The 576,716-nt window shown below is 48.6% G+C and overlaps 3 protein-coding genes and 1 long non-coding RNA gene across 15 annotated transcripts; 1 reads left to right on the forward strand and 3 right to left on the reverse strand.

Annotated features, from left to right (window-relative positions):
• Positions 1 to 57,460: 57,460 nt before the first annotated feature.
• Positions 57,461 to 102,841, forward strand: Twist2 (twist family bHLH transcription factor 2). Its single transcript, XM_021646902.2, has 2 exons — positions 57,461 to 58,195; positions 102,458 to 102,841. Exon 1 carries the CDS (start codon positions 57,678 to 57,680, stop codon positions 58,158 to 58,160), a length of 483 nt encoding a protein of 160 aa, XP_021502577.1. The 5' UTR covers positions 57,461 to 57,677; the 3' UTR covers positions 58,161 to 58,195; positions 102,458 to 102,841.
• Positions 79,139 to 126,380, reverse strand: LOC132648125 (uncharacterized). 2 transcript variants are annotated; one of them, XR_009586511.1, is made up of 5 exons: positions 126,266 to 126,380; positions 123,892 to 124,021; positions 91,793 to 91,957; positions 88,659 to 89,152; positions 79,139 to 79,536 (listed from the first exon to the last, which is right to left on the reverse strand). It is a non-coding gene; the product is annotated as an uncharacterized LOC132648125 (long non-coding RNA). The 2 variants fall into 2 exon arrangements; XR_009586510.1 differs by lacking the exon at positions 79,139 to 79,536 and having other exon boundaries at positions 88,492 to 89,152.
• An 18,916-nt stretch (positions 126,381 to 145,296) lies between these two features.
• On the reverse strand, positions 145,297 to 152,952 carry LOC132647953 (uncharacterized). The gene is made up of 5 exons (XM_060367845.1): positions 152,844 to 152,952; positions 151,808 to 151,904; positions 149,965 to 150,091; positions 145,655 to 145,981; positions 145,297 to 145,424 (listed from the first exon to the last, which is right to left on the reverse strand). The coding sequence occupies exons 1-5, from the start codon at positions 152,950 to 152,952 to the stop codon at positions 145,419 to 145,421; spliced, it is 666 nt and encodes a 221-aa protein (XP_060223828.1). The 3' UTR covers positions 145,297 to 145,418.
• A 23,148-nt stretch (positions 152,953 to 176,100) lies between these two features.
• Hdac4 (histone deacetylase 4) lies at positions 176,101 to 436,624 on the reverse strand. 11 transcript variants are annotated; one of them, XM_060368864.1, is made up of 27 exons: positions 436,526 to 436,624; positions 401,430 to 401,668; positions 309,529 to 309,600; positions 283,249 to 283,490; positions 265,154 to 265,304; positions 254,518 to 254,638; positions 248,375 to 248,496; positions 243,842 to 243,973; positions 239,568 to 239,680; positions 234,698 to 234,814; positions 234,412 to 234,610; positions 231,994 to 232,232; positions 225,293 to 225,547; positions 222,493 to 222,679; positions 220,637 to 220,770; positions 218,086 to 218,206; positions 213,881 to 213,927; positions 210,198 to 210,305; positions 207,863 to 207,918; positions 206,820 to 206,907; positions 205,316 to 205,435; positions 204,514 to 204,611; positions 196,645 to 196,763; positions 195,162 to 195,295; positions 181,905 to 181,989; positions 180,969 to 181,110; positions 176,101 to 180,717 (listed from the first exon to the last, which is right to left on the reverse strand). In XM_060368864.1, the coding sequence occupies exons 2-27, from the start codon at positions 401,449 to 401,451 to the stop codon at positions 180,678 to 180,680; spliced, it is 3,264 nt and encodes a 1,087-aa protein (XP_060224847.1). In that variant the 5' UTR covers positions 401,452 to 401,668; positions 436,526 to 436,624; the 3' UTR covers positions 176,101 to 180,677. The 11 variants fall into 11 exon arrangements, with proteins under 11 accessions (XP_060224847.1, XP_060224854.1, XP_060224850.1 ...); XM_060368871.1 differs by lacking the exon at positions 436,526 to 436,624 and adding an exon at positions 436,141 to 436,224 and having other exon boundaries at positions 218,101 to 218,206; positions 231,994 to 232,217; XM_060368867.1 differs by lacking the exon at positions 436,526 to 436,624 and adding an exon at positions 436,141 to 436,211 and having other exon boundaries at positions 231,994 to 232,217.
• Between the last annotated feature and the right edge of the window lie 140,092 nt (positions 436,625 to 576,716).

The raw sequence follows: 576,716 nt of genomic DNA on the forward strand, positions 1-576,716 counted from the left end.
GGTCCCCTGCAAAGTGTCTGTGAGAAGCACCTATGGAAGAGCTATGGAAGAGCTGCTCTTCACAGAGCTGGGAGGGGGGGACTATGCAGCAGGAATCATGCCACTTAGGAACCACAGTCTCCTCGGACGATTCAAATACTTTGTGGCAAATCTACCTCCTCCACTACATTGAGCTGAAGTTATGAACATGGGCCTAAGTGGCTTTTTGGTTGTTTTTCTTTTTATTTATTTGTTATATAGGTTTTGTTGGAGGGGATAAGAACTTTGAAAAGGCTCCCACTTTATACATGTTCAGCTGACTTCGGAGCAAAGGGCTGACACTTTTTAACAAAAGGCTGGGTATCCACGAAAATGTGCCTCTTTCTCGGATAATCTAGCCTTCACGTCTGAGAAACCTCAAACCTTCCTTTAAAAAAATCAACTGCAGGGCTGCGGAGATGACACAGTGGTTAACGGTGCTGCCTGCTCTTCCTGGGGACCGGGGTCCAATTCTGAGCATCCCCAGGCTGGCCTACAACTTTCTCTAACTGCGTGTCTTAGGGGATCGGTTGCCCTCTTCTGGCCTCGTGGGTGCCAGGCACGTGGTGCACAGAAATACATGCAACACAAAACATAAAACAAAAGTTACGTAAAATCTCAAGAAAATATAGCTGCATCTATAGATCATAATACTACTGTAAAATTTTGCCTTTTTCTGATTTTTTCAGTGTTTAAAACTCTGCTTTTCATTATCAGAAAGAGCCAGCTTCAACTTCAGATCCACACTAAAACAAAGAACATGACATTCCATTACATTAGCCTCCATAAAACGGCGCAGTGCCATTTTGTTTGTCTTTAAGATGATGAAAAACCTGAAGACATCAATGGCTTTTTATCAGGGAATTTCCCTCACCTCCGAAAAAGACTGGAATTAATTTAAATAGCACCAGAAATAGAAAAGGAAGGTTATGCCAGCCAAGTTCTTTTTCAAACAGCAAAACTAAACCTCACAAAGGTGGATGTTTCTCATAGCTCCCACGCTGAAGGAGGTGACCTTGAAGAGCCACACGTCTGTCTGCATCTGGACTCGTTGCCTAGCTGTCAGGTGGATGGCTCGCGCTGGGTGTGTTTAAAAACCAGCTTGCCCCACGTATGGAGCAGGTCCCACTTAGAAGTCATTTCAGTTTCAAAGGGAGATTACAGCCCTTTGAAATTCCCTTAAAGGAGAAATTCCACCTCTGCTTTTTATTATCAGATTGCATTAGTTCTTATATTAGGATAAAAAGAAACACATTCCGCTCTTTAAACAATAGGAAAGGGAACCTCACTCCTGGCAGCCTTTCCTTCTCGGGGAATTCTAATCCATTCATATCCTCAAAGGCACTTTCATTCTTTGGGGAAGATTTGAGGTCCAATTAATAGTAGCCCCTTGGGACCAGCCCATGCTCTTGAAGTTTTATCTCAGTGAAGACACAGATGCTGTTTAAGAAGCTTGTGGTCCAAATGGGGTAAGACTGGTGAGGTTCTCTGAGGAATCACCTGAGGGGTGGAGTGGATAGTCTGTGCCTGGCCTGCTCAATGGTGCAGCCATCTAAGCCAGGCTTGCGAGGTCTGTGATGTCACAGCTCCTTTTTCCTGCCAGCAAGGGTATATAGGCCTGGCATATGGGGCACACTCAGAAAGAGCATTTTCCTGCCTGGAGCTTTGGTAAAAAAGGTCTTTCTAAGCCAGTTCTGATGTCTTTGGAGTGAGGGTTAAAGCTGTCAGCCAGAGGTCTCAGCCGATACAACCAGAGGCAAACTTTTTGAGCAGGAAGCTTGGAGAATGGCTACAGGAACAGGGGTGTTTCACTGTGCTCTTAGCCAGCCTTCCAGGGGCAGGAATGTGCTTTGCTTTTAAGGAGGCAGCTTTCTAGATGGTGGATGTCATCTAGCAGTGCTTTACATGTCCGTCATAGTTTCTGGAAACGTTCACGGTGAATATCTAGCATTCAAGCCATGCTGTGACTGGCATGCTCTCTTCCTACTGGCACTGTTGGTATAATATGCAAATGTGTCATGCTGAGTTTTGAGCATCATGACAGACTTCACTTTTCTTGTCACTCTTATTTAGCTTAGTTCCCTGCTCTCTGGACACTTTCTGCTGAAATCTGTCACACTGACTCAGCTCTGGAGACTCACCAGCCAGGGCTTCTCTTTGACCCATAGATTCCAGTCCTGGTTAGCATCAGCTAGACTGGCTACTCTTCCTCCTTCTGTATCACCCAGCCTAGAAGTGATGGTTTGCAGGGGCCAGTGTGACAGTCTCCACAGCAAAAGCTTGACCTCCTATTTGTTGCCACCTCCTCATCATGCAAAGGAAGAGAACATGTCACTCCCCTTTCTCACCTATTGTGTTTGTCATAAGAAGGACACGAGCAGTACCCAAGTGAAGTGTAGACAATCCAGTCACCCATTTCAGCTTTTGTTCTAGCATGCTATACCTGATTGGCAAGTGTAACAATGTAAGCTCAAGAAGAAAAACATAGTATGGGAACTAGAGATGTCACTGGGCAATGGCAAGTGGACAGCCTGTGGGTCACTGTGTCCAGCCACAGTCGGCAGCAGACACCTGTGAATCACTGTGTCCAGTGTCACTGGAATCTGCTGTCATGTCTTCCTATGGCACGTTCCTCCTGCCTGCGAACTGTATGCAGGATGGGATTCTGGTTGCTCTCGCAGTCCCAAAGCCAAGGGCAACATCTTTATATATTCCACACTCAGAAATACATGAAGAGCAGCAGGCTCACACTGTCCGCAGCATTGCTATGGAAAGGGAACAGAATTCCCCCGAATTCCCCCGAATCGGGGAGCAGTTGGTAAGTTCTGAACACTCACATGACAGGGTACCTTATTATCTGCACTGAAATGTTTACTTATGAAGATTAAAAACATGAGAAAATTCTCTTTATATGGTGTTAAGTGAAAATTGGTTAATTGCATAACCTTACATGTGTATATAACCTGACCATGTTTTTTTAAAACTTTCTTTCATTTTCCCAGGAAATTAATGAACATCATTGCCAAATGGCATCATTTGTAGAACGAGGGAGAAAAAGCGAGATTCTATTTCAAACAAACCCCATTCTCACAGAATTCATTTTATACTTAACTCTGAAGCCTGGCAGGGAGGCCAGCCTGGCTGTAGCGTGCAGATAATGACGTGAAGAGGGGAGGCAGGATGCAGCACAGGCCCTGGGATCCCAGCACAGACAGGACTTACTAAGGTCACTGCAATGACTTTAAGTTTTTTTTTCATTTTAGTCATTTTTTATTAGTTTTTTTTTTTTTAAGAATTTTGTACACTGAGTTTTGCTTTTATTCACCCTTTTCTGGAACTACCCTGAGACCCAGAGACCCAGCTTTTCTGTCTGCCCATCTTTGTGTCGCCCCCACCGCCACCCACCCCCAATCATGGCTGCCTTGGACCTAGGGTGTCCGGGTGGGTGAGGGGCTCTTCCATCTGTCCTGAGGTCTAGCTTAGGACAAATGGCTATGGCAGTGTCTCCCCACTGAGGTGAGTATGGGCTCTCGGGCAGATGCTCACAGAGCTTACACATTCTGAGTTTTCATTGATAAATCTTTAAAAATGGCAGTGGATCCCACCTGTGATTTTTAGCAGTCTTCCTAATTGGATTTCAATTAATGGACCTTAGGGGCTCAAATGCCAGTGTGGCCTCACCAGGAGACAGCTTGGCCTTTAACTGATTGCTCTCAGTAGTGTCCTTGGCCTACACACTCCTAAGAGCCCATATGTTCTCAAAGTCAAGTGTCTCAGGTTTGGATGCCCAACTCTTGCTGCTAGAGAGCAGTGCTGAAGGGGACAGCTCCCTGCTGGGCCTCTGCAGATGGCAGTCAGAGCCCTCAGGAGCCAGGGGCAGAATCAGCCAAGAGCTGGACTGGTGGGAGAGAGATGCTCTGTGCTAGCTCCCCTGAGGAGCCAGAAGGCCCCACCTGACACCCCCCCACACACGTGAGAACAGCTCTCTACCCTTCACCTGAAAACTGCTCTTACATGGCCTTACTTACTTGGTGACATGTCTCTGTCTAAATCCATGTTCAGTGATACCAGAACCTGGAAATCCCAATAGCCGTGTGTGTGTGTGTGTGTGTGTGTGTGTGAAGTATATAACTGCTTGGGGTTGAGACCAGGACAGGAGGCAGAGGGATGCTTGAACACTTGAACGAAGCTGGGGCACCAGCCACCAGTCACTGTAGGTCTGGGGAAAGTGTGTTCAGAACAACATGACGCAGAGCTAGGTACTGGTTAGTAACTGTGGTCAACTTCTTGGCCATAAAGGGGTATGCTAACCTCTCCATGTGCCTGCCTCTAGAGCTGGTTACTTGGCAGACTCTCCAGAGCTTTGCGTTATGGAACCTTCAGTCTCTGCGCCCCTGAGTGAAATCCAATTCCACTTTTCCTTGTGCCCCTTTATCACTCATATCTGAAACCTGCCTGTCCTTCACAAAATGGACCTCAAGACACGTGGAGAAGTCAGCGGTTCTGGAGGAACAACAGAGGTCAGGCTCCTCCGGGTGTGAATGTGACCCCTGACCTGTGATCTGACCCACGGAGGGGGTCGCCTCCTCGAGGCTCATTTTGGAGCATCTTGCCCTACCTCCATTTCCAACGACTCACGATGAAAGGTCAGCCTTCCCTTATATTCAAGTCTCTGTAATACTTAAAGGTACCTTTCTTTTCTTGTAAGCTATTCCGAGAACAGACGGTGAAAGCTTCATTTTATCCTGTGTATCTCAAGGTCCCATAATCCCTCACATCCAGACAGCTGTGGAAGAAGCTCTGTGTGGGAGCAACCTGTTTTACCCTCCCAGGAAGGTGCTCATGCGGGAGGTTGCAGCATGCTAACATAGGCTCCCATTTATTTCTTTTCTCCATGTGGAACATATCGCTTAGCTCATGGGCAGAGACCCGGATGTATTCTAAAGGACGGGCACAGAGGGAAGGACCCAGGTGGCAACTGTGTAGGCTCTGGCAGCTGTCCATGGGCCTGAGTTCCTGTTGGCAAGGTGAAGGAGGCCCTACCACTGTGGGTGGAAGGTGACGCGCCCCTGCATCCAGTCTCTTGCTGACATGACTCTCTCACACCTGTCAGCCATGGTCACTTCTAAGAGGGTCAGTTTATGGAGGACTGTCACCCATGGCCTCCATGATCATATGCTCAGAAGGCACACCCCATGATCCCTGTGAGGATTGTGATAAATGTCATTTGTGCACGGATGTCACTGTGTGCCCCCAGTGGGTTCCAGGTGTCCAGGGTAGGGATGAGGATCTCTCAGAGTCCTTGGTGTCCACATTCCCCATCCCAGGGTACATACTTTGACAATACAGCCTGACTTGAGGACTGTGTGGTTCATCTCCAGTATGCCCTCAGAGCAGCAGCAGCAGGAGGAGAAGCAGGAGCAGCAGCAGGAGGAGAAGCAGGAGCAGCAGCAGGAGGAGAAGCAGGAGCAGCAGGAGGAGGAGCAGCAGCAGGAGCAGGAGGAGAAGCAGCAGAAGCAGGAGAAGGAACAGCTGCAGGAACGGGAGCAAGGCTGATCCTGGGAGACAGATGCTCTGAGGTCTCTCTGGACTCATGCTCCATCTGAATCCTTAACAGGAAAGTGTTGCTGAGACAAAGCCTTACAGCAGCAGGCAGCAGTGTGAAGCTGACCAGGAAGGAAGCCAATAGTCACCCCATGTAGTGACCTCACACAGATGACATGAGCAGAACCAGGGTGCTCAATGGGATCTGATTTCCTCCCAGCAATTAGCTTGTTACAGGAAGGAGGGGGGATGGAGATGTAACTCAGTTGGTAGAATGCTTACCTAGCTTGCACAAAGCCATGGTTAGACCCCCAGCTCAGCATAAAACCAGGTGCGGTGGCCCATGTCTGTAATCAGAGAGAGCACCTGGGAAGTGGAGACAGGGAGATTAAAAGTTTGAGATCAATCCCAGTGTTCACGGAAGCAGAGGCAGGTGGATTGCTGTGCATTTGAGGCCAGCCTGGTCTATAAAGCAAGTTCAGGATAGCCAAGGCTACACAAAGAAATCTTCCCTGTCTCTAAAAAACCCAAGCAAGCAACAACCAACCAACCAACCAACCAAACAAACAAAAAAGAAGTTCAAGATAATTGGGAGATATGTATATATATATATATATCCCAAAGAGAGAGAATTTAAGACCAGCCTTGAGAGAGAGAGAGAGAGAGAGAGAGAGAGAGAGAGAGAGAGAGAGAGAATTAGGGAAGAAAGAAGCAAAAAAGAAAGAAGAAGAGAGAGGCAAAAAGAAGGACTAAAGGCCGTAAGACAGAGTTTGTGACTTACAAATAGACCCTTAGGCTCAGTGACCCCGTGACTCCTTGGCTTCCACTAGCCACTTTCTTCTCCCAAGCAAATGAAGGTAGTGTGATGACTAAGCCCAGCACGTGGCTGCAGAGGAAGAACAAAGCTGCGGCAGTGTGTGCGCACAGCTCCATCCATTCATCGCTACGTTGGCCGAGCGCTCCCTGCCAAGCCTGCCGCCTTCTCCCGTGTCACAGCCCCCGGTCACTTCATTAACGTTCATTACCAGCAGGAAGAATGGCACCTCTGACCTCCATCTCCGCCCACACCAGCCACGTGGCCAAGTTCTAATTTCAGCCTTGGAAACATGAACATTTCAAAGGCCCTAAGTGTTTTCAGAAGGAATCGCAGCCCATGAAGAACCTGTGTGCGGAGCCACTGAGAAGCGTCCCCTGTGAGTGGCTGAAACAGCCGTCTACTCTCCACGGTGCGGCCAATGCTGGCAGCACCTACCCACATCACACCTCCTGTCTGTGTCTTGAGCACTTCGTGGACAGACTGAGCTCCCAGGACACACGTCTGCACCCAGTGTGGGCTGTGTTGGAGATGCTCTCTGTCCTTCCTATCCTTGGGACCTTTGGCAGCCCAATGACTAAATGGAGCATGGCCCGGAGGAGGTCTATGGGCCCTCACTAATCCCATCCTCGAGGCTTCTGCAAGAAATCTGACCAACCATGAACCACATTCCAGGTGCTAGGTGTACCCTGCTGGCTTTGGTCCACCCAATCTCTGCATCAGTGAGTGTTCATTCCCTCCCAGGGCCTGCAGGGCAGAGCACAGTGCTGGAAACTCAGGCACAGACTTGGCTTCATGGGATCAGACAGGAGAGTGGTTATCAATTACTGGAAGGGCTACATTTGGAGGGCATTGAGAACCATGGAGGTGGGAGATGCCCTCCCGAAAGGGAGGCAAGAAGGCATCTTCAAGGGGAATAGAATAGTGTCCCCAGGGGTAGAGGCTGGAAGCTCTCTAGGGAAATTCATGCACTGTGAGCTCAAAGGAAATGACAGGAGGGAGGGGCCAGAGCTTAGGCACGCCTGTTGAGGAGGAAAGGACAGGTTCTCCCTTGGCATGATGGGGAACTTTTGGAGAGTCCTGAGCAAGATGGAGATGCCTGAGGGATTGTGCTAAGAGGTTGCCCTGGCCACAGCAGATGAAGATGTAGACCCTAGCAGGTGAGGAGATTGGGGGGTCTCCCTCTCCTTAGCCCACCCCAGGTCTCCTGGAGATGCCATGCGGCTAGAGCAGTGTTCCCTGGCGGGCCTTGTTGGAGATCTGACAGACACTTGGATGGGAGGAAAACACCGAGCATGAAGAAGAGCCAACGGACTTGGGACATGGTTTAGGTAAAAAGCTGACAGGATCTGGAAGTAGTTGGGCATTGAGTGAAGTAAAGTTGAGTGGCCTCCCAAGTTTTTGTCCCAAGCAGATGATGGAGTATAGATAGGCTGCTTAAACAGACACTGATGGGCTATGGAGTCTGCGATGCATTTGGCCCCTCCAAGTGAAGACCAATTGCTGAGGGCCAAAGGGAACCAGCGCTCGGGGCTAGCGGAAGAGGTGGCTGTAGAATTCTTTGAAGAGACAGGCTAGGGGCAGCGTGTAGGGTTTTTCCCCAGGGGCGTCAGCTGATCAAAGGCCACAGAAGTCGTGATCTGAATAGTGTTTCCTCTAGTGCAAGGACACCATGGCCATCCAGACAGTCACCCTGAGCCTTGTACAGCGCCCCTTGTCTATTTGGAAATGTACCCACTGCTGTGAGAGCAAGAATGTTGCTAGGGGCACACACCTGTACTCCCAGCACTCAGGGGGGCAGCAGAGCTCTCTGAGTTTAAGGTCAGCCTGGTCTACAAAGGGATTCCAGGACAGCCAAGGCCACACAGAGAAACCCTGTCTGAAAAACAAAAACAACAAAACAGAACAAAAAGAATATTTCTAAGTACTCTGAACAGTCTTTCTGGGAAGGTCTGAGTCTAAACATGGTCCCAGTCTGACCTCAAAAAGAACTGAGTTCTGATCTTCCAAGGAGTCGTAGACCAGCTCGGAGCCTCGTCTCACTCTCTAAAATCGCTCACTTGATGCAGCTGGCTCCTTCTCAGCACACTGCAGCAACCTCTTTCACCGATTCTCAGTGGTAATTTCCCAGTCCCGAAGAGCCAGAATGTCCCCCCTAGGTCAGGAGTTAGGCAGGCCAGGGAGAAGGCCTGGTAAGCTCTTACCCCAGAGGAGTGCCCAGGCCTTGCAGTTGTGGTCAGGAAGGGCTTGTTTCCATACTGACATCACCATGTCCAAGAGAGACGTTACAGAGCGGGAGCTCAGCTTTCATACCCAGCTTTCATACCCTGAGTATTGATGCCAGCACAGCTGTGTGGCCTAAGTCAGCTTTGTAGCATTGGCCGCACTGGTTTCTGACTAAGGAAGATGCAGTTTCTGGCTGAGAGTTGAGGATAGACCAGTGTGACTTGATCGTGGTAGCCTGGGACTTTGAATTCCTAGGGTCTAATAGGAGGCTGCTGAAGGCAGAAGAAATGACCTCAATGAGGATGAAAAGGAGGCATGAGCCATGCCAGGACAGTAGACCCAGATGCCTGTTGACCCGGTGGCAGCCTATAGAGGTCATGGGCTGGGTAAGAAGGGCGGCTGAGAAAGCCCACTGCAACACTACTGTAACCGGAGAAGCCGAGGAGAGCTTCTGCTCAAATCCAGAGCAGAGCAGGACCAGAGAGCTATCGGGCTGCAGACAGGAGGGAAACTTGCTTCCTATTAGCCTGTTCACTCTCGTTTCACAGAGATGTTTCCCGAGTTACAGGGAGACTCAGAAAGCAAGCAATCCTGTGGTATCTAGTTTCCTAAGCCACAGGCTTCCTCTGTGTCCTAAGGAGCCCTTCATCCCTCTGTTCTTCTGGTGAACCCTTTCTGTGTCCCCTAAATCAAGGATCCCCAGAGGTTTTCCCCGAACTGGTCACCTTAACTCTCAAGTGGGAAGGTTGGCAGGCTTGAGCTACGGGATCCTCTGAGGACATTAGCACTCAGGAGGTGTTTACTCCTGCAGGGTCTTCTGACTTCTGACAAGGAACTTCATTCCTGGCCAAGCCCAACTTGAGCTAGTGTTATCCTGTGCGGCTCCTCCACAAGAAAGCTTCAGACTGCTGGCGATGCACGCGGACTCTTCCCGTTCCAGCCGCGGCAGCAGCTGTGGGGAAAACTTCTTCTTCAACACCAGCCGCCATGTCGCTGGACGTCTTCCATGATTTTTTTGTTCGTTTGTTTTCATCCTTAAAGAGTTGGTCCATTTCATCTGAGATGCTGAATTCATCATTATACCTGTGTGTGTGTGTGTTGTGCATGTGTGTTCACACACTCATGTGTCCCGACCCTTGTGCAGGTGCACATGCGCAGATGAGTTCACATGCATGTGGAGGCCAGATGTTGATGTCAGGCATCTTCCTTGGTCAATATTTTATTTACCATATCATATCATATATCATATCATACATCATATCATGCATCATATCACATATTATATAAATCATATATCTCATATCATATCGTATCATATCATATCATATCATATCATATCATATCATATCAATCATACACCAAGGCAGGCTCTCTCATTGACCCCAGAACTCCCTGGCTTAGCTAGCCCAGCTCTCCAGCTTGTTAGGATGCCCTGCCTCTGCATCCCTAGTGCTGGGATTATAGTCAGCCTCCTGCCCATCTGACACTTACATGGATGCTGGTGAGAATCCTGGTCTTCATGCTTGCCTGGCAAGCGCTTTAACCTCTGAGGCAGCTCTCCAGTCCTGTGGGCACAGTTCATATGGAACTCTGGTGTTATTCTTAACATCCTCACTCTCTCTTGCTTTGAAACTCAGTGGTACAGTTCTGTGTGCTTCAAAATCCATATCCTGCCGTTCCTCAGAAACTTCCTCATCAGCGAGTCCAGCTGGTTGACGCTGCACGTGTTTTCTTGCTTAGTGGACCCTCGGTCCAGGTGTGGATTGAAATCTCTTGGGTAATTGGGATTTGCCTGTTTCCCTCTCCAGGTTTGCCTCACGTCCTGCAAGGCTAAAGGACCTTTCATGGTTTTTATGAGCTCATCATGTTCCCTTATATGGCTTTGTAGACTTCTGCCTCCTCAGTGGCCCTACTGTTTATGCCTTTAAGTCTGCAGTCTGTCTTCAGGTAATGGATGGTGCCTGCATTTCTTTGCTCCTGGGCCTTATGCTAACATGGTCATTCATTGTACTTATGCAAATGTCATAAACTGTATACCATGTGATTTTTCAAACAGTCAGTTTTTTAAAGAAGGTCTGTATAAAATAAGAGAACTGTGATTATGCTCCTGCCACGGCCAGTGATCCTGGCACCTTGACTCCTCTGTGAGGATTCACATTTCATTTGGAGTCATTTTTCTTCTTGAACATCTTCTGTAGAAGAATCTGATGGCAAAAAAAAATTTCTTTTACCTTTTTCTTTACTTCTGAAAATTTTTGATTTTGTTTTACTTTCTTTAGTAGAGCTTGACATTAAAATCAGCTATGAAATCTTAGGCTGACAGCAGCTTCATTTGTGGTTTTAATGTTGCTCCCCCATCTTGTGATGTTTTTGAGAACTTTACTTTCATCTCACATTGTTCCCCTATATGTAAAATGTCACCTTCTATTTTAAAGCTTTTCCCAGCTGCCACAGTATTTGAAGTTCCATGCTCTAGCTTTCTTTGTGTGGTGTGTGATTCTCTGTGGTTGAGCTCCTTGGGTCTCTGAGCTTAGAGTCTTCATCAAGTCTGAAGCAAGGTTTGACCATTCTGTCATTGTGTATGCATGCTGCCCCTTCCTCCTAGGACTCCCACCCACACTGCTCAGGCCCCTTGAGGACCTCTGCAACCTTGCTGGCCTGCTTTCTCTTGCTTTATAAATTCTTTCCTTTGTGTTTTCCTTCAGGAAGTTCCCAGTCCTGTGAATTCACATCTGCTGGTAGTCTCTCCTGCAATGAATAATCCATCGTTAGTCCATCCCTGCTGTATTTGATTTCAGACCTTACAGTTCTCATGCCTAATATTCATTTCATCTTTTGTATATTTTCTGAATCTTCACTTAAATTTTTGAACATATGGGGCACAGTTATGGGTAACTTATTTCTCCATCTGTCAATTCTAACGTCTGCGTCAGCTCTGGTTTTGTTCTGACTGCTTGGTTTTCTCCTCGTTGCAGGTCATATTTTTGTTTCTTTGCCGGTCTGGTGGTTTTTTGTTGAATGCTGAATACTGTGAATTTCATCTCGTTGGGTGCTGGGTAACTTTGAACTTCCTTCAAGATGCATTTGAGTTTCTTCACATTCTGGAGTTCTTCTTTTGATTTGTTAGGTGGGATCAGTGCCTGCTCTTTATTGATTTAGGCCCCTCCTTCCCCCTGTGGGACCAAACACTAAGCAGACTGCCTGATGCCCTCACGGCTTCTAGGTTTGTAGATGGAAACAGACAATACTGCAAAGGTGTATCCAAAGGCAGGTTCACTCTCTCCCCTAAGGTGACGTTTGGGTAGTCTCCTCATGCATGCTCCTCAGATAACGGTGAGCCTCCCCCCACCTCATCTCTGGAGTCCTTGTTCCTCTGGGACTCTACCTGATTGCCCCATACTCTCAGCAACACCTTCCCGGTGTTAGGGGCCTGGTGGACTCAGCCTGGTGCTGTGTCCTGAAAACAGTGAGGTAAACCCGGCTACACTGGGACTCACCATCCCACGGTGACTGCTGGCCTTCGGTGTCTGCTCTGGGGTTTTGAAAACTGTTGTTTCATACGTTTAGTCTTATTGTTGTTTGTTTCTGTTACAGTGAAAGCGTAGGCTTGTTACTATTAGTCTGGATGGGATGGAGGGAATTGGCAAGGTTTACAGCTGTTTGGAGGCCATCTCTGTCTGTAGTGGCCCTGCCATCCTTATCTTTATGCCTCAGTACCTGAAAGGCCCAGGTACTTGGCAAACGGCAAATGCATGTAGGGCTACATGACTAAACAAGTAGGTTGATTTAGTCAGGAAGTCTCAATGCAAGTGCACGACGGCTTCCCAGGCTTCGGGCTGTAGCTGTTGTCCTCCACACTGGCTTGTGTACGCGTCTGTTTCCCATGGACTAACTTACTGAGGCCAAGGAGGCTCCAAGTCCCTTCTTGCGGCTTGAGGAACTCTGTCATACGTACACGAGGCTTCGGTGAGCGTTTGCTTAGTGAGGGATTCACTGAAGACAGTTATAAATGTGTACCATAAGTTTGGGCTGAAATGTGAACACAACAAATTTGTCTTTGAGCCCAGCGGTGTCGGGTCTCTATTCTCAGCTCCGGTGCTGTCCAGTTGATGACTGACAGCACAGGGCACATCTGATCACAGGCCACAGGATCCTGTACCTTTGGGAAACACGTCACTGATATATGGCATGTCTATGGGAAAAGGAAGGAAAGAGACTGTCAAAATGCTCTTGAAAATCAATTGGATAAAATTCCTGCATTCGCTGGGTACAAGGACAGCAGAGACCCGCAGACACTGTCTGCGCCCCACTGTCCCCAGGGGCATGGCACCTTTAGGGCCAGTCACCTGACAGGCAGTCCACAGTCGGGCTGATGGGGGCTGGCAAGCAGCAGGTAGCAGAGCGCCCGCAGGTGTCAGCCTTGACATAGCCCGCCAGTCCCATGGAGTTAGAGGAGTAACACGGTTTGAGCCAGGAGCACGTTGATTCTCTCCCTTCCCACGGGAGTTTTGCGGTTTTCAACTTACCCAGCCTTTAAGGAGACCCGTAGTTCATACTGAGGTAACGTCAAGCCCCAGTAGTGAGCGAGTCATCCCTGCTCCTAGGTCTAAACATGCCTCCGCTCTTAGCCTACCTTGGAGAGGCGGAGCTGCGAGGCCTGCGGGCTGCCATCCTTCACTTTTTTTCCCCACATAGGCAAGAACCTGACTTGAAAACACCCTGTGTTTCCGTGTTCAGTGAAGTCTGTTGGATGATCACAAATATTCCGGCTTTGAATTGTCTCGGTTCTCCAGCCGCACCCCCACGAGAGCGCTCAGCCCTTGGAAAAAAATGTGGGCGCCTTCCCCACCCTCCTGGAGCGTCCAGGGACAGAGCCCGCAAAGCTCCGGGAAAGAACAAAGTCCTGCCTTGAAGGCTACGCCCAGCGTGGTGCTGGAGAGTCCGGTGAGCATCGCCCCCTGGTGGTTCTGCCGCAGAAAGACTTCAAAGGCAATGTGTTCTCTATTAGCAGAGGCTGGGCAGACCCTCTTCCCACATGTGCGAGCCCACGCGGCGGCAAGCCAGAGAGATGCCGCACCACAGCGCTCTCCGCTGCAGCAAGGAAATAACACCAACCTTAGATTTTAAAGAACGGGATTCCAAAAATCGTAGGGTGTCGTCCAAGCTGGAAAAAAAAAAAGTTCCTGAAATGAGCTTATAGGAGACTCCTGGACCCCAGAGAAGCAGAGTGGCTTGCTGAGATCACACGCCAACAGCTGGTGGCTTTGGAAGGAGCCTTGGCCACACATGCAAACAACTGGCCCCAAGTGTTGAACAGCTCTGACCCTTCACTGAAAACCAGAGGACACCGGGTGGAGGGGACGGGTCCAGAGATCTAGGTGGGTCGTGAGCTGTCTGATGTTGCTGTCAATGGCTATCTCCACTTTGAGCAGGCTGCATCTTCTTCCAAGAGCCAAGGGTCAGACCCTTCTGCCCAGCACCCAGCCAGGGAGGCTCAGAGGATGGCAGATGGTGATGAGTGAGGCTTGCAAGTCCTGGCCTCTCACTAGCCTCCCTTCTCTCAGATACTCTCCCTCACTTTTCCTGGGCTAAGGTACTAGCTAGCAAGGACTATTCTGTAACTCGGGGGCATGCTGCAGATTTTCTCATGTTTGTGTTATTATTTAATGTGAGGTAAAAATGTTATGTCTGTTTTATTGATAGCATTCTCTATCTATCTATCTATCTATCTATCTATCTATCTATCTATCTATCTTAGTAATCCCATGCTAATCACTTCTAAGCACACAGGTCAGCGCACTGACCATATTCACTCACACTCACATTTAAGATTACGACTCAGAAATCTTTCAAGATGAGCCCCTCTCCATCCGACACTATCTGCTGGTCTCCTGCCCCGCTCTGGAAGCTGCCGTTCTGCTTTGACCCTGTGACACACTCTCGGCACATCACACACACACACACACACATGTTGCCACGTGGGGCTTATTTACATCCTCATACTCTGATCTCTTGAGACACTGTCATAAGCACATGTGCTCACTCTAGAGACCAGGCTGACCTCAACCTTCCGGTAATCCCCCTGCCTCAGCCTTCAGAACTCTGGGATTAAAGTCAGGCACGGCACCATTCCCAGATATTTACTGGCGGTATTTGTCCTTTGTATGTTGCTTATTTCATGGAGTACAGTGTCTTCTTCATATTGCAACATGGGTCGGAATCTCCCCCCCCCCCAAGCACAAAAGTGTCACCATCCTGTGGACAGACACCTTCTGTTTCTCAGATCTCTGTTTAGTCACTGGGTTGACTCTGCAGCAGCAAGCACTGTGTCCTTTCGGAGCAGGGTGTTTGACAGGCCGAAGCTTCTCACAGCCTCATCTGGGCTTACAATGTTTGGGGTAACCTAGGGCTTTTTTCCCTGCCCTGGACTCCCTGGACCAGGCCATGGCTCACGCTGAACCCCCATCTAGACGATATCTGTAATCGGGCCCTGAACCCAGAAGGATCAGGAAGCTGAAAAGCCCTGTCTTTAGGGTAGATCTTAAAATGCAGAAAACACACTGGTTGGTGAGGGGAAAAAGGCTCTCAAGCTGGCAGCTGGCAGAGAGAACTTGCCAGTCCGGTGTGGCTACCACTGTGGCTGGGAAGCCCATTGTGGCCCCGAGCACTGCCTGCTCTAGCTCACTCTCTGGTTCTCCACTTTGTTGATTTTTTTCAGGAAAAACACAAAACAGACTCTCTGCCTCTGCTAGTTTTGGGTTTAACTTCCTGTCCCACTTTCCAAGCAAAGCCCAGGGCACCACGGTTGAGGGGCTGAGACATCTTCACTGACACATTCTAATCGGTGGAGAGGGGTATTGTGGGTGTCCGTCTTTGCTGTGCTTCGTCTGCAGCTGTGGTGTTTGGAACCTCTACTGACCCAAGCTCTCTCTCCCCGACAGCATTTATGTGAGCCTGGCCACTTCCCTCAATGCATAATTACAGCCCAAAGCCAAATTCAATCATGTACCTCCTGCCCGATCCCTGCCTCCTGGAAGGCTGACTTTCTGAATCCTAGAAAAAAAAATGCCATTTCTACCCAGCCAGGCTGTCTGTGTTCCTCAGATCTGCCAAATGTCTCCTTCCCTCCAGTTTACAAAAAGACCAATTCCCGGGCGCCCTGCGCAGCCCAGGCCAGGCTCCGGGTCACAGAGATCAGGCCGAGGCACAGCAGGAGCCAGCTCCACACCACCCCGACAGTGTCCGGTCCCTGAAAGGCAGCGGTGAGGCTTCAGAAGGTTACCTAAAGTTCAGTGGCGTCACTCAAACAGCAAATAGGTGAGCAGTGACATGAAACGAAGCAAAGCTTATGGAGCAGAAGTTTTCGCTAGCTCCAGCAAATGGCTTCAGAAAATGAAAGTGCCATAAAGAGACGTTTTCACTGAAGACCAAGACGTGTTGTGTGGAGTGCGGTGGCACAGAACTCAAAACTTTAGAATTCCCAACCCGTTCTAAACTTCAGCCTTGGTTGATGAGGGCAGCAGTTTGCTTTCGAACAAACTTCAAGGTTTTTTTTTTTTCCTCCCTAAGTGCTGTTACGCGTAAGTCTCTTAAAACACAGTTTTAAAATTGAAAGTGTGCTCTGGAAACAAGTCCATAACTTCTAATAAACTTGATACAGACCATTTTGTAGCTAATGGAATTCTTTTTTTTTAAATTACTTTTTAATTTTCACTTATTTGAGCTGTTAGGAAATGGAAGGCTGCTGAATTGAGCCAAAATGGATTTCTTCTTTACCGCTCCTACGGAGGTATTAATGCCTTCCTGAGCAATTTCACATTTAATTAAAAATTAAAACTAATTTAAAATTATGCAGGGGAAGATACTATTTAAATCACAGAGTTTTTCCTTTTTTTTTAATGGTTTCTGGGTAAAGTTTGGGTATTCTGAATTCTTAACTGCAGCTATTTAAATAAATAAAAGTGCTGAGAAAGTTGATAAAGCTAGTGTCAGTCTTAGTCTAATTTTATTTTCACAATCTTGTTTCTTTTTTTTTATTATATATATATATAAAACAACCAAAGAGCATGCAAACCCTAAAGCTCTGGTTTTAATGAAACCTCTTGCTAGCCTCACGCTCGGCAGAAGTGGTGGAAACCACAGACATCTTCTTGGTAGGATTTCTAGGAGGAAGAGATGGCTTTGACTGCTGTTTCCTAACTTCTGAGACAAACATCTCTGACGTGGCACAGTGGGCTTTCTGTTTTGTTTTGTTTTTCTTTTTCTTTTTCTTTTTTTTTTAATGAAAATCCTGGCTTTTCCTGACTTGGTCTAGATAAAGCAGAACAAAAGTTCTTTCCATCTGCAATTTTCTTAGGTTATAAAACACTTATAATCTGCCTTAACTTAATGCTAGGAACAGTGTCCGAGGTCTGAAACATGGCTGTGGTTAGTACACAGGTGTGGCTTGTACACAATGCCCGCGCCTGTTTTGCACAGACACACAGACAGTCAGACACACTCCAGCAGCACAAGGCTGAGCATTTTTCTGAACTGCAAACCCAGTGTTTAAACAATGGCTGGGTTTGACTCATTAACTTGTATAAGAAAGACTTTGTGCAAAAGTCGAGCTTGGCTGACCCAGTTCCTTCCTAAGCCTTGCAATGGGAAGTGTATTGTATAATTAGGAAACAATATGCAGCAGACAGCTTTAAGGAGCTAATTTGAAGCAATATTCCACGTGACAGTCTCTGTTTGGAGGATAGGATGTACAAAGCCAGCCACAGCCTAACCTTTTGTGGGCCAGTGGTGCTGGAGGCCCAGAAGGAATCTGTTCCCCCGTGGTTCAGGCCCATCTGCTGGCTGCCTTTCTCTGGGCCACTCATGTCTCCCTCTCTCTGTCTGTTCCTAGAGCTGAGTTATTGATTCAGGCTGAAATGCCTTTGGTTGTGTCACCCAAGTGTCCCTAGCAGATTTATAGCCACAACACAACCTGACCATCCTCTGCCCAAACCCAGCTGACGCTGCCACAACACCAGGCTCCAGGTTGGCTGTGAGGGACTCTGAGGGACTCATCCGTGTGAGCTCCCTGCGGACTCGTCACTTGAGCCTGGTTCAGGGGATCATCATGCCAAGGCCCTGCAGGTGTGTGCCCTGTCCTTTGCTGCCACCAACCAATGCCAAGATTTCTGTGCAATTAACCAGGGTTCCTTATTCTCCTTTAATCAGTTGCTAACATCTTCTGGCTGTCGAATATCACGGCAAGCTAGGCTACAAACAGTGAAAAATGGGCTCTTGAAATAATTAAGGGCAAAACTTCTCTGTTTATTAACAAACGTAAAATCTGTCTAGAGAAGGACTTTTTGTAACAGTAACAAAAATATCGACACTGTCTGGTTTGTGCTTTGTTCTTTATGGGAATTTTATTTTGACAAAGAAACATTGTTTCTTTTGTTTATTTTTATCCATCTGATGGAAGACAAAATATACAACAATCTTACCCAAGGGCAATCGTCCTGGGCTCATTTCAGAAAATGTTGAACCTATAGACTCTGCCTCCCAGAATGACAGCCATTAAGTCGTAAACACGGCTTAGATGTTATTTTCCTCTAGCAAATAACCATCATTTTCTAGAAATCTAATTCTTGAGGTAATTAAAGTTACTTACTTATTTGAGGACTTAAAATGTGCTTTAACATTTTAAATGCTCTTAGTATCTGTGTAAAATCCAGTATTTGGGGCTGGTGTTGCATTCAGCGGCACACTGTAATTTTACCAGGCTGTGTAACACACGCTGGTGCTGTTGTAATCATAGCGGGGAAAGGCTGGAGTGCCCAGGAAAAGGCGTGGGGGCAATCTGTGCTTCCCCGGCTGGGGCTCTTTTTGCCCTGGAGTCCTTCAGCATCTATAGACGAGTGTCAAAGCTTGATTTCTTACAAGTGTGCCTGAGAGTGGGTCTCCCAGCTTGTTTATTGATACAGAATGTTGGAGCTGACAGACAGGCCTTTGCGTATGATCAAGCGACTTTCTGTGCAAATCTTATGGAATGTGGCATTCCAGACTTTAAAGGGAAGGAGAGGTCGTCATGGCAACGGCACATGGGGGCTGGAGATGGGGGGCTCCCCTTGGGAGCTCAAAGGCCGGCAGAATTTTAAGCATTTGCAACTTAAAAAAGAAGAAGAGGAAATCTGTGCAGCTCTGCCAAAAATGTCTCCAGAAATGGAACATGGTGAGAGGGCCCTCAGAAAGACCCAAATAAACACAGCTCTGGGCCCCCACGGAGAGGCCAAAGCTCGCTGAATGCACTTCAGGGCCTGGTCTCATGTGGCTGCTGAAGGTTCTAGAAGTAGAGACCTTGTGAGAGAGGTCAGTAATCAGCCGACAAGTGTACTTGGCCTGCCTTCCTGACGATCCGGTGTTTTCAGCTGGAGAATACAGCATGGCTTTAGGCAGACCTAAGTCTTGGCTGTATGGACCTCTTTGTCCCCTCCTGGACTCCACCAGATCCACCAACCTTTGGCCCTGGCTCCACATGCAGCCAGCAAGCCTGTGCTGAATAGTCTGCTAATCGCTAGAATTGCAAATAGCAAACCAAAGAGAATGGACTATGAAAATGGCCATAACCAATGTGAATTGTGTTCACAGCATCTACAAGAGGGAAAACATAGCAGACGGCACATGGGGATGCATGAAGCCTCCTGGAAAGGGTCTTTATCTGAAGCCCCTAGACCGGCTACTTCATTGAGCCAAGAAGACAACGTTCTGAGAGTGGAGAGTGGAGAGTGGAGAGTGGAGAGTGGATGGAGAGGTCACCTTCTCTCGTCACAGAAGCCACACAGTAACCTCGCAGCTTCTGTAGGATGCACAGGGGACATCTCCTGGGGGTGGGGTCCGTGTGTACCACGCACAGCAAATGATCTCAAGGCAGCCACCAGCCAGCCTGGGGCAGACAGCCTCCTATTAGGGGAAAGTTCACAGGAGATGGGGTAAGAGTGGAGAATAATGTCAGCTGGAAAGCAGGTGCTGGGCCAGGCAGCGGTGGTGCACACCTTTAACCCCAGCCCTCGGGAGGCAGAGGCACGTGGATCTCTGAGCTCAAGGCCAGCCTGGCCTACAGAGTGAGCTCTAAGATAGCCAGGGCTATACAGCAAAACCCTGTCTTGAAGAAAAGAAAAGAAGAAACAGAGAGAGAGAGAGAGAGAGAGGAAAGAAAGATAAAAATAATTTATGTGTTGATGAGGAGGGTCGGGGCAGATCTGAGTGGGCTTGGGTAAATTTGCATCTGGACACACCCCAGACATGACCACCATGGGGGCATGTTACAAGGCCTCTAACAGGTAAAAACTTCAGCTGCTTAAAACGAAAGCATTCCGGCAGACAGGGTGACCAGGGAGCTGGCCTGCCCTGATGGAGGCCTCTCTAGGAAGGCTGAAGGAGGAAGCCTTTCCCATCTGCAGGGCTTGGCTGGGCTCCTGCCCACTGTGGTCACGTGACTCTGGCATAATTTTTGTCTCTCAGGCTCTATTTTTTTTTTCTTTTTGCAAAGGGATTCTGGTAATAACCTTCTCCTTTGAGGACAGACAGTTGAAGAAAGAAAAGTCAGTAGAGGTGAGAGAGGGAAGGAGACTTTCATTCCTTTCTCAGATGGCAAAAGCTCCAAAAGTTGTCATGCACGCTCTTAGTACAGAACATAAGCAGGCGCCCTAACAGATGAAGACCGGCTTGCAAAGAGACTGGCTGCCAGCCCTGGGCCAAGGGCTGTCCACTCCTGGGGCCATTTAAACAGCGTGGGCAGCCTGTCGTGACCAGAGTTGCACTGCTTGACCCTACTGTCTAGTGGTTACAGAACTGTAGACTTTTTCTACAGAAATAAAAATGTCCTAAGCTGAACCCAAATTCTGCCTTAGTGTGTATGCTTGTCTGTGCTCGTGTATGCATGTGTGTGTGTGTGTGTGTGTGTGTATGTGTGAATTTCTCTTGCATTTGGGATTCATGCCTTTCTTTGTTTAAAGAATTGTTAAAAGCATTGTTCTCTGTGGTGCTGCTTTGCTGGTGATGTCATGAGGCAGCTAGAGCACTGGTTCTCAACCTCCCTGATGCTGCGACCCTTTAATATACTTCCTCGTGTTGTGATGACCCCAACCATATTTGTTGCTACTTCATAACTGCAATCTTGCTACTATGATGAATTGTATGTGGCTATCGGATATGTGGGACATCTGATATGTGACACCCCCTCCCCCCCAAATGGGATCATGACCAGCGGGTTGAGAACCGCTGAGCTAGAGGCTGCTTTTGTGGTAGCAGCTCAGTGTGTGGCTACCCTGGGCTGTGGAGGGTCCCTTTCTCTCTGAGTGAGTGCCTACCGCAAGTCCGGGGCTGAACCCTCTGGTACAGGCTACTCCTCAGCCCCAGCGCCACAGCATGGTTCTTCCTCGAGAGTCAAAGCTTCGTCTCTGCAGCAGCTTGGCTCCATTTGGATCTCCCAGCTGCAGGCCTCTGCGCCACAGTGTGTCTGTGCTGGTGGCAGAGGATGCGGCAGAGAAGCAGCGGAGGAATCACTGTGTATGCGCCTCAGCGAGACGGAGGCTGGTGGCAGAGAGCTTTGCTGGTGGCAACAGTGCCCACCTTGCGTAGCACTCACTGTGTGAAGGGCAGAGAGAGGGCTGGTTCCCCAACCTAGGGACCAAGTCTGCACACAGGGGCCAGGAGTTGGCTGCTCCCTGTGGCTGCGTGCTTTCTCTGTCTTTCCCTCCAATGGAAACCCCTGCTCTCTGCAAAGGGCCTTCCAGCTCAACCTGGGTGGGCATCCCAGGGACGAGGGGCTATGAAATGCACTCTGGCAGGAGCTGAGAACTTGGGTGGCTCCGAAGGAAGTTTTGTTGAATTAGTGTCGCTGGCACCGAGCACACACATTCTTTCGGCCGTTCCCACATTTGGAGCAAACGGCGTAAGTGGGCTGGAAGGGAACCTCCAGGCCCTTCTGCCACACGGACTTCCTAAAATTAAGTTTCACCTCAGAGGACCCACGTCTGTGTCTGCCTGATCCCAAGGCCGAGATGGGTCAGAGAGGTGATGGAGCAAGGGGATGTCTTGATTGTTTTGGGGGGTGGACATCTGTGCTCATTTGTCACACTGAAAAGGACGAACTTCACCCAGTGAAAACAATGAGATGCAACTGGAACATTTAAAGAGATGGTGGTGTTTGAGCTGCCGGACACCAGTGGCCACAGGCTGGCTTTTCCTCCGAACCTATTCAGAAAACTTCTGAGAAGGAAACATGTCCAAGTCTGGTTTCAGCCGAGCCGTAGTGCTCTGTCTGTCCCTCTGTCTTCCCAGTCTCCTCCCAGTCTAGGAAGAAGCCCTCCCTTCTAGAGCAAAAACTGTCCCTGCAGGAGCCAGTGCAGAGCTGCCAATCAGAGCAAGCACCTCTGCAGTGGATTCTGGAGAGTAGGAGAGCAAAGTGGGCATCTGATTCTTATTTTTAAACTTGTGTGTGTGTGTGTGTGTGTGTGTGTGTGTGTGTCTGGTGTATGCACACGTGTACCATGACATACATGTAACTGGTAGGAGCTGGTTCTCTCCTCCCGTCATAGGGGTTGTTGACAAGTACCTTCAAACACTGAGCCATCTTGCCAACCCTGATACTGAGTTATCAAAGTACCCCTTACAGCTCGGTAATTAAAAGGATAATAACGACAGCACACCGTTTCCCAGCAATCTGCTTCTCAGATTCTGGGGGATGTCCGTGAGCGTGCGCAGCCATTCAGCTAGGATGATGTTCATTACAGCTGCTAATAACAATCAGGAGCCACCCAGAGGCAAAGACAGAAGCACGGTGCCCGGGGTGACTGGGGTGTGTGGATGGCGTGTGAAGGTTTGTCTGAGGTGGCTTTCAGTTCAAGAGGCGACTTTAAAGAGTTAGTCTCCACACTGTCCATGTGGCTCAGTGGTAGCATACTTACCCAGCATGGGTGAGGCCCGAGGTTCGGTCCTCATCGCTGCCAAAGAGTAGTAACACTTATTTATAATACAGTTCTAAAGCTAAAATATACTTATCTCACTTCCCCATTCCCTTTCCTCCCTCTAGACCCTTCTGTGCACCCTCAAATTGATGGTCCCCTTTTCTTTATTATTGTTACACAAATAAAAAGATAGACAAATATATAACTGCAAACTGTACTCTCTAAGTATGTATAATGTCTGGGTCAATATAAATGAAAAAAACTATATTTAATTTTTTAAAGTAATAATATCTTTTAAAAGAGCCTGCTTTTAAAAATAAACCAACCCATTCCAAGCACTTGCTGACCCTTCTGTGTTGTGCGATGACAGGAACACACACACACACACACACACACACACACCCCATCTACAGCTTGCCTTCAGTCTCAGTTGGCTCCATGGGCTACAGGTGAGGAGTGCCGGTGTAACCCTGTAAGGCACTTTGAGGAGAGGTGAGACTTGTCCACAGAGTCTTGACGGCAGCGTATTTTTACAGTTGCTGTGTGTTGTTGTTGTGATTGTGGTTAGCATCTTACCATGACGAGTTCATGTTTTAAACTTACTGCAAGTGGATGCGCAGAGAGGGTGGACACCCAGGTGAGGCCAGCCTTTTGTTTCAGATATCCTCTGGGGTCTTAGGTATAGAGTCCCCACAAAAGTAAAGATAAGTAAAGGGGTAGACACCAAGATGCGGGCAGAGGATGCTTCTGGAGTAAGACATCCTCTGAAGGATTCTTCCTCAAAGACAGATCTGTATTTACTATATATTACACACACACACACACACACACACACACACCACTGCTTTTGTGGTAAAGAGAAATGTTTACGAATTAAAAATAAGCCCTCCATAGGATCTGCTTCCTCTTCAAGGTGAGTGATGGCGACACTCCAAGGCACCCACAGAGGAAGCTGACACTTGCACACACATGCTCAGTGCAGTCAGACTGTGGAGTCACCTGATGCCTGTCCACAGGTGGGTGGGGAAGATGCTCCATATACACACAGTGGCTTTATTCAGCCGCAGAGAAAAACATGATGCCACTTTCTGGAAAACGGGTGCAACTGGAGAGTATTATGTTAAGTAAAGTAAGTAAGGTGCATAAAAGCAGATATCTCGTGTCATGTATTCTGTCATTTGTGGGTCCTAGTTACACAGAACTCTGTGCCTGTGAGAGGGGGGAGGGAAGACAGCCAAGGGAGGGAGGAAGGGGAGAGAGAGAGGCAGAAGGGAAAAGTCCAGTGGTAAGAAAAAAAGAGGGAGGACAAAAGGGGAGGGTGTGCATGTGGTCACAGTATATGAGGCATTTGGAAGAAGCACAACACTGCTTCCTATACAAATGCTGCTCTTGCTCTTAGGACTGTCCTTGTCGGCTGCTCCTAAGGTGATACGGTCAATGCTGTCCTCTCAGTCCCCAAGCTCAGGCTAGTGCAGGCCCTTTGCCTCAGGCACATGGCATGTTCGTGTTTTGTGCCTTACCACATGACTATAAATGGGACTTGGCTTCTTAATAGCCTTGTGAATGGTTCGTAGTTAGTGTGGAGAACACATCTGGCTTTTGTATATTGACTTCTGTCTCTCGAAGCTTTCCTGAGCCCAGTCATTCATTTGGATGGGTCTGTTGGTTAGACTCACATTTGTCCCGTGCAAGATCAGCTCTTCTGCAAGCACACACTCTTCCTGCCTCCCTCCCGCTCTGCGTGTCGCTGTATTATTTATGCCTCATTTTTCTGTGTTTATAGTGCTGTGTTTAATAGGAGCGCCAAGTGCGGGCACCCGGATCCTCTCCTGATCTTAGAAGAAAGTCTTCTAGCCTTTTGCTATGGGGAATTGTGTGAGCAAGTGGGTAGATAGCTTTAGGGTTGAGATGTAGAAGAAAAAGGGATCTGGAGTCTGGGAACTCATCCCCTCACCCCCAAAAAGGTGCTGCATCTCAGCTGACCCTCAGTGCAGTCAGGCACACAGACGCTGCACACTTGGTATGGTATAATGTCTCGTTTTCTGCTGTCTCACCGCATCCTATCAGGGTGTGGACTACTCCTCCGCCCAGCAAGTCCACACCCGCACGTGCTATGAGCTGTTGTCCCTTAGCAGCTGCCAGCTGATCTGATTACCCAGGTCTCCCAGTGCTTGTGTTCACGTGACCCTATTTCACTTAAGGTCCTCAAAGGGCAGCTGTAGCAAATGGCTGGATGATTTGTTAGGTTCTATTGTTATTATTAACCTGTTATTATTAATCTACTCCTGTGCCGAATTTTAAATACGAATGTGCATGATGTGTGAATGTGGTGTGAGTGGTGGTGTGTGTGTACATGTGTGCTATGGAACCCATGTGAACGTCAGAGGACAACCCTGAGGAGTTGGTTCTCTCCTCCCACCGCGGGTTCCAGGAATTGATCTCTGGTCGTCAGGTTTACCCAGCAAACAATTTTGCCCATTGAGCTATCCTGCCGGACACACAGTCAATGTTGAGTCTCAGGAAGGGGGACTTCATCAGCAGCTTGCCAACATCCAAGGAAAGCTGTGACTCTGCCATTCTTGTCTGGGACAACCGCGACCATGTGAGGACGACAGCTGTACTGGCTTTTTTTATGTCTACTTGACACAGGTTAGAGTCATCAGAGAGGAAGGAGTTGAGAAAACGCCTCCATGAGCTCCAGCTGTAAGGCATGTTCTCAATTAGTAATCGATAGGGGAGGGCCCAGCCCATTATGGGTGGTGGTCCTGGGTTCTGTAAGAAGGCAGGCTGAGTAAGCATGGGAAGCAAGCCAGTGGGCAGCATCCTCCTTGACCACTGCATCAGCTCCTGCCTCCACATTCCAGCCCTGCTTGAGTTCCTGTCTTGACCTCACCCAGTGATGGACTGTGATCTTTAAGTATGGGCTGAATGATTGCATTCCAAAATCAACCTGCTTTTTGTTCATAGTGTTTTGCTGCAGCAATAGAGACCCTGGCTAAGACAATAGTGTTTCTAGAAAGCCCAGAGGCTGGGAATGTGTTTGCTGTTTGGAGCCTCCACCTGACCTTTGTTGCTTTGGTCGATCACACTCTGTAGCCAGGAAGTCATAGACCCAGAGGAAACCAGCCCCTCTGTGGACATCCCTCAGCTGCCTGCTTCTCTCCTCCATGCCCACAGCCCTCTCTGAAGGCCAGGATACACATGCGCTGAATTACCACTGAACCAGAGAAGCTGCGTGTGGCAGGACACGGCCAGTTCAGCATGTGACATCCATGACCACACACAGAAGTTACTCCAGGGTCAGTGGAGTGTTTGGGACCGCCAGTCTCTATTCTGAGCCTGCTGGAAGCAGACATAAGCTCAGGCAAGCAGTGCTGGACTGGAAAATAGCTGATAACAAGGTTCCAGGGACAGGGAACTAATCATGCTCCCATCTCAGTCCCAGGACTTCCCCAAGCTACCTCCATGTGCTCCCTAAACATGAGGCTACAAAGCTTCAGGATGCAAGGGAAGGAGACAAACATCGTACAGGGCCACACTGACAGAGCAGTGGTCACGTCCATAGATACCCGTAAACAACAAATCAAGCCTTCTAACTGATAAACTTCAAAAATCGCAGGTTCTACCCAATTTTGGCACCTGCCATTCTGGATTGTTCTATGTCCTCATCCTGGCTGAGGCAAATGCAGAGCCTAGGGTTGGAAGAGAAGGGTGGGCAAAGGCAGATGAGCAGCTAGGGGCGAGTGTTCCAAAGCTCTGGGGCCTACCAGCCATCCTAGAAGTCAAAATTCTCTCTTCTCCCTCAGCAAGGGAGGAGAAGAGAGAAGCCTTCTTTCATTCACCCTCCAGCAGACTCCGATGCTGGCTGCATCCCCGAAGGTGGTTTTCTTTAGGATTGTGGTCCTCCACACCAGGGGCAGCAGGGGTGTGTGATGGAACACGGTGGGGGAGAGTAGAAGGTCAGAGCAGGCTGTCTGTCAAAAGAGATAAACCGATAAGCTGCAAAGGGGGTGTGGTATCAAAGAGGCAGGCTCCTTTCCACCTTCACTGCTCCGTGGGCGTCTGGAAGTGCAAGTAAAGGCTTCAGGAAAGCTGTAAGACCAGGTCTCTGCTGAGAGGGAAGCCATGCTGAAGGTACCAGCTCAGCCCTCTGCTAAAAAAGAAAAATTCTGTAAAACTGAGTGTGTAACAAGGAAATCAAACCTTGAAAGTATCATGACTGATTGCATAAAGCAGGTTGAGATGAGAAATAAGTTGAGAGGCAAAGAAGATAGAAAATAAGTTTCTGGACCACAAAGAGTGTCCTGAAGAAAAGAATCAGGAGGCAAAGCAACGTCATGACAGAAGAGAAATTTCCTCAGCTGTGTGGGCCGAGTGTGCTAGCCAGGGATGCTGGTCACTAGGATGTCCCACTTGCTCTGGTAGAAGAGGGAGAGAAAGAAGAAGGGAGGGAAGAAGAAGAGAAGATGACAGAGCAGAGAACACAAAATGTGGATGATTATATCATGTTTCTAGAAAAGAAGATTAAATCTGAAAACACAATCTTCTAAGTTCATTCCAGTTAGGATCTGAATGGGGTTTCTGTAGATTTACAAAATAAGCACATTTGGAAGTAGGCACATGAAGATGATCTCAACAGAAGAGAAAACAGAAGGGGCTGGGAGATGGCTCAGTGGTAAAGAGTACTTGCTGCTCTTATAGAGGACCTGGGCTCATTACCCAGTGCCCACTTGGCAGCTCACAGACACCTGTAACTCCAGTTCCAGGGCATCTGACACCCTCTTCTGGCCTCTGTGGGCTTCTGTACATGGAACTGAAAATACACCTATTCAAAGAGCTAACAAAAAAGGGGGGGAGGCAGTGAGACTACTCATCTTGGCCTAGTCCTGCTATGAGGACAGAGTACCACAGACTGGTCACTTGAAAATGAGGGGATCTATTTCTCAGGGTTCTGGAAATGTATACACAAGATGGAGGTGCCAGCAGATTTCATGCCTGGTGAAGGCTGTGCTGGTTTCTGAGATGGAACCTCATTACTGAGCCCTCCCAGATAAACAAATGCTTTTTCTCAAGGGGAAGATGGCTTCTCTGCTACCAGAAGAAGATGGGTTATAGCTGCAGATACAAAAGACTTAATGGAAACAGAATTTGAAAACTCATCAACAGGCAACATAGGGAGATAAAGAAATGGAGAAGCAAATGAGAGGGGGAAAGGGAGGGAGGGAGGAAGAGAGGAAGAGAGAGTGGCGAATAGGCTGGGGAGCAGGCAATGTCTATGGAGATAATGCTGGAACCATCTCCAGACTTGGGGGACACAGACACGGAGACTCTGAAATCCCTCCAGGTTCCAGAAAGATAAATAAGAACAAGCGCATGTGAAGACAGAATGTAGCAAACTGCAGAGCAGAGGGTAAAGAAAATCCCTTAAAAGCTATGAGGGGGAAGAGGGAAGACAAGAGAGCCTCCCTGGGGACAGCAGCAGGCCAGCCATTAGCATGGCCAGGGGAGGAATCAGCAAGGTCCAATGAGGTGATATCTAGAGTCACCACACTGGTCATCACCACAGTGATGGCAGAGAGGCTGGGGAGGGCGGAAGCAATCACCCAACACAGGGGAGGAACACGACTATTAAACATATGTCAGAGTCATTGGGCTGTCAGCCATGTTCACTGGAGTCAGCTGGTTGCTGAAGGAATACCCTGTCTACTTCGTGTGAGAATCACCAGTTAGATGAAAGAGTTAAAAAAAAAAAAAAAAAAAAAGAAGCCGGGCTTGGTGGCTTCTGTAACCTTAGCACTAGGGAGGCTGGGACAGGCAGATAGCTGTGAATTTAAGACCAACCTGGACCACAGAGAAGGTATGGGTACCACGCCTGCCTAGGTAGGTGCTCAGCAAGACTCCCGCTGCAGACATTCCTTTCCTCCTGCTGTTATGAAACAACACCGTGGTCAGGGCAACTCGTGCAAGAGAGAGTTTATTTGGGGCTTATGGGTGAGAGGGCTAAGAGTCCATCATGGCAGGAAGGCACAATGACAAACTGTAGGCCTGCCAGCAGGAGCGGGAGAGCATGAGTACATATCTTCACCTCGAAGAGCTAACGGGAAGTGGCAAAGAACTTTACCTCAAAGTCCATCCCAGTGATGAGCTTTCTCCAGCAAGGTCACACTTTCTAAACCTCCCCAAACAGTGCTGCTAATAGGGGACCAAATGTTTAAATATCTGAACCTATAGGGGATACTCTCAAACCATTACATCATCTTAAAAAAAATCCACAAAACAAACAAACAAACAAAAACCCCTAAGAGTAACAAGAATATAGAAGGTAGAATGAGTAAATGAAAAAGACTTATTTATCATCTCTGATGAGAACTGCAGATCAGAAAAAGCAAGTTCTAAGTCCTGTTAAAGTCCTTTTAGAGTCCTGTTGTCCACAGTGGGCCTAAGTGGGGGTGGGGTGGGGGACACATGTCCTTGTGGGTTCTTTTGGAAGGGGTGTGGACGCAAACGAATAGAATGCTTTTGGAAAGTGATTTGGAAGGGTAGATTAAAAGGGATCACTCAGCAAGACCATGCCCGCTCGTCTTCTTTGGGGGAGGGGGATAAGGAAAGTGGAAACAATTGAGCCTGAAGGCATTCATCACCACCTCATTTATAAGAAGGAAGTCTGAACACAACCCGAGTGTCCATCACCAGATGCAGGTCTTCAAATAAATACCAGAAAATTAGTGATGAAACCTTACACTGCCCATGTAAACTATGCCCCAAGAGTCTGAAATAAAAGTAGAACATTTGCCCTGTTCCGTTAGCTAACCGTGGGTGAGGCTCACAAAGCCCTTTTGAGGAGGAGGTGCTCAGGATTTTGGGGTAATCACCTCTTCTTTACGTTTGTGTGTGCATGTGAGACAGTGCTGTAGCGTGCAAGCCTGAGGAGGTCAGTGCCGCACTTTATCACTCTCTGGATTATCCCCTTGATACGGAGTCTCTGTCTTAACCTGGGATTCCCCTTCCTTCTGCTAGACTGGTTGACTAGCAGTCTGGAGGGATTGTTATGTCTCCCCTCCCTGCCCCACAGTAGCGGGGTTATAGGCCCACGCCTACCTTTTTACACGAGTGCTGGGGATTTGAACTCAGGTCTTCGAGCTTCTGTGGCAAGCTCTCTTACCTATGGGTCCATTTCCCCAGCTTCTGGTGTAGTTACCTCCGAGGGGTGGGCTGTGGGAAGTCTTCCACTGATACGTGCTTCTGTATTCTCCACGTTTCCTAGCATGGGTATGGTCACTTTACCAAAGTCACAAATGGTGGCTTAAGATCGAGTAGCTGGCAGAAGGAGTCAGAGGTCCTGGGGGAACCTTGAACTCTAAAGACTAGCCATCAGTGCCTTGTACAGGCGTGGGATGTGAAGGCAGAGGTGTCCGTGGGGAGAGACCATGAGCCAACGACTTGGAGGGCAGAGTTTGTCCCGGAACAGATGTTTGGTTAGCGGGCTCCAGATGAACACAGGCTGTCTCCCTTAGCTTCATGCCCTTGGGCCAAGCAGCCTGCCACCTTCTCTCGTTCCCCCAGAGGACTCAGTCTCAACTCAGAGAATCACGATGGTGCGCTGAGACTGCCAAGAGGAGACCAATTAGCACAAAGTAAATATTTCTCCACCAGGAAAGTGGACGACGGCCACCAGAGCACTTCTCCGAGGGCAGAAAACACAGGGTTTCCTGCGTCCCGGGCCAGCTGCAGCCAGAGATGAAAGAGACCAGAGCGCCTCTCCGCAACCTCCTGGGCCAGGGCCGACTGGGCAATTAGACCTCGGCATTTATTTATGGAGCTAATTTTGTGTGTACCGCTCCTATTTCCGTCAGTAGATAAAAAGCAGAGATAGTTGGCTTGGCACTGGCCTTGAATACTCTGGGAGCCCCATGCGGGGACCACTTGAAAGCAGGAGGGTTCTGCAGGGAAGGGCTCTGAATTAGGGTCGTGGAATTCCACTCCACCACAGCCTCACACTCCCTTTTCACCATCGCTCCTTCCTCCAGCGAAGCTAGGGAGGGGATATTTATAGTATTCCCACCATTCATGGGAGGCCCTTCTAACAGAAAAAATAAGGCGGGGGTGGCGTGCTCACCTAGTAAAAGCTAACGGTCGAGGCTGTTTACTCCCTGCCCCCACTTTGCTCCAGCCTAGCAGCTGGCTGCCCCAGCTTGCCCCCAGCGGCGTCAACCTTCCCGAGGCTCGCAGCCTTAGAGACGACCGGTGATTGGCGACTGGAAGCCTCCTGTCCTTCCACAGCAGACAGGCATTCCTTCAGAGACCCTCTCTGAGGTAGCTGCTGTGTCCCTGCAGCGTTCACTGGCTGTTAAGTCACACTCGGCCGGCCGAGAACTTGAACACCCTGCTATCACTCTTCCTGGCAGAACCCACCTGCCATTGTGAACACTGCATTCAAGATGTTTTACAGTCCAACCTCTGAAAACCGGCAGGGTAACAACCTAGGAGGGATTGCACAGTTAAAGTATTATTTTTAACTTTGTTTTGTTTTTTTCTTCTTAGAAATAATGCTGCTTCTTCAGATCTGAACTAAAACGCCAGAGAGAGAGAGAGAGAGAGAGAGAGAGAGAATTACCTGATATGTTTTGAGATTTAAAGTGGTTATTTTTTTTTTTAAAGATTTTTAGAAGTGGTTTTCCTGCTCCAAACATTCACATGCCATGGTCCTCTAGAAGGGCTTGAACACGTTTTTAAATTAACAGGCACTCAGAGAACTACAAAGTGATTTGTTAATGTGAAGTGCTGTGAGGACTTTCAGTATGGGGAAAGTGCCCCGTGTGGGACGCAGAACCATCCAAGCTGCTCTCTGCTGTACCTTCCTGAGTGTGGAGTCAGATCCAATAATCTGAGAGATAAACACAGCGATCCTACAGATCCCAAAAGCTGCCCTGCGCAGGCTTTGCTATGTTAAAAAACAAACAAACAAACTAAAGGGGGCTTCAAGCACACCTCGCTATCTGAGATAAGCGGCTAACTTGGAAGAACTGACAGGGTTGACAAAAGAATGTTTTATTTGAATTCTCAGAGAGGCAAGCCAATTAGTGCAGGAGATTAGCAGGGATAGCCTGGCCTTCCTCTGGCACACGAAGGAAGCACGCACGCTTTGCTCTTGGCTCTGGGCCAACCAATCTTCTGGCATCGCGAGGGTCTAGCTTTCTCTTTGCACCAGCCTTTCTCTGAGTGGTTCTGAGCACTCTGTGGAAGCTTCTGTTGCAAGCAGAACCTTATCTTTAAAATGCTGGGGTCCTGGAAGAAACATCAGTTTGGCAATCTGATGAAGAGTGTTTCCTGAGACGCTGAGTCCAGAGTTGTCGCCACTGGGAGCAGTCCCGACCGACACCTCCGTTTGCCTGGGAAGGAGGAGAAGCTGTCAAGGGACAGCTGCCACCTTGGCTTGAGGGGAGTGCTGGTGCTGAGTGGGCATGGACGGAGCTAACCCCCACTCGTGGGATTCCGTGGCCCCGCAGAGTTAGTGTTCTCTTTAAGCCCATCCCTCAGAGTTCCTTGGCTTGGGGGCTTTCCTGGAATGCTCTGCCAGGACCTGGTGAGCTGCTGGGAAGCAGAGGAGGCTGAGGGCTTCAGCGGAACCTGACATCTTAATCCAGGGGCAGCCCTCTGGAATCTGGAGCACCTCTTCTGAGCAGAGGCATAGGAAATGGCTGCCTATGACAGAATTTCTCTTCTTCCATGGTGACACCAGATTCAACAGCTGTGGCCACACATCTGGTGATGGGATTCGGTGACACCACTGACGCCTCCTCCATTGTTTGCTCTTCTAAAGCTCTTGTAAAGCTCACGATGACTGTCACTTGACAACACCGATGGTTAGGCTTGTCAGAAGTTTGACTTTGCACTTTATATAAATTAAATCATGCAGTGTGGTGCTTCATTGGCTCCACACTGGTAGGCTTGCCACTTGCAAGCCCTCAGCGCTTTCTGTGGAGTCCAGGGCTCCCTGTGAGCATTCACCACAGCATATGCAGGGCCGTGCACCCAGCACTTAGGAGTCCTGTTAGTTTCCTCATTGCAGCAACAAAAAATAGTGGCAAAAGCAGACCAAGAAAGGATGGGTTTGTTGTAGCTCACAGTACAAGGGTATCATCCATCATGGCAGCTGGAACTTGAGGCAGCTGTCATGTTGCTTCCAAATTCAGGAAGCAGAGAGAGACGGATGCTGATACTGAGCTCGTTTTCTCCTTTTCATTCAGCACAGAAACTCAGGCCAGGGGACTAGGCCATCCACGCTTAGAGTGGATTTTCCCAGCTCAGTTAACCACATCTAGAAACTCCCACACAAACAGGCCTAGAAGCTTGTCTTCAAAGTGATTCTAGATCCTGTCAAGTTGACAGCTTTAGCAGCACCGGGTTATCAGCTAAGCGCATCCAAATATATTAGTCATTTACAATGAATATGAGGGCTGGAGAGCTGGCACAGAGAGAAAAAGCAACGGCTGCTCTTGCAGAGGACCCGGAACAGATTTCCAGTACCCACATGACAGCTTACAACCATCTGTAACTGCAGGCTTAGGGGATCTAGCACCTTCTGGTCTCCATGGACACCAGGCATGCGTGTGATATACAGGCATATGTACACAAAACAGCCTTACACACAAATGTTATTATTTAAATGTTATTAAAGTAATTAAAACATTTAACAAGAAAGGAATATGAAAATTCCCAGTTCACTTTTTTAAGAACTGATAAATAAATGTCCTCATGAATCAACGTCCCCCAGAATGGTTTCATATTATTCCACAAACTGATGACCCGCATTTAAGTAAGTCATCAACTGACGTGGACCCCAGCTTTGCTGTCAATGAACTGTGATTGCTGTGCATGCCCGTGTGTGATTAAAAGATACAGCTGTGCCTTGCCGTGGCCGTGAGCCAGGGGTCTGGACACGGCTCATCCGGGTCCCCTCAGACAGGCTGTGCCTTCATCAGCAGACTTCCCACTCTTTCGAGTTGCTGGTGGGATTCCTCACTGTAGGGCCTGGGCTCTTAGCTCCCAGAGGCTGCCTACCACAGCCATCCGGGTTTCTTCTTCCAGGTCAGTTGGAGAGTACCTTTGACCTCTGAGCCTCCTTACAGGGCACACCTGATGGTCTCCAAGCCATCCACCGTCACCTCCCTCAGACAGGTTCTGTCAGTCCCTAGTCCTGCCTCATCGTGGCTGCCAGGATGGGAAATTCAGGGATTCTAAACCGAAGTCCTTTCTAACACTCCTGGTCACAGCCTAGGTGGCTCTATTCTCGCCTAGAGTATCAGGGCCTAAGGAGCCTGTCCAGCAGTTTTGCTCTTCCTATGGTCCTGCCTTTCTGGGTCCCACGAGTCTCTCACACTCTGTTAGAGAGCGAGTGGGCTTGCAGGCAGTACACACTTGCATGGCTTTTCTTTGGAGCACATTTCCATTCCCACACACTGTTCCCTGCCCGGTGATCGGACCCGACATCTGTGTCCTTGCATTTCCATAGTTGCTGCGGAGAAGCTTTCCTTCATTCAACTCACTCCTGTCACTGACTCCAAGGTGTGTGTGTGAATGTGTGACTGTGCATATGTGCGTATATGGGAGTGTGTGTGTATGATTGTATGTGAGTGTGTGTGTGTATGTGTGACTGTGCGTATATGTGAGTGTGTGAGTGTGTGTGTAGGGCAGAGGACAACCTCAGGGGACTCACCAGCTCAGCTGGCCAGTGAGCTTCAGGGGCCCATTGGTCTCTGTTTCCTCAGAATGGCCTGACAGGCGCACGCTTACCTGTCTTGTGTGGGGTCTGGGACCGACCTGAGGCCGCCTTGCTTTCCAGGCGAGCGCTTCACGAGAGCCAACTCTGCAGCTGATTACGATGGCTTTGCACGTGGCGTTCACCCCATTTGGGGTTTATTCTCAGATGTGTATATTCCTGGCTTTGGAAAAATTTGGAGAATTTCCACCATTACCTCCTGAAATACTTCTCTGGGTCTCCTTTTCGCCCTTCTCCCTGGGACCTTGGTGAGCACAGACCTTCGCTTACGGTTCACAGGTCCCAAGACTCTGCCTGTTTGTCGTTTTTTCAGTTCTTCAACCAGCCTGTCCAGTGAGCCGTGGTTTTGTTCACTTTTTGTTTTGTTTTATATTCCAGTATTTTCCAAGCATCAGTTAATTTGGGTTTTATGCTATATGGACTTGTAAGTAGTTACAATATTTACTGTGCCCCCTGGCCCATGTCTCAGGAACATTGACCCTGCAGTCCCTGTTAGTGAAGCGAGTGTCACACACGACTGTCACACACCTATGAAGCAGGGTCTCACACTGTAGCCCTGGCTGGCATTGAATTCAGGGAGTCACTTACACACTTTTAAAGCTGCAAAGTCAGACTGGGAAATGATGCCATTCGGAGAGGGCAAGGTCCATCCAAAAAGGGAGGCTTTTGACCCCGTGTGAGATTCAGGACCTTTTGCTAAAGTCTCACCCTCCTGCTTTAGGTGCTTTAGGCATGGGGTCTACGTCCCTTTCTAGCATGGATCCTCATTCTACAACCCTAAAAACCACTGTCTGTTGTCCCAGGAAAGCTCCTTTTGAGGTCTTGGTTTCTCTCCCAAAGGAATAGCGGCTTGTGTGGCAAACATTTCAATCATCAGAATCTTCTTTTTGTGTGAAAACTATGGGTCTTAAAGGTTAAAAATCACCAAGGTAGTATCTTTTAAGTGTGTGTGTATGTGTGTGGAGAGAGAGAGAGAGGAGAGAGAGAGAGAGAGAGAGAGAGAGAGAGAGAGAGAAAGCACCTGTCCATGCATCTTTTGAGTGTTCTTATGTGTGCATGCATACAGAGGTCAGAGGTCACCCTCTGGTGTCAGCCTCAGGAGCACCACCCACCTCTTTTTTCAGACAGGGTCTCTGACCACCCTGGAGCTCAGCAGTCAGGCCAGACTCCAGTGTTAAGGAGGGGGCAGGGCCGAGCTTCCTGTGGGTGAAAATCTGCTCCTCCTCTTGCAGATGTGGCTGGTTGGTCACATGGCCATGTTCCACTTTCCTCTGGAATCTTCTCTTTTGTCTCTTAGGAGGACAACTGCCATTTGATGTAGGGCCTATCTGATTAACCCAGGGTAGCATCATCTGGAGTTGATTAATTATATGGGCAAAGACTTTTCTTTTTCAGTTAAGGCACAGCACAGGCTCTAGGTGGGCATATCTTTTGGGGACCACCATGCAATTCACTGTGGCGCCCTATCATCGGGAATGGCAGGGCCTGCTCCATGCCCTCCCCGAGAACACACAGGTACATTCAGAGCCAGGACAGGACTGCCCTGTTTTCTCGGGATGTCCAGGATCCCGACTTAATTCCATCCAGCTCCACCCCAAGAACCTGGCAGGGTGGCCACCCTGCTCTGGATGGCCACCCTGCTCTGGATGGCCACCCTGCTCTGGATGGCCACCCTGCTCTGGATGGCCGTCCGCCCTGCTCTGGATGGCCGTCCGTCCTGCTCTGGATGGCCGTCCTGCTCTGGATGGCCGTCCGTCCTGCTCTGGATGGCCGTCCTGCTCTGGCACTGCCCCTTCAGCAGGAAGTTCCGACCCACTCAAGTCTGACAAGAAGCTTGCCTGTGGTGGCTGTGCTGCTGTTTTCAAGTCATGTGGAAGTCAGCACAGGAGTTTCTCGGCTGAGGGCGCCACATCTGGGCGCGGGTGACTCACGGAGGTGCAGCCTCGCTCTGGTTTCCATTTCAAGTGATGTTTACAAGCAGCTTAAGCCATTGTCTCTCAAAGCGTCCTCTTTAATATGCGCCCGCTCACTTCTCACAGAGGCCACTTCTCCCTGTAAAAGCAGAATAACGTTTTCCACAACCATATCTTCGAGAAACGTTGAAGGGATTAACAAAGTCCTATTTGCAAATCAAGTTCAGATCGGCTAGTCTGCAGGTTTAAGATGTTGTTATTTTATTTGCTAATTAAAACCATTTCCCTAAAATTCTGCTTCCCTCCCTAATTTAAATAACAAAGAGAAACAGAGATAGAAGCACATCTGTTGAATCTTCTCAAATATTTCTGAATTCAGGGCGGAGGGAAAACATGAGCCACCCAGAGCATGACGCACAGACAGAGAATCGGCGACGTGCCGACTGGCACACAGTCAAGGCTAAGGGAACAAATGTGCTTCTATTTCTGCTCTCAATTAAGTGACAACTCCCCAACCTTTTGTTCAGCTCTCTTTCATGACAAAACCGACTCTGGGCTATCCTGGTCTACGTCTCTATTTCAATATCCCTTCTTTCTTCCATCCATCCTCGAATCTGGTTTTCAATCAGAATTTGCTGACTGCACTGTGTGCCCAAAGGGAAAGGAGCACCAAAAGCAGAAGAGCCAAGGGAACAATGAGGGTAAACTGGGGTAGAATTTAATTATTTATGTGTGGTGGAGGTGTCTGTGTGTGGGTATGTGCATTTGAGTGACAGTGCATGGGGAGGTCAGAGGTATTGACTTCTCAGGGATCTGGCATTATAGGTCATTGTGAGACACCCAGTGTTTGGTGTGGGAATCAAACTTGGGTCCTTTGGAAGAGAAGAACGTCCCATAAGCCACTGAGCCATCCTTGTAGTCCAACAATACCATTTTTCAAATGTTCTTAAGCAATTGGACCTGTGATTTCCTGTTGTCAGAGGACATAGCAGAAGCATCACTTCTCACTTTACCCATTCAGCATCCTAGACACGGGGATGTCTCCATATTCTCCATACCTGTCTGGATCAAGACAGACAACTCCACAGAGCTGGAAGGGACCACAGCTTCTCATTCCTGTTGGACACATCTTAAGTTTCCCATACAGGGAATTGTCCTTCTACCAGATGTGGATTCTAGCTCATAACTCTTGTTCCATCACTTGGGTTTGAAAGCCTGAAAAGGAGTTCTCCCCAGAGAGCCACATCTATAGGATGGCATCTATGGGTTGGGGTTATATTTGGCCAGTTCTCTTGGTCCTTTCATATCAGAGGAGTTGGAGCAGAGGGGAGCACTGGAAGAGCTTGGAGCTGAAGGGTAGAACAGGTCCATGCTGTCTCCAAGGGACTCCATCGTCTATGGGTAGAAAGTCCAGCCAACATCTTAGCCTGGTGAGGTAGAATAAGCTTGATCCATCTTTTCACTGCTCTGCCATTGGCTCTAATAATGATGGCTTGTTTCATGTGTCTATATTTGGCTTCTTCATCTCCTTGTCAGGTCCCTTTAAAGAGCCCAAATTCTAGCAGCAGAGATCAGCTTTGCCAGGTCAGCTGTTGTCATGTACTCTCTGTGCCCTGGGCCCTTCCCCCTCAGAGCTCCTTGTGCCATGTGGTAATGTTAAGATCCATCTCTTGTACCCTCCAGAATCCCTCTGTGTTGTGGGGTGGTGTTATGACCACATGCTGAAGACTAGGAAATGGGAGGTAAGTAGGTAGGTAGGGACAGTGGCCTTCTTGTATCTTTCCCATCATCCTCTGTGTCCAGCTCCTTGTGTCCCAGCAGTGGCTGTGGACTCCTCTTTCCATAGGTTGGAGGACTGCCTTTGATGTTTCTGTATTGCCTAACCTAAGTCTTCCATCTGCCACCTCCAAAGCAATCCCTCTCAGAAATCTTTAACCCTGAAGCTCAAAACACCTGATGAAGCACCCATCCCACGCACATCTCCCCACATTTAGAACACTGTCCTCTTTATCCCAAAGACTTCTCTCCTGCCCCTCCCAGGATGCACTGCTGAGCTTTCTGCAGAGCCACAACCTGTCACTCCCCTAGAGTCTCCCTATGTCCTCCCGCTCGCATCCAGCCAGCTGGGACCAAAGTCTACCCATCTCCCAGTGGAGTCTCCTCATAGACAGGATCATCATGTCACTCAGGGTGTATGGATGAATTTAGATAGCACACCCTCCTTTTTACTCCCAACTAGATTGGTAGCTCACTGAAGTCAGGCCTGTAATCCTGTAACTCTTGTCTCTCCCTCACAGGAATTTCAGGTCTTGTCTCTAACAGTCTAAACTCTTTTCTTGCTCTTCCACAGACACAGTCCTTCACAGCAAACTCTTAGCAAAGAGCCACAATAGCTGGCTCCCAGAACTCTCATCTCTTTCTCTAGCCATCCCAGTAATTATAAACTATGTTTCTAGAACTTTCTGTATTCTATGGTCTCCAACCAACAATGGGGCCCAGGTAGGTGGCATTCCGAGCCTCCACCTCCCATTCCCAAGTTCCAACAGCGAAGGAGGCCTGGTCTACCCCATTCTCTAAGTGGGTAACCATCCCAGGCTGAAGGGCAGTCTGCTGCACAGCCCACCTCGGTCTCTGGTCGTCACCTGGCTCCCTGAAAGGTGCCAGGCATGTGGAGGCAGCAGAGCATGCTGGGCTGGGCTTTGTGCATAGATGGACCTAGCAGGCTGGCTTGGCTTCTAAAATCCCTCCCACTCTTGGAGTTCACAGGCTCTTGGAGGTTACAGCGCGTCCTTGGCAGGAGTTCTGAGCCAGCTGCAGGCCAAGTCAGCAGCGTCTCCTCTACTCCCGGCTCTGCTGATGTGTCCTAGGTCCCTGTGGAAATCAAAGCAGCCCTTCCCTCCCCAGGCCTTCTGCAGCAGGGCAGACTGTGAAGAAGGCACACAGAGTGACTGTCGCGTACGTGCCTCGTGCCTGCTGCCCCACAGAGCTAGCTCAGGCATCTCCTTGTGATCCAGGTGGCCCCAAAACCCATGCACTCTGTCTCCTACCAACGAAAGGCCAACGGCAGCCATCGGAAGTGCCGGGGGTGGGGGTGGGGATGCTGAGCTTCTGAGTCATCTCTCTAGCTCCTGCCACCATGATCCGCCTGCACACCCGTGGCCTCCAGTTAAACGCAGGACTATGTGCCTCAAAGGCAAACCAGAGAGGTACTCATCACCTGGGTGCTAGGCTCCCCCAAGAAGCTGATGATGTGAAGCTGGGATAAAGCTGGAAATGTGCACGGGCTGGAGCAGACAGAAAAGCACGCCAACAGCGGATACCTCTTGGAATCCGGACTTGCAGCAGAAGTCCCGCGTGAAGTCGGCAAGCGCGGTGGAGAAGGAAGCAGGGCTCGTAATTGCAGCGCTGTCCGCAGTGCAGTGGAGGGATGGGGGCCAGATGTCCTGCAGGAGTCCGAGCTGTCGACTCACTATTTTTGTTTCCTTATAAAACTTTATTTTTTTTTTATTTTTCCAAATGTTTAATTAATTTTTTTTTATTTCGGCAGCCATGTAGTCTTGTTTCATTGTTTAGTGGCTCACTTTCACTCCCTATTCCTTTTTCATACCATTATGTTTCGAGGGAGAGAAGAATATCAGAAGCCACACATTAGTTTTATCGTATTCTTGTTCCCTCATTTCTTCTGAGCGTGCTCATGGTTACCTCTTTGTCCTCACACCTTCTCTGCTTCATCTCTTGATCCTCCATACAAGAAGCCAACCTTTTAAGTTCTGGGTTAGGGAGCTAAAGAGACAGCTCAGAGGTTCAGAGTGCTTGCTGTCTTGGAGAGGACACAGGTTTGATACCCAACTCCTTCACTGTTGCTCGTCTGTAACTCCAGTTCCTGGGGCACTGTCTACACATGGCGCATATGCACACATGCAAGCAAAACACTAGGGCACATAAATGAAAAATTAAGTAAGCCTAAAAGCCTTGGAGGTTAGTGTTTGTATAGTCATAGGTAAATGAACCTAGTTTAATAACAACGACAAAAATATCTGTAGCATGGTTTACTGACTGGTTTCCGCAGTAGGTCCCCTTTTCAGTAAGGCTGTGTCCTAAGACAGCCCTCTCATGTCTAAAGCTGCATTGGCAGATACATACATGTTCAATAAATGGCAGTGTTTAGAAATTGGATATAGTAGTATGCTAACAGCAACAACTAATAATAAAATAGCATAATTTAAAAAAACTTACAAACTTCACTTCTGGAATTTTTATCAATTATTTTTAGATTTCAGGGAAATGAAATTAGAATGTTAAACACTACTGTGGATTAAGAAGGCTTCCTGCATGTGTGTTATAGAGCCAGCATTTCTGGTAAACTGAGCTGGGCTACCATGGCTGGGTATTAAAAGTGTCAGTGATACTAGCATTTCATGATAGTCCCAACTCCAGCTTCTCAAAGAGCACACTGAACTCACTTCATCCAGTCAGGTCACAGGGAACATAAAGCTTCTCATGGATCTTGGGAAGCAGCACCTTGTCCTTGTATCCTAGCAAGCCCTCCTATTCAAAACCTGAGAACTCTGTGTGACATGTTTTCTGAGTAGAAACTGACCAGCACTGAGAAGCAGAGGACTGGAACTCTGCAGAGAAAATTAAGGGCAAAATGTTTTACAATTCGGAGATTCAATATCTTTGTTTTGTTTTAATAGGTGTGTGTGTGTGTGTGTGTGTGTGTGTGTGTGTGTGTGTGATTTTATTTTATTTTGCTTTGTAGAATCAGAGCATCACTTTGTATTCCAGAGTAACCCTGGAATTTTGATTATTTTGTCTTTGTTTTCCAAGTGTTGGTCACAGGTGCGAGCCACTAAGCCCAGCTCTTAATGTCCTCTCAGACAAAGCTCATGAGATGGGTCAGGTGCACAATCCACACACACATATTTTCTGACTTAAAATTGTGTCTGGAGCCCAATGGCTTGGTGAACTCATCTGGCTGTAACAGGCTTCAAAATTGGGAAAGTGACTGGATCACTTTCTCAGACCTTCCAGCAAGCTCTCTGGACTGGCTCACCCTCTCTTAGATGTGATGGCGCCAAGGAAGGGATGACAGGAGAGATAATGCTGGTCAGGCACCCTCCTCAACTTCCTGTTTCTCGTCTCTCTACCCATCAATGCCTCCTGTCAGGAGCAGCACTTCCCCCAAGGAAGCAGACAGGGCCTGGGTTGGAGGGCAGAGGCTACAGCTTGCTTCTGATTTTCCCCCAGCTGCCATGCACCTCTCTCACTGGCTCTTCAAAGCAGACTTTGAAAAGAATGCTTTGTGGAACATCTTTCTTTGCCCAAAGTGGAAAGAGTGATGTCATCAAACACAGATCTGTGATTTCACTCCAGCTCAGTGGGAAGGATAATATAGCTCTCTGGAAACAAAGCTCACTAAACACATGCATGTGTATACCACACCACACACACACTCTCTCTCACACACATGCACACACTCAGAGAACACTGACAACACCCCCACCATTCAACTCTACGAACACTTGAAGCTCACCCCACATGCTGGCTTCCAGGAAGAATGTACATCTGACTCCATTCCAAGTCATGGCACCGTAACAAGCATCTACATGTGGTGAGTGCCTTACTCCATCTTGTTGTGTAAACATACATGCGTGCAGCACAAGATCACCTCTTGTTTGACCAACAGTAACCATAACAACTTTAGTAAAGGAGACCTAACATTTATGGGTGCCGCGTACCAGATTCTGTCCAGGGCATGTTCCAAGGAGCTGATCAGCTTAATAGTTACTTTTCTTGTTGCTATGACAAAATACACAGCAATAGTAAGGAAGGAAGGGTTTATTTTGGCTCACATTTCAAGGTACAGTTCATCATGGCAAGGAAGACATGGCAGCAGGGGTCTGAGGCAGCCAGTCACATCGTAGCCACAGTAGGAAGCAGAGAGAAGTGGAATCTGGGAGGTTCAGCTGGCTGTCTCGTTATCATTCTCAGTCTGGGGTCCAAGCCCATGGTACAGTGCCTCTTATAGAGATGCTGGCTCTTCCCTCTTCAGTTAAACCTTTCTGGAAATACCCTCCTAGATCCTCTTAGAGGTCCACATGTGTCCATGGTGATGTAAAACCCATTAAGCGGACAGTGGAGGCTGACTGTTACAGTCAGTGATGTTCAGTGTCCTTAAGAGAATTGTAGTTTGACTAGCGAATGAAGAGATCTACAGTGTCACTGAGCCCTGGGGACAGACAGAGTAGGGAACTGGTCCACACATGGCCTAAAAGACTCAAGCTTTTCTCTCTCACAGGATCTTCCAATTAAACGTTTCAATTCCTTAGAGTGGGGACAACTTGAGGACACACTAAAGCTAAACTCTGCTACTCCATCTGTTCCTACGGAACCTTCACTCCAACTGCATTTTCCAGACCTCCTGGTCCTTCTGCAACTTGCAGAGAGTGTACAGCTGAGCAAAGGCTGGGACTGACTCCAAGCATCTGCCGAGTGCCCATGGCAACACCCCTTTCTAGAAACCCGGGTACTTCCATGTTCCCTGTGAGGCAGGCTCAGCCCTCCGTAACCCGGGCAGACTGAGGAGTGCCTAGTTATTCTCTGATATCATTCTAATAGAATTGTCAATCACTCCTGATGTGAAAAAAGTATGCTCCTTCCTGTTCCTTAATTTTCACATTAGATAGCAGCCCTTGATATCAAAACTGGAGCAACTCAAAGTTCTTTTTGAATTAACAAACCAGCTAGATTTCTCTGTGAAAAGAACTGCATACCCTCCTTCACCCCAGGCCCTAAGATACTCTCTATTGTTACAGAAATTGGGCTGAAGGGGTAAACATCAGGAGCCTACCCCAGGGACCATGTCAACAGCACTTAAAGATCCCTAAGCTCAGTTCTCCACAGCCCTCAGGGACACCTCAGCCCCAGGGTGCCATGTGCCTGACCAGCACATCTTTTTTTTGGGGGGGGGAATAGGGGTTTGTGGGCACAAGAACCAGTCTTGATCTTAATGAGGTTCCCCACACATCCATCAGAACTGTTGCCACATTCTGCCAGAAACCTCATGTGGGGCTTAGCGTGAAAACTGAGCAAATGCATGATTGAGCAAGTTCAGGATGTGCATGGTCTGCAAAGCCAGGCTTCCTCTAGGAAAGCAGAGAGTAGCACTGCGAGGACGCGCCGAGTCTGGGCACTGCATCTTGTGCTCACGGGGGGCAGCTGGCCGGAGGCCTGCCGTGCAGTGTCCTGCCGATGCGGCGCAGCCTGGCTACGTGGTGGGAAAGAGAACTGTGCCAGTCTGTTATCGGTGCTGTTCTTCCGGAGGCTGACGATGCCGTGTCTATCTATTCCTGGGGTGGAGGCCATGGTACATCTTCTTCAAGCTTAGCCCCCTCACCACCACCAGATGCTTGATCACATCCAAAAAAGGCCCCTCTGTTGTGCGAGGCTCTGGGAACCCGAGGGAGACCTTGTTCGGCCTCCCCAGGAGCACCGGCTAAGTTGAAGTTATAGCAGTGCTCCCGGGAGAAGGGGAGTGCAGAACTGAAGCTATACCATGGGAAGCCACGCTGGAGCAATTCAGAATGGGGGGGACAGTAGAAGAATCCTGAAAGCCCCAAGGTGTCCAGGTCCCTCCCCCATCATCAGGAAAGCCTGGAGGTGTGCCCAGCTGTCACCCCTTCTATAGGACTGAGGCTACAAATGCTGTTGCTCACCCAAGTTCACAACTCCATGGACACCTGTCACAGAGGTGGCACCTTTGTTATCAATTCCTACAGGGAAGACCTCGTGGAGGCAGATGGAGACAGGTGGAACTGAGGGTTGCAATGCCTGTGAGCTCCCGCCACTCCGCTGGTTTCAAGCAAGTGGAAGGTGCGGGCCTGGCTGCCTGCGCTCTGTGCAGCAGGGTCCTCACAGGCCATCTTCAGCCATGAGCTCGTGATGTGAGAGGCAGGGTGAGATCGCGTGTCTGCTGTGCGTGTGCTCGTGCTCTGTGCGGTAGTGTCCCCAGATGTCGAGGCTTTGGGATCTCCTCCCTCCAGGAAGGACTCTGCCCAAGAAAAGGAGAAAGAGCAGAGCAGTACTGACAGTGTAGGTACGTCCGCGACTCCAAAAGATAAAGTGTGTTCTGAAGCAGAGGGCCACAGGCAACCGGGACCTGGACCCAGCCAGAACTGTCCCTCTACCTAGAGGGAAAAAGACACACCTGACGCTCCAGAGGTGGGGTTCTAGCTCAGAGCCAACCTCCAGTGTCATGTACTTGGCCTCAAAGAACCAGAGAGGGCTTCAGGAAGACGTGTGGGCTCTGGGTAGCTGTCCTGTCTGGGAACACTCTGGAAGAACTCTGCTTCTACACTCTGTCCTCATGATGGCTGGGCCTTGGGGACTTGTGGAACAGCCAGTTCTGGGGATAAAAAGGTTGAATGGAAGGCTTCCTCGGGGCCACTTCCATGATCAGGCAGTGACTAGGGAGGAAGAGTCACCATTTGAGGAGCTAAACAGCCATGGATCTTAGAAACACACCAGCAGTGGACGAGCACAGGAAAGACTCGAGGGGAAATGTAGAACCCAGAGTCTCCAGCCATGCTGAGCGCTTGCCTTTGGGTATAAGAAAATCCGATTTATTGTCCAAAATTGTCCTTAAGAGGGAAGAGGGAGCTCTGTTATGCCTACACCGGAATGTGCGACTCCTGCTACCTTGAAGGGCAAAGTCTGGGAGAAAACGCCTGAAACCTTCAAGACGGCAGCTTGCAGGGTCCCACGCAGAGCTGATGGCACAAGGCAGCTAGGGGAGCTCAATTACCCATGGTCTCGGGCTTCTGGAAAGTGCAGTAGAAAGCGGGCTGGTTCATTGGCAAAGCAGAAGGAAGAAGAGGGAATCATATGAGTCCATAGCTCAACTTAAAGCTGCTAAGTCTAGGTGTTTGGGGTTGGATAGTGATTCCCCTAAAAGCATATCCACATCCCAACCCCCACTCATTTATTTGAAAAAAAAAAAAACAAACAAAAAACAAAAAACAAAACAGGTTGCTGCACAAGCACGTCATATAACTAAATATCCTCAAGTGAGGAGATGATAGGAGTTCTTTAAGTGGATATAAAAATCTGATGATCACCGCCCTGACAGGAGATGCAGAGGGCACAGACACAAGAGCAAAGGCGTTATGAAGTCTGAGGTAGGGATGAGAATGAGGTGCTTGCATGCCAAGGCAGCCAGCAACACCTAACAGCCAGAAGAGGCAAGGTGTGAGTCTTGGCTACTGTTCTATTGCTGTGAGGATCCACCATGGCCGAGGCAACTTACGGAAGAAAACACGGAGACTTGCTTACTTCTGAGAGGGCTAGTGCATGACTATCATGGCATTATGCCATGGTGGCAATAGACTGAGAGGGCCAGTGCATGATTATCACGGCAATATGCCATGGTGGCAACAGAGAAGTAGCTGAGAGATTATATCCTCACAGCGGCAGACAGAGCAAGAGAGACTGGGCCTGGTATGAGGCTTTTGAAACCTCAAAGCCTGCATCCAGGGAGATCTTCTCCAACAAGGCCACACCCCCTACGACAAGGCCACACCTCCTACAACAAGGCAGGCCAGACTTGAGACAATACCTCACACAGTCAGGTGAAGATGGCACACTGAGAGCTGAGGGAGACACGGAGGGAGGAAGGCTATAGGACATATAGGCCCTAAGCCAACCTGGGAAGTAGGGCTCTTTCAGGACAGAAATGTGGAGCCCAGTGTCTGCAGTGAGAGCTGCTCATGAGATCAACTCAACACCCATGCCAACAGCCTGCCAGATGAGACCCAAACGTAAGTACCAGCTCCACCAGTCCCCACTGCCATCTTACTTGCAGTAGCTAGCCCTGTTTCCTGCCTAGAATCTATAAAAGATGAACCATCAAGAGTGTCAGGAGAGTCATAGTTGGAGATGACATTGTGTGCTGGACAGCAGACACAGCACACTGTGGCATGACAGAGACCAGAAGACGAGAGAGAGGAAAGGTACGACAGACAGTGTCTCCCGCAGAAATGAATGCTGCCACCAAAGGTGCAGATCAGAATGCAAGGTTATGCTTTTGAGTGAAGATGAGTTCCTCTGACAAGCTTGTCGGACTGGGAACCTCGGAGCTGGGGGTGAGTCGCTCAACTTGAAGTTGAACCAATGTAAATAATGGACAGAATGTTTAAGAGCATGGACAGTGTTAGACACTGTCCAGCCTGTCTTCAGAGGCTCAAGGGCAGAAGAGGAGGACAAGGGGGAGAGGGGAGGGACAGATGGTGGGGAGGGAGAAAGGAAAGAAGAGAGAATGTGTGTGTGTGAGAGATTGTGTGATCATAGCTTACAATTAACCAAAACTAAAGATAAATAACCAAATAAATCAATATAAATAACACAACCCCAACCTGGACTGGTTTTCAGGAAAGTCAGGCAAATAAAGTGAATGAACAGGCTGGGGATTTAGTTCTAGCAGGCTCTGGTCTGTAGGGTAGTCCTGGCCTGTGCTGGGGACAGCAGGACCCTGAGACGATGCAGGGGCAGACTCTGCCTTCTCCTCCCCTCCTCCTTCCTTACTTCTTCCTTTCTCCTCCTCCTCCTTCTTCCTCTTCTCCCTCTTCACTTAACTGACCATTTTCCTTATACTTGAGCACAAAGAAAATAGCAGGTCTTGCATAAGGAGCATGTGTGAAATGAGCTGTTTCCTCTGTCCAGGAATTAGTGCTCTGAAAGGACAGTGCCTGCCTGACTCCACAAGCTGCTCTCATGGTAGAGTGTCATAAAATGCAGAAAGGAAGAGGCCTGGCCATCCACCTCATCCTCTTGGCAACCACCACCTGCTTCCTCTCCCTATGGAGCTGTTATCTGCTTGGAATCTTCCATGTATATGGAAGCATACAGTCATGTGGCTCCTTGTGCTGGCTTCTTTCTTTTAACATAAGGTTTTCAATGCTTGCTCTCCCTGCAGCCTGTGTCAGTCCCACATCCCTTTCCATGGCTGAGTGGCACGCCATTGCAGGGCTATGCCACGGTCATTGACTTGATCCTTTGTCCTTGGCTCTTCGGATACTTTCTGTGATTCAGTACTTCTGAGTGGTGTTGCCATGAGTAAATATACAAGTATTTGTTCAGCACTTTTTCCAGTTCTTTTGGGTGGGTACATACCCAACAGCAGAGTTTAGGGGTCACATGCTCATTCCATATATAAGTTACTGAGGACCAGCCAAGCTGCCAGTCACAGCAGCTGGGCCACGCTAACTTCCCTGACCAGCATTGTGTGGAAATGCCAGTTTTTCTATCTGGGTGTTTTATTTGCTTATTTATTTACTATAGCCACCAGAATCTGAGCAGGAATACAGAATTACCTGGCTGTTTGGGAAGCAGTTTGACAGTTTCTTCTAGGACTATAGTAGTTTGAATAGGAACAGCCCCTGTGGGCTCATAGGCTCATGATGACAGTGAACTAAACTTCTGAACCTGTAAGCAAGCCCCTGTAGAATGTTTTCCTTTATAAGAGCTGCTGAGGTCATGGTGTCTCTTCACAGCAACAGAAACCCAAATTAAGACAGCTGAGCAGGCATGTCAAGGGATCAACCATTCCACCCACAGAGATGAGAAGCACAGTATGTGCCTGAGAGAGCAAACAGAGATAAAAATCCTATCTCCTCAGAGACAAAAATCATCTTAGGCTAGTGGATGCATAAACCGGTGTGCTCATCGGTGGAGTGCTCAGGAGAGACACATGAGTCTGATGCTCACATGAGGTGAGTGTGATGGCTTGAATGAAAATGGCCCCCACAGGCTCATATATTTGCACTCTTAGTCGCCCATTAATGAACTGTTTAGAAGGATTTGGGGGTGTGGCTTTCTTAGAATGGATATATCCTTGTTGAAGGAGGTATGTTGCGGGGGGGGGGGGGCAGGCTTTGAGGTTTCAAAAGTTCATGACAGGCACAAAGTCTATCTGTCTATCTGTCCATCTCTCTCTGTCTCTGCCTGCTGCCTGAGCATCAGGATGTAGCTACCTCTCCAGCACCATGCCTGCCTGCATGCTGCCATACTTCCCACCATGATAAAAATAGACTAACTCTCTGAAAGAATGAGCAAGTCCCTAGTTAAGTGCTTTCCTTTATAAGAGTTGCCTTGGTCATAGTGTCTTTTCACAGAAATATACAAGTAAGACAGTGAGTAAATTGCAGAAACATTGCTTTCCATGCAAAAAGGCGGACATGAGGGCCACACCTGTGTGGCTCTGGTTATCTGACCTTTTGGTAAAAACAAACTGGAGCAGACATCAGATCAGAGTATGGCTTGGGGGATTTCCAGAAACACCAAGTGGACTCAGTCTATTAAACCACGAAGTGGGTAAAATTTATCACACACAAATCATGCCTTTGAAGACTGGTTGATTTCAAACCAAAGTCTCAGAGACTCTTTCTGCGCTGAAAAGGGAATTGCACTCCCGCTGTCATCATGAAGGTGGGGCCTCAAGACCACAAGACAGTGGGAGGGAACAAGGAAACTGAGTCAGTTCTCCCATGGCTGCATGTTTGGTACCAGGTGTCATCAAACCTTCCTCATCCATTTTCACCTTTCCCTCTCCCTCCATTTCCATCTTCCTCCATCTTCTCCTCTTATTCCTCTTCCCCTTCCTCTCTCTCTCTTCACTGAATTGACCATGTTCCCTAAATTTGAGCATAAAGAAAATCTCAAATTATTTGAAGGTCCCGGTGCTTGCATCGTTATTGAGCGTATACCAAAATACTGGTTGTGGGGTCTGTGTAGAAGATCTCCCGGTGTTCTAGTCTTCTTGCCTTGGAACAAAACAAACAGCCAGCGCAGTGCTTCCTTCCTTACATACTCCTCCTCTGCAGACCTCCCACCTCTCTGACCCCAGTATAAGAGAGTGTGCCAACCTGTGGTACTGTGCCAGCTGTGGGATGCAAAGTGGATGGAGGGTTGGAAGTCCAGCCCATCAACGGCGCTATAGACCAAAGTGTTGTACAAGGGAAATCACCCTGTGTGGCCCGAACAGTTAAAGGAATCTCAACTTCTAAAGCTGGTGTCCAAGAGTGGTGTGTGTGTGTGTGTGTGTGTGTGTGTGTGTGTGTATGTATGTGTGTATGCGCGCGTGCGAATGAGCATCTGTTAAAAAAATGGATAAAGCCATTTTGAATTTGTGTTTATATTTTTGTGGTGTGTGCATGCATGTATGTAGGTGTGTGTGTGTAGTGTGTTAGAACATTCATGTTTGTGCATGTGAGCATGGAGATGTATATATGCCATGATACTAATCAGAGTATATACACACACATATATATATGTGTGTGTATATCATATGTCACAGTACTAGACAGGGCAACCTCAGATGCTGGCTCTCCACTTCCACCTTGTTTGAGGAAGGGTCTTTTTGCCTCTGTGTATGCTAGCTGAGCCCAGGATTCTTCTGTCCCCACCTCCCATTTTACACAGGACTTTGGGAATTACAGATTCACCCTACATGGCCTTTACGTGGGTTGGGGATCCAAACTCTGGGCCTCATGTCAGTGCTTTACCCCTTAAGCTATTTTATTAGCCCCATATTGACTTTATATTCAGAATTTAGAGAGCACTGGTGTCAGGTATGACCTGGAGTTTAGATGTGAGGGGTGTCTGTAAGGAAGCCCTGTGCCCTGGATGTCACTATGGGCATAACGCCTGGGTACCCACAGGCTGGTATTAATTCTTCTCCCTTGAGAGAGTTATAAAATAAATCAGGAAAACACAGTCAAGCAAATTCCCAAAAACTTTCTGGAAAAAAAATGTAGAGCCTAAGGCTAGGGATGAGGGCCAGAGGTGTGATTTCATCCCCACACCAGAAAAACTGAAGTGAGATAAATAATTAAACATAAGACGCATGCTGGTGAGATGGTGCATCAGTGAAGGCACTTACTGCCAGCCTGGTGAACCCACTTGGAGGGAGGAAAGAACTAGCTTCCATGCACTGTGGCTCAGACGCATATGCACAAAATAATAAATGCATGAATATGTTAAAAAATCCACCGTGAATGATCTAGGGAAGTTAAATGCCACAAAATTTCTTTCCGAAAAAAGGAAAGAAACCCCACACAGGAGTCCACATGAACACCATATACAGAAACATAGATGAGTACACATATGAACACAGCTATGTAAATACATAGAAACACATGTGCACATGCAACATAAGCACACACACACATGAACACACGCAAACACATGGTCACACGTGCCTACACACACGCACATAGACACTTTAGCCAAGGACATGCCATGTGTCTCCTCCTCTGCCACTCTGGAGCGGCCTGTGGCCCATGCCCTGATGCTCTAAGTGACCGCCATAAAAGAGGAATTCGCCACACACCTAGAGATCCCCTGCAGATGTCTGCGTCGTGTTTTTGTATGTGAGATGCAGTCAGATTCTTAACACACAAAATTAGTTCCAAGATCATGGTTTTAAACATGTCAGATAAGCCGTGAGGGCTGCTCAAGTCACATTTTCAACTCATGAATTGAGAGTTTTCTGAAACTGTTTTAATTTAAGGTCTGCTAAAGCTCAAAATTGTCATGGGGAAGAGAGGCCATAATTTGTAATTATAAAATATAGGGCACGATAAATTCAGATGACCTTTTCAGGGACGTTTATGGCCAGGCCACCTTGGAGCGGGACTTTATGAGGGTCGGGCATGTGTGGCCACCGAAGCCCCCTGCACTTATTCAGACAGAGCAGAGGTCACACACTGGGTTTCCCTGATGTCTGCTGGGGTCCCCAACAGAGGCTTCCATTTCTGAAAGTAGAGGATGGTTCTCCACACTAGACTGCTCACTCACAGGGGGAGACTGAGTCCCCTGGCATTGGAAAGACCAAACCAAGGTTATCCCAGGCAATGGCAGAGGCAGAACCAAGTCTCCTGTGACCCCACCCTTGGTCCTTTTTCCACTCTTCTGTGTACTCAGTGTCGTAGCTGGGTCTTGCTGATTTGTTTTCTTATGCAGTAAAATAGCATGTAAGCTGCATGCCTTCCTGCCTTCCTGTCCCAACCAGCTTAAACAACATTACAAAGACACAGTTGCTGTCCTGTGTTGGATCAGCGCGGCCTCGCTCTAATTCAAGCCAAGCTTTGGCATCCTTGTCGCATCAGGAGCGATCAATCCCTGAGCTTCTCCTTTCGAAAGCCTCACCCTCTGCACACCCTACAGATACATGCATGGGTACATGCCTGCAGACACACACACTCCTCCAACACATGCATGTGTGTGTCACACGCATACATAAGCACACGGGCACATGCTGTATTCCTCTCCCCAGCGTGTACACTCAGGCATGTGCACATGCACACTTGCTCTCCTCTCTCCCCCTCCCACACAGGAACGTACACACACGCAGCATTCTTTGGCTGTCTTCTACAGCTGTCTTCAAACCCACAGCCCTTATCCCCGAAGTCTGCCCAGCCACGTCTCTCAGGCCTGTCCTGTCAGATGTAAGATCCCCACACAGAGGGAAGCATACTGAGAAGAGAGGCGGATGACAAAGTCACTGAATCTTCTGGGTCTAGCCAGGCTTGAAGCCAGAATAAGCCCAAGATACCTACGTAAATAAGGTAACAAATTCTTTCTCTGTTAGGCAGCTGCAGGAGGCCTTTTGATTATTACCTGCAGCCAAGGATGCCAGGCCCTGAGCTCCTGCCACAGGGGTCCTTCCAGTGCAGGGGTAGGGGCACCCCTTGGCTGTGGGTGTGTCTCCAGATGTGGCTGGTCTTACTCATTGTGGTAAAAAGTGCACGGAGTCATTTGGCAGCTGAGTAGGAGGGGGCAGTGCCAAAAGCACCACGTGACAGCACTCTGTCCATCCACGTCCACCACGGATTTCCTGGAACTGGCCCTCGGAGCCCAGCACTTGGGAAAGCTGCTCTGTAAATCGTCAAGGGGTGGGCTGCTTCCCTCTGCCTTCAATATTCATGGCCATTCTCCCTCTAGAGTGGTGCCTCTGTGTTCCCCCTAGGCTGGGGTCCTCACCCATTGAAAAACCTCCTTAGAACGAGCCACTTTCTCAGTAGCTCCATGACTTTGAAGCGTGCTTGGTAAGAAAGTCTGGCTGCGTGCTTGCCTCTACCGTTTATTCACCAGCTCCCATAGCTGTGAGCCAACTTCCTAGCAGCAGCCCAACAGTGACCATTAGGACTTGTGTTTGACTGACATTACGATTTGTGGGCTTGATTATAGCTGATGTAGTTTTATTCATGGCTATTATTCTAAGGCTGTCCATTCATGCTGCTCTGCTCTGGCCTGTGGGATCATGTTTAGGCTCTTCTCCTGTCTTAGTTAGGTTTTCTATTGATGTGAAGAGACACCATGACCACAGCAACTCTTAGGAAGAAAAACATTCAGCTGGGGACTGCCTTACACTTCAGAGGTTTAGTCCATTGACATCACATGGAAAGCATGGGGGCACACAAGAGACATAGTGCTGTGGAGGCAGCTGGGAGTTCTGCATCTGGATCGAGAGACAGCAGGAAGAGAGCGTGAGCCGCTAGGCCTGGTGTGATCATCTGAAACCTCAAAGCCAGTCCCTAGTGACACACTTCCTCCAACAAGGCCACACCTCCCAATAGTGCCACTTTCTACGTGGACCTATGGGAGGCATTTTTATTCAGAGTACCACATCTCCTTTTAATGTGAACAAGTAGGCAGGGACAGAGCCCTGTCAATGCACCAGTCTTACATGGCACAATTTGTCCTTAGACCCTGACCAATTAATGGTTCATTCCAGCAGATAGCAAAAAGGCCAATGTTTGGTTTTCCCAGTGCTCAGGACCAGGATGCTCATTGCTAAAAAAAAATACAGGATGAGCCCACCACTTACTTATCTCCTCCCATCAAATATCTACACCTGTTTTGTCTCTGGAAACCTTGATTTCTCCAAGATGTGAAATAATTACTGTGAAGGCTGACAGAGAAAGAGTGGTGATTTTTATCATCAGACACTGCGAATTCTGACAGTATCTTAGGCGTCTTTCTCATCTGCATGACAGAATGCCTGGCAAAAAGCTACCTAAGGGAAGAAGAGTTTGTGTTGGCTTATGGGAGGCATGGCAGCTGGAGTGGGAGGTGGTGGTCAGGAAGCAGAGAGAGGTGCTGGTGCTAGGCTCACTTTCTCCTTTTCAGGGGTCTCGGACCCCAGCCCACAGGATGGCGCCACCTAGCTTCCAAGCAGGCCTTCGTTCTTCAGGTAAATCTCTCTGGAAATGCCTGCAGATGTTGCCAGAGGTTTGTCTTTTAGATGCATCTCAATTCCACAGGCCAAGGCAATGTCAAATCAAGAAGAAATGGGAGAAGGACGGAAGGGAGGGGGAGGGTGCTTCAGCCGCCGACACTGGACTAAAGTGCTGTAACACTGCAGACAGTGGTGGAGCCTTGTCGTGGGGTACAGCACACCCACCCGAGTGAGCTTTGATTTCCTGTCTACAGTCTGTGCCTTGGACATAAGTTCTGGTCCCTCTAAAGCACGACTCACCAGGGCTGTCACTGTGACGGAGACAGGAGATTGGCTCTGGGATGTTCTCACTGGGAGGAGCCAGTGTCATTACCAGGAACCAGTTGTTCTTTCTCTGTGGGAATTTCTTAAACCTGAGACCTAAGGATGAGAATTACATGCCTTCCAGCTCTCAGCCTGCCAGATGCCCACTCAGGAAAGGTTCTGGATGACACTCATCATCAGGAAGGGCACTGACAGTGACACAGAGCACTGTCAACAAGCAGTTCTGACTTTCAGCAAAGCAATGCTGAAGACTCCTGCAGTTTATGGAAGCAGGGCACCAGCTTGACGTAACTCTCGAGAGCCCAGCGCTGGAATTAGGGCTCCTGTAGACAGGGCGTCACGTTCACTGCCCCTCTATGTCCAACAGTGGTTCAGAAAGGAGTTCTCCCATTGTGCAAGTCACTGGCAAGCTGCTGCCAGAAACAGCGGTACAGGAAGAACCAAGGATGCATGTTCAATCTCCTGATGAATGTCAAGATCCCGTTACACAAATACTGGCTTCTGTCGTCTGCTTAAGTTTGGTCTCATACAACTCAAGAGGAGGCAACAGCCTACCAGTTAACCGGACCATACACACCAGAATCCCGATCAGTGTCAATTATCTGGTCTCATCTCTACGGCTTAACTACGGCAGGTCTGTCCGAGCACACAGGTGTGCCAACTGTACCTGCGACTTGGCGATAGGTCACGGCAGTAGCATTTAAATGTATAAGTTTATTGCTCTCTACACAGCTTCTGGGGGATTGTAAAAAATGTTCCCTGAGTATCAAGCACACATTTTATTATCCCAATAAAGCTCAGGAGCTGTCTAGGACTGTGTCCTGGCATTGAAGTCCATCCCCAGGTGACAGTACCAGCAATGTCACTAGCAACGGGAAAGGAGCCATCAAGATCACCGTGAAAACAGAGTGCCTCGTGCTACTCGCTGGCCAGAAGAGAGCAGGCAATAGAAGAAGCTTTCAGAACTTCAGGTCGTATTTTTATTTAATAAATCAAAGTCCTATGAAACAAAACACACATTTTCACATTCACAAAAAGAAGCGTTGACATGATTTTCCACGTCCGATAATGAATAAATATACCAAAAACTGCATGTGTGCCCATGGACCCTTATTGCGTGATATTTCACACACATCTGAGTGAGCCTGGGTGGTCTGGTGGATTCCCACACACAAACACATTTTGTTCCTGTGTTATTAATACTTTGGTTTTATTAGCCTTATTAATGACTTGGTTTTTTAAAGAAAAAAATCAGGTGATCTCAATGACAGGAGTATTACTTCCCAAACTGGTCCCTTCTTCATTAGTGGTTCATTTCAACCAACCTGACAGAAAGAGCAAAGGCTGCCTGTCACCTCCCCGCCACCCCATTCATGACACGGGAGAGACTCTGGCACGTGTCTGTACCTTACTTTCTGTATTTTTAAGGTTCAACTAAGGCAATGCCTTAGAGAAAAAAAGTGTTCCGAATTCCATGAGCAAGAGTTTTTCTCAGGCGTTTGTTTAAAGTGTTTAGAATAGAGAAGATCTGCACTGAGTGATCTGCTGGCTGGGAGTTCACAAATGGGTGACCACTGTTGTCCTCGGGTGAGATCTTCATTGGCTAGCGCCTAGGTCGAGGGTTCTCAACCCCTTCCGGGTCCACATATCAGATATTTACATTATTATAACAGCAGCACAATTACAGTTAGGAAGTAGCAACAAAATAATTTTATGGTTGGGGTCACATCAAGAGGAAGTGTATTAAAGGGTCGAGCATTTGGGAACCATTCTCCTAGGTACAGGGGAGCCCCCATCTTGAGACAGCTCCATATTCCAAGCACGGTCCCCACCCCCACCCTCAGGCTGAGCTGAGCCCGGGCTGCTAAAGACCTACCAGGCTTCTTGGCTGGGCTGTTTTCCTTTCCATCTCAACTATGACCTCTGCCTGGTGGAGGAAGGGAGGAGGGGAGAGGAGAAGACAGAGTGAGAAAGAGAAACACACAGGCGTAAGGAGGAGGGAGGGGGCTGGGCTGCGTTACTGGAAGGCTCCTGTTTGGAAACACCCTGTGGTTACAGAGAGAGGAAAAATCACCTGATTCATATAAGCCAGACTTTAAAGGGGGCACAGGTGAGGAGACTGCTCTCTCTGAGTGATACAGGAAGGCAAAGCTGACCGGGAGGCCTGAACCAGGAAGTCCCAGGAAGAGCCGCCCCAGCTGGGATCCGGGTGCTCTCTTTTGCACCTTAACTTAGTTTTGGATTTTTTTAAAGATGAAGGAAAGCTACTTTGAGGCACTGGATGAAATGTGGCCTTCTCGCTAGGTAGTCAGCATGGGTGAGGCTGGGCACTGCCCTTCGGAAGCCTGTGTGTTTAAGGAGCCATTTGTAGCACTGTGCCAGCCTCTGCCAGTGGGCCCGCTCTCCGCAGAGCACTGTTCAAGTGTGGGCGTTGGATGTCTCCGAGAGTGGAGAACCCAGGCCTTCGGCAAAGGGGGCCAGAAGTGCTACCCTCAGCCCTTCCGGCTTCCTGAGACAGTGGTCTCAGCCCGCGGGCCCCACCTCGTGGCCCTCCAGACTGCCCCCAGGAGCGGCTGAGGCTGAGCAGTCTCCGGCCCCAGGTTCAACTTCAATAAGCTCTAGCCAGCCCTTGATCACAGGGTTTCTCTGACAGCCAAGCTCAAGCCCGGCCTAGTTGAGCCCCGGTCACCTGGGAATAGGTTCAAAGGCAAGGAAGCTGTAAACCACCTCCAGGCCCCAGCTAGAGCAGCCTGGCGAACAAAGAGACCCCGAGCACATCAAAAGCGCTGGCTCTCTGCGTCCAGATGGCAAAAGGCCGAGGTCCCCGTGATGTCTGCTCACCAAGGCCTGGCCCTGTGTTCTGCATCCCTGAACCCTCCTGCGGAAGATACCCATCAGAGCCAGGGCAGGGGACTTCTGGCAGGTTGAGTCTTTCCCTGGTCTCAGTGTTCTGGGCCCATCACCCACCTACAAACGAAGCAGAATACAGAGGCTAAGCTGAGTCCAACACCAGGACCCAGAACTCAGGGCAGGCCAGGCGGACAGGCGGCGCGGTGGGCACCGTGCGTGCCAGCAGAGCTTTGCTGTGGTGCCTGAGCTATAAAGCGTTTAGGGGGAAGGTTCTGAGAGGGTGTCCGCACCGAGGTTCCCCAGAAAGTAGGGATTAAAAAGTGTCTCCAACTCGCATTCTGGCCCGAGCCGGGCAGCGTCTCTGGGGATCCTAGAGGCGAGACCGCGCGGTGGGCTTCTCTGCTGCCTTTGCACCGCTCACGGGGGCAGGACCGCGCTGCAGAGGCGAGGGCTCAGAGCGCGCCCCAGGAGGCTCCCGGCTGCGTCCCTGGTCCGCGGAGCACATCTGGGCTTGGACTCGCCTCTTCCACCGCTCTCAGGGACCCTGCGCGCTGGCAAGGTCCAAATCTGCTCCACGAGGCTCTGACAAAGCCAGGCCCCGTTGAGCCTAGGGGTCAGCACCGCTCACTAGCCGCCCGCGCTTGAGGCGGGAGCGCAGGCTGCGCGCACGAAGCCGGCCTCCGAGATGCCGGCCACAGTCGGGGCCGAAAAAGAGCAGACAAAACTGAAAGTGCCGCCGCGGGGGGGGGCGGGGGCGGCCGGCGAAGGCCCCAGAACTCGGCCTGCCCCTGGCCACGGTGGCCAATCAGCGCGCCGCCCTCGCTCCTGACAGCTATTTAGCAACCCAGCCGGGATAGGGTTTCCAAAAAAGTTAGAATAACTTCCTCTCCCGGAGACCTCGGTTTTGCACGAGCCGGCCTCGAAATCAGAGACTTTGCGAGCGACCCGGGAGCCTGCGCTCCGCCGCCGCGGGCTTGGCCAGCGGCGTGCGCTCGGCGCCCCCCAGCCCCACGCGCGCCGGGCGGGCGCCATGGAGGAGGGCTCCAGCTCGCCGGTGTCTCCCGTGGACAGCCTGGGCACCAGCGAGGAGGAGCTGGAGCGGCAGCCCAAGCGCTTCGGCCGGAAGCGGCGCTATAGCAAGAAGTCGAGCGAAGATGGCAGCCCGACCCCGGGCAAGCGCGGCAAGAAGGGCAGCCCGAGCGCGCAGTCGTTCGAGGAGCTGCAGAGCCAGCGCATCCTGGCCAACGTGCGCGAGCGCCAGCGCACCCAGTCGCTCAACGAGGCCTTCGCCGCGCTGCGCAAGATCATCCCCACGCTCCCCTCCGACAAGCTCAGCAAGATCCAGACGCTCAAGCTGGCCGCCAGGTACATAGACTTCCTCTACCAGGTTCTGCAGAGCGACGAGATGGACAATAAGATGACCAGCTGCAGCTACGTGGCTCACGAGCGGCTCAGCTACGCCTTCTCCGTGTGGCGCATGGAGGGCGCGTGGTCCATGTCCGCCTCCCACTAGCGCCGCGCCACCCACCTCCGGACCCGCGCGCCAGGGTGAGTGTGCGCGTGACGGGCTCCCGCGACGCACGGGGCGGGGGAGGGCCGGGGCATCCCACCTCGCGCGGGTCCCTCGGGCCACCGCACAGGGGGAGCGTGAGCCTCTCCACCCTGCAGGGGTTGGCGGGAGACGCGAAAGCTCTCCCATCCCAGGGCCACGCGTGAGGCCTTTTGCCGGGGATAGCAGCTCAGAACCCACCAGCCAGTGGCTCCCAGCAGGCTCCAAAAGCACTTCTTGCACAAATGATCACACTTTCCGTTCTTGGTGGCCGGGTGTCTGAGGGGGAGCGGTTGTCAGACCGTCTTCCTTAGGCCAGCGGAGGCCGGGGGATGCGATACCCTCCGGGTGGTGGCCGACGCGTTGCTTCGCGCTCGAGTCCACGAGCGGTGTCGACAATCAGCTCTTGCTGACCGCAGTTTCCGCCCGCCCGAGCCTTGGATGCTAGGGCGCCGGAGCCTCAGCCTGCTCCTGACTCACGACGCTGCTGCCGGGGCGCCGCCGGGTTTACCTGGGAAAGCAGGGAGTCTTCTGTCCAGCGCTGGGACTCCAGGTTCGCAGCCATGAGGCGCAGATCGCTGGGCGCCAGGAGCGCAGGACACCAGGTCGCCCCCGAAGTGCAGAGACCTCCCTCCCCCAACATCCAGGCCGATGCGGCGGTTTGGAGTCCCGGGCTGCGGGCAGGCAGGTGGATCGTATTTAGAGTTGGGCGCCTAGTAGACCACCAGCCTTGAACTTGGAAAGACACAGAGGCAAGCAAGTGCAAGGGAGCCAGGCTGGGTATCAGGTCTGAGAGTGTGCGGTGGGGTGGTGAAGAAGCAGTGCGGAGCTCGGCCCTGCCCGGGAAGAGGGCACCTGAGCACAGCCCAGCTGGAAGGATGCTTCCTCCGGTAGAGCATTGAGGACATCCTGCACTGCTGCTTGGCAGACACCGCTACATCCTTAGGCTCTCCCCGAGTCGGGGCCCTCCCGAAGGCTGCAGGCTCCGCTCTTCGGAGGCCTCGCTGCCTATCTTTGGGGAGAGAGCAGCGTAGATGCTTCCTACTTAGTTCTCACACATCTTGTGAGGTTTTGCGCTCTCTCTCTCTCTCTCTCTCTCTCTCTCTCTGTGTGTGTGTGTGTGTGTGTGTGTGTGTGTGTGTGTGTGTGTGTAAGGCTCTACTTTACACAGAATAAATTTAGATTGATCAAGATCAGCATGGCCACCCGTTGTCCCAACAATCTACTTCAATTTTCATCGTTTTATAATATCTTTAAAGTTGCTGCTGTGGCTACAAAATGCTGATCTTATACAGCATTTCTTCCTTCCTTCCTTTCTTTTTTAAATCTTTTATTTCTGTCCCCAAAATTTGTTTTGATGAAATAACCACCGGGATAATGACCATTTTATAGTTTTTAAGCAGAGCTTTTAACAGAGTCACTTGTGGGAATCTTCCCTGTGTTTGTCAAAAACAGATGGGAACTGTCTCAATCACGTATTTCTCTAGGAGAGAAAGTTTGGGTTGGCAAAGCACTCGAAGCTACAGAGGGATAATACATTAATTCTGTTTTTTGCTGCCTAAATTATGGGTGTCCATTAGTTAACTCCACTCACTCTTCATACCACCAAGGTTTACAGCTTGTCTGAGGAAGCAGAGGCAGATGAAATGCGCCATTCTTTTTTTATACACACACATAGAATTTGTTTAAGGAAAATGTCAACATAATTATCGTTAAGATAGCCCTTCAGAAAATTATTGAAAGCAAACACCGGGAGATACTGCCCTCACACGAAAATTTAGTAGGGGCATTTAAAATTCATCTTAAGACTCTTGCTTTCCTCAAAAACTGAACTCAGCCACATCTTGCAACCAACTGGGTTTTAAAATCCAAAATGCAATATCTGAAATGAACAAATGAAAAATGTTAACAGCTTATTTGGACAAGAAAGCATTAAACTATCAGGTAACACCTTGGGTTGGGAAGCAAGATGCAGGCCTTTTATTTTCATATAATCGAATACAATGACTACTCAGGTTATCTGGTTTCTGACACACAGAGGACCCTTTCCAAGGAAATGTGTCCATGTTTGATGGACTCACTGATGCTGGGCCTGCCTTGGTCTGATTTATTAGGTTGTGTTAAGGAACACCTTTGTGTTCTTATTCTTAACCCATTCTTCTTAAGGAGCACAAATACAATTGTGATTACTTTAATCTCCTGGAAATGTTGCTAATTGTAATGGGTTATTTCTTTGTAACATTTCCAAGGAACATTAATGCTATGCCTCAGGCCAGAGGGGAGGGAAGAGGAACATAGACATTTCAGTGATCTGTATGTGTGTTTAAAGTCTATTGTGACATATTTTTACTATCAACACAAAGTTTAAATTGTCCTTGACTGTGGAGAGGAACATGGCCTGGCCCATGAAGTCCAGCTTATATTAAACTTATCCTCCCCTTCCTTGGCTGGGTATTCAAAAACTCAATTAGATTAGTATAGGGGTCTTCCCAGTCAGCAGGACTCAACTAACTGAAAGAAGTCTCAGGAGAGGAACGGAGTATTTTGAGATGCGGGAGCCCTCTGAGCAGGGTTGCTGTCACCTGGCCCAGGACAGAAAAAGTCAGCCATTTCTCATCACTATTTATTCTGCTGTCTTTGTCACTGTAGAAGGAGGCATTGTCTCATGTTCTGCTGACTCTGCACGGGGTTTTCAACAGGTTTTCATCTTCAACAACTGCTCTTACCTCTCTCTTTCCTTCCTTCCTTTCTTCCGAGCACTTTTGGCTCCTATGGACAGAGTGTGTGTCTCCTTCACCTTCCAATGTCAGCCTCTTCTCTCCCCTGTCAGCCTGCTTCATGATGTGTTTGCTGCATCCGGGGTGTTAGCTAGTCTCAAAATAAAACTCTTCTGGGGAGGAACGGAAATACAGAGTCCCAGTGGATCTTTTGTTCATTGAGTAGACCAGTCTGAACAGCTGAGTTACCTGAAGTATGAGCGAGAGCGAGATTGTCTTACTAAATTCCCTGCTGTAAGAGCTGCCAGTGGGAGCTGAGCTCCTCTTGCTCATCAGCATTTGTCTGCCTCCCCCCTGGCTGGTGTGGGGGCTGGAGAGGCTGGAGTGACACTTTGAGGTCATCTGAAATGTTGTCCTTTACTGGGATTTTTCTGGAAGTGCCTTTTGTTTGTTTGTTCGTATGTTTGTTTTCAAGCAGGTTGTAAGCCTGAACACACTGACTGTCCACCAGTCCCCCTCGCCTGGGTCTTAAAGAAAAGGCACAGATACGGGGCTAATTTTGCCTGGCAGAGAAATAATAAAGTCCACTCTTTGTGCACTGGGCACTATAACTCATAGCTGGAGTTTAACTCTGGACTTAAAAAAACAACAGATAGTAAATAAGCCGAGTTTAAGGGCTGCGCTTTTGTGGCAGTTTTCCAGCTTAGTGTCTACATCTATCCATCCGTCCTCCCTGGTGTCTTTAGGAGCCTCATGAACGGGGCAGGAATGGATGTTTGTGTCTTTGCTTGGGAAAGCAGAAGTGCACTGCCGAAAGCAGAGTGAACACAAAGCTCTCTGCCGGCAACGAGTTCACAAAGGAGGCTGTAAAATTCAAAGAGACGGATAAGTTACTGTAGCCAAGAAATGGAGCCCTGACTACACAGGGAACAGGATCTGAGACGTACACATATGGCTGCTTTCAAGAGCCAAGATGAAACTCAACAGTCAGAAACTGCTTCAAAAGGTGCCTGGTCACCTGGGCCTGCACATGTGGCAAAACTGCAGGCACTGAACACACACATACCACGTGTACATGAGGAATAAAATGATAATACCTGTAGAAAGTCTAGAAGCTATGAAGTTTTAGAGCTTGCCATCCTCAGGAGAAATGAGCAAAAGGACAGGACCTCCTGAAAAGTTAAAGTTATCTCGAAGTTAAAAAATTTAAAGCATTTATTGGCATATAATCATTTTCCACACACTGGGTTTCATGAAGACACTTTCTTTCAAGTATATCATATTTTTCTATCATGTCCATTCCCTTATCTTCCTCTTATCCAGACTCCTCTTCGCAGTAAAATAAATAAATAAATAAATAAAACTAAACATATCATATCCTACAAGAATTAGTCTGTGTACAAATGGACCAATTTCATAAGGAATCATTGCTGTTTTGTCTCTGAATACTTCTGTTTAGAATGTGAGGTCTCAATATAGTTTCAATATGTAATTCACTAAAAGTTCCCAAGCAAAGATTGGTATCCAAGAAACGGGGGAGCGAACATCAATTCCAAGAGGAGCTGACTTCCAGGCTAATAGAGAAAGTACTTTCCAAATAGATTTGTGGACATTTTCGTTTTGAAAGGGACATACATCTGCTTTAGAGGATGTTAAGGCTCTATTGGCTCTATCAAAGTTATATACAATTCTAAAGGATGATTTAGAGCTATTCACCAAGTGACATAAAGACTGTGATTTCAGAGTTTGTGTGTGTGTGAGAGAGAGACAGATGGACAGAAAGATGGACAGAGGGACAAAGACATGTGGTGAGAACTCAAATCATGAACTTTGTCTTAGCAACACATTGTGTGATCTTGCTCTGCAGCAAGCCCTTTTGACTTGATTTAGTTGTGTTACACTGTGCCTTAATTGAGTGTTTATTTGGGATGGGGATGCGATGTTGATGTTCAGGCTGTAATTTTCATGCTGATGTAAACTGAGGCATAGGAAACTTTCCTGCCCCACTCGGTGATTACCATTGGTTGTCACATCACAGGGAGCCGGGTCTGAAGCCGGAGAGGTTGGCATGTGGCTTTACCCCAACATGAAGGAAATCGTCAGCGTTCCTTGAAAACAGTCCTTTTGAACAGTGTTTGAGCAGCTTGGAATGCTTTTGTTATTGTCCCCTACCTCTCACTCAGAATCCTTTCAAGGCCCCGACATTGTGAGTGAGACAGGGCAGGGCTTGGTACCTTGTCTATGGAGCTGCCTCTTCTCCTCCATTGCTTCTCTTCATCATGGGACCAAGGGGAGATGGGGGCAACTCAGCCTTTACTTCTTAAGAACTGTGACTTCATTTCTGGGATGTCAGGAGAAGCATCTACCTGGTTGAGCCCTCAAATTCTGTGGTTCAGCTTTCTGCCACTTCAATGAAGGATGGGGCTGAACATGACACAGACAGTGATTCTAAATTCTCCTGTGTAGCTCCCGTCCCACCTAAAGAGTGTGTCTATTGATGGCACATGGTGGGGGGAGATGTTCTGGAGTTTAACTGTGCTTCTGTTTATCTGGTTGTGACTGGGAGGGGATGGATTTAAAGGGAATCTTGACTTATTTCGGTGACCCTTTGTGACAAGCATTCCCCTGTGCCTTGAGTTTGGTGGTGTGGCTGGAAGCAGAGGCTCCAGCGGGTCAGTAAGGGCAGCTCTAGCCAGCTGTTAGAGAGAGGGCAGGGCTCCACCCCTCTGCTGTCTTCCAGGCTCAGAAAGTGTGCAAGCCCACACGTGGCCCACACAGTCACTGGGTACCATTTCCCATTGTTCCACAGACAAGTGCCATCCGGCCTTCCTTTCTTTTTCTGTTTCATGTTTTATAATTTTATTTCTATTTTATGTGTGTAGGAAATTTGCTTACGTGTATGACTGTGCACTTCCAATGCACCTGGTGCCCGCAGGGGTCAGAAGAGGGCAGTATTCCCTGGAACTGGAATTACATGTGGCCGAGGGCCACACTGAGGGTGCTGGGATTCAAACATGGGTCCTCTGGAAGAGCAGCCAGTGCGCCTAACCCCAAAGCCTTCTCTCCAGCACCCTATACCCAGCCTTCCTATGAGCCCTGTTCATGAGGTTCCAGAGAGTCTTGCTTGCATGAACAGCAGGAAGGGGCTGCCTTGCAAAAGAAACAGACTCCATAGAAGAAACAGCCTACAGCTGGCAAGCTGGTCCTCTGCTGCCTCACTGGTCCCTTTGTGCGACCCACCCAGAGTTAATACTCTTGAGCAGAAATGCTAGCAGCCAGCATTTTCTCCCCCTCACATGTAGAGGCGAACGTGTGGCTGCCCCCCCCCCCAGTCTGTCAGTGGAGTGATTCGGTTGGTGGTGCCGAGAGATCAGAAGTCACCAGCCAGCTGCCTCCCTGGAGGGTTAAGAGTGCCAGTGGTCTTTTTTCGGACTTTCACCCCAGCGGCTTGGAGGGGTGGGTGACCCTAGTGCTTCAGGTCGGGTCACTGGCAGGCTTGGCAAACTACACTGACTGGGGCATTTCCCAGAAACTTGTGCAAACTTTTAATCATCCTCTAAAAGAGATTGCTTGTCTTGATAAATCAAAATGCCATTACTATTTCTGTGAGAAACGCCTAAATGTCTGCAGAGTGGAAGGAAAAGGAGAGGAGAGGCATGGGTTTTTGTTGGTTTGTTTGTTTGTTTTTGTTTTGAAATTGAGTATCAGCATGCCTCTATTGATATGCTTGAGGTTGATCTGTGAATGATATCTTCATTGGGGATTGGCTCTCCAGGAATCAATCAGCTAATTCTGCCCTTCTTCCTCTGACCCAGTGCACTTGTTGACGCTTTAGCTAAGAGTCATCTTTGTAGAAATGATTTACTCAAGTCCAAGTGAGGTTTCCCATGTAAAGACAATAGAGGAAGAGCTCAAAGACTGGCTTTGGTTCCCCAGGGTGACAAGGCCACATTTGAAGGGCAAACACATCCTCTGGAAGGAGCCTGGACCACCTGTGCAGTGTGAACTGCGCACCCAGACCCGCAGACCCACACGCATGCTTGGAGACTCCTTTTCTTAGCTGCTGCTGCGTTTGTTTTCTATATTAGTAGTAGTAGTCACAGTAGTATTCGTATGTCTCTTCCAAAACGGCTTGCTTTGCCTATCCCCAGACTGCACAGGGGACCAGATGTGGCCCGACCCGAGGGTGTGGCAGAGGAGGAAACCCCATCAAGTAGGACTGATAGAGTTATTGGGCTGATCTCTTCTTTATAGGCAAGGGTCCCCCCATGCCATGTAAGCACGCTGGACTTTAAAGGCAGTGTAGACTTTGGTGTGTTTCTCCAGATGTCAAAGTATTGCCTATTTCAGGGCTCCCCTCTAAACCATCTCCTGAGGATGGCAAGTGTTCTCTAAAGAGCTGGTGGAACCCGACCCCACCAGTCACCCCTCTGATACTGGTCTTTCTTATGCCACAGCGTCTCCCTGTGCATTCAAAAGCGAGCGGCTCGGTGTCATTTCAGTATGGAACCCTTTCGCTTCATCCTGTGCTCTAGGAAGCTCGCACAGGTCAGTGCACAGTTTCTGAGTTGTAATAGTGAAAAGCCCCCTTTCCCAAGAAGACCAGCGTAGGCGAGAAGATTGAGATGTGAGCGGGAAGAGTGCTCAGAGCTGACTGGATGGGCACACACGGACTTGGGGGCTCTAGTAAGAAGGCAGAAGACTTTAGGCTTGCTGGCTTCCCTCCGCTTTCTTATCCACCCGGAATCCCCCAGAGCAGCAGTTCTCAACCTGTGGGTTCTGACCCCCTTGAGAGTTGATTGGCCTTTTCACAGGGTTGCATGTCAAATACCCTGCATATCCGATATTTGCATTATTCACAATACAAATATCAAACTACAGTTATGAAGTAGCAGTGAAATAACTTTATGGTGGGGGATGTCACCACAACATGAGGAACTGTACTAAAGGGCCACAGTGCTGGGGAGGTCGAGAACCACTGGAATTCACAGTTCTGTGAGAGCAAACCTGCCCGGCCAGAAGGCACTACCAAGCCTCCGCAGCCCCGTGGGCGCAGGCTGGTGCAGGGCAGACCGCTCAGCACGGCCCAGAGCTGGGCCTCCTGCCGACTTCCCGGCAGCAATACTGCTCTGGGAAGGAAAATCAGAAAAACCCACAGCAGCGGTCCTGCTTCTGAGGACTCTACCCCGACCAAAGGCCTCGAGATTCCAGCCTCAGGGCAGGAGTTGAGACCCTGGGGAGGAGGCTCAATGGCCCAGGCAGGGCACGGGGGCACAAAGGACCGTTTCCAGACAGTGAGCACAGCAAGAGAAAGGGCGCCAAGGGCCGAGTGCGAAGAGCTGTCCCACGACCCTGGCATCTCCAGGGCCCCGCAGCCTCGGGCAGCAGCAGGCCCTCTGTGGGTGTGAACCGGGGACCGCTCAGCCTTCCCAGAGCGAAGGGGAGGAAGAGGGACGCGGTGATTCAGTTTGCCGTCCTTTCCCGCGTTGAATAACTGTAGGTACAGTTCCGTGGTCGCCGTTGCTCCAGAAGCCACTGTGCCCGCCGAGAGCCAGGGAAAACGGGGGAAAACGGAGTCAGCCCTCTCTGCAGAGGGGGCCAGACCACCCAGTGCAGCAACCTTTTCCTCCTGAGCGGCGGGACCCTGGTGACGACAGAAGGTGCCGCGCTGAGGCTTCTCTATGGCCGCCTCCTGGTCGGGAGGCCTGTGCTGTGTGGCGCTCTGTACAGCAAGTATTGTTTAATGCCAATTACATAGCCTCACTTTTTCTGCCCAGAGAGAGGGAAAGGAAGGAGAAGACAAAGCGGAGCCTCGTGCCTGCCGTTCCCCGGGTGCCGCCTGCGCCCTCCTGCCTGGCGCGTCCTGAGAGCAGCCGTCGGTTACAGCTTCTGCGGGCAAGTAAGCGCCTGTGGCTGCTGTGAGCAGCAGCTCCACACAATGGATTTTGCAATTAATTTAGGTCACTGTTTCCAGAATCAATCACATGTGAGTCTTTCCCTTCAGAAAGCTTCTGACTTGGTATTTTTCTAATTTGGGAAATTTTAATTAGACAGAAACCAAAGGCTGTAGCCTCTGTAGGAAGCAGGCTGGTTCTCCCGGGGCCTTCTCAGGCAGACCCACTGCTTTGTGTTTCCCAGACCCGAGCTAGGATGAGGCTCCGGAAGTCAGGCGTGGGGTAAGGAACTCGTTTTTGCTCCCAGGTCTGCAGTCTTTTTGAGGTGGGGGAGGAGGGAGGCTCTCTGGGCCTCAGTTTTCTCATTTGTAAAATGGTGGGAGTTTCTGATGGCCCTCCAACTACCAAAACTCTAAGGGCTGATCTGAGCCAGAAACTCCATCACAGATACATAACCCACAGCCATGAGAACAGGTGTGCCCACAGAAACCTGTGTCTGTAGAGATAGTCATAGCAGCTGAAAGGGGGACCAACATGAGTCTCTCCACTCAGGAAGGGGGGTAACACGAAGTCCACCCAGATGCAGGAAGTCCACATACCTCTAGGGACAATCTTGAAAACATGTGAAGCTTAAGAAGCAAATTGAAATGGGCCCCGTCTCCTACAACTCTGTCTATACGAAATGTCTGCAGAGAAGGCAGAAAGCTGACTGGGGGTTGCCAGAGACTGCTGGAGAGAGGAGTGGGGGGACGGCTGACAGGTGTGGAATTTCTGTGTGGAGTGAGGAAAATATTCTGGAATGTTCTGGTGACGGTGTCTCCACAGCGGGAATGCACTTGAGCCTACAGTTACGAAATACTTAAAAATGTTTCAAATCACAAATTTTGTATTCTGTTTATTTCACTATGTCCCCCGACTCAGAAATGCTGGTAGCCCACCTCCTCTTTTTCCTCTAATGGAGGGAATGTGCCTGCTCAGTTCTCACGGCTCTCAAAGCTTGACCTCTGGGGGATGGGAGAAAGAAGAGCGAGTGTGTGAGCCACCCACTGGCAAAGGCAAGCAGGCGTTCTGCGCGTTGGGAATGGGGTGGCGAGGGCTTGCCTTGCACACCTTGGCAGTGGGGCAGGCCCCCCTGTCCACCTGCAGAGAAGATCGCAGCAGGCTGGTGTACAGATCCCCGAGTGGGGACCCGTGTGGACTCCTGCTTGTCTTCTGTGTAGATGGTGTCCCCCGAAGGGCCACCAGAAAGGTGGCATCATGTCACTCAGGGTGACTGGCTCTTCTTTCTGTCATGCCCCCCCCCATTCTCCCAGATTGATTATCTCTGCTGTGATCCACATGTGTCCTTCAGATATTGTCACAGCCAAGAGGAACTGGCAGGTTTCTGTACGCTTGTAAGCAAGGAGGATCCAATCCTATTCCTTTAAAAAGATTGTTACATTTAGAATTTATTATCTATTTACCTGTCTATCTTATCTATCATCTATCTATTATATCTATCCATCTACTTTCCTCTATCTCATCTATCACCTATCTGTCTGTCTGTCTGTCTGTCTACTGTGAGAGTGTGCTACAGCCCATGTGTGGAGCTCAGAGGACAAAGGGAGGCGGCTCTCGCCTTTCATCTTGTGCCTCCAGGGACTGAGCCCAGGTTCTCAGTCTTGGTGGAAAGTGCCTTTCCCCGCTGGGTCATCTCACAGGTCCGGTCCTGTTTCTTTATAAAAAGCCATCACTTTGGTACTACCATACATGCACTCTGGGGCTGAGATGTTTGTAGAAACCCAGGCACTTGCTGGCCTTCCCGTGGGCTGGATTTTGAGAATGTGGGTGGGAAGACCTTCCTGCCAGCACTGCCAGCAGACAAAAACCCACTTAGGTGGACATTGCCCCTCACTGCTTCCTGTTCCCGACTCCAAGACAGAGAGAGAGAGAGAGAGAGAGAGAGAGAGAGAGAGAGAGGTTCCCAAAACGTAGATAGAAACAGAAGGATCGGCCTGAGGCCCTGGTAAAGCTACGCTGTTGGCTTGATGAGAGAACTGGGTCATTCCACTGTATAGAAACTGTGTGGCCTTGCAGTGTTCCTGCCCTTGAGCCGGCTCCCTGCATCTGTGGGGATCTGAGCCACAGACAGACAAACTTCTGTTCATCATGCCCTGCTCCCCGGCACAGCCAGCACGCTTGTTTTCTCGGGACGCTGCTCATTTCTCTTTCCTGTCCCTCAGCAGCTGCTCATCGCAGCGTTGCTCACATGCATCTGTGTACCACTGCTCTCCTCCTGTGGTTTCCAAGTGGCTTTCAGAGATGCCCTGTAGGTGGCCTGAGTCAGGCTAGCACACAGGGGCTTGCAGCACCCCCTCTAGCCTTGTGCCAGTGATTATCACTGTCCCCAAGGCATGGGTCCTGGTGGGCCACCCACTCAGCGTCTCCCTCGGCACACCTGTCCCCAGAGAAATGATAGAAGAGTAAGGCTTCATGGTGCGTCCCCTAGGGGCACATGGAATTTGTCCCTTTGGGGGCCCCTGGCTGCATCCAGGAGGGGTAGGCAGATATAGGGGGAAATTGAAGCCACTGTCCTCTAAGTCCCCTCTGGCTCCCAGGTCCTCTAGCTGTCCATTCTATCTGCAGCAGCGCAGGTCCCAAAGACTGACTTCCAGCAAACCCTAGCCTTAGCCTTCTATGCCAGTCAAAGGTTTAAAACAAACCGGAAAGAAAGTGCTTTCCGACATTTTGTATCCACTGAGGTCTCTAAATGGCTCTGAGGAAAAGCTGCCAGGAAGACAAAAGATGTTTCCTCAGCATTTCCGTCCAGCAACAGCACCTCTGGCCTACTCTACAGCCGGTCCATATTCCGACTGGACATTGACCAAACTATGGTGACTTGTGCAGTAGAAAATATTAGCAAAATTACACATTCACAGTAGTTTAAAAAAAAAAAAACTAAGAAAAGTATGAAATTTCAATGATAGTACAAGAAATTCTAAATAAAACTGGCAGATGTTATGGTTCATTGAGATGAAAAAAATATGGTCAGAATCCTCAGAATCGACAAAGGTGGAGAGTGAGCCCTGTTGATGTGCTCTCACCAGTGAGAAGGTCTGCGATGTCCTGGGAAGCGATTGGATGACTTGAAGTCTAGCACATCAGAACGCTCCACACCCACCTGACAGACTTATGTTCTAAAAGGAAGCTGGGTACTATGAAGGGAATGTCTGCAGGATGAGAGCAGGTAATCCCAGATTGAAAACTCTGCAGGATGAGAGCAGGTAATCCCAGATTGAAACTCTGCAGGATGAGATCAGGTAATCCCAGATTGAAACTCTGCAGGATGAGAGCAGGTAATCCCAGATTGAAAACTCTGCAGGATGAGAGCAGGTAATCCCAGATTGAAACTCTGCAGGATGAGAGCAGGTAATCCCAGATTGAAAACTCTGCAGGATGAGAGCAGGTAATCCCAGATTGAAACTCTGCAGGATGAGAGCAGGTAATCCCAGATTGAAAACTCTGCAGGATGAGAGCAGGTAATCCCAGATTGAAACTCTGCAGGATGAGAGCAGGTAATCCCAGATTGAAACTCTGCAGGATGAGAGCAGGTAATCCCAGATTGAAAACTCTGCAGGATGAGAGCAGGTAATCCCAGATTGAAAACTCTGCAGGATGAGAGCAGGTAATCCCAGATTGAAACTCTGCAGGATGAGATCAGGTAATCCCAGATTGAAAACTCTGCAGGATGAGAGCAGGTAATCCCAGATTGAAACTCTGCAGGATGAGAGCAGGTAATCCCAGATTGAAACTCTGCAGGATGAGATCAGGTAATCCCAGATTGAAACTCTGCAGGATGAGAGCAGGTAATCCCAGATTGAAACTCTGCAGGATGAGATCAGGTAATCCCAGATTGAAAACTCTGCAGGATGAGAGCAGGTAATCCCAGATTGAAAACTCTGCAGGATGAGATCAGGTAATCCCAGATTGAAAACTCTGCAGGATGAGATCAGGTAATCCCAGATTGAAACTCTGCAGGATGAGAGCAGGTAATCCCAGATTGAAACTCTGCAGGATGAGAGCAGGTAATCCCAGATTGAAAACTCTGCAGGATGAGAGCAGGTAATCCCAGATTGAAAACTCTGCAGGATGAGATCAGGTAATCCCAGATTGAAAACTCTGCAGGATGAGAGCAGGTAATCCCAGATTGAAAACTCTGCAGGATGAGAGCAGGTAATCCCAGATTGAAAACTCTACAGGATGAGATCAGGTAATCCCAGATTGAAAACTCTACAGGATGAGATCAGGTAATCCCAGATTGAAAACTCTACAGGATGAGATCAGGTAATCCCAGATTGAAACTCTGCAGGATGAGATCAGGTAATCCCAGATTGAAAACTCTGCAGGATGAGATCAGGTAATCCCAGATTGAAAACTCTGCAGGATGAGATCAGGTAATCCCAGATTGAAACTCTACAGGATGAGATCAGGTAATCCCAGATTGAAACTCTGCAGGATGAGATCAGGTAATCCCAGATTGAAAACTCTAAGCACACTGACGGAAGGGCGCCGTTCTTCAGAGGGAGCGCTGCCAGAGCCAGTGCCCCTGGACGACGTACGAGGGGACATCTGCCTTTCCTCGTAACGGCTTTTCCTTGCAGCTCAGTTCTCTGTCTGCAGGGCAAGCTGAAGCCCCTGGTGCCTACAGACAATACCGGGCCCCGTGCACGCCCGTTCCTCCTACCCACGGCAGCATGGCGTTCAATCCGTAAACGAGACAATGACAAAAAAAAGAAGCCGCGCACTGCAAAGCCATGTGAACACACACCCCTCCCCCGTCTTCATTCCATCGTGCCATGCAAAGTAGAAAACCCTCAGGCTGCCGTAGCTGAAGCAGCCTGACGCCAGCAGTGAGCGCAGACAGGCACAACCATGTTCTCCAAATGGTGAACAGGTGCCTCGCATCGCTTCTGCTACCTGCAAGCATAGACAGAGATGGCGGTGGTTCTTACAGACAAAGCTTGCCCAGCACCCCTTCCTACAGGGGAGGTCAACCGCCCCCCTGCCTACCTCTATGAAGCAGTGACCTCACCATGCTATCCCAATGGCCCCTGCCTCCCCAGGGAATGGGTTCTCGCTAGAATTTTCTCTCTGCATCCTACTTGTGTGATCTAGGAAGGTGGCTCAGTGATGGAGCAACGGCCCCAGCATGCTGCAGGCCCTGCATTTGATCCCTGGCTCCACAACAAAGACTAGAAAGTGGCTTTTGAAAGACAGTGCCATGCCTTCCTCAGCGCACCGGTGACCCCGCCCCTGTCCTCACAGTGACTGCTGGGTTAACCTGGCACATTCCTCTGGAAAGTGTCGGCTAGGCTGCCTTAGGCCAGCGTAGCTCACAAGCTCGCCTTGACCACAGGGCTGCCCTTAGGAGCATCGGGCTGTACCTTGAGCTCTGCCAGGGCCACCTGCCACGAGATCCCTCAATCCCTGTGTACTCACTCATCTTCCCACTGGCCTCCGAATTCTGGCTCCTCTCTGCATTCTGTACTCTGGGTACGTTTGAGGTTATGCTAGTCGCTGGCTGCTGCAGACAGTGGAAGCAAGCAGGAAACAGACACAAAAGCACCTAAGTGAACTCACTGACAACTCCCAGAGCCATGCCCAGAAGAGCCATTTAAAGCCACCTCAGTCCTGGGAGTGGGAGGAGGCCGCTCACCTGCAGGTGTTTGTGTCGCCCTTCTGCGGGGCGAAATGTTGGTCACTCAGCACCTAGGTCCCAGCTGATGTTGTGTGAGGCACATGCTTGGGACCGGGGAGGGCCGGTGTCACCATGTGAACTTGGCTTCTGACCTGGGTCCCCTGCACGTCCCGTTTCCTGGGACCTGCTCTCCACAGCCCCTTCATAAGACGAACCACCCAGCCGAGCCATTCCCCAGGCTGGAGACAACCTGCCTCTGACTCTTGTGTCTCCTTTTGGAGTCTTAGTTCGTAATCTAATTTTTGTTATTCCTGTTTTCTTTCACACGTTTGACGCATACTTCTGGCAAATTCCAGGGCCATGCTTGCCAGATGACCAAATCTTTTTGAGAGTAATGACTGACATTTTTGTGAGTTTCCATCAGCTAGGCTGGAAGTGGCCAGAGGTGAGGGGCAAGCACTCCCACGCTCAGATAGCCTCTGCCGCTCTCTCTACCATAAATATGCCAAGCTCTCATAGGTCTGCACCTTCGTCCATGATTCAAAACCATGCATTCCTTTTGTAGAGACCTCAAGGAAGCAAGAAGTTAATGGCTGGGGTCAGTCCCCTGCAGGGGCCTCCTCCATGAATCAGAGCCCTGGGAGCAGGGTGACTCAGAGCGGAGCTTGTGTCTCCTGGCTGTGTGAATAAACAAAGCAGGAAAGTCTGACTGGTCCCTGGGGTGCAGGGTGGGAGGTGGCTCTCAGCTCTAAGGATGCCCCACCCAGCCCAAGAGCCAGGTCAGCCTGAGGAAGAGAGATCAGGGGGGAAGGCTGGACCCTACTGGAACAGAAGCTGAGCAAGTCAGAAACAGACCAGTTAGTACTTGTGGAGCTGATGTCCTAGTGGGCTGAGGTCTTGGGGGGTCTCGGGGTACCCTGAGGATAAACTACCACAGACACCTGCTGTGAGGTTGTCCATGTCTGGACTGCACAGACAGTAGGCCCCCCATGCCATGCCCATGTGCCTTCCCAGGGTTTGTATCTTGGTGCTGGGTAACACTGATTGCCCATCCCCTTTCCTGAGCACCGAGTACCAGGGTACCACGGTGGTGGAATCTCTGTCTCTGTCTTCTCCTTCCACAGGATCCAGAGTATGGAATCTGGGGTGGGGTTCAAGTAAGATCAGAGGCTCCTGGATTCTCCAAGCGTGCAAGGTTCAGAGGATCTGGCTGCATGGTGACTGAGGGTCCCTTCTATTGCTCCTGGGGGTACAGACATCCTTGCCCTGCAAAGGCAGAGGGCCAGAGAGGGCAGTAGGTTCAAATGGTCCACACCATTCTTTCACATTTATCTTCAAAAAAGCCCAGGGAGGCTGGGCTTCTTTCATTTCATGGATAGGAAAACTGAGGTCTCCAGAAACTGGATAGCAACAGGCAGAGGCTAGGAAGTTAACCCAGGTAGCCTGTGCTTTCAGCAAATTGCCTACAAAATTCCATTTCCCCCTATAAAACATGCCCCGGTTCCTAGTGAGATATGTTTTTGCAAATACAAGACGAGCATTCATCCCAGCTGCTGTGTGTACCTCCTAACAGTGAAAGCTGACCTGGGTCATAGCCAGGCACTTGCTGGCACTTCCCATACTCTTGTCAACTGCTTCCAGTTGGCCTGATGTGTTCACTGCCAGAAGTGTGTCACAGCCTCTGTGCCTGTGACCTGGAAGATCTACCCCTAAGCCTGTAGATTGGGCCTTTATACGCTCAGGGGTCAAGGGCAAGCTGTTTTGGGAGGGGGGCTTGTTTTCCTACTGAGGCATAAGAAATCAGCTCCTTCTCTCTGCAGAAGCCCTTGATACCCTCCATGGCAAATAGCCTTTCCGTGTGTAGTGTGAATAAGTAGCAATTCATGTGTCTCCTTGTTGGGACCCATTTCCCACTGTTGTGCCACGCTGAATCTGCTTCTCACCGCTGTGACAAAATGTCTGATAAATCGGCCTCAGGAAGGGAGCGTTTCTTTGGGCTCACTGAGGCTGCAGCTCATTAAAGGGGGGCAGGGCAGGGCAGGGCAGAAGGCAGCAGGAGGCACGGTCAGGAGGCAGGGAGATGATTGCTGGTGCCCAGCTCCCTTCCTCCTCCCTGTTCAGTCCAGGACCCCCTCCCCATCCAAAGAATCTTCCATCCACACTTAGGAGATGTCTTCCACGCCCAGTTAAAACTCTCTGGAAAAGTCCTCACACACCAAGAGCTGTGTCTCAGGTGATTCTAAACCCAGTCAAGTTGACAAGGAAGAGGTCAAATGTTATCAAATGTCTCTCCCTGTTATGGGGCCTTTCTCATTTCCCTGCCTTGTGGTGCTCCGCAGGGACGATTGGCCTGACCCTCTCGAACTGTCCTTCACATTGTCCTCCTATCCGCAAGCTGATCTGACTCACACTGTTATTAGAGTAATAGGAGCTATATGTCCCACAGCGTGGGTGGCATTACTTGCCAAATGTTGGTTCCTTTACCCTGATGCCCACCCACTTCCAGCAGTTTGACCAACCTGACTGCCCGTGCCCTGTCTTGCTTCAGTTCTGCATCACGTGTGACCTCTCCACACCATGCCCAGTGCCCACAAAGAACAGAGAGGCAGAGGTCCAGATGCTGGTCCCTAAAACATGGCATTCTCTGATGTCACTTTAAGGAGGACACCCTTCTGACCTTCTCTAGCAGCTGCTGCCAGTGTCCACCTGTGGGAAAGCTCTAGTCATCCCTGTTAACACTTACTGTAACCCCTGAGGCTTCCAGGTACCAGAACGCCCTCTAGTGATGGTCCTTAGTTATGACATCTAGTGAGCCCCTGTCAGAGTCATTTGTGAGCCCATGTTCAGCTTCCTTCCCCAGAGAGCAGAGGGCCTATCACCAAGTGAGCCATGGACTGGTGAGCACCTGAGGCATCACTGCATGCACAGAGGGGTGGCTGAGTCCTACCGACAGGCCGAGTGTGTGTGCGTGTGTGTGTGTGTGTGTGTGTGTGTGAAGCTTCACCACCGTCCAAGTGCTAAGAACTAGAAACTGATGAGGGAGCCACCTCCATCGGGGTCAGTGGAGTGTGTCTAAGGTGGATGGTGAGGAGAGTATCCCACAGAAAGCCAAGGGCGGCTTTGGGTATGGTTCTGGGACCAAGAAAAAGGATGGGGAAGGCCTCAGGAGATGGGCCAAAGCTAAAGATCAGCGTCAAGCAGCATCAGAGACCCAGTCTAGAGGAGGCTCAGCAAACAAGCAAAAGATGGATGAAATAGAACTAGAGTTCCCATAAAACTGCAGGCTGAGAAGACAGCTGGCATTGCCCAGTCTCCTCCTTGTCCGTACGTTACTCCGGAAGACCCGGTCCTGTTGACACCAGCCCCAGAGACTGCATGTACTGGCCCAGCTGTGCCTTCCTGCGCCTGGCTCCTGATGCCTTGAGGGAAAGCCTCTCATCAAGCATAACAATCTAGAATGAGCTCAGGTAGGCACTGACACTGGAGGCCCCAAGCTCCCACCTGCTCTGCCGGGGCTGCTGTCCGACAGTGGCTCACAGCAGGCTTCATCTGCCTCCACAGTCAGGCAGGAAAGGAAAGCCGTAAGTCTGCTCCCTATGTCCCAGAAGCAGAGTGGGGAGTCTCCACATGGCAAGGGGCACAACCCACTGAACTTAGGGGCACAGCTGCCCCAGACACTGGTCCCCTTCCAAGCTATGCCCCAGGAAATGGAAATGGCATTTCCTGGGGTTTGGGGGAGAAGAGCGGGCATGCAGGCAACCGTGGGGCGACTGTGTCCATGACAAGCACATTCTCAGAGCAGCCTTTGCTGATGTCATGTGCTAGAACTCTCTGTGACAGAGTGAGTTTCTAGAGGCAGAAAGTAGGTCTCAAAGGCTCAGTGGGCATCAGGTGTCCAGGCCACAAACAAGGAGAGAATCTATCATTGTGTGTCCAGGGTGGTGGCAAGGCTTGTGTCACCCTAGTGTTTGGGAATATATGGGAGTTTGATGGCCTGGCCTAACCTGGGCGGGGGGCCTCTGGTGGGCGAAGCGTTCCGAGCAGGCTGTGGGGATTTAAGGAGGGGTGAATCGGCAAACTGCAGCAGCAGGGAATGGCAAGCAAATGGTTTAGGTGTAGACTTGCCAAGGATGAGTCTGGGGAAGACGAAACAGAGAGATAAGGCCAGCAAAGTCACACTAGGCGTGAGCAGGACCGATTTACATGGGATTGGGAGTTTACTCCTAGTTCAGCAAAGAGCAGTTAAAGGAAGGAGCTTTGAGGAGAGAGAGAAGGAAAAAGACTAGTCCACTGCTGTGGCTCTGCTTCTGGGGAGACAGAGGTTTGCATTTTCTCAAATAGCAATCTGGGCTCTGGGCAGAACTTACAGAAGGCAAAAACAGTCTTGGTACCAGGAAGCCTTAAGGCTTCTCTGCATCAGAAGATTCAAGAGCAATAGGAAGGTCACACACGGATTGGGAAGAACAAACCACAAGTCTGATAGAGTTAATACCCAAGGGGCTGGAGAGACGACTGGCTCTCCCAGCACCCACATAAAAAGCTGGGTGTGGGGAAACACACCTGCAAACCCAGCGCTGTGGAGCAGACACGGAGCTCACAGCTGGGACAATGGATTTCGGGTTCCCTGAGAGAACCAGTATCAAACAGAGGAAGACCGCTGACATCAGCTTCTGGTGTCTATACGGGTGAGTGTGCTCACTCTCTCACACATGCACACACACGCACACACATGCACACAGGCACCACACATTAATGTCCAGAATATATAAAGAGCCCAGAGATTCAACAATTAAATTAAGGCAATCTGAATAAAAAGTGAGCCAAAAGTTTGGGTAGACATTTCTCCAAAGAGAGAAGTGAGCAGCAAGCCTCTGAGATGTTCCACAACCATGGCTGACCTTCAGAAATACGCTAACGCAAACCACTGCAAGATGCCACCTCAGCCCAGGAGGAAGCCTCTCGCAAAGCCAAGGAGTCCCTCCAGTGCTTTTGGTCACAGATGTCCAGGCATAAGGCAACACATCCCCGATACTTCCTTGCTTGGCGTTTTTCTGCTCTGTTACAAAATAACGGGACGGAAGTAAGTTGGATGCTTCAATATCCAACAACGTGGAAGTGAGGAGGAGTGACGTTCAGATACCCACAGCAGGTGCAGAGTGTGTTTCCAAACTGGTACGTGGAGGCGAACCTGTCCCCAGGCTGGTTCTGGGGACAGCAACATCAGATGAACATCACAGACCTCGGCTTCCCCAAGGGAACCGAGACCTTTCCACTCCTCTGTCTCAGGCACCAGGTTTGAGAAGCATTCCTGACAGGTTCCTTCACAAATCTCTACAAGACGGAAGGGCCGGAGCCCTCCTGTAAGAGCGTCAGTAAGACCAGCCATTCTAAACTGTCCCGGTGTACGCAGGCCATGTGTCCATGACATGAAGATTCCTGCAGATGGAGCTAGCACTGATCACCTGTTTGGCTAGTTGTCCAACTACTGGAAGTTTTGTGGGCATGTACTGGGATCCCACATTTGCTCCCTGGATGTGCCTGTCTTCTTCTTCACCCGCAGGTAGATGTTATCATAGTCCCTGCAAAGCACATACACCCCTGGTCACTACCGAAACCCGGCTAGATTCTCTCTTGAAAATCAGTAGCTCTGCTTCAGGTTAGAAATCGCTAGAAGACTTGACACACATGGGGTATGTACCTAAGGCCACCGTCCTGATCCACCAACCCCCACACACACCTCTTTGAGCCCTGAGCCCCAGCCATAGCCTAGGCAGATCTTACCGTGGCAGCCTAGAACACCGTTTCCCTGAGCTGAAGTTCAGGTGGGTGAAAGAAATGACATTCACCTGGGCTAGCCTTGACACTCAAGGGCACAAAGTTGACCCTGAACCCCTAGAACTGACCCAGGAACTCTATTTGGAGACTCTTCTAGGGATGTGATTGCCAAAAGGTGAGGAGGGTGTGAAGATCTGTTACAGAGACCCTGGCCGTGAGTCATCTGCCTTCCAGCTACCATGCAGAGATATCTCCTGTTTTGTGCTTTAAATTCTAAAACACAATATAACGTTTGCCACCCTTAGTGTTTTAGGTGTGTGGTTCTGTCTCTGACCACACTTACACTGTTTTTTAGGTGTGTGGTTCTGTGGTGCTGACCGAGCTTGTACTGTTTGTCAGGCTTAATTCCTCTCACACTCACTGTCAGAACCATCAGTGCCCCCAACTCTGCATCCTCATCCCCAAGGGTGATGCTCATTAAAAACCAACTCCCACCTCCTGCCCTGGCTCTTGTATCATTCTATTTTCTGCCTCTGGGAACCTCACATGACAGGAATCCCACAATTTTTATCATTTGTGACTAGCTCATTCAGTTAGGGTATGCCTCAAGGCGCACCCAGGTCACAGCTATGACAGGATTTCATTTTTTAAGGCTAATTGATAGTTTGTGTTGTACAGCATTAAGTATATTCACTGGTCTGTGAATGGGCACTTGCCTGCTTCCCACTTTTGACTTTCGTGAATTCTGTGGCTACAAGCAAGGGCTGCAAATGTCTCTTCTGTCATGCTTCTTGATGTCACTGAGCTTGCTGTGTCACCTGGTGACCCAGGTAGGTGAGGCCACCGGGTCCGAATTGAATGGGAGTTGCTGACTTGTCCTCCAGATGTGAGCGGACTCTCACAGTTAAGTTCCAGGTTCTGGGTTCTATGCTCTCTCTGCCACGCCAGTCTTCTCCCTGTGACCAGCCTCCTCAAGAGGCTCTGTCCGTGACTTCACAGAGAAGCATAACTGAAATCCAGAAGGACTGGAGGACAGAACCAGTGCGTGTTACAGCGAGTGGATTCACTGTCTTCTTGCCACTAGAAGGCTCCAGGAGCAGTGCTGTCGCAGTGGAAGGCAGTTGTTGGCGTTCCCTTGAAATGGTTTGACCGAACCAGGCAAGCCAGGGAGGGAGGCGGGGCAGCTGGTGAGCGTTACTCTCTTGTGCTACAGAGGACTCAGTTCTATTTTTCTTCTCTGGGTTGAAACGGGCTGGCCAGCCGCCCCTCAAGGAGCCCTGATGACAGGAGAAAGAGGTGTCACCTTCAGGGGTCAGCAGAAAAGAGAGCCACCTCAGGACCCTCTGACCGCACTGCCCATTGGAACAGAAAAGTTACAGCAACTTCCTCATTGGATAAAGGTGGACTTGGCCAAGAGATGAAAGATAGGAAATTTGGATGACTCCATGATGCTGGCCAGCATTTCCATAGAGGGTCCCTGTGGCTTTGTGTTCCATGTAGCTAGAAACTATGGGATCTCACACCATCTTTAAGGGCTGGGCTTCAAGCAGCTGCAACACTGCAAATTCCTGGTGACACAGGAGCCAAGGGCACTCTGTGAACTTCCACTCCTTCACCAGGGGATACCGTGAGTCAGGCCATGCAAATTCCCATGATGTCAGCCACTCAGAAGCTGAGCTTCTGGGAGTCCTGGGTCCCTGTGCTTTTCTCCCCTGCCCCAAGTAGCAAAGCATAAATAAACAGATGGAAAGTTACCTCACAGATCCCTGGCAAAGCCCTCTGGCCTAGCACAGCCCTGGCTGGGTGAAAGTTTACTTTAGAAGATTCTGATGCAATAGAGAAAGAAAGAAAAGACAAAGGAGGTGGCTGGCCATGGGCTTTATGAACTGTTGGGGCTGGATGGAAGTGGATGCAGGAGGGGCCCAGGCTCCAGGTCAGGGTTCAAGTCTCCAGCCCTGTAACTAGCTGTGGAGACCGGGATTTCGGGAAGAAAGAAACCTAGACGATGATGATTTGTGCCCGTTAGAGACTACTGATATTAGTGCCAGGAAGCTCACTATTAGAGACCACAAGGCGTCTGTGGTGCTGTTCACTCATAATCCCAACACTCGGGAGGCTGAGACAGGAACACTGAAGTGAGCTTACGGTGATGGGGAGACGGCTCAGATGCTAGTTTGCTGCAGGATGATGAGGACCCAGGCTTAACCCCAAGCCCATACACAAAAGTCGGGTGCTATGGTGAGTGGTGTGGTACATGCCTCCAATCCCAGCAGTGCAGAGGCAGAGACAAGAAGGTCCCTGGGACTCAAAAGTCAACCAGCCTAACTGAGAGGTTCAGTGAGGAATCCTGTCTCAAAAAATAAGGTGGAGAGATGCTGAAGAAAACTATCCCACCCTGCTCACATACGTGAGCACACACGACTGCATACATAGGTGCACACATAAATACCCCCAATTAATAAATTATGCAGATAAAGTTGAAGGCCAGCCTCAACTACACAGAAAGGTCCAGGCTAGCCTCAGAAACACAGTGAGATCTTATCACAAAAATAAGTACAGTGGCTAAGAATACTTGTTGCTCTTGCAGAGGATCGAAATTTTGTTCTCAGAACTCGTGTCAGGCAGCTCACAATCAATCACCTGTAACACCAGCTCTGGGACCTCCAATGCCCTCTTCTGACCTCCACAGGCACTTGCACCCACATGCAAATATACATAATTAAAAATAAAGTATTTTATATACAAATGTGCATATTCACACACATACACACAGATAGACAGACATAGGATGCGTGAAGCCAGAGCAGATGGTGAATGGGAGTACGTCCATCTGGGAGGGCTTGTGTCTAGCTGAGTCCTGCTCCCTAACCCAGGCACCCCACTGTTAGGCAGCATTGAGTGCCAGCAGCAGTGGCAGAGACAAAGCCCTCACCTATGATGTCATCATGCCAGAAACCACATCAGGAGAAAGAAAGTGTATGAACCCACAGGAGCCTTCACCATGACTCCCCCCAAGGCCAGTGAGCAACCCAACAGAAGCAAAAGAAATCAAATTCCCCAGAAGCTTAAATTCTAGGATATTTGAAAGAAAAATAAATGTATCAATCTTTCTAAAGAATACATCGTCCGAGAAGGAGGAGGGTGTCTTTATGGGACATAGTTTAACATGGATATATTTACAAAGTTTGTAACATACTTTGGCAAAATGTGCTAAGGAGCATTCAGTGTATTCTTGTTCTTTTGCTCATTTGTGTCAGCCAGCACCCACAGTCAGGAAAGAGAGCAAGCGTGGGTCTGAAGCTTGTGTGCAGTAGCGCTCCTGAAACAATCGCTCTGCTACTTGAGCGTCAGTGACTGACAGGAGCCTCTTCCTGTCCGGCAGCTAGGAGCAGCAGGCTCTGTGTTGCATCAGCAGGGGTGTCTGGGAAGACTGTTTTTGTCTTTTAAAGTAATTCCACAGGGGATGGCAAGGGAGAAAGAGAATCGGCAAAGCACACCTCATTCAAAAATGCCACAGTGGCTTCTAAAACCTTGCGTGCTGATCTAAAAAAAAAAAAAATAATAATAATAATGATAAAGTAATTCCACAGGAACTAAAAACAGACAGGACTACTGAAGAGTAGAAGATAAATATTTGCAGATGATACAATTGTCTTTCAGGATCCCTGCCCCCAACCCTATCAGCAAGGCAAGTGTCACTCGGAATCAGTAGGACCCATGAGCAAGCTTTGATGGAGCTCAGCTCTTACCAAGGACAGAGTTCAACAGTCCCTCACACATCAGCAATAGCCCACTGCCCCCTATTGTGAGCCAAAAAGATGCCAGCGGCTAGCTAGGGAGATGACTAAATCAGTAAGGTGCTGTCTTGCAAGCATGAAAACCCAAGTTCAGATCCCCAGAACTCATGTTAAAAAAGAAAAGAAAAGAAAAGAAACCAAGTCTGGTAGTCTGTGTGTGCCTGAAATCCCAGTGCTGGGGACAGGAGGCAAGCAGATTCCTTAGGATTGCTGGCCAGCCAGCTAAGCTTACCCTCAGTAAGGCCGGTGAGAGATCCTCACCCTCTCTCTCTCTCTCTCTCTCTCTCAAAAATAAAAGGTGGGTGGTGGCTGAGGAAAGACACCAGAGAGTTTCCTCTGACTTCTACACACACAGACACACACAACCAACACAACACGGAAAAAAGATCAGATACTATCCTGTATATGCCAAATGAGAGAGGTGGCAGATTTCTATACAGAGAAGTCTCAGCTGGTGAATACAGCAGAACATGGCTTTGAATGACCAGTTCTGCTTACAAGGCAGTGTTTGGAAACTCGTCACTACGCCATTTCTTTACCAAATCACATAGGTAGCCATTTCAAAGTTGCGAGACTGTGAGAGCTGGGACAACAGAGGTGTCAAGATTTACACAGAGAAGCCAGGAGGGGTCTTCAGCGGCTTCTGCTGTTTCAGGGGTACCGTGTAAAACAGCTGAGTGCGTTTTGGGGAGCACGTGCGATAATGGATGGCCTGAGCAGTCCTCAAGAGCAAGCTAACACTCATCACATGCAGGTAGAAGGTGAAGGGGACAGTGCAGGCCCCCGGGTAGAGAGGGCTGCATTATTCCAGGGTGAGGACAGCCAGGCACGGTAGAAAGCTGAAGCCTGTGTGTTGGGTGCCCTCCCTCCAGACATGTCCTAGGCTTAGCTCTTTGTCACGTGTGGCCACCCTGTGCTGTCAGAGCTCACCTTACCTTGCAGCATTATCCCCACAAAGAACCTTTCCTACAACCCTCCAGTCTCAGTAGCCAGCAGCCAGTGGTCCTTTCAGAGCATCCTGAGGAGCAGAAGCAGGCAGCCTCCCCGCCATCCAGCGGGGCCCCAGGACTTATTAAGGCCATGGGAATCTCCAGACCTGCTCGGTGTGCAGGGGTCTGGTGATTGTCAGAGCCCGGCTGGGAGGGTTGTGGGTCAGCTCCTGCCCCTTGGCTCTGATGTAACAAGTAGCAGCAGGGGCCCAGTATTCCCCCAGGTGCTCTCCACCCTGCTCTGGAGTCTGCTTCATTAGGAGACGCCACACAGGAGCATGTTCCTCCAAGAGCAGGCGTGACTACATGGAGTTAAGTCTCCAACAGTCTCTGCTGTCTGCCTGTGACCCCTGGGATAAATTTAGTGGGGACTGAAGAATGTCAGGGCTCATAGTAGGAGTCTGTGCACCTCCCTTTATAGCAGGCCATCTTCTGGAGCCGACTGCCTCTGAATGTTTAAGTGTTAAGGTTGCAGACAGTGGTGAGGATGGGCGTGTTGAATGTAGGAGCATGGACCTCACTCTTGGGGCTGAAACACCCAAGTCATAAGAAGTCAAGTCATAATGCAACAAGAAGAGTGCCCCGTACGATCAAGCTGCGCTGTACGATCAAGCTGCCCCGTACGATCAAGCTGCGCCATAGGCTTTTCTTGGAGGAGACTGCCCAGACACAGAAAGGCCAGAGTATGAGCAACCCATCCTGAGACAGCACAGCCTCTGCTGTGAACCTCTGCTCACTTGGGTCTCATCTTTCTTTACCTGGCTTGAGTTTCTTAGAGGCTTGCGATTGGCCCTGTCTTGGTGAACCTGGTTATTGAAGAACTTGAAAAATGAATTCTCTACTACCAAATGACAGTCTCAGCCCGGGACAGTCCCAGCCCATTCTCCTAAGACTGGGTATCCTCAACTCTCTGAATCCCGTTGCTATAAACGACAAGCCCCGCTATGTGTACCTTTCTGTCAGACCACTGCTCTAGTGCCTTAGGCATCTCTGCCTCCCTCTGCCCTGTGGCCCTGGCTCTACATCAACATGCCCTCTGAAACCACACCCATGAAGACCAGGGCCTGGTTACTGCTTTTGCAGTATGTACATCCTTGGGGAGCTGGTCTGTTGGTCAGTGCGCACAGGCAGCTCTCTGAATATGCAGAAGGGAAGGGGTGCTGCTTTGGTGCCATGGGGTATGGAAGGGCTTGCTAAGGGGAATGAACAGAGATAGTTTATGAAGGACTAGCTAACAGCAGAGTAAATAGAGTCTGGGATGAACAGTGACCACTGGGTGGACTGACTCAAAGCTGGCAAGTGCGGGTTCTCTGGGGAGGGTGCAGGCTGTGTGTGGAACCTCAGGCCACTGATATATTGGGCCATTACTCATAATTAGCATATTGTTGAGTGAGTGGGGGCACTGGCCAGATTCACCCAGGGCTCATCTCTCACAGGCCCAGCTGAGGGAGCCTGTCCCCTGATGGTAGGAGAGGTGGCTCCCCTTTATCTGTACCAATCGCTGTCCCAACCACCAGCCTGCTCCTTCCCTCGCTCATGCATTCAGTTGTGACCTCAGCCTTCTTGGGCTGGGAGGTAGAGTCCCAGGGAAGAGACTTCGTGGGGCTTTTAGAAGGTGTAGGTTCTCTTTCTAAAAAGAAGAGCATGGTTGGAAAGTCTGGACTCCGCCCTAAGTCAAGCTAGGCAAGCTGCCTTGCTGTGGGGTCTCCTATGTCATCAATCTCAGCTCAGCTCAGCCACCAGGCTGAGTGGCCCCATCCGTTCATCTGCACGAGTCCCGTGAGCACCCTGTACCTGCATGCCTGGAGGAACAGCACACCCTTCAGATGGAGTGCAGGGACTTCCCAGCTCTAGAGAAGAGAAGGGCCTTGAGGACCCGGGCTTCCCAGCCACACCCACCTTTATCTCCCCTCTTCACACACATGAAGCTATCTGTGTGGTGTGGCCTGGGAGGGCTGTAGTTCCAGCCCCTCTGCATCTCAGAGGGGGAGAACAGAGGTCCACCTGCACTGACTTGCCTTCTCAGAACCTCCAAGGCCATCAAATAGAGAGGAGGCAGGAAAATGCATCATCCTGGTTTTCCACTTTCATGCTGTGGCCTCAACAGAAACACAAACCCGGTGTCCCTCCTGTGCCAGGATGCCCTGCCTTACATAACAGACAGTCCTTGGGAAGCGTGTAGGAACTGAAGCCTGTTGCTCTCATCCCAGCCTCCCTAAGGCTCCCGCTGGCCTCGTGACTGAGCGTCGCCTCTTTCTGCCTCCCCATCAGGAGCTAATGGTCTGTAAAAACACTCAGACTCCTGAGCTATGCCCCTGCAGGAGCAGAGTGCTGCAACCTAGAGCCTGATTTTGCTCCGTGATGATTGTGGGGGTCTGTTTGGAGTTCTGGGAGGTAAGAACTCAATTTTGAAAGTCCTCCAAGGACAAAGGTTTTTTTTTTTTTTTTAAACAAAATATAACCATGGTTTCTGAGTTGTTCTGCCAGAAAGCTGGGGCACCCAGGATCAGGTTTCCTGGGCCAGGTGTGTCCCTCCAGGATGGACTGCTCAGGCAAAGCCACCAGCCAGCCAGTGAACGCCAGGGTCTCAGTCTGCCAACAGCTTCCAACATTGGTCCCCTGGTTAGGCTTCCTTCCATGGTTCTTTCTCCTTTGTTCTGCTTTTCAGCTAAGTCTAGAAACCTGAGCAGGGGCTTGGAGGTCCTGAGTCTTCCCCCGCTAGGATGTATTTACTTATGAAGCTAGGTTGTGGGGCTAGATATGCACACCAGGGCCCCGGGCATGCTAGGCAAGTGCCCGCTACTGCGCTGTTCTGAAGTCTCCATGTCTGCTCTGCTCCTTGGAGCAGGGCTGGGAGCCCCGAGAGAGAGCCTGGTGTTTACTGACTCCTGTTTTATTGTCTGGACTGGGAGGCAGCTCTGACCTTTTCCTGCCGTGGAAATGTCGTCCTCTGTAGGAGTACAGGGTCTGTCTGCACACACAGGGGAATCCATATAGAGTCTGTACACACAGGGGAATTCACGCACACAAGAGGATCTGTGCACAAGGATATCTGCACACACGAAGGCGATGTGTGTGCACATAGGGAACCATGTACGATGAACTGTGTACACGTGAGGATCTGTGCACACAGCAGGAGCTGTACAAGGACAAGGACCTGTGCACGTAATGGGAGCTGTGCGCACATGGGATTCTGCGCATGTGGATTCATACACATACGGAAATCAATGTGCACAGTGGGGGTCGTGCACACGTGGGGATCCATACACACAGTGGGTGCTGTGCACACATAGGATGCCGTCCCCACACTGGGAACTTTGCACCCATAGAGATCTATACCCACAAAGATCCACGCATGCAGGGTGGGTGCTGCACCCTCGCGGGGAGCAGCAGAGCCCCAGGGTCACATACCAGCTCTTTTTTTCCATTTGACTCACTCCTAAAATTCTCTGCTGATTTAAAATCCACTCCTGCTTGCTTCTGCAGCTGTGGGTCCCTAAGGAGCCTGGCTGGCTTACTTGACATTAAACAGGAAAAATCAGGAGAGAAAAGACAGAGTAGGAAGGGAGAGAGGGTAAGGGACCCAGAGCTATATGCTCTGCGAGGCAGGGACTGCCCAGCCGCTTTCAGCAGTCCTTGTCCCCTAATTCCAGCAGAGCCAGAAGGTGTGGGACTTTGAAGACGTAGCAGGGGAAACAGTACTGGAGACAAAGGATTTTCTAGCAGCCTGGATAAGGAGGAAGCCTAAGCCCACTGAAGCCACACTTCTGTTCCTGCTCCATGGGCATTTGAGAGGGCCCTGGGGAAGGGGCAGACACTAAGCCTTATGAGGAGGCAGGCTGACAGGGTTGTTGTCTCTGCCCTGCCAGCTGCGGGACGCACATAACTGTGGCTATTCTTCCCCCTTACATCTGCGGGACTTCGGTGATGGATGGCTGATAAGGCTGGCAGCTCTGGTTTCAGTCTGTCTCACCCAGCATTAACTGCCTTCAGCCTCCCCACCACCCTGCTTATCTGAACCCTGCTCCCACTCAGCTGCGCCCCTCCTCCCAAGGACTCTTATGGTGAACCCCGGCAGCCGAGCTCCTTCCTAGAATGAAGACACTGTGGACTCTCACAGTGCTTGGAAGATGACATGGGGTCCTCACCTTCATCAAATAGCGACCTGCACATCCTCGCCTCTCCCCTGAGGTCCTGCTACCCAGGGCCACCCTCAGGTCTCCTTGCCTCCCGCTGCTGAAGTGAGCTCCCACGGTCCCCAGGACAGAGGGGCAGGGGCCCCGCCCAGCCCAGGGGCTCCCCTGCACATTACCTGGTTTGTAATACTGACCTTCAAGGCTGACTTCTGAAACTGCCCTGCCTAGCCATGCTAAGGTTAAATCCAAAACAAGACTCTAGGCCTGCAATGACTCATGAGCAGACTTAAAGGCTGTGGTTCCATTGCACAGCCCCCAGGATAAGTCTGGGGCAAGGAATGGACAGTTCCCTCTGTCTGTTTGGATGCTGGCACATGTGCTAAGGTTAAGGTGACAGAAATGGTCCCTGAGAAAAGGACCCCTTCCCCCAGTGCCAGCATAGCTAAACAGGTGGGCTCTCAGCCAACAGCTCACTCCTCCCTGAGGAAGATCCTTGTGTCTGAGCCACCCATTCCCACCAGCACACGCACCCCCACACCCATCACTTCGAAGGGACCCATCTAGCTTCCTGGGACAGCACGGGTGAAGGCACATTGGGGCTAGCAGCTTGTCTGTGGAGGCCACAAACACATCGATGGGCTTGATGGCACAGCATCCCTGAGAGTCATGTTTCCTTCCTCTTTGCTCCCAGAAGTCTGCAGAGCCTAACCAAACCACACAGATTGTCAGGGGCTGAGCCACCATAGCCAGGATGTGCAATGGGACCTTTCTGGGTTACCCTGGCCTGAGCTTCAGAGCAGTGCACCCTTCCCTCTCGAATCACTGTGCTATGTCCTGGGCTATGGCCGGGCTCTGTGGCGTCAAGGGCCCGCTCCTCTGGTAAAACACTAGGGCCTTACAAAACCCTGACAAGGGCTCGCCGACTTGGCCCATTCACGTAGTGAATGGAGGAGAATGGGATCTGGTCTCTGTAGCTCTGCGGAAGCCTGGGTCATGGTTGGAGAGCAGCACCTATCACTGTGACATTTCTCACCTCCCAGTGCTTCAGAGGGGGCTCATCTGTGATCTTAAAACTGTACTTGGAGGGTCAGACTACACGTCAAACCACTAGCGGTCTTCCCACAGGCAGTGAGTTTCTTCCTACACCAAGAGAATGGTCCCCACATTTCAGTGCCTGCCCAGACTTCCTGGTGACTGTTCCAGACAGAGGACGAAGAGGTACTATGGACTCTCCACCCCAGTGCCTGAGGCTTAGCTCTTCCCAGGGCCAATTGTGTCTTCAGCCAACCAATTACAATGCCCTGAACTTCAGGTAGACCATTTAAGGAGAGGGTGTTTTCCTTACAATGCATTAAATGCCTCCTGTGGTTTTCAGTTCACAGTACAAGCTTGCAAGAGAAGTCTGATCTTGCATGCTGTGGGGTACAGTGATGAGCACGTACAGTAGTCCTCTTCCGTCTTCCCACCATGAACTCACCTTATCCCGCATCCCAAGCATGCTTCTGGGCTGTCTTCAGGTTGTCAGGGCGTGAGGTGTTTGTGAGACTCTATGCCTCCATCCTAATGCGATGAGCCATGGTTCAATGTCCATTGAGGTGGAGGGGTGGAGATTGGCAGGAAAGGGGGGTAGGGATGGGAGGCGGGAAGAGGTAAGTGTTTGGCAGTGGTGCTCTGATGCCAGCAAGAATAGTCACACAGAAATCCCCAATCTCCAGCTTTGCCCCGCTACCACAGCAGAAGTGCACCGACCCCCTCGAGGAGGACAGAGAGAAAGCTGGCAGCATGCTGTTGTTGCCCTGGAAGGCTTGGGCTGGAAAATATGTCAGGAGGTCTCAGAACATGCCTGAATACCACCCCTCCCCTTCCTGGGGTTGGGTGGGGCCATGTTTGAATGGTTCCAAGTGATGAGCCAGGGAGGAAGTAGTGCTGGTATTTCGTGGCTGCACACATCACTCTTGTTGTCCCTAGTTCCTGAAAATGACACAGGGCACAGTCATAAGATTTTGGGTTCAGCCTGACTGGGCAGAATGGTGCCAACCCCAATAAGCCAGAGTTGAGAGAGCGTGGCACTAAGCCTCAAGGTTCAGCTTGTATGTTGTTGCACTGAGGCCTAACTCACCCTGACAGAACCACACTGCTTCAAGGCAAAACAATCCCATCATACACTGCTGTCTTTCACAGCCTCCTGAAAAATCTTCTGTCAGGCCATTTCCCTCTGTGAGAAACGTATCCTCCAGGACAGCTGAGCAAAGTAAGCCATTTGAAATCCACGCCCCAGGAGCTGCGGAAGGCGCTTCTTACCAGTTTTCACAAATTATAAAACTCTTCCAGGGTCTGTAGGATGTGAGCTGGATGTGGATCTCTGAGATCAGATTCCCTTAAAGTCACACAAGTTAGAAGACTGAGAAGTTTTAGCCCTCTCTCACTTCCCATAAGCATTATTTCAAATTTTTATCTGTGGTTCAGATTTATTAGCTTATTTTCGGAGTCCCGCCTCGGGTAAGGGTTTTGTTGAATTTTTTTTTTCTCCTCTTGGTTTACTTTCATCCTTTTTATTTGATTGCAGGGCAGTGCTTTGTTTAAAGTGAATTCAACCTGAATTCTTGAAAGCTGCACAGGACATCTGCATCACATCTATTTACTGACCGAGCTTGATTAAAGAGAACCTGGGAGGGAAGGTGGATTTTTGGATCAAGGCCTTAAGTAGATGGCTGAACTCACTTATAAAATTGACATTAAAACATTTTGCATATTCATGGGGTCTGTCTTGGCAAAAGAATTGACTATGGGATGTTAAAATGGAGTTCAAGTCTCAATTGAAAGCTTTTAAAGGGCAGTTAGGACAGCATCGGTCCCCACAAAGAGCATCAGCCCTGGTTTTGCTGGAAAGTTTGTAGCGAACATTCGGAGACTCAGTTAGCGCCTCAGCTCTGCCAGTTCCAAGATCTTGTTTGGCATCTCGGCCCCGGAGCTTTGCTATAACTCAAATGAAAGTCATCTCTGGCTTCCAACCTTAGGAATATTGTCACTCTCAATAGGAAAAAAATGATGCAAGGACATGTGTGTGGATCTAGGAGTCTCACATATGATTTCTCCACGTCCACCAAAGACAAAGAGCCTGGAGCAGGGGCCACTCGGTGCTCTTCAGAACGCCAGTGCCCTGGGCGTGTCCACACACCCCGCTTTCCAAGCTGCAGCTGGCTCCAGTGCAGGGGCCCTTCTCCTAGCGTCAGGCCAGTGGGTGGCCCTGGAGTCCCAGAGGGGCAGAGAGGGAGGATGTGGAAGCCAGCAGAGAAGCAGCGGTGCTCGTCTGACTGGCTGAGTCACCTCCCTGTGCTCACACCGACTTGGTAAACTAGCCGGGATCATGTGAGTCTAGAATCCCACCCCAAACCTGGACCCAGCAAATAACAACTAGAGTGAACCTGAGGCAAAACTGCTCTTTTTAGAGAAGAGATGTGCATGCCTGTGTATGCATCCCTCCACGCATGCAAGTGTGAGTATGTGTATGTGTGAGCGTGCGTGTCCACACGTGTGTGTACATGTAAGCAGGACTGCCTTTATCCATGTGTATATGTGGATAAATATGTGTTATATATACATATACATGGGTGTGCACACGCCACACACATTTGTGCACACAGATGCACATGTGTGACACCCATAAACAAACTCTACTACTCTCTAACTGGCAACACTTGAAAATGATTTTGTCTGTCCTGAGCATGTGCAGAATCTTCCCACGCATTAACAGCCATGAACTCAGCACTTATATCACAGTAGGGGTTCTATGCCACCAAGAGATGATGCAAAGTCTACAGCGTGCTCTGTTTGTTTGTTCTTCAAAGCATAACAGCCTCTTTCACTGGAGTTTACAGGAGGACGCGAGCGCACTCTGAAAATACTGGGCCTTTCATGGGGGGTTCTTAAGAGCCCACAAATACTGGTATTCTCTGGGGGTTCCCAGACACCTAGGGGTGACTGTATGTGTCAAGTTTGTGTGATAACAAGGCACAAAAGTCCTATGCCCTGTTATTTGACAGACAACCCTTCCCATCAGTCCCTGCTTTCTGGGCCTAGAGCAGAATGCTGTGCTCATTTGCATGAGCGGTGTGTGTTGTTGAGAGATGGCTTTCAGAGAAAATTCTGCTTGTACTCACACTGCTGTGGTCTCTAGTTTATGCACCCCGGGAGGAATAGGTACCTGGAATCCCGGAGAAGCTGGTGGATGAGCCTGGAGCAGCATTCCTCCTCACAGCTGGCGGCCTCCTTTGTTAATAACTGCTCTGGGACTCATGTGTCTGTTACAGAATTGTTAGCCCACAGTGAGCACCAGCCACGTGCCAGGTGTCTCTTCACCTCTGGTGAGGTTGTACTGCCCGTTTTATAGATGAGGCACGTATTTCAGAGAGAGGCTCGCCAACCTGTCCCTGAGCTGCCTGGCATGTAGGAATGAAGAGATAACCTACTTGGCCATGGGCCCAGCTCAGCCTGTTGCTCCACAGAAGCCCCACCCCTGAGCGTTCCATTTGCTGGGTCAGTAGGCTTCCTGTCACTCTCGTGACCATGTCTACAGTTCTGGGGGATGATCACTCCTAGAGCCATACTCACAGAGTCAGGCAGGTGCTTCAGGAGCTGACACTGAGCTCACAGGGTGTATCCCTTGCCGTCAGCAGGAACATGATTCCCAAGGTTCTCCCCGTGACTCCCAGTGCCGCAGAGACAGGAGCATCTGTATCCCATAGGCCGTCACTGGTTCCCCCGAGGCTGTCTTCTCTAGAAAAAGGACCAGAGATGTGCATATATGTGTACATTCATTCCTGTCACTTCTTTTTTATTATTTTTTAAAGATTTATTTATTTATTACTTACACAGTGTTCTGCCTGCATGTACACCTGCACAACAGAATAGGAAACCAGATCTCATTACAGATGGTTGTGAGCCACCATGTGGTTGCTGGGAATTGAACTCAGGACCTTTGGAAGAGCAGTCAGTGCTCTTAACCTCTGAACCATCTCTCCAGCCCCTCATGTCGCTTCTTACTTAAGAAAAAAAAAATCACTGTTTAGGAAAATACAGAATAATTGTTTTCCTATTCAAAAACTCTTAGAGAGCAAAATAAATGAGTAAAATATCTTTTAATGCCTACCATTTATGGATGCAGGATTTTGACTCAGGAACACTAACTTTTAAGAATTTAGCGATTCTGAACATATTTCTGGACCTCTCCACTTTACTCAAGTGGTCTGCGGCCACAGAGCATCTGCCCAGAGGTAACCAAGGAGTCCTTTCCCAGCCCTCCCGGCTCAGTGGCCCTGAGGATCGCTGGACTGCTGCTTCCACGCCTTGCTTCCTGCCCCTCCCCCTCACTGCTGGGGCTGTGCACTGACTTGCAGAACCTCGGGGCTGGGGGCTGTTAAAATGTGCAAGCACCTGCTTGGTGGGTGTGTTGCAACGTTCAGCCAAACAGAGCAGGGAGCCCAGCTGTCAATCACCACGGTCTGGAGACGGCTCTGTCACCTGCTTGTAGACACTTCCTAGGTCATCCTCCTCTCTTCCCTCCTCCCATCGCCTCTCACAGTCCTGCCTCTGTCCTCCTTTGTCTTGTATGCTGGCTCAGTCCTCTGGTCAGCAAGGGCTGCCCCCTGCCTGCCCTCCCTCCTGGATACCTCCCACTGTAGGTTTCCATTTTATATCTTACAAGACTGCACATTCCCAGATCCCTTATTGCTGCTTGCTCTGTGAGTTCTGTCATAGGCAAGAAGCACGGAGCTTCAGAATTGCACCCCAGGGTCCCAGATTCAAATCCTAGCACAGTAAGACAGCCAGCTTTCACAAGGATAGTTATATTGTTCGCTCACTCTCCCCCCTCCCTCACCTCCTACATAGGACCTGCTTTGGAAACTGAGGCAACTCTTGGATCTCTATGAGCTAATCAATATGGCCTCTGTGACTCCCCGACTAGCCCAGCTGAGTCTGTGTCCCCACTTTTCTGGGCCAGTGGGAGATCCCTCTTCATTAGGGTACATGTCTCCTGGTCAGACTTAGCTCTACAATGCATATCCAATATGCCTGTGCCCACAACACTCACCACTCTCTCCATGTTGTCATATGGGGTCCTGTGTGTCTCTGGCCCCTCCCCAAAGTGCCACTGACCTACCCAGGTCCTCAGCCTCACCTGCTTGGCTGGGCCCCGTATCTCTGTCCCAGTCCTTCTTGTTTTGCCCCCAGACAGTACTGAGGCTTTTCAAGAGTTTGCGGTGCTTCTCTGGGATCGCCTGTGTTTGTGATATGTACTGATTATGCTCCACAGCACAGCATACTGACTACACTCCACAGCGCAGCAGTGTAGCCCTGACTGGACTCGCGTGACTACGTCTTTCGAACACCTATGGCACATGTTGCTGTAGTGACCTGTTGCGCTGTCTGTCCCGAAAGTGAGTGGTGAGCTGGTGCAGGACCGTCCCAGCGGTGGTCGCCTCTGCATGCTGCATCGCCAGTGTGGCCTTCTGCAGCCATCCTTCAGATTCCATTGAGCTGGGGGGGGGGGGCAGTGCGGCTTGGCTTCACCTAAATGCATTTGCTAAACTAATTCTCCAGAGTTTGTGCTTGCATGGCAGGTGCCTTGCATGTGAAATAGTGTTTCCGGTCAGGCTGGAGTTCTGGCTGCCCATCTTAGCCCACCTGTGTCCTGTAATCTCTCTGTCTCTGAGATGACAACGTTTGACTAGATGGTCCCTGAAGGAGCCTCTGTCACCACCAGGCTGGGATGGAGCAGTTTCTCATTCCCCTTTCTCTCCCCTGGGTTTATTTGGGAGCTGATTCAGCGACATCTGAGGAAGTCATAAGTCACTGCGTGAAGTAGTTTCTGGATGTGGAAGCCGCAGGGCTTGGAAAAGGGTCAACTCCTCTCTGGTGATCTGGCTCGTTGTGGCTCGGAGACTGGAGAATGCCCTTTGCAGCCTTTTGATGGCTATGAGGGAGAAAAGTCAGGCTTTACTGAGCAGGAGGCTTCCAGTTAAACAGGAGGATTTGGCCAGTGGGATGCTGGGTCTGGCCTTGCTCTGGCAGCTCCCACCAGACGGACAAAGGGACAGAGTTAGCTCCTGGGGTGTGGGGTCATCAGTAGGTGGTGGATGGGGAAGAGCCCTGCAGAGACTATGGAACAGAGACAAACCTGACCCTTCTCTGGTTGTTTTGGGCTATCAGTTGGGCCATTTCAAGACATCAGCCTGGAGTCCCCGAAGGAGAGACACAGCTCTAGTGAGAGAGGGAAAGACAGGGAGAGAGGGAATACAGGGTTTCCCCTTTGTCATACAGGGCAAGCCCAGGACAGATGAGTGCATAGGTGATGGAGATAGAGAGAAATCAGAGGCAGGGAAGACCTGTCTGGCCATCTTTACCCACCTTCACCTTAATCCTTTCTGCAGATGACTCACCTGTGAGGGTTCAGAGGTGCCAGGATGCTGTCACCCAGAGAGAGCCAGAGAACACAGAGGCCTCAGCCACTCAGGTGCAGCAGGGTCACCTTCCCAAGACCACACCAGCTGCTGCAGTATCATAGCAGCTCATAGTCCTGGCCCCACCCTGAGTCTGAGGGGGGTGCACAGTGAGATGGAGAGCTTTGTCCACACACTGGGATTCTGGGAGCTCCATGCAGGCAGGAGGAGATGGAATGTCACCCATGGGTCATTACAGGGAGGTAGAGAAGGCTTATGTGCTAGAGGGTTAAGGACTCTTTCTGCCACGAGGGCAGCTCCCTGTCTCTGCTCTGGCTGCTTTGCAGGGTCCTGTGGCTACTGTCACAGCCCCTCATCGTCTGACGAGGCCAGCTAGGCTCTGGCCCCACCCTCTAGAATCAGGGCCCAGAAGCCCACAGAGGAGACCACACAGCCGCTGCTTCAGGTAGGTGAATGCTACAATAGCCCTTTGAAGGGTAGGAACCTCCTGTGAGGGGCCTGGGCACAGCCACCCAGAGGAAACTATAAAAACAAATGAATCCCAGAAGGCCCATTGCTTTGCAATTTTCATTTGCCTCAGAGAAAGAACAGCCTGTCTCTCTCCCTCCTTCACAGCCCCACCGACATCCTTCATCCCATAGAATGGCCCCACCCCCGTCTTCAAACTCCTCCAATGGTCTCTTTCAGCTACTGTTCCGTTTCAGAAGCTCTCTCAGCCAGGTGGTGGGCCAGGGTTCTGGGACCAGTCCTGCGGCTCTGTACTCTGTCCATATTACATCGCCCGCCACTACCCAAGCCATCCAGAGGCTGCTCAGAGGCATGAGTGGGCAGACAGGCTGTCTTGGAGAGATGGTAGCCCAACTATTGCACACCCCACACTTGTCGCGTGAGTCTCCACTGATCACTCCCACCTAGCACCCAGCACCCAGCTCCTGGTACCTAGCATCCAGCAAGGGAGCTGGATCATCACTCCTAACTATCCATCACCCAGTGAATCCAGGCTTGTGGCTCTTGAGAGGTGGCCTCTGCCTACAGTTACTCACTGTCTCCGACCCACCTGGCCTTACTCTGAGCTGAGATGGCTGCAGGGATCTGGGATGGAAGAAGACTTTGCCTTTGGAAGCAAAACATGTTGCTTCCAGCCTGTGTGTACACATGCATTTGTCAAAAAGACAGCCTGCTGGGGGAGGCAGCAAGGGGTGTGTGTGTGTGTGTGTGTGTGTGTGTGTGTGTGTGTGTGTGTGTGCAGCTTGGGGCTGGCAGCAGGCCTGAGGCTGCCCAGAGCTGCTCTCCCCTCAGAGGCCCCACACTCTCCTTGAACTCTTACCAACTGGGAAATGAAGTCTGTTCGGCTCACAGAGGTATCTTTGGCGCTTATCCCCTGCATCTTGGTGGCTCAGGTGGGTGAGCTGGGGGTGGCCAGCAGTGTCCACAGCATGGCCCACATGAGATGGTCCTGAGAAACCCATGTCTGGGATCCTTGAAACTAGCTGTCACAAGCTCAGGATGGGGACCACAGTGGGGCCAGGCCCAGCAAAGGAACATTAAAATGCCCAGGGTCTCGCTTCCGCCATTACTCTAATCTTCTGTATGGGGTGGGAGGTCTCAGTCCTGGTTTACTTCCAAACAGGGCTGGGCTGCTTCTGGGTGTGAGCAGCCAGACTGCGCATGCTCCGAAGCGGGCTGGACGAGCTGAGAACTCTGCTCTGTGCAGATGTGGGTCCAGGATCCCAGGTGACAACTGAGAGGCTTCTGGGTCTCACTCTGCAGCTGCTGTACCCACTTCTGAGTTGCAAAATCCACACTCAGGCAGCTTGCTATGTGTGTGATGCACCAGCCCGAGCCCTGCGGCTGCTTGGTGGGCTCCTCCAGCCTCTGAGGGCTCCTTCTGCCTCTCTGACAACATGGGGAAAGTGCTGGGGGCTTCGAGGAAGGCACTGCTTGCTAGGCATGGTGGGAGCCCTGTTCTAAGCTCCGGGAGCTGCTAGGTTCTCTCTGGTCTCTTCCCTGTGTCCCTCTTTCAACAGCTACTAAGCGCATGTCAGGTGCTGCTGACAGTGTCTTAGCTGCTGTCCTGTTGCTGTGATGAAACACTGTGACCAAGGCAACTTTTAGAAGAAAGCTTTACATCCTCATCCCCAGGCAGTAGACAGAGTGTGGAGAGGGAGGGGAAGAGAAGAGAGAATGGACCTGGCGTCAGCTCTTTTTTTTATATATATTTTTAATCTAGTTATTCACTTTGCATCTCGGTTGTAGCCCCTCCCCCTCTCCTCCCGTCATCAGCTTTTGAAACCTCAAAGCCCACCCCAGCGACACAGCTTCTCCAACAAGGCCATGCCTCCTAAACCTTTCCAAATAGTTCCACCAACTTCAAACTAAGGGGCAAATATATATGGCTACAGGGCCGTTCTTACTCAAACCCTACAGTTGCCCTATGGCCCCGGCTAGAGAAGAAGACCGCCTCCTTCCCTCCAGACGTCACCATCACCGTGACATGGCCCGCCTGGGCGCTGGCAGAGCACACGCAGTAGGTCCAGTCGTTACTCCTACTTGATGTGTTTTGCCCACTGGTGAAACACCCTGAGACTTCCCCATTTTTGAGTAGATGCTGGGATTTACCCAGACTCTGTAGACCTGTGTTCTGACCTCCATGTATGAAGAAGTAGATAATCTCACTGGCCCTCCCTCCCCATGTTCCCCATAACTTGCTATTTATTCTGAATTAATGAATTTTAACTTTTTTTGTCATTTAGAATTGGATGTTTAAAACAGTGCCGAGGCCCACGCTTGTAATTCCAACATTTGGAAGGCTTGGGTAGAAGGATTGAGAGTTCAAGGCCAGCTTGGGTTACACACTGAAGCCCTACCTCCAACATCAACCAAACCAAAGCACCAAAAGCCTGGCCTGCTTTGCTATCTCAGGGGTTTTCATTCAGATGCATGGGTGAATGCTCTACCCTCTGGTTTTTGTACCATTGCGCTATCTGACTGTGTTGCTGTTTTTGTGGGAGAGAGATTATGACTGGATGGGTACAGAACACAGAAGGGAAATCTCCATGCTATGAACCTAAAATGGCTCTAAAAATTAGGCTCTGAAATAAACAGGCATGAGTAAATAAAATAAAATAAAATAAAAAATAAAACAAAATGAAACAGGAAATGTACCCCTTGCTTACATTCCGGAAGAGTTGAAGTCACACAGATAGGAATCATTGTCCTTTGTGGCTTCTATTAAATACCCTGTGAATCAGGCTTAGTTGTTCAAATGGACACACACGGACCATTGATAAGTGGGTTATTTTAGCTGGCACTTAGTCACGAGTCCATTCAAGTTTCCTGAGTTTTCTTCGCTGAGTTTGGTAGATAGCAGTACAGTGATTAAGAGGCCACCCCCTGGGGGTGGCGGCTCACACTTGTAATCCCGGCCTTGGGATGCAGGAAGCTCGCATTGAGGCCAGCCTGTGCAAAGTTAAAATCGGGGGAGGGGGGGAGGCAGCTCGGAGATGGACCACCCAGCCTGAGCACCTGCTCATGGCCCTTCCCGCTGCAACTTGGGGAAGACATGATCAGGGTCCCTCAGAGTATATATATATAGTTTCCAACCTGCTCTTTCTCTTTGAAAGCAAGCAGCTCTGTCTCTGGGGTGTGTGCTCCTCGGAGGACCTCCTCATCTGCCGTGACCCCACATGCCCAGCGCATCCTCTGATTGTTGCTCACTCGGAGTTCAGAGTCTACTCCTGACTGACGACACTGTCTGCTCTTCTCTCCAGCCGCCTACTGGTAGCTGGTGTGGGCAGCTCTGACACTGCGCCCAGACTCATCCACACAGAAGCCGGGGCTCTCTAGAAGCCCAGGTGCTCCCCAAGTGGATGAGAAATGGGGGCCATGTGGTCTCACGGCGTCCCCAGTTCTAGTCCAGCTGTACTCCTACCCAGCCTGCCACTCCCTCAACCTCTGCGGAACCAGAATCCCAGGAGCTGAAAGGGTCTCGGCTTTGGGGACAGCAGGGTGTCAGTGTAGGAGGTAGGGAGCAGGAAGGCAGGAGCAGACGGGCAGGGGCTGACCCATTTGAACAAACTGAAAGGCCTTGGGGACCTGTGGAGCTAGAAGTTTATCCTTTTCTCATTCTAGGGACAGAGAGATCAGTTAAGGTAGGGAGGCACTTCTTCATTGTATAGGTGATGGCCACACTCGTGGTTCTGTGCTCACATCCCTCTTGGAGCACTCACCACATGAGAAACCCAGATGTGTTGTGTGCATGTGTGTATGCATGTATGCATATGTGTGTCTCTGTGTGTATAGGCTTGTGTGTATGCATGTATGCATATGTGTGTCTCTGTGTGTATAGGCTTGTGTGTATGCATGTATGCATATGTGTGTCTCTGTGTGTATAGGCTTGTGTGTATGCATGTATGCATATGTGTGTCTCTGTGTGTATAGGCTTGTGTGTATGCATGTATGCATATGTGTGTCTCTGTGTGTATAGGCTTGTGTGTATGCATGTATGCATATGTGTGTCTCTGTGTGTGTAGGCTTGTGTGTATGCATGTATGCATATGTGTGTCTCTGTGTGTATAGGCTTGTGTGTATGCATGTATGCATATGTGTGTCTCTGTGTGTGTAGGCTTGTGTGTATGCATGTATGCATATGTGTGTCTCTGTGTGTATAGGCTTGTGTGTATGCATGTATGCATATGTGTGTCTCTGTGTGTGTAGGCTTGTGTGTATGCATGTATGCATATGTGTGTCTCTGTGTGTATACTTGCATGTGTATATATGCTTGTGTGTATTCGTGTGTGTGTGTGCATGTGTGTACACATGCACTTGTGATCTTTCTGACAGTTGAGCTAAGTCTCCTGTGAGCAGCAGCTGGCTTGTGCTTCTTTTGGCCTGGGTTTCAGCATCTCCACTGTGTTCTAGTTCATATGTATGTGTCTTCTGGTGTCAGATTCTTTGACTCATCTCAGCCTTTTCAGCAACTAGCTCCATTCTTTTCGCATAGCACGGTACACGCTGGGAGGTGGGCGAGTGTGCACACGGATGGAAGGGAGGGAAGAGTAAGAGAAAGGAGGAGGATGGAAGGGCAAACGTGATAGACAGACACCTCCCAGCTCAGCTCCTCACCTGGAGACTCACTAGTGTGCATGCCTTCCTTGGCCAGCACGAGGCTCTTACAAGCTTCTTAGTGCCTAGTGGTCTGGTTCAGGGGCCACTGAACACCACTCTCAGTCCAGCTGCAGCGGCTCGGCCGCCTGCTCGAGCCAGGCAGAGCCAGAGTGAGCCACAGGAGGCCCATGCACGGGGCTGGGGTAGCCCTTCAGCAGGGAGGCCATCTTGAGCCCAGACGTTTTACATTTGCCTGTCTGCAGACACGTGGGGGTCAGGGTGACATCAAGGGGGAGGCTAGGAGGCTCTCAGTCAAGAAGACTAATGAACCTGCCACTTGCTTCTGCCTGAACCCGGCCCCCTCCATCAGATGAAGTCAGTCGCCAAGACCTACCCTGTTGGGACAGCCCCTGCCATTCTGGGCTTTTCATGGACCATCCTGTGCTTCCCCTGGTGGGCTGGCTCAGCTCAGATATCAAGAGCTGTTGTAATTATTTCCTCCCACTGAGGAAGGCTTCCATTTAGCTTTCTCTCCCTCCCCCCCTCCATTAATTATCTAATTATAACCACATTCTCCAATAGAGCAGCCTTTGACTCTCTGCCCAGGACCACTTAAAGAGGCTTAAATATTTGGAGTGCTCTGAACTTGAAAAAAGGAGGGAGAAAGAGCACAAGCAAGCACACACACATACACACACACACACGTGTGTGTGTGTGTGGTGTGTGTATGTGTGTGTGCAAGAGAGAGAGAGAGAGAGAGAGAGAGTGTGTGTGCTTGTGTGAGTGTATCTGTGCCTGTGTATATCTGTTTCTGTCTGTGTCTATGTGTATCTGTGTGTATGTGTCTCTATGTATGTCTGTGTGTTTCAGTGTATATATGTCTCCATGTGTGTCTGTGTGTCTGTGTGTGTGTGTGTCTGTGTCTGTGTGTGTATGCATGCCTAGTTTTAGCAAAAATCTTACTTTTCACATTGTTTTCATGCTGCCAGAAGGGGAAAGCGTCCAGGAGCTTTGAGAAGCCCCTCACAGAGTTCAGGTCTAGGGAACTGTATTGTTGATGTCGGAGGCCCTTGCACACTGGCCAGTCAGGTGTGGCAGGATGGTGTGCTGCCCTGAACAGTCAGGTGACAGGTCAGATACAGCCTCTGCTGTGGCTGAAGTCCTGGAGTGAGGCTCAGACCCGGCTGTTCCCGGCCCTGGTGGCTTCATCACCCACCTGGACGACGTCCTCAGCATGCTGCTGAGCCCTGGCAGCACCTCGCGTCCACTAACATGTCCTCCTCACTCCATGGACCATGCAGAAGTAGCGCAGCCTGGAAATACATGGCCACCCCCTCTCATTCTGGCTCTCAGGCCGCCTCCATCTCCCCACACACCTTCAGTGAGCTCAAGGCAGGCACAGATGAGTGATGGAGCCCTGTTGTCCAGACTCCTCAGGAACCTGGACACCCCTCCAGCACAGAGAGCGGCCACTCTGTCCTGTCACCTGTCTATACCCCTCCCCTGCAGGCTGTGTGGTTCCAGACCAGCCTTCACTTGGGGAAGGGGGGCTGTTTCTAAGCAGAGCACATGTGGCGCAGGCATGTGTGTGCCTGTACGTATTCACATGTATGAACATAGATATGTGTAAGTGTATGTATACATGCATGTATGTGTAAGTGCATTGCCTCACGGGCCATGGGTGGGTGGCATGTGAATTCAGCCCCTATCCATGAACATGACGTTTGACCTGCTGCCCATATTTGAATGCTACAAGAGCTGGCATCTTAGAGGCCATGCCAGGTGACACGTAGATGGCTCCTGTACCAGAGCGTCATGAGAGTAGAGTGTACACGTTAGAGGCTGTGCCGGGTGACACATAGATGGCCGGCTCCTGTACCAGAGCGTTATGAGAGTAGAGTGTACACCTTAGAGGCCGTGCCGGGTAACACTTGGCCGGCTCCTGTACCAGAGCGTCATGAGAGTAGAATGTATAAGTGGGCGCAGCACCAGCCCTATCAGCCCCATTGGCTCACATAACTTAAAAATCAGTTGTATGACCTTGAAGTGATGGGAAAGTTCTACATTTCACTGACAGATGAGGGAGCAAGAAACAGCACAATATACACTATACATCTCACTGTACACACATCACATACCACACACATGCTACACACATACACTTTACACACATCACACACCACACACTGCACACACCATACACTACACACACACACACACACACACACACACACACACACACTATGCACACACATTGACAGCTATCCAGATATTGAGGCTATGGTACTGAGTTTGAATTTATTACTCTGGGGGAAATTGGTTGAAATGGTGATAGGATTTTCCTGCACATTTTGATGCTGCGTCTTCAGAATCTATCATTATTTTCCAAGGCGTCTATACCTGCCGTCGGTCAGCACCAGCAGCAGCCTCCCAGCAGCCCCACCCTGGAGGCCCAGTGCAGGCTCTCCCAGGAGCCAGTGTGTGACCTGAGAAGAAGACGATGCTGCGCAGACAGCAGCCTTCCCAGGCCTAGGAACTCTGAGGCCTGGGCCTGGGCCTGCCCAGCTTCCGCCAGGGAAGGAGCTGGGAGTGGCACACATGAAGCAGAGCCAGCTCTCCATACCGGCAGCCTCGGGTCCCCTCAGATAGAGACTGTGCTTCCCAGAAGGTCACATGCTGTGGCGTCTCACCTCCTCTCTTTCTCTTCCAGATCCACCTGCACATGTCAGGCATGAGCAGAACTGGACGTGTCCACAGCTGTGACTATTGGCACCTGGGCAACCTTGTGGCTCCTCATGACCCCAGTGCCCAGGCTGAGGGTTCAAGGGAAACAACGGTGGCACAGGACAGCAGACCCAGGCTCACATCCTTCTCAGAGACACCCCATGGGATGGGCAGCAGCCTTCCTGCCAGTGACTTTCGTGCCCTCATCTCCCCACCATTGGATTCCCACCTGGGTTTGGCTTGGGGAGTCTTTCTGGAAAGCTCTAGATTCAGGAATGCATCTATAAGGATATATTGGATTGTATTTCCCTCTAAGTGCCTTTTTTTAAATGTATATTTTTAAATAAAACAGAAATGCATTCTTGTAGAACCTGTTTAAACTGGACCAAGGCTCTCAGAACAAGGACCCAAGATCCCTCCTACCCCAGACCTCCCGTGCCTGTTTGGAGGAAGCCTGGACTCCCTGGCCACACTCTCCTGCTCGTTATTTCTCCATGGCCTGCTCAGCTAGCCGTGTTATATATTCCCTGTTCAGTGTGTATGTTGCTGATTTGTTTATTTATTGAGATATCTCCCCGCCGACTGCCACGCGCTGTGTATGCTGCCCCACGCAGGAACAATAAAGAGGCTCGCACGGCCCGCTGTCGCCCCTCTGTTCTCTGAACCTGAAAGCTGAGGGGGTTGCAGAAATGAGGTATTTGCCACTCTAAAGGGGACGAGAAAAGATGAGAGACACATCTGGTTTACCACACATTAACAGCTGTAGGAATTGTTAGAAACCAGAGGCACCAGTTAACACTGTGTGTTAACACCAGCGTCAGCAGACAGCAGACCTGGCTGACCTAGGAACCAAAGTGTGTTGATTCCAGTCTCTGTGACAAGCAAACAAACAAACAAACAAACAAAAACAGGAAAAATAATTTGAAAGATGAAAAACTCATTTCAGCTCACAGTTTCAGAAGTTTTAGTCTGTGGCTGGCTGGCTTCATTGTTTTTGTGCCTGTGGCAAGGCTATAAACCATGAGGTGTGGGGGGGAACTGCCTCTCTCAGAGGTGGGGAAGCAGAGAGAGGTCAGAGACCCACTGCTGGAGAGACCTGGTCAAGTTCAAGGCCAGCGAACCGCAAAGGCTCCAAGCTATCTCTTCTGGTCAAGGCCTTGTGCCCTGGGGTATGGGGCCAATAGAGGCTCTCCTTCCTGGGACAACAGAAGGCCTGCATGAGGGTCCATCAATCAGTGTGAAAATGAAGGAGTTGGTGATGACCCAGGGGCTGGCTATGAGGTGTGGGGTCAAGAGACCTCTGTAAGATGGTCAAGATTTGTTGGGAGTGGGGGTTGACCCACAGAGCCTGGGTGAATGTCCTACAGGAAAGAGTACAATTCAGTACAGGGGTTTCAGGTTCTGACACCGTGTAGTACATGGTGAGGCCAGTGAAGCTTCCAGGTGTAACCACAGAGCAAAAGACACGGAAGAATGGCCACCACCTATGCAGCAAGACACAGAGAAGTGAAGCTGGTGTGATGGGAGAGGTCCCTGATGATTACAGAGCAGACAGCAGAGGCCAGGGGCCAGAGGAATGAGGCCAGAGGCAGCATGGCCCAGGGCGAGAAGCAGCCCACATGCCACATAGGTGATGTTCCCTGGGTTCGTGGAGCGCCACCATGAGATTTAGGGCTGCCGGGTGCAGAGGTCTACAGGGAAAGGAATAGTAATGGGGGCTTGTGGGGCAGGCTGGCAGTGTGGAAGCCAGCAGAGACATGGGATGTCTGACAGTTGGTGGGATTGGGGGGGCGCTGATGAGGCTGGGGCATGGCAAGGGATATTCATCTCAAGATGGCCTCTCCATGAGGCTGGGCACAGAAGGAGTGTCTTACAGGAAGCTCTGTGGGGTCCAGGCTTCTGCTCCTAAGGTGCCTTGAGGCAAGAGCAATATAGAGACTTCTGAGTCAGCCTCCATGGCCCAGGACCTGGGGCAAACAGGCGTGTGTGTGTGTGTGTGTGTGTGTGTGTGTGTGTGTTTGTGTGCATGTGGAGGCCAGAGATTTGGCAGTTGACATCTTCTATCATTCATCACCTCATTTACTTATTTATTTTTAATTAATTTATTTATTTTTGTATGTGTTTGTGTGGACACATGCATACCATGGCACCTATGTGGGTGTCTGCAGGAGTTGGCTCGTACCTTCTAACAAGTGGTATTAAAGTCAGGTTGTCAGGCTTGAAGACAAACACCTCCACCACTGAGCCATTTCCCTGGCCCACAACCTGATTTTTCAAGTACCTCATTGATTCAGCTAAGCTGTTTTGCTACAAAGATTTGCCCGTCTTTGCCTCCCTGGTCCTGGGGTGAGACTGACACCACCATGTCTGAATGTTTTATGTAATCTCTGAGGATACAGACTTGGGTCTTCCTGCTGGTGAGATCACTTTTCCTGACTGAGCAATCTGATCTGTCACCATGATTGAGGAGCTCTGATGAAAAGGACAAGAAGGGAGTGGTATCCAGCCTTGGTGCTCTTGCTGGGGACAGTTCCGTTTCTTTGGCATGGGGTGGCAGAGCTGGTATCAGGGTGAACCCTCTCAATAGCTGCTGGAGCACCACCCGCCTCTCCCAGTGACACAGGGAGAGCATGGCATCCGGAGCTTCTCAGTGATTACCCCTTACCCCACCATTGACGCGGATCTAATTTCTCCTGAGTTCATGGTCCTACACTCCTCCCAGCTGGATTTTCTATCAGTTTACAACACAGAGCATTTTAACAAATGCATCTTCAGCACTTCCACCAGGAACAAAAGTTAGACAAGTGTTAAAAATGGCCAGGCTTACAGACTATGAGGAGGAAGAGCACAGAAAACTTTCTTGACACATTGACGTCTTGAGAGGCCACAGCCAAGTGGGAACCTTGACAATGACTGAGTAAAAGAGAAAACACAGCGGCGTAAGAGTCTTAGAGCACGGGTGGCTGCAGCCCTGGGGTCATCCATCATCCCCAGGCTCTGGCAAGGTCCCCGGAAAGAATGCACAGAGATGGCTTTGTGGTTTGATAAGATCCACAGCACAAGGAAACAGTAACCAATGTTTGTGAAGAAGGGATTGTGAAAACCAAGCCCAACCCACAGGGCTGTCCCAACAGTGAATGGACAGCCAAGGAGCGAAGTTTGAAATGAGCCTCCAGATGTTTGCTGCCAGTGCTTTGGACCAGGTGGATGTCCAGGGGTGAGAAGAAATCTGACAAAACTAGCATGCAACTCAGAGCTATGTGGTCCCTGCAGACTGTGTGCAACCCAGCTCGCCACATGGATGGATGAGCAGGAAGGACTCTCACTTCATACAGCACACTGAAAACGAGGCTGGGGACACCTGACGCCTGCCTTGCGCTCGGCCTGTACAGGGCATGCCCATGAAGGCAATGTACACTGGTGTAAGTTGCCTATCTTTTTTCCTGTTCAAGTTGAATGGAAGCTCCCCACCTCCCACCATGGTGGGGTGAAAGATTCACACAGCCCAGAGGCATTTTGCTTTATGGAGTTTCCACAAAAGCACTCCTTCCCTTCTTGGCCTTACATCTTTAAAGCTTACTGCTCCCTTCATTTTGTTCAGATTTTTAAAACGTTGTTTTGAGGCCAAGATTAACAAATGTGACTCTTTATCATATTGGAACTGACCCAGCAATTCACAGATTAAACAAAAGCAGACGAGGCTAAGCATTTGGAAGGAGATGCAAATGTCCATTAGTTGGATGGTCCCAGAGACTCCCGACCTATCTCCTCCCACTGTCCACTTTGAGGAATTGTAAAGGTGAGGGAGAATTAGAAGGCCTCTTTCTCTGCCCATGTCTTCCTCCTGTGTGGACACTCTTGCTGCCCGTTGCTCTCTTGTGAACGTAGTCCCATCTTCCCGTAGCCATCCCTGCCCCTCCCACTCTGCTGACTGGGGCGAGGCAACTCTGAACAACCTCTTCGCTGCCAAGAGCCCAGGCATGGGTGGATGAGCTGGGCCGAGCAGGGTCCTCTAGGGGTTTGGGGAACAGAGGCTGCTCTTGTTGGCTGCAAGAGCTGAAGCCAAAAGGATATAACTCTGGAGTCGGCAGGGGGGGTGGGGGAGGCGGTGGCATGTGAACCCTAAGCAAGCTGGGAGAGAAAAGAGAAGAATCCCTGAGGAAGGAGAGGAAGTCAGCTAGTAGAGGAACCATGCAGGGAGAAGACATGAATCTATCACCCAGAAACAGGTGAGGAGACCACTGATCCTTGCTGGCAATTTACTGTACTTGATGATGGTCCATGTTCCACAGCTATAGCAAAACACCTGTAGCAAGGTCATTCATAAAGAAGAAGAGTTCACTTTGTTCATGGTGCTGGCAGCTAGGAAGTCTAAGGCCATGCTACTGGCTCTCATCAGCTTCTGGAATGGGCAGGCAGAGATGTAACAGGCTGAGACAGAGCAAGTGTATAAGCTAGCTCTCTCTTTTTTCTTTTCAGAAAGCCAGCAATGCCTTCACAACGGCTTCATCTAATCCTAATTACCCCTTGACACTGTTAATGTGTGACTTTGGGGGTTGAGTTCTTAACATAGGAACTTTCCTTGAACACCTTCAGGCCACACCAATGGAGAAGCAGTACCACCCTCTTGAGACACCTTTTTGCTTCAGTTGCTACTAAGGAACTAGTTGAGTGTAAGTGCGTCCTGACCATCGGGTATTACTCTTCTCTTCACAGGGCTTCCTGGCCAATGACACCCATCCTTTCTGGACACATCCAGGAGTACTGGTGCAAGGAGGTTCACACAGCTAGGGCCACTCTGATAAACATTGCTCCTCCAGGTCCCAGCGTCCATCTCCATAGCTGCCGACGGTCCTTAGCACAGCCAAGCCTCACTGCCTACAGTCATGCCCAGCTCAAGGGTCCTCAGACCAGGTCTTATGCCTTCTCTTTCCTTTTACTGCCCACTCTAATTTCCTTTTTCTCAGGTATTTTATAAAAATAAACATTCCTGAACAAAATTCTCAGCTCTGCCTGAGGGAGAAGAAATGAAGAGGATATGAATCACCTACTTCTAGGAACTTGGGGAACAAAGTCATCAGAACCAATTCCTGCTCAAAACAAAGATGCAAGAAAATTTTAAGTCATAAAATATAAAGAAAAAAATGAGTTCCACCTTAAAAACAAAATATGCAAACCATTCTTACCACAAGGACACCAGAGACCTCCCAAGAGTGAGATTCTGCTTACTCTCTCCACTTCTCTGAAACCTTCATGTCCCCAAATGAGCCACCACATCACCTACCCTACACTCAGAACACTTTCAGGAAAGCAGTCTTGGTGCTGAGCAGAACCCAGAGAAAATTTCACCTGTGAGAAACTGTAAACACTAACAACCCCGTTCATATTTTCACCATACATTTCTATTACTTGGGTGATTGAAACTAAACAAAGATGGAATTATTAAAAAATATTCAAGGATGCTATCGGAAGACAATGAAGAAAGGGAAATAGTAAACATACATCCTAAAATGGCAATAATTACACTAAATGTAAATGGTCTAAAGATACTAATCGAAAGGGATTTCTAGCTTGGACTTAAAACAAACAAACAAAAACAACAACAAAGCAGAAATCAACCACTCAGCTCCACTCAATGTGCATAAAGTGAACAACAAAGTCGCAGCACAGAGCTGAAGGTGCCAGAGAGCTAGCTCAGTAGGCAAAGGCACTTGTTGCAGAAGCCTGATGGCCTAAGTTCAGTCCCCAGAACCCACGTGGATGCAAAGAGAGAACTATCTCCACAGAGTTGTCCTCTGATTTCTACACGTGAGCTGTGGCATAGAGCACCCACACACATGCATCACATATACACAGAGTAAAGATAAATAAAATAAAATAACAGAGCAGACAGGAGACACAGAAAATCCAGTAATAGTTGAAGATTTCAGCCCCTCTCCCGACAATTCATAGAACAATGTAACAACAACAACAAAAAAACAAAACAAAACCACTAAAAAACATAGACGCCCATGCTATCTAACACATGTAATCAGGACACCCACACAGCAGAGTAGTCACCATTCTAAGTGCTAAGAAACATAAATAAAAACAGATTGTATCTTGGGCCATAATATAAATTCAGCAAATTCCAAAGAGTGAAGATCATAGAGAGTGTGTTATCCAACTATAGCAGAGTCAAGCCAGAAACTAATAATTCATAGCAACAACAGATATATGTAAAACTTTATAAACATATATGTGTGTGTGTGTGTGTATACACACTTAAACTTAAACACAGAAGTCAAAGAGAAAATCTTGAGGAAAAAATTTAAAGTCATTTAATCACAATCAAAGAAAATGAAAAAAAAAACATAAAATTTGTAGTACATAGGTACACAGTCATGTTAACCAAAAATAAGCTAACAATAAATGTATACATTGAAATGTGTCAAATAAAAAATTTGAAATCCTACTAAAGAACCCAAAAAGTAGAGAGAAAATAAATCAAAAAGGAAAAAAAATAAAGATGAGAATAGAAACTCTTGATGTTGAAAATAGTAAACCATAAAGAAAGTCAGGGACACAAATAGGTAAGACCAATAATGTTGACAAATTTAGCAATGCCTGCAAAGAAAAAAAGGAATGCAAAAATCAATACTATTCATGAAATGGGAATTTATGACAGATCCTAAAGACCTTAAAAGGATAGTAAAGATATAACATGGACAACTGTACATAAATATGCCAACTTGGATTTATCAGATCATCACCTAACACAGAATAAAATCAGCAGCCCTCCATGAGTCACCTAGTATGAACTAGATTGTTAAACTGCCCATAAATACTAAGGAAACTAAATTCATAATTTAATATTTAAAATTCTACTAAACATTTGACTAGGGATCAATAAAATCTCTACATAGTCTCAACGAGAAAACAAACAGGAGGAAACAATTTGATTTATGATGCCAACATTACCCTGATACCAAGATCAAAAGAGAAAAAAAACAGACAGTTGAGAAAACAAAACACTGGAAGGAGCGATGACTCAGTGGTTAGGAGTGAATACAGCCTACAGAGCACCTCAGCGCGGTTCCCAGCACCAATGTCTGCGTGACCCACACCTGCCTATAATTCTAGCTACAGGGGATGCAGCACCCTCGTCAGGACACGCACACACATCCATCAATATGCTGATCAAGTGAGAGATACTGCAGGAGTTCACGGCTGGCTCAAGAATTTTTATTGGATTTAAATCTCCCTCCATAAGATGGAACTCCTATCTGAAAGGTTAACTGAGCCAAAATCCATGGCTTGCTATATCCTAGATCCCAGCCGAGGACCAAATAGCATTATTCTACCAAATGGACATATTAATACACTACACTCAAGTTCTTATTTTTATACCCACAGACAGTGTGCCTCCAGCCCTCACCAGAAACCTCTTCCCATAGATGACAATTAATACAGGGACCCACAATTAATTAAGAGACTGTCGCAGAGGATCACAATGCAGGCAGTCCTGGTGAGACCTGATAGGCCAGGGTCAAATGGAAGGGGAGGAGGACCTCCCTATCAGTGGACTGGGGGAGGGGCATGGGAGAAGGGGGAAGGAGGGCGGGACTGGGAGGGGATAAGGGAGGGGGCTATAGCTGGGATACAAAGTGAATAAACTGTAATAAATAAAAAAATTAAAAATAAATAAATGCAATAAAAAAGAGAGATTGTGGAGTGTCCAGTTATGGGAACACGGAGCAGCTATATAACACCATTATCTCACCAAGGCTCAGAGATTCATGAAGAACGAGGGAACAGAAAGACTGCAAGAGCCTGAGACAGTGGACATTGCAACAAGACCATTGCACACATGAACCCAAATCAGCTGTGACACAAGGCCTGTGCAGGGTCAAATCAGCTGAAATTCCAGCGCGGGAAAGGGTAGGCCCATGAAGGTCCATCCTTCAGTAAGAAGCTCTTGACAACTGAGGGCCACTAGGGAAGAGAAATGATCAACTTTTTGGGATGGTCTTACACCCACGCACATACTTCCAGCACTAAGTGGACTCGGTGGTTTTTTGTTTTTTTGTTTTTTTTTAATTCATATGAAGTTGTGAGGTAAAAATAGTAAGGAGATTGGGGAGGAATTGAAGGGTGAGAGACAGGAGTGAATTCGATGAAAACACGTTATACACATGTATGAAACTCTCAAATAATAAAAAACGAGAATACATGATTTGAAACAAATCACTGCAAGGAAGGGACAAGAATAAAATACACTCCAGGAAGAAAGAAATGGTATTGCCTCTGTCTGCAGATGGTGTGTCCCCCTTCACTCAAATTCCAAAAAGTCTATTTTTAAATCCTAGCACACGCATTGAGGCCAGAAAGTTCCCCTGTTGCTATATGACAAACATGCATTTACATACATTCAAACGGCATTTGTATGTATTACCAATGAACACAAGGTCACTGTTCTGATTGATTAGTGTTTTGCCAGCCTGGCACAAGCAAGAGACATTTCGGAAGAAGAAACCTCAGTTGAGAAAACACTTCCATCAGGTTGGCCTGTGGGCAAGTCTATGAGTCATTTCCTTGATTGATGAGTGAAATGGGAGGGTCCAGCCCACTGAGTTTCACACCACTCCTGAGCAGGTAGTCCTGAATTGTATATGAAAGCAAGCTGAGCAAGCCATGGGGAGCAAGCCAGCCAGCAGCACCCCTCCATGGCCTCTGCGTCAGCTCCTGCCTCCAGGTTTCTGCCTTGACTTCCTGCCAGCTTCCTTCCATGATGGACCATGATGTGAACATATAATATGAAACATGTCTTTTCCTCCCCAAATGCTTTTGGTTATGGTGTTTCTCACAGTGATAGAAACTCTAAGACAGTGAGCTTAACAATCCAATGTTTTAGCAATTATTTTTTAAAAATGGATATTCCAAGATGTCACTCTTGCAAAGGAAGAAAGCTGAAAGCTACCCAGTGCAAAACACCCAGCAGAGTGAAGGTGTCAATATCTCCCGAACTAATATACTGATTTAATGACATTCTAAGCTAAACCCCAGCAACAGTCATTGCAGAAATAGGCAAGAATATGCAGAAATTCATATGGAAAGGCAATGCAAGCTGACAGTTTGCAAGTGGAGAAAAAGTGGGAGAGGTCAGCTCCCCGGCTGTTCGAAATGTTCTCAGTGTATAACTAAAAAACTCAAAACTGTGATGCTGCATGAAGGGACACACAAGAAAGCCCAGCATCCACCCACATAAAGCACACCCAGCTGACTGGATAAAAGTGTGGGATCATCTTAGGGATGAAAAATGGCCTCTGGGCGTGTGACATTAGAGCACAGCCATAGGCAGAGTTCGAGACACAACTCAAACCTCATGCCTTGTGACAGAACATTCAGGAGGGGACACAGACATGGATGTAAAACCCCAAAGTACAAAGTTGTAAGTGAGAGGAGAATTGGGAACTAGAATTGGATGAAGAGTTCATAGATTCAATATAAACCACACAATGTACAGAAGAAGAAAACGGTGAGCTGGGCCTCCTGTAAACTGGAAAGGTTTGCTGCGCAAACGATTCCTTAAGATGGGAAACTGGGGCTGGAGAGACGGCCGAGCAGTTAAGATGGCACGCTGCTCAACAGGAAGACACAAGCTCGGTTTCCGGTGCTCATGTTGGGTGGCCCACAACCCCCTGTGGCTCCCTGCACACACACCAAGTAAAAATAAAACAGAAACTTTTAAAAAGAAAATCAAATTACAGGTGAGCTCACCTCCTGCCTCCAGCTTCCTGCCTTGAGTTCCTGCCCTGACTTCCTTCTGTGATGAACTGTGATGTGGCAGGATAAGATGAAATAAACTTTTTTTTTATTGAGACTAGTAGAAAACAGATGAAAGCTGTGACAGATACTTCAGAGATTTTATCATGACGAGGCACCATCAGCCACTGGGGAACGAAAACGACGTATCTCTTCACACTCCCCAGCACCCTGATCTCCGGAGGGTGCAAGATGGGGCTCACTTACACATCCCTGGTAGGAACATAAAGTAAGACAGCCCCTCTAGAAGCCCCTCAAGTGGTTTTGAAACAGCGCTACCCTGTGACCTAGCAACTTTGCTCCTGGACAGGCATCCTATGACTTTGCTCTTGGGCACATATCCTGGAAAAGCCTGCTTCCTTCCATGATGGAAAGCCCTACAGTAGAGACAAATTGTGACGCAGCTGATAGAGGCACCAGCTAGGCCTCCATCGTTGAAAGAAGCCGCCAAGCACAGCTGGGATGAGTCTCCAAAAATAATTACAGTGTGTGGAACAAAATATTCCAGAAGACTGGACAGTCCTGTCCCCACAGCAGATAAACCATAGACCCGGGGAGCAGAGCAGTGGCTGCAGGGGTCAGGGAAGGGGGAGAAGGAAAGTGATCCCTAGAGGGTAATGTCAGAGGTCTGGGATGAGACCTGGGAATTTGATGATTTAATGCTCTTACTTGACTGCATATGGTCAGTTTTCTAACCTCGTTTGCTGTCCTTACTTGTTAGAAGATGCTGCCATCTTTGGATACTGAGTAGAGAAGTCACGTGGGGCCTCCAGGTATTATTTTTTTACAACCGCCTATGAGTCTACAGTTACTTGATGAAGTTTTTAAAATTATAACAAGCAACGCTGTGTGCAAATACAGTTCATAAAGCAGATGCTCTCAGCTGTGAGAAGGGCCTCTGCATTGGTGTGATGTAGAAGGAACAGCGAAGGGCTGTGGAGATGGCGCAGTAGTTCAGAGCACTGGCTGGTCTTGCAGAGCACTGTGGTTCAGTGTTCACAACTTAATCCAGTTCCAGGAGGATGTGATGCCCCCACCTGGCTTCTGCAGGTACTGCACATGTATGATGCATATAAGTAAACGCAGGCAAGCGCCTAGACGCACACATTAACACTACACAAAGGAGCGTGGTTACCACGGGGTTACCACGGGGTTACCACCGGGAAGCTGGGTCTGAAAGGCAGCTTTGGCGAACTATGACTCGGACCTGGGTTTACGACTCCTGTGTCATCAATGAAAGGCCTCCCAATTTAAACAGCTTCTCAAATCTTCCAACCCCGTTTCTCCCACAGTTCCTGTACTTGCTGACAATGCTTCTCCATCATTGCCCTTTGTGGGTCCCAAGAGAACAAGGGGACATAGTTTGAGCCTGCTTTTCTGCTGTGCTTGTCTGCCAACTACCACCCCATGATGGCCTGGCCACATGTGTGTGTTTCCTACGGGGTCTCCTGTCTGCAGAAGCTGCTTTGCAGATGGAGCCAGCTCAGCGAGTGGCTGAGAAGCAGGCAGAGAGGACCAGTCCGGCCACTGGTGGAGTGGCTGGACCCGTGTGGCCCCGCGCCTTGCATCATCCCTGCTCACAGCAAAGCTCTCTGCACTCGTACTCTGCCCAGCTGTCAAGTTTCAGCCGCTGGGTTTCTTCCTGGTCTAAAGAAGATTTATTCCCTTTGGCTGAGCAGTTAGCTTGTTCTTATCTGCATGCAAAGTGTTCACAGGAATGGAGGCTGAAGACAAACAGCCCGGGAGAAGAGCATACTGCACATCACCCAGACAGGGCTGGAGTTCTGATGCGCTGTGGCTCACTTTTGTCTGCAGCAGCGGCTCCCTATCCGCTTAGGGCCAACTTCTCCCGGGAATAATGCCCACACTTGCTGCTCAGCCCTTGGCCCCTGAAGGAACCCTGGGTTGCTTTGGGGCCTCCCAGGTCATAACTATAGCCAGAGTCTAGTCACATGGCAGGAAGGTCTCCAAGCTACTTCTCACTTGGAGAGAAAACACGCATTTGAATTTGCTCTCATTCTTGGCACATGCTGCTTCCATGCTGGATAAGAATTGCTTGTGCCTTGTCAACCTTCCCCAGAACACGACTCAAGCAACGACCTCTGTCCTCCTTCTTTACCACCCAGGCTTTCAAGAAAAGGTTTGGTCTGCCAAAATAGCCCTGCATGGTTGGGGCCAGATGGATGCGGTGACTTCCAACCTAGGCCATGGCAGATCCCTCATCATGGGCTTCTGAAATCTAAACTCTGGAGCTAGATCACGGTGCAGTGATAGCCACTCGCCTAACATGTGTGAGGCCCTGGGTTCAAGCCCCGAAAGGTTGTGAGCCTCCAGCAGGGTAACTGTACAGAAGCCATGCCAGATGGCCCTGTCAGCTCTTCTGGGGGAAAGACACAATTAGAGCCTGAGTCTGGAGCCTGTGTGTGCATGCAGAGAGAAAGACAGACAGACAGACAGAGACAGAGAGACAGAGAGAGACAGAGACAAAGATAGAAAGACAGAGATAGACAGATACAGAAACACACACACATAAACAGAGAGAGAGAACACACACACACACACACACACACACACACACACACACACACAGACTAGTAAGAGCTCTGACCATTATCTTTCTGACCTCAAGCCAGAGCTGCCTTGATCAGAGGCCATTCCCACTGCGTGAGGACCTGAGACGCTTTGTTAGGGCTGGGAGGGTTCTTTCCAGCATGAGTCACTGTCCGCCTCTCTTCCTTAATTAGTGCTTGGGGACTTGCTGTTGTAACTCTGGTGAAGTCCACAGAAATTAATCAAAGGATGTCTTAGACCTGAAATACATCGAGAACTGCCATCCGGCCAGATCCGAAGGCACTGAGACCTGCGTGGCCCAGCGACCCTCTAGAAATTGAATTTCAGCCTCCCACATGCTCAACACTCCCTGCCCTGGCACTTCCTTCCTCAGTGTTTGTTTTCTGGAAGGTTTTTTACTTGTTTTTCTGACTATGGCAATTTCTCAATCCACTACATACCACAATCCTCAATAAAAACGGTTCTCATGGAACCCCGGTCCCGAGGGCTTGGCCAAGTACCGCTTCTTGGATGTGGTCCCTGTGTGTCTGCATACTCTGGGATGCAAAGCAAATGGGGAGGCTCCATCCACACTCAGACAAGCCTGCTGGCCTCCAGAGGATCGGCCGGTCTCACAGGTGCCAGAGCTAGAGACTGGTCTGGGAGTGCCTAGCAAGAAGGTTCTGTGGAGCCTGTTACCCCACCCCCGTGCTCAAGAGGCTGAACGTAGAGTAGAACACAAGTAGGACCACATCCAGAACATGCAAGAGGACAACTGTAGCACCCAAGCCTAGGAAGCTGCCCCATCACCTACAGCAGGCCACCCTTCACGTGCAGTGCCCTGAGCGGCAGGCCACTCACAGCAGCTGACACAGAGAGCCCCACCCCACACACAGCACACAACCCAGGCACTAGCCTGATTGCCGTAGTGTCCAGACTAGGCTGTCCGGAAGTGCTTCTCCCACCAGACTGAGGAACCCTCCAGGTCAGCACCACTCTATCCCTTCCACCCCAGCATCCTCAGCTGCAACAGATCACAGACCTAGCACCACCAGAGCAGCAGGCGCAAGGCACACATACTGGTTTATCCTGCAGGAGCGATGTCTCAACCATGATGCGTTTTCTCTATCCTGCAGATTCCAGTGGAGCCAAGGGAAGGTGTGAGACAGTGACAAGAAAGGGAGGGGCTCCTGTGGAGCCCCAGGGGAGGGCCAGGAAGGGAGAGTCCAGCCAAAAGGACCTTCCCCCTCAGCGTCGCTAAGATAAGTCCATGTGGCCTTAGGACCCCCCATGAGCCTACACTATCTTCATGGCTTGGCTCTGAAAAGTGGTGAGCTTTCTGAAGTCTTAGAAGGGCTCTCTTAGCTGTGGGATCGCCCCGTGAACACACCACACACAGGGCTTGCTAAACTCCATCATTAAGGAAAAGGAAGGGTGTTAGTGACTGCGTTGAACAAGATGCCTAGATGGAAATGACAGCCGCTCATGTATGGGGTCGCTTTGGGCAAATAGGTGGCTGCTTGCTGGGGTGCTGTTTACTACAGGGACTTTCGCAAAAGAATAAACAAACCCTGTGTAGGGAAGGGGACACCAGCTCTTACCATTAGGGTCATTAGTGGCGTAGACATGGTCGTGAGGTAGGTGGTTATGTCCTAGAAGTGCTCTGGTGACAGGCACAAGGCAGACTGGGCTTCCGGAGCAGGGGCAGACAGGGGGAGCCCCTGGCTGAGATCCTGCTCTTACCCTTGCAGGCCGGTGGGAAACCTAGATTCGTGGAACTCACGAATCTTGCTATGCTTTCTGCTCTCTGTACTCTGTCCTGGGCTTGCTGATATTTTCTAATTTAAAAGCTTGTAATCTGAAGTCCTTTTCTGATTTTTTATTACATGTGTGTTTGGTGCACATGGATATAGGGCAGAGGAGAATGTCAGATGTCTCCTTTTATCACTCTCCATATTATTCCCTTGAGATGGGATCTGTCTGCACTCAGAGTTCTGCTTTCTCAGGCCGGCAGCCAGCAAGCCCCAATGACCATGGTACCATTATACCAGCACTCAGTCACTTGTAAAGTCATTTTCTTGACAAGTTCAGGTCACTCTGATGACCCACCACATAGTACGGGTTTCCCAATGGTCTTTGCCCAAACTCTGAGCTTCTCTTCAGCAGAGAACATGTTTCCCACCCAGGTATGTGGGAAGTGTCTGGAGACAGTTTGGTTGTCTCCGTGGGCGAAGCCAGGGGCTGCTGCTGATCTGCCTGCAATGTTTGGCACACATCTCATTTATTTAAGTGCATGGACCCCTGATCCAACCAGGGCATCGACTTAGGTTGAGAATGGAGAGATCTTCAGGGTCTGAGCCCAGCTATCTCGGAACCTTTCCAGAGGGAGTGAGCGGAAATGAACGGACAAAGGGCAGGAGCAGAGAAGCTGAGTTCAGTCTCTGCCTCATTCTTCTTGCTGTGAAGAGACACCATGCCCAAGGCCACTCTGAAAAAGCATTTCGTTGGGGCTTGCTTATCGTTTCAGAGGGTTAGTCCATGATCACCATGGTGAAAGCATCGTGGCTTTGCAGCGTGCGGGTGCTGGAGCAGCAGCTGAGCGCTCTAGATCCGCAGGCCGCAGGCACAGAGCCACTGTGCCTGGCACAGGCTTTTGAAACCTCAAAGCCCACCCCTCATGGGGGCACACTTTCTCCAAGGCCACACCTACTCCATCAAGGCCACTCATTCTAATCCTTCTCAAACAGTTCGCCAACTGCGGATGAAGCATGTAAATATATGAACCTATGGGGGGCATTCTCGTTCAAACCACCTCGCACATCTCCTAAGGCCTAAGTCAAAACAAGCGCCGAAGTAGACTCAGCAGACACTTAGAGAAAATGAACTAGGAAGAGAGCAGCTCTCATGCTGCTAGTAAATGAGGACAATTAAAAAAAAAGTCAACAAAAAAGAAAACCAAGGCCAGAGCTGCGCACAGCCACCCTGACCACACTACGAGAGACATGCGTCAGTCATGAACACACTGACAAGATGCCCTTTCGTTCCACATTAAAGTCACATTCCTGGGTAACAAACAGAGCAAGGAGCAGACGAAGCCTGTGGTTAAAACATGCTTTAGGTTGGAAGATTAAAAAGTTATACACCAAGATGAAGTTTTGGTCATAGCCCTGAGCAAAAGGATTTCCAGGGCTTCTAGTGCCTTCTTCAGCAAAACAAATAACTTAAAAAAGGAAGAAAGAAAAGAAAATGATCCAATAAAGTCTACCATCTATGAGCTGAAGAAGGTCTAAGGAGCCCGAACCAGATGAAAACTGTAATTGAAGTAGAGGAAGAGCCTTCAAACATAAAGGGAGTTCAGGCAGCCGCTGCAGCCAAGAGCTGCAAACAAAATAAATTAGGGTATTTGGGGCTAACCTTGAATGGCTTTCCAAACAGCAGCTCTGCTGACACTTAACCTGATCACGCCTGGGGCGAGGGGCACGCGCTCCCCACCTTGCAGGCTGCTCAGCCGCACTTCTGGCTCCACTGTCCAGGGACAAAAAGCTATCTCCAGAGCCCGTTCACATCCCTGGGCAGAAAAACGTGTTCTCTGCTGAAGACAAGCTCTGAGTTTGAGCAAAGCTGAGGAAACCCATCCTATGTGGGGGTCATCAGAAGAGCTGACCTTGTCAAGGAAATGGTGTCCCAACGATGTGGTTCTTGATTGTTCTGTTTTTGAGACACTGTTTTTTTTTTTTTTTTTTGTTTGTTTGTTTGTTTATAGTCCAGCCTGGCCTGGAATATGCAGTCCTCCTGCCTCAGTCTTCTGAGTGTTGGGATCATAGGTGCAGGCCACCACATTCTGCTCATGTTTAGACATCCTTTGAGATATGTCTTATGTGGTCAGAAAGCTTGGGAAAGACTTCGGGGGCTGGGGAGTTGGCTCAGTGGGTAAGAGCTTTGCTGAGCAAGCATGAAGACCTGAGTTCAGATCTTCACACAGCTGAAAAGCAAAGCATGGCTGTGTGCCTGTAGCTGTCCTGCTGGGATTGGGGTACAGACAAAAGGATCCCTGGGACTTGCTGCTGCCTGTGTGGCTGAAAAACCCAGACCTCTAGGTTCAGAGAGAGAGAGAGATCTGTCTCTCCTAATCACTTGGCCTGGGAAGGGCCCACTGCTCCCTCTCAAAACTTTGGTGACCCCAGCACCTGAACAGCCTGCTACCTCTGCCTTGCACGACAGCACTCCCCCCAGACCAGACCAGTGCAGGCCACCAGGCAATGGGAGTCAAATCCTGAAGGTGTCTGCTAAGGGCCTGGAAAGGAACAGAGAATGGCCTGGAAGAAACTGCCCCTGGGTCTTCCGTGGTCTTGTGAGTAACCCCAATGGAGTCATTGGCTCCCCAAGGCACACTGTGGAGATCAGACTCTGGTCCGTTGATAGTCCCCTACCTGGGATGCATAGATGTTTGTGGAGATTCTGCTAGGAAAGTCACACACTTTTACCACCTGAACATGGACAGAGAAAGCCAAAGACGGGTTTGAGGTGGAAAGTAGCCCCTGCAATGGGTGATCAACCTGCAACTGTGAGGGGAGAGCATTTGCAGGACAGTCCCACTGTCACTGCCTTTCCCATGTGGTCTGGGATGGTGACTGTGTGCTCTCTGAGATGCTGTCATGTGCAAGCAAGGCTGCGCTACCTGGGAAGACTCCCAAGGCAGCCATCTTCTTCTGTTGGCATAGAGTGGTGCACAGCTTTGATGAGTGGGGTCTTCTTTGTGAGTGTTGCTGATAGATTAAAGTACACATCGCAGTCCCTAAAAACAGCACTTATGGGACTAGATAATAATTAGGCTATGGCAATGGTGGCAATGGTGGCTATGTTGTATGGCTGTTTTGTGGACGGTAAGTTATGCTCAAGAGCCCTTCCAGGAAGACCTGCCCATTGTAAGTGAGGAGTTACAATAGGAAAAGGACATTAACTTGCCAGCCTTTAATGAGCACCTGACTTGACAGGGAGAGTATTGAGGAAAGAGTAGCATGAGATGGAAGGATGGCAGGGAAGTGTTGGAGCATTTCCTGCACTGACAGGAAGGGAAGGGAGAGAGCGTCCAGGTTAGAGCCCTTCCTGGGATCCAAAACTGTGGAACCTGTGGAAAGAGTCAGGCATCAAGGAGGAGAAGATATGATAGAAGACACCTCTTGGGGCCAGTTAATGCAGAAGGGACAATCCATGGCTCAGCATTCAGAGTTCGGATGTGGGAAGTTAAGACAGCCAGGGAGCACTATGCCCTGGTCTGCTGGACTTGGGACTTGCCTTGGTCCAAGAAGAAAATGGTCAGAACCACAGGTATCAGTTTGTGACAAGAGATGGCAGAGGTGGGAAACCATAGGACCCTTGGCCAGTAGGAATCCCAGAGCTCTGAGCACCTGCACTTGTGCTTTCCAAGTAGCAGGAAGTTTCTGCAGCTCTGGGAAGGAGACCAACCCACGGTGTTCACTCCTTCTCGCTGGGCCCCCACCACTGAAGGTTCGCTACCACACTGAAGGCAGATAACTCCTCCTAAGCCTGCCTGAGCCTCCATTCTGGCTCCTCCTGGAAGCAGCTATTCTCCAGTCTAAAGAAGATGTGAAAGAACCAGCCACAGCTCATCTCATGAGGCTGTGGCACATGAGGGCACATGTACTGTGAAGTGGAGAAATAATGTAACTACTTATCCCTCGTTGGGATAAGGGCTACAGAGCCTAGGGTAACACAAGGGAAATCGGTAGCTGATAAGCCAGCTCATATGAGCCACTAAAGGCACTCCCTTGTCACCAGCTGAGGTTCCCATGATTACCAAGGACAGGAAGGCAATGAGGGAAGGAGGAGGTTTGCTATGAGAACTGGGCATTAGAGAGGCAGTGTTAGTTGTCAAATTTGCCTAGCCAGATAGTACCGCATTGACTGGAAAGTAAGACAGGGGCTGGTTCAACAGTGGCATTGGGAAGGTTATGGGGTGTCTGTGGCCTTGTGAGCTGTGCTGGGGCTGGTCTTTATGAGCTCTCTAAGATCTGAACAACTTTGACTAGCATGTAAGTTGCCTCTATAAAGTGCAATGTCAATCAAGTGAGGTAAGGGAAGGGCGGGACAGACAAAGAAGGCTGCCCAGCTCACTCAAAGACAAACGTGGTAAAATTGTGTCAGGGTGGAGTTCCCAGAGGGTGAAAAATGAACAGAAAGCCAAACACTGTGCTAGTGGGCTTCTGGAAGGCCCTAAAGCCTGAGCAACAGTTGATAGAAGGGATTAAACCTGTTTTAGGGATGAACAATCAATTATCCCTCCCTCTACCACACACGATGTAAACTACACTGGGAATAAAGTCCGTCTGCCTAAACCAGGACCCTTCCGGCAGCCAGGTGAGGCTCATGGAAATGCAAGGGCCACAGTGTTAATCTGGATCCTGTCCGAACAGGGATCTGGCTTCAGCAGGAGACACAGCAGGTATAGAGCCAGAACTTCCGAGACCAGCAGGAGCGCAAAGATGCGCAGAGGCCCCACACGTACAGCAGGACACCAGGAGAGTGGGACAGATGGTTCTTGGAAAGTGAGGGTGGTTCACGGAGGACTAAGCAGAATAATGTCTTCCATCCTTCTGTTGCATTCAACATTGTTCTTTGACAAAACGACTCAGACAATAGTGAGACCATTTCATGCTGTTTGGGGCCTTGCTAACTCTGCAGTTCCTAGGCCTCCCTGGCACTTACTTGGAGTGGATGGCTGTGGGCTGCTAGCACTCCTGCCTACCCTCTTTAAAGGGGTTCATTACATCATGCTAGCTAGCCCAGAGTGTCACACCGAACGCGCGGGACATGTTCCTGGAGGCAGGAAAGGGGTGTGCTGTGGACCTGATTCACAGTACCATGCAACTGGGAATTCAGCAGCTGTCTGGAGACTGGAGACCCTTGGGTGCTGCATGGCTTGGCCCAAGAACAAACGTGTCAGAGCCACAGGAACCAGCCAGCTATGTCACTCTTGGTTCAGAGATGACAGATGTGGGAAATCACAGGACCCTTGGCCAGGAGGAATCCCAGCACTCTGAGCACCTGGACTGGTGGCTCCTGAGGAGCAGGACGTCCCTGCAGCTCTAGGAAGGGAGCAGGCCACGGTGTGCAATCGTTCTCTCTGGGCCCCCACCACTGAAGGTCTTTTCCCACACTGATGGTAGGAGCTTCGTCCCGAGCCTGTCTGACCTTCCATTCTGATTCCGCTTGGATACCGCTACACTCACCACTATACCACCAACACACACCACTGGCTCCTCCTCTTAAGCACAGGTGCTTCTCAGTCTAGTGCTAACACCTGCAGAGGACAGTCATACAGAGACAGAAGAGAAGACACTTGGCAAGGAGGCCCCATCTGAGGTCAGAGCCATCTGCTGCAGCCACACTAACTCACCAGTGTGGGGCAGCAGAGTTTCTGGGAGCTCAGGGTTAGGAGGAAGAAGCCTCCATTATGCAGCAAGATCCCAAGTTGCGAGGGGGAACAACAGAATCCAAAATATGAAAGTGTGCAGTGGAGTTACACACCGAGAAAGGTGGCCCAGGGTTCTTGAGATACAGGCCGGAGGAGAAGCCAGAGGGCCAGAGTCACAGAGATGATATGCAAACATTTAGCATTTGGGCAGGTTAGATGACACCAGGGAATGTTTGCAGTGAAACCCATGATGCGACTGGTCTGTGAGATTCAGGGAGTCAAGAGAGAGGCACGGCTGTGCTCAACAAGGCTTCAGACTTGTCAAAGAGTCTTAAAGTGCAGGGGTGGGTTCTTACGGCCCGGCTCTCCTGCTTTCTGTCGGGATGTTTTGGGGACCGATTCCCAGCCTTGGAATGTTGAAAGGACAGTAACACTTGGACCTGCCAGGTGCAACTGTTGTGAGGAGCGCATGCGCGCATCGAGTTACTGTTTCCTGTAATTAAATTGTTATGTCTCTCTAAATGCAGGAACTTCTGCATCTGAGCTGAGGCCTTCAGGCAGTTCACTGGCCTTGTGCGCTGTGAGGCATGTGCAGGGCTGCGAGTGCATGCTGTGATCAGCACCGAGGCGGCAGCGAGGCCCTGCCCCACCACAGTGAGCACTGCTGATATTATGCACGTCAGCTTTGAGTTACTTTTTGGTCACTGCACGCTGAGGAAACCATATATTGTTGCCAGTTTTTTCAGGACCCCCATTCTGTATCTGACTCTGCTTTAAGAAACTGGTTGGTATAAGGCAACACGTTGAGCCTTTTGCTACATCCCCGAAACTGCAGGCACTGCAACTTTTTCACACATAATTGCATTTTTTAATAAAAATTTAAAATGTATGAGGTACAGAGTTTTCCAAATTGGAGAATTGAAGATACAAAGCCTGTCTGTGCTGTCTGGAAGAAACCAGAGGCCAGACTAGATTCCGTCCTTGAACCCCTGGATAGAAGTGCCAATATCAGGGTCAGGATGGAGTGCAGAGAATTGTGGGAATCTCCAGGTCCACCTCTGTCATCTCTCTCTCTGTCCCCGTGCTTCATAGTACCATAGCAGGGACAGCAAGCCCACACACCTGTGCCTGGCCCGAGCCTCAGCCTTTTTCCCCAGCACTCACACGGCCAGAATTTGAAGGAGAGTGATGGGAGCAGCAAAAGCTGCAAAGAAGACAGGTTGGCCTAGGTGACAATCAAGGAATGGCAACTGGCGGGGAGGGCCCACCTACAGGGGTTTGGGGCTCAGAGTAGAGACACAGGAACCTCTTCCTGGGCTCAGGAGCCTCACTCCCCAGTCTCCTGAGTCCCGGAGATAGTTTTCAACCTCCACGTTCTCCTCAACAAAAAGCTCATGGCACAGGGTAAAAGAGATCATCCTGCGAACAAAAGCAACTGAACCAAGGAGTGTGGGACGATTGTGACTGCGTAATGTCCTTCTCCCCAATCCATGGGATCGAAATGCAGGCAGGGGACCGTTTGTTCATTTGTATTTTAGTTGGGGTCCTCTGTGGGTGAGCTTTTGCACCCCTGCTCCCTGATGTTCTTTTGTAGTACAGTGAAATAATACCCTTGACTGTCCTGGACTCACCTTGTAGACCAGGCTGGCCTCCGCCTCCCAGAGTGCTGGGATCACAGGTGTGCGCCACCTCGCCTGGCTTGAGATGTTGTTCTCATTCATGCTTTGGGGCACTGTCATTTTCAATCTCTGCTCTTTCCACCTGTTATAAAATTATTATTATTATTATTATCCTATTTCCTCCTCCTTCTTTTTCCTCCTTCCTTCCTCCTTTTCTTCTCTCTTCTTCTTTGGCTTATTCAATATTGTGAAATAGGATTTTTCTACTGTGAAGTCCTTCAGCGTATCTGCTGGAACTTCCTGCAGGGGCTGGGGTGTTTACTCAAGAGTCTGGCAGGCTGTGTTTTGAGCGTTTTGTTCCTCATTCTTAGACTTCCCTCTGTGGTGTCATAGTTTTCTTTTCTATACTGTTTTTGTCCATTTTGAGGATTAATTAAGGTTTAAAATTCTGTGACGTCCAGTCTTGTCTTTTTGTGTGTTTTGGATCATGGCCTAAACATTGGGATTTATGTCCTATTAATAAATGAAATAATTTATCCCAAACCATCTCTCGGTACTCAGTTTTTAATATGTCCTCTGTTATATATTTGGTTTTTAGAGTTGGTTTGGAAATGTGTTTTTAAGATAAATCACTCCTTCCACCAAGATTTAAGAACTATCAGCTTATCATTTTCCCATCATTTTAGTATGATTTGATCTACCTTCTATTCTCCATTTTGCATGCCTGGGTTTCTCTTTATTAAAATAAAGCAAGGGTATCAGGGAGACAGCTTTGTTGGTGAGGTTTTTGCCATGCAAGCATGAGGACCTCAATCTGACCCCCCCCCAAACTCACCCAAAAGTAGCCCTGCATGGCAGTGCCCACTTGGTATCCCAGAGCTAGAGAATGGGGACAGTGCTGGCCAGTGCCAGCCTACGCAGTGAGCCCTAGGGAGAGATACTGAATTAAAAAGCTAGGTGGACAACACCCAAGAAACCACACCTGACATGGACCCATGGCCTCCAAATACATCCACAAAAAAACTAACTGAAATAAGGAGAGTTAGCTGGTTTCAACTGATCTGGTTTGGAAGATGAAACTTCTGAATCTGCCCATAACATGAATTTCCCCCCGGAACTCCTGAACATTTCATTATTTTTTTGTTTTGTTTCAGCATCTATATTTTCAGGTTTTCCTTCCTTGGTGTGTGTAGTGTTCAAGTTGCTGAATTTCCCATTTAACATGAAATTTTGACTTCAGTCCCCCATAGTGAGCCTTGGGGTTTGCAGAGGACATTCTTCCGAGGTCTATCCATCTCCGTCACCGTGCGAGTGCGAGCTTGCAACCCAACGCTCCCAGCCTCACTGGAGGTGAGCCTGTCCCCCTTTTCTGAATGAGGGGCTGAACCGTAGTTAACACTGTGAGGTTTGTCTCCCCGGTGAGTCTCCAAAACCACAAGGGAGTTGTGATCATACAGGCTGGCAAACTGTTTCCAGTGACCAGCACGTTCACCCCAGTAACAACTGTTCGGTGTCTCCAACAGTGACTACAAAGCGTGTCATCTGGCTTAATCGGCAAAGCAGCCCTCAGAATTTAGTGTTCCGTCAGTCCCATTTTACAGGAGAAACATGGGCGATTACTGGCCTCCAGTCAGTGGGAGAGCTGAGCTATGACCCAGGCAAACATTAGTTCTAGCCCTGACTGTTGGAGTCTGTGGAGTGAGTGGAGCTCTCAAAGGTCTGTGTAGCTTGCAGGCTACGCAGGAGTTCTGGGAGCGACAGGCAGTTATAGTCTCTCCCCACGAGAGTGGAAAGACACAGGACATAGGCTATTCATCCTTAAGAGTGTGTGAAGGAAGAGAAAGAGGAGGAGGAGCTGGGTGAGGAGGGGGATGAAGAGCCCCCCCCCAAACAAGGATGTGGTGAGGAGGGAGGCCTGAGGAGGCTGGGCACTTCCGGGCATCTCCAGCAGCTAGACAGCAGTGAGCAAGCCCTCCTACAGGTGCACTGACAGAGCCTTCGGAGCTCTACTTGTTTACCTAGGTGAACGGCCTCGAAATCACAGCAGTGTCAGGACACCATGTGCTCCACCCCAGCTGTCCCTGCCTAACCTCCCACTCAGCCACGCACTCCCAGCTCCTTCCTCCACCACGCTCACCAAAGTCCCACGCACAGGCGTGTTCCTCCCCGGACGTCCACGTGCAAACCTCATCCCCTTCTGCAGGTTATCTTCCAAATCTCGTCTCCCACAGGGGCCTAGCTTCCCTCCCTGTCCACATGCCACCCACAGCTGCCCCTGCTGCCTGTTCCCTCCTCCTGCCCCTCACCTTCCTGCCCCTCACCCTCCTGCCCCTCACCCTCCTGCCCCTCACCCTCCTGCCCCTCACCCTCCTGCCATGTAGCACACCTGGGGCTCACTGGTACTCCTTGCCATTTGTTCCCAGAACATAAACTCTCTCTCAGGACAGGGAGCTGGTCTGCTTCATTGTCCTCAAGGATTGTCCCAAGAGTCTGGAATGAAGTTTGGCTCATGGTGTGCACACAGTAAATATTTGGTGAATGAATGGGTGAGGAGGTCACAGGCAGAGCTGCCTGCTGGGAAAGAGTGCAAAGGAGGGGGAGAAAGCAGGGCAACCTAGTGGTCAGTGCTGGAGATTTAGTTCTGGAGGGTAGGGAAAAGGCCTCTGCTCTGGCCTCTGACCTTTGGCCTGAGTGTGTACCTCCCCAGTTGCCTCCCACCCAAAGGAAAGGAAGCCAGCCCCATTGGGGGGGGGGGTTGTAGCCATAGACTCTGACCCACAGCTCCTGGCACTCAGAGGAAACCTCCCCATTCAGAATACCCACTTGTTTTTCAAATGGACTAGTGTCAAATATGAAGTGTAAGAGCAGATGAGAAGACCTGTGATGTTTTCTCAGTAAACACTGGGCGAGCCAGAGCGGCCTCTGTGCCCGCTGACCTGCAAGTGTTATGGCCCCAAGGGCTCTTTACACAGCAATAATGCACGGTAAGTGTGCGCTGCTGTTGGGGACCTGGCTCTCGGAGGCTGCTCTTCTGTCCCATTAATTACTGCAGTGGAGGAAGTGAGGTCAGGCCTCCCACCAAGGCAATTGGGCTCACAGGGCCACTCTGCGGTTCCTCAGGAAGGCGTTTTTCTTATCCACACAGCATCACCACCTCAGGCCAACAAATCCTGTTAAAGCGAAGACAAAGGGGACAGAGGAACTCCATCTGGAGGTGTACCTCTGCATCTCCACACAGACAAGGGCCACCATGGCCAGGAGCAGGGCCTGCCCATTCTCTCAAGCTTCCCAGCACCAGGGTTTTGGCCAAGGGCAGGGTTGCTGGTAGGGTAGTATGATGACGTCAGTGTGAAATAAGAGGACAAGGACTCCTGGGAGCAGGCCACACACACACCAGTGAGTGGCCAGCTGGGTGGTGGCTGTGCCTCCCTCCGGAGCTCATAGAAGGTGTCTTCCTGCTGTCTGTAGTCGCCTCACGATGGCCATATAAATGAGTGACTTCTACATAGTCTCCCCCAAGGTCTCTGGGGCTCCTACCAGTGAAGTCATCTTTTCAGGGACAATAAAGTGCCAGCATCAGCTAGTGTGAAGCTCTGGGCGAAGCAGGACTGTCACGGCTCCTTGGTGACAGGCAGTTTGGACATTTCCCTCCCGAGTCAATGACAACGCTGGCCTGGCTCTAGAGGCCACGTTCAGCTGTCAGCGGGCGTCTGTGTTTCCAGAGCTTCAGGGACCAGGGGAGAGACTACAGGCTGACGAGAAAGGAAGGAGTCTTGTGTCCGGGGGCAGGCGTCTTGGTTTCGCCCGGGGATCCCCTCAGTGAGAGGCAGTGAGAATGTTCCATGTTGTTCGAGGGTGAGCCTGGGGGACCTGCCGCAGAGCCTGTGCCTGTGTCTGGTCCCAGGCAGGGGTGGATTGTTTCTTCTCCGTGACTGAGGTCTCTCAGGCCAGTGTGTGTTGGTGGCCTCTGGCCCCTGGTCACTCTTGTCTTGAGTGTCCCCACAGCCTCCCTTTACCCACCTTGTTCCCTGTTTTCTGCCCTGGCTGATGCCAGGCCTTGTCTTCCTGTTGCCTGTTCTCAGCATCCTGAGCTCTCCAACCAGGTTAGCACTTCCTCTGTCCATGATCTACCCCCACCAAGGTAAGTGACAACTGATGAGGCTGTCCTTTCAATCCAGAGACAGTTTCGTACTTACCAACTCTCCAGCAGCTCCCGAGCACCCCTCCCCACACTCACATAGATGTGAGATCCAGAAGGTGTTTGCTTAAACCCCTGACCTACATTCTCCATCATGCAGCCATCCAACCTGGAAATGGCTGGGCAGCACCATTGCCAACACAAACAGGGCTGCACCGTGCTCTGCTCTCTGTGGCTCTGCACCTCTCCCACCCTCTCTGCCTGGCTGGCCCACACACCCTTCAACCAGGAGGAGGGCAGCTCCTCTGTGATGCCCTCCTGAGGCCTGCAGGTCAGGCTGACTCCTTTCCAATGGAGTCTCTAGGGCCTGGCCCTGCCCTAAGCATGCATTTACCTCTCCCAGGAAGCCTTGGAAGATCAGGGCAAAAAAGCTCATGTTTCCCCTCCAGCATTGGGATGCAAACTGGGGCTATGACTAAGGGGGGTGATCTTGGTTTAGAGTATGGAGGGCTTTCCAAACTGGCCTGGAGATGGACCTGATCCCTCTGACATTTGGCTACCTCACTGACACCTCAATGAGCCACAGTTCAAGGTTTAGTAACACACATAAAATTAATGGCTTAGGGCTGAACATTTTATAGAGACTCTTACAAAATAGACATGTGGAGGCAGCTAGAGGCTTTGCTCCCCTGTCTTGTGACTTTCAGGAGGTTCCAGGGCCTGCAGAGCTCAGGTTCTGATGTGGAAACAGGTGACCTACCACTGTTATGACAGACCTGACTGGAACAGAGGGAATAAAGAAAAGGCAAATACAAGAACACACAGATGGGGCTGGAGAATTGACTCGGTGGTTAAGAGCCCTGGTCACCCTTCCAGAGATCTTGAGTTCAATTCCCAGCACCTACATGGTGGGTCACAACCATCCTTAATGAGATCTAATGCCCTCTTCTGTCATGCAGGCATACATGCAAGTAGCACACTCATATACATAAATAAATCTTAAAAAAAACAGAAACGCAATCCAGAGCCAGGTGGACTAGGCCCTGTGATGAAGAAGCTGCTCCAGGAGCAGGGGTGTTTATTATATAGCACTGGGGAGGGGGTTAGTGCATACAGCTGAACATGGAGGTGGACACATTACATACAGAGAAACAGGAGGAGGCAGGGCTACTATACAGCTGAACAAGGAGGCGGGTTCAGCTGATCCCAGTAGAAGCAGTATCTACTGGGAGCAGCTTCCAGGCTGTAAAGATCCCTGGGCGGGAGCTGTGGTGGACATTTTCTGCACACACTGTCAACACCTACACTTGGGCCTGGGGAGGGCTCTGCCATGCCTCCCTCAGAGCCTCACCTGGGGAAGGCTCTGCCACCCCTCCCTCAGAGCCTCACCTGGGGAAGGCTCTGCCATCCATCCCTCAGAGCCTCACCCGGGGAAGGGTTGCCACCTCTATGGGGCTGAGGCATTAGGGGTCCTTGACACGGCTATACCCATGTCAACAGCACACATTGGCTCAGGCCTTTGCCGCACTGCTGTCCGCTCCACAAGGCTCTGTGAGAACAGGTGAGGAAATGCCCAGAGCACAGGGAGGCTCCTACAGTTACGAAGCACTGCATTACTGGAGTTCTCTCTGCAGATGTAGAGAGACCAGGGAAGGGGGGCTTTGCAGCCCTTGGCTCCCTCCCTCAGGGTGTGCACACACTAGGAAACCACAGGCACCTGAAGCCTCTCCACTGACCAGGGGTGGCCTTTTCCAGTATTGGGGTGGGGGAGGGCTCCCCAGTCAGGGCCTTTCTTTCACAACCCCATCTGGCACCCAACTCCAAGCTCTCATCTACGCAGTCCCTAAGACAAGACCATTTGACCTCCCAGTTTCTTCTCAAAACATCCTGGCAGCTCCCTGGCTGGAAACCCAGTGGCACTAAATAGAGATTTATGTGACATGCCTCAGGGGAGAAGCCCAGAGGGGTTTGTTTAAAAGTAAATTCATCAAGCCAAGCCGAGTCAGGGTCTGACCTACAACCTCTACTGACCCTCCCCAGCCAGGGGAAGAGTGCCCAGCTACACCAACAAAGCTCAGCAGGGGCTTCCACTTCAGGCTCCAGTTTCCTTTAGCCACCAACAGATGAGCTCTGAGTTGGCTGTACCCACACCTCAGGTCCCTCTGTTGTCCCCAGGGGCAGCTCCAGTTCCTTCTGCATTCCTGCTGTCCTGACCCCGCTGCCCTACCTTTCCCTCCCATACTTTTCCTTACCCCAGGTGCCCACCTACCCAGAAAAACCAGGATCTGTTCAGCCCAAGGAGCAGAGAGCATCTTTCACAGACAGGGCGAGTGTCTGCCTGCCAGCTTTGTTCTGAAGGGGACAGGAGGCTGTCCCACGTCCTGAGACCCTTTTGGCCACCAGGGAACCATGAACCCCTAGAACTGATGACTTGCACCCATGTGCCAGGCTTCCTGAATGAGACACATAGAAGAGTTCTGTGAGAAGCAGAGGGAGAGAGCTGTGCCTGCTTGACACCTGGAAGTTGGCCCCTTGCTCCCCCCCCCTCCCACCTTTCCTTCTCCTTGGCTTATGGGTCTCCTGCTGTATTGCACTTCTCGGCTCGGACCACGTGAACTTCTTCATGCTTCCTTCCAATACCCCATACCACCTTTGTGGATGCTCCCGAGACCCATGCTGCCCAGGCACACCAGACCAATGAGCCACCGGCTTCGGGCATCAAGGTGTCCTCAGGCAAATAGCTGCCCTCACATTGAGCACTAGGAGGGGTGAAGGATACAATAACCTGCGGTGCTCCCGCAGAAAAGAGATGGGAGACCTCAGGTGCAGGACTACATAGGATTTTCCCATTCTGCAATTCTAGGGCTTCACAGGCCAAGGCTCAGTCATTCGGCCACAGCCTGGCGTCCTTGCCCTGCTTTCTGTAGACAGCTCTAAGCCATCCCTCAGTGCTGCATGAGTGCCCTCCAGTGGGCCAAGCTGACCCCCCCCACCTGCTGCCCATCATGCCTGTCCATCCTTCCGCGTCACCTTCTCTGCCTTGTAGCCAGGGAGAACTTGAGTTATGCGGCCTAGAGATTGTTGATCACTTCAGCCACACTGAACTCTCCCCTGCCATCTGGTGGTTGAAGCTTGCAACTGCCGCCGTTCTGTGGCTGGCCTGGTGCTGACCACTTGGTCAACTCGAAGGTCCCTGGGGACCTGCTCCCCTTCTGAGTCATGGATGGTGAGAAAAGCTGTTATCCATGAGGCCCTGTGTCCCTCTCCCTGACTGAGTCCAGCAGGGAAGCATAAGAGTCTACCTGAGAAGACCCTCAAGTCCCACCTGTCCACAGGGTTCCTAGCCCGAGACACCTCCAAGACCCCCATGGATACTGTAGTCTTTCAGGACGATGGGCTTCCCCACAGGCCTGCCGGCACCTCTCCCTGCCCTGTGTACCTGTGGGCACACACAAGGGCCAGAGTGGAGCAAAGACGCCCCCTTGGCCCTTGCTTGCTCTTTGTGGACCAGGACACGGGGGTACAGAGGTCCCAGCTCACACACAGCCTCCGCTCCAGTCCGACAGCACAGGCTCCAGGTGGCCGCACACCACAGTGTCCCCATACTGATGACCCCGAGCACAACTGGAGAAGGACAAGAGAGGCCTTCCCAAGACCCCGTGCTACACCCTTTCCTGTGTCCCAGGGTTGGGCTGAGCAAGTGGCCAAGCTCACTGAACTCACTGCCTGGACCCCTACCCAATGCCGCTACCCCAGAACTCAGGAACCCTGGAGAGGAATGCCAGCCCCCCAGCAGCAGGCCGACCCTTTTGACTCCTGAAGCGAGAGCATGAGCGTTTGACCCTTTCCCTCGACGTCACTGCAGGAGCCCTCGGGCCTGGATCCACCAACACCACAAGCACACGCTCAGCATTTCCCCATTACGTACTTGGCACAGTGTGGGTTGCGGTGGGCAGTTTCTTTCGAGTATGATGTTGTACTTTGCCCTTATTTGCTCCCCTTTCCTCCCCTTTCTTCTTCACAGATTCTTCTTCACAGATTTTTCCCTTCCCCTAGTCTCCCACCTCTTCATGCCACCATATATATATACATATATATATATATATACATATATATACATATCTATAAATATAAGCCAAGATCCAAGATCCACAAGAGAAAAAAAAGTGATATTTGCCTTTCTGCATCTGACTTATTTTATTTAATATGATCTCCAGTTGCATCCATTTTTCTAATAAGTGGCATCATTTTTGTTCTTCCTTGCGGCTGAATAAAACTCCACTGTGTATATGGACCACACATTCTTTAACCATCTGTCTCCCGACAGGCACTCGGGCAGGCTCTCTGAATCCACTATTGTGACTAGTGCTGAAAAAAGAAAAAAGCAGATGTGGGCCTGTCTCTGTGCTGTGCCTACAATAGCTTCCTCCAGGTCTATACCAGGAGGTAGGTTGTTGTTGTTGTTAGTTTGTTTTAAGGGTCCTTCGTACAGTTTCCAGAGGTATCTGGCTCGTTCACATCCCCCTCCACTAACAGTGACAACGGGCTTCCTTTGTGCCACCATCCCCACATACATTTTTTTCTTTTCTTTTCCTTTCTTTTCTTTTCTTTTCTTTTCTTTTCTTTCCTTTCCTTTCCTTTTCTTTCTTTCTTTCTTTTTTTTTTCTTTCTTTCTTTCTTATTGTTTGTTTTGTTTTCTGAGACAGAGTTTTTCCTTGTAATGAAGGCTTGGCTGTCCTAAAACTTGCTCTGTAGAGCAGACTGGCCTCTAACTCACAGAGATCCACCTGTCTCTGCCTCCCGAGTGCTGGGGTCACAGGCATGTGCTACCACGCCTGGCTGTAGTTTGGTTTCTCAGTGACTGTTCTGACTGGAATGAAACAGACTCCCAACATTTCCAGTGTTTTCTGGTCATTTGTGCTTCAGGTTCTGTGACTGTTTGTCATTGTCTCACTAGGTCATTTTGTTGGGTTATTTGGTTTTAGGGGGGATTTAGATTTTTTAAGTTATTTATGTAATCTAGATATCAATCCTCTATCAGATCTACATCAAGCAAAACCTCTCTCCTGTGCTGTGGCTGTCTCCATTCAATAATTGTGTCTTTTGCTGTGCAGAAGCTTTTTAATTTCATTTATCAATTCTTGATCTTGTTTCCTGAGCTACTGGGCTTTTTTGCACAAGTTCTTATATTTTGAAGTGTTTTCTTTCCTCTGGGCCTTTACAGTTTCTAGTCTTAAGGTATTTGACCCATTTCAAAATTGTTGAAGGTGAGGGACAAGGCCCTAGCTTCATTCTTCTTCACACGGACATCCTAGTTCCCCAGCATCGTTTGTTGAATAAATTGTTTTTTTTTTTCTCTCTCTCTCCAATGTATATTTTTGGCATCTTTGTCAAAAATCAGGCGGTTGCAGCTATGAGTTTATGTCTGGGTCCTTTATTCTGCTCTGTTGGTTTATTTCTCTCCTCTCTCTCTCTCTCTCTCTCTCTCTCTGCTATGGCTCTGTAGTATGACTTGAAATCAGTCAGGATGCTTTCTTCATTGTGCGGGGAGACATGACTTTGCAGGACTGTGTGTATTCCATTGGTGCACACGAAGACTCCTTGGGAGCCCTCTGCACACACCAGGAAGCACACAATCTGGTTTGGCACGTGCCTGTAGCACGGGAGCATACAGAAACTTGCCAGGAGGCCTTCAACATATCCCGCTGACATTCCTGCAGTTCTATGAGCACCGACAAGCTCACAGAGGCGGTGGCTGCCCACCCCGTGTGACCATGGAGCCGTTGTCTTCCTGTTTTGATCCCACTGAACTGGGGATGGTGGCTCTCTGTGAGCTGCTCAGCCCAGGGCTTGCATTATTTTAACCAAGGAATACCCTCTCCCCTTTGTCCAGGCCAACCTAGACAGGTGCCACTGTCCAGGATGCTTGCTCTTGGAGAAGTTCTCTGAGGAATTCCTTCAGGAGCACAGATGCCTCAGGTGCTCCGCAGAAGCAGAAGAAGCAGGAAGTAAAATGTAAAATAAAGACGAGAGAAGCTGGGTTATTAGGCCAAGCAAAAAGCTCCCAACTTAACTTCCGCAGTGGGAGGCGGAGAGCATGGGTGGGCCAGGCCCCTGCTCCTTCACCCTCAGGAAGAGGAGTGCCCTGGAGGTCTGTGGCATCCATCAGAGCCTTCATGACCCGTCCAGACAAGGAAAGATTCCTGGATCCCAAAAAGGGCAGAATAATTCACGAGGCTTATATTTCATGTGGCACGCCAGTTATTTATTGGGAAAACAGCTTCTCTAGGGGAAGAAGGGAAAAGGCCCTCCTACCCCTGCACCTCCTCCTCCTCCTTTCTCTCCTCCTTCCTCTGTCTCTTGTCTGCCTGGCCAGGGACTGCATTCCATTCCTGCCCTGGTCCCTGGGGCCCACCTCCTACCTCCTGGCTGAGGACTCCATCCCCAGGTCACAGCACAGAGAAATGGCCCTGGGCTTCTCCTCCCTGCCAGGAGGAGCTCTGACCTCTGCCAAGTCCTTCACAAAGCAGTGGAGAAATATGTTTTTCTTTTAGACATGTTAACCTATTTTTTTAAAGCTTTCCGTTCAGAGCACCCAGCACACAACAATAAGAAGGGAGAAAAAAAATCTAATTTGAAAGCACCACAGTTTCCTCCTCCCTAACACACTGAGCTGGCTTCTCTTCCCTCCCTGCTATGTCACCTAGTCACTGCAGGGGACTGACCTGCCTCCAACGGAAGTTTGTGTTTTGCTTTTTCCAGTCAACACATCCTAAAAGCTTGTCTGTATTGCTAGGCTCGGTAATCCAGGGAACAGGGCACAGCTGACAATGAGAAGATGCAGCACAGTTTTCCCTCTGTCCCCTGATTCCTGCTTTGAGAATGCAGGAATCCCCCTCCCCCCCAGTCTTAGTGAGAGGCCGTCAGAATTATTTATGGACACATTTCTAAAAGTGACGCTTGGAATACTTCTGCTAATGGCCTCCCTAGACTCATGACAATGTGGTGGCAAACCACCACCACACCCAGAAGATCCTGGCCGAGGGAAGAGGACACAGGCTGACTCTTCACTGTTACTGTTTTTGGGTTTTGATAAATGCAGGTAACTACCTGGACCAAATGCTGAGCTAGGAATAAACTGCAGGTAATGCCCCTGGGAATGGAGAGGAAAGCATCCAAAACACTCACACCCGAGCCATGCGAACTGGCGTGGGGGAGCAAGACAAGCCTCTCAGAACTTAAAGACCTGCAATAATCCCTGAGGGCATTCACTCAAGAAAACAGGCTCTGAGCGCCAGCGGTGAGGCCCGCAGCGCTTCCCCTCCCCCAGCCAGCAGCAGCTTGACAGTACAGGCCCCTCAGGTCCAAGGGAGCTGGAGGGCTGCAGCGCACTCCTGGAGATTCCTGGCTTCCGCCTGTTGAAGGTGATGGCTTATTACCACAGTAACACCAAGTGGACAGAGGAGCAAAAAGAAAACCTGAAAAAAACTCCATGGCATCTCGAAGGCAGCCTCATTTTTTATGCCTAGGACTGAGCACATGTTCCAGGCCCTGGGTGAGTATGAAGAACTGAGGTGGCTTTGGAACTGGCTGAACCAGAGGTTCTCAGCAAGCAGGGAGGAAAGGCTAGTGCAACACACTTGTTGGCGAGTTAAGAATCACCTCAGCATTCAGACAGCACCCCTGCAAAGGCTGCTGGAATGTCAGTCCCAGAGCTCAGGAAGCTCCTCCAGCTTGCTTAGTGCGCACAGACCTGTTCGCATTGGGCAATGCAGAGTGAGCCTGGCTAAGCAAGCGATCACAGTCATACCCCCAACGCCGGGACCAGGAGACGCAGCTGTGCAGGTGTAGAACAGGGTTGGGTGTGACGGAGGACAGAAATCGCTTTCCTTGAAGCCCCAAGATTTAGCCAACATCGTGACACACTGACAAGTAACAGCATGGTGGTGCCTCTCAGGAGATTTCAGGGCACTGGACCAGAGGCAGAGGGGGCATGGGATGGGGGTGGAGGGGTTCTGAAGAGAGGAAATCAGGGCTCACCTGACAGAAGTGGGGATCTTCTTATACCTCTCTGAGAGTGAGCGGGAGGGTTTTCCAGTTTGACCCTGCAGACAGGTTCTCTGATTCCTATGCCGGTCACTGGGAAAGGGGTGTGTGGCCTCCAGTCTCCCCTTTGATATAAACTAACTTTCCAGGTGTTTGAGATCCTGGAACTTGGAAGCCTGTTAGCTCACAGCCTACGTCTCAGCAGGAGTTCATCAGTATCTGTGGGAGGGGGCTGTGGCCTGTGTGTCAGCAAGATGCTACATTACAGTCTTACAGTTATATTATTCAAAATGTTCGCAAAGCAGGCAAAGCCATAGGTCAGTGTGGTCTGTTCAGGGGAATCAGCTGTCCAGTGTCTTGAGGAAGCCTAGGTGTTGGGCTTAATAAGAATTGAAGTCAACTATTTTAAATATATATATATATATATATATATATATATATGTATAATTTTTTTAAAAAACTATTTAAAATAACTGGAGGAAAATTAATAATTGTGTCTTACTTCAACAGGGAAGATCAATAAAAATAGTTATTTTATTTATTTTATTGTGTTTCCTCCTTATTTTGTTAAGAGGTACATTAAAAATAAAAAGTTGCATGTAAAAATGTGCTATCATTTCAGCAGACACACACATGTGCAATGTTTAAATCAAATTAAACTTATGCAGAAAATTCGATAACTACGAATTCAAGAGACTCGTGAAAATGAAGCAGTTTTTAAAATGCTATCTTCAGAAAGGGACCCAAAGGGTACAAGTGGCCAGCACGCTGATTTGGTGCAAGACAGTTTTTAAAGTTCTCCAACCATAAGAAATCCCTGCCCTCTCTTTCCTTAGGGCAGGACTTGCTCTTCCCCAATTCCCCTTCAAGTGGGCCGAGGACACAAACCTTACCTAATGGGTAACTTGATACTGGAAACTGTCCCTTTTTTGAGTGTGGGCTCAGCCACCTAGCAGACTCCCCTCAACTTTCCAGTTCTCAAGGTTCTGAGATGAGTGAGTACACACTGCCAGTGCGGGAGACAGAGGACTTAGACATCCTTCTAGGCTCTTGAACGGTGCCATGCACAGCTGATGTCTGCGGCTGCCCTACGGTGGACAGCACAGAACTTCCACAAGACCTTGGCTAACTGTTAGCTCAGCTTCTGCTGCTTGCCATTTTCCCACCTGCCTCCTGTTCTCTCAGCCTCTGCCCATCATTACTCCATCTGGGAGGGGACGCAGTGCTGGTCCTTTTGGTCTGACTTATTTCTCTAGCACAAGGATGGCCACTGCTTTCTATAAGGTAGTGAAAGTTCCTACATGCTCCTGATGGCTGGATGGTATTCCATAGCCTGTGGGGACCGTGTTTTCTTTATTCGGTGGCCAGCTGGTAGACACAGGCAGCTCTGTTTCTACACCATTTGTGAAATGAGTCCAGGTCAACACCAGGGTGCACACATCTCTGGGACAAACTGATTTTGTTTTGTTTTCTTTGGCTATCTGCCCAGCCGTGGGTCTGCTGATGGTATCCTGGCTTCACGTGTTTGTTCTTCAGAGGAAGCGGCATCCCATTTTTCACGGTGGCTAAAATATTTACGCCCAGCACAGTATGCAGGGGCTCCTTTCCCTCCATATCTCCACCAGCATTTACAGATGGCTTACTCATTTTGGTCTTACTATCTCAGGATCCAACTCTGTCTCTTCACACCAGAAGGAAGCATTGATGGGGTCCTCAAATCCATCTCTCCTGGCTCAGCCCTCCTCAGGGCCAGGGAACCGCAAAGAACAGAAGCTCTGAGTCCAGGCTCCACCCAGGACTGGGGATAGAGAAAGCAGCTACCCCTGATCTGAGGCCCTGCTGGGAGCAGCAACCACGAAGGTTTGCAAACTTGGCTCTGAGTTAACCAGGAAGGACCAGTGCAGCTCACAGCATGGTGCCCGAAGAAGAACCCAGGGTTCTTCTCTTGTGGAAGATGAGGCCCCTCAACCCCGACGGCCTGAGTTAGGGTGCCTCAGTGAGGGCCACACCTGTTCCAAGAGTGCCTTGGGGAGAGGCAGAAAGCCCAAGAAGGCGCAAGCTCCAATGTTAGGCAGCTGCACTGAGTAGCCCACAAAGACAGTCATTTTTGCCAACTGTGGGTTTTTGGTTTTGGTTTTTTGGACAAGGGTTCACTATGTTCCTGCTGTTCTAGAACAACTATGTAGACTGTACTAGCCTCAAACTCACAGAGGTCCACCTGCCTCTGCAAGTCCTCCCAAGTACTTGCATGTGCCATGTAAAAGCATGTGCTACCACACCTCACCAGCTCCACCGTCTATTTTCCAATTCAGCCTTCTCCTCTGCCACTTCTGTGTCAGAGCTGGTTCCTGCAGGGCCAAAGCCAGTGAGTGCCTTTACCTGTGTTTAGCTGAGTGCAATCTGGATGCTGCCTTTTCCCTCCCAGGAAAGCTTGCTAAAACCTATCTTTTAGCAAGAAGGACCTCACCCTCTCCACAGCGAACCCCCCCACTTACGGCCCTTCAGCCTGGTGTGATGGTGGCTGGACTGCTTCAGATTCCTCAGAAATACCTCTAGGTATTTTAGGAGGAGAGTATACTGACATTGCTGTTGTAAATAAAAATGATGTTGGGATAAATATTGTTATTTATTTTTTGCCCTATAATTATTGCACCGGTATTATTTAACCTGCTGTCCTAACCTGCTATCACAAGTAATAAGACACAGGCACCTGTTAGACTTCTAACCGCCTTATTTACCTTGGGCCTGGCAGATATTTCACCTACTGCTGTCTCAGTACCTCACCATCCACCTCCCAGCCCCATCCAATGCCATCTGCCTTAAACATCCTCATCTGGCCCACCTCCATCCATAACCTTATACATACTTGCTTGTATTCTTCATCTGGCCCTTTTCACGCCATTACTGGAGTCTTTCCTCCCAGCCCACATGGTTTCTTCTCCACAATAACCCATCGTAGTGTCCTCTTTCCTTCTCTCTTCCTGTCCATCTGTTTCCCATAATTCTCTTGAACTCAAAGCCTGGGAACCTTAGCCACACCTACCCCTTTCTACCCTGCCCAGGTTTTAGGCCTTGAATCAACCAATCAGGTATAATGTCTTAGACAGGTTTGCACAACAAGGATAGATTTATCCATGCAGTGACCAGATCTTGAGTGCCAGTAATTAGCATAAAAATGCAAGCATCATACCAACCCCCAACATGACATTTTTAAGAATTTTTCATAGGTTCCAGCTGTCTCCTGTCTTGTCAAAACCACCACCACCTCACCACCAACAAAGAGCAAGGTGAGCCTGTAGGGAGGACACTCTGTAAATTTAGTGTGTGTGTGTGTGTGTGTGTGTGTGTGTGTGTGTGTGTGTGTGTTTCACTGCTGGGCTCCAGTGTGACCCTGGCTGCCCAGAATAGACTGCCTCTGCCTTGGTGCAAAGACCCATGGTGGTTGTCTGACTTCTGACCCTGAGCCCAGTCTACTGGCTTCCAACTCCTCACCTAAAGAACCAAATAACCTCAAATAAGAAATTACTGCTGGGCCACACTCTCCCTTCCTGTGTGGGGGTCTCTAAGCTGTCGGGACAGATGGATAGGGTGAGGCCCAAAGCTAGGCAAAGCGTGAACAAGGCAGCCAGGCACAAGAGGGCTAAGTCCAGGCCAGCATAGGAAGAGAGCCTTGGAGGTGAGGGGTAAGCTCTGGGCTCCTGGACCTAGATTGTTGGGTAGTAATTGCGGGGGGGGGGGGGCGCGGTCCTCTCTGAACACCCTTGAGATTGCAGAGTCACAGAACTGGTTCCCTGAGGCAGGCAGTGGCTTGTTCTTTATGGTTAAAACCAGGGCTTTCTGCCCTCTGAGCCCCAAGCTCTTGTCCTCCATGCTCTGCACCCCTCATGTCTTCTACACACCCCATACTCTAGGTCCCCCGTGCTCTGCACACCCCACACTCTGTACAACTCAAGGCCCTGGCCAGCAGAAGTGGATGCCACCCTGAAAAACTCTATCATCCCTTCCTCCTACGCTGTCATGTCACCTGCTTGGGCATCTATGCCACTGTCCAAATGGCCCCAGGAGAGCTCCTGACGGGAGCAGGGCGTCAAGGCGATGCCTAGGGATTGACGGTGCAGGTGAAGGTCTCTGATGCATCGCAAGTGTTGGAGCCACTTGGAGATTCTGCCCTGTTCCTACTCCCTGGTCCCTACTCCCATCCCCACCCTCACCAGCCCTCACCTGTTTGGACGAGGGGGTTAGAGCACAGCCTGGCCACACAGGAACGCTCTGAGGTCCCTCAAGACCCCTGACCCAATAGAATGTGTCAGTATAAGGATAGAGGGACACAAAGGTCTCTGTCACCCAGTGCTGGCCCCGGCTACATCGTATCTGTGGGAAAGGCAGAGCACACTATTTAAACACAATTTGAACACATAAAAAAGCCACGTGAGGCTGCTTTCTCAATGTGGTGAGTGGATAGAGGGAAAAACAAAACTGCAGGAGGAAGTGGCTTCGCAGTGCCTAACGAAGGTCTAATTAGAGACCTCTCTGGAGCGCCAAGGATGAATTATTTACAGTTCCTCAGAGGGGAATGATTATAATAATAAGGTTATGGTGCCCCAATTAAGCTTATTACGATCTTTTCCTCTGCTCCAGGAGTCCTCTGAGGTCTGTCATCAGCAAGAGGCAAGAAGGAGTGAACGGGCCTTCCGCCTGCGGGCAGCACCCGTGGGGTGGCCTGTGGCCCTCCATCCTCTCAGGGCTCTCGAGGTCAGCATGGGCAGACAGCAGGCTGTGTTTGCCAACAGTATGGTCCTTTTAAGGGAGGATACTTCCTTTCTCTCTGATGACCTAAGGGGCCCTGCTGAGTAGGTACTAGCAAGGTGCAGGACTCCATTGCTGCTGATGAGGACACCCTGCCTGAGACAAACCCAGTGAGGCGACGGCAGCAGGAAAGGGCACAGAGAGGGGTGCTGCCACCTGCTCACCCTGCTCTATCCATGTTCTCTTGTACATGCCACATCCCTGGGCCCACAGACCGTAAATACTGAGTCCCACACATCAGCTGTGGGGATGTGGCGGCTCTGTCTCCCCAGAAGGGTCCCTTAGGCTCCTGTAGCTGAAGGAGCCTTCTCAGGCTCTCTTGGGTTCTACAAGATTGCCCTTGCCTTTTGGTAGCCTCCCCCGACAGGAGCCCTCCCTCACCTCAGCTACCCCTGGTGCAGCAGTGGCAGAGGTGGGCTCTTTGCCAGTCATCAGGAACCAGTCATCAGTGGCAAAGGCCAGTTATCGTACTCAAGTGTCCATACCAACTCCACATCTACCACAGGACCTTAGTGACAGTCTCCTAAGAAAAATAGGTCATCCGCCAGGCCTTGTCACTGCGACCTTTGCAGACATGACCAAGAATCTCTGGAAGATGCTCCATTTGAGAGCTACATGTCTACAAGCCCAGGATGATGGCTCGAAGCCTCACCAACCGGAAGAGGAAGGGAGGAGCCACCCATGCTTCTGCAAGGAGTGTTACCATGTCTACACATTCTTCTTGGGTTCCCAGCTCCTGGTTCTTTCCCTTCTTCTGTCTGCCATACCCTCTCTTGCCTCTGACAATGACAGTGGATGCCATGCCCTGTCCCATGCCACCTGAAAAAGATCCTTGCCATAGAGGCAAGTGGTGCAAACAAGGGTCATTTTCCATTCTGCATCAGCATGTGGCAGTTGCTGACACTGACAAGTTGTGCCACCTGCTTTGGTGAGGCAGCCTACGTCCCATCTTGAGGCACTTGGATGAAGCAGTGTGGACGCCCATGGATATGGTGCCAGTTGGTAAAAGAAAAGGGAAAAAGGGTATTCCAGGAATCCTCAGGTCAGCTGCTCCCTGGGCATTCTCTCCTTGAGGTCAGGCCACATTCATGATCCTTCCTCCACTATGAGTGTCTATTCTCCATTTCCCTTTAGAGTGGCCACTACAGCTCCCCCCTTGCCATCCGAATTTCAGTTGCTCCCTGCTGGCCTTGGTCAGACTTCCTCAGGTTGGACTTAACCATGTCCCTCTCCTGCCCACTCTGCCCTTGGCCTTTCTTTGGGGCTGACCAAACACCTGACTGTTGGGATAACCCACCCCCATAAATATCCCTGTATTCTCAATTGTTAATTATTTGGCCAGCAGCACCAGGCTAGCAGGTATGTACATGTTTTTCATTTTTTCACCTGTCTTACTTTGTCTCTTTGTAGTTGTGCCTCCTTGGAGCAACTGCATTGTAACCCTATATTAGAGGACCTGGGGACCCCATGCCTAGTGTTTAGGTGTCATAGAAAATGACTGGAAGTTCACAAGTGTGAAGAATGTGAAGCAATTGGGTAATGAGTCCAGAAAGTGGGTGGTTAGTAGTGTAGGTATCTCCAGACAGTGGGCAAAGACTGTGGCCATATTCAGGAAGTGGGTAAAAGCTGTGGGCATTTATAGACTGTGGGTAATGACTGCAGCCATATCCAGACAGTAATAGGTAATGTCTGTGGTCATGTCAGTAGAAGGAATCTCTTGAGATTATATGGAAACTCCACCTGTCATTAAAAAGCTAATGGCCTATAGCTGAGACAGGAAAGGAGGTAAGACATCCAGCAGGAAGAAAGAATTGTGGGATAGTGCCAGGAGTGGGGGAATTCATCTGGGAAGATGTGATGAGGACAAATGTATGGTACCTGAGCAGAGGTAACCAGCCAGTGGCAGAATGTAGATTAGTATATTAGAGTTATTTTAAGCTAAAAGCTAGTCAAAGAAGAGTCTAGCTACATGGCCTAGGTACTTATAAATATATTTTGAATATATATTTGAATATAAATCATTATTCCAGGAGCTTGGGGATAGGAGAAAAAAACATTACAATACATGTCCAGACATTGAGCAAAGACTGTGGCCATGTCCAGACAGTAGGCAAAGACTGTGACCATGTCCAGACAGTAGGTAAAGACTGTGGCCATGTCCAGACAGTAGGTAAAGACTGTGACCATGTCCAGACAGTAGGTAAAGACTGTGGCCATGTCCAGACAGTAGGCAAAGACTGTGGCATGTCCAGACAGTAGGTAAAGATTGTGGCCATGTCTAGACAGTAGGCAAAGACTGTGGCTTGTCCAGACACTGGGTAAGGACTGTGGCATGTCCAGACACTGGGTAAGGACTGTGGCCATGTCCAGACAGTAGGCAAAGACTGTGGCATGTCCAGACATTGGGTAAGGACTGTGGCATGTCCAGACACTGGGTAAGGACTGTGGCATGTCCAGACAGTAGGCAAAGACTGTGGCATGTCCAGACACTGGGTAAGGACTGTGGCCATGCCAAGACAGTGAATAGGTTGTGAGACGATACAGACAGTAAGTGTATCCATTGCTAAAGGAACAGAATGATAAAATGGAGATATATCCATTATATATTATATATAATACATTAAATATATATAGGATTTATTAGAGTGGCTTATAGGTTGTGGTTCAGCTAATCCAGCAATGGCTGTCTACCAGCAGAAGGTATAAGAATCCAGTAGTTGTTCGGTCCACAAAACTGGATGTCTTGGCTGATTTTCAGCATGCAACAGAATCCTGAATAAGTAGGTTCTAAAGCCAGTGAAGAAATTAACTTGCTAGGTAGAGTGAGGGCAAAAAGACAAAGGGCAAATCTTCCTTCTTCCATGTCCTTATAGAGGCTACCAGCAGAAGGTGTGGTCCAGACTAAAGGTGGGTCTTCCCTCTTCAAATGATTTAATTAAGAAAACAATCCCTCACATATGTACCCCGCTGTTCCCCAGAACTCCATATAAGAAGCCCAAATTCTTCTGCTATAGACAGGGTCAAAGCAAAGGGCACTGGGTACGAGACAGGAGGCCAGCCTGGTCATTCACCCAGTGTGACCTAAGCCTCGGGCTGAGCTTGACAGGCATCTGTGTTCTTCCTCAAAGAGCCCAGCCTGGGCACTCTACCCTGCTGTAAGAAAGCCAGCAGGGGGTGCCTGGGAGCGAAGGCGCCATCCTGAACAGCTGGCTGACATCTGATGGCTCACTGTGACCTGTAGGAGCCACTGAAGCAAGAAGCGCCTCTCTGAGCACAGTCTACCCTCAGCTCTTGGCGGCTAACATATTCTTAGGTCTCTAGATTTGTGGCGATCTGTGATATAGTAACAACACCACAGAAATGAACCAACACCAATTTCAAGGTTTGTTTTTTAAGAAAACCCCACACTAAAGAGACAACATCCCACTCGCAATCTGGATCTTTCTCCATATGTTTGCTTTGGATAATTTCGTGTATGTTTTGCATATATCACAGAGGTTGAAGAGAGCTTCCATAGAGAAAGCTTCTATTGTTTTCCCTAGTCCTTCTAGCCTTGCTGTTACATGGACATGAGAAAGGGCAGGGTGTACAGCCAGTGTGTACATGTGCCTGTACACAAGGCTTTGCCCACCAGAATGGCTGAGGTACAGCCCCATCAGCGTCAGGTGCTGAAAATCAGATGTGACCCAGAGTTCAGAGTTCAGAGGGAGGGTCGGTGTGTGGGGCTGATACACGCCAAAGCCTAAACTCTCTTGTTCTGCCACAAAGTGAGCTCATGCCCCGGGCCAGAGAGACGGCTCGGTGGATAAACTCACCTGCTGACAAGCCTGAGAACCTGACTTCACTTCCCAAGCTCCTATGGGGGAAGAAGATGTTAAGAAGTAAGATCTGATGGTTTGTTTTCGAAGCTGCCTCGAGCCACCTTCCTCCAGCTTCAAACAGAATCCACTAGAGCCTGCTAAATGCCTGCCAGCCTAGCTATCCTACCTGCCCAAACTGGAAGTTCAGAATGAAAAATTATTCAAGGCCGAGCTTGCCTGAAAGGTCATGTGTCCAATAAGCTTTGAAATAAACAGGTCATAAAACATATGGGGCTGTAAAGAGAGACATAAGGCAGGGAGAAAAGGGAGACTCGGGTGACAGGGAAGATTGTGCCCTCCCAGTTACTTAAATGCTGGGGAAATAGTTGGACATGGGTAGGCTTCATAAACTGCTCTGACTTGCAAGATCTAAAAAAGGAAAAGAGAAAACAAAAAAACTGCTTCGCTTTCACTACGCTGGGTCTCCAGTGTTCTTATGAAGTGGGGGACCTTTTTTCTCGCATGCTAAATGAATATTACTGGAAAGAAGAGCAAATTCAAACAGGAAGGAGAGGAGTCTTAGTTAGGGTCGCTATTACTGTGAGGAGACATCACGATCCCAGAAACTCCTATACAGAAAAGCATTTAATAGGGCCTGGCTTACAGTTCAGAGGTTTAGTCCATTATCATCAGGGCAGGAAACATGGCGGCATGCAGGAAGACGTGGTGCTGAGAGGTAGCTGAGAGTTCTACATCTGGATTGGCAGTCAGCAGGAAGAGAAAATGACATTGGGCCTGGTTTGAGCATCTGAGATCGCAAAGCCCACCCCCAGTGACACAATTCTTCCAACAAGGCCACGTCTCCTAATGTTGCTATTCTCTATGGGCCTATGGGGGCCATTTTCATTCAAATTCCCATAGAGGGGAAAGGTGGGGTGCCTGCTAGAGCCCCCACTGTGTTCCAGCCTCCTGAGTGCCCTCTTACCTGGACCTCTGTTCTGTACGTATTGCTTAGTACAGAGTTCTGTGAAGCCACACAGAGGCCATCAGCTGGGTATGAGGTTTGCTCAAGCTCCTGGAGGTGGCTGCCAGCCATGGAGTATCTGCAAACGTCAGTGACTCGATGGCTACAGAGGACCCAGCATGTCTGGAACATCACTGCCTGGAGCTCTATGGAGGCTTGCAGGCCAGGGAGGCCTGAGACCACTGTGGCAGGTATCCAGAAGAGTTTGCTTCCCCAGCAGGACCCCGGAGCAGCTGTGATGGAGCCATCCTGCACGTCTCTGAGACCCAGAGGCCAACTTCCTACATTCTGCCAAGGGAAGGAAGCAGTGTTCAGGCAGCGACTCAGCCTCCCTGGCAAAGGGCGGCTGGCTCTCAGGATCCCGGGCTGGCCCACCCAGGCAATGGCTGGCGGCCAGTGTGTTCTGTCTTTGAAACTGCCACACCCTAGGAGAGTTTTCTCTGCGACTGTTTGTCCCAGAGCCCTGGGGGCCTTTCGGGGACGGTTGGGCTGGGACGCAGCAGCACTAGGCGATGGTGAGCAGGCAGGTCCCTCCCTCATCCCGGCTGTCAGTGATTTCATACCCCTCACAGCAGAGGCTGCTTTGTGGGGCCAGAGCTGTGTTCCTCAGAAGATGAAAAGTCTGGGGTGGTTGTGATACTAAAATACAACCTAATGGGGTGCTGCCGTCAGCTGGTGAGTTCCCGGGGCCTGGGGAGGGTCAGGAGAGAGACCCCAGCACATAAAGCTCCTAAGGTCATGAAGATCATTGAGGCTTCATCCTCAAAGCTCACCACTATGGTTGGCTCTGAGCAGGTCTCATGTTTATGGCTCCAGAAAGAGCCATAGTGACCTTTCTAGGACCAAAAATTGGTACTCAGAATGCTCAAAGCTCCTTAGAATGTCCTTTTTCTCCTCCGTTCTGGAATCGTCTGCTGGTCTCTCTGCCAAGGAAGGGTGACACTCACGTGTGCCAGGGCCAGTGTTCTGGGGGGTCACTGCAGGTCAGCACTCAAACTGTCACTGGAGGGATGCCGACCGATCTTCCCACCCTGGTCCCAAACTGCTGCTCATGGCTCTGGTGAGAGCAGTTAATACAAGCCAGGACTCAGGAAAACAGCAGCCAATCGTCAAGGCTTAGAGGACCCTCACAGGAACCCCAGGCTTCTTCGCTGGCTCTGGCAGAAAGCTGTGCGAATGACCACATCTCCTGAGAAGCCCCTAAAGCTCAGGAAGCCACAGTCAGCAAGCAGCCTTCCCTAAGCTGGAGTCATCAGACTGCAGAATCTAGGAAGGTAGGATCTCAGGAGCAGAGGTGGGTCAGCAGGCCTGAGGAAAAGAAAATGCAGCCAGGAGTCTGTACACGGGGCTTGCAGCTGGGTGCCCGGCTCACCTGTGTTTTGATTTCACACGAAATGGCTCAGCCATTGGCAGGTGATCTCAGACTTCAGCCTCCCAAATGCTGTGCCCCACAAGAAGGACTGGCCTCTGTCCCACACCTCCCAGGGTCTTCTCTTCTGGACCCACTCATGTGCGGGATTTGATCAGTTGCATGGGTGTTTGAACATATAAGATGGCCCGAGTTTTGTCTCAGTTAGGGTTTCTACTGCTGCAACGAAACGCCACAATCAAAAAGCAGGTTGGAGAGGGAGGCATATTTGGGTGTATTTGGCTCACACTTCCATATTGCTGTTCATCATTGAGGGAGGTCAGGCAGGAACTCAAGCTGGGCAGGAACCGAGAGGCAGAAGCTGACGCAGAGGCCACAGAGTGCTGCTGACCGGCCTGCTTCCCCACGGCTTTCTCAGCCTGCTTTCCTAGAAAACCCAGGACCACCAGCCCAGGGGTGGAACCACCCACAACGAGCTGAGCCCTCCCCCATCAATCACTAACAGCTAGATCTTATGGAGGCAGCTTCTCAGTTGAGGTTTCCCCCTTTCAAATAACTCTAGTTTGTGTGCCGAGTTGATATAAGACCAGACAGCACAAGTATTATGTCCATTTCCTCTGTTTCTGCTTAAACTTAGGAGAGTCTTACTTCCGGGAAGTGAGTTAGTGTTGAGCCAGATGGGAGAAGGCCAGGGGCAGTGTGGTGGCCTCACACAGGGAGGGCAGCTGGACCTAGATGGGTCCCCAGCCCCAGCAGAGAGCCAGCCTTTTGGGATCTATGTCTACAGCCTGACCATGAGCACTGCTTCGTGCTGGGAATCTCACTTAAAGTTCCATGCTAAAGCTGAGCTGAAGCCCAAGCCGTGTGGCACCCAACCTGGTCCTTCAGTCCATTCTTGGGATGGAGAATGAAGGAGCAGGAGTGATGACTGCTGGGAATGGCCCTACCCTGTGGGGCATGTGAACCATGTGGCTGGGGGAACCAGCCTGAAGCTAGAGTGAGGTAGAGACATGTCCAGACCCCCAAAATCTCTGTCTTGAGATTTTGACATGTTTGAACATGTTTAAAATTCTGAGACCGGCAGGAGTAAGGATTGCCCCCTCTCTGTTCGGTGCCTGCAGGCCCTGGTGCACTCATTCTTGGTAGTCATGTGGCCTGGGATTTCTCTCCATGCAAATGAAGCATTCCCAGCACCTCCACCCCAGCCAATGATCTTCGCTCCTACCCACTTCCCCAGGTTTAGATAGCCCGCATTCCCCCAGTAAAGAGAGCTGTGTCACTGGGCGAGCTGTGTCGCTCAGAGGGCTGGATCACGGGAAGAACAGATGTGGAATGTGACAACCTGCCTTGTCAGGTCGGCCTTGCTTCAAAAGAACAGACTTGTGGAGGGTGAGCTCTGGAGAGACCAGGAAGTCAAGGAAATGAAATGTGGCCAGCTCAGAGCCGCTCTTGGAACCTTCCCCAGGACACACCAGCTTGCCCTTTCTCTGCCATGAGTCCCTCCCTGCCTCCCAGGGATTCTACTTCCAGCCCTGGCCTCCTCAGCTGACCTCCTTCCTCCTGCTGGGTCTGAGTGTGGCCTTCCTGTCCTCTGTGGCTTGTTTGTGTCTGGACAGTGTGCCCACGAGCACAGCCCTTCAGTACCCACTGTGGGAAGAGGGTCAGCCCTTGACAAGCACTTGAGTCTTGCTCAAGCCAGGAGACCCTGGGCAGCGGGGTGGGGCATCTTCCTCGGAAGTGGAAGGTACTGGTGGTCTGACCAGCAGCAGTCCAGAGAGAGAGAGGCTACTCTTTCCGCTTGCGTCTTGGCCCCAGTGGCCCCTTGGCATGCGGCTGTGGCGTGTAGGGAAAGTGGGTGGAGATGTAACCCCTGAGAGCTGGGGTGGGCTGTCCCCCAGCCTCACTTGGGCTGTCCTGCCCCGGGAGCCTGTGAGAATTTCTGACTCCATTCTGATTTGCTTGTCCTGATGCACAGCCCCATTTTGCTCCTCTGCACTCTGCATCCTCAACCCTTGTCTCAGTCTTAGGAGAGGGAGGTTGAGTCCTGTGATGTCAACTTTTGTACTGAAATCTAACCCCTTTTACAGTGACGGAGAATAGTAAGACAATTAAGATAATTTCTGTTCGTCCAGCTTAGCCCTCCTCTGCTCGCCTTTGCTAGACCTGCTGCTGTTACTTGATGCTCTTTCCCTGAAATGCAGCCCAGCACAGCTGTGCCCCTTCCCAAATCAGGAAAGGTGGTCCGTGTGGCTCACCTGTGTTTCCACAGCCAAACGTGGGTTCCAGGGAGACGCTGGAGACCTGTTTCCCTCCTAGTCTCGTCTGGAGGAGTGAGCCGTCAGTGCATCCCGGGGGTCCCCGCCACGCTTTGGTCTCCATGTTGGCTTCACTGGATCCTGGGATCCCCGTGTCTACCTTCTTCTATTTGGTCGCGAGCAGTGGTTCTCAGCCTTCCCAATGCTCTGCCCTTACCACAGTTCCTCATGTTGTGGTAACCCCCCCCATAAAATCATTTTTGTTGGTACTTCATAACTGTAATTTTGCTACTGTTGTGAATCATAGCATAAATATGGGTATCTGACCCGTGAGAGGGTCAATTGACCCCCAAAGAGGTCATGACCTCAGATTAAGAACCACCAGCTTAATGTGCAAGCACCACTGAGTTTTTTCTAGTGAGCACTGTATTCTGTCCAGGGTTTCTGACTGGCTGTGTCAGTCATGTCTGAACTCTGAATTTCTGTCCTTCTCTGGCCACCCAGTTGCTCCTTTTAGGGCTTGTCTCTTCCAGATGCTGACAACCTCACTCTGAGCCAGTTGTAGATGACTCTTGTTCTGCTCCTCCATCTTTACCCATCATCCCCTGTTCCCATCCAGAGCCCCGGCCACACACACAGGTTCCTACCCAGCGTTCAGGGACTCCTCTCCACAGGGCTGTAATCTTGTTCAGAGTGTGAGGTGGATCGCAGTCATCCCTGAGCTGGTGGCGCTCCTGCCAGACAGGCTGCAAGCTGCTTCCTCCACCTCTGGGCCTGCACCATGGAAGTGAGGCTGAGCTTCAGGAAGCACTTCTCTGGACTTTCATTCCACTTCCCTTTGGGGACCCATGCTGAGCACCTTGGGTCTGCACCCAACCTTGGGAAACTCTCAGCTTAGTCTCCTGTATCTTGTTCTGAGGCCCTCGCCTTGTTTGGGGAGTGTGGCTAGGGCTCTAAAACTATGAGTCTACAGATTAAATGAGTCTTTTTTTCCCTGTACGTTTCAGTAGAGATGAGGTCTCACAGTGGACATGTTCAAGCCAGAAGGCCCTCATCTTTGTGTTCTTAAGCCAACTGAGACTCAGCGCTGAGCACTGCCTGCCCAGCTGGCAGCAAACACACCCACATGGGCAGCAAAGGCCTGGACTGTTCGAGAGGGCTCTACTCACCGGCATTCCCTGATAGCGCCCCTGTGGCAACTTCTCATCTGCTGGGCTCAGTGCTAAAAACCCCTCGCCAGAGGCAAGAACCCGGTTCAGATCACACTGTGGTCAGATGTCAGGTGGGCAGGACACCCAGCCCTCCCCTCCCCCACTCTCCCTGGGCTTACTGTTTATGATACAAGGTTAGAGTTTTACAAAAGACAGAAAGGGCCTTTGGTTTCAAGCTGCTCTGGCTTTGTGCCTGGAAACAAACAAACAAAAAACTCCCCGAGGCCAGAAAATTACAAAGAGCCTGGTGAGCTGCTTGAAACTGGACAAGGGAGAAAAGCACAGAAAAACAAAAGGTTTAACTTCCAGGCTCTCCCGTTTGACATCAGCAGAGAGGGGCACGGGCCAGTGAGCCACCCTCAGAGGACACATCTTCCCTGAGGATCTGACAGTCACGCAGGTAGCAGGTCCAGAGTCCAGGAGGGTGGAGACATTTAGTGCCAGCCATAGAGTGCCTAGGTCCATCCACAGCCCTGTGTGGAGCATGGCCACTCTTTGTTACTGAAATCCTCACTGATGTTTAACTGTGTTTAGTGGGCTGGGGAATGATATGTTTATATGTTTACAACATGTAACTCAGGACAGGAGTGGTTCCCGTGACTGTCTCTTAAAAGAGGCAAGCTTTAATTACTGAACCTCGTGGGGACACCACGGGCTACAAGGGTCTTGGCTCAGCAGAATGCTGCCCTCTGTCCCGTGAGAGGATGTGTGTGGTGACGGGATCCTTGCCGTGTACCGTCCCCGCTGGCTCACCAGCCCTCCTGAGCAGGGGGCTCTAGTTTCACAGCCAGCTGTGTCTGCTTGTGACCGTGACATAAGCAGGGTTATGGGTTCGATAATGTCATCCCTGAAAGCCATGGGTGAGCCTAGTGGGTGAAAGGGCCCTAGCAGAGCAAACATTAAGTTGGGCATTCTGGTTTAGGGAGGGCTCTGAATCCCATGACACTGTCTGTAGGAGAAAAAGGGGAAAAGGCCATTTGGAGATTCAGGCAGGCACTGGTATGTCTTCATTACAAACCATGCAATGCCAGGGCCAGCAGCCACTCAAAAATAAAGAGAGGCCTGGCATGGACCCACTCTCAGCCTCAGAAAGAACCAACCCAGCCACCATGATCTGGGACATTTTGCATCTACACCTGGAGGAATAAGTTGCAGCTGTTAAGCGACCACACTCTTGGCTTCTTACAGCAGCCTCGGGACACTGAGGCAGGAGCTGAGACTGAGATGTGATAAAACACCATGACCAAAAGCAACCTGGGGAGGAAAGGGTCTACTTTACCTTACAGCTCGCAGTCCATCCTTAAGGAGAGTCCCGGGAGGAACGTGGAGGCAGGAACGTGGAGGCAGGAACGTGGAGGCAGGAGCTGTAGCAGAGTCTGTGGAGGGGTGCCGTTTACTGTCTTGCTCCCCATAGTTATTCAGACTGCTTCCTTACGTCATCCCAGACCACTTGCCCAGGGGTTTCATTGCCCCCAGTGGGCGGGTCCTGCCACAGGGACTGAGAGAATATTCCACAGACTCATCCAGCACCCAGTCTGATGAATGCGGTTCCTGAGTTGGCACGCCCTTTTCCCTAGTAAGAGGGTAGCTTTGGGGTGTGAGAGTCCGTCCAGGGGAAGAAGGGGGTCACCCACGGGGCCAGAGAAGCACACCACACCTGGTGAATTTACCCCAACATAAAGGTCGTCCTCGGAGGTTTCCTTCCGGGATAAGTTTCCCACCTGGAAAGACCATCACCTCTCTCTCTCTCTCACTTCCAGTCCTAGCTGACCTTATCAGTTCACACCTCCATCCTCAGAGCTCAGAGCACTGTAAGTAAGACCCAGGAGTCTACACTTCTATACTATACTACAGAGCCATTTGTGTTATCTGGAGATGGGGACACAGGAACAAAGCCAGGTGCTTCCTGGGAAGGACATGACCAGACTAATACCTACTAATCCAGGACCCCAACCCAGGGACCAATCGCCACCAAGATCCAAATCCTCATGAGCTCTGAGACCCTCTGCCACTCTGGCCTGATGGAGGTTCAAGCCTACAATTACATTGTCATCTCAGTCCCTGCATCTCCACTTTTGATCAGTTACACACACACACACACACACACACACACACACACACACACACCCTGCCATGAACCATATCCATCTGCCCTTAGAGTTGCTTCCAGCCCATTGGATAAAGCTGGCTGGGACTGCATTATATTTTATTGTATGAACATGTACAAATACACATGTAAGTGCTTTCTAAGTCTTTAAGATCTGGCCCTTTGAGCTTCCAAAGCTTGGAGTGGAGGGCAGGGGCTCTGGTCTCACCCTGTGCAAAGCGCTGATATTCCTGTGGCTCCTGAAAACTGGGCTCTTCCCCTCCACCCCTGTTTTGTGTCTTTGGCCCATGCATCCCAGGGCACCTCTGCCCCTTCATGGTCAACCCTCCCTGCCCACCAGGTCCTTGACCTGTGGCAAGATTTGGCTTCTCTCCAAACCAACCTAAGTTTCCAAAACTCACTTTGACCTTTCCCCGGGAATTCCTGCTTTATTTACAGAATGCTTACTGAGCACAGGCTCTATGTCAGCCACGGGCTGGGGGCGCAGATGTAGAGGCCTCTGCCCTCCTGGGTCCCGTAGGCTTCGGGTGGGTGTGTAACAGATGCTCCGCAAACAAATATGCAGACACACATGTCATTTCCGTGTTGCTGACTAAGGAGGTGAACTCTCTGAGACAGAAAAGATGTGTTGGTTTAGACTAAAATGGGCTGAGGGAGGACCCTGAGGCTGTGAAATGGAATATAAGACCTACAGGCCTAAGGAGGTCATTGGGTGCGTTTGGGGCAGTGTTGGATTATGCCCTAATCTCTGTTTTACTTTTCTTCTCATTTCCCTCCTTTTTTCCTTTTCTTTTGAGCCATGCTCTGTAGCACAAACTGACCTTGAGTCTATAATCCCTCAGACTCAGTGCTCTGACTGCTGGGATTACAGGCATGCCCTGCCATGCCTGGTGATTCTTTGTCAGTGCTCTGACTGCTGGGATTACAGGCATGCCCTGCCATGCCTGGTGATTCTTTGTCAGTGCTCTGACTGCTGGATTACAGGCATGCCCTGCCATGCCTGGTGATTCTTTGGGCAATGGGGTTGGCCAGTACTCCTAGGAACCAGCTCCACCGTGGCTAGTGCTTGGCAACGATTAGCAGAGTGTCTGAAGAAACCAGAAGGGTGACCAGTGGCCGGCCTGGACAGTTGCAGGGCACAGTGCGATTTCCTTGGCAGTGGGGGAGAGGAAGCCCAGAGCTGAGCACAACCTGCTGCTTAATTATCTGTTACCTGGCCCGGGAGCCTCCACTCTGGTTCTGACACACTGTAGAGCTTCGGGCTGGTGAAGAAGGTAAAACCAAGCCGTTAGAGTCACCAAACACACAGCTTCTCACTGGCTCCTAACACTCTGGGCCAGTTTTCCCATCAAGACCGCAGCTCGGGCCCTGGGAAGAGACCCGAAGCACAGGGCTTGGGCTCATCTGTTATGCGCCGTTCTCCTTTGTGCTGTCCCCAGGTCTCCGCTCTGCTGGGCTGTTCCATCAAGACCATGTCTCCGCTGTCTTCCTTGATAAACACTGTGTGTGTGTGTGTGTGTGTGTGTGTGTGTGCGCACATGCAAACACATGGCACATGCGGGAGCATTAGATGTGAGGCCAGAGAACCAGCTCAGCTGCCGTTCATCACACGCTTTCACCTTGTGTTTCGAGACAGCATCTCTCACTAGCCTGGAACTCATCTGTGGACTGCTTGGAGTACTGCCACACGCATGGAAAGCAGGGGTCCAGCCTGAGTGGAGAAGGCAAGAGTATGGATAGACGGACACTTCTCTAAAAAGCCTGAGACTGTGTCCCACTGAGGGGTCACAAGCATGCCAGCCTAGCTGCCAGTGAGTCCTGGGGGTCCCTCTGCCTCCACTTCCCCAGGGTAGGACGGCAAGTGCTGCCACACTCCTCCAGCTCATTTCACAGGGGTTCTGGAGGGGTGGAACGTCAAACTCAAGTCCTCCTGCTCACAGGGTGAGCACTTTACCCGGTGAGGTATCATCCCAAGTGTCCACAGCATTTTGCCAGGCCAAGAGGTCCATAGCTGTAATCCCAGCACTAGGAAAGCTGAGGTAGGAGGCAACACTGTCAAAAAAAAAAAAAATCATTTTTCACTCAGCTAGCTAGCACCACTACTGGGCGTGACCTCTTGGTTGCAGTCACGGCTGGCGTCTGCAGGGGAGATCCCTTTGCCTGATGTTCTCTTTCACAGAGAAATTGTACCACTAGTCAAGTTTTGTCCTATTCTGTTTGATGAAGCCGGCATGCTACAGAATGGACTACCCTAACGGCCGGCATCCACAGTTGTGACTGAGCTGTATGTGATGAGCAATGACTGCTCTTCCTGGCACCGTGGACTAGATCTGTTGTTTCCAGAATGTTCTGTCCGTGTGGCCACAGCGTGCACACAGAGCTGGTGCGTCACAGCGAGATCCTCATCTCACGGTTGAAACTGGGACTCTGCCAGCCTTCTGTGTTCCCTCAGCAGACTGCCTGTCGCTGCTGGGAGCATTCACCCCGCGCTCTTCCTACCTTTGGAGAGCCTCTCCTTCAGCTTGGAGCCCCTGGGCCCATCTGGAGCCTCTTGTCTCTTGGGCTGAAGCTGTCTCTCGGTCACACTGATTCCTGGCTTCAGTCTTTGTGGATCCTACCGGCCTCTGCTCAGTGATCTCAAGATGCCGGCTGCTTTAATTCTCAGGCTTCTGGAATTCTCCAGTGCTAGGACATGGGCCTGAGTTCATGCCTTAGCACGTAAGTCAGGAGTCCAGGCACCGTGAACCGTACTGAAGCCCTGCTCCACTGGCAATGAGATAAGCCACTGTGACATCCCTTATTCCTGTGTCCCTCCTACCTCACCCTCAATGCTGCTCCAGGCCCCTTGATTAATTTGCAGCTGAGGCCTGTTGTTAGAACGCCCTTAATGTCTACCAGGTAGGAAAAAAGCAAAGTCATGTCCCAGCCTAAGTAGCTGGGAGAGCTCTGCCTCCCTCTTCCCGGACAGCGAAGATGCCGCCAGCCTACCTACTGCTTCTTGGACAGCACTAGGCTCTAGGCTCAGCCTCTCTCTTCCCAGACCAGCCTCGCTCAGCCCTGGGCTCTGCCTCTGTTAACAATCACCTTCCCCTGGGGAGGGGCATGAATCTTGTGAGTGTGACCTGAGGCTGCTCTGTGCCCAGTGCCCAGCCACAGTGTCACCGTCCTGAAGTGGGACTGTGGGGAGGAGTCCTCTTTGCTGAGTGCTCCCCACTGCCCGCCTCTCCAAGGCCAGGATGGAGCTCTGGCTCTGCTCTTATACTTTGATACAAATGTTTGCCACCCCTGACCCTCCAGCAATGTTCGGCCAACGACAGTTGTGTGCAGGGATTTGGGAAGTTTAACAGTCTGGACCTTGAGGCAAAGTCAGCATTTTAATAGAGGAAGAGAAAGAATAGCTCTTTCTTTTCTTTTTGGGGGTTGGGGTATAAGAAAATGAATCTATGGAAACTGTACTTTGAAAATTGATGTTTGTGGAAAAACTCCACTGTTAGGTAATTTTGTGGCTTTAAGTGTATTTTTTCATCTACAAAACTTCTGAGATTCCTGTTTTAAACTTAAGGTCAAAATTTTCTCTGACCTCATTGAAGTCTCCCAAATGAAGAAATCTTGTGAGGTAGAAACCCATGTGCTAAAAAAGTTACAAACTAATACCATTCATCTTAATTAATTACAACAAGAGATCCTGATTGTCAGAGAAAACAAAGGCAGACAAAATGCTGCTTGGAAAACAAAAAAAGAAAACACCCGCAAATGCAGAATTATGGCACCCTACCCCCAAAATTTGGATGTCTGCGACTTTGGAAGCAAATCTTCTTTCTGCTAGTCATAGCTGCTGAAACCAAGTTGCAAAATAAAAAGCACTTAGAAGCAGGACCTGGAGTCACTGTTAAAAGCCATCAGGCTGGGCAGTCGGGGCTGGACTCTCACTGAAAACAACAGTTGCCTGTGTGTTTAGCATGACAGTGCAGCGCCTTGCCAGTCACTGCAAGCACCTTGTGTGTTGGTGGAGAGTTCTGCCCCTGACCGTGGGCTGCTCCTCCTGGAGTCCTAGCCCAGGGTTCTCTACGGCTGGCATAGTCAGGACTCTACTGGTAGGCCAGCGAGAGGAGGGGCTGCTTGGGCTTGCAGGGTCTTCCCTGGGCACAGGTAGCTGTCTGAGAACACCTGTGTCCTCACTCCTGAGTTTAGTGGGACCTGTGGATGGCTGCCCAGTGAGTCCTCCAGGGGCTGAAAGTAACTTCCTGGGTATTTGGGGGACATCCAAGAAGTTCGTGGCACCTCAGGGTGCTGGCGGCTGCACAACCTGTGCTACCTATGCTCTTGTGAGTGTTCTTTTGTCAAATTGTGGGAGGAATGCTAGGAGCCAGTGGCTATAAGGCCCAACAGGTCTTCAGGGATCTGGGTGACTTGGTGCTGGCTGGCAGTTTTCATATGAGTGTCTGTCTTATCCACATGTGGCTTCCTCCGCTGGGTGGTGTGGGTGCAGACACTACTTCCAGTGGTTCTCCGCCCCCACACAAGTGATTCAAAGGCACCACACCATGGGTGCATAGCTGGGGACCAGCCAACAGGGTCCACCTACCCTGTCGAGGACCCGAGAGCTGGATACTGGGGCTGGAGCTGGAGCTGCTGGGGAAAGGTCTCCCCAAAGTGGCAGGCTAGTGCCCCATCGGAGGTTCAGGGAACACTTCAAACTGTATGCCTGGGGCTCCAGGTTCATTCCGGGGCTGCGTTTCCCAAACATACTTGAACTCAGAACAACCCTGCAGACCAGAGTTTTGGGGAACCCTGGCTTGGAAAACTCCACAGGGCTTATTTTGTGGGGAGAGACAGGTTTTCCAGGGCAGCTCAGAAGCCCCAACACTGGAAGTGATGACTGAATCCAATCTCTAGACAGGCTTGCTGGCAACACCTCATTCTCAGCTGCATGTGTGCTGTGTTGCTGTAATCCCAACCCTCTAAGGCAATGTCGTTGATACAGGGGAGCTGTGAGCTGGGCAGCAGGCAGGGTAATGCTAGACAGAGACCTTGCTGCCTGTGCAAGGTCCTCACAACATTTTAAACAACTCATCATCTCTTCCTCCTCTGTGGAATAAAGATTCGATAGGGCACAGTGATGATCAAATAGACCTGCTGTCTCTGGGGCGCCGTGGCCTCCTTAAGGCAAGCTTGCCCTTCAGCTGAGCTCCTGCAGGGACCATTGCTGCTGGTGCATGGGGTGTGCGAGGGAGGAGAATGTTTTGCTGGGAGGCAGGCTAAGCCTGAGGGAAATGGTGGCTTTTGGATGGAATGTCTGTTGAAACCAGGAGAGGGACTACCTGCACTAGCTTCAGCATGGCACCATAGCTTTGCGAGCTGGCTTGCCCATGAGCCCCTTCACCTTCCTCAGTGACACAGACCAGGAACCACAGGTGTGATGTGTGCAGCTGAGCCAGGCAGAGGGCGGGTTCTCACGACAGTGGGGCGGGGTCATGTTCTCTGTGGAAGAAACCAGTGGCTGCCTGGCTGCAGGGAGGGACTTAATCTCAGTCATTGGTTGGCCAGGAACAGCCTTTGGAGTGGAGACAGTGGCTGATCAAAGCACTCATTTGGAGGGCTGGCCTTCATGCAGAGATTCTTCTCTTGTCCTCCTGCTGAGGATTCGAGCAGACGCTGTGTGCAGCCCCCACCAGGTCCCCACCTTGCTCTGGTGGTGGGCGGCTCAGCTGCCTCTGGGTTCCAAAATGACCCTTATTCCCACTTCCTTGTGGGAGTGCTCATCCTGGCCAAGGCACATCAGTTATCTTGAATCATTTTAATCTGCTCACTGAAGCATTTCCACCTGTGGGATTTGGAGGATTCATAAAAGAGACAACTCCTTGCTGTATGAAGGAGAGCTGTGCATTAGGAATTTGACTTATGGACGCAAACCCAAACACGCATAATTTTTCTGCTAAAATTGGGGATGAGGAAGGACATGTGGCCTCCGGTCTGCTTCATTTTCCCTCTCAAAAACAGACCTTTATATGGCTGATTCTAAAGTCCCTGTAAGGAAATAGAAAACGTGCACACATGTTTCAGTGAGAAGCAGAAAGCAGTGCCAAGGTGAAGTTTCAGTATTCAAGGGATAGTTGTCCAACTATGGTAAATCTATGCGGACAAATATTATGCAGCCATGAAAAATAATAAACACATACACATGACACACACACAGGTCATGTGTCCTTGCCAGAACGTGATCTGTGAAAGGACCACCAAACACTGGTCATGCCCCGGGCACACTGGCATGAGTCCTCTCAGCCACCTATGGCTGCCAATCACAGGTTGCTTTGTTTAGATGGTGAGATTCTGAGTAACTTTTAATGCCTTAAAGTTAATTTAGTACCAAATGAGTGGATGGGGGTCTCTCTCTCTTTTTTTTTTTTAATTAAGTAAGTAGATAACTGTTGTCAAATCTCAGTTGCTTTTGAATTCATAACAGTCGTCTTGGCTGTTTTCTCCAAGGCTCAGCTTCTCTCAGCATCTGTTCCTGGATGTAAGGATGAGGTGAGCCCCTGCACCACAGGGTGCTGTGTTGGCTGTCAGTCAGCCCAGCTGTGGTGCCCTGGGAGTGGGCATCAGCTGTAGGATACATTTCCTGTGTCAGCTGAGAAGCGGCCACCTGCCCCACAGGCTGGGGTCTTCAGTCATGTTCTTTGAGCACCACAGGTTCTAGATCTGCCTCAGCACTGACCGTCCTGTGGGAGGCAGAGGGCGTTTGGCATGGTGGCCACCCCCTGGACACTGCACTTTTGGTCAGGGCTCCTTTCAAAGAAATCTTTCTACCACTGGGGAGAATGATTTTTGAGACCCAACCAGAGTTCCAGCCTTGCTAGGTCACCTGGAGCAGTGACCTCAGCTGGGCAGCGGCTTGCGACTTTGCTTCTTGAAGGCCGAGTAAAGAAGTGGACGCTGCCTGCAAGGCTGGAGTGGAAGAGTGCTGTGGAATTTGGGCTGCAGTGGTGTGGAGGTGTTGAGAAGGGCGGTGTTTTAGGCAGGAATGGCAAACCGGGGGGATGGCAGCTCTGTGGGTGTCACAAGGGCAGCAGAATGGACCAGAAAGCCTCCTGTTAAACTGTCTACAGCCAGCTCCTGAGGACACCTGAGGGAAGCGTGGCGCTGGACAGGACTGGAGGTGGGACGTGGGTAAAGAAGAGGCTCCTTCCTCCAGCCTCCAAGCCCTGCCCCTTGGCCTCAGGCCTGTGTTACCATGACAACCAGGGAAACAAGTGTTTGAGGAAGTGACCACCCAAGACTTGGGGCTGAGCAGAATGTGTGCCATTGTGAGGTGACATCATGGAGAGGTCTTGTCTTCCTTGAAGGAAAACAAACCCAGCACAGAAGAAAGGGCAGGGCCAAGAGCACAGCTGCCTAAGGTGGTGAGTGAACGCTCTTCCTCCTTTATGACTGGCCCCTGAGAGGCCCAGCTTGTCCTCCATCCTTGGCCTGCAGTTGCTGTGTGCTCTGAAATTGACACAATTTTTTTTTAAAAAGTCATGATAAATTTCTTTACACCCACTTCCTCCCCCGGGACAGTGCTTCCCTGCCCGTGAGTGTCCTAGGCTGGCGTGCTGACTCCCCTCAGCACCAAGAGCCCAGTGCATTCTCTGCCTCTGCTCCACCACATCTGGTCTCTAGGGCCCTCCCTCACACATTCCCCCATCCCTAGTCTCCAAGGAGGAAATTTGGCCTGCGTCTCCATAGTTGCTTTTCACAAGGATGTCAGGAATCTGGCTGGAAGTCCCAGAAGCCTCCCCCGCCCCGCCCCTGCCTACACGAGCAGCCCATCGCATCGCAAACATCTGTATGCATCTGCAGGCTGAGTGAGTCGCCACAGCTCCAGCTGTGTGTGGGCATTGGGACCTTCAGGCCTAATGGTCAGGCAGAACAAGGCTCTAGCCACCAGCCTGTGGCTCAGATCTGAGGCTGGAAGACTTACTTGTGCCACAATATTCACCTCCTATCTATCCACCGTCTCACAAGACACCTGCCCAATCAGAGTGACCCTCCCTGCCAGGTCGGTCATCCTTCATCGGCCTCCTCCTGCAAGTGTGATCCAAGGTCGTGGCCCTGTGGACTCTCCAGGGTGGCCCAGGTACCCAGGGAAGGGCTTTAAAAATACATAAATGGCTTAGTAGATAGCTCAACTAGTAAAGTGCTTGTCTTACAAACACGGTGACCTAAGTTCCATCCCGGAGGTCATGTGAAGGCATTTGTAACCTCAGATCTGGGAGACAGAGAGAAGCAGATCTCTGGAGCTTGCTGGCCAGCTAGCCTAGCCTACAGTGAGACAACTGTGAGAAAGGTCACCTGAAGATGACCTCTGACCTGCCCGTTCAGATACACAAGTGGGCATATGCAAGTAAAATGGGGGTGAGGATGAGAAGTGGGGGTACGAAGCAACCCTGGGCAGTGAGGCCACCTCTGAAGAGGGCAGTGGTGGGATAAAGCCCTCATGGGCCTGAGCCTGTGGTCCCCTTGCCTCCTCCTAGCAAGCTTCTGAAATACTGAAATCTCCGGGCTCCTCAGGGCTCAGGAGTCCCAGGTCTTTCTTGTCCCCTGTCAGGACCTTTTATGGTCACTGGCTTCCAGCCACACTAGCCCTTCTGCCTGCTTATTTCACTCGGGACCGTTCGGACCCTTCAGAGTTAACTTCTTATCACACTTTGCTGATTAAACTTCCAACCCATGATGGGGTGCTTGCTCTCCTCATAGCTGTGTCACTCTGCTGCCCTGATCCCACAATCCATGGGATTTGTGGCAGGGACCACTAGGGGGAGCCACACTTTGGTGCTAAATTTCCTAGCAGCCCTCCAGGTTCCTTGGCAACATCTTTGTTTGGGGGGAGGAATGTCCCCAGGGAGGAGTCAGTTTGCATCCAGAGGGTTAAGTGCCAGAGACTGACCTCTCCAGGAGAGAGGACACTTTGGGGAGGAAGAGAGAGAGGGCTCCATAGCCTTTGGTGTGGGTGGAGGACTCGGGAAGCCCATCTCTGAGGACACAGGAAAACCTTGTTATCTGCCCCATCTCCAACTCCCATCCCAAGCTGCAAGAACCTTAAAGCAAACAAATCCGTTTCTTCGGGAGAGCACAGGATGCCCCACCCACGGATATACATATATGCCCATGAGCACAGGCACATGCACAAGCATGCACACACACATGCACACACCACAGAACACAGGGAGCCCTACTCGTGGATGTGAACACGCTTCACACATGCACTTGAACGCACATGCATGCACACAAGATTATACATAGATATCCTGCTCACACTCCTTTCCTGAAGCAGACTCCTCTACCAGAGCCCTGGCTGGCCCGCCCTGTCCTCCCACCTTGCTGCCTGCGTCCAGGTTGATTTACCGCCCAAGAGAGTGAAGAAGCCCAGACTCCCATTCTCCTTATGGACTGCACTTCCTTGCCAGCAAAGTTCAAGGTGGGGTCAGTTCTCCTCAGGACTGGCTTTCCAGCTCCCTGCCAAGCTGGGCCACAGTGTCCCTTTCAGGGAAGGAGACCTCCCAAGCAGCGGGTCCAGATGACTGAGGATGCACAATTGGCAAGGAGATGGGGGCTGGGGGTGCAGAGCCCACTGGTGCTCTCCCCCTCCATCAGAAGCACCCTCTCACAGTGTATCTGTGCAGGGAAGGTAGGGCTTGGTTGGGGAACCATCTCTATAGGCCTTCATTCCTTCCCTGTTGAGCTGGTTGCTATGTGCCCTGGAGGGCTTTGGTGCCCGCAGGCAGCCATTCGCCAGCTAAGCCAGGACGGCAGAAACCTGAACTGCGAACCACTTTCTGCACCTTGTTGCATCTTCTTGAGGGACCACGTCGCCTCTGCCGGATGCTGTGGATGCCTGGGGCCTTGAATCACTGCCATCCTAGTGAGAAGCTTTGCAAGGAACATTCTGGAGGAGGGGAACCCTGAGAGCCATGATCAGCACAAAAATTCCTCCCGGGGTGGGTGGGTTGGGACAGGGGGAGCGAGAAGGGCTGTTGGACTGGTCCAGCCAGCCAGTGCCTTTTTTTTTTTTTTTTAACACGTCCTCCTGTTTTAGTGATAAACTTTGTTTATTCCTTGAAAAAGCAGTGTGTTTTTTCTTATTGGAATGTTAGGAGACACACTCTTAAATAAGCAAAATGATGACATTTGCACACAGCCTCACCACATAGCTAAGTGAGAGCCTTGGTGATATTTTGAACCCACAGAGCTCTGTTCCCTGCTCTTTAGTCCCCCAAATCACAGTGTTCTTGCCATGAGAATGGACCCTAAGCCTTCATTCATGCTTTCTTGTCAGAAGCAAGAGGCAGTAAACACCCCGAATGTGCTGAACTGTCTTTACTGCCTTGACTAGTTTTTAGGGTGCAGGAGCTGCTGAGGCCCCGCCTCCAGATCTTCCCTGGGAGCAGTGGTTGTAGCCCTGCATGGCATGGGACTTGTTGTGGAGACTGGGTCAGTCTTGAACTCACAGAACGCCGCCTACTCTGTCTGCCTCTGGAATGCTGGCATTAAAGACACATGGACCATACCTTGCCTCCATGTTTTCTTACTTTCTCAAAAGACTGTGGTAGAGCATTTCTTTTGTTGTTTTCTTTTTTCTTTTTGAGACAGGGTTTCTCTGAATCGCCATGGCTGTCCTGGAACTCACTCTGTAGACTAGGCTGGCCACAAACTCACAGAGATCCGCCTGCCTCTGCCTCCTGTGTGCTGGGAGTCCCCAGAGAGCCTCCATTCAGGAAGAGAAAGAGAAAATCAGTGTCACCAAGGGGAAAGAGAAGGCCATTTCTTCAAAATGGAAGCTGGGTCTATGAGCTGAATCTCCCTTCTCCCCAACCTACTAATCCATAGAAAAATGAAAAGAACCAGCCTGTGACTGTTGCAGAAACACACACGCTTTCTCTCCCCGAGGAGTAGGAGGTGTCACTGGACAGGAATATGGACAGGGCCTCCTTGAGAGAGACGCAATGAAGGCTGACAGCCTGCAATGCACAGGGACATGTGGGCCCAACTGTCCCCGGGAGGTTATGCTGGGAGAGGGCCGCAGTCGGGCCTGGAGAACACAAGGACCCCTTCCTACAGATCAGAATGTGTCCTTGAGTGAGAAGGGCTGTTGATGGAGTCAGTGTTTCCCAGAGCCAAGCCCAAGGGACCCGAGGCTCAGAGCATAAGGCGCCAGGCCCACCCTGAGCTGGCCGCTGGCCTTCGCTGGTTCTGTCTTTGAGCTGCTCACCCGCTTCCCACCCTCCCCTGCTTGTCATTCAGGCTTCTCCTTCCAGTTCTTACTTCTCTGCCTTTTATAAGGTTATAAAAGTTTCCTAGAATTGTTGGGAACACAAAGGAGTGTGTGGAAAACACTTGGGCTGGGACCATGACATGTGGATGTGGGGAGCCAGCATGGTTTCCGCACCGGCCAAGTGACTCACACAGCCCAGTGTCCGACCACCCAGAAGCCAGGTCTCTGCCTCTGAGGGACAGTTCCTGATTGTCATGGGCCTCTGGGATGGCTCAGGAGGGGCCCAGTTTTGAAGGTGGAACCCAGGGAGGCATGACTGTCCTGGGTTTTGGGGCGTCCTCTTCTGCTATTGTCCCTCAGAGCTCTGGAAAGGCAGGTGTTCTACATGTGTGTTTGTCATTGATTTGGACAGGAGCAAACCTTGAGAGGAGAACATGGCTTCTAGTTCAGTTGTCTAATCACAGGTTCTGATACAGGACAGGTATGTATCCAAAATATCACTGTGAGAGGATCTCCACGACTGAGGTCCTGATGGGAGGTGTCAGGCCTGTGGATAACGGTCCTGTCCCATAGTGGGGCCTCACTGGTTATAGTTCATCCAGGTGTCTGTCCAAGTCCCGCCCTTTATCATAGACAGTGTGTCCAGTGCTTTATGACTAAGAAGACTAAGGTCAACTCCAGGCACAACCAAGGTCATGACTATGGCCTTTGTGTCCCCTCATCCCTTGGATGCCTTCACTGAGTTCTGGGCTACACCACAGAAACCTCAGGGAGACTGGTCCCTTTCTCTTAGTTTTTGCCATTGAACAAATTAGACTTTAGTTTTTGTTGTTGTTTGATATTTATAACACTCAAGAGAACACTGCACCGTCTCCCACTTGGCTTCTGTAGGCATCTGACAGCTCTCCTCCCATCCCTGGGAGGTGAGCCAGTTGGGCTTTGAGCCAGCCACCACGTTCATGGTGAGGTGGCGGTCTGTCAGTGAGCATGGGAGCGCTTGAGTCTGAGGTCGATTGGTCATTGGACAGTTAATCTATCCACAGACTGGATGAGTGGGCTTTATGGCAAAGTGACCCAGAACTTGTGCACAGCCTCTAGGAACCTGGATCTAGCAGGGTGGCCAGGGAGCCCTTGTCCTGAGGGGGTAAGGTCAGGGGAGGGTGACGTGACCACCAGGTGGGGCCGCTTTACAGAATAGAGGCAAAGGTCCCAGGCATTATTTGGTGGAGGATTGAGGGCGGAGTACAAGGCAGGGCCAGCTGGGAGCCCTGCACCTTAGAGCTGACAGGCAGTCCTGCCCTGGGAGGGCCTGAAGGAAAGGGGGAGGAAAGTTTCCAGAAACATCTGTGAATCACTCCCCGCTCCCCCCCCACACCCATCTGTGGCCCCGGGGAACAACATAATCTCCAGGGGCTGCCCTGTCCTTAGATGTTTATCTAAGGGTCTTTCTCCTCTCTGTTCATTTCAAACCCCCAACCAAAAAGAAAACAAAAACAAATCCACTAAGCCAATAATATCCTGCAGCCTCCAGGGTTGCCCTGGCTGCCTCCAGGACGCAGCGCAGAAGCATCTGTTGTCGTAAGGTCAGGTTGCGGGGCTCCTTTGATTCTTGACTTTACCGACAACATCGCTCCAGTGCCCATCCTGTGCCATGCCCTGTATGCTACCCTAGGTCTCTCCCCACAAGGAAGCTGTAGCCCCCCCTTATGCCAAGCCTCATGCTAGGGTCTAGGTCCTCAATGGCTCAGGTGGTTGTATGGCTGCTGATAAAAGGCAGGTGCAAAGCATGCATGCATGCGTGTGCGTGTGCATGTGCGTGCGTGCGTGCGTGCGTGCGTGTGTGTGTGTGTGTGTGTGTGTGTTGCTGTAGATTTGGTGCTGTGACCCACCAGAGGCCTCGATGGCACACTGCACAGGGGGAATAAATGTGCCTTCAGCTTGGGTGTAGACCTAGGCTCTCTGCAAGTCCCCAAAGACTCTGCTTAAGCTGCCCTTACGAGCTTAATTACCCTGAATGAAGAGTGGGTCTGATCAAGTGAACAGGCCGTTTTCATAAGGAACACAGAAACTGACCCCTTGGGTGCTGGACAGTGAGGCACAGAGCAATGACACCATGAATGGTGACACAGCTGCCCATGCCTGGAGACACTGACCAGATGAGACTTAGAGTCAGCGCTAGAGACGACAGGAAGAGGCTGTAGAGTCCAGAATCCGTGGCGGCTACAGTCTGTATACTTCACTGCTCTCCCTTGACAGTCCTGTAGCTTAACAACCCTGGGCAGCAGAGCTGGGATCCGGAGCCTGGAGGGAACTCCCAGGTGGCCGCCCAGGAGTCCAGCCGAAGGCCCTCACCTGCCAATGTCTGTGGCCTTGGTTACACCAGGCTTGGTGGGTTGGGCCATTTCAGCCAGTGCAGAGGCCTTTCCTGACCCTCTGGATCTGCAGAAGGAGGCGGGAGAGACATTGGGTTCCTGGGCCAGCTCCCTCAGGACACCTGCCCAACCTTTTCTCCTGGCCCAGTCAGGCCTCACCAGCTGCTAAGTGCCCTCTGTGGGGGTTTCCAAGCCAGTCCTCAGGGACAGGAGGAAAGTAGGCGAGGCGAGGCAAAACTTCCCCCTGCTTCCTGTGCTTTCCATTAAAGGAGGAACTGACTCCCTCCCATCTGTTCTTCTTCAGATAAAATCTATTTTCGGACAGAAGTATGTGCTGTGCTTTGCCACATGCCTCCCCAGTGCCGGGACCTCTGTGGGTGGCTGCAGCTGTGGCCCTGTGCATCCCTGCAGCACCTCAGAGCTGGGGTGAGGGTCAGGCCTAGGATCCACTCCTGCTCCAGGAGCCTGAGGGGATTCAGATTAAAAAAACAAAACAAAAACAACAACAAAACAAAACAACAACAACAACAAAACCTGTGCATCCTGTAGGTGGCCCCCACTCTCTTCCATGAGTTTTGTGGCCCTGTGGGCTCTCAGAGCCTTGCAAGCTGTCAGAGACATCTTAACTGCTTGGCCTGTGAGTTATCTCACAAGGCTTTCCCCAGGGCAATGTTCAGACTCCTGAGACTTAGCACAAACACTCAAGGACCTCCCTCCTGTCTTGCTTCCTGCCTGGGCAATTTCTACTTTTCCATATATTCACCTCAGCAGGAGGCTGAGGAGGTTAACTTAAGTTGCCTTAAGGTCTCTATGGAGAAGGTCACAGATCTGTGCCTGTTGGAAGCCAGGGCAGCAGGGAGCAGGAACTTTGGAACAAATTCATTTACAGCCGAGATAGTATTCTGTGCAGTGTGGAAAATGCTTCCCATATCAAGTGAGTGTGTTTATTAAATATACAGCAAACATATGCAAAAGAAGCAAGTGTAAGTAGCAGATGATAGATAGAAGACAGAAAGACACCAGCAAACCAGGGCAGCCACAGCATCCACATTACTGCGGAAGCAAAGCTGGAGAGATTGTGCTAGAATCCTCAGTCAGTAACCCAGAAGAGCAGATTTTCCACGAATGAGTGTCCCAGCACAAGAGCAAACAGCAGTAGATAGATAACATCACCCAGCAGAAACTGAAAGGGAGGTTGAGGCAGCCAGGTGGAGGTCCTGGCTGAGCTTTCTCTCCATGGCTTGAACGTCTGTCCAGCTTCCCATTTCCACTTCCAGCACTTTTTACATCATGATAGACAATAGTAGCCTCTGTTGTAAATGGTTTCCCTTCGAGCTGTTCTTAAGGGCACAGTGTTTCTAGTTTGGAGGACACTTGATGGCATGCTCCAGTCTGAAATAGGAACATCTCCGTGATCGCAAACAGCACAGGACAACTTATCAATATGGTGTTCTTTGTTGGGTGCTGGAGAGCAGGACCTTGGTATATGTGGCCAGAGAGTCACTTGCTTTTGTCCACTAGTCCCATTCTCATCCCACCTGCAGTCCAACAGCACCAGCACTCACTAGACCCTACTCAGCCTCTGAGTAGCTTGGTCTCAAAGCAGCTTCGTTGAGTCAAATGGCCTAAGGGACATTTTAACTTGGAGCTGGTTGTAGAAAGACAGAATACAGGGCTGCATCCATGATACCAGAGAAAACCTTCCATGCTGAGCCAAGATCATGTTCCCTCAGCATGTCACACTTATCCTGGGCTGTGTCCCTGAAAGTCATCAGCCAAAGGGACCTCGGGCTTGGAGGCAGGAAGGGCCCATCGCAAGGGATCAAAGCAAGAGAGCTAGGTGCAGAGTCCGCAGCATGCCGATACACCACTGCTTGCTCAGTTCTATCTCGCTGACGATGACTCCTCCACAAGAGCTGGTGAGCCCCATGTGCGTGCTTCTGAAGGGGGGGCACTGAAGACACTAATAGATGGGGAGCCAGCAGGGCTTAGACACTGGAGTCTAAAGTTTAGACCATTAAAGACGTGGAGGAGAGAGATACAGATATAGCTCCACGGAAGGATCTGGTAAGCCCTTTAGACTTCCATAGGAGGATCAGGCCATCTTCCCCCCCACACACTAAGAGACTTACACAGAATTGTGATACCTGAAAATTTTGAAAAGGAGCCTCTCCCTGACTAGTAGAACCAAAGTAACAGGGATGCGTTAAAACCTGTCCCAGCCCTGGGGCCACCAGAGGTGATGTCAGTACTCCTCCCCATATGGTCAGCCTGCCCATTCTCTACTTTGCTGCTAGCACATAGCTAGAGCACCAGGTGAGGTTGGGTGGAACAGCATCTGCCAGACCTGTGGGCCCTACTTGTGGACGCTGCGTGCCTGTGGAGATGCCAGATTCTAGGCCACAGGCCCTCTTCCCCTCAGCACCCAGGAGAGTTTTCTCACTCTGGATAACAGGGATCAGAACCAGATGTTCCCCCCCCCCCACAGAAGCCCGAGACCCACCCTACGTGCAGCACCGCCCAGCCAAGGACCCTGCATGCTGGCCATACCCTTAAGCCTCGCCTGGGCATGCTGGCTCTTCCTCTGTCCTCTCACCCTGCCTGGTGCCATGGGAGTGGCCTGCTCTACACAGACCTCCACAGATCTAGTCCAGTATTTCCCAGGGGTTGGTTCTAACTTTCTGGGACAGCCCACTTCTGAGAGCCAGGCTTTGGGCCAGGGGTTAGTGCTTTTGGCTTGCCCCAAAGGCTGTTTTGGGGACAAAATAAATTATTTTCTCTGGGAATATGGTAGGCATGGGGAAGTCAACCCTCCTGGTCCGGGCCACTACCCTGTGCTCATCATAGCCCTTCTCCAGCTGCATCCCAAACTACAGTCATCCCTTCTGGTATGTGGTGCACGACACTTTAGATACACTGGCAGCTTCTAGTGCCATCCTGTTCACCAGGCTGGCATGAAGGAGAACTAGCTGCTTGGTCCCCATGGACATATGGACCTGGAGGCTACTTTTCAACAACAACAAAAAAATTAGGGGGAAAAGAGCAGAAGACTAGCAGTTACCACTAGGTCTGTTAGTAAAGTTTATGTGAGCAGATACTGGCATTCCCAGCAGACCGGCTAGAGATGCAAATGTCAGCTGTGGCAGGGAGGAGCCACACATGACCAGGCAGCCCCTGCTGTGGCGTATGAAGAGGCTTAGACCCTCACTCCATTTCCTGTCATCCAATTGGGTTTGGAGTTGAATAGCCCTGTGTACTGGCAGTGACTGTCTCTGACAGAGGAGGTCCAGGAAGATAGGAGAGCTCACTGAGTCAGAGGTGGTGGGGTCTCTCTGAGGTTAGAACGCAGCATCTGTGAACATGAGGCTGGAAAAACATGGGCACCAGAAAGATGCAGAAAGTGAACTCGGCGCCTTTGGAACATGGCAGTGGTGTCAACGCACTTATCAGAGTGGCACTGAGGCTCTACACTGCCAACAGTGTTTATACTTTTATATACTGTCAAGAGAGTTTCAACAGTCAATACAATACCAGTATTGTCAACACTCTGTTAACAGTGTCAGTGGCACCCGTGCTCCGTCAACAGAGGGCGATGGCATCTGTAGATACCCTCTGTACTCTGTGCAGTCTCAGTGATGTCTGTCTTCCATCAGCACACTCTTGGTGTCCATATTCTGTCAGAGCATCTGTGGCATGAACCAATTATTGATGTCAGTAATTCCACTGCTCTTCCACTGCTAGAGTGCCGATGGCTTCCACACTCAGCATACTGTCAGGGCAGCATTAACACTGTCAAACACTGTCAATAGAGCATCCTGGCATTGTTGGGATACTGATGGTGCCAGTACCCTTTATGTTCTCATTCCTCTTACTACAACTCAGTTCAGTGCTGTGACACAAGGTCTCATGTGGTCCAGGCTGGCCCCTACCTCATGCTCCTCCAGCCCTAGCCTGTTGAGAGCGGGGATTATGTCTCCACTGTTGGCTTAGATCAGTTTACTTAATTTTGGACCATTAATTACAGAAATACATTTAATTTTTTATATAGTGTTTTCTTTTTCTTTTTTTTTTTTTTTTTTGAGATAGACTCTCATCAAGTATCTCAAGCTGGCCTTGAACTTGGGTCTTCTTGTCTTGGCCTCCTGGATGCATGTTGTGATTACTCATGTGGCCTCATGACTGTTTTAATTTTGATTTCATATCTTGCAGCCTTGTTCAAACCTTCTGTTAAATAATACATTGTTAGATGTTAATATTTAAGTGTTAAAACTAACTTTGCATTCTTGGGATAAAGGCTACCTCACCATGGGATGGTTCTATATTTCTGTATCTTCGTGGATTAAATGTACTGATACCTTGTTCATGGTCTCAGGGTCTGCCGTGGTTTGGATGTAAAACGCCCTCCAAAGGCTCACATATTTGAACACGAGTTTCCCATTGAGTGGTGTTTTGGAAAGTTGTGGAGCCTTGAGGATATGAGGCCTTGCTGGAGAAAGTAGGTCCCTGGGAGGTGGAGGGGGGAGCTTTGAGCCTTAGTGCTGGCCCTGGTTCCTCATCCACGGAGATGTGGACAGCCTTGCGTGCCTGCTGCCACAGGCCCAGTTGTTCCAGCCACCATGCCTTCCCTCCCATGAAGGACTGAGCCCTCTCTAACAGTGAGCCAAGTCCTTTCAGCCCTACATTACTTCTTGGTACAGTGACTGGGGAAGTGCCTCACACAGGTCTCAGAGCCTGTGTGACACCTGGCCTCAGGCTCTTCGCTTCTGTGTCAGGGCAGGTGTTCCAGAGATACATCCGAGTCTGGGTTTTTGAGGGGAAAAGACCTATACTTTCCAATTCTACCTTTTGTTCTTGTTTTGTATGAATCCATTGTACTCCTCTTTTCTGGTATTTTCTTTCAATGTAGTAATATTGGTGGTATTAAAAAAATAGATCCTAAGGATGCAAGTAAATAAATATAAACCCTCTCCTCTGCTGCTGAGGGTTTAAACTGCCAGTACTTAGCTTTGTTTCTGATCTTAAAATACTTTTCATTTTCTCTTTTCTTCATTATTTGTTCATTTTACATTCTAATCACAACCCCACCCCCTCTCCTCCTCCCAGTCTCACCCTTCCACCTACTCCCTACACCCCTCCCCCGGGCACCAATCCACACTGTCACATCAAGTCGCACCAGGGCTAAGTGCCTCCTCTTTCACTGAGGCGAGACAAGGCAGCCCTGCTAGGGAAATGAGAGGGAGGCAACAGAGTCCAAGTCAGAGACAGTCCCTGTTCCAATTGTTAGGACACCACTTGAGGACCAAGCAGCCCATCAGCTTCATACATGTAAGGGCCTAGGACCAGTCCATGCACACTCTTTGGTTGGGGGTTCAGTCTCTGTGAGGCCTCATTGGCCCAGGATAGTTGGCTATGCTGGTCTTCTTGTGGTGTCCTTGACCCCTCCAGCTTCCTCAATCCTTCCCCTAGCTCTTCCACAAGACTCCCTGAGTTCTGCCCAATGCTTGGCTGTGAGTCTCTGCATCTCTTCCCATTATCTGCTGGATGAAGCCCCTCATCTCATGCTAGGATATTTATTACTTTCAATTATGTGTACTCATGTTTGTCTATGTGGCAGTATGTGCACATGGTTCTAGTGCCCGAAGCCAGCAGAGAGTGTTGGGTGCTGGATCTGTCAGAGGTGGAGTTGCAGGTAGTTGTGGGCCTGCAGATGTGGGTACTGAGAACTGGACTAGGGTCCTCTGCAAGAGCAGTGTGCTCTCTTAACCACTGAGCCCTCTCCAGAACCTTGGAATGTTGTTAGAAAAAAAAAAGTTAGGAAAGAAAATGCTGTTTGTTATATGGAGATTATGTTAAACGAAAAAAGATATATCAGGAGCCAAATGGTACCCAGAGGGGTACGGGGACCATGTACAGGGGGTTGTGAAACAAAGGCCCCAATATATCATAGGCAAGGGCACATCTCTCCCAGAAGGGCTCACTGTGGCCTCAGTGCAGGTGGGACCCAGGACTGTGGGAGGAGATGCTAGAGTGGATTCCCAGCAGGTGCCCCACAGGTCCGGCCAGCAGCACAGGGAGAGTCACCTCCACCCAGGGCTTGTCCTTGCTTCTGGGGACATCCATTTCTTCCTGTGTAAAGAATGTCTGCTTCTCCTGCTGGCTCTGGCCATTCAGTGGCATAGCTGGAGCTTCATACATGCCTCCATCACTCGGAAATTGCAGAGCTCGGTTTCTGGCAAGTGAGGACCTGCTTCACTCTGGGCTGGAAGTGGCTTCCAGTGCTGTGCTTATGAGGGCATCTGCATCCAGGAAGCAGGGTGCATGCTACAGGCTCACTCTCCTAGCCTTGTGAGAAGCTGTGCACTGCTGTCTTCCTGGTGCGCGGGCCCTAGAGTCCCACAAGCTGTGGTTTCCTTACATCATGAGCTGTCCCCCTTGCATCTCCTCAGATGGCACCTCTTTGGATGTAGCACCTTTCAGCTTGCCAGTCACTGCTCTATCCTGCCACACAGATTTGTGATCATGGATACCTAGCCTGCAACACACTGATGTGCATTTCTAGTCAAGTTCTGCCTCTACGTCTTTAGACTCCAGCGTCTAAGTATCTGCTCCCATTTGCAGCTGCAGAGCTGGTAGGTGTGTCCAAAGCTGGTACTGTCTGCCTCACTAGATCCACCCCCAGTGAGCCCTGTCAGCCTTGGCCATTCAGTCCTCTCTCAGTGCATTTGTGTGCCACCCTGAATTCCATCACTTCTCTCACTCCCTGCTCACTGTCAGAAGGCCAATCCAGAGTCCAGGCAGGTGCCTCCTGCAGAGCACACCTACTTGGGTAACTGCACTGTGCTTGGCTGCTGCACAACTTCCAGATGGAGGGCCGCAGGTCACAGGCAGTTCTCTAGGGTCTGTGGGTGCTGGGGCCCTTTTCTGCAAACTCCAGCCATACTCAGCTCATCTGGATGGGTTTAGGGCCCCTTACTCATGCCCCTGTGTCTGTCCCTACCTCAGTTCCTCAACATCTCCCCATAGCCATGTCCACTGCCTTGGTGGCTCTTCTTGCTGCCCTCCATCTGCCTCTGTCTCCGCTGTGGATTCAAGCCATTTCCCTCTCAGCAGCCTGGGTTACTGGCTCAGGGCGTTGTGTGTCTGCCTTCTGGTCTGTTGAGGGTGGGCCTTGGAAGCAAGCCTATGGACAGGACCTGACATAGCACACAGCTACTCAGTGCAAAGAGAGGGTAAGTCCATATGGGGGGTATACGCTGTGATGAGGTCCAGGAGTCTGTGGCTCAGGAAGCCCACACCTACCCTGTAGGGCAGATGAAGAAATTAACCTGAGGGGCCCCAGGGAGGAGCCCCACTGTCTAGGTTTGCATTTTCCCCACGATTCTGGGGAATGGCTTGAGGGTCTGGCATTTGAGCGGCATGACCTCAACGCACCTTCCTGGGGTCAGAGCTTGGAGACTCAGGGATGGGTGGCCAACAGGGTGAGGCTGTGATTCTTGGAAACATCACCAGGTGGTGCTGGAATAGCACTGGCCCCTCCCTGGGGGTGGGGGAATGAGGTGTGTGTGTGTGTGTGTGTGTGTGTGTAGAACTGTAAAATGCCAACTCTCACAGTCTGATACTTTTGGACTCGTCCTATCAGCCTTCCTTGTGGATACGAACATGTTTTTGTTTTGGTCCTAGGTGTGGGATGTGGGATGTAGGGATGGTCCACAGCAGCAGTTTATTTGCCTCGTGTGGGCTCTGAGAGGAGCTCTTTGCCAGGGCAGATAGTTTGAATCTACGGACTCTGGAGAGAGAATAAATGCCAGAGCCCAGAGTGTGGAGGCCCTGAGAAAGAACGAGGCTGCTGCTCCTGCTCGTTGATGTGAGACAGTAGGTTGGAGATCTCCTGAAGTGAGGACTAGTCTGGTTTCAAGGAACCTGACGACCCTAACCAGCAGGAAGTAGCTTAGAGAACTGCGGGGCCCTCTCACTAACCCTTTCTCTCTCCTACCTGGTGTTTGAAGGGATTAGGGTGAAGTAGAAAGAAAAATATAAGAGAATGTAAATAAAAGTTTTAAAAATGTGACACCTACCAGCCTTGGGGAGAATGAGACACCTCCCTGCAGCTGCTTCCCCAGCAGAGTGTGGCTCTCAGATTCCAGGTAGCCACACTTTGATGCTTGGCATAAGCCCCAGGGCGGTGCCCTCATCCAGAGCCTCAGGACAGCTCACAGTGCCCATCCCACCATCTCTCTGCCTGTCTTACTCCTGTTGCAGGCGGGCCTCTCTTCTACCCACTGTCTGGTCACTGGGCTTGAGAATGTGTTTCTCAACACCAGGGCCAGGACCCCCCACCCCCACCCCCTATCACCAACCTTGGGTTTGTTTTGCTCAGGCTATGCGTGACTGGGAGAACAGACTGGGTGGCCACCCTTCTTTGGCGGCACTGCTGCTCTGGCCGGGCCAGCCTAGGAGAGCTGCTACTTAGGGGCCAGGCTGTGAGGCAGTGTGAATGAATGGGGGAGGGGAAGAGGGGGCAGAGATAAGGCCCCAGCATGTCCGTCCCTCCTTTAAGCCTTCTGCAGCATTTACACTGGTGTCCTGGGTGAATGGAGGTTGTTAATGACAGGCAGGAGATGGAGTCTCGGCAGAGCACAAGTCAGGGGCCAGGGCCTTCAGAAGTGGACAGTTTAGCTAGAGCTTTTAGCAGACCTAACAGCTCTTGGAACTACTGAACCAAACTTTCCAGCTTCATCACTTCATGCTCCCCACTGTGCAATTGATGGGGCTTGGTTCTGACGGAGCAAGGTTTTACAGTAGACTTTATGGTGAAAGATGCTGAACATTCTCCAAGTTTCTTCTTACCTAGTGAGGTAAAGGCCTCTAAGAATCACTGGATGGCTCTTAGTCAAAATGAAACAAATATGAAGAGCAGGAGATACCTGAAACCTCTACGAGCCAGCCCTCAAATCTTTGGCCTAGCGGAGGCCCTCTCTGGGCTGCTTGCTGGGGGCACCATGCTAGGCTGCGAGTCGGGGTCTGCCAGCCCCAGGAAGGTATGGGAGGACACTGTTTCCTGCCTTCAGAGAAGGCTGACACACAGCCTCAGGAGACCTGAGGCCAGGGGCATCCAGACCCTCCCTGTAATCTGTTATAGACCGCGGACGGCTGACACAAAGTGACATGTAAACTCAAGTTACAGCAAAGACGTTGTTTTTATATGACCCGCTGACGTCAGGCAGCAGAGAAATGCCCCTCTGGGAAACAGACTCCACGGGCGACCCTGGACTGATAGGGAGTGGGGACGGCCCAGCCACGTGTGCTTCAGGAGGGAGAGGAGGTGTTCTCTGCAGGGAGAGGAGGTGTTCTCTGCAGGGAGAGGAGGTGTTCTCTGCAGGGAGAGGAGGTGTTCTCTGCAGGGAGAGGAGGTGTTCTCTGCAGGGAGAGGAGGTGTTCTCTGCAGGGAGAGGAGGTGTTCTCTGCAGGGAGAGGAGGTGTTCACTGCTAGTGGTGGGAGTTGGCAGCTTGCACGCCCGCTCTGTGAGTTGGCAGCTTGCACGCCCGCTCTGAGTGCTGTGGAAAGCAGAGGACATGAGCCCTGGTCCCCTTCCTGGGGCCTCCCTCGCTGCTGAGGCTGTCCTTACACAGCTCACCATTGTCTGCAAACAACTTCAGGAGAGACAACAACAAAACTACTTTAAACGATTTAAAATGAGGAGACCCCACGGGACTCTACTTGCAAGCAAAGCATGAGAGGCTGCCACAGATTTCAGTCCAAGTGATGGGGGCCCAAGATTCCCTGTGCCCAGGGTCCCAGGCAAACGCATGCTGAAGGAGAGAGCACAAGCAGACAGCAGAGATGGGAGGGCAATTAACGCAGTCTTTATTTACACCAAGAGTGACACATGTGTGATGTGGTACAAACACTGGACCTGGGAGGTGGAAAGAGGTGACCGTCAGAGGACACCGCTGGTCAGTGAAACCCACCACACAAAATGAAACAAGAATGAGAAAACCAACATGACCTCCAACCCCGCCAAGAGGAGAAAGCGCCGCCGAGGGGAGGTCCAGACAATCAAAGAGAAAACAGGCTGTTACAGAGTGAAGACGGCCGTGGCTGCGGAGCCCACACAGCGTCACTTTGCGGCGCTCCAATGGCTTCGACCACACCTCTGTAGTGAGCTCGTGCTGAATGAGGTCAGCCTCCTGTGCATACATGGAAACAGCATGTTTAACATTCTTACACATTGGGAAGTGGTGCCTCCTCAGCGGAGTGCACACCCCCAGGACAAGGCCTGTCTGCATTCTTTTCTTTCCATAGGAGACGTTGATCAATGTGAGGCCAGGGAGACCGTCAAGGATGGGCGCAGAGCGCGCCCGGATCCTCAAGAAGGAAAAATGTTTCCTCCAGTGCCGAGTGTTGCTTAGACTCAGGGCTCACAGAGGCCTGGACTGCTCAAGGTGGAAGCCCAGCCCCATGACTTCCAGAGTTGTGCTGAGACGGGGACTCACGGGAACCCCACGTTCTCAACCAGAGGCCGGTGACAGCAGGCAGGGTGCACCTGGCCCTGTGCAGGGAGAAAAAAAGGAACAAACAAAACAAAACAAAACGAAATCCTCCCAAGCAGCTTGAGAGACAGGCAGTAGGGCCTGAATGTGGAGCCTGCACACAGACACAGTCGACTATCGGGATGTCAAAGGTGCTAGGTAAACTTCTCTTAACGACAAGTGTGTAAGTAGTCCTTTTATTTTTCTTACAATAAAAAGTACAATTTCTTAAGAATAAGTTCAATAAGACTCAAACTCCCTCCTCCTCTCCTTCAAGGTTTTGTTTTGTTTTACAGAAAAAAAATTTCTGCATCTGCAAACATCATGAGAGGGGAAAGAAAGGCATTGTTTCTCCTTCCCCAAAGCTGCCGAGTTTGGCGTGCAAAATCTGTATACAATATAAAGACATGCCGGCTTACGTCCATGCAACCTCCAGGTGTAGGAAACTTAAAAAAATATATTCATATATTTATATCTATATATTTATATATGTATCAATGCCCATAAAATACATGGGCCCAAAGTCTACAAAAAGAAGGATGGAATGAGCACGTGGCTGTGACCAGTGAAGAAGGAATGTTCTGACAGAAAGAAACACGACCAAGTCCATCACCAGTGCTACGGAGACCATCACAAAATGGTCCTTCTTCTTGGGGACAGATCTGAAAGCAAAGGAAAACTGAAACACTTTGATAAACTGGCCCTCAGAAGCCAGAGCCCTGGATGTCCCAGTGGGTGTGGCCTTGGGAACAGTGCCTGCTGGTGGGGCATGGGCTCTCAGGGTGCAGCTGGAAGACCCAAGGGTAAGCGAACACCAGCATCCTAAGGACACGGTGCCTTCGGGCTTCCCGTAGAGGGATGTAAAGTGCTTGCTCCCGGCTTCCTTCCCAGCACCCACCAAGGCCTTTGCTAAGGAGGGGAGAAGGTGGAAGGTTCAAGGTCCAGACAAGGGAGTGCTGTGGTCCAGCCCTAGAGGTCAAGGCCGACCTTCTGCCCTCTGCCCTGGGTGGATGACTGTGAAGAAGGGCCACATGTTTTCAAAGGGAAGAAAAGGCTATATGGTAGGTAATGCTTTCAGCTCACAGGGAAGCTGGAGTGACCTGGCTCCCTGGCCAGGCCCCTGCATCAAAAGGTGACTGAATGGGACCAAAGTGAGTCCCTCTTACAATACCCTGGCCACCGAGTAGCCTGTTACCCATCACCTGAAAAAGTAAGATGAAGTGTACCTCCCCACGAGTCGTGGAACAAAGAGGACAGGTGGCAGGGTGTGCAGAAAATGGGCCAAGGTAGCCAGAAGAGCAGCTAGCTGGCCTCTGTCACCATGCAGTGGTACAAGCAAGGGAGGGGCTGCATAGGCTACCTCAGGTCTGATCTTTCTGCCAAGGGTCAGAGTAGCCACAGGGAAGGAGGAGCCAGGAATGTCCTAAGACCTCTCTACCCTGTCCTTTACCCACGGTCTTAGCTTAGCGCTGACTCATAGGAGCCCAGTGATCAAAAAAGTCCAAGAATGTGTGCTCAGCCTGTCTGTCAAAAGCCTGACCCAGTTCCCATCTACCCTGTAAACACCACCAAACTCAGAAACTAAGCTAGATGTCCCTTCTGAGTCTCTCAACGTCCTCTTGCTGGTCTGAACTCCACACACTTTGGAATGAAATTGGCGGCTTTAAGTGCTAGAAAAGAAGTTAGCAGTAAAAAGTCAGTTGTCATAGGAAAAAAAAAAAAAAAAAACAAAACAAACAAAAAAAAACCAAACAAACCAGGAAAGAAGACTGCCCCTCAGGACCCTGTGTTCTTCTGCAGGCTCAAGTGACAAGGGCCTTGGTTTGGCAGCCACAGGCTACAAACGCAGGGCTGTGGCTCCAGACACAGTCCAGGCTCTGAGGCTGCAGTGGAAACCCCTGAACAGGTGCAGGGCCGGGCTCGCTTGTGGACATGTATCAAAGGTCTTTGGGAAACTAGAGCTGGAGTTCTATCCTGATGGAGTGGTTATAAGCCCACACTCATTAATGCCGACTGCCCTCCCATCTCACGTGGCCGGCCTGGCCTTGTAATACTACTAGTGTTGCAGGACAGAGCCCCTGCTGTACAGGTGGAGCCCCAAAGGCCAAGGCATGGGCACCACGCAGACCTATTGCCCATTCCCGAGAGGTTCGCTCTGAAAACCAAGCAGAGCAGCAGCCGGCCTGCGCACAGCCGAGCTCTGCTTGCTGTACAAAAGAAACAAAACCAAACCATAAAAAAAAAAAAATCTTCAGAGCTAAAAAAAATATACAAGTAAGAATTTAGAAAGAAAAGTTTTAGACATACCACCTTCAGAAAACTCCTGAATGCTGAAAAAAAATGTAAAATCCACAAAACAATGTTTTCTTCAGGATCTTTTTGTGAAAAATTCATACAAAAAAATCAACAGCAAGTTTATATTCTTTGCTATAAAAACTCATCAGGTACATATGTGCATGAGGGCTTGGAGAGGGCAGAGGTCTTGTTAGAAAATAATTAAAATTAAAGTACAAACTGGTGGGGACGCTGCCCAGGGGTGAACGTGTTGGTCATCTGGAAGCTGGCCAATCTGGAGCTCAAAAATCCTTGGGCCTCAATCCAGACCCCAGCCCTCAGCACCTCAGAGCTAACACACATGTCTTTCACCTGCCAGGACCTCTGTGGTCTGGATTTATTATATATATTCATATATACTTTGTCTATAAATGCATTATAAATATTTTATCAAGATCTCATAAGAATCAAGTTTCTTAGCTTGGAATACAGTGGAATATATATTATACATATATATATTTATTTAGACCTAAAATTTAAGCAATACTTCATGCTACCTGCTTTTAATGAAAAGCATTCCGATCGTAACACTGCAGTGCGCCTACGACATGCTTCACAACCGAATGGAGATGCTCAACAGCACGTGACGGATGAGGAAAGAACACTTTGGATCCGGTTTAAAACGTGTTGGACTTCAAAACTGCCGGCGGTGTTCGCTGCTTTTGGAACTACCTCATCTTCCTTAAACAGCGATCAAACCACGCAAGGCTGGCTGCACTGCGGCCCTCGGGGACAGTGGCTGGTGCCTACTCTTGTAATGCCAGGCCAGCATCACCAGGCTCAGCCAGCCACAGGACACTGTCACACCAATTCTTGGTGGCATTTTTTTTTTTCTTAAGGCATTGTTCCTCAGACTTCAGAAAACCCAGCCAGAGAAAAATCCATCAGAGCAATAAAAAAAGGCACAAACTCGCATCTTCCGATGGCTTGGAGAAGCTCCAGCTGACTCCCAGGCTCACATTTCTGTTCTGTCCAGTTTTTTTCTTTAAAGTTTCTTCCAACTCTGCCCCTCACTAAGCTGTGAATGCCCACAGCACCCCACTAAGGTTCACAAGGCAGGCCAGAGCCATAGAAAACTCTGTTTAAAAAAAGCTACAAGATGAGTTGAGTGGCTTACACGAAGACTGTGGGACTGTGGGTAAGAATCGAATGTTAAGCACCAGTTTCAATCAAGTTTGTTCTGTATTATTAGATCTTTGATTTTCATTTTCCTCATGTCAACTCGATTCAGCAACTCTGCCCAAGTTGCCACAGGCTTCTTCCTTCGAGGCTTCCCCGGGGGAACCCACCAGCGTGTGTGCTTGGCTTCCGCATGGCTCTGCATTCGTGTGTTGCACGCTGTCCTATGTTCCATGTGATCTACCACACCTGGTGTTCGTGTGCGTCTCCAGACCTGTGGGTCCATGGCGTCAGAAAGGCCTCCCGTTGCTGCTGCACGCCTGCCGTCCCTTTGCACTCAGAGAGAGCACCAAGGCAGGACGCAGGAGTGACACGGGAAAGTTTCTTGGCTGAGCTTCAAGACAGACAAACAAAGGAGAGGACAGCAGCTTTGGGGCTACAGTGGTGGTTCCTCCTCCATGGGCTCCTCATCAGACCTGTGGAGGAGAAAGGGGACGGGCAGCGTGTACGGTGGGTGAGGCCCTGTGCCATCAGGTTCCCTTTCCCACAGAGTTACCTAGAGATCCCTGCCCTGCTGCGGCTCAAGCTCTTCCCTGGGGGACAGTCTTGGCTAGCAGAGTCAGTGGACATGCCTACCATGTGTCCTGTCCCTGCACACTAAGATTCTGCCAGGTTCACACGCACAGGTGTACTCAGCAGTCTGTGGGGGAGGGGTGGGCAGGCTTACCTCTTCTCAGCAGGTTTTACACCTACAGACAGCGAGGCCATGGCGGTGACCGTCTCAGCCTCTTCATTCTCACACTTCTGTGCCTCAATCAGAGAGTGCCCCACCGTGGAGGACAGACGCTGCAGGCAGCGCCAGTACTTGCCTGGGGGAAGGGGAACACCCAGTGACTCTCCCGCTTCTGCACGTTGCTGGCTTAGCTCACAGGAGATTTTCACTTGTCCTGAAGAGTGCTGGCCGGTGACACCCTCAGAAACCCTGGCCTCTGTGGAGTAATTTCTGCACCAAGGTCACCTGGACACAGGCTGGGGCTGTTGTGGAACCTCGCTCTCCACATTCATGGGACTCTACCTTGCTGTGGATGACCAGAAATTCTGGGAGCAGGCGCATGCAGACTTGCTGGTACCTAGACTCAGGTAGTTTCCTACCTGGAGCTTTGCAGGTATTGTGGATATACTACATCCAGGTTCAGCACAGGAAGCCCTGCCCAAGCGGCTTTTTAGAGTCAGGGACCTCAGTAGAAAAAGCTTTGAAATCAGAGCTAAATGGTTCAGTGGGGAGCTGGGAGAAGCCTTCAGGTATGCATCATCTTTGCAAGCTTTTGTACCAGAATGGGCATATCAGAGATCCAGGCAAGGAGTAGCAGGTGTACCTGGGCAGGGTGCTGCATGGGTACCTGGCTGTATGCCTGTTGCTGAGCCCCAGGGACTGCTACTTGAATGGGAGATGGGTTCTACCCTGTGCTGAGTACCTCTGGTCCTGACAGAGACTTATAGTCTGAAGCACCCTGGTTCTGGGAAATTGAACCAAGCAGCTTAGGACCATTTGTGCCTAGAATCATTTGAAGCCCCGTAAAGCAGGAACTGGTTCTGGGAGTCTCTCTTAGCCCACCACAAGTAGAGCCCTTTGCTCCTTCCCTGGGTCCCCAAGATCACTTACTGTGGATGTCCATAACTTTCTCCATGGAGTGGACAGCATTGACATTGGGTCTCTGCTGCAGAACCTTTTCTGGCAGAGGCTCAAGCTGTAAGAGAGACACAGATCTATTATGATGGCAATGGACATCATATAATCTATGTTTATGTTAAATGGTGTCCAGACACAGCACGTCACTCCCAAAGATAGTCATTTCTAGAGAAGATAAAGTAACTCTGAAAAGCGAACATGACTTGGTAATTGTTTTTTTGTTTTTGTTTGTTTGTTTGTTTGTTTTAGACTCCCTACAGGTAGTCTTTCCTTAGGATACAATGGAATACATTCATGGGTTCCCAGGCAGAGGACAGGCCCAGGAGGAGGCTGCCTATAGGATGTCAGGTTGGAGTCATCTGTGTGTGCCACTCAGAGCAGAGACAAGAAGTTAGTTACACTTATATGGCCTGGCCTTGTAATGCCCAAGGTCTCTGATCTTGTTTTCATTCATGTGGAAGATGTCGGTGAATGGAGGGAAGTGGGTAGGCCTCTCACAGATGAAACATCTGACAACAGGGCATAAAGTAAGTAGCAGGCCCCAGGGCAGAATGCACATCAGCGATATTAGCAATGCAGACAAGCCTCCAGACCAGGGAGACATGCAAAAGGCGCCCGTCCCAAACAAAAGCTGAACTTACCTCACCTCTGGGTGGAAGCCGTAAAATAAAGTCACCCTGAGAGTTTGCCTGGCCTCAGCATGCCTGGAAAGCTGCTGTGTATAGCTCCTGATCCAGGTTATCTGGCCAAAGCCACTGCAGCCCTCTGTGACACACCCATCCCCAATCTGGCTGCACCTGAGTACTGCCAGTTACATCCCAGGAAACATGACCTTCTAACCAAAGACATCACTTAACATGGGCCAGAAGGAGCCTGGGGCAGGTGGAGCCAACATGGCACCCTTGAGCCGTTCACCAACAAAAGAACCAATGGTTGATGCCAGGCTGGGCAGGAATACACTGGGGAAGCTTGCAGTACCCGATGAAGCCACGATTAGGACCTGTGTAAGGACAAGCCACAGGGACACCAGAAGACATATAGGGTCAATCTGTAACAGTAACCCATGGCCAAAGGTGGCAGGCTGAGCAATGAGACAACATAGCACGGAGTTAGAACTGAGCAGGAACACAGAAGTAAATGCATGTATGTGTGGAAAGACAGACATCTGCGACAGCACTACTAAAATTCCAGGCGGTGGAACTTACGGCACCTCATGCAGAAAGGAGGTGACTTCAAAGGGAGGCTGGGTGACTGAGGTAAATACTGCCCTGCGCAGCCCTGAGGTATAGTGGAGACAATGGCCACCTACTTCTCCCTCCCTAAGACTATCACCGTGAACAGAACCTCACACTCATTTCCTGTATTGCTGGGATAGGGAGAAGGCTTTGTTTGGCTCAGGGACGGAGGGATCGGGGAATCCTGGTGGGCGGTGCAATGGTAAGAGCAGCCACATAGGCCCTCACACTGGCAATCAGGTGGGAGCATGAGTGCCTACAACACTCAAGCCATGCCCCTAGGGCCCTGCAGCCAAAAGGTTACACACCCTCCCTGGACAATGCTCAAATACATGCTTACACTGGCCAACATAAACTGATAAACATTCCAGAACTCCCTGAGGTCACCAGAATCATGAAAAGCAACTGGGAGTTGGGAAGACCATGACAGGCAGAGGAGACTGGTGGGTGCAGAAGGACCAAGCACAATAGGACATCCTGGGTGGGACAAAGCAAGCCCCCTGCGAAGTGCTGGTGACATCCAGACATGCCTGGAGTTCTGTGGCTAGCCATTGGGGAGGACTGGTTTTCAGGCTATGACAGGGACTCATGTAGTGGGAAGGCTGGGCTGACAAGAGGGGAAGGTTTCTGAGCAGTCTGCAGAAGCTTAGGCAACTGTCACTGATCCTCTCTCCCCCAAGACAGTCTATTTGGCTTATCACAGACTGTGGCTGCACCATTGCATGTGCTCTCAATGGTGAAAGAAACAGGCCACTGAGCCGGTCTTAGCAGACAGGGAGGCACACAGGGCTGGGCAACAGCAACACTGGAATGGAAGGAAGTGCACTGGGAAGCCCGACACTGATGCTGCAGCCAAAGGATGAGGCAGGGCAGAGGGCAGGCAGTGCTCAGGAGGGCGGGCCCAGCTAAACTTCTCAGCCACTAGGAATGAGCACTGAAGGAAGGAATGACCGTGGACTCTCCAGAGCTGGGAAATCCCCAGCCCAGGCAGGGACGAGCCCCACAGGGACAGCAAACCCAGAAATCTATAGTTATGCTGGAAACAAGCTGTGGAACATCAAGGGCAACTCAGAATTGTGAAAGTAGCTGTGGAAGGCAGGTCATCTCCATAGTTGGGACGGCGGGGCATACACAGCAAGGAAAGCAAAGGGCAGTGGAGGTATCGCCCTGTGCCAAGAGGAGACCATGACCACCCTGGGTCACATGCCTGGTGGAATGAAGGTATCTCCCAAACCAAACCGATGTGGTATGCTGCCCACATCGGCCCTTTTCCCAAAGGAAACCCACAGGGTAGTCCTGAGACAGTAAGAATGTCCTGCAGGGAGGCAGGAGATGAGGAATAATGGGGGAAGAAATCATCTGAGTGCAGTGTGGCTCAGACCCAAGGTGGGTGACACATGACAGCAACAAAAAATGTCCAGTGAAATTAAATAAGTGAGGGGAAGGCAAGTAGCCTGGGAGGGGCTGGGACTGGGCTGCCAGTTTGGCAGAGAAACACGCAAGACCTAGTTAAACTAGAATTTCCAAAGAACAACAGTTTCTTAAGTATACAGAGGTCATATGTTCACTCTGGAGAGTCCAGTGAGGCCACTGTGTCCAGGCCTTGGCTCTCTCAGGATAACAACACCTCCTGGTCCTGCTGGGGATTTCTGGACCGTGGTAAGGATGATTGCTACACATCTTTCAACTGGGAACACAGGAAACTTTGGGATCAAATGACATTATGAGATGGTGAGGAAGGAAACTTGGGAGCTATAGGACAAGCCAGATAGAATGAGTCTGGATAAATGATCCAAAGAGCTGGAAGTGGCCAAGGTCCCACCTACAGCAGATGGCTGGTATAGAAAACAGAACCCAGCTTTCTGCTACTTAGCAAGGATGAATATGAAATCTAGGAGGAGAGACAGAAACAAGAGTCACTGGGCACAGCTGGCCAAAAGAAGGCTGGTGGCATCTTAAATGTTTAGCACAGGGATCTGAGGGCAGACTGTGAATGGGTGTAAGGAAGGCTGTATGGCAATGGCACCTCTCCAGTTCACTCAAAGAATAGGACACTTGATACTATATCTTTAGTCTTAAGATGGGTAGTACTGAAAAGAGACACCAAGAAACATCCATCATGGTGGGAGATACCAACAGGCAGTTTTGAGACACAGCAGACAAATCAGGGCAGGAAGCAGGCATGACTAATACCAGCAAGCTTGTTTGGTGAACACATGTGGAATGTCTGTGCTGACTGACCACAGTAGTGGCCCATCCAGCCACTCCCACCAACCACACCTCCTTTTTGTATGACAACAGTCTGTTAGGAATTGGTAACGGAAACCATGAACACTCATGTTCTCATGCCTGGAGATCTAAGCATACGAGCTCATGAGACAGAGAAGCTGTCACAGATAGCTCAGTGGCCAAAGGTGCTTCCTGTAAGTCTGACAACCTGAGATCAAACCCTGAAACCCCCTTGATAAAACTGTGTGTGTGTGTGTGTGTGTGTGTGTGACATAAAAACTCCGAGGAGGTCATTCAGTGGACAGTGTGTGCTGTGTAAGCACGAGGACCTGAGTTTAAGTTTATGTCCCCACCAGCAGACGGCGATGTTTCCAACAGGGACTGATGTCTGGCTGTATGAGGCCCAACGCCCTTTGAGGATGTGAAACACAGACTCTCGGATATGGGGGTCACAGTTGTGGCACAGTTGTAGGGTGTCCTCACTTAAGACAATGCTCAGAACACACATTTATTCTCGCTTTGGGACAAGGTGTGTCCAACAGTGCATGCTCACAAAGTTCACCAGAAGCCCCCCCACCCCCGAATCCTGGTTCCTCAGCTCTCTCACACCTCCCTTGGACCAGACTTGCCCCAGATTAAATGAATTTTCATATGCACATCCAGGGCAGCCTAGGCAACGGGTTTTGCTGTGTGCAACATTCTCACCGCGCTCACAGCTTCCGTGACGCCCAAAGCCCCCAGCCATAATGCTCCACCATCATCCAGTCACTGGGCCAGCATTGCTTCCTCCCCGCATCTAGGAGCTGCCTCCCACATGCACTGCTTCATGCACTGGTTGAGCAGGGTACTCTGGCTCCGGGGCTTGCTCCCAGCAGTATAGAAAGAGCAGACGCGGCGCCAACTGCCGTCTGAGCTGCCCGTCTGTCTGCTCTCTGCCAGCTGCTCTGAAATCTTTCTGCATTTTCTTCCCCCTTTCTGGAAAATATTTCCCCATGAAAGAGGACATGAAAACTGGAAGGGGTAAGGATGGTGGCCTTTCAGCAGTGCGATGCTCTACCTCTCCAAGAGAAAGGATGCAGACAGAGAGGGCTCGTCCTCGGTGGTGAAGTCTCCATGTGCTCCCTTGCAGAACAGAGGAGTGACCAAATAGCATCTGGACACTTGGGATCGTATGGCGAGTCTGTACTCCAGGCATGGGGTCAATCTGAAGACAATGGTACTTAAAGAGTGTTCAATGCCACGTGTAGAATACTTCACTTCATGAATGATGTCTCCATCCTAGTGATGGGAAGGTGGGAACACAGGGAGAGCAACTCCACACATCTCAAAACACCAGCCCTTCCCTAACTGGGATGCTATTCTTTTGTTCACCACAAGTGCCCATCAATTGTAGGTACTTCAGCCACATCTTCCTCTGTTGCCCACACTCACTCCTTTCCTCTTTCCTAACAGTTACCCTTCTACTGTCATATCCTGTTCTTACTGTTTCCAGATTTCACATGTACAAAAATGTGTGATGGCTGGAAATTTTACTCCACGGTTGCATGTGTATCTGTTTGTACCATATTGTCCTCATACCAAAACTGGGTAAGGACACAACAAAAATGGAAACACTGCAGCAAGTCTCCCTGACGAACAACTATGAATGCAAATTATCAGGGAAAAAATACAAACTGAGTTCAACAGTACATTAAAAAGATCACATATCATAACCAAGTTAGATTCATTTCAGGCAGCCAAGGCAGGTTCAGTGTAAGCAAACTGATAGTGTAATGTAGCATAGAAACAGAACCACGGGAAAGCACTTCAATAATAATCACTTCAATAGGTACAGAAAAACTGTTTGGCAAAATTCAACATCACATGCTAACAGAGGCGTGGAAGACACTGGAGCAGTAGGGGACAATGTCAACACAAGAAAGCCCCCACACAACAGACCCACACCCTGTCCACTAACACATACCCATCAGGGTTTGGACCCTTAGTCAAGGTAACAGGTCAAGAGAAAGAAAGAGGAGATACAAACAGCAAAGAAATAAGTCAAATCATCCCTGTGCCTACAAAGCGTCTACACTGTAAAAGTCTAAAGGTTACCAAAAAATTCTTAGAACTGATAAACACAAAAGTCAACATAAATACCAATACTTTGAAATGTACATTAAGGAATTTGCTGAGAAAAAAATAATTCTGTATACAAGCCTGTTCAAAACTGAAAATAAAATAAACTTAAGATGTGAGACACCATTATAACAGAAATCATACAACACTGAAGAAAACACCCAGAGGATGGAAAGACCGCCCACATTCACGCACTGGGAGACCTAATATTGTGAAAATGGCCATATTATTGAAAAGTTTCTATAGACTTGATGCAGTCCCTATCTAAATTCTGATGACATTCATTACACAATCTGGAAATTCAGCTAAAAACACAAAGTCGTGAAAGCAATTTTGAACAGAAAGTAATACTGGAGGTACCATGGTAGTCGCCCCCATACAGTACTCCAGAGCCACGGGAGCAGAAACAGTGTGGTTATTCCTGTATTTAAAGCTATTTCTTGAGCAATCCAGAAAGTGCCAATTACTGTTCTGGAAACCTGGAATCTATCAGTGAACAATACCTCACCCCCAGCATTATATAATGCAGGAGACAATCAGCACCGATCACAGTCAGTGCAGCGCAGACACTGGGGGAGGTAGGAAGTGCTATGAGAAAGCGAGGAGGGCAGCGGGATGCAGGGTGCGACAGTGTCTATTACGACACACAGGGTGGGCCTGCCTGACAACCACATTTCCATGGGGTTTCAAAGGCCTGATGAGAGCTATCTGGAGCTGGTTCTGCAGGGCACCCCTTCACTGGCAATGCCACCACACTCTTATCCATCTACTCCCTGCAGAGTACAGCCTTGCCAACGGCTGACTTGGAAAAAGGCTCACAAAGCAGCCCAGATGTCTGTTTCTAGTAAGGGCCTACCTGCAGTCTCACTCGCACGGTGTGACAGCAGGGCCTGGCCAGCCTTGTTTTCTACACTGCAATTCAGGAAGAGACAGACTCTCACAGTCACCCAAGCCCAGTTAGAGCAGCTCACACATCACTTGCTTTTCATGGCTGGCAGTAGATGAGTCTTTTTACCTTTGAAGCCCCCCATTAAGCAGAGGCCACTCTCTGGTCTCATTCATCAAAGCAAACCTCCTGGGAAGAACCACTGACACCCTCTTCCAGATCTTAGAATCCATCTATCAGTGCTGGGAGCTCATGCCTCAGCCTGTCGCTCAGGGCGCTGGGTCAGCCGTCCACTGTGAGCACTACTTCTCCTCAGGAGGGGAGACACATCCATTCTTCCCAGGGATCCTGACTCAGGCCTCCTGCCACACCCTACTGGCCAAACATTAGCAACAGGTTTCCAGCCAGCCCATCTTCTTGGCTCTAGCTGTACACTTAGTTTCCGGTTCAGTTTTATCTGGAAACTCTGTTATAGCTGTGTCCAAAGATCCCAGTTTCCTTCTGCCCCTTCTTCTTGCTCTGGGCTCTGGATTTACACTTTGTTTCGAGACAGGGTTTCTCTGCATAGCCAGCCTTGGCTTTCCTTGAACTCACAGAGGTCTGCCTGCCTCTGCCTCCAGAGTGATGGGATTAAAGGCATGCACCACTATTACCTTGCTCTGGATTCACACCTAACCCACAGGAAACGGCCCTGTCTGCTTTCTGGAGTTACCAAGAACCCAACACCCTGGAGGCTGCTGGAACACTGCCTGGTTCACGCTCTGATTTGGTGCTGTGTGAGGGTCACCTGCTTTGTCCTCCTGAGGGAGAGTAAGAGACAGCAGTCTCCTGTGGAGTGCTGGCTTCACCTGCCAGGCTTGTATTAGCAGGGTCCTCTGTCGATGTCTGAGTAAACCTTTTGCTGGAGTCTTGGAACTCAGAACCAGCCGGCAGTCACAGGGTGTGACAGCTTTAAGGGCGCAGACTCACTTGAGGTGAAGCACAAGAGGCCACAACACTCTAAAGCTCTTGCTCTGTCCTGGCTTTAGGGAGACTTGAGCCTGTGCCTTTCAGAACATCACCCTCCGGGCCCAGGCAGGAGGTCCTAAACTTCCACCATAAGCAGGTTCTAACAATGAAGGGTCACTAGATCCCTTTTCTCTGGCTACCAACTCCTCTAACAGCACAAGTCCAGGTCTGTGGGCTCTTGGTGAGCTTATGGCCACAAGCCTAACTGGTTTCAGTCTGAGAATTTTCTCATCCTCCTACCCCCAAGTCAGACCATTCCTTTCTCTTACTCCCAAGGAAGAAGGTATCCTCAGCTCTTGTGTCTGACCCCATACCCAGAAACACAAGCTGCCTCCTGAGGACTCCTGCTCTCATCCAATGACCCCTCTTGCCATTAGTTTCATTTCCACACTGAGGAAATCATTTGCGTATGGCTTCAGCTCTCTCCTCTGGCTAAGGATGTGTTTCCTTGGGTCTCGGCCTGGCCCTCTACCAGACCCGGAAGCTCAGTCTAGAAGATCATGCCCTAGTCTCCGAGGGCATGCACAGCCCAGGGCCAGCAGATGCTATTCCCCAGACCTGTTCCTCTGGATTGTTACCCGCTTCTCTGAGAAGCTGGAGGTCTAACCCCTCTATGCGACAAGAGTAACACAGGCCCGCCCTGGCTGGCAAAGAAGGTAGCTAGCTCAATGTCAGAAACTGTTGGTAACATAGCAGGGCCTTAAGTGTATATATGTGATCAAGTGGTCACTTGTGGATTCAGATCTTTCCCATGAAGATGTGAAATCTTCAGAACTGGATGGGTAAGTTTCGAGAGTCTTACACACACACACACACACACACACACACACACACACACACACCACCAATAGGACTAAAAATGTTCTAACCTGTGTCCTGCATTCCAGACAGACTGGTCATCGTCAAGTTGGGGAGCTCTCATGAAGGTGCAATACCATCATATTGGCCAGTGGGGCACACCAATTGGACAGAGGAAGGAAGGGACCAGATACAAGTAGCAGATGAATGTGTAGGATAAAAGCCACTGTCTGAAATAAAGTGTGCATGTAAGTGTGTGAAAGCTCACAGGGTCCTTGTGTGTAATGTGGAAACAGCCTGACAAGCAGTGGCCCTCAGTGGAAGCCACACACATGCACAGTTGCTTTTCATTGTTGCCAAGCCTTTCCACATTTGTGTCTTACAGCACAGGAATCTGAACACGACAAGAGGCTGGACTGAGGAATGAACCCTTTAAACAACTCATTTCATGTTCTTCTGAACATCTTCCAGCCCTGGGATTGGGCTGGAAATGATACGGGACACTGAACCCTGAAAAGTCACAGGAATATGAACACATGCTAGCCTTCAGAACATCTCTCACAGGAGCAATGGCCTTTGCCACCACTCCTGCCCCGACCTCTGTGGAAGGCCCTGGGAGTCCTCAAGCCTGGCTGTGCACTATGGATGGCCTTGGGAATATGGACAGGTATTCACAGAGGGCTCCACACAGCAGCATGCACATCTTGTCGTGACTTTGACTGGGGCTGTGAGTAGAACTACTCTGAACTGGCTTCTGCAGCCATGCTAATCCTTAGAGACACCCACAGCACAGCGCAGATGCCCTGAGCTGTGCACCTGGCCACTCAGGGTCTCCTCTGGCAGTGGAGCTACCTGCAGGCCACCACTATCCACATCTGGCTGGCCAGCATGCACCTGCCAAATTGCCTAACACACAGTCTATCCACCCTTACCAAAGGTGGCAGAGTAGGACTTGTCCAACTTTTGTGCATCAGTGAGATTTTTTTTTATAGAGCCCTTGATAAAACTAGTGCTTCCTGTTTTCTGATGGTTTAGCAAAAACTTTTTGGTCAGAAGAGCAAACATATGAGCTACAACAGGCCTGAGTGAAAGCCAACTTCTCTATTGTAACTCACAGTTTCTAGCACTGAGAGTCTTACCACTTGAGCAAGGGCTGATGACACACACCAGTCACATTTTAACTATGGCAAAGGGTAAGAAATGGTCTGGGCATTCCAAAGGCACAGGATTTCACCCAGGGTACCCACAAACAAGAGAAGGACATCTGAGATTAAAATGAACAGTCTGTGACGAGGGACGACTGTCGGGATGGTACTCTGCTCCACTGGCTCAGAGCCCCCAGTAGTTGCTGTGAACCTGCACAGGGACACTTCAGAGCCAGTCCCGCTGGATGACCTTCTCCTGGTACTGTGGGTCTAGATCCTACTTTTTGGGTGCAGCTTGCCTGCAATCTGTATGACTGCTCCAGTGACACACGTGTGGGCCTTAGCCTGAGCCCCAGCTGCTCTCTCAGGTTTGCCACTGGCATGTAGCCTGAGGGGGTGGCATGATGGCTAGCTTTCACTGATAGCTCCCTCATGTAGTAGACACAGAGCATAGTTCTCTATTCTTGACCAGAGATGCCAGCCTGTCGGCCCTGTAATGCTATGGCCTGTATCTCGCTCTCTTGTTTGTGACACTTGCAGAGGTGGCTCATGCATGTTACACCTAAGAGTACCAAGCGGAGGAAATGGCCCCAGGCCAAACCAGCTACTTTTCCTGGATTCGGAGACTTCTACATAATTTACTATTCTGTAGTGCTTAGATGCAGATGGTTACACTCAGTAAGCATCTCCAAGTATCTGCTTTGAGTCCCATTTTCCTCTAAGACATGCAGCTTCGTTTGTAGGTTCCTACAAACTCTAGGTTTGGGGTTGGGGGTTGAGGTGCAGTATGTGGAGCCCAGGGCCTGCTTCAACAGCAGTGTCCTGTGTGGGTGTGTGTCCCCTAGAGCCCCATTTCTCAATGCCTCCTCACAACTATGAGTGACAGGCCCCCTTCCTTTCCACGGGCCATGAGCAAAACATGGCTAGCTCAGTAGTACCTAACTTCCTGATGATCTGATTCTGAGCCTGGGCTGAGGCTCTGTGTTCTTCTCTCTAAGCCACCTTAGCCTCCTGCTCCGCTCCTCTATGGTCTTGTTGGTTGAAATACCCCAGTTTTTGGTACCTGCCTGATGTGGTCAGGGCTGCGCTTGCAGCTGGTCTCTTTTCTGAGTATCTCATCTCAAGCTTCCTTCAATATGTGGTCACGGAGCATAGCTCTGGCTATCTCTTCCCACCTTCTTCAGAGTGGAACCATCAGCTGCAGGCTGGCTGAAGCACTGGGATTCAGACAGATCCTGTATGCATGTGTCCTCTCCCTGGTTCCTTCTCTGCTGCATCCTGGCTTTTTGAACTAGGCTGTTGCCTAGTCCCCTGCCTTTGGTACCCTCTGTCCTTTCACACTGTTTAGCCTCCCTCTTGTCCTGGGATAGCCAGGTAATTCCATGCCGAGGTGCACAACAGGCCTCCACAGAGCCACAGACACCTGGCCAGCGCTTATGCTCCTGACCTCCAGTTCCCGGCACCTCACAGTGGGGTCAGGATCCCAGCGTGCTGTAGGGAACCGAGGCCTGGCCGCCATCTCTAGGCTTCCCGTAGCACTGAGCCTGGCCGCCATCTCTAGGCTTCCCGTAGCACTGAGCTTGGCCGCCATCTTTAGGCTCCCTGTAGCACTGAGCACAGCTGCAAGCTGCCACCGTGCCAGTGCTGTGAGCCCAGCTGTGAGCATCTGGCCCCCACTGCCCTTCCGCCAGAAGCCACACAGTCGGAAAGTACCTGTGTGCTCCCTCTCCTGTCTTCCCAGTAAGAGACAATGTCTAAAGGTGAATGTTGTGGAGACCTATGTACATATGAAACACATCCTGAGAAATAATGCCAATTAATGTGGTGGTCCTTTCACACTTAGGATTACAGGGAAGCCAATGGGAGCAAGCTTTGCTGGGCAGGAAGAGTTGGGGAACACAGAGCAAGACCCCTGCTTTTCTCCTCCCCAGTAACTATGGACACTCGTGGCTGACTGAAGTCACAGACCTGCCCCTCAAGCAGCCGTCCTCTGTTGGGTTTGGATGTTTTCCCCTCATGCTGGCTGCAAAGGATGGCAGGAAAACTTGGCACTCATGGGACAAGGGAGGAGAGCTCAGTGCCCGGTCAGTATACTCAGGGCCTCATGGAAAAACTTGGCTAAGGTGTACAGCCACGTCCTCTGATAAATGAACATCCCACTGGTGGCATAGGGGCAGAGGTTGAAGCCAGGTGTGACTAGTAGGGCTTCTCTTGTTATGGGGTCCATACCGAAAATAGTAAATAAATACAAAGGAGTATGCATTTTGGCTCAGAGGCTTACACCCACACACATCAAAGCAGTTCTCACTCTGACTTCCTATCTTGTGCTTTCTAGACTGAAACCTGCAGAGCAGATCACAGGGCCATGTATTTAACTATGGCTGTGTGGCGCCCCGTGGGCTTGTGACACCCCCTCACCCACTCAGGGCCTCAGCTGTGCTCAAGAGCAACCCTGAACTATGTGTCGCCTGGCCCAACCCTGAGCTCACAGGTGTTAGCCAGCCAGGTCGGAGAGGGTCTTCTTTAACAGCCTCTAGGGTGGGGACGGCCTGAGAACTCCTGATGTGTTCATGTGGGCCAGCCGCTTCAGAAGCCACAGAGAGCAGGTGCAGCAGGGCCACAGGTCTCGGCTGCTGACCCACGTGCAACTATAACCCAGAGGATGAGATACTCGTATGTGACACTCGAGGCTGGTCTGAGCTACCTGAAGGTCCAGACCTAGCAGTCCCTGGGACACAGGCTCCAGCACTGAGCTCCCCACCCCTGGCTGGCTCCTTCCTAGCACCTAAACAACACCCAAGGGGGCACCATTTGAGCAGGCCCTATGAAACAAGAATCATATACACTGGGTAACAAATACCCACAGTAGGCAGATGAGCCTGGTCCAGCAGTTCTCAACCTGTGGGCTGCAACCCCTCTGGGGGTCAAATGACTGTGTCACAGGGGTCGCCTATGACTTATCGGAAACTACAGGGATTTACATCATGATTCATAGCAGTAGCACAATTACAGTAGCAGTAAAAATAACTTTATGGCTAGGGGTCACCACAACCTGAGGAACTGTATTAAAGGGTGCCTGTAGTACAGCATTAGGAAGGGTGAGAACCACTGACTTAGATACAGATTTGGAAATTCTTCAAAGGAGTTATGTGCCAATTTTACCACATGCACTAGCGGCACCTAGGGTTATGTGACAACTTCATCTTCCTCCTAGCCTGCAGCTGTAGTAGGTCTCTGCTGGGCTCAGCTATGCACATAAGGAGCTAGGAATGTCAACACCGGTTCATCGGGCACATGGGAAGGGAACTTACCTGGTGTTCACTCTAGCCCTCAAAAGCTTTATTTGATTACTGTCTTAAAGACTCTGCAGGCAACCGTCCGGACCCTGTCCTGCGGCACCAGTGGGGCAGTATAAAGCCCTAACCTAAGCATCATTCCTGAATGCTGAAGGCAAATGGTTGCCTAGTCCTGAGCATGCTGACACTACTACCCATGTTCCTAGAGAAGCCTGTTCATACTGGAGACCTGAAGAGTAACATGAAGACCGGCCACATTATCCTTGACATGACTGACACAGGAAGGGAGGACATGCTACAGCAAGCACCTCTGAGTCTTGGGCCTGCTTGGCGTCCCTTCTGCTCATCTCTTAGCCACAGTCATACCTACTACATGGGGCGGGGAACAGCTGCAGCCAACGCCAGGTGAACTGTCCGCCCAGGTGAGAGACTTGTGCCCTCCACCATCTGAGCCCTTGGCAGAAGCCTTGTGCCTGTGGTGTGGCACATTCCGCAGGGCTTCGAAGACTCCATACCTCATTTCCCAGCAGAGCAGAAACACAGGCTTCGGAAGCATCGCAGATGGCTGTCAGGTCATGGCCTCCCTCGAGGGCCAGCACAATTCGGCCACCAGCTAAGCCCATCAGCTGCTTTGTCAAGTACCCGAAACCTGCGAAGGCAGAGGGACATGTGAGTGGAGCACTCTAGAAACCCCACGCACCTCCTAGACCAGGGCCGAGAAGGCATCTCACGTAGCTGAGGCCAGCTGAACACGCTCACTAGTTTGGCTTTTGGATTGCGTCTTCATGCTACTGAGTCTGCATTTTGGTTCTGCACTGCCTGCCTTCCTGGGTACCTGGTGCGCTCTGTGCATTCATATGCAAGTGGAAAGGGGCGTGCTTACACCAATGCTGTGTGTGGCCAGAGAGCTTTCCCACATCCGTGTGTCTGGGCATCTGCTTCCATCGAGGGCTCACAGAGTCTTCTCTGTGTTCACAGGCCCCACTCACTTGGTAGGCATGGGGATACCATGCACAGCCAGACAGGCTAACATAGGCTAGGCACTGGGAAAGCCCTAATAAACCAGAGGCTTCCACCAACCCACTCACCGGACCAGATTCAGATCTGCACTAGGCTGTACCTTGCCTGCTATGAGGAGCTCATGGGCAGATACTGATGGCAAGCCAAGGTGTGTCTGATGGAAACACTGATAGTGGCTTTGGGCTGCAGCTTGGAATGTAGTAACTGAGACTATGATGCATGGTGGGCAATCTCTGGCCGCTGTCTGGACCTCACAGCAAGAGCAGTGGGCTCAGAGAGGTACTGACACCCCGAAGGCCATGTCCTGTCTCATAATCCCCTTGCTGATTTCACACGCTCCCTGGTGAAGGTGAGACAGGCTATCTCTGTGACTAGATGTGCTGATGGGAAGAGAGGAGAGAACAGATCCAAGGTACCTGGGCCTTGATTGAGCAAGGCACAAGAGCCAGGCTTCAGGACCTTAGGCTCCTTATAGCCTTTGGTCACCACAGATGGGTGAGAAACAGCCAGGCCATTGTGTGGCGCATGGTGTTACAGCCCGGAGGCCTTTCCTATCTTTTCCATGTGCTGCAGCAGAGCAGAAGTGGGGGCCACAGACACTGCCAGCAGGTTCTTCCTTGGAGAAGTGCAGCAGCTCTAGCAGAGAACAGACCTCGGCACCAAGCACACGTCAGCCAGGTAGGACGGGGGGCCCCATCCTGATACTTGGAGAAGGAGCTTATGCTGTCAGCATGGCTGACAGAACCTGCTGCATGTCCTGTGAACTTGATGCTCCTTCGAGTTTCTGTCCTAAGAGTAGAGATTGTGGCTTTCAACTCTCAGCCTCCTGCTGCTCAGGGCTTGCTGATGGCTGTTTTAGCACACTGTCATTCTGCATTGAGAGCTACAGGTGATGTCCCTCCTACTGCCTCACACAGAACACAAACAATAGTGGGATGGCAGACATGAAGGCGGGGAAGCGAAACTCTGGCGACTTACATTTGGCAGAGAGATTGTACCCTCCAAGAGGTGTGGGGTGGCCCTCCACAGCATCGAAGCCTGATGACACCAGTACCATATCTGGGGCAAACTCATTTGCGATTGGCATGACCACCGTTCTGTAAAGGGCAAGAGAAAGCATCACTGGGTCTGTAAAGGACATGGCATGTGGAAGACAGTAGCTGTCAAATGCACTGTTTGAGCTGAATTGGAAGGGACTCAATGGAAATGCCCCTTCTGGCCTCTCCCAAACTTTAGCATGGCTTACCAGCTCAGCTACCTTCCCCACAACAAAAGAACACGCTTTTTAGGGCTCTCGTCTAAGAAAGGCACACTAAGATGGTTACTACTGATGCCAACCCAACAAAATCTAGAACCATCTTGGATAAAATCCACTGAGCACGCCCATAATGGATTATCTACATAAAGTTAGCTACTGGACTAAGGTACAGAGACCAATGTTAAATGAGGCTGACACCATTCCATGGGTTGGGGTCCTGGACTGCCAAGCAAGCTGACATCTGCTCACCTCCACACCCCTGTTCCCTGCTTCCTGACTGTAAATGCAATGTGAGCTCCTGCCTCTAGCTCCTGCTGCTGGCTTTCTGGCCATGACACCCTTGAACTGTGAGCCAAAATAAACCCTGCCTTCCTTAGGCTGCCTTTGTCCCAGCAATGCAGACTAACTAGCAACTGTGTCGCTGACCAGACACAAGGGCCCTGGCTGGCTTTCCGCAGCCCTGCTGAGGTGCGGTCCACACGGGCTTCCCACCCCTCACAGTGCGCTGCGCCCACAGTCAGCGGCCGTCTGTGCAGGTGAGAGTCCGTTGAAGAGAAGATTCCTAGAAGGGCAAAAGGGGAAACTGAAGCCACAGTTAAGAGAACTGTGTAAAACATGAATACCCTGAGTACTTCAATGGCCAAGTCACTGCACCTCTCAGCACAAAACCCGTCAGCCATGGCCAAGCTGGGGTGCAGGGCCACAAACAGTCCTGGAACTGACCCAGGAGACGACAAGGCTTCAAGCATCCTCAGAGGTTGCTTCATTAGATGAAGAATGGCCAACACCAACTTTCAGTGTCTCTCTGGGAGCCAGCAGGGACCCTGAGAGGGAGGAACTTGTTCCCGTAGCTCCAGCAAGAGTGTTCTGGGCTCCTGGAGCAGATTAGGAAGGTAACTGTGTTGTCTGGTCATGTGACTGTACAGGTAGGGCTGTGAACCTGCTGGGGCCCTTTGCATCTTTCTGGGCTGCCTGTTCGTGAAGCCACCCCTCCTATCTGTCCAACCTAGAAGACAACTGTGTCTTACAGCCTTTCTAGCACATGTGGTGGGCCTTTATAAACCGTGTGCATGCAGAAGTCCGCAGGAGGGGACAGATGCACCAGGAGATGGTTCTTCTTATTGCCATACACTCAAAGTGCCCAAAGAGTGCTCAACAACTCCATTTTCTCCTTCAACCTCTCCTAGCTAGTAAAACTCCCTATCAAAATTAGCAAGAGTATCACTAAAGACACTCTGAATGTAACTGGACCAAGTCAGGAAGGATTACAGGTTGCACATTGGCTGCAAGTTCCCCTGACTTCAGGGTGGTAGAACACTGTCTGAATCGGAGCTCTCAGGGACAGCTCAGACAGGGAAAGGCAGAGTGGAGTGGTATGACCTTACATGCTACTTCAGTTAGCTTGGCTCTGTTTGGTATAGAGAAGACTATTAAACAACATACCAAGTTCAACCAGGTAACTGGAGCCTGGACATGTATTCCAAACCAAAGCTGGGCAACTATGGAGGGGTTGGGCTTCTGTTGCTCTGGATGTTGTACACAGTCTAGTGTCTCCTGGAATTATTTGTTTTAAGCTAAAGGGACTTTCCGATGCCAGTCTTCACCGTGGGGGCTTTGTGGACCACTGTTAGAGTGCAGGACACATCCAGGTAACCACAGATAAGGCCACATACTTTCTGAAAAAGTCTGGCAGGAAATCTTTCAGTCTTGAGGCCACATGGGTAAGACAAGCTACAGATGCCTTATGATATAAAAGCATCAGGCACAGATGATGAGGAAAGATGCAAACTGGTGAATTCTACACAGGGGCTATGGCTATGATCTTTGCCCTGGACTTATCTGCATGGCTTATGTCCTGCTCTTCAGAGAAGGAGCTCAGCTTCAGACTACAGAGCTGTCATTGTGCCCTGCTGCAAAAAAAGGCATACCAGACTCATTTCATTGGTACAAAACGTTTAAGCTGAGCATCTACCCAGTACACACACTGGAATTAGCCTAGAAACCTGTCACAGTGGTCAGAAACAGGGTAGAGAATGGCATTAGCTTCTCCAGCTTCTATGTGCTGATACTGACTAACATCATTGCAGTGTGGGCTTTTCTCCCCAGGCCATGCTCGTCAGGCCTCTCTGAGGTCTTGGGTCTTCCCTGCAGGTGTAGGACACTGACCTGACAAGATGTGTGGACAGTGACTGTCATAGCATCATACCAAAGATGACCACATCTTAACTAACTATTCAATGAAGATATTGTCACAGAACTCCTATCTTAAAAGAATAACAGAACCTATCAGGGTTTAACAGGGATTTTAGAGCCAAGCCAATTTCTTTTCAAGTAAAACCTTGGCTGTTTATGCCAACTGTGCCATTTGCTAAGGACTCCAGAAAGTGTATACAGTGGGCTTTGGCTCTTAGCTTTGAAGTACAGCTGAGCTACTTATTTAAATGTACATTGCACCATGGCTGCCAGTTCCCCTGACTTCAGGGTAGTATCTCCTCCAAAGAAGTTCTGCTAAAACCATTATTAAAAGGAGCTCACGCCAAGAGTATTGATGCTTATATGTGCTGTGTGTTATGGTCAAGAAGCCAACCAAAAACAAGTGTAAGCTACTACCTAAGCTGGAGCCAGAAGGCCCCAAGCAGAAGCAGCGGTGGGTGTCAGCAGACGCAGTCTTTGAATGTCCCAGGCTTGTCTTCTCGGCTGACTTTGAAAATGTGCAGAAGCTGGGACAAATGGCGATGAATGTAAAGTAGGGTTAGAGGCGCCCATATGTGATATAACACCACAGGAATGTCTCTGCTCCTTGTTGAGACACTTATCTTTTAAACTTTATGTATCAGCTGGGTGGCCCCTGCTGTATGAAGATGTACCTCCTAGCCGCCACCCTGCAGGAAGGTATCTCAAAGAATGCTGCTATTCAACTGGTGTTGAAAGAAAATGGGACACTGAGTTCACATTTTTTACCTCCCAAAATAAATTTTGAATCATCAACCTAGTTTCTGAAACATGTCAAATATTTGCTGTGGGCTTCCCCTCCATCCTTTCGTGAGTTTGTGTATATTTGTGTCTGTTGAGATTGGGGACGGGGAGGCGAAGCTTCTCAAGAAAGCAGATCAATTTACCATCTGCTTAGAGGAAGGAGAAATGAGTCAAAATGAGCAGACCCCTAAGAAGGCTGGCAGTGTGACCACAGTTTATCCCTTGCTGTGGAGAGAGAATGAGGTCCCCGCAGGTACTCAGATGCACAATACAGCAGCAAGGTTGAGCGGCTGCAGGCTTCTCTGAGGGTGACCACAGTATGCGGAATGGTCCTATGTGTGCTGTGCGTTGTGTGATAAGTGTCTCTCCCATAGCTTCAGGAACCTTCATTACCAGTATCGTTCTGGGCCCTGCTTTCACAACCACCCCACCTCTGCAGCCTGTGGCATGTGGGCTCTTATGCATACACACAGCACAGAGGACACACGCCACATCTTTCTGCACTGTTGCTTGCTTGGTGAAAGTGGGACTGGTGCTCCAAGCAGGAATGCAGGCCCAAATTGTATCTCACAGAGGAACTGTTCATTGCTAGCCACATGAGAAGGCCAGTACCAGGCACATTCTAGGGATTCACAGCCGCACAATCCTGTGTCTTATGAGAGGGCAGAATGGTCATGGAGGCATCTCTGAAATACACTCTGACTGCAGTTAGTGCCTCAACAACTAGGTTCCCACACGACAGAAGTGGTTCCCAGCTCCTGTGCTTTGGGATCCTCACAGTATCATCTGGGGAGAGCTACTGAACTCATGTCTTTAGCTCAATCCAGGCTGATGGGTGCCACATCTGGGGGCCACCAGATGTGTCCCCCCAATCCAGTCTTGTCACCACCCCAGGGGTCAATGTCAGGTAGCAAATCTACCAAGGTCCATTTTCCATCTTGATACCCTGCTTTCATGCTCCACTTTACTTGCTCACCATGGCAATCCTACCCCCAAGTCCCCTAGGCTGACAGCCCCTAATCCGAGTTTACTTTCTCCTCAATTCTCAGTACCTCCTCCACTTACCTATACCAGGAAAACAAAAACAAAAACCCCACCAGACTCTGTGTGGGGGCACCCTTAAGTCGTCAAAGGCTTGGGCTCATGGAAGGCTCTTTCAGCCTCAACCGGCTGGTCTGACTTTCTCTCTGATCAAGCTCCTATCTCCCAGGAGTAGGGTCCTCTTTTCTTTACACCTAGAATGTTCTGTCCCAATGCATCAAACTCATCTTTCCTGGATTACTAAACGCTAACTCTAACATGTTCTTACAAACATCCCCAGTCAGAGCATTTTCTGCTAAGTACCTCAACCTGCCCTTCTGATCTCTGGACTGATGCCGCTCAACCTCCTACAGGCAGGTGTTGGGGATCACGCTGCCCACATTCATATTAGTCCCAGTTCCTCTCAATGTCATGGCTTGTTGCTGTTTAACAAGGCAGTCCAGCCCTCTAGGCCTCTTTATGATTCATTAGACTTGTCCATTCTAACACACTGCCTGCTTCATCCTTACACTAGGTCTTTTACCCTGGCCAAAGGAAAAGGCCACTTATTATTCAGCAGGAAGAAACCCTCAACAGCCTAACAGGATCCAGGTGAACAGGCATCCTTGGGGGATGCCCTTTTCACCATAATGCTTGGCTTGGACCTCATCTGTGGAGGCTTCTGAGGCCCCCTGGTGGCTTGAGAGCTGCAAGCTTTATTTCTGGTTCCTCTATGGGATCAGGAGAGGCTGCAGATTCACTGGACTTCCAATGCTGAGCTTTACACTTCTGATTACTGACTTCTAAAACCACCACTACCCACTGTGTTTGCTATTGAAACGCTATTCAAGGAAGCAGTGGGGCACCATAATGAATTGCAACTACTTTTAAAAAGGTATGCAATTGTTTGACCAAATCTCCACACAGCAAGTGCTTATTTCTCAGACACAGAGTCGTTTAGAAGTTGGTACCACTACAGTGGGCACATACAGGGGCCACAGGTATCTTACCACCACCATCAAAATACCTGTTTGGATAAGCCAGCAACAGCAGCAGTTTGTACAATGGAATGAGGGCTCAAGGTCCACTGAAAGGCAGTTGGGGCCAGTGTCTACCCAGTGAGAAAATAAGGATGCCACTCAGAACACCAGCACTGCTGACATCTTTGTTAAGCTTCCTGATGACACATGACTCTGTCACTGCTGAGGCCTGGCACTGAGGACAGGTCTAGGAGGCTAAGGACAGCGTATCAGTCCCTGACTCCCAGGCCCTGGTGCTCGCCGGAGCTCCGCCAACTTCAAAGCTATGTCTGGCTTGAGGCCTGGTTTAAATTATAGTTTCTTTTCTCCTCCAAGTCTCTGAGCCCGAGGAGAAAGTGCCGGTCATTTCTGGATCTCATTAGGGGCAATTTTCTTATCTTTTCTTCATCAGAGGCTTGATCCCCTGAAAATGTGACCTGGCAGAAGAGGGCTCTGAAGAACAAGGTGCTGCCTTTGAGGCATGCCTTGTTCCAAGGGGGCTCTAAAGGGGTAGACTGGAGAAGAAAGGGGGAATGAGCCTCTGACCCTTCTTTCCCCACCTGATGCCCAGGGAACTATAAATTGTGAACTTCAAAGTGCTACTTTACATTAAAATCAATAAAAAAAAAAAAGAAAGACAACCTGAAGCAATTTCCCTTTTCAAAGGAGCGACTGAAGCTTGAGAAGGTGCCCTCAATAGGGGATTATCATTCACACACTTTGCCAAACGTTAGAACAGATGTCAGGGTGACTAAGGAAGGAAGGCTCACCTCAAAGGCTGGCCAGGCAGGTCAGACACTGCAGATACCTGGGCAGGGACACCAGGGGTCAGACTCAGGGCCCAGGACCACAGAACTGCAGGCATACTCAAGAAATGCCCCCAGTGAGCGCAATTCAGGAGGCAGGGAGCAAGGCCTGGGGGATGAGGGCCTGCCCAGTCACCCGGCTGCAAGGACTGATGTGAGTGGAGGGTGTCCATTTACTGTCATCAAGAGTACCATCTTCTTTCTGTACCAGAGCCACCATGAGGCCTTCACAGGCCCTGACCTGCAAATAGCATCCACTCAGAAATAAAGGCCACTAATTGGGCAATGGTTTCCTCTCACACCACTGGTTCTTCATTTTTCCAGTGCTGAGGAGAGGACCAGGCTAGTGCGTGAGTGCATGACACCCCCTGGTTCTCAGGTTCAGCTTTCATAGACCTTCCAGTGTTTGGGGAAAGTATGTAAGTGATGTGGGCTCAGACATGTACAGTGGCATGTACAGACACCAGAACCAACCAAAGGGATCAGAGGAGAGCGGCAGTTCACAGTCAGCCTGAAGCTTCTAAGGTCCGAGTGATCCCCGTCTGTACCTGGCCAACAGCCGATCGGTAGATCTTTGTAATTTAGTCACATGGGATTTGTCACTTCTAGGAACTACTGACCAGCCCACTGCCTGGTCAACTCACACCCATTGGACCCCCAACCACCTTTCCAATGGGAAGCGGGACTGGGAACCTGCTTCAAAATGAGCAAGCAGATGCTGGGAAGTGCTGCGAGACTGGTACCACAGCTACAGACATGACAAGTCTATGTAAGAGTACAGACACGTCTCAGTTGGTGACACACATACTTGTATACATGCACATACATGTGCTCACACCGACAGAGATCTATGTCTCAAAGGCATATATGCATACAGCAAAAGGCATACACAGGCGGGCACACGCACACATACACACACCACACACACAATAGAGATATACCGAAAGCCGGGTAGAAGTACCCTGCAAGGACGAAAGACACATGTACACATGTCTACATGCACACAAGGCACATGTCTATACACATGTAATTCATACATACAGAGGTCAAGACATGATACCAGAATTACAGAAGAGGCAGAGAAGACCCCAATGGAGGTCCAATGACGCTCTCATCCACAATATAAAAAACCATGTCCTTTGAGACTCAACAGGCCTATCCAAGCCCTGCAACCACTCCTGGGCTGTGGCTGACTTGCCTGGAGCCTCCACACTGCACAGCAACTGGGGAAAGCTGTCATGGTAAAACAAGAGAAAGCAGCAGGCCCAGCCATCCATTGTTGGCTGCAGGAATGGCTTTATTCTGGCCTGATGGAAATAAAAAGAATTACGGATGACACAGGTCAATGCTTTTTAAAAAGCAACCACCCTGCAGCCAATCTAAGGGACCACAGCAGCACAAATGATGGATGAAGTGACTCATGCCTGATTTTCCTAAGAATAAAGGGAATATTTCTCCTTTATTCATTTCCACTTTCTCTCACTTCACAAAGGGTTTGTGGAAGAATGAGCAGGAAATGAGATCTCTGCGATTTACATCTTCAGTTCCCAGTGATTCACGAAACACTTTCCAGCATAGCAGAAGCTTTTCCTCCTTTTCCCTATCACCTCCCCATCTTAACCACTGGGACTCAAAGCGGCTCACACAAGAAGGGAGCTGGTAACAGAAGTGAGGCAGTACAAAGATCAGCCCCAGAGGTCTCCAGCCTGCTCCGCTGCTCCTGTACTCAAAAGGACCAGTCTCTACAGCTGGACAATGGGGTACTCACCTGAAGGCCGCCAGGTACTCTGCATCTCCCATGGGGGGGTCGAGGCCACCCGTGAAAGCCATGTTGACATTGAAACCCACGCCTGGCCCTGTGCCCACCTGTGGCCACAAGGAGAGAAACTGTTGTCACTGACCCTATGAAAAGAAGACCTGGCACAAATGACACTTGAACTAGGGTGTGCTGAGCTGGCATGCCTATAGGGATAGCCATGGGTCCTGTGGATTTGTGGATGTGCTCACCAGTGAGGCTGGACACCTCAGTGCCAGGCACTGATGTCACTGGAGGAGTTGTGACAGGACTGCAGCTGCTCATAGGCCATGAACTAGGAGGAACTACTGAGAGACATTCCTGAAGACTGTCATGTGTGCACAAGAGTCTCTGTATTGTGGGGCCATCTTCAGAAGACAGGCTCTGTGCTCCTGGGTCTATCAGATAGTACCAGATGCCAAAAGGACAGAGAGGGACACGGGAATGCTACCTAAGGATGCACAAGGTACAGAGAAGCATCCAAAGGAACAGCACAGCAGCCTCCCTTGTGCGTATGTTTCACTTGCCCTGAATGGAACCAGAAATGGTGTGTAGGTCCACATCGCACACGAGACAAAATTCTGGCTCAAGTCACACACAGCATAATCCAGGCTAGCATTTTCTGGAAGGGCAGTGGGAGCTAAAACAAGTGTGAGATGCACCTTCTATGGCAGGCAGTGTGGCCTGCACCTGCTCTGCAGATAGCTACGGTACCTGGCTCTAAGCTGGCTTGTCCCTCAAAGCTTGCCCCCAAAGCTTTAGACATTCCACATACCTCATCTGGTGCTCCACTTCCTGGAAAGAAGTTCCCATCGTCATAGCGGTGTAGGGACATGTAGAGAACATTGGGGTCATTGTAGAAGGCCTGTTGGGTCCCATTGCCGTGGTGCACATCCTGAGAGACCAAGAAAACTGGCTCAGGGAGGACAAGGCCTCAAATAGGATCCTCACCAGCCAACTGTGCCCTGTACCTTGGGGTAGCAGCTCCTACTTGGTGAACACTCAAGAACCTTCAGCTTTTACCCTCTATAGGGTCATCTGTGTTCAGTGTAGGATGTGGATGCCCAGGCACTCACAAGCTCAAGTGTCCCTCACACCATCCATCAGGTTCCTGATGGAGGAGGAGCCATGAGCAACACTGTGTAGAGTGAGCACACGGGTGCAGTGAGTCACAGAGGTGTCATGTGTGCTGCCATCATGCAGTTTAATACATGTGTGGCCCTGGGGAACATGCCCCAGCCCTCGGAAGAGAAGACTCTGTCTGTGTGCCCCTGGCTCAATCAGCTGTTGTCAGAACATCACTGTCCTGTCTATGTTGCCACCAAGTGCAGAGCACTTCTGTCTTTGCCCACATCTCTATTTGCTCCCCAAGGAAGGGCCAGGTTGCAGGAGGGACAGGCTCTCTGGTTTGTAGAAAACTTCACTGCCTTCCCTGCCTCGCTCAGGTCCTGTTCTGTATCCAAGAGGGGACCTGTCTCCTGGTTTACATTGTAGTGCTTCTTTCTGAAATGAAGAAGGGCTTGAAATCCAAATGATATCCCCACCTGACATAGGCTTAGTAATATATGTCATGAGACATCAGTACTGAAGGGGTTCTAGGAGTTAGAACCACTGGCTTCATATAGTTCTTGAGAACACTCATCTTGTTCTGGGACCACTTCCCACAGTCAGGACTGGGGTGATCCAGGCACGGCAGAAGCCCAGGCTGCCTCTGCTCCTGCTGCTTGGAGCTCGTGACACCCAGGCACTGTGACTAAGGGGCACTGACATGCACAGCCCGACACCTGTCTACTCTTGGAACAGGGTGGTGCTTTCCAAGTTAGGCTTAACTCTTAGAGAAGAATCGCCTTCCATACGGGGGTTGTAAGAAGCTGCACTCATTCAGGAAGATGGAGGCTCAGTCATGTGTGTGAAGTAAGGTTCAGCTAGCTCAAGTAGGCAGCCCAGGCCCAAGTCCCCAGGTCAAGGCTGAACACGACCTTCAATCCTCCAGCCTCTTGAGACACTGCTGAAGACTAGCTATGGTGGCTTCCCTTACTGTGGGCACTACCCTGGAAGCTCAGAGACCATGACTGGCAGGATTAGCTGGCCCACGTCTTGAAGACAACTTCTAATGGTGCAGTGTTTACTTCTCTGATCTCTGAGACTGTTTCCAGAAAGTTCAGCTCTTGATTCTAAGTGCCCATGAAAGTAAAGGCCCATGCTCAGTCAGGATGTCAACTGGGGAAACAGGTGGACATCCATGTTCTTCCAGGCCTCCTGGGAAGGCGATCACTCACCCAGTCCACAATGAGAATCTTGCTCACATTCAGCCTCTGCTGGAGAAGTTTGGCTGCAATGGCCACGGAGTTAAAGTAGCAGAACCCCCTGCAGAGGAGATGCCTAGTTACTGTTTTTACACGATGCACAGCAGAGTGTCTACAGAGACCTATGCGATTCTGAAGGGCTCAGGTGAAGACCAGCTGGTTCTTCTGGGGACCTCAACTGATGCTGGTGGTTGACTAACAGACACGAAAACAGACTATTGGCACACGAGCCACACTACATATACCATAGATTCACAGGCACATGTGCCACATAAGACCCGCCCATCAGACACACATACCACCCTCCAGATACGCACTACATACTGATGTATGTGCTCACACACCACAGAAGACATCCATCCACCACATACAACACCCCCTCCAGATATACACACAGGCACACATAAGTATATATGCCACAAGACACCCACTTACAGACATAAAGAACACACAGGTATACACAAACACACATGCAAACGTCACAAATATACAGACATGTACACACATCAGATAAACACATACATGCACAAACACTGAAGATACGCACAGACACTGTTAATGGTTAATTTGACAGGACCTAGAATCATCTAGGAGATAGCTATTTGGGATTCTGTAAGTGGGTCAGCCTCTGGGCAAGGCTCTGAAGACTATATTGCTTAGGTTAGAAAAGGGGGTAAAACCCATCAAATATGTGAATGGTACTATTCCCGTGGGCTAGAGACCGGAACCATTCCCACATACATCGCTGGCACAGCCTCCCAGGTATTGTACTCATTTCTACCACTTGAACTGTCTCTTTATTAAACCCAACAAGGAAGCCAACAAGCCTCAGTGTTCACACTTCTCATGCAACTGCATGAGGACTTATCCCTCAAATCATACATCTACCCTGGCTGTGGGCAAGGGAGGCAAAGTGACCCACCCTGGTGATATGCACAAGGCCACTCTGCTCCTCACTGGGCCCACATGTTCACCCAGCCCTGGCGCCCACGCTATTTATCAGCATGTCCACTTACATGGGTGTGCTCTCCTCAGCATGGTGTCCTGGGGGACGGACCACAGCAAAGCCATTCTGCAGATGATAGCAGACAGTAGAAAATAGTGAGGGAAGACATTTCTTATCCACAAGAAAGTCATTGCAAACACCAGTCATCAGACTCAGAGTCCATAGGAGGATGTGGTTCCCACTGCTACTGGTCCCATGACATGGATGGGGAATGGTGTTAGCTGAGCCTTGCCTAAAGGAAATGTGGCTCCATTTTAAAGGAGTCAGTCAGAGAGCCTGACCTGAGGACAGACAGTAGACCCTCTGGTTCTGTTTCCAAGTACCTATGGGTTAGGGCTGCAGCCATTGGAAAGAGTGTGGGCTAGGGTCTGGGGGTGGTCTTGTTACCTGCTGCTCACTAGCAGCCTTGTGGCAGCCATGGATACAGAGAAAAAAAGAAAGATGGGTGTGGTAGTGCATGCTGTAACCCCAGGAGGAAGATCAGGAGCTTTGAGGCTAGTCTCAGCTACACTGTGAGCTGGAGGCTAGCTCGGCTAAATGAGAACTTGTTTCCCCAACCCCTAAAAAAAATAAAGAGTACTCATATAGGCTGCTGCTGGGTCCATGTCATGCCTTGAGCTGGTCTTGGGCCAACTGAAGCTTAGTTATAGGGGAAAAGAAAGCACACACAGCACTCAAGGCTACTCCCACCCAGAAGAACCACTACAGAGCTGGCACTGTTTAGCATGGCTGCTCAGCCTACGCCCCAGCACTCAGACTTTACAGAACCATCTGCACACCACTGGGCTGCTGCTGTAAAAACACTCAAGCAAGCCTCTGACTCTCATCATCACCAGGAAGTGGTCAAGCATTAACTGAGCACAAAAAGGTTAGCCAACTATTAATGAGGGTGCTGGGTTGGTGAACGGGCTACTTAGTTCAGGGCTAGGCAGTGGTAAGGCTAAGAGGTAGATCCACAAGACAAGTGGCAGCCCCTGATACTCAGCACTGAATGAAAACTTACTTCTCATTCTCTCTGCTGTCTTGGGCACCGGCTTCGGGGGTCTCAGACTTGCCTGCCTTTTGCACTGGGCTGACAACTGTGTGGATGGTGCTGAGCAGCTAAGCATGGCATGAAGACACACCAGCCCCCACCATGAGCACAAATGAACTCCCAAGGGGAGAATTCCCCACGAACATCCTCACAGAAAGCTTGAACAATCTACACAGGGTCACTCTATCAACACACCATGGTGAATATGGAAGAAGGAAGACAAGGTCGTGGTGGTTCTGAGTGAGGCCGTGTACGGGCTAGCACCAGGAAGCCTTACTGCATATGTCGCTGTGAGCTGAGCCATACCCTCTTCTACCACGGAACCCATCTTCCTTGTAATGATGAGAGTACTACAGGCCTTCCAACTTGCGGACGTCTCAAGTTGACAAGGCTTTCACTCCTCGGAACAAGGTGGGCAGGAGCTGCCAGTGATAGCACTTGGACTTCATAATTGCCTGTCCCTATGCACATGGCAGTGATCCTGGCTTAGGAAGACATTTTTTATGACATGAGTGGTAGTATTATGGGTTTAAGAAAAATGATCTGCTAGGGTTAGGTGTGCCGGGACCTGGGGCCTTAGCTTTCCCACTGCTGTCTGGCTCAGTGAACAGCTTGTAGGTGAGGCAACTACATAACAAGCGGGAGGTGGCAGCGTCCACACTGCACTGGTCCTGCAAGATCTGCCGCATGCCAGCCCTGGCACAGGCAGGAAGTTACCCAGCTTCCCACAATGACCACAAGATACTTGCTTTTCAGCACTGTCTTACACAAGGCTAGTGTCTATCCGCCAGTTTCGCAGTATCAGTTTTTTGTTTTGTTTTATTTTTTGAGACGGGATTTTTCTGTGTAGCTTTGGCTGTCCTAGACTCGCTTTGCAGACCAGGCTGGCCTTGAACATCAGAGATGCCTCCCCAAGTGCTGGGGTTACAGGTGTGCACTACCACACCTGGCTGGTTTCACATTGTTGTAAGGCCGGTGTGAATCCAGCTGCTGTGTACTAGGCCAGATGCTGTTGTTATCTGAGAATGAATACTCTGAAAATGTCTCACTTTAATTTCAATACAGCTGATAACTGAAGAGATGGGCTCCAGGAACAAAAGCTTGCTAGGCCCCTCAGCAACTGGAAAGCGGTAAAGGGTTACACATCCACTGCAGAACATGAACTATACATTTTTTTCCAGCATGGGAGTGTTCACATAATCCTGGACAGGAGCTTCCTTGCACCAATCCTGTCCAGCCCCCCACCAGAGGGAAAGGGCAATGGGCTGACTGACTCTTTCTTGTGTCGTCCAGCTCTATCGTGCTGACTGACCTTTAGCTCTCCTGTGGCCACCTTGAAGACCAGCTCCACCACGCAGCCTACCGCCAGGCGGGCTGCCCCAGACGAGTGTACCTCATTCCATATGGTGTCACTATCCACCTGTGGAAACAACACTCGTCAGTGAGCTATATCCTGTCACTGTCACTTCATCACACATTTCTTTAGGAGAGATGCCAAAACGGTACACAGAAACAAAAGCAAGTGGCCAGAAACACCATGCTCCATCCATCCCCGCTGCGATATCCTTCTCCTTTCACTTGCTCCAACAGACCTAGAGCTGGCAGTAAGGATTCTAGGCCACTCATTTCCTTACTTTTCACACTGGAATTGAAACTAAGAGTTATATTAAGGAGTAGAAAATGAAATGGAACAGAAACTACAATGAGTGGCTCTATTCTGTGCTGTATTTAACTGCAAGCTCCTGCTATGGGCTGAGAGTGGTTAAGTGGAATGAGGGCATGAGGCATAGGAAAGAGCTGCCAGGGTTGTCTTGGGTGGCCTGCTAGCTTCCACTTCAAACAGCAAGCAAGGCTAACCAGCTGTCTACTTACTGGCCTGGGGAAAGGGAACACACTACAATTTTTGAAAAACTGAGTGTGTGTGTACACGTACATGGGTATGCAAACATTAAAATGCATTTTTGTGGAGGTCAGAGGTCAACTTGTAGGCGTCAGTTCTCTCCTTTCACTACATCAGTCTCAGGGCTTGACCTTGGGTTGTCATGCTTGGAAGCAAGTGTCCTTACCTGCAGAGCCATCCTGCTGGCCCAGTAGAATGCATTTTTAAGGTCTGGTTTTTGGGGAACAAGACAAGACATTCTCACTACTGGGTGTACGGGGAAACCCAAGACAGGAGCCTAGGCAGGGATCAGAGTGCTGCAATGCCAGGGCACAGGAACAACCGCCTGCACATGTGCCCTGTGAGGCTACATGGGGCTTGGGCCAGATACTCTGAGATTTAGGCCCTTGCCAGAGTGGTGGCCTAGGAGAGTGGGGTGGGGCTACTTGACTAACAGCTGTTTAACTTCTTAGATCTGAGGACTGCCAGATCCTCACATACACCACCTCTTAGCACTCCAAGAAGCTGGGAATTCAGACCTACAACCATCTCTCTATCTCCAGCCTGGGCCTTCAACACCATCTGCTAAAGGACAGATACTGATCAGTGAGGAGGAGCAACTCTTTCCAGCTTTTCCACAAGCTTCACTCTCAGAGACAGATGATTTAAAATTCTTTATATGGTGAAGACACTGCTTAAGGGGGTACTTAGCATGGGCTAGGTTCTTCAAATAGCTCCCAAATGTCAAAGGAATGCCCGCTGGGAGGCATTGTCACTCTTCAAAGCTGAGACACTGGCTTGTGTTCCTATGCAAACCAGTTTTGCCTGGAGAATCAAATCATTACTATTGGAACATTATAATATGAAAGGTGACAGTACAGAAGACACTCCTCCAGCTGCTTTGTGACCTCCAGGGGGCAGCAGTGTCCTGGGTAGCCCAGGCCAGGCCAGAGGCTACATGCTCAGTGATTATTTCCTTCTCAAGTGTTGGAGAGAGGCTAGCTTTATTAAAGAGCCTAGCTAAGACATGGGGAAGGGACTATGCATGACATCTTCCAGGACTTTCTGTAGACTGTCCTCTCTGAGCATCATAAGTAAAGTCTGTAGCCCGGACAATTCCCTTTCTGCACGGAGAAAGGAATAAACCTTTGGACAATTCCCACTGCAGGATCCCAGGCTACTAGGACCTGACAAGACTTTTCTGCTGTTTTGTTCCTATTTGTGTTCACCAGCTGCTTCCCTGGAAGTGATGCTGAGAGACAGCCCTGTTCAGTCAGGTGACTCTAATGTGGAATAGGAACTAGAGAAAAGTGCTTTATAGGACGTTCAGATATGGGTGGAAGGGAAACACTGAAGCATTTGGGAAATGAAACTGAGTACCAACAATGGAGCATGGCACAGGCAAAACTGGGTGAGTCCTGGTAAACAGGGGCTCAATCCGCAGGAGGGAGGAGGTACAAGACAGCAGAGTTCAGACTACACTCCCAGGCAGGGTTCAGGCAGGAGCAGAGATAGTCAAGAACACAGGTCCTCACTAGCTTGAAATTCACATAATGAGGTGAACAAAACAGAAGTGCTTTTATTTGGTTTGGGGGAGAAAAAAGATCAAAACTATTTCAAACTTTTATTTATCAGATGTAAGAAAGATTGAGTTTTAAACTCTGAAAGAACTATTACATGAGACAGCAATGGAAAGCTGCTTCCAGGGATAGAGGGGCCTTGACCTTGGTGTCTGCGCCTCATCCTACACAGGCCTCAGTTCTCGCACAGCATCTGCATTGCATTGCTCTTTCTGACACACCAGTGGGTGGGTGGAAGGAAAACTGAGTCCATGGCAGTATTGGAGGCCCAAGAGTCCATTCAATCCAGAGCCTAGTCTAGGCTGTCTTGCTGCTTCGGGCCTATATAAGAGACTGACGATCCTAACTCCCATCTTCAGGCTGGGTCCCATGGACTCCACTCACACCTGTGCATGTATCTGCACTCATCTGGCAGCATGGCTGTTACACCTCAGATCTGGGGTTGGTTGTGCAGGAGTCTGCCTGTCTTCGACCCCCAGGTCTGAGCTTGCGTTTAGTTTTCATTTGCAAATTACAAATGCTGTCTAGCACAGGACCCTCTGGCTGCAGGGAAGTGCAAATCCAAATCTTTTCAAGTTGGGCCAAAAATTTGCCCCGAATTAAGAGATTGCAGCCTATTTACAATACAAAACAAAATAACTCCAGGGGGGCTTGGTGGTAGTATGAATAGATGCCATCGATTCTCTTTCTGACGGGCAATTTTCAAAGCAGCGATTTCTGTAAAGACTCAGGAAGAAAACAATTTTGTTTCATTTCCATAACAGAATCCAGATCTCAGCTTCACCCTACGATCTGTGATCAAACACGGCACAGGTTTGGCTAGGACAACTCTGGCCATGTGCTGGCCCAACATGGTAGAGTGAGACCGAGGGTCAGAAGATCAGACGGGAGGCTTAGTCCCACTCTTTCATGCCAGAGGCGGGAATAGAGCAGAACTGGTCTGGCAGCAGAGGCTAAGGCTATGCATGCGCTGGATGCCCTGACAGCCAGTCCTTTGCCACGTGTATGTCTTAGTTTGTTCCCCAAGTGACTAGCTGCTCATATCACCTCATCACAGAAATGCAAGGCCACCCACCGCAAACCAGAGACTGTCTTACAACTGTCACCTGATCCATGAATGTCCTGGTCACTGCGCAGAAAACTCTGTCTGGAGAAAAAGTTAGAAAGTGGCACAGAAGGGCCCACTCTCCCCTAAGAGGCCTCTGTGAACAGAGCACAGTGCTGCTGTGGAGGCAGGCCATGAGGCACAGTCTACACAAGAGGTACACAAGAGCTGTGGCTGAGTAAGGCTCCAGATGCAATTTCAGACAACCTTCCCCAAAGAAAGGTGGCTGAGTTTGGTAAAAAAAAAAAAAAAAAATGCTCCCAGCTCTCAGTTCCTTTGAAGCCCCACATGGCTCCACCCGCCCCATAGTACTGTTTATGGAAAACACCTGGCAGCCATTACCCACTCAAGAGAGCAAGGCAATGATTTCTGTGACCACTGGGGCTCTGAGAACAAACAGGACATTATTTACACATTAAAGCAATACTTACCCCAACACCACCACAAGGAAGCCTGACAAACACGGAGGTCAGCGAGCCTGTGGGAAGAAGACAGTGTCAGAAGATCAGGGTGGCACTGGCTCTGTGAGTGCCCTGTTCATACAGTATGCTGGGGACCTCAGGACAAGACAGGTTCTCACAGCCTCACTGGCTCCAATGCAAGGCTCTATCACCAGGCAGCAAGTGCAAGGAGAATGGCTCTGCCAAGTCTGAGAGGAAGCAGGTTTTCACGGTTAGGCACCACAGGAGGTGGGAATGGGCCTCCCAGGAGTTGGCACAGTCCTGCATAATCCAGACATCATGAGGCTGTCCATAGATCCTGTGGCAGGGAGCGTCCTTGTATCTGATAGTGTTCCTATTATAGCACAGAACCTCTTCCACTGAGAGCTGGCAGATCGGGGGTTAGGAGAGGCTGGCTGTGTCTACATGTCTGGCTGGAGTTCCAAGCATGAATCTAAGTAAACCAGCCCATTCCTGGCCTGTACCCAAGGGCACTGAACCACTATGGGTAATGCAAGAATAAGGCCATCCCTGCATATTTCCTGCCACTATCAGTCCTCAAATTCATACTGAGGCAACAGCACTGTTGTGGCTCTCTACCTCCCTGATGTTTCTTGAAGGCTAGGATGTTTGGCTCCTACTTGGGCCAGGCTTCTTACTCCCCTGGCCCCCTGCCTCAAGTGGCTAAGTACCCACAGCTCAGGTCCAAGGCTTGGTCCTTATTTGCATATAAAAATATGGGAAGCAGAACAGGGCATTAAATGCATTTTTCCTTCAGTGACAGGTGGGCAGCAAGTAAAAATGCTCTAAAGTCTGCAAACACAGGTTCTTGCAGCACAGGGGACCTTCAAGTCAGCAACAGGTGGCCATGTAGGGGAGCTGTGCCGGGAAGTACCACGTCAAGCTAGTGTCTTAAAGGGTGTTCGTCCTTTCCAGAAAGGAAAGCACAGTGGATAGGCAGGCTGGGAAAGTCTGGGCCTTTGCAGTAAGGCTGGGAAGGAGGAGGGTGTGGACTACAAGCTGCACGCTCCCTGCTCACTGCACACTCCCCAACTGCAGTCATTATGGCTCTGAATCACAGACTGAAGCCACAGCGCAGGGCATCTGGCCTCTAAAGCCAGGGGCCAGGCAGGCATGGAGTGACGTGGAACAGTGCTTTTGCTACCGCTCCACACCCCGACAGAGGAACAGCAGTGTTACGACACGTAGAGCTCCTTTGCCCAGGAACCTTCCTTCAGGAAATGCACAATGACTATGTGGCAGCCAGGGCTATGAAAGTGTATTTCCCTTTGAAATTACAGCCAACACTGTGTATGTTACAGATGTCAATCACTGTAGTATTTTCATGCTCATTATTCAGCCAGCAAAAAAGCAAAGAGGAACTTCATCATCTGTTAAGCATAGAAAGCACACGAGTAGGAAGCAGGGCCTCATGTTCACAACAAGGAAGAGCTCTGGTGTCCATCGCCAGCTTGTACCTAAGGGTTCCTGCTCTAGACTGAGTACCTTTCACCCCAGCTTAGGCCACAGCTTAGCTCTAGCCGTTAGTGGTTTGGGGTCACAACCATTTCAATTAGGCTGCAAAACATGCCAGAGGTCTAGTCTTAAGGATTATGACCTCTGGTCTACTGACAGAAGATGGAGGGCTGATATTTTAGGGTATGGATGGGGTAGGAAAGACATGAGAGACAACCTTTTAGAGGTCTGCCTTGCCTGCTTTATAGTCACTCCAAGCCAGCCTCTCTTCTTCAGCACTGCTCTTGGGTGCCTCCTTGCTTCTAGGGATGGTATCTGACTCATCGCACCTGCCATTCACATGAGTCCCAGGTGGAATGGCACACCAGTGAAGCACTACAAAGGGTCTTTGTGCATGGTGGAGAAATGTATGGAGTGGATTGAAAAAAGAAAGAAAATCACAGCAGTGATCTAATTAGGGTACTTTAACAGAACTTGGGATAACTGCTATTACTATGTTTCAAATCCTTAGGTCAAGGACATTTATGAAGGTCCGTGGTGAGGACTTGGTAGATACTTAAAGACCAGTCTTGAGGGTTTGCTGGTGATGGACTAGTGCAAAGCTCAGCAGGAAAGAAAAGGAGCAGCTCAGATGGGTACCACTTGCATACAACAATACAGAGCATGGCGATACAGTCACTGGCATGGCTGCTGGGGCATGGGGATGGGCACAGGGCGTGGGGAAAATGTTCTAACAAAGAAACACACGCAGAAATGGGCTTCAGTAGAGTAGTGCTGGATACAAGTGGAGGACTAGTGTTAAGTGACCGATGGGCAGTAAGTATTTGTGTCCTAAACCTTGCACGCAGATATTTCTGTTTATTGGTCACACATCTAGTTCAAGTCTTCTGTTTTTGATAACCTGGTTTGAAACTAGCTTAAAACTCAGAAAATGCTCCTGTTGGTAACTTTGGTGGATCAAGGCCGGGATGGCTGAGGAAACGTGTTTAGGAGAGCACTTGTCTAGTTGACCCCTGTCTGTGTCTGTGAGATGGAACCTGTTCGTCAACACTCCAACTGAAGAAGTCCCATTGTGGACAAAGGTCCTGCCTCATTCTGGGATCGACATGCTGCATCTCCTGTCTGATGGGCAGCCCTAGAGCCAAGAGGTACACTTGTAGGACAATGGGTTGTAGAGGGCTAATCTAAAGGCATGGCCTGAAGAGTAAGAAAGTCCCAGAAGAGCCACAGTGGCCCTGCATCCAGCCTGGGTCAGTAACAGACAGCATCTGGACCACACAGCCCCAGGCTACTCTGACTGGTTTCCCATAGGGCTACAGGACTGTCCTCTGGACCACATTATGAGAATTGCCTCTGGGATAAGCCTCTTGGCTGCCTGGCAGCATTGCTCAGTGGTTGAAAACAAACACTGAGGAATGGAACTCCTGGGCTGAAATGCTCTGTTCCTCCTGCTTGACTGGCAGCCTGGCTGGGTAATAGTGACAGGAAGGAAAGCAGAGCATGCCCTAGCTCTTTGTGGAGCTTTTTGTGTGGCATTCCCTACTTTTCAGGTGCTGGTTGCCGTGGTCTTCTTAACCCTGAAATTCTAGCATAAAACCCATCCCAGCCTCACCTCCTCCTTGTAATAATGCTAGGATCAGGCACCACAACAGACCTTGGTCCTCTCCTTCCAGTTAGCCTTTTGTTCCATTTTCAGGAGATTGCCTCAGCTTGTCTTCCAGCCCAGGCACTTTCTCCTTTGGTGATTATGCTTTGAATCTTCACATTCTCTCAACATCTTCCTTCACTACTGCCTTTGCTCACAGTATCTTCTCTCTTCAAGGACACTGATTACAGCCTCAATCTCTAGCTGCTTGGCAAGCACTGTCCTGTCTATTCCTGACCTAGTATGGAGTCCACGCTGGCAGCTTAGGATGGGCAGTGTGGCTCTGTGTGAGCCCAGCCACAGTTTTGAGGGCACTACTTTCTGGGAACTCTCATTGTCAGTGCTCTTTGGACTGGATAAGTTCCTGCAGAGGAGTCATCTATCTTTTGATTGAGGGTAAAGGTGAGCACACAAAGGACCCATCAGGGGAGTGTGGGAGGGAGATGGGCTTAATGCAGCCCAAGAATGGTTCCCATTGTGGGACCATGACCTGAAGTCCGAGTCCCACGGTAGAGACCACCAGCCCTGCCTCTGTCCTTCTCTCTACCGTCTATAGTCCTGGGTTACTGCAAAAGTCACTCTGAGCTGTTGGGGTCTATGGAGTAAGCCAAGTAGATAATGTGGGATGTACTCAGAGATTACACAGAACCCTACAGTTTGTCAAGGCCTACTTTTACTGGGAAAAGACCCTTGAGGTGAGGCACAGTAAGTCGTTGCTATCCAGGACCTGCCCAGAGTGGGGTTGACCAGCAGGTCCAAGACACAGCTCCCTAGTCTGCAACCAATGGCCTCATTGTGACCAGGCCTGGGACTCTCCAGGCCTCCTCTCAGCCTTCCCCAAAGAAGTCCTCGAAAGGAACTGAAGACAGAGCAAGGGCTTGGCATTCTTGGGCTTAAGCAATCCTTAACAGCTTCCAGAAATGACGGTGGCTCCATGCTTCTCTGCACCCATGGCCTTAGCAGGAGAAAACCTTCCTGTCAGCCACACAGTGGTTCCAGCTGTAGGAGCCAAGGGCTGGAAACATCACTTGCAGGAGATCAAACCTGGTAGGGATGTAAGGAAGGTCTCGAGTACCTAGAAGTTTCTTACTGTCCAGTTTCTGTCTGTTGAGAGGGTTTGTGCCGTAGAGGAGTGTGTGGGCCTCTGAGTGCACTGTCTGCAGCTCTTCCAATGTGGCCTTGCGTCCGCGGATGCACTGTGGGGACACAAGGTGAGACCATACTTCTGCATCAGCTCAATCTCTAGTTCAGCAAGGCCAGTGTTCGAATATGGGGATGGGCATATGACTACTGCATTACTGAAAGTTAGAAGCAAAGACGCATGCAACACAGTATTTAAAAATATTTTAGGCGGCTTACACTTTAACCATAGCTTTGAAAAACAGTAAAATGATAACTCTAGTTTTCAGCATCATACCCTCTTCTGTCTTACAAATGATTTTCAAAAAATTATTACTTTGCTTTCTGAAACCAGGGTCTGGGCTTAAAATGGCAGGAAGTGTCAGAGGTGAGGGGAGCTGCCCGAGCTCATTCTCAAGGGGACTCAAGCCACGGCTCCTGCTGTCTCCTCAACACCAGCTCTCTGCGGCTCCCCCTTGCGCATGGCTGACATACTTGCATTGCACACATTGCATTGGGAGGTGACTAGAGTCCTGTGCTCTCACGCCTCCGCAAAGGCACTAAGGAAAGTGAGCTGGTCGTCCTGCTTTCTCAGTTATTTGCACTCTCAGCCCTGCCTGACTCTACCTGCTTTCCCGCCTGAGAATCTGCCTCACAGCCCCTGCCTGAATATACTTTCCTGGGAGAGGACAAGACATTAGTGAATGCTGGCAACTGAAGGATGTCTCAGGGCAGCATCTGGATGCACAGGATGGTTCATCCTGCAAGGCCAGCTAGAACAAGAGAGGAAAGAGGCTTTTTTGCCTCGTGGTTTGTGTACACTGGCCAATGCTGCCCCCCAGTGGTAAAGCATTCAGGATAGATTTCCAAAGCAGGTGCCTGTGGTTTCGCCTCACGAGCCCTGTTCATCACCACCCACCCAGAGGACCTTCAGGAGTGGGTGTGGATCTGATTTGGGACATCCCCAAAAGCAAGGTATAAGAAGAGCGGAAAGGGACACATGTGATCCCTGGGCTGACCTAAGCTCTGAATTCTCCAGTGCATCAGGAGGGTGGTGGGCACACAGAGAGGAAACAGAAATAACTGTGCTGCTCCATGAGGAACTTCTTATTGAGACACCTGTGCCTGAACCTATGCTGATGTGCAGGACAACTTGAGGGACAGATGGAGGGTATCCCAGTTGAGGTTCCTCTGGCAGGTACTGCAGGCAATCCTGGGAGTGGATGATGCCAGCCCTAGGGCAAAGATGGGGAGAGAAGGCCTGCCCAAGACAGCTCCCAGGCCCGGGGTCCTTGTTGCTGTGCCTGCCCTACAGAAATCCATCCTTCCTCCTCAGAGCTTAGGACTCCTGAGTGCACAGGGCCTGGACACAGCACACCTACTGTGTCATGGGGGAGAACAAGGTGAGGCTCAACATGATCTTGGACAGGTGTGGGATGAACACTGGAATCCACTGGCAGGTAGGCCAGCCCTCCTGAGAACAAGCATGGCAGCTGGGGAAACTGAGGACCAGAACCTAGAGAGACAGCCCTCCCGGAGCCTTTCGACATAGTTCCAGGGTAAGGGCCTGGCATAAAGGAAGCAGAGGCAAAGCTAACCAGGCTGGGGGGCACTTTCCATGCTGGCCACTGACTCAGAGAACCTTCCATCTGAGGAAAAAAAGGCTCAGAGTTCTCCACACACCCTCAGAGCAGCTTTCTGATATGTTATAGCAGGAAAACACAGTCTTAATGAAGTTGATAGGCCTGATGGGACATGTGGGCTGATCTTCCCTCTGCGTCTTGGATCCTCTCCTCACTGTGTAAGTATGGATGCCCATACTGGTCAGCCACAGAGAGCACGCTGCGAAGTAACTAGGAAGAAGACAGCGACAGCCATGGGGAGTGAGCCTGACACTTTGGGTTTGAGGAGCACAGCACAGTGGTGGCAGCTTCTGTAGAAGACGGAGAAGCTTAGGGAAGCAGTTTGGACTCTGTCACAGGAAGCAGGCAGTATGCCTTCAAGGGCTCATGGACAGGAAGCTATATGACCAACATGGGAGTGCTGGCACTGTGGGTCCTGCAAGAGGTGGGTCTGGCAGAAGGTGACTGGGAAATGAGGACTTCACCGTTAGAAGTTATTATGGCTCAAACCTGTGTGACTAACCTAGTTCTCAAATGAACAGGCTATCACGGAGAAAGGCCAGGTCACACAGCAGGCAGTCTCTTTTATACGTCCCTGTTATGTTGTGGCTTAGCCAGGGGATTATCATCAAACGTTGGCACCTTGGTTTGGACCCTCCAGCTGCCAGAACTGTGTGAGGAGGTAAACAGACCCCTTTGCTTTATAAAGTACAAGCCTCAGATATTCTACCATAGTAACAAAAAAGATGCCAAGGTGAGCTTCTCAAAAGCTCATTGACAATATGGATGACCTTTCTCCATTGCTACAACATGAATACAGCAGGCCAGAGGCCATGTTCGGGAGTAAGCAAGACAGGAGTTCCTCTGTCCCCGTAGAGCCCATACCTCACACTTGCCACGGAGGCCAGTCTCCTGCAGGCGGGACCAGATGCTCTGGATCCTCCCAGCATGCTCCGGGTGGCTGTTGGTATTCCCACAGGTGCACTGATGCTTCAACATCAGCGTGTCATACACAAGGCCTGCAGTGGAGCAGAGCTGAAGTCAGAGCAGTGCCCAGGGCTGAGCCAGCCAATGCCATACATGGCCCTGGTGACAGCAGCAGAATTCCAGGAGGGAACAGAGTAGAGTTGGTTCTTGGTTCAAGTTCACCCTAACCCTTTCCAGGCTGGTACTAAAGGGTCTGGATAAAAACAGAATCAGAGACAGACCCAGCATTGGCCAATATTCCAGTGCAGAAAGACTGGCCGCACCACAGGGCCAAGCTGACCATGCAGCACTGAGGTCTGGCGGCCTCTGGGGTACACTGACTTCTAGGAATGGCAGGTGCTGGCCCTTCAAGGCCAGTCTGCCTGGCCACTGCCCAAGCTCTGCAATAAGCAGGTCTGTCGGGTGGGCACTGCCCGAGGTACCCTGTGGTCCAGGCCAGCATGGGTTTTGTGGCTTGCCAACAGATCCCTTCCAGAGCATTCAGACATGGGGTGAGAGGTGGCATGTAAGGGTTGACTCAAGATGGACACGACTACAAAGGGGGGCTGGACCTCACAGGTGCGATGCACAGACATGCCTATCTGAATGAGCACACACATGAACACAGCTTAGAAGCCGCTATCACAGGTGGTGAGCTAGCCATGGCCGGCCCTGGAGCTACACAAGCAGGGAGCTCTCTTCAGACAGAGGGCAGAGGGCACTGAGAACTGTTCACATGTGAGTTGCCACCGAGGTACCATGCCAGAGTTTACCTTATCTGAGCTGCAGTTCTTTAAGGCCGTGTTAATCTCAGCCAATGGCCAAATGCTCATGGACAGAACATTTGGTGGGTTTTGTGTGGTGCGGTTTTATTTTGGGGTGGGGGTGCAATTTTAATTTCTAGATATTACTAAGAAAACTTTCCCCTAAACAGGACATTTCCTTCTAAGAAAAGAAGGTGGCTGTAGGTGCAGTGTGGGTGCAGTATAAGGTGTATTTTATAAAACCTATGAAGGATCTTCTGTATTTATGTAACTTTTGTATTTGCCATTCTGTATTTATCTAACTTTTCATCACTTCATTAGAAAGAAGTGCTAAATCAGAACACTAAAAAGAACCAGCCTAGCTTCCCTGCTTGTCACCACAGGGAACTCTTGGAGATGGTGTGGCCCTCTTGAGAGTATGGTCTCTGTCCCTGCCTCTATGCAGCTGTGGCCCACATTCCTCTGCTGAGCTCACTCCAGACCTGTGGACCTTTTAGGCACAAGCTAAGGTGCCACTGAGACTCTGTTTTCAGCCCACAGAGCCGGTGTGGTGCCAGAGGGGCAGAGAGGTCCAGAGTCAATTCCAGGTCTTCTGTGCTATGCTCCAGCAGGGCTTACCACGGACCAATGTACAGGCTGTCACTGGGGCCTCATAGAAGTGCTTTTGTCCTAGGCTTGGTTTAGGGGAGTGTGTGCAGAAGATTAAGGCTGCTATTTCCACTGACCAAGAATGGAAGCTGGGAAGCCCCATACTGGTACACCCACAGGTAGGGCTGCTTTCCACAGGGGAAAGACAAGGAAGGTTTTCTAAGCTGTGACCAGCCCAGAGTAACAGCATCATGGTGTGCCACCTTGACTGACTGGCTGTCAGGCCTGGCATGGTGCTGGCTGCTTATCTCTGGATAGTGTGGCCTGTGTGCTTCCCAGACTCAGCCGAAGGCTGAACCCTTAGCCTCTCACTGGTGACTTGTTCCACGGCCCCCCTCCCACAAGCAACAGGTCATGAGTTACCTGTGGTGAACCTTGGTTTGGTGGGGGGTTCCTGGACTGACATGGGGAAGGTGGCAGATGCCGGGGAGGACTGTGCCCGAGACAGAGGTCTGTGGCTGCCAAACGATACAGGGATGCCGGCAGCCTCCATAGATGCCTGGTAGTTCCTTAGCTGGTGGATCCTCTGCTGCTCTAGCAGGAGAGCTTGCTGCAGGACAGGAAAGAGGGCCATTAGTGGCAGACCATTTCCCACCAGTCAGTGACACTTATTACAGTCACCCATAGCCACTGTGTAACAACTAAACATGGAGGCATGACCCAACCATGGGTCATGATCTGAGCAGGATCACAAGAAGAGAAGGCACTTGACACACAGGCCCTGCTTAAGAGGATGAGGGGACTTGCTACCTCAAAGGCCTACAGGGAGGTTTGGTCCAGGTGGGGCTCAGGAAGAGTTCTCTAAAGAGATGGTGAACAATGGTAGAGGGCTGGTATTGACAGGGGTTGAGTCCTTGGCTGGGAGAATTACTCTGGAGTGACAATGGTACAGTGAATGTACATGGCACCCCTCCACAGGTTCTTCTGGTAGTGAAAGGGTGACTAATCTGTGGGCCAAAGTGAGCAGGGAGCAAAGGCAGACACAGAAGGGCCAGCTCTATATTGTCTAATGTGCTCCCACCCTGGCCTCTGACCACTCTAGTGGTCATTCTCATGCTAGGAAGGTCAGAGTGGTGGGGAGAAAAAGGGACGTGCTACTGCCCACTGCAGAGATGGATGACACTGGGATGACAAGGGCACACCGTGGAGGAGGCAGATCTAGCTGGGTGTCTGTGTAGTATAAGGTCACAACTCAGAGGATTAGCCACCCTGAGGGATGTGGACCCTAATGGGGACTCTGGGGACTGGCGGAGGTACATGTCCCTATGGAAAGTCAACCAGCTGGGAGGAGTGAGGCAAAAATGAGATTCCCATGGTTGGTCTGTCCAGAGGCAGTAGTGAGCAGAGGAAGCCTCTTCCTAGGGCCCCAAGCTAGCTGAAAAAGGAAACTGTGTCATCCCATGCCACTGCTACATGTTAAAAGGAAGTCCAATAGAAGTTTGTGCCCAGCCCCAGAAACCTCATCCCAAGATGGACAGATCTTATGGTCTTGGAGAATGTTCACTCCTGAGAAGCAGGATACTTTACCCAGATGCTTGTAGTCACCTGTAGACAGGAGGCAAGCTGCAGACCCTGGGGCCACAGGAGGGAGGCAGAGCACCTCCTTTAGAAGGGCCATAAATACCCACGCAGAAGCAGAAGGCCTAGAGCCTCTACAGCTTGCATCAGACTGCGGGGACCAGGCCACTAAACAGCTGACTCTGAGTGATATCCCGTGTGTACTTCCACAAACCGTCGTGCCTGAGGTTCCCATGAAGGAGTCTTACTGGTTGTTCTCCAGAGAAAGTAAGGACTCCTAAGGACTATCTCAGGCTTGGATCATCTGGTGTCTACAAAACACTAGTCCCAAAAGCAGCTAATGAAATATCTGACATAGATCTGTGTGGTAACAGAACACTGGGGTTCAATGAGAGCATGTTGGCATTGGCTTTTTCTGAGGGTTTACTCCAGACATGACAAACTTGTTCCCATTTCCCTTTGGGTCCATCAGCCTGGGGCAGCAGACAGTCCTAGCCACTAACTGTCCTGAGTGCCTGGTTCACAAGACCAATGGCATTTGTTACCCTCTGTTAATTCTACTATATCTTAAAGAGTGGTAGTTATGTGATGGGAGCTAAGTATCCCCAGGGTCAAATGGGCCACCTTTGCCCGAGACCAGACAAAAGCATCACAGAGCTGGGTGCTGGGGACAGACTATGGGACCTGGTCCCAATGAAGATATCCAGGAGATTCTAAGCCACCCTCATGCTGTGGCTGCTACCTAGCTGTTCCAGGGACCATATGAGAATGAAAGTCAACAGCTGCTTGCTGGAGGAACCTTGATGTTCTGGTATTACCAAGTACTATGGAGAAGCAGCAGTAGTAGTCACATGTGTCATGGGACTGAGAAGTGGCTCGGCTGGGAGAATCCTAGAGTCCTGTGAGCCTATGCCCTACAATAGGACCCAAGTACTGCTTCTTGGGAATACAACTAGAGTCCATGACTCTGGCTCCCCTGGATTTCCTGGTACTCCTGAGGCAAAAGCAGCCTCTCTGGGGTTCTCTGGCTTCTAATCCAGGGCTTCCTTCTCCCTGTCCAACTGTCCCTCGTCTTTTTAGACATGTGCCAGTTTACCTTTCATTGCAAATTAAGTCACTCATTGAACCTCCTCAGTCTCTGGCAGTCTGCTACTGTGTACTGCACCCTGGACCTCACTGGCTTCTCTGAATCTGAAGGATGATCACCTAAGGTCCCAGTCTGATCAGACCCCACCCACCCCCCCTTTTTTTTTTTTTTTTTTTTGATACATGGTCTCACTATGCGGTCCCAATTGGCCTGAATTCATTTTGTAAACCAGGTCAACCTTGAACTCACAGATATCTGCCTGACTGTCTCCAGTCCTCCGATTAAAAGTCACGCACCACCACCTCCAGCTCCCTTGCTCCAGTTTTAGTGGTTAGGCTGAATCCCACTAACCACCTACAGTCTCCCATACCTGAGGAAAAAGTGCAGACCATGTGCTCAAGAAGGTACGGGAACACCTTCAGAGGGCAGGAAAGTATACAATAAACACACCCTACCTCCCATGAAGGCAGGAAGATCACTAGGGCCAAAACAGTGAGTGTCTGTGATTCAGAGGACAGGAGAAGCTGAGGTCAACTGCCTGATTTCCTCATTCCACACCTGTCTGAAGAGCAGCTCCTGCTCAGTGGCTGGGCGCTGGCTGGGTTCCGCCTCTCGAGTGGGCTCCACCTCCTCCTCCTCACTCTCGATGGGCTCCTGTTTGACCTGCACACCAGCTAGGGAAGGCTCCTTCTGCCCAGGGAGCCGGTCTAGGTAGGGCTCATCCAGCAAGGCCTGGTGCTCACGGAGCTCCTCCTCCGTCTCCTCAGGGTGGCTCTCAGGCTGCCGAGGTGGCTCACTGGGTTTAGAGATCATCTACAGTGCAGAGGAGACAAGGGAAGTTAGGACAGTCATGGGACCGGAAGAATCTCTTCCACACTCCACAGTTCGGGAATGTTCTACCAAGAACTTGTGTGATCCAGGGCTGGCAACTGCTTTTTACCCACATACCATGGACCTTAGCATCATCTGAGATGCACAGGAAGTGATGCTTAGGGCTAAGATGATGTAGCCTGCAGACAGGTACCAGGTACTCAGTACTAACGCAGTGTATCTGTGTGCCCAGAAGAGAGACACTGCAGGTGTGAACTCAATGTGCAGAGGAGAATAAAGGTAAGCAGCAGAGAAGCCAGTGCCAGCCACACACACAGTCACAGGTGCTGAGGGCATCAGAGGCAGACATCAGGTACCCTGTGGCGAGGAGCCAGTATAGGACTGGGAGGGTCCAGAAAGAAGTTCTTCAAAAGGTTAGGGAAGTCACACACTGAAAGGACCTTCAGGACATGCCATCAGTTTGTGGGCAGCAGTGTTGGCGGTGCCTTGTCAGAAGCATGTGCCAAGCTCCCCAGCTAATTTTTACTAAGCTACCACATGGTTGTACAGGCAAGATTTCTCCAATTATGTTCTGAAGGCCTACCCTACTGGAGATCTTACTCCTAAAACCCCAAAACACAAAGGTAGACAGGTGGAAGACAGAGACAGGGAGACAGTGGCCATAGGGTACGTCTTCTGACAAGATGGATGGGCTCTGTGGGACATAGTGTAGTGATGGTGGAAACTGTTCTGTATCTTAAGCCTTCTCACTATACACATGCATACAATGGGGCAGCTGAGTGAAGTCCTAGACGTGTTAACTGGCATGGCGGAGATCATGTCATACTGTGCACATGCAGATCACCACACTGTACACTGTCAACGGCCTCAATAAAGGTAGGCAAAGCCCATGTCAAACTAGTGGGCTCTCAAGCCTCTCTCCAGATGACGGGAAAGACTAGGCAAGCAGGCTTCAACAGAAGTACACTGTTAGCTGTTTGTTCCGCCTCATAGTTTGCGATATGCTCATGCCACCTTCCTCTTGCGCACTCCTAACTCCTAACTCCAGCTTTGGGTTGGAGAAGGGCAGGTGACACCATTCTGGCAAGCAGATGCATTCTAATTAGTAACAGGATGAGGTGAGCTGGGTGTCTGATGTCAGGTTTGCTGAGATTGGGCCCTTTCAGGTCAGTGCTATGGCAGCGATGGAAGGGACAGAGTACCTTGAGGTGACATAGAAGAAATTTTCTGGGGAAGGTGGCTTCAACTGCTAGAGAGACAATAGCAGAGGGACAGCCAAGATCCAAAAAGGAAAGAACAAGGGAAGCTCGGTGGATGGGGCTGGGAACGACCTAGGACCTGTACAACAGGCCACCACTGCACAGAAGGACACAGGTGTAAGAGAGGTGGCAATGGGGCTATGACTACAGAGACAGACCACGAAGATCAGAACGTGGGAGAGGGCTCAAAAGACTTCCCCTTTGGCTCTGGGTGGGGAACAGCTGGGGAGTACAAGCTGCAATTTGGTAGAAAGTATAAGCACTGGGATGCAGATGACAGGTCTGGACTAGGGACAACTGTCTTCAGGAAATACTATGTAGAGACAGAGGTAGAGAGGTCGGCCTAGAACAAAGATGTTCAAGCAGTCTTCAAGCAAGACTAAGGCCTTTTCTTCCTTCTTCTGTCTGTCTCTCTTACACACACACACACACACACACACACACACACACACACACGCATGAGGGAAGGAGGGGGGTGAAGAAAAGGAAGAAAGAGGTATAATCTATGTGTATGGCTGACCCACCCAAATGACTGGGCCCTCAGGAAGTCAGGTCATTGTAAAGGCTCAGCGCTAAGTGTTTACAAGTGCCTAGCACGTGATAGACTCGAACCCAGTTTCCTCCCTACTCTACGGTAGCACTCAGAAAACAAAATAACTGTTCAAAGTAGGCCATGATAGGTAGAGGCTGTTACAGGAAGGGTGCAGGGTGTCTTCTGAGAGGAGGGAGCAGGGCAAGTGTGCTGGGTTTGTCTAACACGATCTTTATGTTTCAACACTGACGAAAAGCTGTTAGAAGAGCACACTCAGCCTTTCACCTTAGCATCTTCGGCTCAGCAACAGACAGAGGGGCCTTTTCTCCCCTCTGATACCTTTATGTGAACCTCTGAGCTCATGGCCCTCACAACAATAGGCCTCTGTCCAATGGTCCCACAGTGACCCCCTAACAACTTTTGTACCCCTTTCTGGCTTGAACACGTCCCGTATTCTATGTGGAGTCGTGTTTCTTCAGTGTCCTTGTACCATTTATGGCTCTGAGTACCTCCTGTCTCTGAGATTACAGTTCGGTTGCTCACTGGACAATATTCAACTTCCTTAAAACTGGAGTCTGCCTAGTTAATCCAGGCAGGAACTCTGAAAGTGACATGTAAAGCAAAGGAACGTCCCCTTAGAACCCTGGTCTCCTGTTAGCTGGCTTGTCACCTCAATGCTGACTGCCTGTGGCTTAGGAGAGTGCCTCTGGGAAAGGTGGGGGAGTGCTCACATCAGTACATGGTTGTGAGACTCTTCTCTTTGCTGTGTCTGATGCTGGGAAGGCCTTAGGCTTCTTGCTCTTGATGTCCTCCCTGTGTCCTCCTCTCATATGTCAAATGGCCTCCACTGCCAGGACACACTTCCTCTCCAAGTTGGGTATAGGCTGCTGACAACGTGGGAGCTTAGTGCTGCCACACAGGCAGGTCTGCAGCCTTGGCAGGGACCAGGCAGGCAGAAACTGCAGAGCAGGGAGCAGGGAGCAGGGAGCAGGGAGCAGGGAGCAGGGAGCAGGGAGGCTCTCATGGGGCCTCAGCTTGGCTAGGCCTCCCTCCAGAGGGTGGCCTACTACGGATATTGCCATGGTAACACTGGCCACTCAGAACCCTGTCAATGATGCAGAACAGGCCACGGCCTGCAGTCGTTGGGCCACTTTGTTTAGCACTGACATAGGTGCTGGTGCAACCAGGCTTTGTAAGCCACAGTCACAGAGATTCTTTCTCTACCTCTTTGAACTTAGCTTTACTTCTTTGTGTCAACAGAAACAGCTTCTTAAAGCAGAGCTGGCTTTGGGAAGCAAACTTGGCCTCAGGCAATATAACAAAAAAGGCCAGTGGAGAGGCAAGTAGCAGCTCGCCAGCATGTCAGTTCCTGTTGTCCAGAGGCCTCTTGGACATCAGAACCCTGCTTTTATCAAGAGATGAGAAGACACATACTACCATATCCAGAACAGCAGGATTGAAACATCAGACTAGAAATCAGAGCCAGAACCCTACTGGCAAGCGCAAGATATCAAAGAACTATCGGATACTCTCCAAAGTAGACCACCCACAGCAGTCCACATTCTCATACACAAGAGAGGGAGGCTCAGGGAGGCCAACACTTTGCCTGCACAAAGATCCAGTGGTCTTGTAGACCCACCATCACTACAAGAACTGCTTTCAACAATGGGGAAGACACCTTTTCCATGGAAAGAGGAAGGCACATTTTCTGAGCACAGCTTCCCACTTTTTGGGACCAAAAACAAACAAGGCCGTGGTGAAGTGGGTCTGGAGGCAACAGTGAAAAGGGGTGCTTCCTTGCCAAGATGAGCATTGCACTCAGAGAGCCTTCTTTCCCTGGAAGGGTTCGTCCTTTGGCCTGCCTTCAGGGAGCACATTAATGTGGGTACAGCACTCATGTCAAGGGCTGACATCCAGTCAGGTACGCTGGCTGCCACTTGAATCCCAAGGAGTCAAGAGGGGGAGCCAGCTCAGCAGCCCTGTTCGGTCCCTTGGAAAAATGGGAATGGTCACAAAAGGCTGTTGAAAATACAATACAATTAGCTCCTCTCACATCATTGGAAGATTGGCACTTTTAATATGGAAGCTGAATGCACAGTGGGCAGTGAGCCCAGCTGTGGTCCCCACTATGTCAAGCAGGAAGTGGACGGCCCTTGGGAACAAGCTTCTCACAGAGCAGGGCAGGAACACGGATGCCAGATAGCACAGAGAACATCACTATCTTCCTGATCGTCCCAGGAAAACATTGTATAAACGTTTCAATCAACTGTCATTTGCTATCACAAATCAATCATGTAACAAGCCCCAGTGAGATTACCCGGCTTCTAAAGTCATCTTCAAAAATATGCCACATGTGAATGGGTGTTTCCTGTCTTCAAACCTCCTACCACCCCACTCAGGTGGTGACATAATGAAGTTAATAATCCTAGGCTGGCACTAGAGAGATGGATATGAAAGTGAATTGACACCTGAGAGTACAGACACTTGGTAGAAGCCTGTCTGCCTGTCTCGCCCCCAGCAAATGCCTTTCCTGTGTAAATAATGGGATGCCTGGAGCCCCCAACTCCTGACATACCCAGAGTGTCAGGCATCAGGGCTGTGGGCTAAGGGACTTGGGGCTAAGGAGCTGATATCATTGTGTCTGACAGGTAGGAGGGGCCTGGCTGAGCCTGTGCTGGGCCTGCAGTCTGTAGCAACTTCCTTGAAAAACCAGTTTGATCCTGGACCTCTTAGCTAGCAGCAGAAATCAAGGTGGGGTGGGTGTGGACAGGAGCCACTTGTCATCCCTCTGTCCTGGGAACATGTGAAGTCAGGCCTCTGATTCACTGTGGGGCTCAGCAGATCCCTTCAGATAGAAAACAGAGCCACCTGTGTATATGCGTTCATCTTCCAGTCTCTTGCCCTGCCCTTCCCCACCATCCACAGGGAAGCCACGGAAAAGGCGTGGAGCCTGACAACAGGCAAAGGACCAATGATGGTGTGCTTGCATCTCAGTCCTCTCTCATTTTCAATTTCCTGTGGTCAATCAACCTCTTAAAAATATTAAATAAAATATTCTAGAAATAAGCAATCCCCGAGTTATAAGCTGTACCCACTCTGTGCTAATTCACTCCATCGCACCTAGGACGGGCAGCCACCCTAGTACAGATATACCGAGTGCTTCTCTCCTCGTTGGTTGATAAGCCTCCTTGTCTCCCCACTTGGCTATTGTTCAGAGGGTTCGGTACTGGCCAGATTCAGGCATCTACTGAGTATCTTGGAATGTATCCCACCCCAGGTAGGTAGCAAGAATAGATCTAATTCTTAAGTCCTGAAATTCACTTTTAAGCTGAACAGTTCAGCAGTTTACAGAACTATATAACCATAACTACAACCTAACTTGGGAACTTTTTCATCGGCCATAAACATAAATGCTGTACCTAGTGACAGTTGTTCACATTTCCTTACAAGCTGTAGCTCGACAGCCACTAACTTAATTCATGTCTCTAAGGCAGTGGTTCTCAACCTACAGGCTGCAATCCCTTTGGAGGTTAGACAACCCTTTCAGAGGGTTCATATACTGGATATCTTGCCTATCAGATATTTACATTACGATTTGTAACAGTAGCAAAAGTACAGTTATGAAATAGCAAGAAAATAATTTCATGGTTGGAGGGTCACCACAACATGAGGAACTATATTAAAGGGTTGCAGCATCAGGAAGGTTGAGAACCAGTGCTCTAAGGCCTCGCCCGTGCTAGTCACTTCCTTCGAGTGAAACACAGCAGTGGCCATCCGTGACTTGTTTACGTTCCTAACTGCCATGTTTTTGGGCCATACATGCTGGAGGACCTAATGACAAAGAGAAGTGTGTTCTGTCATCTGTCACCACGAGATAAACCCTGGGATTACTTACTTCACCATTTGGCTGCTATGAGCAATGCGGATGGGGCGCATGGGCAGGTGTCTGTGAGATATCTCCATTTTTCTGGAGGACAGCTGCTTAGGTGTTTGCAGTACACTCGTCTGAGTTGACACTGAAGACGCTGCCTGACACATCTGGCGAGAACATACTAAGCTCCTCGATTTCCCTGCTTGCCCGCACCACGGCACTAACGTTCCCATTGCCTCCTCCCGCAGATGGGCTAAGAGACTGTGGGCAACCTGAGAGTGCACAGACCTCTCTCTATAGGCTAGCTGCTCCCAAGTTGCCTCTAATGGTGCAATGCCCACGTTTAGAGAGCTGCAGGTGCCAGGTGACTTGAAAAATTTGCTCCAGGAACTCGAGCATATTGTAAAGCTACAGGCCTTGGGTTATAATTTGCTTACGGATCTACTTGGCAAATGACTTTAGAAAATCCCTAAAAGAACTGTCTATGTGAACTGCCTCACGCAAGGATGCGGACGCTTCTTGCAGGGATATGACCCACTACTTAGAGGAGCTAATGGGCTCTGAAGAAGGCTCTGGGCAGCTCTGCACATTAGCTCCACACAAGAGCACACCTCCCTAGGCTCCCAGTCATGGACAGAACATGTGCTCTGTGTTCCTCCCTTTCCTGTTCTGACCCCTCAAGGTCGGCAGGGGCTAAGGAAGGCAGCAAAGCGTACACCACCTGGCTGCAGGTGAGTGGTCCTGGAGGGCAGCAGGACAGACCCACCTTGCTGAGGTGCAGCTGCTGCTGCTGGAACTGTTGCTTGTGCTTCTCCAGGAACTGCTGGTGCTGCTGCTGGATCACTAGGTGCTGCAGGGCCTGTGCGTTCTGCGGCAGGGGTGCAGACTGCGTGCGCCCCAGTGGGCGGTGATGCCGCAGCTTGTGAATGGATGGGGACACCCTGTCCGCACCAACCAGGGACTGTGTGTGGAGGGGCAGCGCCCCCAGGCCTGAAAGATACCAGTCTGAAGATAATATGGAGGAAAAAAAACAGCAGGGGGAAGAGGAAGAAGAGAGGGGAGATGCTGTTGAGTAATCAGTGGAGAAAATGACATGCCTGCCAGCCCAGGTGCCTTCTAGGAAACATGGCTGTCTGCAAACAGGCCCAACTTCAGCTAGAGGCTTAAGTGTGAGCTGGGCTGTAGGGGCAGGGAACATCATCTGAAAGCAGGGCCGCCTGACGACCCCACTGATGCCGTCTCCCCAGGAGCCCACCGAGGAGCACTCCAGAAGGTATGGCAGAACAGCCGGCCTGCCGAGCCTGCCGCAGGTGTCCCCAGAGGGCGGCTGTTTTAGCTCATGCACACCTAATTACCAGAAAGAAGAACAGCTTGCAGCTGACCTGCCGAAACTCACAGACAAACTGACAGCAAGAACCTGTCACCATCACACACCCAGGAACTGCCACGACCTTGACTTTCAGTGGATTCCACCTTAGGAGACTTGACTTTACATCACATACAGAGTGGTGCTGGGAGAGGAAAGGAGGGAAGGAAGCAGATCTTCTCTAAGGGCATGAGAAAGGGGTTGCAGAGAGAGCAAGTGCAGTGACATGGCACAGCATGCAGATAGTGCAGGGCAGCAGCAGCTTCGGACAGACAAACACGAGTTCAAAGTAGTGGGAAGGAATCGGAGAAGAATGCTTGCTCTCACATACTTCCTCTGGTCAGTCTGCCCAGGAGGAGGAGTGTGGTACAAGGCAGGAGTCTGTGCTGAGAGCTGACCCCTTTGCCAGTGAGTACTGTGCTTGGACAGTGCTCTGAGATGAGCAGCTACGGCCACATAAGTAGTGGGATACTGTGCTACTACTCTGGCTTGAATGCTCACGGGTCTAGGCTCTACACACAGTATCATTCATCACTGTTCTACACAATGGGGAACCTAGGCCTCTACGGACAGCTGTGTCTGAGCAGATTAACTCTGTTCAGGAGGCTCCTTTCCACAGGAAAACAGAAGGAACCTATTGAGACCCAGCATCAGGACCACATGACACGGAAGACAGGGGTGCACTGGGAAGATTAGGTGGGACTGCCGGGGAAAGAGTGTGGAGTCTGAAGAAGAATTACAAACAGAGGCCTGACATCCCAGCACTTAGGAGACTGAGGCAGGAGAATCAGTTTGAGGCCAGCCTGGGTAGCAAAGCAAGATTTAGTATCAAAACAGTAGCAAAGGACCAAATAGAGAAAAGAATACAAACCAAAAACCATTCTAACCCAAAAGGAACAGCCTCAACCAGGAGATCAACACCGACCAGGCTACCGGGTGGTAAATGCTTCCTATGGGAGCTGAGTCTTTTCACTTCCTCACTGTGTGCCAGTGTCTCATTCACACGTGGGAAGAAGCAGCTCATAGTGAGTGGCTTCCCAGACAACAGACAAGAAGGGGCCTAAGCATAATGGGCAACTCATAGTCACTGGGACACTGCCCTCCAGAGCTGAGGGTACCAGCAGCCAGAAACGCTGTTCCTGTCTAGATCACTAACTTGGGAGAGCCAAGGGCAGACTGGAGATGAAAAAAAAAAACGCACAAGCCAGAAACACAATACCAAGCCCTACAGACTGATTCATACCAGAAGGCAGGGATACTCCAACTCACCAGCCAGGGGCTGGCCCAGGGAACACTGGAACAAGGCCAGCCCTAGGGTTGCTCTGGCTATGATTCTGAGTGAAACAATAGGTGTGAGGAAGTCAGCCACCGACCTAAGATGGTGTACAACTGGGCAAAGCCACCAATAGGTAAGATTCTGTGTCTCACAAAAAACAGTCCACATGTCATTTCTGAAACATAGTCCCTCCATAGCGTGTTCACCAGGTAAAGGTCACAAGTCTCCTATCTTTTCCTAACTTGCATTTTCCTAAATGTGATCATCCTCAAGCTGAGAAGAGACATCAGCGGTCAGTTCTGAACTTCATGCACTTGCTTCCTTGAGCTACAGGGAAACCTATCAGAGGGAGAACAGGAGGCTAAACAGGGGGCCACTGGCATTGACTTCTGCTCCTTGGTCAGCTTTCTAAGCAGGAGATGGCTCTTTGCCATAGCTGAAGTAGCTATGACATAACCGGGATCCAGAATCTCTGTTGTGTGGGCTCAGGTGTTCTTTCCAGTCCTCTTCAAAAGCTACATGAGGCCTGGCTGTGTTCTTACCTGTGACGAGGGGCGTCTGGGTAGGTGGCTGCTCCAGAAGGACCATATGCTGCAGGAGGGGGTTGTGAGCCGCTCCACCATCCCGCTCCAGGGGCGAGGTGCTCAGGTATGGGGTGAGGTGGGTGCCGGGAAACAGGGAGAGTCGCTGCTGGAGGGCCGGGAGGGCAAGCCTCTCAGCATCCTGCTGGCCTGCTGTGCCCTGAAATGTACAACCGGAATATTCAGGCGGTGGGAACTGAAGCAGGCAACCACCCCATGTCATACAGACCCACAGAGGCCAACTTACAGCAGCAGGGCCAGTGGCAGGAAGTCCCAAGGTGATGTTGGGTAAGGACGGTGATGTGTAGAGGGGGAGTGGGGCGACTGAGCCTTCTCTCGTCACAAGTCTGTGTGCCAAGCTCGTCTGTAGACAGAAGACACTGTGACCCTCAGAGTCTGCCACAGATGCTCCAAGCAGCACATCCAGGACTGCAGGGGCACTTGTAGCAGAAGGTGTGGGCATGTGGTTACCTGGTGCAAAAACAGGCTGCGCGCTCTGTGACCCACGGGTGCGCGTGAGACCTGGTGCAAAAACAGGCTGCGCGCTCTGTGACCCACGGGTGCGCGTGAGACCTGGTGCAAAAACAGGCTGCGCGCTCTGTGACCCACGGGTGCGCGTGAGACCTGGTGCAAAAACAGGCTGCGCGTTCTGTGACCCACGGGTGCGCGTGAGACCTGGTGCGAAAACAGGCTGCATGCTCTGTGACCCACGGGTGCGCGTAAGGCCTTCAAGCATGCCACAGCTAGAGAATCAGGGCTCCCATTCCTGAGTTTCTGCCCTCCTAATGAGCTCTTGCTACCTTGTTTGTTTTTATTCAATTTGTCTACTTACCATAAAACTACGGGTAGGAAGTTTAGAACAATGTATTTCATAATATTTTTTTATAGTTAGGGTTTTTCCAAGAATGACATCAAAAGCAGAAAGTTATTAAGGAGAAAGTTATTAGTAAACAGAAAAAACCTTGTTCTTATAAAAGTTAGGTAATAGTGACAGCAGGCTCTATACAGGAAAGACAATGACTAAAATATAAAGAAGTTGTCAATCAAAGACCAATTAACATGAGAGCAGAACTCAATAAAGACAATAACAAAAGAACCCATATTAAGGAAAATGAAAAACAAAAACAAAACAATAAAACAACATTCAACTTTATCAGTGACCGAAAACATATTTACCAATTCATCCAACTGACAGACTTTCTAAAAGCTCAGAAAAGCTAAAACACATGGTCACAGGATTATAAACTGCTGTACTTTCTGCAGACTGATTTGGCAATCTGTCTGGAAGCCTTAAAAGCTGACTGGGAAATAGAAGAGCTGGAGAGGACAGGGTCTCCACAAGGAGAGCAACAGAACCAGAAAATTTGAACACAGGGAACTTCCCAGAGACTCATACTCCAACCAAGGACTATTCATAGAGATAACCCAGAACCCCTGCACAGATGTAGCCCAGGGCAGTTCAGGGTCCAATTGGGTTACATAGTAATGTGAAGAGGGACTGCCTCTGACATAATCTGACTGGCCTACTCTTTGATCACCTCCCCCTGGGGGGGAGCAGCCTTACCAGGCCACAGTAGAGGACAATGCAGCCACTTTTGATGTGAACTGATGGACTAAGATCAGAAAGGAGAGGAGAACCTCCCCTATCAGTGGACTTGGGGAGTGGCATGCATGCAGAGGGAGGAGGGAGGGTGGGATTGGGAGGGGAGGAGGGAGGGGCTTATGGGGGATACAAAATGAATAAAGTGTAATTGTTGAAAAATTAAAAAAAAAAAAAAAAGCCGAGTTGCTCTTGACTGAGGATGCAGTGGTAAGAAAAGGGCCCCCAAGCACATGAAGACAGCCACAGCACCATTTAAGCAGTCACATGAAGGCAGCAATATGTGGCTTCAGCCATGCCAGTCAAACTTAAAAGAACACAGGGCCTCGTCAGCACACAAGAGGTCAGGAACTGGCCTGATAAGCATGGCAGCTGTTACTATTGTTTATTAGTGGTTATCATCCGTCATTACTGGTGTCATTTCTAAAGTTAGCGTTAAGAGCAAGAGGTAGAGTAGGTTAAGGTTAGGACTAGGTTAGTCTTGGGGTCAGGGACAGAGCAAGGTTAAGGCTTAGGCTTGGTGGCAGAGCCAGGGTTAGGATTGTGAGTAGGTTAGGTTACAGCTTGGCATAAAGTTAGTGTTAAATGAACTAGGGTTTAGGTTAGTTTTAGGGTTTGGGCTGGAAACAGGGTTATGATTTCATTTAGGACTAGTGTATGAGCTAGCATGAAGTTTAGGGTGAGAGCTAGCGTTTGTGTCTACATGTTAGGTCTACAGTTATAGCTAGGGCTAGGGTTAGGTGTAGGGCTAAGGTTAGAATTAGGACTATGTTCTGTTAAGACTATGGCCCGTCAGTCAGTATTTGAGGTGTAGAGCTTTAGTGTGGTATTAGGGTTAAGGTTTTGGATACGGTCAGGGCTAGGATGAACACAGAATGTCCCAGCTAGGATTGCCATTACGGTTAGTTTTATACTATTTCTGCCTGGGGTGCAGGGTGGGACGGGGCCATTGTCTGGAGTGGTCTAATATGTGTCCTATCAACTCTTTTTGCAGGTAGATGGACAGGCCTTGCTCAGAAGAATGGTGTTTCATCTCCACCATGCCAACAAATGAGACTATAGGATGCTAGTTCCTGGTTTGAGAAGGCTGTACGTAAGCATAATGTGGTGTTTACCACGAATACACAATCCCATTTTCTATTAGTTCTTTTAGTGTACTATGTAATTAAGGCTGGGAAACATTATTAACATAGTAAAATCTCATTCCCTGAACAAAAAGTAAAATTACATAGGCTAAAAGTTACTGATGAACAATGGTCACCTGTCTGGCCAGAACATAATTTCTTCCTTCCTGCAAAAGTACAGGTGGCCAATTTCCTTCCGTTTATGTCAGAGACCCTGGCTTTCATGATGCCTTGGGGAGCTACCTGGGATCAGTGTACCAGACTGAATGCCTCAGGGCTGTGACAGGAGGCAGGAAAGACAGCTGCCTACCTTGTACCACCTAGCCCAGAGCAAGGGCAGTTCATACATATGCAACATGAGCAACGACCAAAGGGCTTCTGAGAAAGTTCTTTTAGAAAAGAACTTAGAAGTGTCAGTCAGTCAGTCAGTCAGCCAGCCAGCCAGCCAGCCAGCCAGTCAATTTGTCTCTTTTGTGTTTGTGTGTATTATGCACGTATCAAAAGTAAAAGTACTTTCAAGTATCACTTCCGGAAATGTGTTTTGGTTAGTTGAGAACAAAATAAGTAGTCTCTAATGTTTACAAAGACGTATCTCTTACCGCCCAGGCGGCAGCCGCTTAGAGGGTTTCCTTGTGGGACTAGACTTGCCCTGGTTACGTTCACCTGCTCACACAAGACGTATTTGTGGTGTCTCCTGTCTTCAGGCCAGAGTACATTAGGCGCTTACAGGAAGAGCCCCTCAGAGCTCTGTCCCCTACAGAACAGGCCCCTCAGCTTCCGGAGTGAACCAGGGCTAGTGGCCAGAGCCTGGGCACACCTTGCAGGAGTGTGAGCATGTGCAGTTTGTAACAGAGGTGTGTTAGCTACCAGCACTTCTCCTCCTGCAGAGACAGACCTTTAGAACACAGCCGTGGTTCCTCAAGGACCCCATAATGCATAGTCAGTACATGAGCAGCCCTCAGCCACAGCTCATCCAATTCTAGGATCTAAAATTCAAAAGGAATGTCCACATGTGACCCAGTACTCAAATGCCAGCTCTGCCTGTAACAATGACCGCCTGAGGAGAAACACTGGCAACCTCACTAGTCTTGGAGATGCTCTGTATGCTCTATTGATTTGTGGTAGCTCAATTTACACATTTAGGCTTTGTAAAGATCAACACATAACTTAAATTGGAGCAAGGGCTCTCCACCCAAATGAGGAGCTGTTACACTACTCTGATTTATCTAACTGCCCACATCACATATGTATCTGGGCCCATGGCCAACACGGGGGAACTGGAGTTAACATCCGAGGGCAGGAAGCAGTTTTGTGGTTGTGCTCTGAGGCTAATCACAGGTAGGTCTCAGCCATAACCTCCTCAGTCTTGCAAAAGGGCTGTTAAAACTTCTAACAACCTACGAAAATACCTACTGGGGAGGTTAAAGAATGCAAACAGCGAGAGAATATGCGCACACAGTAAGAGACCTCGGTGCAGCGGAGTGGACCTCAATCTTCGCCATGACCCTGATTTCCAATTATCTAGACAGGACGGAGCTAGAAACCCGAAATGAAAATGCTAAGCACCACTCCTGTGTATCTCACCTGAGGCCATCAGCTCTTTGGAAGGACAAGACCCATTTCTAAATACTGAAGAAGTCAGTCAGTAACTATATTACCAATAAAGACTCCTGTAAGCTAGGAGCTCCCAAGAAATTTCCCACTCACTCTACTCACACACAGAAGACAGAAGTTCTGGGCTAAACCCCAAAAAAGCTGTTTCTGGGTGTTCTGCCCCATCCTGGCCTGTAGTAGCAGCAGCATGGACAGTCTAAGGTCTGTGTTTCCACCCACGGCCTGGAAAGAGCCTTCCTTCCTCACCTATGGGAGGCTTTCTCTGCTCCTGCATCCTGGGCCCGGCTGTGGGTCAGCGATGCTGTGGAGTGGTGGAAGTATGGAGGGAATGTGCTGGGACCTGCTGTACTGGAAAACCACCTTGGACCCATCTTTTCATTTCTGATCCTTTCCTTTCTCCCACATTAGTGTCCACCAGTAACTTTCATTTCCCTAACACTTAATTTTGTTGGCTATTGTAATTTGTGTATCTCAAATATGTCTTCTTCACCCCACAACCGTTCTCACAGGCCTGCTGCTTGCCCCATGTGCCTTAGCACATCATGTGTATGACAGCTGTTTCTGTGACACACCTGGACAAAGATGAAGAAAAAGGTGGGCTGGAAGCTCCCGACCCTATGAGGCCCTCATGTTTCAGGAAGACCATGGTGGGAGAATGCGTGAGTAACACCCGGAAGGCCCTCCCCCGGTGCTCCACCTGTTGGGCCTTCACTGAACAGTTAGGCACAGGCAGGTGTTGGTCGGGGTGCTTGGCCCGTATGAATCTGTGACTGACCCACCTCAGCTGGGGCGCTGGGAACGGTGGGTGTGATGCCATTCTCAGTGCTGACATTGCCAGAGCTGCTATTCGGAGAGCTGGGACCGGAGCCAGGGGCGCTGCTGCACGCAGAGTCTGTAGATGAGAGACAGCAGTTGGGTTTGGGCACTGGGTAGAAGACAGAAGAGGGCTCTCTTGCCTCCCTGGGTTTCTGCTTGCTAGCCTGCTGGCAGGCAGAACAGGGCAGGATTTCAAAGCAGGGATGGTAACATGATTCCCTTGGTCTCAGCTTTGCTGCTGACCTTCCATGAGCCTTCCAAAACTAAAGCTCTGTGGATATATGACTGAGCCTTTCAGTGTGTGCATATTACCTGTTCCATAGCTCCTCTGAATTTCAAGACTGTTTGAAACATCAGAAAGGAATGCCCTTAAACATTAATATTCAAAAGACCAGTGAACACAAAGGCCCAGTTTTTTTTTTTTTTTTTTTTTTAACAGCGAAAGGTCAAATTCATTGTCTCTGTAAAAACAACTTCAAACTAAAGCAACCTACTGTGACTGCTCAGTTTACATGCAATCCTCTTACTTTACTATGAACTACCCAGCAACCAGGAAACACAGGCAGTGGCTTCCCCTGATCAGCGGCCTACAGAGCTCTTCGCACCCATGAGCTGGCTGCTGCTATCTCCAACCACACAGTCTGGATGGCTACTTTCTATGCTCAGGGGCATGTACTGAGCTTTTGAGGCCTGGTTCAAGGGTGTTTTGCCAATGGCATCATCTGGCTAACACTTGCCAAAGACAAAAGACAAAAAGAAAACAAACAACAAACAAAAACCCTGTTTTTCTAAAAAGTCCAGGAATCAGCAGCAGCAGCATTCTGAGATCAGAGTCTAGCCCTAAGTCAGGACCCAGTGGGCCTCTGAAGGAGTTCAGGGATGCCCTTCCTTAACAGAGCAGCTACTCACTCGCCCCGTTAGCAGGGTTCCTCAGCTGTAGAGCTGATTCTGAAGACTGTCTCTAAGTATAGTCCTGAGAGACACATGGAGAGGACTGGAGCAAACATGTTCATAGCCCTCCAGAGCTGTCAGGAGCTTGGCCTTTCGGAGGTCTAACGAGAGCATCCTCTCACCCCACCCACAGAGGGGAGAGCTGTGCACCCAGTGACTCCCCCTGCCCTGGAACTAAGTACACTCAGCGAAGACATTAAGACACATTAACCCTGACAGGCAGTGAAGGCGTGGTCCCCTGTGGACGGGGTGGTCCGTCAGTCACTGGAGGCCACTTTCCACTCTCCAGCAGTGGCCGCCACTCCGGAACCCTGTATCCAGTGCTTTTGGTGAGAACCCTGCCACAGGCGCTCATCATGAGCACAGGACTCAGTCTGTCTTTTTTTGTTCCCTCTCCTCCAAATGTCAAGCAGCTTACACTGGTGAGATTCTATATCTCTGAATTTTGCCAGCTGGGAGCTCAAGAACCTTTTGGACTCAAGAGGTGTTTCCATTTTACTTCTCAACTGTGATGTAAATATGTTTTTGTTTTAATCCCAAGTGTGGGATTTTAGTTTTGGCTTTAGTTTGTCCACAACTGATAACTGGCTCCTTCGGGGCAGGGTCTTTGCTGGCTGATAATGGTCTGCCTCATACAGCATGAAGAGGGGGATGGTCTCAGACTCTGAGGGATATAAATATGAGAGAACCCAAAGAGAGAGAAAGTATGGCATGTGGCAAGTGGCAGTTTAGAGAGACCAGAGACAGATGGTGTGGCAGTTTGGAGATATGCTTCCTGGTGCAGTGGTGAGACAGACAGAGACTACTTGCTGCATTTGCTGTTGACGAAGATTGGTATAGCCCCAGAAGATTCCACAGACCCTAAACGGGTGGGAAAAGTAAAGGGGTCGGCAGCCCCTCTCCCCACGAACCTTCTCTCTCCTACCTAGGGTTGGAGGGTTGGAAGAGAGAGGCTTTAAGGAACCCCAAATAAAATAGATCAAAGACAAGCACGACACTGAATACGCATGCTTTGCGCAGATTCCACTCTCTGCTCTTGGGAGTCACACTGCCTACGGCCGCCACCATGCCCTACCTTGTACCAGACTCTGCTGGTCTAGCCCATCCCTGGCTGCACGGCAGAACCAAGCAACTCCTCCTTGGACACACACTCCTGGGGGTATGCTGATAAACATTCCCACCTACATGCTGCGTTGTAAGGAATGAAATGTGGGTATGATTTATAATTTTCATTTTAACAAACTGATGTTTTAGTGTTTTATGCAGTTTGTTTCCAGGAATCTGGTCTACGGAACTGCACATAATGTATGGCCTTCTGTTATTTACATTAGCCAAACAGGATGTCAGAAAGTACCTTCAACAGTTATTACGTGACGAGGGTATACTGCTGTACAGTAAGAGGCCCATCCTCAACTGTGGGGTGAACACACACACACACACACACACACACACACACACACACGGAAGAGCATGTGAAGAAGTGGGCCAAGTGTGAACCCTGACTTGAGCAACACAGGGCTTCTTCGTGCTCTTCAACCGGCATGAACTTCTTTCCAGTCGGGAAGAGAGGCCTGTTAACCTGCCATGCCCCCTGGTCCATCTTATAAGCCTCCATGCAGGGTGCAGGCCTCTTCTGCTCTCAACCTGAAGCAGCTCTGGCCAGAGTCCCTTTCTGTCTGTTGCCTGGAAACACCGGTACGTGGAACACCTTCCTGTTACAACTGCCAGGTGGCTATATGGCCTGGGCAGCACAGCCTGTTTCCCAATTTTACTTACCCATCAAGCTGTATCTTAGAGGTCACCTTCTCCACAACTTTACAGCGGCGGGAAGTGCTGAGACATCTAACAGCAGAGTTTTAACCACTGACCTGTACTGTCATTCTGGCCTCCCAGGCCACCTCCCTCGGCTCATGCGTTACTTAGAAAGGAGACAGGGGCACTGCTTGGTCACAACTCTCATTAGGCATTAGGCAGCAGTAGTCACTGGGGCGTGCAGTACTCAGAGCAGCCTGATAGAGACCCTGTCCCACAAATGATCTTGTCAGTGAGTGTGCAGAGCCTAGGCACACAGCTCACGCCAGGTGCTGCCACAGGTAGCCAGGCTCCACATCACCATGAACGGTTTCCACTCACTTGTCCCAACTAAATTCCCCAGGGATGGACAGGTGAGTGCGGGTTGTAATGCTTCCTGGTCTCTCTAGACAAGGTATTTCTAATAGTACAAGCAGGAGACAGAGAGCTACATGAAATCTGTAATAAAGATGAGTTCTTAGAGTTCTTAATGCTTCTTTGTGTCTCTAGGTAAGATATCTCTAATAAAATAGCAGGGGTCAGACAACTGCATTGAAAGATGGCAACAGGCAGGAGTTCCCGGGCACGTAAGTAGCAGGGTCTTCTTTGCACAGTTCTAGGGCCTACAGGCCAGCCCTGGAGTGAGGACTCCGACTGGCCCCGTGGCTAGGAGGCCATGCACAGCCCTCTGTCCTGAGGGCAGGGGATGCGACCTGGTGCCTGCTCTGAAGGACTTCAGTACAAGGAGCCCTTCTGCTTTGCTCTGGGACATTAGCACGTTCACTGAAACAAATCAGAACCAATCGGGTAGGTGCCATTCACACGCCAACCACCAGAACCCTGGCCTTCCAACAGCATGTTCAAGGTATGGGAACTCCCTCCAGGTCAGCTCTGAATAGCTTCCTCTTCCCTAATGCCAGGATTTTAGGGTGATAGGTTGAGCCCTGGCTGAGGTGAGGACTTAACCCAGGAAGGAAGTGCTGGGAGGCACTTCCTGGGGTGGAAAGGGCTGTGTGCTGCTGGCTGTCCACCAGCAGGTGGGGCCAGCATCAGCATGTTCACTGAAGGAACTAGCTGAGCTCCTTGCTATTCCTCTGATCAGCTAAGCGTACTGGTGGGGAACACTATGGAAGCGCCACGGCCCCAAGATGCCTGTGGGCAGTAGAAGCAGGCAGACACACACCATTACTACTGAAAGAAGGGCAGTTTTAAGCCAGCCTTCAGAAAATCTCTGTATATAACCCTGAAATTGCAGGCAAGATGCTCTCTCCCTTGGGCCCAGTGGCAGCCCCTGGGGGAACTGAGGCAGGGAGCAGGACCTGTCCAGCCACTCAAGTCCCATACCTCTAGGCAGCTGGGCCTGACACGTGCAGCGATACTGAACAGTACTACATTAGGGAACTGTGTTGGGTTGAGACACATTTGTTAGCGGTGTCAGAGTGCAGGGTGTGTGTGTGTTAGGGTGGGGTGGGGGCTTACCTGCTCCCTGACATACCTGTGACATCCAGGGGTCGCTTTTTTAGAGCAGTGGCCACAGGGCCATCTTTCCTGCGCAACAGGGGGCTGCTCCGTCTCTCAGCTACTTTCTGCTTAAGCCTTGACCGTAATTTCAGGTTAGGTTCAGAAGCTGTATGAAAGGAGATGTCGTTATAGCCGGGTAGACACAGCTGGGGTCAAGGACATCACACTCGTGCTTTAAGATATGCACAGATGGTAAATATCTACTGAAGTGTAGAGTGGAAGGCAGGGCTCTTCTGTGCCTAACGGGGTGGTTCAGCAGGCTGGGGGCCACGGAATGTGTGTGCTTCCACCCCACCCTGATGTCACTGCCACAGTGTCACTGGTTTATTGGGCAGAGAGAGAAACCATTCAAGTGTGCCAATCACTCAATGAGGATGTCTCTTAAATAATGGACTCCTAAACAGTCTACTCGCAACTTTAGAGTGGTGCTGCTCTGAAACCTGAGGAGAGCTGACAAAGGCACCTTTCAGGATGGTCATCTGTGACATCATCACAGCTTCCAGATGACCAGCCTTCTTGTTCGCCTGAAGATAGCTGCATCTCACAGTGCAGAAGCAAACACTGGCTTCAGACCCCTGCAGCCTCTGTGAGGGGCAGCAGGAGCTCCAGAGCATGTGGTGTGGGACTGGCCAGGCTGCGTCTCTTACTGAGGTGCAGCTCAGACCCTGACTTCTTTTGCTGACACTCAGCACAGCTGAGGTTGAGACCTGGCCTGGCTTTGGTAAGCAGCTCTCGTGAGCAGACAGAGTCATGCAAGAGTCTGTAACTGTGAGGCCACGATGGAACTCCATCCTCTACAGAGAAGCACAGACCCATTTCGTCCCTGCTCCTGGGGTGGCGCAAGCCATGAGCTTCAGTACTCTAGTGGGAAACCCTGATGGGAAAGGCCATGGGACTCTGCAGCCATCAGCTTCCAGAGGACAGGACGACCTGGGAGTGACGAGAAAGCCAACAAACACGTCAGAGCCCCTTGTCCTATCAAGCTTGGGCAACATGTTGATTTGTGAGGTAGTGAGATGTTACCTTAGCCTCTGAATCTGGGGAGGGAGGTTCCCTACTCCTCCATGTGGCATTACCCCTCCTCCCCCTGAATCAGGTCTCAGAGGCCAGGGTTCTGAGAAGGCATCCAGGGGAAGCTTCTACTTAGGCCAGAGGCATGTGGGCAACTCTGAACCTTCTTGAGGAAAAAGGCAGAGGCAAAGAGAACTTTTAAGATTCTTGGGCAGGGGAGGACTAAGCAGGTCTCCTGAACAGATTCCCCAAGAAGTAAAGGCAGGTTAGCTCTGGTGGGTTCACAAGACAAGAAAGAAACTCAAACTGACAAAGGCTGGTTCCCTCAGCACAGCTGGTTTCCACACTGCAGGACGGCCCTGCCTAGGGCTGAGTGAACAGTGGGTCTGGGTTCTTAAATTTCTTGGTGTCCAGAACCAAGAGACAAAAGCAAACTATTTACTCACTGTACGTTTTTTTGTCTTCAGGATTTTGTGATTGCAACAGAAAATGGACTAGGACAAGTGCAAACCAGAGGAAGGATCCTGTCGACGAGGGTATGCATCAGTGATCCAATCAAGTCCTTAGCATACATTGCTTTTTTGAGTATGTTGAAAAGACTGTTCGTGTCTTTTAAAAGGCCTTAGAGACCCTAGTGAGGATAACGTAAAAACCTATTTTTTTCCGTATTTTATTTTTTATATGTATAGGTGTTTTGCCTGCATATGTGTTGGTGCACCACATGCATACTGTGCCTTCTAAGGTCAGACGAGGGCATCAGATTCCCCCAGGACTGGGGAATGATGGTTGTGAGCTGCCATGTGGGTGCTGGGAATTAAACCTGGAAGATCAGCCAGTGCTCTCTCTTAATCATTGAGCCCTGAGGGTAATTCTTCAGGGCGCCCAGAAGCAGGAGGAAGGGACTAGGCCCCATTTCACCTGGGACCACAGGGAGAATTCTGGTAGGAGAAGGAGGACCCTGTAACCGAGAAACTACTGCTGTCTGTGAAGAACAGAAAGGAACAAGGCCTCCGACAGGAAGTTAGAGCTGGGCTATGTGAGAAGCCTCATAAAACAGTCTATATTTGGAAAACTATGTCCTGGAACCAGGTGAAGGTGAGGCAGTGGGGCCTGGGGTGTGAGTCTGACACTCAGCAGGTGCACACAGATGCCTGTAGGCCTGGGCTACTGACCTGTGCGGCCCTCTGCTAAGTGGGATTGAGGGGAAGCCTCGGGAGGACATGTCACAGGGTGCGAGGAGTCCAGACCATCTAACACCTGGGAGCAAAGCCTTCCTCTAGGTCTTCCTTGACTCACTTGAGTGCTTTTCAGAGCAGCTGGGGAGTGGGAGGGTCCCTCTTCAGCCACTAATGTGTGAAGTAGCAGGGCATGGTCTAAGGCGGCTGAGCTTCAGGCATGAGAAAGCTCAGGCAAGCCGCATGTTATTTTCCTGAGAGAAGGAAGACAGGCACAGCACAGGTGTGAGGTGCTGGCCCAGGAGCCAACCAAGGCCTAAACAAATACGCCTGCTGATTTGTTAACCAGCACAGACTGCTAAGGGTTCAGTTCATGTTGAATGTAAACCCTATGCGGGCTCAGGTAGGAAAACCGTATGCAAGGTTAACATCAATCAGGACCTATTAAGATTAAGTCACTTAAGACTGTCGCTGTAACCCTGATCATGGCACTTCATGCAGGAAACCTCGCTCACTGACTGCATCAGTCACAGCACCACTTCATCAGAAACACACAGAAGTGTGCTTCGCATTGGCAACATCAGGGCCTGGAAGAAGCCGTGTCCAGTATACTTCAGGCTACCTCCCTGAGTACCGTAGGAAATTAAATGCTTTCTCTGGAATCCTTATTATTAATATTATTCATGAGCTGGTGGTACCTCTTAAAAATTTGGAACGTAACCAAACCTTAATTAAGGTTTTCTGGAGCCTCTCCAGAGTGTGAGAAGCATCGTCCCTCCATTCTCAGGGAGTGGGGTCTGTAGATGGGCCGAATCACAAGGCTATACGTCAGCAGGGAGGGCTGTTGTTGGAAGGTGTGCCTCCCAACAGTCCCCAGAGACATGCAGCCCAGCAACTAGGGCCAAGAGGAGTGGACTGAGAGTCGTGGAGAAGCAAGCCTCAGGGCTCTGGGGACAACCACGAAGGGCCACACAGCTGTGGGGATCAGAGTGGCTAGTGGTGTAAGTGTTTTGTCTCCCATTGTGATAATCTCTGAGAGCCCACTGCCCATTACTGGAAGGCATCAGCCTGGGAATGGGAGGAGACTGAACCGAAGCCCCACTATCTGAGGGGAGGGCCAACAGCATACAGTCCTGCTGCTTTAGTGCTCTGGGCTAGGCAGGACAGTGGTATGCATTGTCTCTTCCTGTTGACCTCTGGAGGAGGGTGTCTCATAGGTGTTTTCAGGAGGGTGTGACCCTTTGTGAGAGGTAGCTACTCTGTATCTAGGCCTTGTCTTCATCCTTCTATAGAGAAACCTATCCACCAGAGACACAATGAAACTGACAGGGCCATTCCATCTCACACACTTCCAGCTCTAGCCAAGTCCTATTTAGGCTGAGCTAAAATGTCCCACACAACAGCCCAGTGTCCTCTGAACCTTCCTAGTTTAGGAGGAGGTAAAAGGTGAGCCTGTTCATCTCTATGATGCCTTGTAAAGAAGCCACTGCACATGGCTCTAGGGAAGCCTCGCTTAAAAAAAAGAAAAGCAGATGTGCCCCTCAGACCTCATTTCTGAAGGAAGCCCAGAAGAAACTCCCTGCACTGCTCTGCGGGCTCGGGCTGTACCTCCCTCATACAGGCTGAGGCTATGTGGGTCTACACCTTCTGGAGCAACCTCCAGAAGGCCCACTTCTTGCCATGCCAATGCACTGTCCACAGCCATTTCAGCCCTTCTCTAAAGTCCCCATCATCTACAGCCATCACCCAAAAAGGTCAAGAGTGCCGTAGTATCTTGTGTTGTAGCTTATTCCTCTTGCTTTGATAACAGTCTAATTCCCTTTACACCTTCCGTACATAAGAGAGCTGATGTTCAAAGCTGTAGGCCAGCAGGGATGTCCCTGCAGGACCCAGTACATCTTTATTATGGGGCTTGCCTTCACTCTTGTTTCCCTGACCATCCCTGTCTGGGTGCTACCCAAAGGCCATGTGGAGTCCTGACATACTCACTGACCTTGGCCAGGACATCCACAGAAGCTGTCTTGGTCCTGGAGCTACCCTATTGCTCTGAACTGTAGAGCAGAGCACACTCCAAATGTGGATAAACCAAGGTGCTCTGGGGATGAGGCCACGTTCTACAATGCAGGAGTACATGTATGAGACCCACCCTATCGGGATAAATCGCACAGGGAAGCTTGGGGTCACCTTTAAAAGGGTATGAATGCAAAAGCCAGTGTCCTAAGCGATCCTCAACAAGACATCAAAGCACTGCCTGTGGCGCAGTGGGGCTCACGGGGCCCCTGTCCGCACGGAGGCACTCAGGGAGCAGACCGCACACTGACCTGTTTTCCTAAGAGGGAAGTCATCTTTGGCGTCATACATTCCCAAGACTGGGTGGTTGTAGGGGGCTGACACCCCACTCTGGGGCGGAGAGCTCTGGTCAAGGGAGCTGTGCTGTGTCTTCCTGGAAAAAGGCAAACAGAGGTCTCAGTGTGCACAGGCACCCCAAGTCTCAGGATACCAGATTTTGAAACCTGACCTTTTGTCAGCTCTTCTTCTTCAGGGGTGAAGTGAGAGTAGATCAAAACAAACAGGCCAGCAAGCAAGCAACCGTGCCCCTAGCGCCTGTCTGTGTGCCCCACGGCCCAGTCTCCGCCCAGACATGCCCTCTGAAATTTCTATGCCAGTCTGTCCTTAGAGGGCTTGTCTTCAAGTGCAACGGTAGAAGCTCAGTGGGCCCAGGCATGAGGAACTACAGGAACGGCTGCAGACAGTGGGGCAGGGTCTGCATGGATGCCTAGCAGCTGCTGTCTGTCTGTCTGTCTCCTCAAGCACAGGGCCCCTTGAGGATTTTTCTTTTGCAGAATATGTCCACCACTCATGCCCAATACAACAAATCCCAGCCACCTCCTTTATGGGACGGTTCAGCAGCAGCTTGAATCTCTACCCTGGGAGTTACTAGAGGAAGTGAACTTCCAATGGCCAAGCACAACTCAAAGTCCTAAAAATGGCCAAATGGGAAGGGTACCAGGTGGATGGATGCTCAGAGGATAGAGGAGTAGGAAACAGGAGTTGGGCTATAGGGAAATCTAGGACCTTGAGGCCACCCTAGCCGACCTTTAGCAACCTTTCTAGATGCACCAGCAGCCAAGCCTTCCTCTGAATTCTGACAGCGTGAGACATTTGTGGTTTTGAATACAGGAGATCTGCTTAATGACTTGAAACACATTTATCCACTTGGTTTAGTATCTGCTAAATGATTTATTTGAATACACAGTACTCCATCCACACATCCGGAGTTATGTGAGCCTAGAGCGCTAGTTCTCAGATGAGCATAGGTGTATATTTAAACATCTGAAAACATATCATGCACAGAATGGACTGAAGGGACTCTCACACATAAAACTTAAGAGGGCTGCCCTGAAGACTTCTTACATGATATGTTCCAATGGAGTCCTTGGCATCCCTTTTCTCTTTCCTACAAACACAGTACGAATGCATGTGCATGCGTGCGTGCGTGTGTGCTCTCGTGTGCCTGTGCACATGTGTGCATACTCATGTGTGGGTTAAAAAGATAGTCAACTATAGGAAAACAAAGAAATGTAATGGACACAACTATAATTGTTATGTTTTGGGACATGGTTTCTTCCTACTAGAGAACAAATAGGAAAAGCTGGTTACTCTAGATCCAGTAAAATCCTCCTCCTGATCTCATCTCTCAAGATTTGGTCAATATTGAAACCCACTTTTCTGCCAAGCCTTAAGTGAGCTGCAACAAAAGGCTACTATGGACCACCTGACTCGAGCCAGGCCCACAGCTCTCAGAGCTGCCTACCTCCTTGTGTTCTAGAAACACTCTTGGAACTGGAGCTGCTAGCTGTACTGGACAGTCAGTGAGGCCTCTGTAGGAGTCTAGAGATTAAAGAAGGGACCTTCATTCCTCATAACCAGCTCACTTGTATGGAGCAGCCCCCTACTGCTGGTCCTTGGTACTGCTCCCTCTGTATGCAAGGAAGAGGCAGCCAATTGGGACGATATGCCAACAGCTAGTCGTGGTGTGGCCTCCAGATGCCAGGCCAACTCACCCCACCCTGGAATAAAGTCACTGAAAAGGGATCTAGATGTGTAATCAAGATTAAAATGCCATCCCTAGCTAAGTTCGCACCTCCTAACTCCTACACCTCATCACTGACACCTATGTACACATCTACCAGGTACGTTTATAACTTCCTATTCAACCCTCTTCTATACAGACTCATATAAGCCCCCATCCTAAAGGTAAGGACCACAGAGCAGATTCTAATGCTTCCTAACCAATAACAGCTATCAGCTTTCTGACCTTTGATTTCTAGCCTAGGATGTATATAAAGCCAGGCCAGGAAGATGCTGGTTCATTGACCAGGCCTTCTTTAGAGGAAGTCTTGGGGTCTAGCGGTACCTCAGTGGAAAAGTACCTGCCTAGCAAGTGTGAAGCCTGGGGTTCAATTCCCAGCAGCATCAGCAGCACTACCAAAACAGTAAGTAAATAATAGAATAAAAATGAAGGCAGTTCTTGTCTTACTCAAGATAGAAAAAAAAAATTACTGCTGTTTTCTTTCTAAATACCACCTTGAATGTAGAATAAAACACACAAATTCAATCATTTAAATTCTATCAACAACTAGCTTTCCCATTACATCAGATTTATACTAGTGATTTAAAATAAATAAAACTCATTAATCAAGTGTAACATCACAGTCCAACAAAAATGTGTGAGCTACACATTATCTGGTAGCAACATAAAAATGCGTAAAAGAAATGGGTGAAATTAACTTAGGTATTCTATTTAACCTGAGAAAAAAATACTATTTCAACATATAATCAACATGACGCTTATTCATGGGAATCGTGTGGTCTGGATTTTCTGCAAGCCTCAATTTCACAGGCCTAGGAGCTAAAGCATGGACAGCCACATTGCACAGTGCTGGCTCAGAGAAAGTTTTAAGGCTAGAATTTGGACACTCTCTTCCCTACATGGATTATCATCACCAATCAGCTCTCAAATAGTCCCAACTGCCCCCTCTGTCCTTTAGCTGATGATTCTCCAGCTTCATTGTGCGGAGTCCAGTTTTACACGATGAGGGTGGCTATGTGTCTGCTCTGCCTAAGGACACTGTGAGGTCTCTACACTGCTGTACAACTGCCGTGCATGGTGACCCAACCTATCAGGCCACTTACCTGCTGTGAGCTTATGGGCCATTTCTGTTTCAGCTGCTAGGGCCACAGAGGATAAATCTGGGTGTATACTTGCATCCCTGAGCAAATACCAGAAAGTGCACTGCTAGGTCATCGTACCACTGTAAGACTTGCTAAACCACTTCCAATCTGTGCAGGAAGGGTACACCTTGCCACCTTGGCCTATTAACATTTAGCCAGTCCTGTAGGTGAGAAGTGGCATCTCACTGGGATGGGAAGCCACACAGCTTATTTTGTGGCATAGCTGTTCACATCCTTGGCATGTGTTTGTTAGGCTGTAGCAGTTTCTCAAGCACTCTATAAATGAACACTGGAGAATTTCCTTCTACTCTATTGCTTGTCTTTTTGTTTGTCTGTTTGAGAGAGGGTTTCTTTGCATTGCCCTGGCTGTCCTGGAACTCACTCTGTAGACCAGGCTCGCCTCAAACTCATGCTCATCCACCTGCCTCTACCTCCCAAGTGCTGGGATTAAAGGTATGTGCCACCACCACATTGCTGCTTGCCTTTTTCTTAAAGGTGCCTTTCAAAGAGCTGTTTTAAATGTTGATGGGGTCTAATCATTTCAAATAATGGGCTCACAGCTCTTGACACTGATAAAGACACTTAATCGGTTCTTACATAAAATGTGTAGTTAATCTGAGATAGTTTTATTCATCTCTAAAGGGGAATGTTATTGCTGGAAAGAAACCTCTCCATCATTTTTTCTTCTAGAAGTTTTGTTGGCTTAGCCATCATACTCAGATCTCATTGGCTTTGGGCTGCCACTGGCACTCATCACAGCATGTGTGAAGCCAGGCAGGGCTTGACTCTTTCCCTTGAAGACTATGCCCTGCCACCATGTCCTGTAATGAGTCAGCTTCTGCTCCCAAGCATTCCCTCCATGATGAATGGTCAGGAGCCTTACATGCTCATCAAACTCAATCTAAACAAGCTGTCTTCCTGGATGCTGTGCCTAATAGCAAGTCCTGCCCTTTCTAGCCATCTTGTTCACAAACTGCTTCAGGGAAGCGGGATCTCTGCAGGTCAGGGACCTCCCTGGAGCATCCTGCTCAGAATAAAGTTCTAGGAAAAGGCCTCTCATTCTCCCCTACCTGGCTTTGCCTCCTCTCTTTATGCTACTCCTTCAATCTCCCAGTATGTACCTGATTCCCTTCTCCGTAACTCCTTACCCCATAGGAGGCTACCTGTTTGCTCCTAGCCCCCGTGTTCCTGTCAGCCTTTCTCCCATCCCTGCTACTTCAGCTAACCCATCTATCTACACAACTGTGATTGCCCTCCTGGGGCTGTAACACATCTCACAAGTCCCACACCCTGAAAAGGTGCCTCTTTGAGCCCTGTATTTTCTTGCAATAGCACCTGCCCCAAACTACCTAGGCCCAAAGTTGGACCGCCTCATCTTCTCTTCTGAAGGAGTTGTCCTCCCCGCCCCCCACATTCCACCCTCCCCTACTGTGATGACAATCTTTTAACAAAATGGTACCAACCTGTCCTAGGCAGCTCTGCCTCCCCAGATCTCTCTATCTATTCTAGGCCTTGTCTGGCCCCGCTGCCCTTTCCAACTTGCACTCTGTGTCGACCTCCAAATCATTATCCCAACTACTATCCTTGGTTGCTTTCCCTGACCATCCTCACTCCCACATGTAAATGGAGGACATGGCAGAAGCCCAGGCTGGCCTCTTCAGCAGAGGCTGCAGACCACACCACAGGCAGAGCTTCTCTCTGGCTCCTCCCACTGCCTTTCTCTGGGGCTCTCCTGCTCATGATCACTTTTCATTACTCCTCACGGCCTGGCTGTCTCAGCTTCTGAGCTACGTGAAGATGAGCAGCTAGCTTGAGTAGACTTGCAGTATGTGCCGCCTCAGAACACTTACGGTACAACGAAGAGCTTCACTATACTAACACTCCTCCCCGGGTTGTGTCTTGGTAACTTAGGTCTTCCACATAAATAAACAGGCCACTTCAGTGGGATCAGTGGGGTTTTAGTAGAAACAGCTATCTATTTTGACTCTAAAAAGCTATTTTTTCCCTAATGAAATTAATGACTTCATTTTGACTTAGGAAAACTACCCTATTGTTTCTTTCCATCAATGAAATGACCCTTAAGTGCTATATAAAATTATTTCAAGTTAGCCATGTGTTCTGTGTGAGAACTGGCCAAGTCTCCTCAGTGGGCTCTATACTACACTACAAACAGCATATGCTGGCAGGGCATCTACCCAAGCCTTATTTCATTTATCTATTTATTTTTACCCTGGACAAATTAGCTGTGTGCATCTCTCAGCACAGATAAGGTCCTCCTTTGGTCTACACACTATGCATGCTCTGGCCCAGGCTGATATCTCTTCCTAGTTCTCTCCATCTCTCTCAAAGACTCAGTAACTGGATCATAAAGATGCTGTCAGGTCCAAAGGGAACTCTAATTCCACACAAGGCAGTATATATATTTAAAATGACAGTACAGGTTCAGCTCAAGTTGAACTATAGAAGGATTGCTAAAAGCCTATAGTCAGCATTCCTTAGGAACCTGTAAAAACAGTTTCTTGAACACCTAAAGGAGTAATTTCCATTCATCTTCTCTTGACTCTGGCAAAAGGGACATAGGACTCTCCACTGACATACACCTGTTCTTTCATATCAAAGCCCATGCTGGCCTCCAGACTCCTTTAGTTCCTATTCATACTCATTATGCATTTAAAAGTCCACACTAGCTTCCTGGTCTTTCTTCCCACCCCTCCTCTTCCTCCTTCCCTATATGATGAAAGGTCTCACCTCCTGGCCCTTCCATTCTTGCTTCTCTTGAGGACAGTCCGGTCCAGTCTGCTTCTGTTTCTCTCTGCTCTGGACTCTTCCAGATGCCTCTGGCTGTTCTCTCTCCCATATCCACAATAAAAACCTTCCCCCTAATCACGGAGCATCCATTTCAGGGGTTCCTTTATGGTGCTGATGCCAAAGTGCGTACACAATTTGATCACATGTTAGATTAAAACTAAGTGAGCCTCAGTGGATGAGTGGACCAGAGATCCTTACTGCCAGGAGTTCCCCTTAGTGCTCGGAGGATGATCCACTCCTCATCTGGCTGATAGTGCCACACATCATCTCCAGACCTCCCCCCTTCAGATCTGGTTATATCTCAGAGTTCAACATCTCTTCCACCCCTGTATAAGAAGGTCTTCAAAAAACTGGGTCCATTCAAACCTGTCCACAGAGCAGAGTATTCCAGGCACCCAAAGTGCAGGCCCAGGTCACTTACCCATACCAGTAGCGGGGATCACTGGAAATGCAGTGGTTCAGGTTCCGGTGGGCTAGAGCCTTCTTCTTGTTGAGAACAAATTCCTGAAGCTTCATCTTCACCTCTGTGCTTGCCACAGCACCTAGAAGGAAAAGCAGAGAGTGAGGAGTGGGGAAGCAGTGTGGAGCAGGGAGTGCAAGGGTCATGGCGGGAGGAGGCAGACTCCTCTGCAGGGCTCTCCTGAGGCCAGGGAGCTTAAACAGGAGGTCGTCTATCCAAACACTGCATGAGTGCATTCTGCCGACACACAGACTTCAGCGTGGGAAAGGCTCCCGTTAGCTAACGCAATTTCTTTCTGCATGAGTCTTCATCTCCTTGCACTACGGTTTCAGAGTAAAGTGCTGGAAGCATGGTGGCTCTACTCTCTCTACTGAACAAACAGCAGATTCTAAATAAGTTCCATACAAACAGAATTCCCTACACAGCCACCCAGGGGGCAAGGTCTCTTATACTGGTAGACAGTGTGCTATTTACACTACAGTAATATATGGCTTTCTCAGCATCCAGTGCATTTCTGTCCCCGTCTACCTGGTGTCACACACTCTGGTGGAAATTGTACACCCAAGGGCTTTCTTATGATATGGTGACCGTTGTTGAAAATTGTATTAAAGAAAACAGTAAGATCTCAGAAACAAATTGTACAAGGATGCCCCAACTTGCCCTGCACAGTCTGTGTTCCATAGATCTACTGCCAGATACTTCAGTACTGTGTCCATCCATCCATCCATCCCTCTAGTCAAGAATATGATAAGGGCTCCCTGTTACAATACAGTATTTAAGCACCATGATGGATGATGGATGAATGGGCCATGCTGAAGGCCTGTGGACAGTCCCTAGTCACTGAAGTTGTTGACTACTTGTGTAATTTATGAAAGCCTACACATTTAAACTGTATAAGAAAAACTGTAAGTAGGTATTCTGAAGGCCGGGTTGTAGGTAGGAGGCATTGAAGTCAGGCAAAGGTCTGGAGAGGTCAAGTACTACATATATCTGCCCTAGTCTCATTTCCTGTCAAAGTTTGGACAGTTTATGAAGTCTACTGTTTATGAAATCTATTCTGGTTTTTCCTTTGTCACTGCATGCCACATCCTTCCCCCACTTTAACCTCTGCCATTGATTTTCTTTCAAAAGTTGGATAATCATTTGGGGGTCAGGGCCTGAGGTTCTTGACTAGCATTAGCAAACCCCTTGTGTTCAATCCCCAAGACCATCAAAATCAGGGCAGGCAATCCTTTCAGCTAGCCTTTTGTTCTGGACCTGAGTTTGTAAGTATTGTCTTCTTTGCAGACTCTGAAGCCAGTTCAGCACATGGACCAAGTGGTTATTGTATCTATAAAAGTATATCTCCTTCTCTCCTTCAACACGTGCCCAAGGTAGAGTTACTGCTGGTCCCCTCTGGTCCTGCACAGCAGAACAACTGTCCAAGGTGACACCGATGTATAGACTGGAGGGTGGGAGACCTACAAACCCTACGACAGGAAATGCTTCAACACCAGTCACCCATGCTCTAGTGAAACTCTCAATGCGCAGCCTTGGAGAGACTGTGTATTTATGGAATTGTTTCCGCTACATGTAACACTCCCAAATACTTCTGAAAGCAAGAGGCTAACAGTGAACAGTAACACAAGCAATGTAAACCAAGAAAAGGATAAAGCTTTCAAACAAACCAGGTGTCTTTATAATTGCCAATAAAGAAAATGCCCTAAGGTGTGGTGGAGACAGAGAGCAAGTCCACAGAAGAGCTACTTGAAAGGAAAAGCCCAAGCCTATTCATAAAGATACAAAGTAAAGTTAACATCACTGCTAAATATGTGAAAAATTTAAATTTAGCATTTTCATCTTTAAATGATGAAATGGTTGGGTTTTTTAATGCTGCAGAGTATGCTGCCAACAGACCAGATGATGGTGATGACATCAGTGGTGAAAATGGCAACAGTGGCCTATAAGGCTACCTCTCTTCCAAACTGCTGCCTAGAAAGATGAGGGACAGGAAGCCATGTAGGCATGTAATGAGCTTTTGGTATGCAGGATGAGGAAGGTCTGGAACTTTCCACAAACTGGCACCCACCAATATCCCTCCTCAGAAAGGAACCTTCACGGCAGCTACTGAACCTGAGTGCTCATGGAGCTGGCCCTCGCTGAGCCTTGTGGTCCCTGTGAGACACTCTCATCCTGCTGTGGGACGGTAGCCAGGTGGCAGGGCCAAAGCCTGGGGCTTGCTGCTCAGCACGGACCTGGCCTGCAGGTCCAGGTGATACCAACAAAGCAAGCTCAGAGCCACAATTTCTCAAGTTCAGAGGGAATCATCTTTTCTTTCTTTTTTTTTTTTTAATTGTGTTATTTTAATGGATTTGGTGGTGCTTACACTATTCATCAGCTTTTTGTTTGTTTGTTTGTTTCGAGACAAGTTTCTCTGTGTAGCTTTGACTGTCCTGGACTTGCTGGCCTTGAACTCACAGAGATCCACCTGCCTCTGCCTCACAAATGCTGGGATTAAAGGCGCGAGCCACCAAGGACTGACAGAGGGAATCATCTTGGATTCCATAAGGAGAATTAAAAAGGAAAGTTTTATAAGGCCTATTCTGTTGCCCTATTGCTGGCTAAGGCTCCTCTCTCCACATTTCTCTACTAAAGGAAAGTTCTAGAACCAACCATTCAATAAATGAACAAAAAAATTTCTTTCTTTTTCTTTTAAATGTATCCACATTGATTATCACAGGACAGATTTTCAGAGTTCTTGAGAGGTACCAGCAGTCTCCCAACCAGTGGGGACAACAATTATTGTTCACACAGTATCAGAGGCCAAGGTGAGGCCTGAGTAAGCAGTCAAGCCATGTAGGAAGAGAGCCATGTAGGGAGAGAGAAAAATAGTGACCTGGATGTCAATGAGACATGTAGGGAGAGCAGGGGCTGGGGCCCAGTAGGCTAGGTACAGTGCTGACTAGTTATGGAGGTCCCAGTTGGCTTTTGCTGAATATTCTTTCCCACCTTCCCTGTACCTGTGGGGAAGGCATGGATTCACAAAAAAGAAAAAGGATCACCCTCAGGATTGGATACCTGACCTCTGGCCCCAGCTTTTTTTTATCTGTGTCTCTCTATTGCAGTGCTGTAGACGGAGTCCAGGCAAGGCATGGTGCATGCCAAGCAAATGCCCTACCACTGAGCACCACCCAACCTGGCATCATTTTCAAAGTGAGGACACTTGGTCATTAAGGCTGAGCTTGTAGTCAAAGGCATGCCATGGTGCCATGCTATCTGCACTCTGCTCAGAGAGCAGACTTGCCGTTCTTGGACCCAAAAGGCTGGCAGGTACCTTAAATTCACAAGCATCTCCAAATGGACACACAGTTGATACAGGTAATGCTGCTGATACAGGAAAGTGCCATGTACTCTCACAAACTCACTGTTGGTCAAATCAATTTCATTGTTTGTTATCAACAAGTAAAGCTGCAGTATGATTAAGAATGAATATTTTACACCGTGATTACAAATGTATATAAAACTCATTAACTACTGAATAAAGTCAGTTAAACAAAAGCTTAAGAAATGAGATAACTGAGACTTTGGACTGAGTCTTCCAATGTTTGGAAACCGAAGATGCCCCCTGCCATTTACATCTGCTGGCATAAACAAGAGCCCCTCATGGCTGAGATGCCTCGGCCTGACATAAGAGCGGCAGGTCTGCTAGCTGCCTTTTCCCCACAGAACTGCATTCTCTGGGCTTCCAAGCTTGTGCAAGCTTGCCAAAGACTCAACTGTGCAGTTTATTATGAATAATAAAACCTGACCACCCAAATCCACAAAATGAAAACCACGGCTGCAGCCTGTGATGGGACTAGAGTGCAGCTGAGAACATTCCAACACAGGATCAACAGAGGGCGGGGCCTAAGACATCGCAGAAATCATTTCTGACTCATAAACAGACCTGAGATGTTTTCTGAACTTGTATTCTGTGAGCCCTGAGATAATATTTTTATTGGACCATTTTTGTAAACTCTGAGAAAGTAATTTAGTCTGAGCTGCTTTTCAGAAATGAGAAAAATTGTTATTTGTTGGATGGCTGTGGCACAGACTGACTGGCTGATGTTTAAAATTTGAATGTAATCTTCTGATAAACAAACACTATTTCCTGTACTAAACAAACAAACAAACACCAAGCCAGTACATAGGATACACACTGAGGCACATATGAGCCACAGATGGGGGAGGGAATGGCTAGTCCCAGGGCTGGGAGTGAGTCCAGCCTGAGCATTGTGCGTGCTGCATCGGGCAGGCGTGTGCATGTGCTCTGCAGGGCACCACTCTAAGTACAGTCAAGTCCCTCCCAGACTCCTGTGAGGACAGGGAGATAGCTTCCTGGCAAAGGCAGCCCGCCATGAGGAGCGCTGGGCAAGCCACAAACCGCCTTACAGAAGAGCTTGTCTTGACCTCGGCACTCTGGGCCAGCTGTACTTGAGAGCTGTTGAGGAGTCTGAAACCAAGAATCCTGACCTCAGGTTCACTGCAGGTCAGGTCATTAGAGCACTAGGCCGAGAGTGTCAGAGCAGTCAGAACAGAGGCTGAATCTGTGTAAATGCTACACAGCTCCCACGGTCGGCACTTATCTTGGAAAGGCCGTCAGCTCCCTTTCAGGAGTATGCTCCTAAGGGTGCTGAGTGAGGGGTGACAGTGCTTGCACACATCATTCAGGCTTAGCATGTCCTTCCAAAGACTGAGAAAACTACCTTTAAATTCTATCAGCTGAAGTAAAAAAATTAAATATGTTCGCATTTCAACAGTGAAACATCTTATTACTGATGATCCCAACAGTGTTAATTTTGTACATGAAAGTAATTTCTTAGAAGTTGGAAATCATGAAACAGAGAAATAAACTGATAAGACAGTAAATTAGCAATAAACTTAAAATATATATTTTGGAACAATTAATTTTAAAAGTATACAAAATTACACTGGCAAATTAGACTACTCCCTGATTTAAATTTAGAATTAATTTGGCATAATAACAATCTTTACCCTTAAGATAAGCTTGAGAACAAATATACTTGACAGTCCTTTAATTCCTTTTAAAACATAAGAACTTCGTTCAAGAACTTTGTGTCAATACTTCTAGTATAATGATTCATTAAAGGTGAGATGTCAGTTGTGCAACCTGAGGCTTACACAAAGTCAAACTTCCAAACCAAATACATCTTTCAATGCAGACAAGATGCAGACCACAGACAGAACAAAGGGGAGGAGGAGTCCAGAGAGCTGAGGGCTCCAGACTGTGAGGATCCCTACTTCAGTTAATCTGATTATAACTGCTACAAGAGATTGGCAAATTCCTCCAGCCTCTGCTGGCAGCCCAGGGATACTGGTGGTCCTGGGACACAGGATTAAGCTGGACAGAGATGGGCAGAGGCACCCTGGTTGATGGTTTCTCTGAAGGTACATGTGGATCAAGCAACAAGTAACACAAGGGGCCAGGACTACTTAATATAGACTACGAGGAGGAAAAAGGACCCAGGGAGCCTCATGGGCTCTGAGGCAGGCCCCGCAGAGTGCGCTTTCTGTGTAAGCAGGCTGGGCAGCTCAGAACCATTCACTAGGATGATTAAAATATTTTAAAACATCTGGAAAACTCACAAAACAAACAGGAAACCCAGTTTCTAGACCAGTGTGTTATAGTACTGAATACATAGTCTCCTTTCCATTCACAAACCAACACTAGGTGGAGACATCCTAAAAATGGGGGGGGGTTGACACAGGGAAGAGAGGGGCAAGCAGCTGGGAGGAGAAACCTAGACAGAGAGGCCATTCTAAAATAACTGACTAAGCATGGCAGAAATACCATGGAAGCTATAAGTATCTGAATAAAAATGTGAAAATGGCTATCTAGCAAATGAAAAGTCCATCAGAGGAGTTTAACAGTTTACAGGGAAATTCCAAATTAGTACAATGGACATCTGAAGAGAAGAAATCACCACATGGAAGAAAATGGGAAAAACATAGGAGTTGTAGAAAATGGCAACTAGAGTCTCAAGTATGCTGAATGAGGGGAAAAGTAGAATTTCTTTTGAGATAAAAGGTGAGAATAATCAGTTCTAAAAGTTCATTAAAGTATTAAATCATAGAGATAAGACTATGAATCCCAAGGAAAACAAAACACAAAACCCCTGCAGTTAAACATGTATCTGAGAAACACTCCAAAAGACAGAAACTCTTACTAGTAGTAAGATAAAAAAAAAAAAATTATCTCTGAACAAGGAACAATAGGAGAGATAGTAATCTTTGAAGGAAATAAGACTGGCAAGAGAAAAATAAATATACACCTAGTAAATCTACACTCAGCACAATTAAACTTCAAAGATTAGCGAAATAACATTTTAGAAAAAATTCATCACTACTAGATTCTATTCAAGAAACTGTAAAGGAAAAGCATCCCAGAACAAAGTTCAGCCATGTGGAGAATAATCCAAGCTATAAAGAAGAGTGTGAGCCCTAAGTGAATCAAACAATGTTCTGTGAATTTAAGTGAGATTAGACTTGATGGAGTCAAGTTGGCTGTGGTAACCACAATGGTGATCAGTAAAAGTACAGCAGAACAACAGTTACCAAGCTCGTAGAAAAGGAAAACTGTATCATTAAAATATAGAGAAAGAAAATGGGATGGTAAAAAGTTGATAATTGAGGTTTGTAAAACAATGACACATTTAAATACAAACGTATTAATACTTCTATTAAATATAATGAAAAAATCAATTAAAAGACAAAATTAGGCTACAGGTCAAAACTTATTGAATATAGATAATGCTGTCCTTAGAGGAAAATTTATAGCTTTACATTCAGATGTCAGAAAAGAAGGCTGGAGTCAATGATTAAGATATGTAACTCACAAAGCAAGAAAGAGTCACAAACCCAAAGAGAACAGAAGATAGAGAATGAGTCACATTAGTAGAAATGAATGAAATAGAAATATATTAAACAGATTCTATCCGTAAAGCCAAAAGCTAGATTCCTACATAGACTAACATAACTGATAAAGGTCTCTGGAGCAGGAGTTCTCAATCTATGGGTGGAAACCCTTTTGGGGTATGAACAACCCTTTCAGGGGGGTTGCCTATGACCAGGGGGTGATTTGTAACATTTGTAACAGTAGCAAAATTACAGTTAAGAAGTAGCAACAAAAATAATTTTATGGTTGGGGGTTATCACAGCATGAGGAACTGTATTAAAGGGCTGCAGCACTGGGAAGGTTAAGAACCACTGCTTTGAGAGACTAAAGTAAATTAATGAAACCAACAAGCATCAGCAGGAGAAGACGCAAATATCCAATACTGAGGATGCAAAACGGGAAAGCACCACAGTTCATACAGACCAAAGAGAGAAAGGATGCTTAACTCAGCCTGAGGCCAGTACTGTTGTAATGCCAAACCTGGCAAGGCATTTCAAGAAGAAAAATGCTGGTCAGTATCTGTACTGGCTGATTTTGTGTGTCAAGCTGACACAAGTTAGAGTCACCAAGGAGAAAGGAGCTTCAGCTGAGGAAATGCCTCCATGAGGTTCAGCTTTAAGGCATTTTCTCAATTAGTGATCAATGGAGGGCCCAGACCACTGTGGGTCGTGCCATCTCTGGGCTGATGGTCATGGGTTCTATAAGAAAGCAGGATGAGCAAGCTGTAGGAAGCAAGCCAGTAAGCAGCACCCCTCCAGGGCCTCTGCAGGCATTCCTGCCTCCAGGATCCTGTTCTACTTGACTTCCTGTCCTGACTGACTATGATCTGGGAAGTGTAAGCTGAATAAACCCTTTTCTCTTCAACTTGCTTTTGGTCATGGTCTTTCATCGCAGGAACAGAAACTCCAACGGTATAGCTCACAAATATAGTTGCCGACACAAAAAATAAGGCTCCCAAAGAATGCAACCCATAAAAAATGATAATGCTTTATAATCAAGGTGGGAGGAGCTAGTTATTCTAAAAACGTCAGGTAGAATTTCTATTCAAACAGACCTATTTACCATATTCACTACATATGTCGGAAAAAAAATAATCCCGTGATCACCTCCAAAAGTGCTGAAATATCTGATAAAAATCAATACCTGTGCACATCCAACTCATAACACTAGCAAAGGAGGGTAACTTGACAAAACAAATAGGCCAGTGAATAAATAAGTCCTTAAGTGTGGCCTGCACCAGAAAAAGGGGACCAGACTGCTATTTCTAACCTATTATTCTAGTGTAACCCTTGCTAGGCCAGTCAAGTAAAGACACAAAAGACATAAGGGCATTCTGATTGGGAAGGAATAACAAACTATTTACGGATGATGTGCTTCTATAGGCTGAAAACCTGAACCACCCTGCTGATAATTAGAGCATAAGTTTAGCATGGTTGCTGGGCACAGAGTCAAGAGTCAGCAGGTTGCTGATTGCTTTTCAAAATTGCAAAACCAAGCTATGCACAATAGTGTTAAACCAATCAGATTGCTTGAAATATGCCTGCTAAAATGTATGCAAGTCTCCTGCACAAATACTGCTAACATTTTGCTAAGAAAAAAAATTAGAAAGACCCAAAGAATACTCAGGGGTTGGGAATAATTAAGGCTGTAAAATATCACATCTCACCAATGGAATACACAGAGTCCGACAGGTAAACCACGGGCATGTGTGGATGGCAACAATCAACTTCAAGACTTTCACTGAAAATACAAAGTGCCACGAGTAGGAAAGATGAAGTAGGAAGATTAGCATTGCTGGGCCCAGGCTCACTTCCAAACTGTGGGGACTGAAACTACAAGTACTAATGCAATGACAGCAGGGGCTGACATCACCAAAAGGGAGCATGGAAACCCATGGGTGTGGACATCAGTTCTCCGAGATTCCAAAGGGGCCAGATGTACATCCTAAGTTATGCACACACACACGAGTGCCAGCAGAATGGACATCCACACAAGCAGAAAACTATTCCAATACTCCAAAATGGCTTGGGAGAAATGAGTGGTTTCTAAAACATAACCCAAAAGTACACAAAAGAAACCGGGAGATTATAGACTAAGCTAGAATTGACAATTTTGTGCATATGAGCAAAAAGTCGCCACTCAAAGGGGGAAAAGGGTTGACAATGCACACAACTCACAACTAGCTTTGTTCCACAACACACAAGGAGCAGCTCTACACCAAAGCAAAGGGAGCTATCTCGTCTGAGGCACAGGCAAAAGCCTGACTCAACACTCCCTGGAAGGGGACTCACAATCCGCACCTCAGTGGTAGTCAGGGGAAGGCAGCACTAGATGCCAGAGGGACCACTACAGAGCTGGGACTGAAATGACTGACAATGGCAATGCTGGGGAAGAGTAAGGCCCTGCAGGCTCTGAGGACCATCAGTCCAGTTGCCCTAGCTTAGGTTCTTTGCTGGATGGATGGTTCCTAGGTGCTAGCTTCCAGGTTATTCTTTGTCATCACAGACCTATCTGTCTGAATCTTTGTATATCACATGCCAAAACGATTCTCAAACAACGTCAAATAACAGACTTTACAAGAATGTTTTAAGCATACGCATCTTGTTATGTAGTACAGATGGAGATTAAAATTCATACAAAAATTTGTTTCAATGATTTGTAAAGATGGCTAGCCATTTTATTGTTTGCAGATAATGGATTTTGGGGGTCTGTCCAATGTGGTGCTTTGGATGACAAATGTCCCCCATAGGTCCATGTATTGGTATCAGTTGGTGGTGATGTAAGTGGAGGTTATGGAACCTTTAATACATACAGCCCGTGCTGGAGAAAGTATGTCACGGGGATGGAGGAATGGTTGGCTTTGAGGGTTTATAGCCTCCACTCCCTGTGTTCTCTCTCTCTCTCTCTCTCTCTCTCTCTCTCTCTCTCTCTCTCTCTCTCTCCCTTCCTTTCACCCCTTCAATATATACTCAGCTTGCTTCCTGCTTCTACTGTCTTACTCTATATTCTCTGCCATAATAGATTCAGCCACTCTTGAACCATAAGCCAAAATTAATTTATTTTTCTTCAGCTGCTTTTGGTCACGGTATTTTCATCACAGCAACAGGAAAGTAACTAATACAGTCTGTGGGGTGGACTTTACTGGTAACACACTGCCTGTGGCACCTTGGCTATAGTCAAATCGGGCTCTTCTTAGGTCAAAGACATCAGTGGAGGAATGGGCCTCAAAGCAGGACTGGACACACATGGACTGTGTCCTTAGCTGCATGTCCACCCATAGACTGGCAACTACTTTGGGGGTCCTTAGAAAATATTTCCAACTGGAACACAGAAAGGACCTCAGAGTCCGAAGGTAATGTGCTTTGTGGCTTTAATGATCTGTGCATCTGTGAAGAGTACTGCCAAGTAATCTCAACATGCCCACATCAATGTGGAAGCTCCAGGATGCCCCTTCACTGAGGCTGATACTGAGGTCTTTCCTGACTCCTGGATGAAGCCAGAAGCAGGAAGGCCAGGTTTGCCTCCAGGTCCAGTTAGAGTGACCTGAAATAACGACACACTAAAGACACTGACGATTCCCTCCAGAGCTGCTTGGGGAAGCAGCACAGGCAACAGAGGCAGCAGGGCCATCCCCGAGTCCTCACTGTGCCCACCAGCACTCACTCTCTTTGCCCTTCTCCTTGTTCTTGAGCTGCTGCAGCTTCTGCTCACGGTGCTGCTTCTCCAGCTCTTGCTCCTGCCGGTGCCGCTCCAGTTTCCGCTGGTGCTCCAGCAGCTCCTGCTGGTGCTTCATGGCCAGCATCTCCTGCTGCTGCTGCAGGCAGAGAAGGACAGAGGTCAGAGCCCTGAAGACCCATGGACACCCAGGAACCAGCCCACCACTCCCTGACTGGGGGTCCCAAGGTGCCACCTGCCCACCTGCCCATTCATCGAAGGTGCTACAGAGGAGGACAGGTTGCCAAGGTCTAGAATTCCTCTGTCCCTTTAAAGGTGAGATTCACAGGACAGCCTTGGATCTCTGCAGGGCACTCAGAAAAAGTTGATGACTTTATAGGGTAGGAATGCACTGTGAGTACGCCCCAGAGATCGGAAATGGTGAGACCACTTTGCACAACTGCTGGGCATTTCCTTAGACGTGGAAGACTCCTGAAATTCCACCTTAGGGACCTATCTACCAGAGTCCACATTAAGAGTGTGCTCGCATCATATAAGGCAGGCCCAGAGGCAAGCCCAAGTTCTTTAGGATGAATAGACAATGGTATGCATTCACCTGAAGCAAGGCTGCACACCTCAAGAAATTAGATATCAATAGGCAAAAGCACAGGGCTGAGTCACAAACAAGCAAATTCACCAGATACACAGGCAAGGGCATGAAGAAGTCCATAGAGGTTCTAGCCCTGTAAGTTCTGGAGCAGTGGGGGGATAGAGGGGTCAGGGGAGGAATGTGGAGAACACTCCAGGACATGCATCACCCACCCACAGCCATGAAAATGCAGTTCATAGCATGCCTAAGGTCTAGTCATCTTCACATAGACATGAGAGTTCAAGTTTCAAAATATGACACATCTAATGGCATGAAATCGAAAGCCCCTTATGAAAGACAGTTAAATACAGAAGGTAAAGAAGAGAGACGACAATACATATGAATACTGTCATAAATTCATGAGAATGTAACGAGTCACCCACATAGAGGCTGAGGCACGAAGAAAGTAAAGATTTATGGATATGGTCAAAAATGAGTGGGAAAAAGCTTACCCCACTGGACAGACCCCTGTCACTGCACTGGGAAGGTAAACCGTAAGCTTCCCTCTAGCACTAGTCTGTAACCTCTCAGGCCCTCCCTCTTCAGCAGGGCCACAGCCTCCTCTTCCCCCAGCCTAAGGACTGTCTCCAGCCTTCTCTGCATCAGCAGGTAGGTATCCTAAGGGCATAGGTACTTTTTGGGTGTTGCTCCCTCATGGAATAAAGAGTGGTAGGGAGCAGTGATCAAGGAATTGTCAACCAGATGGCCCGTGAAACTTTTTACGGAAAAAAAAATGACACAGCGTGTCCTCACCCAGAGTAAGTGATCAATGTTTAAGTACGGAGACAGTGCTAGAACAGAACATCCAGCCACTCAAGACTGCAGGTCACAGCACAGAATGCAGCCACGCCAGGAAACCAACTGGTGCCTGGGACCTATTGAGTTCTTTTCACTTACACCCAAACCCTATAGCCTAGAAGGAACTTGTGATGCCAATTTGCTAACCCTTGCTTGTCAACTGACTATATCTAAAAGCAACTGAAACCCCAGGTTATTCTGTTGGGCCCTCCTGTGAGAAATTTTCTTTCCTCCTCCTTTTACTTTTTGAGACAGGGTATGTTGCCCTGGCTGCCCTGGAACTCACAAAGTAAAACAAGCTGGCCTAGAACTCAGAGACGCCTCTGCTTCCTGAGTGCAGGTTAAAAGGTTTAAAGGTGTGCACCAACACGCCTGGCTTTAAGAGGGATTTCTTTTTCTTTTTTTCTTTATTAATTACACTTTATTCACTTTGTATCACACCTGTGTTTCCCTTCCTCCTCCTGTCCCAATCCCTCCCTTCCTCCCCCCTCTGCACGCATGCCCCTCCCCAAGTCCACTGATAGGGGAGGTCTTCTTTTCCTTCCTTCTGATCCTAGTCAATTAGGTCTTATCAGGAGTGGCTGCATTGTCTTCTTCTGTGGCCTGGTAATGCTGCTTTCCTCTTGGAGGGAGGTAATTAAAGAGCAGGACAATCCCTATCCAGAAAGGCAAAGAGGATGGACATCAGAAGAAGGAGAAAAGAGGGCACAAGTTAGGAGCCTGACACAGAGGACCTCTGAAAGGCTCTGCCCTGCAGACTATCAATGCAGATGCTGAGATTTATGGGCAACCTTTGGGCAGAGTGCAGGGAATCTCATGAAAGAAGTGGGAAACAGTAAGATCTGGAGAGGACAGGAACTCCACAAGGAGAGCAACAGAACCAAAAAATCTGGGCACAGGGGTCTTTCCTGAGACTGATACTCCAACCAAGGACCGTGCATGGAAATAACTAGGACCCCTGCACAGATGTAGCCCATGGCAGTTCAGTGTCCAAGTGGGTTCCATAGTAATAGGAACAGGGACTGTCTGACAAGAGGGATTTCTTCATCAATTTGCCTGAAGCAGAAAAAAACCCACCCAAAATCTGGGCCACACCGTAGGGTGGCAGCCCATATAAAGGAGAGAGAAGAAGGAAATTTGCTTTTGCCTGCTTGCCCTCACTCTCACAGGCAAGTTCACCTGTCTTGCTACTGAGACATCCCTTCCTTTGCCGGTATTAGCGGCTACTTCTTTGGGATTCCAACTCAGAAGATCAGGAATCCTCCAGGATTTCTGTGCCAGAATAGGCTTGCTGAGACATCCAGCCTCACAGATTGAACAACTACTGCCTTCCTAGCCTTTCTGTCAGGAGATTGCCAGATCAAAGCCTCTAAGCCAGTCTACTAAGTCCCCTTTAATATATATATATACATCCTCTGTATTAGTTCTGCTCCCTTAGAGATCCCTAAGAGTGAACAGTTCAAAGCCGGAAGCTGAGCTGGAGAGGTGGCCTAGAGAAGGTTTTAGTTTAGGTGGGACAGGGCCACATGGGGGCACAGCCAGCCCTTCAGCCTATGCATGGCCGTGCGAACTGGCCCACAAGTGAGCTGTGTGAGGCCCAAGCATGTGCGCATCTGAGTGTGCACCGGGGGGTTCAGTGCGCACGAGCGTGGAGATGGCTGGCCTCTGTGCACGTTGCCTCTTGCGCACGAGCGTGGAGATGGTTGGCCTCTGTGAACGTTGCCTCTTGCGTGGTCTCCAGCAAGGCTTTATGAAAGACAGACAGGATATACCCAGAGACCTGTCCAAATGGTGCTGGGAGATTACTCAAAAAAGTAGCTTGAGCCAGTCTTCAGGAACTGCAGACAGTGCTATATGTATCATGCCAGCTCTAGGGAGTCATCTACAGACTTCTCCCCACTCTAAGAGAAGGGCAGGAGGTCAGTGAAGCTACAGCCAACCCTGACACACACGACTCAAAATTCATGCTTCCAGAAGTACGCAAGCTACACAGAAGGCCTAGTCTGATTCCTTCTCTAGCCACAGGTCTTGCAGCTCCCTGTTTGGATTTCCCAAGGCAGTCTGTCACCAGCTTCCACGTCAACTACACCAGGTAGCCTGAGGAGGTGGGACTGCGAAGAGCTCTGAGATTGCTCACAATATACTACTTACTCAGCATGGGAAATTCAAGTCACATCATATCAAGAATGTGATGGAAAAGTGACAGCAAGTATATAATTTTTCCAATGTGTAGCCCAGACATGAAATACAGGCATAGAGCCGCTGAAATGACTTCAGCAAAAAGAAACAGATAGGACCACCAGCTTATTCATGCCACACGCATGATAAAAAAGGTGCTGGACCCTGACTTATGGGTCTAGCCTGGGAGATCTAGGCAAATTCTCAGGCTACCATAATTACCACTGACACCCTGGGGCTGAGTAAGGCTAGTCATAACACCTAGGACAGACACTACAGCTCTGTCCTCACCTGTGCTATGTCTCCACAACCCACTGAGTGGGCCTCCCAGGCCTTACTTCCCTGTTGCTATGGAAATAGCCCAAGGCAGGAGACTCACAGGACTTCTAAGAGCTGTCCAGACATAACTGTGGTCGTATGCAGCAAAAATTTACTGGCCACCAGAGAATGCAGAAGTCCCATAGTTCCTGTCTGAAGGGACTTGCAAGGGCTCTCCTGAGAAAATGAGCTACACCTATAAACGTGCTCACCAGGAACATTCATGGGCGCAAGGGTCATTTCTAGCAAGGTGTATAGGGTCGATTAACTGGAGAGGAGACGGGCATTCCCCACAACAGGTCAGAAAAAGGAAATGGGAGAACACTGAAAGACTGTGCCTGCGTGGGCAGGGATGGCCCATGCAGACCCTACAATGGAAACCTTTCCCACAGAAAGACTACCCGCAGAAGGCCTAACACTGTGTCCAGCAGCAATGGGTGCAGGGGGAGCCAGTGAGGGCCACAAGGTCAGATTCCTGGCTCTCTGGTTTAGATTTCAAATGAAATGATGTTCTGAAAGACAGCAAGACCAAAAGAGGTTAAGTGGCTCTCTGCCCTGAGCTAGCAGCATGCTAGGGTGGACTGTCAGGTGACACAGCAGGAAAGAAAAGATGGGCGGGCCGGCTGCCTGGCCTGGCTTGGTCTGTCCTCACAGAAGCACTTCACACTTTGCTAGCCACCTTCCCCATGCTTCCACTGCAAGTCTGTTTGCCTCCCCCCCTCCCCCGCATGAAGACCAAATGATAAGGAGCCATGAAAACACTCTAAAGATCTGCGAGGAGGTCAGCATTTGTACTTCAACATCTTTATCTTGAATCTGTGTCTGAGAAACATCCCCTGAAGAGGATGGGATCTTACAGAGGATAGCTAAAAGTTACCCTGCAGTCAAGATGAGGATATCAGGGAGATACAACCTAGATGGATGGATGGAATGAGGGACCAAACCCATGAGACTTACAGTCTCAAAATCACATCCTTACTTGGCCACCTTTGTTGTTAGCCGTCAGTATAGATAGGTCTAACATAAGTCAGGATCTAGGCTCCTCCTAGCCAATGGCACCGAGCCACTGAACCCAGCTCCAGGACTTATATTTACTTCAGAATAGTAACATTTTCCTATCCTTTATAGGAAAATCAAATTTCAACACTGCACACCAAAAGTAAAGGCACAGAGATTAAGCCACATCCTCTACTGGTTTCATTCTAAGAGACTGCTCCCAATCATTCTGAGGAAATCCCACTGTGAGAAGAACACCCCACACCCATGAACTACATGGCTGCTAGAATAACATCTGAGAATAAGTAGGCTCAGAAGGTGCTTAAAGTATGGTGGTGTCCAAGGTCATGGCACCCTGGTCGTGTCACCAGGCAACTAGTGTCAGGTAACTCTCTCTCTGCCTTATTCAGCTTCAAAAAGCAAACACGGTGCCATTTCAAAAATAACAGTGTAATTAGTTTATAATCGTCCATTCCAAAAAACAGCCCTGTATAGACCTCACCCTCTTCAGTCACCCAACTCAGGAGCATGCAGTGGGCCACTCCTGGGCAGTCTTACAGTACTCTCCCTGACAACCTACAAGTCAAGTAAGTTGAAAACCATGAGCCACAGGAGTCCAAGGGAACTGTACCAAAGTAAAGATTTTTAGATTACAAATAATTGCCAGATTGGTGTCACAACATTAGACTCCCGAGATGTTCTGCACAGCTAGGGCAGAAAGGACTAACCAGATCGGTGCTCCTCAGTCCCAAACCACAGGACACCCTGACAGTGACCCTCTTTGCCCTTGGAGCTTAACATCTTTCCTTTCTTTGATCGTGCACAGTATCTGTCACAAGGAGCTCCTCCTTGTCTTCCCAGGGCAGGGCCTGTATGGTGTAGGGAGAAGGGTAACATACATGTAGCCACCCCTGGAGTGTAGCGTTCAGGCCCTAAGGAGTGCCATAAGGCCCTCTGGAGTGCTCGCTAAGAGTGGGTAAAACCAGTTAGTAACTCACTACCACACCCAAAACTCCTCCATGGCCAAGGCAGAACTGCTGAGAAAAGATCTTTGACAGACTCAAACCACATCACCACAAGAAAGTTTAAAGTAAGATGACCACCATGTGGTGGCTTGAATGAGAATGGCCTGCATGGGCTCATATATTTGAATACTTGGTCCCCAGGTGGTAAAACTGTTTGGGAAGGATTAGGAGGTATGCCACCAGAGGCAGGCTTTGCACTTTCTAAAGCCCACACCATTCTCGGTTAGCTGTCTTTCTGCCTCATCGCTGTGTCTCAAGATGTGCCCTCTCAGCTACTGCTCCCATGCTATGCCTGCCTGTCTGCTGCCATACTCCCCGCCATGAGGGTCATGGACTCACCCTGTAAAACTGTGAGCTCCCCAAATTCTGTGACAAGAGCACAAAGCATGTGTGGAGAACAGCCAGAGGTAAACCTTTTGCAGAGGAGGCTACTGTTGTTTGTCTTGTCTCATGATATAAAAGTGCCTTTAGTGGAAACAGCAAATTCTTTCATAGAAGAAAAGAAAATATAGAAAGAAACTCTTCCTTCTATAAACTGCCATGGTGTCTTATTGCAATGATAGAAAAGTAAGATACATAGTCTAATTTTTTTTTTTTTAAACAAAACCAGCAACAGTAGCCTCACCATTCTAATTGGAACTTAAACAGGGCTCACTTTAAAGCCAATGCTCAGTTTTGAGCAACACACTCATTCCAAACTTAGCTTAATAGACCCCAACTTTTGAGTTTACTAGACATTCAATTTAACAGGCTTTTTTTTTTTTCAGTGTAAACCCAACCAGACTTTTCAAAAGTAAACAAAATGAAAGCCTTCTATACTGAAAAGCCTGATGATGAGGACAGGTTTTTATCCAATGCTCCAGTGGGGTAGACAACCTTCTGGGTCTTTAGGAAGCTCCCATTACCCCTAGTGATTACTAACCAGCCAATCAGAAGAGGTTACAGTCAAGGTCAAGTCTCATCACAGGCTACTAACATCACAATGCTGCTCACGGCACTACTCAAACACTAACCTCTTTGGTTCAGCCTCAACAGAACACAAGCGGAGGCCATGGCCACTTAGGAAGCTGTTCCCTGAACCCAAGGAGTACTAGCATCCAAGGGGTGACCCTAACATCCCTTGGACAGACATTTCAGGTACGTATTTGTGAGCATGTATGTGCGTGTCCTACAGTCACCTGTGACCAGTGTGTCCTGATGGCCACAGCTGATTTAGAAGGCACAGAGACTTTAACATGATGGATGACCCCAACAGCAGGCCTCTCCTCAAAGGTATGTGTTACTTTTTTAATTGTTGTGACAAAATATCTGATAAAAGCAGTTTAAGGAAGCATCTATTTTGGCTGTATCTATTTTGAGTTGGTGTGATGGATAATTTTATGTCACCTTGACACAAGCGAAAGTCATCTATGTGGTCATTTAGTTGTCCTGGGTTCTATAAGAAAGCAGGGTGATGGGGTGGGAGAGATAGTGATCAAAAAAGCAGGGTGAGCAGCCCATGGGGAGCAAGCAAATTAGCAGCACACCTCCATAGCCTCTACATCACCTCCTGCCCTGGCTGAGTTCCTGTCCTGACTTCTTTTGAAGATGAACTTGGAAGTGGAAGCATAAGATGAATAAACTCTTTCCTCCCAAGCTGCTTTGATCATAGTGTTTCACCACAGCAACAGCCACCCTAACTAGGACAGCTGGAGATTACACAGTCTTTTATCGTGGGAACCAGTCAGGAAGCAGGGAGAGATGGATTCTGGTGCTCAGTTCACTTTCGCCTTTTCATCTGGACCCCAGCCCATGGAACAGTGTTGTCTACATACAGGATGTATCTTTCCACCTCAATTAACCCCATGTATAACACCATCACAGACATGCCAGATGTGTGTCTCCTAGGTGATTCTAGGTCCTGTCAGGTTGACAATATTTTAAAAGTCAAGGGTGTTTTCTGATTAAAAATGATGCCAAGGGTCTGGCAAGATGGCTCAGCAGTTAAGAGCACTGGATGCTCATCCAAAGGAGACCAGTTCATCTCCCAGCTCCCACAAGACAGCTTACAACTGCTGTAATGCCAGTTCCAGGGCTTCAACAACCTCACACAGAAATACATGCAAGTAAAACACCAATGAACATAATATAAAAATAAATTGTATGTTTAAAACTGTAATACCAATGTGGAACTAAGCATAAATAAATCACCTGTAACAGATCACCTACAGTCCAGGGCATCTAGCTCAGCAATACAGAAAAGCTACACTTAAAACTGGACCCAAACCACCCACAGGCATTGAGCCAACTTCCTCACATTCCTGGGTCTCAACAGAAATATTATGTGGTTGGATTTGTAGAACCCTTTAGCCATATCCAGTATTTTCAATGAATACCAACCCATTGGCCAACTCCTACACCCAAAAGCCTGATCTGTATGGTCTGGAGAATGTTCTACAGTAGCTATGTTTATCCTTTTGAACCAGTGAGTTTAATAAGTATATAGCAAGCAAAGGTAAATACAAAGTATTAGCAAACAAAAGGTAACGAGCAAGTAGCAGACAGCTAGCAACAACAGGCTACAGACTGCAGGACACCATCAAACTGCACATGCTCAGCACCAGCAGAGAAAACTGGAGCGGCCCGACTGAGAGAACATCAGAAAGGTAACGGCCAATTGGAGGTTTGAAACAGCAGACCTAAGCCACGGGGAAAGCCCTCTAAGGCAGGCGGATGGACGTCCCAACTAAGAATGTCTCTGGTGGAGCAAAGTATCTCTTCCCTCCAGGTGAGGCCTCCAATAAAAGAACAAACAGCAGCAGGCAGGTACCATCAAATTCTGCTCACCACACCACAGAAATCATTTGGGGTGGCTAAGATAGTCAGCGAAATCCCTGGCTGAGCTTCCTCTCCATGCTGAACTTCCAGCTTCCTGTTCCTACTGCAGGAACTTTTACATCATAAGACAAAAAACAGTAGCCTTCTCTGCAAAAGGCTTACCTCCTCGCTGTTCTCAACACAGTATTTTATGTTTCTTGTCACAGAACTGTAGGTGGGGGTGGGAGTAAGCTCATCCCCAGGCAAGGGGTACTTTGAGACTAGTATGGTTGGATCTGAAATGGGGAAGGGAACCCCACTTCCAGAGTCAGCTTTTCAGTAAATTACAACAATACAAGACAATTTACCAATAAAATATACGTTATATACCTCCTCCCATGTAGGGGGTATGGCTGCCTGCCTGCTTCCCAGAGTGAATATATGCACTGATCTTGCCTCCACAGAATCCTCCTGGCGGCAGTACCTTCAGTCCTCACCCTTCGGATGCCAAATAGGCCAGAGGTTGTCAGTGAATCTAGGATAGTCACACACCTGATCGCCAGAGTCAGCAACGAGTAGCCAGAGAAGGCCCACTGTCACCTTCCCTAGTTCTCTCCGATGTGTGTCAGACATATCCAGGTTGGCGAGATGCCATACAGAATGTGTTAACATCAAGGACTAGAGGAAGGGAATGAGAGCTCCCACCCTGTAGATGGGAGCCACCAGGAACAGGTCAGCTGCCAAGGGCAATAGCAGCACAGCTCTCACGGGCACGGACCCATAATCCCTCCCTACAGCACCGTGGGACTCAAGCCCAGCTAGCAAATGCGTGAGTCTTTCTTCCCTTTCAGCACTACACACAGACTTGTGCTCCAGATGAACTCTGCTCAAGATCATGAGTGGCTGTGACGGTGCATCCTGTACCAGCTCTCACAGCAGCCTGTCCATGTGCTCAGCGGGCCTGTTCCCAAGCCTGCCACACTGCTCGAGAGACCCAGTTGTAGACAAACAGCTCTCTTGTCATCTACCCTCATGCTACTTCAAAAAAGATAACACTGGAGATAAAATGAGGACAAATCAAGTGCACACTTTCAGAAAGAATGAAATCCAAAGGTCTTGGGGCAGAATGTGAGAAAAAAATGCTGTGGTGAGAGTCCTGTCTGTTTTGATGGACCTTGGGCATTTATTTCTTTAAAGCCACCAAAGCTCAATATGTTGTTCTGTAGCTTTACTCAAAGATGCTCAGAGAGCCTTTAAGGCAGAATCTCATGTGCTTTCCTGAGATAAGCACAGGGCATGCTCCATTATGCTCTTTAGTCGAAACATATTAACAGAGCAAAGCAACAGTCATCCCTGAGCCTGGAGCTGCCAGGACCTGTGTTGTTTGTCCGTGGTTTGTAATGGAGCACGTGGATTAAAATGTCCCAGGAATCTCAGTAAGAAACCATTCCCATCTCCACTCACTGGACCAATTGGCTCAGATCCAAAGGCAATCTCATTACAGTACCCTGGAAACAACTCATCCTTCCAGGCACACCCAGCAGCGAGCAGCACCCCCTGTGTCTGTCACTCACTGCCCCCTGAACCCACACACTCCAATGTTAAAATGATATGCACCGTCTAGCAGTAGAGGCTAAGGGAGGTGAGAACCAGCAGGGGAGCTTGTGCCACGGTTGGAATAGGAGGCATCCCACGAGCCAGGGCAACAGCACTAGGGTGCAGTATGTCAAGAAGAATGGAGGTGGTCGGAGAGGGTGGCAGGAGCAGTGCCAGGGCAGACACCCACAGCAACACAGCAGCCTTCATTTTTAATGTGTGCGTGCGTGCATGCGTGCGTGCGTGTGTGTGTGTGTGTGTGTGTGTGTGTGTGTATTCTCAGAGTGGCTGTGTCTCTCCTGGAGTATACAGCTCTTCCAAGCCTTACCCCATCTATCAACAGTCTCAACTGCAGCATTTCCTTTAGCCCAGCACTCTCCTGGCCCTAGCATCCCTAGCCCTGGACATTTTACCACACAGAGGAACCTGGGATAACTATATAACTGTCCAGAGTCGGCAAAGAGCAGCCAGCGCTACCATATTCAAGGTTCTGTGAAGATTAGCACCTTCTACTGTTACCCATACACAGACAGCTCCCTCTTCTCTGTAGACACCACAGCCCCGAGGAGAAAGCAGAGCTACAGGACATTTGGGAAACACAAAGCCTGGTGTTCAGGAGCCAGGAGTTCCTGACCCAAATGAGACATAGAATGCCAACAGAGTGGCTATCAATGCCTTCAGGCAGAAGGTGAGGTTGGGCCTGTCATAGAGAACCCCAGATGCAGGGCATAGAGAACCCTAGATGCACAACTCTTTGTGCCTAAGGCTGACCAGGTAACTGAGAACATGACTTCTCAAGTGTCAGTCAAGGGCACAGGGTCCTTCTCTATCATGAATAGCGTCTCAAGCAACATGTCCTGGGCTACCTGGAATAAGCGCTGTGAAGACACACTGTCAACTTGATGAGATTTAGAAGTACCAAGAAAACAAACCCTGGGTGCATCTGTGAGGGTGTTTCCAGACGGATTTAACAGATGGAAGGTCTGCCCTGAATGCGGTGACACCATTCCCTGGGCTCGGTCCCCAGATTTAATAGTGGCAGGGGGACAGGTGGTACTGAGCATCAGAATTTCTGTGTTCTTGACAGATCCAAAGTGACCAGCCATCATGCTTCTGCCTCACTGCCTTCATGCCACCATCACTGATCACTGACTATCAGAATGTACCCCCTTTCATCTGTGAGGCACAATTAACTCTTCCTCACACAAGTTGCTGTTTCTCAAGTATCTGGTCACAGTAACAAGTAAGTAACTATGTACATAGCAAAGCAAAATAAACATCACCTTAGTTTCCAGTGCCACAGAAGCAGATTCATTTTCCTTTGGAGCCCACTACCTGAGTTTGAGCTATATTCTCTATCACTTAGACTATAAGGATCTTGAAAGCTAGGGCATGGTAAAGAGCACTTGGATGCTGCTGTTCCTTCAGAGAGGCAGAAGTCTTGGCTGACAGGAAGACAACAGTAGGATCTTAAGTCAGGACCCTGCAAAAGCAGCTGCCTACAGCTCAAAGCAGGGACTGTCCCACAAGTACCAGGGAGGGTATCATAGATCCTGAGAGAGTTGTGGAAATTTTAGTTAACTCCAAAGAACAATAAAAGGAAACAATTTTTGTTTGCAGGTAACATCAATAACCCAGAAGACATTAAAAAAAAAAAAAAATCAATGCCAGAAAATTCTACCCATTTATTCTCAATAACACGTAAGGGTAAAATCCAGGGCTCATCTACACACTGGCAGTATGTGAGCATGAAAAACAAAAATGCAGAAATGGATTTATTCACAATAAAAACAAAAATACAAAATATCCCAGATGAGGGTAAGATGTTCAATCCCCATTCAGAAAAGCAGAGAGGATGAGCATCAGAAGAGGGAGAAAATAGGGAATAGGACAGGAGCCTACCACAGAGGGCCTTTGAAAGACTCTACCCAGTAGGGTATCAAAGCAGATGCTGAGACTCATAACCAAACTTTGGGCAGAATGCAGGGAATCTTATGAAAGAAGGGGGACATAGAAATACCTAGAGGGGACAAGAGCTCCACAAGGAGACCAACAGAACCAAATAATAATAATAATAATAATAATAATAATAATAATAATAATAATAATAATGGGAACAGGGGTGTTTTCTGAGACTGATACTCCAACCAAGGACCATTCATAGAGACAACCTAGAATCCCTGCACAGATGTAGCCCATGGCAGTTCAGTGTCCAAGTGGGTTCCATAGTAATGGGAACGGGGGCTGTCTCTGACATGAACTGATTGGCCTGCTCTTTGATCACCTCCCCCTGGGGGGTGGTGGTGGTGGTGCAGCCTTGCCAAGGCCACAGACGAAGACAATGCAGCCACTCCTATGAGACCTGATAGACCAAGATCAGATGGATGGAGGAGGACCCTCCACTATCAGTGGACTGGGAGTAGGGAATGGGAGGAGAGAAGGGAGGGAGGGTGGAATTGGGAGGGGAAGAGGGAGGAGGCTACAGGTGGGATACAAAGTGAATAAACTAGAAAAAAAAAAGTGAATAAACTATAATAAAAATAAAAAATTATCCCAGACTAAACATTTGCATATATTATATGTTTCATGTGAAAAACAGGATTTACTAGGGTAGAAAGCTGAATAAACAATGTTTCTTGAGTACAAATTCAATACTAGAAAGGCTGTTACCCCACAATCTCATGTAATTCATGGAATAATCACAGAAGACTTCACGAGAATGGTTGTGAAGTTCATCTGGGAATAGAAACAAGCCAGACAAGCCAAGGAAGTTCTTTGTAGAGAAACAAGGTGTGGGAAGACGGACAGTCAGTCTATCGTCTATGTGGGTACTGCCAGAGCTGCATGATGCCAGCATTAAGGACGTCGCAAGCTAAAGACACAGACATGGAAAGACGCACATGAGAAGGAGCAGAGGCGTCATGTTTAATCTGTTCAGAAAGAACATTTATTTCATGGTAAGAAAAGTGGGTAACTACTCTGTGTCAAGTGAGAATGAACAGTGGAGGCTGGAACAATGTCCCTTATTCATAAAGAGCACTCCCACACCTGTAAGCAAAGACCAGCACTGCAACTGAAAACAACACAAAACATCATGGAAAAACTAGACAGGCACGAGGCGCACGGAGACGGCTGAGTGCACCGGCAGTTTTGAGTGTGCAGTGTACTAACTCTGCACCAACTTTACACAGGTTAGAGACATCTGAGAGCAGGGAGCCCCAACTACAGAAATATTTCTGTAAGACGGGGCTGTAGGCAAGCCTGTGGCATTTTCTTAATGAGTGATTGATGGGGGATGTGGGGTCCACCCTGGGGCTAGTGCTCCTGGGTCTATAAGAACGGAGGCTGAACGAGCCAGGAGAGCAAGCCAGTAAGCATCACTCACTCCTCCATGGCTTCTGCATCAGCTCCTCCCTCCAGGTCCCTGTCCTGGCCTCCTTCAGGGACAGACCATGGATGTGGAAGCAAAGGCCAAATAAACCCTTTCCTCCCCAGCTTGCTTTTGGTCATGGTGTTTCATCATAGCAACAGGAGCCCTGACTAAGACCTGCAGGGAACGTGGGAGAGGATAGTGGGGGAAGTGAAGTAAGAACAGATGGCCTGGAGTGTCCCTGGTCCTGCCTCTTGGGCTCTAAGTGTTGGCCACTGCCTCTTGTTTTGGACAGCTGGCTAACACACTGTAGCACAAGCCCCACAACAACCCCCTTGTGCCCAAGGGTCTGGCATCATAGCAGAATGGATGCTCTCTTAATCTTTCAGTTGCCTCCCACCCAGCCTCTCAGTTTATATCCATCTCTGTCATGAGCTGCATAGCCTGGAAATTTCTGAATAAGTTCATCTTGGAAAATCAGTTTCTATGTCACTCATTTTAGACTGGCCATTGGCCCCTCAGGTTGGGGGACTGGATTTATTTAGGAAACTCAATTACAGAAAACTATGAATTCCAGGGCTCAGCAGAACAGTGCATGCATGACAGTAATTAAACATTTAATTCTTTATCCAAAAGGACAGGTGAGGCATGCCAGGCTCAGAAGGAGCAGGGCACACATTTGTATTCAGGATGGAGTGAGTAAACAACCTTCCCCCAGAGGAGGAGCCTGCTGTACCAAGTCCTCACGGAGGACAAGGCTGACCGTGATTGCCCCAGGTCAGCTCTGGGGTCTGAAGCCTTTGTGAGGAAACAGGCAGGGTCCTCTGCTATCTGCTAACCCCACACTACTTTTCAAGTAGAAACACTAAGAGAGAGTATTCACTTGGTGAAACAACAGTGCTTCTAAACATTAAAACAATACCGGAAACCCACAGGGTGGGTATTCTGGGCCACTGTCTTCATCTTCCATGGCACCTGGTCTGAAACAGACACAGCCTCTATAGGACCAATTTCAGCTAATGAGACAGCACCACCTCCCCATTCAGCCTGCACCCCAACCCTTCAGGCTGGCGAGAAATTAATGCTACAGGGAAATGAGCAGAGGAGCGGGACCTGCAGCTGGGATAGGGTGATTCTGGGAATTACAACCCCTGGAAAGACCTTGTTTACCCCAAATTAACAACTTAAGTTTTACTTTAAAAACAGCTCCTGTTCCAATTATAAATTCTATTCAAATTCACTGATGATTTAATGACACTAATTAGATTGTGTGTTCAAGAAATCTGTCTGACAAACATCACTGCCAAGTGTCATTAACAATATGATGGCATAAAGAAAGTTTAAACCATCAAAACAAAAGACTGCTAATGCAATGACACAATTAAACAGTCTAAAGGCTTTATGGTTCCAATTTTAATGAAAAAAAAATGATTAAAACACCAAGGAAAATGTAACCCTGACTTTCTATGATTCTGGGGTTCTGTCTCAGAGGCCAGCTCTGCAGCTGGGTTTCTGGGCCTATGGCGTCTCTCCTAGATGGGTCTAGACCTGTAGCGTAGAGGAGCACGATCCCAGGAACTCACCTGGACTGACACCAGATGCCTGGGGGCTAAGCAAGGACTGGTCAGGAAAGAACACTCTGGCTGATGGGACCCTAACTCAAGGGAAGTCTTTATGCTTCTCGCTACAGCCCTGAAAACTCACGTAGGCAGGGAGATTTATTTCTGAGCCTCTCATTGTTTAAACCATGGGAACATCCAGTCAATTCACAGAACAAGAACACAAAGTTACTCTTCACTACACCTGCTAGAGCCTCCCACTGTACATCCAGCCCTGTCTTTCTGTGTGCTACATGCTGCTGGCAGGGCTGGCGTGTATAAGCAGCAGCGGAGAGAAATGTTCAATGGCAGGGACAGGTCACCTGTAACTCAGCAGCATCCCCAAGTCTGTCTTTGGCCAGGGTCCACATAGAGTCTTGAGGAAAGCCAGTACACACACTGGTGTGGTTAGTTCTGAGGTAGCCAGGACAGTTAGGTTGTGTCCAGCAGAGGTCCACCTCCCTGAACCTGTGTCACATGACACTGGGCTCACTCTACTGCTTGCTTTAGGGATGGAGACCGCTTCTGGCCTGGAATTAGCCTAGGTGTATCCCTAGCATAGCTTCCCTGTGTACTGGGCCAGCTTTCAGAGAGGGACTTAGGCCCAGAAACCTGGCTACAGAACCAGCCTTTGAAAGTGGATTTCCAAAGCACAGCCAAAAGCTCACAGGTTACAGGACAGAGGCAGTCCTATAGGCCTGATCAGAGATGCAATGCAGCATCAAGATCTGGAAGCACAGAGGGAAGACAGACCATAAACTTCTAAAAACCAACAGTGAGAAGGGTCAGGAAGCTGCTGTGGAGGAGCTGTGAGCTGGCTACACAGAACATGAGAAAGCTAAGACCCTGGCTTTAAATTGATTTTTAATAGTCACAGATATGTGAGGCTATAGGTCATGTAGAGAATAAGACAAGCAGCCTGGTGAGGTGGCACTTTTTCAGCTGGCACATCAGGACCACTGGGTGCCATTATCTGAAATGACTTATACTGTTTTCCAGTGGGCACATGGTCCCTACCTGAGGCCAGTCTGAGACACCCAACTCCTAGTCCTGGAGAACAGGGAAGTATGCCTAGCCATCCACAACAGAGCACTGGACCACTGTTGTCAGCAAGGCTTTCTTTCCTAGGCCTGGTGTTGGTCTCTCCTATCAGGTAGGAGAGGAAGTATGAAGAGTCTGGTGCTGATAGAGTCAGTCCTTAACTAGCACACCCCAAAACCAAGAGCACAGAGCAGCAGCAGTAGCAGCAGCAGAAGTCCCACATCTCAGGACAATTATCAGAGCACCCATCAAAATACCAAAGACCCCGGCCGCCTTATAGACAGCTCTCAGAGCCCAGGGTGAGGCTTTTAGATCCTCTCTTCCCACAGTGCCTAAGCAGTTCATGTTCTCAGCACACACAACCCTGAAAGTGACCTAGACAGCCTGTTCACCAGGGCAAGCGGGGCTCTGTAATGTGCTATCTGAAGCAGGGAAGGGTCTGTCCAGCCTCCTCAGCAAGCCACAGCATGGCCTACGGACAGAAGTCACTGCCCAGGACCCTCCCATGGCTTATGAGACTGTTCTGGTGATGGCAGTACTGCAGAGCTGTTAGTACCTCCAGGCCCAGGGGTCTTAGATGCTGGGAATCCACCTTGGTCCTGTTCTCTTGGGTAGGCAAGGTGGTTCTGGCAAAGCTGTTGCTACGCAGTGAGCAGGCCCTGCATGAGGACATAGATATCTGAACTTACAACCTCCATTCCAAGCCTAGTTAGGCCTCAGAGGAGAGAATCTGGACCAACACAGGGCAATTACATGAGAGTCAGAACCCAAAGCCTGCTCCTCAATTCCTTACCTGCAAAAAAATATTGTCTGTGCCAAAGCTATAATGTTTTGGGGTGATTTGTTAGACAGAGAAGGCTTTTTGCTTTAATGTGACTACTGCAAAATGTAGTTTCTGCTGGACAGTATGGCTCAACATGGTTCTCAGCAGAGATACCCCTGCATTGCTAGACTCACCACTTAACATCCACATGTCACCCCTGTATGTTTCTTTCCAATCTTCTTAATTTGAAATTCTGGCATCAGATTAAATAGCTATAGAGTATTAATAGGCATTAAAACAGTCTTTGTTAAACAGGCTTTTTTCCTGTTTGTTTGTTTGTTTGTTTGTTTGTTTGTTTGTTTTTCTTTGGGGGGAAGGGTCATTTATGAAAAGTCAGTGAGAAAATCTAAGGAAAACCACAATGAACCCTGAGTCCTTTGAGGTGTCTGTTCCTTTTCGGGCTGTCTTCCTGTTGGCCATCTTTCTACATGTGTATCCACTTTCAGAAGGCAACTTCTACACCACGAGGTCCTATCTCCTCTTCTGGACCCATAAGGCCTAGGACATTTGCAGCAGCCTTACAATGGTGGTCACCTGGTTCCTGGGTCTTGACACTCTGTGGGTAAGACTGGGCCTTGGGGACAGAAGGAATCACGTGCCACCCAGAGGGTATCTGGTTCACAAGTCTTAGCATTCCATGGATGATGCCAATCCTGGGGACAGAAGGAGCAGGTGTCACCCAGAAGGTATCTGGTCCATGAGACTAAACACCAGATGGATGATGACCGTCCTGGGCACAAGAAAAAGCAGCTGTCACCTGTCCATACCTCAACACTCGATGAAATCCCACACACCAACCATGAGGAAGAAGAAGCAGTTGTCACCCAGAGGGTACCTGGTTCACATGCCGTAGCAGTCCACAGGTAAATGGACTCTGGACAGAAGAGCATATGACACAGAGCCCCAGGCTGCTCACCTTGATATGCTCGTGCAGCTGCGCCTCATGCTGCCGGGACAGCTGCTCGTGCTGCCGCTGGAACTCTGCGATGAGGATCTGCCGCTGGATCTGCTGCTTCTGTTTCAGTGCCAGAAGTTCCTGCCGCAGCTGCTGCTCCCCAAGTGCGGGTTCCAAAGGCAGCGAGAACTGGTGGTCCAGGCGCAGATCCATGGGCACCGCTGCAGGGGCCACTTGCAGAGGCAGCGCTGCAGTCACATCCACTGTGGAGAGAGCACACACCAGAGCGGATTGACGTGGCAGCAAGGCTAGTCTCAAGGTCTGGGTCCGTTCTTTCCTGTAAAGCCTAGAAGACAACTATCATGGCCCAGAGGGCATCTGGTGTTCCTTGGCCAACGACCTAACAGGCTCAGGGTTCCAGATTGCCGGGGCTCTGTTGTTAAGCACAAAGATCTCACGGCAGTGGCAGATCTGTCCAGGAGACACTGAGTTCTTGCTCCCCACCCTCTGACAAAGCAGGAGGGCCTAATCTCAAAGGACCCCACTACACACCCAAACGCCCATCTAACGTCATCCTGAAACGCCAATAAAGGGCAACTACAGTAAAAAGCTCCGCTTAGCCATGCAAAGAGCCAAGTGCCAGTATTTGGATGGGCAAACCATCTGCACTTTGCTTCTGCCCCTTCTCTGAATGAAGCCACTGCAGAGCTATGTATGAGCCTCAAGAACAGTGTGTGCCATAGAAGTGGTCCAGATAGACACTCAAGCGGAGAGCCTGTTGCCATGGTAAAATGAGCACCCTCTTGAAAAACATGTTTACCCAACCCACTGCAGCCAATAAAGTGAGCTCCTGGCGGGCAGCAAGAGTGTTCATCAGGGTGGCTTCTGCACTCACACTGCCCATGTTCTGCAAAGGAGAGGCCACCGTGGTTCTGATTTAAAACAGAAGCTGGGTCAGTCTCAGTGCTTACAAAACTGATTCCAAATTAAAGTGAGAAAAAAAATGTGGGAGAAAGGTAAGTTTTAAATTATCAGCACAGGGCCAGAGAGATAGCTCAGTGTGAGTAATGGCACCTGCTACCATGTCTAACAATGTGAGTTCAATTCCCAGGGCTCACACAGTGGAAGTAGAGAACCAACTCCTCAAAGTTTTCCTCTAGCTTTTACATGTGTGTCACAGTATGCATGACCAAACCAATCCCCCTCAAATGCACATACGCATGCACACAAAATTTTTAAAACACAATAAGCAATAAAAGAATAAATTACCAACTTGATGAAGCCCGATTCCTGCCACAATCTATACAGCGCCTGTCAAGAGGCAGCTGTGTAGGCCTTCACAGGGTTAGGGAAAGAGCCCTGTAGACGCTCCCCCCCAGAAAGCCCCTCCCCACTGCCCAGGTCACAGTGCTTTATCTGCCCGTATACAAGCACTGACTCCAAGGGAAGGAGGCAAGAACATTGCCTATTGGAAGGGACTCACATTTAGTGGGAAGTTCGAGGACAACAGTGGTGGCAGATGCCTTATATCCAGCCTCTGGCCCTCACGTTGGCACCTTATGTACTTGACCAGAGTCCTCTCTAATAGTGGTTATCCTGTATCCCTGCTTCTGGTTAAAACCTTACAGCTTTCTCCTTATAGATGCGGGTGGTCTTGGACTAAGAACTCCCCTTGCCCTCTTCTTGAGTAAACTGTAGCTGACAATCTTGAGCACACACAGACTTGAGTAAACTGTAGCTGACAATCTTGAGCACACACAGACTTGAGTAGGAAAGGTACTTATTGTTCTTGGTCTCTGGCATTCCTGTAGCCGGTCCCAAACACCAAATCCCAAAGCTGGCCTCAGTTGCCAAATCACTGCATCCTTGGTCCCAGGACTCTGCCTTGTTCCTTCTAGGGTTAGGCTGGGAAGAGATCTAACAGTCACCAGAATCCTGGGGTTCTGCCTCAAGATACAGCTTTCCCAGAGAAGAGTTCAGGATAGGATCAGAAAGGGAAGGGTGTGGTCATATTGCAGACTCTCTTGGTTCCCTTATGAAAGTCACGGTCTTCTGAGCAACAGGTTCTGGTAGCACCATGACTTCTGATTTGGTTCCTGTGGGTCTCCACTGAATCCCCCAGGACTGGAATGATAGAGGTAAGAACAGACAGAACCCAAAGCCAACAGCCGGCCCAGACACTGGGACACTGAGCAACTTAAAGGCAACTGGATCTTCATATCCAACAAAACCCTACTGTGGCCCGTGACCTAACCTCTTCTACCACACCCTGTGAAGATCAGCCAAAACTTCTGCTCCTTGGCATCAGTGAGGAGAGGTTCTGGCTGCCTACGGGGTGGTTGACACCTTCTGGACCTTAGTTCAGCTAGGTACTAGATGCATTTTAACTTGGTCTATGCTTGTTCCATGGGCAGGGGGTGTATGTTCTCTCTCACATACAGGAAAAAGGACTGATTACTTTCCTTTCCTTTTTGTCCTTTTTGATGTGTTTTATTACAAATTGAAACAAGATGGTAAATGATAAATAATGCTGGCTTTAGAGAATAACTATTTTCATGGTTTAAGAATAAGACATTATAGAGGGTAAGGAACTAACTGAGCAATCTCAGTTTAGAAAGGGGAAGACTTCCTGAAGAAGCCCCAGCACGAGTTCCTTCCTCGTGCTCAGGGGGGCCGGGCTGTGCTGTCCACCTGGACCTAAGTAACAAGTAGCTGCCACGTGCTGGGGTTTTACCTGCCTTCCCCCCTACACCCCTCATTTTTAACTTACAGACATGATCCTTTACCCTGTCAATCTCCTCCTAAAATGAGACTGACTCAAGCTAGTCAGTCTGCCTCTGATTTTCTGGGGTGTGTTACATCATCTTTCTCAGTTACAGATGCATACGGTACCTGCTGGGCTTAGTCTGTGGACACCTTCTTTTAGAACACAAAGATTAGGGTTGAAACTATCCTATAATCAATCAAAAACCAATTTTATATTCATTGGTGTTAAATACAAATATAAACTAGCACTGTTAGTTAAACGGTGCTAGTTTAGCTGAAATAAAAATGCATTAAGAATGAATAAAAGCATTGCACTGTCTCACAGCTCACAAGCTGTCTTTTCCTGTGTTTTACCGCACTTGGCCCTGGGGGAGGGGCAGCTGTGACTCCTGCTATAATTTTACTGACATAACTTACGATCTATATATTAACAAGGCTGTATCAAAGATGCTGGGCACAAGATCATGCCATCTGCCCAGTCCTAATTTTACCATTAGAAATGCCTAGCAGCTGTTTAAAATACCAAACACACAACCTTTAAAAGGGTCACTCTGGTTAACTTTAAGAACATGATAGGCCAATCATTTCTGCTAATGTAGCCATATACTGGCAACAGGGATAGCAGACCTAGAGAGATGGCTCAAAGGTTAAATGTACTTGCTACTCTTCCAAAAAAACCAGAGTTCAGTTCCCAGCACCCATGCTTAGTAGCTCACAACTGTCTATAACTACAGCTTCAAGGGATCCAATACCTTCCTCTGGCCCCCGTGGGCACAGCTGATGGAGTACTGAAGGCTTAGGGATTAGCAGGGGAAGTGTGGTGTGCAGAGGGCAGCTGGGGGTAGGATGGGCAGCTCTAAGCAGTGGCAAGACTGGGCTGCTAAGCAGCTCCTCCTCAGTGGAAGGCTGGAGTGACAGTCAGGTGGGGCAGTTTCCACAGTAGCACTTCCCTGGTTCTGAGGCTGGTCTGAAAGCCTGTTATAAGGAAACCGCATTCATATTTGGTCCAAAGGATGCTAAAATGAGTGTGGTAACAACTGAAGCTCTTTCTTAAGTCACAGGCCAATTGTACAGCACTGACATTCTTCTTATTGCAACACAGGCAGCACAGCTCCTGGCCGACAGGTAAGGCTGGCTAGCACCCCACCGAGGCATGTAAAAGGGTTATCGGGTTCTCTGACCAACAGCCAGCACGTGTGAGCAAATGTGTTTACTCTTTGAAGAACAGGGGAGTGGACCCTGTGAAGGCACTGGCCATGCACTGAACACAGGTTTATGTTAACAAAGTAAAGCTGAGGACAGCATGGGGCAGAACGTGTTGCTTGATTTGAGTTCTGCTGCATCTTTACCAGTTGTTCAACTTACTGTTTGAGTTCCTGTGGCATCTTTTTAAAGCTGTATTTGAAGCTGTAACCTTCGGGTACTTGTAAGGATCCTTAAACTGTAAGCCAGACTGAAAGGTGAGTGGGGTGTTACCAGACTCCTCACGCATGATGAACAAATAAATATAAGCTGTTGCCCCCTCTTCACTCAGGCATTACCCTGACTTCCTGTCCCGCAAGGATCTGAACTTCCTATATGAGTGCCATCCAAGGCAAAGGTCAGGATTTTCCCCAGGTCTCCTTCTCCATTACTCTATACATGAAATGCATGGTGGCCAGTCCCCACTTCCTAACTTCCAGGAGCCCAACAGCTGAAGAAGAAGTCAAAGGCAGGGCTAGTTCCAAGCCCTCCTGTTCTGTGCTCCCTGTGGACCACAGGTCTCCAGAGGGTTGAAGGTAAAGGGGCATCATTCTCACAGCTCAAGCACTACAGAGCAATCAAGACCCATAAAACAGTCCACTGAGACCCCTCTTCTAGTCCACAGTGGGCTCAGTTGTTCTACATGAAAGCAGAGGGAGGTGCTGGGTGCCAGCACTGGCCCTTCAGTGAAGTCTGCCAGTGAGCTCCAAGAAGCATTTCCTTGTCACAAGTGTTAGGGGACAGAACGACTACCTTGGCCTGTGTCCTCAAGTACTAATGAGATCTCCACTCCTGGCTACCCAAGTTGGGAGCAGGATAAGATCAAAGGCTCGCTCTTACCTGTGGCTCACACCCCATAACCTGCTGTTGTTGTTGCCCCCTCTCAAGTAAGGCCACTTTGGCAGACACAAAATGAGGCCTGGAATCCACACAGGCAAAGAGACTTGGCCAAGGGCTCCTAAGAACATGGCCTGCCCAGCCCCATAGCCATCATCAGGAGGCCAAGAGCGTGGCTATAGCCTGCTCCAGTACCAGCGGCAGAGACTGAAGCCATGGTCCCCATTCACTAATGAGAGCACGGCACTGGCAGCTGCGTCAGGAATGACTTGTGCTGTTTCTGTATCAAAATCACTGGAAATGCCGCAAGTTCTCAACAGAGGCTGCTGGTGCTTTTGACCTAGGGCTCCAGGAGAAGAAAACGAAATGCTCTCTTATTAAAGAGCGCAGCATCAAAACAAAAACGCCTGTATGCTCAGGAATATTCTATGGAGGGGTTGAAAACTCCCCCATAGGCTGTGCTTTGAAAAGCTTATCAATACAATTGGGCCTATGACGTCAGTGAGGACACAAAGACCACATTCAGTGCTCCAAGGAGAATAGCAGGTCTGCTGGGAGCAAGGCCTCCTACAGGAAAAGCCTCCAGCTCTCCCTCCCAGATCCTGCTTTCCATTACGTGGGTCACTCCTCTCTCCCTGACACCACTTCACGCCATCACACAGACACGGAATGAAAGCAGCACTGTTCAGGAAACACATGAGAGTCGAGGGTCGCCTCAATAAAGAATAACTCATTCAGCTCCAGGGAAAATAATAGATGCTTCAACCACGCAGCTATGGTTTCCTCTTGCTGACATTTGCCTGTTATAGGGGTAGGGGGAGAGCAGGAGTGGGAGGAAGGAGATGACAACACTGGCCATGCAAACTTGAATCTTGCGGTGTGGCCTGTCATCCACTACCAAGGATGCCACCTTAGTGTCAGATTCTGTCTCACTGAGTCCCTGGGAACCCCATGCACTTACCCAAAGAAAACACATTTGGCCCTTACTAAACTTTCTCTTGCTTCTTTGTGGCATGGGCAATCCTGAAAGTGTATTATCTTTCTGGTCAGAATAAAGGCAGTGGACATGAGGGAAGCATAATGGTAAGTGACAGGCTAAGGTAGAGAGGTCTCTGGAGCCCAAACTTGCGGAACAAATGACCAGAGCCTATCTGGGGCAAGTATATATGTGATGCCAAGTAGCAAGTAGTACCCAGCACTGTGACTGGCAGGCACTCGCACAGACTTCCCATGAGCTTGGAAGCAAGCTGCTTAGTACTACTCTTCTCCCTGCAACATGGCCACTCTAGGACTCAGGTGCTACTGAGCCGCCTCTGAGAAAGGGAGAGAAAGCAAAGTCCTCAGGCAACTGGGGTAGCAGGACAAGGAGCAGGAAGAGTGATGTGGGTCAAAACATGTCTAAATGGGCTCAGCTGGGTATTTGGTCTGCAAAAGAGCAATGCCAGCTAGCCAGCCACAGAAATGCCTGTGTTAAAAGTCCACCTGCTCCCACGTGGACAAGGCATCCCGGTCTCTTAGCCAGATAGGTCTTCCTGAACTTCTGGCCTAAGCCCCACAAAAGTCTCCCATGACCTTTGTTACACTTCTTGTTCTAGGTTGATTCTCATTCTGCAGCAGCTCAGGCCCAACCTGACTTGGAAAGAAGGAAGGAGAGGTGGGCCTGCGCCAGGGACACAGCCTGTTCCCTTGGCTGTGGACGCCTCCAGACTGAAGACCAAGACTTCAGAAATGTGAAAGCACTTCTTGCTGCTGAGTCTGTCACTGACAACAGGAAGCCACTGCATCTGGACCCTGCCTCATGACTTTTTCTCCTGATGCCCTGTGACCACCTGCCTGGGCTCCCTGTTCTCAAGTTCCATATTCTGTGTGTAGACCTCACTGGTCCCTCAGTGCTGAGTCCTGCACTCCAGCGGAGGGACACTTCTCATAGGTATTTCAGGGTCGTTCTGGATCAACTGACACCACCTTTTCCTCTTCTGAAACTTCAAATCTGTGACAATGAGTCCCCTGAAACAATCCTCTAGCTTTCTTTTCCATTTACTCCTATTTTCCTTTAAAAAAAAAAAAAAAATTATTACCCAATGGGATTCCGTAAACGTATATCCCTATCTTTTGGAGTCTGTCATTATTTCTCCTATTTTGACAAACCACACAGCCCATTCAAAGAACAATAGCTCTTTAGTGTTTGTGCTGCACAGATCCATGGCCACTGGGGTGTAGAACAGCTCCAGTAAATCATATGAGGAGGAATTTGCTCTGCAGTCCCTGCTTCTCCGTCTGGCCTGGGACCACCTGTCTCAGGTGGGACAGAACTGAGTGGATTCTCACACTGAGGACATCAGTTAGAGAGACCCCCAGCTTGGTGCGCATGGCCACCTTCTCTCTCCAGAGAAGACTTTCTACTTCAGGCCTGAAGAATGAAGGCCTTGGAAGGGCCTGACACTTACCGTGAATATAGGGACCCTGGCCCCTGTTCTAGTTACACATCCAGTGACCCAGGCAGAGGGCCCTTGGGTCATAGTCTACAGCAAACAAACCTTTAATTAGACACCTTTAGAAGGGAAACAGAGCTATGCAGCACAGCAAAGAGTGGGGCTCTTCTGCCTCCACACCAGCAGACTGATTGCTCTCACTCCTTTTCCTGAGGGAAAGGCACTCTGCGGCAACACCCAGCCACTCTCAGTGTTCTGAGAGGGATGGGGCTTTGTTGGGTCTGTCGGTTAAGCAGAGGTTTCCCAGACTCACTCCCCACCCTCCCGGATGTGGACCATGGGACCCTCTCACCTTGGCTGGCTCATGACCCTTTGTTGGATGTTCATTTTTAAGTGTTTAGGGGACAACTTCAAAAGTACACAAAGCAAGGCCAGTGAGACAGTTTAGTTGGTAGATGTGAAGGCCCAAGTTCGAGCCCCAGAGCCCACATGGTGGAAGACAGAGCTGACTTGCACTGTGGGCATGTGGGCTAGCACGCGCGTGTACACACATGCGCACACAAAATAAACAGCTGGTTTTTCAAAGTACACAAGGCAGAGAGAACCAGGCAATGGACTCCTCACCTGGGTCCTTCCACACCTTCCATAAACCTATCTACATCTCCTCCTTCACACGCTTTATCCATGCACAGCCAACAAACGTCTCTGGAATCTTCTAATAGAACAAGAAGATACTGGCAGCATATCCAGGTAAGTTAGCAAAAATCCCATGTTATCAAGTAACCAAAAAGTCACCATACACTTCATTGTCTAAACAATGAATCTTATACTGTTTAAATCAGGACCCAGTAAGGTCAAGCATTGCCAGAAAACTGTATCTCCCAAAGCCACTGCCAGCACCTGTGAAGGGAAACTCCTCCTTCTCCCTCCCCTCCCCTCCCCTCTCTGGCTACGTCCCTGGAGCTCTACTGATGATGCCTGGATCAATAAACTCCCTGTCCTGGCTTTCTTTCAACTGGGGTATGTTCCTAGGGCCTGGCAGATTTGGCTTGATTTTCCATCTTGAGCCTGGGAAGCTAGGCGAGTGTCAACTGGCTGAGACAGCCCAGGTGGGTGTTAGCAGCTAACCATGCCTGTTGCCAATAGCCCCCTTCTGGTTCCTTAGTTGCTTCTCCGTGTATTCACTGGGTTCTTTCTATAAAAGCTCTTTGTCTTGTTACTCTGACAAGAGGGTTTTATAGGAAAGGCAGGACAAGCGCTTGACTTTTTTTTTTCTTTTTTTGCCAAGTTTTAAAATTGATGAGTGTTCTTCAAGTGTGGGTGGTGCATTTTACAATATCCTGATGACACGAGTCTCTCTCTCTTAGTTATAGATCTCACAGATAGTCAAATAGTCCTGTCCTCAGTCACAGAGAGTCTTGGGGCTGGCCTAAGCTCTGAAGCCCAAAGGTTTCAGACTAGCTCCAATCTCATGGGACATGATGACCTGATCTGGCTCTTACAATTTTCTTGGCCTTCATTGGGGGGGGGGTGTCACATATTTGGCAATCAGACTCCAGCTATTGGGGTGAGTGCTATTATCGGTTGGGACTTGTGACATATTATGTTCTTATTGTCGTTCCTGTATATTTCAAAAGTGAATGAAATTGCACACTTGTTTCGAACTCCATCTTGCCTTGGCACTTGGAGCACCAAACTTATTAAGATCATTACTCACAAGGACTGAAGAGTCCTATCTAGACGCTACTAAAAAAAAGTCTGATTTATTGGCAATATCCTCTTTCCCAGATGTCTGAAATGGAATTACAATTATTTAATGGGCACATGTGCTGGCACAAATGTATGCACGAGGAGTTATAGTGGGAAAGTCAAGAGCCCTTTCGAAGGCAAACATCTAAGACTGTCTTGTAGGGAGTAGGCACAGCATGGTAGCATGGCTTGATCCACACATACAGGGAAGTCTTCTGTACCAGCTCTCTCTGCCTCACTGCAATGCTTGTACAAAATGCTAGAGAGATTTGTTAGCAATTCACTAGAATAGAAACTGTGCTTGAAAAAAAAAATAAAACTAACGATGTCACAGAGGATGCTCTATGGTTTTCTTTTCAGCTGAAATCAAAATGTAAAGAAAGGTATTTGTGGGTTCATATACAGAAAGGTTTTCCATTTGGCACTGGGCAGGAGACACACATGCTTCACACAGCTTATGCTAAATGTTATCTCTGAGCTGAGTTTTCCATGCACAGTTCTGGAAGTCAGTAAGAGGCAGCATGCTTTTCTAGGCACTGCTTCACCCCATGTTTCTGTCTCCTAGGCGGGAATGCAAACTATTGTCTCCAATACTATGGGAAGCCTCTTTCCTTCCTGGAACCCCATCTGTAGGCCAGTCTGCTGGAAGCCATACATCTGGCTTGTTTCATATTCATAAAGACTCCATAGGAGTCAGTACAACTGGGCTTTATCACACAAGTGGGAAAGGTTAAACCGGTTGTCTAAGTAAGTTGCTTGTGGACCCACAGCCAGTGAGCACCAAACCCAGAGAAAGCCCCAGTATAAACAACTGGCATCAGGAATCCTAAGAAAGCCCAGGAGAGCCAGAACTCACAGCTCAGCTAGGGCAGCGGTTCTCAGGGTGGGCAGGGTCAGAAACACCAGGACTGAGTGCCTCACTGAAGGGCCTGCAGGACGGCTCGCCTGACCACTGGTCCCTCCCTTTACCTGAGACTTGGATTCTGTTCTTAACCAAAGGCTGATCCTCAATTACTGCTGGGCTAGAGAGCTTGCAGCTAGAGGACCACAAGACGCATTCTCCGTCCCAGGTAGTAGCCATCTACCTACCCAACCCCAGGGAAAACAGGAACATTGGGGATGGAGGTAGAAAGGAGCATCGTTGAAATATTTTCACTATGAAAACAAAAGGCCACAGTTGGCACCAGGTGTGTCTCGCTCTGGGGTCCCATCATCCTCCTTAAACCAGTGCTACCTCCAGTATACTTGCCCATTTTCCTACAGCAGGTTTTTCCAGGCAGGAAACACCCAAGCAGACCACAAACAAGGGACAGTGCCGACATACTGTGTCAAGACAGCTTCTTCCAAAGAAGGCGATCCTCTGTGGCTCTGTGCCTTCCATACGCAATGGGGTGGTCCTCCATAGCCTCCTGCCTCCTACAGACATCCCTGTAACACAAGGCCTGTAACAGAGGCTACATCCATATCTGAAAGCTGGAGCCTTCTGACTCACAGGGCCTACTCACAGGGGATCTTTCTGCAAGATTTTTAGTATGGAACTGCGATACAAGACGACACACTGGCATAGGGATGGCAAGGAGGGCACTGGCAAGTCGTGGGCCCTGGAGCCAGGTTTGAGTTCAAAACTAGGCTAATGATTCTGGGGACTACTCAGTATCGTGTCAATCAGAGCATTAAGAGACACCTCAGCACCACAAAGGAGCACTGAGCTTCTGTGAGAAGTGCTGGGCATGGAGCTGGTACCGGTGGGGGGAGTGGGAGGTGGCTCCATGCCATAACCAGTACACACACTCTGAGGCAGGCACCACCCTTTCTGGAACAACTGAGAAAGGCAGCATAGGGCCTCATGTTAGAACTGTACATGCTGGACCTCTGTACTCTTGACACCTGTTAGCTACAAAGTGAGCCCAGAAAATACTTCTACACACAGAGGTGACCAAGATAACAAGAGAAGCCTGGAGAGTACAGGAAGGGTAGAGAGTTCTGTATGGACTGTTTCTGGTTAGACGAATTCATGAAAGAAAAGCATAATGACAAAGAAACAGGGGCAGGGCAAACCTACATAGCCTGCAGGACAGCTCGTTGCCATCCAGCTAGCCCCAGTTGTGCTCATGCAGGTAAGAGAACTGCAACTGTTCAACCCACAAACATGAAGTGCCCAGCGGGGGCAGTCAGCTCTCCAGCCAGCTCAGTGATCTGTCCGAGAGAAGGCTTAAGACAACATCCAGAGCCCAGTAAGCATCAAGGACAGAAGAAAGCCCTGTTGGCGGCCCTCCTGAGGCAGAAAACATGGAAACAGATCTGGGAAGAATTCTCCACCCCTTTTTTTTAACAGTCCATCTTAGGTTGACACAAGGGTCAGGAATTAACAGGCAAAGGCAGACTGGAAACTTTCATTCACATACTATCCACAAGCCAGAAGTCTGACCACATGCACAACGAACGACCATGCTTTTAGTGCCTTTACTACTTTCTAGTTACATCAGTATGTGTCCTCTGACCTTAATGCTGCTCTTAAACTGGAGCAGCCTGGGGCTGGCCAACACAAGGGGCCAAATGTCCAGGGATTGCCTTCCTTAATAGGTATGATGGTGGCTGCCTGAAAGCCAGGCATAAATTAGGGGAGGAAGGAAGAGAACAAAGAGGAGAAGTGTTCTGGACCCCCAGAGGCAGTCCAAATCTTTTTTATTTTTATTTTTTAATTATTAATTAGTTTATTCACTTTGTACCCCAGCTGTAGCCCTCTCCCGCATTCCCTCCCAATTCCATCCTCCCTCCCTTATCTCCTCCCATGCCTCTCCCTATGTCCCCCTCCCCTTCCATCTGACCCTAGCTTATCAGGTCTGATCAGGACTGGTTGCACTGTCCTCCTCTGTGGCCTGGCGGAGACCCTAGACAGCTACATAATGATGAGTGTATAAAGATGGGGGCCCAAATTCATGTCATGTCCCCTCTGTGTCTCAGGACCACACACCAAGCCCTGAGATGGAACAACCCTGTCCTTTCTTAGAACACCTCAGACAGTTGGCCCTAAGCCAGGTTCCTTGGCCTACACATGACACATGCTAAGCACACAGGTGAGGGGCAACCAGGAGCCTGGGGACATAAAAGAAAATTTTTCATCAGCCTCCCTTTGTGTAAGCAGGACTTGGGCCCTCCAGTTTCATCAGACATCAGAGACACTAGAGAAGTGAAGAGGGCTTCCTTAGTCCCCGGTTAGGTTCTGAGGTCAGAGAGGCTAATACAGGTCCACCTACCCCTACCACTCCTGACACACAGACACCCCTGCTGGCAAAAAAAATAAAAAATAGAACAAACCAAAAAAGCACTTCTCTGTGGTGTCTGAGAACGAAGGGAAGAGAAGCAGCATGAAGTTACCTTCACATTCCTGACTGAGTCAGACGCGTGGTCCAGAGGTACACAGTACACAGCCTCTGTGAGTCTGTGACTCGCAGACATCACACAGAGGAAACCAGCTCTTCTACAGCCTCTATCCAACATGCTATGTGCTCAGCGAGTTCAAGCAGCGGGTCCCTAACACCCCAGCCACAGCCCAGACCTCATAAAAACAGAAAACTGAATGCACCAAAGTTCCCTGGGAAGGTAGCTATGCTGTGGAAGGCTCTAGAACAGAGTGAAGACTGTGGGCAGATAGCCAGAATAAAAGGCAGTGACTAGAGGGCTCTTGGCATCAGGACACTGCTGTTGACCAACGAAATCGGCCAGCATTGCTACCCTTAGAATTTGCTGTCTCGGGAGGAACAATGCCCATGACTCTGATGTATACACAAAGGGGCTGAGCACTGCCCAGGCCCAGGCCCAGCATGAGGGATCTGGCTTCTCTTTCAACAGCTAGGAACAGTGACAGGCTGAGTATCAGTCCTTGCTCTCTGGAACAGATTCATGCAAGTCTTTCCTCTGCAGCTCCACCAAGGCCCCGAGTGTTCTGGGGAGTCTTGGCATGCCTTCCTCTAACCTCAGAGGCCCGAAGCTTCCTGGGAGTCCCCGTGTCCCACAGCACACCCAAGCTTCCACATGGAGAGGCACTCCTTCCTCATCTGCCCATCACTTCCCTGTACGTTCAGTCTTCCCACTTGGCCATTCCACATGGCAGGGAGAGGCACGCCAGCATTATGTATGTCTCAGTCCTGTGATTTAGGTTCCAGAGTGAGGGCTTGGATCTGCCAGAACTCTGGAGAGGCAAGATTAAGGGGGGAAAAAAATCAACGGCTAAAAATTTCCAAAGTGGAAGATATACACCTACAGACACAGAAAACACAACCAAGTGGAAAAGTGTAACATTGAGACAGTCTCAAAAAACACCCACAGAGCCACCCAAAAAAAGACCAGTGAACCCCTCCCCCCGCCACCCAATGTGTAAGTGAGCTCTTCCTATTGAGTGACCATGGGCACAGGAACCAGGACGCTGGCTCACCTCTGGGGATCCAGACAGAAGACAGAACAGTTGATACATTACCACTATAGTGGAGACTACCACAGAAATAGCAATGACATACGTGGACAGAAACCAAGAAGCTGCAAGCTGATGGGAGCCCTAGAACAAACTCCACTACAAGACCACCCACCTCCAACAGAGAAATCTCCAGACTAGGTAATAAAACAAGGTAGGGAAGAGAGGCCTATGGATTAACCCGGGACTGTGATATGTACCAGGCACCGTGAGGATGTTACTCAGATCCTGCGGCAAACTTAAACTAAGTAACCCCAGAGACATACAAGTGCTGAGGGGACATCTGATGCGAAAGAGCTGTCACTCTTGTCTAAGCATGAAAATGGTGTCATCTTCACACTGGAAAAAGAAGGTCCCTGGTGGCCGCTGCAGCACGTGGTGGGCAGAGGCAGGAGAAGGACTGAGTGCAAGGCTAGCTTCGTCTATGATTCAAGCTCCACAACAGCCGGGGCTGCATCACGCAGCCAGGAGACTGTTACAGAAACAACAAACAAACAGATGTTCCTGTGAAGGTGACAGCTCAGTGTCACCTGGGCGCTCGCTGCCAAGCCTTATGACCTGAATTTGATTCCTGAGAACCACACAGTACAAGAAAAGCACCAACTTCCACATGATGTTTTCTGACTTCCAAGTATGTCGTGATGCGTGTCCACACACACACACACACACACACACAGAGAGAGAGAGAGAGAGAGAGAGAGAGAGAGAGATGTTTTAAAAAAACTAAAGTAGAAACTTTATATCTGACAATGAGAATACAGATTTTTAAGTTAGAGCTATATTAAGAAATTAAACAATATCAGAACAAATGCAAAAACAAGATAAATATATGAATGAAGAGTGAAACATTTCATTGCATGCTTCTAACACCAACAAGTTGAAAAACAAAAACAATGGGTTCTTTGAAATGACTATGAAGCAGACAAATTTGCAGTAACAAGGATTCAGAAAATAAAGAAAAGTCACAAATTAAAAGGTAAGAGACAAGCAGGGCACGAGGCAGTGAGTGAGCATGTCACGTACTGAAGCTCAGGCTCCATTCCAGGCACTGACAAACATTTTTACTTACAAATTTATATAATACATACATGTATACATATATACATGCATGCATGCCAAAATATTAGACACTAAAAAAAGAACAGTTACTTCATATACGGTACACTTCAGAGACTGTAAAATAGGCACATTTCTAAAACCATAACTTTCTAAGGTTGCTAAAACAAACAAACAAACAAACAGAAAACTGGTCAAAATAATTGTATACTGTCATCATAACCTTAGGTAATATTTCAAAATCTTGCCGTAAGAATCATTCCCAAGACATTCATTCCTGGCCACGTCTCCACCAAGTGATCATTTTAGAGGACATTCTCCAAAGACATACAAGTGTGGGGAGCCCTCGTTCACCCTACCAGGGAGTAGAAAACCCAATAACAGAACTAGGCAAAGACACTGTGAAAATGATGGAAAGATCATGGTCTTGATGAGCCAGCTTGTCCCAGCCGCCTGCCCAGCAACACAGTTCTGGGTTGAGGGAAGCAGCAGAGATACTCCCAGGAAGTTGACAGGAACCACTGGAGATCACTGTGCAAAAGACAAAAGACTGATTAAGCATGCTGGCCTGGACAGTTACTTCTCTGGAGAACATAACTGTCTCTACTCACACTACAGACCACAATGAATCCTACATGTACCAAGACTCAAGGTGAAAAAGAAATGGAAGACTTTCAGAGAATGTATTGAAAACATCCTCATATTTCTGGAATGGATGCAAGATGTAAAGTAGCTCCTTACCATGAAAGATTAAGCCAATACATTGGACCTGATGAGAAGGCCAGTCCCTAAAGGCTCCTGACACATGCCAAGCTGTCTCAGTTAGGATTTCTATTGCTGTGATAAAACAGCATGACCAAAATCAACTTGTGAAGGAAAAGGTTTATTTCTTCATCACACAGTTTATATAGTCCATCAACCAGACATCAAGGCAGGATGGGGGGGGGGTGCTGCTTATTGGCTAGTTCCTTCTGGCTTGCTCAACCTGTTTTCTTATATAATCCAGGACCACCTCATGCTCAGGGACAGCACCACCCACAGTGAACTGAGTGCTCCCACATCAGTCACTCCAGTACTATGGAGGCATTTTTCTCAACTCAGTCAGTCCCTTTTCCAAATGACTCAACTGTGCCAAGTTGAAATAAGCTAGCCAGCACAAAGGACTGCCCCCAGCACAGAAGCAAACTGTGTAAGGCTGTATAGCTGGAGGCTCAGAAGGAAGACCGTCAGGGAAGAGAGGAGGAACCGCAGGTCCGAGCACCATCAGACTGTGCATCAGTCCATGCTGATCCGGTTACACCTACACCTCTGGCCACCCCAAGTGCTGCAGAAGCACTGAACTGTGTTACGCGATGTAAAACTACTGAAAAATACTTGCTCTCTCCTATAGGGCTTAGTGTTGGTTCTAGGACCCAAAACTGTGGCTGAGAAATGGCCTCAAGGGTTTATATAGTGGAAGCTTGGGCCCCAGAGCGACAATGGAGGTGAGGGACTGCTTTAAGGATGGGAGTGCTGGGATCAGTCTTGCAGGCTGGACTGCTCTTTGGAGTTGCTGGCCCTCCTCTGCCTGGCATCCCAGTCATCAGCCTGGAGCAGGGCCACTCAGAGTGGCCCTTTAGTGTTCAGAGATGTTGGAGCAAGCTGGAAGGGACAGTGGGGGCATGTACAGGAGCAGTCTGGCTGCTTGATCCACAGAGGCTTCACTATGCAGCTCCACCCATGTGTTCCTAAAAGGAATGGCTACAGCTGATTGAAAACAGGCACCTTTTGAAGCTAGGAGATACTAGGAGTCCCAGCAACCTATGCCTTAAACTGAGGGGACAAGTTCAAAGGACCTTGGTCTCCTAGCCTCCTGGACAGTGGAGGAGGGCCTTTGCTCTTCACACATAAAGAACTGCTTTGGATAAAAGACTCACTGGTGGCACCAACCCCACCCGTCCCTAAACTATATTCTGAGGACAGCGGGAAAAATATCATGCAAGGAGACACAGCCACAGGCTTCTGAAAGCTAGTAAGCAGCTGGCTAGCCAGAGGGCTAGCTGCAAGGGTGCCAGGATAGCAAGTCATCATCAGCTCTGCACTCCCTCTTCTAAACAAGAAGTAACCTTCTGTCCCTACAGCTTCCAGGCTTGCTGCTGCAAGGGTGCTGATCTGAATCAGGGCACTGAAGCCTGGCACAGCAGAATCCACAGCTTTGGACTGGGTCTGAGCCTAGGGAAGAGGTAAAAAGGGTCCACCCTGGGCAGAGAGACAAGGCCCCACCCATTTTTCCCTGCCATTGGAGGGAGCTGGTGATCATGATCTGCCACAGTTGTTAGAGTTTAAGATACTGGTCGCTTAGGATCACACTTGGGAAAAGACTCAAGTTTGAAAAAAGAAGCAACTCCAAGCAAAATGCCTCTTGGGGCCTTCACGGCTTCTGGTCTTCAATCCAAACACTGTCTCCAGGTGTACCATGTGCTATTCCTCCACCAAGCCTAAGCTCTTACAGGCTGAGGATATGGCTAAAGGTTCTCTTTCACTCTATGTGGATCCAGGCACATAATGCTGTCAGAGAGGTAGAGGAGAGAGCAGGAAGAGGGGGCCAGAAAAAAGGGATAGGAGGCTGGTGTCTCCCATCCAAGTCTGGAACAGTCATCTCCAGGACTGCAGCCTGGTGAATACCAACAAGCCATGGGCCCGTCTTTAAGTGTCACGTGTAAGCTTTACAAAAACATAACTACTGCAAATGTGCTCATCTTAGGAGATACGCCAGAGGACATGGAGGGCAAAAGAGCAAGACTGGATAGACAGAACCAGCATCAGCAGATGAGAACTTACCCTTGGCTTGGGATAAGCAGGTACACAAAGGACTGGTGCCATGGGCTCCATCCATGTTTCCAGTTCTATGCCACATTATTTATGCCTTCCCCAAGCCTTCATGAAGCACTGACAAAATGAATTTCACAAAGAACCCAGAAAACTTCCAAACCCACACAGCATGGTTTGTCCTCTCCAAACTCATGATGGCATTAGTTCCCAGTGTGAGCAAGGGTGGCGGGGTGTGCAGCACACTTTACAGAGGAGCAGATCCCTCCTAGAGGGCTCAGAGCTGTTCTCTGGGACTGGACTAACTGACTTGAGAGAAGGCACTCTACCTCTCCATACTGACTGTACTCTTCTGCATTCGGACGGATGGAGCAGCAGAAGCCCCAGCCAGAGGCAGGCACCACGTTCTTGGGATTCCCAGACTCAGGACCTATAAGCTAAAGCAAACTTCTCTCCTTTGTAAGGTACTCAGCTTTAGATATACTGTTACTAGAACAATAAATCCTCATACAGACATAGGTCATTGTAGAGTGCAGCCCACAGGCCTCCATACGCTGCAGAAGAGCCACAGTAATGGGACAAAACAGAAGCAACAACGCAACTCTGGGAACAGGAAACCTTGAAAAACTTATATTCTGAATATATGTGAACAGCTATAAAAAATTAAGTGACACACACATCAAAAGACTTAGAAATTAAGTTGAACACAGAAAACAACTCCTAGTCTTCTACATTTATAACAACAACAACTATATACAAGAACAGACATCAGTGGAAATAAAGCTTAAAAATAAAAGTGAGTTCACAAAGACACCATTAAGTTCTTCATGCTGTGTTAGGAAGGAAAGGAACCAAGCAAAGGGGCTCCAGACACCAGAAAGAGTTCTTAAGAAAGCCCGAGGAACTATGAAAGCTCTATCAACAAAACGACAGATATCTGCTTGTTCCATGAAAGCCAGCAACGAAGGAGGTGTAGGAACAGGAGGAAGAGGGGGAGGAAAAGGATAAATAGGAAGAGGAGGAGAGGCCAGCACACGAGAGGGGTTTGAGGGCTCCCTTGGCTGACCGGAGGCTGCCAGTCAAGGCTGTTCATGTCACTCTGTGTTCCCACGTCTACCCTTCGTCCTCCATCCACATCTCCCTGCATGCTGACACCAGAAGCCCTTGAACCAGAAGAGCAGCCACTTCCACACCTTAGGTCCCATGGGTGGAGGGTCATTTTGGTAGGGACAGCCGTGTAGTGCGCTTTCTCCAAGATGTTCACCAAACAAGCATGTGTTCAGTCCTGACGATGTTGTGGACATCTAAGAAACAAAACTGTCCTTACAAGTCATTTCCAAGGATTTCTGTCAACAACACAAGAGCTTTACTAATGAGGGTGTTCCAAATTTGACTCAGACAGACACAGTTCTCTCCCAGAGGCTATGAGCAAACAGCTCTGACTGGCTGTTTGAAGCGCTCCCAGTGCCACTCTGGCCCTGAGTGTGAGTGGCACCACTGTGCTACAAGAAAGGCACAACTGATTGCTTCAGTGTTCCTCTCTTGCATTCCTGACACTGTAATTTTATTTGGAAAGAAGAGCAAGCGTCCCCCTGGAGACAACAAGCCCATCCGGGCTGCTCTCCTAAACAGTGAAGTCAGGGTCAGGTCTCCCCTAGCCCTGCCTATAGCAGAACTACCCTCAAAATTCTCTGATTTGCTCTATGTCCCCCAGGAAGAAAACCACCTTATGAAAGTACATGACCTCTAAGTACATATGAGCAAGAACTGTAGATAAAGCCTGGTGCAGTGGGTGATGGCACTAGAGAAGCACACAAGCACACTTACTGGAAACTATATATTGCCAGGCCTTGCCTACCAAAACACAGCAAACGTGCCCTGTACTTTCATGTGTGAGTGCTTCTACCAATGGCAAGCAGAACCTCCAGAAATAACGAAAGGACAGAACCACGCTCTGGAGATTTGGCTGTTATGACGTTATAAACAAGGTGTTGCTGGGAAGGAATTCTAAGACTGCACAATTATACAGAAACATTCAAACCAGTGGTTTATTATTGAACACTGACTCATCCATTGGTTACAGCCATGCTCTCACAGGCGGAAAAATCACAGGCTGCAGAGTTGGTAGCAGCCGACTTACAGGGCCCTGAGAACAGTTCCTCCCCACAACATTGCTGGACCTGCCCACAGCAGCACACATCTCAAACCACCTTTGAAAGCAATCCGATTACCCTAGACTCAGTGGATAAAAATGTACTACTGGAAAATTAAAAATAGCCCCAGTGGCCTGGGAAGGGTCGCAAAACTGCATTGCCTTTGCCATTCCCATTACATAAGGTCAGTATTACATAAGGACACAGAATTTCAGAATTTCCTTCCTAGCAACCTCCAAACACTTGGTTATACATTTCATTTAACAGCTGGGCCACAGTAGGAACCACTATTACCCAACACAAACAGCAGAAATATTTAAAAATAGATGCTTCATGTCCTGGGTGGAAGGAGGGAATAGGAGTAAATTGTTGAGAGCTGCATTGCTGGGGTAGTGGGCCTCCTCCGGCAACCACCTGTTAATCAAGGCAGCAGGAGCATGCAACCTGGGCTTTCTGGAAATCAGTCTGACCTCACCTGACATCAGATGGCCATAGAGAAATGCAGCATCCTTCAAGAGCTTCGTGGAGTCCCTGGAGATAGAAATTCTCCAAAAAGCAACTGGAAATCTGGTGTGTGCTGGGCAGCAGGTGGTGGTGGTTCAGATGTTGGCTTCTAGAAAACTCTCCCGGGAGCTTGTTGTGAGTCAGACACCTGACAAATGTGTGACCTTGGGGAAGTTACTTAGCCTGCCAGTCTATTTCCTAACCTGTACCTGTTGAGGTACTTCCTGCGAGACTGACACTGCAGAGAACACATGGCACTCAGGTGAAGGAGGACTTTGCTGTGACAAGGGAACAGTTGTCATCAGTGTCATCATTTATTCAGAACTGAGCCCTGAACAAATTCTGAAACCTATGGAACCTGGTGCCTTGTATGTGGGCACTCACTGTCTTTGGGCTCAACCCAGTCTCATGACATAGCCCTTGGAGAACTGGTAACAGAATGTTCTACTACCTCTTGCAGACAGCTTCTGCAGACTACACCGGGAACACTTGCTCTTTGGTGGCCTTGAGTGAAACCATATTTGCATCCCAGGTTCATTTCTGTGCCATATGAATGCTCTGACGTCCGTCTACCTGTCCAGGAAACCTCAGACTCAGACTCACAGTGCTTCTCCATAACAGATGAAAAGATTCCTCTGACAGGAAGTTCCATGCATGACCCTACCAAGGTAGGTCCTATTGACATTACATACCACAGTCAATTAACACGACTCCACCATCCAAGTACTTCAGGCCAATCCCTGTCTACCTTCAACTCTGCTGTCTCCCTCATATCCCAAGTGGAGGCATCACCTGAAAATCACACTGACTGCCAGATTTCTAGCCCCAGTAATTTTCTTTACTTGCACTCTACCTGCCAGCCATGCCACTATCCCATCTAGTTTGTCTCTGGTCTCATCCCCGATGCCCCTGTCCCAGATGGGCTACCATGCCCCTTCACAGCAACAGCCAGGCTATATCAATGCCCAGAAGAGCCTAGGATACCAGCAAGTGTCTGGTAATGGTGCCATCACATGGCTAGCACCCTTTCTGCCCTGCCTCTCCTTCCTGCTGACAGGTACTAGGGTATCTAGTACCACATCCAAAGCATCTGAAATCATGTTAGCTTCTCCAGAAAACTTTAACCACCCTAGTAAGATCCTGACCTTCTCTGCCCCTGCCCCCTCTCCTGCCTAATGTTCACTTTCTGCCTTAATTATTCCTTCCTCTAGGCACAACCCAGGGCTACAGAATCAGGGATCTCTGTTTGAGTCACCCATGCACATATCTCAAAAGCTAGGACAGAGCCTGGCTGCAAGAAAGTCCAGTCCGCAGGAATGAGTGAGTGAAGAGTGAGCTACCCTACAGCTTCCTAGAGAGCCCTCAAGGGTTCATCTTCCTCACTGTGCTGTCACCTACGGCACTTAGTCCCTGACCTTTTCTTCAATTCTACACAAGTGACACATTCAAGTCTCAAAAAGCAGACCATAAGACAAGCTGTCTCCAAATCCAGAGCCTCCATAACTTCCAACGCACTACAAAAAGCTAAGCATCTTAACCAGGGCTCCTGGAAAAGTCGTACTTTTGGATTTTAGAAACACCTAAGTACCTTTTTTTTTTTTAAAGAACTCAAAGACATTTCAAAATAACACTCTTGCAAAACATAAATGTTTACAAAGTATTGATGTAACAGCTTTTACAACTTAAACACCACAATCAGAACTTATCAACAGCCATCTTATCCCTACCCACAGGGGGATGACCTAAACTCTTTTATCCAAAAGGCCAAAATAAATGAGCTAAATGATCAACCCAAGAAGACTAAGAACATCCAAATAAACACAGGGGAGGTGGTACAAGGACGAGAGAATACAAATATGCACAAAGGCAGGAATCTGAAGAAAAGAAGTGGGTTTTTGGAAGGCAGTTAGAGGTGCTAGGGCCAGACTGACCCAGCTTTCCCATTAGCTCTCTGCTCAGTCAACAGACATAGCCTAGCTGGAAACACAGAAGGAGGGGTGCAGCCAGGGACGCCAGAAGAAAGGAGTAAGGCAGCCCAGGATGTTAAGTGCTCAGGAGGCCTTAATGAGCTAGTAGCAGCCCATACCTCAAGCTCTTCACCAACCTGTCAGGTTGTTCTCTGCTTCTGTTCTCCACTCCAGCCAAACACTCTGCCCACTGTCAAGAGGCCCCTCCATCTATATAAGAAATGGGGTTCTGCTTCCACATGGCAGCATGGGAGCCATTTGGAAACACAGGGACCAGAGTTTGGTCCAGCCAGGTGTGCAGGGTATAGCCGCAGAGTAATTCTCCCTTCATGTAATCAAGTGTTAGAGGTGGGGAACGTGCAAGGCTAACAAGGAGCTACTGAAAACTAATGCCACTTCCCAGCTACCTGAGGAGGGCAAGCGTTGACAAGGTCCTCTTGCATATCCTGGCTGACTTACCTGAAACACCAGTCTTAAAACCTATAATAAAAATTAATAATAAAAACAGATTGAAAGTGCTCTGAGTGCAAATGATGCTACAGTGCACAAATCTGTCTCTGCATACTAGTCCTGTCATAAATGACAATTGAAGCAAACCCTTCCTTTCTGCCCTAACGGCCAGCAATTCTCAAAGCATCCATGGAAAATGCAACTCAGTTCTCCATCCTTTGTATGACACTGATCTAAAGGTTACTCCTGAGGCCACTACATATAAAAAAAAATATCTTTTAAAAAATAAGAAATGGAGGAGGGAGCATGTTATAGAGAGATGGCTTAGCAGTTTGTAAAATGCCTATCATGCAGGCATGAGGACTTGAGATTAAGCTCTTGAAACCATGTAAAAAGCTGAGCATGGTGGTGAGTACATACATGTGATTCTAGAGCTGAGGAAGAGGAGAGAAGGGCCCCTGAGCCTTGCCAGCCTAGTCTAATCCCAGACCTACAGAGTCTGGGTCAGTAAAGATGGGTGCAAAAGAACACAAAAGGTTGACCTTTTATCTCACATACAGACAGCTGGCACACACATGTAGATCCACACAAACAAGTGCCCACCCACATGTATAGCCCCACCACCCACACTCACAAACACAAACCTGCGCACACACACACGCGCACACACACACACACACGCGCACACACACACGCACACATACACGCACACACGCACACACACACACACGCACACGCACACACACACACGCACCAGTTCCAGTTTCAGGACATTGGGATCCAGGGACCTGAGACTTTGGGAGCACACAACACAGCGAGAACTGTGTGCTCTGGACAGCCACCTGAGTGTTCATGCAACATCCTTTGGTGGACAGGGGCTTTTCTGGTCTACAGTTGCAGCTGCAGGAGCAGCGACATACAAGTGAATGGGTGGACCACCATGAAAAGTGTAAGGACCACCCAAACGGGAAGGCTGCCTTCTTCCTCCCTGGGCACTGAGGTGCCAAAGAACCCCAATTGGGAAACAAGCTGGCAGAGCAGAGGACAGGATCTTCTAGGCTTGAGGTACGAGGTAGAAGCTCAGGCAGGCAAGGTGTACTCGGAGCCAGCAGCATTCCTGGTAAACAACGGCAGTGAACGCAGCGACAGTGGGAGGTGGGCTGTCTAAAGAGGTGCAAGACCCGCACAAACCAAATGCACATGGACGACAACACAGTGGCAAGCACATCACATGCAAGAAGTTAGATAAAAGGTGGACAGGTCCTGGAACAGTGTCACTTCAGATACAGACGGGCTCAACAGCCAGCAGTAGCCTTGGGAAACATGCTGTGGGTTCTACTACAAAGTGCTCTGAGGCAGAGCAAGAGCAGCACCAGGAAGCGGGGCATCGTAACAGCCACCTGCTCAGAGAGCACAGGCTACCTGGCTCCCCTTACTGATGCCACTGGCCCAGAGATCCCATTCTAAAGGAAGAAACACAGAGCTGAAGCAGGCCTGAGTGGAGGTTGAAGGCTACCTGTGAGACATTTGGTCTTCCGCCCCAGGATGCTGATACCCAGCACATATCCCAGAGCAGGTTAGAATAAGACTGTCATCACTGAAGGCAGAGCCCAGACAGACAGACAACACCTGGGAAAAAAAAAAACCAGACAGTACCATGACCCCAGCGAATAGCAGGAGACTGGGGACAGGGACAGCAGGCAGCTGCATAACCAGAAAGCACCCCAAACACAGCTCTTGAACCAGTCCCATCAGCAACAACACATCAGCTCTACCTCACATCTTAGCCAGTTGCTTACCCTGTTAGGTGGGCCCAGGGCTATGTTGAGGGCTGACGGGCATAAGAGATATTGTCAAGTGCTCTACTCCATACTTGGGAACCCACCACTCTAGATCCCTCTGCTAGGCTACTGACAACACCGTCACCCTTACTGATTCCATCTACCAAGAAGCCTTCATGACTCTCTCATCCTAGCACGCCCACTGGTTTTCCTGAGTCAGCCGCTGGCTTCATTTGCAACAATTTACTGCTTAGGGACACGGTCACAAAGCCGCCAGACTGGGATGGAAGAACTCAAGAGGTAAGCAGCAGGCTAACCGAGGAAGAAGCCAGACTGCGACAGGAACACAAGATGGTGTCCCGGGCAGGCTCAGGACAGATCCTTTTCTGCTTCCTTCAGCACTGAGCCCAAAGCATAATGAAAGAGGAAAAGAAATGGGACCTGAACACACACTGCAGAAAGAAAGAGCAGTGCAGAACTACTCTGAGCTGGGGAAGGGGAATGCCTGGGTGGGCTGCCTTTGGGGAATTCTTTGAGAGAAAAAGTCTTATACTCCCAAGAAAAACTCTAATTTGAGCACTCTTCAGCACTCTACCAAGGGAGCAGGTGGTAGCAAAGAAAACTGTAAGGGCACACCACCCAGCCCTAATATAACTATAAAATAACAAGCTTGTTTATCGTCACCAGAAGTTTTTTGTGCTCATAAATGCAGCTCAAGGACTGGTCTAGACATGAGATGTGATTGGCAAGGAGAAGGACTGCCTGGACACTTTCCCTACTTGAGGGGATGTCTGCTTAGATGGGACACACACTCATGACATGTCAGAAAGTTGGTAAGATTAATTCAATTGTCAGGAACTTGGCACAAGCTAATAAAGGCACAAAGCACAATTTAAAATGTTTCTGTATCATATTATAAAAATGCAGTGTTAAAGACATTTCACATCAATTTTCAAGGTCTTTTGTAGCCTAATCTTATTATTTCTTTCAGGTATTTCCTACTTGGTTCAAGTGACCAAAAACAAAGTTGTAATCATGCCTTCTATGGTAATGGCTTCTCAGATACTTGTCAGCATGCAGGCTTCATGAGATGTTCCATACACCCTATAGATACATGCCTCTCCCTGTCTACTCTCACTGCTTCTTTTTATGGGCTCAAAATCATGCTGCAAACACTGTGACCTTCAATACTGCAAAGATCTGACATGCATGCTAGGAAATGAAGGGAGACTGGCTGCAGAGGCAAAGGAGAAGAGTGAATTCTATATGGTAACCCTTGATAACACACCGTCCTGGAGAACAAAAAGAAACCAAGGATAACGGGCAGAGAAAACACTTGGCTGGTGAGCTGGCACGTCACAGCTCCGTCCCACGCCATCTTCAGAACTAGTCAGTGTGACATTAAGAGACGAATTTATCGAGGAACTACTAAAAAGCTGACACATATACTGGAGCTTAGTGAGAACTCTGCAGGGAAGCATCATCATCCATGTCTGAGGAACAAGAAAACAAAACCCAGGTACTCGACAACAGAATTCATGCAGTGACAGCAGCCGTCTGGGGCACGTCAGGCGAGTGTCTGGCAAGCCAAGGCTCATCCTCACACCAAGCAGCAGGCATTTTTCATTGCAGAAAAAAATGAACACAAAGCCTGCTTCTGGTTTTCTTAAAAACTATTTATTTACCATTTATTTCATAGCCCATCAGGGCATGCAAGAAACTTGTATCTCATTTTACACTGGGCAAGTACTATTAAACTATCTCAAAAATGTTAGACAAAATGACTTCAGCTACTACGCTCGAGAGAAAGTGAAAGTCAAAACTTCTCAAAACAGTCAAACTTTAAAAGGTGGACATGTTCATGAAATATTTATGGTTCTCTGTGCTCAATGTAAATCCAATGGTGTGGCAGGTGGGAAAGGCAAGGAAGAGCCCGGGCACCAAATATACCTGAAACGCAATCTGAATATGCACCAAACCCAAAGCATTCAGCAACTATCACACTTCCAACTTCTAAAGTGACCTGCGCCTCCTATCATACTACCTCAGTAACGCAGGACTTGAAGCACACGTGTGCAGACTTACCGGTGCTGGGCATGTGGTTCACACGGGCAGGGTTCAGCAGCTCCACTGGCTGGTCTCGGCCAGAAAGTCCATCTGAGGAACAGAGAAGACACCGGCTTCAGAAACAGAGATTGAGCAGAAAGTTTTCTGCAGTCGATGGTACTGGAAAACATGTATCCCCTCCTTCTTTTAGAAGAGAGTTTCAATTTCAGCACAGAATGTTTTTACTTGCCAGAGAAAAATGAAAAGCTCTTTGTAGAATAATCAAAACAGCCTCCAGTGAGATATGGTGAACTGGGAGTCCTGCCTGTGGGCATCTGGTGGAGCTAGCACGGCTCACTTACTAGTTAGCCCAGACTGGGCTTTTCAGAGTCCACGAGCATTACAATAAAGAGTTCCCCCTCTTCGAAGGTAACAATGAAGGGTCTGGACTTTGAAACAAACAAAGCAGCCGGGGTGTGCATGGCAGTCAGAAGGAAGCAGCGTGCTGGGGTACTCCGAGCAGCCCCGGGGAATGCCTTGCCAGCACCAGTGGCCTTACAGATTACACAATCACTTCTTTGAAATCCATTTTTAGATCATATTCAGGAACCAATCCAGCTATTCTGACTTGAGGCAAAAATGAGACTGGAACCCACCCACCGCCAAAGTCTGGCACTGGGTGGATGTAGACCCCCCTGGTACCTACGCGTTCCCCAAACACAAAGGGAAGAAGACCCACAAAACCTCACAGAACCAGACTTTCCTTTAAAATCAGTGGTGACAAGTGGTTTTAAGTGTTCTGCAGTGACACACATACCACTGCAGACCTGCATCAGCAATCACCCATGACTCATTTCAAAGGAACACAGTAACTTCACAGGGCAGTCATACAGCTCTCACAGACAAGATTTCAAAGCAGAACACGGATCAGTCCAAGAAGGGGAAGCCAATCTGCGTGTCCTCTGAGGAACTCAAACTCTGAAGACAAAAGCCTCAAATCCAAAACATGCCCTTCCAAAGAAGAGAGACGGCAACATGTAGGAGGCCAACTGAATCACACAGGAGACAGAATGGGACTGCTCCTCTGTTCACTCAGAACTAAACGGAAGTGTTCAGCCAGCTCCTTTCCCACCAATCATAACCCTCGCCCTAGTTCTAGCAACTTTAGCATTTTATAATGGTCAAAAGCAGCATTCTAAGCCTATCTAAGCCTGGATACTACGACCCATGCTCCAGGGATCAGCAGGAAGACTGAGAGGTCACTGCACACCTTACAGGCAACCACTAGTCCCAAACAATCACCCTGCCATTTACAGACTTTCTCAGGCAACTCAGGACCATGCCACTGGAGACAGTCTGGCCAGAGGCTGGACTCCTCAAAAAGAAACCTCAAGGGGCCGAAAAACTTCCTAAGCCTTTCCTTCCTGCAAGGAAATGTGTGTCCATGTAGAAAGGAGTGAGATGCTCTAGAAGAAACTTACAGCCTGCCTTGCCCTGAGGAGCCCTCAGGTTCTTCCCGTTCTTGCCACCAGGGCATCCACAGAAGGCCTCCGCCAGTCTCCTCTATGTCCGCCTTACACGTCTGTCTGGGAAAAGCCCAGGTTTAGTAGCTGACCAGTTCAGAGCACTCCCAATCCTGTGTGACAGAAGGCATGAAAACTATTTCTGGAGTTCAGGCTTGAACTGATGTCTGCCCTGAGCTGAGGGCCCAAGGACTCTAGATGACACCCAATAGTACCTACTACACTCCCGCCAGACACTTACCCACATTTCCAAGTGGCTGATGCACACTGGAAGTTACAGACACAGTCTCTGTGGGTATTTTCACCATGTGGCGTGAGCAAGTCTCAGCCCATAAGCAGGCTCTCCTGGCTTTTAACGGGGTATGTCACTTAGCCTTCAGCTTGCTGTTCACTGTGGAAACAAATTAGCTGCCTCACCTCAGGCTACAATACAATGAGGAGATAACATGAACACCACAAAAAAAAAAAAAAAAAAGTCAGACTTAAGCCTGACATGCTACAGCCTTTCCTAGAATAGCAGATGCTGTGTCCTAACACACACCAACTCTGCCACCAGCTGGGTGACATCTTCTGATTGAACTCTGAACACTATCAGACTACTGTTCACATTGACACTCCTGTAGAGAATGAGGGAACTTTAGGTCTAAAACATTAAACAAACAGCAACAGCAACAAAACCTTGTACCTTAAATTACATGTCATTCTGAATGCCAGATGACAATCTGAGTTCTCCTCTCCATCCTGCCCAAAGTGAGCCAAGCTTTGTCACACATATCCACACTGGGACACTTGTTACTCAGCTCCTCCGCAGCTGCTTGTTACCAGATCAACTGCCACGGTACTGGAAAATCCGCATTCAAGTAACTCCTGTTTCACTTAACAGCAGCCACAGCGCACAGGACAGTCAAGTGAGCAATTCAGGCACACCAAGGAGAAGCTGAAAGGCCTCTCCGTCCATCTCATCGCCATCCCAAGAGAGTGATGGCACACAGGACAGTGCTTGGAAAGATGACACACACAGAACTCATAAAACACTTGGTTATGCTTGCTCATGTATATAATATACATACATACACACATATGTATGTTACACACACACACAAAACAGAGCTGTTACACTCCTGATGTGTCTGATTTGTGAATCAAACTTTATTACTGCTACATGTGCACAGGAAAATTAGCACATAGAGGAGTCAGCAATCTATGTAATTTCAGCTTTCACTTAGCATCTTCAAACACAACCTCATGGATAAGGGGGCAACTGTCTTTGCACTGCAGATTTTTTATTAAGAATAAAAATGAATACCCATATAAAGAGGTACATGATGCCCAAAGTCCCCAGGTACAGAAGTCCCATCCCCAGAGAGGTGTGTTGGTTGTGACATTAGTTTTATCTGTCAGTTTGACAATCTGTAATCACATGGGTAGAGAATCCTAATTGAGAAATTATATAGAGCAGGTAAGCCTGTGAGAATGTCCACAGTGAGGGACTGTGACTGTTAGTTGATGTAGGAAGACCCACCCTATATGTAGGCAGCCCTAACTGTGTGCAAGCAAAGAAAGCTAGCTGAGCAGAAGCAGCAAGCACAGGTGCATTCCTTTCTCTCTGATCTGGACTATGGATATTGTGATTAGCTGTTAAGCTCCCACCTTGATTTCTCAGTGATGGAAGGGTAAGCCAAATAAATCCTTTCTCCCAAGAGTTGCTCTTAAGCTGTTTTATCACAGCAACAGAAATGAAACTAGTATAGTGATTATTCATCCTCTGCCTGGCTCACTGACCTGGCAACAAGCTCAACATCACCAGTCAAGAGATTTTATGAGCCAATCTCTAGCTCTCCCACCCCCAACTTTATACACCAGGCCCGGGGGGTAGGATTGGCAGCTCCAACTCTGGAATCTCAGTCTTCCATGTCCAGACTCCAAGTCATCTTCTCTAGCCTATACTGGTTATGAATGAAAAGGAATGAAAGACATCCTATTGCTCAGGAAATCCCAAGGACTTCCAGGACCTCCACCAAAGGCCATATCCTGTTCTTCTTTTCCTGGGGAGACTACTGCACTCTAGAAATGGTATCCAAATTCCTAGTCCTGCACTGTCACATCTCTGAGGACTAACCGCAGGATAACTGGAATCCAATCACTGATTCAGCACAACTGTGATACGGCACATCTGCCTCCCAGGTAAAAAGCAAGTCTGAAAAGAGGATCACCAGTAAACATACGTCACTTCCAGGGGACTGAACCACCCTGGGTCGCTTGCAGAGCGCAGCTCATGGGTGAACTGGCTCTCCTCCTTCGGGTTCCTTCATGAACCTTCCTCATTCAGCTGTTCATAGTAGGGCAATAATACTGTATCTTGTGTGCTGCACATGGCATGAAGGACAATGCTCAGTTTCTTGGTTTGGTTTTCTCATGAGAACAGCCAAGAGGTATGACCTTTCATGACCAGTCAGCAGAATGTTCTGTTGCAGCTGGCATCTCGGTTCTAAGCAGGCTTGTCCACATTGTGCCCAGTATCACACTCCCCCCCCCCCCAGTAGCTCTGTACATATTTGGCAAAGCAGAGACCAACAATCTTGCCCAGAGTCAGCCAGAGCAATGGCGGCCCCTGCACTGGCACAGTCACAGGAAAGCACCTGTGACCCTGCCAAGTCTCCCACAACTGCTTCAAAGTGTTCATTGTCAAACTCTCGAATGACTTGGGCATGCATCTTCACAGGTGTCTGACATTTTCATTACAACAGTTAAGATATTATCAGAACATAGAAGTTTGAGTTGTTTAAATACTCTAAATCTCTGTTACAGTTGCTGATGCAGATAGGCAATGGATCTCGCTAAACTCTTCCCCTTCTACCTGCACAGCTTCCCTCAAGCTCTCCACATGGAAAGTGACAAGCCTGCTGCTCCCTTCCCCAGGCATGTGCTGCCTTTGCTTACTAAGCTGGGACCAATGGCACAAGCACAGTGGTCAAGAACAGTGGCCTGCGTCAGTCTTCCTGGCAGTGATGTTTTGGCAAGAAGCACTGGCACCTCTTGTCAGTTTCTAACCGCTAACTTTTACCATGCTGGGGAAGCTGCCGCGTGTTTCTGGTTTGCCAAGACAGATCTTTAAGCAGGTATGTTTGCTTAATGTACCCAACTTTTCTGTATTGATCCAGATGCAGAGAAACTTCTCCTTCCATCTGGAAGTATGGTGACATTCTTTTTCTCAAATGCAGCCAATGTTGTTTCCCTCAGGAAAAAGACATGTTTTAAAAAAGAGAAAAGTCAAAGGCCAGAGACAGTAAGAAGTTAGGGAGGCCTGAAATCCTCCTCATTCTGGAGTTAAGCCTTCCAGACTCTTCTCAGGCTTAGGACCACACTTGAACTCATTGTCACGATCATAAAGAAAAAGTATAAATTAATATACTGAAGTTACTTGGTAGGAGACAATGTGATGCAGGAAAAGCTGAGACGTTTACAATAATGGATGGTGCATTCCCTTTCTACTCTCTCCTCAGGTTCCTCTCAGGCTTTCCTAGGTTCTGATGGCCCTGGCAGGACTGGTCCAGTCATGCCCCTCCCTCATTCTCATGAGTAGACTTGAGAGGAAGACAGCGAATGACTGGCTATCCCTATCATATCACATCATGGACACTTCTATGACACAAATATGGTTTGTCCACCCAAAATACAGGCAGAAACCTGATTTTCAAGGTAACAGTTCTGTGAGGTGGAAGGCACTGGAAAGAAGACTGGGCCAGCAGGAGGGATGAGTGCTGCTGAAGAAACCGGCCTCTTTCTCACAGGGCTGGATTAATCAGTGCACACATGGCTGCTATAAAGACAGCCAGCTCTCCTGTCATGCTTAGACACCTGACTTCCACCATGTTATCTAGAGCACTATTTCTCCACCAAAGAATGGCCAGAGAGCAGGACACCAACTTCTTTATAAATTCCCCAAGTCTGGAGTACTCTGTTACAGCAACAGAAAATCAAGCTAAGAGCTATGGAATGTCAACTGCCTGTGCGAGTGCTGACCACCCACATGACTGAGGTTTCACCACTGTTAAAATATCTTTTGATTCCCTATCCATTCTGTGACCTCTAGGAAATGTCACTAAGTATAGGTCACACATAAAAAGTTACATGCACTTTTCTTCCCCCACCTGCATCTCAGATGATGTGAGTCGACAAGGAGCACCACACGGGCAGAGGGTGGCAGGTGCCAAACCTAAAAGTCAGACACACAGGTTCAAGTGCAGGACTAGGTCGGATGTTGCCTACATGGCTTCAGGTTCAAGCAGTTATGAAGGACCTGGAAAGCCACCTACCTACACAGTTCCAGGCTGGGCTCTGCCACGTACATACAATCTTGGGAGCCAGGGGCTGCACCTCACATTCCTGCTCGTCTCCAAAGCAGGGTAACTACAGACCCCTCTCATTCCTTCTTTGTCCTTGTTGCCCTGGCCTAACAGAGCTCAGCTCTTGCTACACACACAGGAGATGATTCCATTCCTCTCAGGCCCACCCCTGCTCCCTGTGTTATCTGTTCCTGCCACCCAGTTCTTTGTAAAAGGTGAGAGGACACCGCCACCCAGCCATGGCCTGGCTTACTGCACAAGGAACAGAAGGAGGCATCCAATGTCACTTTATATCTGGAACCCTGTGACTCTGAGAGAAACTGCAACACACTCTGGGGTGTGAGGCTGCAGGACACAGAACTGCTGATATTTAACTAAAATCTGACTTGATTAGAAAGCGAGAAATTCCTGGTTAAGGATATCTGTGTATATATGTGTGTCTAGGTAACAAGGGTAAACATGGCTTCCATGCTCAGTGGGTAAAAGCACCTGCCCCTAAGCCTGACACTCTGAGTTCAATCTCTGGGTCCCACATGCTGGAAGAAGAGCTAATGCCCAGTATCCTCTGACCTTCATGTGTGTTGTGTGTATGCAAACACACATACACATGTGCACACAAATGCACACACTCAAAATAAATTAAATTTGAAAAAAAAAATAGGTTAGCTCTTACAGCCTAGGACAAAAAAACAAAACAAAACAAAACAAAAAACATAACAAACATGAAAATGAGTTGTTTTACTGAACAAAGAAGGAACACAAATAGCTTACTGTTTGCCCGAATGGAAGTGAAAAGACTCCCCTTCTCCTAGGAGTCCTGGCCATGAGAATAGCAGCCTGCGGCCTCTGCAGCACTGGCACTGCTCACCACTTCCTCACCCAGCAGCTCAGTCACAGACAACTCTACTCCCTGTGTGTATTTAGTGTGGCTTTATTAGATTTGTTTGGATTCAGTGGCCAGCATACCACCCATCTAGTCCATCATATGGCCACTGTCCTTTGGCCCTGTCCCATGTGACCATTGGTGGGATCCTACCGGTACCAATATATGCCATTCAGTTAACTTATACAAGTTTACCATAAATGGCTCAGAAACAGAAATGTCCAGCTCCAGATCCCCACCAGCAGACCTACCCCTGTCTTGTGCTGGGCACTCCAGCCCCCAAGTCCCTTCCAGGCAAGGCGGCACTGCACAGCCAGCCAACACCAGTCTCAGCTTCCAATAAACCCAGCTCCTCCCTGTGTGAATTTCACTAAAAGCCTTGAGTGCCCCAATCCATTAAGTTCTGCTTTTTCTTGCCACACAGGTTATTGAGAAATACCAAAGTTCTATAATAAAGCTCGCATCTGCCCATTAATAGGAATTAAACTTTAATGAGCAAGTGTCGTGAATTCCTCAGGCATGCCCAACATAGTTTATGTGTATTTATTAGAGAAAATGAAAATGGAAGAAAGAATCTCTTTCTCTAAGCACTATTTTTCCTTTGGGGTAATCATGCAGACATTTAAAATGTCAAGGATAACCTATGAGGTGTTCTTGCTGTTTTTTCCCCTAAGAATCACAACCAGCTCCAGCCACAGTGGGGAGAAGAGGGATAGGGTGGAAGGGGAGCGGAACCAGTCACGGATGATTTTTTTTTTTCTCATCCTGTTTTGAACAAGTGACTAAGGGGGTCTTTTTTTTTTTTTTTTTAAGAACAGCTATTAAAATGCAACACCAGTGACAATGAACTTTGTCTGTTGGAAATGCCTATTCAAGGACAGACAGCTCTCACCTATGGAATACGTTAACCTCAGTACACTACCACTGGCACCTGGCCACTGTGCTCTTGGAGCTGAGTGGGAGCTGGGCGCACTGCCACGGCCCCACATTGAGAGAGGATCAGGCTGCACAGCCCCAGTGGAACATCAACCTTCAAGATCTGAAGTGCAGTGCCTGTGAGTTTGCATTGTTTTCACGCTGAAGGTTCTAAAACTGTTAAGTGCACATGGGAGTGTGGTGGCATCTGGGATTTGCCTGAAATGCTCAGGATATATAAATGAGGCAGGATGTGTAAAGTAGGCATGGCAGACAATTCCAGGGCCTTAAAGAAAGGGAAGCAGGGATTAATGTATGAATTGACCCTTTCTTTACGTGTGTTTGAGTTTTTTTCTTGAGCAGCCAAGAATAAAGATAGGTCCTCCCTCCTTCAAACCAATGCAATCTGTCCAGCCTGTTTTCTGTGTAATGTTCCCATGTTCTCTGGTGTGTCACCAATACCATGCTGACCAGTGAGTGCATACTCCTGGCCCCTGGTCAATCTATAAGCAGATGCTCAAGTTCTAGGATATGAAAAGAGCACAACACAAAAGCCAGGACCACCAGCACATACAGTGCTCACCTCTATCAATCTCACAGAACCACCCTCCCCCTGGACTTCCACCTCTGCTGAGCTGACTGAGACTGCCTGATATGAAGTGCCGGCAGGCAGACTGGCCCTTAGCCTGGCTATTCATGGTTCTTTAAAGTTCTGTCCTAGTATAGGTAGCATGTTTGGCTTCTATCAAATTACTAGGAAGGCTCACTGTCTAGGACCATGCTCTCTCTAGAACATGCTCAGTCAAAGCAACCTGGACAAAGCATGAAAACACAGCCTCTGCCCTGACATTCACACACCACACAGAAGCCTAAATCTGCATGCAAAAAGGAAGCATGATTAGGTCTGAGTCACAAAGAACCCACGACTGGTAACCACTCAGGAAATCTTTAGGAAGATATAAATATAGAAAATGACAGTATCCACATGACCAAAAAGCTCTAGAAACAAGGAGGAGTATCTGTAGAACACAGCAAATCCACAGGCAGGCACTGTCCCGCAAAGAACAGGCCAGGCCTAGCCCCAGGGGCTCCTGGCACAGAGCACATGGGCCAGGTGTGTCAGAGGCTCAACAAGCACTGACTGAACCAGCAGGTGCATGACAGCAAGGATGCAAAGGAATATGCAAAAGAAGCATCTTTGTCTGGATGTCACAGCCCACTCCTACCAGTCCTAGCCTCCCCTGGCCAAGGGCAGGTATCTTGTAGGAGCTACAGAATGGCTCTCTCTCTCTCTCTCTCTCTCTCTCTCTCTCTCTCTCTCTCTCTTTCTGGGACAGTCTACCCCAGAGGACAGGATGGTTCATCAGACATTTATAATGAACTCACAGATCAGAACACAATTTCCTAGATAGCTCTACAAACAGCATTCATCTCCATGCTGAAGAACATGTCCATACACCCTGTGTGGGGACTAACGAGGTGCACGGTTTCAGGACTTTACTCAGAGTAGAGGAAAAGAGATGCTCGTGTCTCCTAGAACCTGTGTGACAAGTGAGAGTGACAACTATGAAGGATAGTGCAGCAGTACCCATAGACTCTTGGACCACATGCAGCAGCTCAAAAGAGGCACCTTCAGTCAGGCAGACACAAGGGACAGGGACAGTTATATCAAGAAAAGATGCAGCCCCAGCTCTCATGGCTACTGGTGAAGAACTGACCTTACGTGCTCCAAACATCTGTAGGAAGAGATGCTGTGGGAGCTGTAGCCTCTCTTTTCCTGCCAACTCCTACTTTCAGAAGTATCACCTTTCAAGAGGGCTTGGGGAGAGAGGGAAGGCTGTGACCTGGGGCCTGTGGGGTTTGGGGTCAGACATGCCCAGCTACATCAATCTTGTAGAACCACCCTCCAGCTCGACTTCCTCGTCTGTTGAGCTGATCAAGACCGGCTGATATGAGGAGTTAGGCTGACTTACATAGAGGGAACCTCACGATCTGAGTTCAGCCAGACCCTAGGCCAGCTCCTCCCTAAGGTGCTCCACCCATGTGTGCCAAAGCATCTGACGGGAGTGAAAGACTCCCTGCAAAGTATGAGTCAGCGACCAAGACTGCTCTATGGATGAACCTGCCTCCAAAACACCTTCCACACTGTTGAACATCACAAATTAGCTAAAGGTGTCTGTGGTTAAGGGACAGGAAGCCAGAAAATAGGTAGATGTTAACAAGCAGCTCAGAGGAATGAGTCACCAATCCACAACAATAAACCATAAGTAGACAATAGAGGAAGTCAGAGGCAGCTCACCCTGTGGCTGAAGAGTGCCCGTCCCTTACCACCCTCCTCTGTGAGCCCTACTTGTCCTGCAGTGTTTTCTTCATGCTTACGGACATGCCTTTCAGGAAGACTGGTCTGTCTGGATGCCGGGAGGAAAGAGGGAGGCTAGCACAGGAGTGGCAGCAAGTACCCAAGGGGTGGGCTGACCATGGGGGTCTCACGAGGCCAATGTGGGCTCCAAGAGCACTTTCTCCTCCACCAGAAGACCACTTGGATTCAAAGACTTTCAGACTTTCTCTCCCAGAATTTTGTGAAATATTTGCTTCAATTCATTAAAAATACATTTCTTTTTCCTAGACTGGCCTTGTCCTGAATTAGGAGCCTCACAGGTCACGCTCATGCTTTCACCAGTTAGGCATGGCCTAAGTGCTTCCTTCACCTGAGCTTGTTCCTCGCCAGTGAAAAGGACAGTTCCTTGCCCCACACTGCATGATCAGGTTGCAGAACAGCTTCCCATGTAGCATTCAGCCCACTATCCACACGCATGGCACTGAGCACAGTGTGCATGGCATCACTTGGCCAGAAACACACTCACACAGTGTGCTGACTTGGCTGAGTAGCTGGCAGGATTTGAAGGATACACTCTAGGGAATACTGAGTCCTGGTACCCCAAACTTCCAGCAGCCAAAAGCTATAGTATGGGCTATGTGCAATCAGTGCTGGAGACCAAGTCATTACCATTTTAGACAGAGCATGTGAGGGACCCACGGAAGCTGGTGGCCTCTAAGCACGTATCTGGAAGGACATGCAAGAAAGGGTCATGCAAAGAGCACTATAAAGAGCCCTCCAGGAGGAGGGACTCACAGGCAGAGGATGTCTGGAAGAGCACAGTGGGTCAGGAGAGTGGTTGTGTGTCCGAGAGCCATGATGAGGACCACTGGATTCAGGTAGATCTAAAGGCCCATTTCATATGCCTTGAAGGAGGTAAACTAGAGCCAGAGGACTAAAGATTAAAGTGGGCATGGGAAAGAGGGTTGGGGAGCTCTTCCAGAGCCCCAGGGCTGGGACCAGCACAGTCACCAAGGAGCTAGAAGGGTACTCTCCTCCTAGGAGGGACCTACTGTTAAAAGTTGTCCATTAGGACTAACTAGTAGCCTTGTATGCAGCTTGGCCAGGTCATGCCACTTCTAGAGATGCAGGAGGCAGAGGCCTGGCAGGGGCATTAAGCCCACATGGAAAAGAACACGGCGCCGTGTACTGACTCTTAGAAATCCATTCAGCACTTTGAAGAGCTCACACTTTTTTAATCTTCCTTGGGTTATTATAATTTTCTCAGAAAAACAAAACCACAATGTTTAGGATTTGTTCAAGGGCTCGAATCTCACAATCCCTAAACAACCCCACGGTGGGCTTTGGTTTCACTCAATCTACTGACCACATGTCAGTTCCTGGTTCACTTATCCATAGGCTTCAACAGCACCCTTCCCAGCTATCCTAAACAACGGCACATGCCTTCCCACCCTGGGCTAAGCTCCGGCCTTGTGAAATAGTGCTCTATCTGATTATTCTTTCTTGATCTGAGTTGCAAAGGGAAAGGCCAGGGTATACTGCAATCTAGATGCTATACATCCCCCCAGGCTTGTGCAGAGATGAAGATGGAGCTGGTTGTTTCATGTGAGTTTTCTCCTTTGCCTCACTGTGGCCTGTGTTCTCTGAGACATGACCAAATACTGCACCACTGTCTCAGTGTGTTCCTCCTGTCTGGAAAGTGAGACCTTGACCTATACTATCTCTTGGACCAGTGTCTCCATAATGGCAACAGCAGCAAGTCAGTCTGCAGAACAGAAGAAACAGCTGTTCTTTGTTCCCATGAGGGTCAAGGTATCCTCTCACTAAATGAAATGCCTGCTTAAATTTCACAGCTCTGACCATCATTATCAGGAGCAGACCAAGGCAAAGCCTGCCCTCCAGGACTGGGGCCTTGAAGAAACCATCCAAGCAGAACCATCATTCTATCTCCAGCACTCAGGTCTCCAGGAAAGGATGCTCCCCAAGATCTCAGGCCACCCTGCTGAAGAGGAAGGGAGTGACAATGAAAGACAGACTATGCAAATGTGACTGGAAACTGCAGAGAGTCCAAGGCCACTGCCTTCCCTCTGCTGGCTCAGGTGGCTGCAGTCCTGCTCTGTTGCTTGGGGGCCTTCACCAGCTAGGACTCCAACACCTCACTTTGCAGCAGAAATTGAGTGTGCTGACCTACAGTACTGCTCCATTACAGGCCATCCACCTAGGAGTATCCTACAAACACATATGCTGTCAGCAGTGCTGCTGACATTCAGCCCTCCTCTCCATGGGGAAGCTACCAGAAAAGAGCTTTCTTCCTGGGAGCCAGCAGGGTGTACCAGCTTCTCTGCTCTGACTGGAAAGATGGCTTCTAGTGGGCTAAGGCTGGCTTCACATTACAGCAGATGCTGGGCAAAAGATCCAGAGTAAGGACTGGAAAGCGTTCTAGGAGACATGTTCAAAGCAAATGGAGGCCCTGGAAACAAGACTCTTACCCCAGGTCAGTTTAGACCCTACTGTGAAGCTCAGGTTTCATATGGACCTTAAAAACTTGGGTCACCAAGAGGACTGGATGGACTTCAGGGCAAATGCCTCTCCTTCAGCACTGGCAGCCCCACTAGATCTCTGATACCCGCTGCAGACTTTCCTGAGGGTGGGCTATGCACAGTGGAAATAGGAGGTTTTTCTTGGGTTCTAATACATAGTCAACTTTTAAAATGCCACAACGCTTTCCTTAATTTTTGCGTAAGTGCAGAGCAAATTGACTTAATGCTATCTTTTAAATTTTTCAAAACATAATTATATTTAAAAGGAAGGACACACACCAGATGTCACCACGAATGCCAACACGTTAAGCGATGTGTGTGCAGTTTCCACCCTACCACACACTATGTAAGGCCCTGAGCACACAGTGCCTTCAGCCTTGCCTCCATCTCCACACACTTCTATTTGCTTTCCGGACTCTAACAAATGCTCTCCCACTGTGCCAGGTGCATGAAAGATAATTACATCCTGGCTGCTTAAATCAAGAATCCCATAGCACACGACTCACCCCAACAAAGACAGTTTACCTGGGTCTACAAGCTGTAGCAACTGACACATTTCCATTATACACAGTGTGGATGGACTCTCACAACTTCTCCACACTGTGCCTGACTAAGGTATAACATTATTTCTTTCTAGACAACCAAAATCCACTTCTAAAAATACAGTGACTTCATTGTATTGTATTCTATTTTAATCTTCTAAAGAGAGAACTAGCACCAGGAGAAGCAATTTGCTCTTGGCTGTGAACTACACTAATGTCACTGACAGGATGTGGATTTCGGCCTGTAGGTTCCGTATGATAACTGCAGAGGGAGTACCACGTTTTGGGCAGTGTAGTAGGACCCTGGCCACCTGGCTCGGAACCACAACTCAAGGGCTACAGTGTAGTTCAAGGCTAAGAATGCTCATCTAATGGTGAGGGCCACATGTCTACCTAGTGGGCTATGCAAGTGCCTTTGTAATGCCAAGAGAAAGGGCAGAACTGTCACTGGCTGTCCTAGAGAACTCTCTCTACCAGGCTAGGAAAGCAGAAGGGAATAGTGAAAAAAAAAAAAAAATCTCTGCAGGTTGGGATCCCCAAGCCAGTGTTCATGTTGGGGGTGGCCTCTTGGATCATAATTTTGTACTTCTGGAACCCCAGGTACAGGAGTTAAAGTAAAACTTGTCTAGAACCTGGGAAACCTGAGAGTCTCATGAAAACAGAGAACAATGGCTCTTCAGAGAGCAATGTCCTACTGCAGATGATGAGGTCTTCCAATAAAAGAAATTAGTGAAGACAAAAAAAAAAAACAAACCCAGAAAAAATAATTAAAATATATCAACAAATATTGTAAGGAAACTGAAAAGAATATAAACATGAATTTTAATTAAGTGTTTTAAGTTTATATTTTAGAGAAGTTATAAAATAAGTTTATATTTACATTTCTATTACAGATTAATCAATGGTGTCCTACCTGCAAGATATGTTAGGGCAATGGTGGCATAAGATTTGTGGGACTACCCAACCAATATCAAACTTGACACTGCCTGAGTGACCAAGAACCAGAGATTAGATAGCCCAGAGACACAGGATAAAGCCAGATAGTACTGGTCTTTTTTGTTTGTTTGTTTGTTTGTTTAGTGATAACATGACTCTTAATGGTATTTTGATATACTCGTAGACAACTGCCTTGCTCAGCCACCATCAGAAAAGTTTCCTCCTACAGTGATGGGAACAAATACAGAGATCCATAGCCAGACACTTGGGGTGGGACAGGGATACCAACAGACTGAGACACCTTGGAGCACTAAATGGGAAGTCTCCATCAAACCCCTCCTCTCAGGGCTCTGGTAACTCCCCCCCGCCCCAAGAGGAAGTGGAAAGAGTATAAGAGCCAGAGAGGATAGAGGACACCAAGAAACAAGGCCTTCCAAATCAGTGATTCTCAGCCTCTCTAATACTGGACACTTTAATACTGTTCCTCATGTTGTGGTGATCCCCAAACATAAAATTATTTTCATTGCTACTTTGTAACTGTAATTTTACTACTGTTATGATTCATAATGTAAATATCTGATATGCAGGATATTAACCTGTAACGGCATGGTCTGGTGCTTTGTATTTGATTGTTAATTATTTTGCTCCCTGAGGTCTGCTTGCTGTCTCTTATGAGTAGAGTACAGTCTCACATACACCTGCCCTTGTTGTGAATACCTTGCTCTACCTAATTTAAAGTTGATTGGTTAATAAAAACTGCTAAAGCCTGGGCAGGGCAGAAGTGAGAGGTGGAGCTGAGATTCCTGGGCTTTGAGACAGGAGGATCACGGGCAGGGGAGACAGGGGTTGGAGGAAGGAGAGCTACCATGGGATAGGTAGAGAACCCACTCAGGCTGAGGACTGAACTCTGAGAAGGGCGTGCAGACGAGCAGTGCAGATGGCAAGCATGTGCAAGCATTTATGGCGGTACTGGATGGGAAGCAGCCCAGACAGGACCAATTAAAGCAGTTGGTGTGGGATGTGAGCGGAGAGGTTACATGGTAGATTAGGAGGTAGTATCTGGCCAGCCCCAGGTAAAACAAGGCTTATGTCAATACAACAGGTGTCTATGGCTCTTGACATGGCAGCTGGTTAATAATGATAACCGCCATAATAATTTTAGGCTTTAATAATAAACATTAGTAGCCATTTAAATTTTCTACAACATCAACCCCTGTAAAAGAGTCGTTCAACACCCCTACCTAAAGGGATCGTGACCCACAAGTTGAGAACCACTATTCTATTTTTTAATTTATTTATCTTAATTACAGTTTATTTGCTTTGTACCGCAGCTGTAGTTCCCTCCCTCGTTCCCTCCCAATCCCACCCTCCCTCCCTCATCTCCTCCCAGGCCCCTCTCCAAGTCCACTGATGGGGAGGCCCTCCTCCCCTTCCCTCTGATCCTGGCTTACCAAGGTCTCATCAGGCAGGACTGGCTGCACTGTCCTCCACTGTGGCCTGGCAAGGCTGCTCCCCCTTCAGGGGGAGGTGATCAAAGAGCCAGCCACTGAGTTCATGTCAGAGACAACCCTTGTTCCCCTTACTAAAAAACTCACTTGGATACTGAGCTGCCATGGGCTACATCTGAGCAGGGGTTCTAGGTAATATCCATGAATGGTCCTTGGTTGGAATATCGGCCTCAGAAAAGACCCCTGTGCCCAAACATTTTGGTACTGTTGCTCTCCTTGTGGAGCTCCTGTCCTCTCCAAATCTTTGTATCTCCTCCTTCTGTCATAAGATTCCCTGCACTCTGCCAAAAGTTTGGTTATGAGTCTCAGCATCTGCTTTGATACACTGCTGGGTAGAGTCTTTCAGAGGTGCTCTGTGGTAGGCTCTTGTCCTATTTCCTGTTTTCTCCTTCTTCCAATGTCCATCCTGTGTGTCTTTCTGAGTGAGGACTGATCATCTTACCCGGGGTCCTCCTCCTTGCTTGGTTTCTTTATGTGTACAGACTTGTGTAGGTTTATCCTATATTATATGTCTAGTATATACCATGTGTGGGTATATACATACCATGTGTGTCTTCCTGCTTCTGGGATACCTCACTCAGGATGATCTTTTCTAGATCCCACCATTTGCCTGCAAATTTCATGATTTCCGTGTTTATAATAGCTGAGTGGTATTCCATTGTGTAGATGTACCACAGTTTCTGCATCCATTCCTCCGTTGAGGGACACTGGGGTTGTTTCCAGGGAGAACCACTATTCTAAAGGAACACACTCAAAGCTCACATTAATTCACAGCTGCGGAAGCAGCATGCACAGGGCCTGCAGGGGTCTGCACCAGGTTCTCTGCATGTGTACTATACCTTCCTGTTAGTGCTTTTATGGGACCCAGAGTGCAAACAAGTGGGGCTCTGATTCTTGGGCTTTTTTTCCCTCCTTCTGGTTTGCCTTGTCCAACTTTGATGTTATACTTTCTGTTTTATTTCATTATATTTTATCTTTTATTATTATCCCTTAGAAGTCTATTCTTTTCTAATGAGAGTGAAAGGGAGTGAATCCAGATAGGAGGGAGGTGGAGAGGAACTGGGAGGCACAGAAGGAGGGAGACCATATTCAGTATATATTATGTGAGAAAAGAATATATTTCCAATTAAAACATATTATATACTTAATAATAAAAGTTAAAGGGACTAGAGAGATGGCCCAGCAATTAAGAGCACTTTTTGCTCTTACAGAGGACAAAGTTAAGTTTTCAGCACCATGTTGACTCACAACCATCTATAACTCAGCCCCAAGAGATCTGATGGCCTCTTCTGACCTCCATGAACACCAAGCACACACATAGCGTACGCACACAAATGCAGGCAAAATACTCACATAAAAGACAGTATATAAATCTAATTTTAAAATGAAAAGTTTAAATAATAAGAGTTAAAGAATAACTACAACGAAAAGAAACCTAGGAAAAAGAAATTAGGTTCTTGTAAAGCAGTTTTTAATGCAAGTTTTTAAACAGACTATGAATTAAAGTGATTTTCTGGAATTGCTAGATTAGATATAGAGAGAAAATAGAGAACAAGACTACAGATAACGGGAATGTAGCATAAAAATAAACAAAGATAAGTAATGAGTGAATAATGAGAAATGAGTAAGACGGCCAATACAGACCTAAAGTACATTACTGAACTAAAAACTAAAAACAGAAACATTGACACTATAATATTCAATAATGACAATATTCTAGAATTCAGAAACATTTTTTGATTTATTTTTAAATCCTAAGTAGTACAAACAAGTGCAAACCTGCTTCTAGACACCTTTCAGTAAAATATATAAACCTCAACCTAGAAAGATATGTATATGGCACCAAGGCAGTAAGGCAGGCTCCCCAGGAAGAAAGGAAAACTGGTTTGGTGCTTGGTCTTTTGGTTAAGATCAAATGTTTGTAAATACTGTTTCCTCTATCTGAAGACAACATGTTAAATGAGTTTTTGGAGGTAGGAAATGGAAAGGAAGGATAACTGAGTCCACTTCCTACTTTCTAATAGCAGTGGGATCAGGAAAAGAATAAAAGATACAGAAGAACCCTCACACTGCTGAAAGGTGTAGCTAACTCCATTTCTGCAGCCAGTTCAATTTTCACTCAAGAGACAGGGAGTCGGGAAAAGACACTTTCAGACAGACAGAAATTGTTTACTGGGGCTAGAGAGGTGCTAAGGAGTTAGAAACTCTTGTTGCTATCACAGAGGACTCAGGTTCAGTTCCCAGCCTTCACACGGGTGGCTCAAAACCACCTGTACCTACAGTTCAAGGGCATATGATGCCATCTTCTGGCCTCCACAGGGGCCAGGCACATAAGGCACAAATATACACACACAGGCAGAACATTTACACATATAAAATAAATAAAACTAAAAATATTCGTTTACCATTCAGAAACCGTGGGCCCAAATGACTAAAGGATTATTTCACATTGAGGAAAAGCCATATCCATGGTGGCTCGAGATGATCGATGCGATGCTGAGAGAGAACATGAGTGAGCACGTAAACACAGCTGTGCAGCGAATAACACAAAGTCCACACACTCGCCCAGACCACTTCATCACAAGTATGTTCCCGCAAATGTAGCTCCCTCGTGTGCAGTGTGCTGTGTGGGTGTTTTAAAACCACTGTCTGAAACACCTTGTTAGCTTCTTATATAAATTCAAACACCCCAGTACAAAATTTCCCTCTCCACTTTGAAACCAGAAAACCCAAATTAGTATATTTTCAAAGGATGAAGCAGGCTGTGGTTCACTTCTAAAGAGCCCATCATTTCCTTGGTGCCAATTTCTTTATTCTTGAATGAATCACATAAAGCGCAGCTGTCCCTGAAAATAGAGGGCAGAGACACCAACTGCCCACTGTGGCTGCTGCTTTCCACAGAGAGCAAGCAAGTGACTGTAAAACCCTGCAGAAACAGTCTAGTGCTACTTTAAGGGAGAGAACAGTCATTAACCTTGCTTGGAAACAAAAGCTACCAAGAGCCTGAGTGACAGCAATCACGGCTGCACATGGGCTATTCTCAACACAGGCCACTTGACACCACATTTGCATGTCCAAGAACCCTTCTTTGAAATCAGACACACTTATGCAAAAAGAACTCTTTGTGAAAAATAATCAGCAAAAGATTGCTTAGTTAAAAGTAACCAGCTCTTGGGTAAGGATAAACTACTCTATGCAAATAATTTTGTATTAATGCAAATATTATGTTTGTCTTTTATTTTAATGCAAACAGCATCTGTTTTGCACAGCCACTGCCACTGCTTTGTAGTTTGTGCTGAGAGACTCAACTGAGTTCCAGCTGCTTGTTAAGAGTAGAGAGCAGATTTTCAGAGAGCAGAACACGCCAAGCAGCCCTTCAAAAGAACAGAGAGCAGGCAAATCCCATGGCTTCTCTCTCACTGAGGAAAAGAATTATCCCAGAATCTCCTTTTTGGGGAGGTTTAGCTGGTTGGGGCAGGGGGTGGGGGTGGGGGTGGGGGGTGGGGGTGGGGGTGGGAGAGCAGCGCATTCTTTGTAAAAGTTTGGGAGGAAATTAAGATTTTTTCATAGAGTCATTTTCAGGAAAATCCACTCAGAAGAACAGATTAAAAAGGAAAGCTGAATATGGCCAGCAGGCTCTAGCTCAGCACCAGCCACAATCTCTACTCTGGCAAAAAGGAAAGAGCTCTCTAGTCAACACCAACCTCTCAAAGTTGTTCCACTAATTCTTTTCTACCTCTGTCTGCAGATGGACACTGAGCTCCTATTGCATGTGTGAGTGGTGGTGGTGGTAACAAGTGGGTGGGACAATGACTTACAGAAGCAGAGTGGACAGATGGGTGAATAGGTAGGAGAGTGGGCAAATCAGGTATAATATATAGGGAAACTGATTATAGGAAAAGAAACCCATCTAAGGTTGTTTTGGCTTCAAACGCATTCAAGTTTCAAGTCTCTACTCAACCAAGAACACCTAGCAACAGCTGGTCTTCAAAACACGAAGGCATGGTGTACACTCCACTCCTAAGAAGTTCAGAAAAGTATGATCAGATACACTAGCCAGTGGGTGAGGACAAGGAGAACAACGTGTGGACGGTCAGATTTGCCTTAAAGTAAGTACGTACACCCACATACTCTTTCTGCTGAAACTCAAAAATACTCACTCACCGGGGAGATGGCTCAGTACTCAGTAATGCTCTTGCACAGCACTGGGGTTCAGTTCCCAGCACACAACAGACGGCTCCCAACTGCCTATAGCAGCGGTTCCAGAGGACCCTTCCGGTATCCACGGGCGCCTGCACTCCTACGCACATACCAGACACAGCGCACATATACACATAACTAAAATATCTTCAAAATAATCCACCCAAGTAATTCCTTATATGACTAACAGGCCAGCCATTTTAATAACCTCATTAACCATTAGCTCAGATTTACTTTCATTCCTAGTAACTGTCTCACAGGCTATAGACCTCCTCATGCTACTCTCCATTTCCTCTAATAAATGCAGATGGAATTTCTGGTCTTGACAAAACCACCACAATTTGGTGAATAAATTTAAGACCAAAAACAAACAAAAAAAAAAAAACCAACCAACCAAGAATAGGGTAAAGTTAACGTACCATAGAGAATAGTCAGAAGCTGGAAAACATCAAGCCTATCTGTAAAGGTACTGGTAAATTAGACAAATAGAAAGGGGTTACAGCAGCAAATGAAGCCCCAGGGTGAGCCTGGCAGTTGGGGCAGATTTCTACTAAGGATCACATACAAGGCTCCCAGGGCACCCTCCAGACCCCTCAGCAAATCTGACCTTCTCTTAAACACAAGTTTTGTGAGTTGTAATCTAGGAACTAGAGTGAGAAAAGGATTCTTTCAGTCAAAAAACAAAACAAAAATCCCTAGACATCTATCCTCTTACCCCAATTCCCAGGCCAGGGCTGCAGCTCCATTTGTAATGACTAAACTGGGTTGAAGGTCAATAAATAATAGTTTAATGTACTGTAAATATATATATATATATATCTTACCATATTAACAAATAATATATTTTACATCATCTCAACAGAGAATCATAGAAAGCATTTATTGTTAAGGTTCAATACAGAGAGGTAAGGACCTCATAAAGATATGTTGGAACAGATCCCTGCAACCCTGAATTGATAAGGGTATTCCCAAAAGCAAACGAAGGGGACTGGTAAGATCGCTCAATGGGTTAAGAGTACTTTCTGTTACAAGCATAAGGATCTGAGTTCAAATCTCTACCAGCAAGGTTTGGTGGGGGAGGGAATTAGATGTGGCTGCATGTGCCTGTAACCCCAATGCTGTTGGGGAGGCTCTCTAGGGCTTCCTGGAGACCAGCTTCCCTTCAGATTTAATCACAGATTAAGTGAGGTAAAAAGGGCAGAGAGTGATAGTGTAACACACCCACCATTCTCCACTGGCAGTCACACACACATGGGTCTCTATTTCTCTCTCTCACACCCCCAACACACCCTCCCTCTTATACACGCATGCACAGACGCGTCGCACGGAATAAACAAAGATCTGTAGCGAGCATCTTAGTCAGCAAGGACACAATGGAAGTACTTCTCACTCCAACCACAGCCAGAGCAAAAGGAGAATGCCCTCTGTACTACTCTTGGGAATACACCTAGCCAGCATTAAAGACAGGGAAAATAAAGAAAAACAAAATGACCATCACCTACAATTGGCATGTAGAGAATGAAGAATCATCAGGACCAGAATTAATTAGAAAATATAGAAGGTCAACAAAAGGCCAATATACAAAATAGCATTGTGTTTCTACATCCAACAACTAACAATAAAAGAATTACAAGGTGCCAAAGATGGATCTAGAGATAGCTTAGCAGTTAAAAGTACACACTTTTCCGCCAAAGAACCCACAAATCCATGTAAATTCAGCTCCAGGTGTGCACATGCACACCACAAACACAGACAATCAAAAATAAAAGCAAATATTTAAAAAAAAAAACTTCAAATAGCATCAATCTTGAAAAACTGCAAGCTCTAGTAAGACACGGAACCCTTCTATGCAGAAATCCAGAAGACAATGAGAATGGAAGTCCACGTTTCCTCTGAACACCCCCCCCTCACACACACACAGTGCTATTCTGTGAAGAGCAGACTACAGACTATGAGAGTTGTGGCAAGTGCGATGTGTCAAGTCATCATCAGAATGAGAGAGTGACACTGAGAGCAGAAACAGACATCAGGTGTCCTGAGCTCTCTTCACAAAATGGGAGGACACTTCTGCATCAAGTTATGTAACGAGGAGAAAAGAAGTCAGAGCACACGACCCTTGGGGACTACAGTTGCAGAATGTCTGGTAAAGGTTTCAGTGTCTCCTCCACTGCTGGAGCAGAGTCCTCTCTGGCCTGTATGCCTCCCCCCGCCTTTCCAACAGCCCAAACTATGCAGAACTGCCTACAGGATAGGCATCTCACAGCAGGTCATTCTGGGAAACAGCCTAACTGCCAGGTCTCCTGTCCATAGTGGTCTCCACCTGGACATGAGCCTTGTCTCCCTTTTCCCAGGAAGGGTATGAGGGCATGTCCACTGCACTGGGAGCGAGGCATAGTCTTTTCTGGGATGCAGATTCTCACCTGAAACCAAGCAACATGCAGAGAAGCCTTCGTCTGTCGCAGCCGCTGTGCAAGGCCAGCCTCCTTCAGGCTGTGACCCAGGCAGAGAAGCCCCATCCAGGGAGCACTACACCTGCAGTCTCTCCCCATCCCACAGAAGCAGACACTCAAGGCTCAGAAGTCAGTCAATCAGTCAGTCAGTCTGTCTCTCCGTCTCCGTCTCCGTCTCCGTCTCTGTGTGTTGTGTGTGTGTGTGTGTGTGTGTGTGTGAGTGTGTGTGTGTTGGGGTCTGAATATTGGGTGGGAAAGGGATAAGATTAATAATACCTAGCTGATCCTATGAAAAAAAGTTAGGGAACAAGTACGAAAAGGCTGAGCTTCGGACCAGCTCCAAAGTCTCTACAGAGATTACTCTATACTGCAGTATTTGGCAGGCCCAGCCTGATGTGCCACAGATGAGAGGGAGGAGGAAGAGTGATAGCCCTAAATCACTGTGAGTGGAGCCAGTGTGACCACACCTCCATACCCGCCTGGGGTCCAGTGCCTCAGGAGGCTGCTGTTTATGCTTCTGTGCAACATCCTGAGAGGACATGATGAAACACCGTTCAACTATTACCCCAAACAGACACCAGCCAGAGTGCTGAATGATAGACACACAGGGCACCTAGGATGCCCCAGGCTCACAGAGGGAATCTCCTGGTTCTCCCACAATAAGCAGCAAAAGCAAACTTTTGATGGTATCTCCTTCCTGAACAAAAGGTAGTGTCCTGGAAAGGCATAGCAAGACAGAAGGGAAGACCTGGGGTAATAAACAGCTGGGCACCCTGAGAGGGCTATTCCTCCATTACCTCAACAGGAAAGGGCAGCTCCCACCACCTTGTGTTAGCTCGTAACTCTGCCTGTAGTCTGAACCAGGGCAACCAAAGATTCCAACAAAGTATGTATCCAGAGGGATTTGAGCAGCATGACGGTGCCAGAGAAGGAGTCCCACTTGCAGAGGATGCACCTCTGCCTGAAAGCCTTGGGCACAGGGATCCCCTTGGAGTGAGGAGGTTCCCTGCTGTAAGCCCCTGACCTCAGAACTATGAGGAAATGGCTATCTACTTCACACATGTGCATGGCTCACTGTAGTTGTTCAAAGCAGCATCATTTCCAGGAGATGAAATTAAGTTTTAACAGATTACAACAATTTTGGCTCAATGTCAGAGACCACAATAAGTTGCTTTTGGAATGGGAGTTTAGATTCTCCCACAGAAAAAAAGAAAACAGGATAGCTCACTGTCTACGGAATTCTACATGGATGAAGAGGTTTTCCTTAAGACTTTAAAAATAATTAAACTTTGGGCAGAGAGCAGGGAATGTTATGAAAGAAGGAGGAGCTACAAAGACTTGGAAGGGTCTAGAACTCCACAAGGAAAACAACAGAACCAAAATTTCTGGGCCCAGGGGTCTTTTCTGAGACTGATACTCCAATCAAGGACCAGTCACGGAGATAACCTAGAACCCCTGCTCAGATGTAGCCCATCGCAGCTCAGTCTCCAAGTGAGCTCCCTAGTAAGGGGAACAGGGACTGTCTCTGACATGAACTCAGTGGCTGGCTCTTTGACCACCTCCCCCTGAGGGGGGATCAGCCTTACCAGGCCACAGAGGAAGACTATGAAAGACAGTCCTAATGAGACCTGATAGGCTAGGGTCATATGGAAGGGAAGGAGGCCCTCCCTTATCAGTGGACTTGGGAAGGGGCATGTGAGGAGATGAGGGAGGGAGAGAGGGCACCAGGGTGGGGGCTACAGCTGGGATACAAAGTGAATAAATTATAATAAATAAAAAAATAATTGGGAAGAAATGGAAGAAAGAAGCTTCAGTGTGGGCAGAGGTGAAGCCTAATTAGAACGGGATTACGGTTTTCTGAAATCACCTTTTCCTGGCTTGACTAAGTCAGGGATGAGGTAATGCCATTATCTGGCAGGACTGATCTCCACTATTTAGCACCAAGAGCTACAGGATGCAGTCCATCCATGCACTCTCAGCCAACAGTCACCTACCACCAGCTTCACCCTGTGCTCAAGCCAACAGAGGGCCAGAGCAGGACACCAGTATGCAAGCCAAGGGCAGGGAGTTGGTGGCTATACCCTTAGCCCAAAAGTGCAGGTGTGCTCTGGGGGCTACAGAGCCCATAAGGGACAGGTGAACAGTTGAGGACCCCAACCCAGGCACTCAAATAAGAACATGAGCTTCCCAGTGGCTGGTCTCTTCTTAGCATCTTGGTCCCAGCACCTATGAGTCTACCTGATGCACCTGTGCTCTGGGAGAACACCCCCCCCCCCAGCACACACATACACACAGGGAGCCCAGCAGAAGCCAAGGCACAAGTGAGGCTCTTCTTGCAAGAGAAAGATGCTTAAACCTCAAGACAACGAGGAAGGGCCCGCACAGAACCCTATCCCAGGCATAACACTTGCAGAGCCACTAACTCCATTTCCTGCAGCGCAGCCTGTAGAGCAGCACTTCAATCCACAGCACCTGGGTGCTAAGGTGAGCGGAAACCCATCAAGACACACATCTTCTGTAAGTTCTCAGTTGCCCTGGCTCAGGCTCATGGCATATTTACCAGCCAGGCAAGGTGATGGCAGCTTCCCTGTTCTGTTCAACAAACACTGCACTTCTTTGCTATCTATTGAGGACATGACACAGCATCCAAGAACACAGCTGCCCCAATGGCCACCCCAGAGAGTGCCACGTACTACACAGCAGTCTCCCTTTCCCTTCTCACACCAGCAGATAATGCCTCCAAGTCTGAAGAGTGACTGGCAGAGCACTCAGATGCCAAGCACAGCACTACCTACCGCTGCACCCCTAGCTAGGTAGGGCATGCCCCATAGCTAGGTCTAACATGGCTGCTGTGTGAGGAAGTAAGGCAGAGGAAGGAAGACGGGCCTGAATGAGCCCAGTAGCTTAAAAGGACCCTTGTAAAGAATATGTTCTAGAACAGTGGTTCTCAACCTCCCTAATGCTACAACCATAAAATTATTTTTATTGCTACTTCATAACTATAATTTTGTTAATGTGGTGAATCTTTTAATGTAAATAGCTGATATTTCCAATTGTCTTATGTAACTCCTGTAAAAGGTCGTACACAACCCCACCCCCAAAGGGATTGCAAACCACAGGTTGAGAACCGCTGTTCTAGAAGGACAAATGTTCAGGGAAGGCCTTGGAGTGGAAGGTGTCAGCAACATCTGAAGGAACTCCAAGAGACAAGACACCATTAAGGGTGACAGCAGCCCCAACACTGTCCCTGAAAGAGGGAAAGAAGCTGCCTGAGTAGCCTAGGTCATCCACTACAGAGTCTGACTAGTGTCCACTCTGCAGAATGAGATTTTGGTGAGGATAAGGCCTCCTGTGACCATCACTGCCCCAAGCTCTGAAGGAGCACAAGGATGGGGAGCACGGACAGCAGCAGACACACTTCAGAGTCCTGACCTAGTCAGTGAGGCCTTGAGGCAGAAGCTTGCCCAAGAAGAGACTCAATGACAGAAAGACCTAACAGGCAGGGCATTGCCCTAAGAAAGCAAAGAAGCTCACAGCCCCATTTAATAGGGAGGCTACTCAGCTACTTAGGAATCAGCCTTCGTCAAAGGCCTCCTGAAACTCTGCGGATCACCATTTGCTGGGTAGACTGACCCTAGTGTGGATCAACTAATCTTACTTCACATATGTGGGGTGGGAAATAGCTTTTGTGTGGTTGATTTTTAAATGTTTGTGCTAATGTAAGAGATCCTCATGAAGGTCACTGGGCAGATAGGACAGATTATATTGGAAAAGAAAATGTGGCTGTCTGAGAGACTAAGGGGATGCAGCCACTGTCTCCACAGTTGAAAGAGTTCCACAGTCAGCGTAGGTCTCCAAACACACCCAGGAGAAACAAAAGTATGCTGCTTCTCCAGCGGGGACTCACAGACCAGTGGGCCGGCCACACTACCCACATTTTCATGAGTGCCGCTTCCTTGTGGTGGCACTCATCCCTAGGCATGGTATGAAGAACTTGGGTCAGGACCACCGTTTCCTCCCCATGGTGTTACCTACACTGTTCCAGATACCGCCACACTGTCTCCAACACAGCATTCGTTGAGCTGGAAGTTAGGTCTCAGAACTTTGAGAGCTTTCAGATGCCTCTACCCACAGCACACCAAAGGGACATGCAGGGGTCAAGGCTGAAACACCAGCCTGCTATCAACCACAGCCTGCTTCCTCAGGTTACCCTGACCCCCAGCTGACAAGTGAGATTCTCCACAGGGATATGCTGACCCTACTACGACAAGCATTTGGGGGGAAAATCATTGCTTCTAAAAACTTTTAGAAATTGCATATCAAACTCTTTCTAATACCCATGACTTCTAGCAGAAACAGCGACAGGCTGTCCTGCACGTCAGCCTGGGGCAGCAATGGGCATGCTTTAAAAGAATCACTGTACCTGAGGTACCAACGGTCATTCCAGCACTGGAATGACAGAGGCCCATTGTCTGCCTCATCCAGCACTGGAGGCATGGCAGAAAAGCACATTGGTAGCCACCTGGATGTGGGGAGGGGGACACTCTGAATCCCATTTAAGCCCTGTCAGGCTGTGGAGGGAGGAGAGAAGTGCCCTGTCTAAGACGTGTCACTCCCAACAGCCTACAAAGCACCATGGCAAGCTTACAGCTCAGGAGAATATTCCCAGACGAGGGCCATGAGCAACTTCCAGAAGAGCCACCATGAGGGTATACACATAGGGACAGTGACCCTAAGACAAGGGAGTCCCTACCATCTAACACAGAGTACCTGGAGAAAAGCTGCTTGAGCGACACCCAACACAACACTCTGGGGCCCTAAGCAGTGCAGGGAGCAGCCTGTGAGCTGGCAGGCTAGCCTGGGTGGGATGTCTGCCCTGACACGTGCACCCTCCTGTGCAGGGAGGGCATGGGGTATGTGGTAGCACTCGGGACTAAAGCTTCTGCCTCCTTGATGATAAAGGTGTTCCGTGACGAGAGGGAGATCATTTCACAGGGTGGTGAGTTCCTGACAGGGGGACCCACAATCCTGGTGTTGGCCCCTTCAAAAAAGGATCAAATCACTGAAATCTATACATTTGAGGAGCGGCAGGTGAGCTACAAAGAATCAGTCTAAAGTTCCCAAGGGCTGGGAAGCCCCTGTCATGAGCTCCACAGCCCTGTGCTAGCATCAAGAAACCTCTGGGCTCCAAAACTTCCTGATTTAGATCTGGGCTCAAGATACCTAAATCAAGCCTCAGAGGTAAAACAACGAATGGTTTTCTTGGCCTCTCCAGTATGGCCTCAGCCCTCATATAAGCTCCCAAAGGCCCTTCCTTTTCTGGGATGCCATTCCTAGATATTCTGGGCACTTTATTCCTAGATCCCAGAGAGATGTAAGGCCCCCAATCCTGGAACTTGAAGAACACAAGAGGTGGCAGGAACAAGAAGGCTAGCTCAGGCTCTGGGGTGTATGTCCACATGGCCATGAGTATTTACTCAGTGTGCTAAGCTGCTCTGTGGAGGTTCTGAGAACCCTGGAGTGACACAGTGCCCACAGCTTTCTACTCTTCCATGTAGGGTAACAGAGAGTGAATGAGCATGTTATGGATGGACTAGCTGTGATAGCAGTGCTGACCAGGTGGGCCAGGCAGGCTGTAGGGTGAGACCAGAAAAAAAAAAAGCTACTTGTCTATCATCCCCTACATGATGTCTCCACAGCAAGAATGTGGCCATCCTGAATGGCACTTCTGTTCCTGTTCCTGTTCCTGTTCCCCAATCTGTGTCCAGCCGGCCACCATCTCCATCTACCACACAGCAGCAGTATCAAAGGCCACAGGTAGGGCACAGGACACTGTCCTAGGCCTTCTGGGCATAGCAGGTACACAGTAGTGCTCACAGGCAGAATCAGAATCAGAAGGCCTGGGGCTACTTCTAGGGTTAACTGTGTGACACTGGGTGCTTTGTTTTGCCTCTGGGGACTCACCTCTACAACCTGGGAAAATTCAGTGAGTCCCTGCTTCCATCTACCCCATCCATGTGCCTAGGATCATGATCCATAAACACCAATCTGTGATCAGGAAATCCTCACCTGGACTGCACATTACATCCTATAGAAGCCTACAAGTAAGTCTGAAACGTACAGTTTCAGCCAAGGCACAAACCCACACAGTGAAGACCTCCAAAAGACTACAAGCCACAGAGAACTTAAAAAAAAAAAAAAAAAAATTTGACTGTTCCGGGAAGAGCCCTGCACAGCTACAGAGTTGAACACATAAGAAACTAGCCACAGACCGGAAATGGAAAACCACAGCCTGTAACCCTTCCTCGTGATGAATGCTGGCAGGCTGTATGAAGTGAAAGCTCTAGAGGACAGGGCAGGCCCCAGCTCATCTGGAAGAGCCTTAGACCAGAAGCCTGCATTTCTACTCGCTTTTATGCAACTGGCAGTAAACAGGGAAGAGGCCCAGGGTGGTACTGTGCCTGGGGCTCCAAGACTGCCAGGCCAAGGAGCAAAGCTATCTATGGTCACTGGCTAGGATGAGCAGGAGCTACTTTTACCACTGTGCCCACCTCTGGATTTTCATGCAGTCATTCGTAATATTTCTGACACGTGGCTGAATGTCATATCTAAGAATGGAAGCATTTTCCTGAAAAGACAAATGTCATCAAGTATTTTTTAAAAACACTTTACACCAAACAGCAAGCTACAGTTGAATTCCATGCATAAATCAACTTTCTTTAACTCTGGTCTAAATTCAGTTAAGCTTACTAAAAGAATGATTCTGCAAACTCTGTATTGCTTAACTCTTACTTGGATTCTGCATCTAGCAGTCCTGCTGACAAGAATGAGTGCAGAGACAGATAAGTGGACAAATAAAATCATGGAAAAGCAGTGTCCACATGTACTTCCAATGGAGCCGGCCAACCAAACGTCTGGGTGATTAGGAAGGACACAATTTCTCAGACTACCTGGTGACTTAAATGGACAATGAGTAAGTAGCCAAATGTCAAGGGTAAAGACAGTCATCAGGAAAGTAAACCCCCGCTGCCGCGCCTACTACTGAACTAGAATTAGCACTTGAGGAAATCATGTTCACTGTCTCTATGTTCACTGTCACCAGCCATCCCACAATCACCCTAGCTTTGTGTTTACGAGAACTGCCCTCAGAAGGACCAGCAAGATAAGCAGAGGGTGGTGATCAAAGAGTGAACATGGAACCAGCTGGCCTTTGCCTCTGTCAGAAGTGGAAGGGAGACTCCTCCAGTATCAGAATAAACTTTTTTCAGCCTTTGCATCCATGCTTAACCAAGACCAAGTAAGACAAGGGAAGAGGGGGAAGATTCTAGGAAGAAGAAAGGGGCTGCTCTGGGGCTCTTGGGCCTGGCTGGGTAGGAACAAAGGCATAGGAGAGGCCCCAGCAAGCCCTTGCCTCAGAGATCTAAAGATGCCTCACGTCCAGATCCCCAAGAACAGTTAGGCAGAATAGAATTTTATTCGTTTTTCTTTTTGTTCCTATTCTCTGTGTGTTTACATGTAAGCTACAGCACACATGTGAAGGTTAAAAAAAAAAAACAACTTGGAAAATAGGTTCTCTATTATTTCTACCATATGAGTTCTGAAATCAAACTCAGGTCATCAGGTTTGCTGGAAATATCCCTTACTTACTGAGCCATCTCACAGCCAGAAATAAAGGCCAATTACTTTTACAACTGAGTTTAAAATAGGCTAGGTGAAGACTTGGGGGAAAACATCACTAGAACACTACGGATCCATCAAAGCATTGAAAGATGAAGCGTCGCAGTGAAGGCATAAGGTTATTATGTAATTCAAATGTTGATTTCTATACTCCCCCCCATATCTGGTCACAATCCTTGTTCTGAGAATATCCTGCCTCAGTGTTGTGCAAACACTGCTCTCTAATTGTTCCTGATATGCCAATAAAGCAGCTTACTGACAATCACTGAGTAGGGAAGAGAATAGGGCTGAACTTCCTAACAGCCAGGGGAGGAGGAGTGAGAGGAGGAAGCAGGAGATTCAGCCATGGGAAAGGTCTAAGACATCAGGAGAAGTTGCTGGAGTAGAAAAGCTACAAAGTACAAGTATCTCTGGGGTGTGCACTGGGAGGGTATCAGATTGGATTAGAGGTTTAAGAATAGAGCAATAACTGCTCAGTTATTGTGTTGTGAAGCTTATCATTAAGCAAATATAAAAGAGTCTCAATTATTTGTTTGAGAGCTGGGTTAAGAACTGAGAAACAGTTTTATAAAAACCTTAACATCACAGACCTACATGCCACTTCTATCTGAGTTCAGGTGTTCATGGGGTGCTGAACAAAAAGTACCACCTGCCCATGTTGCATTTCCTGCCACACACAAGGTACCCCTTTAATGACTTCCAGCTCAAAACTGATTTCCATTTCCTTTCATGGGAATAGGCTGTGTGGAACTCTGACTTCCAATGCCTCGGTTTCCACAAATAAATGAGCCTCAGGTGTTGTCCTCACATGAGCAGGTTATTACCACAGGACCCTGTGGGTCTCACATGCAAGATGACAACAGCCATTCTAACTTAAATACTACCTCTTCTAAGCCAGTCAATAAAAGGAAGTATATACTGTCTACATGCAGAGCGTGGCGACTATCCAGAGAGGATGGTAGTCAGGCACAGCTCGTGTTCTTGCTTTTGGACCTTGGTAATTAATCCACAGTCAGAGATACCTGGCACTGGTTCCTCCAATGGGTGTGGTAGCTGCACCTGCCAAACTCCAAATCCCACCATCAGTGATGTCTAGACATAAAACACAGCCGGGCAACATGGAGAAAGGAAGTGCTTCTGTACAAATGGTCTCCACCACTCCCCTCTCTCAAATTTTACTTTATTTGATGTGTGTTTTCCCTGTATGTGTATCTGCGCACCATGTGCCTACAGTGCCCTCAAAGGCCAGAAGAGGGCACTGGGTCACCTGAACTGGCTTTCCAGACAGTTGTGAGCTGTCATGTGGATGCTGGGACTTGAACTCAAGTTCTCTTGTTTGAGCCTCCAGTGTTCTTAGCCACTAAGCTATCACTCCAGTCCTGTATACATATGTTCTTGACTCAGTGACTACATCCACTGGACAAGTTTCTGGAGCTTAGACTTCCTACGGAAGCGAAAGAGAATATGTAGACTGGTAGCTATGCCATCAGCCCTGTCATAGGGCTCCCCCAAGCAACTGAGCCAACTCTCTGAAGCCTGTCCCTAGACAGGATGCATGTCAATTAACAGCACACAAAAGCAGAAAAGACCTTTCTACATTGGGGAATTCAATCTCCAGCAAGCTGAAGGAACAGGTCTGTCATTTCCACAGGACGATTATGTGCTCAACTAGAAGGAGAAATGCAGAGCTAACAAAGAGCAGTGAGACTCAAGAAGCACCATGGTGACATGATGCGCAGGGAGAGCTGAGAGTGCGCACCGATCAACGTGGAGGCTAAAATAACCAGATTTTATAATGCTTCCAAGCACCCATGAACTAACTAAACCCTTCCCTGTCCCAAGCTACTGTTCAACATTTTTATAAGTTACTAAATTCACAAACAGGGAAGCATCTGAATCTTCAGCTGCCAAGTGAAATGCAACATCATCCAGGAGTAGCACAGGCAGGTGGAAGTGGCATCTCGCTCAGATTAGTGCATGCACAGGCCTTTGGAAGCCAGACCCAGTACATGCTATGCTCCCAGCCTAAGAACACAGTGACCTGCTTTCAGTTAGAAAGACAGTAAAGGGTCAAGTTAAACACAGCCCAATTAGTCACTCCCCAACACATTTGCAACTCAAAGACCTGATGTTTGTATTGAACACACAAACGTTCTGTTTTCTCTCATCAACCTGGAGCTAAAGGCACTGTAGGATGCTGAATTCAAAGGGTCAGGTGCAGGGTTCTGAATGTGAGTGGCTGGACTGAGCATCGTGGGTTTTGTGCTGGTCTCAAAAGTTCCCACATGTGGAGTGACCAGGGCTCTGAGAACACCTCTGCCTCCCAGGGGACTGCCTACAATGACGCATCTGCCAGCATTGCACAGGGCCTCTTCAGAGCGTCTCATCTGCTGGCAAGCACTCTCTGGATTCTCAAGGGGAGAGACAGACATACTTTGTAGGAAATGAGTGTGTGGTGCTGGCAATTGGGGGTGGGGTGGGAGATGCAGGTGTGGACCCTTATCACAGGTGCCAGAGCCCCGCCCTTAATCCTGCTGTGACTCTGCTTGCATGTCTACCTTTTGAGTTCCCGGTGGCTCTGTGCCCCATAATTAACCTATCAATAGGGGAAACAGCCATCTGAAAATTACAGAGTGTTGAGAATGTTTTTCAGAACTTTTGTTCAGAGCAGGAAAGGACTTGTTAATTCAGTAATGCTCAAAAAGACCAGCAATCCCAGCCCCAATGAGCACTCACTACATGACGCAGATTCCAACAAACTGCACAATAACGTTGAAAAAGCACAGTTTAAAAAACCAACAAAGAAACTCGGCTCTCTCTGAGAAACCTTCAATTTACTTGGCCACTTTCTCATGGACATTCAATTAAAAACAACTGTGGGAAAACAAATCCAGCCTCGGGAAACAGCAGAAGCCAGCAAGGCCGTAAAACAGGCATCCTCCTAAGAGCCCTAGAAGCCTTTCAGCACTGACATTTGACACAAGCCAGAAGCTTCAGGCCCCAAGAAAGAGTGCCACACCTCACCTCACCCAAAGTGAGCTCAATAAATATCCAATATGACAGCAAAGTACAAACAACAGAAGAAAAAAAGGAATAAAATGTTATCAAGAAAATGTCTTACTCAGAAAACCACTTGCCTTGTGAACATGAGTTCCATCCCTAGAACCCACATAAAAACACCGGGTGTGGTGAGGCACATTGGTAATCCCAGCACTAGAGAGGCTGACATCGAAAGCTCCCCACTGGCGAGCCAGCCTAGCTTAACTGGTGCATTGCAGGCAATGGGAGACAGCACCCCGAAGCAGGCGGACAGCATTCCTCATGATGGTATCTCAGGTTTTCCTCTGACCTCTACAAGCATGCATACACGTGCACACCCAAAAATATACAAGTACTCGTTCACACTCACACACAAAAAATAAGTTAAAAAAGTAATAATAAACAGATAGATAGACAGATAGACAGATAGATAGATAAATAAATAAATAAGGCAAGCTATGTTTCAAAGGATATCATCCACAAAGGAATGGGCTATCTGGCTATCACATAAAGGAGTTGTATTCAGAATATACAACCAGCATCTACGACTCAAGCATAAAACGGCAAATAACCCAAATGAGAACAGACAAAAGATTTAAGCAATACTTCCACAAAGAGACAAATGGCCAAAGCGCGCATGGAGCGAGCTCAGCACTACTTCACACCCTTAACGAGAGCCAGGGCAGCACCACCGCCAGTGCTGCAGCATCTCCCAGCCACCCATGAATGCACCTGTCCAGCGCTACAGGAACCAGAACCTGGTGCTACCCGACCTTGCTGGAGCACGATGGTGTCTGCAGGGTGAAAAAAAACTGACACTCAACTCTAGCCCTTCAATTTTGAGACAAGCACAACACTGGCTCTGTTTGACACCCTTTTTCTGAGCTACATATAAACTCCTCAAAGGATTTCTTCCTTCTTCAGTGGCCTAACAAGAAAGCCACCTTCAAGGCCATCATTCTGCAGATAGGCTCAACAATGCCCCCCCCAGGTGTTCATAACCCCCATTCCTACAGCCTATAAATGTCTATTTCCACGTCAGAAGTGACTTTACTGATGTGATCAGGGATCCTGGGGTAAGAACCAGGTAAAGGGTTAATTCCAGTGTGGGGACAGGAACAGTGTAATATTACCTTATAACCTTGTAACAAGCTGTCACAAGGCAAGGGAGCCATCAAAGACTACAAAGTCACATCCAGAGGACTAAAGGGCCCCTATAGGCCAGAGGCGGGGCCCTATATACAAGAGACGATCCGTGTACTCAAACACATGGTTCACAGTTATCCACAAAGAAGGGTGACAAAACACTAGCTTGGAAGATACAATGTGAGCAACTCCTTGAATTAAAAACTGGTCAATGAATAGTTCTCTGCCTAAGCCATCATGGCAGCGAGGAGAAGGCCTGACACACAATCCAACTCACGGAACAAGAAGAGGCTCGCATTGCCGCTCTGCAGCCCAAGTTAGCAAAGGCAGGCCAGGCCGGGCCGCCAGGGATGGCTGACCACCCAAGAATGCTGGCACAGCTTCTAGCGCGGGCCACAGCTCAGCACAAACAGAAGGGGAACACCATGGGGAACAAGCAGTGGACACTGAACACAAGAGTCAGCTCTCAGTGTGCAACTGCAGTGCGCGTCGTGAGCAAAGGTGAGAAAGCCAAGGTGCAATTAGAGAGCAGGAAGCGGTAAACAAACGGCAGCCCAGCGTCCACTGCTAACAGGCCTGACCGGCCCCACACAACGCTCGCCTAAAACATGCTAAGGTAACCCGAGCTTTAAACCAGGCTTCCTGCAGGTGTTTAAGAACATTTCAGGGGAGGCGATGGCATGTGGTTGTATTTTCTGGACACCTGTGTTGACAGTCAAGGTCCTTACACAACTGCGCAGTGAGGCAGGCTGAAGAGGGAGAAGCGCAACTGGCCGGTCCCTGTTCTTCTGTCTCCACTTTTAGCAATGTCTGCGAAAGAACAGCAGCTGAAGGGACAGTTCTGGTCCTGGGTACTGCTCTGCACTGCTCCGTTTCCCACTGTACTGGGCACCCCAGCTGTCGGCAACCATAGAGAAGCACATTCCCAGGCTATGCAGAGGACAAGCACCCTAGAATCTCCTAGACTGCCACATGAAAATCATTCTAGTTATTACCAGTAGGGGACAGATAAACTCACTGCCCTGTCTTCCTGGCTCTAGAGGTAGAATGAACGCTCTAGGCTTGCTGGGAGGCTGGGGCCTGGCAGTGCTGGTCTGAGTCTAGCCAAGGTTGTGACTAACTAGGAGACCAGGAGACCAGCTGCCCTATAACAGCTGACTTAACAGCAGTGAAAGTAACCTCAACAGTAAAAACAACACCACCACTGGCCTACTTCAAACAAAACAAAACAAGCAAACTACTGACCCAGGGTCCCCTGGGAAGCAGCTCCTGAGCTGGTACTCCACCGCGAGGCTCCCTCAAGCAGACACAGAGCAGAGCTGTCACTGCAACCTGACTGAAGGCAGACTCACGCATGCCCACAAGCTTTCCAAAGGTAGAGGCTCTGTCTCAGCTGGACTGGAAGCACCAGGCTAGCCGCCAACTAGCCGCCAACCTTCTACCCAGCGCTGACCGCCCCTCCCTGCCAACTGCTCAGGTGGGGTAATATGCCTTTGCAACTAAGTCTCTTTTAAAAGAAAGTTTGCCTGGATCTATTTTATGCAATATGGAAGGAAGAACCAATGGCTCTGCTTTAGGTTGCAGACGTTGCCAGAGGCACCAATGCTGCTACTGTCACAGGGTCACACACATGGATATCGTCAACAGCAAAGGAACTGCACCACCGCACCATTTCCTGCAGCTCATGGTGCTTCCAGAGTTAGGTAGGGGCAAGAGGAAGGGCCACAAGTCTCTGGAGCCTAAGCCATAAGCCACTTAGGCCCACCTCCCAGACCAACAGGCCAGCTTTCTGAGGCTATGCCTGGCGAATGTCCCCTGCTGAATGCCAAGCTGCCAGCAGAACCTTGCTCACGGCTGCTTTCTTCACATGTGGTTTGATTGACGCAAATCAAGAGGCAAGCAAATGATTCATAATTGTCCAAGCTGAAGGCTCACAGAGCAATGACACCAGCTCAAACTTGCTGATTCACCAAGAAGCTACTATGTCCCAGAAGACATTGTTGACTGGAACTTTCACACACATGTAGGTCCATGACTCCATGGCAGCAGATACATGACACCTCAAGAAAGGAACACCCACCCATATTCTTACCCTGGATAAGCATAGTGCAGGTTCAGAAAGAGAGGTGTGGGGATCGTGTGGAAGACGCAGCAACTTCTAGCTATTCCCACAGCCACAAGCATGGGGGAAGTGTAAACGTGGGTGTGAGTGTGTATGTGTTTGAGTGTGAATGTGTATGTCAGTGTGTGCACTGTGCTTGTGTGTGTGGACTGGTAGGACCACGTGGTTATGATGCTGATGTTCTCCTGCTCTAGCTTCAACTTTAGTCCTGAGCACACCAACAGCCTTTAAGGTACAATGCACATCTAGGTGGTGAAGAGTGTACGTGGGAAGAAGCTCCTGCTTCCAGGAGCTCAGAGAGAGCTAAAGATGCTAGACAAGACCTGAAGGTCCTTCTGTCACTCCCAGAACCAACTCAAAACAAGCACTAAGTATACGGTGTGGGGAAAGTCTGTCCCCCCACTCATCTGTCTTGGTTGGGAATGCTTCCAAAGGAAAGATCTTAATGGGCCAGCAGGCAAGCACCAGTAATGGTGGGCCAGCTCCTTCCAGCCATGTGGAACAGCACATCAAAGGCATAGCAGGCTATGTAAGGTGAGTGGGTTACATGAGTTGTGAGGAGCAGGAGGAGCCCATGGAGTCACACGGTCTCCTTTGTAGGAAAGAAGGTCACAGAAGTATGTGGTACTATGATAGGATCTGGTGATCACAGAGAAGCCCATGAATAGCAGACAAATTATGCAGTGATCAGCAAGGCCTGATCCACTGCAAAAGTCCACACTGGAGATGCCTTGAAAAACACTAACAAGTCCAACTCCACTGTGCTGATAACTGGCCAGACAGGGCTTGTCTGTGTTCCTAGCTTTGCACCCCTGCTCCTGCCACACTCCCTTTAAGCAAGGCTGCCAGTTGCTGATAAAAGTGGTATAGGGGGCTAAGCCTCTGCATCCCTAGTGAACTCTCCCCCCCCCCCAAATGGATAAGTAACTGTACCCAGGACTCTCAGCATCATCCCCAATGATGGAGAGCGACTCTCCAGCTGGAGGTCATGCTCAGGCAGCCTCACCTGGGCTGGCAGCAAGGACAGAGCAGTAGAGTAGGGGAACAGCAAGGCAGGAAAGAACATGACCATCAACTTGCAGCCATCTTCACTCTTACAGTTTCTTCAACACTGGTAAAAATGTAAGACCCAAGTACTTGCACACCCCTTAGCACTTACAAGTTGTCATGCAAAGCAGTAATGAATGAAGCCCCTTACTGGTAACAGACAATCTCTCTTGGGGCTCTTCCCTTGATGGCATCTAGGACTCTGTACTGTGCAAGTTTCTGTACCTAATCTCCCTAAATACCCAGAAATCCTGGAGAACAAGACTGGATCTAGCTACTCTTAGTGGCTGAGTGCTGTGCCCACCTAGCACAGCAGGTACTCCCTGTTTGTTGAAGGAAAAAGAAGGAACATCAGTTCTGAACCCTTCTACATATTTGAAGAACAAAGTGCCAAGCATGCAGGCACAGATCCCACAAAGCATTGTCATCTCTCATTGGCAGATACTCAAGACCAACACAAAGCTGGGGTCAGCATGGGAGCAGAAAGGTTCGTCTGGTCCACAGCACTAGGATGCAAGATAAGCCTAGTGCAAAGATAGGGCCAACCCAAGGAGCATATACCTCATGCCCTTGGATCTTGGTTCCTGTGGTGTTTTTATGGGCCAACAAGCAAAGGACTATAGGGCCAGATGAGCAAGCCAAAGGCTGCCACCCACCCTGGCACAGCCAATAGCCAAGTTGGTAAGTAAAATCAGCATGAGAAAGGCCTTTCTAAGGCTCCCACCAGCAGTTAGCAACATGCACAGAAAACTTGTCGTTTCTTCACAACAAGTCCAAAAACACTGCATCTGCAGGAGCCAAGAAGAGTCTCTCCTCATTTGGGCCCTATCTGCGCACCCGACCTGTGGGCCTGAGGTTTCTGGCCTGAGACAGCAGAAATTCGAAGAACAGTGAGGAGGTGCAGCAAATCCCAGAGGCGGCAAAGCTTTCATAGATTAGCTGAGTAACTTCCAGTAGAGGTACCTCTACTAAACAATTTTCTACATGGGCATCCTAAGGATTGAACTGATTTGAAAATGAGGTATTTGGGGAAAAAAAAGTATAAAGGTACATTTTGCAGCATTCATCAATGAGAATTGCCTGGGAAGTCAGGCTTGTTTAATGCCTATCAGCTCACAGCTGTCCTCTATAAACAATGACATGCATTCAGACAGCACACTGGACACCAGGAGAGAGAAGCAGGTATCGTATTGGCCCACCAGCCAAGAAAAGGCCCTGGGTGAACTCGGAACTGCAGTGGGCTGAAGACCTCCTCCGGATCCCAGAACATTCAAGTTCAAACTTAACAACCACTCTGTGCTTGTAAAAGCAAAGCCAGAGTTTAATGTTCCCTCAGAAAATGGTGGGTTCCTGTGGCTGGTGCCTGACCAAGAGACCCTCACTGGACTGTATGTGTTAAGAACAGGGCACACCATTTACTAGACATCACACTGCAAACCCACACCCAACACACACTTCAGAGTAAAAAGAAGGATAAGTCTTGCACCTTGTGTTTAAGCAAAAGGGCTGGGGTGCTGACTGGTCTCTCAGACTCCACCTCTGTAATTACCAGGGTATGCTTTTTTTTGTTTTTGTTTTTTTTTTACAGATACCATACTATCAACAAGGAAATTAATGAACTCGAAAATAGTTGTAAAAAACAAAGTCCAACAAGGAAAGGCAAAAAGGGAGAAAACACACCGAGAAGCAAAGAATCTTGAAAACCCAAGCAGAGGTAAAGAATAAAAGCAATGGAGCCACACTTGAAAAACCACAAGGTGGGTGGGTGTGTTCATAACTAACAGAAGGACAAAGTCACTGAGAAAGCTAAGAAGGGGTGAGCAAGAACAACACAGAGGAAAAGGGAAGGTGTGACAGAAGAAGAAGAAACCCACACCTAAACAACCAACTAACTGAACACCAAGGAGCAAAAAGTCACACATACACACATTACAAACGGCTGCCTGGGGAAGGAGGGGCACTGTGCACACACCAAGTCACTCAAGTGCAGGGAGTCTGGAAGCCCAGAGAGGAAGAACCTGCTCCATGCCTGAAGAGAGGAGAGAAGTCACTCAAGCTCTGGGAGTCCGGAAGCCCAGACAGGAAGAACCTGCTCCATGCCTGAAGAGAGGAGAGAAGTCACTCAAGCTCTGGGAGTCCGGAAGCCCAGAGAGGAAGAACCTGCTACATGCCTGAAGAGAGGAGAGCCACCTTGAAACTTTGTAATGCAACTGTTCAAGAGGGAAGGCAAACAGTGCACGTAACAAAAACATGACCCAACTGTGTCACTAACATCTCCAAAAGCGCCTCCGGACCCCTGCCCTAACGGAGGCGACCACGAGAAAAGTTTAAGATGTGGCAGGCGACAGGAAGTAAGCTGGGAAACAGGTGGCCAAGTGCTGTCTAGAACCTGAGACCTAGGGACCCTGCACAGCAAGAACCCAGGAACTTAGCAGAAAGCATACCTGTTACAGGCAGCAAACCAATGCATCAGAGGATTGCCTAGAAGCTCTCTGAGGCTTCCCAGGTGTCTTTTCCTGAGCTAGGACCCCATCTACACAAACTCATTTGATCACGACTCCTCTGGGTGCAAGAGCTTGATCAGGAGGCTCTTAGTTTCTGATGGCCTTGACAATCTGAGGAGTCCTACTGGGTACCGTGTAGAATGTATTAGGTGTAGGATTTGACTGGTGTCCCACGATGAGCATAGGAGTGCATGTTTTAGAGTAAACCCACAGAGAAGAACCGTCCACTCCTTCCATCACAGCAAAGCTTGTATACCATCAACACAAGTACTCAGGAAATTCAGAAAGAAAATGAAACACAAAACCTGCTCCACACACTTCATACAGCATTCTAGGGACAGAGACAGCTTACAGAAGAGGCAAGGCTGAAGAGTCATAAAAGGATCACAGGCAGACAGCCAGAAGGGGGTAGGGAGTAGCTGACTACAAGAATCTACAGAGAGCCAGGCAGTGGTGGTACACGTCCTTAACCCTAGCACTCAGGGCAGTGGTGGCATCTGTAATCCTAGCACTCTGGAGGCAGAGGCAGGCAGAGCTCTCTGAGTTCAAGGTCAGCCTGGTCTACAGACCAAGTTCCAGTATACAGCTAGGGCTAAACAAAAAAAACCCTGTAGAAGCAGGGGAGGATCAATTGATGAAGTTATCTTTTACAGATTCATATAAAATATTGACTCAAAAAGAAAAATAAATGATGTTAAAAATAAAATATATAGCTACAGGTTCAAGATTTTTAAATATATGGAAATATCACGTACAACCGATGACAACAAAACAAATAAAAGAGACACTCTCTTACAAGATGATTATTCTGTAAGAACTAAGGTCAATGAATCAATGGACATGGCTGCATACACCCACAACCTAGCACGGGAGGCCAACCCCTAAGTCTCTGCTTTGTGGTGGTGGAGGGAAGGGGGATGAAGTCAAACTACTGGCAACCATTAAAGATATTGGAAAACGAAAAACCACTGAGAACACAGGAGCACAAAGGCTTAGATTCTCAAAACATTTGATAAGTAACTCTAATATTAAACTCTCTTGGAAAGTATTTTAAAACCTGACATCTAAAAGGGAGCTTAGAGGCCACTACAATCCAGCAATAGAATGAAGATCCCAGAGCACCACAACTGAAGGCAGCCCAGCAGAGAGCTGGGGTCATCTCTGAGTCACCACAGCAACAGATGCAATAAAGATTTTGAGCAAATGAAATCTAATCACCATGAACTTAACCTGTGTGGAGCTTGCTACACTCTTGTTTGTTTGTGTTTTTTGAGGCAGGGTTTCACGTAGCCAGGGTGGCCTCAAACGTGGGCCTTGGATTCCTGATCCTGCGGCTTCCACTCCTTAATCCTAGCTGGGATTACAGATGAGTTCCACAGCCCCAGCTAGAACTAGCTCCTGCCCTGGGAAGGAGCTACTGCCAGGAGACCAGAGGAAATCTAGTATCTGCTCCTGAAGAACTCACTGCAACTCCTGGCCACCCCGGAAGATTGCGAAATCCATCTAAAACTAGAAAGGGGGGAGAAAACTACCTACCTCCTCCACAGTTAATGACCTTTGTCTAAGAGACACTGAAGAAGCTACAGAAATCCACTCAAAAACTGAGAGTTTAGAATGAGGTGATTATATAAAATATATATACATACATCTACCATTTATAATAAATTTACAAATACTAATCTTAAAAAAAATGTAATTTAAAAGAAAGATATACAAGCTGGGAAATGGCTTAGTAAATAAAGAGCCTGCTTCAAAGGCATGAGAACCTAAGCACAGATTCTCGAACCAGGGGTACACACCTGGGCTCCAGCACTGGCAAGGGAGAATGGCAGGCTCTATGGAGCTCATCTGTCAGCCAGCCTAGCCAAACTGCTGAGCTCCAGTTCAGTGAGAGACCTATCAGAAAACAATCTGGAAAGAATTAAAGACATCAACATCTGACCTCCAAACACTAAAGCACACACTTGTACACGCATGCGTACACAGTCTGAAAGGAACTTGCTCTCAGAGATGTCACCACCAAGGAGGAGCTGGGGACCCTGACAGGTTGGTGACAGGAGAGGCCCCCTGCGAGGCTAAAGCCCATTCCAGAGAGTCTGTGAACAGGACAAGTGACCCCCTGGGACCACAACAGCCTCCTGCACACTATGTACAATGAAAGCCAGGTGCCGACAGCATGACCCTGACAAACGACAGGCTGACAGTGCAGCCACCAGTGCAGGAAGGGCAAAGCTCCCACATCAAGGCCACGTGGGAGGGGAGGAGAAGCCAACCCCTGCTCCAAAGACTCACTCCAATGAAGACAGAACTTCCAAGGCTGCTGAAGAAGGAGGCGCTGGCAATCTCTGTGGCCTACACAGAGGCTTCACTGCTATTTTGTTTCTCAATAAATATAAAAGATAAACCACCAAAGGAAAAATGTTGGGTTTGGCTCAGCCAAGGTGCAATTTAAGAAGTATTTTTTGCATATAATCTTTCTTGTATCAAATATTGTTAAAAAAAAAAAACGTACTTGACATTACCAGGAAAAATTCACTCAGGTCTTTTAATTAAAACCTAAAAATGTACTAAAACTTTTTATTAAATTTATTATTTCCTTTCCAGCTACGAGCTATCATTTTCTGTATTATTACTCTTACATGGTTCCATGTTCAGTTAAATCCTTGTGTGGGGAACAAAAGCCTTTTCAAAAAGCTGACCATGGGGACAGCCAGTACCAATGACACAGGGACCCCAAATACCAAGGATCATCTACTTGCACTGCTGAGGAACATTTCTTTCTGTGTGTACCAAGAGGAGGGGGGAAGCCCGGAGACCTTCACTGCCACCAGCAGAGTTTTGGACAGACAAGGGATTCTGAGCCCTGTCAATTAAAGCAAAAGGAGGCAGAGCAAGCTCAGGGCCTGGGCAGTCCTGTGCACAGCGCACCAAACAGTGCCTAGGGGAGGCTTTTTCCTGTGTTGCATGGGAAGGGTTTCACTTGAAAAGCTTCATACAGTTACAACTGGCAGAATCAGTAAGTCCAGACAGCAAGCAAACCTAAGTGAAGAGCTGCTTGGAGGTGGTGCCCACCTCCACCTCATCGAATTTGCCCCACAGGGCATGACCCCGGATGACGCTCCCACAGGAACCTATACTCCTAACAAAGGAAACATCAGCACAAGCCTCCCTGGGGGTTCAATGGAGTGCAAGGACAGCCATCTCCAGGGCCTAGGAGTTTTGTGAGAAAGCCAAGGAATGGACTTGCAAGTCATCCTGGCCTGCCATGGCTGGCCCAGGCTGGCCAGGCCAAGTGTAAGCTTCCAGGACCAGCTGCAGGGCCAAGGACTGCCTCACTGGCCAACAAGACAAGCCACAACAGCTGTGACACCAACCGGCACACTGAAAATAGCAGGGTGTTTGTTTGCATTGCCTGTGGTGAAGACCTGGGTGGGGGTGGGGCCTGAGAAGACAAGAGCAGTCACGAGTGAGATTTTAAGGTTAAAGAAAGCCTTGTGCAGTAGTATCTGCCTGTCTGTCCCAACTACTGTCTAGAGGGTTCAAAGTTCAAGGCCAGCCTGCACAATAGCAAGAAATCTGTCTGAAAAAAGGAAGATGGTCAGCTCATCACCTAGAGAGAAACTATGGCATTGGGGTGGCTCTGGAAACAAGCACACATTCCCCACCCCAAACTTGGGCTGTGCAGATGCCACCATGCAGCACCCCATGGGAGAGCCCACAGCCAGCCTGCTGCTGAAGCCTAGAGTACAGAAACAGCTTTAGAAGACAGCATACAATTAACACAGGAATTAGGAATCATCTTCCTAATTTAGGGTAATCTCGGCTTCGTAGCCCTCGTTGACATGGGAGTACCAGAGCTATCTGCATGGGAGCCTTTCATCTGATTACTCTATGCCCCCACAGTTTAAAGATATCAAAGAAGATCTTAAATGTCCACTAGCACCTTCTCGAGAACGAGCGAGACTCAAAAGAGTTCACAGGCCCTGCACTCGCAGGAGAATGAGTCTTTGTTCTCAAGAGTTCACCGCTACTGATCAGTCCTTTGTCTGCAGCCTGGCAGCAGACCTGGATAGGACACTGCTGTTGGGGCAAAAGCCTGGCCGGGGGCAGGAAGGGCTGGCACTGCATGCTCTCTGAAGGAGGCGGGGGCACGGAGCCAGGCCTGGGCCCAGGGGTGGCGGGAGCCTGGATGCAGTAGAACACCAGCAATGCAGGCGACACTGCGCACTGCCTCTCTCGGAGCACCAAGTGTAGCCTCTTGCCCTGGTCTACAGACAGTGTGGTCCAGGTTCATCCAGCCTTGACCCCAGAGGAAAGAGAGTTAGTTCTCTGGCTCAGTGCTCGGTGGTGAGAACACAAACCCCTGGCCAGCATTTGTTGTTTGCTGGATGTGTGACGCAGAGGCTTTTGAGAACTTCTGAGAGAATAGTAATCCCACAAACAGTCCCTGAGGCAGGAGCCAAAAGAATCTGATAGGCAGGGGGCAGTGACCCAGCTACACTGCAAGAGGCTTGCACCATCCGCAGGCAGGCACAGAGCCTGGAAATAGACACCTACCAAAACCTTTATTTGAAATACCTATCTTTATTCCAGAAAAGCAAACCTAAGCCTATCTGAGAGTTCAAAGTGAGGTCAGATAACAGGTGTGATTAAAAGGCAACACAGTGTCCACAGACATGGCCACTGGTCCAGAGAGAAAAATTTTTATTTCTCTCCTTTTTTTTTTCCTTCAGAGGAAGTAGGCAGAATGGAAGACACGCAGTGAGGCCATATTTCACAAAGACTTTAAACTGTCTGTTTAACAAACAAACAAACACACACCTACAAAGGACCAAAAACCATGTGGGAAAAGGTACCCAACAACACCTACAAACAAGCCACATTCCAGCTCTTCGGCAAGCATAAGGTCTGTAACTTTAAATTATCATATAAACAAGAAACAGAAACCCCATTAGATGCAGTTTTACTTTCAAGAACATGGAACCAAACCTATGTAAGTATCCTGAGAAGGCCACTAGCATGGAGGTTAAAGGCAGCCCAGAACCTCCTCCCCATTCCCCAAAAGAGGTCCAGGAAGGGACTGAGATCTGTGGGATTCGGATTGAAATAACAAAGCTCAGCTGACTTTTAGACTTTGGGGCTCCCAGAACATTGATATGGTAGCTGTCTTCAGAATGCAGGAGAGATGCCCTTCCCCAAAGTTTGCCTAAGACCTGATCCTTCCCCAATGTTAGTGACAAATTTTAAGCATCTTGCAGAAAATCCATTTTCAGAAATAATTAAATCTATCCCAAAGATAAATAACTACCTATCTACCTATCTACCCAGGGCATGGTGCGGCCCAATGAGTGAAGACACAAGGCAAGCCTCCAGCTAAGCATGAAGGCCAGATCCTGGCTGCACTGAGGGACTACAGAGTAGGGAGAACTCAGAGGCCTTCCAGTGCCTTGCAGCTGATGCCCAGGTTGTTCTATTTGTCTTCTCTTTGGATCCTCCCTTACCCCACACTGAGACACCGGCCTGTGCTCCATGGATACAGGATAGGCACTGTGGAAACTCTTAAGTGATTGGCATGAAAACCCCAGATGCAGCAACCCCGCCCTCCTTCTTCCTTCCTGGTGAAGTTTTTTGGGGGAAAACCTAGGCAACGGGCATTTACCAAGCATCTGCTGGGGGTAAACATAAAGAGAAGACTTCAAATGCAGTAAGAAAAAATATAGCAAATCAACCACAGAAACATGTACAGGGGGAGCCAGGGCACCCTCATCACCAACCTGTCCCCAGATCAGCTGCGGGAGCTGCTGATTCTCAAATAAAACCATCCTGGCATGCACACAAAGTGTAGTGGGCCAGCACACTGAAGTCCAAATACAAGTACCCTTCACTCTATTACCCAAGAGGACACAGAGGACCAACTTCACCACACAGGGACCTCCCCCTTCAGAAGAGAGTAACACCTCAAACCAGAAGACCTGGAGGGAAGAGCAACATGAGGCCATCTAATCGTCATAAGGGTATGGAAGATGTCAGCTCTTGGAAGAACTCTAGTGAATGCATAAGCAATCCTATCTACCTTGTGGGCAGAGGTGCCTGGAAGCAGGGATAGGATGACAGCAATCTGGACACTACTTAGCTGTCAGGGCAGTGAGGTGGTGGCCATGGGGGTGGGGGGTGGGGGAAGCCAAGGCATGAATGAATGCTGAGAGCAGAGAAAAACAAAGTCTGTGATAGGAATGTTATAGATGGGCTGTCCTTTCCTGGGAAGGGACAATGTGATGTGGAACAGTGAGGAGCCCCAGAGTTCACCTGTCTGGGCCAGAAGACAACAGAGCTGCAGGCAGCAGGGTGCTGCTGGCAGGGGAGACATGCTCCACCTTGTACCTCTGAAGCACAGAGCTCAGCTTGGGCCTCCCTTTCCTGACCTGGGAAGTATCCACACTGCCCTCCCCTGGGATCATATGAGGCCATGGTAGTTAATGCTGAGAAACTGCTGAATGAGCCAGAACACCATTGAGTTAGGTCAGTTATCACTCCAGGGAATCTGTCAGAGGTCAGAGAAAACCTACAAGTCTAACCCAGTTGCTGAAGGACATCCAAAATGGATGGAATATGGACTAGTGATCACAGCCAGGTGCTAGGAGTGAAAGACAGCCAGTTCCCACAGGACTGGCCATGTCTGGCTGGAGGAAAAGCAAAGCCAGGGCCTTGGTGAAGGCAGCAAAAGGTGTTTCTTTCCCTATCTCCATGGTTGCTTGGGCTTTGTTTCACCCTGGTCCTAGAAATAGAACCCAAGGCTCTGAAGCTAAAGGACAAGGTTCCACCACTGAGAAGCAGCTCCACTATTTCAGGGGCAGGTAGGGTAAATGTGGTGGGAGACAGGGCCATGCCACTTAATTAAAGTCACAATCTACCTACTAGTACAAGAGATATGTACCACGTCCAACTTTCTCCACAGGTTTTTATTCTTTGTAAAATGAGCACATTCTGCTTTATAAACCATGCCCTGCCTCGCCAAGGGTTTCCATCCTGTTTAGGTCCAGTCTGAGCTCCACATTGCTTCTGAAATAAAATGCCCCCTACCAACACTAATGACTGCAGATTCACTACAGGATTTTCTGTGCCACCAGGCTAAGGAAGTCCTCCAGACCACTATCTTCTCAAACCGCCCATTCCCCCTAGGATCCTTGATACTCTCAAAGAATTTCTGGCTCCACCAGACTAGCATTCTACCTGCAGGACTTTCTGGCAAGCAACTGTGGCTCCCACCTTGACAAGGTAGTAGCTGAAAGCTGTAGCCAAAAAGCAAGAAGGCTAATCATGATGGACCAGTAAGCACCAGAGGAGCCCCATTGCTTCATCCCATTTTATAGATGAGGAACACTGAGCTTCTATCAAGAGACAGGTTGAACCCCAACCAGAGCCTATGCAGACAGATACTGACACACAGCAGTGCCTCCTGTACTATCTAAAAAACAAAAACAAAAAACACCCAAAACATGTGCAAGCACGCCACATGCACAACATATTCACTTTAACACCAAGCCAGTGTGTGCTGGTGACAGGCCTGAGGGCCACACCCATCCACTGCTTCTCTGCTTTACCCGTCTTCAGGAGTGCAGTCTCACTTTGCTTAGAAAAGACAGCTAGCTGCATGCCAACGCTTGATTTTAAAGGTCATCCCATAACATTTCCTGTTTCAGGGCCATTATACATCAGGGTCAAAATGCTGGCTGGCATCTTAGAGAATCCGCACTGTTTTGTGTTCTGCTTTTTAAGGACTGCAGTTCATCTTATTATCATTTTTGCTCCCTTTTCTTGAAGATAAGTCGTGAAGTAATGAACTGGGGCCCAAAGTTGCTTATGGATAGGGATGGACAGAGAGCTGGTCGTACCCCATCCTAGACTCTGAGGCTGGGCCTAGGCGGGGGAGGGAGCTGAGACATGGCTTTAGCCTCAATCCAGGAAACCTCCATGGCAGGTTAATTTGCTTAGCACTGGGCTAATGATCACGATCACTCACCAGGCCTGAGGGACACAATCCTGGAACTATTTTCTCTAATCCCCTTGACATTCATCATTTCACCATTTATGCCAGAGATGTAAACAGAGATAGAAATGGCTTCCAGAAGCTACTCCTTGGCTATAAAAGAAAATAATACAATTCCCATTTCTGTTAATTTTTTACATAAAGAACAAACATGAATGAAGTTTTCTGAAAATAAGGACAGGCCTATGTCCTTCCTGAGAACCAGTCAGGGTCACATGGAGGTTCACGAGACAGGTGCAGTAGCAGTCACCCTCTGGTCCCACTGGGCTGTTCTATGACGCTCTAATGGAATCAGAAACCAAAAGAAAATGGAGCACACTCAAGCTCCAGCATCTCCCATGAGCAACAGGCACAAAACTGGGTATGTTTGCTGCCTGCTCAGATGCCACCTCAATCACTATGTGGAATATGAGCCCCCAAAGTAGATTCTACTTTGAAAGGAGCCCACCTTGCCTGGGAGGCAGTGGCAAGCCACTGAACTAACTACCTGAGAACATAACCTAGATCTCCGTATTGTTACTGTGTCCTGACCCCATGGTCACTCAGACAGAAGGAGAATGCAGAGATCAAGTCTGGACTCTGTAGCTCATTGGCCAAGTGTCCTAAGGCACTGTGAAACCTCACTGGGCTGAGATATCTTTAAACAGGAAGGCTGGCCTTGTTGGGCAAACACAGGAGACTGCACCCATGATAGCTGGGCCTCCTTAGCTCTGTTTGCTGCTAACAAAGTAGTGTGAGTGCTGGCCACACTAGCAGCACGGCAGGAGTTACCCATCAACCTATCACTAATTGCTATCCTAGCTTAAAAAGGGCTCCCAAGACCCTCCAAGAGCCTACACCATCAACCTCCCACGGACCTACCAGACACAGGGTGGAGACACACAAAGGACTACAAGCACAAAAAGAAAATCTTAGAAAAACTGGTAGAAAACAAGGACCTAGAAAGTAAAAGCAAAACTTCTAGACACAAAGGCAAATGATGTTCCTCAAACTGATCAAAGCAAGTCCATGCTACAAGTCCTCAAAGTTCAACCATGTCACACTGCTGCTGCAGCCACCTTCCACCACCATCCCAGCCACGCAGGGCCACGCTGTGGGAGACGGATGCTAACTGCAAGGTAGCACTCTACTTGCAACCAGTCCCTGGTGTGCACCTTTGCTTGCTGTAATCATGATGGAAAAGTTTACGTCACACAACAGAGATGTTAAGGACTGTGACATAAGTACCCCACCCCCTCCAAGCAAGCCTGTTTAAGAAAGGTCCAGGAACAAGGCTGGAGCATCTGGGTGTCCCCAGAGCAGTTGGAGCCAGAATGATTCTAGGCCTCATATCTGATTGGTCAGACCCCCTGACAAGCCATGGCTTATCAGAGGCTGTCAGACACCTGGGCATCACAGAGGCTAAAACACATGCAGAGTCCAACCCAACTACACATGGGAGGCTTTGCATCTGGAGAAAGGCCTAAGGACAAGCTGTATCTACCCTGTAATCTTCTAGAGTTCCCAGCAATCCTAGTTGTCACAGTACCACCATCACTTGACAAAAGCTAGGTGTACTGTGTGGGATTCCTCATGAAGTCTGTGCAACTCCTCAGAGGCCATCACCTCAGCAACCTCATTTCAGGCTCCAGCCAGATAATTTGCCACAGGTAAATGGGACCCATACAGATATGAATATGAACATGTATAGGACCCATAGTGTAGAGCTCATACGCATCCCTGTGGCTTAGAATAGAAATGGTATTGACACTGGTAACTATAAGGGTTTAACTAGAAACATCACGCAGAGACCCAGCTGAGCTCTACAGTGTGCAGGACTTTCCTGTAAAACAGACACCCAGAAGCATCCCATGCCTTCTACCATGCCTCTTTCTTCACATCCTAAGACCTTGTAATGGGATGGCACCTGCCACCGTGAGCTTTCTCCTATGTCAACACACAGACTGTTAACACTAAAGTGAAGGAGATTCCTATACCACAGGACTTCCATTTATTAAGTGTTTCCTTGTGAAAAGAAGCAGAAAGGCAAGTGCCAGGAAAAGGCACCTCAGTAAGAGGGACACTTGGGGTGCTTAACACAAATAGCACAAAGCCAGTGATGTTCACCTCACACTCAACAAGACATTCAAATGGTCCGACCACCTCTCGTGACCACACAGCATGCGAATGTCAGACGTCCCAAGGAGGACACAGGAACTGCAGACGCACAGGTGGCGCATGGTAGTTTACATTAATGTTTAATAGGTCAGTCACCAACATCTACTTAGGGGTCAAGCAGGCTCCACAGTATCCACACAAACAAACGAGCATGACTTGGTAGAAAAGGCCGCTTGGGTGGGTCCCGTCTTGTGCTAAGCCTGCTGACTTCCAGACACCACACCAACCTAGGCTACTCACTTCAGGGCCCCTTTCCTGCCCTGAGAAATGAGAGGTGAACCAGACTGCTCCAAGCAGCAGGAGACAGAGGCTGAGACACAGCTGGGGATCTAGCAGAGGAGGAGAGAGCAAAGCCATGGGGCAGGGTAGGAACAGGAGACAAGTGGTATGTGTCTGCTGTGCACCCTCTCCTGAAGCCCAACTTGAAAGTCTACGCGCTCTCTTGTGTCTTTCAGAACAGTGGCAACATGCTGTGCTTGCTCCTGTCACTCATACAGCCCTAAGAAGGGTCCCAGAACCCGTGATGGCCCCAACTGACCCAGCATCACACTCCCTCTGGGAATTTCAAATGGACAAAGGCCCTTATACTCAAATAAGCATAGGAAGAACCTGCCAACTCCAGCCACAGGTGGCTAAAAGAACTGAATTTTCAGTTCTGCAGTCACATTAGCTCAGCAGACCCCTGGCTAGAGGCTTCCCCATGGATAATACAGCTATAATCGCATCCATATTCCTCATAGTCCCAGGCTGGAGGACCAGGATGTCTGTGCTTGTATAAAGCTATCTTTATATCCCAGGACTGTTCTTCTTCCTTCAACTAAACAGAAGAGTTTTCCCAACTGGTCTTGACTCTGTTCGTCAAATAGGGTGAGGCTGGGAAGTCTTCCTGTGGACCATGAAACAGAAGCAGAAACAGCCACCACAGAAAGGGTGCACCTTCATCTCCCATCTCCCCATGAGCACAAGAACAAAGGGCCCAATTTCCCCAGCTGCCCTTCACACTTTCCCCACTGGCTCTCTTCTTCCTTTCCCTTCTCTCTATAAGACCTATTGCAGGCCTATAGAAAGCAACCAACCAATGGCAATTTTTTTTTTTCAAATGTGTATGCATGCATGCATGCATGAGTCTAACTCTGTGGCACAGTACACATACACAGAACAGAGGACAACTTTATAGGGTTAGTTGTTTCCTTCCACTGTGTGGGCACAGAAAACTAAACTGAGGCAAGTCAGGTTTGGAGGCTTGTGTGCCTGTGCCAATGCTGCTCCAAGGAAGGAAGATCGGCATCCTCTTTGACCCACCCCATCTGAGAAGATAAACCTCTTATCTGCACCCCCGCTCCTCAACCCTGGCTCCAGACAGGAACACCGAGTCTGAGTCCACAAGACCTGTCTTCTAGGTTTGTTGATGGGAACAGTGGCCTTTCTACAGTGCTTTGTGAGATGAGTAGCAGTCACTCTATGGAAGTAAGTCTCTCTGTTCCTCTTGCAGGCCACTCTGGAAAAGGGAATCTCTCAGACTTGATAAGTCAAGTGTTTCAAGCGGCAGCTACCACCATCTGAGGATGATAATATTTCTTATCCCAGGGACTGTCCCTCCTTCAGAACGGTTGCTGAAGTAGAGGTACAACAACTAAAGCTAACCATCATCTACCTGCCACAGGGAGCTATGAGCCTGGGACAAGAACACAGGCTAAGGTAAGTCAAGCTTTCACGAAGTTGCCTTATTCCTGTTGCTCCTTTGTTTGTTTCTTTTCTAGGCTGGCCCTGAATTCATGGTGATCTTCCTGCTTCAAACCTCCCAAGAGCTGACTTGTTTCTTCGTGAAGCAAAACAAGAAAGGTACCTTCATCCTTCAGAAGCCCTACAATACTGACATGAAGGAGGACATGTCTAAGCCTTAGGCCACCAACCTTTCCTAAGCCTTCAAGTCCTTCACTGAGGAGTCAAGAGTGATGCCCTAGCCAAAAGAACCACGACTGATGCCAAATCACCCAGAACACACTCCCCACTCCAGCCTCCCTTCATACCTCTTACACGCTGAGGCTGGAGCCAAGAACTCCATTCTGTTTACACAACAGTTTGTTCAAAGAGAGTGTATGAAGGACAAACAATGGTCAAAACCTAGACCGGTGTCAGCCAAAGGAAGCAGCAAAGGTCTCCAAGGATGTTTGGACAAGTCCGCTTCAGAGTCAAGGACAAAACAAAATTAGCAGCAACCTCATCTGGCTTCTCAAATCCAAGTGGCTAGTTAATCTTCCTAGGCCAACCCTAAGGAAAGCCAAGCTAGAGAAGAGCAACTGAGTGGGTTAAAGAGAGCCCAGCTTTCCTCACCCACCATGGCTTCAGCAGAAGCAGATATGCACAGGAGTAGCTTCCCCCACAAAGGAGGAGAACCCAGGAGGTAGTGTTTCCAGTGCCCCAAACTTCTCAACAGGTCTCTCCTTCTCCAGCTACAAAATAGAAGAAATCAAGTAACTTGATGACATTGTGCAGAGATGGCTCTGCCCCAAGCCCTTGCTGCAAAACCGCTAATAAAGAGCATTTCAATATTCTATATCTTCCCTCAGCCTGCTCTGTGCAGACATCATAGCAGAGTGTCCTGTGGAAAAACTGGAAGTCAAGACATCGTCTTATCCACTTACCTCTCCCCAGCTCTCCCCAAGACTACCTTCTAGGTCCCCATATCAAACCCGTTTGAGGCCCCGCCTCCAATGCCATGACTTGCGAGTCCTGCTGGCACTCTAGAATTGAACTGTGGTTGCATGTTCAGTGAACCCCCGAACCAGTTGTTTAGCCTCCTGTATAAAACCAAGATGGAAAAACTCAAACAAGACAAGCTTTCAGCTAAGACGTTGCCCCAGTGTGTGTGTGAGAAAGACACACAGGAGCAGAACCTGTTCTGATATTTGTTTCAAGGATTACATGAGCTAAGCCCTGATTACACAGAGGACGTCACAAGTACGAAATGACACCAGGTGGTGGCATAGTGACACTTGCATTATTAATCTGAAGCAGCAGATGAACAGCGTGGGGCCTACTTAACCCTAAGCACCCATGAGGACAGTAGGTAGAATTCAGCATACCCAAGATCATCCTGTGAATTCAGCAGGCAAAACACACTGTATAGACCTTGTTATTCTTCAAAAGACATGCTGTTTTCCAGGGACCTGGGCCTAACAGCAAACTTCACAGATGGCAGGGCCACTCTGCCAGAGTCCTGGGGTTAGAAGACTTCAATCGAGCTGTCACTCCTGTGCCATTAAGATGAGGGAAAATGATTTATGTGATAGAGGTTAGCAACCACAAAATACAGACACTTCCTGACTCTCTATACTGATATTCTTTTTTAAATAATTTATTTTATTTTATTTTATTTTATTTTATTTTATTTTATTTTATTTTATTTTATTTTATTTTATTTTATGTGCTTTAGTGCAAAGGTGTCAGATCCCTTGGAACTGGTGTTACAGACAGTTGTGAGCTGCAATGTGGGTGCTGGGAACTGAACCCAGTTCCTCTGGAAGAACAAACCATGCTCTTAACCACTGAGCCATCTCTCTAGCCCCTACAGAGTGATATTCTAAAGTTAGCAAAAGCATACTCAGAGGAACATGTAAAACCTTCTAGAGCCCGAGGCCTCCTTGGTGACACACACAGCTTAGTCAAGAACACATGTTGAGGCTCCCACAGCTCAACCACAAGCCCTAAGTCAAGCAGTACCTTCCTATAAATGGCCATCACAACCTTGGCAACTCTTACTCCTGTTGGTAGCTGAAGATCTGTGTGGGCCATGGTGGAGATGAAGCAGCAACAACTTAGAATCCTGCTTGGCAGACCTCACTTCTACACATCCAGGACAAGAGAATGCAGTTCTCCTTACTACTTTAGTCCTGACAGCTTTACTAGGCCTGGTGTAGCACCAGGTGCCTTGGATCCTCCTTAGCTGGAGAATCGGTGTCCTCTGGAGGCCTAACAATGTCCTCTGGATGTATAAAGTACACACTGGTGGCAACATGGTCCCTACTTTTGTCCCTTTCTTAATGAATGCCACCTTGCTAGGCACAGAACAGGAAGAAGATGGGCTCTCCAACTTTCTTTTCCTGATTTTTTGTACATTATAAAATATTCCGAATTATCATAAAAAGAATGTTACAACGAGTGCTAGAAGGTTCTAGGTCGAGGGAAAAGGTAAGAGCTGAGTTTGTTTTGTCATTCTATTGTGTGTGGATGTGCAGCTTAGTTTCAATTCTACCACAAACTTAGCTTCTAGCCAGCTGTGAGCAGCAAGCAATGGATTTTGTTCTTTAAATACTACACTGCACTGCATTGCACTATGCTACACTACACTACACCACACCACACACACACACACACACACACACACACACACACACACACCTTTATACCAAATACTCCTCCCTACTCCCATCCTTCCCTCACCCTCACTGGTCATAAATGCTAACAGGAAATCAGGGAGCCTCTCCTAACAAATGATTGGATGTCACAGTGACGTCCCACAGTGGAGGTCACCAGAGTGTCCTAGATACCTTAACTCAGCACATGAGAAGTGTTTCTGTAAGCCAGTATCTGATGACTGGCCAGTTCAAAGTGTTGCTGGCCACAGGCAGCACTGAAGACAGGTCTGTGTTCAGGGCTCCAGCTCCTCCCTGGGGACTCACTTTCCTCAGTGATTTCCCATTACTTTCCAAGCTTTGTTAAATCAGGAAGACAGAGAAAGTTCAACTTTTTAGAAGCCCAGAAGGTGGCATGTGAGCCCAGCAGGTCAGGGACCACAACTGGAGACACAACCTTCCTGATAAAACATAAAGCTTTTAAGACACCTGGCCAGGCTTCTCTCATTGAGATGTGATCATCTGGTGCCAGCCAGATGCCAGCCACATAGACAGCTACTTCACCCCAGGCCAAGCCACCGTGTTCCCAAACTCAGCCCAACCACTCCACCCTTCAGGACTGTGACATAAACCAAAAGCTGGAAAAGATGATCTTCACTACGCCACGGGGCATCTGTTCCATGCCAGGCCCCCGTAGGCCCAACAGGTCCTGACAAGCCCTCTGGCACAGAGAGGCCTGGCCCCGAGCCCACTGGGTCTCCTACACGACGAGTTACGGCAAAACTCACCACTGCTATCCCATCTCTCCCATCTGACTAAAAGGCTACCCTCTCCTCATTCCCCACCCATCTGTGCATCAAGCCAAGTCAACTCACCAAAAGAACTTTCTAGAAGAGACTAAAGAGCTGCAAAGAGTCATGTATCTAAACCTTCCTGAGCCAATGGCAACAGAGGCAGGAGGAAGTACAAGCTGCTGGCCAGGGTGAACAGCTCTGTCCACTTTACCCTGTTCACACTCCAGCTTTAAGCGTCCAGGGAGCCCAGGAGAGGCCACTGAAGCCAAGGTGGTCTTCGTAGGGCCCACCCATCCCCTCTCATTCTACATTTTCTATCTTGGTGGCTGAAGAAGGATCCAGAAACCCTGACCTACAGAATGCTCGATATCTGGCTCAGCACAGAGGCCCAGCCAATATAGACTCCTAGAGCCCATCAGCTCTGAGATCTGCCCACCAATAAGAGCGGACACCCTCTGCCAAGTGGGAACTGTGCTGCTGCCCCTGAGAACTGTGGCTACTTTGGAAACAAGAACAGATACCGCATGGTGGCTGGCCTCCCATGTTTACCTGCCCAGACCTCTATGACTCACATGATCTTAGCTGACTTTCTGAGAACCAGAGGGCAGCTCCCACTGGAAAAGGAACTGTAGAGAAAAGCCCTACTTGCTCAGATGACTTTCTGCCCATGATACCACACCACACAGTCTGCACAACGTTGGGACATACCTTCTCCGGGTTCTTATGAGCAAAACAGAATGGTTGTGCATTTACTTTTCACAAGTGGTCCTGGCTAGAAGCAGCTAGCGTGGATTTAAGAACAGTTGCACTGCACTCCACAAAGTTCCCAGATATGGATCATACCCTGTCAGTGTCAGAGGTTTGTCACTTTTCTCACCAGCAAACTGAACACAACACCCAGCAGTCAACATCCCCTGTCCTACCCTCAACTACTCTGAGTAGAAGGATCACACAGCAAGAAGCTGGGAGAAGCCTAAGACTGCCCATGTGAGGATGTGAGCGAGGCATTTCCATCTCTGAGCCTCATTTTCCTCATTTGTGAAACAGGGTTCATAAAGGTATCATCTGATAGGGGTGTGTGTGTGTGTGTGTGTGTGTGTGTGTGTGTGTGTTACAAAGGAAACCACATTATCGCCTATAGCAAGGTCTGGCATCTCTTGGGAAATGGCTGCAGTCTTCTGAGCCTGCAGAGCCGGGGTCCCTTTCCACCTCCCTAACCTGGTGACTGTGACACAGCTCAGCAGGCTGACTAGCGTAGCCACTGACGATAGATTCCCTAATAGAAATTCAACAAGGCCTTGGGAAGCAATGGGTGTTGATTTAGTCAGTAAAAATGCAGCCTTGTCGAGGGACAGCCATCTCTCTGGCGAGGGAGGAACTACCCTTCTGGCCCAGGTCAGTTCACATTTCAAAAGGGCAAGGATGTGTGCTCAAAGTCCAGTCCAGGCACAGAGCAAGGTCAGTGGAGCCTGGACAGTCCCATCTTCCCACTCAGTATGCAGAGGCCTAGCCACCAGAACGAGACCCCACAGCACTGAGAGCTGCCTGCCAGCTCCCTTCCCTTCACAGGGCCGTATGTGCACAGCAGAACGTTCCCCAGTCCCTAACACACCAGTAAGCCCGCCAACAAACTGCATACCCACCTCATTCCTAACACCAACCCCTTCAGACAAGCTGTGGGCTACTTAGAGGTAGCACGTAAGCCATGGTCCCCCAGGCATTTAAATGCTAGAAGTTGATCCCAAGGCACTGGTCTAAATATTTAGAGAACACCTCTAAATAGTTATATAACAAAACTCAGGAAATCCCTTAGAGTGTCTTAGTAGTTCAAATGTACTTTACCTTCAGTTAAGACCTCTGTTCAATCGCAGAAGCCCCTCCAAAGCTGTTTGTCCAGAGGCAGTTAACACCGTGAGGCGAAAACTCCAGTACCGCTCTGCTGGGCTCCCTGGGAAGAATCCCACTGCTCGGCCCTGACATCTGGTTTCTATTTCATATCCATGTTGTCACATTACATAACAAGCAGATGATATGAGGAGTGCCACAAAAGCTTCAGCCCAAGACTCACAGAGGATGGCCCGGACACTGTTTATCTATCCTCAGGCCACCAGCATTCACTCAAGCAAGCTGGACAGTGGGCTGCTCAAAGCCCAGGGAAGCACATTGTCTTTGGGGCCAGAAAAGCAAGCGCCTCAAACCAGCCCTTAAATCAACCAACTGCGGAACCTCTGGCCTACATTTAGTTTTTTTGCATCTGGAAAATGACATCTGCTTTAGAGGCTTACAGGAAAGTGTTAACACCGAGGGCAACAGTGGAATCAGGGATAGAAAGTCCTGAAACACCTGCCTGCTCCATCTGATGGGACCCAAAAGAGAAACTTCTACATAAGTCGGTCTCTACCCAAGAACACGGTCCTGCTGGCAAGCATCCTGAGGTTCTCCGTACCTTGTCTGCCCTGCACCCACTGGCACAGCCCTCCTTAGCTTATTTGTAGAGGCTTTGGAGTTCGTCAACAGAACACTTGAGGCAAGAGAGGATGCCATCGCACCACCATAGCAGGCAAGGGTCCCAGGCTCTGCTCCCTATCATCTCTCATGGGTCAGGGAGGGAAGGTAGCTGAAGGAGGTTTTTAGGCTCAGTGTCAGGAATGAGAACACAAGTTTCTCTAGGGTCCTTCAGAGTAGGTGAGATAGGACTACAGCCATGTGTGACCTGACGGTGAGATAATACCTCCAGCTCTGACCAGAGGACAAAGAAACAACTTGGTAGATGTGCAAGGCCAAAAGTCGGCTTTGAGTGTCATTCCTCCAGAGTTCTTCACTTTGCTTATTCAAAATAGGGTATCTCACTGACCTCAGGCTCACCAACTCAGCTAGACTGACTGGCTAGTGAGCCCCAGGAATCTGCCTGCCTCCACCTCACTAACGATTACAAATATGTGCCACCAGATTTTCACATTGGTGTTGGGGCTCAAACTCAAATCCTCTTGCTTCTGTAGCAAGTCCCAAACTGAACTATCTCCCCAGTCATCAAAAGGCATTTCAGTACAGACTGAGCCAGGCTGTGCCAGCAATCTGTGTGTGGTCCACCCAGCCAGGTGGGACTGGGAAACACCGTGTGCTTAGGCTAGCAGGGCTCATGAAGAACAGCGCTCAAACTCAAGGTGTGTCTACAGCTCAGCAAACTTGTTGAGAAATCTGCTTCACAGGCTACATGGAAGGGACAGTGAGTGCAATGCCTGCTGGGGGACAGGAGGCATGACTCAGGGGAGGTCCTGCTGAGGGGCAGGACCTGCTGGAGCACTACAGACAGGATGTAGTGACCAAGGTCACTACTGGCAGATGCCTGGTGTGTGCTGTCCCACTCTAATTGCGAAAACAGTAATGAAGAGACTAAACACTGCCGGCTAAGCAAGCCTGAAATGCACAGACACATGTACACAAGCACAAGAGCAGCACTCTGAGGGCAGGCAGCTCAGAAGCCCAAGATGACTCTTTAACTACATTTTAACTTCCCAACTGGGGTCCTTGTGGACAGCTACACTGTCACCTTATGAGTTCCTTGCAGCAGAGACAAAAGAACAGGAAATACTAGAGAGTAGAGAAGGCAGAAAAAGGCCTAACTTAACCTCTAGAACACATAGACATGGTAGACTAAACCTAGCCCATGATCCCTGAATTATTGCTGCCTGCATTTCAAACTAGTCACATCCATACAATGGCCAGAAGACTTTCAGACAACAAACCTTCAGTTAACTAACACAGGCTACACCATTAACCAAGATAGTCCTTCCAACAAATATCTGCTGAGAGATGCCTTCTACGTGTTCAGCTGACAGCTGAGGATCAATATTCTAATTCAGGCAGTCATCTTTCCACTATCTACACTTCGCCTTACCTTTATTGCCATGTGCCTGCTGATGCTGGCCTTGCTCCCATAAAGCCATCAACTCAACTCTTTTTGAGGCATCTCAAAAAGAGAAAGCCATCAAAGATAAGTAAAGTGAAGCCTACCCACTGAAAGGTAGTGGTATATTGCAGCTTTTCTAATCCTTTAAAAAGGTAGGGCAGCCCTGGAAGGTCTACCAGACCCTGTGCCCAGAAACCTGCTTGAACATTAGAGTCATGATCAAGAGCATTGGCATCGAGAGAATGCCTCAACAGTGGAGTGGGAACCACTCCACAGCCTGTCTCTTGCCTCTTATTCCTTCTTCCTTGCATCCCAAATTGGATTCTTAGGCCCCTAGTTTAGCCCCCAGAGAACAGAGGGCTGTTCCTCGGAGCTGGAGTTCTGGGGTCCACTCAGGCATTAGGCTGCTGTGAGAAAGCTAAAGAAATTAAAGAAAAAAAAAATCACCCTTTAACTTGAGTCTGCAGCTCATGAGTCTCAGTGTCAGGTGACAGCATCACCATTGAAAGTGGCCATATGTCCCATGCCCACATAAGGGGCAGATCTGCAGCACCACCTGAGCAAGGAATGGATCCTAGGGCCAGCAGCATCACAGAGCAAAGTCAGTACTCTCTTCTTAGAGGGGCTATTTTTTTTAAGTGCCACTGCCAGGGTTTCAATACCATGGCCCCAGACCATGAGGGCCAGACAGGAGGGAGGCCATCTCCACAGTAAGAGGCACTGATGTCCCCACCACACATAGCTGAGGTGACAATGCAACCCACATTCCCAGAGCAGGCCTACCAGGGTGAGTCCCCACCATGGCACCCAAAAATTCCACCTATGCAGACATGCAGGCACACTTTCAGGTGTTCTTTCCTCCCTTAACCATCTGATAGAACATGAGCCAAGCCAGTCAGTAAAGTTCAAGAAAAACCTTCCCATTAATCCACTCTCTAAACACAGGCCTGCTTGCTATTTGTGGGGTATATAGCGAGGGTGAGAGTTCTACCATGGCACTTTCATACGCATATACTGTTGGACTTTGCTCTTGCTCATCATCCATTCTACACTGCAGAGGAAAGACAAACCACTCTTCTTTTTGTATGCCCAATTAATGAAAACTTTCACGCCAGTCTTTATGAAAACAGACACTGAATTAGAAACGGGTGGTGTCCAAAGGGTGAAGTTGGTGTCTGTTCTCCCCAAAACTCCACAGCACTCACCAGAGCATGAACAGAAAAGGGGAGGGTGGCCAGCACTCTACCCATGGATGGATACAATCTGCAAAGCAGAGGCTTCCACAGAGTCTACAACAGAGGTCCCAGGCTCAGGAGCCTGGTGACCCAGTCAGATCTTCCTCCCTCTTGGCTTCCTCAACTAGAGGAGAAGGCTCCACTTGCAAGCCTTGCTTTTAGCCTATAGGCAGGCCACCACTGTGCTTTGCTGTAGGGAGGTTTGGGAAAAAGAAGCTGGAGGCAATGGCCTGGTGCAGCTTGCATACAAGACTACCCCAAAGGAAGGCTGAGGCACTTCCTTCTTTCATCTCTGCCCAAGTGCCTTGGGGGAACCTGCAAAAGGTTTGATAACTGGATAAGGAAGCTGTTCTCTGTCCCTGTCTCTCTTTACCAAGCTGGCTTCTACTTGGATTCATTCATACTTTAAATTTGCTCTACCTGAAGAACTACAAAAGTCCTTGACAAAAGAACTAGACCGGATATCCCTGGGGTAACCAGGAAGTGAGCTTATTGTCTCAGAGCTTACAGGCTGGGGCAAGGAACTGAAAGATGCTCACAACCCAAGAACAGCTTTTCTCTGAGGAGCCAAACCCAAGCTTGAAGCTCCAGTTGTAGGGACTGTACCCACAAACTTCCAATGGGGCAGCGACACCAAAGGATCACTTGGTTCCCACAACATTAACAGCATGGCTAGGCCGATCTTCAGCCACTCTGAACCCCCAGACTATTTCAGCTCTCTGCTCAGCCATATTATAGCTTCTAGCAAAAGCTAAATGTTCCACAAGACAGTCAGCTGAGGACAGCAACCAAAGCAGAGCCTGAAAGGGGACTCATTCCTGGCAGCATGGCAGAGGCCGCTTTTGATCACATTGCATGCAAAGCTGTTTTAGGTGGGCCATTAAGAATGCTACAGAAGACAGCGTTCAAAGCAAGGCAAATCTGGGGACAGGGCCAAATATAGGCCTGCCACTGGCTAGAAAGGAGCAGATCCAGAGAGGAGGTGCCCTTGACGACTCAGAACCACAGATTAACTTGCAGTGGCTTGGGGAAGGATCTGAACAGCTGGTGAGAGCTGACAGACATCCCTGGCTCATATACACTGAGGCTACTTAACAGACCCTGGAGAGCTCCTAAACTCCCTATGCCTCCATTTCCCATCTGCCAAAAGATGGGACAGCCTCACCTTTCCTGGAGGAATATTAAGAAGTAAATGAGATTACATGTGCTAATCATTATCTTTATATATCCACTACTAATATCAGTATTTGTTAGTCAGTTAAAAATGAGACCTATATGCTGAGTGGTGGTGCACTCCTTTAATCCCAGCACTCAGGGAGGCAGATGCAAGTAGATCGCTGTGAATTCAAGGCCAGCCTGGTCTACAAAGAGAGTCCAGGACAGTCAAAGCTACATAGAAAACCTCTGTCTTGAGGAAAAAAAAAAAAAAATAAGCAAAATAAGACAAATGTAATCCCTTAAGTTTTATACTAAATGAATGAGCTATAAATAATAAGATAGATAGAGCTGAAGAGAGAACTGTTAAACAGTAAAAAGCCCTACAGAAAGAACTTGTAGAAAACTGGACTTTGGTTCTCAGCACCACATCAGGTGTCTCATAACTACCTGTAACACCAGTTTCAGGGGAACCAATGCTCACTTCTGGACTTCATGAGCACCAGCACTCAAAGATGCACATACCCACACACAAACATATACACCTAATTAAAAATAAAATAAATCTTCCAAAAGGTATGGTGGAAGTGGGTGGGGGCAGGGATAGGAGAGAAGCAGAGAAAGATATACGATAGCACTAGCATTCTAGGAAGAAGAAAGATTCAGGACAGAAATGTACACTTCAAGAACGTTAAGTGTTGAGAGAGCTGAGAGGCCCAAAAAACAGAGCTACACTGGAGGCAGCATGGTGCTCGCACAATGAGTGGAGTCCAGCACAGGGTAAAGGTGGCATTTCAGTCACTGATACAGCAGGGACCTGCAAATAAACAGCAGCACTGGGACAACTGAAGATAAATCAGACCAAAACACCACCACACCCAAGGGGAACCTCTCAACAGCCAGGGTGATACACACCACACACCAGAAGGGAAAAGCAGGAGTCCTGCTGGCTGTACGGAGACTGGCTTCCCACTGGGGATCCCAGGACAGGTGAAAAAAAGAGCACAGTGAGTGTCACTCCGGGGAGACTTATGTGGCAAAGGAGCACAGGAGAACGTCAAAAGTTACAGGTAAAGAGGAAATCCATGTGGCAGAAATAAGTAGCTAGCAGTCATAGTTTCTCATATGAAGAACTCTGGAAAAGCGTGGGAACCAAGTCCAACACCCCAACGGTCAAACAGCCTTTGGGAAGGCAAAGACATTCTTGATATATCCAGACGGAGAAGAGACACGCTGCTGGCACAGCATGTCAGAGCCGCCTACCATGCCAGACCCAGAACTCACTTCCCTACAGTAACTCAGATAACACAAGCTATAATGTCACATGTATGCCTGCTCCCTGAGCGAAGCTCCTGGGCAGCACACTTCCATATCCCCTTCAAAGGGTGCCTGGTTCATAGATTCAACCGAGAAGAGCTTCAAAGAAGGAGGCATCCAGGACCCAGCAGAAGTCAGGGGTTAGTGAAGATGCCTGTGCGTACTCTTGCACAAGGCAGAGGCCAGGGGCAGGGTGTGCCCTGCCCCATCCCACAAAGCAACTGCAGGGAAGTGGTGAAAACAGGAGAGTGTCTCCAAATCTAACTGCCACACAGAACATACTTAGCTCCATATACACAGGGGAAGAGCGACAAGTGAGAACAGATAGAAAGAGAGAAGCTGAAATAAAAACTTATATATACAGGCGGATCAAGCCACGTTTCACACAAAAGTGGGAACTCTCTGAAGCACATGAGACACACGGTTTGGTCTACGCCTTCGATGCATGCTAAGTTCTGGTCACTGGGTTTCTTTTTCACAGAGACACAATTTTGTTGTTGTTGTATTAGTATCCTAAAGTTGAACAAATGAATAAATATATTTTTTTGAATTCTGAGTGCTAAGCACTTTGCTGTCAAAGGAATATCAAATATTCCCTGCAGCCCAAGGCCACTGCAATGCTGGGGGGAACTGAGGGTGTGGGTGCAAGCATAAGGGTTTCACATACAAGAGCCCAGGAAAGAGCTTCATTCTACTACTTCTGTAGTTGAGCCCCAGCACACAGCACCCTGTGCATGCTTCTAAAAGCCTTCCTCCAAAGGACAGGGGACATGGCTCAGGAGGCATGTAACTGTGATGGGTGACCTGAACTCAGATATCTAGCATCATGTAAAAGTTGGGTGTGGTGGTGAACAACCGTGATCCTGGCACTAGAAAGGCAGAAGAGGGTCCCTGGGGCTCCACTGTTAGCTAGTGTAGTCTAAAGAGCTTCAGGTTAAGTGAGAGACTTTGTTTCAAAAAAATAAAATGGAGAGCGATAGAGGAAGACACCAGATGTCAACCTCTAATGTTTTCCCACACACATGCATGAAGTACACCCACACTCACTCATCCGCATACATACACATAAAAATCACTTTGAGGCCTCCCAGGACTCAAAACAATCCCAGGACTGGAACACTGTACTGAGTCAGCGTGAGGAATGGCCTTAAGTTCTGGGGACATGACAGTGGAACAGAACAAGAGTTCTTATGGGTCATATCTGGGGCGCCTGGGCACCAAAATGATCATAACAATAAAGGGTCATAACCCAGGTAACAACCAAGAATCCAAGAGTTCAGACGAACATAAACAAGAAAGGAAGGAACACTCTTCTTCATAGCAAAAGTCACCATTAAACAAGTGGCAGTAATCAGAGTCCCCAGGGCCACGGGAGACCCCTTTAAACCACAGCAGGATAAGGCATGAGTCACGGAAGAATTCAGGAGCTTCAGGAATGTCAGATCAGAGGCAAGGGAGTACCAGGGTACCTGCGGTATCTCTGCAGCTTCTTGGCACAGACGTCTGGCAACACCCCCTCAGCCTCCTGACAGTGGCAGGAGAAAGCCAGGGCACCTGAGACACTAGGTCACACCTCTGCAGCCCCCCCAGATACCACCTGAACCAAATCAGGAGGAAAGGAACAAAGGCAAGGGGAGGAACTTTTTTTAAATGGCAACCCTGTCTCCTTCTATACTGTTGTCACAAAGCAGCAGAAAGACAGCGAAGGCTGTTCCAAGTTGGAGAAGATGGCAGAAAATAAGACATGAATGGTAGGCAGGACCTATAAGCCATTCTGACCAGACAATCGGCAAAACCTGAATACATGTAAACTACGTAGAACAGTCTTGGGTCACAGTAAACTTCCTGACTTTATGCATGACGTGAGGTAATGCAAGGCTGTCCTTGTTTTAAGTAATATGCACAGGACAGAAAAAAATTCTAAAATGTTCCTCAATTCCTGAAACACATTACTCTTCAGAGTAAATTAGAGAGAGAAATGCTGAATGACAAGAGATTACAGATCAGGAAGCATGGAAGCCATATACACAAAGGACAGCCATGCTATCAAGCAGTGACTCCACAGAGGGAGGAGCTTCACTTGACAGAAGGCCAACTACACCCTTCTCAGACAGGGGTGCACACCTGAAGAGAAAGGAAAACAGAAAAACACGGTCCAATGAGAATGCAACACAGACCAAATAAAAATACACGTAAAGCAAACACTACAGAATGCAGAAAGAGTTAACAACAACATTAATAAACACAGAAACAATATTCCCTGAGGGATCACAGTGAGAGCAGGAGAGGCTCCTGAAGAACGCTACTGCTACCGGCAGGTTAGCTCAGAAATGAAAGTTAAGACACCCACAGGCCATCCAGCCTACAGACCAGCATAAACATAAAAGAAACAGGGGTACTTCAGACACAAAGTACCTACAACTACAACCACCTCTAGGGGAGGCTGATGTCTGATGCTGATGTTTCAGCAGCCTGATGGCCATGTTTGGGCTAGTCCAGACAACATGGCATGGCAGGGGTAGAGGATGGGAGTGGGGGAGAATAGAGCTTCTCAGTGCAGCCGCAAGCTCCTCCAAGTCCAGCACTGCTTACTTTCCACCATACACCACTTGTGCCTGTGCCTGTACCTATACTTACACCAGGAACCACAGGGAATGCTCACAACAGCACACTTGTTGGTTGACCTGTTTGCAGAGAAGCAGTGCAGAATACAGGACAAAAAATGTGTCGCGAACATGCTTGAAACAGATATTAACCCATGAAATTTGCAGGTAAATGGTGGGATCTGGAAAAGAACATCCTGAGTGAGCTATCCCAGAAGCAGAAAGACGTACACGGTATATACTCACTCATATAGACATATAATATAGGATAAACCTACTAAAATCTGTACACCTAAAGAAACTAATCCAGAGGGAGGACTCTTGCTAAAATGCTCAATCAATCCCTATCCAGAGAGGCAAAGAGGATGGACATCAGAAGAAGGAGAAAAGAGGGAACAAGTCAGGAGCCTGACACAGAGGACCTCTGAAAGGCTCTGCCCTGCAGACTATCAAAGCAGATGCTGAGACTTATGGGCAATCTTTGGGCAGAGTGCAGGCAATCTTAGGAAAGAAGTGGGAAACACTAAGATCTGGAGAAGACAGGAACTCCACAAGGAGAGCAACAGAACCAAAAACTCTGAGCACAGAGGTCTTTCCTGAGACTGATACTCCAACCAAGGACTATGCATGGAGATAACCTAGGACCCCTGCACAGATGTAGCCCATGGCAGTTCAGTGTCTAAGCGGGTTCCATAGTAATAGGAACAGGGACTGTCTCTGACATGAACTGATTGGCCTGTTCTTTAATCACCAACCCCTGAGGGGGAAGCAGCATTACCAGGCCACAGAAGAAGACATTGCAGCCACTCCTGATGAGACCTAATTGACTAGGATCGGAAGGAAGGAAAAGAAGACTCCCCTATCAGTGGACTTGGGGAGGGGCATGCGTGTGGGGGGAGGGGGGAGAGGAAGGGAGGGAGTGGGACAGGAGGAAGGAAGGGAACCACAGGGGGGATACAAAGTGAATAAAGTGTAATTAATAAAGAATTTTAAAAAAAGATATTCGCCAACAAAGGATGCTGACTACTACAGACGCTGCACTACAGACAGGGTCACATCAAGGTTTATCCGAAGGTCCTCACAAGCTACAAAACATACCCTGTAGTTCCATGTACATCAAGTTTAAAAATGCATAACTAAAATAGTATTGTTTAGAAACATGTATGTACATGGTTTAAAAAATACTAAAAGCAGGGGAGAAAAAGCAGAGGGTTTAGGGACCTTATGGAGACAGGCACTGCTGGCATGTTGCTTCTGTACATGGGCAAATGAGGGTCCCGCATTTTTAACAGTACTTTGTAACTGAAATTTAAAACAAGTCCGTGGGAAGAAAAAAGTAAACTTGATTAAAGGAGTTAAGAAAGTGACATCTCCATCAGACTGGGGCGATCGATAGCTCAGCTGGTAAAGCGCTTGTGTCAAAAGCACAAGGACCCAAGTTTGCATCCCCAGCGCACATGTGGGACAGCCTCAGGGTGTGTCATGTGGGCACAAGGACCCCCATGCTTCCCAACCATGAAAAAGGTTCACCGCTGCTTACTGTTTGATGGGTCCAGATCTATCACTCATAAGAACTTCAAGTTCTCCCCAATTTGAAGATTTTAAAACTATACAGTCAGAGTGTTAACTAACCTGACCTTTTTGCTTTCCTAAAATATTTTCCTGTTTTTACTTGAGTTATACAGCATTCCTTGTGCAATATTCCTGTGATGAAACACTCCTGATGAGTGGCTAAATGAATAAAGTGCTATGATATTCTTTCTACTCACACTAAGGTGCTCACAAGTTAAATGTGCTTAACATTTTTGTTTTATTGTTTTCTCTAACAGGCTCTAAAATCAAGGCATCTGAGCCTCCTAAAGCTGGACAACACTGTGTCTGCTAAGTGGTGATGGTGAAGACGGTTCAAATGAAGAAAATGTGGGAGAACACTGACTGAGCCCAAGCAGCTAGGAACTCTTTCAGCAAACTCTGGATGCCCCAAGACTGCATCCCGACAGTGACAACCAGGGCTCCTCAGCCACGCTGGGAGGGAAGTCCTACAGGCTTTGCATGACATGATTCTGCACATCTCAGGATCGGGCCAGAGTTCTCAACTTTCAAACAGGAAACCTTTCACTAGCTGTCCCCTCCGTATCTCTTCCAGGGCCTTTCCCTGTTGTACACTGTTGCAGGTCATGGGCTGAGACTGGTGGCACAGCCCTCTGACCTAGTGTCCCCACCCTGCACCCACAGGCCCACCAGTAGCCTGCAACAGCTTTTCATCTAGGCAGCACTCCAGGAAGTCTGGACTACTCTCTAAGAACAGTACAGTGTTCTGTGGGCACTCACTGACTGTGATCTATCTCTCTGAGAAGCCACTACACAGTGCTCTTGACATCGTGCTCCTGGCTTTCTGTCTGCTCTGCTGCTCAGCACTTTTCACAGCGTTGTTGTTTATCTTCTGTGAGCACTTGCTCTGGCTGTTGGGAAGCAGCAATCTGTACATTCATGCTAGCGTACTGTCGTCCTTGAAGTTGACCTTTTGGCAACTTGACAAAATATTACATGAGAACAAAAGCCTAGCAAATTCATTCTTTAGCAATTTAGAATTTATTTTATATGAGCTATAAATAACATAAGCCCTGATTTGGTGGTGGCAGATACCTGTAATCCCAGCACTCAGAAGGCTGAGTGAGGAAGAGAGAACCTAAATTCAAGATCAGTATGAGATATACCGCCAGATCCGGTCTCAAAAAACAACCAGTCAAACTCACTGCACTGCATATATAAAGCAATCGACCATTTCAAATGCCTGTAACTCATGTCTAACAGTGCCCATAAGCTGGGTGTTAGGGCCACTCTGCTAAGGCTCCACCCCAGAGGCACCTGATGTTCACCACTGCAGGTGAACAACCTACACAACCCTGTCTTACTTCTGGAGACAAAGAAGCGCGTCCCTCAAAATCTGGTGGCTCAACACACCTGATGGACACATGAGAACTTGCCTATGTGAAGTTCTCTTCCCTATATCCGTCCCGAGGTCCACTGGGCTCCATTACTCTGCCACAATCTCTCCCTCAGTCGACTCCAGATATTCTACACCCCGTTTGGACCGCACTGGCCAGCCGTCACGCTGCTTGCAGTCCCACTGTGCTCCTTAGAGTCAACTCATAGTTACCTGGAGATCTGAAAACTTAAAATCAGAAGGCCCGAGCCAAAGCCCTTGAGGCTTCCCAGCAGACACAGAGTATCACAGCTCTTGCCCTTCTTATCCACAAGACCTCCAGACAGATGGAAGCCTGCAGCCTGGTACTTAGAAGCACACAGTGCTGCCTCAAACTGTTCACACACCTCTTTCTTGATACCACGGTGTTCTCATCTACAAAACAGATCAAATACTTGCCCTGAAGCTGTCACAGAAGTCCACTCTGTCTACTTGCAGGAGGACACCTGGCATGTGAGGCATGTCAGCCACGTTACCATTATTCACTCTTTTGCTCTCTGACCTCCTCTTAGCACATAAATTTTACCAGACTAATCACTACCCCCAGTTCTTGGAGTACCCTGTTGGGTGGGAGATGCTCAGTGAAGGATTCACGTTGGAAAGATGGTGGTGTAGATGGGAACCAGACCAGATACTGATGTCCCAAGACTATAAACACCAGCACCTTGAGACCCACACTCCAGTAGACTAACGAGCTCACCACACCTGGTTGGTGCACCTTGGCATTACTGTGAGCCAGCCCACTGTGTGTTTCAATGAAGGACACCATGAGGAAATGCAGACACTGCACACAGCCAGGGGGAGCATGTGTCACGGACATCTTAGGTAGCAATAACATTAAAACACCCATCTCTTTTCTGAGCTATCCTATTTTTCTAAACTGGTATCCAAAACCACTCATCAGAACAAACAGTCAGAAGCAAAAGGATGTACGTATAAGCATGTTCACTGAGGTGGTGTATGCTCTAGGTAAGTTAAAACTCCATTTAGAGAGGATTTATAAGGAACGAAATCAACAACAACCAAGACTATTGTTCCATCATGTTTGTTACAGATGTTAAGTACACATGAATAGGGACACAGAGCCAAGGAGGGATGGGCGTGAGGACAGATTGCTAGGGAGCCACACCATGTGTAATCTATCACTTTCTCAGAATTGAGTCACAGCTAGTAGCTCAAAGTGAGCAGTTTCTTTTCACTGCATACCTTTAAGCATTGCCAGATTTTAAGTTAACATGTGGCACCTATCCGAACAGTGGGTTCTCTATTCCTTGAGGTCTTTCATTTAGTGTGTCCTGAAGTCTTTTATATATCAGGTACAACCTTTGCCTGGGTGTGGCAGCATATACCTGTAATCCCTGTGTTCAGAGAGAGGCAGAGGCAGAAGAGTTCAGGCCTAGGCTGGGCTGTACTTTGAAGAACTTACTCTTTTCTTTACCCTTGGGTGTTGTTCTGATCTTTTCCAACTTGCATGTGGGTTTCTTGGCTCATTTTGTGTCTCTTATTTATTGTGGCAGCGTAAACATTCCCACTGTGGCCATCTTTAAGTACATCTCAGAGATGACACAAGACTTGGGCTTGGTTATGCACCGGCTCTTGGACACTGACCTTTCCAAAGAGAAGCTCTTTGGTATCTTCCAGTACCAGCTGTGTATCCCCTCCCCAGCCCCGTGGCCACCATGATACTTTCTGTTGGAATCAGCCCTAGGTGCCCCAGGTGAGTGGGATTATGTAGTGTTTGTTCTCTGCCAAGTTATAGTGCACAGTGTTTCAGGAATTATCTGTGTACAGCGCCTGACAGAATTTCATTCCTTTCCCAAGCTGAAGAATGTACCCTTCTGTATGATTCACACCTTGTTTATCCATTCTGCTGATGTAGACTTGGGTGGTTTCCATGTTTTGGCTGCTGTGAACATAGGTAGACTTGTGTCTCTTTGAGTCCCCACTTTGAATTCTTTGGGGCAGACTTGGAAAATCATGAGAGTACCACATATAATTCTTGAGAAACCACAGTTCTCAGATTTTTAATATTTTCATATATTTTTATCAGCATTTTTTTATAATCCCCCTAGTTTTTGGTACCTTGCTTTTGTTAAAGGTGGCATTTTAATGCGGTTTTCATTTGTATTTGCTAGTAAACAGAGCTACTGGTTACCTCCCCATATGCTTACTGTCCATTTATGTCTCTTTGTGAAGATGGCTATCTAGGGTTTGGCCATCTGAGTAGGGTTGTTATTGTCGAGTTGCAGAAGTATTTGGTGTGTTTGGTCTGTGGCTTGCTTATGCTTCACCCACTCAAGTGTTGCTTTTGTGTTCTCTAGTGTCTACTTTTGAGGAGGTTCAGTTCTAGTCCTTTGATTGATTGGCTTTGGTGTCATTTCTAAGAAGCCACTGCCAGGTCCAAGGTATGAAGAGCTTGTGTTGTCTGGTAAGGTTTTTATGGTTTTAGTTTCTGTATTTAGACCTTTAAATTTGGGTTAATTTTGGCCACTGTGTGAGGTAGAGATCTGCCCTCATGGCTGTTTTAGATGATGTTACTTGCTTCTAAGTGGTTAGGTCATAGGGAAGCACCATAACTTAGAGAAACTTTTCTTTGGAAGAATTATCAGCTACAATTGTTCCAGTACAGCTGTTGTTCTTTCTAGGTCAGGGTGTTGTGGCTGGCCTCCTGCCTTTGCCTCTCTCAGAAAACTTCCATGTTTCCTTTCTTGACCCCCATCTCTGCCACCGTGTTCCTTTATCAGCATGTTGTTATCCATACCTCCTTCTGTTGTGTCTCCTTCTTGGAAGCATGGAGGGAATGTTTGAGAATGGTTGACATGGCGTCTGTAGGTCTCACAAAGCTCAGGTCTGCAGTGCAGACTGTGAGTTGGTGAACCCCATAAGTGATGCTTCCGGGCGGCTCTCTCAGCTTGCTGCAGAGTTCCTATTGGGATCTGCCCTTGGAGCCTGAGGGCACTGGCTGTAGCCTGGGCTGCCGAGTGGGGAGACAGCAGCACACACAGGTGCCTTGGCCTTGGTAGGTTCCTGCTGAGTAGTAGTAGCAGCAACAGCTTTTGCAGGAAATGTGGTTTACTCATTTTATCTAAATGAGCTCAAACATTGCTGTTCTTGTCTTTAACTAAAAATGCTTGAAGAACCAAGTAAACTCTCTTCTTTTGTGTATTTTTCTTTACACACCTTCCTGTTTGGAATAATGTATGTTGTGAGTCTGTTTTCCTATGGGTTCACTGTGACAGAATGGGCTTTCTCTCCTGATGCCCAAGCTTGTGTTTCCTTTATCTGCTTAGGCTTTGCCTCTGCACACCCAGTTTGAGCTTCATATTCAGCATCATTTGAGCACTTTCTTTGAAAAACTTCTCAGATGCTCGAAGTTTCTCTTGTTGGCAACACAGTTTTCAGCTGCGAGCCAGTGCTGCTTGCCTGTTCTTAAGTTTTAAAAAGTCCTGTCAGCCGCAACCACCCTCCCTGAGAGCCTCAGTGTTTGTGGTTCCATGCAGGTGCACTTTGTGTGGTCTGGATTTCAAATGAAGCTGTAAAGAATATGTTCACTTAAAGTTACAGGTTTTAACGCGGATATATTCCTGTCTCTGAGTCCTGTGACACCTCTTTATGCTCAGGTAGTATGACCCCAGCTTTATGTGACCACTATCGTGTTTCTTCTGCCCATGGTGGGTGGAGCCAGACGATACTGATTTAGGCAGTTTCTAGCTGGATCTTCCTTCTTCTTAAATCTGGGGTCAGATGAAGTGACCCAGAATCTACTGTCCTCTCCCACTGGTTCCTCTTGCTTCAGGCAAAGGGCCCATGCTGTCAGCCTGCACTGTGTGGTGTTCTGCCACAGAACAGCTCTTAGGAGCTGCCAGCGTCACAGTCACCTTTTGATATTTGTATGAAAGTAGGTTTGGTTTTTTTTTTGTTTGTTTGTTTGTTTTTTAACAAATAGGAAAATGGTTCTTTCCCCAATTTTAAAAGGAACTCAGGGCACACCAATATGCTAACAGCTACTGCTTCTGGGGCTGAAAAGGCCCACTTCCGTGCTATCTAAAACCTCTATACAGCAGCAAATGGCGCCAATGGAGCGGTTCCCATGAATACCCTGTCAACAGAGGAGATTCTGCTCCCATGTCTAACAAAAGCACCAGGCCCTGAAGATTCAAGGAGAACAGGGACCCAGTGAGACCACACCACCTGCAATGGTACCCACATACACGTTTCCAGGAAAAGCTTAGCCTATGATGACTGACTGACTAACTGCCTTTACTGAATGTATGTTTCAAAACCAGAGACTGCAGAACCTCCAGAAGCCACAGGGACCTGGGGTTTCATAAGCTAAGCCCTGCTTGGCTCTGTTCTCTCAGCTGCACCTGAATACTTGGCCCCGCTTTGGAGCCTCACCACACCTGCCGCAGAAGCAATGTATTCCCACACAGAGGCACGAGGCCCAGGGAGCAAGTGGCATTAATAAGTGAGCTGGAGCCTAACGAGCATTCTCTCCTACCCAGGGTCCAGGGGAGAAGGGGCCACGTCCCACAGACAAGGTGTGAGAAACATTGAGCTCTAGCTCCACTGTGGCAGAGCCTTAGAATCTTCCAAAGGACACTTGTGGATGAAACAGGTCACTTTGTATTTGGAATCATGTATTTTAGCACTTCCAACACCCTAGATTTATTTTTCATTTAAATATTAAATAAAATAAATTTATTTTTCATTTAATTTATTTTTCATTTAAATCTTCCTTAAATTGTGGCAGGATGCAGAGGTAGAAAATGAGTAGAAAACAAAGAGAGACCTGAGATTATGTTCCACACACACATATCCCCTGGGCATCAAGGTCTCAGCACTGCACTGTAACTGGGCCTATGGGGCCTCTGAGGGCCTCTGCCTCGAAAACCCAGGATGACCTGACACAGCCATTGAGTATGACCAGGGCCCACATTATCACTCCCTAGCATCGGTAGTGGCTGGATTAGAGGCTACAGCCACACATGCTCCCTAAAGAAAAACTAGGGTTCTGTCCTGTTCCCTGTTTTCTCCCTCTTCTGATGTTCATCTCATTTGCCTTTCTGAATGAAGATTGAGCATCTTACCTGAATACTTGGTCTAAGCAAGTATTCTGAATACTAAGCAAGAGTCTCCCTTCTTGCTTAGCTTCCTTAGATTTTAGTATGATTATCCTGTATCGTACATCTAATATCCACTTATAAGTGAGTACATAGCATGTGTGTCTTTCTGTTTCTGGGATACCTCACTCAGTATGATCATTTCTAGATCCCACACATTTGCCTGCAAATTTCATGATTTCTTTGTTTTTAATTACTGAGTAGTATTTCATTGCGTAAATGTACCACCACTCTTTGATCACCTCCACCTGAGGGGGGAGCAGCCTTACCAGTCCACAGATGAAGACAAAGAAACCAGTCCTAATGAGACCTGATAGACTACGGTCAGATGGAAGGGGAGGAGGACCTAACCTATCATTGGACTGGGGGAGGGGCACAGAAGAGGGAGGGTGGGTGGTTTGGGAGGAGATGGGGAAGGGGGTACAGCCGGGATGCAAAGTGAATAAACTATAATCAATAAAAATAAAAATAAAAATTGAAAAATTAAAAAAAAAAAAAAAAAAAAAAAACCTAGGGAGCCCTAGTGTTGTGTCTCACACTGACGGCAGTTACAAGTTGTTTTCCAGGAGCCTGAAGGAACTCTAGTGGGACATTTGCTCATGCTTTAACCAAGTGTGCGCTTAAGGGTGAAAGAGACATTCACTCGTTCTGGCCTCTTCTGATAATACAGGCCAAGACCAAAATGGTGTCTCAGAGAGGAGCAACGAGACAAGAGGAGAGAGAATCTAACGTGTGGGTGAGAAGGCCCTACAGTGTATTCACTGAATTTCTCACACTTCAACAGTGAGTTCTGTCCAGACAGCAGGAAACATACTCACTCTCTAGGCTCCCCTGATTCTAAAACCACAGAGTGAATCTCACACAGGGACCTTTCCAAACCCAAACAGAATGCCAACAGAAGTCAGTAACTGTTCCCAAAGAGTAAAACACCCAATGGATGTCTGGGGTGTCAGGGGAAAAACGGCACACAGTTCCAGAAATAAGCTGCATATGAGCCCAGCATCCTGACCCACAAGCACAGCATGTGGTGCTGAGCTAGGCGCCCTCCAAGGGGACTCTGAGCAGCAACAGTGCTTGCTGTCTCTTTTTACAGCTGCCGGTCCTGAGGCTCTGAGGGCAGGCAGGCCTGGCAGGGTGTCAGAAGTGGGGGAGCTGGGCCTGGTGTTTATGTCTGATCCAGACGACTGAGGGTTCATGACGATTTACTGACGCAAGAGCTCCCAAGCACTGCATGCCAGAAATTAATCAGGGGAGGAAGAATTCTTTTTAAGAAACCACTTGGCCTGGGCTATGGGCCTGAGGCTGAGAGTGTAAGCAGAGCCACTCCTCCTTTGGGAACAGCATACCCAAGGCTTCCAAGCAGCTCCAGGCTGGTAAATTAGGCCCAGGCCCAGGCTGGGGAGGTCCTGACACAATGCCTGGCCCTACTGCGGCTGGCCACAATATCCACTGGCCTGCCCCAGGGCCAATCTTCTCCCAGAGGCCCCCTTCAGATGGCGTCTGCAAAGCCCCACCAGTGTGCCCACTACATGGTTGGTGGTGTCTATGGAAAGGACTGGATGCCTCTGAGCTTGTAATCTATTGCTATAATCCCTTTCTCAAGAACTGAATTTTAAAGTTTACAAATTAGAAGACCACCTAAAGATGAGAAAGTTAGAATGTGAGGGATGCAGCTCTGCAGCAGCAGCAGCCTCCTCCCAGCGTGGGAAGCATGGGAAAGCGAGGCTCTTCCCACCACCCTCTCTGCACACCACTAGATGCCATGTGACATCAAATGCACAGTCAACTACACACAACCATGTCACTTCAAACACATGGCTAACCATGCAAAACCACGTCACATCAAATGTATGCTTAACTATACACAGCCACGTCACATCAAATGCATGACTAATTATGCACAACTGTGTCACATCAAATGCATGGTTCACTACACACAGTACATTACATCAAATGCATGGCTAACTATGTACAACCATGTCACATCAAATGCATGGTTAATGACATACAGCATGTTACATCAAATGCACGGCTAACTACATACAAAAGATAAATCTCTTTCCATCATTCCTCTATCTCAAAAAACAAAACAAAACAAACAAAAAGAGCTACTCTAGAGAAGCCACTTTACACTCCATCCCAAATGTGGTAGCCCCAAAACCATCCATCTGCTAGCGTCTAGTTTATTGTAGCTTTTTGAACCTTGATTATAATCAGTGTATGAGAATAAGGGACTCGTAGGATCAAGAACTAAGGTCTTTAACACACACACTGCCCCTAACTGCACAGGAGACAAAGTACCTGAGTCCTTCGCCCACCACCCAGCACATACTTGTTCCTGGGCCGCCACTGCCCTTACGCCCACCACATCTGCTCCTTCAAAGACTATTTCTCAAGGTAACTCCTGAATAGATTCTTCACTCATGCTACGGGGGCTGGATTCACAAATTTGAAAGCGTGCAGGCAGGGAAGCTTCACTCCACTTACAAGGTGCAACGCAGACCACCTTGAATAGGATCTGCATGGAAGAGCCACTGGAGTGACTCATGGCGACAGATGTCACTCAGCCCCTTCACGTCACTGCAACATAAAATCAGCCCCCTTCACTTCACTGCAACATAAAATCAGCCCCTTCACTTCACTGCAACGTAAAATCAGCCCCTTCACTTCACTGCAACGTAAAATCAGCCCCCTTCACGTCACTGCAACGTAAAATCAGCCCCCTTCACATCACTGCAACATAAAATCAGCCCCCTTCACGTCACTGCAACGTAAAATCAGCTCCCTTCACGTCACTGCAATGTAAAATCAGCTATCCTGTAAAGCCATGGAGCGAAGAGAACAGAGCCGTCTGGATACTGCAGGACGGGGGCCTTTAGGAGCGGCCAAACAGCATCCTTCTGCCAACAGACAGAAAACAAGATAACTGGCCCTGTCGGGTAAGACTTGACTTCCACTATGGACTACACAACAAGTTATCCTCTGGTCAGAGATGAGGGATGGTAAAGATAATTTTGTTTGTTTGTTTGTTTGTTTGGGGGACAGGGTTTCTCTGTGTAGCCCTGGCTGTCCTAGACTCACTTTGTAGACCAGGCTAGCCTCAAACTCACAGAGATCCACCTGCCTCTGCCTCTCGAATGCTGGGATTACAGGAGTTCACCAAACTGTCAGGCTGAAGATAAATTTTAAACTGTTATCTGCAGTCTTTGGAGTGTCAATATGAGAGGGTAGAGAGAAGGGAAGGAGAGGAGGAGAGCACCTCGAGCCATCAGCTTCTCAGGCAGCTGCTAGCTTGCAAGCTGCATGAAGCAGTGCATGATGATCTCAGCCTGGCCCTCAAAGAACCCGAAGTTGGACTTTATACCCTAGGAAGCAACACAAGGTGAAAAAGAGACATCCATAAAAAAGGCAAAGATTCTAACACCAAAGAGTAGGGCTCCCAATTTACACAGCTTAAAACACAAAAAACTAAAACCTGACAGAACTGAAAGGAAATGCCTCCCATCCACAATCACAGCAGAGCTTTCCAATCAGCAGGACATGAGCCAGGCCACAAAGCTGAGCACCACAATTATCAAACTTGACTAAACTGCCATAGAGCTGAACTTGGGAAACACTTAGCAGACTGGCCAAAATTAGGAAGAAAAAAAAAAAAAAAAAAAAAAACAACTAGGAAATTCATAAATTTCCAAATAACCCATGGATCAAAGGAGAAATCATGAGAAATTAGGTAATACTGTTCACTCAATTACAAAGCAAATGGTATAAAGAAAGCTTACACTCTGGTTAAGCTTTGCATATAGGTAAATTCCCAATCCTTAAGTATCCTTAAGTACAGTGACTACAAAGCAAAAAAGTAAAAAACGAATTGATTTGAATAGTTACTTCAATCAATAAACAAAACACTCAGCAAATTGAAACCAGAGAATAAAATATAAGGTTGTAAGTGCAGCAGATGATTTTTATTCAATCCAATTAAAAAGATCAAGAAATCGAGCTTTAGCTCTTTACAAATACTAATGTAAGTAGTAAGCCCCTATGAATTCAATGAAGAATAGGAATAAATAACATCAGGAAGGAAAAAGGAGAGATAATGACAGCCCTTCAGATAGTAAAAAGAGGAGAATGTAGAAGAAACTGAAAGTTCAGATAGAATAAACTGATGCAAAAAAGAAGTAAAATGTCTATCACTTTAGGGCACAAGTCTTTACACTCACAAACTCAGAGATGGGTTCACCTAGAGATTATTCCATATACCTCAGGGATAATACCTTCATCAACTCTTCTGAAGATTTGACAGGGTGGGCACACTAGGGCCCACAGGCCAAATACAATCTATGGCCTGATTTTGTTCCATCTGCAAAACAGATTGGTAGAAGGATGTGAGGTGGATTACACTAGAGGCATACGTGGTCCACAAAGCTGTCTAACTTTACAAAACACCTTTGCCAATACTAGAATTAAGAAAGAGCACAACTTCAACATACTTTAAGGGGCCATCATCAGCTTAAGACCAAAATTTAAAAGAAAAGAAATTTAGTCAGGTGGTGGTAGCAGACAACCTTAATCCCAGCACTTGGGAGGCAAAGGCTGGTGGATCTCTGAGAACAAGGCCAGCCTGATCTACAGAGTGAGTTCCAGGACAGTCAGGGCTACACAGAGAAACCCTGTCTTAAAAAAAAAAAAAAAAAAAAAAAAGGAAGAAAGATATTTGGAGATTATGTGTATGTTTGTAACCATAATTATGGAAATGTAAGGCTAGATTAACATTAGAAAGACGTCAATTAAGAAAATTTATGACATTAATCAAATAAAAAGAAAAATATTATTAATTGATGCATAAAGTCTAATGTATTATGCCAAACCAAATCAAAGTTTAACTTTACAGACTGAAATATTGGGCATCTGTGGCTCATGTGGGTCAGCCTAAGGTCTTAACACCCCGAGGAGGAAATTCCTGGCCCTCTAAAAACAAAGGAGAACACCCTCGTCCTGACAGACCATTTACACAAAGCCCACAGCAGAGGTCACCCTGCTGATGACACCCTGAGAGTTTACCTTCTGGCTGCAGCAAGTCATAGATGCCCACAATGCAGTGCTGCTCAACCTCTCACCGGCGGCCACAGCAAAGGCAGTCTAAAACCCAGCACACGGGAGCGGTCTCCGTCCAGACAGTGCACACTTCCCTAAAACCTGAAAGAACCTATAAACTAGTGTAAAATGCAAGTTATGTCATGTGTTAGGTGACTACGTAAAAAACTAGCTGTGTTTCTAAACTTCATGAACAACAAGAACAAAAACCAAATTAAAAAAAAGGCAAAAATCAGAGAAACCTACCAAATAAAATAAAATAAAACCTCAACTATGAGAAATGCAAAATGGACATTAAAGACCTAAATAAACAGAAACATCACACTGATGGGCTGGAAAACTAGGACTAAAAGTTATTTTATATGCAAAACAACACAATTTGTAAATACAGAGACTGCAGTAGGGAATTGTTAGAGAAAACTCACAAACCAGAACACTAGTTAAAAAACTGTAACTGACTGAGCTGCTCTGTTGTCACTGGCAAGTAGAGCAATGGGTCAGAACAGGCTAGAACCAAACCCAGTCACACAGACTTGACTGGCATTGCACAGTTAGGTAGCACTCACCCCCAGTAAGCCAAAGCGAAAGTGCCCAATTCCCACTTCACACCACACTTTTAAAAACTTTTAAAATCCTCCTAGATATACGACTGGTAAAGTGGTGATATTTCTACTAAAAATTATACAGAGCATCCTCGGGTTCTTCAGACAGGCACAAATAAAACAAAAGAAATAATGTGTTACATTAAAATTAAAAGCATCTGTTAAGTAAAAACACTAAAAAGAGAAAAAGGCAACCCACAGGATTGACAGAAAATAGCAACAGAAATAACCAACAAAAAAGACACAGATCTACCCAATCTAAACAAAAAACCTGCTACAAATCAGTAAGAAAAACAAAGACCAATTGGTTTCCTGAATCTCAATCCAGGAACTGAAGAGTCAACTTCCCCACTGCCCACATGTGGCTGGTCATCCATATTAAAGTGATCAGCATCTTTAGTAACGCAGGAGACTTGATTCCGCAACAACAGTAAAGAAGACAGTACAGAATACTGAAGAGTGGGGGGGCAGACCTCCTGCAGCTCAGGTCAGAGCACACTGTCATAGCCAATTCTGTTCCAGTCATCTGCTACACACAAGCTATGCCAGCAGCCAATAGAACTCTAAGTGAAAACCACGCAAACAGTATCACCAAATGAAAGAATACCTTGGGTTAGTCCATCCAGTGAAATATAACACACGGATGGAAACGGAACAGCCGCTCTATCCACCTCGCAAACACACTGTTGAAATGACCCAGACAGAAAGAACAAAGCAAATGTTATAGGCTTCCATTTATATAAACTTAAAAAAACATTTCATTTAAGATAGGAAAAGCGAAGGGTGACTCCCAAGCAGGGAAGGTAGGTGCAGTAAAGCAATCACACTTTTCTGCCTGCAGAGCAGGTCCAGGGGCTCTCACCTATCTCAATGCTGAAACTACCGAGAGAAAGCTCTCCTGGGAATCTTAGGCCTCAGTGTTTACAACAGCAACATATAAAGACCAAAAAAATGAACTCAGCTCCTACCAAGGCAGCTTGTTAGACAGGAGACATCACATCCACATGCAACCATAAAGGAACAAAGCGAGCACTAATGCTGGAATGCCTATAGTGGGTGAACCATTACTCCTGAAAGAACACCTGTTAACGTACTTGATTTCTGGAGTTCAGATTCTCAGTAGACCACAGGACATGGCCAAGGCCAAGGAACCTACACTGATTGACAGCTAATGGCAAAGACTTTTCTTGGATCTCCTATCTTTTCCATGGTTTCCTACTCTGGGACCCCACCCAGGAATACCACCTTTCCCCAGCTGCTTCTTAACTTTTGATGGCCTTGGCAGGTGGGAGGGTCCTAGCAGGAATGTTTGGAAACACCCTTCCAGGATCTGATACTTTTGTGTAGTTCCACAGGTTGGGGCTGCTGGGAAGGCCAAGGTAGGATGGGCTCTTCTCATCCCACAAACTTACCTGAGAGTTAAGCCTAGAACTAGCTTGTGCTCTATGCTCTGCGTTGGTTTTATTGACAGTTGTCAGGAGAGCAGTAGCCAGGGACTGTGGCAGGAAAAGCAAGCTCTGGAGATGAGGCTACAACTGGAGACTCTGCTGTCTTCCTTCGACTCTGGGAGGGCTACACTGGAAACTCACATCAACACTAAGCCCACAGGGACACAGGGACTCCTATGCCACTGGCTCACCCACAGAAGCTCTTATCAGAAAACTCTAGCAATGCTGGTGACCACTACAAATTTTCTCCTAAGAGGAAGAAATCAGGACCCCAGAGAATCATTTGGCCTAAATCTGGAGAGCAAGGAAATCAAATGCTTCCGTCTTCATTCCATATTGTGGTGATTAACAGCCACGTCAGACGGCCACTGCTGGGTTTGACATTTTGTGGCTCTTTCTCTCCTCTGAGCCACCAACTTCCTTCCAAAATGAGAACAAATTAACAGCACATCCCCATATCTGACCAGAGCCAACAGCTTCCAAGCAAACAGCAACAGCAGAGACCGGACGCACCCAGAGCAGCCCTGGCTGTGGGTGGCTGGGCTTTCCAGGAACAGAGAGGAGTAGACAAGACAACTGGCTTCCGCTGGGATCTGCAGGCCAGGCCCCTGTGGAATACATGCAGTGCAGACTGGACTCAGGCCAGGCTGGGAACAAGCTACAAATGAAGACTAGCCACACTAGCCTGTTTCTGCACACTGCTCTACCTGGGATTAAAGAAAAAGAAGAGGGGAGAGACTCAAAGAAGGCCAGGCCACAAACACAGTGTGGAGGCTCTGCCTGGCTCTAGGACAACGCAGCCTACCTGCCTAGCACGGAGACTGTTCACAAAAGAAGAGACAAAGGCACAGTGAAAACAGATAAGGCTGGCATGGGACATGCTTCGTCTCAGGCTTAGAAACACATTGCTTCTGACACCTCCCAGTTCTCTTCCCTGGCAGCCCAAAGACACTATATTCTCAGTGGTCAATGGCCTCCACAGTTTCCTCTGCACAGCCTGGCAGCATCAGCCTCTGCCCATCACCTTCCTCTATAAACCCTCAATTAGCACCCTGAAAATTCCTCTATTCACCTCCTCTAATTCTTTATTAAAGTCCAGTAACCTCTGTCGCTCACACTGACCCTTGCCCAGGACTCACTAGTATAAACCAACATGCTAAATCCACATTTATTCATGGATGATATTTTAAATCTCAAAGTAGCATTTGATATTCAAGTGTTCTTTTTGGGCAGTGGAGGCACACACCTTTAGCACTTGGGAGCCAGAGGCAGGTGTAGTTCTGTAGACCAGAACTCACAGAGTTCCAAGACAGCTAAGGGTTACACACAGAAAAACCCTGTCTCAGGAAGAGGGATGGAGGGATGGAGGAAGGAAAGAGAAGAAGGAAAGAAGAGAGGGAGGGTAGGAGGAAGGGATCTGGAGGGTGGGAGGGAGGAAGGGATGAAGGAAGGGAGGGAGGGAGGGAGGGAGGGAGGGAGGGAGGGAGGGAGGGAGGACCAGTTCCCTACATAAAATAGGACAAATTTAAGCTGTGCTCTTAGGTGGGTCCCCTAAATCTACTGCACTCATCATGGAACTCCTGGAGACTGTAACACAGTTTAGAACCAACAGAGACCACAGCATTAGATGAGCTATGCACTCTGCCAAGCCCTTAGTCTCTGTGAGCACCCTCAGCAAGGACGCAGCCAACATTTCAAAGCCCTCACTTGGGCAAATGACTCCTTAGCAGCATCAACAGAGGACCAGCATAAGCACTGAAGCTCTCGCACAACACTGAGATCAATGAGGAACTCAGGCTAGTTTTCCAGTGACAGGGTTTTGTTTTCAGCCAGATGTGTATGAAACTCATTTTGAAGGTATTCAGTCAAGCTACTAAAAGAAGGTACCCTAAGTTTAACAGTGACTTGTGAAAACTATAAAAGGTCTAAATCTAGAAAATGTAGAGCCTGGCTTTATGGAATGCAATAGTGAAAAATATTACTGTCGCAGATCATTTCAGCCAGTGCTGCAAGCTGAACACACTTCCAAGTGCACGCTGTGACGCCAGCATTCAGGTGCCTGAGGCAGGAGGATCTCAGGTCCAAGGTTAGTCGGGCCATATGAGTTTCAGGACAGCATGAAACCAACCAACCAACCAAAATGAATATACTAACTCAAATACTTTGAACCATGTGTCCATCCCTACCCAGGCAAAGCTCCCCCCACTGTAGGGATGTCTGGGTGTCAGCTACCCCACCCCTTACTGCCTGGTAAAGGCCTTTGCGTGGAGACAGCACAGACCATCCACCTGGCAGGCTCTCGGCTTCCATCAATTACACAAGCTTGAAGAAAAATTAAAACTGTTTCCTCTCCCCAGGATGGCCCCAGTAAGGTCCCAGAATACCAGGTTCAAGGCCTGTGGTTTCCAGCTCAAGGCAGTCCCTGGTTGTATTCTCATACCAGTCCATGTCAACCAGTCCATGAACCTTAGCTGCACTGAGTCAGCTATTGCCTGCAAGTGGACATGAGCCTACCTGACCTTCCCATCCACCATGGGATGTTTATGAGATGCTACCCATGACTGGGAAGAGAGAAGAGAACCAAATCACAAGAAGATAGAAAGGTGAGTAGACAAATGGACTACTTCTAGAGGCTGAAAGCAGCCCCAAGGAAGACAACCCAAAAGAATGCCCAGCCTGCCAGCTAAATTCCAGTAAGTGTTTTCCCTATAGGCTAAAATAAGCTCCATGAGGTACTAAAGCCATGGTAGGGACCCAGCATGCCAAGCCCCAGCCCCAGCAATGGTGCTGGGGGATGCACTGCTTCCTTACACACTGGCAGTGACTGGCTGAAGGCAGACACAAATACATCTCTCAACTGTCCACAGAGGACAGTGATACTATACTCACTTAGAAAAGAACCACTTTCCCAGATGATGATGTCTGTAAAAGACATCATCATCCAAGGCCCACCAATGAGGACATCTGTGCCTTGCTGTACTTGATCCGTGGCTAAGTACCTCAGCTGCAAAGCAGGCTCCTGGCTACCTACTCTGATGCTTCAGGAGGGAGAGAAAAGTCACTGAAGAGCTAGTTCCCTTCTCAGCTGCCACAGTCAGGCCCTGGCTCACTGCCAATGCCCCTCTAGTCTTTCAGGGGACCCTAACCTATTACTTTCCACCATCACTAGGGTGACCACCAGGGACTCAACCACCCACGCACAGCACACCAGGCCCAGTAGGAAGATAATGGTTACACAGGAAAATGCTGGCCCTGGGCCTGGATAGATGACTTGGTGGTTAAGAGCAGTGGTGACTCTTTCTGAGGTTCCGAGTTTCAATTCCAGTACCCATATGATGGCTCTGAAACTCCAGTTTCAGGGAATCAGACACCCTCTTCTGGCCTCTGTAGTCACTGCATGCACATGATATGCGGACATACATGCAGACAAAACAAGCATACACATAAAATAATAAATAAATTTTTTACAAACATACTGCCACTAACCAGAAAGAGGGATACGGATAAAGTGGCCACTGCACCCGACCAGTCCTAAGGAACCCGGAAGCTGCCAGCAGCAAGGCAAAGTGCAGACAGGTCTGCATACTCCATCAGTCTGGGAGAGAGGCATGGACTTCAAGAACCAGTCACCTTCTAATAGGGACTGGCTCCATGCGAAGATTAAAATAAGGAGCATCAGGAAGTCTGGATATGGGAGGGAGGGGCTTCCACTAAAAGCAGTCTAGCTTGCTCTTAAGACTGTGCGCACTAGAAACTGTAACTCCACAGTTTTCTCGGAACACCAATACCGCCTACAGTGAGGTCTTTTGAGTCAACAAGCCACTGAGAAACAGGGCTCTAATTAAAGTCCACTTTCTCCATGAGATTTCCTGGGAGAATACAAGAAGAGCACACCAGCTGTGAGTGCAAACTGATCAAAGTGGAGCCTGCAGCTCTTCCAGTGAGTGGAAGCTTTAACACCTTCTGTAAAGGTCTAAATGTTTGTGCTCCCCACCCAGCACAACAGTATTAAGAAGGGAAGAGATGAAGTGTGAAGACAAAACCCACAGTGTGTTACGGGCCCTTTGCCAGGGAGGGTGCTATCACACAAGAATGCAGCAGGGTGGGAAAATGCAGAGGCCAGAGAAGCCCTCACCAGACAGTCACTGGCATCCTGGTCCCAGCCTCCAGAAATGCACCACAAATGTCTGTAGATTTTAAATCATATCACCAAAAGGGCTTTATTTATTACAACAGCAGGAAGGGTCAGAGACACAGGATCTAAACAACCAAAAGAATACAAAAAGCAGTATTTTTAAAACAAAATTAAACAAAAACCAGGAAGTTGGAGAACAACTCAGTGACGTCCTAGTGTGCAAGCATGAGGACCAGAGTTAAAGCTCCAGTGTCCATGTAAAAGCAGGGCATAGTGGCGTGTGTTTGTAACCCCAGCACTGGGAAGTGGAAACAAGAGGATCCCTGGCCAGGCAGTCCATACTCCCCAGCAAGCCCCAGGTCTCAGTGAGAGAACTTGCCTTAAAACACAAGGTGGGCAGTCTCTGAGGATGCCACAAGGTTGATCTCTGGCCTCAACATGTACACACGTGCATGAGCACACACACATACGCCCCCACATACATGAACACATACCTGCCCATCCCAATCTTGGTCGTCAAGGGCTGACATGACTGGACAACAACCAATCCCACCATGTAAAGGGAATACAGAGTCAAAAGCTGATTTGGGTCTTATGAGAATGTTGCTGTATGCAGAAAACCAACTCATTCTGTTGATGACCACTAAATAAGAACACCAAACTTTAACCAACTTCGTAATTCTTTACAAATGCTACCTGATGCGATTAAAAAATGTAAATTAGCCAGTTTATTTTTAAAACATACAAACGTCACCTATAAGGACGCCTCTCAACTTCCTTTCCAACCACATGGCAGCAGGAGTTTGGAATGGCTGAAATGCTGAGCAGTGCTTTGGCCCCGAGCTGCTGAAAGTGCTAGTCTACTATCCCACTTCCTTTTTCTAATCATTAATCATTACAGTGTTCCTCAGTGTCCGTCTCTTATGTTCTTGTGAAACAGGCAGACAGAGGTGCTGAGGAGACGCACTAAGTTTCACCCAAATTTCCAACTTAACATGGTTCACTGGGCACTCAGTCAGTTCCTTCAACTCAGCTTTCCGGGGCCAGCAAAGAGAGCTCAGAGGTCTGAAACATGCCTCATATGCAGAGCACACAGTGCAAAACCACAAGTTCCAGGATGGTTGAGCCAGGATGGCCAAGACCCATATAACACTGTGTGTAGCAGGAGAGAGCAGGAGAGGGCAACAAAGGGCAGTAAGGACAGACAGAGCCTCTGTATAGAGGTGACACAGACTGCAACAGCATGCCCATCTCTCTTCCTCCTTTCTGAGCATTGCCTCTCTACCAGGCCAGGTACCCCAAGCAGCTTGCCCTGCTCTTCAGACGCAGCCAGTGCAGCCCTTCTGGAGGAACATCTTCAAACATGTACAGCTCTTCTGGGAGCTTTACAGTCGGCCTATTCCTTCTCATAGCAAGACTCACTCCATTCCCAAGGTGCCTGCCACCCCTCAATGCCACTCCTGCCTGATTGGCCTGGAAGCCCCATTCGTGTAGAGAAGATGACTAGACTTATATGGCCCAAAGCACCCAGAGTTCTGCTCTCCATAGGGAAGTATGTGTGGATGATGGATTCCAGTTCCTGGCTGGCCTCTGAAGCGCTGCCTGACTTCAACTTAGGCAGTTATTTGACAACAAGCAATACTGGTTTTCTCACCCACACAATGGAACGAAGGCGTTCCAGCTCACTTGACAAGGTTATCATGCCACAGAAATGTAATGACTGGAGAGCACAATTCAGAACGAACTGGCTATTCGTTCTGGTCCCTCAAAAGCACAGCGGTGTTTGACTTGGGGTAAGCAAGTAATCAATGCTGATTTATGATCACTGTAAGTTTTAAACACCTACGGTTAAACAGAGCCAGTTCTTTAGCTGGAGTAGCTTTGGGCTTTGCACAGACCAGCTCTGGAGGCGGTGTACACTGCACACCTGTCCACATATGACCTGCCCCCACTGCCAGGCACTGCAATTACGGCCTTTCTGTTCCAGCACCAAGCTGTGCTCAATGGTTCCTAATGATTTGAGTATTGAGTTTTCTGTGTCAAATACATACCAGGAGTTCATTCTTAAATTTCAATATCATTAATCATCTAACATTCAGCATCTCAGAACTCAGAAATTTGCATTTCTACAATGGGGGCTTTGAAAGAAGGACACAAATGCAAATGCTCCCCAAACTGTGTAAGAATTTTCAGAAAATTGCCAAAACAAACCATCAGCACACCATTGACAGTGAATATTCTGAGTCTTCCCAGTGACAGAGTAGTCGTGATTTTTAAAAGACAAAACACAATTTGAGGATTGAAAAAAAAAAAAAGGTTGAAAAATAAGTCCTTATGTCTACATGATTTCCAGAACAAATCTTGACTGATTAAGATCCCAGATAATCACGGCATGGAGAAGCCAGGGTGGTGACAACTTGAGAGCTGCACATGCTATTGGGGTGGTGGCTGGGAAGATGCCAGCTAGGAGCTGGGCAGGAGGCAGCAGGAAGTACACGAAGCCTTCTGGAAGCCTTTCCTTCAGAAAGCAGGCTAAAGCACTCCCAGGATTAACACTCCCACCCAGCTCTGGTCCACTGCCTAAGGCATCTCACATCATTCTCCAGGGAACCCGATGCATGCACAGAAATGGTCATTTCTCCATGACTTCGGCCAGCTCCATCTTGTTTCCCACTGTCCATTACCCTCAGAGTGACTTCTTCCCGGTGCCCGTTTCCTCCCAGAGCTACATGAAGCTGCTGCTTCTTGTGCTGCGTAAGACGATCTCCTTGCTGACACTCCTAGGCCTCCCTGCCGGCTGGCTCCCCACAGCTGCCTATACACCTATCCTGCAGACTACTGGCATCAGCCACAGTCTGCAAGAGGTCTGTTACACCAGGCCTCCCTCCCTCAAGAGTCTGCAGCTCACCTGCTCCCAGCTGCCCAGAAGCTGTGTGTACCAGAGTGCACAAAATTCGCTCTCCACTCTACTGTGCAGCATCCCGAAAACACACACATTGCGGAACGCAACTGTAAAAGCCATAAAATGTTCCTTTATGATACAATTTCATTATCATCTAATGTCTTCACTACTATATGACAACCTTGGCAGCCAAACTGGTTAAAGTAAGACTTCAGACCATACAAGTGAAGGCTAGGGCCAAGCATGCACCTTTAATCCCAGCACTCAGAGACACGGAGCAGTCAAATCCCTGTGATTCAAGAACACCCTGGACTACATAAGTAAGATCCCCACCAACCAAAGCTACACGTTTAAAAAAAAAAAAAAGAAAGAAAGAAAAGTGAGGACTAGAGCACAGAGATGGAAGGAATCTCAGGATCTCAGCTCAGCCCAGGCCAAGAGCAGAAATCCTCTTCCAGAGAACCCGGGGAGCAACATCATGCTGTGTTGACACAGCCTTCAGCTCCTTCCATGTGAAGACAGAATATTAGTGAACCATGGAATGGCCCAAATTAAAGCACTGACCTTGGATTACACATGCTTCCCTCCAAGCAGTTACTTTATTTGTAACTTGACACTAGCCAGGCCTCTCACTGAGACCCTGGCATAGATAGAAAAACAGAAAGAAGGATCCTGGCTCTGCTAGACTGTCTGCTTATCTGAGGCCATCAGCTAGGTCACCACAGATGCCTCCTAGCGGATACCTACCTTCTCTACGCAGAGAGCTTCCAACAAGGAAGTTCAAATACACTGCAGACACAGGGTAGCGTCAAATTGAGTGAGTGATCAGGTGACAGTGCCAGGGTTTCCTGGCAGCCTGCCAGTTGCCAGTATCTAGGTGCACTTTAACACCAAGAACGACAAGAGCAATTATTGGAAGGGAAAAGGGACAGGAAAGAAAGAACGGCTGTTTATTCTTCCAGTAGACCATGGGCACATCAGTCCTCATACCACTATTTACAGGGGACCTGCCTCACAAGCAGAGGTCTGAGAGCTGAGTTCACCACAGCCTGCCTGGGCACATCCCAACAGTGAAGGCTTCAGTGCACGATGAGACGAGCAGCACCAGTCAGAACCTCTTTCCACAGAGTCCTCATAAGCTGAACCAATCCAAGCCCTTTCCTGGGGCTGCTCACAGCACTGGAAACAGTTATTTAGAGCAATAAATCCCAACAGCTAGGCGGCTTTTACGTCAGAGAGCCAGGGCCTGGCTCTAGCAAAGTCCAGAAAGAACGGCAATAAAATCATAACGCAGGCCTCACCCAGCACCACAGGGAGTTTAAAGGAAAACAGAGGAGAGAGGAGTTATACACAGCAAATAAAAAGGCCACTTCATCACCAGGCTAAAGCCAAGCTGCCCTGCCAATGTAAGAGAGGACCCAAAGGCCACAGGACTCCACCAGGCCTGACATGCCACCAGCACTGCACCAGGCCACACAGGAGCAGGCGGGAGTGAGCCAGGCAGGCCAGGGCATGGGGCCAGAGAGAAGACACTGAGGTCACAGAGGAAGGAGAACAGATAACTAAGAGTCAGTGACAGGGGCCAGCATGACTACCCTGGTTCCCTAGCTTTGTCCCAACAATCCGAAGTTTCCTGTTCCAGGCAGCAAACTGAAGGCTGGGAACTCTGTGGAAGAGGCTATAATTAACCTGTGCAAAGCTTCAGGCTCAATCCCCAATATTAGAACTCCCTAATATTAAAAATCAATGAATTAGTTAACTGACTATTAATTCTCTTCTTCCCGAAATCCACTAAATCCAAAATATAAACTGTGGATGAATTCAAAGCAATGCCCAACAATGAGAAAAGCCCAGAAAGACTCACCTGAAACCACAGGGCCAACAGGCAAACCTAAGTGTCACCAGTAAGAACCTGTGGCCTAGGCACACAGCCAGCTTCCCTCTTGGCCATACGAGGCTGTGATGTGTCATGTGGAGGGCACCTGTTGTATGGCTGCAGAAGACAATCCGTACAAGGCCAGAGGGGTTGGAGAGGCAGGAGGCTCAGCAAGCTCCAGGCCCTGAACAAACAGCCCCGCCACAGACATGCAAGCATACTGAGAGAACGTGTGCTCTCAGCACAAGGCCACTCTAGCCGACTCCCTTCAAGACAGAGGTGCACACCCTGACACACAGGTAAGAGGCCCCCAGAAGCCCAAGGGCAGATGCTCAGGCAGAGGGGCTGGAGGGGCAGTGCAGCGGTGCCACACTCGCCCCAAGTTTGTTCTCAACAAAGGAAAGACGACAAGAAGGGGGTGGGGGAGTTAGAGAAATAACTCAACAACGATGGGCAAACTTTCCCACACAAAAGGCAATGACTCTCTGGAGGAGGAAAATCTGAATCCAGCTGTCGCCATTTATGAGACTAAGGCTTGAAGAAGATGGTTGGGAAAAGTCAAAGACAAGTAGATAGGACAAGATCCACTAACCAGAAACAGTAGTTTACAGAACAAAATAAATACTGTATTCTGGTAAGAGAGCTCATTAACCAAAAGAATAGCCATTCATTTTTAATTAAGTACTGGGGGTAAACACTGGAATATATAGAAAAAAATGATTAATAATGCTAAAAGACTATATCAAAATTATAACTACAATAGAGAATTTTACTTCTCTCAGAAATCAAGCAAAGAATATAGTTAATGTACAGATATTCTTGTATATAACTAGGCTATGCATATGTATGAGAGAATTTTAAATATAGTACTAAGATAGACTTGCAAACTTCTTTAGACCAAGAACGTAATAACAAGAGCATACTTTTCCTCAAATGCCTGAGTAGCGTGTACAAGATACGATTGTATCTGTGTCAGGTCACAGAGTATGTACACCATTAAACAGCAAAGAGAAAATAGCCATTTTCTACAGCATGCTAGCAGAAATAAAACATACTGAAACTACCCGATGCCACAGTAGTAAGAAGGTAGGAAAATACACCTCCTTACACACTGCAACTAGAAGTTCAGTTAGACAACATTCTGGAACAATCTCAGCCATCCTGAAGTCATTGTAAACCTGTGTCTGCTGGCCCAGCTCCACTTTCCAGAAGCTGTCAAAGTGGGGACACTTACAGTGCTGTACATAATATACTCATAGTAACTGTGTAATGTCCACGTGGAGTTATCACGAACACTGCCTTACCCATATAAAGACACACTCACAAACTGCCAGAAGAATGGTAGATTTATGTGCACATCGACATCGAAGATATTCACCATACAATAACATGGAAAACATCCAACACATGACCTCATGTACAGATGTTGACACATGTGTCCTGCACATTCCCACACAGGGAAGATGCACACCTCCACCTCACTGCAGAGTAGGAGGGAGACCTACATGCCAGTACCTACTGTAGACATTTCAGTCTACGCAGCTTAATTTTTCCTGCAATCAACCAGAAACCATTTCTTTACAAGGATCAATACATGAACAACTGAACCAATAAAACCCTCCTACCTAAACAAAGCCTGGAACGTTGCCCTCTGAAGCTCTCAGACAAAGCAGCGATGCCCCAGAGCATTGTGTGAGCATTCTACTTCAAGTAGTCCTGGAGGAAAAGGCCTAGACTCTAAGCCTCTGCCTCTACCCAGTGGAAAAGGCCCAGAGGGAGGTTGACAAGAGCCTCAAGCATCCATCCTAGAGTCTGCCCAGCCTCCGGCGTGTACCCAGGACAGTCACTGACACCTAAAGCCCTAGAGACTACACAATGCTCTAGAAGTAGCCAAAAAAAAAAAAAAAAAACAAAAAAAAAAAAACTGAGAATTCTATGAGAGACCCATATCTTAAGGTGGGTCAGGCTTTGCTACTTTCTAAGGCTAAGTCCGTATGTCTTTGCTAAGGCCCAAGCATGCAGTTTCAAATCCTGTTCTGCCCTTCCAGCTGAGTCCTTTGTCCCAGCAGTTCCAAAGGCATCTAGAAGCAGAAAGGCTTGTGAGGTGCTTAAACGGCACCAAAGAAAACAAACTAAGACACTGGAATGGCTTGCTGTGTGAAGCCTCAACCCACCCAGGGCCATCACAACAGCACTGCCCCTCACTTGCCCTGACAAGACTCTCACTCTGCAAGTTACCTACTGGTATGTATCCATCACCTTCTCAAAAACAATTCTTTTTCCACGATACCCTCGGAATCCCCGGGAGGTCTACACAGTCCTTTGAGCCAAAAGTCAAGAATCTGCGGTTACTGAGCACTTGCTGATGCTGCCAACCAACAGCAACTGCCACAGGAAAGCAAAATCTGAAATGGAGCAAGCAGGCTGCAGGGGCAGCAGCAGCTCATGTGTAAAGAAGAACACTAGAAACCAAAGATGCAGGCCTTACCTGGATGGCTTTGGGAGCTCATTGCTAGCAGCGTCAGCGCCTTAAGTTCAAAATGGCTCAAAATGTCCACGTAAACAGTAGTTCCAACAAGCTCCAAACTTCCACCAGCACATGCAAGTACAAAATTGAGGAGGCTCGGGTCCCAGCTGCGTAAATTTGAAGTCTCACTGGCAGCGTCTTGTAAACCAAGTAATCCACAAGAAGAGCAGAAGTTGTCACCTGGCCTTGCAGAGATGAACCTGCATGGTCAGAGAAGAAAGGAGCCCTCAGTTGGGATGTCAAGGCCGAATCTGGACAACACCACCTACCTAAGGAAATGGGTTCTGGTTTTCACTCTCTCCTTTGTTTACAGACCCAGGAATTGGAAAAGGCAATTCATACTAAACCATTTCAATCAGCATGAACCACTGAGGTTTGTGGCAAATCACATATGAGCAAAAAGACATCAGTAAGCAATGTTCCTCAGCACCACTGCACCTCTGACATCATAGAACGGTTACCTAGTGGCTGGACTGTAGAGCCGTTACACTCATGACAAAATATCCAGCAGTATCCCTGACCTCGACCCAATAAAGGCCAGTAAGCATCCCCCCATCATGACAGCCAGAAATATCTCAGAGGGCCAAAATCAACCTCGGCTGAAAGTCTGATCTAGAGGTGTCCACCACCCTTCCAGAAACTTGCCCACCATCAGTCTTTTGGGAGGAAATAGTATAGAACCCTGCTACTGATACAGATATATTCCAAGCTGCACGGTTTTGTGAAGTACAGAGGAAAAAGTGTCACTGCCTGCCTTGCCTTTTTATTAAGAAGCATCCATCCAGGCTTTTCTGCACACAGCTGCCACCATAAAATTTAGTTCAAATTCTGTTCCCCGCTTTAAGTATCATCATCCTCCATGTGCCCACCTTTATAACTGCATTTTCCCAATTTTATGAGGAATGCATGGCCATGCAGAAGAGTATCTGAAAGGTAGCTGGGGTAGGCCCTCCCAAGAGGCAATTGCTTGGTAACATCCAAACTCAGATCCTCTCTGCTGTCCTTATCTTTCCCTGCCTTTTGCCCAAAGGAACCACTATCCAGATAACATCCTATTCCCCAGCTGCCACTTTCTCAGGTCATTCTGCATCATTACGAGGGTTCCTTGCCTGACACAAGGTTTGGGAAGACTGCAGGTCTCAGGGCACTGTCAAAAGCCCTGGTAATGCAAGGCGCACGGATTTAACAGATTCTCTACCTGACCAGACTTTTCCACAATGCAGCCACTTTCAGAGACGAGCCAATAAATGCCAACCCAAGACTACCTGACGGATTCTGGCTCCAGTGCCAATTAAGGCATCTGTCTAGTTCGTCTCTTCCTTTAAGAATAAATCTTTTTGTTTGTTTTTTTGAGAACGTCTCACCATACAGACCAAGTTGGCCCAGAACTCACAGGGACTGGCCTGCTTCTGTCTCCAGAGTGCTGGAATTAAAAGCACATGCTACCATGCCCAGCCTATGAATCATTTTATTAAGCAAGCCAATTATTTTCTCCACTGCTTGCAACTAATCAGCTCATTGTGTCAAGGACTACTCTCGAAAGGTGGGATATTCAAGGTGGTTTCCAGCTATACATTATTGCCTACAACTCCGTGGTCCTTATCTTCATGTCAACTGATCTTCACCCAATAACGAACACCATGACTTTGAATACATCTCCATCTTCCTGCTCTAGAAAAGTGCTCAGTCACCTTTGATTATCTTTACTCAATTCATTCTGGCTTCTATACTGCCGGCTGGACTCTCTCCATAGAACCCACCCCTCTTGCCTCAGACACATCTGTTGTTTATTCTGCATTCACAGGCGGCCTCTCTGGTACATTCTGCACATGACTGATGAGCTCTTCCACACTATCAGTTTTCTTCGTTGAGGTCCTGATGCCATTTTAGTAAGCTTTAAACGTTGTCCCCACTACTTCTCTTGTGAACCTTCATTTAGCCTGATCCTCTTCTGGACAACGCCACTCCTGCCCCACCCTATCCCTCTCACATTCATTTTCCTGACCTATGTCTAGCCAAACTCCTAGAAAACTTTCTTCTGACTAACACAGGAATCATGTTCTGAGGCGTGGTCCCAGATATTCCAGAACACCTGTTCACAGGCCCCAAATGGGGACTGTGGTTGATTTATCCTCAAAGAATCCCTCTAGACCAGAGGCCCACCCAAGCCCACTGTCCTTTCCTACAAGATAAGTTAGCTTCCCAGGGTTGCAGCTTCCATCCAAGGCCTCCAACAAGCTCTATTATGAACACCACTGATGGAGATGAGCCCCTTCGAACACAACCAGGAGCTTTTGTTGTGACATACTACATATGTTCTGGGAGAACTCATACTTGCCAAAACTGAACACTAAAAATACCAGGGCTTAGGAGAAGAAGATGTTCATAAGCAACACACTACAGAAATGCATAATAAAAGAAAAAGATTACCACATATCACAAGGGACATTAAATAGTCCTATGGCAATAAGTCTAATAAATAGAGAATTTTTAATATTAAAAACAGTGACAACAATTAAATAAGAGGATGCAGAGAGGGCTGGAGAGATGGCTCAGTGGTTAAAAGCACAGACTGATCTTTCAGAGGACCCAGGGTTCAATTCCCCACACCCACATGGCAACTCACAACTGTCTTTAACACTAAGATCCGACACCCTCACACATATATACATGCAGGCAAAACACCAATGCACATGAAATAAAAATAAGTTATTAAAAAAGTGGGTGAAGGGAAAAATGTTTCTAAGTCTGGAAATGGAGGGCAACTGAGCCTATTCTCACCTACATTTGTGACCTCCTCAAATTGTCCAGACACTCTAAGGGCAGAGCTTTTCAGACTTGCTAATAAAAGAGGTTTTTGTTTTGCTTTGTTTTTTATACCAGATAGAGAACCACCTTGAGATATGACTAGAAATGGTCTAGAGACAGAGAAGGTCACTCATTTTATGTAGTATCAGTGTTCCCCAAGTAACAGCGGCCCAAAATGTGCTACCTACAAGAACACATTTTCAGTGTAGGCACAGGCCACATATTGACTTTCAAATCAACAACAGACTGCATAAAGCAAATACAGCAGCGGTCCCATTAAAAAGGAAACCCATGTGACACTGGTCATCTTAGCCTGTGTAACACTCATACAATGACAATGATGACAAAACTATACAGTATGTTCCTTCACAGAGCTGCACTTGACTATGACATCACAAACTAAAGACAGGAAAAGATATATCTCACAAATCATGCAGGTTGGCCTCAATTGTCTGAGTGACTCTATTTAGAATCCCCCCAAGAGACAATAAGGAATCCTAGTGTGTTTGTTGAAGGCCTTTCTAGGAGGAACTGCCATCTTGAGTAGAGGAAACACCATCCCATAGACTAAGAGACCCAGAGAATGAAAGGGGGAAATTGAAAAGGCAGCCTGACACCAGCAAGCCACCTTTCTATACTTCCTAGGACTGCTCTGCTCCACCACACCCTGTTTACCACGACCAACTGAACTCTTTGAAGTCATAAGCCAAAGTAAATGTCCCTCCCTTGTCTCTGACAAGCATTTGCTCACAACAATGATAAAAAGTAACTTACAAACACTAAGCAAGAGGAAGCTTTGAAGGTGACATTAGCATCCAACAAAATAAAATTAGATGCAGAGGCCAAATTCCTAATGGCAGATCAGTAAGTTGAAGAGTAAATGAAAAGCACATTTCACTAAAAACAAAACTAAGAAAAGCATGAGGGATATGGGTACGTCTACCATTACAGCTGAGAATCTCAATGCTTATTCTCAGGGACCATCACAACAACAGACAGAAAACTAGCAGGGTACTAGAATACATACATATACATACACACACACACACACACACACACACACACCCCAACATGACTCAGTGACACTTAAAAACACTGTACAAAAGCAGTGGGGTACACTTTCTTCACTGTCCTTTAACACACGAAGCAGGCTTTGAGACAGACACCTTCAGGCCCATAAAAAAAGTACCATTAAGCTTAAAAAGACTCAAGTCACATAAAATAAATGTATTTTACTAAACTGGAATTAAGTTAAAAATCAGTAACAGAAACCTATTTTTTTAAAGCCAAAATACTGCTGGGCAGTGGTGGTGCATGCCTTTAATCCCAGCAGTTGGGAAACAGAGGCAGTCAGATCTCTGTGAATTTGAGACCAGCCTGGTCTACAGAGTTCCAGAACAGCCAGGGCTACACAGAGAAACCCTGTCTCAAAACAAAATAAATAACCAAATAAAACAAACATCCCAAAATATCTGTAAACTAAATAATGTACTTCAGTGCACCACACACATGTGATCCCAGCATTTGGAAAGTGGAGAAAGTGGAGAAAGTGGAGAAAGTGGAGACAGCAGTTTACAGTTATCCTCAAGTACATAAAGAGTCTGAGAGCAGTCTGGGCTACACGGAACTCTGTCTCAAACAAACAAACAAACAAACACTTCATGAATGAAGAAAATTGGAAGGCACTTTGCAACGAATGAAAATGGAAACACAAGATAGCAAAATATGCAATGCCCAGAGGGAAATTCTCATTGAATCGCTGTGTTAGAAGAGACAGTCTTGATTTCAGTGACATTAGGCTTCATTTTAAGAAATCGGACAAGAACAAACTTAACTCTGAATAAAGAAAAAGACAACAGCAAAGAGTAGGAATCAATTCAATGAAAAAATAAATAAGTAAGACCAAGCACAGCGGAACACACCGTGTCACCCAGACATTCAGGAGGCTGAGGCAGGGAGAACGTGAGCTCAAACCTGGACTACACAGTGAGCCCCACAGAAAAAACAGGAGGGAAGGAAAGGGAGAAATGAATGCAATTGGCAAAGGTTTTGCCAGACTAACAATGATGAAAAACTGAGAATTCACAATATTAAGGGGTGGAGGGGGGTCGCTGGAGAGATGGCTCAGTGGTTAAGAACACTGTCTACTGCTCTTCTAGAGGACCCAGGTTCAATTCCCATCATCCACATGGCAGCTCGCAACTATCTGTAACTCCTGTTCCAGGGGATCCAACACTCTCACACAAATATACATGCAGTTAAAACACCAATATACATAAAATAAAAATAAATCATTTTTTTAAAAAACGAGGAAGGGGATCAACTACAGACCATACAAACAGTAAAATAACAGAAGGGAGCATCACAGACAACTTTATGCAAAGGACTTACACTAAATTAACAAGAGCCTTGAAAAACCTAAATGTCAGCTGCTCAAGAGCAGAGATCAAAGCAGGGTACCTATTCTGGGTCCCAGATTGATCACGGGGTGGGGGTGGGTCATCTGCAACTCTTGCTGTTGTGGGTCTGTCTGATGGTGGTACCTGGCTTCTTTCTCTTAGACATTTGTTAGAATTCAAAGCAGAGGGGCCCTTGCATATTTGGTCACTTGCATTACTAGAGACGGGTGAATATTATTTCTTCTGTGCTACATGCTAATAACCTAATACTATCAACTTACTGTGGCTTCAGCTCTGTCCACTGGAACTCTGTTAATTCAGTGGCTTGTACTTTCCTGACAAGTTTTCCATCTTTTTTGTTGAGCATTTGTTTATATCAAGTTAGTAAGGTCCTAAGCCAACCACTGCGAAGTTTCTGCTAGTCACCCTTTCCTCATTTTTAACACCTTTCTCCAACAGTGAGAAAGCTGGCTCCTAAAACGTACAATGTATTTCCTGGTAGTGTTCTTGTACACTAACAAGCAGTTTCAAGAGCCCTATGTTGCTTGAAAAAGCCATTGCAGTAGTGGTTGCAATTCTGACCACTGGAGTAAACCCGTCTTACTCTCAACCGCAATCTTCACATTTTTCCTCTCAAAAAGGGCTGAAAAAAAATAGCTGTGCAACAAGAAAAACTAGCTATGATAATACAAAGGTTTGAGAGACAAGAGACAGAGGAACTAAGAGAACAGAAAATACTTAATTGTGAACCTATGGTACCCAAAGAAACTAAGGATCAAGACTACTTGTGAACCTATGGTACCCAATGAAACTGAGGATCAAGACAGACAGCCCACTGATAATGGGTAAGAAGCTGGCTCACTGGAGTGAAGCTCAGCTCATTGGCATGGAGCTGTGCATGGAATGAGAGTGCCTAAATTGTCCAGTTTATGCGTGGATTCATAAAGATCTAATTGTACTTGATAAACAGAAAGGGGGAATCAGATTAGCTAAAAGACACTAGATTGTAAATTGGTTGTGGTGGCACATGCCTTTAATCCCAGGCAGAAACAGGTCCATCACTGTGAGTTTGTGGCCAACCTGGTCTACACAGAGAAACCCTGTCTTGGGGAGGGGTAGGGACACACTGGATTGTAGAGAAAACTACTGAATTATATCAACCTATATACTTTAAAGATGTTTTAGCATCAGAATGAAACTCAGGGAATATGCTATATTGGAGAAGAGGTTTTGGTTATATTCCTATAGATGATAAAAGACTACAGCTTGCCTCAAAATTGATAAAGATCCAATCCAAAAAATGAGAAGCTTCCAAATGAAAGGCACAACTCAAGGAAGAGACGAAGAAAGACAGCAATGTAGATGCAGCAGAAAGTAGATCCCTCTGCATGGAGACAGTTTAACAAACTAGCTGGAGAGGGACAGAGTTCATCAGACTGGCTGACTAGAAAACCTTGATGCTGAAATGGACTGTTGCTGAAGGACAGATGCTCAGGACTGCAATTATGAAGGATCATCACATCAATTATGAGTGGATCTTCATAAGGACATGTGGACTGTTAAGTTTGTGGGACTGATAATTGTTTCTATTGTAAAAAATTACACTGTGTACAATTTTTACCTTAAACAGAAAGGGGGAAATTGTAGAGGATGTTAATTCAGAACATGGCTGTTCTGGCAAGTGATCACATCCAAAAATTTGTGTGATCCAGCTAGAATACAAAGACGCCTTTAATCCAGGGAGGCAGATTTGAGTTCAAGGCCAGCCTGGTATAGAGCAAGTTCCAGGTAAAGAAAAGCTTAGATCCAAATGTGGTGGTACACACCTTTAATCCCAAAAAATGAAGGTAAAGTTAGTTTGCAAAAGGAAATACCCCTGTTAGAAAGTGACGTCTAATTGAGTGGCACAAACAGTGACGAATCAGAGAAAGGCTTCACAGAATGGGCTACGCCCAACCCTCATGAGAAGAGAGTAAAAAGGAAGCTACTTAAGGGCAATGCAAAGAAAAAGAGGCAGTTTTACCAGGACAATAACAGAAAGACAGGTTATAAAGGGAGAACTCAGGGGAAGCCCGAAGGAGCCATAAAACAAGAAGTCAGGAGCAATGGAGAGCAAATGGCTGGAGTAAGTCTGAGGCCAAGCAGAGCAATTCAGAAGCTGAGAGAAAAGCCAGATTGAATCAGTTAGCTGGGAGAGGAGTTTGAGCCAGAACAGCTGAGTTGAACCAGGCAGCCCAGAGCTCAGTAAGAACAAGAAAGTGTGAGCATATTAATCAGAAAATCTCAGAGGCAGAAAAAACATTCTAGGTCTAGGTTGAATTGTATGGAGACTAGAAGCTTCCAGGACAAGAGCTAGGTTAGCAGACAGAGGCAATAAGCCTCCCAGACAATTGAAACAAGCAAATTAAAAATTACTTTTACAGCCCTACACATGAGGAGACAGCACCGACCACTTCCCACTGTGAGTCTGTCCTCAACCTTCTGTCCACTCCACCCAGCCCCCTTCCAAAGCTGTCTACACATTACCTCAGGGCAAGAGGCTGGGCCTCTGCAGGAGAGCTAGCTTTGATGCCATTCTGATGGGTCTACACTGTTTTACACTCTTCCATATGTGAAGAGTAAGAAATAAAAATATATGGCTGATCCTGGTGATGCCTAACTTTAATGCCAGCATTTAGGAAGCATACGGAGACAGACCTCCATGAGTTCAAGGCCAGTCTGGTCTGCGTAGCCAGTTTCAGGCCAGTCTGAGTTATATGGTGAGACTTTGCCTCAAAAATTAAATAAAAATAAAATAAAAATTCAGTAGAAAATATATCTATAAATTTTATATCTTAAATTTTAAATTTAAGATTCTTGTAAAGTTTTCATATAGGGCTTCTCTTGCTAAAGAAAAGCTTTCACGTTGTGGAATCTGACACAAACCCAGAGCAAAGCAAATAGTGCAACAAACACAAGGCAACAACTTCACAGCCATAAACAATGCGCTGTTTTTATTTCATCCACGTGGCCTTTTCCATCTACGGAGACACACACCTTAACTCTAGCTGTGAAGTGCTGCAGGTGGGCTTCTCTGTCACCAGTCTGCTGGCTTCGGTTTGTTATTTGTTTTTAATGCACTGCCAGAGGCTTCAACACCATGTACTCAGAGTTCTGCTACAAGCAAAAAGGCTTTCAGAAGGCAGAGTCTATGATTCTGATCAGGGAAGAGATCTGGTGTGGTCTGCAACAGGCTGCTACAACAGCACAAACTGGCTGGGGACTGTCTCCAGAGCGGGAAATCCTGCCTTCCATAGGTCACATACCAGCCTCTAGAGTTCCTTCTTGACCAAAAGACAGTCAGCCACTCCACAGTGCTACTGGAGACTGTTGTAGAAACAGGCTGAGCCAGGGCCTGGGCCCAAAAGAAAGCTAAAAATTAAAAATAAGTCTGAAAGAGGTATCCCAGAAGCAAAAAAAAGACAAACATGGTATATACTCACTTATAAACTGATATTAGACATACAATATAGGATAAACATACTAAAATCTGTACACCTAAAGACGCTAAGCAAGAAGGACCCTAGGTAAGATGATCAATTCTCATTCACAAAGGCAAAGAGAATGGACATCAGAGGAGGGAGAAAACAGGGAATAGGAGAGGAGCCTACCACAGAGGGCCTCTGAAAGACTCTACCCAGCAGGATATCAAAGCAGATGCTGAGACTCATAGCCAAACTTTGGGCAGAGTGCAGGGAATCAAAAGAAGGGGGAGACAGAAAGACCTGGAAGGAACAGGAGCTCCACAAGGAGAGCAACAGAACCAAAAAATCTGGGCCCAGGAGTCTTTTCTATGACTGATACTCCAACCATGCATGAAGATAACCTAGTCCCCTGCTCAGATGTAGCCCATGGCACTCAGTGTCCAAGTGGGTTCCCTAGTAAGGGGAACAGGGGCTGTCTCTGACATGAACTCAGTGGCTAGCTCTTTGACCACCTCCCCCTGAGGGGAGAGCAGCCTCATCAGGTCACTGAGGAAGACAGTGCTGACAGTCCTGATGAGACCTGATAGGCTAGGGTGAGATGAAAGGGGAGGAGGACCTCCCCTATCAGTGGACTGGGGGAGGGGCATGGGAGGAGAAAAGGAAGGGAGGGCAGGATTAGGAAGGATGAAGAAGGGGGCTACAGCTCGGATACGAAGTTAATAAACTGTAATAAATTAAAAAAATAAAAAGTAAAATAGATACAGTGGCAAAGGACTAAGGATGACTAGAAATGAGGAGACAAGGGAGCCAGGTCCAGACTCCATGTGAAGTCCAGTGTCCAAGCCATTTGACAAAGATATGGGGGACCAGACCAAGATAGGTCAGAGACAGTGAGTGTGCAGGCCCACTGGCCCAGGGTGCTCCAGGCACCACAAAGATGGAAAGACCCTGTCTGTAAGAGCCAGAGATGATGAGTAATTCTGATTTACAAGCACCTCCAGGACAACAATGACAGGCGTGGCCATCCTGCTAACTTCAATCTTTATGAAGCTACCAAAAAGAGGTATGAGCAAAGAGGGCATGTTCTGTGCCTTACCATACCCAGTGGATGGTGGAGGAGCAGCAGACAGTTAATGACACCATCAAGAAAGAAGTGACTAAAGTACGGAGTAACAAATGCAGATCATCTGCAGAATACAGCAGGCCTGAGGGAGGAAGAGAAGGATGCTACTCTCAACACTGCCAAACAAGGCCATCTTGAGACCCTCACCAGAGCAATAAGAAATGAAAAAGCGTGAAAGAGTGATGTCGCCATTCACATACAGTTCACCATATGCTTGGAAAACCTAGAACAGTCAACGAAGAACTATTAAAATGTCTACGTTTTCATAAGACTTCAAAGTAAGAAGTCAATAAACCTAAGTGTTTCTTATACAACCTGGACCAACAAAAAATAACACTGAGAAAAGGTAACAGTTATGATACCATCAGATATCAGCAAACACCTAGGACTAAATTTATCAAAAACGTGTAAACTTCTAAGCTTTATTGGAAAATATAAATACATCTAATATATCTATATGCAAAATTAAAAGATTCAAATAAAGTCCGGCATACACACACACCTTTAATCCCAGTGCTCAGGAAGGCAGAGTTCTGGGCCAGCCTGGTCTACAAAGTGAGTCCAGGACAGCCAAGACTACATACACAGAGAAAATCTGTCTCAAAAAACAAAAACAAACAAATATTTAAATAAATATTCTAGGAATATGGATTTAAAGACCTAACAATGGTTCAGACATCGATGTTCCCCAATTAATTGGTAATCTATGCAAACACAATAAAAGTTAAAATTAGCATTTTTTGCAAATTGACAAATTAATATTAAAATTTAAAAAGAAACACAAAAGACCTGAAAGACTTGCACTCTCAATTATACTGATTTATAAAACTAGCATTTAAGTGTTAGGACAAGCCAAGGAACATAATATTCTAGAATAAACCAATACAAACAATGTCATCTGATAACAGTCAAGATCCCATCCTAAAAAAAAAAAGATCCCATCCTAGGTCCCAAGGTTTCAGTCTTTTCAAAACAATGCTTAGGTCATTTAATCTCCATGAACCATAAAGCAAAAGGAAGAAAGTAAAAAATGTCAATTTATCCAGACTAAGCAGAAGTGAGAAAATACAGCCACACAGCAGAGAAGCAACCTGCCACAGGGCATTCAACAATAGACTGAAACCCAAAACTCACTAGTAATTTCCTATAAACCTGAAGAACTGACAGCCCTGATTTAAGGGGAAAGGGGGGCAAAGGTTAAGAATAGGAACTTTACCAAAGGGGTTTATAAGCAGTTGATCAACACATAATCAGGTGTTGCGCATCTATGACAACAGGAAAGTAAAAATTAAAAACTACAACAGAGCAGAACTAACTCGTTAAAATGTCTAAGCAAGAAGCACCAAGTATTAGGGAGGCACGATAAAACCAATGCTCACACACTCAACCTTCAAAGTGTGGAGGGCCCAAGACCCAGAAACCAAGCCCCCACCCCGCCCCGGGTAATAGGAAATAATGCAATATACACAAATCCTCTAGTCATTCCTACAAAGGCAGCGAAGTGGAATGGGGATATGGCTCAGCTGACAGACTGCTAGCCTAGCATGAACAAAGCCACAGATTTGATTGATCTCCAATACTATATACTAACTGGGCATGATGATACACACGTGTAATCCCAGCACCCGGGAGGCAGAAGCAAGACCAGAAGTTCAACGCCATCCCTCAGCTACACAACTCCATATGGTATCTGATGGTATCGTAAATGTTACCTTTTCTCGGTGTTATTTTCTGTTGGTCCCTGGTATGTAAGGAACACTTAGGTACATCGACCCTCTCACTTTTCAGTCTTGAGTTAACATAGGCATTGTAATAGTTCACGCTTGACTGTTTTGAGGTTTCTATGCATATGGTGTATGTGTATGAACGGTGACATCGCCTTTTCAGACTTTGGCGAAAAGAGTAAAATTCTACTAAAGGCAGGCAAGGGCAAAGACCGCAATGTACAACAGAAATACCTCTGGTTGCTGTCCCGTCCTCACACAGGCTGAGCCTCACTAAAGGTCGGGAGATGGGGCTCAGCTCTTCAAAGACCATCTTTTGTCATTCAGGTCCAAAACAACGCCCACTTGCCTATCTTGTCACTGTGCGCCTTTTACCTGGCTCTCTAGCTAGTGGCTCAACAGCTAACAGTACAGTTTTTGCTACTGCCTTCCTACAACCTCCAAGTGCAGAAGAAATCCGCCATCCTCCCTTGAAGCAAACCTTACAGGAAGGAGCTGAAGGTGCACACTACACCCAGAGAGCAAGGAAAGCCTGACTCAGGATGGCCAAAATCATAAATGCATATGAAATGGTTTAAAGTGTTTTGATTAAATGTTTAATCTAAATTTTATTAATTAAAATTTAAATAAATTTTGAGCAAAAGCAAACTGCTGACTAGATGATTCTTATTTATATAGTAAGCACTTTAGGAAGCCCTCTTGTCTTCAGCAAATGAAATATGGGCTGTAAGGTTTGGCAATTATGTTTTATAAGTATGCCACTTTATGATAGATGGCTCACATACTGAGAGACTACAGATTTTTCCCCATAATATGTTGGGACACAGTTATAGTTTACTTTCATAGTAGACTCCAAACTTGAAAGTAATAAAATCCCATTTCACTGTATTCTAGCAGGAATAAAATAAGTACTTCACAAATCCACAAACTGAGTCTGAACAAGCTGAAGAGAGGCTGCATACATGATGGTGAATGCCTTTCATCTCAGCACTTGGGAGGCAGAGACAGGCAGATCTCTGTGAGTTCAAGGCCAGCCTGTCCTATAGAACTAGCTCCAGGATAGGCAGGATTACATAAAGAAACCCTGTCTTGAAAAAGACAAGAGGGGAAGGAAAAGAATGGGAAGGAAGGGAAGGGGGGGTATGGAAAGAGATATGAAGGGAGGGGGAGAAGGGAATCTTGCTGGAGGAAGTATAATCACTTGGAACTGACTGATATTAAAAGAACTGTGCTTTGTGGGTGCAGTCGGTGTGTTATTTCTCAAGTTCCTGCTCCTGCTGCCATGCCTGTAAAACTTGCTGCTATGCCTCCCTGCCATGATGGACTCTTGTCCCTCTCTAACTGTAAGTCAAAATAAACTTCCATAAATTGCATTGGCAATGGTGCTGAATCACTGCAACAGAAAACACACTGACTTAAATGGACTAGTAAGCAGTGCCATCCTCCTAGAGAACCAGGTACTTAGAACCAGTAACCTGGGCAGTAACAGGCACCTGCACAGACCTTACCTACAGTGCCACAGATGGAAAACAGTTGCAATAAGTTTCCATCTCCAACTACAGAGACAGCACTTGAAGAGCAGTTCTCAGTACACTCTGGAACCTCTAAGACCCCAAAGCCTTTTCAGAGGTTGGGAAATCAATTTTTTTTGTCCTATGCTTAGCTCTCTCCAGAGAACTGCTGCACTTTTCAGATGCTAGGAGAGGACAGTCAAGCACACAAGAAAGAGAGCATCAGGTTCTCTCTTTTCTTACCACAGCTCAACAGGCAGCCTTCATCCTGTGGGTATCAGCAGTGTGTTCCTGTTGTGGGTTAGTCTGGTGCTGTGTATTCTAATGCTAATTACTGGCCCCCAAGATCTCACATACACCTGTCTTTGTTGTATAAACTTTGCTCTATCTAACTCAAAGTTAACTGGTTAATAAAGATGCTGAAGTCTGTGATTGGACAGAAAAGAGGTAGGTGAGACTTAGGTTCCTGGGCTTGGAGTCTCAGGAGTCATCCAGAAAGTAAGAGAGGTCACCAGGAGTGTGGAAGGAGAAAGGAGAAGTGGAAGGAAGGGTCTGGGTGACTGGATGGGATGGACTGTGAGCAACAGGTCAAATGAAGTGTTCCAGGAGGACAGACTGATGGAACAGAAGCCACACAAGAGTCATCAGACTAGCAAACAATAAGATTTTATGTAGATTTTAAGGGTGGTAGGATTAGAATAGCTCAGAACCTGCCCAGCACAGTGCCTACAGCTTAATAATAAATCAGTCTGTCTACGTCAATCATTGGAGAACTAGTTGGTTAAAAAAAAAAAAAAAAAAAAGCTGCCACTGTATTAATTTCTTGCATACACTATTATTGTTAATCTTTTTTACATTCCTCTACTTTGAGATGCACATGCCCATACCAGGCAGCTATTGTGACTTAAAACATGGGCTTGTCACACAAATTTCTCCAGAGCCCACATTCATTCATCCACACCTCCAGGACACACCATCACAGGGGTACTCACTTCGTCACAGCAGACCTGAATACACACAGAATGCCCTCCACGTGTCTGACCATCGGGACAACGTGTCTGAAGACTGGGAATGGAGAGGCTCACACCCTGGCTCTGCATCACTGGGGCACAGTGGGGTACGGGGCTGAGTGAGTCCAACAGGGGCAGGAGATGGCTTTTGCCACAGGCCCTCCTGAAATGGACACTGGTTCTCTCTTTTCTACCGACCTGTGCAAAAGGTGCCCTCTCACACTGTCTGGATGACTCTGGAGGAGTCATCTGCATCCTGGCAGCCTGCTCCTTCCTGAGCTGCCCTTGCAGTTCACTCCCTCTGGAGTCAGCCTCCCTCATTTGTGAGACTCTGCATATGGGTCTTATTTGACAAACAATTTCCAAAACTCTTACCCACTCACTGTGTTGGTTAAGGATATTTTTACCTGCTCTCAGGAAAAATTCTTACTATACTAACAGAGGTGTCTGGGGCAGCTTACAGCACCTGAATGTATGAGGACAAAGCCCAAATGTATCTGAAGACCCAAGGGGAGTTACTTCCTAAGTGTGAACCTGAATCCATCTTGGATTTATATGAACAGACAATTCACCAAAAACTTAAGTGAAAACCAGGAAAATGACCAACTAAAACAAGATGAGGTAACACAACACTTGGGAGGCATGCCAGAGAAGCAAGATGCTGGGGACAAACAATGAATGGATGCAACAAGGACAGCATGGCTACCATGGTCCCAATGCCACCTGTATCTAAAATGTCATGTCTCCACATCATGCAGAGTGATGCCCCAAGTGTGCAGTCAACCATCTGCTCACAAAATCCCTGTGTCTTTATGCCAAACAAGGTCCAACACCCTCCAGGGTCCTACTGGAATTCCCATAAGGTTTGTGGCCTAAGGCCATCTTCACTGAGAGCTTCACTCAGTACCCCCCTCCCTGAGTAAGGAAAAGCAACTCAGCTCCTGCTCTGTCTGCACTTATAGACCCCGCAAACCACACAGGGCCACACCCTGATCAGCCCGATGTCCTTCTTTTTGTCACTGCCATATGATAAGGGACATAACTGGCTGTGGGTCCTGCTATGACAGGAACTGCATACAGAAAGGAAAAGGTCTGATTCTTAGGGGCAACACAGACTTGCCCACAAGCATGGCTAGGAACAGAAGCCTACCCAGTAGACCACAGGCATGATGCTACCTGACTTCCTCTTGTATTGAGGCTATAGCAAAGATGCTGCTTCCACACACCACACAAAGGCTACATCACCTGTTTGGTGTCTGTCATGACTGCAAGGCCTTTCACTTTAAACAAACATCCTATGAAAAGCAAAATGTCTTGTTTCCCTTTCACCAGAATAAATGAAAGGCACAGTATCAGATGGCAGTACTCACTTTGGAGGAAGTATTCCAGAATTGTCCCTGTCTCTTCCCTCACATCTATATGGGCCCTCCTGGCCTACAGCCAAGACATGAACTGGACCAGGCTGGACCCATGTAGTTGTTCCTTTTCCTCAGTTAGCCACAGAAAAGCATTGCCACTGTTACGTGTAACAGCTCCAGGACCTGTGCTGCTGGGAGAAGACAGCACCCAGCACATACCACAGCCAAGGACCGTACAGCACACCAAAGGAGCATCAGGAAAGGAGACAAGAGTGCAAGGATAGGGATGAAGTCATAGTCTCCAAAACAAGGAAAGGTGGAATGGGGTACCCTGGAGCCTAGGAGGCAAAGAAGCCAAGGACCAGTCAAAAGATGGTGCACAAACTGACAGTCTCGTGCTACACACACACCTGGAGCATGTCAAGGGGCTACGATACTGACAGGCACAGCTATAGGGCTATACCCTTATCCCCCTGCACAAATGACTTCCTAATGTCATGTGCAGGCCCTTCAGCTGCCTACTCTGCAGCTATCCCCAGGCTGCCTCTGAGGACCCATGACACTTTGTCTTCTGAATCCTCCTCTTTCACTCCAAGGAGGGTATGTGTGTCCTACTCTCCTCTCTGAGATGATTCTGCCTCTGATAAAATGCTCTTTCAGAAACAACCTTTTCTCACCTCTAGCTCCATCCAACTCCCAAGCTCTCAATTCTCACAGTTCATTCTTCCATTCCTCAGGAAGGATGACTTGCACCACCCTGCTGATCACACATGCCAAAAGCAATGAACCCCAGGGTAGAAGCATGCAAGGAATAGAAAGGAGGCAGCCTTGGAGACCTGTCCTTCCCACAGACAAATTAGAAGAGCTCAAGCTGGGAGACAGGAAACTCCAGGGATGAGGACAGAAAAACTGAGACTTACCATTCAAAGGGCACAAGGGTACTTTGAAGAGTTCAGAGCAAGCCTGGAAAAAGGATTCAATACTGGGGTCCCACTACAGGTAAAGGTATGAGAACCCTGGTCATACGCTGGCTGCCTGCCAGAAAATGAGAAAGCCATCATGATGACACTTAAGTGCTGGTGGTGGTTAATAAATGAGAGCTCAAAGACCTGAGCAGGCAGAATCCATTCCGCTCCCACCTGCCCACAGGACTACCAGCTGCCCACCTCTTCCAGGCTTCTCTGCAAAGAGCAGTCCTGGCTCACTCATCCAGATGTGATCCCTCTGTCCAAGAAAACTGAATCCCTGGAGGGGGTGCTAGTGCCTCAGCCTTCAAACCACCTGCTCCAGGATGCTGTGGCCAATGGTCTTCTAGGTTAGCTGCCCTCCCAGCTCACTGCCTGATCATCCTCACCCTGTCTTCACACCATCAACCCTGGGTACCATTCCCAAAAAGCCCCACAGAGCACTAGGCTGACCCAGGCTCTCCATCTCTAAAGCCATGTGATAGTTCTCTGCACTGGGAACTCCAAGACCCCTAGGGACCAGCTAACAGTGCCTGCCTCACCCCAGGTCATTGAGAAAAAGCAGTAATGATGTCAGTGAGTGAAGTCTGGCCCTCTCAGAAGCACTGAGGAAGCCAGACACCTGCAGGCAATTCTTCAGGTCTGGCCACAGGGTAACTGCAGAAGGAAGACAATGCAGACCACAGCTTCAGTCATGAGTGCGGTGAGGAGGCACTGGCCCAGCCCTACAAGCCCACTGGACCAGGACCAGGAGGGCATGATCCAACACAGAAACAATGTAAAGTCTCAACCTCTGAGCCCTGAGCACCAAGGTCAAGAGCTAAGTCTGATTCACTTAGAGAAGTAGGCAGATACCCTGATCAGGTTTGGAGGTTTGGCCCCTGTCAGCAAGGAGTAACCGTGAAGAGGTGCAAGCTCTGCAGGGACCCATGGGTTTCATTCCCTAAAGGCCTCCACTCAATTACACAGGTACAGACTCATGGGAACACACATGCAGATACTGAATGTACTTTGCAATTTTACAGTATTTTATGTATTATTAACTGCTAAATATAAAGTATAAACTACTGTTACATACCACATATTTCTGTTCTATGAAAACCATTTAGAGTCTATACCATACCACTTGTATAACAAACACTATTTACAAACACAGATCTCATCTTTTTTTTTCTTTTTTTTTTTTTTCTTTTTGCAGTGAGCAAATGTTTGTGCTTACCATAAAACCACAAGAACCTGAACTTTATAAGTCACCCACCTTTTAACTTTACCCTGGCAGGTATAGTCTGAGCTCTGAGAATGCTCTGCAGTTTGTTGTGACTGTGAATTGATGCTACTGAACCGTGAACCTTTCAAATGGTTAGAGCCAATTTTAAAGAGCGATGTGCACGCACAAATCTAATAAAGTGGCAAGTCACCTGGTTATGTGGCTTTGTTCCACATTCCCTGCCTTCAAAGGCATGCAGCCTGTCCTCTGTTACTTAGCCTTTAAAGCCCACTTCAGAGAACAAGGGAAGGTACTCACGTATACTTCCCAGTGCACAGTGACTGGCACCTTCACCAGAACCTGCAGGATGCTGAGGATGAAATCCATGTTCACATCCCAGCTACTGGTAAAACTGTTGACAAACTGTAGTCAACACACAACACACACATCAGGATGTGAACATGTATTTACAGAAACTTAACTGTCATCAGAACACGGGAGGAACACATCCTGTCATTGCGAGGGACACAGTCTTGAACCAAGTGTAACATGCCACCTTCTGACTGCCTTTCTCCCTCTCTGCAATGGAAATGTGCAGACCAGGAGCTGCAGGGCAAGACCAAGGACCCTCAATGCATTGTTTTGCATATTCTAAAAATGCACTGCAGTTGAGCAAGCCCCTTTCGTTCTGTAGTTACTACCACACAAACACACCTCTTTGTTATCACTAACTGTATCTGACTGCTCTGATAAGAAACCTTAAGTTCTGGGGACACTAGACCCATTTTTAAAGCTTAAAGAGATAGAGAAATGAAAAGATAAATGTACATTTCTTTTAAATGTAAAATATGCAAATGGATGTTGACTCCATTTCCTCACCCCTAAACTAGAAATGATGTAACTAGTCCCAAAGTGGTTTAGTCTCTCTGGGCAGCAAATCCACCCTGCTCTGATGTAGTATCCTTGGCTTCTCATGCCCAAGAAGTGGCCCCGTCAGGGCTTCAGGGCCAGTACTGCCAGCATTTAGGGATAGTTAAGTGGCAGGCCCATCCTGTGTATGGCAGGCTGCTCAGCAGCCAGGCGTCAACCCACCAGAGCCACAAGCACAGCCTGTTATGACAACCCAGACCATCTTCTTCAGTGTTACATGGCTCTTGGGGAAGGACGGCTCAAGAATGCCTAGGAATGAGAAGCCTCCATCAGACTCAGGCCTGAGCAATACAAGTCACCACACATTGTCCAACATGAAGACTGGCTCAGTGACCACAGCACACTCCACAGCAATGAAAATTATGCAGCCAAGGGTATCACTGTGACTTCATACTAGGGCTCCAGTTTTCTGTGTTCTTTCAGTCTGAGCACAGAATCCCACCACTGGCAGCTGGCTGCCCAAGCTAGGCAGGGTGTGCACCCACGGAACAGATTAAAATTAGGCACCCTAATTATTAAACTGTCACTGTAAAAGCCGGGAATACCATTTTTTAAATGAATAGGAGAATTAATGGATTTCTTCATTTGCTTGCATTTGTGCTACTCAGCCTGTCTTTTATTATCAAGGCAGTCATAAAAAATGCTTCTGCCACATATGCAAATTAAATCATTAGTATTTTCCCAATTACAGTAACTGCTTATTTGTATTGCTGATCTATTCTTTCAATTTAGTTCCCTTAATATTAATGATATTAGAAATACTTTAATAAAAATACTCAGGCAATCAAGAAACAAAATTCTCATTATATACCTTTCTGATCATGTAAACAGAGGACCACCCACAAAAACAGAGGATACCTGAGAAACTGAAAAAGAGATGGGCCACCTCACAGAAACTGAGGATAAACCCCAGAATTGTAGGCTCTCCTCTCTCTGTAGGTTTGCCTGATCTTCCAGGAGCCCCCCACAACAGGGATAGGTGAGCCAGAGCTTCCCAGGACACAGCCCAATACAAGTAACAGCTTCTACTTTACCTATAACCTCTGAGGTTAACATATCCATGCTAAAGATACCTATTTAACAGCATACTCATTTAGCTCTGGTCCCCCAGTACTCAGAAGACACCTGGTCCGCATGCCACCTCATCCCAGATGCTCAGGGAAGCTACAGCACTGTAGGTCCTGCACTGCTCTTCCCATAAGGGGTGCAGCCCTGAACACACCTTTGTCAGTCACAAACTTCAATCTAGAGTAAGTCTGGAATCTGTGCAGAGATTGAGCCAGACCTAGAGACTGAATCAGATCTAATAGTGCTCAAATAGGCAGAGTCCTCTCTTAATCAAGTAGAACCATCTGGGCAGAGCAGGTACCTTGTACCCTCCAAGAATCTCAGAGAAATTCACAGCAAGAGCACAGTCCATGGGTAGAGCTACAAAGACAGGTTCATCTCCAAACTCCACACACCAAAGGACTGGGCAGTCAGTTAAACTGAGTCTTTCCTGTTCCAGATAAAAGCCCCAGCCTGTCCAATTCACAGTGCCCTTCTTGGGACTGCTGGGCTAAGAGGCTGACCCCATATACTGATAGGAAGAGAAGCAGTGATGGAATGGCAGTAAGAAAGCACAGAGAATGCGACTAAGCCCACACAGTCCTGCAGGGTGTGCAGAGCCTAATCCCTGAGTAAGTAAGCAGCACCCACAGTGGCCAGCAAGGTCAGGAGCAGGAACAAGGAGAAAAGCTGAGAGCGAAGCCTCTGAGCGGGTGCTGGAGAGCCAAACACTGGCATCGGAGCTTGCCAGCTCGCCTCTGCAGAGGCTGAGTAACAGGGTGCAGTGTACTGTCTCTTCCAACAACTCCTGCACAGGGAGAAAGAAATGGCCCCAGGGCACCTCTGACCATGCGGCTAAGAGCAGGTTGCATGCTAAACCAGCACTGAGACACCCAGGTTCTAGGTGCCTATCACCTCTATCAGGTGTTCTTTGCTGTTGTTGTTTTTTTCAGTATTTATTCAGCTAGTGTGTATGAGTGTTCTATCTGCATACAGATCTGCATGCCAGAAGAGAACAGTATAGATGGTTGTGAGCCACCACGTGTTTGCCGGGAATTGAACTCAGGACCTCTGAAGAGTAGTGTGCTCTTAATCACTGAGCCATCTCTCCAGCCCCTCTACCAGGTGCTCTTAATCTGAAATGCCTCAGATACCCGGTGGGGTCCAAAGATCCACAGCCCTTTAAGCTCTATGCAAATTGGCAACTGGAAGGTTTTTAGCCCCACTCTGTGGAGACCCTTCAGTAAAAGGACTGTCCTTACTCCACAGGGGCAAGTGCTGACTGCAGAGCTGGGTCTGGCTGCTTCACCACATACTGGCTAGGGCTAGGCACACTCCCTGGCCCCTCTGCTTTTAGCCCTAAAATGTTCATTGTATTATATATGGACAAGGGTTATATTTCAACAGCTCAAGATAAACTAACATATTCATGAATCCATGGCCAAGGACCAGGAAGCAGAACACCAGACACAGATAGGACCTGAGAAAGTGTCTCCTTGTTTGTCCCACAGGTTCCCACATTGCTGGGTGCAGGGGCCAGTGCTGGAGCACTAGTAAGCCCAGACATGAGAAAAAACACACTACATGGCACACACACCTTATGTATACACAAGGAGCCAGGAGTCTGACTTCCAGGGGATGTGCCCTGTCCCTGTCATGATCTCTCAAGAATCAAGACTCATAGGGCTCAAACATCCCCACCCCATGGGGGGGGGGCTGCCCCCAAAACTCCCTCATACCAGGAAGCAAAGAAAGTGTCCTCACTCTCAGCATGCTGGGACATACATGCAGGATAGGTGCTCTCAAAAGGAGAAAGCACCCTGTCATGGAGCCCTTCAAGGTCCAAGGCAAGGGGGATTCTGGACACCTTCTGCCAGCTTCATGGTAGGAGGGCCCCATCCTAGCTCAGCTCAATATGCAGAAGGTGCCCAGAAGCAACCTATTACCTGCCTCAGGCCTATGAATGGCTGTGTAACTGCAGGCATGAGGCTTAGCTGTGTAAGAGCAGCACACACCTGCTTCAGTTCCAAGATAGGAAGCAGTACTGACCAGCCTTGGAGGCCTTAATGGTGGTCTTGTCCACCACTCCTCATAACCCACCAAGAGGGCAGGAGGCAGGGCAGGACAATGGTCAGTACCAAGAAAGCCAGGAGGCTGTGACACTGTCACTGGAGTCAGAAGTGGGCTGTCTGTCCATCAGAGGCAACTGGACAATCACCTACAGTTCTCTCCTAACAAGTCCAAACCGGCCCAAGACAGGAATTCATTAAGGCATGGAGGAGCAGAAAAGCCCAGGAAGTGTCCCAAGCACGGCCCAGGCAATATGTCCACTGAGGATGCAGGAAGGAACATGCGTAAGAGGGCTGAATGAAGCCAGGAGAACCCTGAAGACAAGGCAGAAATTAGTGTTCTGGTCCAGACAATGGGAATCATGGAACATCTGGGAAGAATGGCATGACCAGGGGTGAGGGGCAGAAATGAGAACAGGATAACAAGTAGAAAAACTGGAGGCTAGTGTCTTAGGGAGGACTTGGTCCAAGACAGCAAGGCATCCCTGGAGCAACCACGGCAAGTCAATGTCATAGGAGGAGTGGGTGAACGATGAAAGAGGAACTTAGAGGAAGCATCAGTACTGACATGGAAAGAGGTGGCACCAAAGCAGAAATAACACCAGGACTGGGTCACAGGGTCCTGGCTACAGGAGGACCCATGTAATACAGTTTTGAAGCTTCCCAGGAAGAGCATGAAGTTAAGGTAAATTCCCAGGGACACCCAGGACTGGCAAGCCAAGTAGCAACAAAGCCTAGGGTCCCTGGATGATTCCAAGAACAAAACAGACAATATGGCGTCACAAAAAGATGGCAGGTATAGTCCTCCAGGTAAAGCATCCTCCAACCTCCAGGGTTATCCTGGCAAGGACTGAGACCACAGCTATGCCTGAAAAACTAAGAGGAACACCCAAAGAAAAAGTGGTCAGCACTAAATTTAAGAGTACCTCCTGGCCTATCTCTTAAGTCTAGAAGAGCTAAAACCAAGGCCCAGGACCCTCAGGAAGGTGGCCTTATTCTCGCAATGCCTGCCCCACCCAAGGCTGCAGGCACTATTTTTTAAACTCTATTTTATTTGGGGTTCCTCATCCCTCTGCCTCCCTTCTCCTCCTAACACCTTCCAACACCCCAACACTAGGTAGGAGAGAAAGAAGGTTAGTGGGGAGAGGGGGCTAAGTTCTCTTTTTCAGGCTTGTTAGGGTAGTTAGGTTCCTCGGGGGAAGTCCACTCTTCATTTCAGCGTGTCTCCAACTTCTTCTCATCAAACTTCATCAACAGTAACCAGGAGCAGCAGGAGGAGCACCAGCAGCCTTCTTCTTTCTGAGGCCCCTCTCTCTCTGGGCTCTGACATTTAATCCTTCTCCAGAGTCCCGAGAATTAAACTATCTGCAGTGGCAATGATCAAGCCCCTCTCAGAGCCCACGCGAGATAAACAGTCTGCTGCTGTGGACAGTCTTAAAACAGCCCATATCCCACACCTGGGATTAAAACAAACACATGTTTACATAACATAGCTAAATTTTCAATGACACCAAAGTTTCCACTACACAAGGCCATCTGACACTTAGGACTTGTGCCCTGAAAGGAGCTGCTTAGGACTCTTGGCCTCTAAAGATTAAGGCCCAGCATCTCCATACAGAGACACTCGGAAAGGACCACATTCCTTGAGCAAGGACCTCATCATCCTAGCCCTAAACACCATCACATGCACACCTCCAGAACTCCACAGGCCCTCAGTGAGTGGTGGTGAGCAGACCGAGCACTAGCTGAGCCTCCTCCTACCAGGAATCAATGAAAGGAATCTAAATTCATGCTGGATAGGGGTTCCAGTGTGCAGGCATGTATGTGTGGATGATGTGCATGCATGCGTGCATACACATAAAGGAGGGCTATGAGCACAGGTCTATGGATTGTGTGCACGTGCATGGGGTAGGGACTTCGTTCCCAGAACTGAAGTAGAGTTGAAGAAAGGGAAAGGGGGGTGGGAGGTGGCTGACAAACAGCATAAACAAGGTCACCTGCCAAAGCAATTGCCAAACCCACATCAACCAGCAGCCAGTCTGTTCCACAAGGCTATTTCCTGCCATCCATGGTGCACATTCTCAGTGTGCTTGCCCAGGGACATAAGGCACCGGCACAGCCACAAGGAAAGTCTCCCACCACCCCTCCTCCGTCCGGAAGCCTGTGCAGGGTGTTCAGGAAACTCTATGGCCGAAGCGCTCTCCACACTAGGCATAGGCACCAAGGCTGACAGCCCCTGCCTCCCTCCACACGTCTCTGTGCCTGGCCTGCGCCCTACTACCAGGGATGTGATACTTCATCTTCATATAACTCAGCCATGGCAAGCACCACTCTGGTTGTGCAGACAAGAAGACAGAAGCCAGGCAAATGGCAAGAGAATAGCTCACACACAACCACATCACACGTACACCTTCCTATTTCTCAAAATCTAAGCCGTCACCACACTTTAGCTACCCGAAGTTAGACCTGAGTGAGCCTTGCCCTTCCAACCAAGGCACTATTCCACCCCAGTTAATATGAAGGCAGAAAAGGCACAGGCTGAGCAGCTACAACTTGAACCCATGTCCCTCACCCTGGAATTTGCCATGCTAGGAACATCAGCTTCTTCAGTGGTAGGCTAGAAGAGCGAGCATCCAAGCCATGGGGCCTAAGGGACCACACATAGTGACAGCACCAAGCCTGGTCCATGCTAAACTGAAACAGAGCAAGACACAGCTGGCCCCATGCATGTGGGCCTCAAAAAGCAGTGGGCTAATTCCTCTCAAGCTGGGGCAAGGTTGCGGGGCTGGGCTGCATTCTGACCAGTAACAAAATCTTCAGAGACAGAGATTCTGTTATCCAAGAAAATGAACAGACTGTAAATGAACAGACTGGGGCCAGGAGGCTGGATAGCTGAGGCTGAAGGACCTCAAAGCCCAGGCTCTGAAGACCCTTGGTCTGACTCCAAAGCATATTTCTTCCCAAAACTACCTGGCACACAGCAAAGAGTATGGATCACTGCCTGCGCCTGGGCTGCATTTGTATACACCTTCTCAGGAGACACTTGGCACCTGGCCACTTCTACCTGTGGCAGGGGCTTCTGCAAAACATCCTCAGGCAACTGATAGCCATAAGGAGCAGGACCAACTACAGAGGGAACCTGGCTAGTGGGTCTGGAACCCCTCACCTTCTGGGTTTCCGCGCAGCCCAGCTACTGGGTCCCTCTGTCCTTCTGTTTCCTTAGAACCCACACATGAACACCCACTTCACTGGACTTCAACCATCCTCCACAACATAATCCTTTTCACCCTGTGACACCACTACACCCATGTGGAGGTGCTGAGTCCCTCCCCGAGGTCATCTGTACTCCTGAGTTAGCCAGCAGTAGACTGAAGCAGGACCCTGTCCCTGCAAGAGGCTAAGGCAGCCACGTACACTCACCACTAGCAAATACCACCCAGGCCCTCCAGCTAACCTTGCTGAGCATGCTGCACCTCCTAAGCAGACCATTCTTCCCTCAGAGATCATGTGAGACTCTGGTCTACAAAATGTTCAGCACGGCCTGTGCTGAAAGCTCCAAGCTCACTCAAGGACTGACTGCTCCAGAACGGCTGCAAAGCCCAAGGAAGCTCCAGGTGATTCATGATAATGGCAGCAACCTAGCCACTGCCACCCTCCTCAGCATCCCTGTCCTTTCCCTCCCTCCAGACAGCAGCCATTTCCATAGGAGGAGGCTGGTGTCCTAGCCAGTTTCCAGAAGAGGCGAGCCCAGCACCAGCATGTAGGCTGAGCCACGCTGTGCAGGCTGTCTTCTCCTGGCAGTGCCTGATTCAGAGATGTTGTAAGACCAAAGCCAAAATACGCAGCATGAACTCAAGATTCTGCTGAAGGGCATGCAATAAAGGAATTCTGGGACATTTAGCAGGGCCTCTGTCACCAATGAAACTGACTCTCCTAAGACCAGGTGCAGGGGAGAAAAAAATCCTTAATACACTGTAGAGGAGCCATCTCTCACCCTGCTGGAACACTTCCTCCATCTGTACTTCGGAAACTGGGCCAGTCAATTTCCCAGAGTGCATGATGTCCTCTGTATTTCCGTGGAGAGACCCTGCCTGATAAAGCTAACACTACAAAGTCCTTGACACTCAGAGCCACCATACGCTGCCTTCTGAGGCATCTCAGAGGGACATCATCTGGTCCCCTACTCCATGCTCCTCCATTTCCCAGGGGCTGCGTGGCCCTTCCAGAGAATATGCTGCTGCCCAAAGCAATCCCATGGCATGTGTACTTCTCCCTCTTTCTTGCCCTCCACAGGATCTCTGTCCCTCATTGTGCCACCAGAAACTGTTACATGCCTACAGCACCCACATCCTGAGCATCCGGTCATGAAGTTTCTCCCAAATCACTGTTACCTTGCCTAGGATGACAGTAATTCTTGCTCATATCAAAGGAGAACAGTGAAGAGAAGGATAGAAACCACCCAGACGTGAGAAACAGGGAAACCCTTAGCCACTGCATGTGTGGCACACGACCACAAAACAGCCCTTTTCCACAATACCAGGTAATTTGTCGATGACAGAGACCTATCATAAAAAGGCCATCCAGCTACTTCCACAGCTGGAGACAGAGCAGCACTACTGGCCCAGATACACATCACACCAAAGAGCTATGCAGAAACACTGGCAAAACAGCTACGGTCATAAGCCAGGCCCTGTCTGCAGGTAGGGGCTGTCATACATAGAGTAGTGCCCTGAGGGCCTGATGGCATTTCAAAAGCAACTATTCTGAGCCCTTGAGTCCTTGGTATCCACGAGCTACGTAACAGGCCCTTCAGGGACAAACACAGATAAATTCTTGCTCTCAAATGACACTAAGGTCCTGCAGGGAGGCCTCCCAACCACAATTCTGGCAGATGCAGAGACACCCCACGCTGGCACAGGGCCTCACAAAGTCCTGCAGTTGCATCAAAGGTCTGTTCACCAACAACACCCCTGCAGATGGCATGTTCTGCCCTTCCCCTATTCCTACCAGAGACCTGCCAGCCAAGAGAACAGTAAGCAGCATAAGGTAGGGAAAACAGGGAATAAAAAGACAGCAAGATAAAGGCATTTGTCTAGGATCTCTTTCTGACGGGTCTCCTCTCCCTCCATCCTAAAGACAGCATGAGATGCACAAATGGCCATGCAATGCCAGCCAGGCAAAGAAGTCACAAAGGTCAAGCTCAGAGTTCAACTCAGGTTTGACTTGACACTCATGCTCTGTCTCCGCTGCCCCAGAGCTGCAGCAGGTCAGCTTCAGAACCACTATCTTAAACTACAGGCAGAGAGTACCATGATCAGCAGAGCCATGCACACATCCCCACGCCCATAGGGCTAAGGAGCCATGCACTCTGGGGGCCTCCTTGCTCTTCTAGCTATATTGCCACTTAGATTCTGATATCCGTCACCAAAGTGTACCCGAATGATGATCACACTCTATCTTGATGGAGGAAACCCTCTTCTTTGAGAAGGACTGTTGACTAACTCTAAATCCCAACACGGTCTTCCACAGGCCCAGAGCTGTGGCTTGCTCCATGCCAGCTGCTGGAGAGAACAGCCAGCCCTGCTGCCTGGGGACTTCAATGGGTACCAAAGTACAGATCTTTCAGGTCAGCTGCCACTTTGGCTGACAACTGCAGGAGACACTGGGGCTGCTGCACCATGTGCAGGGCAGTAAAAGTGAAAGGCAACAACCTGCTCTGGAAAAGGAACTCCCAGGACGTTGAGAACTGGATGTGTCCCTCCAGTTCAGGGAGGTAAGAAAAGAACAATACAGGAGCTGCACATAAGTATCCCACAGAAAGGGGTCAGAGACCACCAATGCCAGTCCTACCTCCTATGGACTTCACAGATATACCACAGCAAAAGGGGCCTCATCCACTGTGGCATTTACCAACTATTCCCTAAGCTCTTTAAAGTCCAAGGGTACCTTAGACCTAACTGGCCAACTGTACCCCTGCCTAGAAGGCCGCAGCCCAAACCCAAACTAGACCACAGGGATCTAGCCTGAGTGCAGAGGTGAGCAGGCTTTAAAGGGTGCTCCTAGGCAGTACGGAAGGGCAGGGACTGTGTGTCCTGCCACACTCTGCTGACCTGCTAGCTGCCACACCACTGCAATGACATGAGCCAACAAGCAATGGCTTATAATACTGGGCTTTACTACAGACACTGATGTCAAGGTGAGGGGTTTTCCTCTGCTGGCTCTCAGCATCTGCCCTGAAGAAGATTCTTTTCTAAGAGGTTCTGGGTGGGCCCACCGAGGAAGCTCTCAGCAGCAGCATCTGAAAGAAGGAATGCGCTCCCTCCCCCCTCAGCCTGCAGCTCCAGCCTCAGATTATAGTGACCAAGCTGGACACGAGGGCCCTCCTTTATGCTGCTTAAACCCCAGCCCTAGCACACACTGGGGAGAACCCAGCCATGCCATGAGCAACCTGGGAGCTGCTACGATGCGCCCCAACACAGTCAGAAAGGTAAGACACATCAGCAACAAGGTCAGGCATAGGTATAAGAAACAGAACCGAGGATATGCAGCCACATTAGACACCAGATGACGGCGATGCAAGGCACCGCAGTCCTTCACAAGGACTGCAGCCAGCACACGAATACCCGGTCCTTAAAACTGGGCCATCATCCCACCACGAGGGCTTTCCCACCCTGATGGAGTTCCACCACTGCGGTTCTGACTCAAAAAGACCACACCTATTCACCATCAGACACATGCCCCTTCACCCACCTGCTTGGGCCTCTTTCCATCCTTGCCACAGGGAGCCCTCTCAGCCTCCCACTTCACGCTTCACAGAGGCCTGGTTCTTGGAATGGCAACCTTGTGCACCTGTTGTATGTCTGTTTTTCCTCCTAGGTTCCCATCTGCATCTGTGTTTCTTTCTGGTGGCCAGTGGTAGGAAGGAGGTTTGGGGTCCTCCAGACCTCGTGGCCAGCCACAAAGCAGATGTTCAACGGAGTCCCGTCTCCTGAGCCTATTCTGAAACTATAACCTGGGCTTGTGTGCAGGATGAATACTTAGAAATTAACAGATCCATCAGAAATATTCAGGACCTTCTTTAGTACCAGAGACCAGGGGTAAGAGAAGCATAAAAACTTCTGCTTCAGAAAGAACTACTCTAGCAAAAAGCTAGACCCAAAGAAACAATGAGGGAGTCACCATTCCCTCACCACTGGGACAGCACTCCCACTTGGAATGCTGCTTCAGGCTTTGAGGCCATAGATGACTTATTGTCTCTAGCTTAAACATCAATCCAACAAAAGCTCTTGACTCTCACAGACGGAATACTTCATAGACAACAGTAAACTCGCAAAGCCCAACATGCAGTTTTAAACAGAGCCGTCTCTAAAATGTTTACGTGTGCAGCCATATTAAGGGATCATGTTAAAATTATGAGGTTCAGTAAGAAATAATTAAGTAACGTTATTAATTCTAAATGGAAACAGAGAGAGAGAAAACGCCTTTAACAGGAGCAGCAGCTTGCCACCTTGAATGTCACTGTCAGCCCCCTCCACCCACTCAAGGGACAAGCTGGGCACATTTGCCCTCGCTGGGCACAATGGCCCATTTGCTACTTGGCAGCTGTGTGTAAGCCCTTTCTGCCTCTTACTCCGTGCTACATCACAGAACCCACTTCACTTCTATCTATGGATCTACTTAACAGCATGCAATCTCCAAAATCAGGAGAAAAAGTTCCCAGATGCTTGGAGGTGCGTCAGGCAATTCCAGAACACAAGCAGACAGCACAGGGGCAGTGGGCTGGGTGTATGTCTTCGCCCAGCTCTGCCTCCAAGGCCTGCACTCTACTGTCCACCCATTCGGCAGGCACCTGAGCTGCCGTATACCAGGCAAAATCAGGCAGAAGGCACTCTTGGTCTTCTGCCTCCCTGAAGTCTCTGCCAGCAAGAGATGACATTAAACAAGTAATGTCACAATAAGCTAATGAAATTGCACAACTGGAGAACGTGAGAAAGGAGTGAGCAGGCCTTTAGCCAAGTTGAGTAGAAGACTGAAACAAGGACATGAACTGAAGGACTAGGGAAGACAGAGGCAGCAGGAGCAGTATGTGCAAAGACACTGGGCAAAGAGGACCAAGAGGAAGCGAGGAAGCAGAGCAGGCACAGGGGAAAGCTCGGCAATGAGGCAAATACCATGAGTGAAGCCTGGGAAGCCAGAGGCTGGGGCCTACAGCTTTCTGTGTCTTCCAGAGAAGCCTTGACAGGATTTCCTGCATGGAGTGGTAAGTGGAGACCTCTTTCGTAGGCAGATTAGAAACAGCCTGCAGCACGAATGCACCACAGCACAGCAGACCCAGGAGGCCAGCCCCACCTGGAGAGCTTAGGAGTGACTCAGAGCACAGCCTTAGACTCTTCTAACCGCTGAGCGTTATCTATCCACTTCCCAAGGCCTTGCTTATTCTCCTTTGAAAAAACTAGAGCAATATCAACTGTTTTAATACTATCATTATATCATTTTAATTTTTTATTACTGAAAAAAATGTATAACCAACACCAACACACATAAACACAATGAAAGTCCCTTCTGCCCATTTCGCAGATATCCCAATGGCCATCAGTATCTCCTTGAAGACCCCAGAAGGCCAGTCCGCAGACCACTCGGAGCCAAATGCCTCTACATACCATGCACAGGGAGAGTCCTGCAGCAACAAAGGTACTACAGAGTTGCTCTTCTGCAAATGGCGCAGCCCACGTCATGCATGTATCCGGGTGTCCATGTGCTCACTAATCCCTCGTTACAGTAAATTCTAAGATACAGAACTGCCACTTGAATGAACGGCCACTTAAATTTTTGGTATTTTCCTGGAGAAATTAAGCATTTTGTATGATAATGTATATTGTTCTCTCTACAGAACAAGTATGTGTGCTTCCTACAAGCCTGGGACCCTAAGTATTTGTTATATGTAACTTGTTAAACTCTAGGAAGCCATACAGGATAAGGATAGGAATCCTTATCCCAGTTGTGGGTGTTTATCAATCTCACCACTACAAAGGGCACAGATGGAATCTCCTGTACACTGGGTTATTAGCTAGGCTCAGTCTTCTTGGCTGTGAAGATGTGTCTACCTGCATTCCTTCCTAATCTTGTAACACAGAAGCTCATCCTTTTATTGTTAGTTTGCAAAAAGCTCTTTATATACTGGCCATTAATTTCATAGATTATATATAAGATTTTCTCTTGTCTCTGAATCTTGGTTATGGAGTCTTTCACCAGAGTTTTTCTTCTTCCTCCTCTTCTTCTTTCTTCTTCTCCTCCTCCTGCTCCTTCCTCTTCTCCTCCTTCTTCTTACTGTTAAATCTGTCAACATCTTCTATTAAGGCTCTGCCTTGGTTTTAGGATAAGAAGACTTGAAAGCAGTAGGTTTTCAGTTTGTGGTCCTCAGTAAGTGACAGACTACCAATGAACACTAAGTGCTCTGGCCAAAATGGACACAGACCATAGACTGTCTTCTGCCATCAACACCTGCTCCCAGACGGCCTTGAACTTCTCAGAAGACCCAACCAAGCAACGAACAGAATGTAACAACCAATGGCTAACCTGATTAGACTGTTCTGTTTTCAAATTCTGTGATGCTAGGGATGGAACCCAGAGTCTTTCAATGCTACTCTTGGCCCAACATCATACACAGAAGACCCAATATAAGACAGCATGAAGACATTAAAGTTACTCCCCAGAGAGCTGTAATGGCTCCAAGGACAGACAGCCCAGCACTGCACTAGAGAGGTATTCCAAGCTATCTTCTCAAAGTAGCTGTGCTTGTCCAGACAGCTCAACAGCACTGATCTTCCACAACTGGCTCACTCTGGCCCAGAAGAGGGACTCAGCCTCTGGGACTCAAGGCTGGCATTCCTCTCACACAACCCTTCTATCAAAGGGCATGTGACATCAGCCATCTCTTGTAGCTATGGGAGCAATAAAGGAGACCTAGATGAAAAGTACTCAAAAAATACCCTGGCCCTTACTGGGTGCACATTAAACACCAGCTGCTGTTTTGTGTCATCTCCCTGATCCAGAGAGCACACTGGAATCTACTCAGGAGGTTACAGGATTCTAACGTGGTCCAGTGACATGGAGGGTCTCAGTGGAAGCGCTTTGTGTGGACTCTGGTCTGGCCTTCCAGAAGTAAGGAGGCATGTCAGGGAAGCAAAGACAGCAGCAAAGCCAAGAGCAGCTGCAGATGCCAGCCCACATTCCACCCTAAACAAAGCCCATCCTGCTCACTCACATGAGCCCAAGAGCAAACAACTGACCTACTGACAGGAACACAGCTCAGTGAGTTGTGTAGGACTGTTCAAATGCAGCAGCACTCCTGACCCTGCCCCTCAGTCATTGAACCTTGAGGGTCAGGGTCACACTTAATGCCAGAGTTAGCTGAACAGCAGGACACATGATGGTCACTGGAGATCAAAACAAAGCCATTACAAATACCTCTTTGGGGACCCTACCCCAGGACCAACTGTGTTACAACCAATGGGGCATGAGCTCAACTCTGGCTTCACTCTCTGAAGCCTGCACAGTCACCCCAGAGGCCCAGACATCCAAAACTCTGGTCCTGGGATTGAACCCCCCACCCCCAATCTTCCAGCACAGCAGGTGTCTCTCATTTCTGCATCTCCCTGGCTCCCTACATCAGGTATTAATGTATTACTTATGGCAGCTTCAGAGTTCTGAAAAACCAGCCGTTTTCAATAGAAAATGGCATGGACTAGGCTCAACAGGAGTGATGAAATTTTCTTCTGCTCTGGCAATTAGGACGGCACAAAGTCGCCTTTCCTTTGGTGCCACCCCCAACATCAAAGGATTGGAATTCAAAGCCATTCATGCTGCATTGAAACCTCACAATGAGGCTGGAAAATGGAAGTCGATTACTGGGCAAAAATATGCAGTAGTTAAAAGGAAAGAGTTATAACGAAATTAAGCTGCAGCAGCCCCACAATGTGTGGAAACTTCCAGCACTAGAGCTCTTCTGGTAAACATCAAGAGGGGACTCCTCCTAACACAGGTTTAAAACCAAAGTCAAGCTGGGTGCCGGAAGCCCATGAAAGCAGAGTGCCATGTTCTCTTGCCCACCTTATGCACAGCAGCCCCTAGGCTTCCGAGAAGGTGAAATCTGGGGGCTTTATATGCTGCACAGCTCTCTGACGCTACTAACCACAGAACATTCTTGCTAGGGCTGCTTTCGCCACATCTGTCCTTGGTCCCTAGGCCTTCCAGGCCTGTTTGCAGTCCACAGTAATTTTTCTCCTTCAAGGGGCTCCCATCTCCCCTATAAGCAGCCAGCAGACCCCTAAAGGGGGCAGTGTTACCTCTGCCTTCTAGCAAACCCAGCTTCTTCTGGGTGATTACTGCTCTTCAGGAAGGCATTTGATCTTTAAAGGAAAAGCCAGAACACAGAAAACCATAGAAGTCTTACAGTGTGTCGGGTGTGTGTTTTTAAAGGCATGAAAATCCTTTCCTCCCACACGAATGGGGAGTTCTTCTGGGGAAAGACGCCACAGATCCCGAGGAGTGGCAGATCTGGGAAAGCGGATGGGTCTTAAAAATAGACAACTGAACCTAGACTAGAGCAGCAGAAGCTACCTGGGGGGGAGGGGGAGGGCAATTTTTAACTAAACCTCGCATATTTTTGATATCCAAAACTCCATTCTGATGAAACTTCTAACTGGGTGGCATTCTGCATTTCCAATTATAATGGAGTAATTGTGTTGCCATAGAGACTGCAAAATTCTGCAATAACTTTTGCTGCCTTGTAACTGTTATAGTGTATATTTGTGTACAAGCAGCCGAGTTTTCTTAATTCACCCTCCCTGCCTCTCCCGAAGCACTACCCCACCACCACCACCACCACCACCACCACCTTTCTGGATGGATTTTGAAACCACCACACTAGCTTTCATCTGGCCGTCCTGAAATAATTCACGGAATCATCAGAAGCAATTAAAACTCCCTGCAACCACGATCGTATCGCGGAGGAAAAAGCGAAACCAGGTCAAGGTGCAAGCTGCCAGCATCCCCCTAGCCCCAAAGCGCGACAGGGCCAGGGCTGTTTACACACTAATACTCCCAGGCCGTAAATGCTTAGGTGGTTTGTGGGAACAGGCAGAAAAGCCTCAGCAGAGAGAGCAGGGAGGCAAAGTGACTACACAGGCCTTTCCTCCCTCCCCGAGCAGGCAGAGTGGCTCTCAGAAAGCAATTAGGTAGGTCTCTACAGTAATGCAATTAGGATTTAGTTAAGAAAGTCATTAGTTCTAAAATAACTTAAGTTTAATTTCTGCGACGCTTTATTTGAAAATCGTGTCACAGCAGGTCAATTTACAGCATGCAATAACCAAAACACTGCTATCAGCGGCTGCAAGTTATTAACAAATTCTCGGTGTGCATTAAGGGAGAACACGGGTTCCACACCCGGCCTTTTCGACCGACTCCTGCGGTGTGGGCTACAGCCGAGCCTTCGGAGCCCCCCGCTCGGGGTGGACACCGGGTGGTCTCCCGGGCTCGCGCAGCGACAGTCCGGGCCCAGCCGCGGCCCCCGCCCCGCCGCCCGCCGCCGCCGAGGGGCGTTTTCTGCAAACTCACAGGCTGACAAAGTTACATAAACGCCCCGGCCCCCGCCCCCGCGCGCCCACCTGCCCGCCCGCCGGCGCAGGCCGCTCTCCCGCCCGACAGCCCGCGGCGCAGGGCCCCGAGGCCTCGGCGGGGCCGGGCGTCCACCTGCCGCCAGCGACCGGGCGGCGCGGACAATGACGGCCGGTGGCTTACCGCGGCGGCGGCGGGCCGCGTCTAGCCCTGCTCGGGCGCTCCGAGCCGCATCTCCTCAGCCTGCGCCGCCGCCGGCGGGCGGGCGGGCTCGGGCGGCGACGGCGACGGGAGCCGCGTAGAGCGGGCCGGGCGTGAGGCGGCGCGGCGACGGCGTTGGCGCGAGCAGGCGCGCGGGCTCAGGCTCGGGCGGCGGCGGGGATGGTGCTCCGCGGCGGCGGCCCCACAACCTCCCCTCCTCATTCACAAAAAATTGACCCACGTTGAACCATGATGCTGCTCCCCCTCGAGCGCAGAGCCGCGCGGGGATAGGCCGCGCCCTACGCCCGTCAGGCGCCCCGGCCCCGCCCCCCCCGCCGGCGGCCCGCCAGCCATTGGCCGCAACGGCCTTGCGTCACCTCCCTCCCGCGGGCCCCGCCCACTGCCTGGTTTCTAATGAAGAAAGCGTCAATTACGGCTCGGCTCCGCCTCCAGGAGTTCAGCTGCCTTCCTATTGGTCCGCGAAGCCTAAGCCCGCCCCACAACAGCCCAACAGCCAGCCCCACTCGGCGGGCACAGCGAAGAGGCTCGGCCTCTGTCCGCCCTCTCGCAGAAGTTCCGAGCCCCATAGGCTCCCGGCAGTGTCAATTCCAGTGAGCGGGGCGTACCGACAGACCCTCCAGGCGCTACTTCTGGGAGCTTGGCTACGGAAGGAGACCCGGGAGCTCGGGCGTTTACTGACGGGAGTCGTGGCCGGACCTCCTCGGCAGCCTACGGCGCCGCCCAGGTCCGTTCGGTGTGCCTGAGCCCCCGTCCCAGACTCCGAGGGGACGCGGAGGGGCGCAGACTCAGGCGGGGGCCCAGCCAGGCCTGGCTGCAACCTCCATCTTGGGCAAGGCACGGGTCACGTGGGGTGCGTGCCGGGAACGCCGAGCCCAGTGGGAGTGCGCAGGCGCAGCGGCCCCGCCCTGCCCCGCGGCCAGCGCGCCGCTCGGGGGTGCGGCTCTGGTGCTAAGCCCTGGCGTGGCCGTGGGAACTGGGGTTGCCCGGATAGCTGCTGTTGAGGAGGTGTAGGCCCCGGTTCCCCGCCACTGCGCCCCGGTTTGCCGAGATCACCCCCTTCGCTGCCAAGCGCCAGTAATTGGCATTCACGAGTGTAGATGGGCGTGAAAGGCCACGCTTCTGGCGCCCCTGGGGTCATTTCCTTCCATCAGGAGATGAGTAGTACAACTTCTCATCCTGTGTGCATTGTATTTCATGAATCCCACCTCCAATACGCAGGAGAGCGCACGTCCACTCTACGTGGTCTGACTAGTGGCCTAGGATACCAGCCTTTTTTATTAGGCCTTGCCTTATAGGAATTGATGAGAGATTAAAAGCGTTTTTTGATCCATGACTGAAGGGAAAACTGTGTAAGTATGTGGATGAAAACAATAAGCAAAATGCAATAGATTCTTTTCATTGTCTCAGGGTAGTAGTGAGTTAGAAAGCTTCGTTCACTGGTAGAAATTCATCCGCTAGAATAGCTCAGCGGTGAAGCCAAGAGATGAATTCTGGGATCAGAAAGAGCAGAAGAAAATGAAGGCGCTTAGTGCTAGTGCAGCTGCTTATAGGAAAGTACACTACCAAATTTACATACAAAATATACAGGCCCAGTAGCCAGTACTGCTAGTACTTGAAAGAATAAAGACGTGTGCAGTAATCAGACTACTGAAGGGAAGACAAATCTCAACCCACGCTCTATGAGCAGCAGTGTAGAAGGGCTACCCAAGCACCGCCCAGGGGTTCCATAGGGCTTGACAGTCCCTTCTCAAACAGAAGCTTGATGTTACAAACCATTCTGTAGATCAGAAAGAAAGACAGATCCCTAATACGAAAGCACCCAAGAGTTAGGAGAAGCCCACCAATTAAAAACAAATACAAAAACTGCTTTCAGATTCGATGTAGAGCACACCTGACAGGCACAAACAAGGGACCAGGTTTCCTCCCCAGTGCTGGGAGTGGTCAGGGTTGGCCAGACAGAGATAACCCTATATGTTATAACCCTAGCATCTCAGAGCTTAGAAGTAGAACCAGCCAAAGCTGTGAGCCAAGATGCGTGGTTAAGACTCTGGATTTGATCACTAACACATAGGTAGGAAAAAAACTTTAGGACATACTAACAGCTCCAGCCAATGTGCATTGAGTATGTGGTAAGCATTGAGCTAAGCACATTAGATACTCTAGAACACATGAGCAGAAAATTCCCAATCACATCAACCAGAGAACACAGTAAATAACTAGATATAATTTCCAAAGCAACTGAGAGTTGGCATGATTGGAAAGATGAACAGGTAAGAACAGTCAAGATGAAGCATGGAGGTAAAATTGCTCCCAGTAAATAAATAGGCTTTCAGGTGGAAATTGATAGGGCCTGTCTATCCCAGTTCTCACTGATGAGCAGCCTTCCGAGCCAAGGCTTCTGCCTGGCCAATTGTTAGTTATTTGTAATATTAATCCTGTAGGGACTTAAAAAGTAATGAAGATGGGTTTTCAAATCAGTGAGAAAAGAAGATGGAACGCAAAATGCAAATAATGTGAAGAAAGTAACAAATTTCTACCTCATCAAGAAGAGGGAGATTTAAGCATTTCAAAAACTGTTTAAACTTAGTGGGTATATCTGTCAGGCATACTGTCAACAGTCATAAAAGCAAGTACTGATCACTTGACTTAATTAGAACTGTTAACATAATAAGCAGAGAAATGGGCAAACCCCAGTTGTGAAATATGCAAGAATATTACTCAGCAGTATAAAAGTAAACCACAGGCAAATGAATGTGAGTAGCTCTTGATGATGAAACCAGACAACAACAGAACACCCAGGAACCAGAACCCAGATGAGCACTCTGCTGTACAGTGGCAGAGGGTTGTGTGGGAGAGCAAGGTAGATCATTACAAAGAAAAGGAAAAGAGATACATGGAATGTGGAATGCAGCTTGCATGAGAGTAGTTCCCTTTTAAAACTCACTGGATTTAAGAGCTATGCCTTTCTCAAACAGGCTTTACTTGAAAACAGTACTGCAGAAAGTGGCTGCCTCACTTTTGAGGTATCAGGACACAAATGAAATTTAAAACAAGGAAAGGCTTGCATCATCTTCATGGAGGCTGGTCTCCACAGGAAGGAGGTTTCAAAGCTGAGACAAGGACGGGATTCCAAGCCAAACAAGCAGAAGCAGAGACAAGAAAACAAAAGAAGGAACGCCCAACGAACATGACAGAATGTTCTATTCCTTAATAACAGGAGAAAGGCAACACTTTATCTGTTGATAAAAGCAAACGTGGAGAAATAAACACCATTACACCGTCACTGAGTGTTACCTAATGGAAACTTTCAGACAATTTCTCAACTACATGCACAGATGAAACCTTATTATTTTTTTTTCAACAAGTGATTTCAATTCTGGAACCCTCTTCTAGTCACTGTGGCTGTCAACTTCTTGCTAAAGCGTCACAGAAGGAAAAGAAAGAAAAAAGTGATAAATGAATAAACAAATAGATGGTTGGGTTCTACAAGATAACTCATCAGGTAAAAATGATTGCCATCAAGCCTGAAGACCTGCCTTCAATCCCAGAGACCACAGGGTGCAGAAGAGATACCACTCTTGCAAATTTTCCACTGATTCCCACATGTGCCATGGCATGCAGAAGTGCATGTGTACAATAACTGTGATAAAAATGGGGTGCTTTATATTAATAGTGGGCTTTTTACTATAATCTGTATTGGTGAGTTTCCACATATTGTTTGAGATTCACTGAAAAGTTGGCTTGGAAAGCAGGGTTGCCCTCCATTTCAAACCCAAGCTTTTTTATGTGAGGTGTTCTCTAATGGCCCCTCACCATCCTGGGTCAGGCTGGTCTCTGGCTCTTTAACAGAGAGAAGAAAACAGCAAGAAACTAAGGGCGTGGAAAACATTGTGTCCTTGAGAATAGCTAGAAGGTAGACTATTTACAACCGAGATTACCATTGTTTATCTCATAACATGAAGATGCCTGCAATGGGAAAGGGGTCACAGAAGCTCCTCCATGGAGAGGCTCCTTCCCGAGGACTCTCTCGGTTGTGAACACTGGTTGACTGCCTCAACTTACAGTCAGCTTCTGCTGGATAACCGTGCCATGATACTATCTACCTGTTGCTGTTTGTCCTTTCACTTGGAAGCTGTTCCTGAAGAAGAGCTGTGCTCTGGGAACTCCAACTAGATTCCTTAACTGGGCTTCTGTCATCATTTTTTGCTGGATGTTATAAGCCTGGGATTTGATGTCTTAACTTTTTGTTTGCTCTCTAAGTTAGGCTATTCCAGTTGTCTCTGCACTAAGGGCTGGCCCTCAAAACAGCACCAGCATTCCTAGAAATGGAATCCCGGAATCCACGATGTAGAGCATGTTATGGAAAGGGAATTGAGGCTGTAGAGGTGCATCACCCCTTGGCACCCGAGATGTCTCATGCCACCATGGGGCTATGGGAGCATGAGAGGCAGGCCTCAGGTTCTGAAGAAGCCTAGAAGAACCATTCTGAAACAGGGATAGACCTCTGCCAGAAGGAGGCAGGCTGGCTTGGCCAGGACCCTGGGCCAGCTGAGTTTCCTCCACTCAGTGACAAGAACAAAAACACATTCAGGTAAATGCTGAAAGAACTGCAGGTGTAGGGTGAGATGCTGGGGACCACAACCTTGTTTTATAGTAGATGTGCTTAGAGAAGGACAAAGGGATAAAGGTGGCAAGAATAACACTGGGTGTGATCTCCAACAGCCAGTTGGGAGGGGATTGGAAAAGAACTTGAGCAAGGACAGGCTCAAGTCACTTCTAGAGCCCCAAACCAACCAGACAAAGGCAGCATTCATGACACAGCCCAGAGTCACTAGGGCTTGTAGCACTCCAAATCCCTGTTGTAGAGATTTTATATGATGGGTGAATGAGCAATTGGTATAAAAACAGCAAAAACTGAGGGTCTCAGTGGGACTGTGTTCAGGGCAGAGGCTACAGTTCACACAGGGATTCGGGCTTCATGTGGAGAAAGGATGGTAGATATGGTAGATAGAAAAAAAGCAGAGCTTTTTTTTTTTTTCGTGTCCACCTCCTGGACACGAACCTGGAGGTGTCCAGGAGATGGGCAGGCAACTTTCAGAGCTGCACTGAGAAATGGAGACACACAAGCTGAAGAAGGATGTTGACATTCAAAGTTTCAGCATGGGGAGAGGGGCAAAGTCCAGGATTCTATAGAGGAGTAGACTAGCTTACAAAATATCTAGGAATGTGGTCTAAGAGATAGCTCTTGAGAACAGACATAGCTAGGTGAAAAAGAAATCAAGAGGACCTCAAAAGCAAAAAAAAAAAAAAAAGTAAAGCTTGGAAATGCACCATGCATGAGATCCCGGGTTTTGGCTCCAGCAGGGAGGTGGGGAGAAACAGAAAACTACACAAATGTGCTCAGCAGGCAAACAATTTTTTTGGTCTCTCTAAACCAGGCAGGAAAGGCCAAATGCATAAGGGAGGAGGTGGAGTTTACATCTTCAAAGAGACTAGAGAGTCCAGCGAGCATGCCTTCTATACAGAAAGGCAAGATGAAGTTACCCCTGAGAAGTGCAGCAGGCTGCTCTCACTCTGGTCTGGTCTACAGCACCTACAGCATGGCAGGCATTGACACAAAAATGCATTGCCATGGGAGAGTGTTGGGGCTTCTGGTAGTAGCTCAACTCCCAACCCAGGTTCTCAAAGATTTCCAGCAGTAGTCTCAGTTACGGTGCGCTCATAACCAAGACTTATACAACCTAAATGTTTTATATAGAATGTAAAATTGCATATAAAATTATAAGACCCAAAGGAAATGATTCACTGTGAACAAGTGCCAGCAGACAAGTGAAAAACAGAGTGTATCCCTCCTAAGACATGAGGGTAAAGTAAGAAGGTTTTAGAATAAGTACATTAGAAATGACTAAAGAAGTTAAGGAAAGTCATACAATGTGTGAGATACTGAGAAAAAAAAAGCTGACTTACTAAACAATGGGACTTCTAGACATGAAGAATGCAATCATTAAAATTAGAAATTCAGTGAGGAAGATAAAATAATACTCAGTGATGACATTGGTGACTTCTAAATGGATCTGAAAAAAAAACATCCACATGCAAACTAGAAAACCCAAGAGAGTTCTGTGGTCACTGCTCAGACCCAGAGCCCCATGGATACCTGACTGCTGTGCTTTACCCCTACATGAAGTGTCAACTGCTTAGGGCTGTGCCCTCTGAAGAACTGTCAAAGGGAGTCACCTCACGAGGCAGTGCTCTTTCCTCCCTAAGCTGGTACCTGGGTAAAACCAATCTCCACAATCCTGAGCTTTGCATAGGATCAGGAAGCAAATCAGGATGAGCCTGTCTCTCCGCCTTGCTCAGCGCCTTCCCCTGCCCTGGCCTGTTGTCCTTGGAACAATGTCTCTCATGTGTGAATAAGATCCTATAGCTCAAGCTGAATCTCTGGGGTCTGATCTCAACAAGGCAGCAAAGGAGGAAGAGAGGGAAAACAATGGTATCCGCTTCAGGTGGGTACCCTCCAGCATCTAAAGCAGAGTTTTTCAACCTTCCTAATGCTTCAACCCCTTACTACAATTTCTCATATTATGGTGACCCCAATCATAAAATTATTTTGTCACTACTTTATAAATAACTTTGCTACTGTTACATATTGTAATATAAATATCTGATATGCAGAATACCTGATATGTGACCCAAAAATGGGGTTGTGACCTACACATCGAGAACCACTGCTCTAGAGGAAAGAGCTCCTCAGATCTAGAAATCTCTGAGTTCTGAAGACAGTATCCACCAGATAAGAGTGACGCTGCACCATGACAGAGAGGCAGAAGCTTCATAAGAGTCACCAGGAAGACATGACAACTTGCATCCTAAGGCATGATGGGACTCATCATGGGAACTGAAGAATCCCTGAGTCACAGATTTAATGCTAAGCAAAGAGCCTGGTCACGTAGCAGACTGGGCAACCTGAATCTGCACTCAGTGATGGGGTTAGAAAAGAGACAGATTCAGGCTAACACTGAGAGAACTTACTACCAAAAGCCACCTGTGAAACAATTAAGAAAGAATAGTCCTTAAGTCACCAGTATTAGCTCCAGGACACAGCATCCTCGCTAAGTAACTTCCATCCTTCACCAGTGTCCCTCCAGCCGTTCAGAGAGCAGCTGTGTCCTGTTATGGAGCACCAGGACCTGGGGGACAGCTGTCCATAGGACTGGGTTGACAGACACCAGGACCCCCTCTAGGCCATTGTAGAGAAGGGCACAGGGGTCAGTCAGGGATAGATGAGATCCTGCCTCTGCATCCTTAGTATATCTGCTACTGTGGCTACATTAAAGAGTTGCCTTAAATTTAGCAGCAGATATTTCGTATTTTGGAGCTCTCAACTTCTGTGGGTCACATCTCTTCAAGCTGCAATTCTGTTATCAGCCAAAACTGCACACTCCTCTGAGGTTCAGGGTCCTCTTCCAAGTGCACTGGCTAGTGCCAGAACTCAGTTCTTTGCAGTAGTGGTGACGAAGTCCCTGCTTTCCCCCAGGCTATCAGCTGAGACCATTCTGAACTCTTAGAGGACACTCTCCACATCCTGTGTCTTGTCTCTCCAGAGGGGAGTCTGTGACTTCAAAGCCAGGAAAAGAATCTCTCCAACTTGGCCTCTCTTGACTTCTAAAAGTGGTCCTGGTTAGATCAGGCCCATCAAGGTCTCCTCCTAGATTAACACAAAGTCCGCTGACTCAGAAGAGCCTGTAAGACATCTGAAAAATCCTCGTCATGCAAAGCAGTGGAAAGCAGCAGGCTGTGTCTCCCAGAGCAATGCCATTTCTTTGAAAGGCCCTTCTGATATCTGTTTTTCTTCCTGGAGCAGGAGATCCCACCTCCCAGATGAGTAGTACTCTTTCTGAGCAGGAAAAAAAGAGAGAGAAAAGGAAGGAAGGAGGGAGGGAGGAAAATTCTTTAGTGGGAAGTCACAGAGGAGAGACTTATTTACAAAAAGCCCTATTAAAATAACCCTCATTTCCTTTAGCTTTCCTGCATAACTTTGTTACTTTCTATAACTGCTTCTCTCTGTCTAGGCCAGTACAAAAGCACTTAGTTTTGCTAGTTGGGGGCCTTCCTTTCCTAAGGGCCCTCTGGGTCATGTAAACTCTACAATAAGTAAACCTGCGTGGTTTCCATCTGTTCATCCTTCTTAGGCCCCAAGACTCCTTCATCCTATCTGGCACTGGGGGACAGAGGCAAAACTTTATTTCCAAGCCCCTCCTTTGCACAAATCCTGCCCACACTCACCAGTGGGGTGCTGGGACCACCTTACACTTCCCTGCATGCTGGTCAGAGGCTCAGCCTGACTCAGGGCAGCCCCGCCTTTACTCCTTCTCTAGCCCTGAGTGTGTCTCATGCTAAGCCAGCTGTACTGTTCACATCTGCCTTGTGGCTGCATACATTCTCTCCATCTGTTCTCTTCCACAACAGAGCACCTGAGACTGGAGATTCGTTTAGAAGAGACAGTTATTAAGCTTACAGAGGCTAAAAATCCAAGATCTATTAGCCTCATCTGCTTGGCTTCTGATGAAGTCCTCAGCTGCTCCACACTTGGCAGAAAAGAAAAGCGTGAGGGCAAGAGCAAGCCTGAAGAATGGGTGGGGGTGGAGCTGGCATGCAGGGTGAGCGAGTGGACACCAGGGCACCGTGAAAAGGGAAGTGAGGGAGGCTCACAGCTCGCCTAGTCTCGGGAGAACTGTATTTTCTCTTCCTGAGGGTGGAGTTAATGTCTTTAAGTCATTTTTTGATAGTTAATGACATTAAGCCCAATGATTTAACGACTTTTTAAAAGTACCACCATAACCTCTCAGTACAGTGCACTAGGGCCAGGTCTTCAACACAATAACTGGGTCGGGAAGGGGTATAAACCATATTCAAACCACATTGTGTGACTGTGGTCAATGTTTGTAATGGCCCATATATTTCTAAAATGAATGATCCCCTAATCTCAGAGTGTATCGTTCTCTTGATCCATGGACATCAGTTTGGCTTGGGATGTATGTACTTATCTATCAGATGGCAGAGCCCTGGGAGATAGTGAATAGTATGGGGAATTAGCATGGTGGTAAAAGCCAATGGCAAGCCCCTGGAGTGACTTCCTTGCTTCTCTGTCCCCTCCTACTTCTTTCCTCAGGCAAGAACAGAAATTAGTTACAAAGAAGACTCTGAACAGTCACACAGTGACATAAGCACAGAAAATTTCTGGTGCAAAAAGCAAAAATCTGAGCTGGGTGCAGCGTCACAGACCTGTAATCCCAGCACTCAGGGAGGCAGAAGCAGGAGGAACTCTGTGAGTTCAAGTCCAGCCTGGTTTATAAAGCCAGTCCAGGACAGACAAGACTACACAGAGAAACCCTATCTTGAGAAACAAAGCAAGCAAACAAACAAACAAAAAAAAAAGCAGCAAAGCTCTGAGAGGACCTGAAGCACTGTGAGGATGTAAGCATTGTGTGTTGCTAGTGCTGCAGGGAGCTTTGTCAACATTTTCCAAGAAATGCTACCCTTGAAATAGAAGGAATAAATCCCAAAGGAAAGAAGGGAGGAAAAGTTCTTCAGTCCAATATGCTCTAGGCAGGAACCAACAGCAGAGAAAGAACAGTCAACAGCAAAGCAAAGGAAAAAGAGAATGCCCCAAACACACTTATTTCTGTACTAGTTGTCTTCCTGTTGCTTTGATAAAATGCTATAACCGAAAGCAGCTCAAGAAAACAAAGACTTCTTTTGGCTTACGGTGTCAGAGGCCTACAGTCCATTGTGGCAAACATCTTCATCCATACAGAAGAAGCAGAGAGACAGGGCCAGAAGTGGAATACGGCTGTCTGCCCTAAAAGCTCAAGCCCAGTGACAGACGTTCTCTAACAAGGCCACACCCCCTGAAGTTTCCATACTCTCCCTAAACAGTACCATCGACCAGGAACCAAGTAGCCAGAGATAGGAGCCTATGGGAAGCATCACATTCAAAAAACATATAAACTAGATTATTATGGCCCATTTTCAGTATGAGGAACACTTAGAGTTGATCAGTTACAGATAACAGGAGGTCTGGGCTCCTCTCTCCCCTATCCGGCAGCTGGTGCCTGCTTGTCTCAGAGCCTTTCAAAGTAAAAAGTCACAGGCAGCCTGCTATGTCGCTGGGTCCACAATCAGAAAAGGGGGTAGCCTCAAGCCCCAAATTATCCTTCAGATAAGGCTCTATGTCCTAAACCCATGAGATGGGAGATTTACAAAGGGGGTGATTCTCAGCATATGGGAGAAGAGGACAGGAATTTATTATTTTAGGTGTGTGAGTGTTTTTGCAAGCATGTATGTGTAGGAACCAGGTGCATGCCGGCCACCTGCAAGGGCCAGAAGAATACATGGGATCGCCTGGAACTAGAGAAAGGTTGGTGGTTACCATGAGTGTGCTAAGGATGAAGCAGGCTTCTCTGTAAAAGCAGCCAGTTCTTCTAGCTGCTGAGCCATCTCTCCACATATCCCCTTTGTTCTATGCTCCATCCCTTTCTGTAGATGGTACGTTAAAAGCTGCTTCGTTTTCAAGAGTCCCTTAGATTTGTTATTTAACTTCCATAAATCACAATGATAATAAATCACAATGAAGCCACATGGACTAAATTTGCCAGATAAAGCCAGCTTGTCAAGTTGGATTTAAAAATCAAAGCCACCTACTGCTTACAAATGATAACACCAAAACAGGATGACACATAAACACCAGTGGTCTGAGGAGTGAAAATACGATGTTTAAGCAGAAACTTTTGAAAGAACTTGTGTTGTTAGAAGATTGCTGGAATTTTCAAGGAAAAGAAAGCACTGTTGGACCCAGAGGTGGTCACTGTGGGACGGAGGAGTGGCCAGGGAGACACAGCAGCTAAATCTCCTTTCAGTGAGAATTCCCCCTCATGATAACATAAACCAAAGCTTCATGGTTCAAAGAAGGAGTATGTAAGCCCACAGCATGGCTAGTGTTAGTCTCTCCACAGCTGATACACCTGGTCTAACTAATAAAGCAACACACTTACATTAATGTCCAAAGATTGAGAGTGTCCTACACTGCTGGAACCTTGGCGAGAAAGCATGTGCCCTCCACAGAGATGCAGACATGTTCAAGTGCTGGCCTCACATGCACATGAGGCCACAGCAGATCTTAGCATGCAGGGAGAGCAGGCATCTTGCAGACCAGCATGGTGCTGAGCTCAGAGCTCAGCAGCTCTGTCTCTGGGCGATGCCACAACTGAGGAAAGGTTGGAATGACTAATCCTAGGTACCCATTAGAAACATTCAGAATTTCAAAGAAGATATCAACTGGGTAAGTGATAATGCAAGTAGGTCAGGCCATCTGAGTAAATAACCAAGGAACTGTGTCCTGATCAGATGTCACCGTACAGCCTAAGCTTTAGAGATGTGGCTATAAAGGGTTGCTCCGAGATGGTCAGACAGAGAAATCCAAACAGCAACACATGTACATGAGGAAATGTGACTGTGCTGGTTTGAATGAAAATGGCCCCCGTACACTTAGAGGGAGTGGCACTGTCAGGAGATGTGGCCTTGTTGGAGTAAGTATGGCCTTGGAAGAAGTTTGTCACTAGGGGCAGGCTTTGAGGTTTCAGATGCTCAAGCTAGACCCAGTGTCACTGTCTCTTCCTGCTGCCTACCATGCTTCCTGCCATGCTTCCTGCCATGATAAGAGTGGGCTAGACCTCTGAACTATAAGCCAGCTCCAATTAAATGTTTTCCTTTATGAGAGTTACTGTGGTCATGTTGTCTATTCATAGCAATAGAAACCCTAACTAAGAGAGCGAGCTATGACAGAGATTGTGTCCGGGAGCATATAAAAGTTCCTAGTCCATGGTTAATTGAGTAAATCGAGTGAGTAAAAAGTGGAGTATTATACAGCCAGGAAAGAAATACATGATTATGGCCATATGATCACATCTATGATCACATGTTTGTGGTCAATGGAGACAGACCACAAAAATCACTGTCCTTGTGCAAGTGGCTATCCCAACTGAAAGGATGAGTAAAACCATTACTTCATCCCAAACAGGCAAATGTGGCAGAAAAATGATTTGTATGGGAAAAGCAGCTATAGAAGGCAGTGTGAGAGGAATAGTTATGATCTATAGGTGGATTTTAAATACAGAATGGAAAAAAAAGCATAAAGAAAAGCATCATTGTTCAATGTCACTATCCTTTAAGGAAAGGCAAAACTAAAGCCACAGTCGGTTGCTACAACATCTACAGGAAGAGTCAAAACAACAACAAAAATAGTGAAGACACAACCTTGGCATTGCTCTCATGCACACAATGTTCTATAATTGCATACTAACCAATTACGCCACCAGACCAAAGACTTACCCTATTGGAGAGTGCCAACTTCTGACACTATGAACTATACTCTGCTAAATTTGCAGACAGGAACCTGACAGAGTTGTCTTCTGAGAGGCTCTACCCAGCAGTGCCTCAAAACAGATGCCGAGTCTCACAACCAAACACTAGGCAATGTGTAGGAAGTCTTGTGGAAAAGTGGGAGGAAAGAAAGTTCCTGGAGGTGACAGCAACTCCACAAGAAAACCAACAGAGCCAACTAACCAGGACCCAAAGGGGCTTGCTGAGGCTGAAGCATCAATCAAGGACAATGCAGGAACTGAACCTAGGCCCCCTACAAAGATATAGCAGATGGGTAGCTTGGGCTTTATGTGGGTCCTCTAGTAAGGAAAGTGGAGACTGTGTCAGACAGGGGCTCACTTGCCAGCTTTTTGATCATTTTCCCCTGGGACTGCCTTGCAGGCCTCAGGGAAAGAGGACACACTTAGTCCTGATGCAACTTGAGGAGCTGCGGTAGATGGGAAAAAGAGCCCCCCTTTCTGAGCAAAACTGAAGAAGCAAAACAAAACAAAACAGTAAAGATGCCCTGTGCTGTTGTGATGGAATGGTACCTCCCTCAGCATGGCTGAGGGAATGTGTACACACAGCTCTGAAAAATAGAGCTTTTGTTTTTGTTTATTGTAGGCTTTTTTTTCCTGGAGTAATCATACCTAATGTAGATTAAGGTGATCCAGCTGCTCATCATTCTCCCCTGGTGAATGCAAACTCTTGCTCACACAAAAATGATGAATGCACTATTTATTGGCCCTGTGTTTACAGCAGCCGTGGAAAGGACTTGTTCCTAGTCCATGGCTGAGTGTACGAATTGAGTGGTACCTCCAAACAGCCGTGTATTGCACAAGCAGGAAAGGAACACACAGTTGCGGTCACGTGATCATGTTTGTGAGCATCTGCTCTAATACAAACACCTAGCAGTTCCTGTGGCAAGGGCAGTAAAGCAAGCCTGGGTGGACCTTTCCTCATGTCATCCTCACAGCCTCGGAGTGGACAGTGTGCGTAGGAGAACAAGAGCAAAGATGTTTGGTGCAGCGAGAGGGGACCCAGCTGAGGGTGTGCAGAGGCCTTAGGCATCTCTCCAGACGTCTTAGACGTCTTTGCTGTGGTAGGTGTCGCAGGTACCATGGCACCTGTTGCACAGCGGGCCTTGGAGTATGGATCTGCTTGGTGAGTCAGTCAGGGAACTGAGGGCTGAGCTCAAGCTGACCCAGGGCTGACTGACCCAAAAGGGTGTGTTTTAAAATCTGTTCCGTAATTGTGTTATCTCTTTCTTCAGTACGAGCTCATTGGGCATTTTTTTCCCTACACTGGATTAAAACAACAATTAATATCTTTCCTCAGTTAAAATAAAAACCATTGTGTACCCTACAACAACAGGATAACAGTCACTTAGAAACGATCAGCAGAGCACTTTTCTGGCAAGCAGGAAGCTCTGGGTTGGATCCCCAGCACTGCATAAAATCCAGGCATGTAGGCTGGAGAGATAGCTCAGTGGTTAAGAGCACTGGCTGCTCTTTCAGAGGACCTGGATTCAATTCCCAGCACCACATGGCAGCTCACAACCGTCTATAACTCCTGTTTCTGAGGATCCAACTCCCTCAGACATGCTGGCAAAACACCGATGTACAAAAAATTAAAATAAGTTTAAAAAATAAAAAAAAAAGAAAAGCCTGGCATGCTTTCCCAGGCCTATAATTGCAGTAGTCTGCAGGTAGAGGCAGAAGGACCACAAGTTCGAGGTCTTCCTCAGTTACATAGTGAGCTTAATGCCAGCCCTGGAACACAGAAATCCATCTCCAAAGCAAAATCAATAATGAAACCCAGTAGAACAATCAGTTAAACAAACAAACAACAACAAAAAGCAGTTCCTTTTCTTAGACAAAACGTCTTTTATTCCCAAAGTCAGGGATCAGTTCCCTAAGCTGTCTCCTCCGGAGGACTTCAGAGCAGGCCAGGAAATCACTGTGAGCACAATGCGGCATCTGTTTGTTAATTTTAATTTTATTTTCCCCACTAAACATTCAAGTGAGAAACATTTGGAGATTTATATTCAGGGCACAGGACCAAATGGTATCCAAAGCATTTCTTTGTTAAATATAATTAATTTTCTTGGCTTTTTTTCCTCCATCATGACAAGGCTGGACCATTCCCATTCATCCTATTTATAGGTGGACCCCTCTCCCAGAGTCAGTGACGCCCACAGAAATGCTGGAGGGAGACAGCGGTTCTGTTTCCTTTCTTGTTCTGCTATCAGAAAATGGGAGCCAGGTACTTTGTGGTATCAACTCTTAATTTAAAAAACAAACAGCCAACAAGACACAAGCTTTGACTGACTTTCAGCCTGTTTAAAGCAGGCAGCTGGCTTGCCTGGCTTCGTGGCTGGTGCATCAGGAGCCAGGGAAGGTGTTGGAGGGAGATTTGTGTATAGTGTTTAGGGAGAGAGCAAAAATATTACTGCTTCCTTTCCTTGTTTTCTTTCCCCCAGATAAAAAGGAAGACTTCTTTGTCATTCGCACATGCACACATAAATACCACACCTAGAATCTAAAGAAACCTAGAAGGAAAACTGCACAGACAATGTTATTTTTCCAATAAAAGATACATGTGATCTGGCCTGGTGTTGTCTTTAAGTGGGGATATTGACTTCCATCTAACTGATGAGTAGAGCATCTTTCTCCTGAAATATTGATGGTAGATTACACGAAACCACAAACTATCTCCGCAAAGCCTATCATCTGTAATCCTAATGGTCTTTTCTCTCCTCAGGATGACTGCTACATTCATGATATGATGGCTTTATTCTGTCTTGGGGAAAAACTTTTTACCATACTGCTAAATTAACTTGTCAAAAGGCTTCAAACTTCGGAAGCTTTTACAGCTCAATTCAGTGCTATTATTCAAGATTGAAAGGGAAGGCCATGGACTGTAAAAGCTTGCAAAAAATAAATTCCACGGGCTTTCATAGACTGAGTGAAATACTTACCTTTTGTTCAGGTTGTATGTCTTTATTGAAGAGCCTGCGAATAGCTGTGTTTGCCTATAAATCCTCACTCTTTCCTGAAAGGCAGTGTGTTCTTGTCTGCTGCCCTCGAGGCCACTTTCAATGTGTCCCCTCTTGAGGACAATTCACATCCAGGGAAAAACCACTCGATCTGGGCATACTTCAAGATGTGGGGGCAGATGGAAGTCAAAGATCCCCAGTTTCCAGAACAAACCTTGATCTTTTCAGTTCTCTTATTCTCAAAAAAAAAAAAAATTGTTTTTTGTAAAGGCCTGAATGGCCAATTACTGCTTACAATTGCAGCCCAACTCTCAGGGCACATTCCAGGTGTTACTTCTATATGCTAGGGGTAAAGATGAGGAGACTTGGCTGCAATTCTTGTCAGCATTCACACTGTGACAGGGCATTTGGAACACTGGATGGCTGAGACTTGGTGCCAGCAGAGCCAGGTAGGGGGACAGCCCTACCATCTATCCCACAGGAAGGCGCACCCACAGGTTAGAGGTCAGTTGGCAGCCTGGCGTAGATGTCAACCAACACTGACATAAGCCAGCCCTTTTCTCCCCAAACCCCCGCAGGAGTATTCTGGAGGGGTTGGGAGCCGCCCATCCAGGAACCTCTGTTGTCAGGGAGTTGGCCAATGTTTTAGCAACTGGAGGGAGTCAGAATGACAGGTGGGCTTTCTGGCGTTCTGTGGATTCTTATGTTTGCCCTTCAGTCAGTAGGAACTATTTCAGTAGTGACTCAGATCACTAGAGATGTGGTAAAACATAGATTTTATGACCTTGTGTCAGGGAGTTAATAAAACTGAAAAACAAAATTTGTTTATTTGATATTTTTGTTTGCTTATTCATTTGTTTGTCTGTGAGACAAGATGTGGCCCTGGCTGTTTGGAAACTCACCATGATACCTGGCTGGCCACTGCCTCCTGAGTGTTAGGTGTGTGCTGTCACTCCCAGTTCAGGAGACCCGATTTATAGATATCATCTCCCTCCCCCACCTGATCATGCTTAAAGGCAAGTAAATGTGCTTTCTTCCATGAAGCCTGCCCTGCTCACCATGGAATGGAGTCTTTCCTATCCACCACTGAGCCTGCCCTGCCTACCATGGAACCTGCCCTGTCCACCAACCAGTCTTTTGCCCTGAGCTTCTGTTGGGTGAAGCCTTACTTTCTTAGACATGTGACAGCTCCCATATTGCATAAGGGATCTTGGTATCATACATCATTACTCAGATCAGCTATGAGCTAAGTGACAACCTTCTTGTCTTAGCCACAGTCCCTGTCACAGCGGGTCATGCTTCTACCCAGAGGTGCAGGGCAGGAATGAATAGGTTTGACAGTCACACTGGCTGTCTAGTTGGTGCAGGGGGCTGACGAGTTAGGAAATTCCTTTGAGATTTCCATGAAGTGCCAGTCAAGACTCATGGACAAATTAGGAGGGGATCAGACATTGGTGGCCAGGTGTAGTAGGAACAGTAAGCAACAGCCCATTCCAGGCCCGTGCAAGGGTGTAAGGTGGAGTCAAAGGTCAGAAGCTGAGTTGGGTGTCCTGCTCAGACAGAATCCACTTTCCAGCTTCACAGACAAGATCCTGCACTGCACACCACGCTCCACGAGGCTCTGTTCTGGGGTGCAACCTCTTCCCAGGCCTCTCAGTGCTTCATCAGGTTAGTGTCAACCTAACGTCCTGCAGTCCCACCTGTTCAGAGGGACAGCAGAGCACCCTGCTGACTTCTGAGAAGGAGAGTCATCCTGCTGTCAGACATTCTGGGATCCTCTACTGGATAGCCCCGCCTTGCACCGTAGACTCTCCTCTTTCGCTCTGAGTGGTTTTGGGAAGAGTCACATGGATTATAGTCCCACGAGCTTGCCAGGCTCATGTTTGACATTGTACATCTGGATCATCACGACACTTTGGTACTGTCTTAAATAGTAGCCTCCTTTATTATTCTTGTTTTCCAGGAAGAAAGACGAATACACAGAGACTCCAAGTGGCTTTCTACATTCACACAGTTAATAAGGAGGTATCTGGGATAGGGCAAGCATCTGCCTGCAAGTCCTCTGGGCTTTTCACAAGCCATGCTTTCTTCTGGCTTACCCATGGATGGAAGATGCGGTCCCTTACTGTGATGCCAGATTGAATGAGATAGAACGCTCCCTGGCCCAAAGAGCAAAGACCTGTGCCTCCTACTGTCGAAGCTCGATTTTTTCCATGTTAATGACAAGAGACTTCCTGGCTCTCAGAAAGTCTTCTCTGCACTGCTAGTTGTTTCTTCTTCCTGCAGAGGTCCCCTGATAAATTCAAAATCCAAATGGAGAAGTAGAAATGGGCTTTTCCCAACCATCTACAGAAGGATTGTAGTTTGGAGCTGGTGTACCGGGCAGCACACGAGATACAGCCCTGGGTGTTTTACCTAAAGATTCTGACAGTAAGAACAGGAGCAACTAACTATAGCAATTAATCAAAAGCTCAATAGTTTGAGAAGAATGTCTCTCTTGAGACCAGCAGAAATCGAATGTAAGTCGAGGAAGTAGAGAGAGATTCTTCAAGCCACCATAAGTCAGTGCAGGGCTGATGAGATGGTTCCGTGGGTAAAGGTGTTTGCAACCAAACCTGACGACATAAGTTTGACCCCCAGGATCCACACAGTTGTGCAAGCCATCCTCTCATCTCAACATGCATGTGCCCATGAGTGCTCACATACAAAATACACACATACAGATACGTAGACAAATGGGATTTTTTTTTTTTAAACATCAGGGCAAACATATGGGGCTACATCTCATATGAAGCCATGCATGAACACAAACAAAGGTATGGGGCCCTGGGTCTTTGTGTCACCCACAGTTTTTGTTGAAATGCTTTCCACAAAAGGTGATGGTATTAGAGGTGGGACCTCTGGAAAAGGGATGAGATCATGTGAGGAATGACAGAGAAAGAAAACTTTGAGAACATGAGGCTGTAGATTGACACAGGATTTCTCCTAGACAGCCCCGTACAGGGTGTGAGTGTGGTAGTGTCATTGTCATTAGAGCTAAGTGTCTGAGAGGAGAATGTGAAGACAGGGAACCACACCTGGACACAATCAGGCTGCAGGCCTCTTGGGTCTTCTAAATGGAGTTGAGTGACAGAAACAGAGATAGATACAGAGCGACACAGAAAAAGAGAAAAATAAAAGAATAACAAAGAAACAGAAAGTGAGGAGGGATAAATACTCAGGGACAGACACAAACACTTAAAGGAAGAAAGGCAGAGAGGGAGGGGGAAGCCAGCTCGGCCCTGTCCTTCATGGAGCCAGCCCACAGTTTCCTCTGAGATACAGAGCAGCCATCTGAGAGTCTTCTCATCTCTGCCTTCTTTCTAGTCTCGTGATGAAAACAGGCCTGGGTCCCATCCCTTCAACTAATCTTACACAGAGAGTGAGTACCGAGGTCTCCTAGACGGCCCCTCCGCTGCCTGCAGATGTCCGCTCTGATCTTGAGAGCAATTCAGAATCAGCATACCTCGTAAGAGACTCTGCCCCTGAGTCAGCTCCTCACTAGCATGCAAGCAAACCCACGCCTTCCCAGGAGGCTGGATGAGACACGGGGCCAGCTGAGAAGTTCATGCTGCCTCTCTTTTGTCTTCTACCTCCAGGGCAGGGGACACTTCACAGGTCTCACCGCTCTCCAACATGAGCTCCTTTTCCAACCCAAGCTCTGCTCAGAGGTATAGTCTGTGAGGTTCATGACTCTAAGCCATTCACAAACCTTGTGTGAGAGACAGAGCCTCTGAGCAGAGGACAGCAAGACTTCCTGTGCTGATAGAGAAGGAAGGCGAAGGCTGTATGCCTGCTCCATACAGCAGGACTCTGCCTTGCCCATGCCTGCCAGTAGTCTCTAGACCTGGGAGCTACGGGCCCTCACCTCAGCCTAATATTTAAGTTGTGAATCTTTTAACACAGTGGTTCTCAACCTTCCTAATGCCGTGACCTTTTAATACAGTTCTTCACGGTGTAGTGACCCCCAACCATAAACTATATTCATTGCTACTTCATAACTGTCATTTTGCTACTCTTATGAATCAGAAAGTGAATGTCTGTGTTTTCTGATAGTCTTAGACAACCTCCGTGAAAGGGTCATTCGACCATCAAAAGGGTTGAGAATCATTGTTCTAACCTGTCTCAATGAACTTGTCTCTCCTGGCCAGCAACTGGTGTGGTAGCAGCCAGGACTTTCTAATGCCAACTTGAAACAGCAGCTAGGTTGGTCTCCTGGGCTGACTTTATCATTTACATAACAAGAATAGGCCGGTATAACATGGTTCCCTAGCTTTTTGTTCTTCTTCACTGTTTAAAAACCTGGACAGAGATGTGTCTCTAGAGGTGTGGCTGCCCGATATGGTCAGAAGGCAGCAAGCACTAATATACAGGAACATGCTACAGATACCGAAGCAGAAAATCAGGGTGCCTCAGTGCCGGGTCAGTACCTGGCAGGTGGAGCTGAGAGGAGGGTGGCCAGTCCAGCTGGACGCCCTCCATGGCTGAACGGGATGATGAGTGTCGATGGACCTCCCTGAATGCCCCAGGGAATAAAACACCACTGAGCCGGGAGATCTGTTGAAGCAGGAACTCGGTTTATTGAATAAATCTGTCCTTTTTATAGGTTTGGGTAAGGGGGCAGGATTAAGGAAGTGAGGTAAGATGACGTAGAGGGCAAGGTTAAATAGTGCAAGGAGAGGTGGCCAGCGACGAAACTGTTACTCCACGTAACAGTTACCAGGCAGGGTTGATTTTAAGGCCGATATGCTGAATCACTTTTGCCTGGAAGTGGCACCTCTTAAATTGGAAGCTAAAGACAGGTTTCCAAACTCGAGCCAGGCTCAGGTAGATGCAGCAGGCCTTATCAGGCCCAACACCTCAGTTCCTGGATGTCACCATCGAGGGTCCACGGAACCTGGGGCTGTGCATTTCCACATTAGTGTGTGTGAGAAAGAGTAAAATAAACCTCAATACTTTTAATCTTCAGGGGTTCAGGCATATGACTCACAGCCTAAAACACTCCTAATTGACAGAAACTATATTTTGAAAAAAAAAAATTGAAGCCTACTCATCAGAACCAAGACCTTAGCAGAAATCATTTACTGTCTACAACCTGGGTGAGTTCTGCTGAGTTTAGTCACCCTCTCTGGTATATAAAACAGTTTACATAAATATTAGTTCACAGAAAATTTGTGTCTCAAATGGAAACCAATACAAGGCCACCCCTGAGGTTCGGGAATAGCACTCCCAAGAAAGGAGGCTTTGTGGCCTGAAAAACAGGCTGCTAGAGACAGCGGTGTCAGTGCAAGGTGTAAGCATTGCACCCCGCTCCCTGCCACAAATGCTGCCAGAGGACAGTGGTGTTGAGCAAGCAATGCAGAGGCGGGACCCCGGGCTGCCCTTGGGCGCCGTATGCATTCTGCAGCCCACCTTGTTTGTATGCAGGCCAATCGTCTACCGTTGCTCAGATCCTCTTTCAGTGAACCTGAGCAGTCTTGGGAGCAAGTGTTGGTGGAAAGTCCCTCTGCAGTCTTTCCGTGTGGATCTGCCCTTCAGGGTGTTTCTCTCTCCCCTTCCTGCACTTCCTACTGTGGAAGATCATAAGTGAGCACAAATCACTTCTTCTCTGGGTCATTACCTCCAAGAACATCCATGCTGGCTGAGCTCCCCGAGACCACGCAAACCAATTTTAATCCAGTGTGCCTTTGAAAGCAGCTCCCCTTCCCAGGGCGCCTTCAACCACATCCAAAAGGACAGCACTGTTCAAAATTGTAATTCCATTATCTCAGACTGTGACACAAATGCCAACCCTCTGCATGAACCATTTTCAACATTTTCCCTTGAAATAAGAGTTTGGCCTGTTGACCTTTCCTTACTTTCTAAAACTGTTTCCACCCAGGAAGTGAAATGCAGCACATTCATGCTTGGGGCACACATGTATCTGCACACGCTGACATACAAGGATGACGGAAATCAAAGTCTTTTTATGACTTGTTGTGCTCTTATTTCCCTCTGTTGATGACTATGGCTTTATAAAAATGTAAGGTTTGTGCTGGAGAGATGGCTAAGTGCTTAAGAGCACTTGCTGCTCTTACAGAGGACACAGGTTCGGTTCCCAGCACAATTGCCTTAAAGTCTAGCTCCACGAATCTGGCGCCATCTTCTGACCTCCCTGGGTGCCTGCATTCACGTGCATATCCCCCAACAAATAATGAAAAGTAATAAAAATTAAAAATACACAAGGCTTACTGACCTTAAGTCAAACAAAATTTACTTATACATATAGCATTTGTAAGTTTTAATAATTGCAATAAATCAATTGTTGAAATGCATTAACCATTACATGAGAATACATTACTCATTTATTTTCTTGCCAATTGCAGTTCTCCTATGGGAGAGTATGTGAGTTACTTATAAAATACCCTGACAAAAGCAACCAAAGGGAGAAGGCGTTTCTTTTAACTCAGATATTCTAGGGTATATCACGGTGAACAAGTCGAGGTGGCAGGAGCTTGAAGCAACTGCCAAGACTATGATGGGGCGCATCCCTGCCCACCAGTTCATCCCACAAGCACAACACTGGCTCCGACACGCCCCCACCAGGAAGCAGCAAGCGATGACTGCATGCTGCTTCTCAGCTCCCTCTCTCCACTTGTGAACTCCAGGACCCCAGCCAGGGAATGGCACCGCCCACAGTGGGCATGTCTCCCCACCTCCATTTCTATGATCATGATAATCCCCTACAGGCATGCCAGAGGCTCTGGTGATCCTAGAGACTTTCGAGTTGACAGCACTGACCAGTTCTGAGAGGAATTTGAATGCCATTTTCTGTTCTGTGCGCCTATCACTGAGCAAACAAAGGACATACAGCAAGCTCTCTGTAAATATTGGCCTACACAAATGGTTTCTGCTAAAGATTACAGCATAGAGGCACCATGCTTTCTATGGACCTTCTTCTAATTTCATATTCAGTATTTTTTTAAAGTTATGACTTTTGCGTGAATTGCAACAATCCACAGAATTTCTAATTCTTAGGTGCTGATAGGGCTTTCTTCGGGAAGATGCCTGCTCTTCAGGCATGGTCAGATGAATTGCAGAGATTATTTATTTTGCCTTTGACGCAGGCGACTGTGACCCGTGGCCTCCCTGGCTGGTTCCACTCGCTAGCTCACTTACCCACACCAGCTACAGCTGCCTGTGTGTTTATTTTGGTCGTGCATTTCAAAGGCCCATTTCTACCCTAAACAGACATAATGGAGCAGCTGTGGCTGATAAAAACTCCGGCATAATCCTCACCCTCTTGTACATATCCTGTGGTTTCAGATTTAATTTTAAAATTTCGCTTAACTCTTGATTCTCAATTGATATAGTGGGTTCTGTGGAAAATGACAGCAAATCTACTCTCTCCCGGAACAGGCATGAGCAGAGAATAACAGAGCCTCTTCCTGACTCCCCAGCAGCCAAGATAGCTGACCCAGGGTGGCCCTCCTCAGTAGGGTGCTGGGTAACAGGCATGTGGATTGGCTGCTGGAGTCCTCAGGTAGCAAGCCCCTGTGAGATGGCAACAATGTGTGACTAGAAGGATCAGGCCTGTGACTGGCTCAGGCCTTTCATGATATCCTCCCCCATCCCCACCACCACATGCCTAGAGCAACTCTGATTGAATGAAGCCCAAAACTGCCTAGAATGTGTCGGGGACTTAGGGTGGTGCACCCCCGCCCATCAGTTTCTCCACAAGTACAATGCTGGCTGCTGGAGCATTTAAGGCGAGGAGCCTGGCAAGCACTGCACGGGGGTTCACCTGAAAACAAAGACAGAATGTTCCTCCCTCAGACCATTCATGAGCTCTGGGGCCCTCCTGAAACTACAAGCCCAAGTCCTGTGGACAGAGCTAAATCACTGCAGTCCAGTGAACATGCATTTAAAAGCCCATACAGTTCTTCCAGCGTCCAGCACAAAGTCCATGTCTCCCGGTGCGGCAGAACCCCAAATACCCAACAACTCCCCTCCGGCAGTGCTGAGTTTGGCTGCACAGAGCTCTATCTACCCAGCTTTAGGAAACCCATAGTGTAAGTTAGTTTCCACAGCTACAAGAGACTACCACAGACAACCAACTTACGCTCAGTTTACCATTCTGGAGGCTTCGACCCAGGATCCACACGTAAACTGTAGTGGGAATTATGGAAGTCAAGAAGAAAAGAACTGGTTGGGAAATGTCCCAGTGGCTGGAGGACCTTTTTATCACGTTCTTCCTCTGTCAGCACCTCCCAACAGGGACACTTTGGGAGCCAAGTCTTCAGGCTTCAGGGGTACCAACACGTAAGGACCACACAAAAGCACTGTGCACACGGAAGCCTTGCAGTGTGAGCACATAGTAGGACTGTCTGATTCTTTTTGGTTTTCCATGTAACTACTCGTACATCTGTAAAGAATGACTTTTCCCTCCTCTGTTTGAATTTCACTCTTTCCATTCCTTTCTCTTGAAATTTCCTGAAGAATCATGTGTGGCAGTGAAGACAATAAGGACACTTGACTTTGCGTGGATGTGGGGGAGGGCAGTTTTGTCAGTAAAATAATTGCTAATAATTGCTAAAAATATTGATCTCCAATATTCACATGAAAAGCTGGGCAAGGAGGTGCATGCCTGTAATCCCAGTGTTGGACATTTGGAGTCAGGAGGAACTCTGGAGATTGTTGGCCAGCCCAGTGGATGAAGCCCGGGTTCTCTGAGAGAATGATGGAGGAAGACATTCAACATTGACCCCTGGTCTCTACATACACACACACACACACACACACACACACACACACGCACGCACGAACATATATAAACATATACAAATACTTGGCTTTTATCTGACTTTAATGAAAATACTTTTGCTGCTTTGTCACTAAGTCTGGACACTGTATGTTTCTTTATCTTTTATTCGTGTGTGTGTGTGTGTGTGTGTGTGTGTGTGTGTGTGTGTGTGATTGCCCAGAAGGGAGCATCAGACTTCTAAAGTTACAGACAGTTGCAATCTGCCTGATGTGGGTACTGAGAACCAAAGTCCAGACTCCAGGAAGAGCAGGAAGCACTCTAAACTGAGCCATCTCTACAATTCTCGTTGTACATTTCTTTTTGTCAGGTAAGGCAGGAAAATACTTTTATCAAGTAATCAGTACTTTCTTTTTTTATTTTTAGTTTATGAAAACTTTTCTAAAATTATGTTTTAAATTCATTAAAAATATTTTTTGTTTGACAAATGTTGAGATTTTTGTTTCTTTATTGGACAGAATGACATTGGTTTACTTTTCAAATATTGAGTCACCTCTGTATAATTTGGATGAAGACTACTTTTAGACATGAAGTACTATTTAAATTTTTCCTATGTAAAATAATATCAGAAGGAAAATGTGTAAAACTTGGGTGTGCAGTTTAATAAGCCTTCCCACACGCTCCCTCTACCCACCTGTGAATCTTTGCAGCTCCACTTTGCCACCTTGACCTTTATATAGATGGAATCCATTCCTTTTCTGGTGTCTTTGGCGGGCTTCTTTTGTTGTTGTTCTTCGTGTTGCTTGTTCTGGTTCTTGCTCAGGTGGCCTTGTTTACTCATTGTTTTAATGTGGGCAGCGTGGCATGCTCTTTGCTTCCAGAGGAGTTGGCTGTGGGGTTCCTCAGAGACTGCTGAGTGCTGACAGCCTCTTTATCCCCATATGGGGAAGGAGGATTCCTACTTTGATAACTCAGAGCTGGGCTATGTGTTTACCGTAACATCTATTGAAAAAAAAAAAAAAGTGTTGCTGGAGCTATGAGAGCCAGGGGTGCAGGTCTTTTCCCGATTCTGTTCACAGAAATCTCCACAGTAGAAAACTGATGCCATACAAAGTAGCAAACATCACAAGCAAGAGCATGGCATCTGAGAAAGCTAGTCGTTAAGAAAGTAATAGGGCGTGGCTACTCCTAAGGTGCAAGTCTTTGGAGTTGATTCCTAAACAAGTGTGTGTGTGTGTGTGTGTGTGTGTGTGTGTGTGTGTGGTGTGTTAGTTTGTTTGTTTGTTGTTTGTTTGTTTTTGTTTTTAATTTCCCTGCTCTGAACTGAGCCCAGACTCCGGTTTGTGTCTCCTAGGCTGGCAAGACTATCAAATGTGCCTCATGAACCTTGCACATCAGTAAAGCTCATTTGCCAAAAGCTGATTTCAAAGTTGTTTCCAGGTTGGCAATCATGAGCAGAACTGCTATAAACATAACGGAGTGTGAATTTTAATTTTATCTTTATGTGTACAGTGTGTGTGTGTGTGTGTGTGTGTGTGTGTGTGTATCCTTGGAGGCCAGAAGACGGTACCTCAGAGCTGGAGTAACAGATGGTTATGAACTGTCTGACAAAGGTGCTGGGAACCAAGTTCCAGTCCTCTACAAGAGCAGCAAACTCTCTTAACCACTGAGCCATTTCTCCAGTTCCACAAACCTCTCCCTTTCTCTCTTTCTCTTCTTTTCCCCCTTCCTCATGCCCTTTCCCCCTCTCTTGACATGGTTTCTTTGTGTAACATTCCTGACTTCCTGGAACTCAATTTGTAGACCAGGTTGGCCTCTGCTCCCCGAGCACTGGGATTAATGGCGTGGGCCACCACCACTCGGCTAATATGTCTCTTAATAAAGGACATTTTAAAACCAGTAAGATAATATACATATACCATCTGTCCCAGCAGATTTCCACTCAGTTGACAGATGTCATCCAGGAATCAGTTGACAGATGTGTCATCCAGGAATCAGTTGACAGATGTGTCATCCAGGAATCAACTGCAGCCCAGAGAACTGCTCCAAAATGGCCTGCACCTTATTAGCCCCAGGCAGTCCTTCAAAACCAGTGAGTTCTGGACTTGCTGAAAGCTGGTGGAAAAGAGAACTGCCTTCCAATATATGGCCTCCCGGGGCTGGCTCCAAGGCTAGTTTCTGGTCTTACTTGGATCCCTAGCTCCTACCCCCTCCTGACTTTTGACCCACATTCCAGCCTTCCTAGACCACCACATGACCCTCCGTGGCTGAGAAGCAGCAATGGAGGGAGACCGCAGTGTCTCTTACCATCAACAAGAAGCTTGTTTGTTAGGTCTCAGGCTGCCCAAAGATCCAGAATGGGCTCAGCCTGTACTAGAGGAAGAGTTCTGGCGTGAGATTGAAAACCAGCATTCCCCAGGAACTTATAAAGCCAGTCCCCATCTGCAAAAGGAGTCATCCCCTTACCTCTGGGAGAAGGAACATATGTCTCCATTGGCATATACCTGTAGCTGCATATCAAAGCCCATGCTGGCCTCCATACTCCCTCAGAATCACAAGTACCTGTTAAACATTTCAAAACCTCCTTCAAAACCTAGCATGCTGGCTTCTCACCTCCCCAGGACTCCCTCCTCCCAGATACCCATTGATTCTCTTTATAACTGCAAAGTGTTTTCCCCTGCTTCTGCTACTCTCACTATTCTAAATATCTATCTATCTATCTATCTATCTATCTATCTATCTATCTATCTATCTACCTACCTGTCTGTCTGTCTATCTATCCATCCATCCATCTATCTCTTACTCCTACTTATTCTCTTATTCTCTATCTCTTGCTGTTTTCTTCCTCTCCTATTCCCTATTCTCTACCCCTCGCTATCTTATATCTCCACTACTCTCTCCCACTCCTAGTCCTGGCCCTGTCCAGTCTGCAGATGGGAACCTGGTTCACAAGGTCCGGAGGAGTGCTGGCTTTTATCTAACTGCCAGAAATCTTCCTAGAGTCTAAGTTGAGGCCATTTCTGGATATTTGGACATCTTGTGACCTAACAGGTACTAGGGCTGAAAACACTTTAAACATGAAAATATATTTACCTTTATGAGGAGTCCTTATATGTATTTACACACACATATGTATACTCACACAAAGCACATCAATCCATACAGTTCAAAGACAAATGACACCTGTGAGAGAACTCAGACTAGCATCCGAGGGTCTGTCAGCACATGAGGAACCGTGTGCCTCCATTGGTCTCTTTGGCACCTGTGGCCCTGGAAAGAGCCAGGTGTGCTCTCTGGGTTCTACTGTGCAGTCGGTATAGCTGTGCCCTTTCCTTAACCTTTACACTAACCTTCACAGAGACATCATCTGTCCAGCAACTGCAGAGGGATCTAGAGAGAGGAGCCATTTTTTGGAAGATGCCAAGGCATTGATCTGCACAGCCTGGCCAAGGATAGCCCATATGTCCAGTGGAATATGTGGCTCACCCAAGTTCAGTGTTGGTTTCGGGGAGAGTGGGTACAGCACAGCCCGGCTTGTGTCTCATCATCCTGGGCCCATTGCCCGTTCCCCTTATTGGAGCAAACCAAGAACCAACATTCAACCCTTGCCTTGCCCAATCTATTTTCTAAAGAACACAGGCTAAAGCAAAGCATTAATTTTCTTACTTAAAAAACTTGAGCCATGAGACAGTGGCCCATGTCTTTAATCCCATCACTCAGGAAGCAGAGGCAGGAGGATCTTTGTGAGTTCAAGGACAACCTGGTCTACAGACTGAGTTATAGGGACAGCCAGGGCTACAAAGAAAAACCCTCTTAAAACAAACCAAAAAAAAAAAAAAAAAAAAAAAAAAAAAAAAAAGAAAAGAAAAAAAAGAAAGAAAAAAGAAAACCAGAGCAAAACATACATAGACAGAGAAGCTGCCCATATGAGTTCTTAGAGACCCATGCTCTGCACCTCCAGCATTTTCTACATAAGCCTTTTGTCCTCATGGTTAACGTGGGGATGCAACTGCAGACTTTTCATCAACATGGAAGGAAGGAAGGAAGGAAGGAAGGAAGGAGGGAGGGAGGGAGGGAGGAAGGGAAGGAAGGAAGGAAGGAAGGAAGGAAGGAAGGAAGGAAGGAAGGAAGGAAGGAAGGGGGATCAGGCCTGTATCTGATAAGATGTGTCTATTCAGGACAGCAAGTTATCACAGATTATTCAGGGTGATACAGTCTGGAAATGATATAGTCTAGGCATCTTGACTGGGCTTGTTTTCTCTGTCAGTGGAAAGGCTGGAAGAATCTGAAGTGTAACAGGCAGCAGGAGAGAAACCTCGAGCACCTCAGACAGAATCAGCAGTTGAAGGAAGGCGTTTATTGTGGGTGATGAACCAGGCACCCAGCAGGCATGCACAGACCCTCTGCAGAGCAAAAGGAAGAGGGAAAGCAGAAAAGCCAGTCTCTTCTCAAGTCCTGGGGCTTTTAAAGCCTCTGGAGTTTCCCTTTCCTAATTGAGGGCTGGTCAGTTTAAAGACACATGATGGTTGATTGGTCCTGAACTGTTGTATAACATGTCCTTATTCAGCCTTGAACTTGTTAGGCCAGACCATCAGCAGGGGACCTGCTGGTGGAAAACAAAAGCCAACAAGACCTTTGTTCTAAGCTGCCAGGCTTTTGTTTCAAATCAAGAGGGCAAGGGAGAAGCCGGCTATCTTTGAAATTTGCCACCGTTATCACCTAGTTATGGCCCCTCTCTCTTACTGTCTGCCTACCAGGGAATCTAACTCCTAGTCTCTGAAGGGGAAGCTTGGAAAGGCAATGATTTTGATATTCTCTGGCGGATGTGGATTCCTGGAGGGATTTGGACTGGGTGTGGCCTGGAGGTGTGAGGCAGAGTCCCAGGACTGGAATGCACTTATCACCGATTCTGCTTTCTTATCCTGCTCTGTACCTGGGAGCAAGCAGGTTTCTCTTCTTTTGTCTCACATTTTCTATCTTTCTTCAAAACTGCATGTTGAGCCAGACGTGATGGCTCACACCTATCATCCCAGCACTCAGGGGGCTAAGGCAGGAGGATTGCCATGGGTTCACGGTTAGAAGGCTGACCTACATGGTACTATCCCAGTCTGAATTACAGAATAACCCTGTCTTCAAAACAAAACAGCAATCAACCAAACCAATAATTATGCACCCTCCCCCAAACTGGATTCTATAATAGAAACCTTAAAATGCTATTTAAAATTTTTTTTAAGAAACTATTTTAAAATCAAATTGTTTATGTAAATACTTGATGCCTAGAGTCTCTTGGGGGAAAATAGAGACCTGGACATCCCTCACCCTGACTGGAGCTGAGGACTGACCCTCCACGAAAGAGGATGCAGGCTGCCCTGTCTTCCTCTTGTCTGATCTGACGTCTCTCCACCATGTGAGGAGGTATGAGTTCCCAGCAGCCCTGTGGGTGGGGTAGGCACTGTGCCAAACCAGCCCAGACCCCGGCTTTGTTGAAAACCAGGCTTCCTGGAGCTCTCTTTGCACACGGTACCTGCCCTATCTCCCCTGAAAGTGACTGGGGAATCAGGCAAAATAAGCCCCCTTACTCTAGAAGCACACACATCTTTATTGTCACGTATTACTTACCATTTTATTATGTGAGTTGGTGTTGTGGGCATTTGCATGTGGATGTGTGCAGCCTGCATGCGTGCAGAGGCTAGTGTGTGCTGATCTAACTCTCGAGACAGGGTCTCTCACTGAACTTGGAGCTAGGCTGATAGCCTAGGGATCCTAGGGATCTTCCTCTCTCCATCCCCACCACCCAGCTCTGGGATACAGGCCTGCAGGAGGCCACGCCCAGCCTTTTACATGGGCGATAGAGGTCTGGGCTCAGGTTTTCCTGCTCACAGGAGGTCTTCTTACCCACTGAGACATCTCCCCACCTCCAGGGTCATGTTTTTCAGGGGATGCCATTTGGCCTGTTTGGTCCTGCCACCAACACTTTCACTACAGGCAGTGAGAGCTGGTGTGCATGCTGAGACAGCAGATAACTAACCCTGCCTGGGTGGAATTTGGTTAGGATTGTCCTTTCCCTTTCTCATATTGCCTTATTTCAAGGGCACATGTCTAGTAGGGAAAGGACAGATGGGCTCTGTGATACCCGTAAACCAAAAAGCCCATTGGGGGCTTTAACGGTCAAGTATGATGACACACAAAGGAATTGTCTCATGGGCTCTCGATTTTCCCCCCTTGTGTTCATTTTTATTATTTATTGTTTTAAAATATTTTAAAAATTTTATTTAATTTTATTTTATGTGCATTAGTGTGAACCCTGGAATTGGGGTTACAGACAGTTGTGAGCTGCCATGTGGGTGCTGGGAACCGAACCTGGGTCCTTTGGAAGAACACACAGTGCTCTTAATCACTGAGCCATCTCTCCAGGACCCTATTTTTTTTAATATTTTTGTTTATTTTATTTTATGTGTATAAGTGCTTTTTCTGAATGTATGTATGTGTACTTGCATCCTTAGTGGCCACAGAGGTCAGGGAAGGGCATTAGATCCCCTGGAAATGAAATTACAGATGGGTGTGAGCTAATGTTTGCTGGAAATTGATCCAAGGTCCTTTGCAAGAAGTTCAAGTTCTCTCAACCACCAAGCCATATCCAGCCCTATTTTTATTTTTTTTTTAAGATTTATTTTATCTTAATTATGTGTGCCTGTGTGTGTAGCTGTGTGTGCAGAGTTCCCCAGACCGGAGGTGTTAGATCTCTGTGGAACTGGAGTTACAGGCATGGGCTGTCTAGTGTGAGTACCAGGGGCTGAGCTCAAGGAACTGAATCCAGGTTGTCTTTGAAAGCAACAAGCGAGCTGGGTGGTGCCTTAAATCCCAGCACTCAGGAGACAGAGGCAGGCGGATCTCTGAGTTTGAGGATGGCCTGATCCACAGAGTGAGTTGTAGGATAGCCAGTCTACACAGAGAAACTGTCTCTAAAAATAAAACAAAACAGAACAAGAACATCAAGTGATGTTAATCACTGAGCCATCTCTCAGCCCAATGTTTGTTTTTAAAGATGTGCAATTAAATAAAAACCAAAATGTCTTCAGCTTTTCTGTGTTTGTTTGCTCAGCTCTCCTTAGATCACGGTAAAGACGTCTCTTAGTATATTGTGAGAGTTAGCCTTCTTGCCTCTGTGGATGCCTCTTTTCTTCTCTTTGTAGCCATCACGGGGTTCCCACCACAATGTGCTATCCAGACAGAGGCCAAAAAGCAATAGGACCAACTAACAGGAACTGAAACTTTACACCCATGAGTCACAATAAATATTTCATTTTTGTTTTGTTGGTTTTCTGAGACAGGGTCTCACTATGTAGTTCTGGCTGTCCTGTAACTCACTATGTAGACCAGGCTAGCTTAGCTTCCACCTCACCTGCTTGTTTCTCCCTCCCATGCTGCTGCCCCAGTGGCTCCCAAAGCTATCTCTCCTCTTCTTAAACTGACTGCCTACGGTGTTATGTCACAGTGATGAAAAACTGACTGACAATCATTTGTTATACTACAGGGACATGTGTGTCAGAGTTCAGACCTCATTGAGGGTGTGAAACATCTGCAGAGTCCTGATGCTTCAGGGACCTATGTCTCCTGAGCTTGGCAGTGGCTGTCAATGCTAAAGGTGTTTGGTAGCTTCAATGTTTTTCATTCATAAAAGTTTCCTATGTGACAGCAGCTTCGGGCAGGTTGAGAGCAGGGAGACCAACCACATCAGCCACGAATTTCATTCTGAATATTTCCCTGAGATAACCTCCCGTGTTTCTGTAAATGTAGGCCTAACAGGCTTAATTCAGAACTTTCTGGGGAACCTGGGATTGACAGTCAGGACAGCTCTGATATCTCAACACTAAGTTCTCTGCTTCATCTCCTTAGGGATCATCTTTAATGACTGTGTTTTTAAAAAGCAAGGAAAAGCTGAGTGATGGAGAACAGGAAAGAAAGCGATGATCCTTTCTCTCTCTCTCTGAAATCACAGCAGTCTCAGAGACACTTCAGTCAACACACGGTTCTGAAGCTTTCAATGTGCAGCTGTGAGAGACGGACTGCTGAGCCCCTGCAATCCAAAGCCTTCGGAAGATGCTGCACGTGTGCAAAACTGCTTCCGTGGCATCCCTTGTTGCCCCAAGGAAGGAGGCTTGATGTGTGGGTATATCCTGGGTCAGTGTGGGAGTGGGCCTCATGCTGTAGGATGTGACAGGGCTGGGTCACATGCCCTGAGGTCTGAGGGCTGCAGCACCCTTGTGTCTGGGTGTCACTCCTGCAGAGGCTCATCAGGACAGACAGGCTAGAGTGCTGCCTTGCTCAGTGGGAAACCTCTGGAAGGAGATAGAGCATGCCAGGATGATGAACAAGAGGCAGCATGACAGATGGAAGAGAACAGAAGACACTCCAGGACAAGGCTAGTCTCTGTGTAGGAGGTGGTTGGGACAGGTGTGCAGGAGCCTCTATGAGCCCCAAGAATTCCCCACTGGGCTCATGGGTGGGACTTACTAGGGCGGGTCCCTTGTTCCTCATTCAGTCGAGCCCAGGTCACAGATGTGGCTCTGTCCCCATTGTGACTGTGTGCCATTGTTTTACAGTATAAAGACAGGACACCTTGGAATGGAGTGCTCTCACCACTGAAGCTCTTATCTTTATCTAGAACCATCCTGGGGACTACCAGGTGTGGTGTGTGGCCCATATGGGCCCCTCTGCCTCCTAGGAGGGTCCCCACAGCCTCTATTTTCTACAGGTGCTTGTCCTTTAGCTCCCAAATCCCAGAGGCGATAGGGGTGGGGCTTTTTGTGAACTGTGCTGCTTCTCTGGTCCTCCATCTCCATTTCTTTCCATTCCATCCAGGCCCTTCTGCAGAGGCTACCAGCTACCAGGTCCTTAGAGGCTGCATAGAGGTGGGGGGAACATCTTTCCCGAGATGTCACCCACGTCCTGGTGCAGCTGTTCTGAAAAATCACACAGTGCATAAAAAAGCATCCGGAACGCCCCAATGTATCGTCTTTCATAAAGGGGCTAAAAGGAGGAGGGCAAGAGAGGGTCAGTTCACAGGATCGAAGCTGCTTGTTCTTCTGCTTTGGCAGCAGCCTGACTCCAGAGCTGAGCCAACCTGAAGTGAGGCACACAGCTGTCTTGCTCTGAACACACAGCAATACCATCTCCCACAGCCTTGTCTGGGATGTTTGCACAGAGCTGCCGTCGTTCTGCAGGAGCACGAGGAGCACAGGGATCACAGATGGGCTTTGGCCTTGGCGTGGGACACACATGTACTGCATATGTACATGTGTGTGTCAGTGGTGTGTGGTGAAGGCTGGCTCAGAGAACAAAGCAAGGCTTCCATTCCCTCCTTGGCTCTGCCCAGCTGTGCTCTCTGCAAAGCTCTGGCTTGGCAGTTCCAAGGCTGGTGAAATGAGGATGGCAAGCCCCCTGGGGCTGAGCCTGTGAATGCCACACAGGCAGGGGGCCTTATCCTCCCCCTGGCACAGGCTGCTGGCTACTTGCCAGGTTGGGCTGAGCCACCCCCGACAGACAGCATAATAGAGGTCCCAAGTCAGACCCTTGAGGCCCAGGCAGTGACTTAGGCTCTGCGTGGCTGGCACAAACAAATGGAAGCTGTCTATAAACTTCTTCAGTTGGACCCAGAAACGGGTTTTGCTTAGATTACTTCTCCCAGGGGGGGGGAATGACAACCTATTTTTAAAGGCTCAAGTGGAAAAGCCTTCTTGCAGCTGTGAAAATACTTTCAGGGTCAGCCTTGCCATCCTCGCCTGCTGTCCCCGCTGACAGGAAGGACGCTGGGTGTGCTGCTGGCTTCAGGGTTGGGGAAGGAGATCAGCGCTTGTGCCTCTTCCTTGAGGGACACTGGGGTGGCAGCACGATGGAGAAGCCTGCTGCCGGGGAGGTTTTCGTGCTCCGGTCCTTGCCACACAGCACTTAGCCTATCCGGATTTCTGAACATGGAGCAACGGCCCCTGTGGCGAGCAGCCCATAAAATGGGCACACCTCCTCCCAAGCTCAGTTCATCTGTCGGCCCAGGGAAGGGCAAGGCGTCTGTTAGAGAGCTGGACAAATGTCATCCAGGCCTTTGAACAATGACCATGATAACCTGGGGCCCCAGGGAAACCTGTCAATCACTATAGCTTACATTGCAACATCTGGAATGGTCTGCAGCCTAAATCACCTAAAGTAAAAACTCACAGCAAGATGCCTTCCACAGTTCCAGTTAACTTCTTAGAATGACTTCTGGTGGTGGTGTGTGCGTGGGGGGGATGCTTCTACTGCACTGAACGTCTCTTTGTGGTGCTAGGGATAAAGCCAGAAGCTCCACGTATTAGAGCCATGGCAGCCCCATCACACTTGGGCTTCCTCTACAGTCTGAGGTGCTGGGACCAGAAGCAGTGGCCAGAATCAACTCTCTGTGCATTTGAAGACACAGAGACTAACCCAAGCCCATATATGTCTTGTTTGTCCACTTGAGATCTCAAGAGACGTATCTGTGGCTCAGAAGGTATGCAGAAGGAGCTCTACTTGGGGAGGTTGAAATGGGGCTCTGCCACTTTTCCATGCCTGTGCTGAGAGCCATGTGAGAATGACTTTTTTTTTTTTTTAATAACTGGCTTTCTTTAGCTTGCCTGTTTGTATCCAGGTGCTGGTGTGGTGAGGAGGAACAGAAATCACCTGGTACCAAAGGAGCCAGCCCAGACTAGAGTTAGACCCTGAACACTCCAGCTCAGCCATTGAAACCTTCCTTAGGCATGCCCTCCAGGCAGGCTCCCTCACTTAGGCATGCCCCTCCCTGGGCAGGCTCCCCAGGGCAGGCATGCCTTTCTCCAGGCAGGCTCCCTCACTTAGGCATGCCCCTCTCTGTGTAGGATCCCCAACACCAACGTGGCTCCATCCCTAGGAAATCTCCCTCCTCCTCAGGTACCTCCCCTGCCCTTCTTGCCCAGAGCACAACCCTCTGTAATGACTGGATAAGCTGATAGTTTGAACAAAAATTAGCCAGTGTGTCCTCCTAAGCCTCCTACAGGTTGGCTGCTCCCTGAGCACAACTTTGGATTCTTGGGCTCTTCCCCCTTTTGGCTAGTGGTCAAGCAGCTCCAGAGCTCAGGGTCCCCGCTGTGGTCTGTGCTAGGCCAGTGTCTTAGGTGGTGTTCTGTTGCTGTGAGGAGGCACCATGCCCTTGGCATGTAGTTGGGGCTGGCTTACAGTTTCAGAGGTCTAGTCCATTGTCATCATGGTAGGGATCACAGCAGCATGCTGGGATGGAGCTGAGAGTTCCGCAGGCAGCAGAAGAGAGACACTCTGAGCTTGCCGTGGGCTTTTTGAAACTTCAAAGCCCACCCTCCAGCAACACACTTCCTCCAACAAGTTCACTCCTCCTAGTCCTCTCAAATAGTGCTACTCCTTGGTGACCAAGCATTCAAATCTGCGAACCTGTGGGGGCTGGGAGGAGGCATAGTCATTCAAACCACCACAGCCAGGAGCACCAGGGCCCATCTCTGTTCTTTATCTAGGGAATGCCTATTCCCTTCTGTGGGTGAGGTGACCTAGGAATGGGCCTGCCTCTGAGTCCAGTGGTAGCTAGTGGCTATGGGTGAGCTGGAGGCAGGCTGAGCTAAGTGCTTGAGGTTTAACATGGCTTCAGGGTTAGTGTGGTCCTGGAGAGGGCATCAGGCAGTGAGCATGCCGGGGAGAAGCGAGACTCCAAAGCTTCAGAGATCTGGGTACTATGACCTGGGGCACACAAGGTGCCGGTAAATGTTTGGTACCTGGCTGGACTGTGGCACCTGTACTTTCTCTGGTGTAAATACTCGCACTGTGGTTGATGCCTGGAAGCAGTGGCAGGATGCTTTTAGCTTTGGGCAGCCGAGGCTGACTCTGGGACACCACTGGAGAAGCAGCTGATCCCAAGGACAAGGTTCTGGGTCAGTCCGCTGAGTCCTTATGTATGCTATTTCATGTCTGTCATCCACTGGTCTTGTTTTGGATGCTGGATGGGAATGGAAGGAAGAAGTCCTCTCTAGTGCCTGGCACAGCAGAGAGGCTTAGCACAGAAGAACGGTAGAAACCCTTAGCCAAAGCAGGTATCTCTTTCCAAGGAGGTGCTGTGTGTGTTTGTGTGTGTGTTCTCAAGTGTTTGTGTGTGTGTGTTTTCTCAAGACAGTTTTTTTTTTTTTTTTTTTTTTCTGTGCATCTCTGGCTGTCTTAGAACTTGCTCTGTAGACCAGGCTGGCCTCAAATCACAGAGATCCACCTGCCTCTGTTTCCCCATTGCTGGTAATAAAGGCCTCCACCACCACTTTCAAGAGAGGCTTCTATCCCAACCTGGGTTGGGGGCCTGGCTCTATGCTGAGCTCTCATTGGTATCTCCTTGATGTTCTTTCTACTGTTGCTACTGGCATGTGGTTCTGTAAGTCTCCTCCATCTCTTGTGTAGGACAAGGCTCTGACGTCTGCTCCAGTCTTGGAGGCTCATGCATAGCATGGTCAGGTTTGCTTTAACCAGCATAGCCTGGGAGCTCTCTGAGTTGGGCCAATTCCACTGCTCCCACGCTGCATCCTTTCTATTGACTCCTACTGGTCCCTCATCCCAGGAAGAGTGGCTAGTGTCCTCACCCTTGGGTGGACTTCTGCTCAAGAAGATCAAGGCCTTGGAGCTGGAAGGCCTGGTCCCCTTCTGGCTATTCCATTGCTGAACTTTCTGTTCAGACTTTGGAGACTGTGAAAGTAGAACGCGGAGAGCAACAGTCCATCTCAAGTTAGGTGGAAGGACCACCTGGTCAGGAAGGGAACACATCCAGGCCCCAGGTGGTGACCTAGGTAAACAGAATGCAAGGGATGGGAGGAAGGCAAGGCCTCCTGGCAAGGCTGAAGCCTCAGCTCAGTTCTGCTCAAGCTGGGTTGGAGGGCACAACTTTGGCCTTCTGGGCTCCCAACAGGAGTCAGAGCTGACAGCTTCTGCTTCATTCTAGAGTGAACATAGAGTGAATACAGAAAAGCCAGAGAAATCCATGATGTTCATGTAAGAAGCAGCCTGGGACCCACCTGAGGGGCTCCCCTGTGCTGGAATAGCAAGGAGACACACTTTAGACTTGATTTTCTGGACCAGGAACTTCCTCTTTTTCTCTCTGGAGACCCCCTTGTTTCCCGGAAGGAAATGGTGTTTGGTGACAGGCCGGCCTCTGGCCTTGTGAAATCCACTCCTAATCCCTTGGTTAATAAAGTGACTCATGTCTGGGCTTGCCAGCTCTTTGTTCCAGGAGATAACTTGTGCCGAGTGGCCCCTTCTCCATAAGGGTCACATCTGATTAGCCAGTACCTTATCTTCTACGACTGCTCATGCTTTCCCAGACCTCTGATGGGGGAGTCCAGGGGCCACTGTGAACCGACCTTGAAGGCGTCTGCTTGGGCTCTGTACATTTTCCAGGATGCCTAATGGGTTGCAAAATGCTCTCACTTCCCAGAGAAGTACCTACACTCGGCCTGTTGTGTGTGGCAAGCAGTTCTGCCTGTGAGCTGGGCTGCTGTGGGATCCCACCCAGCTGAGAGCACTGAGGAGCCTGGCGCTGGCACGGCAATTAGTTTGTATTCCCACAAACATTTTCATGGATTCGAGTTCTTCACGGGGAGAATGAACCAGAGGGTAAACTGAACCACAGATTAAAGGGCTGGTGTCGGGCAATTCTTTGAACTATTTTCTTGGGTTTGAGCCATCATTATTTGTAACATTCTATGAAAAGCCAGCAAATAATTGTTTTCCCCCCTGACTGATTTTGTTCTTTTCCTCTTAGCAAATATTGATTCTCTCCCCCTTCCCCCTTCAAACTTGGTGCTGAATGAAGCTGAAATTAACAGGGCTGCTTTTGTTTAATACAATGAACAAAAACTTGTGTTGGAGGGGTCTTGTCCTGCCAGAACATCTGCACATGGCCCAGATGGCAACTGGGCTCTAGAAATAGGGCCTGTGAGCCTAACTCCTGCCGAGTCAGCGCAGGGGAATGAGTGTGCTGCGTTTTAATAGGTCCTACAAAAATAGTAACTTTCGAAAACTTCTTGGCAACAGAAGTTTTTTTTTTTTTTTTTTCATTTTTTGAAGAATGTGCAGAGATGTGGGACTTCCCTATTAAGAGACTAAATAGAGGAAAGCGCGGTTTCAATCTGAAGATCTGCTCCCAAGAGCTACAGGGACGTATTTGCAGCAGACTGCTGAGAGACAGGACAGTGGGAGAGGATGGTGTTCCCCTAGTGTTGGTGACATTGCTGTCCTGGACTGTTTTTCTGTCTTTGAAAAGCTGTACAAAGGGATGGTCACTAGGAAGTTTTGCTTTTGTTTTTGTTTTGAGGCATAGTCTCATGTAGCCCAGGCTGCCCTCAAACTCATTGCATAACTGAGGATGACCTCAAACTTCTCATCTTCCTTCCTATACCCCCCAAGCGCTGAGATCACAGGCGTGCACCAGCACACACAGTGTGTGGTACTTAGTGTGGGATTTCGGGCCTCATGTATGCTGGGCCCTTCCTACATACTTAACCATTGCCCAATGCCTGGAGTTTCCCAGGATTATGACAGGCTTGGGACTCAGGGTGCAGAAAGAGAAGTGAGAGATCTCACACACACATCTCGCAAGGCTGTCCAGGGTCATGACTGTTTTAGATCCTGACACGGGTTTCAGACGCCAGCTCTGAAAGTGCTACAACCTTTCGGTTCCACCTGTGGGAGATGGTCCTGGGCCTCATGGAGGCCTGTGCCTCAGTGTGGCAGATGAGCGACCTGAACTTCCACTCAGGGGAACCTGAAGGAGACAGGCGGTACACAGTTGCTTCCAAAACAATGTCTTTGAGTCTGTCTTCTTCACTCTTTCCTGTTGCTATGCATTAACCAGCGTACAGCTCATCACAACGTCCCTATTGTCCCTCCCCTCTCCTTCTTTCCTGTCTCTCTTCATTTCTGATGTATTTTGTTTGTGGAATGTGTGCATGAGGGGCTCTCGGGCTCACAGGCCTTCATGAGCTGCTTGATGAGAGTGGTAGGCCCCCAAACCTAGGTCCTCTAATAACCCAGTCAGCCTGCCTAACTGCAGAGGCGTCTCTGCAGTTCTCCTCTCACTGTCTATCGAAGGCTGGTCTGGAAGTCACTAAGTAGCCCAGGCTAGCTTAAACTTGTAGCAATCCTCAGCTTCCTCAGTGCTGGGTTACAGGCATGTGACTGCCACCTAGCTTCCTTTCTGTTTCTAGTGGGGTGAGGGTTCATGATTTTCCTCATGCTTATTAGGTTTTTGCATCTTTTCAAAAGATATTTTCCCCATATTTTTCCATTTGGTTGTAGAAGCTCAAGGCTCCCACCGACCCTGACAGTATGGCTTTTGTGACTACAGATTACTAACTTGGATTAATTTTGCCTACATGGATGGAAATGCCTTCATAGCCTTTTATGGATACTGCTCTTTGCCTCAGGTTTAAGATATTTTTCTGTCCAGAGCTTGGGAGAACGGAGTTACATTTTATATCTAAGCCCTTTGTTGATTTGCCTTTCCAAGGAGACTATTTAGGGCAATCAGTTCATCCTCATATGTTAAAACTCTGCTGTTGTAAACTTGAAATGAAAAGTCTTTAGGTGTGTCTGGGGGCAGGCTATGTGGGCATCGAGAGGACTCAGTGTGCAAAGGCACTTACCGCCAAACAAGTCAGTTTAATTTCAATACCCAGAACCCACACGGTAGAAGGAGAGAGCTGACGTCTTCAAGTTGTCCTCTGACTTTTACTCGTATACCCACACAATAAATAAATACATGTAAATTAAAAAGTCATAAAGTCTCAAGGTTTCTTCAGTCCTGAAGAAACCTAAGGCAAACTGGGCAGACTTAGCTGTCATTGACTGGCCATTGGTTTTTAGGGTAGTTTCACTCTTTCCTGAGTGGGTATAACGTAATTTTCGTACTACTTACTATTCCCAGGCAGCACACAGCCCAGCTGTCTTGGGCTAGTCTCTGTTCAATCTTATGCTTTGTGTGTGTGGAGGGGGTGCTACTCATTTCTCTTGCAGTGGTGTTTACAGGAAGGCTGGCCTTCCTGTTGCTTTTCCTTAAGACTCTCTCGGTTCTTCCTAGACCATTATTTTATTTCATTTTTGAGACAGGATCTACCTATTATGTAGTTCGGGCTGTCTTGGAACTCAGTATACAGATCAGGCTGGTCTTGAACTCATAGAAATCCACCAGGTGCTCCCTCCCAAGTGCTGGGATTAAAGGCGTGTGCCATCATGCCTGGCCATGGACCTTTATGATTTTAAAGTAGATGAAACGCAGTGCCAATTTGTAGAAGGGATTTTGCAATTTGGCATCACATTTGAATCTGTAAATATTTTAAGAAGAATTGATAGACTCACAGTATTGACCCTTCTAATCCATGAGCATGATACCTCCTTACTGATCTGGGACCTCTTCATATATTTTCTTAGTTTTCCCACAAAGAGATTATACATTTTGCTAGATTTATTATTAGGATGCTTTTGTAAATCATATTTTAAGTATATTATTTTATAAACTTTAGTGTTTTACATGTAAGCATATATGTATAATTGATTTCTGCACATTGACTTAATACCTTATGTGTTAAATTCATTAAATATTATTTATGGATATTGAAACATTTGTTCTATTCTTTCTAATTCTTACACCATTTGTCTCCTTTTCTAGCCTCACTGAGCTGGTGAGAACAGCTAATCCAAGTTAAATGTAAGTGTGAAGTGATGCCCATTTTGCTTTTAACCTAGAATACAAATATGTCATCATTTAACCATTAATTTATTTTTATTTATTAATATATTTATTAATTGTTTTTGGAGACAGGGTTTCTCTGTGTAGCCTTGGCTATCCTGGTCTTGATATGTAGACCAGGCTGGCCTCAAACTCACAGTAATCCGCCTACCTCTGCCTCCCAGAGTGCTGGGATTACAGGCGAGTGCCACCATGCCTGGCCATTTAACCAATAATTATGCTGGGCTTTTTTTCTCCACTGTTCCTATACCAGATCCTTTATTATATTTTTATTTTCCCATTTTCCTAGGTACAATATGGATAATTTCTTTTAAGTATTTTTCCAATTCACTAATTCTTTCCTCAACTGTATCTAATAATCTCCCTATATGTTTTTATTTTCTGAGAAGGGTAATGGAGAATATCTATCTATCTATCTATCTATCTATCTATCTATCTATCTATCTAATCTAATGTGTGTGTGTGTGTGTGTGTGTGTGTGTGTGTGCCACATGTGTGTGGGAACCTGAAGAGTCTAGAAGAGGCCCCACTGCAGCTGGAGTTGGAGTTGGTAGAGGTGGTGAGTCACCTGATGTGGGTGCTGAGAACTGAACATGGATCCTCTGGAGGAACAGTGTGTGCTCTTCACTGCTGAGCCATCTCTCCAGCCAATCACTCTTTTATTAATTAGGATTTTATATGTTTTTTAAAATTATTTTGTTTATTTACATCTCAAACACCACTTTCCCTTCCTTCTCTCCTCCCAGTCCCTCCCTCTCCCATCCCATCCTGAATTTTACAAATTTTAAGCACATGTATTTTTACTTCCATTGACACACAATAATTGTGCATACACATGGGAGTTTTACTGTTCTCATTATGATATTGTTAAATCTGTAGGCTCAGTCTGCATGTTTAAAATGTGTTAAGTTACAAGTTACAGTTTATTGTGCATACAGACATGTTGAAATCTCTGCATTATTTTTCTAAACACAGTGCATGGATGTGTTTTTAAATCTGTAACCACAAACGATAGCTGGAGGCTTAAGAGTCTGTTTGTTATTTGTTGTTTATGATACTTTGGTTGTGACAAGCTGTATTGTTATGCACTTAACTGTTTTTTTATGGGAGACCCTCCAAAGTATCAAAATCGGTAGAAGCGTAGGAAAAACATGAGTTTTGTTGGGTTGCTGCAATCCCACTTCCATTTAGCCACTCAGAAGCCAGCCAGAGCAGGAGCATCATTGGAAGTGGAGGAGAAAGAGGTGCTGGGCCGGCTCATTCACTGGTCACTGGAAGAAGCTGGCCGTTTAGTGCTCTGTCGCCATGACAACAGAGAACCATCTGGAATGAGAAAATGTGGCATGTTAGTCACCTCCATGCATATTAGTCCTGAACACTGTGCTCTTTGACAAACCATACTGGTTTAACTCTGTCTTCTCCAAAGTGGAGCACTGAAGTTCTAACCCCACCGCGTCATTCAGAGCATCATGGTGTTTGGAGACGAGGCCTTTAATGAAGAACTGAGTCAAACTGAGCTCATTAAGCTGAGCCTACACCAGCACAAAAGGTTCGCTAGGCACGTTCCTCAGACATGTGCCGAGGGAAGACCATGGGCACAGAGCTGCCTGGAGGCCAAGCTGCAGGCTTTAGGAGGAATCCTCCTGCCCACACTGACCTCAGACTTCCAGTTCACAGGATCAAAGGAAATAACGTCCTGTGTTTCAGGCTGAAATTTTTGACATTTTTCTGTAGTGGCCTCAGCAAATGAGTACAATGGTTCCCACAATGCAGTGCTACCCACAGGATGGAGTTTTCTCCTGGTAAAGATATTTAGCAGAAGGTATGGAGGGCACAAGAGCAACAGAGAGGGCCCCGTGGTGCTTTCAGAAAGGACCACATCACCAAGAGAGCCATAGTCCTTACCCAGATCATGAGCTGGATGTGTGCTTTTGCTGCTTGTCACAACCATGGCAGCTTTCCAGTGTTGTGTGCTCCTCTGTGACTCACTTTGTCTGTGAAGGGACTTGTTACCATACAGGGTCATAAGAATTTTGCTTAAAATCAGCCCTATTATGTCCTACATTTCAGGTGACAAGTTTACATGTGATCTTCTTTGGGAAATTTGTTATCTTTGGCATCTCAAAGAGATTTATGGTAAAGTTATTCTGATCAAATGCCATCAGTATTGACACTATGATTAGACATCTTTGTAACTCGAGAAATTATGCCTCATCTTCAGAGTTAACGCTAGGTCATTTTTAAAAGGCTGCGCCCGAGGCAGGCAGTGGTGGCACACGCTTTTAACACCAGCACTTGGGAATTGGAAGCCAGCCTGGTTTACAGATCCAGTCCCAGGACAGCCAGAGCTGTTACTCAGAGAAACCCTATCTCAAAACAAACAAACAAACAAACAAACAAACAAACAAACAAAGGCTATGCCTTGCCATTGTCCTTGCTGGCCTGTGTGTCACCCTGTTTCAGTAGTTGCGGATAATAACCAGAGAACATTACCTGAGAGCATAGGAAGGCTCTGTGGAGCACTGAACGGATTATCTCCTCAGACTTTACTAGTAGATTTTGACTTCAACAAACAGGACCAATGACAAAGTGGGGCATCTGTGCTCCCAGGTTACTAGGAATCCCATATATTATGGTTTGTTTTTATGTCAACTTGCCACCAATTAGAATCACCTTTGTCGGGAGCCTCACCTGAAGAACTGCCCTGACTGTGCTGACTGATGAGGGAGGCCCACCCTGACTGTGCGCGGCTCTTCCAGGCAGCAGTCCAGGTTTAAACAGGGTATTTCAGAGGGCCCATCATCTCACCTTGTACGCGCCTGGCCTTCCGTCCAGCTGCAGAGTTGCTCTGCCCCATTGTTGCTACCACCGCTGATTGCTTTGCTGATACCAGAATCAGTATTTCTAAGCTTTCATTATGGTATAGGGACCAGCAGTTCTCCAGGCACTCTTCAGGCTTCCATCATCTGAACTGCTCTCCAACATCATTATCTTCTAAGCTCCTCAAATTCATTGAGCTCTGAGCACCTGATGGATTTTCTAGTTCAGAATTCCAAAGTTTTACTGCAATCCTCCACAGTAATACCTCTGTAGTGGAGGTTTTGGTTTCTTTAAAAACTCAGTTATGTTAGGTAAACAGGTTTTGTTTTGTTTTGTTTTGTTTTAACCACCAGTGTGGGATATGGAGTTTTTTTTTTTTTTTTTTTTTTTTTTTTATCCACAGCTGATAACTCATATGGCTTGGATAGGGGCATGGTCTTTGCCAGCTGCAGTTAAATTCTGAGAACTCAGAGAGAGAGAATAAATACCAGAGCCCAGAGAGAGGAAGGACGATTCTAGGACACAGTTGAGGGTGCTTTGTTTTGAGGGATGCTCTGAGAGAGATGGGAAGGGGGTTAGAAGGAGGAGTGGAGGGAGGGAGAGGGAGAGAGAAAGGCTTTGAGGAGAAGGATGGAGGAGGAAGAAGGCTGCTTGTTCATCCTGCAGCTTTTGCCATTTGCTATTGCTAGACTGCTAGATATCCTGATGACTGAGATTGCTATTTTCCCAAAGAACCCAATGACCCCAACCAGCCAGAACTAAGTTTAGAGATGTCTATGTCTCCTGTCCCTTCTAACCTTCTTTTTCTTCTTCCTAAGGTTGGGGGTTGGAAGGGAGGTAGAGAGAGGCATTAAGGAGCACCAAATAAAGTAGAGCTGTAAAAAAAAAAAATAGTTGCTATGTACCCCACTCCTGGTACCAACTTCTCTCTACCACTGTGATAGAACTGCATGGCCAAAAGCAACTTCTGGAGGAAGTAGTTCATTTCATAGACCATTATCCAGATAAGTCTGGGCAGGAACTCAAGGCAGGAACCTGGAGGAAGTAACTAATGCAGAGGCTATGGAGGAGTGCTGCTTACTGGCTTGCTCTTCATGGCTTTCTCCATCTGATTTCTTATAGTATCCAGGACCACCAGTCCAAAAGTGGCACTACTCATGGTGATCTGTGACCTCCCACATCAATCATCAACCAAGAAAATGTGCCCACAGGCTAATCTGATAGGACCATTTTCTTCGTTGAGGGTCTTCTAAAATTCCTCCAGTTTGTGTCATGTCGGCATGAAACTAGGCAGCACACCACATTTCCTCTCACGGCTGCTTATTACACGCTTATTACATGCTTATGAATGCATGTCATGGTTCAGTTACTCATACCAAGGAGTTCTTATTCATAGCAGGTACATCATCTCACTGCAGGCAAAGTGACCCCAAAACAATAGATACCTCTGGTTATCTTCCTCAAGATTGCTCCCTAAGAGTCAGGCTTACTGCAGAAGGATGGCCAAAATTCCTTTTTGGACTTTTCTCAGCCCACAGATGTTATCTGTCTCTCTTGGGAGGACCACTTTGGATGGCCTGTGTTGAGGTTTCTCAAGAGAGACCAGCTTTGTGGGGCTCATAAGTCAGCAGTTCCTTGAAGGCAGATTGACACCTCACCTGCCCTCAAGAGCACTGCCTCCCACCCTTTGTTTCTGTAGTTGTCTACACTTTCTCACTTGCTGTCATTTATAGAGGACCTGAGAGACTTCCTCCATGTTCTTATTGGAGATAAAGTAACAGATGCAGAGATGCTAGCTGATGCTACTCTTCCTGCCCAGAGTATACATGGCTCTTGAGGTTGAACCAACCCCTTCCTTCTAGAACAGTCTCCACACCAGAAGCCCTTCACGCTGGCTTGTGAAGCCCTTTTGGTCTGGCTTCTCCAGAGGAGGGCTGGAATAAAGGGAGGGAAATTAAACAGCAAGAGGAGCCACAGCCTGTCCATTGTCTTTTGTTCAAAGGAGGCTGTAAGGGATCTGGGACCCAACTTGGAAAGTCCTCCGGAAGGGTGAAAGCCACCCTGGGGTGTAAGGCCTGGGAATGGCTTCGGGAGAAATGCCTTGTCTCCAGGGGCTGGTGGATGGATGCAGACCACAGGAGCATCTGGATGGAGGGTGACTCTGCTGACCAATCTGTCTAGATTCAGCCTAGATACCTCCCGAACCCATTTCCATGTCCACTGTGGACAGTAAGGGAAGCTTCATTTCTGCAGATGGGGTTTTCTTTTTCTCACCAGGGTCCCTATGTTTTTCTCATACCTCTCCATCTTTCAAGGGTACCATTTCCCTTACCTCTTCCTATCCCACCTCCCAGGCACATTGTCCATGGGGGCAGGAACTGATGCCAAAGAGGGGTAGCCAAATTAGGCTCTCTCATACCCTTCCCATGGAAGATCACTGCCCAAGCCTGGCCCAGGCTAGTCTTTGCTTTCCCCCTGTGTTTCTGGCCTATTCAACAGTGAGTAAGTCCACTTTGCCACACTCACTGGACCAGAGAAGAAACTGAGGCATGGTGAGGTGAACGCCTTTCTTCATGTTATGCAACAAAGAAGCAGGCAAGCTGGACCAAGCGCCCTGTCTTCTGATGCCTGTGACACTGTGTCCACATTCAGTGGCACTAACATGGGGAACAGGATGGAATGCTCTGGAAGAGTCCAGACTGCTATCAGCCAGGATGCAGGCTGCTCTGATTGTGGGCTGTCATGGCCATGGCTGGCCAGGCCACCACTGCTCAGGGTATCGGGCAGCCACAGGCAGGGAGGACAACCAAGGCTGTGTGTGTGTCCCTTTGCAGGCTTTCTCCAGATCCTCAGAGAAGCAGTCTTGAGGACGTCCCCAGTGTTCCTTCCACGTCTGAGTCTCGCTGTGGGGTGTAATTAACACTCCTGACAGCCAACTTAACACATGAGCTGTCTTCATTCAGCTACAACCCACGGGGCTCGGTGACACAGAGACGCTGCCACTGTGGGGGCTGCTCTTGATGCGCCCCATTCAGTCACTGCAGGAGCCTGTCCCCCGCAGCCCCTCTCTCTGTTCCTTCTCGGACTCCCTTTGTCCTGTCTTGGGGGTGGTTGTAGGGGTCCGTGCATCCCACCAACTGCTGCCTACGGTGCCCCTTGAACAACTGTGCCAGGTTGCCATGGGCACGGCCCCCCAGGAGCAGAGAACAAGAGCACAGCACGGAAGGCTGCTCCCGGGCCTCAGGCTCCAAGCTGCTCATTATGCTGCGTGTTTTGTTTTAAATTACCTTCCGCCGTGAGGGTGTGTTTTATCCCCACTCTAAGTACTGTTGACAGATGTGTTAATTCATGTATTTAAACAGATATTTAGCAACTGGCAGAAGATTCAACTAAAAATAGGTCATCTTTCTAAAGGGCTCTTTAGTGTTGGGTTGGTGCTCATAGCTGCTGCTCAGGGCTGCTGACATGGGACTTAGGGCAGCCATCTTCAGCGTGAGGCCACATCAGTGGGGACAGGAGGTCCAAGGGACAGATAGCCAAGTGTAAGCCCTCTGTGTGAGTGGACATCTGACAAACTGTTCGGCAAAGAAGGGAGACCAGCCTCAAGGTTTTTGCATCTGGAGCAGCTGACCTGGTCTAGTCTGTGGGTTCCTGTCTGGTACTAAGAAGAGAGTGGTGAGACCTTGTAAGCCTCCGTGTGTATGTGTGTTTAGAGATGTACCTGGTTGGGGATTGAGAGATGGCTAAGAGCACTGGCTGCACCTCCAGAGGTCCTAGGTTCAATTCCCAGCACTCACATGACAGCTCAAAACTGTCTGTAACTTCTCTTCTAGGGGATCTGATACCTTCATACAGACGTGTTCAGGCAAAACACAAGTGTACATAAAATAGAAATAAATAGATTGGAGAGATGTTACTGGGCAGCGCTTTCCGCCATGAAGGATGAGACCCCCAGGGGCGGCAACCTTGGGGACAGGTCTCCAGCAGCCGTGGCCTCTGGACTTCCAGGATCCACCTTGCCCTGGGCTCCAGCAGGACCGAGTCAGAGTCACATGTGAGCTGAAGATTATCACTGTCAGAGTAGGGGCATGAAAGTGGTCATCTTCGGGGTCCCTGCTTCTCATGTACCCCAGGAGAGGTGGAAAGGACCACAGGTCAAGGAAAGGTGTTGGAGGGCTTTCATATCTCACAATGAGGTATGAAACTCAGACATGATGATGACTTGATTCAGGCTCCTAGATGAGAGTGGCAGAGGCAAGTATGCCTCAGGCCTTGGTGGCAAAGCTGTTTACAAGCCTCGCTTCCGTCAGTGCCGTCTAGAGGTGACTAGAGCCACACACTGCACACGGAGAGTGAGCAAGGGCAGCGGGCAATGAGGCCAACAAGGGCAGTCAGGGGTGTTTGGGCTGGCCCACACCCTGGGTAGGCAGGAGGAGAGCTGGTCTGGCAGTCAGGGAGATGAGAGTAGAGGAAGGATGAACAAAGAAGAGAGCCTGATTGGAGCTTGGGAAAGGGAAGTAAAGGGAACACCCCTTAGCATGAAGGAAGCCATAGAAGAAACATGTCTGTGGGGGACTCAGGGCTGTCCAGTGACCTCAGAGGACAGATGGAGGTGGAGTGGACTTGCTCAGAGGTCCTAGTTGAGGCATGAGTAGAGTAGGTCAGAGCACCTCTTATTGACAGGAGAGTTCTATGGTGGACACTGCTTGGGGAAAGAGGGGCAATGAGGGGGTAACCATGCCAGGAGGTGGTGGGATGGAACACCTAGAACTCAGGAGTGGAGAAGGCCAGAGCTGGTGCCCCTGATAGTGCTCCCCATTCCTGTGGTGTCCCACTGTCTCCTGCACTTATTTCACTCCAGGCCCGAGATTCACCTCAGGACCCTCTGGCCTCTTGTGGCACTAGATCGCTCATTAATCATAAGGCTTACTGTCCTCACCCCAAGGTCAGGCACAGATGGGAGGTTGCAAGTGCTTGGCAGTATGGTGTGGGTGCTGGCGTGGGTGCTGGGATGCTGGATACCAGCTGAAGAGCTGGATATCTCATCTCTGCCCTATAAAGGGTCACGTTCCTTCTTCAGACCAGAGTCCTTTCTATGAAGCCAGAAAGGACTGTATGCTGCCCTGTATACAACAGGACTGAAGGCAAACCAGGCTTTCCTATTCCTTAGCCAAACTGAACCATGAGTGGCCCATGAGTTAGCATAAGTATTCCCTATTCTCACCATCTCCTGTGGCACCATTCAGAGTCTCAGGACCTGATATGCAGGAGGCCCTGGGGCACAGCTACCCCAGCAGGACACAGGCAAACGGTGCCCAGGGATCATGGCTGGCCCATTTGCACGCAGACCCTGTGGCTACTCACTCTCACTCTAGACCGGCCAGGGATTTTGTGAGGCCTCAGGGCTCCTGAACGTAGAGCGGGGGCAGTCACTTCTGGTTTCTCCTTGCTAATTAGGAGCAAGGCTTTAATTTCTTGTGCCTGTCTGCAAACTTCTCTAAAACCCACTCAGGGAGACAAGTTGGAGGGACCTGTGCCCTTGTAATTAATTGCTATGGCCAGTATCCATTTGGTTGTGTTATGCTGAGGGCCTTTCTGCCCACCTGGTGGCTCATTGGCCTCATGCAGTCCCAGCCCTCCTAATCTAAGAGCGAGAGCTAAGCTAATTAAGGTGGAGGCTGGTGCTAGGCAAGTGGCAGGAAGTGTGCAGCTGAGCATGGCTTTCATTTCTGTACACTGGCTGGCTAACATGGCCCATGCACTTTCTGACCGTATCATACCCCCTCCTCCTCAGGGACACACTCTTTCCAGTAGGCCTCTTTGCCCAGGCACACTTCCTCCCCAGACATCCCCCCAATCCCAGAAGTGCTCCCTCACCAGGTAGTTCCCCTCCCCAAGCTGCAGCAGGGTGCAGCAGCCCTGACCCTTCTCAGTTATTTCAGAGGTTAGTGTCTGGTTGACCCAGGCAATCCCCAGTGTAGTAGGACTTGGTGCAGGTAGCTGGGAGAGCAGGGCATGCGGCAAGGACTTGTGTGAGGGGAAGGGCCTGGGCACATGTGTAGGAACAAGGTCTCTGGAAGCTAGCCCGCTGGGGCTACTGCAAAGCGATCTGGATGTTTCAGGCTTAAGACGATGGTCCTGAAGAAGGCCCCAGGGCACGGTGGGGTTTCAGCAGTCTCCTGTGTGTGGTGCTCAGCTCTCCTTGCACAGACACCCTGGCCCCTTCCTGCTCTGCTACACCCTTGCCACTGACACCAGAGGTGGTGCCCTCCTCCATCCCGAGGGGCCTCACATTTCCAACCCCGTGTTCTCTGCACATGCCAACCGACTGTTTTCCATTCAACACTGAAATTAAAGTGACTTTGTGGGGCTATTTAAGCTACAGATGCATCTAGCGTAAGCCATGTTTACGTGGTGACTGGTGACCACTTAATTATACGCTGATTACAGCATAGCGGCGGGCCGATCACACAGCAAGTGCTGTGTCATTAGCCCTGATTATGCCATGTCCCAGGCTCACGGAGGCTGCACGGCAGTCGCTGCTGGACCTTCTGAAGGCATCCAGACACCCACAGTGCAGCCTGTGATTATCCAGGCCATATGTGAGTATGTAGTAAGGACAGACAGTGTGCAGGTGGGTTGGTGGTGGGGAGCGTGTGTCTGGTATGTGTGTGTGTATGTGTGGTATGTGTGTGTATGTTTGTGTGGGATTCTGTGTATGTGTATATATACATGTGTCACATATATGTGAGGAGTGTGTGTGTGTGTATGATGTGTGTGAGACCTAGCCCAGGATGAGTTGTAGCAGAACCTGTAGGAAGTTGTTATGAGGTATTCACATGCCTCCTAGAGGACATCAGCTCCTCAGCCCCAGAGCTACAGGTTCCTCAATATCTTTAGGTCCAGGGGAGACCTAAAGATCCAAAACTCGAAGCTGCAGTCTGACAAAAATGGTTTGATGCTTTCTGTGTTCCAGGCTTGGCTGCTTCTGTCTTGAGGAAGTGTTCTGTGCCGAAAGAAGTGGGGTGGACACAGGTGGAATACAGCATGGAAGGTACCACAAACCAGTCATAAACACTGAAATTCCAGGACTGGGGAAAAGACTCATTGAAGCTTCCTGGGTGTGACAGGTGTTAGGATCCCCAGGGATGAAGAGGAAGGAAGAGAGGGTGAGAGGGCATGGCATGTGTATCCTGGTAACCCAGGGCCTGCAGGTCTGTTTCCAGTTCCGTGAGGTCTCGGGATCTCTCAATCAGAAAGGCATAGCATTCACTGTCTGAGAGAAGCTGCTGTGAGCAGGGACTCTGTTCTATGCCTCTACAATTGTCCCCATGAAAACACTGAGTTTTGAGGATTACACGAGGGAACAGAAGAGGGGCCAAGCCTCAGGGAGAGGACTGAAGGCAGATGAAAGGTGTGGATGGTGCCAGACAGGGCAGGTCCAATGACAATGTGATCCAACAGCCAAGGAGTGTTGAGATGCCACTAGACTTGCCTCTGGTCCCCATGCCATATTCCTGAGTCTTCTTGCCACCACTCTGTGGACCCCAAGCTGCCCCTTGATTGTGGCTAGAAGGATGGACCACATTCAGGCCAGGAGCTGCCTGATGGGCACCCAGCCCCACACTGGGAACACTAGGCCTTGCCTGAACTGAGGGTAGAGAAGACATTAAACTGGCCGGGAAAGCAACAGGGACTGATCCCGCCTACAACAAGAACACAGGAAAGGATCTGGGGGAAGGTAGTGGCATTATTTAAGCCACAAGAAGACAACACTGCATAATGGATCGGTCGGCACCTCTGCAGAATGGCATGGGTTGGCAGAGCCAGGTGGCAGCTCCCCCTTTCTGCTCTTCAGGCTGCTCCTTCTCTGTCTCCCATGCAGTTGCGTCTGGTTCTAGCAGACACACTGGGATCCAGCCAGGCACATTCTGAGTCTCTCTCCATCATGAGACGCTTCCACATTCCTCCCTCATGGGCCCCCTGGGGGCTGCTGTGGCTCCATCTTCTCTTCCACCCAGATCTCCTCTCTGGCTTCACCCCTCTTTCTACTTGTCACAAGCCATGTTCCAAAGGCTCCTGAGCCTCTGTGACCTGACTAGACAATGTCCTTCCCAACTTTTCAACCCAGTCTCCACTACAACCCCCCTCTCCTGGACACACTGGCTACTCTGGCCTCCTTTCATCCCACAGAACACCCCATTCTTCCTGTGCTCATAGGCCACTCCACATGCCTCTCTCCCTGAGACATTCGTCATTTAATGTCTTCCTTTTTCACATTTCAGGGCAGGCATATTTCTTGGGGGCTCCTGAGCCAGATCCCTGGCCCAGGCTGGACCCTTCTGACAGCAGATCCCTGGCCCAGGCTAGAGAGCAGCTCCTCTTTCTGGTGGTGCCCAGGCACAAGTTGAATCATTTGGTCACCGATTGCTGCGTGGGCTGTACAATGAGCTTCTAATGATACACTGTTTCACTAATCATGGGACCCATGGCTCCTGGGGCCTGACACATAGTATGCACCCAAAAATATTTTCCAGTTGTGTAAATGAGTTGCCAGGGCCTGTGAGGGCTCGAGGGGGTAGTGAAGAGGAGCGCCTGTCTTCTGTCCCTCCACTCAGCAGCAGCCATTGGTGCCTGCTCTGCCCGTTTGGGGGAAATCTCCCTGCCCCTTTGTTCCTCCTTTCTAGATTCTGGCTGATGCCCTCCTGTGCCACCTGGAGTAACTTTTGGCCATCAGGGCCCTTGTGATCCATGGTTGTTGGTTTTCTCTGGGCAGAGGCAAAGCCTGCCATGATTCTCAATGAGGGAGCCCATTGGCCCAGGTAACATGAGCCCTGTGATCTCTGGATTCAAGTTTTCATGTGTCCTCTGAGGTGTCAGGTCTTTGATTCCAGAGGAACTAATTTCTATGACAAGTATCAAGGGCAGAGTGTGTATACCTAAGACCACACATCTGTCAGCATGTCTATGACCTCATTCTTATGTGTCTGTGGCCACATGTCCCTCTATGTGCCCAGGGCTATGTGTCTTCTCATGCGCTGGAAGATATATATCCCTCTTCATGCCTGAGGCTACGTGTCTGCTCATTTATCTGAAGCTGCGTGTTCCTCCGTGCACCGGAGGTCATGTGTCTGCTCATGTGTCCCAGGCTGCATGACCCTCTGTGCACCCAGGGCTGTGTGTTCTTTTGTGTGTTCAAAGCTACATGTCCTGTGTGTCTGCGCATGTGTCTGGGCCGCACTGTGCACCTGGGGCAATGTGTCCGTTTGTGTCTGGGGAGTATACACGTGGAGCTGTCTCCCTGCCAAGCTGAGGGGAGGATCCAGCCCTGGACTTCCAGAAGGGGCGGCTACAGCTCCTAACCTGAGCATAGTTCCAGGAAGCCAGGCAGCAGGGAAAGGCCGGGGATGTTGGGCCTCTGTCATGCCCTTGTGCGTAGGTAACTGTGACAGCACCCTTGCAGGGCCTTCAGCCCTCCCAGAGTGAACTGAGGTCCCAGCTCACAGCTACAGTCTGCTGTGAACTCAAGGTCATCAGGGATCTGCCCACACACGATTGTGACACGGGACGAGGCAAGCTGCACAGTGAACTACAGCCAGCAATGGGGGAGCGCCCTTCCCTGCGGCATGGCGCCCTACCACTAGGTGCCATTAATGCCAGGGTCAGCAGGTTGCCGTGGGGCTACACTGAAATGAGGTATGGCAGCTGACCAAGTAGATCCTAGGAATCGGTGGAAGGAATCACGGGTGCTGGGCATACGTCGGGGAGGGGTCTGGTCAAAAGGCTGCTAGGACCAGCTTATGCAAATCCATGTTTCAGAACACCGCTTTAGTTTGGAAGGTAATAGGGACCCAGCGAAGGTTTTAGAGCAGCACAGTGGCTTGCCTGAACCAGGGCTGTGCCACCATCCCTGCTCTTAGTGTTTTGCTGGGACCATGCGCTGTGTTCAAAGAAGTCTGCCGAATGGGCCACTGATCATCAGTTTAAAGAGGTCTACTGAACTAAGCCTCTAGAGAACCAACCCAAAGTGCTACAAGTTAAAAATGGAGCAACACGAATGTCTGGAGAGTAATACACTGTTAGTATTCTCTGTGTTTCTAAATTGATCACCTTTTCCCCCAGAGATACAAGAGTGGTTGGGTTGGTTTCAGGGTTCTGTGAACTAGGAAACGCTGTCCATGCACTCTGCCTTACCTGCTGCTCCTCTCTCTACCCCAACCTCTAGCCCTGCCACCTGTCTTCCCTCAGTCACTTTTTCCTGAGCCTTCCTCCATTGCTAAGGTTCGGCTAAGGGTGGGCACGTGGTCCAAAGTGGGGCTGGGTGCGGTGTGGCATGGCTGATGTGCATCACTGCCTGTCCAGGGCAGCAGCAGAGAACATCATGCTAGCTTTCCCGAGATTTCTGGTTCCAGCTGCAGTTGGCTACAACTCTCTTGACAGCTGGAGACACAGAACAACAGAACTCAGATGCTGTGAGTGTTCCCAGCAGCATGATTCACAGTAGGTACATGAGCAAATACATTGTTGTGCCTGAACATGATGGGGTGAGACAGCCATAATGGAAACAAAGCACCTGCCACCTGTAGGTGAACCTCAGACACTGATGAATGAAGGAAGCTGGTCCCCAAGGGCATGTATGACAGTTTTTATTTGTCTGAGTAGCCAAGGAAGAGAAAGATAGTGGGTGAGTGGCTGCTTAGGGTGGGGATGGGGGGGATGTAGGTCATGGGTGGGGTTTCCTCTGTTTTAGAATGCTGTAACTACCAAATGCCACTAAATTGAACACCTAATATGGTAAGCTTTATGTTGTATGAATTTTGTTTAAAATAAAGGGCTTCTATAAATGGAGACGGGGCATCAGTCAGGCCACACCCAAGGAAACATCCACTTGGGAAGTGATGTTGGAGAGTAGGTGCCCAGGCTGTGTGGGTACTGCATAAAGTCATGCTGAGAGAATGTGTGTGTGTGGTGGGTGGTAAAAAGTAACACCAGGGACTCTCTCATCCACAGTCTTTGTGGGTCCTATGGGGCCTCTCTCTAGTCTCTGCCTCTGTCTGTCTGTCTGTCCACCTGTCCATCTGTCTGTCTTTCTCTCTCTCTTGGTTTTTCAAGACAGGGTTTCTCTGTGTAGCCTTGTCCTGTAATTCAATTTGTAGACCAAGCTGGCCTCCAACCCACAGAGATCAGCCTGCCTCTGCCTCCCAAGTACTGGGATTAAAGGTGTGTGCCACCACTTCTTGGCTTTTCTCTAGTATCCTGATGAGCCTTTCCTCTGTCTCCTGAGGGAGTCGCTTAGGGACTGAAGGATGAGCATCCTGGGAAGTTCATATCCCTGGGGACTATGTGGGTCCAACTCTCTTACACAAGGACAGCCCACCTGTCCCTCCGTGTGGCTCAGAGTCTCTCTGTGGAGGAACAAGACTGGCAGTCAGGAGAGCTTTGGAATAAGGGTTCATATCATCTGCACCCCTGGGTACCATGTGTGTTCATGTTTTGTTTTCTTTGGCTATGTCACCTGGATGTTACAGTGAGAATTGCTCATGGCCACGCCCAGGTTTTCCTTTTGCTCTGCACCCAGCTCTCTCATTTCTTTCTCCATGTAGCCCTTCTTGCCTAGGCTTCCTGGCCGGTACCTTCCCTTCTCTCTGCCCTCTCCTCAGGAAGCCATGTCCCATCACACTTTCAGGTGGGCACAATCTGTGTTGAAGTGGGCTTTGATGAATTTATAAAATCTAAAAAACACCAATGTCCCATGGAAATGGTTGTCAGGCCAGAGCCAGAGTGGCTGCCATGGACACAGGTCAAGGAGCCCGTTCACTCCAATACTGTTTTCTTTCAGAACAAAAGTAAAGTCCTGGTATGGACTTTTCGAAGAGTTATGGGGTCTATGTAAACAAACAAATATATTTGACCATGGCCAGTTGAATCACTGCCTCCTGTCACCTTCCTGTCTACCTCACTGTCATTTGGAACACCTCTGAAGGTCCCAGATCTCAGGCCTGAGTGACAAGGTCTGGCCAAGAAGACTAACCATATTCTTGTCACCCTTTGAATGTGATAGCTCCAGAGGGCCTTTGCCTTTAAAGGTCAGTGAGATACCATGTCTTGGGTGGGACACATTTTTAGTCCTAGCATTGACTGGGGCCCTCTCCTGTTCTTCCCACATTCAGACCCCCAGGATCTGAGGGCAAGGCTCCCCTCTCTCTCTCTTCCTAACCTAGGTCCCCACTACTCTGCACAGGAAGGACCTACTGTCACCTTTATTTCCTTTCTCTTCTGTTATTACTTGTTATTACTGCTTCCTCTCAGCCCTCATCCTACTCTCCCACATGCTGGAGGTACTATCAGGCTTGTCCACCTTCCTCTTCTGCTGGTTGACTCAAAATAAACATACAAGGTGGAGTCTGAACTCCTCTTATGTCCTTGCTTTCATAAGCTTGCTTGACACCACTGTGGGTGGATTGTGTTCTTTGAGATGACCTCCCGCTATAAATAGATGCCTCTGTGACTAAGGCTGAGAGCAACACTAACCTACAGGCACAAATTTAGAAAGCAGGACACAACATGCCCATTTATCAAAACGGTAGTAGTAGGTTCCCTTTCACCTATGGCCTACGACCTCCAGCACAGACTTGACTAAAAGTTTACAGTACCAGGCATGGATTCCCTCCTGTACAGTAGGCCTGAGACCCAGTCAGAAAGTGGCTGGTTACCTCATAATAACCTGTCACTATCATACTGGCATAGATCTTCTCTCGCCCAGAAGGTACATTGTGCTGACATGACTGTTGTATCCAGAACCCAAAATAGCTTGGATCACCTGCACAGGATTGATCCAGTCCACATTATTCTTTGTTGGGGCTGGGAGAGGGATTACGGGCCATGGTAACTTTTTATTGCGTTAAATAGTTTCTGCAGCTGGAACATTGGCTTCGGGCTTCTGGGGCAGGGGAGCCTGAAGTCTACATTAGAAACTAGCGTTTTCATCAGAGCAAAGGACTTTTACCCCAAATCCAGGCTCTTGGGTGGAGCTTGTGCCAGGGTGGGACTTTCTGTGGCATATAGGCGTCAGCGCTCTCAGCAGCTCTGCCCCACACCCAGCCTTCCTTGGGGATTTCTCCTTTGGTAGCTCCGTTCTATGGCACCTTCTGCTTATGGACATGCCTGCAGCAGCAGGTGGGTTCTGGAGCTTTCTGCCTCTCAACATGGAGCTGGCTCTGTGGTGATAAGCTTCTTTGGTCAAAACTCATCAGCGGGCTTTGGATCCACTAGACCCTGGTTTCTGGGAGAATAACTTTTCACACTGGTCTTATCAAACATGCATTGTTAATAAATTTGTCTGAGTAAAATGCATACTTGGAGTAATTTAAAAAACGTTACCCTATTGATACAAAATAGTATTTTTGCCAAGTTGTAACCATGGTGAGTGAATGTAACGCTTGTAGAAAGCTTGTTTCCCTGACACTCTTCGTGTCAGTAGACCAATTGTTCACACCTTGTTAAAAACATCTTAAGGTGCTGTGCAGACTATCCTCCCTAGGCATGAGCCATTTCTCAGGAACCACCAAGGCACCGTGTGATCAGCTGCCAGCACTGGGGTAGCAGTTTGATGTCACATCAGCCACAGTATTCCAGATCTTCATGCCAGCATCACCACCTGTTATCTTCAACACTGATGAGACCTGCAAGGAAACAACCAGGACCAGAAGCAGCCTGGAATGAGGCTCGCAGGCAGCAGAGTCCCTTCTCCCCAACAACCCTCAGCCCTGTCACCTGTCCACTGGCAGGCACCCTTCTTAAGGCTTAAGACATGCCTCATGGATGTCCGTCAGACACATGAGTGCCTGCTGCCTAGGGCATATCAGCTGTCTTCTCTGCAAATTGGTGACATCCCTCTGCCTTAGCTGAGGCTGCAAGAGCACATTTGTTAAGATATGTCATTGGGACATCACAGATTGGTGGCTGAAGAGCAAAGTCAGCCTCAGCTAGTTCCTTCTAGTCATGGTCCTATTCAGTGGGAGCCACAAGCCATTCACAGCCCTCAGGCTGCTGTGACCTGTAACCTGAAGGATCATAGCTGTTCTTCTGGTGCATCATGGGTGATAAAATGAACACCAGTGTTAAGAATCAGTGTCTCTAGTCATGTTGGAGTTTATGGCAGGTAGATGGCAACTTCAGCACGTTCAGCCACCTCAGCTTTGTAGGACTAAACTTGGGCTGAATGGATGCTCATAAACACAAACTTCATCACAAGAGGAATGCACAGGAAGGTCCGATGAAGTAAGGGGCAGACTGTTGGGAAATAAAACAGTGTTCCTAAAAATGTAAGAAAATGGTGGAAAGTGGGAACCCTCAACTAGCAACCCAAATGTTTCCCAACAAGGTAGCTTTTCAAAAAGGGCGTAATGTTACTTGTATGGTCAGAGATTCCTGTGTGTGTCTTGAGGTGCTTCCCAGCAGAGGGCCCCCACCAGAAATGGGCCCAAGCCTACCTCTCTGGAGCCAGCAAATGATGTGACAGACAAGGATTGCAGGACAGCAAGGGCTGGAGAACTTCTGGATGCCTTGAGGGAGAGCCATAGGGAGCAGCCTTCCAGGAAGCCAGGCATGCAGTGCAGAAACTTTTGGGTCTTCTACACAGATGACTTGGGAGCTGGAAGGACAACCACAGTTGGAAGTGAAAGGCGAGTCTGAGACAGCAGCGCCTGATATGACAAGATGTGTCCCTGAGAAGCGTTTGACCCCAAAGACGATCTGCCTGAGTTGGCGCAGTGAACCAGTCCGCAGTGTGTCCTCAGCTCTTTTACACAGTCCCTGGAATGAGAGGCTAAACAGGAGAGGGAGGGATCTGGTCCAATAGTCGCAGAACTGATACATGGTGTCCAGGAGGACAATTTCTGTGATCCGAGGATGCCACACGAGGCAAGAGCATGAGCCATGAGCAGCATGCCTCATGATTCCCCTGGGATCATACCACATCCATCCTTGAATGGAATAGATGGCAGAGATGGAAACACTGGCAGAAGGCAAGCGCACACCCCTAACTTCTAGAAGTGCTTTGAGGAGCAGGCTCCTTAGTGCATCAGTAGCAGGAGAGGGAAGAGCCCAGGGGCTAGCTTTATGTGAAAGGCACGTCAAGGATTTTTTTTTTCAATGAAAAAAAGACACCTATGGAAAGAAAATGAATCATGTTTGCTGAATGTCTTGGTGGTCCCGAGTTACAAATAGTGTTTCCTTTCTAAACCCATGCAAACCCAAAACAGACCACAAACACTAAGAATTTAAGATCTTGGAACACTAATCAAAAGGCATAAACAGGCCCAGGCCTGGCAGATGGGGAGGGTCTGAATGCCAGTGGAGGAGGGGAGAGGAGGAGGCAGGGAGGGAAGGAAGGAAGACAGGGAGGGGAGTGGATGATGGGGAAATGCAGAAATCTCCTTTTGCTCACATTTGTGCCCAATAACCTGCTCTTCCCACTTGTGGCTTGGAAAAGTCCCTATGATGGCAAGGGTCCAGTCTGACACTTTTGTTTGTTTGTTTATTTGCTGTTCTGTTTGTGCATGCTTAAATTGTCCACAGTATAAAACAAGGTGTGCCTGGTGCCTCAGGCTTAGTCATCCCAGTGACTTGAAGGCTGAGGTTGGACGACCAGGGCTCAAGCCTTGCCTAGGCTGCAGAATGAGTTCACAGTCAGTACGGTTAACTCAGCGAGGCCCTGTGGCAAAACAGCAAAGTAAATAAAGGATTGGAGGTACGGCTCAGTGGCAGAAAAATTGCCTAGCTTGTGTGAAGCTTTTGGCTCAGTACCCAGTACTGTGACACTGACAATGAGTACACACACACACACACACACACACACACACACACACACACAATTTACTAAACCACAGAAAGTCGCCAGAGAGTCTGTGTCACTTACCATGAGAAAAGCTCAGAGACTGGGACAAGCTAAGCCCCAATTCCAACGAGAGACAAAACCCTGTAGCTGGGTGTAGGACACAGGCAGGACCTGTTCTTTTGGGTGAGGACCTATGGACGGTTGTGGCCTGTGGCTCACGCAGAGCCCTTTGGCTACAGCACAGCTATTGCAGCAGCGAGGCCAGGGCCTTTCTGCTTGCCCCTTTTCTTTCCTGAAGAAGGGAGCTTGCAGCCAGTGGTTCCAAATGAAAGGATGCAGAGGCTCTGGTGTCTGTAGCCAGGTGTGTCAGACAAGGGGAATGTTATTTCAGGAGCTTTCACGAAGGGGTTATTTATGAAACATCAGCTACCATATGCTTTCCCATGCTGGTTCACGGGGTAGTGATTCTTATAATTACCTGCGTTTAGAAATACCTTCATGCAAAGAAATAAATATGCCTCCTACTGAGAATGGCAGCAGCTCTTCCTCTCTACTAATAAATGAGTTTTCCCCCCTCCAGTACCTGGAATTCTTTTTGGCTTTTTCAGGGCAACGTGAGATGGAGAAGTTCAATCCTGCTTGCGCTCCGTCCCCAACAAAGGTTGTGGTCCTGTGTCTTGGGTAAGCTCCTGTCTGGTCATTGGAATGGGCCCTTTCAGCTCATGTTCCTCAGCCGCATGTTACCATGAGTCCCTGGAGTCAGCAGCACCAGAATGTGGGTGAGAAGGACACTGGGATGAGACAACTTGGAGTTGTCAGTTGACTGATACTCTTTCCTTCACCCAGGGATGAGGCTTTGCTTTCTCCTTGCAGCTGGAACATCCTCTGTGAATTAGAGTTCTCAAAAGGCCTTTTCTTTCCTAGAGCCTGATGGCTGTATTCCCAAATGAGCAGAGTGTGTGCTTGGGGCTTGTGGGCACTTGGGAACACCTGATGGATGTGGGTGGTGGGGTGGAGTGGATTCTGAGTTGATCCATGATGGTTTGTCTTTGGCGGGGTTGAACCTTCTGCCTAAGAGGTAGAATCTAAGGTGGAGAAGGCCATGGCCAGCAGATAGGTTCAAAGCATACATACATGCACACATATGTGCACAGTGGCACACGTGTGCATACATGTGCAAGCCCACAGGAGCAGAGAGACATCCTTGGTTTCCCGAGAGCAGCTTGTGTGTGACCTGTGCTGTGTGCCTCTGGTGTGAAGTTTCTCAGGCTGTTTTTTGGCTGTGATGCCCAGTTCTGTACAGTTACATGCAGAGGCTTTCTCTGCTCTTGTGGGTTTTCCATGGAAGCACAACCTGCCTTCTCTAATTGGCCAGCTTCTCGGGGGCATCCCCAGTAAGTTCAGAATCTTTCGAATATGAAGTCATAGCCAGCAGTACAGCACCCACTGCACAAATGACAGTGTGATACATGGCATGGGGAGGAGGGGTGCTGAGGAAGTGAGGCATTGAGCTTTTGCGGTGAGCATGCACGAAGTGCTCAGTAGAGAATGTTTGGTCTCTTTGCACGCAGGGGTCCTCTAATTGCCTCTGAGGAGCGGAGAGGATTTTAACCCTGTCTCAGGGAAGGGGGACAGCATATGGCCAAGTAAGGACTAGTGGCTCATTTCACGGCAGAGAAGCCTGGCCCTGGCTCGTCAGCAGGTGTGGGGCCAGATTTATACAAAGACAGAGCACTCCTCACTCCAGGAGCCACAGCAAAGCCCTGTTCCTGCTCTGTGCTAGAAGAGTTCCAACCCACAGAATGAGCTTCTGGAATGTTGGCTGACTCAAGACCAGGAGACTGAAACACACACACACACACACACACACACACACACACACACACACACCACAAATAAAATGGTCCATGCCTTTTAGGTACATTTACACAAAATCCACACTAGGACTCTTTCAGCCAACGTGCTGTTACAATCATCATGACATCAGCTTGACCAGTGGCTGGAGGATTCACATACCTACCTGGCTGCTTGCTTGTCATCACATCCATTTGTCCACCTGAGTGAACGCTCATGGATAAAGCAGTTGCCCGCTGAACCCTTTCTGAGAGCCATCGTGTGTGACATCTGTTTGGTTCTGAAGATCTAAGATGCCTAGATTTGGTGAGGGACTCACTGTTTCCTGCAGGAATTGGACAGGCACGCAAATAACCCCAGTATAATGAGATAAGAACACAGATGGCTCCAAGTTAGGTTTAGGGTTAGGCATAATTAGGGTAGCAGATGGGAAATTCAAGTTAAAATTCAGTAAAATTTTAATTAAAAGATGATGTGCCTCCACCCTGAGATCTTTCAAAGATGAGCTCAAGTCTCACGTGCCTGCCACCCCCACCATCTCAACAAGCACAGACCTGAGCACAATCTGCTTTGAGCTGAGGGGTGTCACCCACCCTGGAATTGGTGAGCTTGTTTCACCACACTCATCTCACAGTTTGGGGAGACTGACCCTGCCACTACTCTATCTGTGAGTCTTAGGAAGGCAGCAAACTTAAGGGTAGGGGACTGAAGGAAGAGGAGGATAATAGAGAGAAGAGCACTGGGCCATGAGCAACTGAGTCCTTTTCTTTTGGTTCCTAGGTGATCTCAAATCAGTCCCCATGCATTGCATTAGGACTGAATCCTCCTGGATGTGCCAGGGTGGCTGGCCCTGTCCCTGCTCCTGTAATTCAACCTTATATATGTCCAGGAGACTCTCTGTACTTGGAGGGGGCTATCTAAGGGCTGAATTCCAGGGTTCTGTGGGTCCTTGGCCCTGGGCACATTTCTATGGTTCTTGGTGGAGTCGGGGGCCCTGTGCTGTAAGGCTTGGTATGGGATTGCCATTCCAAGCTTTCTAGGGCTGGTTGGAAATTGCCCTTCCATTTGTAGTTCCTGTCATGGTGTTTGTCATGTGTTGGAACCAACTTTCAGAAGATCCAGCCCCGCTCCCTGATCTTGCTCTTCTATTTGGACAAAACTATGCCTTAAACCTGTCTTTTCCAAGGTGCCTCTGCCCCTCCAGCAGTCTGACTCTAGTAGGCTGGTTCTACTACTCCATTAATCCATTTATTCTCAGATAGTCCTGAGGGAAATCTGCAAAAAAGCTCATTGTAGCATGGCTTGAGCTTGATGTTGTAAGGCTATAATTTTTCCATGAAAGCCGAGGTAGGAAGATTATAAACTCAAGGCCTGCCCTGTCGATAGAGTAAGTCGAGGGCTAGCCTGAGAATTTAGAGTGCTACAGCCTTAAAATAATAAATAAGGTGGCTGGAGATACTGCTAAGTGGCCTGAGTGTGGCCCTGGGTTCAACCACCAGCACTGGGAAGAAGAAGAGTCTTTACAGTCTTTTAATGAATTGATTTTTCTTTCAATCCATCCATCCATCCATCCATCCAGCGAGCCATCCATCCATCCATCCATCCATCATGCACTCCTTTAATCATTCACCTATTCAAACAACCCACCTACACATCCATCTACCAACCCATTCATTATAATCAGCCCATTCAATCATTCACCCATACATCTACCCATTCATCCATACATCTACCCATTCACCTATCTACCTATCAACCTCCTTACCTACCTCCATCCATCCATCTGCGCACCCACCCATTCCTTCACTGAATCACAAATTCATATATCAACTCATCTGACACCTCTCAAGAAATATTTGATTTATTCTCTCAAGAAATAATTGAGAGGCTACTATAAAGTCTATTTACTTTTAAGAATACAGCTTGCAGGAATTTTTAAAGATCGAAGTCAACCACATGAAATATTAGCTCTCTCTCTTTCTCTCTGTATGTGTGATATTGTGTGTATGTGTGTGTATGTATATGTGATATGTGTTGGGTGAAGTGTGCATGTGTCTGGTGTTTGTATTGTGATGTGTGGTTTGTGTATGTGTGATGCACAGTATATGATGTGTGTGTGTGGAATGAATATGGGTCAATGTTCTCTCTTTTCCTGCCTTCTAGAAGAACTCTAAGGCAAAGCTTCCTTTAGGAGTGCAAGTGAAGAATTTCAGCCAGTGCAAAAGGCATTGTTTGCCTTCATCTCTAAGACTTCACTTGGTGTCAGGGATTACCTGTCAAATATTTTATAATCTTTTTACATTTATAGAAAAGTTAGATAGAAAGTGCCAAGTTTCAGCTTCCTTCCCCAATCCCACTGTCTTTACTCTTTGTTTTCATTAGCATTGTACATCAGTGTGGAGTGTATCTTACAACTGATGAGCCATCAGGAATGTGTTAGCGCTGAATTTGTTCATGCATTTACTGTAGCTTTGTGTGTTTACATCTTTTCAAGTGCAGTTGGGTGTCCACCTGTGCATATGTGAGTGTGGATTCCAGAGGTCAACCTTGGGTCATTCCTCAGCCATTATCCACTCCGCTTTTTTGAGAGAGGGTCTCTCAGTAGGACCCTTACTGATTTGGCTAGGCCTGCCTGTGATCTTCTAATTCCCATCACTCCAGTGCTGGTTACAAGTATATGCCCTCTCCTCTCCTCTCCTCTCCTCTCCTCTCCTCTCCTCTCCTCTCCTCTCCTCTCCTCTCCTCTCCTCTCCTCTCCTCTCCTCTCCTCTCCTCTCCTCTCCTCTCCTCTCCTCTCCTCTCCTCTCCTCTCCTCTCCTCTCCTCTCTTCTTTTCTCTTCCCTTCTTTTCCTCTCCTCTCTTCTCCTCTTTCTTCTGCCTCTGCCTCTTGAGTGCTGGGACTAATGGTGTGAGCCACCATGCCCAGCTCAACTCTTGGCTTTTCCATTTGGGTGCTGAAGATGGAATTTAGCTCATTATGTTTCTGTAACAAGCACCTTACCAACTGAGCCATCTCCTTACCCTTCCGCCCTGACTTTCGACAAATGCAGTGTCATATACAGGTCAGGTGCTGCTGAGTAAAGGTTCCCCTCTCCATAACCTGGCTCCACCTTTACTCCCTTTCCTCAAGCCTTGGGAATCCTCTGATCTTTTCTTTCTCTCTATATTTTGTTTTATTTTCCAAGATGAAAGAGTGGAATGTAAACATGCTGGGGATAAGTAGTTGAACAGAGAGGAGAATGTGGAGGTGAGAAAAGCATGAAGCAGGTGTCCCTGGAAGCCAGCCGATGTGGCCATACCCCAGAGAAGGGGTGGCCTTATCCTGGAGAGCTCAGCATGGGCTACATGGGGCTGAGCTGGAGGAGTTACTGACTGGTGCTTTGGTTATTTATTGGTGTCCTTGGGATGGCTCTGACAGGTACAGGGAGGGAAGAAGAAAGAGCAGGGAGATGGCTGGGGACCCTGCAGCCCCCAGTGTGGCAGTTCTCTGAGGCCAGAGGCCACAGTTTGCAAGTGGCTGGGGCTGCTGCACACCAGGGCTGTGACAGGTAACCAGGAGGTACAGGTGGTGGTGGGAGGCAGATTTTGTGTAGAGTTACCAGAGCATGGCTTCTACTCCTGAGTTTGTGATGCCAATTCTGACTGCACCTGAGCAGCACATATAGCCAGGTGTCACTGCCTCTTTGCAGAACACAAGCATGGCTCCCTTCTCTCCCCACTGGGAGCCCAACCCAAGTTCTGCATGACGGAACTCATGCATCACTCTAGGCCCAGTGTTCTTGTCCAGAACAAGCTTGTGTTTGTGTCTTTGAAAAGCATCTGTTCCAAGAGTTCCTGGGGTTCTCTCTTTCTTTCTCTCTCCTTTTTTTGAGGGGGGCTAGGGAGTGGCTAGCATTTTGTGTTTTCATAAAAGCCATATTCCACCCATGTTATTCGGTAGCACCCACTCAGAGCCAGGCCCATTTTTTTCAAAAGCATTTGGCTCTCTGAAGTGTTACATGTGGCTCAGGGAAAACAGCAATATGTGGAGACTCAGAGGATGTCACTCCCTGTGAGGCACAAGACGTGATCAGCCTTAATTCTTCAGTACAAACACCACTCAGCGGTGCCTGGGGCAGGCCAGCTGGGTGACACTTCTGCTCCCTTTGCGTTGGTATCTGCCTGCACGTGTGCCGGGATCACACCAGCTTGAGGGCTTCCTGGACTAAGCCCTCTGGGTCTTAAGCAATCATTGTGACAGTTACGGAGAGAGAGAGAGAAGTGGGATTGTCTGGGGGTATGAGTGAGCAGCAGTGTTCGTGGAGGCCAAGCGGAGCCAGAGCTGACCTCAGTCCTTCTCTAAGTCCATGCATGCCAGCTGCACTAGGCCTTACTGGCGGGATGCTCCTTCATCATGGTCAGTACCTGAAAGGAGGATTGTGGGTCTAGGAGCTGCATAACCAGTTCATAATCTTCTTGTTGGAAGCCTGAGTAAGAACAGGGCTCCGTCTTTCTGGGAAAATACTGATGGCTAATTGACCACACTGAAAATTAACTACCAGGCCCCAGCCCAAGTGAAAGCAGACTCCTACCAGCATAAATGCCAGCGAGTGAGTGACAACCCACCCTCTGGAACCCAGCCGATTAGGACAGGCCGGTTCTTCACTGGTTGAAAGCCCCAGGTCTCCTTCGCCTTACAGGTCACATTGGACGCTGGCTTCTGACAGTGTGGCCTTTCCCTGGGCAGCTCTGTCTCTTGCGGAGAACTCTTCCCGGAACTCTGACTTGTGACAAGAAGCAGAAAGGGACCTTTCTGATCAGTGCTGTGTCCAGAGAGTGGCTCCTGGGGTGTTCTTGGTCAGGAAGAAGGAATGTAGAGCCTGACTCCTAACCTCTTTGGACCCTTCCCTGGACACAGGATGAACCCAGTGTTGCCGAATCCTGCCTATTTCTATTGTTGGCAGAGGTGGGAGAGGCACCTTTAGCTGATGGTGACTCCAGGGCAGCAGGGACAGAAACCCAGAGAGTCTCAGAATCTGTTCGAAGGTCAATGTCTAGAGATGCCTAAGCAGTTTAGGTTTATCAAGTGTGGCCACGTGGCAGAGATGGTGCAAATCTTCCTTCGCAGCCCGAGAGGGCTGAAGCCTTGTCCTCAGCACAAGCAGGTGCTCTGGCTTGTCTTCTTATCCTTCAACAGCCAGCGGCAAGCAGTCCTGGGTGCAACAGGCAGAGGGCCCTGAGGGAAGCACAGGCGAGGGCAGGTCCTGGCTCTGTCGGGGGCATACAGCCCCAGAAGTCACATGGTGCTAGGAGTAAGGTCCCAAACCTTGGCGCCACCTCTAGCCTTCCTGAAGTTCTGACAGGTGCCACACTCCAAGCACCCTCAGGAGCCTGGAGAGGTCTCTGCAACAGAACAGTCTTCTGAAGGCCCCATGTCTATCATCCTTGTATCCTGGCCTGGGCTTTGGCCCTCTTTCCTCTTTCCTACCTGTTACTGCAGCACCATTGCACTGGAATAGCACTGTTCCCTGCATCACAAATCCATGCAAGGTTCAGCCACGTGGTGACAGCTGGCCACGAGTGTGTGGTATTGTAGCTATGTTGTCTTCTGAGGGTGGTAGAGCTTATACTTGAGTTCTGTTTAACGGAGGGAAAAGGCATGGCCATGGCTCCGAGACGCTGCTGCGGCCCAGAAGGACCCCGAGTTTCCTACTTGGCCACACCTGTCTTCCTTAGACAGTTGATCCTCATGTCATGTGAAGTTAAACTGCGTGGGACATCCAGGAAGTAAGTGGAGGCAGCCTGTCTGGCTCAGCAGAGGTCCACCTGGAGGGTGGCCGGCAGGTCACTTGCTGCTGATAGCTGATACATAGAGGAGAACTGCAAGGGCAGGTTAAATGTAAGTGGTGGCTATAAATTCATCAAGGTGAAGTTCAAGTGCATGTACACTTGTGGAACACCCGACCCGTGAGGTCCCACTCTGGTTCTGAAGAGCAGGCTAATGAGATTTCAAAAGGGGAAGAGAAAGACGAGAACAGGGTCCTCTGCTCATGTTTCCATTCAAGAAGGACCTTACTCAGAAAGTGTGGAGGGCTCTCGAAGGGTCAGGCAGCTGTGCCGTGGGGCTATGGCTGGGGATGCAGTGGCAGCGGAGGAGGCATGCTCTGCTGGGCCCCCAGCAAGCAGGGAGGGGGTCCCCTCCTTCCCCTCCCTGCTGCGGCTGCCTGTAGGAGAGCATAGGAGAGGCGAGAAGTGGGCCAGGCGGCAACTGACTCCATCAATGGCTGGCTCTTGTCTCCTCTTGCCTCAAGCTGTGGCTGAGCTGTTGACACTGGCAGCCAGTGTCTCCAAACCCTGGACACACTTTCTCTGCACTGGCCATGACTGAAGGATGGCCATTCTGTTCCTGGATTCCAGCAGAAGGGTCTTGAATCTTGGGCTCTTCAGGGGACTTGGAGTTAGGAGAATGAGGCCTGGTCTGGTGCCCCCGTCTCACTCCTGCAGCTAATTTCATTCCCTGTTACATTAATTTAGTTTACTCTATGGTGTGCATGTGCGGATGCTTGTGCACTATGGCGCACGTGTGGAGATCAGAAAATTAGGATCCATTTTTCCACCATGAGGGGCCCTGGGAGTAGACTCAGGTTGTCATGCTTGGCCGCAAGCCCCTTAACTGGATGAGCCACTTTGCCCACTTGTGATTGTTTCAGAAGTTGACGGAAACCAGGGTGATCCAAAGGGACGGAGCAATGGTTTGAAGCAGAGCTGTCCAGCTTTGCCCCAGCAGCTGAAGGAGCTGGCTCAAGGTCAAGGTGTCAGGGAAGAAGCCTGGGGTGTGCAGTTCTGTGCTTCTGAGGGAGTGCCCTGCCCTCCGTGCCCATCTGTGACGTGAGACTTTTGGCACAGGTCCAGACAAGTGCTGCCCCAATGTTCAGAGTCTCCATTCATTTTTGACCAACTGCATTGCTGGTTGGAGCCAGGATCCAGATGAAGTAGATCCAGGAGTGGCCTGGACATCTCGCCACTGCATTCCTGGGGAGCATTTGGGTGCTGGCGTCAGCGAGAGGCGTGGCAGCAGAGCGGATTCCGTGCTGGCCTATCCTTGCTGTACAGTGTCTTGTGGGCAGGACTCTCCTCATCCTTTGGGGTTTCAGGCTGGCTGTGTGAGCCTTAGCCTCTTCACTAGCACCCTGCACATGGCGAGCTGCTGGATACAGCGAGCCTGGAAGAGAAGAGGGGAGGCTCACAGACGCTGAACAGGAGCCAGAGCATGTCAGCTTCATCTGCATCTGCCAGAAAGCGCCCCTTCACACTTCAGGTGCATCCCTAGACGCTCCTGTGTGTATTGCAGCCTCCGTGAATCAGTCAGCAGCCCCCGGCAGAATGTGGCTCCCCATCTGACTCTGAGGTTCTGCCGGTCCTGATGTGTTGATGAGTCAGATAGTCAGCCAAGAGCTGGACCAAGGGGGGTTTAACACCTGGTCTTCACCTGTCCAGTGTCTAGACGCATGAAGACTTTCCTGCCATCACTGATGTTCCGAGAAACGCTGACAGCAGGCTCTGACTGAAGGGACCAGTGTGTGTCCCAGACGAGAGGTTATGTGAAAGAGCTTGTAGGGAAGGCCATGCCTTTAGGAACCCTGCTGGAAAGGGCCTGTGGGTGGCCTTGATGCTGAAGGGTAGGCGTGTCTCATGGTAAGGGAGCTGAGTGGTAATCAGGAGGAGGTCTGGCTGAGTTTAAGGAAATCCCTGGGGATCCCCATGGATGTCCCTGCTGTGTCTCCCTCCTGTCACAAGGTAGCTTTTAGAAATACCCAAGGGCCCACGTTTTAGGGACTGTCTGCAATGGCAAATGTTGACCCGAGAGGACAACTCTGCCAGATCCCTAATGGATTCATTCCTCTGACTCCGGGGTGTTTTGGACTGAGGCCTGTGCTCAGAGACATGCCAGACATGAGGGTCATCCCTGAGGAAGCCGGGGTGCACTGTCTGCCCTGTGAGGGTGGATAAAGTCAGTCTCCCACTCCCAAGGCAGCTTGGTGTCACTTGGGCCACGAGCATGACAGATGAGGTGCTGGTGTTTGCTCGTGTTTTTGCTAAACAGCCTGAGACCCGTGGTGATTTCACACGAAGCCACCTCTAACACGTTAGTCATCAGGAGATGAAAATGCACCAACATAACGACCAACCGCCACACAGTTTCAAGAGCCGCGCAGTAATGTCTGCTGTGCTGTGCAACCGCCACCTTTGGCTTGTTCAGAAAGGTTCTACCCAACCCACCAAAACCCGCAACCATTTGACGGAAGCCACGCTTAACTTCCTCTCCGGAGCCACAGGATGAAGAAGGTGGGCAGGGCGCAGACACAGGCCCCCACAGAGATCCCAACCCTGTTCCAGCTCAGAGAGGAGCCCAGGGTGGCTGCTGGCAACCAACCGCCACTCCCCAGAGAGGTACATGACAGTGCTTCCAACGTCACTGAGTAACGAGGGCTGCTCTTCCTCTGTTGTGCCGATGACCCAGTGACTGTGGCAAGGCACTCAACCCCTGTAGGAGGCCGCTTCCTCTTATTTGCAAGCCACAGTGGGGACAGGTGCTCTTGAAGAGAGTGGGCACAGCTCTTTAGATGATGCAGGTCCCTTCACTTCAGCGGCTCGGACTCTGGCTTACTGCAGCACAGTGACATTCCACACTGGACTCCCCTATCTCAACAACGCAGCTCCTCCTGTGAGCAGAGGGCCTTAGTTGGGCTCACTCTTCTGGACAGGGCCATGTAGCTTCTGGACTGCTCATCTGGACTGGAAGGTGAGGGGTGCTGTGTTTAACAGAGAAGGCTCTAGGGCCGACCCTGGGAACAGCTGCTCCAGCCTTCTGTGCCGCAGGGGCTGCCTTGGTTCACTTCCATCGTGCAGGCCTGGCTGCCTGCATCTCCCATCTGGAGAAACCTTGAGGCCTCTGGGCCTGGGTTGCAGAACCCCCTCGGCTTAGCTCTGAACACCTGCTGCTGTTCGGGTCCTCCAACCCTGTAGGAAGGTCATTTAATGCACTCAGCTTCAGTTACCACCATCCTCGGAGCGAGTGAGCGAGTGAAGGAGCAGGTGCTTCGAGATTCTCACGCTGCTTCGTGATTTGGACTGGGGTGGCAAGAGGAGGGCATGGTCCAGAAGATAAACACAGGCTTAGTAAGGAGTTGACCTGTACTGTCCGAGTGGCTTGAAGCAGGCAGGGGGTGGGATGGACTCCCATACCTCCCAGCCTGTGGGACAGGCTCGTGGTTGATGTCCTCTGCCGGCTTCCTGTCACATGCTGTAGAAAATGGACTTTCTCGTAAAATGGACCTTTAGGGTGTCCTCCCATCCCCTGAGCTCAGAGGGTCCTCCTGGTGCACACCTTCTCTTAGGTGTGCTTAGGAGTGGCGTCTCTCTACCTGGCACCCTAGATGTTAGCACCTGGTTCTTCTCCGTCTGTCCTGGCTCTCTCCTAGCCATGTGCTAGGCCCACAAGGAGCCCAAGAAGTCCCCTGGCTGAGACACTGATGGATCTGGCTTCCAGAGCAGCTTCAGTGAGGCAATGAAAGCCACCATCTTGTTTTTTCTCTTCTTGATGAAAGACAGGCTTTCATGACTGTACTCATGTTACCCAGAGAGCCACCTGGGGAGACCAGCCTCTGCCAGAAGACAGCTGGAGGTGGTGTAGTGGTCACTTCCTCCTGATCCCCATTAAGGTCAACTCAAAGACATGCGTTGAGATAGACTAGTTTAGTCTGGGGTGGGGGAGGGGCAAGAACAGCACCCTAAAGGGCAGGCCAAGAGCAACTGTGATGGTCCTTCTCCGGTATGAGAAGGTCTCTCTCTGTCACTCTCCCCAAAGTCTCTTGAGGGCAGAGACTGTCTGCGTGGCTCTCGGCAACACCCCCAATGCTAGAACAGGCTCATGGCCTGATTGCTTACCAGAGTCCGGCGCGGAGGACAGGGTATCTAGGCTTACCGACGGGGGCTGGTGTGTTAGAGCAGAGACGGGAGGGTGGGCGACTGAACATTCACGCAGCTGACCGTTACATCACTGGAAGGCAGCAGGAGGGGAAGGGCCCGATACAGGTGTGAAATGGAAGCTTTGGTTTCTTTAAAAACTCAGTTATGTTATGTAAATATGTTCTTGTTTTAATTCCAAGTGTGGGATTTTAGTTGGGCTCCAGTTTGCCCACAGCTGTTAATTGTCTTGTGCGGGGCATGGTTTTTACCAGTCAGTAGTGCCCTTCCACTTGAGAGGGGCACAGAGAGGGGCGTTGTCTAGGACTCTGGAGGACATAAACTGAGAGTCTGGAAAGAGAAGGCATGGCATGAGATGTTGATTTGTGTTGAGTGGCAGTTCGGAGAGACCAGAGAGATGGACGGTGTGGCGATTTGGAGCAGCCAGACAGAGAGACATTTCAGGGCACAGCGGCAGGAAGGAGACTTCTGGCTGCGTTTGCTGTTGAGGGAGTGTCAAGTGACACCCATGAGCTGTTGTTTGTCCAGAGCAGAGTCCGACCCCTTTCTGTAACCTGTCACCCGACGTCCTCCCAAGACAGACCCACCCCCTGCCAGGCCTTGTTCAACTTTGGGAAATCACACTCATCCACTGTGATGTGATCCATCCTGGAAGGATGGATGGCCATAACACCATCAGGATTCCTGGCCTCGGGGAGCCCTGGAGGACACATGGCTTCCTTCAGGGACCCGAGGCAGGGGCTGGCCTCCCTCAGGGCTGGCAAGCTGTTGCCTGTGTACTTCGTGTTTTTATGTGAGAGGTCGGCAGTGTCTGGAGCTGCTTTTGTTCCCATTCCCTCTCCCAGGTATGTCTGTCTCATGACTACGTGTGGTCTGGTGCTATCTAGATAGGAGTGGCAGAGGCCTGGGTGCACATGGTTGTCTCCCTGTGCATGCAGGCTGTTGAGTTTGTTTCTAGAGGGTCAGCGTGATGAGCCTGACAGGTTCACAGAAGGGTGGACACACTGCGGCAGGTTCCTTTCATTGCTTTCCGTGCAAGGGAAGAGCTGATGGACAAGTCACTCATGGGACTGAACCTCCTTCCTGGTCCCCAGCCTAGCTCCTAAGTCTCCCAGGAGAAGAGCAGGGGACAGAGGCGAGTCTGTGGGGCAGAGGAGGCTGCAGGAAACTGTAAAGGAGCAGTCAGAAGCTGGAGGGCCTCTCAGCCCCTGGGGTGGTGGAATGAGTACCAGGGCATGGTCAGAGACATCTCTGTGCTAGACCCAAACACCCACACTGCAGAGTGCAGTCATGAGAATGCGCGCATGCTACAGAAGGCATCCACACTGCAAGTGCAGTCACGAGAATGTGCCCACCCTGCAGGATTTACCCACATTGCAGAGTGCACCCGTGAGAATGTACCCACCCTGCAGAGTGCACCCGTGAGAATGCATGCATGCTACAGAAGGCATCCACACTGCAGGATTCACCCACACTGCAGAGTGCAGCCGTGCTGAAGACTGAACACGATGCCTTGTGCTTACAGTATCAGCCCTCTGAAACTGTTCATAGTATTACTTGTTAATAAAAATTTAAATCTACCAAGTTTAGCAAGACATTACCTTGTTAAATAAGTTAATGTGCGCAAATTGATTACAATGTGGTCTGCAGTACAGACTACGCCAGCAGGAGCAGTTCCCACCGCCAGCAGCCAAATGGAGACAGACAAGAACTCTGAGGCCCTATGAGGCCCCTTCGTCCCACAGTGCCCGGCTCCTCCCTCAGCTCTCTGCACTCCTTGGAATCCAGCCCGCTTATGAGGGTGGGCCCCTTGCACCCAGGACTGTGGAAGCTTGTGCTGTGAAGACAGGGCTCCTCGCCCTGCACCCTCCAGCCCGGGGTCACGGCCCAGGCACAGCCAGGACGGCCACGCTTAGTGCTCTAAGATCAGACTAGTTTTCTGTCTTCAGCCTGTGTCTGCTCAGAAATGGTAAAGAAAATGTCGAGCGGACAGGTCTGCCCTGCGCACACAGCAGACACAAGGCCTCAGGTTGGCATGGTGAGAGCTCCGCTATGTGACTCTCAGACACTCTCCCCTGCGCCGCCTGCATAAATTCTCCCTTGCCACAGGATGACACGATAACACTGGTAATTGGGTCATTTTCCCCAAACCTCAGCCTCTCTGTCTTTCTTAGCAGGTGCTAAATTGACGCTCCAGCTGCGGAACAGTAACAATTAGCTCCATTAACGTCACCACAGCTGTAATTTTTGAGGAAATGAAACACATTAATAACTACTACCAAAAGCTGAAAACCAAGGCGAACACAAAACAGACCAGCCCCCAGAGCAGAAAGGGGCTCTGATGGGCCTCTACCCCTGGAGGGCATGGAGGGGCCTCACTCACCCTGAAACTGGGATTTCCTGGGGGAAAGGAAAGGGTCTTCAGGACTCAGTGTCCCATTCGTGGCTCAGTAAGGTAGCTGCAACCAGTGCTGGACCATTGGAATAATACACAAGCAGCAACTGCTTCACACATTGGAGGCCAAGCTGGGCTAAGGGCCAAAGACTGCATCTGGACAGCTCCCCACTCTTTTCAGTCTGCACCGTGTTCCCACATGCACACACAGGCACACACAGCGTCTCTGCGTATATAGCATGCACACACGCCGTCTCTGCGTATATACGATGTTACGCACAAGCTCACTTTTACATAGACACATGCTGTATGTGCAGCCAGGGCACACTCACACCTCACCCATGCTATGTCTGTATACCAAGTACATACACTATGTATGGAACCAGCCCATGTTGCAACTCAGGCACACTCACATGTCACCCATCCCTGTACATACAGTAGGCACGCCTACACACATGCACAGTCCACGGTGCACCCAGCCACACTCACATAGCACACACACACCCATATGAATACCTTGTCACGTGTGTGTGTGCCACAAACCATCAGACCTCACACTCAGGAACCTGCCCTGAGCCCCCTCCCCCAGCAGACAAACAAAGCATTGAGATATATTGGGGATCTAGGAGATGGTGGCCCAAATGCTTCGGTGAAAAAGATAAGGTGACCAGCCATCTGGTGCTGGAGCGATTCTGAAAGCCACGGTATCATCATTTCCAACAGGGACTTGATTTTCAGAAACCGAAGCTGAAAAGGCAGATTGAGGTGACTATTCTTCAAAAGTTTAATATTTATTGTGGATTTTATTTTGCTACTCCACTGGCTAGTTATACGTCAACTTGACACAAGCTATAGCCATGTGAGAGGAAGAAGCCTCAAACGAGAAAATGCCTGCGGAAGCCTGGGCTGCATGCAAGCCCATGGAGCATTTTCTTAATTCGCTGCCTCCAGGGGAGGGCCCAGCAAATTATGGGCAGTGCCATCTCTGGGCTGGTGGACAAGCTTTGGGCTTGCCAGTCAGGATCTGGACTGTGCTCCGTTCAGGACAGCGGTCCATGCAGACTGCCGGTGTTAGGACCCAACGACTCCGGGCCGTCTCCAGCAGCTATTTCAGGAACGTCACTGTCTGTTGACTTGCAGGTTTCAATGAGCTGTTTATCTATATCCAAGCAGGGTTTAATTAGCAATTTTTCTAATTTGGGCATTTCTCCTGAAATGTGGTCTGAAATGATTTATTTTCTCTGTTCCAGGATACCGTGTTAAGCAGCAGTAACAGAGAACCGTGTGGTACATCTCTTCACATGGACACACGTGTCTATAAACTGCTTGGTTTACACGGAACGGCAGAGCCCTGTCTACTGTCTTACCTCTCAGAACCTCGGGACTGGCCGTGGGATTTTGCCCACACACCGGGTTCTGCTCGGCCAACCTGGCTCCTCTTTCTTTTTTTTTTTTTTTTAATAATTTAATGTGCATTAGTGTGAAGTTGTCAGATCCCTTGGAATTGGTGGTATAGACAGTTGTGAGCTGCCATGTGGGTGCTGAGAATTGAACCCGGGTCCTTTGGAAGAACAGACAGTGCTCTTAACCACTGAGCCATCTCTCCAGCCCTGGCTCCTCTTTCATCTGCTCCCTCAATGGCGAGTCCTGGCTCCCACAGGAGGCTTGCTGCCTAGCCGGCTTTACAGCATCTGCAGTCTTTTTGGTGGGCAGGGCCTCTGGCTGCAGACCTCAGTGGCTGCACAGCAGGTGTCAGAGCCCACTGGCTTTGTTTCCTGGGGCAACAAACACCACCCTTTGTTCCTTCTTATCCTTGGGTCACGTGAGTTTGTATGCTGCAGGTTGTGGTGTCCTCACTGGGAGAGATTCCTCCCAGGAGCCAGTGTGACCAGTGCCAAATGCACAGACAAATCTTTGGGACGGTCGTGCAAGAGCAGGCAGGCCTCTGTCCTGACCGAGACCTCTACCACCTCCCTACACAGTAGTTCATTGTGAGTGAGTAAGAACGTGGGTGCATGTGGAAGTGTGCACATACATGAACTGGTAAGTGTGTGCAGAAGGACCGCTCTGTTCTGAGAGAAGCTGGTGAGAGGCAGTTGCTCTGCCCAGCCTGGCTGCCGGGCAGCCAGCTGAGACACCTGGGCCTTGCCTTCCTGTTTCAGACTTTCCATTTGGCTAACCTGGCACTGGAAAGGGGTAGTCATGGGGAGGGGACTCAGGAGCACCGCCAGGCTTGTTCTCATGGAGGGCAGTGTCAGTCCCTCAACTCCAGCTTGAGCCCTCCTGGGCGCCAGACCTTTCAGAAAACAAGACCTGACTCTACCCAACAGTTTCTTGTGCTGGATTGTGTGACACTGCTCCTGGGGGGCTGTGAACAGGTGTCCACTCCCCCAGATAAGGAACTGATGACAGGCCAGAGTATAGAGAGCTAAAGTCCAAGTTGGTGAACCAATGAGTTTTATTGGAGTTACAGGAGCAGAAATGACCCAAAGACGGCTGCATCACCAGGGCACGTGGCACCATGAGTGACAGCGCGGACGTGCTGGAAAGTGGAGCAGCCTACACAGCCTGTCGGCAGCTCAGCTGGGCTCTATTTCTTTTAGGCAGTTTGGTGCTCTCTGCCTCTTCCAGGCTATTGGGGTGGTCTGAGGGTGACTCTCAGCAGTCTTTATTATTTATATACTCTTGGGGAAGGAGGGTATCTGCTCAGCTTCAGGGACTTCCTGAAGCTTGTCTGCTTCCTGTCTTGACCCCTGCAGTATTTCACCTTTTCTTAGAACATTCTATTGTTTCACCTCCCTGTAAACATCCCATTTTAAGAAATTCTTCTCTAAGGTGGAAAGTTTTAGTCTGGGAGGAAACTGCTTTACAAGAGTCCACCCAGGAGCATAGACACGGGGCCAAGCCAGCCTAGCTTCCACTGGAGAACACTGACCTTGAGCCAGGGCCTCTGTGTTCAGAAGCCACCTCATGGTAGCCACTTGTTGAGACTTCTCTCTGAGAAGGACCACAGCTCTTGACCCTGTGCTCTGACCTCAGACCTCTGAGTGCTGGATACAGAGTGGACACCTGGTTACTGGGTGTAGGCTGGTAACCCGGCCTGGTTCTCCAAACCTTCAGCAGATGCAGCTTTCTGGGGTGGAGCAGCCTGGTTCTTTCTACTTCCCCATCATTCTAATGTCTCATGTGCATCCTGACTCTTTTTTGGATTCATCCAGCACAGAGCTGCCCTAGGCTTGTGGTTTTGGCATTCCTTCTCCTGGCAACTCTTGCTTTCTTCAGCATGGCTTTATCTGATTGACCAGTTTGCATATTCTTAGTGATGGTGTTTGACCTCTGAGGGGCATGTGAGCTCTGGGGGAAGTTGGGCCTGTGGCAGCTAGGACTGTACCAGGACTCCGTGGCACAGTGCTACTCTGTGCTGGGAGCAAACTCTTGTTCGCCTGTGTGACCTGGTGCCATGGGAACCACAGTGCGGTTGATGATCCTGATGGATGTTGTGGGCACAGGAAGGGGCAACAGGGCTAGCACCTCTAGCAAAGCCTCAGAACCAGTACAAGCTGCCGTCCACATGGAACAGTTGTGGTGCCTTGAACCTCAACGTGGTTCCTCAGTTCCTGAAGCCATGAGTCCACAGCTCCCCTGTGAGAAGCTATGAATCCACAGACAGATTACCCTACCCTACCCTGGGTGGAAAAGCCCAGGCTAGGAATTTCCTGGTCATAGCCACAGCCTCAGATACCATCCCGGCCTCTGAACCCTAGGGCTGGCCTGCTTCTCAGACACTTGGGGCTTTAAGGATGCTAGCAATGTACAGTGAGGGTGCTGAGCGAAACTCAGGAAGAACTCTGAAAGCTGACGATGTGCTGGACACAGCGGCCCTGTACTGTGCCCAGTTCCTGTGCTGCTCTGCTGCCCATGTACGTCCTGGTGACCATTTACTCTTGGATGGGTATCTAGGTTGGTATAATGTATAGGAAAGGGACATTTGGCTTCTGCTAATTCCCATTGAGCATAGAACCTCCAGCATGGAGGGGACATCTCCGTCCTGAAGGTTGAGCAGCCGGGAAACAGCAAGAGAGGCAGAGGCAGAGACAGAGGGATGTCCATTGGATGCAGGGGCCAGAGTCTGCCAAGAATGCATCTACAGGTTACATCTTCCTCCTTCAGGCAAGGAACCTGGCTTTTCCTGGGGACCCTTCTTTGGTGACCACCGAGAGACCAAAGGAAGGGCGCACACCAGCTAAGCTGAGACAACACCTCAAGATGAAGGGGCACCCTGGCATGTCGCCTCCCACACAGCAGGCCACAGAGGTGTTTAGGGGCTGGGCCACAGTCCAGTACATTGCCCCATTGCGTGTGTGTGTTCGTTGGTGCTCAGTGACCAGGTGCACAGCTGGGTAGAGTAGTGACAGTTCGCCCTGAATTCTATTTTTCCAAGTCTTTTAGCCACACCCTGTGTTTCACCACATGGGGAAAACATAGGCAGGTTCCGGGAAGTGGCCAGACTCAGCCCAGGACACGGCTAGACAGCCTGCTTTTCCTGTATCTCACAGTTGCCAGGAGCCCTAGCACAGAAGGTGTGGCCGTGCAAATGCCCAGCGCCAGCACAGGCCCTCACTCCATGCATTAAGTGTGAACACTGGCTGTTTCCCCGCTTCCTATTTGCAACAGTCACGAGGGACCCTTGTGAGACAATGTCCGGAGCCTGCGTGATGCTGCTCAGCAGCTGACATCTCTGTGAAGGGAAAAGAAACCAGAAGCCATCCAGGCAGGTGGAGAGATCGATCTCAGCCCCCGCCACCTGACTTGTCAGGACGAGAGATATACGATGGTTTTATTTAAGATGCTGCTTCCGCGCTGGCCCCTGGAGAGGCACCTCTCTGAGTTATGCTGAATCTTTAATAGCTTTTGACTGTAATATATGCCGTGAGGAAGCGTGTCTGGCAGAGTGATCCAGGAGAGCTGCCCATACTCTGCTGTTACTGTTATCTGTGAAAGTGGCAGCTCTGGGTATTTACAGTGCTGGCCTTGCCAGTGGCAGGGACAGGACTGGGCCCAATGGAAATAGCCAACTGGAGGAGGGGGGAGTACAGTCTTTGAACAGAGACTTTCAAGCTCCCTAGGACACACAGCTCTGAGATTCTGGACATGAAGCAAGGTCTAGGCTCTGTACCAGGTCCCTGTGTGCCAGCTTTCCTTTCACAGAAAGGGCCATGCCTCCACCAGGGCTGAGGGAAGGCTCTGGGCCCATCTGAAAGGAGAAAAGGGGCTGCTGAAGCTGGTTGATGGAGCTGCCAGCGTCCAGTTCCTTTCTTAACTCAATTGTGTACCTTGACGCAATGGTTTCTGACAACTTTCATTCCTGCTTAGGAGGACCAGCTCTGGAACTTGGCTCAGTGAACACTCAGGGCTCAGGCAGTGAGGTCATCATAGTCACGAGCCAGAGGAATTTTGGGTCATCCAGTCTTTAACACTTGACTTCTGGGGAGAGAACCCAGGCCAGTAGCTATCTTGGCTGTTGAAGGGAGCATTTTTTCCGGGGTCCACATCCCACTGTGCTGGGAATTGCCAGCTCTAGCTTAAACATAGGTGATGCCCCACGAGAGCCGCTAGGCCAGTTCTTCCATCCAGGCCCTTGCTCAGCAGGCTACTCCTGGGCCTCTGTCTGTCCTGTCTGTCATTATCCTCACACCTAGTCAGCTAACATTCACATCCCACCAGCCCTCTGTCTGAGGTCCAGAGTCAGGCTCGTGAGCCCTCAGAATTCAGGCGTGAGTAGAATGGAGCTCTCGGCTCAGAGTCAGGTCTGCAGGTATTTTACTCATGTGGGAGACTGTGGGAGTAGCCTGACTTGGACAGTGTGCCTCATCTTCCTGCCTTCTCCCTGCGTAGTAGAGGCAAAGGGATGCTGCTCAACAGTGGCGGGGACCACTCAGGGGACCTCCAGAATCACACAGAGCTCCTTCATTTTCTACTAGCCCGAGGCCACTCATGGCCACAGGCCATGCGCTTAAGGAGTCAGTTCCACTCAGGGAGGGATATGTAAGAGCAACACATCTGAGTGACTGGCCTTTTCTGACCCTTGCCCTCTAGTCCCATCCCTTCTGTCCTTTCCTACCTCAGCCTTGCTTCTTTGGCTTCCATTCCTTTCAGCACCATCTCTTCGAGATCAGCCCTGCTGCATTCCAGCCACAGCTCCACACTGTCTGCCAAAGCTGATGGGGCATAGTCGCCTCCTGTTGCATTGGCTTCATTACCATGCAGTTCGAGAAGCGTAAAAGTAACTTTCATTCTCCAGATGTTATTGTCATCTTGGAGGCTTACTGCTGAATAAGACTCACGCTTTCCAGCTCTTTTTGAATTCTGACTGGCTGGTTCAACTCAGCTGTTCCGGCTCAAACTCCTTTCCAAGGTGACTGATTCAAATTGGCTTCTATCACTTCTCACTGAATTGTTCTGCTTGGCCTCAGACTAACTCTGGCAATTTGTTCTAATCTTATTCCTTCTCATCCTCTGGCTTCAACTGCCTCTGTAGGAACTTAGGAACGAACTCAGCTCCACTGTACCACACTCACTCAACTGTATGAACTCATTTCCTCTCAACTGAAATGACTTCACACTGATTTACAACTGACTGACTGAACTCAACTCTACTCTACTGTCTTCTCTCTTCTCTACTCTACCCTACTCTACTTTCTCTACTTCACTCTACTGTTCTTAAGTAGTTTCTCTTTTCTTTTTGTCTCTTGAGAGCTGGGCATATCCTATCTCTGACTTATTCTGTCAAATCTTTCTGTAATTCATAGCCTTGTCTTTCCCTAAGTTAGACATCACTTTCAAACATTGCTGCTTCCTTCTACAAACTAAATTTACCTACATTGTTTGCGATTAAAGATGTGTACTAAGGGCATGTCTATATTCTAGCCAGAGGGATTAAAAGCGTGTGGCTTATCTGCATTCCAGCCAGATCACACAGACCTAGTTCTTCAGATGTGATCCCTCGTCAGAGCAGACATGTTGCTGGATTAAGATTCCTCTACAGAGAAGACCCACCCATCATATTTCCTCCAACTTCCTGGTAGTCTCTCCAAACAGCCACACCTTTTTTTTCTGGGCTCTTATATTTATGTCCCTCAGAGTTCTAGACCACACAGCTCTCCATGCTGCTCGAGACAGGCCGTTACAAGCTGGCAAAGACCATGCCCTGCAGGAGATAATCATCAGCTGTGAACAAACTAAAGCTCAAACTTAAATTCCACACTTGATTTAAAACAAAAACATATTTACATAACATAACGGAGTTTTTAAAGAAACCAAAACTTCCATTGCATTCCCCCTGCTCAGGGTATGAGGGTATGACACAAGCTCTGAAGCGAAGAGACACAGGTTCTTTGGAGCCTCAGACTGTGAGGACAGGTGATTCCTACCTTGAGAGGGCCATCTCAGACCTCACATGCTGCACACTATTGAAGAGATGGTGGATGAGCACCCCCCCCCCGGGCTGGGGATTTCCGAGATGCTCAGGCCTGCTGCCCTAAGCACCCTTCCTTCCTTATCTTGATAGGTTAACTGAGGTGGAACATCTACCCACTGTGTGTGGCGTCATTCCCTAGACTTTGTTCCTAAACTGAATAGAGGGAGAAAGTGAGCTGAGCCTCCCTCGCAGTCCTTGCTCTCTGCCTCACTGTGGATGCAGTGTGACCTGCTGCTTAACCCTTCTGTTGCTGTGACATTCCTGTCGTCATTCACTGTACCTCAGACTATGAGCCAGAACAAACCCTTCCTCCCTTAAGCTGTTTTCATCAGGGTACTTCATTATAGTAACAGGGAAAGTAAGACACTTCGCCTCCCCATCATTTCTGACTCTCTTCTCTAGCCCTGGAAGTTCAGCTTGGAGTGGTTTTTTTCTCCACTTACCTCACCTTAGTGTCCTGTGGGGAGCCACAGACTAGATATACATTCACAGAACTGCTTCATGGCTCCTTTCCTGGGGCAAGGCTGGCAGCATATGTACAGAGTGAGGCTACCAGCACGACCTCCTGGCTTCTGTGTCAGACTGCCTCTGCCTTAGCTAGACATCTGCCTCTGCCTCTTGGAACCTCCATGCCTTTATCAAAAGCACTGGGATCCCTACCCAGAATGGAGTCCCACCCTCCAGGCAGCCTTCCCCTCCATGCCTTTGTCCCTTTGGTCCTGTTGACCAACAGTGCGGAGTTGCCCACTGACTGACACATTACTGAGGACAGGGTTTATGTCACAGGCTTCTAAGTCAGAGGGAAGTCACATGTAGTGCCAGGCCCCCCTGGAGGGCTCTCTAGGTCCCACCGTGAAGGTGACTGTTTGGGTCCAAGCAGGACTGGGACTTCAGGGCCTCACCAGGTGCAGGGCTTGCCTTGCAGATGAGCAATGGAGAGTGGTTCCCACTGTTTCTAGTCACCAGTGATCTGGGATCTTAGTGGCTGTGGACACTAGAATGCCCATGGACACCAACACTCCTCTTACCTCAAAGAAGTGCGTGATAGTTTATTCTAGAGCCAAGCCTGAGTGACTGTGGCCAGGGAGTAGAGCTCAGGTGGTCCCAGTGTGTTAGCAGTTTGTTCACGTGTTGGATGTTCGCACTTTAAAATACACAGCTGGAACCGTTGCAGCAAAGCAAGCAAATCTTCTGTAGGTGTCAGACACTCTTTGACGACATTCCTAGCTTTGGGTTTGTGGAAACTAGGAGACGTATTAATACATTCCCAAAGTACTCAGCCAATAGTCAGATGTGTCCACTAAGAGGCTACTAAGGGGACTAAAGATAACTCAAGGCATTTAGGCTTCCAATCGGTAACATCCCAATTCTCTGTGATCATTGGCACTTTAGTCAATCAGTCACAACTGTGTGTCCCTTTTCTGGGAGCTTCCCTTCCCTGAGGTGGATGCTATCATTGGCTCCATTGAGAGCTATTCTGAGTACTGGCTCCTGTTCCTCCTTGTACTCCACCTTCATCTGTCTCAGGTGCTAACTAGCAACATGACCATGCCAAATGCACAGGCCCTGCCTATGTATTACGTCTAACCAGGAGGCATCCTGCCAGTGATGAACTCTCCACCATGCCTCTGCTGTGGGAAGCACCCATGCCCCCACCCACCATAGAACACACATGTTTAAAGGAGCTCACAGGCACTGCATAGAGCAATGCAGAGAGGAGTGGATGCAGCTTCTCTTCTGCAGCTCTTACCAGTGCCTTTAAGAGGGTGACACACAGCAAAGACTCTTCCAAAAGAGAGTGGGTTGCAGTGTTCATGAAGCAGTTTTGCTATGGGACTGTCTGTCAGGAAGCTGTCTGGTACCTAGCACTCCAAGGACCCCAGGCTGGGGACAGGGTGTCCCACCAACGCAGTGACAAATGGCAGCTGCAGACAGTTTGGGCTTTATCAGGGAAAGGTTACTGGGGGCATCGTTCCTAAGTGGTCCCCCGATCTCACCTGGCTGCATGGTGATAGTGCCTAGCTTTTCTTGTCCTGCCTGTATCCTACTTAGTGAAGCAGCCTCGCCAGCTATGAGGGTGTGACCATGTGCGAGTGTGTGTGGTGTGTGTGCGCACGCACACATGTATGCATCCCTTCTCTTACCCCCCTGACCCTGTCACCCAAAGTCATTATTTCAATCTCTGTTTCTGATAGATACCGACACTGCTTCTGGTGGATGCAGTTCTCACGGTGTCTGCTGCTGGTGTCTTACATGCTCTTGTAATCTGTCACTGAATCTGTTCATGTCATCCGTCTGTTGGCTCCCAGAGTGCTGCAGCCATGTCCCTGCTCCTCATGCTGTGTCCCTGTACTAGATCTCTGCCTAGAACATGGGAGACATCCCACAAATCCTTATGGGAAACACACAGTGAATGGCCCATTGTCTTTGGAAAGCCTTGTGTGACAAGAGACAAACACACTCCCTCAGCTGACGCTGGACACGATGACCCACAGGGAAGTATATCCCACAGACCCACAGTGACACTGAGTCTTGGTCAGGCCACGGGGAGCCTCACAGGAAGCCTCAGAGATATATCTGTTTCCCCATACCAGGCCAGAGGCCCAACCTGGCCACTCTGATGACCCTGCTTACAGGGGAAGGCCATCCCAGCTTTGGGACACCTGCTGTCGTGATCACTCCCAGCTTTCTTATATGGGACCAGCCAGGCCATGGCTAAGTAGGTCATGATGTGGCTTGTTGGAGATGTAGGGATGATGGAGAGTTGTGAGGAAGCTGTGAGCTGATAACAATGGCCAGATGGGAACTTCATGGAGTCTGTGGCCTGATGCTCTCTTTTGGAGTGCACAGCATGGTGGAGTGGCTCTTCCATGATCACTAAGGGGGTCACAAGAGGCATTTGGGGAACATGAAGTGCTTGTTCCTCACAGCACCCCACACTCAGATTTCCCTTACTCCTGTCCCATGGCTCTCTCTGCTCCTTTGCACACTTCTCTGAAGCAATCCCTTCGTCTCAGGCCTACTTCTGTCTCTGCTGCAGGGGTCCCCATTGTGGATGAGGATGTGTAGTCAGGTATGTGGACAGATGTCCATTCAGCTTCCGTCTGTGGGCAGAGGCAAGCTCGGCATTGCCAGAAGGTGGTTGCCTGTGGGAAGCTGGCCAGACCCTTGGCCTCACACCACAGGCTGCCCTTATACCAGCAAGGACAGGCAACGTGTTCCAGGATTGATGAGGCAGAAGTGGGCCTCACCCACTGCTCTGTCCATCTGTAGTTTCTCGCTACTGACCATCAGGGAGCCAGTACCTGATGCAGGTGTCATGCATCTTTTGAGTGCTCTGCAAGCATGGCAGCTTTCAAATGTGCTGTCTGGTGCCCTCTCAGTTCTGCAAAGTGCTATGTGTATGAGAGCTGGGTGCTTCAGAAAGCTTTCCTACTGAGACCCCTGATGTCCTTCTTTCCAGATGTCCTGTGATGCTTCAGCTCTGGCAAAGCTCTGAGCAGACAGAGGGTGACACAATTCCTGAATGTAGACAGTACAAGATTAGGCATGGCCTGGGATAGCTGGCCGGGTCTCTGGCTTGGCTGACACAGCACAGGGTGAGGCTTCCTCTTTGCTGGTGTACTGGTCTTCTGACAGTCATCTCCGAAGCTCTACATAGAACTCTGCAGCTCTCTAGCCTGTACCCCAAACTCTCAGAATTCTTCCCCCAGCCAAGCTCCAGCAATTTTTGAAGCACATGGTCAGTTTGTCACAGCCAGGAGCTCACTTCTTTGGCAGCAATTTCTTTGTGTCTTAGTTTTTTCTCTCTGAGACAAATCCCCACAGGGAAACCACTAACAGAAGGGAATTTATTTTTGCTCATGATCTCGGAGGGTCCAACCCTTGTCTGGCTCCATTGCTAGGGGCCTGAGGTGTGGAGCAGAGCTGCTGACAGTGTGCAGCCAGGAAGTAGGTAGAGACGGGAAGGTACCTGGGATTACATGGGTCAAAGTCAAGAGCCTCTATAGCCACACCTGCAAAGGCTTCTTCCTAGAGAAACTGACATTAGCAGGTTTTGTGATTTCATGTGTATTTATTCTGGAGACCAGTCCTCAGCTTCTATTATGGGTTGGCTATGAAGGGGAAATTGGTTCTGAGGCCTTGACTTTGGAAAGTATATCTTGTCCCCAGTTCTTCATCTCTCTCTCTCTCTCTCCTTTTCCATGATACTTCTATTTTACCACAGGTCTAAAAATGGTGGCTATAGATGACTGTGGATGGACGCTCCTGAAACTGAGCGCAAAGCAACCCTTCCTCCTTCAAGTCAGACATTTGGTTACAGGGACACAAAACAACAGTCAGCTGTTTTACCAACTAGAACCATTTGTATTACCAGCTAAAACTGGTACTGAGAAGTGGGTTCAGAGGTCATGGCTGTGACTGTTCCTGAGAATGCGTCACAGAGACCCTTTGGAGATGGTCTGTGCGAGGAGTTTAGAGTTGTGGTGTCATACTTTCGTTTCCCATTGCTGTGAAGAAAACCCCGACAAATGCAACTTAATGGAGAAAGGGTTTATTAGGCTCAAACTTCCAGTTACAGTTCATCACGGTGGAGAAGTACGTAAGCAAGAACTTAAAGTAACTGGTCGTAGCACATCAGTAATTGGGAACAGAGAACAATGTTTTAATGCTGTATGCTGGTCTCCGCTCACTTTCTCCACTCTTATATACACCAGGGTCCCCTGCCTAGGAATGGTGCCACCCAGAGAACAGGTTTTTTCCATCTCAATTAACAAAATGAAGACAGTCCCTCTCCGACATGCCCATCCCCACAACAGGCCACAGACCAGCCTGATTTAGGTAACCCCTCCCTGAGATGCTCCTTCCCACCTGATTCTAGATTGAATTGGGCTGACAATCAACACTTATCTATCACATGTGGGTTAGAGTGTTGTAGGCACAGCTTCATGTGTGATCCGGGAAGAGCTCAGAAGCTCAGAATGTGGACAGTGAAGGCCGTTAAGGAAGTCTCATATGGAACAAGGATTCCTACAGAAATCTGAATTAAGGGGATTCATGTACATTCTACATTGTCTGCACTTTGCCCATGTGTGAAGACTGCGGAAAGTCGAATGTCAAGACGATGGACTAATGAATCTTTGGAGAAAATTTCAAGGTAGCACAGCACTCAGACAGTGGCATGGGCATTTCTGGGTGCTTTTAGTCATAGCTACTGAGAAAAAAAGGGAGTAAAAAGCATATCAGAACACTTTGAAAACTGTGCGGTTTGGCCTGAAAGCTGCCTTGGAGCTATGTCAGGGGTTTGCCAGACCGTACCTATCTATGGGCATAAATGCGTAGACTCCTTCAAAAGTCCTTGCTTTGAGGAGAGAATATACAGCATTCTGTTTGCCCAGGGTCACCCAGGAAGTTGTTTCCTAGGATTCATTCCTTCATGCTCAGCAGCCCGGCACTCAGGGATTTGATGGTTAAGAGCTTACCTTGAGTCTCGAGGGAGGCCCTGAGCTTGGACTTTTGAGAAATGCGGGAATGAGGAGACTCTCTGAGGTAATTCGAATGCAGTTTGCTTCGTTTAGTGGGCGTGATTCTTTGCAGCCCAGGAAGTGTTGCGGCTAAGGCAAGGAGTGGCCCTCAAAGTTGTTGGCGTGTCAAAGGCTTGTCCTCAACGAGTGGCAAGGACTGACGTCTACGTATTAATCAAATCCATGGCTGAGTGGGCTGTTACGCGGGCCCATTGGGAGGAACTGTGGAAAGGGTTTGTGCCTTTGAAGGGCATATCTTGTCCCTATGCCCTTCCTCTTTATCTTGTCGCTTCTTGGCTGCCATGAGGTGAGAAGCCCTCCCTCGCCCCCTACGCACACACCATACCCTTTTGCCATGATGACTGCAGACCCAGAGCAATGGAGTCAGATGCCCGTGGGCTGAAACAACAAGCCCAAACAAGCCTTTCCCCTTTAAGTTGTCTACGTCAGGCATTTTGTCACAGCAAGACAGAGGGATAGCTTCCTCCAGAATAACAGAGGTGAGCGGGAACTGGAGGGACAGTGGCCAGCAGTGTGGTAGGACTTCTGCTCAGGGAGAGGGAAGGGGAGCCCTGGCCCATGCCACAGCAAGGAGAAAGTATGGACAGACTAGAGGTGCTCAGGAGCCAGAGCACCGTCAGGGGAGTCCTGCCTTGGCTGGGTGTGGCTGGGCTCTGTGCCCAGCACGCCTGTCCCTGTCTGGGATTCTCAGAGGTGTCACAGGCTCAGCCCAGGCATGCTCACTTGTGCTGCAGCCCCTGTCGTGGCACAGGTCACACACTTAAGCCTTAGAATGCTGTGGTTCAAAGGTGTTCCCCCAATTTCAGGTCTAGAAACTTCGTCCTCAAATTTATGTTGGAAGTGGAGCTTTAGGGATTAGGCGAAGGTAACTGAGGTCATGCGAGTGGAGCCCCATGATGCCTTTGTGGTCTTATGAGAAGAGGGCCACTGGCTCCTCCCAGGGTGTCTCTGTTCTATTATGATTGGCTCGGAAGCATCTCCAGCCCATGCCAACACTATGTCCGTGGGCTCCCCAGCGCCCAGAGCAGTGAACCAGATAAAATTCTACTCTTCATACACTGCTTGGTCTCGGGTGTTTTTTTTGTTTGTTTGTTTGTTTGTTTGTTTGTTTTTCTTTTTACAATGGATGCTTTAGAAGCCACTCTTCTGTCCACCTGCATCACAGGGGTAATATTCCCGGTGCTCACCTGTTCCCAGATCTACAAGGTAATTGTGGGACACACATGAGGGGGATGCAGGCCTGATCCAGGTCCAGCAGGTTAGTCATAACGGACAGAGCTCCGCCCACAGCCTGCAGGGTGGGAAGCATGAATACGTGACTCCTGAGTTAAGCGGCTGAGGGAGGTGACATTTTGTTATGCACCTGTGGAAGGGTAGCCAGTTGGTGACTTTAGATGCGAGGGTGAGGAATGAGTTCCCTCAATGCACGGAGCGTTCTGCGACTCCTCGCTGGCTTTCATCTTCGCTGTGGACAGCTCTGAGAGCAGAGAGGGTGGGACAGCTCTTACAGGGCCACTGGCAAGAACCAAGAATTCTGTGGCTTTGTCCCGGGACAGCAGGGCCTATATATCCGACGTGGAGCTCACCCACTCAGCCTTCCTTTGCATACTGCAGTGTTTAGAATGGTCTCCACAGTGGAACACTCACGACTGTGTGAAAGAAAGTAGCATTTCAAGGCCGGCCGCCAGCTCTGATGCTGACTAGCTGCCTCACCCTGGGAAAATCTCTCACTATTCTGGTCTTCAGACTCATCGTCTGTGAAGTGGAACGCTTCATTTTCCGCCTCTTGGCACCAAGGCCAGTGCTGACAAGCGGTGTCCCACGCACAAAGAGCCTTTTACAGTGGCCATAGGTGGCATACGGTGGGCAGTAGATATTGTTAGCAGGCAGTGAAGAAGAGGAATGAATCAGACCAGTTTTCTTTATGCATCTCTTGACATTTAAGTTGCTATAAAGAATTCTGGGTTGAAATAGGGACTCGGTGCATTGAATTGTGGTAAATTAGAAAAAAGGCATTAACACAAATGAGTAGAGAGATACACACAGCGAGGTGACATTTTGAAAGCTGCAAAGTAGATGAGAGACAAGCAAGGGCCAGTGGAGTAGAGATACAGGAGACGACCAGGGAACTTTGAGAGGTTTATGCTGCATTCCCAAATCCACACTAAACGGGGGAAGTTGGGGTGCAAAGAGACCGGGGCCTCTGCAAGCTCTGTAGTTGGAAAACAGCAAGGAAAGGCTATTGGCTTGGCTAGGAACCAGCAGAGCTCAGAGTGGAGTGACATTCCATGGCCCTGGGCCTTGGGAGGTGGGCTCCTTTCAGATCTTCTTTCTTTTCACTTGTTGGGGGCTGGGTCCCCAGGGAAGGCTGTCAGGTAGGTGAGGTAACCAGGTTGGCAAAGCAAGTGGTACTGTCTACCCCAACTCTCCCAGTCTATCTATGAGGACATCCTGTCTCTGAGGATGGAAATGCATGCTGTCCTCCTGGCCATGCCATCTGAGGACAGGAAGATGACATTTCAGGTTCTTGTACTCCAGGGCCCCTGTGACTCATTTCCTTACAGGAAGAGGAAAGGACACAGACCCAGGGATGAGATGGAGGGAAGGTGGAGGCAGATATGGTAGCAGGGCAGCCACAGGCTGTGAAGTTCTTGGAGATACCAGGATGTGGGAGGAGGCCCTGAAAACACTCACCTCAGAGCCTGGGGATGGAGCATTGATTTGCCACGACCATTTTTTCCAGAACCTGAAAATAGCTGCTGCTTAGTTCATGATCAATCGTTACCCAGCAGCCTCAGGCCAGGAATACAGCTGAGGCCCTGCTGGAGGGCAAGGGGCAGGCAGCAAGGAGATTGGGGTGAGGCAGAGAAGCACTGTGTCTTGGAATGTGGCTGCATTTGACAGCCACACTCACTGGTGCCAGGCAGAAAGGCTGCTGCACAGGGCCGGAAAGCTCATAGGTACAGCGTGACGTGGACAGAGGTTGAAACTGGAGGTAAGCTTAGAAAGAAGTACGAAAGCATTGGTACTAGAGAGGAGAACCCACCAGTAAGACACACTCCAGGAAGCACTCTGTATTAAACAGAGGGAAAGAATGCACAGGTGATGGGAGCAGAGGGTGAGTGTGGGACCGTTTCACCACCCCTACGTTCTATCACTCAACGCTGTGTGAGCCTAAACAAGTTACCGTCTGTAGAAGGTATAATAATGCCTTCTTTTAAATTGTTGTTAGGAGTAAATAAAATCACAGCAGTAAGGGGCCAAAAGAAGTCCCCGGGGGAAAAGAAATCAACAATGCATGCCAAATGTTAATATGGAGAGAACATAAGCAAAGGCCCAAGATATAACAGAAGAAAATTTCCAGGCTGCAGAAAGTCTGGCATACAGATTTGATAAGCAATCATCAGTGGAAAACAACAACACCCATTGTGAACGGAAATACAAAAAACAAAGAAGGTTTTAGATATGTCTGTACCACAAAATACCATAAAATTATTGAAAATTAAAACACACATATGTGCTGGTTTAGGGCGGCCTCACATTGTGCTGTTACTAAAACAGAACTGGTTGAGGACAAGATGCAGAGTGTGGCCCTGCTTATACAAAAGCCTCGGTCTGGTGTCTCCTGAGAGACAGCCCTGGGCAGCTTCCTCAGGGTGGCCCCTGGCAAGAGGGGTAGAATCCCTGCCAGCACTCTCCTTGTCCTGCAGCTCTCAGAAGCTCAGTTTTGTCATCTCATTTGATATTCCACAGCTGTCTGGCAAGTGGGGGAGACGTGTCTGCTAAGGCCCTGCTCATTTGCAGGGAAGGCTGGGTACCCAGCTCCCCAGGTCCACACAGGCTGGAAGCAGGGCTAGGCTTCCCCGGCTCTCCTCCGTTTCTGTTCACTGCACCTGCCTCCTGCCTAATTCTCCTCAAACTCAGACAGAGAATCAGTAATCTCTGGGGTACAGCTCCAGGGTGCCCGGGGCCCAGAACTGTCCTTGTAACCAGGCAACACTGATAACTTTTAAGCTGGTTTGATTACCCGGAAAAAAGCAAACGTCCACCTTATTCTGTTTCTTGCATCATTGGCAGAAAGCATCGCTGTTGCCAGGCAACAGCTGGGTGCACATCCCCCTCGGCAGGAGGCAGGGGTGGGCTCATTGCTGATGTGGCCTCGCTCATGCTTCCCCTTCACAGTCACTGACCCGTGTGACTGAGTGTGCCATGTCCCTGGCCCCGAGCCAAGTGTGAGCGGCTACAGGCTGGGCTAATGCCTCTTCCCACATCATCAACTCCTGCCCCCTTGTTGGCATCAAAGCCTCCATCAGATGTCCCTGGGGTGGGCAGCTTCCCTGAATTATGCATGTCTATTGACCTTGATGAACCTCTTTGGCCTTTCCTTCTTCGTGTGGAGTGCTGCCTGGAAGATGGCCTTAGAAGATGGGAGAGGGCTCGCTTGGAGGATGGAACACAGGGAGCATCCATCAACGCCTTCTGACTTAGTACTAACTTCCCTTTCTCCCCCCTCCCTTCTCTCTCTCCTTCCTACTCCTCTATTTCCCCCCTTTTCCCCCTCTGCCTCTCTCTGTGTGTAAATACACATTCATTCACACCCATCTAAACATATACACATGTGTATGTGTCCATAGATGTGGGCATGTACATTCATGTAGACATGTGTGATACCCGTGCAGCATGCACATGTGTCCGGGTGTGCCTACTTGTCCACATTCGGACAACGTCTTTGGCGTCTTCTCAGGCCCAGCTCTGAGGTCCCGCTGTGGCCTTCCTGGCCAGCCCGCCATGCATTCTCTCCGTCTCTCCACCTGTGCCCTTTCTTTCCCTTCACTGTGAGCATCTGGATCCCTAATCTTTTGGCCCCCTCATAGTTTGTGAGGCTGGCCTCGTTCCTGGGACCCATAGGTGCTGGGCTGGCCCACCACCCTGTGGCACCGTGGGTGGCGTCTTTACTGCGCTCTGCAGATGAGGCCTGGCTGAGGTCTCCCCTTTGGGTCAGCCATGATCCCGAGCTTTCAATAGTGTTCCTTTTCAGCTGCTCATCTGTCCAGGGTTACCCCATCATCCAGGCTCTTCCTCTTGAGCACCTCTGCACACAGTAGATCAAGTGTTTGGCAGGGAGCTTGGTTTGGGGTCCGCTGTGAGCTCCACACTCCGAGCCTCTGTCTAGAACAATAATGGTCCTCAACCTTCCTAATGCTACAACACTTTAACACAGTTCCTCAAGTTGTGGTGAACCCCCCCCCCATAAAATTATTTTGTTGTTACTTCATAACCGTAATTTTCTACTGTTTATGAATCATAATGCAAATATTTGATATGCAGGATAGTTGATATACACTGCAAAGGGGCTCATTACAGGTTGAGAGCCACTGCTCCAGAGCCTAGCCCCTTCCCTTTGCCAGACTCTTTCCCCCAGAGCAAGGGCACTTGGGAAAAGCTTTTCTAACCTTTTACCTCAGGGCTGGGGGAGGGCAGGAGCCTAGGCTCTGGAGGGGTCCTGAAGTCTGGCTGCCCCTGTGACAAGCTTGCCTGTGGCAGATGAAAGTCCCTGAGAGAAGAGCGTCCATTAGCAGAGGCCACCCTGGCCTGTCATCTTAGGAGACTTTCTTGGGGGAGTTCTATGGAGGGCCAGCTCATTGCTAGAGAAGGTGAGATGGGGCCCACATTATGAACCTTTCTTCTGGAGTCTTGCATCTGGGTGTGGATTATGGTACCCTGCGGGCTTGGCTGGGACAGTGCTTTTTGTTCTGAGTCCTGGCAGAGACCAGCACAGCAGAGCCAGGTACAGTCACATGCTTATTAGTCCCTATTTGGGTTTGAACACCCTATTTGCACATTCTGCCATTAAGAAGTCAGATGGGGTTAGAGGCAAGCAACAGTTGGAAACTTGAATGATTCCCACAAGCCTGGTCTATGTCAAGGCTCCGCAATGATGTCATTATCAGCCCCTCTGCTGCAGTGGGCACAACACATTCTTCTGGTTGCTTGGTATGGGGTCTGCTTTCTCTGGAAGAGTCTAAAAGGAGGGTTTGCTCTATCTCCATGGGACAGATGTGTAAACTGACTGACAGGCAAGCTGACTAGCCCCGAGACACAGATGTACCGGGATGGGTTAGACTCAAAACGCTGGCAGAGTGACGTTTGCTGTTCCCTTCTAGTGAGTGGTGGGTTCGCTGAGCTTATGAAGAGAGAGCATGAAGGCCACAAAGCAAGAAAATATTGCTAAGTATCCTCACCGTCCCTTCCAAAATCCAAGTGGCACAGGTGTGTCTGGCTGGCATGGGGGGGGGGGGTCCTGTGTTCCCTGTGATCCTTGACGTAGGAAGACCTCAGGTCCCCATCTGGCTTCCTGCTGCTCAGTGTTGTGTTTGCTGCCTATTGTGATGAACTTTTCACAATAATTAAAACTGCCAACTTTCCTGAATGGTTGCTATGGGGTTTGCTTCCCTGGTGAGCCATTCCACAGCTTCATCAAGTGTTGGGACTCCCAGAAGGCAGTGGGGGATACTGTGATGACTGGAGATCTGCTGAATGGCGGGCTCCCTCTAACAGAGGCAAACTCTGCCCCCACCCACTGCCTTCCCAGCCTCTTGACCACTAGCTAAACCTCCACATGGGCCAGGGTGATGGGACTCTTTCCATGGCCACAGAGGTTCCTTTGCTTACTAGACAGAGACATAAGCAGCATGTGTGCCATTCTGCCTGGGGCTTGAGAGAAGGGATAGACAGCTCCATCCATGCAGTTGATTGAATGGTGCCTCACCCTCAAAATCTCTTAGTATCCGAATCCAGGAGGCAGTGACTATCATCTCACTCAGGGAAGGGGCTTTTGTAGCTGTGAAATCGAAGGTCTTGGGACAAAAGTTATCACCAAGAAATAGCCAGGTGAGACCTAAACTCAAAGGTAAGTGTCCTTATAAGAGGGAGGGAAAGGGAGAGGGACAAGAAAGGAGGAAAAGGAGAAGGAAGAGAGGAGGAGAGAACAGAAGGAAAGAGATAGGAAGGGTGAGACATTCGAACGGAAGGAAGGAGAGAAGTGAAGATGTGAGGAGGATGAGGGAGAAGAAGGGGAGGAAGGAGCATAGGACAGAGATGGGGGAAGGAATGTAATAGGGAAGGTAGGAAAAGGGGGAGGAAGAATAGTAAAGAGGAGGAAGGAGGGTGTGATGATCAATGTTAAGTGTCAGCTTGACACAACCTCGGAACAGTCTTAGCTGAGGCATTATCTCTATCAAGTTGGCCTGGAGGTATGTCAGTGGGGGATTGTCTGGATTGTTGATGTGGGAAGACCGAGCCCACTGAGGGTGGCATCATTCCCTAGGCGGTAGGTCCTGGACTGTATAGGAATGAGAAATCAAGTTGGGCACAAGCAAGCGAGCATGTATGCGTGCATTTCTCTCTGCTCCGATTGGGGATGTGATGTCACTAGGATGTGAAGTTCTTACCTTAATTCCCCACAGTGATCACTATACATGGAACTGTAACGAGTAAGTCCCTCTCTCCCATAAGTTGCCTTTTGATGGGGTATTTTATTACAGAATCAGAAATAACACTAGGAAGAGAGAGAAGGGAGGAGAGAGAGGGGAGAAAAGGCAGGGGAGGTAAGAGGAGGTAGACGAAGGAAAGGAGGGTAAAGAGATAGAGAGAGGAAGAAGGGAGGAGATAGAACAGGTGGTGTGACTGCAGAGACAAAATGCCATGGTGTGTGTGTGTGTGTGTGTGTGTGTGTGTGTGTGAAAGAAAGAAAGAGAGAAAGAGAGAGAGAGAGAGAGAGAGAGAGAGAGAGAGAGAGAGAGAGAGAGAGAGATTCTTCTCCAGAGCTCCTGGAAGAGTTCTGGTTTTGTCAGGTCATCAGTTTTTACCTCTGAAATGGAGAGATGAAAACTTTCTAGTTAGTGTTTTTTCACATTTATTATCTATCTATCATCTGTCTATCATCTATCTATCTATCTATCTATCTATCTATCTATCTATCTATCTATCTATCTATCTATCTGTTTGTCTGTCTGTCTGTCTATCTATCTATCTATCTTATCTATCATCTATCTATCTATCTATCATCTATCTATCTATCTGTCTATCTGTCTGTCTGTCTGTCTATCTATCTATCTATCATCTATCTATCATCTATCTATCTGTCTATCATCTATCATCTGTCTATCATCTATCTATCTGTCTATCATCTATCTATCATCTGTCTATCATCTATCTATCTATCTATCTATCTATCTATCTATCTATCATCTATCTATCTATCATCTATCATCTATCTATCTATCATCTATCTATCTATCTATCTATTTATCTATCTATCATCTATCTATCTGTCTATCATCTATCTATCATCTATCTATCTATCTATCTATCTATCTATCATCTATCTATCTATCTATCTATCATCTATCTATCTATCTATCTAACTATCATCTATCTATCATCTATCTATCATCTATCTATCATCTATCTATCTATCTATCTATCATCTATCTATCTATCTATCTATCTATCTATCATCTATCTATCTATCTATCTATCATCTATCTATCATCTATCTATCTATCTATCATCTATCTATCATCTATCTATCTATCATCTATCTATCTATCTATCTATCTATCTATCTATCTATCTATCTATCTATCTATCTAGTGGGTGGAGGACATGCCACAGTACACACGTGAAGGTCAGAGGACAACTGTGGGAGTCTGTTTCTTTTTTTCTTTTCTTTCCATATGGGGTATTCAGCCCTCAGCTTTGTGGCAAGCACCTTTACTCACTGAGCTATCCCACCAACTTCCTGTTGTTTGAAGCTACCAAGCAGCTTCAGGAGGCAAGAGTACCAGGAACAGAACTGGACCCTGGAAAATGCTGCTTTATGGATGCAGACTTTCTGGGACCTGACCTTCTCTGGAAGGTGTTGTGCATCCTTTTCTTCACATTAAAAAAAATCACAATAATTATAGATTTTCACCATGCTTTGAAATGATATGAAATCTCATTCCCCTTCACTCAGATTCCCCAAAGGCATTCTTGTAGCCGTAGGACACCAGCATAACTTGGCACTGTTTGCCTGCCATCTCTTGACTACATTTTCACTGCTGACTCCAAGGAGCAGCTCATCCACAGGTCTCCTCTGATGCCCCACCTTCTCTCTCCTGAACCTCTCACCATTAACCCCTTGCATGCCCACCACTGCTGTTTCAAGAATGCTGCACATGGTACAGTCTATTAGCTCACCCTTCCCACTCCACAGCACCCAAGTTTTCTTCCTGTCCTAGATACTCTTCTATGGCTGTGAAGAGGCACAATGACCAAGGCCATATAAAAGAAGTCATTTAATTGGGAGCTTTCTTACAGTTTTTATTTATGAGGGTTAATTCATGACTTTCATGATGAGTAGCATGGTGGCAGGCAGGCATGGCACTGGGGCAGCAACTGAGAATCACATAATGAGTGGGGAGAGAGAGGGAGGAGGAGAGGGAGAAATGGATCGACTTTTAACCCTTCACCTGAGGAAGGGCATGTCAGTGTGCTGTTTAGTTTGACCATGTGTCCTCATTGCCCAGAAGATGAAAGCTGGATTAGGCAGTGAGGACCTGTTGAGCAGGGAATGCACATTTTACCACTGACTCCTTTTATTTCTTATAATATCTTATCCTTCAAAGATATGAAAAAATAAAACTGGGAACTAAATAATAATGGGTATAAACATATATGTATGATATTTGTGCCATAGCTTTTACAATGTTTTGTTTATATAAATTCTCAACATTTTAAAACAGCATATAGTTGAATTCCAATGCATTATGGCAGCTTTAATTTATTGAATCTCAGCTGTTTATTTTTTGTGATTGCTGATACATCTTAACTTATTTGCTTTTACTATGTTGTTTTGCGATTTATTTTTGTTCTGAAACTTCCATTTCTTTTTATACTATAGTTTGACTGTATATTTAACACAGGTGTCTTCTCTTCATTTTTGAGTTGTACAAATCCACAATCCATTTCTGTCCCTCTGGAAGGAATCCCCAGTATTCCACCATAAACCTGACTCAGAAACTCACCTTCACTTAGAGGTCTGAGTGGCTTCTTGTGGCCCCAAGGGTGTAGCTCCCGGGGTGGGGCAGGACTTCCCGCTTACCTGTACATCATCAGCGCCCACGGTACTGAGCCTTTTCTTTCTGCCCTTCACTCTGTTGGGATTGACTATGATGGTTTTTAAGTTGCTATCTAGATTCATGGGTATTTTTATTCCTTCTTCTTCATGTTTTCTGGCTACCTCAGAACCTTTCTTTGCAATTCTCTCTCTCTCTCTCTCTCTCTCTCTCTCTCTCTCTCTCTCTCTCTCTCTCATGTGTGTGTTCAGATTCGTATGCATGTGGGTCACATGTATATTTAGCCTGGGTGTTGTTCTTCGGGTGCCTCCCACCATGTTTTTGAGACCGGGTCTCCCCTTGCCCAGAACTTGTCCATGAGGCACAGCTGCCTGGCCAGGGTAGCCACGTTCTTCTAGCTCCATTTCCCCAGGGTGGGGATTACAAGCACACACCGCTGCACCCAGCTTTGTAAGTGTGAGCTCTGAGGGTCTAGGTACGGTTCCCATGCTTACAAGGCCAGCACCGCTGACTGAGTCACCTCGCTAATCTGGAACTGTCTTCCGCTTGCTTTATGGATTCTTACAGTGGGCCTTTGGTGGAAGCTCTCATAGTTTGCACTGGGACTCTCCCACTTAGAACCTGTGGTTGGCTTAATGAGGCCAGGGCAAGCTGAGGAGGCTGGGGAATAGCACTCCTAGAGGCCATCACACCGAGGGCACGGCACCATCAAACTCACCATGGGAGCTTTAAACAGGGATATAATCCTCCCTCTCTGATGTCGTCCTTATGCCCCAGAGGATAGCACAGGCACAGGTGTCACCCTGCCAGGAAAGTGCAGAGACTTTAGAAAGGCTTTTCTGCACTGTGAGGTCACCGTGGGGTCCCCACATCACTGCTGTGGTGTTGCCTGGATATATCGCACCTGAGCAAGCTTTTCTCAGACAAGCCTTGGTGATGAGTCCAGGGCCCTCAGGCAGTCTTGTATCATCATGCTGACTAAGGATATCCTGAGGGCTTCCGGCTTACTGTCAAGAGAAAGACTCTGGGAGGCTCTGGGTTCTATCTCCTACTCCAGGGGTTCTACCTGTGGAGCCCGTGAGGGCCTGTGGGTGTTTGTGTAATGCCTGTGTGGAGCCCATGGACCCTGTGTGGAGACAAAGCTGTGAAGTCCTGTGTGCAGCTTGTGGAGAGTACATTCCTGTGTGGAATCTGTGCAGTGTATGTGTGGAGATTTAATGGATGCCTGCACATAGCCGGTGTGGAGACCGTGGATGCTTACAGAGGGCCTGTGTGGAGACCATGGATGCTTACGGAGGGCCTGTGTGGAGACCGCGGATGCTTACGGAGGGCCTGTGTGGAGACCATAGGTTTCTCGGTGGTGCCTGTGTGGAGCCTCCATGGAACCTGTGGCACATCTTTGTTCTGTAGGATGCAGCAGCAGCCTCAGCTCCTTTCCAGGGGACAGGCATGGGGAGTCCTGGCAGGTCCATACGTTTTCATTCCCTCTCCTCCTGCCACAGCAGGACTGCTCTTTATGTATCCAGTGGGAATATTTTTCATTATCTTTCCTCTCAATTTAATTAATCCACATCCCGTAATGAACCTTGAAATTTCAATTAAACACACCATTACCAATCAGTGCAGAGCTGGTCGTTGGTGGCTTCTTGCAGTGTGTTGGTGTTTTGTGTGGCTCTACTGTTTCACCTGCTCTGGCCCTGGAATAATTCTGACCTAGGACAGGAGGCCCTCAGAGGCCCCCCAGCATAGCATTCTTTCCTGGGGAAGTAAGTCAGGAAGGGCCTACTGGATGGTTCTTGTGGGATTGTCATTCTTGATGTCTCAGAGTCCCTTCTACGAGGCTGGAGAGGTGCACCTTGCCACTTCCTCTCCTTGGCTGGGCTCCTGGCAGATTAGCAACAGCTGGCAGAACTAGCCAGAGGATGGTTCACCACCAAAGTAGCATGGTGCCTTGTGATGAAAGATGGAAAAGCCCATACCCGGAAGCTGAGGGTCCCCATGACGCCATCTGTGGGACTCAGTTTCTTCTGGTGACAAGGATTGCTTTTCAACTTTCTTCCCAAAGCACCTATTGACACTGATGGCAATTTGACAGACAGGAGTTCCTAGAGCCTGTAAACTTGTGTTGTATGAATGGGTGCTGCATTTTCACGCCTTTGAGTGTTTTGGCTGTTTCTTTCATTTCTCTGGCAGTTCTCACAGCATTCTCTGTCTTCTCTTACCTTGGCCATCACCTGTCTCTAGCTGCATTGAGTGTCTAGTAAACTGCTGCTTCCTCGCAGGACATCCACTTCTCTGCTCCTCCTTCTTGAGGGCACCCTCCCATTCTAGAGAAACCAATATCCCTTTCTCTCAGACTCCACAGAGGGCTGGGTGTCCCTGTCACATAGGCTTGGTTTCAGATGTGTGTATTGTGGCAGGCACTCTCACTTTGTTGGGGACACACCAGCCTGACTGTTTCCTTTGTAAGAGTTTCCATGGTCATGGTCTCTCTTCACAGTGATTGAACACTAAGACATTTCTCTTGGAGAGTACATGGAGGCTCAGGCAGAGGCTGCTCTCTTTCTCTCAACACCTGCCTGTGTCTGGAAGGACTATCACTTGCCTTCATGAGAAGGACAAACTCAGACTCTTCCTTGTGAAAACTTGGCCTTGGGTGGGGCTGTTGAGTGGGAGGGTAGGAGAAGGGTGGGGAGGGATTCAGCAAGCCTGTCCATCCCATTCCAGGTCAGGAACTTGAAGACTGGTTTTGTCACTGATCTATGAGATTTTGATAGAAACAATGAGAGATACTGCATCTGTGAACACTCTGTGGCTTCCTGACACTGAAAACCCTGGTGAGTACAGGGGCAGACCCTGCCTGCCAGGTTGTCTTGATCCTGTGACAGCAGTTTGCCCATTCACTGCCATGCTGCTATGAACATGTCTGGGCTGGCCCTCAGGTCTACACGAGGCCACAGGTGATGCTGGACTCCATACCGCTCACCTCCCTCTCCTGGGCTTCTGATGCCTGCTACTGACAAGTGCTGTGTTTTACAGTCCAGTTTACCTGTCCCTGGTCTGGATGCACCCTGGAGCTCCCCGGGAACAGGGGAACAGGGAACAGCTCAGGCTGGCTGCCTCCGAATGCACCCTGCTCTTGACTCCTTCCCATCCCTGTCTTGCTGGCCTCTCATGGAGTGTTCCTTTTGTGATCTTGTCTCACAGGGACTGCATCTCAGGTTCTGACACCAAGGGACCCCATGTAGAACAGCAGTGAAGACTGGTGAATGATGTGACTCCTGTGCCTGGACAGAAGCTCTCCCATGAGGACTAAGCATCTCCATGTGGAAGTTGTATCCCACATGGCGGTCGATGGTGTCTGACAGACATTTGCTGCTATAGCCCCGAGCAGTAGAGTTGATGATCAGTACAAGGATGGGCATAGCTGTGTGCCAATAAAACTTTCAAAAACATGGCGCCTGGCCTCAGGCAATCAGTGAGCTTCCAGTGTGCCATGTTTGCATATTGGGCTTTGTTTCCCTGGTCCCAGTGCCTCAGGTGTGCCCATCCATTGTCATAGTAGTATTTCTTTGGAGTGAACAGTTCCTGCATTTTATAGGTTTTTTTTTTTTTTTCTGTTGAAGTACAGGCCTATAATTATAATAATAGAAATAGACTATATCAGGAATTCACATGTCTGGAAAAGCTGTTACTGAGAACGCATATGAAGAACTTTAAAATGGTTTAATAGGAACCCAAGCACATGTTTGGAGCCTGGCTTCTCTCACTGTGTTGGAGGAAGCATCATGGGCTTCTAAATGGCCCTTTAGCAATGAGAACCAAGGCAGGATAATGGAACCTAGCATCATTCTGATCCCAGTCCCAGCAATTTGGGGGCAAGGGGGAGCAAGGCAGAGAGGTAACATCTTACACACTTACACAAGGGAAACTTTCAGGACTGCATTATAGAATGTGACCTCTTTTAAGCAGAGCTTACCTTGTCATTGTTTGCATTTTGACAGGCTGAATTCAAAATGAAATGTCAACTTCTCCAACTTACTCCACGAGGAGCAATTACCAAACCATCACTGTCCACATCTGTGACAAATAGTCCTCCACGCAGACACTGCCAAAATCCTAGTGAGTTTGAAGAAAGGGAAAGCATGTTGGGGAAGGACGAGGGTGCAGAGAGCCAAAACCCTGCCCATCTCAGCAGAGGGGATGCTCTACGACATCACATCCCATGAGTCACACCCTGGGGTGTCACAGCTTATGGCATCCTCTTGAGCCCCAGGTACAGTATAATTGTCACAGGTAGAGCCAGGGTTGTTCAGAAAGCTTGGTCTATTTTCATGGCTTATCTTATACACCTAAGTACTTATGCAGCCAAAACAGTGCCAGGGCTCTAACAGACTCCCAGTAAATATTTGCTGTGAGCGGAGTGAAATTTCCTCTCACAGTGCTGGGTCTTGGGTAATTTGAATATATAGCTTCCAGGACACTGCCCACTTCCACCCGTCCCCATGATGGTGAAGGCTAGGAGACCAGGGTGGGCCTCTTTTCCTTCAGCTCTCAAGCCACACACAGCAGGAGAAGATATTGAGGCTGGCTCATCCTCTCGGTTTTCAGCCTTCTATCAGTGAGCTCCAGAGTCAGTAATGTGACGGCAGATAGTGAAGGAAAGGCACTCACACGTCACAGTGGCCAGGAAGCAGAGAGAGCAGAGAGGAAGGGCCTGGGATATGACATATTCATCAACGGTACATTTGTAGTGATCTGTTTTCTCCATCAAACTTACCTCCTACTGTGACCTCAACTGTGCTCAGCTGTGATCTCACCAACAGGCTAATCTATTGATCATGCTAGAGTCTTCATGATACTATCACGTCTCAGCAGCTGGGGATAGCACCTTCCATCTACAAGTGTTTTGGGTAGCACTTCAAATCCAACCCATAGCAGTGAGTCAAAACTCGCTCTTGTGCTGGCATCCAGTGTCCTGGGAGGTTACCAGGCTCTGGGTGTCTTCCAGCACTCAGGTTTGTCTGCTAATGAAGAGACAATCCCTCACCTCTTCCCTTGTTAGCCTGTAGAATTATAACATTCCTGCCTGGCCTGGGACTCCCAAAACAGGGTTTAGCAAACTTTCCCAGAAGCAAGCTCTGGGTCAGAAGATAACCCCAAGAGAGAAGCCATGGCCTACCATGGAGTATGCTGAGTCCCCCTGAAGTGGGTGCTGGTGTCAGGTTCAGCCCCACTCTCCCTGCTGCCATCTCAGTAGCCACTTGTGGATTCCTGCTCTCAGTCTCCTGCCTCATTGCTGAGGGCCAGGGAAGGGACGGGAAGCTATGCCTCCGTGTGATTGTTGTCTTCCTTGGTCACACTAGATCCTCAAGATGACACCACCCATTGCCAGAGGAGCAAGACTTACACAACAAAGACCAGTGTAGAATGTGCTTGTCTGGAAACCAGATCTTGGGGGCCTTAATTAACATTAGACTACATAGCACCAGACCAACTCCCAACTGTACACAATAAAGTAATGAATGGGACAGTTGGGGCTGCCAGAGTGGTCCCAAGAAGCAGGTTATGAGTGGCATTTTCTAACTACATAAACAAAATTTGCATCAGAGTGACAGGAGTGTCATCAAGATCAACAGTTTCAACCTGGGGATCATGACCTCCTTGGGGGCATCAAAGCACGCTTTCACAGGGCTCCCCTAAGACCACCTCCGTATCATATATTTACATTCGTAACAGTAGCCAAATTACAGATATTGAGTAGCACCAAAAATAACTTTATGGTTGAGGGTCATCACAACATGAGGAACTATATTAAAGTTTCATGGCTTTAGGAAGGCTGAGGACTGCCGATCTAGATCACCCTTCAAGTCCCCAGACCCAGAGATGCTAGGTCCCCTCTCCATTTCCATGCCCTGCCCCCACTGCACGGCATGGGGTTGCAGTTCCTGCTGCTCTTTGGCATTTCTGCTGGACAGCTCTCTGTCCCTTCTGCCTTTGGTGATAACCTGTCATTGGAAATAGACCACAGAAACTCTAAGCTGTCTCCATGTTCTTCGCTAAATCTGGTAGATTCTGGTACGTAGACACCAGAAGGTTTGTTTTCTTCCCTCTTGGTCTTACCCAAAAGGGCTGAGTGACACAGACAAAGAATAAAGAGGTGTGACACTGACATTCTGACTTGGGGAAACAGGGAAGACTTAACCCTTGACCCTGACAAGGCAGCGAGGCTGGAGCTGCTGCCGCCAGAGGTGGCGAGTTCTCCCCCAGGGACTTCCTACCGCTGCTCCACATGCCTGCTACAGTAGGTCCAGTCCTGCCTGGATGGCTGTTTCCCATCTTTGTGCTGCTCCCTCACATTAGGGACAGAAGACAGAGATGATAGCAACACGGAAACAGGTGGCAGGTGGACCGTGGCTCCCATAATACTTAAAATGAATCATCAGACTGGGGAGCTGAACAGAAAAGGAGGGGCAAGCATCTATGATTGGTCAGGTATCATCATTTCCCTCGCCCCGGGCCTTCCTTTCTGCAAGAAGTACACCCCTGTCTTCCTTCTCCGGAAGCCACGGATCGGGGAAGGGGGAAGGCCCAGGAGCAGAACACTGTAGGGAGCGGACACTTCAGGAACCTTGTAAGAGTCACGCTTGAGTCTCTGAGAGATCACAACATTCCAGGGGCTGCAGGGGCAGGGCAGCATGTCCCATCCCCTGGGGCTGCATGGATTCTGGATGATTTGGGAGAGGGAGAGAGAAGGAAAGAGGGAGCCAGTGCAGTAGGTTGACTTGGAGGCCCTCAGCAGGGAACGCCTACAGCACGCAATTGCTAGGAAGCAGCTGCTAGCACTCCGCCGCTGGTGTCCCGAGACACGCAGGCCTCTCTCCACAGCAGCTGTCCACAGCTTCTGTTTTCTCAGACCCAGATGCACAAGCTCAGCAAGGACTATAAAAATATCAAAGTTAAAATAGCAGGAGTTAATGCCCTTTGGGTGGCTGCGCATGGCACAACAAGCCCGCTTATTAAAAGGGTGAGCAATGAGGGGACCCACCCTCTCAGAGTGGGGCAGCAAGCTTCAGAATTAAAATACTGTGGACCAACGGGTGAGATTAACAGACAGGGCTGTCCAGAAGAAACTGAGCATCCTTAATAATTTAGTCCATTATTAAGGTGATATTTCAAATCAGCAGCCCAAGGATGGATTATTCAATAAACGTCTCTGTGACGTTTACCTCAGGCTTTGGGGAGAAAGATGAAGTTAGAGTCGTCATTTACATCTTATACCTGATGGGTTAATGCTCCAGCTATAAATATTTAATATTCACATAATCACGAGAGCACAGAGAAATTCGTGAGGATTTAACGGATGCAGCAACCATGAAAAGAAAGGTCTAAGAGACGAGAGCATGAAGGTCTGTCCAGAGAGCACAGGTGGCTGGTGGGCTCTGCAGAGGCAGGGCCGGGTGGTGGGCCGGGAAGTGGGTGCGAGCAGCGGGGGCCCACTCTGAGGGAGGGGACGGGCATGGGAACTCAGCAAAGCCCCTCAGAGGTGCCGTAGATTTGAGCAGGGCCCAGATTTTAAATTCCTTCACCACACTGGTCAATGGATGAACTGGAAAGCATCGGGGCCTCACCGAAGCTATTGCAATGGTTCCTGCCGAGAGCTGAAGGCAGGCGGTTTCCCGCCAGGGCCCTTCAGCTCAGGTGGGAGCACGTGCCACCCCCACTGCCATCAGTGTTACAGGCTGCTGCACCAGGTAAAGACATGACCCTCTGCTAGATGGCATTATCAAAAACACACACGGCAAATCCGGAGAGAAAGCGCACATCCATTCCAGAAAATACGAGCAACAGGTGTGAGCGGGTGCTGGCGGAGGGGGAAGCCGGGAGGAGCACCACCCGGAGGCGGAAACAGCCTCCCCAGCCAGGAGAAGGGCTGTTATTCATCATTCGCTGATTTAGGCAGGCTCTTCTTAAATGACCCTTGGAGATGGGCAGAAATTTAATAGACGTACAGTTGATACTTTTGCGCATCAACATTATCCTCAGTAAATTTACCAAACTCACCTGTTATAATAAGTTATCTTGAAATTATTTTAGGTTTATAAGTGTGTAAGTTTTTAATTTTCCAGAGACCTCATGGGTTCATATTTTTCTTAATGGTTTCTGGCTTTTATAATGGGCTTAAAAGGCCCTTCCTTACACCAAGATTATTTAAAAAGAAGTCTCTCTTTTTCTAATGGAGCCTTTTATGGCTTTATAATGTAATATGTAGTTCATAAAGCCTGCCCTCTTTTTCAAATGGTTTCTTGCAGTTTTAATGTGTTCACTTTTCTGCCTAAATAAATGACTTATTTTGACAGTGTAAAAAATCCTCCTGGAATCTTTATTAGCACTGCAGTACATTTTATTTAAGCGTCACTGTCAGTTTTATACCATCCGCATTTACCATCCGTGTGTGTGTGCTTTTACTGAGGTCTTCAGTTCATTTATCTTAACATGTGGTTTTAAGAGAAGTGGAGCAGTTAGATGAAACAAGAAGAGCAGAATGCTGGTCTCTACCGACTCCGGCGAGGGGCTCCTGGGAGCCATCATTCTGTCTCCTCACTCCGCTCTGCCTTTGAAAATCTCCCACGTGAAACTTAAAAGACTCAGTCTGCAGCTGCCCCAGTCTTTCTCCGTGGGCGCCAAGTCTCCGTGAGAGGCCCACCTCTCCGCCACCGCCCTGCGAGCGGGTCGCTCTCACCGCACCCTTCACAGGGCCGCCCTGTCTTTATGCGCGTGAAGCGGCGAAGGTTGGCTGTAGCCCTCTGCTCATTGATTTGCGTAAATGGAACACAAGAATTCCTGAGTGCTCTTCAATAATTCATGCTTTTATAAACATGGAAATCCACTCCAGAGCGTCTCCAGGAGACACTGCACTTCGGGGGAGTGGGGAGCGACACCTCTGGGGACCCGCGGAGCAGCTCTGCCATCCCGGGGCTGAGCGTGGGGCAGAGAACAGGCTCCCCTTGCACACGCAGCCTCCTGTTCTGCCTCATGACAGGGGGCAGCACTGTGTCTCCTCGGATGAAGAGAGTTGTCTTGAGCCACAGGCAAACTGTCTTTGAACCCTGGGCGTGTGCTTGTTCAGGGCCACTGCTGTGGACTCAGGGAAGCCAAGGACATACCAGCCGCGTCCCGATTCTGGGGATGTCGGCTTGAACTACTTTGAACCACGTCCGTGTGTCCCCTGCCTCCCCCGCCCCCCCCCTGCCATAAGTCTCTGAGGTCAGAGCCCTTGATGGCGTCCGCAGAGGAGTGAACCGAGAGTGCTGTGGAATCTTTCTAAGTCGTTCACCCGCTGTGTGGGCTGAGGTGAGAGATTTTAAATTTCAGGCCCCTAGTTTTGTTAAAATGAAGATTTCTGTAATAAATCCATCCCCGCCTCACAGAACATTCATGAGATGACACACAGCAGACTTGCATGGGATTTGTGTGTGTGTGTGTGTGTGTGTGTGTGTGTCTGCATGCACTTGGGGTGAATGAGTGTGTGAACTGTAGGGTATGTATGTCCAGTGTGGAGAGTGTGACTAAGTGTGCACTGTGGGGTTTGTGTGAGTGTGAGCACTGTTGGAAGTGGATGTGTGTTATGGACAGCGTGTGTATGTGTGTGTGTGTGTATGTGTGTGTGAGTGTGTGCACTGTTGGAAGTGGGTGTGTGTTATGGACAACGTGTGTGTGTGTGTGTGTGTGTGTGTGTGTGTGCAAGCACTGTTGGGAGTGTGTATGTGAGTGTTATGGACAGTGTGTGTGTATGTGTGCGCACTGTTGGGAGTGGATATGTGTGTTATGGACAACGTGTGTGTGTGTGTGTGTGTGTGTGTGTGCACTGTTGGGAGTGTGTGTGTGTGTGTGTGTGTGTGTGCACTGTTGGGAGTGTGTGTGTGTGTGTGTGTGTGTGTGTGTATGTGTGTGTGTGTGTGTGTGTGCACTGTTGGGAGTGTGTGTGTGTGTGTGTGTGTGCACTGTTGGGAGTGTGTGTGTGTGTGTGTGTGTGTGCACTGTTGGGAGTGTGTGTGTGTGTGTGTGTGTTATGAACCGTGTGTGTGTGTGTGTGTGTGTGTGTGTGCACTGTTGGGAGTGTGTGTGTGTGTGTGTGTGTGCACTGTTGGGAGTGTGTGTGTGTGTGTGTGTGCAATGTTGGGAGTGTGTGTGTGTGTGTGTGTGTGTGTGTGCACTGTTGGGAGTGTGTGTGTGTGTGTGTGTGTTATGAACCGTGTGTGTGTGTGTGTGTATGTGTGTGCACTGTTGGGAGTGTGTGTGTGTGTGTGTGCGCACTGTGGGAGTGTGTGTGTGTGTGTGTGCACTGTTGGGAGTGTGTGTGTGTGTGTGTGTGTGTGTGTGTGCACTGTTGGGAGTGTGTGTGTGTGTGTGTTATGAACCGTGTGTGTGTGTGTGTGTATGTGTGTGCACTGTTGGGAGTGTGTGTGTGTGTGTGTGCGCACTGTGGGAGTGTGTGTGTGTGTGTGTGTGCACTGTTGGGAGTGTGTGTGTGTGTGTGTGTGTGTGCACTGTTGGGAGTGTGTGTGTGTGTGTTATGAACCGTGTGTGTGTGTGTGTGTGTGTGTGTATGTGTGTGCACTGTTGGGAGTGTGTGTGTGTGTGTGTATGTCTGTGTGTGTGTGTGTGCACTGTTGGGAGTGTGTGTGTGTGTGTGTGTGCACTGTTGGGAGTGTGTGCACTGTGACAGTGTGTACGTGCATACTGTGGAGATTCTTTGTGTGTCAACCGTGGATATAGTGTGTGTGTGCACTGCGGGGATTGTGCTCTCGTGTGTGTGCATGTGTCCCCACTGTGGGGGTTTACTTTCTGCTGGGGAGGCAGTGCTTGTCCTGTGACTGTCAGGAGAAGGGAGCTGAGGTAAGCCAGGTGCTTGCTGCCCTTTGCTCTCCAGTCAGGCCTACAGTTGTAAGGCTTCAGATTAGAGATGAACAGCCCCAGACTAAAGAAGGCTCTCCGTGAACACATCGTGTGAGCACCTCCTGCTCCTGTGTTCCAAACCTTCTAAAATGGCGGCCCCTGCTCCTGGGGCTCTATGACTCCTCTGTGTGACCTCTCTCTGTCCCCTAGTTCTCCTAGTGTCACCGGAACACAAAGGCCATTTCATAAGGTAGCACCAACTTCTTGAGGCTGAGAGTTTCCAGAGTCCGTGCTACATGACCCTAAGTGCCTCTCCAGGTAGCTGGTGTGGGGAAGGCTTGAGACAGAAGGCTGGGATGGCAGAGCCCCATCTCTGGTTCAGCCGAGGGGATAGCTGACGTGGCTTTTCTAACCCCATGCTGAACTTGGTTGTCAAGAGTACTAGCTGGAGAAATCCCTGAGTTTAGAAACACACACACACACACACACACACACACACACACACACACACACACGGGGGTGGGGTGGGGGTGGGACAGACATGGGGCTTCTTCTAATAATATTTTGGAGAATCCAGGGGAACCAGGGGATAGAAACAGGTTATACAGAGTAGTCATAAAGCCTTGGGCATGATCCACCATCTTAGAGGACTGTGGGGGTGCTCAAATGTTGTGTTTACCAGAGACTTTCCTTTGGGTCTGGGGATGTTCGTCTCATAACTTTAAGCCTTTTATATTTAGACTTAAAATACTTCTACACCAGGGTAAATGCTGGCTGGAATCATATGGTTCTCTCTCTCTCTCTCACTTTGCGCTTAAAAATTTCTAATAAAAATTGATGCATAATACTTTTATGACTTTTTGTATTTATGCTTGCAGTAGAAATTTAAAATTGAGTTCTTGAGTTTCAAACTCTTTTTGGATACCAACATAGTGTCAGTGATACTCTGCTGTGATTACGACACATTTTTCTTGTCTGTCATCTCTTAATTTTATCAATTCTTTTGATGTTTACAAGGTGCTCAGGTCAAGTCAGCCAATATTCTCTTTTATGAGTTTCGGATTTCAGCTGCTGGCTAGGAGACCTTTCCCACTCTAGCTAAAAACTGACTTCTTGTATTCTTCTTCTGCTAGTCTTATAGTTTAAAAGTGGGAAATTATATTTATCAACGATTTGTTTTTGAGTTTGCCATGGATGCGATTCCATGCTTTTCTAGTTTCCTGGTGGGTTCTTGAGTGCCTTCCACATTGATCTGGAACCTCCACTCAGAACCGGGTGTTTTATGCTGCAGAGCTGCCTGTGTCCCCACTGCCCTCTGCGTTCTCCACCAGCGTTTCCATTTTCATTACGATCACTGTACAGTTTTATCTGTATTCACAGAAACTCCCCTTGGTCTCCTTCACTTTCTTGGCGACTTCTGTGTATTTACTATGATCCTGCCAGTGTTGGAATCAGCCTCCCCAGCGGAACCCTGTGATGTCTCTGAGCCGGCTGAACATGATGTAAGCCTGGCGGGAACTTCATGCCTTGACCTATTGAACCCTCACACAGGAAACAAGATGTGTCTCTGTCTAAACTGACCCCCTCTCTTTGTAACACCTGAGAGATTTTCAACATTTAGATGATTCCTGCCTATTACATGAGCTCTCAGGGATTTTTTTCCAAAGATAAACCAGATCTCTTCTTTGTAACGTCACACACTATTGGTGGAGAGCTTCCCCTCTGTACAGCCTGGATGCCCAGCTCAGGGTGCATCCTGTCTTGTGTTGCGAGCATAAGTGCTATAATCTTTTCATAAAAAGCCACCGGTTGGGTTGACCTTATTTAATGCTGTTCACTTCCTCAAAAGCTCTGTCTAGAAATAGAGCCACATTCTGAGGCCCTGGCATTTCAGTGGGCACAGCCGTGGCAGGCTGGAGCACTCTCAGTGACTGTGTAGTGTGATGACCCCCCCGCCCAGGTCCACATGAAATGAGGTACGTGCTCATGGGCTGAGACATTTGACATCATGGACCAGTATAAGCATTTCCTCCTTTTAAGTAGATTTTCTCTGGTATTTTGTCCCAGTGGTAGAAAACTGACTAACACAGCTGCTGAGAAAATATATTTTGAAAAGCGTCATAAATGAGGCTGAAGAGTGGCTGCAGCAGGAGCCTGATGGGATAGACTCCCAAGGAAGAGCTGGCACTTCTGAGCCATCCCAGCAGCACTGTGAAGGGCACACAAACCAGGTAGGGATTTAAATGGTGCCTGTCCCTAGAAGAGTGGCTCTAGACCCTAGGACAGCAGCCAGTGGCACATCCGGAAGCATCAGCTCTGCATTTGCTCCCCAGTGGTTATCGCCACCAGCTCTAGCGCTCCTCACACCAGCGTTGCTGTCTGTTGGTTTTCGCAGCGCTGACATAAGTGCATCTTCAGCATGTCCATGCTGCTTTGTAGGGGAGCCTTTCCTTAACTCATCTTCTGGCAGATTCTATGTGCATCTGTGCTTCAGGCTGACCTACGCTGCACTGATTCATCTTCAAAGTTACAGCCCCATCTGCCTCTAAAATAATTTTCTTTAAGCATCATGCTCTTCCACGAAGGCATGATGATTCCTGCATCCTTCACATTTGGGTACCACGAGCTGCTGAGCATTGGGGTACCCTAGCAAGTGAGTGTATCTTTGCTCATTTGCAGTATTTGTGACTCTCAGACTCCCAGCTCTACACAGACTCTACAACATGGCAGGGTTCACCAAGCTGCCTCCAATGCCACATGCTCTCTTTCTTCCAGTTACTTATTTTGACTTCGGCAAATGTCCTTTTACCTGTGCTTGTTTAGTGAAAGACGTGCAAGTGTTGGTGTTAGAGCCAATAAGGGAAATGGGGCATCGATCTGCAGGGCAGTGAGCAGCAACACAGAGGGAAAGGTGGAGCAGGAAGTGGGGATGAGCAGGCGATGCTATCATCCTTGCTGCACCTCTCCATCTCCAGGCAGGACCTTGGGTTGGACAAAGACAGAACTGCTTCATGCACAAGGGGCCACTGGGCTGTGACGCCCCTGCAGACTGGCTCTTTAAGAACTTACATCCAGTAACACAGCCTTCCTGTCCTCCCTAGTCCCAATGGGATCTGTTACCCTGTACCTTTCCTTTGGTGTTGGTGGTAATGGAAAGATGGGTATGGGTAGTAATGGAGACAAAGGCATCTCTGATCTCCCTCTCTGTGTGTGGCACTTTTGCTTCCAGAGCACAGGAACTGACCAGCCTGAGAGGGCTCTGGATGGCAGCACCCCTGCCTGCTTTGCTCCTGTGGCCTCACGAGCAGGAAAAGCCAAGCCTGGCTCTTGCGACCTGGTAATTACCTTCCATGTGCAGCAGAGAGGGGTGTGGTCTAGATCTGAGGATATAAATATTGAGCCCAGAAAGAAGAGGCGGCGTGTCGTATCGGCGTGTGCTGTGTAGCAGTTTAGAGAGACCTGAGAGACAGACAGTGTGGCGGTTTGGAGAGACAGACAGAGAGAAATGTTTTGTGGTGCAGCAGCTTGGAGGAGACTGCTAGCTGCGTCTGCTGTTGACAGAGATTGGTACCGAACTCTAAAAGGGCCCATTGACCCTAAACAGCTGGGGGAAGTAAAGGGGTCTGGGCTTTCTCTCCCCACTAACCTTTTCTCTTCTATGTAAGGTTGGGAGGTTGGCAGGGAGGTTAAGGCCTAAACACCCAAAATAGAATTTTAAAAATTATTTACAGATAAATACGTAAATAAAAAAGCAACGTCAGATTTATTTTGTCTCACGGTTTGTGGGTGCAGTTCACCATGGCAGGGAGATTCTGGTGGCAGGAGTTTGAGATACCCCATCACATTGCACCAACAGCAAAGAAGTGGAGAGTGGCGGATGCTTGGCCCAGCTCTTCCCCTTTTATTCACTTCAGAGCTCCAGCCCACAGAATGATGCTGCTTACAGTTGGAGTAGGTCTTGTCATGTGGGTGAACCCAGCCTGTTGATAAATAGTCCCTTCTTACAGGCATGCCCAGGGGCTTACCAGCTCTCTATAATTCCCCGCAGCATTCCCTCAGGTCCCGCCTATGGTTTCCTCCCATCACACCCGGAGTCCTTAGGAGTCAAGCCTCTGGTTCCCCAAGTCCCAGATGTGGTACCTGGGGCCTCACCTGCCATCTCTGAGGTTCGTTAGGCCCCACCCATATTCCGTGGCTCCCACCTGGTATCCCAAGCACCGTTCTATAGTTCTCTGAGGTTGCATCTGTGGTTCCGCAGAGCTCCCCTGAAGTTCTTTGGCTTCTAGACTTGGAAGGTGGATTGTGGAAAGGCAGAGCCTTCCCTTGGTCCTCTCTACCTTCAATGTCTAGTGTCCGCTCTGCACATTCTGTCCACTCAAGGTGGAGGCACTCAGTGGCTATTGCTAGGTGAAGCAAGCTGTAGAGCTGATGATTCTCATGAGCATATTTTCCCCACAGTAGAAGAACTGAATTTCTAGAGCCATTTGTTTAGAACAATCAATCCATTCAATGACCCATCATAACCAAGGGACCAAAAATTCTTTGGCTATCCCAGGACTGACAATCGGGGTAAACACAAACACAAGAAGCCGAACACCGAACAAGACAGCCCTCATACCCTTGATGCTGTCTAGCACCATATCAAGGTCACTGACTCATCTAAAGAATCCCAAAGGGCACTTGACCTCATTTTTAATAATTTTCTCACTGAAATGCAGGAGAAACTTCCTTGCTGTTCTCTTATTCCCCCTTTGTTACTCAGAAAAGTTAAAGTTTAAATGGCAATTCTCTCTGGAATTTAATATCTGTTCTCAACTATCCTGTTTAATTGCTAACCAATTCTTTGGAAAATTGAATCACTATATTACATTGTGTTTCTGCATTGACGGCCTGGGAAGGGTCGGCAGGAACCTCCGCCAAAGTTAACGCGGCTGTGCTTCAAGCTGTGAGCATTTTATTAGAAAAGTTCAAGCTGAAATTTTCCTTCATTTTAATTTCTTTTGCTTCAAAAAAATTTTTTTAGGTTCAAGCCCTGTGTTGAGTGTAAAGGTGTAAAGCTGAGACTCTAGTGTGTGAATCGCTCGCTGACTTACAGATAGATGCTGTAACTTGTCCTCTTGAAAGGCCTGTTAAACAAGGCCTGAGAGTGTTGTCAAGGAGGACTCATGGATGGAAGAGCGTTGAGGAGCTAGCTGTCGAGGATGGAAGAGCGTTGAGGAGCTAGCTGTCGAGGATGGAAGAGCGTTGAGGAGCTAGCTGCCTGAGAGCAGCTTAGCCCTGTTCTGCTCCTGTGGGGGCTTGGGCCTGGGAGAGGCCACTGGCTACCTCCACTCCTAGAACCCAGGTCTGTCTATGAGAAAGCACTTCACGGCTGAGGATCTTCAATACTCACAGTCTAGGAGTCTTCCTAAAGTTAGATACTCTCAGGAGGGTAGAGAAAGGCAAGAAGAGATGGCATAGACTAGACCCCAGCTTGCCCCCAGGCCCCCAGCTGACGCCAGCTTTTCCTTCTTAGCTGAATCTCATCTGATGATGTGTTGGTTGGCTTAATGCAAACCAGAGTCATTTGCATAAACGGAGCCTTAACTGATGACGTATCCATCAAAACGCCTGTAGGCAAGTCTGGGACCATCTTGATTAAAGATTGATGACGGAGGGCCCGGCCCACTGTGAGTGGTAGAATCCCTGGGCAGGGGGCCCTGGGTTATAAAACGGGGTGAGCAAACCACAGGACTAAGCCAGGAAGCTCAGTGGTTCCTCCTTGGTCTCTGCTTCAGTTCCCACCTCCAAGTCCTTGACTTCCCTTCATAATGAATTATAAACTCAAAGCTGAATCCCCCTCCGCCTTTTCTCTTACCAAATTGGTTTTGGTCATGTTTATCACATCAATGAAAAGTAAACTAGAGCAGCTTTCTGCTCGTGAATCCTTCCCTGGACAACACAATGCCCTATTAGGTCACGAATACTGTGTCTGCCCAGGGTATCTAGAAAACTTACATCTGTTCTAGAGGGCCACCATGTACACTCTAATACCACCCAATAAACTGCCATAAAGGAACATTATTCTTTATATATGTGTGTGTGATTTTAATGAAGACCAAGGCTGTTCTGCCTGATGCTTCAGGGAAGGAGTAGAGAGCACAAAACAGCTGCTTAAAAGGCCTTTCTTGAGAAAATTGTCTTGAAATGTAGCATTTAAAAAATCTTTTTACTGATGTAATTTAACGCAGGGAAAGAAGTGCATGTGTCTTAAGTGTGCGGTTAGCTGGACTTGGGTAGACTGAGCATGCCCAGAAGAGCGACTATCCTCTAGTAACGGATGTGATAAGCCAAGGTCCCTGAGGCTGGTGTGGGGGTGCGGGGACAATCTAAGAATTGAAGCCCCAACCACAGCTGAACTTGTTTGGGCCCCTTGGAGTTGGGATTATTGATGTTGATCAAGTCTGGGATCTCTCGCTTGAGGGGTGCTGCCCTAGACTCTCCCGGGCCAGGGCCAGGGCCAGGGCCAGGGCCAGGGCCAGGGCCAGGGCCAGGGCCAGGTTGTGTCTGGGGCAGAAATTAATACGTTGCTCCCAGCACCCTTCAGAACTGCCACCAGGCCTCCATGTTTTAAGTGTGCAATGAGACGAACAGCGGCAAGGGGAGGCTGAGTTGAGGCAATGTGCCGGGCTTCTGGGGACAGCCCCTGACAAGCTAATAAAGCTGCCCTGCCTGTCAGCCAGGCTCTGATGCAGCTTCCCCTGAGTGATCTTGGGCAATCCCGGTGGGGTCCAGGTGGATGCCACTGGTGGGGGTCTGGTTAATCTGAGCTGAACTCAGGGACCGAGGGTAGAACTCACTGCAGACTCACTGTCCCCAGTACCTTCCGTAGGAGCAGTCCCGCTGGGTCCCAGTCTCAGGCCTCTGCTGTGTCTGAGATTTTTTTTTTCCTTCTCCTACATCTTTGCCATAGTTGTAGCAGCCTACCTGATCTGGTTGCATCCTGCCCTCGGCTGCTCTTCTCATGCCCTGTACCATCAAAAGTCTGTTCTTGGGCTGGGGTGATGGCTCAGTTGACATAATGCCTGCTTAGCTTATGGGAAGCCCTAGGTTCTGTCCCCAGCAGAAGACAAAATGGCCATGACAGTGCGTGCGTGTAACAGCTTCCCCTATGCGCTGTGTAACTTTTAACATTGCTTAAAAATGAATTTTTGGGTTCCTGCTCCGTCTGCTTCACATATTTAACAATCCTCCAAATGAAGGGGTTGCCGCAGTATTTTCGGCTCTCATCTGTTCCGATTCCTGCTGCTCGCATCTATGGGAGTGTGATTCGGTTTGCATAGTGGGGTCCTTCTTGAGGCGGGATAGCACACTCAATGCTCAGAGCCCTTACTATTGAGTTGTTTCCTGGAATGGGGACTTGTGCCTCTAACTGCAGTCTACAGGGCCCTTTCCTCCTTCTCAGACACTGAGGATGGAGCATTTCTACTGGCAATTCTGGTTAGCGCCTTCACAGTTGGGTTTCTCTTCTCTGGATCTTTCCAAGTGAATCAGCCTAACCATGGCAATGCCCTAGGCATCCCTGTAGACCCATCCCAACATGTCAGATACTGGGGCCTTAACCTTGGCAGCCTGTGTTTCTTCTTAGGAGAGTGAGCAGCGCTAGGCTCATGGGATGGCACAGTTCACATTTCAGCCACTGCTGGTTTTCCTGGAGTGTAGCCAAGAGTCTGTTGGGAAGTGATTGTAAGACAGGGAAGCAGAGACCTGTAACAGGGACATGATGTGCAGGGAGTGGATGAGGATGGCGGATGTCTAAGGGCAGGGCTGGACTGATCTAAACAGCTCACGTCGGAGGGAATGGACACCCTGGGCAGCGAAAGAGGCACAGTCAGGGAGCATCAGACCCCACATTTGACTTGGGCTGGTGCCCCAGACTAAGTGTCCAGACACCCATACCAAAGAAAGAGGAAGGCAGGACCCAGCAATACGAGTGCTATAAAACCCACCAGAATCTTTGATAAAACCACATGGGTGGGGCAGCAAAGCAGATCCCCCAGTGTGGCTGCTGGGCACGATGCTCATGTGGACGTGACTGTCATCCTCTCGTGTGATTGTGTATGAGCTTGTCTGAGGAGGGTATGTGTGACTGAGGTATGTGTGTGAGTGTGTGTCGGGGTATGTGTGTATGTGAGAGGCTGTGTGAGTGTGTGTGTGGTGTGTATGTGAAAGAGGCTGTGTGAGTGTGTGTAGGAGTATGTGTGTAGGTGAGAGGCTGAGTGTGTGTGTGGGGCTGTTAGTGTGAGAGCATGAGAGATGGGGAGCTACGAGTATGAGGACCTGTGAGGGCTGTGTGAGTGTATGGGGAGGAGTGTTGGTGTAAGATGGAGAGCTGTGAGTATGAAAGCCTATGAGGGCTATGTGAGGGGCTGGAGCTATGCCTGGTTCAGAGGCAGCCTTGCTGTAGGAGGCTGAACCAAGGCACACTGCCTCAGTTACATACCCAGTTCCCCCTGATCAGGTCCTCAACCTGGGCTTTTCAGAACTCACTGCGGAAGAGCAGAGAATCGCAGAGCCGGGAGACTGAGGGCAGGAAGAAGGTGACTTGGAGAATGAAGTTGCTCATCCAGGAATCTGTCTTCCCAAAGCTACCTTGTAGACAAATGCGACCCTGCTGGAGAGGTCATCTATGGCTGTACTGTTGAATCAATCAAATCCTTAACTTGATAAGAGAGCTAATTGAATATCCTACACAGGTGAGCTTGTACTTATTAAGTAAGTGCATTTGGTTTTCTTTCTTGGGCATTCACATATCCAACAGAACAAATCAAAATCCCCAAGAAAAGCAAAATCCATGAAGCAATGGCCTCACAACCCTCCAAACCTCAGTTTCACTTCCCTGAAATATGCTTACTGTACTGAGACAGTGGCTGACTCCCCTTGGGACAGAGTATTTAGGGGTTGGTATCCCCCCTCACTTGGATGGAAGGAGCTTCTGGTACCAGCAAGTAGTTTTGTCTTCTTTGTGGCCCAATGCCTCCGTGGTAGCACGCAGACACCAGAACAGCATTTAGAATCTTTTCAGAATTGTCCCAGCAACCGGAGTCTCCCTGTCCCAATGGAGGAAAGGGTTGGATCTTGTTTGTGCCTGTATAGCCCTAGATGAATTGAGTCAGTGGCAGTCTGCACCTGCCAAAGGGGCAGTTGCTGTCCTTCTGTGATATCTTGGTGCCTGCGTGGTCCAGTCTGCCACATGTTTTGGTGGAAGACATGAATCCCCAGTTCTCTGAAAGCTCCAGCTATCTCCACCCACTCATCCCCACATTCCTGTCAACAAGGGAGTGTACCCCTGACTGCCTTCATGAAGGGGAGAAATATCACTGTCCATGAGCTTCAGACATGTTTTTGTTTCTTTCTTAGTTCAGTGGGAGATAAGAGAAAACAGCCAGCATGGTGTCCGGTAGACATGGAGAGGAGGGAAGTTAGAAAGTGCTTGAGAAGGGAGCCGTTTGGAGAGGGGTCCCCTGAGGGACTTTGGTTTTATTGACTGTGTTGTGCCAGTATGGCCATCCGTAGGTATCTACCTGGTTATGAATGTGAGCCTGTGATCCTGATGTTCCTGGTGGGTCAGGGCCGGTCAGAGGTTGGGCTACAGATGGGTGTGGTAGCACCCAGGCGAGAAAGCAGGCATGAGGGGTATGTGCAGGAGTGTGTTCAGCAGGGAACCCTTGGGTAGCTGTAGACTAGGGATGGCCGGTCGTCACTGGTGCTCTTGGGAGACATGCTAGACTTTGGTGCACATTTCTTTTGTTTAAACTCAAAGAGGGGATGACTTGGCCCAGACAGAGTGAAGTAGAGAGTTGAAGACAAAGGCAGATTCAGGGCCAAGTGAGGGAGGAATTTGTACAGAAAGTCTAAGTAGGGTCGGTCTAGGTGAGTATGGGAGGGGATTAGCAGGGAACAGGCCTACCACAGGTTTAATTACAGGACGTCTTAGACAGAGCGGGACTGGGTACATGTGTGTTTCCAGCGACAGGAGGGGGTGACATTCTGAAGCAACTGACTGCTTAGCAGACCCCAGATCACGGGAGCCATGATGGTCAATGACAACTGTGTGGCGGTTAGGATCTGGAATCGTGGAGGAGACAGCCTGTGGAGTTGTCTCTGAGAGACTTCCTCGACTGGGTTAGTTAAGGCGGGAGATCACCGCACATAAACGTGGGTGGCAGCATCCCACGGACTGGAACCCTGCGCTGAATCAGAGAACGCCAGCAGCGCATTCCCTGCTCTTGGCTTCCTGACTGATGACAAGGCCACCTGCTGTCGTTGTGCCGGGGCTGGACTGTGTCTCCTCCCTTTGTGAGCCAAAGCAAACCACTTCTTCCTAAAGTTGCTTTTCTCAGGCGTTTTGTTACAACAACAGCGACAACATAGCCAGGCCCTCCTTCCAGGCCTGCACTTTCTCGCCTCCCGCTCAGCCAGCTGCGCACCCTGGCGTGTCTCCTCCCCCAGTGCCTGCCAGTGTCTTTAGCTCATTTCCTCTGCTTGGGTTTTTTTCTTTTTAATCTGCGTACTCTTTTCTCGTTTCTTTTTATAAAAGGAAGCCTGACATTCATTTAGCTCTTTCATAACGTTTCAGGGAACTGAGACGAACTCTGTGTCTTATAATTAGGACTCTGGGCAATTTTAGGAAGAAATAACCACATCTTCCCTAACTCTTTATAAAACTTCCTGGGAAAATGTGACCATGCTGTTTGGAAGGCAGAGCAGCCTCCTTCCCAGCCCCACGCAGGCCTTGCTTGGGGCCTTGGTGGCACTTTGCATCCCAGTTCTCTGTGATCTGTAGAGTGGCAGGAACATCCAGCCTCCAGACTGGGGCAGCCCCCAGACAGTGTTCTGGAAGGCTCAGAACCAGTGGTGAGAGGTTTGGGGCAGCGTCAGGAATCACATTTTTCTCATTTCCTTTGTGCTGGGTGACCCTCCGTCTGAAGCTCTCTGAAATGTAGCTTATCAGGCCGCAGAGCTGAGACCTGAACCCTGGTGGTCTGGCAAGTCTGTATCCCCAAGCCCCTTTGCAGTGTGACTGGTGCAGCCAGCCTGCAAGCCACCCAGGAGGAGGAGCCCCCAGCCTCTCAGGGCGGCGTTGTGCTAGGCAGACCTTCAAGTGGAGGGGGTGCACACCTCGTTGCTCTCAGGCTCCCCACACAGCTTGGATGTTTGCGTCGCGGAAGTACCTGCCCCACCTCGAGTACCAGCATTCTCTACTGAAGTACACATGGAGTGCTTGTGCCTCCCACTGTGGTGGCCTGCATCGTGGCTCATCTCCACCCCTGTCTCATGGGCTCCATGGCTCACAGACCTGGCCCGGCTCTGGCCACTTCACAGGGCAACTGTTCCAGAACCCTGGCATTGCCCCTCACTGGCTCTCCCTTGGAAGGTGCCTGAAGTTTGTCTCCTGGTTCTGGCCTGAGTCTCCTCTCAAGAGATTTTGGGTGTTTACTTCATTGGCAACACCTTGAGTTTGACTTCCCAGACCAGGCCTCTGCGGATCTCTGATTCCTGGGCCTGACTGGGGCCTTGGCACGTCCTCCTCCCGTCTGCTCCAAAGGAACCAAGGACTTCTGGGTTTGCTGCGTCTGCTGGGAGCACCTGCAAGGCTGCCCAATACTCTGTCCGTCTGCTGGGAGCACCTGCAAGGCTGCCCAGTACTCTGTCCGTCTGCTGGGAGCACCTGCAAGGCTGCCCAATACTCTGTCCGTCTGCTGGGAGCACCTGCAAGGCTGCCCAATACTCTGTCCGTCTGCTGGGAGCACCTGCAAGGCTGCCCAGTACTCTGTCCAACCTTGGGAAGAGAGTTGGACTCTCAGCATCACCCAAGGCTTGGCAGGTACAGAGGCTCCGGGTTTCACTGGGCAAGCCAGTCAGAGCTGAGTCTGCAGAAACCCTGCTCTCCCCAGCTCCACCAGTACCTCCCCCCATGTGAGGGATAGAGTGCCCAGCCCCAGGGCAAAGCAGAAGGGCACCTCATTTCTTTTCCCCTCTGAGGCAGAGGAAGGAGGGTGGGGACAATTATGCACTGGGTGCTGGTGTGGCTCTGCAGACTGGCTTGGGCTGGGGATACGGGAGACTACGGTCTTTGCTGGAACTCAGGTCGCCCAGAAACGAGAGGCTGAGCTTCAGCTGTGTATGCAAACGTGAGTGTGGTAGAGTGTGTAAGTGTACACTCAAGTATATGTGGACACAAGTGTGACAAAGCATTGCTTGTGTGTGTGTTCCAGTTTGTGTGTGCACACGTGTGTGTACATGTGTGCGTGCACACCCATGCATGTACAAGCATCGCTGCATGTCTGTATAAACCGAGCAGCTGAAGCAAAGGAGAGTTCATGCCTACTGAATTGCCTTTCAGAGCCTGCTGTCTGCTGAGGTGCCCTCTTGTCCGTGAGCTTTTCCCTCCCGGACCCCAGGACGTTGTCCCCTGTGACCCTGATCGTGAGGAGGCCTGTGATGCTCTGTCTGCATTAGCTGATCCCCATGGCTCCATGGACCAGTCCTATGTCAGCGAAAACCAACTGTGCCTGAGAGCTCCAGTGTCTCCGGAACTTGAGAAGGAAGATGACATGGTTGTAACACTGATGCACTCTTCACAGGTAGCCACCGTCATTCTCACCCAGACTCAAACAGGACCGGCCTGTGAGGAAGTGAGGTCTGACTCGTGCCACCCCCTCTGACCTATCTGAGGCATTTGAAAGCATTCTCACTTCCAGATTCCCCCAGACTTCAGCGGGATCACCCACACAGGCCATGGAGGATCTCAGAGCACGAGTTTGAGGAGGCCTGTCTCCTGAGGACCATGTAGGCTACAGGCTTCGTGGAGACATGTAGGCCCTGTAAGGGCATAGGCTTCTGCAGGCTGAAAATATCGTACTTCAACTTGACTTCCACAGGCTGCAGAAGGACACACTCCCTACACCTGAATGCAGACAGACTACCTAAGAACATATGCATGCTTTCACACAACTCGTGCACACACAACACACATACACAGACACACATTCATTCATGTGCGCATCGGACATGGGTATGCACAACTATGCTTGTGTGCATATTTGCAAGTGTATATGCCCTTCCATATACGCATGTATTCACACACACACACACACACACACACATGTATGCCACACACTCATGCTTCCCCCACATAAGCAATATGTACACATCTACCCAAACACACAGTAACATAGACAGATGAATACACAATACATACATAAGAACATGGATGTGCATACACACAAGCAACACAGCAATACACACATGTACAACCCTGAGCCATGCTCCTCCTGCCCTAACCTTTTCGGGCTGCTTGTCTCTGTGTTCCAGCTGAGCCCATCCCCATGCTCTCCTCATGGCCAGTAGGCCTCCCTGCCACAGCCTTCCTGCTTACTTTGTCCACAGCCCACACATCAGAGCCACAGTGACATCTGAGCTTCTGTATCTGTCTGGTGCTGCCCAAGGACAAAGGTTTCATAGGACCGGAGGAGGGGAGGGTTGCACCATGTGGCCTCTAATGAGCAAGTAACAGCAAGCAAGCAGGTGAGCTGCAGGCTGGATGTGAGTCCTCCGCTCGTCTGCTGTGTGACTTTGCACACTTGGTCTTTTTATACACCTCTCTTCTGATAAACAGAAATTGGTTCGTGTTTTCCATTCAACTCTATGTAGTGCCTATGAGGTACAGGACACTGCAGTGAGCTCCGTGGATCCTGGCTTCAGGAGTCTTTTACACTTGTTGTGGGAGACAGACACCTCGTGGTGCCAGCTACCCGGAGGAGTGCTCAGTAGGGCTGAGAAGGTGCACGGCAGGGAAGGCACCCCGCATCTCTGTAGATACTACCTCCTCTAAGCCTAGTGTGGCGAGGGCTTCAGTTTGTGGACGCTTGGTGAGGTGCCCATCCAGGTGGCTGGACCCTTGTAAAGACAGGAAGATCCATGTGCGTCTGGTCAGGTTGGGGTCCATGAGCCATAGTGAAAATTTTGGATCTACTTTGCATATGTTGTGGGAGGCTTTCACTGGAGGGGGTAATGGATTTGAAGCAGGGTCAGTGTGGCTTCATGGAGGATGGACACATAGGTAGAGATGAGACAGATGGGGGAGGGCATTACCAGAGGCAGAAGGGCCTAGGTATCTTTTTGGGAAGACGCAGGGTTGCTGAGGGACTGAATAAACATGTGAGCAGAGCTGGTCTAAAGACACTCTAGGTTCAGGTCAGAGTACCATGGCATTGTCCGCTGGGCAGAGCTGGAGACTCAGTAGGGAGCAGGCAGCAATGAGAGAAATCGGTGGATAGAAATCTGCTCGTGAATCTGGAAGGGTGAGTCTGGGGGAGGCCCAGGGGGAATGGGACAGGGACTCTGTGTACAGATAGAGTTTAATGTCATGGCAATGACGAAGTTGCCCAGGGCTAATAGCCCCCAGTCCCAAGATTAGCTTGAGGCACAGACAGGTGAATCCAGGGCCACTTGGCTCATAATGAGCACCAGGGCCATCAGCTCAAACAAATAAGCAACCGTGGCCATCTGTCAGCTTCCTGTAGGAATGTAACTTCCTGTAGGCCAGGGTACCAAGTTAGGAACAGGTCAGGCTTGGTGAACCCAGGACACTATGCCTTCCCTTCTGTCATGTGGTTCCAGTATCTCTCAAATCTTGGGGAACAGGGACTAATCCCCCTCCCTCTGGGAGGGACAGGTAGGTGGAATCCTACATCTGAAAGAGAGAGAGAGAGAGAGAGAGAGAGAGAGAGAGAGCAGACAGTGTGCTGAGAACCATAAATTGTAGCTCTTAGAAGTAAGATGAGGTCTGGGCCTTGGGTGAGGGGCAACAGGAGATGAAGGGGCAATTAAACGCCCCCCCCCCCCCGAGCCAAAGGACTTGGGAAGTGCTTCCCATAGAAGTGGCCCAGAGCCCACATGGCTACACTGACAAAGCCTTGGCAGACATGTCGAGGGTTACGTGTACGGGGTTACACACTGCCCTCTGTAATCTTCACTTGCACACTTGCCCCAGCAATGAGTAAAGTGGGGCAAAAGGCCCCTTGGATGATAGCTTTCTAATTGGGATTAATTCTGAAGTTTAACAACAAATTCTTTTCTTTTTCCTTTTCTCTCTCCATCTCTCTGTCTCTTTCTGCCTCCCTTCCCCTCACTTTCCCTTCCTCACTTTCCCTTCCTCCTTCTTTCTCTTCCTCCTTCCCTCCCTCTCTCCCTCCCCTCTCTCTCTCTCTCTCTCTCTCTCTCTCTCTCTCTCTCTCTCTCTATTTCTTCATTCTCTGTAGTTCTAGATGTCTTGTAATTCATTATGTGAATAAATCTGGCCTCAAATTAACAGAGATCCACCTGCCTCTGCTTCCTGAGTGCTGGGATTAAAAGTATGTTCTATCATACCTTGCTAGGTTATTTTCTGTATGACTTGCTTCTCCATTTCTACAGCAAAATACCTGACAGAAACAAGTTATGTGAGGAAAGCCTTATTTTGGGTCATAGTTTCAGGGGCTTTTAGTCCATCATGGTCAAGACATGACAGAGCATCTCAGTCCACAACAGAGAAAGCCTGTGGTGGCAGAAGTCCAGGAAGCAGAGAGAAAGCCAGGTCCAGGCTAGAACCTTCAAAGATCTGCCCTTTACGATCAACTCCCACCAGCAAGGGCTCTCACCTCCTAAAGGCTCTGCAAACTGAACCAGCACCAACACTGGGAAACAAGCATCCCAAGCCTGTGGAAAACGTTTCAGATTCATGGCATTCCTCTCATGGCCCCTAAAGGCTACCATTTCATAATGCAAACTACTTTGCATTGGGGAGGGTAGAAAAAATATTGGACCAATGCCAGACCAAAACCCAGTTTGACAACTTTTAAGTCCTGTAGCTCCATGTCCAGGATCAGGAACCATGTTGGCATTGTCAGAATTCTCAGTTGTTTGGGTAGCTTCATGCCTATGGCACTGCCACCTGAAACAGATATAGCCTCTCTAGGGCTGCCTCTATTTGCTAATCCTTGGTAGATTCTATTCCCGTCATCTTCAACACTCTGGTGTCTTCTTTGCAGCTTAGTATTAATCCTTACAGCTTCTCACCATGTCACAGGCTTTCTGAAGGAATTTGACCATACCACTCATTGCCTGGATTCTCAGGCTTTCTACTAAAATCTTGGTGCTAGACCCCATAACTCTTAGGTTCTGAATGCCTTTCGAATGAGCAACATTTAGATAACCTCAAGTTCTGCAAGCTTGAGAAGTATCCAAGACCTGTAGACTGTGGTTTCAGTGGCCTCTGGTCGCTATATGACTGAACTATGAAAATAGTCTATAGGTCTTTCTTTTTTAAAGGAATGGGCTTCAAACTGGCTCCTACTTTTCTGTTCTGGAGCCTTTGATGGGTGAGATAACATTCAAGCATCTTTCCTGTTGCCACACTGCAATGTGTATGGCTTCTTAAAATTGCTTTAGTCTTTTTAACAAGCCCAACCACTTTACCTGCAACTTTAAAATGCCCTTTCTTGGTCTAACTACACAGATTTTCACATCTTTCTGCTATACTTTTTGTTCCCAACTCTCACTATAAATTTGACTAAAAGCAAACATCAATAATCATGCCACATCCTGAATGTTTGCTGTTCTCAAACTTTATCTGCCAAATTAATTAGCCCATTATTTTAAATTCAGCCTTCCTTGGATTTTCAGAATTTGAGGGAAAAAAAGAAGTTATGAGTAAATTCTTTGCCATAATGTAACTTGAACAGTTTCTCAACCAATTATAAATAGAGTCCATATCCCTCTCCGAAACATCCTGAGTCTGGTCTTCACTGTCTACATTTATTTAATATCAGGATTCTGGTCTTCTGAATGCTCATCAGAATGTTTCATTAAACTGTGCATATAGCATTGTAGGGCTTCTCTAGCACACATCTTCAGATTGTTCCATTTTTTTCTAGCAAATAAGTTCTAAAAGATAAAGAGTCATACAATCTGATTCCATAACAGTAATATCAACAACCCCACTCCTGGTACTAACTTCTATCTTAGACATTTTTGCATCACTGTGATAAAATATCTGCCAGAAGCAACTATGGGGAGGAAAGATTTATTCTGGCTCATTGTTTTAGAGTCCACTGTGGTGAGGAATCCTGGGTAGAAATCTCACTCAATGGCAGCAGGCGCATGTGGCTGTGGCTGTTCACATGTTGGCAGATCGGAAAGCAGAAAGTGAAGTAGGAATCAGGGGCTTTAACCTGTTAAGGGTCAACCCCTAAGAACCTGCTTTCACCTGCTTTAGATTTAGGTCTCACCTCCTAAAGCTCCCACAACCTCACTAATTAGCAGCAGCAGCAGCTGGCAACAAGCATTGAAAACCCATGATTGGGGAACACTTCAGACTTAAACTATGCATTTTATTGAAACTACAACAACAAAGAAACCCATTTGAACAACAATTTGAGGGAGAGAAACTGATGAAGGATTTAAATAAAATGACAGCATGGTGCAATCCAGTCTTTCCTGCAGTGTGCAGCACGGCTCTTGCCATTAGTTGTAGTATGGTTCTATATGCTGCTCCAATACACACCATGGGGCAATAGCTCCATTATTTGACCCAGTTTCATTTTCTCTTCTCTTCTTTTTCTTTTTAAGAATCTCTCACATTTACTTATTTATTTGCTTACTTTATTTACTATTTATTTATTTATCCTGTGTTTGTGCTCACACGTACATATGCCATGTGCATGTGTGGAGTTCAGAGAACACTTTTCAGAGCTGTTTCTCTCATTCTACCATATGGACCCCAAGGATTAAACTCAGGCTGTCAGGCTTTGTGGCAAGTTTTTGTTTTGTTTTGTTTTGTTTAACCTATTGAACCGTTTCACAGGCCTTCATTCTCTCTTCTTCAAAAGGGCTCACATTTTTTAGTCACAGTGTTGTTAAGGTTAAACAATTTCAAGTGTAAAAACTTATACTTCCCACCCCCACCTCTGTATATATGAGAGTGGATTTAGTAATAATTGACTTACTCCTTTATTTTGTTCCCTGATTGTAAGAAAGAATTATTGGAGGACCCACAATCTCATCTAAAACTCCAGAAACCCTGAAGAGTGTGCAAGCTTCCAGGAGATCCTAGCATGGTGCCACAGCCCCTGAGAGGTGGCACAACAGGACGTTGCCATGACACAGAGGTGTAAGCTCTGGAATCCAAGAGGCTACTCTGCAGCAAGCTCTTTCAGTTCTTGGGTCAGAAAGGGGATATAGGAAAAAAAACAAAACAAAAAAAAAACCTACCCTTGTGTTTCTTTTTCCCTTTTCTATGAAGTTTCCCCCAACCCCCAGTGGAAGCATTCCATGGGTGACCACATTCTGCTCTGTTGACAGTGGTCTTCCCTTGTGCTCTTCATATTCATCCTTACTCATCAGCACACTCCACTGTTTCTCTTGCTTTTCTCTCAAGCTTGGCTTCTTAAAAGGGCTTTGCCCTTTCCATCTCATGAGCGATTTAACACATTTCAAAAATAACAGAATGGTGTTTTCAAAGAATCGAGCTTCACACAGGGTTTCTTCTCACTGAGTCACGCTTCATCTTTTCCTTTGGTGCGGCAGAGGGGAGATTAATTTAAGACAGCTGAGAGAGTGATGTCATGTTGTATGTTGCCACCACCAAACAAAGAAGGAAAGAGAAGGGTTTGTCTTGGGCAGTTCAGAAAGGAGGTACCTAGAAAAGCTAGGAGTTCATTATGCTCTTGGGGATCCAAGTAGAGCGTGGTCTTCCAAGAACCAAAGAGAGCTGAGCCCTGTCATCCCAAGATGTTCTGTGTATCTAGGAAGCTGGCACCAAGCAATTCTGGCATGTAAAACCTTGTCGGGAAAAGTTATTCATAGTCAAATTAAAGTTCTGACCATTATATTGAGGAGACATATTTTAAAAATATACATAACATATATTTTACTTAAAAATGTTAAAAGTGCTTTTCCATTGTGTGGCTTATTTACCATGACATGCTGTCTCCAATGGTTAATTTGGATTGTCAAGGTGGTTGGATGGAGCAAGGCACATCTTCATGTGTGTGAAGTATTTCCAGAGAAGATGAACTAAGCAGGGAGATCTGCCCTGGGTGTGGGAAGCACCGCCCCAAGGCTGGGTCCTGATGGAGTAAGGGGAAGAAGGGAGGAGGAAAGTAAGGGGCAGCGGCAGCTCCTCCTTCTTCCTCCTTCCCTCTCATCCCCCTTCCCTTACTCCTCCTTCTTTCCCTCCTTCCTTCTCTCCCTCCCTTCCTTCAACTATTTGTCATGGTGATGAAAAGTCCAACTGTCAATGACTGACCGTCTACCCTGGTCCCCAGCCTGATCTCCGCTTTCCTCCTCATTCACAAACCGGGACTCGAGAATGTCATAGGCACGCTCATCTCTTTCTAGCCTCTTCTGGATGGCCATGCCACACTGTCACATCTGCATATACTAAGACCACATCTCCTAGATGACCTGGCTCCCTTCAAGATTGGTTCCTGGAAGATATGGGGCAGAATTGTGGAAGTTATATATATGGAGATGTTCTGCCTGGCAACCCTGGGTGGAACCTCCAGTTTCTTCATGGCTGAACTCTTGTGTCCAGTTACCAGTAGTAGAGATACCCCCAGGGAATCAGGACCTGTCTCCAGGGCCCTTTTGGTGCTATGAAGTGGATGTCTCCATGAGCTGCCTTCATTGTTAATGGTCTCTACTTGGGATGCTTACACCTTCATCCACATTTCCCTCAGAAAGTCTGTAAACAGCTAAATATGTTTCCACTAACTGTTTCTTACATCAGCCAGCATGGATACTGGAGACTGCATGAAGGATGGTGGGTAACTTGGTCCATTATATATCCACAATGACCTGCAGTCTGGAATGCGCCCTGTCTTCACCAGATTGGAGAGGGTTCTTTGGGAGGAGTCAGTACGCTGAATCCCTCTCTTGCCATTTAAAGCAACAGTGTTCTGATTTGTTTATATATGTTGAAATGTGGAGCTGTGATTCCTAGTTGGTAGCTTGTCTGAGGGTTTTCAGAGCCAGCTGGGTGCAGAGACCAGCTTCAGAATGTACCCTGGTGCCTAGCTCTGCCAGGAGCCTTCTGGAGTCATCTTGCTGAGCCTGGTCTGGCTTACAAATGAATGTGAGCACTGAACATACACCTCCAAGGGCCTACACATCAAGGAATGGAGGTTTTTACCTCAACTCTAGTTCTTATTGCCCAAGGTTCCACTGTGAAGAGCCATTCTGAGGACAGCCCCTGTCGCTGGGGATGGTGGGAGTGTGTGTGAAGATTGAGGTATGGCAGCTGGTAGTTATGACACAAACTTGAAAGGGAATGCGCATTTCTGGTCTTGCCTTTTTCTCCTTTTCTCCCTGAGGAGAGACACAAAACAACCCACACACTTAGGCAGCAAGCCTTGCCAATATCGCTCACCAAGGAGATGGTTGCTCACGTTAATCAAGAAGCACCAGTTGTGTAAAAGGAGTGTCACAGGTTCAGCTCTGAAAGGGAAACATTATGCAGAGCTAAACCAAAAGACAAGGGGAGGATAATCTCTGCCTACATTTTGGACGGAACTAGGGGCCAGTCTGATGCAACTTAAGGTTGACTTCAGGTTTCAAATACTTTATTTTGTAAATGTAGTCAGTATCATCTAATTCCCATCAGGTGCCTTGTGCTGAAGTGAGAAGGACTGTCCCTGACTTTCATGTGACAAGATACAGTCCTGCAAGCCATCATGATGTGGCTATGAGGGAAACAAAGCCTACCTGTTCAAAGAACCCAGAACTGATGCATTCTTTCAGCTAGATTCACCATTTGGACTGTCATAATCTCAGTAGACAATCATTTCTCATTCTTCAAGCTGAAGAGGTTGAGTCCTGGAGTGATCCTGCTCCAGAGTAGGGAGTGAAGGGCCAACCCCAGCAGAGCCTTAGCTGCTGCCCTGCTTCTGAAGCTCCGAGATGGTGCACTGGGAAGCTGTTGGCCCAGAGTGTGCTGAGCACAGCTGACAGCCTTTCGAGGACGTGAGCCTTTGTTGGGAGTGATTGAGTCTTGCATTGTTTTGCCAACTCCTAAACAAACGGATGGATCCATTTGGAGCTTGTCTGTCTTTGTTGTTGTTTAATAAAGCAGCAATCATATATGTGCAAGATAATGGGATGGCTGACTGCAAACTTGAATTATTTCATTTTATGGAGTCTTAATTAGATTTGTAATGTGGAGCCCCTAAGTACCAAATGTTTGCTTAGGTTTAATGAGACCTGTTATGGAGAGCGAGAGAATTGTAATTGTCCCATTACCACAACAGTGATACATATTGCGAAGTTTGGCATATATCACATTATAAAAGATGCTCTTGACACCACGGGGAGTCACTCCTTTCTGTTTGTCTCTGTGCGGTGTTTTCTGCTGGCAGCTTGAAGTGCACCTCCCCTCCCCTCTCCCAGTTTTCTTCATTGAGGGTGGAATGGTTCACCCTCCATGAACCCTTTGCAAACTCAACTGAGGCTTTGGCCACAGCCATCAGCCTGGGGCAGAGGAGAGGCTCCTAGCTTAAAGCCACAACTTTGGTCTTATCTGGTGACATCTTTCCTGCACAGGGACATGCCCTCTGGGAGAAGCCAGTAACAACTATATTTCAAAGAGAAACACCCAATTTCAAAGAGATACTGTCTTTCTGGATTGATGTTCCCACACATTAGGACCCTGCATCTGGGGCTGCATTTCTTATCAGGAAGGAAGGCTAGGCTACCTGGAGGCAGGTTCCTGCCACTGACCACTGTGACTTTATCGTCCTCTCTGCTTCAGAACAGAGGCTTCCTGCTGGAACATTCTTCTCTCTTCCTCTGCCCAGATGAGCCTACTGCGTAGACAGACACTAACCAAGTGCTCTTGCTCCATAGCTTCTCTGGCTCTTTACTGGACAAATGCAGCTGGCCCTGACCGCAGGGAGACAGGCATTCCTAGCTCACCTCCAGAGCAAGTTGGACAGGCAGGAGCTCAGGTTCTACTGTTCAGCTCCTTGCCCAAACCTATGCCCCAGTGCTGTGAGAGGCCTTGCCTGTCTTTTCATTTTGGAAAAGGTAGTGTGGCCTTCCGTGGCATCCACCCTCATGACCAAAGGTATTGGTTGGTTCTCTTCTCAGTCAACTCCATGATCCTCTGGATGGCCCTAGGCCTGTTTCCTTGCTATAGCTGATGTGGAGTTTATGTTTGAATCCTTGGTTCCTGGGAGGGCTATGTGATGGCACCTGGGCCATGAGTAAAGGATGCCAATACACTGCTCGCTGTTTTATGAGCACTGATCTGCTTTCCCCTGACAGATTTCACAGGCGATGGCCTGTGGCTATCACCTTTAGTGTGGACCCTGAGGTCGCTCCACTGGGTAGCCACAATCATGAACTACTCTCTAACAAAAGGTTAGTCTGGTGACTCGTGCTGGGATGTTCTCGTCTGTCCTTAGACTATAGGACATGGTGGTTTTCATCTCACCCACCCAGGCTCCTGAGGAGTCCACCTGCCAATTAGGGGACCAAGGCCATGAAGTGACTTCTGTCCACTCCAGTCCTAAGTTATTGGCAACTCTAGGTTATAGCTTGGTGGAGTCATGAAGGACCCCAAACCAGATTAGTCAATCCCGACCACGAAACTGCTATTTTAAGCTGCTGTTTTTAGAAGGCTGTGTTTTGCAGCAATGGGAAACCGAGGCACAGTTTCTGCAGTGCTGTGTTCTCAACTTCAACTCATAGACTCTTCCCCGATACAGCTGCAGAGGAACCAGGCCCCTCCCCAGTCCCCTGCTACCCAAAGCCTCAGGCTCCTCCACTCTGTCCTTCCTCAGAGTGGAAAACGGGACCTTTACGAACCATCTGCCATCCCTAGCATGTTCGCCGTATCCTTTTGTCCCTGAGACCTTGTCTTGGGTCTGACTCTCACTCATGCCCGTTCTGAGTCCAGTTTTCATGACATTGCCTGCAGGCCCTGGGCTGAGCTATAGCTGTGCTCTCTGAGATGTCCAGCTCACTATTGTATGGCCTTGATGGTTCTTGTCTTTTGATGAGGTGTGTAGTAAGCATGTTCCTGGTCACCCCTGTGTGCTGACTGACACGCCTGTCTACTCCTCCTGTAGAGAAGCAACTCCTTCCCCGGTCACAAGATGGTGGCTCTTGATTGCTGCCTCAAGCTAAGCTGTGACCCCTGACCCACAGTCACTGATATAACACATGTGCTGTTTCAAGTTAATATGTCAAACTGCAAAAGACAGCTGACAGTGACCCTGCGCCTCCCCGATACTGAGCCTTCCCAAGAGCGGGAAAGATAGTCAGCTACAATAGCAAAGCTGGCCATGAAACAACAGTGAGCACATGCCGTCGGGGCCAGATGAGGCCTGCAGCTTCTAAGGTGGCCACAGTCCTCAGCATCACAGCCGCCGGACCTGCAGCCCTTACTCTGCCTGCAGCTGACCTTGCTCAGGCTGTCTATGTCGTCATCCTTCTTGCCTTTGTGTCTAGAAACACACACACACAGCCTTGTGGGATACTGAGAGAGCGATCAGAGCTCCTGAGGGAACCAGACCCTCCCAGCCTGTCCAGTGTCTGCTGAACGGCCTGCCTCTGGTTTTGTTGCCTCTGGTTTTGCTTCAGTGGTTTTTCTGCATCTGGAGATCTTTCCAGCCCCTGAGGACTTCCATTCTAAGATGTTGGAGGACAAAAACCAACAGTTTTCTTAGGTGACCAGGTGCTTAGAGGCACAAGCATGAGGCCAGACTTTGTGATGGGGTGAGGATGCTTCTTTTCCTGGCCCTTTGCCTCCATGGGGCCCTCTTCCAGGTACCACACCCAATTGGGGGTGGCCAAGTCATTGGCTCTGGTGTCCCCAAGGGTCCCAAGTATATCCCCCCAAATTACAAAGGCCCAGAGAACTCATTGGAGACCCTGGCAGCCCAACGAGGCGATTGCATTTTTGCCTGTAAATGTCGGAGGCGAGCTCACATGGCAACTTCGTGCAGAGCTGTAATCAGAATGATTACAAGGTACACCAAGAAGACAAAAGCAGCGAGTCAGAAGCAAAGAAGATTAAACAAAGAAACACACAGCTAAGCATTTGCTGCAAATGTCGTGGTTCAGAGCCGCTGTCTAAACAGTGTTGAGCCTTAGAAATAAATTGCTGGTGGCTGGCAGGGAGAAGCTCGTTGCTAGAATGGGCTCTGCCCTGAGGAACCCGAACTGCTTCCCATGCTGGGTGAGGCTAGGGTAGTAAACTCAGGAGTTGTTTATCTGCCTGGGGGTTGGCCAAACCACTCAATAAGACCTAAACTAGAAACAGGAGTTTCGCTGGATCACAAGGGCTGTCTGTGACATGTGAGCCCGGTGACATGCAGCACTGGGCACAAGACAAGTGTCTGAGCCCTTCCTTGGTGTCCTAGTCGATAGCAGGGATCTTCAGCAGTCTTTAGCACCCACCATGCCTCCAAGGGAAGACCCTCTCCTGAGTACCACACGTGGACCAGGCTTAGCATATACAGAGGGGGCCTAGAGTTCGGCTCTGTGTCTAACCACTATGCAGTGAGACCCTGACCATGCCACAGTAAGGAACTCTGCTTCCACACAGAGCCTGGGATTTTTGTACCCTGTGGCCTGTGCAATTTCTGCTCTATAACCTCTGTGCTGCAGCAGGGACCTCAGCTGGGTGTGTGCTAGAGGAAGCTCGTCTCCCCCCACCCCTCTTTCAAGTTCCATGTCATTATGCTTCCTGAGTTGTGGCTCACTGGCCACCTGAAGGGTTTTAATTTGCTGTTTTGACACAAGGTCCGTTTTAGCTTTCCTTACTCTCTTCTGGCCACCCTCCACCCCTGTGGGTTAGGAAAGAGATGCGTCGGCAAAGAGCAGGCTATGTGGGGTGGTCCAGGAGTGTGTGGGACCTGCTGAGAGCCATGAACTTTCACCTGAGTGTCTTGCTGCATAACATCCATAGGTCCAGGGCCACTCTCGGGAGCTGAGAGTCTGCTTCAGCACTTTCAGGAGCAGGATGTCCTGATAATGCAAAGCCAGCCTCTGCCCCTGCCCTGCCCCTGCCCCAGCCCCTGCCCCCGCCCCCGCCCCCGCCCCTGCCCCTGCTCTCAGACTTCTGCCTAGGTTTGAAAGTGTCCCTAAAGGTCACTTTTAGTTCTCTCTGACCCTGGGTTCAGAAGCTGAGGTTGCATTTATAGGTAAAGCCCAAGGCAGGTCACCTTATAGGGCCCTCACTGAGAAAGAGCTTTCTGGGGAAGTAGAAATGGCTAGTTGGCAGCTGGCAGGAAAAGGAGTCTCCTAGTCCAGAGGCCAGTTTCTACATTCATCTTGTCCTATGGGATTCTGAGGTATGGGTTGTACCTTTCCGGGTCTTGAGTTACAGATCTTGCCAGCTCTTCACACAGGCTCCCTATCTGCAGAGCGGGGGGAGGGGACGGGCAACACAGGAAGATTTGCCTTCCAGTGGGTCTGTGTGGGATTACTCTGAAGTTTGTCCACCCCACGAAGGCTCTACTGAGATGAAAAAGCCGGTTCACTTCATCTTGTTTAACTCAAGCTTTCTAACCTGCCAGAGCCAGGAGTGCAGAGTAAATCTCTAGTAGCTTTTGTTGTTGTTTTTCTGCTGCTGCAAAATCCTCCTTGGATAACTGGACCACAGCATGGAGCTGATCACTTGGCCTTTTCAGAGCATGGCAGCTGACCTGGCCTCTTCCCTGGGGCCTGGCCATCTAACCCTGACTCTAGAGCTGTCCTCTGTCCATCTCTCTCAGCCTCTCTGGTAGGTGCTCCCCTCTGTCCTCCCATAGGCCTGTCACTATTCCTGCCATAGCTTGACCTCTTGACCAACTTCTACCTCTTCACCTCACTGGGTCATGGAACCTGTTCTTTCCCTAGCTGGGCCAGTGTTGTGTTGTGTGGCGTGGACTGGGCAGGTCTCTAATGTGCTGTGTGTGGTGTGCTATGTGGTATGTGTGGGTGCATGGCATGTCTGCCAGAGTGTGAGGTGTGTGGGATGGGAGGACTCGTTGGTGTGGGGAATCCACCTTTGGTCCAGCCAGAGCTCCAGGCCTCACCCTGCCTCGGGCAGCATTAGTGGGTTCTGGTGGCCAGCTGGGACCCCACCCTGTCAGCTATTACCACTGAATAGGATAGGGTGGGTTGGGCCAGGTGTCTATGTGATTTAGGAGGCCTAGGCCTACACAGTGGGTGCAAGGCATTGGTGGGGCCTAGTCATTCTGCTGGGCCTTGTTGCTCACCTCGGGGATAGCAAATCCAGGTGGAGCTGAGCTTCTGCTCTTCCCCACAATGTAGATGGTTCCTGCCCACCTCCCCTGCAAGCTCAGGGGCTATTCTGAAACCCCTGCTTAGAGGCAATGAGAGTCAGGGAATTCCTGCCAAGGGATGTGTGGGGAGGTCAGAGCTGAACTTCTGCCAGTGGGCACAGATGAAAGCACATACCATGGACCTTGCATGCATCCCAGTCATAGGCTACTCAACCCATAACCCCCACAAGCATTCCCGAAGAGAGTCATTTCTGCCCTCACACATCCTAGAAGGGACACCACCTGTCTCAGATGGTTAGAGAATATCCTAGTCCCATGGTCAGATATTCAGTTTGTTCAGAACACAGATCAACAGAAGGAAACCTTCTGTCAGGCAGCAACCAGCACAGTCACAGCTTCAGCGTAGAATCCAAATCAACAGACACCAACATGACTCTGACACTGGGATTATTTCAGAAAAATTTGAAGAGAGGAATCCACACCATGCTTCAAAAGACAAACTTAGAAAAACTCATTAGAGCAACAGAAGTTATCCGCAAAAGGGCCACAGGACTCGTAGGATGAAAAAGCATTGAGAACAGTAAGATCTTCCCTGGACGAGCTGTGGGCAGAGCAGAGGACAGATGTGAGGGAGCTCAGAGCAGGTCTGTGTCAACCTCTCTGAAAGAGAACGGCCTCAAAGATGGAGGCCTGAGACACCCGAGTGCCAGAAGACCTGAAGAAATATCCCAAACACAACGACTGGAGAAGACCCGCGTTTGATGAGAAACAGATCCCAAGAGACAAGCAGCCCTGGGCAGGATGGACCCTAAAATGAAAATGTAGAGAAGGACTGAGGACAATGTAGGGTTACACAGAGAGCAATTGTTTAGGAGAAGCAGGGGCCTGTGAATATCGAGGGAAGGGACAGATCTCACATCAAAGAGGACTAACGATGTTGGAAGGACTGTGAAGTGATGCCACTGTGAAGGCACAAAACCCCATTGTGTGCTTGAAGAACATGAGGAAAAACTGCTCCACACAATGGAAAAGTAGAAAGCCCACAATTGTGGTCAGAACCACCAAAGCTCCACTGTCAGCATTAAAAGGAGGGTGTGGAAAACCTAGCAACGGATGCAGTCAGCAAGTGTCCACACAGCGTGCAGCACAGTTGGTAACAGTGTTCATGCCGTGTGCAGGACAGAACACCCATGTAAAATAACTGGGTGTGGCGGCATGCACCTGTAACTTCATCTCTACGGAGGATGGAAGCAGAGGGCATGGCTGCAGCTTGCAGGTCAGCAGCATGGTGCCAGGTTCTGTGTGAGACCCACACTTAAGGTGACAGGATGGAAAGGGACAGAGTGGGAAGGCTGACGTCCTCCTCTGGCTTAGCTGCATGTGCACTCACACACACAGAGCACAGGCCAATGATGTGGACAGAAGCTACTGAGAAAACTATCGTGGGATTCTCCAAAAATGGTGACAGAGCTTGAGGCAGCTGGTCCTGATGCTTCTACACTCAGGACACAGACAGCGACGATGCTAGCACTCACCTTGCTTTCTTCTCCTTGTTCAGCCCAGGATTCAAATCCAGGAAAGCAGATCATGTACAGCTGGGGTGGGTCTACTCTAAATCCCTCACACATAGACTCAGGGGCTTGTCTCCTTGGTGGAGGCGCTACTTTTAAATTCTATTTTATTTACATTTCTTAGGCCTCTTTTTCCCTTCTCCATCCCAACTCCTTCCAACACCCCAGTGGTGGGTAGGAGAGAAAGGAGGTTAGTGGGGATAAGGGACAGAGTTCTCTTTGGCTACTTCCTGCTGGCTGTGGTCCTCGGGTTCTTTGGGGAAAGTCTAATCTTCATTTCAGGACATCTCCAGCTTCTCATCCAACTGTATCAATAGCAATCAGGAGCAGCAGGGGCAGCACCAGCAGCCTTCTTCTTCCTCAGAGCCCACCAACACTCTCAGGGCTCTGGCCTTTATTCCTCCTCAGACTCCTCAGAATTAAACTATCATCAGCTGGAAGAGCGTTCCTCTCAGTGCCTGCATGTGGCAAATAGTTGCCTAGAATCAAAACAAAAGCCTGTTTACGTCCACAACACCTTGGTGACTCTAGATTCTGTCAGCATTGACTGCCACATAGGAAGGGAAGGAAGCACTAACACAAACCCTACAGACACAGATTTGACAGTGTAGAAGAAATGAAGCAGTTTTTCAATGGCCCCACCCAAAGGTCCAAAACTGAGTCAATATGAAATAAGAACAAATTTTCTCTGAAAACCATTTAAGAAATTGATTAAAAAGTAATTAAAAATCTCAGAGATGACTTATGTTGCTGGATGGGTAGAAAAAATGACCTCAGCCCAAACCTTATACAGAACCAGCCCACACTGAATGGTGGGTCAAATAAGTAGTGGGAACTATAAAACTTTTAGTGGGGAAATAGAAGAAAATGTTTAGGATTGATGAGAATTAAAAACAATCCTCAGATTTGACATCAAAAAAGAGGGAGGCTTGACAAGTTGGCGGCCTGTCACGCTCATGAAGTTCTGCTCTGCAAAGACATGGCACTAGGTCTGAGCAGGACTACATTCTAACTACACCTGGTGGACGACTACAGTGGAAGGTAGCTAACGAGCCTGTAAAACTCAACAGCACTTTAAAAATTCAATTAGAAACCAGGCCAAGAAAAGGCACTAAATGTACGAATGAGCTCATGAAAAGATGTTCAGTGCCATTGGTTGTTGTGAAATGCACAGAGAGCAAACCAAAGGCCAGCATAGAGGTGGGTGGATCAGATCGCACGGTGCTGGTGGGAATAAAAAATGGGATAGGCACTCAGGAAAACACTTTGACCAAACATGACCATGAAAACCAGCATGCTCATTCTTGGGCATTTATCTCAGAGAAATCCAAACTTACGCCCACATTCAGCTTCCAGTTCTGCCATTTTATCTTGCTTTCTGCCATGTTCTGCTTGTATGTGCTCTCTGATCTGTCTCATAAAAATTCTAGTTTGCTCCCAATCTCTCTCTGCCCCAAAGAACAGACTTAGTCATCTTTTGTTCCAATCCACTGTTCTCTTTAACCTGCAAGTGATCGTACTATGCTGTGAATTTCTTTTGATTCAATCACATGAATCAACTAAATTTTCCAGGACTTGACATATCCGTTTTCAAATTATGAAATAATTTAAGTATGTCTTCTTTTTCCTCGTCGGTTTTTGCTATACAATTTCTTCATAGGAAAAAGGAATAAAATTAATTCTACTCAATAAATAAAATTTACCAGAAGTTTGGTTAGAGTTTGGTATTTAAACTGGGATTATTCTATATGTTAAATCTATCCATAATTTATTTTATTCTATATTTTGGCACTAAGGATTGAACCCGGGGCATTGGCATGAAGAGGGCTCTGCACATGAGCCACACTCCTGAACCCCTATCCTCTGTCTTTCAATGCCTTGGGTTTTCTTTTGTATTTAGTTGGATTCCGTGAAGTTGCCTCGCAAATTGAGCTCAGGGTTGCCATTCTCCAAGCCCTCAAGTGACAGAACGTCTGTTCTGTCTTGATGCATCAGCAGTGCCTCTATGACCAGCAGACACAGGATCTAACTGGGCATTTTAGCTGCTGCTCTTTTCTTCCTTCCTGAATGGCTTTAAAAATATTTTTTCTGGAATATGTTTGTCCTGGGATGCCTCTTGGGATCCAGTGTGTCCTGTCTTGTTGTTGTTGTTATTTTGTGTTGTTGTTGTTGTTTTGTTTTGTTTTGTTGTTGTTGCTTTTCGAGACAGGGTTTCTCTGTGAAACAGCCCTGGCTGTCTTGGACTCACTTTGTAGACCAGGCTGGCATCAGACTCACAGAGATCTGCCTGCTTCTGCCTCCCTGTGTGCTGGAACTAAAGGCATGTGCCACCGTACCCAGCTTGTCCTGTCTTCTTTTCCAGTCTTTTTTTCATCTGGTCTCTCTCTGTGTCTTCATCTCTTGGTTCTGATGGTTCTGTTCTCTCCTTTGTGAGCCTTGTATATGAATTGTTCGGTCTTTTTTCTGTCTTCCAGAGCTTTTATTTTCTCTGTAATCATTTCAATATTCTTTTGTCTTTTGCTTTGTCCTACTCCTTACGTTTAGCACCATCTACGTTTCTCTCATCCACTTCTACAGTAGTTTTGTAGCATTTGCCTGATGTATGATTGTGTGATAAATGCAGCCTCCCGGAAATGGGTGGCAGGCAGTTGTGAGTCACCGTGCAGGCTCTCGGAACCAACCCTGGTCCTCTGCACCGCAGGATGTTAACTGCTGAGCCATCTCTCCAGGACCACCTAACAAAGTCTACTGAGGTTTCTATTCCTATGCATTTAGGATTTTCTTTTGTTTTGTCTCAGAGGTAGCACAGCTCATGCCTGTCTTTCGTGTCTACCATCCTAGTAGTTCTGTCTTTGCCTCATGGAGACTGTGACATGGTCTCTTTGATGTCAGGAAAGTGCTTAACCACTTTGAGATGCTTGAATCTAAATCTAATCTCTCTTAGAAGTTGTTTCCCCCTGCCATCTTCTTGTGCGGCTGCATCCAATGTGGGATCAAGGCAGGTAGGTAAAGATGAGATGAGGGCTGGGGTTGAGGGAGCCAGGACACAGGCTGCAGCACCTCCACCTTGGTCACAAGCAGCCTGCGTGTGTCTGAGCTCCACATCAGCACTCTCTCTTGCCTTGTGCTGCCCACTGAGCTTGCCAGCCCCAGCCATAGCCACAGCCACCTTGTTGTCACTCTCTCAACTTCCCTGAGTTCTTCCTCATCATGGTCTCCCTCCTTTTCTTCCCCCTCCTCATTTTCCTCTTGTCCTTTTTATTCCTTTTCCTCCCCCTTTCTCCTCCCAGCTTTTCTTTCTCTGCCACTTGTTCCTTTTCCTCTTCTTCCCATTTTCTTCCCTCTGCTCTTCCTCCTTATCTTTTCCCTAACTCGAGGGCCCAGAACAATGCAGAACAGAACACTTCAAGCCAACCTGGCCTGGCCATCTTAATTAAAGCCAAGAACATATAATTTTTGGCCAGTATGGTGGGTGTGTAACCACTGTACTTTTTGCTTCATTAAAATGGCATCACATTCAGAATGAAGTCAAGTATTATAGTTTCCTGATATTTATGTTACCATAGGTGCTAAAACAGCAGAATCCATTGAAAACTCAATTTCATTATTTCGTACAGCCCCGGCTGTCTCTTTGTGGTGTCCATCTCACCAAGAAGGTTGCTGTGGCCCTCTGCTCTCCTCTCCTTCAGCATATGCACTCCTTCAGCATTCTGGGCTCCTCTCAGATCATCCCCACTCTGTGGCCACCTCCTCTGGATGACAGGTCACAGGTACTACCTGTGATCTCTGGCCACAGATCTCACCCAGCTAACTAGCTGTGATTTCTGTCGGGGCAGAGAAGCATCTGGGGTCTCAGTCACACAGGCTGGTCTGTTCCAGGGCACTTGACTCACACTTCCTCAGCCACCCTGCCCTGCCCATTCTCTTTCTAATCAGTAGTTCTTCTTCATGATTCCTGGTAGTTACTGCTTGAAGATGGCTTAAGAACAAGGAATAGGGTCCTCCCGGTGCTCCAGCCAGAGCTTCCTGGCCACTCCTGTCAGAGGTGACATGTCTGTCTTGTCAGAAATTCTTAGCCTGTGTGCCTCTGTGCTTGGATGCTGGCAGGAAAAACCATGTGCATTTTAAGATATTCTTCTGTGGGGAGGGAAAGACCAGCTCAACAAGGAACAGCGACTCAGTTCAAGGCCTCAGAGATAATGGGAGTCATGATAGCATTTAGCCTGAGTTTGGGGGAGACACCACACCTGTGGAACAGGAGTGGGCAAGAAATCTGCCCACAGGGCCTCTCTCTCTCTCTTGTGTGTGTGTGTGTGTGTGTGTGTGTGTGTGTGTGTAAAGAGAGGGATTTTGGCTGCAATGCATTTCTAAGAGGTTTGTTTAGCATGGTGGGTAGACCCTGAAGCTAAATGTTTTTCCAGGAGAATCCTCTGCACATGGAACAGGGCTTCAGCTTGCTTGCCAGAGAGGCTGGCAGCTGCCTGGGCATAGACAGGTGAGGCCCCCATGCAGCTGAACTATGGTCAGCCATGCTAGGGCATATGGATCAACGAGAGGTGGCTGAACTGTCCAGTGTGACGTGCTGGTCCAGTGAGTGCTCCAGACTGACTCTGGAAAGTCTGAAGGTTTTGTCCTACTGGGGCCACTGTCACACTGTCACACTGTCACACTCAGTGTTCTCTGAAACACAGGTCCTATTCCACTGACAGCTCCATCTACACTTCTTCCTCCTTCTCTCCTGGAATTACATGGAGGCTGAGGCCGCTGAGTTCCCTGCAGCAGCACCTTGGGAGAGACCTCACTGAGATGGCCTCTCTGGGAACAGGGCCCTGCTTCTTCATCCTTGGCCTTCGGCTCAGTAGCCTGGAACCTGCTGGAAGCTGCTTGTGATTTCTGGCACCCTCACTCTGCTGAGGCACTCAGGATGCTCTCTCAGGACCTGGCTTTGGAGTGTCTAGCACATGATTGTGAAAATGAGCTTCTCTTCCCATCTGTGACACTTCCA

The sequence above is a fragment of the Meriones unguiculatus genome, chromosome 15 (assembly GCF_030254825.1).
Source record: "Meriones unguiculatus strain TT.TT164.6M chromosome 15, Bangor_MerUng_6.1, whole genome shotgun sequence".
NCBI lineage: Eukaryota > Metazoa > Chordata > Mammalia > Rodentia > Muridae > Meriones > Meriones unguiculatus.

Coding starts and splice junctions, on each gene's coding strand:
- Twist2 (XM_021646902.2), top strand. CDS start 57,678: ATGGAGGAGGGCTCCAGCTCGCCGGTGTCTCCCGTGGACAGCCTGGGC.
- LOC132647953 (XM_060367845.1), bottom strand. CDS start 152,952: ATGAAGGGGCAGAGGTGCCCTGGGATGCATGGGCCAAAGACACAAAAC. Junction 151,905..152,843: donor ATATCAGCGCTTTGCACAGG/GTGAGACCAGAG, acceptor ACCCCTCCACAG/ACTCTGCTACAGCTCCTGCC. Junction 145,982..149,964: donor GAGGAGTCCCTGAACGCTGG/GTAGGAACCTGT, acceptor TTCCCTTGGCAG/AATGTAGGAAGTTGGCCTCT.
- Hdac4 (XM_060368864.1), bottom strand. CDS start 401,451: ATGAGCTCCCAAAGCCATCCAG. Junction 254,639..265,153: donor CAAGGAGAAGGGCAAAGAGA/GTGAGTGCTGGT, acceptor TTTTCCTTCTAG/GTGCTGTGGCAAGCACAGAG. Junction 239,681..243,841: donor GCGACCCCTGGATGTCACAG/GTATGTCAGGGA, acceptor TCTCATCTACAG/ACTCTGCGTGCAGCAGCGCC.